This window comes from Chionomys nivalis, chromosome 1, assembly GCF_950005125.1.
Source record: "Chionomys nivalis chromosome 1, mChiNiv1.1, whole genome shotgun sequence".
NCBI classification, from domain to species: domain Eukaryota; kingdom Metazoa; phylum Chordata; class Mammalia; order Rodentia; family Cricetidae; genus Chionomys; species Chionomys nivalis.
Window position 1 is genome coordinate 143,390,522 of NC_080086.1, and position 531,612 is coordinate 143,922,133.

The 531,612-nt window shown below is 42.6% G+C and overlaps 2 protein-coding genes and 1 non-coding gene across 3 annotated transcripts; 2 read left to right on the forward strand and 1 right to left on the reverse strand.

Moving 5' to 3' along the window:
• Positions 1-84,853: 84,853 nt before the first annotated feature.
• Positions 84,854-394,850, forward strand: Jazf1 (JAZF zinc finger 1). The gene is made up of 5 exons (XM_057787211.1): positions 84,854-85,135; positions 259,260-259,332; positions 344,349-344,545; positions 385,830-385,999; positions 392,551-394,850. The coding sequence occupies exons 1-5, from the start codon at positions 85,021-85,023 to the stop codon at positions 392,725-392,727; spliced, it is 732 nt and encodes a 243-aa protein (XP_057643194.1). The 5' UTR covers positions 84,854-85,020; the 3' UTR covers positions 392,728-394,850.
• LOC130889852 (small Cajal body-specific RNA 20) lies at positions 145,751-145,890 on the forward strand. Its single transcript, XR_009058652.1, has one exon. It is a non-coding gene; the product is annotated as a small Cajal body-specific RNA 20 (non-coding RNA).
• Positions 394,851-395,805: 955 nt separating the features above from the next.
• On the reverse strand, positions 395,806-466,938 carry Tax1bp1 (Tax1 binding protein 1). The gene is made up of 17 exons (XM_057779718.1): positions 466,806-466,938; positions 460,074-460,242; positions 451,006-451,108; positions 444,555-444,742; positions 440,685-440,843; positions 438,012-438,160; positions 437,835-437,925; positions 434,147-434,332; positions 432,309-432,521; positions 431,818-431,964; positions 430,346-430,472; positions 427,831-427,931; positions 423,148-423,273; positions 406,750-406,924; positions 406,107-406,249; positions 398,981-399,063; positions 395,806-397,035 (listed from the first exon to the last, which is right to left on the reverse strand). The coding sequence occupies exons 2-17, from the start codon at positions 460,233-460,235 to the stop codon at positions 396,834-396,836; spliced, it is 2,355 nt and encodes a 784-aa protein (XP_057635701.1). The 5' UTR covers positions 460,236-460,242; positions 466,806-466,938; the 3' UTR covers positions 395,806-396,833.
• Between the last annotated feature and the right edge of the window lie 64,674 nt (positions 466,939-531,612).

Below are 531,612 nucleotides of genomic sequence, written 5' to 3' on the forward strand. Positions count from 1 at the left end.
CAAGCCAGTATGCAACATCTGTCTGTGGGCTTTGTATCAGTTCTTGCCTTCAGGTTCTTGTCCTGCTTGAGTCCTTGCCTTGACTTCCCTCACTAATGAACTATGACCTGATGGTTGTAAAGTGAAGTACTTGCTCTTCTCCCTGAGGAGATTCTGGATTTGGTGTTTTGATACAGCAATAGGATCTCTGAACTAAATCCTCATATACAGACCCAAACAGGCACAGTGATACTATCCCTACAATATTAGTGCTCAGAAAGTGGAGGCAGGAGGATCAGGACTTAAACATTTTCCTCAGCTACATAATGGGTCTAAGGCCAGTCTAAGTTATATAAGATATCATCTCAAAAAATTAATCAATTTATCAAACATAGCAGTCAGATTGGGTGAAGGCTCCATCTTACTCCATATGACCATCTTAACTGATAAGATTTATATTTGTCGTTGTTGCCAAATAAGGTCCCATTCACAGATATTGGAGGCAAGGATTTCACTATACATGGAAAGTGTGTAGTTCAACCAGCCAGAGCTCAGATCTGCATAAGTGATAGCTAGGTCACCACATTTGTTGTTATGCCTTCTAGTCTATGTCTGGTGTTTGGGAAAGATGGTTTGAACTTTATGAATTTTATCTGTGAGTATGTTAGCTACATTTCTATCGTTGTGACAAAATACCACGACCAAGGAAACATATAGAAAGCATTTAATTTAGCTTACAGTTTGAGAGTCTTAGGATGCATGATGCTAAAGTAAAGTAACAACTGAGAGATCACACCTTTATCTATAACCACAAGGCAGAGGGAGAGAGAGAGAAAGAGAGAGAGAGAGAGAGAGAGAGAGAGAGAGAGAGAGAGAGAGAGAGCGCAGTGGATCTCAGGAGCTTTGCGAAACATCAAAGCCCACCCCTAGTGACACATCTCCTCCAACAAGGCCACACCTCCTAATCCTTCTCAAACATTTCCACCGACTGGAGACCAAGCCTTCAATTATATGAGCCTCTGTGGGGGCTGGGGAGGAGAGGGGCATTCAGCAAATATTTATCAAATGCCTACTGTTTTTTTCCAGGTGATATTCTAGCTCCTTACATTTAAAAAAAAATGATTTGAGAGTTAAGTCTCTACCCTTGTGTGTTCATAGTCTAGGAGGCCGATATGGAGACAAGTGCCATTCAGTGTGCTGGTGGTAAGGAAAGAGCTGACCTATGGAGAGGGAACAAACATGAATGCATGTTCTTCTGTGTCAGAGAGCTGCACAGAGGAAATCTGTGGGCTATCATAAATACCTCGGACCTATTTCCAGGCCGGTGGTACCCTGGATGGGATACTAAAGTGCTTCTGTGAGCCATAGCGTCAGGTCAGTAGCTTGATGGGAATGCAGAGTGCCTGAACCAGGATCTTCCTTTCTGTGACACCCCTGCAGGATCTGTCCATTCAGAAGTCAGAAGTACTGCCCTGTTCTTTAGAAGATCTTTTTTAGGTTTAGAGGACATCAATAGTGAGTCCTCGGGGAGGCTCGCAGAACACGAGCAAACTCTGCAGCGGCTGCTGTGTGTATGACTCCATAGTCTGATTAGTATGTCAAACAGGCTCCTTCTGCCCAACTGCTTCATCAGCCAAAAGAAGAGGGCCCCATTTGCACATTTCAGAGTAAGCTCGGGAGGAGCCAAAGAGACATTCGTTCAAGGGATGACCCTGGCATGACCCCATGATGCAGACAGAAGATAAGTCTCCAAATCCATGCTCCAAATCAGCTGTTCAAAGGGGATTTTCCTCTGGGTTATAATTGGTCTCCTGCGTGCGTAGTGAGCAGGTGGTTGGAGAAAAGAGAAGGCTCGGTTTATGTGTAGAAGCAGTTGAGTGAAGGAAGAGTCTCCTTGGGGAAGAAGATGGGGAGAGACCGGGTAGTAATCGGGTACGGTAAGCCAGAAGAGGTGTGAGTAGAGAGGAGAGAGGAAGACGGTAAATAAGTGAAGAGTGAGAACTATGGGAGCAAATAACCCTCTCCAAAGTACGCCAGCTGCTATGTAACCACAGCCTAGTTTATTTCAAAGCCAAATTTGATGTGGTAAAAGGAAAGAAACCCAGGTTCATACTTATGTCTACTACGGCATAATGATTGAACACCACAGCTTCCAGGGAGAAGATGCTTCTTATGAGATGTCACCACACAGCACCTTCAGAGCGTGTTCTAGAGACCGGCACAATCAGAACCAGTCCAGTGATATGCTGGGGAGGAAAAGGAACGCGGTGCTCAATGGCAAACGTTAAACTGGACCAGTATTTGTTCCCTGCTGTAAATGCATTCTGCCCATCAGAAACCTGTTTCTGGCCTTAGGAGAATTGCTGTCGGTTCTACATGTAAATATGAAGACATGTTGCTGCAGCTGGTTGTTCTGGTCGAGACCATGTATCGCTGAGCAGGTGTGTGCACTCTTTAGAACTGGGCATGTTACTCTTTGTATAGGCTAACACCACCAGTATGGGACTGCATAAAAGGTTAAGACAGAAACCTTATCCTAGAACTTTCCTTAGTAGCTAGGAAAATACATTTAAGGACATGCCATGCATTTCTTATAACCACTATTCTTATAAAAATAAGAATGGCGTGCTCTGTCCCATAAATGTCCTCAGACAGCAGCCTCTGCCAATTCCTTCACAAGATTGTATAAAGGGAAAACTTCATTTTAAAATATCTTTCTGAATTTCAGTTCAGTGATAATACATTGAAACATCTAGTCTTATAGAAAACAAACTTTGAAGCAAGACATTTTAGGAATTTTAAATCTATTAGCTCACTGTGACTATGAATTTATTTTTAAATGGTCTTTTTAAGCTAGAAGAAGAGAAACTGCGTATGGATCAATATTTTCCTTCAACATGACTTTTAATTTTATTCTTTTTCTAATTTCATTTATAAATGTATATGTCTCAATCTCCTGCAAATAAAAAAAAAACTAGCTCAAAAAAGTACAGAAATACATGTAAGAATTGAAACTACAAAACTGCTAGAAGAAAACATGGTCATAAATCCCCACAACCCTGGATTAAGGGGTAATTCCTCAGGTACAATTCCAGAAGCCTCATGACAGAAGAAAAATGAATTAATTGGACTTCATTAAAATTAAAATGGTTCACACATCAAAGTATAACATCAAAGCAATCCATAGGATGGGAAAAATACTTCCAGTCACACTTATGGCAAGATAATTTATCTAGAATACATCAAAGATTTATAGACCAACAATGCAAAGACGGGTAACCCAACCAAAAGGGTGGGAGCTGAGAACTGGAATGGCTGGCTCTCTGCAGAAGACATCTACGGCTGATTGGTGCCCACTCAACCACGGTTATTGCGAAACCGCAAATCCTAGCCACAGTGAGACACCACCAAATTTGGAGGGCGGCAATTCACGTTTTTATTTTTTTATTTTTTAATAAGCAATAAGACCAATGTTGGTGATACTCAAAAAGCTTGTCCACTCGCACGATGGGAGTGGGACTGTACATTGTCCTGGTGTCGGGAATCAATCAAGGTGGAAAGATGGCTAGAAGAGCAGGTGGATGACGAGCAGGACCACTTCCGGTGTCACTGAGGTCAGACAGGCACTGCTGGGCCACGTGTGCGGGCATCAACGTTTCTGGTAATTTCTGCGGAAACGAGTTAAAGTGCCCAGCCTTCCTCTGCAAGGGTGTGGGCATCAACCCTTCTGCCCCAATCCCCCACTTCCAGCAAAGCCAGACCGTCCCAGAATGCTCAGTGTAACTGGTTGAGCCTCCACCCTGTGGCAAGAAAAGTGGATGGTGGTCACGTCGGTCCTCAGAGGTGTGCTGTAGATCTCTGAGTTTGTCTTCCCAGGGTGTTTGCTACGCCGGGTCAACCGGAAGAAGGCAGTGACAGCTACAGCCAGAGAGGAGAAGGGGGGGGGCAGCGCCCTGTCTGAAGAAGCAGCAGCTCGTGAGGCTGGAAACAGCCAGGAAAGAATGTGGAAAAGAAAACAGTTTTCCAGAGTTCCTCAATACCCACGGAGTCCTGGTATGTAACCAGTAAACATTACTTACACGTCCAAAAATAGTTAAACGGAGTTAGCATAGAGTAGGTGTGAAATTTATCTTCAGCACGTACTATTTCTGTTTTCCCTGCTGAAGTGAAATTACACGATCGCTATAACAATTTGTTTATTTTACCAAAATTAAAAAGGGAAAAATTAAATAAACTTGAAAATACAGCAATTAGTGTATATGTGCATATCTCTCTCTCCCACGTGTGTGTGTGTGTGTGTGTTTCTGGGGTCTAATAAACTAGTGACACACTCTAACACTAAGCTACATCTCCAATCCATAAGAATTTTTAAGGTGACTATTTGAGAATAATTTGATATCACATTTTTACAAAATATTGCTTATTCTACATCAAGGTTGATAGCTTTTCTAATAGAGGGAGGCAGTGAGCACTTCTGACTTCACCTGTCATTGCTTACTGTGTGCTGATGATGCATACATGAACATGATTGACTGCTTCAATAAAACATCCTTTCCAGATCCGGAGATTTGAATTTTACATGATTGCCACAGAACGTTAGTCTCTGGGACTTTTGAAAAGTGAGCCAGTTCTTAGCCTGGAGGCGGAGGGTTGGGTTGGGTTCATCGTCTTTATCTTGACCTGAATGTGTTTAGTCTTTAAGGTACGTGATGCGGAAGTGTAAGAAAAACTCCCACCATCAGAAATTACAGGAAGTGTTAGCGCCCACCGTGTGGAGCCTGTGGGTGACTGGGTGATAGGCGGTCTTTGTTTCCTTCATTGTATTTCCCCCAGTGTTTTACCATGCCACTGTCCTCAAGGGGAGAGACGTGAAGGAAGGACAGACAGATTGAGGCGTGCCTGGTTGCCACGGTGTCTTCTGTTGTGGAAGTGAATTCTGAACATTTAATTCGTTTCCAGGCTGGCATCCCGCCTTTTCACCTAAGCAACTGCCTGCAGAATGATTGCTCTGACTACCTGCAGTCAGGCGAGCACACGTTATCAAACAAGACTTCAGTGCAAAACCCTGTGATAAAAAAACAAACCAAAAAAAAAAAGAAGCCAAACACCCCCCACAAAGGCCACAAGGGGGCAGAGACTCTGCAGCTCAAAGAAAAGGAGTTGGACCCAAATATAACATACATACCTGTAAACAGTCCAGTTATATAAACCTAATTAAGATTGCATAAAGACTCCATTTTGGTCACACAAAATGGGAATTCACAAAATCCAGCCCTTTTTCTCTGAGGACAGTTAGCTTGGCACTTTTTAAATCCCAAGAAAATTTTATTTTTTCTATGTGATCCAAGCTAAAAAAAAAAAAAGTCTAGAAAATTGACCCGGGTTCCCCCCCCACTTCGAAACAGTTTTTTTTCCTCATTCACAAGCAACTCTTGTTTTTCAAAAATAGTCATTTTCTTTATGTTTTCATACATAGCAAAATGCAACCAAATCAAACTTGAAGGTAAAAATTCCCACTTTCCTCAATTCCTCTGTAAAACCCAGGAATCAATAGGAACATAAGGCCATGGACAAAGGTCCACCCCACCCATAGCTCTCAGCTCTGCCCACCCTCCTACAAAGGCACCTAATATCTCTGAAGTAACTTCTAAAATTAAAAATAATATAAAACTTTAACTTTTGCTTTTCCGAGTAGTAGATACTAATAACTGCATCTGACATGTATTCAACACTAGATAGCAAAGAAAATATGCTAACATTTTTTTATGTTAAGCACCATTAGCACCTAGGGCAATGGTGCTTAAAATGAAATTATGATCCCATTATGTAAGTGCAAAACTCACCTGCCTAGCAATTTCTGCCTCGACCTCCCTAATGCTTCTTTCTTACAGAGAATATTGTAAGAGTAGATAAAAATTCCTTGTACATCAGAACAGGCAGCCTAGGATAAGAACAAACACTTAGCCTCTCTTCTATTGCCAACTTTCTCCCTCACTAAAGAACCTGCTAGAATGGCCTCAAACTTTCTATTTCCCATGTCTCTCCCTCATTCTTGTTTAGCCTTCTAAATCTTGGTTGTGACCCAGACACATAGCATCAGCTTTCCCGTGACAATAATTTTAGTGCACCAACAGTCATGCTGGGACGTTCTCACCATAAAACAGCCTGCCTGCAGAACTTACCCTGGGCTGACAGTCCCCTGTACCCACTAAACAGCAGCTCTTCATTATTTTCCCCCAACCTCTGGCAACCAACATTCTCCTCTGAACTCATTACTGTAGAACCTCATAGGATTTAAATCACAACTAATTTATAAGGTTTTTTTAAGCTGTCTTAGTTTATTTAATTATTTCACAAGATCAAGTTTCAACCATATTTTACATATATCAACATTTCTTCTTAAGGTTTAATAATTCATTGTAGGTATGTACCATATTTTGTTTATCTATTAATAGATCTTTGGGGGATAAGGAGATCGTTCAGTTAGTAAAGTGCTTGCTTTGCAAGCATGAAGCCCCAAGTTCAATCCCTGCATCTTTTATCCTAGCCAGCACCCCAAAAAGCTCTAATACAACACATCACATTCACTGGTCAATAGCTACCTCATTGTATACTTAACATATTTTCTCTCTATCTCACAAAACCATTCAGGAAGCATTTTATACCCAATATTATATGTGTGTGTGTGTGTGTGTGTGTGTGTGTGTGTGTGTATGTATCCTAGAGATGGTAAACACTCAATTTCTGTTTGTTGAAATGGTAAATGATTGGCTAAGTAAAATGTGAATGCATTATAAAAAAATTAAGAACACACAATACCAGACCACCTTAAGAGTCCACAGAAACTAAACCCAAAAATTTACAAATTCTTCTCCCTAAGGACTTTAGAAGTCAAAATTATCACAAATAAAACATGTCTGAATAGAAATGTTTCTTAAATTTAAAGAGTAGAATATTTATAAAAAGCAAATGTTAACAAATATATAAGCAGGTTCATGAAGGAATATAGCTACATTCAAGCAAGATACACTACAGTTGTTGAAATATAAAGGCTCTGTAGATGAGTGGCAAAAGTTAGCTGAAGACGGTGCTGGAGACCTAATCTGTACCATTTAATCATTAATTCAAAACACACCAAACACCTAAACATAAGTCATGAAGCTAAAAGTTGCTCAAAAGGAAACAGGGAAGTTCTATCCCACAACATTAACAATGACTTCCTGCATATAATAGCAAAGCATGGGCAACCAAAATAGATAAACTAAGCTACACTGACATTTAGGATCTAAGCATCAAAGGACACAACCAACAGGGTACAAAGGCACGAAGAACACGCATGCAGTTTATGTATCTAACAATGGGTAACGATGCCAAGAGCAAAGAACTACTGCAACCACAAAAAAAGTCACTCTTGACTTAAAACGAATGCAAGACTTGAACCAACATCTTCTAAAGGTCTGCTAACGACCAATGGCATCACCACATTGCTCATTAGAGAAACGGAAATCAGAGCCGGAACGAGACAGTATCACACACACACCCTTAAGATCGCCCCATCAAAGACTCCAAAAATAAGTGCTGACAAGGATGAGGAGAAACTGGAACCTTTGTGTACTGCTGGTAAAAATGCAAAATGGTACAACCATTATAAAGCCAATATGGCATTTAAAAAATTTAAATAGGATTTTACCATAGGATTTAGCAATTCAACTTCTGGATATACATACACCTAAAAGAATTACAAGAGGGTTCCCAATGAAATATTTGTACTCAGTGTTTCAAGAAGCATTGTTATCAATGATCCAAACACAGGAGGACCCAGTACCCATGAGTGGGCAGATAAACAAATGGAATGTTATTTGGCCTTACAAAAGGAAAGCAACTGTGGCCCATGCTACAGTGTAGGTAAGTTTTGATGCCATTATGCTAAAGGAAATAAACCAGTTACAAAATCATAGATATGACATATGGTATTCATAGGAGGTCTCTAGGGTAGTCACAGCCCTGGAGATGGTAGAGTGCTGGTTCCTGGGAGCTGAAGGAAAGTTGCAGAGTTGTCTCATGGTTATGGGGCTTGTGTTGCTCTGAGATAATGCTCTTGTACCCTGTAAAGATTTGTCACCCATGTGGTTTAATAAAATGCTGATTGGCCAGTAGTCAGGCAGGAAGTGTGCACGGAGTCACCAGACTAGGAGAATTCTGGAAAGAGGAAAGGCTCAGTCTGCAGTCACCAGCCAGACCAGAGGAATCAAGATGAGAACACCTCACTGATAAAAGGTACCAAGCCACATGGCTAAACATAGACAAAAACTATTGGCTAATTAAAGTTGTAAGAGTTAGTTAATAATAAACCTGAGCTAACAGGCCAAAGAGTTTATTATTATTATAATCCTCTGTGTGTTTCTTTGGGACCAAATGGCTGTAGGACCTGGCAGGACAGAAACTTCTGTCTACATTGAGCTTTGCTAGATGTAATGAGTTTTGAAGACTCATTGCATAGTTATGAATGGGGAGGAGATAGTCTATGCACATGAATTCCTTTTTTTTTACCCCAGCAGAATACACAGGAAGTTAATTGTAATAGATGGCTGAGAGGTAATGAATGAGTAGGTGGGGGACTAGAATGAAGTAGAATTTTCCATGACCGGTCAACTTTAGAAACCTTTCTCCTGATTCTCCTTGTTTAGTTTTTTAATCATATGAATGAATCATTCAGTCAGAAAGACTTATTATTAATAAAGTTAAATGCCAATATGAATACTAGGCTGAAGCATGCTAACTGTGATGTATAAAAAGCCACAGGCTCACTAAGAACAGAACAGCCAGAGCAGTCTATACTGGTTGCCCACATTCTATTTGTTTGCCTGTAGTAACCAAACCTACTGCCAATTCAGGCATGATGGCTTACATCATAATCCTGGCATCCTGGAGGCTGAAACAGTAAGCTTGTAGCGATGTTGCAAATTCAAAGTTAGACTGGGATACAATATAAGACTCTGTTTCAAGAAAAACAAAATGGGGCTGGTTACACAATTGACAGCACTCAGAACTCTTCTGGAGGACCTGGGTTGTGTTTCTAGCTCCCTGTAATTCCATCTTCAAGGGATTTAACACCGTCTTCTGGCCTCCTCAGACACATGCACACACACACACCACAAATAAAAATAAAAACGGAATCTTGTTTAATAAAATGAAGCAAAAACAAGCAAACAAAAATGAAGCACTACGGGGCTGGAGAGATGGCTCAGTGGTTAAGAGTATTGCCTGCTCTTCCAAAGATCATGAGTTCAATTCCTGGCAACCACATGGTGGCTCACAACCATCTATAACGAGGTCTGCTGCCCTCTTCTGGTCATCAAACACACAGAGACAGAATATTGTATACATAATAAATAAATAAATATTAAAAAAATGAAGCACTACATATTTTCTCTCATATGCAGAACCTCCATTTAAACTTATATATGCATGTGTATGACATGGAAGAAAAGAGGAAACTATGAGAGGGGAAGGCAGGTTAATGAATGGGTACATATGTAAACAAATCAAATGTCAGATTGGCCTGTAGGCAAGTCCGTGGAGCATTCTCTTGGCTAATGATTGATGGGGGAGGGGTGTCACCCCTCATGTGAGCCTGAAGAGCAAGCCGGTAATCAACATTCTTCTGTGGCCTCTATGTCAGTTCCTGGTTCTAGAGTCCTGCCTGAGTTCCTGCCTTGGCTTCCTTCAGGGATGGGCTATTATCAGGACACATAAGCCAGCTAAACCCCCTCTGGCCCAAATTGCTTTTGGCAGTAGTGCTTATAATGGCAATAGAAAGTGTAGTAGGATGGGGAAGACTAAGAACAAAGTATAAAGATATCTAAGTATGAAAAAATACCCTAAAGAAGCCATCACTTTATAGGCTAACATTTTTGGAAAATAGTTCATGTTTTAGGCCATCTACAAATAGATTTCATTAGACTTATTATAAGTTGTTAGTAAGATAAGTTGTTAGTAAGTTCTTTCTCATTTCTGGTTTTTACAATTTAATACCTTTTAATCAAGAGAGCTAAATAAACTATTTATTATTAAGCATGAAGTTTGAGTTTGAAGTTTGTCAGCTTCAAACTTGAACGAGTCACCTAGAAATGATTGCGTTGAGCAAATAGCATTGGTGATGTTTTTGAAAGCCAGAACTTTATTCCTACTGAGAGGTAAATAATAAAATTTACTTGCTGTGTGCTAACTTTAAAATTATAATTTAGTAAGTAAGCAAACAAACAAAAGCCACATTCCGTCTTCGCCGGCATCCTAAACCATGCGGATGATAAACTGCTCCCATAATCACCCCAGCTTGTGCCTACTCTTCCCATCCCTTCTCTTTTTGCCTGCTGATCTATAGATTACTTATGTATTGTAAATTACGCTTTGTGGCTGGCTTTTTCACTTAGTATCATACTTCAAGACTATAGAAAATGCCCAGCCCTTCTTTAAAGCTGAGAACTGCTCCCCGGTGTGGACACACCTATCACTGGCTATCTGGGTTGTTTCTTCTCGTTAGTCACTGATGGCTGATGTTGCTGTCAATATGGTTTACAAGGATTCTCTTCCAGACCTTGCTTAGATGTGGTCATGTGATCTTACTTTTAATTGTTGGAAGAGCCGCCATGCTGCTTTAACAGCAGCCACACCATTGTCTGTGCCCATCAGCAGGGCACACAGTTCCCATCTCTCCACCCAATATTCAGCAACTGTTATTCCTGGCTCGCTCTTTTAAATAACGGCCATTTTAATGCCGACAGAATGGAATCTCATCTTTGTTCCAATTTACATTTTTCCACTCATGAAAGGTCTTGAGCATTCTTTCATGTGCTTATTTAGAAATAATCATTTTATAGTAGGAAACTATAATGTAGAGGGGAAAGAAGAACTATAAGCATCAAAATTCTAGTGTTTGGAAATACCGTGCAGAGCCTCATCTCATTCCCTGCTGTCGCAGCTGGATAGCTCTGTGTGCCTGTGTTAGCTAATGAAGTGTGTCAGGTGTGCCCTCCGGCCAGAAGAGGTATGACATGTTTCCACTAATCCTTGGAGCAGGCACATTCCTTGTAGTCACTGAGCCCATGACACAAACTGGCACCTGGGAAGAAACTGAACGCCTAAAGGAGAAGCTGTCAGAACCAGCTCCTTGCTGGGGAAGGCAAGTGAGAGCTTGGAAGCCGCCTTTTTAATGTTACAAAAATGAACCGAGACACAGGCGATTTCTCTATAGTAAGACATTGAGTGATTTTCCAGTCTTTTCTAGAACAAATATTTATTATCTATAAGGTATTAAAACAGGATCCCAAGCACCCATATTCAAAAAAAAAAAAAAAAAGTGTGCACAGCCCCAGAAGTTTGCAATCCCAGCACTTGGGGGAGAAGATGGGTTCATGGCTGGGCCTAGATAGCAAACCAGTGTAATCCGTTTGATGGATTCCAGAGCAGAGACCGTGTCTCAGAAAACATGACGGCCTGTGTCTGAGGAACAGCACTTCTCGCCTCTACCCACCCTCCCTTTCACACCTGCATACAGACAGGCACACACGTACGAACACACAGAGACCATTAAAACAAACAATATGTTCTGTTTTATAAATAGTGGGACTTTTCTGTTACAAATCACATTTTTAAGAAAAGCTTTTTCTTAGGTTTTGAATAATTTTATATAAGGAGTCAGTCTGCTAGTCACAACTGGGAGGGGGGGTCACATTTTTCTCTCCCTCCAGTCCTCCCTCCCTCCAATTCTTCCTCCCCCCTCCTTTCCTTTTTCTTTCCATTTAAGCGAATGGCCATTCAAAACTCCGCGAACACATTACAGGATTTCTTAGTAAGACTAAGCAAAATAGGGACACAATCTATTTCTTCGCTGCTTCAGGCCGTGGGTGGGGTTAGAAAGTGACCATAAACAAGCCTCCTTTGTGGATATTATAATTGTTCTAATATCTTGTGATTAATTACACTGTACAACTCTATAATTTGCTTTCAGATGAATTGAGTTATATGCTTGTCGTGGGTGGATTTAGCAGCTTGTGAATTATACCCTCATTTTTTTTTTCAAAATGTTCTTCCTTTGTACAATGACTTTGAGAAATGGGCTTTAATTTCAAGACTAGACCCACCAGTGACTTCCCAGGAAAGTACAGCAACAATAAAAATGAAAAAAAAATCCTCGTTGAAAAAGCACACTCACTCCTCAAAAGGTCAGCTTGAAGGAAGATCCTCTAGATGAAGAGAAGCCAGCTGTAATCCTAAATCAGGATTACACATCAGGAGTTGAAACACACAGGCACCACACACACACACACACACACACACACAGAGTGAACTCTGCTGACAGCAGCTTCAACAGCACGTGGGGGTCAAGCTTGGATCACAGGGTAAGCGGTGGGGTGGACCAGTGTTTGAATAGAGCTCAGCTGGAGGATAGGCTAAGAATCACAGGACATGACAGCAAACCTGAACCCTGCTCAAGGACAGTTCTCACCCCACTCCCAAGCCAGGCTGATGGTCAGCTGAATGTGCAGAATGTTGAGTGGTTCCTTGGAGGGACTGGGGTTTGACAAAACACTCCACGGTTGAGAGTTATGTAACCTGCTTTAGAGTACAGTAAAAACCCCTGTGTCCTGCTCCAAACGTCTTAAATCAGCCCTTCTGCCTGGAAGTCATCTGCTTGTCAAACTTCTAGGCTAACATCAAGTTCTTGCCATGTGAAAGTTGCCATGACAATTGAAGAGAAAGTTGTGATCAACACACTATAATCCAAAAAGTTTTTAAAACAAAAAAACCAACCCTTTAACTGGCTCCTCGAAGCCAAAGGATATTGGAACAATACATTCCCTGAAAGGAGAATGTGCTGCGGTTGCAAAGCTTGGGGGTCACAGGTCAAAAATCACATACACACATGTAACATTATAGGGACTGAGCAGGTTGTGTTTATATTTTTAGAAATATATGTATATATGGAACAATGATTAAAGAAAAAGAGGCCATGGATTTTAGAGAGAGCAAGAGGGGTGCATAAGAGGAGTTGGAGGGGGCAGAAGGGAAGGTGAAAGTTACGTAATTTTGTTACAATTTCAAAAATTAAAATTTATCATAATTGTTTGAAGTACCAAACAGCTAGACAATATAACCTAACTGCTGAACCGGGCAGGATGGTCTACCCAACCACCTCTCCTTTCTATGCTCCACCCTGCACATAAGGCACCAACCCAAGAAATGTCTGGGGGGTAGGTTCCACCTTCTTGGAGGAACTCCAAATTCTTATTTTATATCTCCCTGAAAATGAGCTTCTGTCTTTGAGCTGAGATCCAAAGGTATTGGATGGACATAGATTTCCAGCACCCTCCACGCTTGTAAGATTTGAGCTTTTGTTTTTTTGTTGTTGTTGTTTGTTTGTTTATTTCCTTAAACACCCTGGAGCTAGGAACTGATGGAGCATCTGTTCATAAAAAATTAAATTCAATTAAGATAAAAAAAGAAAGTAAGTAAGCCATTTGAAACAATCTAATCTTTGCCAGGTGTAGCAGGGCACATCTGTAGTCCTAGCACTCAAGAGATGAAGACAAGGGCTGGAGAGATGGCTCAGTGGTTAAGAGCACTGACTGCTCTTCCCGAGGACCCGGGTTCAATTCCCAGCACCCACATGGCAGCTCACAACTGTCTGAAAATCCAGGGTATCTGACACCTTCACATGAATGCACATAAAATAAAGTTAAGTAAATTTTTTTTTTAAAAAAAGAAGAAGACAAAATGTTCTTGGATTCCAGGTCAGCTTATGCTAAATAGTAAGGTCCTCTGGTGGAGAATATATATATATATATATATATATATATATATATATATATATATATATATATATATATTATATATTAGAGTCAGCAAGATGGTTCAGTAGGTAATAGTGCTTGCTGTGCAAGCCGGATGACCTGAATTCAGTTCTCAGAATTCGCACTTGAAAAGTCAGATATGGTGTTGCACAGCTGTCTTCCTGTCACTCCTGCTTCAAGATGGAGGTGGCAAGAAGTGACAAGCCAACAGCTCGAGGGCCAGCTAGCCTGGAGCAGGCATGGAGGCAGAAGCTGTGAGAGGCTCTTCCAGCAATAGGGTGGAGGTAGGAACCAACTCCCGAAGGTTATCCTGTTTCCACAGTTGTGCCAGGGCAAACAACTCACCCTTACACACTTTCTCCATACACACTGGGACGTTTCTTGTTTTATTCGTATATCATTTACTCTCTCTTCATCTATGACTACCCCTTATTTTTCATCTCCCATTTTAAGCTACATGGTTTAGGGAAGTGGGAAAACCCCCAGCAGGAGGAGGCTATGGAAAGGCCTAGATAGTCATGAGTTTTATACTTCCTGGCTGCAATGATTGGTTGAGGGTTGGTCACAAGATCCAATCAGAGCTAAGAGGACCAATGTTGGACCATTCAGTGAAGGAACCAAAAGATTCCTTATATTGTCATCATGTCTGCATATTGGATTAAAAGCTTCAACACTATGGGGCTGGAGAGATGGCTCAGTGGTTAAGAGCATTGCCTGCTCTTCCAAAGGTCCTGAGTTCAATTCTCAGCAACCACATGGTGGCTCACAACCATCTGTAATGAGGCCTGGTGCCCTCTTCTGGCCTTCAGGCATACACGCAGAAAGAATATTGTATACATAATAAATAAATAAATTTTTTTTTAAAAAAAGCTTCAACACTGCCCCAACAGTTGGCAGATTTGTAAACTTGGCCATGCTTCCTATAAACTGTGTGACTTTGGGCAAGTCACTTATCTCTTCTGCAAAATTCCTTGATAATTTCTATGCATATTTCAAAAGGCATGGTATTAGTTGTAAAGCCTTAGGGCATGTAAAAGCTTGCTCTTTATGGACATAGCACTAGAAACTGAAATGATCAAGTAAGGATGTTGAGATTCAATTTCTCAAAAACCTCGAAAACAAGCATTACCCAAAAAGCAGAATCTGAAGCTGCAGAAAGTCGGAGCAAGCAGGGCTGTCTGGCCCAACTTCTTCATCTCACAGGCAAGGAAGCTTCCTCTACCTGCCTTGAAAAGATACCAGACCCACCCAGTCCTTTTCTCCATAGTGAATGCAGGAACCAGTCCATCTTGGATAATGTGATTCCCTGGACAACTATAATAAACATATTCACACACGCAATGAAAGTTTCAGAGCAGATAGATCTGACTGCTGCCTTCTCCAAGCACAAATTGAGGTCCCTGCAGTCTGAGGAAAGGAGCCTCATAGTTAGAAAAAAAAAAAAGCCGCCAAGCCATGAGTCTGAAATGCTGCATAGATCACACAGGTGTTTAGTCATTTTATCTGTTGCTGAGAAGCGCCTCTACCAAGAAATCACCCACCATGTGCGACTTCATACAAGATGCTGATGTTAAGACAGCTGATATTTGACAGCATTTCAATCTGTCCTTTGCTCTCCTAATTCGGAAATCCACATGTGGTCCTCAAGAATTTTGAGTAAAAAGGAGTTATTGAAGAAAGTCACGTTTGACCAACATCTTTGTATTTTTCTACCAGTTGCCTTTAAGTGGGGATCTGATCGATTGTGCTCCTGTTAGCTTTGAATCGGCACTGGGCTTCTGCTAGGATTTCCTCTGTTCTGCCCTTGACCCTTTGTAAGATAATGGAGGAGAAGATCTTGCTACTATGGCACAACAAACTAATGCCTCTGTAATTTGAGTCAGTCAAGAGGCGGATAGGAATAGCGAGGGCTGCATTCCAGGCACTAGGAAAGGTTTGGTCAGCAAGAGACATAACGACAACAAAATAACAAGTATATGAGACACTTGTCTTGAGATGCCTTCTTTACAACTCCAAAACCTGGGCAATAAAATGCTCCTAGGAACAGCAGCTGAATGTGTTTGAATGGCATGCCTCAGGAGGATTCTAGGCTTCGCACGAAGAGATAGGCTGTGCAGTGATGACATTAAGAAATATCTCTATCTACAGAAGGAAGTAAACTATAGGATACGGCAATAGTGCCTGAGAAACTTCAGCCGCGTTATGAGAATGAATGATGGCAGATACCCGAAGATAGCACTGCTTGGAGAAGTGCATGGGATAAAGCAAAGAGGAAGGCAAAAACAAAAAACAAAACCCACTGGATAGACAGCATAAAGGAAGACTGTGCAACCTTGGGTCTGACAATAACTCAAGCATCTAGGACTGCCCAGGGTAGGGACAACTGGAGAACAGCCATTAATGGGCTGCGCATGCACATGTAAGCATTGCCAGGGCAGAGATGATGATGATAAATGATCCAAACATGAAATGCCATTCACAGTTTCATATGCTGGATATTTGATCCCCAACTGGTAGCACTATTTTGGAAGGTTCTGGAAACTTCGGGAGGTAGGTCCTCACAGAAGGAAATAGCCTTTAGCAAATTTGGTATCAGGTTCCTTCCTTGCTCTGTTTTCCTGTCCATCATGAGGTGAACACCTCTTCCACACCTACCTCCATGATGTTCTGCCAGCTGGAACATGGATTGTGGGCTGAAATCAATGAAACCATGAGCTAAAGCAAAGCTTCCTCCACCTCAAGTCTCACTGTGAGGCTAAGTCTGACGAATACACTCCTTATGGGTGGCCAGCTTTCTCCTGCTGCGCTGGCTTACCTGCCTGGAGCTGTACTCTGGAACCATATGCATTCTGCCCTTACTTACAAGCTTTGGGCTCAGTCCTGCACTCTAGAGCTGTATGCATACGGCCTTATCATGAGCCTTGAGCTCAGTCCCTTCCTCCCGGGGCTCTGAGACCAAGGATGGGTCCTACTGCAGGGCCAGCCGGAAGCATCAGCTGTGTCCCCAGAAGGACCCTCAGCATGAGCTAGCCACATTCTTCATTTTCCATCCTCTCTCACTTGGTCCCTACCTGCTATAGTGGCCTTTGTAAGCCTCCTGGAGCTGAATGGCTGGCTCCATGAATTCGGCATAAGCAAGTATTCTGGAGAAGTGGTTATAAAGAGAATGTCTATGGTGTCTAAGGAGGGAGGCAAATCACACAGAAGTTCATGATATATTTAAATCAGGGCTAGTGTGGTAAATGTAAGAAAACTTAGACACAGCTGATCAATCTCAGATTTAAATTAAAACTCACTTTTCGTTAATCAAAACATTTATAGCAGCAAGTCAAAGAGAGAACTGAACTCATACATACACACATGCTTACATACGCACACACCACAGAGGCATGCAGGGATACACACACACACACCACAGAGATACTCAGGAATGCACATAGACACACACATCACAGATGTATTCAGGAATGCATGTCCAAAAACATGTGCACTCACACACACACATACACCACAGAGGTTCAGGAATGCATATGCACACACACACATACACAGAGACAAAACACAGAGGTATACAGGAATCCATATGTACACATGCACACACACAGAGAGACAAAACACAGAGGCATGCAGGAATGCATATGCACACACACACAGAGACATGCAGAAATGCATATGCACACACACAGAGGCATGCAGGAATGCATATGCACACACACACACAAAGCACAGAGGTGCAGGAATGCATGTGCACACACACACAAAGCACAGAGGTGCAGGAATGCATATGCACACACACACAAAGCACAAAGGTGCAGGAATGCATATGCACACACACACACACAAAGCACAGAGGTGCAGGAATGCATATGCACACACACAGAGGCATGCAGGAATGCATATGCACACACACACACACACACAAAGCACAGAGGTGCAGGAATGCATATGCACACATACACACACACACACAAAGCACAGAGGCATGCAGGAATGCATATGAACACACACAAAGCACGGAGGTGCAGGAATGCCTATGTACACACACACACACACAAAGCACAGAGGTGCAGGAATGCATATGCACACACACACACACACAAAGCACAGAGGTGCAGAAATGCATATGCACACACACACATAAAGCACAGAGGTGCAGGAATGCATATGCGCACATACACATACATACACATTCACCCGTTCATCAAATTCTGTTATTTTATACTGTGTGGAAGCAGCAGGATGTGGGTACAAATGGATTTTTCCGTGTTTCTCTTGGCAGTATGACCATATTTAGTATAACATCCAGTAAAGCAGAAATTTTAATTAAGTTTATGATCTGACCATCTGCACTTGTTTAGAATTTCTTTTTCTTCAAAGCAAAAATGTGAACCTGGCTTTAGACCTGGAAATAGCCCAGGCTACATTGAAATGGATTATCAACAAATGGTGGCTATGTGGCCAGAAATACAAAATGATGGAGCCCATTGTCAAAATATCACCAAGTACCTGAACAGGAATCACATTGTCACTAATTTATTCTGATACACTTTGGTAAAGACAAAAGGGAAATTTCATAATTTTCAAGGTAAGAAAGTGCCCCAGCATCAATAAGCTATCATTATTTAAATCATTTAAATATTTTCTGTATTGTTGTGCTCTTTGTCTTGGTCGCTATTGCTGTGAAGAGACACCATGACTAAGACAACTCTTCTAAAAGCTGGGGGCTAGTTTACAGTTTCAAAAGTTTAGTCCATTATCAGCATGGCAGGGAGCGTTGCAGCACTCATAACACTGGAGTGATAGCTGAGAGTGACATTCTGAGGAGGGGACTGGCCCTGGCATGAGCTTTTGACCCCTCAGTGTCCACCTCCAGTGACACACTTCCTCCAACAAGGCCACACCTCCTAATCTTTCTAATCCTTTGAAGAGTTCCACTCCCTGGTGATTCAGCATCAAATAGCTGGGCCTAGGGTGTAATTCTTATTCAGACCGCCACAGGTTTCAATATCATTTTCCTTAAAGCCCAAGTTCTTTGCATTTATAGCTGTATGAAATTTATGAACAATCCATATTCAGATGTCTGGGCTATTAAATATCTTTTCTTTAAAACAATAAAAAAAACCTCCTAAAAGTACAAACAAGAACAGCAAATATGGGGCTGGGGAGCTGGCTCAGTGGTAAATGTGCATGCACACAGCCTGACGATGTGAGTTTGATCCCCAGATCCCCCAATGAAAAGAGAGCTGACTCCTGAAGATTATCCTCCAACCTCTTCATGCATGCTTTGGCAGCCATGCGTGCACAAGCACGCATGTGCGCGCACACACACACACAGAGAAAGAGTGAGTAATAAATAAAAAAATTAAAGTAAAAACAGCAAATATTTATTTGTGTGGTATTTGGATGCAGTGGCAACCACTCTCAAATCCTCCATAGTTCAGACGAAATTTAGGCTTATACTCCCTTTAGGAGATGAAGTAAGCTGTCTGTAAACCACCTCTTTAATCATTTTGACTCTATCAAAGGTAAAAGCAGAAGCCCAATTGCAATAGTCAATGTGGACGGGAGCCTGGCCAGTGTTGCCCAACATCTTACTGAAATCCATAAGGCAGGAAACTCACAATACAGTATTACTATTGTGGTTTTAGTGACCCCAACTCCCAACAGAGTCAGCTAAAGGAGGAACGCTTTATCCGAGTTCACGTTTTCAGAAGGTTTCGGCCCGTCATGGCAGAGAAGTCCCAGGAAGCAGGGACTGGGTATCCTTCACAGACCCGGCACAGTGGCCTACTCCCGCTTGCCAGACCTCCAGCTGGGGAACAAGCATTCTAAAACACACACCTCTGGGGACATTTCTGATTCATGCTACAAAAGTGACAACACACTTTCGGGATCTGTCTAGGTGCCCCACTTTGCCTCGAGGGGAGGACATTGTCCACCTAGACGGGGAAGAATTCATCTTGCCCCACAAAGTTCACATATAGAGCTGAGCTGCAAGCCATGGAGAAAAACAGGGACAGTGTCCTATTACATAGCTGCTGCTCTTAGAGCCAGTGCAGGCTCCAGTAGAAGGTGAACACCGCAGACTGTTCTCACGGGGAATACTTTCAAGAAGGCTGTCTGTCGGCTGTACACACACGGAGAGTGACACTGAGAAAATAAGTTGTCAGCAGGGATGAGTGAGAAGGGACTGGCACCTTTCACCATAGAAGGCATCGTCCCTACCAAGAAAAGCTGCTATAGAAACCAGGTAGCCCTCTGTCAGCTGTGGGGTTGATGAAGATCTTTTCCCATTCTGTAGGCTGACATTTTGTCTTGTTTGCTGTGTCCTTCGCTTCTCAGTTTCAGGAGGTCCCATTTATTGATTGTTGCTCCAGTGTCTATGTTACTGCTATTCTATTTAGGAAGGGGTCTCCTGTGTCAGTGCATTCAAAGCTGCTTCCCATTTTCTTTTCATCAGGTTCAATGTAACTGCCTTTATGTTGAGGTCCTTGATTCACTTGGACTTGAGTTTTGTGCAAGGCAATAGATATGAATCTATTTTCATTCTTCTACATGTTGACATCCAGTTATGCCAGCACCATTTGTTAAAGATGCTTTCCTTTTTCCATTGTGTCTTCTGACTTCTTTGTCAAAAATCAGGTGCTCACATGTGCATGGATTAGCGTCAGGGTCTTCAGTTCGATTCCATTGACCCATGTATCTGTCTTTATAGCAGTACCATTTTCATTACTATAACTGTATAGTAGAGCTTGAGATCAGGGATGGTGATGCCTCTGAAAGTTTACCACATCTGACAGAGGGCTGATCTCCAAAATATATAAAGAACTCAAAAAACTAGACAACAAAATACCAAATAATCCAATTAAAAAATGGGGTGGAGAGCTAAACAAAGAATTCTCAACAGAAGAAACTCAGGTGACCGGAAGACATTTAAGGAATTGCCCACCATCCTTAATCATCAGGGGCATGCAAATCAAAACAACTCTGAGATTCCAGCTTACACCTATCAAAATGGTTACACCTATCAAAAATGAGGACACCTTATGCTGGAGAGGATGTAGAGTCAGGGGAACACTCCTCCACTGCTGGTGGGAGTACAATCATATATAGCCATTCTGGAAATCAATATGGTGATTTCTCAGAAAATTGGGAATCAATCACCTCAAGACCCAATGATATCATTCTTGGGCATATAACAAAAGGATACTCAATCATACCATAAGGACATTTGCTCAACAATATTCATAGCAGCATTATTTGTAATAGACAGAACCTGAAAACAATCTAGATGCCCTTCAACTGAAGAATGGATAAAGAAAATGTGGTACATTTACACTCAGCTGTAAAAAACAATGACATTATGAAATATGCAGGCAAATGGATGGAGCTAGAAAAAAATCATCCTGAGTGAGGTAACTCAGACTCAGAAAGACAAACACAGTATGCACTCACTCATAAGTGGATAGAAGAGAAAAAGCAAAGTAAAGAATAACCAGACTACAATCCACAGATCTAGAGAATTGGGAGCGTGGGAGGAGTGGCAAGGGGGAGAGTGTAAGGGGAGAAGGGAAGAAAGAAGGGGGATGGGTAAAAATATATAACTCAATAAAAATAATAAAAAAGAAAGAAGCCAGGGAGCCCCCGCTTCTCCTTGCTTCATCCACTCAGAGTGAGAAAAACAATGTAGAGGATTTGAATACAACTCAACAAGGTACAAGCCTTTGAGGAAGGAAAAGCCTGTGAGATACACACATATCTGTATACACATATGTATACATGTATAAACATATCTATATATGCACACACATACACACATAAATGTAAACACACACACATATATATGCACATGGCTGTAAAATCTGGTGTCATAATACTTGCTGTAAAGTCTATAGTTACATCATAATTTTATTATCTTCTGAAATTTATTATTGTAGAAATAAATCTGAAATAAGCCCAATTTATAGCCTTTTATGTGAGTTTTTAAATCTTTCTTGTTGTATTTTCCTGTTATGATTTCCCAGCGTAAGTAGAACATAGACGATACCTTTGCAAACCTCTGAAAATGTTTTCCGTGGAACTGTGGTTTCTTGTTTTGTTTTGTTTTGTTTTCTATTTTTGCAGCCAGCTCATCTACTTATTAAGGCTGGATCATGAAAGTCTCTTACCCAGGGTGGGAATATTGGAATCAAAGAAGTTTCCAGAGCCCTAAAAGGGGAAAGTGTTTTGCAGAGAAGTTGTTGGCAGTACAAACTGCAGGTCTGGCAGAACCAAGGATCAGAGAGTTCCCAGGGAGCAGGGCCACCAGGGAGCCTGCTGCTCACTCACAGGTGACAGCCCTTCCCACACATCTTCCTCTTCCCTCCATCCCTGTCCCCTCAGCAGGGAGGCCTTCACTGCCCACCCACCCCAAGTGCCACCCCATTCCTGAGCTCCTTCTTTCTTTGTTCTACTCCATCTTTCTCTGCTGCATGAATTCATCCTGCCTGGCCTCAGGCAGAAATTTTCACTCTCAATAGCATGTCAGTGCTAAAGAAGTCTCAGATTTGGGTCCAGCTTAGACTGGGATGCTCAAGTTGCATCTGAATGCAATTAGTACATCCTTCTAAAGTACATGATGTCTCAGAAGGCAAATCAGCCCTACCTTCTACTTGAGGAAATTTCTAGAGAAATGTGTTCAGCTGACCAAGCTATGTATGAAAATTAAGAAGTCTAAGAGGACTTTGAAGCTGTAAGGCTGAGTGGTTCTTTACTCCTTAAGTTTGGAACTGCATGCTCCCACTGAGTATATATAAGCTGGGGACAAAGCACAGCCCAGTCACACCTCCTTTTCTTCTGCTGCCTTCCCTCCACATTCCTGCACCAGGAAGTGAACTCCTTGAGCCATATCCTGCAGCTTGGCTCCAAGGAATTCATCTGCATATTTAATGACCACTAAACATGGTAATGAATAGTGTTCCCTTCCAGCAATTGCTATTAATATCTACACCAGCCACTCTGCTAAGAAACAAAACCCAAATTCATTTTAAAGGTATTGTCCCTGCACTAAAGAAGAATGACATAATGCAATATAATGACCCTTTTTTCTGCCCTGAAACACAGATGATGACTTGTGGGACCTTTAAGTCACGAGAGTCCTGAGTCACTAGTGTTTAGTTAGGAACAACTACTGATCTGTCTAATTTGCCGCTTAATGTCCGTGATCTGTCTGTCTCTCAGCTTCTGCACAAGTTCCCATGGAAGAAGAAGAGGAGGAAACTAATTATGAAGAAATGCACCCAAGTAAAAAGAATACAATATTTCTCCAGAGAGTGGATGTTTACGTGTCAGTTTTTTCCTGGTTCACATAACCGGGAGAAATTTTTAACTTGTTTTAAGAACCCAGAATGTGCAAATTTATATTTACCATGCAATTAGAACTATGCAAAATTGTATTTAACAAATGTCTGTTTAATTTTGTGTGTGTGTGTGTTTTGTTTGCACGAATGAATGTGTACCACATGAGTGCAGAGCCCAATGAGACCAGAAAAGCGCATTAAATCCCCTCAAACTAGAGGTAAACACAGTGGTGAGCCACCGTGGGGTGCTGAGAACTGAATCCAGGTCCTCGGCAAGAGCAGCCAGTGCTCTTAACCATGGAAATACATTTCTAGCCTCACAATACATAAATGAAGAAAATATATATAAAGAAAATAAGCAAACTAAAAATTAAAACACACTAACATATGAACAAAATACAATACAAAGTATTTGTAAGTGAGATTATCAATAAAATTTTCCATTTTTTTCTGATGGTGGTAGCACATACCTTTAATCCCAGCACTAGGGAGGCAGAGACAAGCTGATTTCTGTAAGTTTGAGGCCAGCCTGGTCTATAGAGCAAGTTGCACGATAGCCAGGGTGGTTACACAGAAAAACCTTGTCTCAAACAACAACCTTTTTCTTTACTTGCATATTCTAAAAATGTTAAAGGAATTTATATTGCATCTGTGATGGAAAAAGTTTTCTTAAAAGACAGTAGTGAGTGCCATGGGCATCTTTAAAGAGAAGAAAGGACCGTTGCTTGGCTGCCAGAAAGGTAACAAACAGTTCTCGTCTTCATCCAAACTGACCAGATGGTTTCCACTCAACCTTGCGCTAGAAGCCAATGAATTTGAGTTGTAAAGAGCTATTTCTGGGACTGGAGAGACGTCTCAGCGGTTAAGAGCACTGGTTTCTCTTCCAGAGGACCTGGGGCACTATTGCAGTTCACAGCTGTATGTAACGTCAGTTCCAGAGGATTCAACACTGTCATACAGACATGCATGCAGGCAAAACACCCATGCACGTGAAATAAGAGTAAATAAAATAGTTACATTCCTTTCATAGTATTTTAAGGATTTATTTTTTATTACTTTTGTGTATGTGTGACAATATGTTCACATGTGTTGGTTACTGCACATGTGTGTGTGCATGAGCTTGTACACACACACACACACACACCACAGACCCTATTTTAGTTTCTATCAGTTTCCCTGCTTCTAAATTCTTCTGAAACCTTGTAACTTTGTTGTGACTCTCTAAGCCTTGCTAGCCATTCTCTAGACCTATATATGTACAAACACAGATACAGATGTGGGGAACTAACGGCTGCGGGGTGAAATGTGCACTCTGAAAGTTAATTTAAGAAATAATCTAGAAAAACAAGAGCTTTGTTTGCCCACCCAGGGCTATCATAGAGAGTGGTCATATGTGGCAAATTGCTGCCAGCAAAGTTGTCATTCTTTGTGAGTTTATTATTGCTTGATACATTTTAACTTTGCAGAGAGACACATGAGAGTTTTACTGTGTTCATTTTTATCTTAATTTTATGTGCATTGGTGTTTTGCCATGGGTGTCAAGCCCCCTGGAACTAGAGTTACAGACACTTGTGAGTTGTCATGTGGGTGCTAGGAATTGAACCCAGTTTCCCTGGAAGACCAGTCAGTGCTCTTAACCTCTGAGCATGTCTCCAGCACAAGAGTTTTCCCATGTTCATAACACATACTGTCTACCTCAGTCTATGCTCTCATGAGGAATTTGACAACCAATGCTTTCTCCTTCCAGATGGCTGGTGTCTAATGAGTCCTGACCTTCAGAAAGACCTAGCTCCCACCACCAATAAGCCAGTACATCAGAACCTAGGTAGACACCAGTGTCCTATCCACACTTGGCCATTTGGTCTGAAGCAATGCCAAGAGAACCTCAGATGCTGAGTCTTGAAACATCAGGCCCACCTGTGCTACCTGTACATCAGCCCAGAGAACCTGGACTTTCCGCTCTCGCTCTGCTACTGAGTTTGCCAGCTCCCTGGGAAGCGCACTATGTGGAGACTCATGGAATCCTCGTGGACACGAAGAACAAAGACGCATTTCCAAGAGGACACACTGCCAAGATAGCACTTCACAGTGAGCCCGGCTTCTGCTCTGTCCGTTGGTTCAACATCTTGTTTTCCAACCCTTTCTGCTTCCGAATGTGGGCTTATTTTCCCTCTGCATTATCAATGGTTATTGGTAATTTCATTCTAATGGAAGTCAAGGCACACTCTTGTCAGCCATGTTTGCCAAACTGCCAATAACCATCCTGTCTCCAAATGATCTGGAGCCTAACCTTTCTTTTTTTAAGATTTATCTCTTCTATTTTTATGTGTATTGCTTACAGATGTGCCTGCATGCCTTGTGTCTACCTTCAGAGGTCAGAAGAGGGCGCTGGACCACATGAAACAGGAGTTCCAGACAGTTGCAAGACACATGGGTTCTGGGAACCAAAAAGACCCAGGTCCTCTACAAGATCAGCAAGTACACTTCACTGCTGAGCCATTTCTCAGTTAATTAAGAGCCTAGCTTCTTAACTGTGTATTACAACCCCACATGTGGTCACAAAACTGAGCACAGGGATCGTGAGAAATTTGACAAAAGTATGAATTGTATGACCACACAATGATCAAAATCTAATCAAAATTAAACATGTGATGAATCTAACCTTCTTCTGGCAGTGTTCGTGTATGTTACAGCACATGACTTCACTGCAGTTTTGGTTCTGAGTACACATGACTTCCTACTTTGTATGTCAACATTCCAGGCAATGGCAGCTAACTGCTCCAAAAACCATCTCAGCTCAGACTCAAAGGTTATTATCGTCTATACAAAGGTTTCTGCTCTTACAAAACAAAATGACTTAATTACAGAAAACAATATTTTGTTACCATAGTTGCTCAGCATATCAGATTAATTTACGAGTTGCACTGGGTTAGAATGCTTGATTTTAAAAATCCCTAACTTGTGTTTTATAAAAAATTCATTGAATAAATTTTCATGTTTATTCAATGATTTTTTTTTATTATTCAGGACTACATAGTTAAACTCCCTGGCTAAACTGAAACTTACTGTGTAGATGGGGCTAGCCTTGAACTCACAGAGATCTACCTCCCCTGCCTCCCTGGTGCTGCTGTTAAAAATGTATACTACCACCTGGGTTTTTTTAATCTCCTACAGAAAACAGGTGTTGGATGCCCTGATAACTTCTTATATATCTGAGCCCCATATGTAAGATTTCAGACCTTATTTTTGTTATTAAATATAGGACTAGAAAAATGAAATGAAACAGTATGATAGATTAGAACAATATTGAAAAAACAACATAATTTTAAAAATATCACACCACTTATTACTATTTTTCTCTTTCCCTCTGTACTGAAATGATATTACTTTTCTCCAAGAACAAAAAAATCATTTGTTAGCTACGCTATACTTTCTTCCAAATAATATTGCTAGTGATATAGGATGGATTTATTGACAAATGACTTCTTAGGCCTAAAAACATGTGAGATAATATATTTAAGGCTAGTGACTAATAACAGTTACAGGAACATCTGAAGCTTAAAAGTTAAACAAAAATTCTTTAAGTTACTACAGGTTTGTTCATATGGGTCATAAATATGAGAACTATGCTATTTTGTTGCATATGGTGACTTAAAATGCCCCTGTTTTATTTTCAAAAAGTATTCTTGTCATGAGTAGAGTAACATATGAAAATTATACGTGGATTGCAGTTTATGTTAAGCCTATAAGAACCATCAGCATTTCTACTTTAGAATAGAATTATAGAGTCTTAAGATTAGAAAGGGCTTCAAAAAATCATAAGACCTGGGTCTTATTGATGCTCACACAATGTTTATTTTTTAAGTCTTAAAACTATGCATACCTTCTGACCCAGTAATTCCATTTCAAAGGATTTATAGGGATATTTATAAAGACCTATGTATAAACATACAACATCCTTCTTCATAATAGCATAAAGTTGGCAATAGCCTGGGTGCCAAGAGTAGTGGAATGCTGTGTGCTATATCTAATGATTTATGCTCTCTAAAGTCATGTTAGTTGACATGGGAAAGAATCACCATTTTTTTTTTTTGGTCAGGTAAACAAATAATAAGGCTGAAGAGAAAACATGTGGTTGGTGCTGATGCCATTCTCCTAATGTCAAAACTGTGCGGCTTCATGCATGTGCGTGTACTCATGTGGCAAAGGAACTCCCACAGGTTTGCTAGAGCCTGGATCAGACCCTGGCTGACCTCACATCTCCTCAGCAGACCTTTTCATTTTGGTCATCGCCATGGAAACCAGCTGCATGGGTGTAACGTGACATTTAGTGTGACAGTACCTTGCCTCAACCGGAAGAGGCTGCATCAGCTCTGCAGGCTGCTGGCCTTGTCTGGTGGCTGTGCAGAAGAGAAGCGCGTGGGAGTCTGTGACCCTAAGAGACACGTCAATGTTTCACAACCGGCTCTCAGAGACAAGTAGCTCCAGCTGTAGCTTTCAGCAGTTTCTGGGGTGTAAATGAGTCCAGTGTGGTCAATTCCAAGTACCAAACCGATGCCACTGAACACATAGCTGTCTGGAGAGGCACTCAGGAGTGTGTCAAATTCTGTCAGCAGCCTCCAACAAGCTGCTAGACCATGGTCCTCTGTTGTAGGAAGAGGCCGCTTATTGGTTCCCAGCTACTCAGTCCTGAAATAATCACAGAGAAACTATATTATTTAAAACACTGCTTGGCCAGCCCACTAGCTCTAGTTTCTTACTGGCTAACTTATACATCTTAATTTAACCCATTTCTATTAATCTTGTATCGCCACATGGTTACTGGGTAAAGTTCTATCCAGCTCCAGCAGGACTACATGGCTTCTCTTGGACTCCGCCCTTCTTTCTCCCAGCATTCAGTTTGCTTTTCTTCATCTATCTAAGTTATGCCTTATTCAGAAACAGGCCAAGCCAGTTTCTTTATTCACCAATGGTATTCACAGCATACAGAGGGGAATCCCACATCAGTCCTCTCTTCCACATTTGAGTGCTCTAAAGCAGGATCCCAACAAATATTTATGTTCTCAACATTAAAAAGCACATATATTAAATTCACTCTAATACTATATGGCATCCACATATTAAAAATTGCAATAGTGTACTGGGAAGTATGTTTTAGAACGAAAGGGTTTTGGACACAAGAAGGAATTTGCAATCCCTATCCTAATGTACTGGCCACCTTGGAAAAGACTGAAGAGATCTGGTTAAAAGAGTCTGTCTCCTCAGAGAGGCCTCCTCAGGCAGTTTGTGGGAACAGATGCAGAAACCTACCACAGACATTAGGCAGAGCTCAAAGGAATCCCACAGAAGAGAAGAAGGAAGGATTGTAGGAACCAGAGGGGTTGAGAATGCCAGGAGAACATGGCCCACAGAATCAACAAAGCAGGACAATCATGAAACCTACGTGGGTTTGCACTAGGCTCTTTGTACACATACTGTGGTTGCTTATCTTGGGATTGTTGTGGGACTCCGAACAGTGTATGTGTAGGGAGCTGTCTCTGACTCTTGCCTGCTCTTGGGACCCTTTTTCTCCTGTTGAGTTGCCTTATCCAGCCTTGGTATAAGGGTTTGTACCTTATCTTATTGTATCTGGTTATGCTGTATTTGTTTGATATCACTGGTAAACCTGCTCTTTTCTAAAGGCAAACAGTGGATCTGGGGGAGAAGGGAGGTGTTGGGGAGTTTTAGGAGGAGTGGAGGGAGGGGAAGCTGTGGTTGTGATGTATTGCATAAGAGAAGAATAAATTGTAAAAAGAGTATGTCTCCATATGTGTACATGTAGATGTTAACTGTGGATGGATACAAATAACCATACCTATAAATGTACAAAGTTATTGCACATTTTGTACAAAGTGTATTGTATAAATAATATACTTTGTCATTGAATATAAAATACTCTCTCTAGGTTCAAGTGTTTGAACACTTGATCCCAGCTGGTGGCCCTATTTGGGGTGGTTGTAGAGACTTCAGCGGTAGAGCCTAGTCAGAGAAGTGAGTCACTGGAGGCAGGGCTTGAAATTTTGGAGTCAAGTTCCACTTTCTGTTTTCTCCTGTTCCTGAGTCCAAATGCAAAGACCAGCTAGTCCCTACTCCTGCTACAGTGCCTTCCCTAACATGATGGATTGTAGCCCCTGGAACTGTAAGCCAAGATAAGTCCCTCCTTCTCTAAAAAACAAAACAACACCCTCTTATTTATTTATTTTATGTGCACAAGTGTTTTGCCTGCATAGACATTAGTCGTATACCATGTTTGTGCAGTGTCCCCAGAAAGCAGAAGAGGGTGCTGGATCCCTTAGAATTGGAGTTACGGGTTACATATAGATGGTGGTGAACTATTATGAAGACACTGGGAACTTAACGCAGGTCCTCTGCAAGAACTGCAAGTGCTCTCAACTGCTGAGCCATCCCTCCAGCTCCAAACCCTTCCTTTCTTAAGTTGCTTTGTCAGGTTCTGTTATAGCAATGTGTAATACAGCTAATGCGCACATATGTACACACATGTATTCATAAGTTGCATAATTAGAAAATAGATTCTGAGAAATGCATCCTTAGACAATTATTATTGTACAAACAGCATTATGTGTACTTATTCAAACTGAGGTAACTATGGAATCACTGGGTAATACATATTTACATTCTACCAGTATTATATATGTGTTGGCTAAGGTTGCTTGTTTATTTTCCAGCCACCCAGACCCAAAATAAACACACAGAAACTACATTATTTGCAGTACTGTTTGGCCAATAGCTTAAGCGTCTTTCTAGCTATCTCTTGCATCTTAAATTAACCCATTTCTATTATCTTATATTTTACAGTGAGGCTCATGGTATATCAGTAAGGTTCCTGCTGGCAGCTTGTGTCTTTCTCCTCTGGCAGCTACATGGTGTCTCCCTGACTCTGCCTACTCTCTCTATATATAACTCCTCCAGCCTGGCTATAGGATTTTCCTCTGTATGCTGTTAATTTGTTTTATTGCCATTGGCTAATAAAGAAGCTGCTTTTGGCCAATGGCTAACAGAATAATGTCAGGCAGAAAATCCAAACAAAGATGTATAGAGAGAGTAGGCAGAGTCGGAGAGAAGCCATATAGCTGCCGGAGGAGAAAGAAGCCCATGTACTGGTACCGATAAACCAGGAACCTAGTGGTAAAATATAAAATAATAGAAATGGATTAATTTAAGATGTAAGAGGTAGCTAGAAATATGCTTAAGCTATTGACCAAACAGTATTACAATTAATATAGTTTCTGTGTAATTATTTTGGGTCTGGGTGGCCGGGAACAAACAAGCAGCCTCGGACTACACATATGTAATTGTTGTTGACTAAAAACTCACTATTTAGAGCATGACTATACACAGACAAACACATGTACACATACATCTGAAACCATATTGTCTAAAGAAATATACTCATAAGCCTAAAACGTTCTACAAAACAAAATGCATAATGATGTCTTTTCTTTAAAAATGTTCTATTTTCTATGATCATTTATATATTACATTTATACTCAGAAAAAAGTATTTAAAATCCATTCAACATTATGTTAAAGTACTAAAGTTCAAATGTTGTACATGTTTGGATTCTGTGGTATGTTTTTCTAAGTTCTACCATCAGGACTGTTATAACCCATGTAGTGGTAATCACCAAAATGCAGTCTCCTAGTGGGTGCTCCTGGGATGACATTTATGCACCCTGTTTCTGTGACACTCGCTGGAGCATGAGCGTTCACTCACAGAGCTGCAAGGACAACTTAGCAATATCTGGAGTTTAGTTGGTTCAAGTCATGACTCAGAAGAAAGTATTATCCCTCTGGGCCTCTGACATGCTTCTATCTGGGGACAGCGCATCCAGTGCCTGGCTTTTTCCCTTTTCCTCCTGGTCTGGAAGAAGCTCACCATCAAAGGACACCACATCTGATGCACATGACCTTCCATGTGCATTTTCTGATAATCATTTGATTGTTCATACTTTGACTTTGGCTTGATAGTCTTTTTTCCTTTGTTATGTTGTGTGACCCTCTTTTACAGATCTTTGTAATCTACCTAAAGTCATTTTTAGAAGAAAAAGGACACAAAAACAAACAAGCTAAGTATAGTTAGAAAGATACTGAGTTCTCTGAGAGATGTCTCAGTGAGCTGGGGATAAAGAACTCACTGGTGGCTAGGCAGTGGTGGCCCACACCTTTAATCCCAGAATTTGGAAGACAGAGCCAGGCAGATCTCTGTGAGTTTGAGATCACAGAATGAGTTCCAGAACAGGCTCCAAAGCTACAGAGAAACTCTGTCTTGAGAAACCAAAAACAGAAAAGAAAAAGGGAAAGAAAGAAAATCTCACTGGCGGGGGAAGATCAGGTTTCTAAATGTGGCTTTCTTTCAAAGCAGGGCTTGGGGCAAGGCACTTAACTTGTCTGGACGTCAGCCTGTGAGAGGCTTGCTTGTAGCCCTAAAATCCTCACAGCTTCTCATCCCATTTTGCCTCTATTACAAAAGCTGTAAATATTACATCCCCTCGAGAGAGTATTTGGGATGAGGTCCACTTACGTAGCCAACTTTTAATGGAGGGTCTCCTTAGTGTAGGAAAGTGTTACTTTATACTTGTACACATGACTCCAGAACCTGACTTCGCAGAATTAATTCAAGATATCCTTTTCATGGCCCTAAGAATCGAACTCAGGGCTTGCACACAATAGGCAAGTACTCTTCCATTGAGTACTTGTAGAAGTTTTTCCAAGACTACCTCCAAGAAAGTTAAAATCATTTCCATTATAACTGCAAGAACTCTGATGCAACATAAATATTGAACTACTTGGGATTGAGATAAACAATTTCTCAACTATAACCTTAAAATTACAAGTATTAAGATGATACAGAAATGTGGACATGAATATATGTACCAACAAATATATATATATATATATATATATATATATATATATATATATATATGTAAATATTTTACTGATGCTGGATGTCCTGTATATGTGTTGCTGTTATTAGTTGATGAATAAGACTGTTTTTTGACCAATGGCTTAGCAGAGTAAAGCAGGGCAGGAAACCCGAACAGAGATATATATAGAGAGAGTAGGTCGAGTCAAAGAGATGCCATGTAGCTGCCAAAGGGGAAAGATGCCAGAAAACCTTACCAGTAAGCCACAGCCTCGTGGTGATACATAGATTAACAGAAAAGTGTTAGTTTAAGATACAAGAGTTAGCCAGAAATATGCCTAAGCTGTTGGTCACGTAGTGTTGTAATTGATATAGTTTCTGTGAAATTATTCAGGTCTGAGCAGTCAGGAAACAAATAAACAGTCTCTGCCTACATTTTACTAAATAGAAAATAGATAAATATACATGTTGATAATGATTTAAGTTGCATAAATGTTGTTAGCTTATACCATTAGAAAGGAGTTCAGAAGGGGGCTGGAGAGATAGCTCAGCGATTAAGAGTTCTTGATGCTCTTCTAGAGGACTCAAGTTTTGTTCTCAGCACCCAGGAGGGCAGCTCACAGTCACCTGTAACTTCAGCTTCAAGCAACTTCACACCCTCTTTGGGCATCTGCAAGCATACGCACACATACACACATACTTAAAAATAAAACTTTTATTTAAAAAAGAAAGGAATGCAAAAGACTTTAAATGGCTCCATTTGTAACAGAGTAAGTAGGTGTGTTCTTGGGGCATATTAAGTAGGAAAATTTAAATGATTGTTTCTGCTATCAAATTATCCATTGCTTTGAGATCTTAGCTTCAAATTTGGGTGTAGATGTTAATTTCGAGGTCTTGGTGTTTTCTGTAGTTGAAGACTGAAGAGGTCTCAAAAGTAGAGAGGCCAGATCAAGATGTTTACCTAATACTTTCCAGTTCTTGTCCCATTTTTAAAAAAAAATGGGAGTGAAGACAAAGACAAATTTAGGTATTGGAAGAAAAGTTTATTTCAAAGGAAAATGACACACAGAGGAGCCAGTGCTGATTCCTCAAGAGGGTCCCACTGTGTAGGATTGCAGGTAACTTTTTCGTGGGGATGCTTTCATAGAGGAGTGATTATTCATGAGTTGAAGCTGTGAAAGGGCAGAGCATTTCAAGCACTGGTCAAAACTTGCCCAGAACAGGGGCATTGCCCTTTTCTGTCCTTCCATGGGATTTCAGAGTGCGGCAAGGCCTCCGGTGCATGACCGGAACAGGCACTGTAGTGAGGCTGGGGACACAGAGACACCATCATGGTGACACAGAAGGCAGTCGGCAGCTGCCCGGGTGGGTAGGTTTGGGCTGGTCTTGCTGTGATGTTGCTCTATATCAATCAGCCTTTAGCCACTCTGCGGTGGGCCTGTTGTTTCCCTGTGAAAATAGGATGCCTTATTAGTGCCTACAAATTGGACCAGACTTTAAATCCTTCATCAGTGGATCCGATGACTTGTGAAACCAAAGTTAGTCAACTTTTCTAGCCACTTTACCGTGTCAGCCTTATTTTGGCTTTAGCAGAACTAAGCTATCTTCTAAGAATTCATTCTTCTGCGTATTCTTCCTGGTAAGTCATAATTCTATGTATTTGGTAAAATAGTCATCTACATAGCAACCAGCTAGAATACCTCAAAGAGGACAGGGACTTTAGGAAATGGATAAACCACAGAAACAAGTGAATAATAAAAAATATCATATTTTTTATTCCCAATAAGAATAGAAATAATATTAGGATAAGAATGTATGCTGTTGGAAAAAACTGCTATAGGTTTTAGGGGAACCCAAGCTCCAACTCTTCAGTAGAGCACTTATAAAAGGGCCACGGGGCATAAGCAGATGACCACAACTCTGCTTGTACATACTCCAGTTGTACAGAAGTACACCAGGATTGTGCATTGGAAAGAAGTTTCCAGGTATATGTAAGTTATAATGTGTAGTAAGCTCCAAAGGTAGCTTTATTTTTTATCCCCCCCAAAAATCTCAAGAAGAGTAGCTAGAAGAAATGCAGGCTTTTGAAAAATTGGTTAACACAAAAAGGAGGTTCGTGTGTGTTATGTTTCTCTGTGTAAAGCCTCTCTGGATACACAAGAAATCCAGAATAATATCAGTAGAGTTTGCTTATGGCATCTGTATTTTGAGGCAAGCATTACTTAATACCCAATGGATGACAGCATGAAGCCACTTTTCAACTTGAGCAATTTGCATTGACTTCATTTCCATGAGGTCTTTTGGTGAACTACACTTATGTGAGTCTCTCAGCAGATCAACAGTCAGTCAGCCAGCCCTTTGAAAAAACAGATCAGGAGACCTGTTTGGATGGTTTTGTCTTCATGGTAGTGTGACTTACATAGAGTAAAATGCACATATCTGAAGATTCTAAGATCTTTGAAAAATATCAGACATGTCCATGCAGTCAATACCCAAACCAAGATGGAACCACGGATCACACTGACATTGTCAAAAAGGCTTCCTTCACATTTCATTTCTTCCAGCTCACCCTGACCAGTGTAGCCACTGTTCAGCTTGGTTTCGGCTTTGATCAGTTTTATCTGTTTGAATCATAAAAGTAGAATTATATAATATTAATTTGTATCTGTCTTGTTTTGTGCAATACATTTTGAGACCCATCTGTGTTAGTAATCTCTTCCTTCCTTTCTATGGTTAAATAGCATTCCCCGGTGTGAACAGACCATGGCCTTTTATTTCTGGTGATGATTCACTTGCAGTCAGTTTATATAAAGTAAGATGGAAATCTTAAGCCAGCCTCCCTCCATGACCTCCTTTCTCATCTGATTATCAACACTTTTTTGTAACTAGGAATAAGATAAAATCAAAATCCCCTAATTCAGAGTGACAGAAAAAGCCAAATGTGGGAATTTTATCTTTTGTCAGAGTAATGAGTTTCATTGTATTTGTATTTGCACCTGAGCCATTGCTCCAGAGATCTTCCCCTGACTGCTCCAGTGAATGAATCTGCGGGGTTCCAGCTCACACTCCACTTATTTCAGGGCTCCTGTGAGGCAAAGTTTTGCAAGGCAGATAAACTCTGACTTGGGTTGTCCTCCACCCCTATCTCCGTGGGTGTCTTCTTCCTTCTCAGAAGCTCCTTGGGAACAGCTATCCTGATTCCAATCTCAGGTGGCCTTGACCTCAGCTGGCTGTGGCAGAGGGAACTTGTCCCTTATTAGCTAGTTCTAGAGGTTAGGTAATGGTAGTGTAAGGTTGTTCCCTGCCAGAGGAAATTTATATTTTAAAAAGGGAATGCTTGGGCAAGCAGCACATAGGATTTAATCAATAAATGTTGCCTCCGTTCTGCTGAAAGTTGAAGTTATGATATTTAAAAGTAAAGTTAGAGGATAAAGAAAGTGGTTTTCAGAACCAGAGAGACTTCATGGCATCCAATGAACTCTGCAGGACTGACCCCGCCAGCATGCCTCTTGCTGTCAAATAAAGGGAAGCTGGAGTCTCTGAAGCCATCTAGACCAGTACTCAGGCACCTCTTAAACTTTCTCACTATGGCTTCATTGTGGCTATGCGGTCCTTCACAGGCGGGGATGAACAGGGCTTTGAAATGCTAGCTTATGATATTTTTCTCGAGTTTGCCAAGTTACTCCCAATGCTGACGGGGCTCCCTCCCCCCAATTACTGCAGCAGAGATGAGAAAAAGGAAGAGGAGGAGAAGGAGAAAAAAGAAGGCGTGGGAGAAGGAGCCTATATCCTCATAGTAGGGTACCTGAGGCAATGAGTTGCATAGAGAATGTTCGTTCTGGCCCTTGATTTTGGAGGTCTGCCTTGATCAGATCTCTGTGATTAGACGGGCTGCTGCTTTGGGGCCTGCAGTCAGGGAACACACTGAGGCAAGGAGCATGGTGAAACTAAACTCTTCACTTCCTGACCTGGAGCCAAAGAGACAGGAGGAAGAAGAGACTGGGGTCTCATTGTCTCCTGTAAAGGCATACCTCGAGTGACGGAAAATATCCCAGTAGGCATCATTTCCTAAGGTTCTCATCACTGTGCTACAAGTCAGGGGACCAAAGCTTTAACATGTGGCCCTTTGGGAGACACTATAGATCCCGATTATAGCAAGACCTTTGAAATAAGAGACGAGAGTTTTAGGTAGAGATTTTGAGTTTCAAAGCCTAGATTATCTAAACTGAGGTTCCTAAGGACTACAGCGTTCCCTTGCACTGTGATGCACTGACCTGGAAAATGCAGTGTTTCTCAAGTGACATGGAGAAAGGGAGAAGGAGGTTATGTGTTGGTCACTGGTGAATGTCCCAGAGGAGTCACATGTGTCCCTGCCAAGAGCAAATGAGAACCCACTGGCTCCGTAGTTGGAGCTGACCAAAGAGACACATCTGAAAGCCATGACCCACACCAGTACGACAGAACTGCAACGATGGGCAGCGGTGATAGCACAGGCAGTGTGGCAGAGAGAGCCTCAGGCCTGCCACTTAGGAGAGCATTTGAAACTCTTTGGCTACATCCGATGTCATGACAGGTACAGACTTGATGCCTCTGTAGCCTCTATATGATTGACACATTGCCAGACAAGTTATGCCAGGGGTGCTCGATCAGATGGCTGCAGAGATCAAATTAAGATACTTATATCACTCTGTTCATTAAACATGGGATGCTAATGAACTCTTGAGTGGGTATGCAAGGAGTGGATGAAGTCCTGAGTGGATGTGTATTATCGACACAAACCAGTACCTCAGACCATGAAAACTGGCCAAGCCTTCCTCTGTCCAAGAACAAGGGTTCATGAGCGATTAACCGGTATGTCCAAAAACTAGCAACTGTGGCTTCCTGGTCCTGGATGACTGCACCTGAGATTGTTCACCCCTGCGACATCCGACTGCAACTAGTCAGTCCCTCCTTCTCCTCGTGTACATAATGAGTACAGCGAGGTCCCAGGTTGTCACATCGACCTGTGCTGGGTGTGGCGATTAAATCACTTGAAAGCACACATAGAGAAATGAGGAGTGAAACAAGGTCCTCAGCAAAGGGTCTGGCAGGACAGAAGGACCAGGCCACCTGAAACCTCGACTGCTTGGGCAGTGTTTAAAAGCGCCCCAATGTTACGGCTATACGGATCAAAGATGAGTAAAGAGGTTTGAGTCAGAAGATGCCCAGGGTTGATACAGTCTTCTGTGCTTAAGGGAAACCACCTGGCTGCGGCTGGGGCTCCCCAGTTAGTTGGTGAGCAGCTCTGGGTTTTATACTGTCTTACCTGGGGGCTGAATGAGTGTTACCAACAGGTAGACCATTGCAGACATCATAAATACAAGCATTTCACATGCCTCATGCGTCGTTAGTATGCCTTGAGGTATAGTTGCCTCTGTTGCCCCATGAGAGTTAGGTGTCTCTTAGTTCCTCTGTATCTCTGTATCTGTGTGTGCATAATAAGTTCTCTTTACCCGTGTTTAACAGGCCTACAGGGCTGGAGAGATGCGCAATGGGAAGAATGCTTGTTGTGCAAGCATGAAGACCTGAGTTCAAGTCTCCAGCACTTAAATATCTGGGTGTGTCCAGGTGTACCTCTTACCATAGTGCTGGGGGTCAAGGGGTAGGGGAGACGGGAGACAGATTGCTGAGGCTTGCCAACCTAGCTCCAGTATCAGTGAGTGATCCTGTCTCAAGGAAACAAGATAGAAAGTGACAACACAGGTATCTAATACCTTCCTCTGGTCTCTGTGAGCATGAGAACACAGGTCATCTGCCTAAACACATGCACACACACACACACACACATACACACAGCATGAGCACCCAGGTGCATCTGTCTTCATACACACATGCACACACACACACACAGCATGAGCACCCAGGTGCATCTGCCTTCATACACACATGCACACACACAGACACAGCATGAGCACACAGGTGCATCTGCCTTCATACACACATGCACACACACACACACAGCATGAGCACACAGGTGCATCTGCCTTCATACACACATGCACACAAAGAAACTAAGAGGAAGCATGAGTGTAGAAATTACTTGTTTCCTTATCTCTATTTAAAACACTTAGGAGTGTTACCATCCCATCTGTGTTTTCTACAGGAGGATTGCCTATTATCAGTTATTAGAGCAAATACACACTCACTCATATGTACTCCCTACCCCTAGACATACACTCTAGGAGGGCACAAATAATTCTGACAGGGTGGCCAGCAAATCAGAAAACACAACAGCTTGCTGAAATGTCAATGATCAGAGAGTTAAATCCGAACTCCAACAGCTCAGCAAACAACAGAAGGACTGAAATCCAGAGACCCTCAGGAGCCTGTAAACCCTAGAGGCAGAGGATGCCCCAAGGGGGGTTCCTGAACTGCTTTTGCTGAGCTTGCCTTGTACTGATTGTATTTACAGCGCTGGGAGGATCAGCATCAAGGATGCTCAAAGATGTAGATGGCTCCTCCCCCACCAGACGTGCAGAAAGATTCTGCCTTCTCAGGCGGTCCTGCGGGCCACGGGTGACACTAGATGTAAACGGGGCAGTGGAATATTAACCTTCATCAGGCGATGAAAGGAGACAGAGACAGAGACCCACATTGGAGCACCGGACTGAAATCTCAAGGTCCAAATCAGGAGCAGGAGAGAGAGCACGAGCAAGGAACTCAGGACCGCAAGGGGTCCAGGTGGCCTGGGTCTGAAAAAGCATGGGATAAAACCGGACTCGCTGAACATAGCATACAATGAGGACTACTGAGAACTCAAGAACAATGGCAATGGGTTTTTGATCCTATTGCACGTACTGGCTTTGTGGGAGCCTAGGCAGTTTGGATGCTCACCTTACTAGACCTGGATGGAGGTGGGTGGTCCTTGGACTTCCCACAGGGCAGGGAACCCTGATTGCTCTTTGGGCTGATGAGAGAGCGAGACTTGATCGGGGGGAGGGGGAGGGAAATGGGAGGCGGTGGTGGGGAAGAGGCAGAAATCTTTAAGAAATCAAACAATCAATCAATAAATAAATTTTAAAAAAAAAAGAAGGCCCAGACTACCCTCCCTAAACTTCGTCATTGACATCATCATTTGCTGACATGGAGACAGTACAGGATCAGCAGCAACTTGACTTCATTTCCATTGCTTTATATTTTGGTCATTTGTTGTTTGGTTTGATTGGGCTATTTTTTTTTTATTTTTTCCCCTTTGGTAATTTCACACATGAATGCCATGCATTTAGATTATATTTACTCCCACTCTCCCCAAAAGTGCCTCTTGACCCCCACATCCTCTCCCAACCTCTTGTTGCCTTATATTTTTAAAGCCCGTTCAGTCCAGTTAGCATAGTCCCATACACATGGGTATAGGTCCCTCTGTGGAACATAGGCAACCTACCATGAACCACACCCCTGAAGAAAACTGGCTCTTGGCTCTTCCTCTCCCATCAGCCATTGTGCTTTTTGTTTAGGGTTTATTTTGCTTGTTTAGAAATAAATGCTATTATTCAGTCACATGCTTTCTCTTAATCTTCTTTTGTGGCATTTGTCTTCAAGATGATTCTATACAGGAAAAGGACTCACTAGATAGGGAGAAGTCAGCCCTGGTGGTAACAGACAAACCTGGATATCATTTGCTAGATGAGGTTGCAATCCAGGGAGATAGGAATGGACAATGGCTTTTTCTCTGAGTGTGAAGGTAGCTACTGGTACTGCCTGTGGGGATGGAGTACAATGTGAGCCTTCAAAGGCTCACTATAACTGCTATATAGAGAATGAACTGTAAGGGAACGAGGTCACCACAGAGAGACTGCACTACACTGCATGAATCCCTGTGACTTACAGCAGCTGCTTGACCCAAGGTGGAGGTGACTGAGCAGGTGAGAAGTACTCATTTCCTGAATTTCCCTAATGGAGAGCTTCAGGACAGCTGATGGGTGGTCACTGGGGTACAAGAGACAGAGAGAAACAAAGGGAGGATGTGTGTGCTTTGGCCTCGGCTCCTGGAAAAAGAGTGTTCCTCTTTATTGAACTGGGATATTCGGCAAAGGAATAGAGGTTTTCCAGGATATAACTAGATGGCAAAGCACTGGCTTAGTGTGTGTGTGGTCCTAGGTTCAACCCCCAATACCACAAAAGAAAAAAGAGAATGTGTTGGCAGGAGTGATCTGGAACAGGCCACATTTGAAGGGACTAATTAACCACCAAAGTAGCAATCCAAATATACACCTGGAAATGTAGGTGACAGGAAAAAGCTGGCAATGTATTCAGTTAGGTGTCACCTAAAGCCTTGAGACATTTTGGAAACAGTACATTAGGGGGAGTGAGAGTTCCCTCTGCCTTCTTCTCCCTCCCTCCCTCCCTCCCTCCCTCCCTCCCTCCCTCCCTCCCTCCTTCCCTCCCTCCCTTCTTCCCATTCTTCCTCCCTTCTTTCCTCCTTTATTATTTCTGTTGTTCTTTCTACCTTCCTTATTTTCTTCCTTTCTATAGGATCTCATTATTTAGCCCAGGCTGACTTCAAACTCATAATCTTCCATCCCTGGAGCTGTTAGTTAGGAGCTTATAAAGGCAAAAATCACAAGCTCACATTCCGGTTACATGTAGCCTGTATCTTGCCCATGTGCAACCTGGGTAACTGCTTGTTTTTCTGAAGAGAAAGAACAGGAAGAAGTCAAGTATGGCTACGCTCCCCTGTAATCTCAGCACTTGGCAATCACAAGGACGGCTTAGGCTAGGTAGCTACACCCCACCTCAGAAAAATAAAATTGGGAAGGATTAGCATATTGGCAGAGACGGTAGATTCCACTGACTTGGGTTGCCCAGGTGAGAGGAATGTGTCTATTCACTTCTGCGAGGCAAGCATTATCTGCCTCACTTGAAGGCGTCTGATATTTGCTAAAATGTGATTTTTAAAAAAAGGCAGGGTTTCTATATATAGCCCTAGCTGTCCTGGAGCTAGCTCTGTAGACCAGGCTGGCCTAAAAGCTCACAGAGATCCACCTGCTTCTGCCTCTCAAGTGCTGGGATTAAAGGTGTGCACCACTGGGATAAAAGTTTTGCACTTTTTTCTTCTTTAGTTTTCTTCCTACACAAGTGCTTTTTGTTTTTATTGCGTGTATTACATCATTTATCCCTCCCAACTCCTCCAGGGTCTCCCCCTTATATCCCTCTCTCAACTTGTGTGTGTGTGTGTGTGTGTGTAGCGATTTTCATATAGCATGGGGCCATCTACCAATGGCTCCACCTCTGCAGAAAACTGACTTTCTTTCTGCTGGTAGCTGTTAACTGCCTACAACTTTTCAACTAGGAGCAGGGCCTGGTGAGTATCCTCCCCCCGCCCCCGCATACTGGAAAGTACCAGATGGCTCTTCGGCAGGTGTACTGTCACACCCACGACAGCAGAGAGCTCAAGAGTGCAACTGCCTGTCATTTCCAGAAGCCACTGTTTTGTGGCCATCCTCCTTGACCCCCTGGCTGTTACAGTCTTTATGCCACCTCTCCCTCAATGCTCCCTGATCTCTGTGGGGAAGGGGTGTGATGCCAACGTCCCATTTTGGGACGAGCACTCCACTGTCACTTATTCTCGGTTCTTTGACTGTTTGTGGTTCTCTGTGTTAACTTCCATCCACTCCCAACAGAAGCGCCTCTGAAGTGGGGTGAGAGCTGGACTGATTTATGTGTATGAGGATAAGTATTTAGATAGCTAGTAGATACTAGGTAGTTAGACACTACATCAGTTTAGCAAAATGATGTCTATGAAGATACAAAAAGCTTATATAACACCAAATAGATTGGATCAAAAAAAAAGTTCCCTCACCACATAATAATCAAAATACTAAACTTACAGAATAAAGAAAGAATATTAAGAAGTGCAAAAGAAAAAGGCCAAGTAACATATAAAGGCAGACCTATCAGAATTGATAAGTCCTTGTGTATTTATTTGGGAATTGGGTGGCAGGTCCCCAAAGAGTTAAAATAAAAAAAAAAGAAAGAAAGAAACTACAGGTCATTCAGTCCCAAGGATGCTCAAACCACAAAATTGTACACTGAGCCTATGATATAAAATTAAATTTTAATTAAAACCCTTATAAGAAACCCATTATGACTAGTGCTAAATCACATTATGCTTCATGTAAAAGTTAACATAATACTTACTGAAATTCTGTTCCAGAAGGACTGTACTATTGGCAGAATGGGCCAGTCGATATATTTAACTGGCACAATTCAGAGTTTCCCAACAGCCACCTCAGATCATAGCAGGTCTCTGGATGTTAATAAATATAATACTTCTTTCTAAAAATAAAATGAGACTTATAAATAATGTAATTTTATTTATAAAATGATATGATTTTTATAAAAATAAAAACAAAAATGTGGGAATCACAGATTGATCATCAATATCAAATGTTCAGCCCTGAAAACACACATACAAATGACTTTACACATACTCAGTTGGTGTATTTTTATATTTGTGAGTGTGTGTGTGTGTGCGTGTGCATGTGCGTGTGTGTGTGTGAGTGTGTGTGTGTGTGTGTGTACGTTCAGCAACAATAATGGAGGAGATCCTAAATTTGAAAGAAAGTAAGGAGGGGCATGTGGGAGGATTTGAAGAGAGGGATGAGAAGGAAGAAATGATGCATTTATATTATAACCTAAAAAAATAAAAGGAAATAAAAACTGTGTTTTTCAGGCTTGCTACTGTTAGAGTTCTCTGAGCCATAACAAGCAGATGGCTAAGTGAATTCACAAGAAAAAGTTACTAACCTCATTCCACCACGAAGCCTCTCATCACAGAGTGTCCTGCACAATCCATCTTCCATGACGTGAGTGCTGGCAATGCTGGTGTCAATTCCTTATCTCAATGAGCCTAGAAACAACCAACCAGGCAACACCTCCCACAGCTCCTCACACAACCCTAATATTTTCAGTCACATGTTGGCATCCATTTCTGAAATTCAGTGACAGCTGAGTTGGAAAATCAATCTTCCAAGTGCTTGCTGCAGAACACATAAGGGCTCAAATTCATTTCCCACAACCCACATAAAAATTGAGGTGTGATGGCATGTTTGTAATCCCAGCACTGGGGGACCAGAGCTAGGAGGTTCCCTGTGACTTATTGGTCAACCAACCATGCCTAACCAGTGAGTCCCAGGTCCCAGTACAAGACAGTCTCAGAATACAAGGTGGAGCTGGGGAGGTGACTGGGCATGGAAAAGCACATCAGACTTGCCTGATGACCTGAGTTTTGTCTTGGCACACATCTCTGATTCCAGCACTCCAACAAGAGATGGAAAGCAGAAACAGGAGGAGTGGCTACTATAGCTACAGAAACAAGACAGACGCTGCCTCCAAACAAGGTCAAAGGTAAGGAGTGACTTCCAAAATGCTATCTCCATAAGTGTGCTGTGGCACTGATGTGCCTGTTCTCTCTCTTCTTTTCCCATATCTCCCTCCCTCCCTCCCTCCTTCCCTCCCTCCCTCCCTCCCTCCCTCCCTCTCTCTTTCACTGTCATTCACACACACACATACACAATAGATGATAGATGATAGATAGATAGATAGATAGATAGATAGATAGATAGATAGATAGCTGATAGATAGATAAGCAGGCAGACAGACAGACAGATGTACACATACACCCAAATACAATTGCAACATACACATGAATGAACATTCACCACAAACACACACACACAAACACACAATAAAGTTAGCCGGTTCCATACTGAGAAACATCTAAAATTGACCTTTGGCCTCCATACCTATAAGTACATATAACATATGCACCCCCACACATCAACGCTCACCACACACACAAAGTTCAGTGACAATCATTTTTATTCTCTGGACTATTTTATTCTCTATGCAGTACTATAAATGTAAGCAGTGGGATTTCAGAGTACACAGTCTCTTCTTTAACCGATCAGTACTTCTGTGGTTTAAGTCTGCCTGCTGCTGTGAGATGGAATTGGCATGCATTTTCTCCTGAAATAGAAAGGCATTCTAGGAACACACACCAGCCCTCGGTAATCCTTCCATCTCTGGCCCGTGGATCAAACCATTCTCTCAGGGTTCCACTTTCTGTCTTCCTCAGTAGAGAAGCATTGGCAAACTCAACTGGAAAGGTTTCAAATTGCTCAGACTTTATTAATTTTACAAAATATGCTTTGAAGCATTGCAATCAATATTTTAAAGTAAACGGCACACTTGAAATTAGTGAGCAAATGCTTGGGTCTTTAGCTGTCTACACTTGCAGTGTTGCAGCACACACAACCCTTCCGGCCGCCATTCCTCCCCTCCCGCCGCATCACTGCTGGGGTTCCAAGGACTGGAATGACTCAGAAGTAAAGCAGGAGAGGAAGGGAAGGCCGGGACACAGTAGTGCCAGGTACTTGGGTGGCAGAAATGAGAGAGAATTGCTAGAATCTGGGCACCATAGCAGGGATCTGTCTCAAAAGAGAGAAAAGTAAAAGTGGGCAGAAGCAGAGCAATAACCCCTGAGCAGAATAACCACATAGACTTGAGGAAATCATCCCTCGTAGGCCCAGGAGAGCAGTCAATGGAGGCCTGTCACCTCAGCACTGTTACCTGTTAAGCACTGATTGGTAGCTCTGCAGGCAACTCATGACCAGGCTCTTGCACAGGGCTTTCCAGTCTCCCCAGCACCGTCACTTGTGGTGTCCTGCTTAAGAGAGACGCCTCCTACTCTCCGTGCTACGTGTGTCAAAATTGATGTTCACAGAAATTAAGAAAGGGGCCTGAGGGTCGTGGGTGGAATGTTAGGTTGTGGAATCACAATATGATTTGTAGACTTCTGAATTAAAATCTGCCCTCTTTTTACCCCTGATAAACCCAGAAAGAAAAGAGCAAAGCATACAGAACCTAAATTCCTAAATGATAGGAAAGCTTGGGCTTTTCCCTGAAAGTGATGGTGCATCCCATTTCTTTTTCTTTCTTTCTTTTTTCTTTTTTTTTTCTTTTTGTCTCACTATCAGGCATACAGATTCACTGTGCTTAAGCAAAAAGATTACCACTGTGATTCTCTTTAGAAAGTCTGGGGAGTGTCTAGTGCTGGAAGACTATGCATAATTGCACCAGGCATGAGACATTTGACACGCTGTTTTACTCAGTCTTACAGATACCCGGTGTGACCTTAGGCCAAGACTGTTTCATCAGTTGTTCACAAAGGTTAAGAATAAACACGTTTCCTAACCCTTGGTCTGCCTTTCCTAATCCCATATCTATATTCGTAAACCCCATGCTGGAAGAGGAAGCAATACGCAAGCAGCTCTAACCCTAATACTATACATTAAAATGCTAATGGAGTCAACAGGCACTAATTGAGCACTTACTGTAAATTAGACATTGATGTCAGAGGCTGGGTTTTACATAAATGAAGGCCTGTCCGTCCTTACCTTTATTAGGTATCAAAGCACCCAGGCAAATGCAGCACAATGTCACAAAGGATTAAATGGGAGGACAATGAGATGTAAGAGTCTATCACCTGGAATTAGAGACAGGGGTTCTTGCGGGGGGGGGGGGGGGTCATGCAGACTAAAAGACCAGTGGGAGCACAGTGGCTTCAGGAATGGAGGCAAGAGGTTGAATGTTGAGTGTTGAGTGTAGCTTTAAATTTAGATTGCCGGCGTATCTGAGAGTAAGGGCCACCCGTACAGCTTAGCTTAGCTTGTTCTCTGGGTGATTCTCATCTGTGACCAGGTTTGAGAATCACTGGCTTACGCCTGTGCAGGGACAATTTCAGAGTCGAAACTGTGTGAATTGTCTCTGAATTCAGGTTGAAATCTTATGAAAACTCAAAGCAAACACTTTTAAAATGGGTTTCTTTTTTTTTAATTAGATTTTTTAAAAATACCAATCCAAGTTTCCACTCCCTCCCTCCTCCCATTGCCTTCACACACCCTTCCATCTCACCTCCACCTAATCCTCAGAAAGGGTAAGGCACATTGCCTTGTAGAAGGTCCAAGGTCCTCTCTTCTATACCTAGGCTGAGCAAGGTATACATCAAAAGAGAATAAGATCCCAAAAAGCCAGTACAAGCAGTAGGGATAAATCCTGGTGCCACTGCCAATGGCCCCTCAGTCTGCCCCAGCCATGCAACTGTCAACCACATTCAGAGGGACTAATTTGGTCCTATGCTTGTTCCTTCCCAGCCTGGCTGGAGTTAGTGAGCTCCCCTTAGCTCAGGTAGACCGTTTCAGTGGGTGAACCCATCACGGTCTTGACCTCTTTGCTCATATTCTCATTCCTCCCCCTCTTCAGCTGACCTTTGGGAGCTCAGTCCAGTGCTCTGATGTGGTTTTCTGCCTCTGTTTCCATCAGTTTCTGGATCAAGGTTCTATGGTGACATTTAAGATATTCATCAGTCTGACTATAGGGCAAGTCAAGATCAAGCCCCCTCTCCTCTATTGCTTAGGGTCTTAGCTGGGGTTGTCCTTTTGGATTCCTGGGAATTTCTCTAGAGCCAGGTTTCTGCTAACCCTATAATGACTCCCTCAATCAAGATATCTCTTTCCTTGCTCTCATCTCTGTCCTTCCTCCATCTCGACTATCCCATTTCCTCATGTTCCCCTTAACCCACTTCTTCTCCCCTTCTCTTCCCCTTTCACCCTTCCTTCTCCCCCAACCCCATGCTCCAAATTTTGTCAGGCAATCTTGTCTGTTTCCAGTTTCAAGGTGGATCTATATATGGTTTTCTTTGGGTTCACCTTATTACTTAGCTTCTCTAGGATCATGAACCTATAGGCTCAATGTCCTTTGTTTATAGCTAGTATCCTCTTATGAGTGAGTACAACCATATTCATCTTTCTGGGTCTGGGTTACCTCACTCAGGATAGTATTTTCTAATTCCATCCATTTGCATGCAAAATTCAAGATGTTATTGTTTTTTTTTTTTTTCTCCATTCTTCAGTTGAGGGACATCTAGGTTGTTTCCAGGTTCTGGCTATTACAAATAATGCTGCTATGAACATAGTTGAACAAATTTTTTTTTTTAGTATAATTGAGCATCTTTTGGGTATATGCCCAAGAGTGGTATTGCTGGATTCTGAGGTAGGTTGATTCCCAATTTTCTGAGAAACCACCATACTGATTTCCAAAGTGGTTGTACAAGTTTGCATTCCCACCAGCAATAGATGAGTGTTCTCCTTACTCCACATCCTCTCCAGCATAAGATATTATTAGTGTTTTTGATCTTAGACATTCTGACAGGTGTAAGACGGTATTCAGGCTTGTTTTTATTTGCATTTCTCTGATAGCTAAGGATATTGAACATTTCCTGAAGTATCTTTAGGCCATTTGAGATTCTTCTGTTGAGAATTATCTGTTTAGTTCTATACCCAATTTTTTAAATTGGGTTACTTAGAATTTTAATGTCTAATATCCTGAGTTATTTATATATTTTGGAGATCAATCCTTTGTTTGATGTGGGGTTGGTGAAGATCTTTTCCCATTCAGTAGGCTATCATTTTGTCTTGTTGACCATGTCCTTTGCTTTACAGAAGCTTCTCAGGAGGTCCCATTTATTTATTGTTGCTCTCAGTGTCGGTGCTACTGGTGTTATATTTAGGAAGTTGTCTTCTGTGCCCATGCATTGAAGACAACTTCTCACTTTCTCTTCTATCAGGTTCAGTGTGGTTGGGTTTATATTGAGGTCTTTAATCCATTTGGACTTGAGTTTGGTGCATGGCGATAGATATGGCTCTATTCCATTCTTCTACATGTTGAGTTCCAGTTATACCAGCACCATTTGTTGAAGATGCTTCCTTTTTTCCATTGTATAATTTTAGCTTCATTGTCAAAAATCAGGTGTTCATATATGAGTGGATTAATATCCATGTCTTCAATTTGATTTCATTGGTCAACCTCTCTGTTTTTATGCCAATACCAAGCTCTTTTCATTATTGTAGCTCTGTAATAGAGCTTGATGTCAGGGATGATGATGCCTCCAGAAGTTCCTTTACTGTGCAGGATTGTTTTGGCTATCCTGTTTTTTTTTTCTATATGAAGTTGATTAATATTCTTTCAAGGTCTGTGAAGAATTGTGTTGGGATTTTGATGGGGGATTGCATTGAATCTATAGATTGCTTTTAGTAGGATTGCCATAAAATGGGTTTTCTTACTGTCTATAATGTAACAGTTTACTTACCTTTGATTTCAAAGGAATTTATGATGAGGAATAAATTTCTTTACAAAAAACCCACCTTGAATGTTTCTGCATAGTCTAAATATTGCTAGATTTTCCTAATAATTGTAAGAAACCTATTTCTGTGGTGCTTCCTGTCCTCACACAGGCAGTCACCCAAACTAGGTATAGTCATCTGACTCCCATTAACCTAACAGTAGTTAAAGGAGTGATGTATGTTCACCCCATGAAGAACACTTGAAGATTTAATTGTCTTGCATTCTCTCCCAGACCTGTGGTCTCTGATGGCTTGTGCTGATTGGTGTCCCTAAGAGAGAGGGACAATGAGGCTAAAGCAGCTAGGATTGCTGGGCCCACACAAAGGGAACTAACATGCAGGGACACTCACATGTGTTTCTTTAAGCAATAACAGATGAGAGTCTTGATCTTTCTAGCCTCACAAGTACTACCTTCTCTATCCAATAAATCTCATTTTTAAAAATTTATTTTTCTGGTCCATAGACTTTCTCATCACAGAATTATCTACAATCAGTATCTTTATTAATATTTCCCCCTTTCCCTTTGTGCTGTCATTCCTTTCTGCCTTCCTTCCCTACTTACTAATTCCCCTAAAAACCCACTAGAGACATATAAGCAGGATTAGCAGATTTGCCGTATGCTGCAGGATTTAAGCATATGTAAATACATGAATTATGGAGCCAGGTTTCCTGATGTCTAATATGAAAAAGTGGAACAATTGTGTTTCCACTGAACTGGAGGTATGGTTAGGAACTCACATTGAATATTGATATTTCTGTCACGGGTCTACACACTGAGTCCCCGGAAGTGGTAATAGGCCAATAGCAGTCAGCATGCCAAGCACGTAGATTTGTGGAAAAACATTTTCTACCAGTGGATGAAAGAAGGCCTCAGAAAGCACTGACTGATGTTCAGGCTGCAGCCCCAGAAGCATGGCTGGTTTGTTGTTTTTAAGTGTGGAGGCAATTTGACACTGAGATGCTGAGACATAAAGAAGCTCTCATAACGCAATGGGGCATGTCAAAATGACACAAAACCAACTGGGCAGTGGTGGCGCAAATGCCTTTAATCCCAGCATTCAGCAGGCAGAGGAGGGCAGATTTCTGTGAGTTCGAAGCCAGTGTGGTCTACAAGAGCTAGTTCCAGGACAGGCTCCAAAGCCACAGAGAAACCCTGTCTCACAAAGCCAAAAAGACACAAAACCCAGTTCAAACCACTGGGGATACGAGAACTATGTAATCATCAAAGTAAATGTGATAGGGATTGACTGTAATTGAATAAAATATGGAGACAATGCAGATTTCGGAAAAGAAGGGAATGATGAGCAAGTTCTCCATGCCAGTGTATGCCAGCTATTGAAACAATAGAAACAGAAAACCACCATTTGGCAACAATCATATTAATAATTAGCTCATGCAAGACACACCAATAAATGCCAAATTTATGCAGACAAAATTTAGAAGACAAGTGGGATAGTTAGCCAGACCCAAAAATATGTTTGCATAAAAGGCCTATTCATTACAAAGGAAAGGAATTCCTTTCTCATGCAGCAGCAACCCAGCAGAAACCACCTGGATCAAGTGTAGCATTAACTGGAACACCATCAAATTTAAATCAGGAGGCGCTCATAGACCGCCAGAAACATTTCCATTGTCTTAGATCGTCCTGCCAAAGACGCATGCATAACCTGACCTATAAAGGAACAACAGAATCCCCTAAGCCAAGAAACATTCTAGAAGGTAACTTGCCCGTTATCTTAGAAAATGTTATAGTCATAAAAATCAGGGGAAAATCATGGAATTTTCTGGACTGAAGAATTGTGACAGGCAACATGTAGATCTGTGTTAAATCATTTTACTAAGAAAGGCATTATCAGGGTAATTGGTAAAATCTAAATGTAGTCACAGATTGTACCCATTAGTTTTTTTGTCAACTTAACACAAGCAAGGGTCCTCAGGGAAGAGGGACCCTCAACGGAGAAAATGCCTCCATCAGATTGGTCTGCAGGCAAGTCTGTGGGGGTATTTTCTTAATTGGTGATTGATGGGGGAAGGCCCAGCCCTCTTTGGATAGTGCCACCCCTGGGTAGGTGCCCTTGAGGTGTATAAGAAATCAGGCTGAGCAAGCCAAGAGGAGCAAGCCAGCAACCAGTGTTCTATAGGAATTCTTTGAACTGTTCTTGCAATGTTCCAATAATTTTGAAATTGTTTCTATAAAGTCTCACTGGTATAATTTGTAATGCTTTTTGTAGACTTTCATTTTGGGGTCGTATTGTAACCTGAAAAACTACAATAAGTTTGCAAAGATCCTCCAGTTACATTGAGTGGTGTTGGTGTTTCCCTATTAATTTTGAGACAGGGTTTCACTCTGTAGATCAGGCTGTTCTCAAACTCATGATTCTCTTGCCTCAGCCTCCCAGGTGCTGAGGTTACAGGCACACATCCCCATACCTGAAGTTTCTTGATTTCTAATGAAGTATCTGAATCCAAGAATCCCAACTTTTAAAGTTACTTATATTTGTCTTCCATATTTAAGACTTCACAATTGTCGGTGTTTTCAGAACACAGAAGGTGTACTAATATGCATATGGGAATACATACAACATATTATTTACATGCATACAATATATAATTTACAAAAAAAAAGTTGTCTTCACTTGAGTCTCTGGTTATGTAAATGGATATCCAGCATGTAGGGTAAAAGGTCAGAGCCCACTTCCAGGTTTGAAAACCTATCAAAACTCACCAACGTCTGATCTTGAAATTTCACCAGTCTCCACCCTAAAAACCTCCACCCTGGAAAACTTCTCCCCTAGAAACCTTATATAAGTCTGTCTCCTGCTCAGTTCCCTGCTGCTTCTTGTCCAAGAAGAGGCAGCTATCCTCTTGTGTCTTTCCCAATAAATCTCTTGTGTGAGGTTTGTTGTGTGGTGTGCCTTTGTGGTATTCCTCGACTCCCGAGACTTCCAGGAAACCTCCCCCCCCTCCCAGAGCTGCAACACTTCCATGGGGGGATGGTCTTCACCCTCGGAGCTGTAGCACTCACACAGAGCACATACCAGCAGACTATCACTCAGGTAACCCTCAAGTTCAAGGTAAAAATGGAAAAAGACTCCAAACAATGAGCCTTTTCTTCACAGTTAACACCTTAATTATCTCTCTAATGGCTCTCTCCAAAACTGTCTCATTCTGAGCCCCTGGGGATTAGAATCTCATCATATGACTTGTGACGAAATATGACTCAGCACAGGACATTACTTATTACTGAAGGGTTGGTTGTTCATAGTGTCTGGATTGGCTCTTCATCAATAATGTCATCTACTTTAAAGAAATGAAAGTCTGGTTTTGTCCCAGTCTCTCTGAATATGGTGGACAGTGAGGGTTGCTGAGAAGCCAAGGACAATGGCATTGGGTTTTGATCCTACTGCATGTACTGGCTTTGTGGGAGCCTAGCCTGTTTGGATGCTCACCTTCCTAGACCTGGATGGAGGGGGAGGGGGACCTTGGACTTCCCACAGGGCAGGGAATCCTGACTGCTCTTTGGACTGGAGAGGGAGGGGGAGGGGAGTGGGCCATTGGGAGTGGGGGGAGGGGGAGGGAAAAGGAAGGCAGGGAGGAGGCAGAAATTTTTAATAAAAAGAAAAAAAGAAAAGAAATGGAAGTCATTCCAGGACAAAGATTTCTAGTAAAAGTTTCAGAGGTGTGTGAACTACTTCAGGGCTGGAAAAATAACTACTTTGCCCACTAATTCACAAGTTGATTGAGTCTGTGCACTGTGTCCTCAGAGATCGACACTGTTGAATTCTAGTTCGGGCTATAACTTCCATGGATTTCCTTGCTTTTCTTTTTCCTTCCTCCTCCTTCCTTCCTTCCTTCCTTCCTTCCTTCTTCTCTTTCTTCCTTCATCCTTTCTCCTTTTCTTGTAAAGTCAGGATACAGTGGATCTTGAGGAGGTATCTGTCCTGAATGGTAGACATTAAAAATAGCCTTGTCTAGTCAAGGTAAGTCCCCATCTCAATTACAGTCTCATGGCCACAATTCCTAGAGAAGCAGGATGGTATTAAAGATCACGGCTTTGAGAAATGCCCCTCCCCAGACCCAAATCATTATAAGGAAAAGCTGTGGAGAATAATAATACACAGCAGAGCATAGAATGTGACTTGGCCACAGCTCTCAAAAAAATAATAGTGGGTGTATATGCATTATATATATACATGCATATGTATTGTATAATATATATAGGATATATATAGAGAGAGTGGGTGTAAAATTCACTCATTACAATATTATTTATACTATACAAAAATTAAAAATAAATTTAATATTCATCATAAGGGAGTGGTAAAATAGCATTGCCATATGCATATGACAGAAAATATGTGTCATGCAAGGAAATTCACTGCTATTTTTAGTAATGGCAAGTTATTCTGACCAACCCTCACATAGAAAGCAATGTAAGATGCTATAATATCACACACACACACACACACACACACACATATGACAAATGAAAAAGGCCTCCAAATAAGGAAGCAGAGAGGGGGAAAACTTGCAACTTTTATTGGTTGGAGTTAAGGAAAGAAATCAAAACTCACAACAGGTAAAGAATCTAATAGAACCCTGCAATAAGAAGAACCAGGGTGACATCAAGTCTCCTAAAACCGACGCTGACCCACCTCAGTAGAATGCAAGGGAAGTCCTTCAGGTGAGCTGAGGTGGGGAAACTCCAAACTGGGGTGGTTGTGTCTTTTAACTCCAAAGTAGTAACCCTCAAAGACACTTTTCCGCAAACTAACATCAAACATGTGTGTCAAAACAACCGTATGCCATGAATTTGTTAAGGTGATAATCAAAGAGAAAGCACAGCTTATCCATGTGGCAAAGGCAAAGAGGCTTACTCTAGAGGGTGGTTCTTCACCAGGGGCCTCAATGCACCTCCTCACATAGCTTTCCCAAGGCAACGAGAAACATACAGCCCAAAACAAGCAAAAATCTTGTTTAGGGCCTCATGAGCAAGCAGAGCAGAAACAATAGAAGGCAGGACAAGACTCACACACGGTGGAGATGCTGGAATTATCAGGTATAAACTTGAAAATATTGGGAATGACCTTGGGGGGAAAACATAAATTAAAAAAAGTCTAGAAATAAAACCAGTAACTCAAATTGCAAATCCAGTATTAGACTGAACATACATGATAGAACAAACACCCACAACACAGCACAAGAAAAGATGAGGTGGGGGTGAAAGGAAGATTAAGAAGTACAGACTATAGAATAACAACAATTGATACATATATAATTATAAATATTTTCAATGTGCTGTAAGTAGCTGTCAATGAGAAATCTTATGTAATTCTCACTATAGTGACTTTCAGATAAAAGCCTAGTTTGATTCTATAGGAGAAAATGATAACTCATTATCAGTTGACCCTACCGAGTCCTTGCCTGGCTTCCATGGATGGACCTGCCTGGGACAAGAATGAAGAAATGACAGACACGTGGACAGAAAGTTGGGGCTGGGTATTGTAGGCTTTCTGGTGGAGAAACCACAGCACCTGGAAAGCTCAATGTGTTTATTATAATACAATCATATATAATATGTTTATTATATTACAGTGGGCAATGGAGTAGAGCTGAACAAAGAGGCAGGGTTTGTGGTATGTAGCTGGATCAAGGGGACAGGTGTAGCTAATCTTGGTAGGAGCCGTTTCTGTAGGGGAGGGGTCTTCAGGCAATAAATATCTGTGGGGAGAAGCTACAGTGGACATTTTCTACACACACTGTCAGTACTTGCACTCAGACCCCAAGTAAGGGCTTTGCTATCCTTTGAGCCTCATCCAGGGTTGGAGAGGGGGAGGGACTTTGACATTGTCTTGGTGGCTGTTCTATCGCTATGGAGAGCATCATAACCAAGCCAACTCATAAAAGAAAACATTTAATAAATGGGGGGGGACTGCTTAGAGTTTCAGAGGTTTAGTCCATTATCATCATGGTGGGGGCACGGTGGCAGACAAGCACGGTGCTGAAGAAGTAGCTGAGAGAGCTATATCCTAATCCACAGGCCGAGAGAGGGAGAGGAGGGAGACACACTTGGCCTGCTGTGAGCTTTGGAAACCTCAAAGTCCACCCCAGTAACATTTCCTCCAACAAGGCCACACCTGTTAATTCTGTTAATTCTTCTCAAATAGTGCCACTACTTCATGACAAAGCATTCGAACTGTGTGCCTATGGGACCATTCTCTCATATTTTTGGTCATGAGCCTAGCCTTTAACTGCTGAGCCATCCCTCCAGGACCTATGAGACCATTCTCATTCAAATGACCACAGCCATTTTCCATGGGTCTGAGGCTAGGATTCTTGGCATGGTTATTGTCCTGGCAACAGCACACATCCTCTCAAGACTTCACACGCTCAGGAGTTCCTCCACTTCCTAGAGACCACGCGAAGAAATTCTGAAGACCGTATTGTAATTAGAATGGTTGTAAATTCAGATGGAAGGCTTGTGGTGTGAGAAGTTCGATACAAGAGAAGGGAGAGAGAATGGCAGCTGGAGGGGGAAGAGGGAAGAGGGGTGATGGTATAAGGTAGGGGATAAAGCAGGGTTGTATGAGCCATCTTGAAGTGGCATCTTCTCTTCCTCCCCGCCAAACACACAGACTTCAAGAGAAAACCGACAGGCATTCGAATGCAGAATTAGTCCTACCAACATTAAACACATCAATAGAGATGCATTATAGGGCACAATTACGTCAATTTATAGACATAAAGGAAGTGGCCAGTTAAATAACCTGGACTCCTGGACTAGGGTGACAAAGGTGACAAATGCCTAGAAATGCCTTTGCCAGAAAGAGGTTTGTCTCCTTGGGGATTCTAGAACTTGTCAAGTTGGCAATCAATACTAACCACTATGGCACCTGATTTTAATTCCATCTCATGAATGGAAAAACTGAGGCCCAAGGAAGTAAAGTAGCATGTCCAAGATCACAGGGCAAGTGTGTGACAGCACTGGAATTCAGAGTCAGGAATTCTGGCTTCGGAGAACACATGCTTATGAGCTACATGTCACTGCATTTGCTGTTACACTCACATGTAATTTTTATTCTCCAGATATTACAACCCCTTTTCTATTGCTTCTGTTACCTCTGATCATACACACACACTCACACACACATACACACACACTCACACACCTCCTTACTTCTGCTCTTCATTCAAAAACTGACTTGGTGTCTATACTATGTACTGAACAGCCCTCAGGAGCCTGCATCCCAGAAGGGATATGACTCAACATGTAAACAGACGCTTGCATGTATGTAAATTCCTTACTGTTTGTAGCTCAATGCCTTTAGTATCTTAGTCATGCTTCAGAGTATGCATAGTTCAAAAGGATAATTTTACCTTTATCGTTTATTAATTTCCAAATAACTTAAAAATAGCCATTTATAAATATTTGAAAGTTGTTTATATATTTTTCTCAAAAATGAAAAGAATTCTTTTGGGTTTTTTTTTTTTGTTTTTGGAGGGGGCAGACTTCTTGTTTTATTTAGTTTGTTTTAGAATTTTTTGTCTTATAGGTATTATACCCAGATCCACGAAGTCCCCCCAAAACCAACAAAGAGACCAAGTCCCATATGCAAAAGCAAAAAGCCTTTATTTTACACAAGTTTGCAATCTTGGTCTCTCTGGGTGTGCAAAGTATTGGAATAATCTGAGAGCCCCGAGCTCCGTAAGAGTTGGGTTTTTATAGTAATAAAGGTGGGGGTGAGGGATTTCTAAGGTTCAGGACCCCTGATTGGCTAATATATATCTAGGGTTGTATCTAGGGGTGTCCTGGTGAATGTGTGCTGGCAGGTGATCCTGTCTACAATGGTTGGAAGGTTAAGAATTTTATTTGGATGGTCTGTTCTTGTGTGGTGCCTGGGTAGTCTCAGTTTGTGGTCCTTCCTGCAACCAGGTATTGCCTCAGGGTAAACTACTGAGACTCAGGCCTCCATTTAGCTTATCATGGCTGGGTCCCACTGTTCCTATTAAGCTGATCATGACAGAGTCCTACCCTACCCCTTCACAAGCACCCATGACAGGACCCAATCATGGGTCCTGCTTGCTCATGGTGTTAAGGAGGTATTATTGGGACCTAAGAACCATTAGCTAACAGATTTTTCCAGGGCAGTGGCCAGCCTACCAGGCCTGTAGCTCTAATCTTTTGAGTTCAGCCAAATTGTAATTATAATCCTGGATGTCCTCTTTGGTTCTGTGGTTCTGCATAAGAACCAAAGTGTCTTATCATATTGTAGGACCATTTTAGTTAATAAATCCATTCATTGACAACTCTGGGCCTATTTTATGGTATATCAATGGGCACTGTAGGTAGTCATTTTGTTCCCCATGCCAGGGAGTACCCCTTTTCTCAACCTTCCAACCTATTCCAGGCAGGGAGCATGGGACAATGTGTTCCTTTCTGCAACTACTTCAAGCTGACATTGGGGCATTGTCATCAGGGCCCCAGTAGGCTGAAAGGCTGGCCAAAGGTAAGGAGGGAACTCAGGCTATGGGGCACTCATCGGAAGCATCTGGTTCACAGACTCCGTTGAAGGGACAGGGAGCATCCACATCAGCTGGACTGGTCCACATCAGCTTTCAGGAAGTCTAGGACTCACCGCCATTCATAGTAGGTTGTAGTCAAAACTGATGCTTAGATGTGTCCGCCAGCCAAGTGGAAGCCTATTGAGATAAGTTTAAACTAGGAACAGAAGTTAAAATTTATGGACTTAAAAAAAAGTAATACATTATTGAAATCCATATTGTAGAAAAAGAGCAGATAACGGGTATCTGTAAACAGAAGGAATAGACTCAGACCTTTGAGTCCTAGCATAAACTACGGATTTTGGTTAGAAGCATGTATATTTTTCTGCTGTCCAGAGAACCATGTATGGATTGGACAGAGATGCCTTCGGCCTGATGAGAAACACCTTTAAATTCATAAACAAATGGTAACTAGAAGAAATCTAAAATATTGAGCTTGTGAGCTAAACAGTAAGTAGTCACTGCTATATCAGCTTATTAGAACTATACCAGTGAAAGAAATCAGAAACATTTTCCATATCTTAACCTGTAAACCTGTATTTACATCTTAAGTCATTCTTTAGATAGACCCCCAAATCTTACGAACTTTTATATTCTCAGGCCTTAAAACATTTTTTAAGAGACTAATAGGTTTAGAAAAACAAATTTTGATATATATATATGTGTGTGTGTGTGTGTGTGTACATATACATATATTTTTAAGAGACTAGTAGGTTTAGAAAAGCAAAGCTTGGTATATATGTGTGTGTGTGTGTGTGTGTGTGTGTGTGCGTATGTATATATACGTACACACACACGCATATACACAAGCTGGCTATAGCTCTGTGGAAGGATACCTTTTGCTGCTAAACTAACATTATTATAGCCCTAGCCATTAATACTATCAGAGATCCCCAAAGGATAAATAAAGTATATCTGAATAGTTTCTGAATCTATTAAAAATGAGAGGGACCAGAGTCCATGTATAGTTAGTCACACTCAGGTCTCCATAGCACTGGGGGCAGAAGCATCCAGAAGAGCAGACTTACATACAGTCTTAGCCAGGCCCATAAGGTGAATATCTTTTCCTGTGGAAGAGGGACATGGAAAAGACTGACCTTATTTTGTCTAGGCAAAAGTGGTGCAATCAGTTCTCCAATGTCCTGCTGTTTGTCCACAGTCTGGACTGGGTCCTGGCAGCAGAAGTTGCACTGGGGCATCTCGGCCAGTGGTCAGTGTCATCGTAGTCCAAGTGGAGAGACATTATGGTGTCCCATAATCTTCTTTGGAGACCTTGGGTTACTGCTAGGATCTCAGAGTCTCTGTCTAATATAATAAGCTTTTTAATCATTATTTTAAATGCCATATTCTGCAGATCTCTGAAGTATGAGGGTTACCTAGGTATATCTAATTACACAAACTTTGTTTCTCATTACTTGTTTTAAGTTAGACTTTGAAAACATATGCAGGGACCTAAATAAGGTTTAACCTCCTATTAATTAATTATATTAGTACTTTAAGGATGACTGACTAACTTGTATTTCCTAAGAGTCTATAATAAGTTAGCAGCTTTTGGGGGGCTGGAGGGTTGGCTCAGAGGTTAAGAGCATTGATTGCCTGCTCTTCCAAAGGTCCTGAGTTCAATTCCCAGCAAACACATGGTGGCTCACAACCATCTGTAATGGGGTCTGGTGGCCTCTTCTGGCCTGCAGGCATACACACAGACAGAATATTGTATATATAATAAATAAATAAATATATTTTAAAAATAGTTAGCAGCTTTCATAAAACTAAAACTTTACACTCTGTCAGGTTTAGCTTAAAAAATAATAATTTTGAGTTGAAGTCAATAAAGAGCCATTCTGAAGGTAAAAACAGAACAAGTTTGTATCTAGCAGTTAATGCTGTCTCCTGAGAAGGCAGAGGAAGGTCCCAGGGAGAAATGAGAACAGGAGGGAGCCTAGGGGCTAGCATGGCCCTTGACAAGTTCTAAGGTACTACAGCCAGCCACAAACTAGGGAAGAGTCACAAGTTCCCTTTAAGGAGGGTGAGGTCCTTTTTAGGGAGTAAGAATTTTCTCCAAGCAACCTGAGGAAATGGGAGCTTTATCTGAATGCCTGACTTTGGGAAAGGGAATTTGTGGTTCTATCTCTGTTAAGTATGAGCATAAAAAAAAAAAAAAAAAAAAAAAAAAAAAACATTTTTTCAACTGAAGTTCCTCTCAGTATCAATACAAAAATTTATGACTCAGTTTATCCAAAGAGCTTAAACCCAACAAAGTTAGCAAAGACAAGGAAGCTAAATATACATTTTTAAGCCTGAATAGACCTTGAACAAGGAAATACATTTTAAACCATTAGTTAATATTTTAATGTTATGACTTTTTAACATAGTTTTCCATGTTAAAAATTTTTTCCGTTGTTATTTTATAACTGCAGTTTTGCCTACGTTGTGAATCTCAATCCAAACATCTGACATGCAGGTGGTCCTAGGCTACCAATGTACAACCTCAAAAGCTTGAGATTCATGGGCTTGAACACTGTTCCAAGCCCTCTATCAAACTGCCTAGGTCATTGTCTTCTGCATCTCAAGAAATGAACATTTCTATTTCTGGTTAGCTTTTGGTGCTTTTGGCTCTGACCCTAATTTTTAGCCTTTTATTTTAAGTTCAAATATTAACAATATAAAACATTTTATAAGCACAGATGTCCCACAGCCTTATAAGTTTATTTAAAACTTTTTTCTAAAAAATTAAAATCTCCTTAAATGTCTTCCTGCAGTATCGAAAATAAAGTACTTTTTTGGTCCCACACTCAACAGCATATCCACAGCCTGTCTTTTAGATCTCAGCCTGCTCCCTTTCACTGTAGCTGGTACTTCTGGTGACTATCACCTGGCACTGGCATTTCTAAAACTGTTAAGGTTAATTCTTGCAACTGCACATTCCTTGGGACTCTAGTCCTGACATATATTTGTAAACCTCAGCTGTTTCCTATGATCCCTTTATGTCTCTATAACCATTATCAGCTGGGTGACTCTTAAATTAACAAAGCCTAGCTGACAGAGCAAGATACATTTTTAAGTATAAAACATTGAGGTGCAGCTTTAATACTTTAAATCATACATATATATACACACACACACATACATACATATATATAAAACCTTGTTTTAGAATGGAACATGAGTCATCATGCAAAAATCTATCCCAATCCAAACTATCCTGGAGATTTGCTAGGCCCTCTCCACATGGTCACCTTTAATCAAGCTGGCAGTAAAATCATGAGGCATCCTTTTTGGTTTTTTTTTTTTTTTTTTTTTTTTTTTGACTCTAGCAAAATGGCAATCCAAAATTTAAAAGGGAATCATGCCTTATGTTTTTTTTAAAAAAATAACCCATATATAGATTTTAAGTCATCAATTCCCAGTGTTACTAATTAACTTTTAACTAGTTTTATTTTAATTTTAACAGATTTTTTTTACCATTTCTGACTAAATAAACTTATAAATCTGAAGCTACAGAATGTTCACATAAACTAAGTCCAAATTTTTTTTACTTGCTCTGCTTTGTTTTCTTCTCCTCATCATTCTGTTGGGGCTCAGACTGACAGACTGTCAGAGGAATCTTTTAAATAAAACATGATCTAAGGAAGAGCCATAATCTAATTCTAGAGTCAGCTTTTCAATAAAAAAGAACCCACCATATAACAGTTTTAACATTATCTATACCAAAAAGCCATCTGAATTTTTGCTAACCCAAATTCAGTAACCAGAGCCCAGTGATAAATTCTGAAGTCAGGCCCCGTAAATGTGGCCACAGTAGTTATGGGTGGCAAAGACAGCCAAAATAGCCAAGCCATTTCTGTCTCAGCACCTTGCTTACAAGGAAACTTATATAGACAAACTTTTCAACAAAACAAGCATATTCAGTATTTGCAGGTATGAGAAACCACAGCAAACATAGTTCACATCCCCTTCTGACCTTCCATAATTTTTTATATACCTTCAGTCCACTTTTCCTCTCTTAATTCTTTCGGTCTCCTGATTTCTCCTCACTTTCCAGACAACATACCAAAGTCTTTCTCACTTTTTACCAAAGTCTTTTTCGCTTCTCAGACAACATAAAAACTCTTACCAAAGTCTTTCTTGTGGCTTACCTCAGTAGTATATAATATACTGTATGGCTACAATATTTTAAACAAGAACAGAAACATGCTTACACTATAATGTAAATAACTTTAAATTTATAGCACATAAAACCCTGTACCAGCATGAAACATCTGAGACTAATAGTAGCTTTTCCCATACCCTCAACCAATAATAATTTATAACCAGCCCTTCTAAATGATGACAGATATTTATAACCCACTGGATCTGAATGACCAAAGCAGCTCTGGTGAAGGGAAGTCTGGCTATAGTGTCACAACAAGGCCACTGCAGCCTAACGCCTATAGCCAGAGTCCTTGGCTTGCAGAGCCAAACCTTGGCCCCCAGAGCAAGCCAAGGGAACCCATCCACCAGCGTGGGAGGGGGCAGGGTGGCATGTAGCATGGGAGAAAAAGATTGTTAACCTCTCCAGCCATAGCAATTAACCCCAGATTCCCTGTCCAGTGTTTGAAATCCTTTTGGGGCACATCCACACCCTGCAACTGTGGCTGGTAGCCTTGCAACATAGTAACAACAGGGCCGTAGAGTCCAGCCACCCAGCCAAACAAGTGTGCTGCCCTGCAGCCTGGTGCTTGTATGGCAAACCTGTCCCTGTTGCCCCCACACTACAGGCCAAGGCTGACTCCTTTCCAGGAAATGTTTAAGGTGGGTAGAGATTGTCTGTCTTATCCCTTTTAAGAAAATATACCCCTATGCTTAGGTCCCTATCTCTAAAGTCCTGTAAGTGGTCCCAATATCACACAAGACTGCAATAGCAGGAGCATCCCACATGTCTCTCTACAGAAACCAGAGGGATCCGCTCTCATACAGACGGGCCTGGGGGCGTCTCCCCGGGCACCCCGCCTGTGATCTTTTCCCGAATGCGCATAGATCATTCATAGGCTGGTACAGTTTCGGGGCCCACTTACAGAAAGACATGAGACACAAAACAAAACACAAAAAACTTACCGGCCAGTTGAAGGCTCTACGGGTGGTAGCCCCTGTGGGCTTATGGGATCTGGAATGAGTCCCCAGATGTTATGTTCAGATCCGCGAAGTCCCCCAAAAACCAACAAGGAGATCGAGTCCCGTATGTAAAAGCAAAGAGCCTTTATTTTATACAAGTTTGCAATTTCGGTCTCTCCGGGTGTCCAACTTATTGGAATGACTGGAGAGCCCAAAGCTCAGTTAAGAATTGGGTTTTTAGAGTAGTAAAGGTGGGGGTGACGGATTTCTAAGGTTCAGGACCCTGATTGACTGACATTTGTCTAGGGGTGTCCTGGTGGTACGGGTGATCCTGTCTACAACGGTTGGAACGTTAGGAATTTCCTTTGGATGGTCTGTTCTTGTGTGGTACCTGGGTAATCTCAGTTTGTGGTCCTTCCTGCAACTAGGTATTGCCTCAGGGTAAACTACTGAGACTCAGGCCTCCATTAAGTTTATCATGACTGGGTCCCACTGTCTCTATTAAGCTTATCATGTTTGAGTATTACAACAGGCATTTTTGTTTGCTTTAATTTTTTTTTTTTTTTGAGAGAGAGAATATGAAATTGGGTGGGAAGGGAAGTGGGAGGATTTGGGAGGAGTCGAGGGAGGGATAAAACATGATCAAAATACATCATATAAATGTATGAAAAGGAGGCAATGAATTTGAAGGAGAGTGAGGGGGGGTACATGGGACAGTTTGGAGAGAGGAGGGAGAGAGGGAAACATTGTAATTAAATTACAATTTCAAAAATAAAAAACATAATTTGTTTAAAATAAACTGTGATAAACCACTAAAAATATATTCATTGTATAATTAAAAAATGAAAAGATTCTGGACTGGTATCTACTCCCTAGAGGCTTCAGTTTTGGAGAACTGGCAGGTGCTCCTGCTAGGTTCAATTGCTTAGGTCCAAACCTTAGCCCCTCCCATCTGAATCCACGCCCTTCCTCTCCCTTGTAAGAAAACAGTCTTAGTGGCTGGACAGAGGGCTCAGCAGTTAAGAGAACTGGCTGCCTTTCCAGAGGTCCCATGTTCAGTTCCCAGCACCCACAAGGCCTCTCCCAACTGTCTGTACCTCCAAGACCTGACAACCTCAAACAAACATACATGCAGGCAAAACAGGAATGCACATAAAATAGAAATAATATTTTTTTTAAAAGAAAACAGTCTTAAGTTTAAAGAACCCTGATCTTAAATAACAGTCTTAAAACTTTCAGTAGGGTATCTTTCCCTCACTCAGGTCTTCTAGAGTTTCTGCCAGGGGTGTTTCCCATGTTCAAGCCCATACTGTTCATAGTAAACTTGTTCTTTTTTTATTTAATAATTTATTTGTTTTTATTTCATGTGCATTTGTGTTTTGCCTGCATGTATATTTGTGTGGAGGTATCAGATCCCCTTGAAAGTGAAGTTACAGGCAGTTGTGAGTTGCCATATCGGAGCTGGGAATTGAAGCCCAGGTCCTCTGGAAAAGCAGCCAGTGCCAGTACTTTTGTCCACTGAGTCATCTCTCCAGCCCATTAAATTTATTCTTAAGCATTTTTTATTTTTGGTTTTTCGAGACAGGGTTTCTCTGTGGCTTTGAAGCCTGTAGACCAGGCTGGCCTTGAACTCACAGAGATCCACCTGCCTCTGCCTCCCGAGTGCTGGGATTAAAGGCTTGCGCCACCACCGCCTGGCGCATTTTGTTCTTTTTGATACTATTGTAAATGGAATTGTTTTCTCAATCTTATGAATGGTAGAGCACTTGCCTGGACCGTGCAAGCCCCTGTGTTTGATCTGCAAGGTCTTAAAAAGCATCTTCAATCATTCATTATTAGTACATAGAGAGCTAAGTTCTGTATATCCATTGTGGATCCTACAACTCATTTGCTAATTCTAGTAGCTGTGAGTATGAGCATATTCCTTAAGATTTTCTATGTTTAAGACCATGCCATCTATAAGTGACTGTTGAATATTGAATTTGGCAGTCAACAGTCCTGCTTGCCATGGAGAGAGTGGGAGAGGTTTTATCTATCAGCACCAGGGAGAAAGATTTTCACCAGAGAATTTGCCGGATGGATGATAAAGCCTTAGCTTATGCACAAATTTTGACCCAGGAGGGCATTTAGCATTATCTGAAGATTTTTTAGCAATCTGAGGGGCCAGGGCAGGACAGTGCTAGCATCTGTTCCTAGGAGCCAGGGGTGCTGGAAAAATATCAATGATGCTTAAGACCCACACCCTTCAATTAGCTTCCTTATTGAAAATATCACTAACACTGTGCTTGAGAACTCTGTGAATACAGAATCCTGTTCCCTCCCTGGTCCAAGAGATGTCCTTCTCTATAAGATTATGAAGTGTGGGGTGAACTTTGAAGAATGATTTCTCAGTCCATGGGGGTTATCCAATGGAGGTAATATCCTCAGAGCAGAGTCAGAAACGTCCAAAACCAACCCGACCAAGAGTATCTCGCCCTGAGCACAGCAGAGGCCAGCAGCATGGCACAGCACATGTGACCTTTATGAAGCTGTCCCAATCATTCACAGACGTCTGGAAAACACACAACAGGAACAGACTAGTGGCAAAGGCGCAGTAACGCCTCTGACCATGAAAACACACTTATTCCTGCTTCTATTTGTAATTTGATCACCTGAATGCTTCTTAGATGCTATGGGTAGCTGGCTGCATCTGCAAACATGTGCTATAAAAGGAGTTAGGATGAGATGTTCTCTTAGGTTTGCAGAGAGGAGGCTTGACCTAATGATATGAGCTCATTAAGAAAAAAAAATACCGTAAGACACCTTGTTAGGGGTTCATGCAGGTGAGGGGCTTGCCTTGGAATAGAAGTGTCATTAGCCGTGAGGGAAGCCTGCCTCAAAGCCACAGTGGTCCAGAGTGCACTGGGTCACCTGCGAACCGGCTCATCATTCCTGCTTTCCCAACGACTGGCGAATTTGAATTAAGGAAAATGCAAGCCAATGACGTATAGCTTTTCTTTTTTCCCCTTAGATTCCCCCTTTCGGTAAAGCACTTGAGAGGTCTGTGGTTTTGCTTTAAAATGGAAGATGACAGTTGTAAAGTAATAAGCAACAGCCCTGGTTGTCTGAAAGCAGATACTGAGCGTTCATTCAGCTCAAATGGTTTTGATAACAGGGGTTGGCAGATATAGCCAGTTGCCCTTAACATCTAAGAGGCAAGTTTTGTGGATACAAATGAGTCAGGTGACCCAAACTGCAAATGGAAGCAGGGATGGGTGTGTGCTCGGGGCTGGAAGCGTATTCACACCTTTACCACTAGTCTGCTGTGTGTTTTCTAGCCTTCAAGTGCGTTGATCATTAATGATCAGCCTGGTTGGACCCAGCACCATTTCAAAGAGGGAGAAGAGTCAGATTCTCAAAGGAACAGCAATATTGGAGACATTAAAAGATAGTTGGGACTGGGATGCTGAAAATGTGCCCCTCCAGAAACTGGGATTCCCAGGCTGTGTGTGCAGAAGGAGAGGGTTCTTTAAAATACTGCGAAAAGCTTGTCAGGCTTAACGCCCTTTATGTAACTGGTCTTGCTTAGTAATGAGAACACGGAATGTGAGCAAATTCACTGGTTATTCATAGGACTGTGCCTTAGCTAACACCGGGGGAAGTGCAGAATTCACCAAGTTGGTACCCTAGGAAATACAAGCCCCTTGCTTGCAAATTCCTTAATGCTACTGTCTCATGAGAAGTCCAGACAGGGTATCCAGATGTACATCCTATCTTCCTGGCTAGTTGGCCAGTAGACTCCTGTAAACCAATGAACTCTTCCGCGTCAATCCAGAGCCAAGTGGAGCACTAGCTTCTTTGTGAATGACTGAAGTCATTTCTGTTTAGCAAATGAAGTGAGTATCACTTAGCACTCGCTACATGCCAGGCTGAGAGCTGGCCATCTGCCCTGTGAACTCCTTTCCTGCACTGGAACCTCTTGTATTTGTCATTTTCTTGCTTACAGTTCATTGATATTCCCGGGTCAAGTCAAGCAAACGTTCTCTGGTAGTCATTTCTGTTGCTAGGCCCAATACCTGACCAAAGTAGCCTAAGCAAAGATGGGTCCACTTTGGCTCACGGTTTGAGGGCACACAATTCCCATGGTGGGGAAGGCATGGTGGCAGGAGAGCTAGGTGGCTGGTCGGTCACATTGTGTCTACTTAAGAAGCAGAGAGAGGTACATACTGCCCCTCAGTTCACATTCTCTGTTTCTTTTATGTCAGCTTATGCCTCGGCCCTTGGAATGGTGCCACCTACATTCAGGGTAGCTCTTCCTTCCTCAGTCAATCTTCTCTAGAAACACAGACATACCCGGAAGTGAGTCTCTTAGGCTCATCGAGTTGATTCCATTGACATGTGACCTACCTGAGAAGATTTTAAAGTAAAAGTTACCTTTTTATCACCTACAGTTTCTAATGCTGCAGTGCACAAGGCAGGCCATGAAAGCAAAAAGCCAATTTTAGACTTCTGTCCTCTAGAAATATAAGACAAATATACTGTTTTAAGCAGCAAAGTTTGTGTTAATTTGTAACAGAAGCAATAGGAAGTCAATATAAATTTTATATATATATATATATATATCAGAACATTACGCAAGCATTTAAAGTAATAAAGATCATATCTATGGTTGTGAATGTAATGGCCTCTAAGATATATTATTATTTGGAAAAAAAGCCAGTGTCCAGACAATGTGAATATCATGGCACTCTGTTGTTGTATGGGGTACACACAAAGGCCATGCACTTCTAAAAAGTAAGACACTGTAGAACATCCTTTATCAGAAAATCCAAATTTCAAAACTTCTTAATAGTTGCCATGGCACCCCGAGTAGAAGACTCCACAGCTGATCTTATGAGACTGCTTAATGTCAAAATACAGGTACACTAAAGTTATTTTCAGGCTACGCCTATATGATATTCATGAAAAATAAACAGATGCTGTGTTTCAACTTGGGTCTCACACCCACCATACCAGAAACTGAATCAGTTTCAGATAAGAACCTCTCACCCTGCTGTAGCGATTACCTTCAGGAAGAGGCATCAGAGGGAGGGAGTAGTCGGTGTTAAGAGAAGCATTTCCCTCCCCCCCACCCCCACCCCCGCACACCCCTCTAAACTGTATTAGTACATTTCTAGAACTTTCGCTGGGTAGAAAAATCAGTTTCCATAACTGAATTCCCAGATTCTCTGGGAGACAAGATAAAGACAACACACATACCCGAATGGCATCGTGTTTGCAGGTGCGCTGCTCCGAGCTTCTGGGAGAGTAGGTCAATCACAGTGTCTGATGTAAGCAATTAGCCGCCAGATGTGGGAGCAGGTAACGCAGCCAGGCTAGAAGGTCAGAGGGAAGCTGAGAGGAAAGGCCCCAAGATCGTTGTCGAGAAACTCCGTACTCCATCCGCACCCTTAGCAGTGTTCAGAGATGGCCAGGTAGAGAAGACAGGCAGAGAGCATTTGGGTTGTGCTAGCTAGAAATCTAGATCGGGAGCTCCGGGAATGAGGTCAACAAAAGCACGAACTGAAAGGAGAGGGCTACAGACCGGAGCCGTTATCACTTAAGTGGCCATTTCAGCTCCTGGCCTGGGGTTCCTGCCTTCAGCAACTCCCTTTCTCTGCTAGAAGAATGAGGTCCCTGAAGAGAATTTGGCACACACGGCCTCATAAGTATGCAGGAGCCTCACAGTGGTGGGTGTTTAGTGCTGTTCACGGTGAAGGATGGAGAAACAACCTTAGAAGCCAGCTGGATCGGGGAAGCAAGCAGACACACCAGTCAGCTATGGTGGCATACCTGAGAAAATCGGCCCGAATGAAGAAGTTTATTTGGAGTTTTAGTGTTCACAGGATCTTGCTCTGTGCTCTAGTCCTGTGTTCCTGCTGAATGACCTCAGACAAAATACCCAGAGTCATAGCAGATGAGAGTGGACAGCGGCAAAAGTGCCGTGGCAGAGGAAAACAGTTCCACGGTGTGAGAGCAGTCAACAGCCAGGGACTACAGTGCCCACCTAGGTAGGCTCTATGCTGCTTTCCAAAGTCACTGAGCAGACAGCTTCCCTGAGAGGATTTTTTCCTACCAGGTGATTGACAGACCTATTTGGATGAGCTCATAAGGGCAGACAAACGATAAGCTTCTATGATTTTCCAGAAAGCCTCTGCTAGAATGCCTCCTCTCGAGGTCAGAAGCAGGATTCAAACCCCATTCTTTGGATCACAAACCACACAACAGAGTAGATTAAAATGAAGTAATTTTTTTTAAAAATATCTATAAAATGGCTATGCTTTCGCAGAAGGAAATAGCTTTCTCTTCATGGGTACCAACCAAGCCCTGCTGCCCCCACCTCCCTTCCATATAGTTAAAACCTTTAGAAGGCAATTGTGATTATTTTTCTTCTTTACAGGGCACTGAAAATTCTTGGGAGGGGCAACTGTGATCCTTTCCCCCTCACCAAAATTACTGTGTCACCAGAGACACAGCGGTAGGGGACAAGGCTGCTTGTGAAGGCCCAGTTCACCCGCAGTGACCATGAAGCCTGCCCATGTCCAATTAGCTACTGCCAATGTTTTCAGAAGTGTTAGTCCATGGTCACTTGGTCATATTGGTTTGGGCCTGTGGCAATGTGGAATATTGGGGCAGAAAGTCCATGTGGTATTGAGCTGTTTACCTCAGAGCAGCCAGGAAGCAGGGGGCTGGGGAGAAGAAACAGGGTTTCTGATGTCCCCTTCCAGGGCACACCCTAATTATCTAACTTCCTTCCACCAGGCCCTACTCCCCAACCTTCCCATCACCTCCCAAGTGCATCATTAGCAAGTAACCAAGTTTTCAATGTGTGTTCACTGGGGGTGTTAATATACAAACCATAATTAATAATGACTCCTGACTTGTGAAAATTAAGACTTTTCAAAGCGAGAAAAGAATCACCAAGGGACCAAAATCATGGTTGTCTTGCTTTAAATGACTCTATCCCTCAAATTTCACCTCATTTATCTGTAAGATGGAAATAAATAATGGATCCTGTCTGTGTGGTGAAGAAGGTTAAGGCTCACGGGGCTTGCCCTCGTTCTTGGCAAGTAGACTGCCGTAGTCAGCCTCGGTTGTCAACTGGGCACCCAGAGTCACTTGGGAAGAGGAAACCTCAACTGAGGAATGATGTCACATCAGATGGGCCTGTGGTTGTGCCTGAGAGGCATTGTCTTAGTTGTTAATTGATGTGAGAGACCCCAAACCACTGCAGTTCTGCCATCCCTGGGCAGGTGGACCTGAGCTGGACAGGAAAGGCGGCTAAGCAAGGAAAAGAGAGAAAATTAGGAAGCTGTATTGCTCCACGATCTCTGCTTCAGTTCTGCCTCCAGGTTCCTGTTTTGGCTTCCCTTGACAGTGAACTGTAATTACTTTCTCCCAAGTTGTTTTTTGCCACAGTAACAGAGATGCCAGCCAGGACACTGACTTACTTGTCCAAGTGCCATGGCACTAACCTAGCTTCTTTAATCTCCAAGAGAGACTTTTTAAGTAGGCTCATTATTGTACCCATGTTAAAATTGGGGAAGCCAAGGTACAGAACACTCAAGCGGTCTATCATAATCTCCCAGGAATTTGGTGATAGAGTCAGAGTTTTCAGGTTTCAGAAGCCCACACCAGGTCCAGTCTTGCACTCCCTGCCTGCTTTCGGCAGATCAAGATGTAGGCTCTTAGCTACTGCTCCAGCGCCATGCCTGCCTGCCTGCCACCACACTTCCTGCCATGATGGCCACGGACTCACCTTCTGAAAACTGAAAGCAAGTTCTTCAATTACAAGTTGCTTTGGCCATGTAACCAAGACGGTGACCTAATGTGCTGGGCTCAGAAGGACCCATACTAGTGCCATCCAGCTCCTTGCATCACTGGTAGCTTCTTTGTGGCTCGTGTGAAGTCATCTGAACATATCTGGAAAGATGACAGGCTTAGAGCACCCTGGAGTGCTCCATGCTTCTGCCCCTGAGCCTAGGGTGTCTCCCAGGCCCAGGGTTGCGGCAGAGTAGCACTGGGAAAGCAGAGAAATAGTGTAAAGAGTGACCAGATTATTCATGGAGGGCTGCCAGGGACTCACACTGACAATGGCAGAACTGGAAGTATTAGATATCTTTTGATAAGGAGAAAGCCATCGGGATCAGGACAGAGAACTCCTCATTAGCATCCACCTGCCTTGAGGCGCACAGAAACCTTTGGTCCACGGAGACAGCTCAGAGAATTCAATGCCATGCGAATACTGGCTGATTTAAGAAAACATATAAGAGTTTGGAGAGATGACTCAGTGTATATACTGTGCTTGCAGAGGGCTAGTTCAGTTCCCAGCACCTACACTGCATAGCTCATAACTTCCTGTATCTCTAGCTTCAGAGGTTTCTTCCACCTCTTCTGGTCTTCACAGACACACAACACACAGAGCACACCACATACACGGACACCACACACACACACCAACCACTAAATATAAAGAAATACATGAGAGCAAAATGTTTCTATGCTATATCAGTGCTAAAATGACGATGCTAGGGCCATAGATTACATAAGTAGTCGTTAGTGCACAGAAAGCATTCCTTGGGACTAGGTTTATCTGGTGTGCTAGCTCTGACCTTTGAGTGTGAGCAGATTGCTCCTTTCTTTTTCCCTTCTGCCTTAATCTTGAGTTTGCTTTAGTTGTGTGTTGTTGGGAAAGATGGACTTTACCCAAATAGTTCAGGATACTGCTGGCCTGTTTTGCTTTCCAAAAACATGTCTTATTGGTAAACACTTAATTTTTATTCATCACATTTGTTATGGAAAGGAAGTAAGGAATAGAGATGGGGTGGGAATGCTGGCTGTCACAGGGAGCAGTTTTCTTGCTCTTTCATGGGGGCAGTTCTATTCCCGCCATGGTAACAGGCAAGGGCGCTGAGAAAGTGCCCATAGGCTGATGACAGGTTTACACCTGCTGAAAACTGATACAGAAACGCTGGGGCTGGGTTAATTCAATAGGTAGAACTGCTGGACTCTAGAGTAAAAGGTGGGAGAAATTCTCTCTCACCTGTTCCAACATATAGCCAAGGATCTCTCCAGCCTGTTGTGATAACGGGGCTGGGAGCTTAGAGATGCTAGCCTCTCCCGAATCTCAGCCTATGGGATACCTGATACTAGAGCAGAGGGACTCACCCTCACATCCAATCCCAGTTCCGGATTTCACAGTGGCTAATGTGGCTTGGTCCAACCTTTAAAGCTGAGTTGTTTCCAATCAGCTCAGGTAACCCGAATGAGCCATACACATCTCTCTGCATAGGCTTCCATTCAGAGATAGTCACGAAATGCTGACCAAATCATGTAGAGTATTATTACACTAAATAAACAGTTACATTCAACTATGAGGACTTGACAGCAAAGGGGCCATGGTTTAAGATGAAAGCTGTCTGAGGCTGAGAGAGCACTCTAAGTATTACTCTAGACTGTGGCCCTCATGCTCATGTTCCTAAGTTCCACCTATCACACAGTGCTCTTAGGAACAGAAAGGAAGATGGCCCTAGGGAAAGAAGTACTCAGCACTTGAGTCACTGTTTTTAAAGTTGCTTCCCAGAGAGCCATATTGAACAGTTTTTCTTGTGAGTCGATGGTCAGAATTGAAACACATTGTGATCTTTTTACATGGAAGCCTGGGGAAATTGGGTTTAATTCGGACACATCATTCCCATTATATAATCTGTTTCTAAGGAGAAAGTTGAGACTAGATACTGGGTAGGCACCTGTCACACATCTGTGAATATACAAGAACGTTGAAAGAGACACGCAGGGACAAACTGTTAAAGCCATAGAAGATGCCTGGAAGCCTGGCTGTCAGCCCCCAAGGGCTGGCCGATGACGGTGACTGCTGATAATACCATGACTCCAGCATTTGTGATTAACTCGTCCAGTAGTCAAAGAATGACACTGACAGCAGGAACATGGAGACCAACCCAGAAGCTTCTAGCCCGCACTCCAAGGATGGAGCGCATGACAGGCGATGTGGGAACTGGTCAGGTACTCATTGAGTACGAATGAATCTGTTTTTCAGTCAGAATTGTTTGATTTCAGGATATATGTATTTAAATGAGAGTATTATGCTGATGAAATGCTTATTAACTGTTTCTGACATCTTCAAGTAAACTTTTCATACCTAACGAGCTGCTGGCTAACTCGGCCTGGCGTGTAAGGCATTGGGCCCATAACTGAAACTGTTTTAAACCATGATGAACAAAACAAACAAACAAAAAAAAATAGCTTGAAATTGTCAGGGGGAGCACAGCATGAAGCTCCTTGAGATCTCCAGGAGCAACCAGAAATATTAAACCCACAGGATTGTCCCCTCCAAGGAATAAATGCAAAGCCTGCTTTTTCATCCAAAAAGCTGGCTGGAGGTGACTAACAGCCTCATGATCTGTGCTGTCTGTTGGAGAGGCCATATCAAGCTCTTACGACTAGGACCAGCAGTGGCTAGTAATTTAAGTGAGTCTTACAGCCAGGGGCTCCTGCCAACTCCCACAACCAGGACTGGAGATACCTAATAGTCTAAACAACCCTTACGTTATCTGTATAGCCAGATGTTCCCTCAAGCTCCCCCAACCAGGACCAGAGGTAGTTAATAGCCCAAATGACCTCTAGACTCTCTGTATGACTAAGACCAGGCCAGAGCTTGCCTCAAGCCCTTAACCCAGTACAGGCAGCCCTATCTCTGGAACCCATCTTCCTGAAAGAAATGACCTGCACTCTGACTTAAGTTTCGATGTAATTAAGTTCCCTGTGAACTGGGGATTGTATGAAACCAGGAACTGTTTTTTTTTTCAAAAATTATACTGTGTTTGCATTTGTTGGGAATAAACTTCCGGGCATCAGATACCCCAGAGTCTTGATCCAGGTTAATGAAGTCAATCTGAATGGAGTTTTCATTCTTACCTTCTTGTGGTTCACTTCTCTGCCTGCTGTGACCACCTTCAGAATCCCTCTCATGTAATAAAAGAAATTACACTAAATTTTATTGCTTGTTTCATCCCAATATTGTGTTAAAAGACCATTCCTACCATCTCCTATACTTTCCCCATCACGCATACACACGCACACGCACACATACACATACATGTGCGCACACATACACACACACAAGCACACACATGCACACATGTGCGTGCACACATACACACATGCACACACATGCGTGCATACACATATGCACGCACACACATGCACACACATGCGCGCGGGCACACGCATGCGTGCGCACACACGCACGCACGCACACACGCATGTACACACATGTACACACACATACAGACACGTGCGTGCATGCAGTACGCACACACATGCTATTTCCTGCTCTTTTCCATCCCCCACAGTGTTATTAACCTTTCTCCTTGCTGTGACGATAACCTGATAAAAGTGACTTGACAGGGGAAGAATGTACTCTGATTCCACGTTTCAGAGGGATTTCAGTCAACTATGTCAAGATGCAGCTCCTATGTTGTCAGGAGCCTGAAATGAAAGCTTCCCACATCTTGGCTAATCAGGAAGCAAAGATCTCAGGCTTGAACCAGAAGCAGGTTAGACGCATTGACAGCCTTCCTCTAGTGACCCGCTTCCACCCAGCCAGTCACCACCACCTTCAAAACAGAAAACAGTTCAAGTCCTCCAAACATAAACCTGTGGGAGACATATTAGAGTCAAACCCCAACACTCTCCTTACAGGAGGAGAAACTTCTCAGGAGGTGTGGAGGTACACCTGTGTCGTGAAAGCCCACTGAGAGATGGCAGGTACTCAGGTTCTTGGATTTACATACATTATAAATTATGTATGTAACTTAATAATTTTTTTCTAAATCATCACCTTAAATTGCCATGTGCTTTTTCTCATGCTTGCGTGTATGTGTGCGTAGCAGCGCTGTGAGTGTTACATTCATTTGGTGTCTTATTTTAGTAACCATCCTTTCACCTGCTGTCTATAGGCTGCTCGACTCTGGGAAGACCAGAGCCCCTCGTTGACAAGGCTGTGGGGACAGGAATAGTCAAGAAACCTGATGACGGGAACCTACTTCAGTCATCCCGTCTTGGGGAGGAGCTTGGCAAGATCCGGTAAAGCTCAACATGGAGATAGTCATGTTCTACACCCACATCCATCCACACATAGCTTTCCCCATTATCGCGCCCTGTCCAGCCTCCCTCCCACGAAGACACGGAACTTGTTGTACACGCCTTCCCAACAGGCTGCTCACCTCAGCAGCAAGATTTGAACAACTTCTCGTCAGCAAGATCCCTGAAAACGGATCCTATCCCATCCCACACCCCTTTTATAAACCTGTATGCTGCATACCATTGAAGATGAATTGTGTCAGCACCCAGTATCATAAAGCCCAGCACAAACTGGCTTCTCACACTTAGAGGCATTGACACATGTAACTGCTAAGGTTGTTGGTGGCTCCAGGTCAGAGCTCGAATTCAGATATCTCAGAGATTTCTCAACTGTGCATTACGCCCAGCCAGTTTTGACCCTGGGCAGAAACCCTCTGATACTACAAGTGTCTGCCAGTGTTCACTGGACTGTGCACTTCCTTTCACAAGTGAGAAGAGAAGAAGTTCCTGTCTTGATAACTCCTGAACAAAAGCTCCCAGCTGAACCCAACCTCTGGCTATGCGCCCACCTCTGAAACAATCATTTTGGCAGCAAGACTCCATCTGGCTGTAGCGCTGAAGCCCTAAGCCCTAGTCAAACAAGACAAAACAAGTAAACAAATAGTACTTCTGCACACACCCCACAGAATGGCGTGGACTTGCTGCTGCTCCGCCAGTCACAAGGATCCAAATTCTCCCAAGTGATCTCCTGACCTGATAAACAGCCACACGTATCTCATCAACAGCTGCGGAAGCTAGTTTAAAACAAACTTTTCTCCGAAATCATAAGGATTTATGCCTCCCTGCTCTAGAAGACAGTGATGACTCCCCCTCCCCCAAGAAACCCAGGACAATGCAATTAGAAGAGGTGACACCATGGGCAGCATCTGTGGCATTAGATTTCAAGATAGCATTGCAGGGTGTCTTCCTTGGCCAGCATTTCACGGTTTCCAACATTCTCTGAGCAGCATCTCATTTCATGCCTGGGAGCTGGGTAGGAGTTGTTCTATCCAGTTTGCAGATAAAGAAGCCTCAGAGACACCGAGTGACTTGCCCAAGGTTAATGGCTTATAAGCAAACAGGGCTTGTGTTAGGACCTAGTTCTTCTGAATGCTGACCTTTTGTGGGGGCAACCTCTACTCTAATAAACCTTTTGGGCCCATGTGTAGAATAAGGAAGCTAAGCTGCAAACTTGATTGTGCTTTGAAGGGACGAGAAACTAAGTGGTGTACGAAGAGGATTACCAAGTCCTACAGGATGGAGAAAACAGAGAAGATCTTCTCAACCTCTGCTTCTGCTCAGTTTTTCTGTTGTTATCCTTCCCCTGTTTCTATCTTACATGTTCTTATGTAGTATAACTTTCTCAAACAAACAAACAAAAAACAAACAAACAAGCACTTCCCATACCCTGGTCCCACTCAAGAAAGAATCAGGCATCTTAAGAAGGAGCAATCAGAGATAATAGAGAGGGAGAGACTGCATAGGACTGGAGAAGGGGCAGAAAATGAACAGGCTGGGCCAAAGGGCATAAGAAACTGAATGCAGGAATTGGTGCTGACACCAAGACTCACTGAAATCTAAAGTGTTAGATGGCTACATGGTTTTAAAGAGAAGACACACACTTTCAGTGTTAAGTGACTTAAACTACAGATTGGCGAATGGCAATGTTCAAGGATTAGAAAGTGCAAGCCTACCAGCTGAAAGGTTTGTCACTTCTTTTAAAGTGTCGATGGGGACTGCTTAGGCAGTAGAAAACATTAGCTTCTACAGCTCTCATTTCAGAGAGAGTGTGCTCGTAAAGTCGTCTCAATGAAACCTTTCTCATGACTCTGACCTGAAACAAGAAGTACAGACAGACACTGAGGCAAAGAAGATCAGTATTTGTAACTCTCCCTTCAGACATGACTGCCGCTGAAGCAGCTCTGGTATCACCTCGGCGATCTGGTTGAGGGCAAAGGGTCCTTTCTGAATTGCTTGCACAAGGAATTAGATTGCATCTAATCTCTCAGTGATGAAAACTTGAGAAATAATTAATCTGGATCCTCACAGACAGTGGAGGTGATAAGGGATCTGAGTCATGGAAGGGCAAACAGAGAAGTGTTGCAAACCATGAGGCCAAGAAGCCAAATATGGCAAGAAGGTCAGACACGCGTGCCTTCTAGTATGCTAGTGTGCTATAATTTGAATTTCAAAAGTGCTCTACAATATTTGTGGTTTGAATGCTTGGTCCTAAGCTAGTGGCTTTATTTTTGGAGGGTTCTGGAAACTTTGGCAGGTAGAACTTAGCTTAGGGAAGTAGGTCACTGGGAAGAAGGGGCAGGTCCTTGGGGTGTTATCCTTGCCCACTTCCTGTCTCCCTCTGCTCCCTGGTCCCCTCCACCATGTGACTAGATTTTACCACGTGCTCTCATCATCAACAGAGCAGCTCTGCCATGACTTTTCTGCCATCTTTAACTAAACCTCTGAAACCATGGGCCAAAGTAAGTATATCTTTAAATTTTGGCATTAGGTAATTTTTTGTTATAGCAACAAGAAAAGTAACTAATACACAGTATGCTATGGAAACTCTCCACCATTTATACTACATATATGTCTATCCACATACCTCTTATCACATTTCCTGCCTGCTCCTTGCCACTCCACTCAAACTTCTGAGTTTAAGGTCTTTATGAGAAGCAATGACAACAAAAGAGAAAAAGAAGGAATCATTTACCCTGGCAAACACACATTAGGAGGCAAATTATAGGAAGATATATTTAGTTATAAAACCAAGCAAGGGGGAGAGTTCTTCCTGGAGAAATTACTGGAATCTGACTTGTTTTCTGGAACACAAAAGTAGTTTCCACATAAATCGGTCAGGGAAATAAGGGATCAAGTTGCAGGGCCCTTCAAGATGAAACTCAGCAGCTTGTTCTGTGACCCTGGGAGCTAAAACTGAGGCAGAATATATGACTATGCCAAACAATTGACAGAGAACCAAATCATCACAATTATAAGATAGGAGATGAAGACAAAAGCAAGAGGGTCACCCTGCTCTGTGATAGGCGACGCCCGTTTCTCAACGCACCCCCAAAGTATAGGAGGAAGGCAAAAGGTGAAGGCTGCATTGAAAACGGGAAGAGCAAGGTAAAGGAATTGTCCTCAAGCCTTGCGTTTGTATCAGTTTTCTGTTACTGTAGCCTGAGATAATCAACTTAGAAAATGTCTATTTTTAACTCGTGGCTTTCGAGTTTTCAGCAGTGTCAGGTTTGCCCGGTGCTTCTAGGCCTGTGGTAAAGCCACACAGCCTACTGGGAGCACACAGTAGGGGAATCCATCCAACTCAAGGCAGCCAGGAAGCAGAGAGAGAGAGAGAGAAAAAAAGGCCAGGGTTCCGATATCTACTTCAAAGGCACAACTCCTCTGGCCTTACGTCATCAGTTTCCAGCCCCTATCTAGCCTCACCACTGATGGTATCAGCTGAGGGCTCAACTGTAACATGTGGGCTTCGGGAAAACACCCGAAATTCAAACTACAGTAGCAAGACTAGGTAATAAGCTTGGAAACCACAGGTGAAGTTCTTTCTTAGGCAGAAGGGAAGGGCAAGGAGACAAGACAACGTTTCAGTTCACTGCCTACACGACACCGGTACCCTGTCCTGGTTCTGGGAGGCACCATTTATGTGCCTTTAGCAAGGTGGTGTGTGTTTGCCACTCTGCCACAGGTAGGAATGAACACATGGCTGTAATACGGACGGGCACGGTCCTCCTCCACAAGAGCCCAACCTCTCCAGATTCAAGAGGGGAGAAAGAATGTGCTTTACAACCCATAGATTCAAGTACGGAGAGTAAGTTAAATTTGGACTCGGAGCAACCTGAGGCTAAATCCTGGCCCCAGACTTTCCTAGCTTCACGAGTTTCAACAAGTTACCTTCTCGTTTTCTTCTCATCGTTAGTTTAGACATATTTCATTTGTCGACCTCATAGAATTCAGAAGCTACTCTATATGAAGGCACTCAATACCATGGGCTGGGAACCAGTGTCCAGCACAATAGCAGACACTCAGTGCATGGTGGTGACAGTTATTTAAAATAACACCACAATGAGCTTGGTTGGCTATTGGTGAAAGAGAACGGTATCCTAGTCAGTGCATACATAACAGGGCAGCTAGTGTCAGAGCTCACTTCGCAGCTGATTGCCTCCCTGCTTATCATTGTCCGTTGAATGGTTTTGTCTGCATCAGCAGAGACTGGGACACAGGAGCTACCAAAACAAATGGGAGGAATATTTCTCTTGACTGTTATGGGCACAGCACAGGGGTATGATACTAGACTTTACAAAGGTCTTGCCAAAGGTTGGTTGGTGATCAAAGGAACATTCTATCGAAGCTAAAAGGTGACTAACGATCATCTTTCCCCGGTGATGTCTAAGAGAACATCAACAAGTTGTTGGAAAGCTTGAGCCCTGAAAACTAAGGTCTCAGCACACTGCCTCATCACAGCTCTGAGCTGCACCCACACCACCATGCACGGTTGCAATGACAGATCCCGCCTTTCTCAAGAAGACATGGTGTCCTAGTGATGTCTGCTGCTTTGATGAACACTATGCGCGAAAGGAACTTAGGGAGGAAGGTGTTCATTCCATCTTACGTTTTCCAGTCCATCAGCAGGAACAGAGGCAGGGACGAAGGAGGAGAACTTAGTAGCTTGTTCAGTCACCTCTCTTAAATAGTTCAGACTCACCTGTCAAGGGATGGCACCACCCATGGTGGGCTGTGCCCTTCTACATTAATTGACAATTAAAACTGCCTCACAGCCATGGCCACAGGCCAATGTGATCTTGGCAGTTCTTCAGCTGAGGGTCTCTCCTCCCAGGTACCTCCAGGTTTGTGTCAAATTGGCAGCCGAGGCTAACTTTGACACACAGTCAAGGATAATGGCCTCTAAGGAGGAAGGTTTTCCTCCAGGAGGTTAGCAGGCAACATTGGTGAAGATAAAAAGGCCTCTATGTTTTGGGTTAAACAAAAGTGAACTCTTTAGAAAGTCTGGTTTATTTTTAGCATATACACTATATTTGAAAACTAACATCTGTATTTCATTTGTAAATAAAAATATAAATTTTTATAAGATGCTGTTCAATTTTTCACAGTGTGGGGAGGAGTCTGGCCAAGCTGGCTCAACAACGGATAAAGGTGCCTACTACCTGAGTTCAATTTTCTGGGCAAGAAAAAAGGAACCAACCTGAAAATCTTCCTCTGATTCCCACATGTACACTGTGTCACATGCCTGTTTACACACATAAACATGCAGGCAAAACAAATTAAAGATGACATTTTTTAAATTTTAAAATTACCGTAGACACAAAACCCTTCCATGTTTACTGTAGTGCCATTTACAATAGCCAAGGCATAGAACCAGCCTAGATGTCTATCTTCAGATGAATAAATAATGAAAATGCGATACATATACACATAGGAGTTTTATTCAGCCATAAAGGAGAATGGAAGCATGTCATTAACAAGAAGATGGCCTGAACTGGAGATAATCACGCTAACTGAAAAAAGCCAGACCCAGAAAGACAAATATTTTATGTTCTTTCTCAAATGCAGATATGCAGAATCTAAATATACACATGTAAATTATAATACATAGATATGCATGCATACACAGAGAGAAGGTAGAAGAATGGGAAAAGAAAAAAAGCCCCAGAGGGAAAGGGGGTAGGGGGAGAGCAGGCAGGGGAAAAGACAAACATTCAATGTTTTCTGATATGTGACTAGCTATGATATATCACATTGATGCACTTCATTTTGTACACTAACTAAAATGTATTTTTTTAAAAAAGAAATTATTGCTCTTAAATTAAAAAAAAATACTTAAGATTTTGGCCTAGAGAAGTAAGATCATCAAACTGACAGTGAGAAGGCAGGGGCACTTTTCTGAGACACAGATGATGAGCCCCCACCTCAGCAAGGGAAGGAAGAAGACGAACCGGAGGTTTCTTGGAGGACGTGGCAGGCTGACTTAGTTTGGTTGAATAAAGTGGAAGCGGGGAAAACATTCTAGCCAAGCTGCACAGCAAAGACAGGGTGGCCTGCCTGAACAAGTGAGAGGAGTTTGAAAACTGTGACAAGCTGGCCCAGTTTAAGCTGTTGGTACCCTTAGGGAGCCTCAGGCAGTAGGCTGGGAGGCAGCTGCGGAGGTGGGCCATCACAGTCACTGAAGAAGTAGCTCATCCTGAGAATGAAGGCACGGCTAAGAGAGGCAAGCCCGGGAGATGGGACCACCGCACAGTGTGCCCAACTTGGTCCTCTAGCCCCCTCTTGTACTAAGACGTGTCCAAGACCTGGAAGGAGCATACGGCAACAGCAGGCTGGGGAGACCTCAGAAACTCAGGACAAAAACCGTGCGGGAAGCCATTGAGAGGACAAAATGCACCAGACATACATTTCTGGGTGACCATCAATAGCATGCACCACATCCTTGGGCAAAAATACTGTGCGGTCTTTGAAAAGCATCCAGGCCTCACTGTGGGCGCATTGCCATCAACGGCAACAGAACGCAACACTGGAAGGAGGCAAAGCTGGAAGGGGGGTAAGCAGGTGCCACAGCAGCCAGGAGAGTCCATGAATTCAGTCACATTACCTATAGAAGACTCCTAGGGCTGAGTTAAGAGGACCTTGTAAAGCCCCTGGCACTCCCTCATGAGAAGAGGCTGTAGGCGCCCTACTCAAATTGCAGCCTTCATCTCTCACCCGTGAAGATTCCAGGATCCACAAATCCCGGGTCTGCCCTTCGTGAAGTTGCTTGAGACCATGCATTAGGAACCTTGCCTACAGACTGGACCAAGATAAGACACTGGAATGAATGAAATAGCAATTGCTTGACATCTCTTGTGAACCTGATTTTAAACCTCTGGCTGCAGTAGCCTGAGAAGCAGTGATTACTCCCTTCAAACTGGTGGTGGAGTGAACCCAGACAATTCTATCAGAACTGCAGGAACTGGCTGGGGATCTGTTAATTCCATTCTGGAGAAGTCTGGGGGGACCTGGCAATGGCTGTCATTACCATATGTATATACAGAAAGCAGGCAGAACAGCCAGGTGAAGCTCATGAAGAACACTCACTGTAGAGACCCAGGAGAGAATCTCTGTAGAGCCAGCCCATAGTCCTGTGTAAAACAGAACCAGGGAACCAACTGAGACCCAATTACCAAGAGTGGTGGAAGTTGCTTGTTACTGGTAACAGTGGTGGTGGTGGGGGGGGGCTAAAACTCATTGCCTGGCCATGTTAGGCAAGATCAGATTAGTTTTCGAGCTGGAAAAAGATCAATTCGACAAACTCAGCTGCATGAGTGGTCAACAAGGGTGTACAATGGTAATGGTCCTCTCTAGAAGAAGGCAAGGCCTAAGGAAAGCATGTCACCTGTGAAAGAAAGGCCATCGGTGGAAGTGCAGCCTTGGTTTTTAAGTGCTGGAGAGAAGGAAGCATCAGACCTTAGTACAGGTAGCCACAGATTTACCCGAGCTGAAGATCTGAGCTCCTGCTTCATTCATTCTTCAAAGCAGTGGAGGGAAAAGCTGTGTCCCCAAGCCACTCAGGAGACTGGAGCACTTTGTGAGGACACTGAGAAGGGACTCACAAAATCTGAGAATGCTAGTTTTGGAGGCAATGTAAAGAATTAGGTTAGAAGCCTGGCATTCATATAGTTATGCCTCTTACAGTGCCAGCAGAGGTCCACATGGGGCACAGGAAATACACGCTTTGACTGTGAGCGCATCCTGACATCAGACCACTGCTCACAGATCTGGTGGCTTCAGGTGGCTCCACGAAACCATGGGTCCCCACCTCCCTGACGGCTGCCCATCCTGAGGACCTTGGCATGCTAAGTTTAGGGGACTCGTACTGAGTAGCAAGTCACCTGTAATGCCATGTCCTATTCTATGGCATTACTCCACGTATATGTGGCCGAGTGACACACTGGGAGGTACAGCTCCAGGGGAAGTGAGCAGTTTCCAAGAAAAGGATCTTGAAGGCAGGGAACACTTGTTGTTCATGGCCACCCTCTTATCTGACTCTTCAGTTCTCTTACCACCCTGCCCTTTGAGACATTTTTACTCCCCCAAGCGAGACAGATAAATGTTTTCTCAAGAACAGAGGTGTGCCAGGTTCTTGGAAGCAACAGGTTGAAGTGTTTGGTTTACCTATTTTTATAGTATAGATGTAGACTTTATCTGAAAGAACATGCTCACAACAAACATTTTTAAATGTTTAGTATAACAGAAGGAAACATTCCGCCGTAAAATATTTATTTATTTGCCTGTGGTTACTCTGTGTGTGTGTCTTTGGATTGTCTATTAATGCTTTGGTGGGTATACTGGCTGGGTGCACATGAGAAGACTTCAGAATGCCCTTGCCTCGGCTTACCACATATACAAACCCAGTAGACTTGAGGATTTCAAAGATCGTGATCATATGCCTCCTCATCTTTAAAAGTCAAAAACATGTGTGTCAATTAAAAGAAAAGAACAGACTGTCACATAAGCAAGCTTCAGTTACACAGAGATGCAGTAAGCAAATATACTGATACCCAACGAAACGCATAGAAAAGAATTTTAACTCTTCAGAAATTTTCTCAGGCAGGTGGTGGCAGCACAGGCCTTTCATCCCAGCACTGGGATGGCAGAGGCATGTGGATCTCAGTGAGTTCCAGCTCAGCCTGGTCTACAAAGTGAGTTCCAGGACGGCCAGGACTGTTACAGAGAAACCCGGTCTCGATAAAACAAAAAATAAAGATTAAAAAAATAATATAAAAAATTAACTCATAGTTACTTTGGTTTTTCACATTAAAAAGAAATTCAACATGGCTCAACTGGGCTCATGAAGCGTCTGCTTTAGAAGTCACACCTTGTGATAGGAGGGGTGTAGGGAATAGGGGGAGCGAAGAGGTGTGTATTAATAACATCCAGTCCCCTTCCTTCTTTCACATATGCGCTTCTGGCCTTTCTGTGGCTGAGCTCTCTTGCTTGAGCTACGGCTGGGTCTTCTAGACTCTTTCTGAAGTTCATTGTTTCATATAGAAAGTAACTTCTACCTGAGAACAAAGTTGCCACTTCAAAGCTCAGGGTACTCTCCAGCTGCTGAAGAGTCTGTCCTGGATGGGGGAGGTGCCTACCATCTCTAGGGAGGCTGTTTAGGCCTCGTTCTTGGCTGAAGATTTTGCGTTGCATTTTCATGTCACTGGGTGTCATGTCTATCTGCCAGATATTCTGTCTACCCCTCCGCTAAAGGCCTTCTTCCTCCCTGACTGGGCAGCTGAGAATACTTCATGGTTGTCAACATTCTCATTCAAGATGTAGAACTCTAACCCCTGCTCTTTAGACCCTCATTTGGCCCCAGTTTCCAGCAAAGCGGGTCCCTGGCTCATTATCAGGCCCTTGGGTGTCTTTCCCCCATCCTCACTTGGTCCCAAGAGACTATTTCTGACACCAAACTGACATGCTGCCCCAGCCCCACCAATTCGGCTCTCTCCTTGGCAAAATGTCACCTTCTAGGCTGGAAGAAGTGATAGACGAGACTAAAATGCCAATGGGAGAGAGAACTCAGTCTCAATCTTTGTGACTGGGAGATTGTGAAATTTTTCTCAGTGACAGAAATACCACATATGCCTATGTTTAATCTTGCACGAAGTGCCTTAACAATCCTATTATTAGAAATAACACAAGTGGTATATATAGTTTAAAAAGAGAGAATTTTTTTTTTTGGTAGAATGTGCCAGAGGGTAAATGGAATTGTCCTAAGGAAAAAATGCTAAATCCAGTATGCATGAATTAATTTTTAAAAACCGCTCTCTTGACTCATGTATAATGCTCCCTAGGCATCTGGAAAGAATATACACCTTGTAGGTCAAATATAATTGCAACTGGGGGTGGGGACCAGAAGATAACTGATTCTTAAGAAGTTAACGGGTCGTCACTACGGTTTAAATGCTCACAAGATGGCGGAATCCCCACTTTTAAGTGAAAATCGAGTATGCTTTGACTGTTTCCAAACGATTATGCTGCCCTTTCTGCCATGGAGCAGCAGGGCCGGAGCTGGGACACAGCAGCTGGTGCAGTAGGTGTTGTCATTTGGGCTAAGGAAATTATTTAAGTTTTTTTTGTTTTCTCTGAAGAATCAGGGAGAACAACCATGATACATATGTAAAACACAGTCAAATGCACTTGACAACCAAGCACTCTATTTTGAAATTTAAATAAAGCTAAGATTTTCTTCTGGCCTAGGGGGAAAGCTTCATTAAAATCAATTAGTTAGTACAAACCTCCAGAGAATACGGACTTTTTAATTTTTTTTTTTAAATGAGAAAGTTTAAAGAATAAGGTGCACACAATTATCTTCCCTAGGTCCCTAGAGAATGTCACTGTCACACCTAGACAGGTGGCCAAGTGCAAACAAATCCCCCCCCTCCCCAGGGCCCGGCAACTCCCTGAGTGCTCATCCGAGGGAACCATGTGTAATTAATAGATGTAGATCTATTAAGAAGGTAATGCACATAACCAAGGAGGCTCCCGGCGGACCGCAGGCACCTCGCACCGCGAAGGGCAGGCCCAGGGACGTAAAGTTGGAGGCGGGCGCTGCCAGGTGAGGCCTGGGTCGCCGAGGTTGGGGCCCGCACAGCTTCAGGCGCGCGCCTGGTCCCTCCTCCCAGGCGCGGAGTCCTCCCCGCCCCCTCCCCGAGCTCCCGCCGCCTCCCGCTGCCTCCCGGAGGCTCGGCGCTGCGCTCCACCTCGCGCCCCCTCTCCTCCGTCCCGGGCTCGCGCTGCCCTCCCCGCGCCTGCCCCCTCCCCGGCCCCTCCCTCCGCCTCCGCGCTCGGCGCTCGCAGAGCCGACTCCGGGGGGCTCTCGATGTAGCACCATGACAGGCATCGCCGCCGCCTCCTTCTTCTCCAACACCTGCCGCTTCGGGGGCTGCGGACTCCACTTCCCCACGCTGGCCGACCTCATCGAGCACATCGAGGACAACCACATCGGTGAGGCCCGGGTGGGCGGGAGGGGGGTCGGGCGGCCGGGCGAGCCTCGGGATGGCGCGGGCCGGGCGCCCGAAAAGGTGCGGGGCGTGGAGGGCCGCGGGGCGCGGCGGTGGCCGGCCGCAGGGCGAGGGCGAGGGCGGGCGTGGGCCGTGGGGGGGCGGGTGCCGCACGCCGCTTCCGCCCGGCCCGAGCTGTCAGGCTGGCGGGAGCCGGGGAGGCGCCGCCGCGGCAGCCATTCCGCTTCCTCCCCCGCCTGCGTCCTGTCAGCGCCGGTTGCTAGGTGTGGCGCGGCGGGAGGGGGCCGCGGCGGCGGGCGCGGGGCGCTGCGTGCTGTGAGCGGCGCGGGCGCGGGGCCCGGCCTGGCGCTGCGGCTGCGGTTCGGACGCCTCCGGGCCGCGCCCATCCCCGGCCGGAGCGCCCCGAGGCCCGGGCGGCAGAGTGGAGCCCGCGGGCGGCGGGCGGGCGTGGCGCGGCGCGGCGTTGCGGCTAGGCCGGAGGTGCGCCCGGACCCGCGGGGCCTGCGCGGCGAAGGCGCGGGGACGCGGGGGAGGGGCGCCCTGCGGGACCGGTTGGGTCTCCCGGGACCTTGGGACCTTCTAAGTCTTGCGCCTCGCGGAAGTCCTTGCACCACGTTTGCACACTCATCCCTGCCTCTGCGGAGGGAGATGGGTCGGGTGCTTCTGGCTCAGGCGACCCAGCCACCTGCAAAAGGTGTGGCCCTGTGGGTTTGGAAGGTGCAGAGGGCCGCGGGTTGCCTGGGTGAGGCTACCTGTGAATTGCCTCGGGAAGACCAAATGAAGGCAATGGATTTGGCCATGTGGATGCAGCTCACGTTTCTGCAAAGTTGAGAGAGTAAATCACGACTGCTGTGCATTTATGCACGAATAAAATGACACAGGGCTTTTTGCCCCTTTGCTTTGTAGAATGCTTTCTCCTTGCACACAGTGGGCGCGTGATAAGCCTTAAGTGCCCATTTAGAGTGGAATTTAAAGGACTGTCCAGAATGGACGTGAAAATTGTCATGAAATCATTAAAACTGTTTGCAAAATGCCACTGAAAGCAGAATTCTGATGAGTAATTGTCAGGCTTTGAAATTTTCAAAGTTTCAAAATATCTCCTTAATAACTTTTCCCATCTGTTCTGATAAAAGTGAGATAAAAGAGGTAGGCTCTCAAGTGTTGGTGGTCTTAAAAGTGGTTTGATCGGGTAGCAAACCTGCTGATTCATCTCATGCCTGCGTAGTCATAACTATAAGTGCTCCAAGTATAAAGTCTCTCAGCGTGCCTTAAACTCTAGCGATGCAGTTTCAAGAGGGATTTTCCTAGTTCACTGTACTCCTCTTCCTCCTTAAGCTAGATGTGGAGGATAAATGTAAGTAGTAGAAATACAAAAAGGCACATTATTAAAATACGTGTGACCTGCAGAAAACTCATGCATGGCCACGCATTTCATCAGTTATATCTGGATAAACAGAAGTTCATCTAAGTTGAATCATAATTTTACCTGGTTGCCTACCTACTTAGACTACTAGCTGACTAAAAGACAATATAAATATTTAATTGTTAACGTTAACGTGATGTGAACACATTATTTCTTTTGAATTAAGTTGCAATCAGATAATCTGGACTAACAATTGGTAAATCATAAGTCTCTTTCTTGAGTTGGCAGATGTTGTCCCAGTATTGTGCAGACACCTTTTAGGAGGGTCAAGGTTTACGAGTTTTCTGAAACTAAGCTTTTAAGTGATGATGTCTTACTCCCAAAGGGCTAATATTTTTCTTTTAATGGGTGAAAGTATTGAAAACTTAAGTTTAAATTATTCGGAAGAGATAACAATGATTATACTTGGGAAATAGTTTGATCCAGCAAAGTTTTTGAACAGACCCTCGGATCCAAAGCTTGAAGCGGTTCCCTGGAAGTGCTGTGCCCTTCAGATGAGAAGAGGCCCCTTACCTTAAAAGGGCAACCAGCCATACAGAAAGAGATGGGGACTGATGTCACAAAGAATGACATCTGGATTAGTTGGTACTGTATGAATACGCGTTGGGTGGAGAAGCAAGAGTAAAAGCACAAAAGTACTTGTGAAAGCGCTGCATTTGTATTATTTATTGTGATTTTTCTCTATATGTTTTTGGAGATAATGAGATTTCTAATAAACAGTTGCTTTACTGATTTAATGTCCACATTAAAGATTCATAAAAAAGACCCAAGATGTGTATGTTATTTACTTTCATCCAAGGTCCTTATTTAGTCTTGTATATAACCTTGAGAGGGTTAGAGATATGACTGTTTTTGACTTGTTACCATTTAATCACCAGTCAAAAGCACTGACAGAATTTTCAAATCCTGTAGTTTCACTATAACTATTGTTTATCATTCAAATGACTACATTAAGTTGTGAATGGCAGTTTTTCTTATAAATGTTTACTCCGCTGCATTTTTATATTCATGGCGATCCTGATTGTTGAGCTGATAGCTTCACCTTCAGAACACACCCGTTTTACCATGCAGTTCCATCTGTAGCTCGTTTTTGCCTCTTCCCATTTCTAGTACGGAACAAGGGCCTGTGGCTTCAAAGACAAAAAAAAAAAAAACAAAAAAAAAAAACAAAACGTGCTTTCCCTAGTCTTTGTCTTAAGCAGTTTTTCTCCTTCTTAAAGATGTTGTGCCTGTTGTGATTTGCTTTCTGCTGTTATCCTTTCATTTCCCTGTTTGGTCCTGGAGTGAGTTCCCATCTCAATGAACATCCCAAGTATTCTAAGCCAAAGCCTTCTCACACCCATTCACTTGCAGTGCCTTAAAACCCCCACAGCCACCCGGGTAACTGTGAAGGGCTGCCCTCGGAGCTCTGCTATCTGTCCACACACAGCCCTGGTGGCGTTTCCTGGAGACCAGAGAAGTTTGCTCATGGTGAGTGGGTACTCAAGTTTGTAGAAAAAACTCTTGGCGTGCACCGTCGTAAATAGGTGAGATCAAACTGGCAACGAGGAAGCTTAGAAACAAGGAGAATACTAAAATTAGCAATGAAGGTCACGCCCCAAACTTCTGAATGAACACTTGTATCACGGCTATGAAATCTTTTGGCTTTGGGACTCAGAAAGCAACTGTAATAATAAGAATCCTTACTTAGCGGATTTCATCTTTGGATACATTTGTGAAACTACAGCTGCATTTTCAATTTATTTATGTGATAACATAGCACTTGCTCTTCTGCCAGGGACAGCTCTAAATACTTAGGGTTTTTTTATTGGTTGGTTTTGGTTTGGTTTTGTGTTTTTTTGGTGAAGGAAAACCAAAACAGTAGATTTGGGGGTATCTTAAATGCTAGTGAATGGAGATGAACAATAATTTAAGCAAATGATAGCGCGTATTGAAAGGTACTTAATAATACTGAAAAAAGTTAGAATAAGGTACGGTAGATTGGAGTAGTGAGTGTTGGAATTTTAAAGAAATTGTTTAGAACAGGCCCCAGAAGCTAATACAGGGTCACAGTCTTGAAAGAGATGACATCAATGGGAGCCAGGAGGTCCAGACAGGGGAGAGAAGACATTTCCTAGGTCTCAAGACAGAACCATGCCTTTGGAAGAGAGACTCAGGTATCTGACCCAATTTAGCTCTTGTAACAGTAGTGAACTAACCAGTCTTTGAAGACTTCCCCTGGATAGTAAGAGCCTTTCCTTAGCTGTCATTTATGCATTTTCCATCATGGGGCCGGAGTCTTGTTCACAAGGAGTAGGAGTAGCTTTCCGTAGCCAGAACTGGTGTTCCTAGGCCTAGCGTATCTCTAGGCTTGATAGGCTTACTTGTTTTCCTCTAAAATCAATTTCATAAATGCACAGGTGCCCCCACTTCATAGCGTGATTATATAGGCTATCTAGGAAGTCCAAGTTTCTGAAAAGAAACATAAAGGTAATTCCTGTCAACAATGTAGATTAGTTTCCAGAGATGAGTCAGTAAATGTTACAGTTTGAATATGAAATGTCTCCTGTAGGAATATTCCATGGGTTTGAATATTCGATCCCCAAATGGTAGTAAGTTATAGATGGCTGGGTCACCTTAAGATAAAGAACCTGGCTGGAGAAAGTGGGTCACTGGAAAAAGAGGGTCCTTAGCCCTGCCCTGCTTCCTGTCTGTGGTCCGCTTCTGGATTGTTGATACACTGTGACCAGCTGTCTCACTTCTTGCCACCACACCAGACTGCACCCTCATACCTTGAGCCAAAATAAATTTTCTTGTAAGTTCTTCTTGTCAGGTTTCTGTGACAGCGATGAGAAAAGTGACCCGATAGGAAGTTGACCCTGAGAAGTGAGGTGGCTGCTGTAATAAATTAGATCATAGAAGTTGTTAGAACTGGTTTGCAGGAGGAGTGGGGAAGAATCTGGAGCTTCAGGCTGGGAAGCCCCAGTATACTATAAGTAGAGCTTACTGAGCCATTCTGTTAAGAAGAACAGAATGCTGAGCGAGAGAGATGTGGTCAGTAGAGGCCTAACTCATAATGTTTCAGAAGGGAAACAAACACTACATCAGGACCAGGACCAGAGGCCATCGGTGTTATCTTCTAGTAAAGACTCTGTCTTTCTTCTGTTCATATCCTGGGAACTTAGTGAAGCCGAATTCAAAGGTGATGAACTAATTTGTTTGGTGGAGGAAATTTCAAAGCAAAATGGCATTTAGGATGTGGCATGGTTACTACTCACTACCCTAAATCTAGGCTTACAATTTAAAAGAGCAACAGATGGAGCAGAAGGACATTTTTCAGTCTAGTTTACTGAGGCAAAGAGCATGACCAGATTTAAGGTCGCAGACAAGGCAGCTGCTGGAAAAGCACTTGTAGTTATTAAGGAGATGTACACCATCAAAGAGAAACTTGCCATTCTGCACTGACACAACAGGAAGGTACCCTGAAGACAACCCCTCCTAGTCAAGACTCCATCTAGTGAAAATGCAAGCTCATTTGAAAGGAGAGTGCCTGAGCTGAGAGTGCTACCACAGGGCCTCCCTGCCTGGAAGCCACTGTCTGGGGAAATGTTTGCAAACTCAGCAGTCAAGGGGCACAGAGCCCCTCCAGCTTTGGCTGAGGGGGGCAGGGGGCAGCCTCAAGATGTCATCCCAGGATGACAGCAGAACTTGGCAGTGTCTTCCACATTACTGATTTTGTAGGCTTGAAAGGTTTAAAAGTAAGGGATTTGGGGAGGAGGACTGTTATATAGGTTTTTGCCAAGACTGGAGAGCTGCTAATGCCGGGCAGTGTGTGGAAGAATTGGCTTCTCTGTAATGAGGCCTGGGAGGCCATTGCATGAAGCTGTAAAAATGAACTTTAAGTTGCAATGGACACTCCAGGAAATTCCAGGACCATGGGATGTCCACTGAGGAAAGACTCATGTGGCAAAGCTGGCAGGGATACTTAGGCCTCTGGAGTCCAGATGATTTCATCTCGAGTACCAAATGCCAGATATGGAGCTGAAGGATTTGGTGTTTTCCCTGTTAGCTTTTGGTCTTGCTTTGGTTTGCTCTTTTCCTACTGTGCTCTTGTTCCTCCCTGTTAGGATGGAAACGTTTATGCCATTGTGTGTTGAAAGTATGTGCTGCTAACAAACTCGGGCCTTCTGGAAAAGCAGCACATGCTCATAACTGCTGAGCCTTCTCTGCAGCCCTTTCTCTCTTTTCAGAGTGTTCCTGTTTGTTTAGCCATTTATCATGCATTTGCCATTTCTGTATTTCCTGGGAACTGAACTAGGGCCTCATGTGTCCTAGTCAAGAACTTTCCACTGAACTCTACTCCCCTCTCATTGCTGAGACTCTTTTTTTTAATTAATTTATTTTTAATCTTTTTTAATTAAAATTTTCACCTGCTCCCCGTTTCCCATTTCCCTCCCCCTCCTCCCAAATATTGCCCCCTCCCACACACCCCTCCCCCTATCCCCACTCCTCTTCTCCTCCCCCCACTCCATTCCCCCCCCTCTCGATACTGAAGAGCAGTCCAAATTCCCTGCCCTGCGGGAAGACCAAGGTCCTCCCACTTCTATCTAGGTCCAGGAAGGTGAGCGTCCAAACAGGCTAAGCTCCCACAAAGCCAGTTCATGTATTAGGATCGAAACCTAGTGCCATTGTCCTTGGCTTCTCATCAGCCTTCAGTGTCCGTCATGTTCAGAGAGTCCAGATTCAACCCATGCTTATTCAGTCCCAGTCCAGCTGGCCTTGGTGGGCTCCCAATAGATCAGTTCCACTGTCACAGTGGGTGGGTGCACCCCTTGTGGTCCTGACTTCCTTGCTCATGTTCTCCCTCCTTCTGCTCCTCATTTGGACCTTAAGAGCTCAGACCGTTGCTCCAAATTGAGTCTCTGTCTCTATCTCGATCCATCACCAGATGAAGGTTCTAAGGTGATATGTAAGATATTCATCAGTACAGGATAGGGTCATTTCAGGTTCCCTCTCCTCAGTTGCCCAAGGTACCAGCTGGGGACATCTCCCTGGACACCTGCGAGCCCCTCTAGAGTCAAGTCTCTTGCCAACCCTAAGATGGCTCCCTTAGTTAGGATATACACTTCGCTGCTCCCGTATCCACCCTTCCTATATCCTAACCATCCCAATCCCCCAAACTCCTCCCATCCTCCCCTTATCACATTTCTCACCCCATTTCCCCTTAGCCCCATGCCACCTCACCCACAAGTTCCCAGTTTTTGCCCGGCAATCTTGTCTACTTCCCCTATGCAGGCGGATGACTATACGATTTTCTTTGGGTTCACTTTCTTATTTAGCTCCTCTAGGATCACAAATTATATGCTCAATGTCCTTTATTTATGGCTAGAAACCAATTATGAGTGAGTACATCCCATGTTCCTCTTTTTGGGTCTGGCTTACCTCACTCAGGATAGTGTTTTCTATTTCCATCCATTTGCATGCAAAATTCGAGAAGTCATTGTTTTTTACCGCTGAGTAGTACTCTAATATGTATATATTCCACACTTTCTTCATCCATTCCTCCATTGAAGGGCATCTAGGTTGTTTCCAGGTTCTGGCTATTACAAACAATGCTGCTATGAACATAGTTGAACAGATACTTTTGTCATATGATAGGGCATCTCTTGGGTATATTCCCAAGAGTGGTATTACTGGATCTTGGGGTAGGTTGATCCCAAATTTCCTGAGAAATCGCCACACTGATTTCCAAAGTGGTTGCACAAGTTTGCATTCCCACCATTGCTGAGACTCTTAAAGGCTATGGAGACTTCTGAAGTTGGAGCACCTGCATTTTGCATTATGAGATGACTAGAACTCTGGGAAATGGGATAGACTGGATATTGTGGTTTGAAGGGGAAATCCTTCTGAGAAGCTCCTGTTAGGCTTCTCACAGGTTGTAGGACCTGTAGGATGTGGAGCCTTGCTGAAGAAAGTGGTTCACCAACGGTAGCCTTGGGGTTTTATAATCCAGTCTGCTGCCTGTTTGTTGATGCTGACACGTGTGACCAGCCACCTTAGACTCCTGCCACCATGCCTTCTGCACCATGATGAATTGTCTCCTCAAACTGTGAGCCATTAGGTCCTTTCCCCCTTAGTTGCATCTTGCCAGGAATTTGGTCACAGCACCAACAGCTAAGCAATGCAGTAAGTGCTTGCAGTGTCAAAGAGGCCTGCTAGCTAGTGGAGCGGGAGGTTGCGCAATGTGTAGGCCTTGAGCCTGACTTCCCAGCCAAGTGAAGTGAAGCACAAAGATAGAACTTCCCTGTGGTTTCACAGCTGGTAAGTATGACAATTTTAATTCTGGATAGATATGCAAAGCTGAGCCTGAAAAATTTGACTGTCCTCTTCCTGTGTCTGTTCCTGTGAAACTAACTGGTCTGTTTCCCCTAGAATTTAACTGAAGTGGAAGCACCATAGTGAATCCTGCCTTCTTGAAATTGGCCATACACACCTCTGCAGCTTGTCACCTCTGACTTGAACAGCTTGTCACTCTCTGACATATGTATACTATGTCTCTTCTATAAAATGAAGATAATAAAAGCATCTGCCTTATAAAGCATTAATGAGGACTAAATGATATTATATTGGTAAAAGACTCATCTCCAATATTAAATTATCTGCATCATTCAATTTCTTACCATTTGTGTATTTCCTAAATAATATGTTTGTAGTCCTCATAGGAAAGTTGAAAGAGGTTAATGATAGAGGTGTATCCATCTACCTGCAGAGCTGTTTTGGCCACTTTAACTTTGATGCAATTCCTCAGGGCATGCTGGAGAGATTGAGCCTGGGAGATAGCCTCTGTGCCTTCTGCTTTGCATTGCAGCCTTTGACCACATTTACTTCTATGTGGCCAGAAGTACTTCAGATGCTGGCAAGGGCCTTAGCCACTATGGACTAGGAAAGTGGTGTCAAGGCCAGCATCTTACAACAAGGCCTTTTCCTTGGCCTGAATGTGTTTGAAAAGACCAGGTCTAGAAAGAGGCACTGTGCCTGGCCTGTGGGCACATTCCCCTGATGAGCTTTCCTGTAGGGAGAAGGGATGACTGGAGATATTAATAACCTGAAGGCTGGCTACTGCCTTCCTGCTTTCTCTGCACCCTGTGGCTTAGCAGTAAGACTCTGGGTACAGAGCTGACAGGTCTGAAGTGCGCACCTTCTCATAAGCAACAACCATAGCTGGTATAAGAGCCTCCGACTACAGCTCTTTACTGCATCTCAAAACACTGTCTTTAATATTTTCTACGCCTGTTCGTTTCTCATCTAGAGTCAAATCAACCTGTATGAAACATCCCTATCGAACATGCTCTTTAGTAAATTCACCAGTAAACACGGCTTCCCTTTAGTGGACAGTTTCTGACACGTTTTATCTTCCAGTGCTTACTTTCTGCTGATTGGTGGACAAAAGCCTCCATAGAGGAGGTTTTCTTCAGAGTCCTAGATGCTGTGCACATCTCCTGTATAGACAGTTTTAGAAATGCAAACTGACAGCTGTTTTCAGAATCTGATTCTTACCATTGATGACAGGGAGGAGGCCTCAAGGCTAAGGTGGGCTGGTGACACTCAGAGGGACTTTCCCAGGATCGCCTGGGAGCCAAAGCCTGTCTGTTTTAGAACAGTATCAGAGGCAGGAGGCAACACTCCTAAACCATGGGAAAATCCTCCTTCCTGGTCTTTGTTTTGTACCTTCTCTATATTTCTCTTTCCCCATTGATCTTGCCTCTGCCTTCAGAGTTTGATGGTGCCACTATGGTTAGGACTAGCTATATTCACTTTATTTCATGATAGTCTGATAGGCAGTAGGTTTGCTCACTTTGGAATCTGGAAATCAGAACTTTAAATTTATGTTTGGTTTTCAAAATACCTTTCATTTTAGACTCTAAATGTGAAATAGAAGAAAATTACATTTTCTTGGGGCCAGTTAGATGACTTGGGTGGGTAAAAGCTCTTGCTACACAAACAAACTCAAGTATCTGAGTTCAATTCCCAGAACCCACATGATGAAAGGAGAGAACTCCTGAAAGTTGTCCTCTGAGCTCCACATGTATGCTGTGGCTCATGTGTGCCTGCACTCAAACATACCACACACACATACACACTGCCACACCACACACACGTACACCACAGATATACACCACCATACCCAACACCACACACATACACACTGCCACACTACACACACGCACACATGCACACCACAGACATATACACCACCATATCACACCACACACATACTACCACACCACACACACACATACACCACAGACATACACCACCATACCTAACACCACACACATACACACTGCCACACCACACACACGAACGCATGCACACCACAGACATATACACCATCATACCACACCACACACACACACTACCATACCACACAATGCACACACGCACACCACAGACATATACACCACCATACCATACCACACCACACATACTGCCACACCACACACACGTAACCACAGACATACACCACCATACCTAACACCACACACATACACACTGCCACACCACACATGCCCGCATACACGCATGCACACCACAGACATATATACCACCATATCACACCACACCACACACACACAAATTACATTTTCTCTTTAAAGAAAGTGCTGCAGTAGTTTTCAGTGTTTTTAAAAAAGGCAAGCTGCAGGCAGGGACTAGAAATGAATGTTCAGATTAAGGATGGAGTCTTTTGGCAGGAGACAAATACACTGACTTGGGTCACTAAATCTTCTGCACAGAATCCAAGAATCTTCTAATGGGTATTGTCCTTCCCTCATCTGGCTCACGCACTAACCCCCAATGGGGAGTCCTGCGCATTGTCTCCCAGGATGTGACAGTGACTTTTTTCCAAGGTGGACCATATATGGTGATCAGTGGAAAGTACACAATGTGTAATATCTGTAACTAGTGTATGTACAATGTGTATAAATAGCACATATATTGTAGTCTGCCTGTCAGTGTGAGATATATTCCAAGACCTAGTAGATGCCTGAAATCATGGATAATATCAGATGTGTGTGTACAGAAAGAGAGGTTATATACTCATATATCCATAAAAATAGTGTCTAGTTATATATTCTTATCTATACATGGATCTATGTGGGTAATATTTGTATATATACACATGTATGTGCACTATTTTTCTATATATCACCATTGGTCAGAAGATACTCTTTGTTCATGTGAATGGTGTTTTATATATAATTTTCTATTTGACATTTTAAAACTAATGTTGAATGAAGGTAACTGAAGGCATGGAAAGCTAAACTCCAGATCTGCAAAGACTGATTATTACCTCTAGAATATAGTACATATAAGGAATTTATGTTTATATATGCACTGTTTCTGTGTATGTATGTGAATCCATGTCTGTATGTGCATATATTTGTATGTGTGTATAGACACACATTTGTTATCATTCTCTTTCTCCTTCCTTTTCTTTCCCTAACATCAATGGTTGATGCCCATGGTGGTGAGAATTATCCCACATGTTTTTAGTGCTTCTTACATGCTAGTAATTAAGATAGTACCTCTTATCTCTAGTGGGATGAGGTATTGAACAGGCCAGGCATAGACAGGTAAGATAATTGTAGGACACAAGAACATATGTATTGAGATTCTAATGCTCAACCCCAAGGCCTCTCCTTTGAACAATACATTTTGTGTGTGTGTCTGTTTTTGAGTACGTTCTTGGGCCCATGCAGCACTTTTTGAGGCTCTGGGGAAGCCCAACAATGTGTGTAGCCATGCACTCACAGGGTTGAAATTTGTACAGTTTGAAAAAGATTTTGACAGCACTCACAATATTTTCCTACACTCAACTTGTCCCGTTTCTTCATAGGTTCACTGACATTGGAGTTGAGAGAGTTTTGAGAGACAGCTAAGGAAAAGGTGGACTAGTGACACCTTTAGTTTGGCTTTGGTGGGATGTGTTGATGCACTTCATGCTTATCTAGTTGTTTCCCTGGCCATCCTCTGCTGAGAATTGCTTTCCAGGAATTCTACCCATTTCCCAGGTCACCTGGGGTCCTTTCACAAAGGCTTAGATCAGAGGTAGTATTGAAGCATAAATGGGAATTGTGATTTCTGTCATGGGGAATGATTTGAAGTATGGAGCCAGAAGTTGGTCAGTGGATGTGTAAAATTCTAAATAGAAGGTTCGTTCTTAACCTTAGTTCAGTCAGAATAGCAGTCCTCCCCTATTTGGGGTATATTCAGTAATAAATAAATAAACAAAGAAACAAACAAACAACTACAAATGCACTTTTAAAGATTCTCTGTGCTTAAATTCCCTGGTTTATTTGGCTTGAGTACACATAACAATAAAAGATAATGTCAACAAAATGTCATTAATAAAAGATTCTGTGAAGTTATTCCATGCATTTAAAAAAGCCTAAAATGTCCTAAGATTTTATGTGAAAGAGAGGCATTTGTAAATCTGACAGTCACAAGATTTGATATGACATCAGCAACAAAGATATATGAGGCTGAAAGTAATCTTTTGAAATATTAATAATTACAAATTGAATTTGATCACCGTGCTTGAGGGAGAGCTAGTTTATCTTTCTACCTACAGAAAGTGATTTTAATGCAAATTTTTGTCATGAAAATTCATGAACATGCCCAGCTAGCAGAGATTAGCAATATGTCCAGATGTTAATGTACACACATGTTCTTTTTGGGGATTTTGACTTTGCAATGTTTTGGTATGACCAGTTATAAAATTTTGTTTTCTTCTCATTTCTTAACCTGAATAATAAATTTCACAAGGGGTTTGCACATGTAATACTACAATATTTTTCTGCTATGGAGGGCTGCACAAAACTTGGATTAGTTCCCTAGACTTTCAGTTAGGGACTCATCATCTCGTTATGGAGACCATGCTATTTACCCTCCCAGGCCACATGAGAAGCAGTCATTCTGCCCATTATCTAAGTACTGCCTTCCAAACTGGAGCATAATATGTTATCATAGTAGTTAAATACTGTGTCTAGAGAGATATGGACTAAGATGTTTGTGCTTGGTAAGAGTATAGTAAAAAATACTTTCCTTCAGCGCAGAAAGCCTGTTCATCTTACAAAGATCAGTATTACAACAGTCCTTTCCTGTATCTTGTAGTGTCTGCTCCTGTCTGTCATGGGTTGTCCCTCCTATGTACACTCTCTCCCCTCCAAGATTCAGCTCCTGCCTAGAGGACAGAAGCTTGTCGTCTTCCTGTTCTCTTCTTTCAGAAGTATTTTCAGAAGCAGGATGAGAAAACCCAGCAGCACTGTGCTATGGAAAGAATGCTTTGTGAAGTGCCTTTGGACTGTGGTAACATCTTTAAAAGTAGGCTTGGATGTATGCATGTGTTATGTGTTTGAATGTCTGTGGCACATATACACAAATGCCAAATTGGTATAGGACAGTTTATATTTATGGAATATAAAAAATAACTTTGCAAAAAATAAAAGGAAAATTAATTTTATTTTTACATTTTAGAATAAAAATTTATGCTTTTTCCAGGTTTAGAATAATATGAAGTTTACTGGAATTAGTTCTTGCCTTGCCTGTTTGGTACTCCGGCGCATGCTGAGGCCTACACAATCCAAGCAGAAGTGTGCCTTTTTCCTCCCTCATTTCTCCTACTAGGCTCTTTGGCATAAAGAAGGCTGGGGACTAGGTGGAAGAAACAAGCTGAGGTAGAAAACTGGATTTTAGCCGGGCGGTGGTGGCGCACGCCTTTAATCCCAGCACTCGGGAGGCAGAGGCAGGTGGATCTCTGTGAGTTCGAGACCAGTCTGGTCTACAAGAGCTAGTTCCAGGACAGGCTCCAAAACTACAGAGAAACCCTGTCTCAAAAAAAAAAAAAAAAAAAAGAAAAAAGAAAACTGGATTTTGAATCCTGACCACATTATCTCTGAGATCTCCAAACTTGAGCAGCTCTGCCATCCTATGTAACTGTTATTTATAAAGTGCCTCATGGCAGCCTTCCGTATACACAGTACAGTAATATTCCTATTTACAAAAGAGGGAGCCATGACACAAACCAAGTAACTACCCCCATGGATTTGCCAGTAAAGTGTTTGGGGAAGAAAGGGACAGTATCACTGTGTATCTACAACTTGTTCTTTAAATCTTGAAGTATGAAATTCTATAAAATCTTTGTTCTTTTTCCAACACAGAATCACTTTATGTCACCTAAGATGATGCAAGTGTTCCTCCTGCCTCAGCCTCCCGAGAATTTGGGACAACAGGTGTATACCACAGCACTTGGCTGTGTTTGCATTCGTGAGACTGCTGTGCTTCCTACTGTTCTTACTAGGCCTCTTAGTGTTTGCATTTTCATAGCAGGCTCTTCCATATCTAGATGCCCTTCTCAAAGCCTGGATTTCCCCTGGGAAAGCCTAACACAGCCAGGGAAATAGTTTGACGTCGTATCTGGTAGAAAGGGTGTTCCAGGCTTCTGAAGGAAACTCTTCAGGGGGTCTGTGAACCCACACATAAGCATGCCACCAATTCGGAAAGGAGACCAGTGGTAACCATTGTGCGGTCTGTTGATTCTAAGAGTATTAGAGTATTGAAAGATGCTAGTAAGTTTTTTTCATTGATACATACTTACTTTTGAAGATCCAGATCTAAAGAGAAGTTGTGTGTGTGTGGATATGATTAGGTAAATACCCAGTGTTATCTATCAACATATGTCAGTTCTCTTTTGATTTGTGTCTTCAAAGGTAAAGTCATTCCATTATGTTCATGCACTTTATTTCAAAAATTTGGGTCAACGGTATATAATGGCATCTAAATATAAATATGGTAAGAAAACCCAGGGTTATCTGGCTTGATGCTGAGCCCTCTCTGCTTGACACTTCTGCTGTTACCCACAGAAAGCACACTTTTTGCCTTGTCATTCTGTCATTAGACAGTCAACAGCTGGCACAGGAGCACATCTGGATATAAGGCCAAAGCACCTTACTGCTTCATAATTCATTGAATGGATGCATCCTGAATACTCTTTCAGCCCCCTTCCTGCACAGGTGGCAGAAGACATAGAAGTAACGCAAGAGCAGGGAAATCTGCATGTAATGTATTTGTACCTTTTAGGTTCTGAGAGATGTGGCTATAAACAATTCCTGTGATTCCTGTGGGGCCAGGCAGAGTGGTGAGCCTGGTTCTCTAAGCTGCATGGCCACAGGGAAAACATACACCCTGCAAGTGCTCTGCGGCTCAGGTAGGATGGGCTGAGTTTCATCCTCACGGTATTTTTCAGGTGTGGTGGCATTATTGGGTGTGACTGCCCTCAGCTTAGGGATATCTGTATTGGTGGCATCATTTCTTTCCTCAGACACTGTCCTGAGCACTCTCCTTAATCAGATACGTTGAGCAGTCTATTGTTTCAAAAAGCTGGATTTCTCTACTAGATCCCGCTAGATGGACTTACAGGTGACCTAGTCCAGTTACTAACCTGTGGATGGAGCAGTGTAGTGATTGGAAGTGAGAATTAGTGAGGAGGGAAGAGGACAGCTGTGAGCACCGAACTGGCCGAAGGATTCCACAGCCAGGTTACCTCCCTAGGAATCTTGTCTTTATTCCTTTGTCAAGTTATAGGAGCTCCTAGTGTCCCCTTTTCTGCTTCTCTAAAATGGGGTGACAATCTATGCGAACCTCAGGATAGGTTAGGTGTGTTCGCAGGTGAGTGTTTTATCATTTCCTCTGTAGGAACTGGGTTGGCCATGAGACCCCAAACTCTGTCTGATGAGGGTGGAAATAGGGCCTACTTCTGACTGTGACAATTAGATAAAAGTGTGTATGTGAAGGGCCTGCCAAGTAGAAACAGTTCCTAAGTGTTAATAGCTGTGGTTGTTCTGTCTCCGATCCCTCCTCCACACTGATGCTCCCAGCACCACAAAGACCTCAGACTCTTGAATCCTTTTCATGGATCTACAGTACAGTGGAGCAAATCCTTACCAAAATAACCTTATGTGCTTATGTCTCGGCTTAAGAATTTTTACTTTTGGTAGACTTTGATTTCCCTGGAAGTTCTGAGTTATGTTTGTACAAGTTATACTGAGTGGTTCTAGGCATCCATGGGATAGTAAAACATTCCCTACATAAACTGTTGTGGTTTCAAAGTGTACCAACCTTAACTTAGTATTGTTTATGTAGATTTAAGCTTTTGAGATATTAGGTCATGTGATTAGACAGAAGCTCATACATTTCAAGGGTCTGGAGAGCTATATTAAACTATACATAAACAGAAAATAGCTTTTCTCATCCTTCAACCACCAAGTGCTGGAAAAACAGGACACAAGTTGTGCATTGTTTATTGTGAAAGGATTTATAGGGTTCTCATGAAGAATCCAAGAACAAACTCTGAAGTTAGCAAAATGCCATTTCCTCCCCTTTAAGTGCTATGCTCCTCTTTAATAATAGTCTTGGGAATGTTACATTCTCAGATGCTGGAAGCTGCTCAGGAAATCCCGGGACAGGCCATATTTGAGGAACTCTGTAATAACTGAGCGGTTCACTCATAGAGATCGCCTAAATGCTGCACCTGACAATCATTTCCTACTGAAATGACCCTCAGTCCTATAAGATACATGCTAGCCGTTTTCTCCATTGTAGAGTGCACTGGGCTCTTCTGGTCAAACGATTTCCAAACTTGCCCCCCCCCCATTCCCAAGCTCCCTTTTCCCTCACTGGTAACATCCATATTTTGAAAGATTCTGTGTAACAAACATGCTGATTAATAAGTATTAAATAGCTTCTTTTCTACTGTCCATGCTGCGTTATCTAAACTCCCAATTCTTTATTAGTAAATATTTGCTGAGTGTCAGCTGTGCAGGCACAGTCCAGGATCTGAGGACAGAGTAGTAATTATAGAGCTAACATCCGTGGGCTGATGGAGAAGCTGGTAAGCATGTTATGGTAAATTAATCTGAACAGTTGGAAAGGGAGGAAAAGGAAAGTAGTGAGGAGAGAGGCTGAGAGGCCTATCTGAAGTGAGGGGTATGAGGGCAGTCTAATGGGGCCCTCTGTGGAGTAGGAGCCCTTTGACTTTGGAAGTGCGGGCAGACAGATGTGGGCAGAAGGACTGAGGATGGGGTGGGGTGTAAAGGAAAGAGGGTAGTCTGGGCCTGCACGTGCGAACCTGTCTGTCAGGGGATGTCATCACATGGAGTGAAAAGAAGTCCAGTCCCAAGTGAGGATGTGGACACAATGTGGCTTCATTATGGTTAGTGGCTAGTTTCTGCTGGACTTGTGTGCAAACACTAGGCTAGGCAGCTCAGAGGCCGTTACCACATTGAAAGCCACAGAGGGATCTGTGAAAAACCCATTGCTGCTCCAGTTCTCTTTAAATGTAGCTTGCTTTGCCTTTCTTAAAGATCCTATTTTTAAAAAATGTATAAATAAAAATGTTGACTAATTCATTTGACTGATCTAGTACATTTGGCATTTTATTTTAAAGCAAGATTATATATACTCATATTTAAAATAATGCTTGCTTCATAACTCTAAGGACCTATAGATTCCTTCAGTGTTTTTCCTCAGCAGTTTTGTGAAACCCCGCATAGAAATGTGATGGGTGGGAAACAGAAAATAAAATGGACTTGATTGACACCTGGTTCCTTACCACAGGACTGTGGTAGCCCCTGAGCCTGAAGATACTGTTTCCTCATAGCTAGGCTGGTTCCCAATTGAAAGGCAGTTTTAATGAAACTCTGTAACAAAAAGTGATTACTTTCCAAATGTCCATCTTCAGAGGAGATATGGCATAGATGTTTTACTAAGATGGGCGTCACTTCACCGAGAGCATATGACTCTGGTTCTACTTGTCAGCATCTTTGTTCATGTAATTGAGAGGCGACTGTTTGGGTGAAAGAATGCACATACGTAAGGAAATTCGAAATAAAAATTAAAACAGTAGAGGCCTGCATTTGCACCTGTAATTTGGTGTTTTGGTCAACAGGTACCATTCAAATTTTTGTTATTCCAGTAATTTTTGTTTCTCCTGACTAGAAGCTAAGCCTCCTGAAGACATGGCCATGGTTCTACATCTCACCATTGTGTCCCCACTCTACATACCACTGAGTTTATAATGTAAGAATTTCAACAGATATCCATCGAACTGTCTTCATTTTTACATCAACTACCAAGATGACTTCAGCTAGAAGGACCAGATTAGATGACTTCTGATAACAATGAGATATTCTTTTTTCATTTTCATACTTTGCTTAAAATAAAGACTTTTGATACTACAAATTTATGACTGTGAGTTATTTTTATGCTTTCCTTCTTTTTAAAATTCTTTTAAAACAATCTTTTTTATTTTATATTCCAATCCCAGTTCCCTCTCTCTCCCTCCTCTTGATCCCTGCACTTTTCCCCCAACCCCCTTCCCATCCACTCCTCAGAGAGAGTAAGGCCTCCCATAGGGAGACAACGAAGTCTGTCATATCACATTGAGGCAGGACCAAGGCCCTCCTCGCTGTTTCTAGGCTGAGCAAAGTATCCCTCCATAGGGAATGGGTTCCAAAAGCCAGTTTGTGCACCAAGGATAAATCCTGATCTCACTGACAGTGACCCAACAAACTGCCCAAGCCACACAACTGTCACCCATATTTAGAGTGCCCAGTTTGGTCCTGTGCAGGTACTCAACTGTCATTCTGGAGTCAGTGAGCTCCCACTAGCTCAGGTCAGCTGTTTCTGTGGGTCTCCCCATCATGGACTTAACCCTTTTGCTCATGTTATTGCTCCTCCCTCTCTTTGACTGGGCTCTAGGAGCTCATCCCAGTATTTAGCTGTGGATCTCTGCATCTATTTACATCAGTAACTGGATGAAGGCTCTATGGTAACAATTAAGGTAGTTGCCAATCTGATTACGGGGAAGGCCAGTTCAGGGACCCTCTCCACTATTGCTTAGAGTCTTAACTGGGGTCATCCTTGTGCATTCTTAGGAACCTCCCTAGTTCTGGGTTTCTTGCTAATCTCATAATGACTCCTCCATCAAGATATCTCTTTCCTTGTTCTCCCTCTCTGTTCTTCCCCCAACTTGACCTTCTAATCATATCACTTTATACATCTCTGACTCCTCTGTTGCATTGGAAGAACTGAAGTACACATAGAAAAAATGTTGAGAATTGTGACTCATACCTGCAACCCCAGCACTTGGGAGGAAGAGGCAGGAGAGTCAGGAGCTCAAGACCAGCCTGGGATAGAGATGATACTGTCAAGAAAGGAAAAGAGAAAGAAGAGGAGCAGGGAAGAAAAGAGTGGAAAGAGGAGGAGGAAAAAAAAGAAGTATGAAGACTGATTCTTCAGTAAGACAGGGATATTAAAGAATATTTTCCTTAGGTTTTCTTTTTTAAGTTCAATTGTTTGACTGACTTCTTGAGTTGTGGCTATGATCTTACCATTTAGTTTGTTTCAAGGCATTGTAAATTTTCAGATAAGTCATAGTTTGCAGAATGTGATCATTTTGGTATACCAAGTTTATCTTTTCAGCTACTATAGCAAATAGGCACAACCCTGTATAGATTAAAGACTTAGGAAGTTTAATTTTGTTTTCTACAATAGTCTAGGGCAAGCCGTTGGGTTCTTTGCAATCTTTCAAACCTTCAGATTTTATCCATCTTTTTGCTCTGCTTCCTCTGACTGACTTCTCCACTCTAAGAGAAGAAAATAGCTTTCCTGGGGTCTTTTCATGAACCTTCGTGTTCACCTTGCAGGTGGAGTAAGGGTGTAGAGGGGTACATGTATATGACCCAGGTCTGCACTGTTCCACTAGTGGGTGTTAGTCACAGGGCTCCATAAGGTGTGAAAGACCCTAGCTGGGCCTCCTGCTTCTATTGCTTGTGGAAAGGGAGGTGCACATTCTGGTGAGCAGCTAACAAGTTCATGCTTTGTACTAAAAGATGAATTTGTTTTAGAGGGCTTTGCATTTATTAAATACCTAACAATAGTCTAGTAGTTTAAAGGAGTGGTGATGGTTACAATAATAGTTAAGATCAGGAATACTTTACTGAACTGCAGCTATATGCCAATGACTGTTAAACACAGCACAGCATCTTACTTGATCCTCCCAAAAAGGCTTCATGAGACATTCAGTTATTACTTGCATCTTAGAAGTCAAGACACTGAGTCTTGACCACCTCAAGCTAAACAACCAGGTCTTCTTGACTCTAAAGTCTCCACTGTGCCACTTTAAGGTAGAGGAGATGCCTAGGGAGGAAACAGTAGCCATAAACTGCTTCTTTCTTACTTTTGTTTGATAATTTCTTTTGAGAACTTCATATATGAAATCTGTATCTCCTTTACTTTGAATCTCCCTCTACCCTCAGTTTCTCCCATGTCTCTACAAATTAATGATCTTTTCTTCAATTATTGTTCTTTGTATATACATAAGATACACATACATATATGTGTGTGTGTATGAACCTACTAAGCTTTGCTCATATGTACATGTATTCAGGACTGACCACTTGAGACTGGACAACCTGTGTGGGAGTTTGTCCCTGGAGGAGACGGATTCTCCATATCTCAGCAAGCATTGACCTCCTGTAGCTATTTAGGGGAAGCATATGGAATTTCTCCTGCCCGAATTGTCATGTGCACTGGTGTTGTCATTGTGCTGATCTTGCAGGCAACCATATCATATCGTTGAGAGTTCATGGATACAGTTTCTCTGTCATATGTAGAAGATACCATCTCACAGCAGGCCTGACTCTCTGACTCTCTGACTCTTGAAATCTTTCTGCCTTCTCTTCCGTGATTTTCCCTGAGTCGTAGGTATAGGTATTGTATACAATGTATCAACTAGGTTGTTAGATGTAGCAGTTAGGGTTGATTACCTCACAGTTACTTATTGTCTGCATTTTGACTAGTTGTAGACCTCTGTATAATCTCTGTCCATTGCTAAAAAAAATTCTTTGATGAGAAGCGGGAGGCACATTTACTTATGGATATAAGGATAAGTATTTAGAGTGTTGTTAGACATTATGTTGGTTTTTGGACAATGGCAATGGTAGGTTCTCTTCTCAGTCTTGTAGACTTTTCCAGTCACAGGTAGTTAGTTATCTTTTCAGTTCCAGACATGAATTACCTTTTATTGAGTGGGCATTATGTCTAATTGGACAATGATTGATTGCAAAAGTGTCACTATCACACTATTGTAGATATCTCACTGATTGATGGACACTTTGTGTTAGGTTGTATAAGGGCTATTTATGCAAGTAAACCATTTTATTTTTAGTCATACCCTACATATTTTTAAAAAAGTTTTCCTATTTCTCCCCAAGAAGTCTTTATACCACACATGTGCTATAGCTCTGATTATGTACAGTATATTTGTCTACAGTGTCTATGTTATTACTCCCCATACACCCTTGCAACCAAGTTTTCATTACCTGGGAGGAACCATTAACCATCATTCTCTTATGCTTTTTGCTATTTTGAGCAAACTGAACTGATAAAGCAGCTGTGTTTAGGGTATCAAAATCTAACTTAAAGCAACCTGATTACTACCCTGCTTTTGTTTTCATTTACTAACTCCTTTCACATCTGTTTTTTTTTTTAAACATAATGTACATTCCTTGGTATTTGGACATACAGCTATGTGAACTGCTATTCGTTTCTCTGGACCTAGGACAGTGGGTAGAAGCAGACTGTTGATGGAACATAGGGACATTCTGATGTAGGGACAGCCTTGAAAGCTGTAAGTTGAAACAGGAAAGTACTAGGCTTCTCCAGTCCTCATTCTAGAAGTCAGTATATTCAAGACCTGTATGTGTCTGCGTTAGACTTAACAGCAGTCAGTGGCAGACCGTATCTACAGAGGAACTAGCCTAAGGAGACCCTTGGGCTTAAGATTGGCTCCCACAGAACATCTACAAGGTCATCATCATGATCCCGTGAATTGTTCCTTATGTTGTTATACTCTTTCTCTGTTAGAATGTGAGTGTGACCTATACTCATGTGTTACATTGGATGCAGTTTGGTGCCTGTGGGGTCTTGGAATTGTACTGGCTACTGGTGGTTCAGATAAAGATTCTGGGTCTACCTTGCCGCTCTTTCCTGGTGGTCAGGATATATGTATAGACCGAGATTTCTGCTATTCTCTGTCTTTGGTTTATAATTCCTGGCACTTTAGTTAGCATTCTTGAGTCCCTGATTCACAACAAGGGCAAGAAGTAAAGGAGCTCATATAATCTTGTATCAAAATATAATTTGGTGTATTTGGTACATGGGTGTAATTACATGCTAAGCTTCATAAACATGGACTCTAGAATATAGTTCCTTACAGAACAGAGGAGTTTCTCTCTGCTACTAGTGGAAGCAAGTGTGGCTGGGGTGGAGGGAACAGCTCTACTCCACAGTTCTAAGGGCATTTCCTTCTCTTTGTTGCTTCATCATCCTCAAGGATAAAGGTACAAAGGATCACCCATGGGCTAAATTTGACCTGTTTTCTGTCTTAGTATGATCTGCATATTAAGAATGGTTATCGTATTTTTAAAAAGTTGAAAAAAAGTCTTATAGCATGTGAAAGTTACAACTTCCATTTCATGTCCATAAGTAAAGTTCAGTTGCAGCAGGTCACACATTTGCTTTCATACTGTCTCTAGTTGCTTCTGCATTGCTGTGGGAGACTTAAATAGTCAAGACAGTATGGCCTTCCCAGTCAAAAATGTTTGCTGTCTAGCATTTTGCAGATGTTTGCCCACCTCTGCTGTGGGGTACCATCCTGACGCCCTGTGATGTTCATTGAGAGTGGTTCTCACCCTGTCTGCTCTTCAGCTTATGAAAAAGAGTGTTTGTTAGTAAGCACACAGAGCTGAAGGGGGCGGGTACAAACAGTCTTCAGCTGAGCAGCCATTTACCCAGCCCGAACTTCAGCTATTATAAAGGGAAGGCAGTGCTAATGACTGAGGTTCGTAGAGCAGTTCATCATAGAAGTGTGTGTGTGTGTGTGTGTGTGTGTATGTTTACACATTAATGTGCATAGTATAGTCTCTTTCCACTTCAAAACCCATGTGATTGGTTAAAGGAAACTGGGAGCCATCTTGGTTTCTATGTGATATAAAGTGTGATATGAAAAACATAGGGTATGTGACATTGATGGAGGGGGCTTATTTATCTGCTCATTTATTCATTAATTCATTCATTTAACAAATATTGATTGAGAATGTCCTCCCTTTTTGCTTTGATATACTAGGTACTTATCTGAATTTAGCATTCTCAGTAAGGTTCTCCCACAAACAGAATAGTGACACCCTGACCATCACCAGTAGCTTCTGGAACTGGATTTGAGTAACAGGTACTTAGCACCATGTCTTCTTGCCCCAGATTTCCAAACTGAGAAGCTGTTAGGCTGAGGCCCAGAAGCTGATGACTTAACAAGCCCCAGACAATTCTGGTCCACACTTGGGAACCACTGCTATAGATGTAGCATTAATTTATAACCCTGATGAGTGAGTGGGCCTTCCCGTCACTGAAAAACAACTTGTGCTTTCTTCAGGGAAATCAACAAACATTTTCTCCACTTATTTCAAACCCTCTCAATAGTTTCTTGTATTCAGAAAATGTACACAAGTCAAAATAGGCAAACCACATTTTGGCTCCAGATTTATTATAGTAGACAGTGCCAAAATCTGCCAAAGTCATGAAGGGACTCTCCATGAAATTTGCCAGGCAGTCTCCACCACCACACAGAGCCTTCTCAGTCCTTGACTGATCCTTTGTGAAAAAGGGACTCAGCAGCCTTGACCCAGTGACTTAGGCTCCCGAGGAAAGCAGACACTTGCTGCTAATCCAAAACAAACAGAGAAGGAGAAGCTTTCACAAATGAGTCGGTTGATTAAGTACTGATGGTTTAGCCAAATGCTTAGGTAAGTTAGTGTTTAAGTATATAGTTGCATGGCTCTTGGCAAGCATTAAACACCAGTTAGCCACAGTTTAGGTAGAATGAATACGTTGTCCATAAAGAGCATGACTTTATATGTATTTGCCTACATAGCCTCACAGTTACTGCTACCGTGTGAGGTTGGTATCCTTAATGCCAGTTTACAAGTCAGAAATCAGGCATTTATAAGGTGGATTTGTATAGGGCTCCTACCCAGGGAGAGACAGTGTTCAGATTTAAACCCAGATTGTCATTTTGTATTTTCTGAATTTGTACATGTGCATGTGAGCATATGTCACATGCACACACATGTGCGCGTGCGAACACACACACACACACACACCCCAGACTGTTACAGATTAAATGTCACTCTTTTGCTGTGTTTCCTCTGATGGGTATCTCATAGTGTGGTAATTTGGATTTGAGATAGAGTCTGTACCTCCTTCCAGGCACATAGCACCTCTGTGCATAGCACCTCTCCTGATCTCTGCAGGCAGAAGAAAGCATGACTGTGTGGACCTGAGCATTAAGGGTTGCCTGCCATATCACTTTCCTTCCTAGTCTCTCATCTTCAAACACAAATACGCTTTTTGGGGAAAGAATGAGGACCTTGCAGCCCTATGGCAGCACGAGTCAGAAATGAGTGAACTTGGGTCTCCTTCTGAAGAGTGCTGCGGATGCTTCAGAGGCCTGCAGAACGAGGTGCATCCCAAGAGAACTGCTCAGTTTGACTGATGTGTCCAGTAACTGGGGATTTTATTATTGGGTCAGGTTTTACTTTTCTCTCAAAATGAGTTCTCCTTGTATTCTGCCCAACTACATGGAGTAAAATGAGAAGGCACTAAAATAGTTGTGCCAAGAAGTAAAACCTATTTTATCCTAGATGCCAGAAAATATAAGGCATGCTCTTGCTCCAGCCTCCTTTAGGTCCCCCTCCCAATCACGTTATTATTGATTGATAGCATTACAGAGTGGTTTGATGGGAAAAGCAATTGCAACCAAATTTAGTAAACCACAGCTAATTTTATTTTTAGTTGCAGAAAGCAAGGCCAGAGAGAAAGTATACAGAAAAACCATAGTCACTTGCAGGCTTTTCTTTTTGCAAATAATTTTCCTCTTGCTCTTTCTAGTATGTTTTGAGTGTCATTGCTTGAGGGACAAAATATCATTATTATATGCTACAATTGGAATCGCTTTTTTCATTATGTAGGTTTTTTACTAAGAAATTGCATATATCTATAGTTAATGATACCATACAAAATTTAAAGCTGAGAAATTATCATCTTTCATAAATGGCAGATTGAAATAGGGAATCATAATTAATGGCTTAATAATTGGAAAAGCAACTAAAGTTGTTGAGTGAAAGTTTAATTAGATCCAAGAAGATTCTTTTTGAGACAGGGTTTCTCTGTGTAACAGTCCTGGCTGTCCTAGAACTCACTTTGTAGACAAGATTGGCCTCGAACTCACAGAGATCCGCCTGCCTCTCCCTCCTGAGTGTCAAGCAGATTCTTAGAGGAGGCATTTGGGTGGGAAATGTAAATGGATTTAGTTTTCAGAGACACTTAAGAATAAGGTTTGGATTGGCTGACTGTTGAGTGAGTGAAACTTGAATTTACTCTAGGTTGTTAGAACTGGGAATGAGGCTCAGTCTGCCAAGAGGGTCTTGAAGGGCTGTATAGTGCTCATCTTTGTATTGGACACTTCTGTAGGGACCCTGACTATAGCCCTCTTCCATGTTTGAATGTTGTAATGACTCAGGAAAACTGTAGTCTGTTCTGGCCCATCCTATTGTTGGAGAGCTCTGGTTGTGGGGCCAGTTTGTGGGACTGCAACAAAACTTATCTGTACCTACGGGCTCTTCTTTATATGGCCAGCTATTTTCATAATGCATGAATGACAGCCCTAAAACCCTGGAGTTCTACCTTAGGGTCTTTCACTGGTATACTGATTTTACCCCATTTTAGTAGGACCCAGGACTAAGAATTCTTAGCATTTCTAGGGCTCTTCACTTTTTCACAGTGAAGTTTCAGTGGCAACCTCTTTTAGATTCTAATAGTGACTGCTCTGGGGTCAAGGTGAAGACACAGTAGAGGGCAGGGGATAATTCTAGAGTTTGAAAATGAAATCTGTTGGTTCTTCACAGACTCAGTGTTGGGCTCATGTTAGTCTAGGTTTTCAAAAGTCTCTGTAAGAAGCATTTTAGTTTGCTTCTCTATTGGTGCGATTAAAAACATTCTCCACAAGCCAACTGGGAAGGAAAGGGTTTATTTTACTTACGGTCCATAATCCAGGGAAACTAAGGTAGGAACTCAAGTTAGAAACCTTCAACAGAAGCTGGGTGGTGGTGTACACCTTTAATCCCAGCACTCGGGAGACAGAGGCAGACAGATCCCTGTGAGTTCGAGGCCAGCCTGGTCTACAAGAGCTAGTTCCAGGACAGGATCCAAAGCTATGGAGAAACCCTGTCTTGAATAAAGCAAAAACAAAATAAAAAAAACAACAACAACCAAGAAACCTTCAAGAGAAACTCAAGCAGAGACCATGAAGTAATACAACTGCCTCCCCTGACTTGCTCAGCTATCTTTCTTCTACAGTTCAGGCTCCCCTGCCCAGGGAGAGTACTGTCACAGTGCTGGTTCTTCCTGTATCAATTTGCAACCAAGAAAATGCCACCCAGTCATGTCTGCAGGCCAACCCGATGGAAGAACTTTTCTTAATTGCTGTTCTCTCAATAGGTATATCAAGTTGACCACCAGGATTACTAATTACGAGAAGAATGGTGTTCTAGCAATAGGAGTGACCACATGAATGCTGCCTGCTACATATAGGGAGAAAACTTTGGTCAAAGGCTATGGGAAATTAAGGCCCTGGGAAGTTGCAGAGCAGAGGAGAGAAGAAAGTGGCAGAGCTTAGCTTGGTGAGAAAACACAGATCCTGGAGGAAGAGGGAATACATCTTTTGGGTTGGTGTGACTACTGAGGGCAAGACAGGGTCAGAACAGAGACTGTGTCTGCCAGTCTGCTTCTTTTACAGCTCACTAATCTTGTTCTCATCACCCCTCTTTCCCTGCCCTTTCTGTTCTTTATCATAATTGAGGGGAAAGGTTGTTAACAGTGAATATGTCATAATAGTAATATTGATCATTTGTGAAGAAACTCACAGAAAAATATCATACTGTGTGTGTGTGGATGCACAAATGCATGGGTGTACACATGTGAGTGAGTGTATGTGAGTATGTGTTGTGTGTGTGAGGGTATGTGTGTAAAGTGTGTGTGCATATGTATGTGTAATATGTATATGTGTGTTAAATGTGTGCATGCATATCTATGTTTGTGTGTGTAAAATGTGTATTGTGTGCATGTGTGTGTGTGTGTGTGTAAAGTGATTCTTGCACTGCTTGCAAAAGAATCAGATGCTTCTATTTGATTCAGTGTTAAGTGCCCACTTTGTGGATGATGTCATTGGGAGCCGCATGCTGAGTTTATCAAGGGGTCTTTGAAGGGTGCTGGTGGCTCCTTGCTGCTCATAGGACTGAGCAGAGGTGCATGTGAGGACAGGGAACTTGGAAAGAGGTAGAAGACCATACATCAGGTTTGCCTTGGACGAGGCCTACAAGGGAGAATGAGTGGTAGAACAGACATTTCTTCACTGGGAAGGAGATCTAGTATTACACAGGGTGGGCAACCGTCCATTTACTATGTGAGATGCTGGAGTCTGCCATGCCTCCAAGGTGGGTAGTTGTGTTGGAGAGAGACCTTTCTCTGATCAAGTATTTTTTCCAGCTTTGTTTCCAATTAAAGGGGGAGCTGTAATGAATGAACTGGAGATTGGCCTGTGGAAATTGTACATACATAGGTAGCTCAACCTGCCTTTTATATGATTTATACATTTTTCAGATTCTTGCTAGAAACAAAGGAACTGCTTCTAACTGCTCAGTCACCATTGTGAAAAAACAACCTACATTTTAAACAGTTATCACAGTTAGGAGAAACCTGTTTATTCGCCCATCTTTGAATGTGTTTTGTATTTCTTAGCATGCCAGCATTTGTACTTGCTTACCTGTGTATTATTATTGTGCATTTTCACTGTCATTTTTCTCACTGGCTTCCCCTTGCACACCTCCTGCCTTGGTTCCCATGTACCCTTAACCCTTCACCAGTCACTCCACCCTCGCTGGCCACCTTGACTGTGTTAGTGTTACATCTCCTGGACAGGTCTTTCTAAATTTTTACCTTTCTTTTTAAGGAAGGAAATGTGGATTGAGTTAAGATTCACCTACCAGTTTTGTGACCTTTCATTTCCCCTTCCTAGGTGAGAGACTGGAGTAAAGGAAAAGACAGAAGCTGCCGTGGAGGGGTAGCTAGGTGTAAGGGTGTGGTGAGGTTTGGGAAAACTGCAGCAGAGGTCAGCTTACTTATACCAGAAACTAGAGTTTAGTTTTCTGAGTGATGAATCAAGTCACTTATTTTAATTCAAACTTTAAGAACTTTGTAGTATTCAGAATAAACCTCTGTGAAATTGTTGGAGAGACTGGATAGGGAGCCACACTCACAGGCAGTTTTGGAGCCCTTAAAACCTCCACATCTGATAAATGACTGCTCACCTCTTCTCAAATTCATCTCTACATTTTTGTTGTTTTTTAGAACATTTAAACGAAGTTTGCTTCTATGTGATTGATTAATTAAATTTCATTGAAACTCCCACCTTATCATGTTAGAATTCAAACACAGAAAGACATGGAACTGTTGGTTTGATTTGAATAATCTAGAAATAATATGATTATGTAAGCGATAAGCCAAGGCAGAAAGGGTAGTATCCAGTAAGCGTACATCAGTGTGTACACAGTCTCTAATTGTGAGGAATATTATCACACATTTTTATTAAATTGAGACTATTTGTCAGAATTTCAAAATGAAGGGGTTTTGTATTTTTTAGCAATGTTAGTTTTTACCCTCAAACTTTGAAAACCAAAAAAAGGTTTCATGTTTTGGTCTTGAAAATATTGTAGAAAATGAATAAGATACAGAGAAACATGAAAATAAATTGTAGGACACAGAAACATAAATCACATTTCCCCAGAGGTATTGCTGTGCGGACACACCTTCATTCAGTTTGTCTTTATAGTGTTTATAAGATTGTTATGTGATATGTGTCTTACCTTTTAATATGACTCTTTGATACAAACTGTTTCCTTTTAGTATATTTTTTATGCATGGAATCCCATGGCTTCCTTATATCAGATTTACACACTTTATTTTGAAATAATTTGCATGTATTTCACACACATCCCAAAGACATATACGTGACTGATAGTATTTCTGATATCAAGAGCTTTGAGTGTCAAGGTATCATGAAGTGTCTAGTGACTTGTGGACCTGGCATCCACCGCACAAACCGTCTTTGACTGAGCCCAGCACTTTCTGCTTGTTCTCACTGTGAAGTTGGGTAAGTCACTTGGCATCTTTGGAGGGAGAGAAGGAGACCCTCCTGTGCCCTGGAGGAACTAGCATGAAGCTAGGCTCTGACAGTGTTTCCCTGGGCTGCAGAGAAATGAGAAAATAAATAAATAAAGATTAGCGACAGTTCCTTCAAGTTAGATGTGTCATCCCTATTCTGAGATGATGCTTTTCTTGAGTGTGCATTAAGTCACTGTTTCTTTTATGACAGTGATTATAAAGATTAAGATAGCAGGCTTCTTGCTTCTGGACTCTCCCTTAGAGCATTCCATTTGTCCGTCCTTTACGTCTTGTTTTGTGAAACCTAGGAGGAACCCTTTGGATGGACATTCATGCCAAACTATTGGTAGTTTCCCCTGTCTGTGGCACTGCTCTGTTCACTCTGGTTCTCGAGTCTTGCTGCCTCTCTCCCTTGACAGGAAGACACTGTCAAGGCTTGAGCCCCATCCCCTGGAGCTCCCTGACCTGCCTCTCACTAGCCTGGAGGCTGTTTATTTCTCTCGAGAGGCTTGTTTCACTTCCTCCTTTCTCTGTCTGCCTGCTAAAACAACCTAGAAGGTCCCTTAAGAAAAGGAATTCTTTTCAGAGGAACCAGAGAGTCCTTACAGGTGTTCCCAGAAAGGTAAAACCTTCTAAAGCAAACTGTCTCTACCTTCAGGTCATGTGATGTTCTTTTTGTTTTTAGGTCACTGACTGGTCACCTCCAAAGGGGACTCTACAGTCAATAAGTGTACCATGTTTACAATCACCATGGGAAAGATGACAGAATAAGAAAATGGTCAAAGAACCCGAGTGGCCTGTTGAGAGCCAGTGGGCTGTCCCCTGTTACTTAGCACAGCGCTGCCTCCTGTGTGGCAGCAGATCCGTTCATTTCGGCTAGGCCTCAGGTTTAAAGAGAAGTGACCCAGCCCCAGTGCATGCTTCAGATGGGGACAAAGCATGTGCTTGTCTGTGAGCTTATTGATACTCGTGACCTGAACCCTCCTGCTGGTACTTTCTCCTTGGATTACTGACTAGACTCTTGTCCCTGTTTCTTACACTAAGGGACATGTAGGGAAATTTGTCATAGTCTGCAAAGAGACGGGCCCATATGTCTAAGAGACAGCGGATAAGGACCTGGGTATTTGATCCAAATCTTTCTGTTTGTCTGGTTTTGCCTGTGTGTTTATGTTTTGATCTTTAGAAAAAGAAAAATAAACATTGATGAGCCGTGAACCCCTTTGCTCTGTGGGCATGTCCCTTAACACTGGCATCATATTTCTTTGGCACATTTTCTACCCTGCTAGGCCTTAAGTAAGCTAAAAATGAAAGGTATGTTTAGCAGAGTAAGGAACAAGGTTCAGTTGGTAAGATTTGCGAAGCTGGTGATAAGCTATGTAGCTCAACTAATGTATGATAGCTTCCTGGTTTCCCAAGAAAGTGCCTGACGCCTGTGATTCTCACCCAAAATGGCAGCAGGTACACTTGATGCTGGGAAAAAAGTTACCATCTGTCTCCCATACAGCGTTAGATTTAGAAGGAAAAAAAAAAAGCTTTGGGTGTCATCTCTTCATACAAGTCAGAGCAACGTAATTTAGTGGGCAGATGGTGTGAGGCCAGTCTGTTAGTCTCCCTGCCCATCCTTACTACACAACCCAAGAAGGAAGGATTCCTTCTGTGAATGGGACTGCAGCTGTTCTCAGGGCAGTGAGTATCAGCACCCCTGTTCCTTGCTGTTATCTGCTTGCTTCGTGAGTAGTAGACCTGTCTCCCCACCTAGCTGGAAAGTTTCAGGACATGGACTTTGCCTCAGTGTGTTTAACTTGTTTTACATTTTTTTTTAAAAAAAATCTCTATCTTAAGTGGGAACTTGGTAAATGTGTTTTGAATGGATATTGAATGAATGAAGGAATGAGTGAAACCTCTTCCTATATCTCATTCAGATGATGCCAAGAAGTCATTCTCCTTGGTAAGGAGATAATACAAACCATATAAAACTCAAGTATGCACTCTGAGTGGATAAAAATAAAAAGGTTAAACAATATGTGTAAAGATACTTTGAGGTTAATGTGTAATAGCAAAGAATTAGAAATATCCTAAATAAAAAATGAGATTGGTCAGATAAAGATAACTCACTTCACTCTGAAACCTTTAAGGTAATAGTTGTGTAGCAGCCAAAAGAAACAATGGACTAGACCATTACTGTGAAAGCAATTCCAAGTTATGTGCACGTTCACAGAGTTGTGGGAATCCCTCTCACAGAGGAAAAGAAGAAAATTCACCAAAATATAAACAGAGGTTCTGGCAAGTTGTGAGTGATTCCCCTATTACCCAAATGCCTTGGAGAGGGTTACATCACTTTCATCCTGTGAACCAAGTGTGTCAAATGTGAACACTGACAAAATAAAACTGGATGGTGAGCACTTGGATTTTTCCTTTCTGGACTTTTCTGTAAAATATTTTATAACTAGAACATTTTCAAAAGAGGCAACTTGTAGGTTAGAGGCAAGAACATAACCACAGCATGAAGAGTGCAATGCCCTCTTTTGGTCTCTGAAGGAATCACACACATGCACTAAACAGACATGTAGGCAAAACACCCACACACATAAAATAAAGCTAATGACAGTAGTTTAGGGCCATTTAGAATAGCAAGCCCTAGGCTGTCAGACTGATAACCTGTGAAGGATCTGTGTAAGAGTCGAGCATAGTAGTTGTTCAGAATGTTGACAATGGTTAGAGACCGAGTAAAAGTTATATTCAGTACTCTGTTGAGCAAGACACAGAATTAGCACCTTATAATAATTAGTAATACTTCAGGTACTTCATAAGATAAATTTAAGCAATTTTAGAAGTCAGTTACTTAAAACAGCTGAAGTTCTCAAATCTTCAGGTGCCACAGGTAGTTCATGTACCACATCACAGTGATCAGGTCTCTTAGTTAGGGTTTCTATTGCTGTGAAGAGACACCACAGCTATGGCAAATTTTATAAAGGAAAACATTTCATTGGGGCTGGCTTACCGTTCAGAGGTTCAGTCCATTATCATCATGGCAGGAGACAAAGGAAGCATGTGGGCAGACTTGCTGGAGAGGTAGTTGAGAGATCTATATTTTGATCCACAGGCAACAGGAAGTAAACTGTGACACTGGGCTTATCTTGAGCATGTATGAACCCTCAAAGCTTGCTTCCACGGTAACACACTTCCAACAAATCCACACATACTCCAACAAAGCCATACTTCCTAATACTGCTATTCCCTCTGGGTCAAGCATTCAAACTCATGAGTCTATGGGAGCCATATCTATTCAAACCACCACAGCAGGTGTGACATACAACAGACACACTTACTGATCAGTAGGGTGATGACATTTTTTAACTCTATGCTGACCCAGTCTTATGGTCAAAAAAGTGTTTCAGGAAATTCCCCTGTTCTCTGCCACCCACTTGTCATTGCTTTATCTAAACATTCCTAATTGTTTAAATTGTTGGCTTGCCAGGCTTGGTCCTATCTTTGCTATCTTTGTATCTTACCAGAACCATGGCTGATTTTTTCACAGAAGATTATCAAGGAAAGTCAAGAAATAGATTTAGGGTATGTGCATAGAGCTTGTGTTAGCATTTCTAGAAGAACGTATAATTGGTATGGAGAAGGAAATTAGCTGAGCAGGGAAAGGAACAAATTCTACCTGCATTACAACACACATGAATGTCAAAACCGTAATCTGGAGCAAAATAAACTAGACACCAAGGCTACCAGGGGTGTGATGGCATTGATTTGAAATTCTAGAAAAGGCAAGACAATAGAGGTGGAAGCCAGTTGGTTATCTTTGTGGGCTAGGAGAGGGGACTTGGCTACCAGAAGTGCAAAGGACCTTTTGAGAGATGATACAAAGATTCTGATTTTTACTTCTTTTGCAATAGTTACCTGACGGTGTGTGGTAGACTCTTCAAACTGTAAATTTAAAAGTGAATGATTTTATTTTACAGTTTTCAGCTGTTTCTCCTGCTCCTTTAAAGATGATTGCTGTCATACAATGTTCAGTCTTATTATTTGTTGCATGTCTGTTAAAGAACCACAGTGCTAAATGTTTAAAAGGAGTCATAGAATGTTAGAGAAAGGTTAGGATTAAACAATTGATGACGAAGCTAGGGAGGATGGGTGGGTGGTGTGTGCTCAGGTGTGCTCCCATCTTTCTGTGAGAGGCTTGACTTCCTAATACCGTGGCTGCAGCACTTAGGACCCTTCCCAGCTGGGCCCTTCCACTTGCCCTCGTCTGTCTACTTGCAGGAAACACAGAGCATCTTAGAGGGGTCAGGAAGTAGTCACACAGCGGTCTCGCCACGACCTCTGTCCCTTTAACAGCACTGGGCATGTTTTTACATTTAAGTGGAAAATAATTTCCCAAACAGAAGACAGAGAGTGATCTCATTTCCCAAATGAAGTAAAATGTAAATCTGAAAAAACCAAGCAGAATAAATTCCCGAGTTTCACCAGCATTTATGTCTTACTCTCCCTTCTTGGAATATGAGTAACAGTGCTGGGAAATCAACTGCCATTTTCCAACAAATTCAATTTTGATTTAAAAAGCCTGAAGTAGAAAAATTAGAAATCTTTATTCATTTGCCCATGTGTTCTCTTTTAAATGAATTAGTCTGATTTATAATACAAATGGTCATATTTATTATAGATGATTATACTGTAATTAAACTGTGGTTATATGTATATTTGTTTTTATGCTATTTCTTGCTTATTTGATTTAATTTTTATTAAGTTGGTCCTTCTGGTCTCTTTTCTTTCTCCTCCAACTGCTTTGTAAAGAGCTTGAAGGGACTCTGACCATGAATGAGGTGACCTGGCTGGTGGCAGAGGCCTGTCACTGCCGACTGGCAGGCAGAGCCTGGCTCTCTGGAGTCCGATTGCAGCCCCCATTGTTTTCTTAAAGCAGCTGCTTCTTGGTCTGTCTGTACTTCTAATATCCCTCTTTTTGAGGTGGTATGATATTTTATTGATGGCTAAAGGGTACAACATGAGTCCTCCCCTTACTAATTCATTAGAGCTAAGCTTTTTAGCCACCAATGCTGTACCATCAATGGGACTTTTCAAAAGATGTGGGAGACAGACTTGGGGCCTGGAAGTGCCTGGCAGCATTCCCTTTGCCCTGAAACGATGTGTGTTTTCAAGTGTGGTACTTTGAAAGTAGTCTTTGAGAGTCAGAAGAGGCTCATCCAGAAACAGGTAGCCTTGAACTGAAATCTGGCATTAATATACAAGTCAACAGGATGGCTAAGTGCCAGGAAGGACTTTCTAAGTGGGAACTACACAACAGACAAGGACTGGGTTAAGGCTGGGGAAAGTCTGGGGGACTTCTGCAAGAAGAAATGTTTCAATAAGTCTAGGGTATGGGGAAGGAGGAGTAGATTTGTAAAAGATAAGGCTAGACCCAAGGAGTGAGACAAACTATTCTGTCTCTGAAGGCCTTCAGTCAAGTAGCCCCAAGCTAGTTCAACATCTGGATGGAGGTAGGGTTTGGATTACAAGCTCTCATGACTCTTTCTGCTCCAACACAGAGCCTGTAATTTTTATTCCTGGAGCAGAGAGTAAGCCTTAGGCCAGAGTTGATCAGTAGGAGGAATTGCAGCTAGCTTGGTTGTACAAGGCATTCTTCATGTGAAAATGCCCATGAAGGAGCTAGCAGAAATCCATCCTGCTTTCTGCTGGCTAAATCTTCTGACAGAGGATCCTTTTCTGAAATCCCACATGGGCTAACAGGGTTCTATGTGCCTGCTGAGACAGACCTTGACTCTGTAGACAACTTGAGCTCAATACTATGGCCTTTTTTCTTTGTTTGGCTTCTCACTTGGTGTTCTCTGTCCTAGCAGCTGAAAGTGTAGACACAGAGGGAAAGGTACCCACATGGGAAGGCCTTGAGTGTTTGAGAATATTTGTGGAGTCTCCTGATCAATTTTAGGAGGTTAGTGCTGAGTAGATCTTTAGTGGAGGCTCCACAGTGAGTCTCAGGGTAAGTGCCTGCTCTGAGATGGTGAATTTTAGACCTTGGAAATACTACTGTGATGACTATGGTTATAAGCTTATATCAAAGTGCTAGAGTTATGTATGCATGTATGCAAGTGTAAGGAAGGCACATATGGAAAATAGTGCTTTCTGTACATCGCTAGCCTACGACATCAGAACTTTGTTATAGTTTAGACCTTGTATGCCTTTCCAAAGACTCATTCTTTTAAGGCTTGGTCCCCAGCCTGTGGCACTACTAGGAGATGGTGGGACATCAGTTCAGGACATAGACCAACTGGAGAGAATATTAGGACCTCCATCTTGTCTTGTCTCTTTGCTTGTTATTGCCCCGAAGTGAACAGGCTTCTCTGACCCAGTGTTCTACCGTGATATTCTGTGTCACCAAAGGCCCAAAGCAACAGGGCCAGACACATGGACTGAAACCATGAGCCAAACAAACTTTTATGCCCTTTAATTTCTCAGGTATTTCATCACAGTGGAAAAAAAAATCCACATTCTTCTTTACAGGTATTCTATAATTTAGCTGGTATTTTTCTAACATGTACTTTTTCCCCGAGCTGCAGATTCAGTAATAGGTTATGAATCAGTTTGCGATCATTATTAATCTTTAATATTTTTTGATGAATTATGGGCTAGGATGTAACTCAGTGATAGAACACAGGAAGCCCTCAGTTCAATCCTTAGCAAGTGTGAAAGACAAATAATTAAATGTATTTCTTTTTTAAAATTTTTGAATTGTATTTTATATGAGTGAGTATTTTGCCTGCATTTAAAAATTTTTAAATTGTATTTTAGATGAGTGAGTATTTTGCCTGCATGTATGTCTGGGTGCCCCATTCATGCCTGATGTCTGTGGAGGCCAGCAGAGGGCATCGGTTCCCCTAGGACTGGAGTTACAGATGACTGTGTGGTGTGTAGGAGCTGGGAATTGAACAGCCAATGTTCTTAAGCACTGAGCCATCTCCCCAGCCCCAGTTAAAGTATGTCTTACTGCAAGTTGTCAGAAGCGCACGGGTGCCGAGGGTGACTGCAGAACATGCTTTGTGTGACCCAGATCAGTACCAAAGCCCAAGTTAGCTGGTTTTGTTTGTCTTTCTCTTTGTTATTACTTAGTTTCAGTCTGTTAATGGCAGAAAGTTTCCATTATTAAGGCATACTTTATTGAAAAAATTTAGTTTGATCTTAGAGTATAGATAATATGATAGCATAAAAATTGAATTGAGTTTTACAGGAAATAACTTGACATTTGCTCTAAATGCAGCCTTTTTGCTGGGGGAAAAGTGACCTGGTTTGATTCTTGCTGTCTTTTTAACAACAGCATACAGGAATTTTCCAGGGCTTCATCTCTGTGTACCTATACAACTTAGAGCAAGTTCTGAGAGTCCCAGTCTATAGCTCAGAAAGCTGAGCTTCTGAAAAATCCTTCTGTAAACCTTCTCCTCTGGCTATCAACTTTCCCATGTAGTGGCTGCCTGTTTATGTTTGTTAACTTAAACTTTCTAGAAGTCACATGGCTGAGTTTTGTCAGGATCAACTTTCTATTTAACATTGGCTTGGTACTTCAATGTGACAGACTCCCTCTTGTGGTTACATCTTTTACCCCAAAGGCACAGCTGGGATAGCATAGCATAAGCATGAGCTTCCTAACAGTGGGTCATGAGTGCTTCACATGTGCTGCTAGACGGTCATGGTGGTCAGTGCACTCTGTGTTCACCTAGTGAGCATTTTTTTACAACCACAAGAACAAGCCTGGTGGTGGTGGCGCACACCTTTAATCCCAGTACTAGGGAGGCAGTGGCAGGTGGATCTCTATGAGTTCAAGGCCACCTGGTCTACAAGAGCTAGTTCCAGGACAGGTTCCAAAACTACAGAGAAACTCGGTCTCAAAACAAAACAAAACCCAAAACAACAACAACAACAACAACAACAACAAAAAACCGAAGAGCTTTGAACAATTCAAAGTGTATTTTAGCATCAGTCATATGCTTCCTCTGTAGCCACCAATTGCTCAGTGCCTTCCATAGTATCTTTCTATAACATAGCAGCGTGATATAAACAACAGAAATGGATGTTTTTGACAGTTCCCATATAGACAATGCCAAACTGCTACTTTAATTAATTGTGTTGCAAACTGTTATTTACTGTATGTGCGTGATTAAGAAATGCTAGGAAGCTGAAACAAAACCTGTTGGGGGTGAATTAACCTAGCTCTAAGATGTTTAGGGGTGTGAGTGTTCTGTCCCCATCAGGTCTCTCAGTCAGAATCACTGAGAGAGGGTGAAGGGTAGATAACATGTCTCCTGGCCTACAGTAAGGATACTATGAAGATATTTGTCTCTGTGAGCTCTCTGTATTGTGTATTCATCTCTTCTTTGTTCTGGGCCATAAGCACTTCATTCAGCCTTCATAGAAGCTGGGGCTGCTTAAGGACTTGTCTTGTGAAAATAGACAGTCATTTCTGCAGCCTTTCCTGCTCTCCCTTCCCTACCTTGCCTTTCTAGAAAGAACCAAGCTCCCTCCCTTTCACCCTACTATTTACCACAAGAGTGCCTTACCTTGTTTCTGCATAGGGCACTGGCCTCCTGTTTGACTCCAGACTTGTTAGGGGCAGTGTCATCATTGTCACTTTTCTGTCCTTGGCTTGGCCCTTAGTGACTCCTCAATAAACAGAGTGAAATGAAGAAATTATTCTGTGCAGGTCAACTGGGTCCAGTTCCTAGGACTGCCATTACAAAGCACCATAAATGAAGTGGCTTAAATGCCAGACATTTATTTTCTGACAGTTTTAGAGACTTATATAGAGGCATCAAGAAATAGAGAGGCCATGCCACCCTGAAGGGCTACAAAGATATGTTGCAAGTTTTCTCCCAACTGTGGAAGCTATTGTTGTTAGGCGGTGTTAATCCCACTAGTCGAGAATAAGACCACTATCACAATTTAGAGCCAAATTTGTAGCAAACTTTTAATTAAATCCTGGCCAGGTAGATGGGCTCTGACCAGGTCCATCTCCAGGTTTCCAGAAGTTGGCTCTGAGTCAAGGTTTACAACGGCTTAAATATTTCCTATCAGGTCCAATCAGGAGCAAGCATACATCCTGATATACCTCCAGCCTACATCCAAATCTGGGGCAAGCATACATGATGTATTTCCTGCCTGTGAACCTCCTCCCTAAATATGATCATGCACACCTGGTGCAGATGGGTCAAACTTGTTTAGGGGAATGAAAACACGTGACTTGTTATCTCCCATAAACAACAGCCTCCAGCCTTTCAGGAGATACCTGTCTTTGGGCAAGGGGCTTGCAGATCAGAGACATTGTTTCATGGGTCTCTTAGGCATAGTAATTAAAATTTAACATATAACTTTGGCTCTCACATTACCATAACCTAATCTTCACGTGGTGCTCTCCTAGAGCCATGGCTGTCTCCAGGTAACTCCTTTTCATAAGGACACCAGGTGTGATGGACTAGTAGCCTGCCAGTCAAGTAAAGTACATTCTGAGATATCCAGATCGTGTCGGAAGTTCTTGAGTCCTACCGCGATCCATTCCTAGTCTGTTTGGTTCTTAAGGAGAGGTACAGGCCTTGCCAAGAGCCATGTTGTGGACCAAGCCCTAGAAGCTGACAAGAGCATAGGAAATGAGTGTTCTGTGACAAACTGAAGGAGCATCAGGCGTCGCTGCTGACAAGGGAAACTTGTCTCAAGTATGGAGGCAAGAAGATTAGGGTCAGAGCCCTGAGAGATGGTCAGAGCTTGGGGAGTAGTAGAGTTTTTTCACTCCATTTCCACCCTAACCCAATTAGACAACGAATTCATACACTTTGATGTGCTCTTTCATACTCAGTACGCATCTCCCCTTGACTCTGGAGAGTTACTGTAGGTGTCTTCTCCTCTAGTTCTGAAACCCAGAACAAAACCGCAGAGATCACAGTTAAGTTAGCCGAGCCCAGGGGCCTGCAGCTCTTCAGTCGTCAGCTCACTCTTGCTGGGCAGAGATCCTTCTGTGGTCCTTGCAAGTGTGCATGTAGGATGGCCGTGGAGCCTCGGACCTTTTGGGGGAGATGAGGCAAGATACCTGATTTGGATTAGAAGCCTGCCTGGATTTACAAATCAGATCTCCTTTGTTCTCTTTGAAAGTGTACTAGTCTCTGAAAAGCTTGTCAGGCCTGTCAAAAGATGCTGTGGCAGGTGAACAGCAAGGCATTCTGCGAATGAGAATACAGGGTTTTTAGGAAGGAAGGAAGGCACCGCAACTTAATAATTATTGTTCCAGCAGTCACAGCAATGCTGACACTTCCGCACAATCTGATCTAACTGTCTCCTCCCCAGTGATAATACATAATTAATTAATAGTAGGTTAGATTTGAAACTGTGCCTTTATTTGGGCCATTATTAACTTGTTCTCTGCACCTTTCTTAATTGGCTGATGGATTTCTGTTAGCACTGTGCTGTCCATGAGCACTGAAGTTTTGAAAATGTACCTCATTTATTACATTGCATTTCCTGACTGTAATAAATACTTAAGCTCACAAATATGTTACACCTGCTTGCTAGTAGATAAGGTTCTGGAATATGGTCTCCCACTTTTTCTCCTGAGAGTTAGTTAGCAAAAGAAGGTAGTAATTAAGACTGAGCCCTGGATAAGACTATAGAACCAAATCCTGCCTCTACTGGCTGCCGGTCATGTATATAGTGTATACCCTGCTTGTGCCTTCATCTCCTTGTTGGAAAAAATGGGTAATAATTCTGTCTACCCCCAGAGTTGTAATGGTTCTGTTAATCAGTTTCTCATTACTATAACAAATGTCTGAGAAAACATGGAAGAAAAGGTTTATTCTGCCTCACAGTTTAAGGGGTTTCGGTCCATGATAGATGGGCTCTGCTTAGAGCAGGGTGTGGTGGTGCACACCTTTAATCCCAGCTCTCTGAAGGCAGACTGGTAGATCTCGAAGTTTGAGGCTAGCCTGGTCTACAGAGCAAGTTCAAGGATAGCCAAGTTTATATAGTAATGGATAGAAAAGCTGGTAAAGATGTAATTGAACAAGAGGGCCGGGTTCCAGCCCCAGTAATTAGTAGAAATTAACAGCTTTGGCCACATGGCTCTAGAGTTAAGGAAAGAAAAGGGGACTACAGAAAGCCACTGAAGTCAGGTGTGAGTGTCAGAGTGTCTCTGAATAGAGGCCTAGAGAGGCATTAGACTGTGAAGTCTGGATTGCCTTGGAGATCCCAAGATGTTGGAGATGCCAGAGTCATGGAATGCTTGCTTAGGAAAGCTGATAACAGGGAATGGAACCAGCCCAAGAGAAAGAAGTGGTTATGGTCAACAAAGCTGAGCAGAGTTGGAGATCTGAAAAGGGCTTTGACATCAGACACAAAAATGCAGTTTGGAGTTTGCCCAGGTGGTTTTAGGTCTTGCTTTGGTCCAGTATTTCCTCACTACATTCCTTTCCCTGTGTTTTGGAATGGTAATGTATATTTTGTGCCATTATATGTTAGAAGTATGTGGTCTGCTTTTTGACTTTGATTTTATAGGGTATTACAATTAAGAAATTGCGTGAATCTCAGAAGAAACTCTGAACTTTAGACTTTCAAATAAGTTTGATACTGTGTTACAGACTTTGGGATCTTTGAAAGTTGTATTGAATGCATTCTTGCATTATGATATGGCTATAAGCCTTTGGGGGCAAGAGAGTGGAATGTGGTAGTTTAAAAGAAAATGGCCCCCAAAGGGAGTGGCACTATTAGAAGATATAACCTTGTTGTAGGAAGTGTATCGCTATGGAGGTGGGAGTCTCATATATGCTCAAGCCACAGCCAGTGTCTCAGTTCACTTCTTGTTGCCACTAGATCAAGATGTAACATTCTCCAGCATCATATCTTCCTGAAGGCCACTGTACTCTGAGCCACCTTGTCCCTGCCATGGTGATAATGGACTAAACTTCTGAAACTGCAAGCTGCCTCATATTAATGTTTTCTTTATTTATAAGAGTTGTGGTGGTCATAGTATCTCTTCACAGCAATAGAAACTCTAACAAAGATGAGCTCTGTTCTTTTAGATCCATGTGCAATCCCATTTGGTGGGAGAGCATAATGGAGAATGTCTGTCCACCTAATGGCATGGAAGCAAGAGAGAAAGGGGCTTGAGTCCCACCATCCTATTTGAAGGTGTGCCTCAATTCACTTCCTTCTACTAGGCCTACCTACTTAAAGTCCCAGTTCTACCATTATTCCTTGGACTGAATACCAAACCTTTAAGATATGGGCCCATGGAGATCATTCAAGATCCAGCTGTAACAGTCAAAGGAGTTAATGTGAAGCAAAGTCTTAGAAAAGTGAAAAATACATTTAAATACCAAATAAATGTTGATTAGCACTAATGATCGTATCCCCTTGTGCTCTTAGTACTTCATTCCTGAGGTATTGACACAATATTCATTTGCATGTCACGCAGTCACTCCTAAGTGCCATCCAAATTCTTGGATGTATAACACACATCACTCAAGTGCTGACTACTGAGAATCAGCACCAGGAGTGGCCATGTGTGTCCATGAGTGTATTTTATCATGAGCTCCCATTTATGGGGTGAAAGGACGGTCAAGGAAGTGCTTGGGAGGCCAGTGACAAACACTGGAAGGAGACCAGAGTGGTGGGAAAGACTCTCTGCCTCACTGAAGATCTCTGATTCCAAAAAGACCTCAGCCTTCTTGTTTAGGGATACCCTGGATTGTGAGGGCGATGAGAAGTTGGGGAGAGGAGCCTCTGGAGGTGCGAACATTCACCCGACCCCTCCTTGTCTTGCTTTCACAAGTGCAGCATTCTGAGATACAAAGTGAAGCTTGTCACTGCATCATGCTTTGTAGGTTGGTTGGTTGCTTGCTTCCTTGCTTCCCTTCTTCCCTCCTTCCTTCCTTCCTTCCTTCCTTCCTTCCTTCCTTCCTTCCTTCCTTCCTTCCTTTCTTTCTCTTCTCTTTTTTGGCGTATGACTGTATGATATACATGCCTGTGTGTATGTGTGTTCACACTGTATGTGTTTGGAGGGTTTGAATGGAGGGCTGAGGCTTACATCTGGAGTCTTCCTCAATTGCTCTCTACCTTATTCTTTGAGGCAGAGTCTCTCAGTTGAATCCAGAGCTTGCTAATGTGACTAGTGTAGCTAACCAACTTGCTTTGGGAATCCCTTGTCTCTGCCTTCCATATTTGAATTATAAGCAAGCCACCCAACATTCATGTGGGTTCTGGGAATCCAAATTCCAGTCTTCACATTAGCATAGTAAATGCTTTATCCACTGAGCTGTTGCCCCAGCCCTGGGTTTTTTCTTCCTCCTTCCAGGAGCTTACTGCATCTAATGACCCTACATGGTGCAACGGTTCCCTGAGAGCTTTGGGTGAGATGTTGTGAGTCTCTGGCACACTACCGTAACTGCTGTGCAACTTTGGACACACACTACATTTCCCATGTGCAGCTACTGCCTGTAAAGAAGAATCAGGATGGCCCACTCGAGGTTTCTGATTAATAAGTGCTTTCATTCAGCCTACTACAGAGTAAAGGCTTATCCAACCCATAGCTCATCTGCCCCCTTCCCTCTGCCAGCTCTCTCATGTCTTCTCAAGGAATCCCTCTTGTAGGCCCTTTGTCCTCTTCAGTTTAGGCTGAGTCCAGACATGTGCCTGTGCCCCAACAATCAGTACTTAGATGGGAACTGGGTCTTGCCATATAGAGTACTTATTTATTACCCCACTGGTCTCTCTCCCTAACCACAATGCAACCTGTATGAAGAGATGGAGATTTTATATCAATCTCTGCAATTCATGCATGGTGGGATGGACATGTGGCTCAGTGCTAGAGTGCTTGCCTGGTGTGCAGAAGGCTCTGGGATCCATCCCCAGCACTGAAAATCATGTAGGCAGCCCAGCCCAGCCTAACATCAAATGAGATATCATTCCCATGAGATTGTAAATACCCCATGTCAAGGCACATACTTGATCATGTACATGTGAGATCCAGGGGGTTCTGTCTTGTCCTTCTCTGTTAGTTTAACTTCCCATTTAGAGATCATAAGAGCGGGAGAAAAACTCCATAAAGTAGATGATTTGGAGTCAAAATTAGGAAAGTTGTGTTTGAATTCATTGTTTACTACTTATCTTTATTTCTGAACACTCCAGACACAAAACATAAATTCTGTTTTCCAATTCCTTCAACTGTACAATAGGAACCATATCTTTTATATGAAGTCATAAGGGACATATGGTTATAAAAACAAAACACTCAGCACAACACCTGATGTTTCATGAGCCTTCAGGAGCTAGGACCTAATGAGCGAGATCAGTATTATATTTTTGATTTGCGAAACAGCATTTTGGATTGTAAAGTTGCCCATGCATGTTGGAAATATGGGCTTGATCCCTCCCAAGGTGAAGCAGAGAACTGAGAAAATATTTGTACGGTTGCCAATCTCAGCAGCTTGCAGAACTTCACACTGAGTTCCTTAAGAGCAGCTCCAGTGACACAGGAAGAAGACTGGGGACAAGGCTGCTGATGGCCTCCTTTGCCAGCATACATAGCTGCGAGCAGCCTCTTGTAATGGTGCCACCTACTTAACCCAAACACAGCTTGTTACTATATTGCTGTAAATGTCACTTTCCCTTTCTCTGAAATGAGTTTTCAAAAGGCATTTATAGTTCTTGTTTTTCCCTATTGATCAGGCATAAAAGTAATTGCTTCTTTGAAAATGTCTTTTGCCCTTGAAAACATCTCCTCCCTGTTCTTGCAAAACTATTATCTCAAAATGCACCCCCCAGATGTTCATGGTGGGGGCCACTTAACAGCATAAAATTTTTGGCAGAAAGTCCTGAGTCAAGTTATTTTGGTATGAGCCTGGGCCAGTTCTTATTGGAACGGCCAAAGAACATGTGTTCTGAGTGTGTGGCAGAGAGCTCTTCACTCTTATTAGTAATTAGCTGGCCCTGGATTGATTGTAAAACATATAAAAATTGTAACATGTAATAACCCCGCGGTGCTAAGCAGTGTACTTTGTGCTTCAGAGTAAGTGCTGTGTTTCCAATCTGCTCTTCAGCACGTGTTCGGAGTATCAACACACTTCTCTTAGTTTTTCAGCCTTTTGAGGAGAAAGTATAAAATACTTAAAATAACACAAGCTTTAGGGCTAAGACCTTTCCACATTCCAATTTCTATATTGGATTTTCATTCAGAACTATGTATAAAAAAAGTGTCCATTTCTTTTGCATTTTCCAGTTTTGTGGCATACAGGCTTTTGTAGTAAGATCTAATGATTCTCTGAATTTCCTCTGTGTCTGTCCTCGGCTTAGCTAGGGTTGTATTGTATTATTTGAAAAGTTTTATTCTATTTAAAGTTATGTTTTCTACTTAATTTGTTAGATTACTATTATTATAACCAATTCCCACTGTGGCAGTGGGGATTTCGTGTTTAACCTTGACATTGCTGATTATAGAATAATCCATTTTATGTGTGATAAACTTGTTTTTAACTTTTCTGTTCACTAGGTTTCAGTTGTGTTAATGCAATTTTTATGTAATAGAGTTTAAAGTCATTAAAACATAAAATAAAAATTATCGTATAATTTGCAAAAAAAATAAAAAAATAAAATTAGTTTATCAATATAAAAAAAAGAACTATGTATAGGCAGTGCAACATATGCATGTTTATGTTTACAAGTCTATAATAAAATAAAAAGAAATTGTAGTAATTTAGGATGTTACTACATAAAGACAATACTACCTCCTCTGATTAACCTAGTGTGTAATATATCTATATCTATCTATCTATCTATCTATATATATATATATATATATATATATTCACTATATACTTGATAGAGAAACCAACCTAAGAAAAGTGATGCTTTATTATTGACTCATTTTAACACTGGTCCTTGGCTCCATTATCCTGGCCTCCTGGAGAGGCAGATCATGATGGCTGTGAAAACATGTTGGAGAAGAAGATGTTCACTTCACAGAGGACAGGAAAGCAGCAGGAAGGGGCAGGGCAAAAATTCACCAGAGGGTTTATCCTCAGTGCCTTATTTTGTCTGGCTATGCCCCATCTTCCACAGTTCTACTTCCTCCTAATAATCTTGCCAAATTTTTAATCCATTGGTCGATTAAACCACTGATTATGCCAGAACCCTCATGACCCAGTCGTCTCTGGAAAGCCTCGCAGACACACAGCCATGTGCCTTACACATCTCATAAGTACTTTTCAGTCCATTTGCAGTAGCAGTAAAAATTAACCACCATACATGGTTATTACTGAAGAAAACTGCTACTTACTTGTATACCAAACAGCTCATTAGCTTGAAGTCATTTCAGATCATACTGGAGTTAGTATCCCTGTGTTCACTTAAACCTCAATGCTAAACATCCTGGGGGTAGAAAGAATAGAACTAAAACTCACCCCACAGGAAACCAAAAAAGAAAAATATAAGTATAATAAAAATAAAAGATTACCATGCATGGCGCCTCTTTCCTTTAATCCCAGCACATAGGAGGCAGAGGCAGAGGCAGGTAGATCTCTGAGTTTGAGGTCAACCTGATCTACAAAGCTAGTTTCAGGACAGCCAGGGCTAGGCGTAGAGACAAGATACATTGTCTCAAAACAAATAGGCAAGATTGGTATACAAAGCATTGGAAAGTGTGCTGTGGAAATCACAAACCTCCACACACAGACTTGTTCTTCAGAGCTCTGAGAGGTGCAGTCTGTGTTATCACTATAGGACCCTATTTCCCCCCAACTAAAATGAGCTTATTTGGGCAGAAACAAATCTCTTGGAGTGGCTTCTCTATGGTGTTTTTTGAGAGTGAAAATACTAGTAAGCTGAAAAGAATAGCAAGAGACCCAACCTGAAAATCAGAGCCGTGAGTGTCAGATTGGAGATTTTTATTGTCTGTGCCTTTGTGCTGTTCACACTGGAGTCATCTCCAAGATCAAAGGAAGTAACAGAGGTACAAACTATGTGGTTTTCAGGCTCTTTTTTGAACAACCAGTGAACATGGATAACTCAATATGGCTAAGCACAGTTTACACATGGGTAGACAGCAACTACCAGAAAACTGTATCCTGTTCTTACAAAATTAGTAAGGAAGACAGATAAATCACAACTAGCATTCCCAATAGGCCTCTAAGTGCTGTGAAGGAAAGAAAAGGGTGGTAGACACTAGAAGTTGTGTGCTTTTCAAGTGACAAGTGGGCAGCATCGGTTTGGCTCAGTGAAGGCCCCTCTGAAGAGGTGAAGTTTATTCTGAGACCAGTGTGATAGGAAGAAATCTCTGGAAGAAGACTGTTCTTGTGCAAGGAAGAACCAGTTGCAGAGGCCTGAGGTAGGAACAAGTTGGCCTGCTCAAGGACTTGAGAAAGGTGGGTCTCTGTATGGATGGGCGCGGTCAGATCTGAAGGGGAGCCACGCCTGATCCTAGTGGGCCCCAACTGGGAGTTATTACCATGGGTTCCTGGCCTTACCCGTTCCTCAAAAAAAAAAAAAAAATCTATGTCAACAGTAAATTCAACTATGGTATTAATATTGGGTTGAATACTGGGTCCTGGAAACATGTGGTTACTGAGTAAAGAAACTTTGTTTTCTTTGGAGCCTTCCTGCTAGATTTTAAAAAGCTCTTCACTCCTCTTTATCTAGGCACCAGACGGACTTATAGCTGGATGGCCTTCTTCCTCCTCTGGGTCTTCCCCCATTCCTTTTCCCATTTCACACATTCTAAAAATCCCTTTCTTCAAGGCAGCCAGTTGGTAGTTAGAAAGTCAGTCTGATTGACAGTGTGAATAACTGATAGGATCCGGCTGACACAGGATTTACATCTCTGGAGGCTGTTTATAGAACAAATGAACCTTCTTCCCTAAGATGACAGAATGGAAACAAAGCCTTTGCAAGGTTAGGGAGAGGTCTCTTTGGGAAAAGGGGGAGCCGCTTCTTTGCTCAGGAGTATAGTCTGCTCTTGTGGTGGGAGTAGAGGCCTCTTCCTTTCCTCTGCTCACAGATTCTCCTGAGAGTTCTGCATGCAGCAGAGCAGAGAGTCTGTAGTACAGAAGAGGAAGCGGGAAAGGCTCTGAGATGACACTGGGCGTGGGGATGAGTATGGAGTCAGTAGAGGGTCCTCAAATGTATTGACTGCAAACTGAAAAGTAGAAATTGAAAGCTTACTGTACTGGGGTATTTTATTTTGGAAAATGTCATCTGCAGTTGGAAGATTTAAAAGAATTGATCGCAGAGCCCTCTCTTCCATGTCTATTTAATTTCCACTGTTTATGCATGGGAGTGCCAGTAATTTCAAATAATGGTCCTGATGAAGGGTCATCACTGAACAGGTCATTCTGTGTTCCTAATGAAAATTAGAGCTGGAAATTGCTTCCTTATGTGTAGCTTAAACTGCCTTTGCACTAATTTCACTTTATAACTTCCACTTAATCCTCTCCTTACCACCCTAAGGACCCTTCTCTGTCCTTGAAGTTGACTCCTTTGAAATCTTTATGGGTAGTCCTGTTTCCCTTAAGCTGGGGGTATCCTGGTCCTTTGTTTCCAACAGCCTTTAAGCTTCTAAGTAAAACAGTTTGTGCTCACTTTTCTCCCACTGCACTTTTTTAATGAGTTATGGTTCTGGAACACAACTTGATTTCATGTTGTGGTCAATATAAATGCTGAGCCTTGCCTCCTTCTCCCTAATGAATCCATAGCTGTCTTTCCAGCCAAGACCACCACATACTGCTTATCCTAATTAGTATTCTCTAATCAGGTCTCCAGTATCCTACTTGTTTCTACATTCAATTTCATCAGCTCTAGTAGGAAAATTATATATATTCTCCATGGGATCCCAAGGAAGAAATGTTTCGGCCAAGAAGCCACTGATCAGAGAGACAATATGATCAAAATTCATTTTTATTTTTGTTTTGTTTTTTTACTAAAACTTTATGTGGTCAGTCTTTGACTCATATGTCCCTTGTTTGATAGGTTAGTACTATAAATAGGAAGATCTGTATATTGACATTTTCCACATCAAAAGTCACACTTAATAGCTTTGACTTTCACACATCAGTAACTTTTGAGAAAATTATTTTAACATGACAACCCAATTTTCCCACCTAGAAGTTTAAAACAAAACAAACAAAGAAGAAAAAAAAGGCAATAGTTTTCTCTAAGAAAGCAGTAACTGAACCCTGCCAAAATTGTAGGGCAGTGCTCTGGGATAAGCTGTGGAAATCTGTGATTGTGTTGAGAATGGCTTCACTTGGGACATCAAATACAGAACTTTAACATATGTTCAAAGACTGTAGTTTGGGGACCAAATGTCTGTCATCTTGCTTGTTACCTCTAGGGAAAAAGAAAGGGATGGTAATATGTATAATTTTTCAGGATCTTCTTAAAGATTCTAATAACGTATGCTATGGCTTTACTTATATAGACAGAAGGTTGTTGTGAAGTGTTTGGGAAGAGATTGGGAATCATTTATTTCTCTAATCTCTGGTACTATGGAGACAGCTCATTGTGTTTATTTGGTGAAACTTTGAAAGCCTCTGTCAGGACTGGAGAGATGACTCAGCAGTTAAGAGCACTGACTTCTCTTCCAGAGAACCTAGGTTTAAATCCCAGCACCCACATGGCAGCTCACGGCTGTCTGTAACTCTAAGATCTCACAGCCTCACACAGACATACATGCAGGCAAAAGACCAATGCACATAAAACAAAATACATTAAAAAAAAAGATTCCATCCCCAGTACAGCATAAAATGGACAAGGTGGTACAAACCTGCAATCCTAGTAACCTGGAGGTAGAAGCAGGAGCATTGAAAATTCAAGGGATCCTCAGCTATATAGCCAGTTTGAAGTCAGCTTGGGCTGTGTGAGATCCTGCCAAGAGAGAGAGAGAGAGAGAGAGAGAGAGAGAGAGAGAGAGAGAGAGAGAGAGAGAGAGAGCGCACCAATGTGTGCATTCACGGAGAGGGGAATTAGATTCACTTTTTTTTTCTATATGTCTTTTTTATTTATTTATTTATTTATTAAAGAATTCTGCCTCCTCCCACCCCCACCTCCCATTTCCCTCCCCCAATCAAGTCCCCCTCCCTCGTCAGCCCTAAGAGTAATCAGGGTTCCCTGCCCTGTGGGAAGTCCAAAGACCATCCACCTCCATCCCGGTCTAGTAAGAGGAGAATCCAAACTGCCTAGGCTCCCACAAAGCCAGTACGTGCAGTAGGATCAAAATCCCATTGCCATTGTTCTTGAGTTCTCAGTAGTCCTCATTGTCCGCTATGTTCAGCAAGTCCGGTTTTATCCCATGCTTTTTCTGACCCAGGCCAGCTGGCCTTGGTGAGTTCCCGATAGAACATCCCCATTGTCTCAGTGTGTGGGTGCACCCCTCGCGGTCCTAAGTTCCTTGCTCCATCGCCAGATGAAGGTTCTAAGGTGATATGTAAGATATTCATCAGTATAGGATAGGGTCATTTCAGGTTCCCTCTCCTCAGTTGCCCAAGGTACCAGCTGGGGACATCTCCCTGGACACCTGCGAACCCCTCTAGAGTCAAGTCTTTTGCCAACCCTAAGATGGCTCCCTTAGTTAGGATATATACTTCGCTGCTCCCGTATTCCACCCTTCCTATATCCCAACCATCCCAATCCCCCGAGCTCCTCCCATCCTCCCCTTCTCACGTTTCTCATCCCATTTCCCCTTTGCCCCATGCCACCTCACCCTCAAGATCCCAGTTTTTGCCCTGCAATCTTGTCTACTTCCCCTCTCCAGGCGGATGACTATACGATTTTCTTTGGGTTCACTTTCTTATTTAGCTTCGCTAGGATCACAAGTTATATGCTCAATGTCAGAGACTCAATTTGGAGCAACGGTCTGAGCTCTTAAGGTCCAAATGAGGAGCAGAAGGAGGGAGAACATGAGCAAGGAAATCAGGACCACGAGGGATGCACCCACCCACTGTGACAGTGGAACTGATCTATTGGGAGCCCACCAAGGCCAGCTGGACTGGGACTGAATAAGCATGGGTTGAAACTGGACTCTCTGAGCATGGCGGACAATGAAGGTTGATGAGAAGCCAAGGACAATGGCACTAGGTTTCGATCCTAATACATGAACTGGCTTTGTGGGAGCTTAGCCTGTTTAGACGCTCACCTTCCTGGACGTAGATAAAAGACCTTCGTCTTCCCGCAGGGCAGGGAATTTGGACTGCTCTTCAGTATCGAGAGGGAGGGGGAATGGTGTAGGGGGAGGAGAAGAGGAGTGGGGATAGGGGAAGGGGAGTGGGGGGAGGTGGCAATATTTGGGAGGAGGGGAGGGAAATGGGAAACGGGGAGCAGGTGGAAATTTTAATTAAAAAAGAATAAAAATAAAAATAAAAAATAAAAAATAAATAAAATAAAATAAGTTCCTTGCTCATGCTCTCTCTCCTTCTGATAGGAACTGTGTCAACACCATGTGAATTAAGTTCTATTACGCGGCTTTGTAGATGAGAAATGGGCTCAAAAGGTCTTTTTTGAACCTTGAAAACTTTATGCCAGGTATTGTTCCTGTATTCATGTTTTTTCTTTATTGTGACAAAATAACAAGACAGACACAACTTCCAAGAAAAAGTGGTGTCGGAGGTCCTTCTGTCAATGTGTTGCTTTTGTTGGTTAATGAATAAAGAAATTGCTTTGGGCCTATAGCAGAGTTATAGGGGAAAAGAGCTAGGTAGAGAAAACTAAGCTGAATGCTGGGAGAAAGAAGGGCAGAGTTAGGAAACGCCATGTAGCCCCACCAGAGATGGACGGCGGAACTTTAGCCAGTAAGTCACAGTCACATGGAGATACACAGATTAATAGAAATGGGTTAAATTAATATGTAAGAGTTAGCCAGTAAGAATCTAGAGCTAATGGACCAAGCAGTGATTTAAATAATACAGTTTCTATGTGATTATTTCTGGGCTAAGCGGCCGGGAACTAACAAGCGGCCTCCTTCAACAAAAAAAGGACTTATTTAGGCACACGGTTCCAGTTTACTTCATCATGGTGATGAGTCTTGGCAGATGCTCCAAAGTAGCAAGAGAATATCACTGTAACTCCTCATACCTTGGTAGGCAGAATTCTGGGATCTTGGATGTGAAGCAAGGCTGTGATACAATGCTCAAAATCCCTAGCCACAGTGACCTACAGTTACCAGCTATGTATGCTGTCTTCCCCAAAGGTGCCATAATCTCCAAGAACAGCCAGAAGCTGGAGACATGTTCAAACATGTGAGCCTTTGGGGGACATTTCACATTCAAACCTTGACAATCCCTTTTAGATGAGGTACTTGAAATAGCAGCTTCAGACAGTCAGAAAGTGGAATGTTGAGCTCAAGAAGTGGAATGGAAGACATCGTTTGATGGGTACAGAGTCCTGATTGGGATGTTGAGAAAGTTCTGGAAATGTATGGCAGTGATATTTTCCCAACTTTGTGGACTTATTGCAAACGATTGTTTTATACATTTTGAAACAATTAAAACAGCCAGTAAGAGTAAAGGCTGCCAACCCTGATGACCTGAGTTTGATCCCTGGATCTACAAGGTGGAAGGAGAGAACTGAGTCCACATGTTGTCTTCCCACCTCACACATGTAGGAACATACGTGTAAAAATGGCCAGTGCCTTTCTATGGTTCCATGAGCTTCTCACCTTTCCAAAGAACTTCTGTATTTGTAGTATGCACATTGCTGACATACCGTAGTGTCATGCCATATTGAAGGTTCCCAGGCTTACTGGAACTGATGAACAGTTTTTATAGCCTGAACCTAGAAACCATCATGATAGGCTCTGTAAGTTTTATATAGATTTAAATGTAAAATGTAACTGTGGTTTGACTGGGGACTTGGAGTCCTTGTTTCTAAAGGGCTCACCAGGTAAGGGTCATTCTGAGCCCTCTTTGGGACCATGTCATATTCTTCAAAGAACAAATTTCTGACCTCGGTTGTTTATCTCTGTTCTTTGGCTAACACCCACGTATTTGGTATTCTGTGTTATCTCTTGTGTTTATGAGCACAGGAGTAATGTGCCAGACAAAAGACAGAGAATAGGTGAGTGAGCCCCATTTTCAGAGTTCAAACTATCAGACTGACTTCTGATAACACTTGAGTTCTGCTCTAGAGAATACATAGGACTTCATATCCTCCTGCATTTGTCCCTAAGCAACAGTTAAGTGCCAAAGCTATTACAAGCTTTCCAATGCAGTTCTTGTACGGGAATATGGACGTAGGTGGGTACTAAACTAAACTCACATACTTTGTGCCTCTTTTATAAATGTTCAAGAATTTAGCTGTCAGGTTGTGGTGTGTTCTGTAAAATGCACTTAGTTTTTGACTACTTTCTGGTTGAAATAATTCATTTATAGACTCCACGGGCATATTAAACGGGGTTGGAGTAAGTCTAGTTCATTCCAGTGGTCTTTTGGTTCCCTTTGGATTTAATGAGAAAACCTTGGTCTAGTAAGTTTTCCAAATTCCAAAGCTTGCATCAGTTTATTCTTGATGCGTCTAGGGGCCTCTAGTAACGTGCAGACATTAACTCAACTAGTAAAAGTCTCTAAAAAATTATCAGCACCAAATTGCTTTATTAAAAACAGATTTTTAGCATAATCATACAAATGGCACAAATATTTGTACTTATATGATGGTAACATAAATAGAATTTTAATTCCTTGATTTAAAAAATTTTATTATTCTGTCATTTTATGTCTAAAATATTAAGGAGTGGTAGTTGAAAATATTAGCTATTATAAATGTGTAATACATAATAACTACCTATATTCTAAATGCTGTTCCCATTGTGTGTGTGTGTGTGTGTGTGTTCTCTGGAAAATACAATGTACTGAGTGGTAGATATTTTATAGTAATCTCTTTCCTTTCCTTCTCTAATCTTTACAGTGATTATGCTTAACTTTCATAATAAGAGAAAGTTAAATGTCAGTTTAATGAAGACCGCTTTAGCATCCATTTAGAGAAAAGGGAACATGTTCTTTTTGATACCGTATTGTTTATTTTTCTAAAAATCAAAACAATCTTCTCATTATCCTCTAGCAATGCTCCTTAACAAGTGCAGAAGGGATGGTATAGGTAAATGCAAATTTTTAATCTCTTAAACATAGTGAGAAAAAGCACATTCTTGCCCCTCCCCCCAGCTTGCACCAACTCAGTCAAAATGCTTCATATTGAGACTTTAAAAGTCTGCATTTTTATTAGGCATTGCAAGTGACTGTCTTGTGAAATTCAGTTTGAGAGTCACCCTTTGATCTGAGATTTCTTATCCTCTAGGTTTACATCTTCTAGGTTTCTTGTTTGTTTTAAGTGTTTATAACAGCTGTACGTCTGCATAGCATCCTTTTTATTGTTGGGAACACTGAAAGATAAGTGAGTCTCTGATTCTCGCAAATGTATGCTCTAAGGGAATCACATAGTCAGTGAACACTTGGGCCTGTTTACAGAGACCCTGCTGTGGTCCACCCTCTGCCTGTGGAAAATGGCAGTCTTGGGAAAGGCTCAGGGAAAACAGCCTAGGATCAAAACAGAGGACTCAGTGATTTTCTCAGAAGCCTGCCCCAACCTTAGTTTCCAAAGAATGACTGCTTCTCACCTCTCCATAGACTAATCAGGGATCCCAAGAAGCCAGCAAGTCAACATCTTGTGTTCTGAGTGGTTGATTCTTTTGAAAAAGTTATTGTGCCAGGAAATTAAGACAGTTGGTGTATTTTGAATGTATGCCATAATGTGGAAGGTGCCGCTCAACTATCCTTGTTTTCCTGTTGATTAAATTTTGCGGCAAATTGATGCTAAGTTTAAACTCAGAGACACCGTCTCTCTGAGTTAGCCTAGAATGGCATTAGAAGTACATGGAAGGCTTGTTAAAGAACAGGTTTTTGGCTCTCCTGACCGAATTTGAATTTCTTAAGTCTGAGGCAAACATGCTATACTTTTCTAACAGTTCCTCTGGCCCAAGAACCACTCACCAAGAACTCTGGCACTTTTTTTTTTTCTTTTTCATTTTGGTCTCTAGACCAGAGGTTCTCAATCTGTGGGTTGAGAGCCCTTTTGGGGGTTGAATGACCCTTTCACAGGGGTCACATTATCAGATATCCTGCATATCAGATATTTACATTATGATTCATAACAGTAGCAAAATTACAGTTATGAAGTAGCAACAAAAGTAATTTTATGGGTGGAGGTCACCACAACACGAAGGACTGTATTAAAGGCGAAGTGGATTTGCTGTGGGATCCTCAGCAGGCAGGGGGCAGCGGGTCCCGAGAGCAGCCAGTCCCCAGCAGGGCCCGGGCATGAGACCATGCAGCAGGTCTCCAAAGGTGGCTGGTGGCTGGTCCCCTGGAAAGATACTTGTGTCATCTATTAGAATCTCAAAACTCCACTTGCAAATCTATCATTATTATTCCCACCCTTGTTCCTACTAGGTCCAAAGGTTCCTTGCCCCCAGCAAGTCATCAGTGCTACCCCAACTTGAGATGGACTACACCTAAGGTTGCATGTTTTGCTAAAGGGAATTTGTGATTAAGTCCTTAAAGCCTTCAAGGACATAGGCCTGAGTTACAGGGCAAATGACATGCCTCCGAGAAGGATCTGCCCATTTGCCCAGAGCCCAGCACTCACAATATAAGTGTGAGATCTTTGATCTGCTATGTAGCTGTCAAATCTGCTAACTACATAAAAGCAAGCTTCAGAACTTTCTCTAATATATCTCCTGAGTTGCTGGTCACTGCTTAGGATATCCTAGAGTCTTAATTTAGTGCTTTGAACAATTAATCTGTTCACTGATCTCCAACTTTTAGAAGCTCACAGGCAGGGAGCTTTGGCTGGAAAACACAGTCCACTTCTTCTTGGGAAGAGATCAGTTCAAGGCTGCATTCCATTTGGTCAGGAAGATTTTCAGATCAAAGAGTATTGAACTTTGACCTAAAAATGAAAGGATCTTTGGGGTTAGCTATATCTACTCATCCCCATCAGGATCCCCACCTTTCTCTCTCTTGACTAGCAGACTTTTGCTCTGTCTTGCAATCATGCAGGGTGTCCATAGGGAGGGGCTTAATAATGGTCTTGTTTGAGCAGTTTAAGGACTAACCTCACAGTCCACAGTTTCTCTTCTTATAACATCACCTTCCTCCCTTCCTGTTCCTCACACTTAGCTCCTTTGGCCTCTGCTATTCTAGACTCATTCTTATCTTGAGTGTAAACTTACTTTCTCCACTTGCTTTTTGTGTTTAAGGTCTATGTGAAAGGTACCTTCAACTAACGTGTTCTGTGAGCCCAACCTCCACGCATGTCTTTCTTGTGCTGCATTCTTTTCTTACCTTTCATCACTACCTGGAGTGTTGTTGCTTATGTGTTTATTTGTGCATTTGCTTGCAGTAGGGGCAACAATAGGAGCTTTTTCTGACTACTGTGTCTGGCACCTAGCTCATTGCCTGGCACATAGTAAATGTGAAGCAAACATTTGTTGCATGAGTGAGGGAAAGTGAGGCAAGCACACCACCATTTATAAAGGTCTGAGGCAACTGGTGGTTCTGTGAATGAGATATATCTATAAGCAAATCCAGGTCTGGCTGTGTGACATTCAAAAGGATCCAGTGAGCCAGGGTCCTGTTGTGTAGCCAGTAAAAAAACTCACCAAGGCCAGCTGGCCTGGGTCTGAAAGAGCATGGGATAAAACCGAACTCGCTGAACATTGCAGACAATGAGGACTACTGAGAACTCAAGAACAATGGCAATGGGTTTTTGATCCTACTGCATGTACTAGCTTTGTGGGAGCCTAGGCAGTTTGGATGCTCACCTTACTAGACCTGGATGGAGGTGGGGGGTCCTTGGACTTCCCACAGGGCAGGGAACCCTGATTGCTCTTCGGGCTGACGAGGGAGGGGGACTTTATTGGGGGAGGGGGAGGGAAATGGGAGGCGGTGGCGGGGAGGAGGCAGAAATCTTTAATAAATAAATAAATAAATAAATAAATTTAAAAAAGAAGTCATTTGGGAAACCAGCAAACCAAAGAAGATGGGAGTAAAGTATATCCTTGGGAGCTGTGCTGTGGTAGAAGACTTAAAGGGAAGGAAGGAGGAGCCCATGGTGAGACCTCTGGGCTCTACACAATGGACCTGAAGTGGGACATTGTCTTAGTTACTCTTATCTTGACATCTTTAACCATACAAAGAGTGACAAAGATTAAGTAGATTTAAGTCAGATGAACCTCCTAGGATATCTCAGTCAAAACACTTCTAGATACTTTGTCAGCATGCAGCGATAAGTAGGAATCTGCCTTACTGGTTAAGGCAGCAAAGGAGGCAGACACCAAGGTTTGTCACCCGTGTAGTCACTGCACACCTGCAGATTCAAGAGTTAGTGCTTTGGTGAAAGTGCCTTCAGGTCCCCCATAGTCATCATTGGCCACACATAGAAGTGTTTTTACAGCGAAGCTAGCTGGAGCCTGACGGTGTAGAGCTCAACTGCATGGCCTCCCAGCAGTAGCGACTGTTTCCTTTGGGAGGTTGGTTTTTGGTTTCTTCAGACAAATTTTGTAGCCCAGGCTGGTCTAGAACTCAATATGTAGCTTAGACTGGCCTCAGAGTATGGCAGTCCTCCTGTCTCAGCCTCCTGACTCCTCAAATATCAGATAAAAGCTATCATGCCTTGCTAAATTTAGTGAATTTTTAAAACGTCTACTGAAAGACAAGTGAGGTTAGAATGTGTTTTTAGACTTACCCTACACACCCATCTTCCTCTGTGCCTCTTATCCCTTCCTGTTGTCAACTCTGACTATGGAGCATGCCACTCTTGTTTAGAGTCTTGACTTAGTTCAGAAAGCTGAAAAAGGCTGCCTTATCTGAGCCTCCAGGAAATGTGACTGTATCACCAAAGGTCTTGTTCCATCCATAAAATCCATAATGAAATCAACACTGGGCTTAGGTGCAGTCCCCTAATTCAGTCCCCTGGGTTGAATTCTAAACTGATAGCATCATTCATCTCTCACGTAGCCCCTAGGAGAATCAGCAGTGTCACTGAATGTTTGCCCTGGAGTGAGAACAGGCCTGGTGCAGGACAGGGAGGACAGGTGAAGGATGACAGTAGACAAGATGGCCACCAGACAGCCTGAGGTCTTCTCAGGGAAGCTCCTCCACTGTCGCTGCTACAACCCAATGGTGTTAATCAGGGGATCTTTTTGTATCAGCATTATCAACATTTATTTTCACTTTACACATTGGATTTGCATCTGAAAAGACCAAGTATAATCAACATTTAAAGGATAACACTCAAATTTGCATCTGATTGAGCAGACATGTTAAGTAATTTTAGCCTGGCTGTTGCTAGGAAACCAATTAATAATGCTCCACATTTCATTAAAAATTGGATTCTGTCTCAGCTTTCGTTTAGCTTCAGAATTCAGCTGCCGGTGCTCTACTTTTCTCTCTTGGGAAATTGTGACAGACAAATTATCGTTTTACTACACTTATTTCTGTGATTACAATTGTTAGTCATATCTGTCAATACAACTTCAAAGCTTTTCTTTTTTTAATGCTTTAGGAGGAAAGTTGAATTTTAACTGTTAATCAGTCTTTTCCTTTATAGTTTATGGATACTGAGTTATATTTTTGTGAAGGCCTTCTAAATTGTGAATAACAAAAAAAAATAAAAATAAAAGCAATCTTCCCTGTTCCATAATTGCCCCTTCTCTGGATAGTGGCTAATAATTAGAATATTAGGCCCTATTCAGAAAGTGACAGACAGCTGATTACACATTCAGCTGCATTTTATTTTGCTCTTTTCTTCCACGGTTTGTAGACTAGACTAGGTTCTGTCTTTTATGTAATACATTTTGATTTTTATGACTTTATTTTACATGATAGCCTGGGTTCTTCTGAAGAATAAATGTTCTTTTAGCTATTATTGTTCCTGTCTGAGCTTAGTCAACTGGGTAGTTGCATTCAGTAGTAACAGCACTTCACAGTTTGCTATTTTGTTGTATTGACCTGTTAAAATGCTCACTAGGAGGTAAAATTGGTTGCTATTCACATGGGTTTCAGTGTGTTTCAAACACTTGATTTAGATGTTGCATACAGACCCCTCTGATTCTTCAGCTTAGTTAATGGTCATCACACAAAGCCAAGCTCCAGAAGGCAAAATAGAATCTGCTTTTGTATTGCGTGGTTCATGTCTTTGGAGTTTGAGTTCTGAAGATAAAGTGCAAAGGACGTAGAATTTAAAAGCAGCTGTGAAGTAAAATTTCAACCTAACCCCCTCTGCAGCATGTACCATGGAGGACCGTGAAAAACTGAGGAGGCGGGGGGCCATTCCCTTCTGTCAAGAGCACAGTGTTTGAACGGGCTATGATTTCCCTGACATAAAAATCTCAGACTATGTGGTTTAAAAATCAGAAACATTGTTCCTGCAGGGTAAGTCCAAGAGCAAGGCTCTCTTGTGAGGCCTCTCTTCTAATTTGCAGGTTTCCTAACTTGCTGTGTCCTCACATGGTCTGGTCTCTGTGCATGCACAGTCCAGGACTCTCCCTGAGTCTTAATCTCTTGAAATTCAGATTGAATTTGGGCTTACCCTAAGGGCCTCATTGTAATCACCTCTTAAATGTCAGGGTTGCATTCTGGGCACAGGAATTAGATTTTCAACAATTTTAGGAAAACACGGTCAACCGATAGCAGGCATGTTATATGTTGCCATTTCCCATTCCCTCTGCTCAGTTGTTGCTTTGTTATCAAACAATAGAGATGGCCAGAAGGGCTGCAGGAAGTTTGGTTGACTTCTCTGTTTAGGTCAGATCTGACCATAAACAGTGTTATTACTCTTCCCCCTATTTTTGTTTGTTATTTTGTCCTTTTGGAACATTTTCTGAAGCCACTTTTTCCTGACCTTACTTTATTGGCCATATGGAGATGTACCTGTTCACATACCTCTGTAGGGGCTGATGACATAAAGCATGAACCAGTGAACAGTGAGCTGATGCTTGAAATGAACCTGCGGTGAGGAGCTGGGACTTTGTGTCATCTGTCACACATGGAGGGGTAATGGACGACAAGCCTCTCTGCCTATGTGTTCTTCCATGTACATCTGGGAGGCCCCTTAAGTCCAACTCTGGCTCAACCACACCATGATTACAGGAACCATTTGCAGAAGAAGAGTCGTGAAAGCGCCCAGAACTGGGTCAACAGTTCCTGTCAGACTGACCCAGGTCACTGTGGTGAGTTCTGTAACTAGGGTCAGATAATCACATGTGCTGTTGCAGAGGATGTTCCAGATGTGGTGGGCTGAGTGGGCAGGTTAGGGAGAAGATGTCCTGTCCTAGGAGCCTAGTGGAATGCTCTCATGACTCAGACATACTTTCATTTCTTTCACAAAGGAAGGTGCAGATTTCAGATTTAAAATTGGAGCTTAGACTAGTTTCATTTCCCTCAGATTTTAATAATTCATTGATTAAGCCTAAATAAACACCCCTGTTTGCTAGCTGCTGCTAGGTCAAAAGTCTTTTATCTCAAAAGTTTTCATGAATGCAAAGAATATTCGTTGGTCTTGAAACCTTTTTGTTCCTTGTGAATACTGGCACCAGTCCAGCCTGTAGGCCTCAAACTAACTTAAAGACAAATTTTGACAGCTTTTGCAGTCGTGGGACTCAGGCATCCTAAAAGACCAAACCACGAAGGGTGATTACAGGTTGAAGGTACACATTTAATGTGCCATATGCAATCCTGACTGCACAGCACCTGCAGAGCGTTTAACCTGATACATGCGGGCTTATATATTTTGTTCAGTTAAACAATTTTTTTGCTGTGTTCTGCCAGATCCCACAGGGAAAGGTATAAGCATGAGACCTTAGGTACTGGCCACGTGTACACAGCCACTGTTACATTTGACTTTTTTTCCCAGCTTAAACAACATATAAACTGGCCTTTCACATTCATAAGACTGAGGGAACAAACGGGCACCAGTTGTCATTTCAGTGACACTTTCCTCCTTGCTTGTAGACACAGGAAAGAAGCCTTGATACAGACATGGAATGTGTGTGATACCTCCAGACACTACCAGTCAATTCCAAGTTATAATTGTAGTTGAGGAATTGCTGTTTTGCACTGTAGATATTGTTAATTGTATTTCTATTTTATCATTACCTGGAAGCACCAACTGTCCCCCTTCAGGCCACCCACCCTGGCCAGAGGCTGCTAAGAGAAACCTTGTGAAACCTTCATATAGACAGGAAGTAAGAGGAACAGGGGGCCTGTTATCTGGAAATTTGTGGACTTAGGCTTTAATTTGCTAGCACCATTGAGCTCTCAAGAAACTGCAGGAAGCGGAAATAATTGAGAATGTCAAAATCTTGTTTAAAATACCATCATGTGTGCTTGTTGTGCAGCGTGCTTTCTATTCTAAAATTGGAACTCTGCAGGAAAGATTGGCAAGGACGATGCACATTCATAACGTTCTGTATTTTACTTATCTGAAATCTCAAGAAGATCCTTTTATACTCTTCCAGCTGAGATGAGCCATTTTCCAGTTCAGCTTCCTGTTTTCTCTGTTCTTCCTTTGTCACAATTCTGACACCACACCAATTATCACACAAAAACATAAAGTGAACTCTGTCATTGGTAAGAATTTTGTCAGGTTGTATGTTGGATTTCTTCTGCTTTAAACAAATTGTGAAAAATAATATAATGTTCTCAAAATTATAAACTTTGAATGGCAGTCTGTAATGTGTCTCTCCATGTCAAGCTTCCTCTTGAACAGCTTAGTGTTAAGGACCTTCGATCTACTGGGCTAAGGGGATCTCTTTCCTCCTCAGCCAGGGCTTGAGGCCAAGATCAGCCCTTGAAGACCATGGGTCATCATCATAAGGACTGGCATGAATGGACAACCCTGTTTTCCCACCCCAGACAATCACATGGGAGGAGAGGAGAAGAGGGAAGATTCAGTGACACGATGGTGGCGGGATGAGGGCAGTTTCACACACTGGCATCCCCAGAGTTAGCGGAAGAGCACCAGCTGTCCACCTCTGTCGCGTCTGGACAAACACTATAGCATTCATAAAATCTTACTTTCAATTTTGACCTTTGTAGGAACTGATGTCACTATCCCCAGATAGTACGAATACATTTTATATATGGTATTGGGCCTAGTAAATATTTCTCTGGATATATTGGAAATTGATTTCATTTCTCACACTGTTCAAATAAACTCCAACTGAATAAATTCCTTTAATGTGATGATTAATGGTTATTCAAAAGAATTCTGACAAAGAAAAAACAGGAGAAATCAAAATGAGAATAAAAAAACGTCAAATCTACCTCACTTATAAAAAGTAAAAATTGATTTTTTTTTTATGTGTGACTGAATTGGTATTTAGGATCGAACTAGGAGCCTCACACATTATACCTTCAGTCCCAACAGTGGCATTTTTTAACAAAGATATTCAAGTATGAATGTATATTTGTACCTGCTTAAAATGAAAAAGAACTATGTGAAAATACAAGCAATGTCCTTAGAGTCCTGAACTATAAGAGATTCTTATATGTGACTTAAAATTTAAAACCATAAAATAAATGAATAATTTGATTCAATTCAAAAAATTTAAATATAGTAAAATAAAAAATCAAAACACATATGAAAATCTGTCTATAGAAAGCATGCCTCCCTCTCAGGGCAGTAGGAAAGAGGCCAGTGGCGGGAGCAGATTGTTCATACAAGAACTGCACTGCCATTTCTAAATCTAAGAAGACACGAAACCTTCCCACGAAATCAGAAAAATGTGAATTGAAGCTTTGCAGGACTAACACTTTTTGTTCTATCTGAAAAATTCTAAAGAATGACAGTTGTATCATTGACGTGGGGAAGATCTGTACTGTATTTCTCATGGGAACATTGATGGCATAGCCCTGGTGAAGGCAGTTGGCAGTACCTATTGGGATTACATGCAGTTACCCTTTGACCCAGTCTGGCTCTGGCAGTTCTTCCTGTTGATATTTCTGAATGCTTATAAATGATACACATAGAAAGTTCTCCATTAGACCATTGTTTGTACTAGAAAATGTTGGAAGAGATTCAATATCCATTAGTGGATAGCTACTTAAATAAACCATGATCCGTCTATACAGTGAAACACGGTGCAACAGTTTAAAGAGAGCGTGGAAATGCTTTCTGCGCTGATCCGTGAAGATCTCCAAACAGGCTCATTCATTGAAAAAAGCAAAGAATGAACAGTATGTAGGATGCTTCCTTTAATGTAGAAAGGAGGCAAAGTTTGACCTTATTCATTTCTCCTTATATCTGCATGGAGAAACACTGGAGGATGTTGTCCATGCAGGTTACCACTTGAGTGGAGAGTCAGTAGAGCCTTGTGCTATCATAATCTTTATATTTTTGAACTGTGTAAATTATTTCCTAGTCAAAACAAGTTTTTAAAGTCATACTTTTTAAAATTAATTTCATACATGTTTAAGATGTACTGTGATAGTATTCATCCCCAATCACCCTTTTTATCCCTTCCCACTCCATTTTTTTAAAAAAATTTCTTTATTTGTTATGCACACCCCAAAAGAGGGCACCAGATCTCATCATTACAGATGGTTGTGAGCCACCACGTGGTTACTGGGAATTGAACTCAGGACCCCTGGAAGAGCAGCCAATTCTCTTAACCTCTGAACCGTCTCTTCTACTTTTATGTCATTTTTGTTTGTGACTCGCTGAGTTCAATTAGAGCTGCTTGTATAATCACAGGTATGGAGTTGTTTACTAGAGCATGGTCAATTTACCAGAGGCTACACCACTGAAGAAAATGGCCCCTTTCCTCCAGCAGTCCTCGGGAAGGGATGGGCAGCACAAGCCCCTCTGCCATTCATGTCGATAGCCTAATCTTGTGCAGATCTTGAGCAGGTAACAACAGCCCCTGTGGGTCATGAGTGCAATGGCCATGTCACGTCCAAAAGACAGCATTTCATAGTGCTCTTCTCCATCTTCTGCCTCTCACGTTCTTCCCACCTACTTCCACACTGCTCTGTGGGCCTAAGGACAATGTAGATATTCTGCTTAGGGCTAAGCCCAGAGCAGTCACTCATTCTTACTTAGTATTATGACCAACTGTGAATCTCTACATTAATTGTTGTTTTTCATTGTAAAAGGAAGCTTCTCTGCCCAAGACTGAGAGCAACACTAATCTATAAGTATAAATAGATATTTAGAATATATCCATTTAGCAAAACAAAATTGTAGACATCCTCCACCAAGGGCCTGTGACCTCCCCAGACTTTTGGACAGAACCAGGTATTATACTCCGTGGAAGAGTGTTCTACCCCAAGCAGTTATGCAACTATTGTACCATAGTCGTATCTTGCCTTGCAGGTTGGTATTGTAGCACACAGGGTCTACAGTTAAGTAGAACCATGGATGACTTTTCTCTCTCTACAGCCTGCTTAGGCGCTGTGAACATCAGCCAATGTGGGGAGCCTCCAAGGCAGTTCCAGCTTGCTTTCTCTTTGTTCTTCAGCCACTATCTAGTTCTGGTGGGCAACCAGGAGCAGTGCCAGTAGCCTGTATTATTTGGGATCCTCTGGGACTAGCTCAGAGGGAGGTAATCTGTACCTGGCACTTGGATCTTTTGGAACATTGTTTAAAAACCTATAGCTTTGGGCTACAGAGAGGGCTTAGCATTAAGGGAATGTACTGTACTTAGAGAGGACCAGAGTTTGGTTCTCAGCAGCTCTACAAGCATCTGAAACCTCTGGTCCCCATAGTCACCTGCACTCATGTCCACATACCCACACAGAGACACATAATTAAACAGTAAAATAAATCTTAAAAACAAAATACTATGTTTTCTGGGTTGCATTACCCACTTATGCAGGACACCCCCTTTCAAACCCCCCCCCACAGCTGTATTTTTTAGTTAGTAAAGCACAATTCTTAGCTTGAGTTAATGCTCTTCCCACACCTTTCCTGCCCTCATCTACCCCACCCCATCTCCGTTTAATCCTTTCATTACCAGGCAAACCCCTTCCAACACATCTGTGTCACATGAAGTTACATGTTTTCAACTGTATGTCCGCGGAACACTACCCTAGAATTCATCTGTTTGAGCCATGGACTGCAGCAGCCTGACTGGGGGATGTGTGTTCTTTCCCTAGCCATGCAGTGGAGGATGGTGACCACTAGGCACATTGGGAAATTGGGTATCTGAAATGTAGCTTGTCTAAACTGAGATGTACTTTGAGGGTGTCTGTTTCAGAAAACTTAGTAAAATAGAGGTCATAAACTACTTCAGTCATGATTTTAAAGGTATTAGTTACTTGTTAAATGATTATAATTTGGATTGGGGAACTTAAAATATATTATTGTATTAATTTAGTTTCTTCTTTCCTACTTTACATGTGGCTGCTAGAACATTTAAAATTACATGTGTGGCCTGACTCTGTGGCTTTCACTTTATTTTGTTTGCATAGTGCTGATGTAGTCTCCTGCCCATTCTTAGTGTATCTGCCAGAATTACTATAGAAACAAAAGTACAACCCAATCATAATCATGTCATTCCTGGTTTTAAATGGTGCTTTGACTCTCCTCTTTCTTGGAGACCATTATAACAGTCCAAGACATCTTCCTTTCCCATCCCTACCTGCCCTAGACAAGGGCTGTTGTTCTTTACTCTCTGGACTTCATAAATAGGAGTTTTTTGGTTTTTAAAACCCCTTGTGCTTTCTGTTTGCAATGTCTCTTCACCTCGGCTCCAGTGCCTCCTTCTTATCCTGCAAGCCCAGGTCTGGTGAAGCATTCCTTGTTCCTTTTTCCTCTTCTCATTTTCTCCTTTTCTCCTTGTGGCACTGCACAGTGAATTTAGAGCCTTCATTATTCTCGGCAAGCACTCCATCACTGAGCTACACCATAGCCCCCGTCCCATTTTCTAGCCTCTCCTTTGTCCATGTTTATACTTAGCCATTTGATACTAGATACCTTCTGAGGTTCCATAGCAGACCTGGGTTCCTCAAAGCCAGTACAAGTGCTGTCCACTATGCATCCAGATTCTGACACTCCCAGCAGAATCTCTAAAATCATTGGGAAAATTGAAATTTGTCATGTTTTGTTCTGTTTGCCTGGGGTACTTCTATGTGGTCTGTTTACTGAGAAAAGCTAGCTTGAACTTTTAGATCTTCCTTGGTTAAGGACAAATTTTTTGGAACATTCTGGCTTTACACAGGCAGCTTCCCCCCCACCACCACCAACAACAACAAAAAATGACAGGTACACTGTGGAAACTGCAGGAGCCTGGACGGTGTAGGGGGCTCTGGTTCCCAGGCCTAGTTTAGATCGGATAAGTGGGAGGAATTTATGTTCAATCCAGACAGCAGATTTGTCCAAGATGGCAGGATGCCCATGCTTCCAGAAGGTAAATGTGTCAGGTGGTGGCTCGGAGGTGGAAGGTAGCCAGATCTAGGAGGGCCACAAGCTGGAGTCATGAAGTTCCCCGTGGGCTCTCCCCTGGCTCTCACTTCGGTGACCCTCTCTGTGGATTACTCCTAATACTAATCTTCTCATCAGCCTTCTCCTCTGCTCCTGAGGTTTTAAAGTTTTGCTCAAAAGAGAAAAGAGGAGTAGGAAACAGAACAACCAAGACCCATGGAGCAAAGATTTTTAGAAAGAAAAAATGAGATTTTGGAAGAATTTCCAACCTAGCTGCACTGGGAAGGCTCATCTTTCACTTAGATTCCCACGGGGCTGTTGTGTTGAGACAGGGTTACTTCTGATAGAAGACACTAGTTATTTTCAGGAGTTGGAGCTGCTCTTGTAGCTCTTAGGCTGAAAAGATATTATCAGCTGGTAACTCTTACCCTAGTGTTCCTGTGAGTGCTAGTAGTGTATGGAAAATGCTGGGGAAAAACTGGCTGCCATTGACCTAGTGCCTGGAGTTCAGTCAAGTTGCCTACTTCTGTAATCCTCACGATTCAGTAAAATGGGTTGTGGACACACTCTGCCCTGTAAGTATTACAGGATAGATGCATGCATGCAGGAGCCTAGCTCACCGTGGATTGGGGAACAGGATTTGTAGGAATAGAGATTTTGTTTTGCATTGGTCTTGTATGGAAGTGTCACAAGAGCACACCTAACACCAGAAAGAATGTGTTTGTTGGGCTGTCACGGTTGCTCTCTAGTGGCCTTTGGTGATAGTTTTTCAGAGACTCATGCCCATCATGGGGGCGGGGGAGGAGTCAAGACATGGAGAGGTGGCTCAACTGTTAGTCCATAGGGATTCCCTCTGCCTCTTTGATCCTGGTTGTGAAATGAAGATGCATCTTTTCCCTCTCTGCAAGGCTGTGTTGTTTCCGTACAGCAGCAAACCGTCATTGTTTGTAGGACAGCAGTTCACTGGGGTAGATTCCCAGGACTTAGAAACCACCACCTCGAACAGCTCCATAGGGAGAGGAGACCGCTTCCCCCTTCAGGAGTTTATCCAGATGCCAAAGTCAAGAGTCTCCTGGGCTCAGTTCTCAACACTGTGCTCTTACATCTGCCCAGGGCCAAGCAGGCTCTGCTCCTCATAAGGACGATGTTGAGTTTTATGTTTGATACAGACCTCCATGGACACAATGGATTGGCTTCTGTCACTCTGGCTCCTTCTCACCCCCTACTCAGGTCTTATCTGGCCACCATCCTAAAGTTCTGGGTAACTCACACTTTGTGAACGTGCTCATCAGATCATTCAAACTAGCAGCAATCCATGTTTGGAACTAATCGCTACTAAAGCACTGGCATTGCTGTGGAGTTAATACTGTCTCAAGTGCACTGTGGCATTTCTTGCTTCTTTTGTCACATGATTTTAAAAGGCAGAGAATTGCTTCGAGCTGTAGACTTTTGAGGACAGCTTTCCTATATCCAGTTCTCTCTCAGAACAACGTTGTGAACTTCAAATGTGCTCTCATTAAGTGACACTTTGCCTGGTTTTTAATATTACATATTTAAAAGTGCATGTTTCAAAATTGACATCTGGTTTGAATAATGAGTGATTTTGTCCAAAGTCCGATTCAGCGACCGAAGCTAACAAAACCGCCCTCCGTTGTGTCAGTGGTTTCTCCTCCTTAGCTGGTCCTCCCTTTCACTTGCCGAGTCTGATGCACTAAGATTTCTTTCACAATTTCTCTTCAGTCACAGTTTGTTTTAAGTAAATACGAGGCAGCCAGTTATGCCGCCAGCAGGAAGCAGATGCAGTGTTTCTGTGATCATAAAATCAAATTTGGGATACCTCCAGTGCCCTTCCTCTACGAGACAGCCCTCGAAACAAGAGCTACAGAACAGAGCAACTGACATGAGCTGTCAGGCAGCACCACATGGCTTGAAGCTCAGGATCAAGCGCTCAAGCAGCTGCCAGAGTAGCATTTAATCAGGACTCACAGGCGCTTAGAGAAGTAAGTTCCACCATGGCCCTGAGCCATCCCACCAGTAGCATGCCTATGAGAACTTCTCAGTAGAGTGCATACACACTAGAAAGTTTCTCCAGGGGAAACACGTTGTCATCATTATCATCATCACTACTAGGTTTACCCATAGATATGTATGCTGACAGTGATGTCTTCTGATGCCTACACAGTGACTTCAGATCATTTTTTATTTGCCTTTCAGAAAAAAAAATACTTAAAGATGAATGGGGTAAGACTCAGAAAAAGGAATAGTGGATGTTTTCTTTTATATATATGACCTAGATTTAAAATTAGAGACAGTGTGCCGGGCGGTGGTGGCGCACGCCTTTAATCCCAGCACTCGGGAGGCAGAGGCAGGCGGATCTCTGTGAGCTCGAGACCAGCCTGGTCTACAAGAGCTAGTTCCAGGACAGGAACCAAAAAGCTATGGAGAAACCCTGTCTCGAAAATCAAAAAAAAAAAAAAAAATTAGAGACAGTGTAATACTTGCATTAGGAAAGCAGATGAACTAAGAAAAGGAAGAAGCTAGAGTCAGAAGCAGGGTAGGGCATAGTCAAAGAAGGGAAAGAGTGAAAACAAAGTATAAGGGCATGTATGTATGAAGATGCCATGATGAAGCACATTTATTGTATGATATCCTTAAAAACTGATAAAAGTAAATAAATAAATAAAATAACTTCTTTGCTTAAAAAATATACATAGGGTAGTTTTTGTTTTTCAATTTAATTTTACTAGTAAGGAACCTCCTCAAAGAAGCTCTGTCTCCAAAATCTTGACTGTCTGTGGTAGAAAGAGTGAAGTTCTCTAGAGGTCTGGAGATTTGGATGTTTGGGACTATCAAGTTGTTCAGCCCTTATGTTCTAATGACAGAATAACTTCTTCCTTTATAATTCATTTCTTTCTCCTGCTTGAATTCTGTGGTCAGGATTCCAAGTATTCTATTGAATGAAAGTGTTGAAATCGGGCACCCGTGTCTTCTTCCAGGGCTTAGGAAGCTTTCCATCCCCTCCACTATGACGTAGACTGTGGACTTTCTATAGACGTCTTTCAGTATGTGGAGGCATTTCCTCATTTTACAGGTGTAGCCATGGAGTGTATGGACCGTCATTTCTTCATCCATTCACCCGGTGTCAGTAATGTTGGACTGAGCATGAATACCCCTCAAAACAATGACTTGGTTTTCTTTGGGTATATAAGTTATCTACATCCAAATGGGATAACATGATAGATAGTTCTGTATTTAATTTTTAGGACCCTCCATATTTTCCATAATGACTGCAGTAATTGATATTTCCACAAACTGTGCAAGAGAAAGGCCATTTTTCAGCACAGTGCCTGGGGGTACATGTGATGAGATCAGTGAGATGCTGAATAAGTAAATCTTAGAGGAGCCGAGAAACTGGTAGAGAAATGTAAAGACGATGTGGGCCAATTTGATTACAGAGGAAAATGAGCTTAGAAACCAAGAAGTGTGGGTTCTCATGCCAAGATGTGTTGGAAGAAGTGTCCAGAGGAGGCTCCTGCTTAGCACTCTGGAGACTACATAATTTGTCATTGCTGGAAAGGTAAACATGAAGAGAGGTCAGAGAGTGAATCCAGTCAGTAAATTAACTGGGCCCGAGCATGAGTGTGTCAGCTAGCAAAAGTGATACCGAGCATGGGCTCTGGCATAGAGTAAGAACGGAACGTGGCCATTGATTAAACAAATGGACACAGTGAAGATGGTATATAACAAGCTGAAGAGTCAAGGCTGTCTCCTGCATTAACTACCACTCTGACCTCAGCAAATGTCTGCCTTCTGAAGAGGAGTTACTGCGTTCTCCACACTGGTTCATTTACTGGGCCTTCACACCTGGGAGGTCATATTTCAACCCATGCAGAGCATATGTGTTCCTAGCTCTGGGAAGTGAGATGCACCTGGATGAAGTGCTGCAGACATGCCTCTACCCTTGTGTTCTTTAGATTTAATAAGTCACCCCTAGGAAAATGTTCAGCTCTCTCTTGGGATATGGAAAGTAGAACATTCCTTCTTTGCCAGTATACCAAATTAGATATGAATATCCAGCAATGGAAATGGTGACTGTTTATTCTGTCCTTGGAGCCACTATAGGCTGACATTTCATTTTGGTAAGATCATGTCCTATGAGGTCATCACATCCTTTGTTTCTGCACCTCAGGCTGGCAACATTTTACTTAACCTATTGGTCTGCTGTGGTCTCCGGCTCAGGCTGCTGCTTGGGTGACTTTTGTCTTAAGAAGCCAGCTGAGACACTCAGTGCCTTATTTGTGACTTTCATGTTGTATTTTGTGAGACCCATCTCTGGGCTTCATGTGTTCAGAATGAGAAACCATTCAGAAGGTACAGATTACAGGAACATCCTTGGCCTTCCCCAGCACTTGACAGCAGGTCGTATGGCCCTGTGACCAGTGCTATTATTCATGTTCTCTGCAGGTGACTTGGCTGGGCTTCTGCATGGCTTAACATTTGCATACTATGCACATGCTTTTGAAAACACACACAAGTAGTTCAGGAGACTGGTTATAAAGCTGTACGGGATGAAAAGTGCCTTCAGACACAAATGAAGGTCTCTAGGTTGCTTAGTATTTAGGAGCAAATTAGAAAGCACACCAGTAAGACAAGATTTAGGTGACAGATTCGTTCCATGTTTGCAACTTGAGTTGTTTGGAACAACTCAAGGTTTAGCTTCTTCAATTATAAATTTGCAGTCACCTCTGCTCCCAGTCCAGGAATAAAGCAGCTGAGATAGCATCCAAGTAACTTAACAAACTCGGGAGCTCTCAGGAACTGAGGAAGTTCTGTGAATTCTTTGGTTCCTGCAGCCCCTCTCTGTGTGAGTCCACCAAACCACGAGATCTTTGCAGAAAGTGAAAGTGTAAAACCCAACTTGAATTTCCAAAATCAGCGGAATTCTTTCTTCTGTCTTACATGGTCCATGTATTGGAGTGCACGCATGGTGCTCAGAGCTGATCGGAGTATTTACGTGAAGTCATCAGAGGCGTGCTTTGTATGAGCATCACAAGTGATTTACCTCACTGGTTTGTTTAAATCCTCAGTTATATTCTAAGACTGACAGAGCTTTTATCTGCCACATATTCTTTACCGTGGAGGTAGAAATGACCACATGACAGTCCTCGTCAACAGAGGTTCGTCTTTGTTTTTTTGTTTGTTTGTTTGTTTGTTTAAAGATTTATTTATTTATTAAGCATCCAATGCACTGCTGGCAAGGAAGGCACCAGGTCTCATTACAGATGGTTGTGAGCCACCATGTGGTTGCTGGGAATTGAACTCGGGACCTCTGGAAGAGCAGCCAGTGCTCTTACCCTCTGAGCCATCTCTCCAGCCCCCGAAGTTCATCTTTGTTAAAGGCGATTTTGGATTCCTCCTGCTTGCAGAAAGCCTGGATACTGCCTGGATATAGAATACAGTATTAACTTGTCTCAGTCCCTGTGTCTTCCGAGAATCAGGTGTTGCCTTCTAACATCAGAGTTCTCTTGATTAAGGCATATTACATCCTTGGCATTGATGCTCACAAGGCAAATGCATGGCTGCATGATGAACTGTAGAAGCCCTGGGTCCAGCACTCTCTTGGTTGAGGTATGTTCCTGCCCTGGCTCTGACACTCACAAGGCGAATGCATGGCTACAGAACGAGCAGCTGTAGAAGCACTGGGTCCAGAGCTCCTAACTCATGTGTAATGGAAATATCCAAGCCGCTGTGACAATAGACCAATATGAAAAGCAAGTGAGAAGAGAAAGAGACTGCTTCTCAGAGCACTGGCGTGTGGACCGTGTGAGGTGGGTCCTCTGCTCTGGTGCCTGTCCTTTCGTCTTCTCTAGTTTCACCACATCCCAGGCTGATCAGCTGTAACACAGCTTCTGAAGTGACAGCAGTTCTTGACATCTGCTGGAATTCTACACAGGCTCCAGCACATTCTGTGTCATTCTTGAAGCAGCTCCCATTCCACTTGACTCTTCTAGGGACTATGCTGTTGTGACTAAGTGTGCTCTGCAGTTTCTCCACATGTTGTGAGCAGAAGATATTGCCAACCCCCAAAGGCTATAGTATTAGAAAGAAAAGTTAAACAACCATTTTCTATTGAAAATATTCTTCTTTTATATAATTGTATAGATTCTGTACACAGTTTCCTCTCTCTCCACTCCTCCAAGCTCCCCTCCTCCTCTCCCCCAGATCCACTCCTCTTCTTTTTCCCTTCAGGAAAGATCAGGCCTCCTTAGGATATCAACCAAACATGGCATAATAAGTTACAATAAGACTATACACATACCCTCACAACTGGGTGAGGCAACCTAATAGGAGGAAAGGGTTTCCAGAAGCAGACAATAGAGTCAGAAATACCACCCCCCACACACACTCCCACAGTTAGGAGTCCCACAAAAACAAGCTAACAACCATCACATATATGCAGAGAACCTAATGCAGACCCCTGCAGGCCCTGTGATTGCTTTAGCTTCTGTGAGGCCATATGCACCCTGCATAGTTGATTTGTTGGACCATGTTCTCCTGGTATCCCCAACCCCTCTGATTCCTACAGTCTGCCATCTTCTGTGGGGTTCCTGAGCTTGAAGGAGAGGAACCCAATAGAGACATCCAACTTAAATATCTCTCTCCACAAAATTATCTGGCTGTGGGTCTCTGCATCTATTCCCGTCTGCTGCCAGAGGAGCCTTTCTGATGACAACTGGACACAGACCTATGGGTATAGCAGAATATCATTAGGAGTCATTTAGTTGATTTTTTAACCAGTCATATTTTGTTCCACCATAAATCTCTGGGTTATCCAGTCTCTAGTTCCTGGCCATCCAAGCAGTATTAGGTATGGGTTCCCTCTCCTGGCATGGGACTCAAGTTAAACCAAATATTGGTTGGCCATTCCCACAAGTTCTGTTCCACCATTACTTCAGCACATCTTGCAGGTAGGACAGATTGTTGGTCAAAGGTTTTATGACTAGGTTGGTATTCGCGTTTCTCTTTCACTAGCCTGAAGAGTATTTCCATATTAAAAATGCTAGAACATAGGGATGAAGGCTCTATTTGAGCACCAGCTTGACCTCTCCACATGCAAATGTCCTCAGCAATGGTCCCCATGGTCAGATTGGAGAATAACCCTTTGTCCTAACATCAGCCTGGGTTGTTTGGGGATCTCCATGGGACCTGCTTGGCCAACAATGCAATAGAATGCAACCTAGTCCCAGCCCTGGAAGATTTGCCTGGCTATAAGAGATGGCCAGTTCAGACTCCATATTCCCTATTACTAGGAATCCTCATTAGGATCAACTTCATAGACTCCAGAAAGTTCCCACTGCACTAGGTTTCCACACTGTCTCTTCCAAACCCCCAATTGTAGCCATCTCTTCCTGTACACTTTCCCTCCCATCCCCTTTACCCGACCACCTGATCCCTCCTGCTCCTGTCCCCACCCACCCTGCTTCATCTGTAAAATCTATTATTTCCCCTTTCTAGGGAGATCCATGCATCCTCTAGGATCTTCCTCTGTAACCTCTCTGGGTCTATGGATTGTAGTTTGGTTATTATTTAGTACTATCTACAAATAAGTGAATACACATTTGTCTTTCTGGGTCTGAGTTACCTTACTAAGGATGAATTTTTTTTCTAGTTCCATCCATTTACCAGCAAATTTCATGATGTCATTTTTTTAGCAACTGAGTAATACTCCATTGTGTACCACATTTTGTTTGCCCATTCTTCTGTTGAGAGATAACAAGGTTGTTTCTGGTTTCTGGATATTATGAATAAAGCCATAATGAATATAGGTGAGCAAGTATCCTTGTGGTAGGATGGAGTGTCCTTTGGGTATATGTCCAAGAGTGGTATAGCTGTGTTTTGAAGTAGTTGCATTGCCAGTTTTTTGAGGAACTGCCATATTGAATTCTAAAGTGTCTGCTAAGTTTGCACTTCCACCAGCAATGAAGGAGTGTTTCCCTTGCTCTACATCCTTGCCAGCATGAGCTATCATTTGTGTTACTGATCTGAGCTGTTTTGACAGGCATAAGATAAAATTTCAGAGTAGTTTTGATTTGCATTTCCCTGATGCCTAAAGGTGTTGAATATTTCTTTAAGTGTTTCTCAACCATTTGAGATTCTTCTGTTGAAAATTCTCTGTTTAGATATGCATCCCATTTTTTTTAATTGGATTATTTGGGTTTTTGCTGTCCAGTTTCTTGTGTTCTTTATATATCTTGGGTGTGAGCCCTCTATCAGATGTGTAGTTGATAAAAATCTTTTCTCATTCTGTAAGGTGCCATTTTGTCCTTATTGACAGTGTCCTTTGCCTTACAGAAGCTTTTCGGTTTAATGAGGTCCCACTTATTAATTGTTGATCTTACTGCCTGCACTATTGGTGTTCTGTTCAGATAGTTGTTTCCTGTGCCAATGCATTCAAGACTCTTCCCTGATTTCTCTTCTATCTGGTTCACTGTATCTGGTTTCATGATGCCATCTTTAATCCACTTGGGCTTGAGTTTTATGAAGGGTAATAGATGTGTTTTGAGTTTTATGAAGGGTAATAGATATGGGCCTATTTGCGTTCTTCTACATGCAGACTTCTCATTTGACCAGTACCATTTGTGGGAGATGCTTTTTTTTCCCCAGTGGATATTTCTGACTTCATTAAAAACCTGGTGTCCATAGGTACATTTATGTCTAGGTCTTCAATTTGATTTCATTGATCAACATGTGTGTTTTTATGCCAATATCATATCATATGGTTTTTACTTCTATAACTCTCTAGTACAATTTGAAAGGCCTTTTTTGCATCTAAGTTAAAAGCAATTGATCATAAATTGAGGTTCAAGACAGACCCCTCACTAAATCTATGGCTAGAAAGTAGCTAACTAAGGGCTCCAAGTCAGGTCCACTTTCTTTTTTCCAAGAATTCTTTGGCGATGTCTGACCTCCCTAGACCATCATACATGCCCTGTGTTACTTGCACAGACTATGGGCTATGAATGTTTGTTCCAGTTCCAAATCTCAGCAGCTGTGCCCATGCTTTTGTTTTATAGTGTATATGACAGTGTTGCCTTTATATATCTTCCATATAAATATAGAATGCTTATTTTATAAAATTATAAAAACAGATGAGCAAAAGGGAAAAAGTTAAATCCATTAATAATGTTCACACCACTCAGAAGTTACCATGTACATGAATTAATACATTCAAACTCCCATAATGACCCTCTCCACCCTTTATCCCTTCCCACACAACTTTCTCTTCCTTCCCTCCTTTCTTCCCTTCCTCCCTTGCTTGCTTGCTTTCCTCTTTGAGCTCAGTTTGTGTTGTCTTGTGATTGTGTGGTCTTGGAGATTGTGTTGTCTTGTGATTGTGTGGCCTGCACTGATGTGTGCTCAGTTTACCAGGAGTCACATCATCAAAGAAAACTGACTCTTCCCTATCCTAACAGCCATTAAATGCCAAAGCTCCCTAGCTTGTACCCGTGTTAGATATTCTTACAGTTGGGTAAACCATCCTATATAGCTTACAATACATGAATAAATAACATATGCTCTAGCACATAGCATGGCATGTGCCTCTAATGAAGTGTGTCTAACATGTCACTCATAACAACCACTTAAGGTTGGAAGGCTGCAGGTGCGGAAAACCAAGATTCATCATGCTTGAAATCACATTTGTGATTACAGATGCCATATGGTCCCATGAGCTCTTCTAGGGAGCTCCTGGGTTCCCATCGCACTGTAGTTGGCTGTAGAGCTGAAGAAACAGACTGTTCACATCACTGCACATCATGCCTCAGTGCACTACTGGATGTGCAGGCTTCTGTGCAAATCACTTTGGTATTGCTATATTTCCAGGTAAATGGACCACATGACCAGCATAGAACTGCAGCTAGCTGTTAGACTAGAGAGCTGACCATCTTCAAAAAGTGGGTTGTGCTGTTAGGATTTTGTTTTGTTTTATTTTAGGCAGGATGTCTCTGTGTAGCATTTGCTGTCATGGAACTCACTCTGTAGTCCAGGCTGACCTTGAACTCAGAGATCATTCTGCCTCTGTCTCTTGAGTGCTGGGATTAAAGCATACACCACCATGCCCAGCTGTCATCTAGTTTTTACTTGATTCTGACCACACGCTAGGAACTCTGTCCAGCTGATATCCTAATGAGAAGCCTTTTGTTCCACAGGTGTTGGCAGGAGAGGCTAAGAAATGGCAGCAAGGGTACTGTGAGCCTCTATCTTCTGGTTGTGCATTCTTAAGTTTGTGTCTAATGCGGTCAGAGAGAAGGTGCTTCTAGAGTAAGTCTAGTTAGACTGCCTCCTTTCCCGGGAAACTCTGCTTACAGTGCTTAACATACAGGGTGCCAGTTGTCATTCAGCTGTTGTCTGACACTTGCCTTCCATGCATCCAAAGTCCCTGTACCTATCCATAAGGGAACTCTTCCCCTTTGATAAGAATTATATCTTTTGGGCGTGTACGTACATGCTCTCTCAACAATCAAAACTTTCAGAAATATAGCATCACATTATTTCATTTGCGTACTTTGTCAGCATCTTAGGCAAGGTCAGAGACGCTGACCTAAAACCAGTCTGGAGCTGGACGAGAGCTGAGAGGGAGAGTTCCTGCTTGGCACGTACAAGGCTCTGGAGTCCAGTCCCATCCCTGCAAAAAGAAAGAAGATCAGAAAACCCGGAGTTCATGTAAGGATTGTAGTTCATAAAAATACTCTTATATATGGTTTGGACTTTGTGGTTTAAGTTTATTTTGAATTTGACTTTTGAACAGAAGTGTTCCTCTCGTTTACTAGGGCTAATGGGCTTCTCCACTCATCTCTCTTCAGAACTTGCCTCTTTTCCCGTTTTAATAAGTTGGGAGTGTGGAACAGACTGTCCGTTTCCCTTCTTCCAGCACTGGACTTCAGACCAGTTAATAGAGTAAGACAAGTATCTTTAAAAGGCTTCACTTTAAGTACTTGGATGTATGTCATCAGAGTCATTAAAAAGAACACAATGTTTATCTGTTTTTTTTAGCAAGCACAAAAGCCTCCCTTCGCTTTTCAAGATCAAGGGCAAATACATCTGTGAGCTAAAACAAACAAATAAACAAATCCTATCACTTTGTAGGAGTGAAGGCCCATTTCATGTTCATTAATTGTATTGTTGTCACTGTGAAGCTTTTGAAATTATGCTTACAAACTGTCCATCTTGTATACTTCCTCTCCCTGCTCTGGTGAAGTTCCAAAGATTAGATTTTATCCTTTCTAAACTGGAATCGTTAATTATAAACAGTGCATTTTAGTCTTGCTCTCAGTTTAAACAGATGAGAATAATTTCATAGGATTGTTTTTGGTCAAGTTGAATACAAGTTCTTCTTTTAAAGGGGGTTCCAAGCCTTTTAGTGTTGAAATTTGCTTTGGAATGCTGACTGACTCTAGGACAAAAGACAAGGTATTAGACAGTTGGACTAAGTGCGTTATAGTCTTTAAAAAGGAATAGGAAGATTTCCATCCCACAGTGCAAATAACGCCAGAGCATCCCGAATCGTAGTGGCCGGTATGGCAACTGTAACCGAATCCTTATGAGGAAAAGGTAGAGTGGCCCCAGTGGGGAGCGAGGACGCTGGTTATGCGACTGACTCCTGAAGAGCAGGAAGGCGCCACCAGTGCACATCTCCTGCACAACTCTCTGGTGCACAGAGGACACTAGTAGCTCTCTGGTTTTTTTCCCTCTCCTCTGAGGGTTAGATGAAGTTCTGTCTTTAGCATGTGTCTTGCAAATTAGTATGTAAGAAATGTTAGCAGTGGCTGTTACCATTGTTATTGCCAGTCATCAGTCACCGTCACATGCTTCATCACAAATTTGGCTCATTGCTAGCCCGTACCTGAGTTTGAAGGAGCTAGAATCTAGGTGTGCTTTGGTAAAAAGTATTCTGTAAGAAAGAACAAACGCTGCTCCACTGCCGAGCAGAATGGATGTGCTCTAAGGAAGGCTGGATATTTGGGGATGCCATCTAATAGGTTCTATGCACCCGCCAGCTCTTTTGCCGGGTGCAGAAGATGCAGAGATGAGGAGAGCCAAGCTGATGCCTTTACTCAAGAACACTCAGTGTAATAAAATCCCACAGTCTGGATGGCCTATAAAGCCCACACTCTCACCCTCTGGATACAGGGATGCCCTAGATGGAGGGCCAGCAGATTCAGTTCCCAGTGAAAGCCCGCTTCCTCGTTGGCTAATGTCTTCCATCCATCCTGTATTCAGGACAGAGGGTGGGAAGGACTCAAATCTCTCTTGAAATGCTCATTGGAGTATTAATCCCATTCCGAAATGTCTATCTTCATAGCCTACCCCTTAAAAGACTTATCCAGATCTCCCTGAGCATGGGGATTGCAGCTCCAGCATGAATAATGGATGAGAAGAGGCATTCAGTGCAGGGCAGGAAGCTTTGGTTTTCTTGTGCTTAGAGACAAATTAAGAGGAGATTTTCATGCTAAATATTGTAAAGGATTGGCTTTGGTGTGACTGCATGGTCAGCTGGAGCTCTCTGAGAAAGGGATCATTTAAGTTGGAACCGAGAGAGAAAGCCAGAGTGAGGCTGTAGAAGAGAGAACTCTTCCAACACATGTGCGGGGTGATCCTTAGCCTACAACAGGAAGAGCTAAGAGCATTCAGGGACCATCACGACCTTTCTCGCAGCTGCAGGTGAGGGTGGGGAGAGAGGAAGGAAGCAGGCACTGCCAGCCATCCTGAGGAGAAAAGAAGGAAGCAGCTACAAGAAGGTAAGGGTCAGGATGAGTCGGGGTTTTACATTTTAGAGAGATCACCCTGGCACACTGTGTGACTTGATCAGAGGGAAAGAAACTGGACGTAGGGAGACCAATTGAAAGGGGCTTTGAAAAATCCAGGTGAGAGGTGATGAAGGCCTGGGCCGTGGTTAGAGAATATAAACCACAAGCCCACCACATACATGCACATTGTGTTTACTGCCTCCCCTCCATGAGGACTTTGCCGAGATTGACTCATTTAATTCTCAAAATTGTCTTTAGGGTAAATATCATTGTTATTTCTCCTGGACAGACAAGAGCAGTAACAATGTATCCAGTTTGATAGTTGTAAATCATAAGGCCAGGATTTGAGCCCAGGTAAATTGTGTTTGACCATCATGCATAATTGATCCAATTTAAGATGTGAGCAGAATGAACAGGCCTTATTGGTCACAAGGAACCAAGGTTATATCTGATTCAGGCAATGAGGTGCACAGTAGTCACCTGGACCAAAATAGGGGACAGACTTAGGGCTGGAGATGCTGAGAGAAACATGCCCAGCATGCCTGGGTAATGTGGTTCTTATGGTCCTAGAGAGGAGGCTAGAGCAAGGCTGGAGGACAGGGCAAGTCCAGCACAAGGCAGGGATAAATTCTGGTGAGTATCTATTTATTAAAACTAATAATGCTAAACACAGATGAAGTTGCTCAAAGGGAGAAGGCCCTGAAAATCAGTAAGTAAAATCCAAGGGAAACCAGGGCAGAGTGGATGGAAGTTTGCCTGGCCAGTGTGCACACAGAAGCCAGTGGGTGGTGGGGATCCACGGAGGGCTGGCAGGATGGCACTTTATTTGGTGGTGGCCAGAGCCATTTCATAGGCTGAGTGGATGTGAAGACAGGAGTACAGTGACATGGGCAGGACTGGGAAGGGATGGGAGCATCTGAGGGACCTATGTAAAGCCATGTGAGAGATGGTTTTGATTCCTATGGGTAGGGGTGGCTGCCAGAGTAGCCGCTGGAGCATTTGGGTCTGCTAGGAATATAGTTCTGTTTGATTGGCTGACTGGCTCTCTGTATGCCCATTACTGCAAGGAGGGCAGATCAGTATGGAGCCGGCCAATGTATACCGCAAATACGACATTGTTGTGTTACTGGGTGTGTTTTGTGTGCTGGTTTATCCATTTCCATTTCACCCCTCTCTGGACACACAACATAGGTGCACTGTCAGCTCTGACTGGGCTGGGTTTTAGGGTGCACAGTTGCTGTGCACCTATGTATTTGTGGGCTTCTCAGCTAGATGGTAAGATAGATACTTGGTTCAGTGGCTGACTGTGTCAAGAAAGCTTGGTCCGTATAATTGGTTCTGCCCCGTGAACTCCAAGTAGGAAGTAACATGTGCCCCTCTGTTCTTTGGAGTGGTAGTTGGCAATGCTAGTGGATGGTTTGTCTGTCTACCTCTCTAAATGAGGACAAGACCCCTTGAGCTTCACTGTCCTCAGCATAAAGCGAGTGGACAGAAACCCTCAGTGTGACCAACCAGTGTTGGTGACTCGGAGGACTGTGTCCTCAGAACTCAGCCTACCTCAGTCTCACATCTGTCCTCTTCTTGGTCACAGCTTGCACTTGTCATGTAATGTGGCACAGAGATAAGATCTTAAGCTTGGAAACTAAGTGACTGTTTGATTCCTGACTTTGTCACTTACTAGTTAATTGTATGATCTTCAGCTAAGTGGTCGATTCCTTCTCTCATAGGAAAAATTAGTGACTCAGTAATGGAAGTACATAACAGAATGGTTTTCAGTGCTCGCTGAGTAAAGAACCAAAGTTGTGGGAGGATGGGAGGCCTGCATCAACCGGCAGGGAATCGTGAGCATCCAACATGGCTAAGGACTGGGGGTGGCCGCCCACTGTATCTGAAACACTTCCACATCTCAACCTGACAGCCTGGGACCCAGGCCAAACATGCCTGAGCAGAAGTCCCATGCCCTGATCCTGGTTAAAGAGCATCACTAAGTGGGCAGTGGGACTCAGGAGTTCTCAGGTCTAATCTCCGTAGGGCATGGTCCCACTCCTACAACACACAGCCTTCCAGGCCCTAGCAAGTGCTATGGCTGTCTACCTGGTTCCTAGTTCACCAGTCCCCACCCCATGGAGCTCCCCAGATCTGATCTCCTCCTGATGGATATAGACAGCCTGGTTTCTCTTCCCTCCATCCTTCATAAACATCCAGTTCTAGATGCTGCCATTTCCTTGACCTCAGGACAGAGTGTATTAAGTTAATACACCTCTGCTGTTTGTTCCATTGTGTCAGCACATGTTATTTCATCTATTTTAGGAAACAAGCTCCAGGCAGGGATTTGGTGTAACTCATTTATACAGGGCTTAGTAAAATGCTCAGTAGAATTAAAGACACCTAATAAATGCTTTCGACTGTTGAATGATGCTGTAATCATTTTAATGGAGGCTGGTGTTGTATGTATTTAAACAAATGGCAACTTTTCCAGCAACATTCTGGCAAATTAGCAGCTTCTAAATTAAAAGAGTCTTTGCTTAGAAATTAAATTGTGTGAGCTGGGGCAGCATGCAGTATTTATTGCTGAGCTGATTTAGGCAGAGACCAGAATGCAATGGTAGAAGCCAAGGCTGAATTTTTTGCCACATTTGTTTATTTTGTGAAAAGGTGGTTGGCATCGTAGGGGTTGGATGAGTAAGGAGGGCAATTTAAAAGTATCATTGTGAATTTAATGTATATTTTAAGGAGTTAGTTTAAAAACAACAACAACAAAACCCTGTGTATTAGGCGAGCAGATGTGATTTGGCATTGCTGCTTCCCACACGTGTGCCCTTTTCATTAGGGACGTGTGTCTGATGTGGTACAGATGGCACTGGAGCTGTTTGGTAATATTTTCCACAACCTGTTTTTAGTAATTAGTCTTGAATTTGCTGCTTCAGAATACTGGGTTCTTTTTTGGCAACTTAGTAGACCGAGAACTTGAAATATGCCTGTTGCGCCAGCAGAGGGCAGTGTAAGCTAGCCATTTACTCCCAGTCGGCTTCCTGATGCTGAGTTGCTAGAACAGGGAGCTTGAATTCTCATCTAGGTATGATTTGAGATTTGCTTTTTGAGAAATTAATTGAAAATGAATTTTTTTAAAAAAATTCCTTTAATGGCCTCTTTTAGCAAGGAAATAAATTGTCCAGAACAGAGTCGAGCTGAAGTTTTGTTTTTTTTTTTATTGATTTGTCCATTCTTGATTTCTCCATCCATAACTATACACGAAAAGTATAGACTGTGTAAGTAATTTCATTATACAGTTATAAGACACACTATTTCACTTGGTCGCTGGACAGCAAGGCTTTCATTTTTGTTCTTTTCCTGACAAAGGAGCAAAGGAAAGGTCATTTCTGAAAGTTGTGATCCAAGGGAGTGTCTGGGAACTGAAGGGGCTGGCACCGAAGGTCCGTTCTTGTTATGATCAGCTTTGTGTCAGCCAAGCGTGGCCTTTCTCCTGGGCCTTTCTTCCCACCCTCTGGTGCCTTGCCCAGCGCTGTGGACCACTCATTGCTCACGGTGGCTCCGGAAACAAAGTGGGTCTTGCCTCTCCCTCCTCCCTTCTCTCTCTGCAGCCTCTGCCATTGGGGTCTCACATCTCATCATCTCTGGGCTGTGCTCGGAGTGTTTACGCCCCTCCCCTTGGTTCATATGCTGAACCCTTGGAGAAGAAACCTGTGAGAAGATGGTAGAGTTAAACGAGGCCAGCTCCTTGGCTCTGGCCCAGCCCTTGCAGGCAGTGACACCCAGAAGCTGGTAAGCGTGGCCTCCATTTTAGGGGAACATTATGGATCTGTAATGGTGGAAAGGGGGACACATAGATATTGGTCGGGTAGTAGCTGTATGATTTTAGACTTATTTTTCTTGATTAGAAGAAAGAAATGTCTGTTGTCATGGAGCAAGCAGATGGCACTCCAAAGGATGGTGTGGTTGATTTCTTTACATACCGTTTTTACCACATTTGGACCACTCAAGTGTCTTTCTTCCTGTTCTCAGACCTGGAGACATTCGTCACAGGCAGTGATCTTATTATGTGTTTTCATGGTTGTTTTCTGTGTCTCGCCTTACAGAATATAAGTTCCCTTAGGACCAGGAATCCACACACACACACACACACACACACACACACACTGTGTACTTGACATTTATGATATGCTTGTTGCATTTTCTAAGAATTGTAAATAAATATATGGAAGATGGAAGGGAAAGATTGGATTCATTCTGCTCCCTCTGGCTTCTGTAACCCACCCCTTTTCTTGTTTTCAGTGATTCATTCTAAAAGACTGCCATATTGTTGGCTTGGCTTATGTACAGGCATTGCCACAGGGAGGCACTATGGCATTTGAAAAGTAGACAGATGTTTGTTGCTTGGAAAGAAACCAGACAGCCCATAGTATTTGGTCCATTTCCCCTGAACGGCCAATGTCTGGCTAATTTAATGTCAACAAAGCAGCACACTGAACTCTGATTGGTAGACCTTGTTGAATTTTTGCAACATGAGATAGTCACAGGACCAAGAGGAATTGCAAGTCCACTGACGAGAAGATACAGAGGGTGTGACTGACCAAGAATCAGGCTGTCAGACAGTGACATTTGAAGTTATTCTCTCAGTGATGTTTTGTTTGTTTAGAATACCAGAGTCCAGCTAATGCCAGGACCTAGGACTAATGAGATGCAGCCAAGTCTTGAAGTAGCAGCTGACGCTGCCTTTGAAACTACATGTTTTTTATGTTCTTCGCTTACACTGTGGCTTGAACAAGACTGCAATAGAAATTCTTCAAGGGGCACAATTTAATGAGATTAGCATCATATGAAGTTATGCAAATGATGGGTCATCTTTGGCTGGGAGTGAAATTTGCTATGTAGTTTGAACAGCCTCCCTCTTCTGAGCAGACTACCACAGTAGAGCCCAGGATGCTGTGTGCTTTAGCTAAATCAAAGCTGAAGTAGGGATATGTCTTCTGAAAATGAAGAGAGAGAGAGAGAGAGAGAGAGAGCCCTAAAATGGAACATTAAATCATAGATCTTTGTTGACAGGTTTTATTATTATTATTATTATTTTAAATTATTTTTATTCTTTTTTAATTAAAATTTCCACCTGTCCCCGTTCCCCATTTCCCTCCCCCTCCTCCCAAATATTGCCCCTCCCCCCACTCCCCTTCCCCTATCCCCATTCCTCTTCTCCTCCCCCCACTCCATTCCCCCTCTCTCTCGATACTGAAGAGCAGTACAAATTCCCTGCCCTGCGGGAAGACCAAGGTCCTCCCACTTCTATCTAGGTCCAGGAAGGTGATCGTCCAAACAGGCTAAGCTCCCACATAGCCAGTTCATGTATTATGTTGACAGGTTTTAAAAAGTAGTTTGAGAGGGCTAGAGAGATGGATCAATAGTTAAGAGCACTGGCCGTTCTTCCAGAGAAGCAGGATTTGATTCCCAGCACCACTGTGGCAGCTCGTAACCATCTGTAGCTCCAGTTCCATGGCATCTGTCAGTCTTGCAGCCTCTTTGCACATCAGGCACACACATGATGCATATCTGCAAGCCAAACACCAACACACATAATAAATTTAAAATGAAAGGTAATCTGAAATTAATTAAAATTGATAGTTTAAACATTAGTTCCTATCCATCCAGTGCTCTTCATAAGCAGTACAACACAGTCTGAGATACTCAAGGCTGCACAGATACCCCAGTGACGTCATTTACTGCTCTAGCTGCAGTGTGAACATGGGGGAGCAGGGCCTAAAATGAGGCAGACTAAAGACTTGTGCAATAGCCAACTTTATTCAAATCACCAGGCAATATGTACTCTGAGGGTTAAGAAGAGTCTCCTGAGTAAGGTGTTCAATCACAAGGACAAGTCACATGTGGCAAAAAGAAAACAAAACATGTTTTTCCATAAAGACATTTGAATAACAGCAGCTGAGGTGAACACACTCCTCTCTGCTGCACCTAGGAGGAGCATCCTGGGAGGAGAATAGACACACATTCCAACATCAGTTCTGTGTTTTGAAGACACTGAGGTCACAAGACTCTTGCCTTGTTTTCTTGGAATTCTCACAGGACTCCACTCTTGCACTGTGTTCTGACATGCCTTCAATTAAAAAAAATCCTAACTCTTCACCTCTGACTAGAGTTGAGTGGTGCTGTGGACTCATGGCATCGTTATTGTAGCCAAACATTTCCACACACTTAGATTTTATAAATGCTGTTGCTAGGCTGACTCTGTAAGTGGTTGACCTAGTAACTCTCTAAGTTCCATCAGTGGGACAGAACCCATTGTAAAAGTTAATGGCAGTTATTACTATTTTCTAGTTCTATTAGAAAATTGCACTATTGTTTTTATAAACTTTTGAGAGTTGTTCTTTATAAAAATGCTTTATTATGTTGAATTTCATTTTTTCATTATGTCTCGAATAGGAGTGTAATTTCCATGACTACTCAGTCTCCCTCTAACCGCTATTATTTCTCACAGCTGTTAAAAGCTATGGATCCTTTTGTCACAGTTTTGAAGAATTCCTGAAGTGTTTGCCCTTGTTCCATATATGCTGCCTTAATAATGAACATCTGAAAAGACTTGAGATTTTTCGCTTAGGTATTATTTCCATAAAATCCACTTAAAAATTTTATTACGTTTATTTATTTACTGTACATAAGTATGTATGTATGTCATGGCCAGACGAAAACTCGGGATTGTAAATTAGACTATAATAGAGATATATTTATTCCAATTGTGCCATGTATCATATACACAGTGACTATTGTGATGGGGATTTGAATTTTAAAACTTGAAAATAATTTACAACTTTAAATCAAATAGATTTCCTTGTGTCTGTCCCAGATCTCTCTCTCTCTCTCTATCACACACACACACACACACACACACACACACACACACACACACTTACAAAAACTGAAAATTTAAAATAAATATTTTTAAATTAAAAACATCTATGGAATAGAAGAAAATTAGAAAAGACAAGTATGGATGAGGATGATGGTTGAAAGTCAGGTGATCAGCATCATCCTAGGTCCCATCCATCATTAGCCATGTGTCATTGTACAAATTAAGCAACCAAGCCCCAGTCTCCTTCTGTGAGGAAGAATCATAGCACCTGCTCCAGAGAAGGTTGTAAAGCTCAGAGATGGGTCCCCCTAGAGTGAGGTCTGACTCACACAGCGCAGTATAGGAAGAGCTAAAGTGCTAAGGACTTACATTAAATTTAACTTTAAATTCCTCTGTGTTGTGGAATATCGTCTTAACTATGTAAAGGTATGTTACTTTTGTTTATGCTGCAGAATAGTACTTTAACTGAGTAAAGTGTTACTTTTGTTTATGCTACATTTGTTTAATTTTGTAAAGATGTGTTACATTTGTTTCACCTTGCCTGCCTAAGGCACTTGGTTGGTCTGCTTGGCTAATACCTAGACAGGAGAGGGATTGGTGGGGCTGCCAGGCAGAGAGAATAAATGGGAGAGAGAAAGAGGAGAACAAGAACAGAAGGAGGAGAGAATGAGGACGCTCCCAGGGCAAGAAAGCAGGCAGAAGCCAGCCAGCTAGACTTAGAGAAGCAGTGAAAGTAAGATACAGAAGTAAGAAAGGTAATGAGCTCCAAGGCAAAGGGTTGATAAAGAGAAATAGCTTAATTTAAGTTAAAAGAGCTAGTCATAAAAGAGCTAAGCTAAGCCCGAGCATTCAAAACTAATTAATAGTAAATCTCTGTGTTATGATTTGGGAGCTGGTTGGTGGCCCATACGAAAGAACCTGATTTGATAATTAAGGTTATTAGTAATAAGATAAACAATGGACAAATTAAAGAGACTTAAAACTCAGTACTTGAGCTGCATTCTGACTGAGCACCAACATTTTTATGAGCACAAAAGTTGGCTGTTAACAATGAAGATGATGCTGACTATCAGGTCGGTCATTGAATTTATGGGATTTGCTGGATGCTGTAAGTGCAGAAGAGATGTGTCTTATCTGATCTTTTCTACAATTTAATGGAGTAAGCTTCATAAATGGGTTTCCAAGTGAAGGGAACTGTGGTTGAGAAGGGTTCCTGTGTCCTTGGTGGAAACTGGCCTGAGGCTTTGGGTGCATTCCCCTGAGACTGACTCTGGTGGGCATGAACGCTGGAGGATGTAAGGGAGCCAGCCCCTGGTCTGATTCTTGGGTGCTCCAGTGTGACGTGGACTTTAGGTTCAGATGGATATTCTCACCAGTGTGTTTCTTGTGTCTTTCATGTCTCATTTGGTTCCTCTCTTAAATTTAAGTACAAGCTTCTGGAAGAATAGCACTCAGGGCTTTAGCTAGAAATCTCCTCAGCTAAGCAGTCATTTGTTTTCAGTTCTAACAAGAGTGAGAACACAGTTTAGTCAGGTTTTGCTCTTCTCACAAGGCTCACTTCACGTTTCTGTCAGAGATCTTGTCAGAATGGCCTTTTGTTAGCACGTCTGCCATCAACCTTAACTGTATTGCTTATGTATTGTATAAAAAGATGGAAATCTTCAAAACCCTGCCCTTTCCTCGGCAGAGTCTCTCTTCAGCCTCATCTCGCTGCACTGCAGCTGTTCCTAGCACACACTTAGCACCTCTGCCCATTTACAGTGCAAAGCCACCTGGTATTCATGCTTGTTAGAGCAGCTCCCTGCTGCTCCCGACCAGCTCCACCATAGCTGGGTAAGGCTGCCACAGACAAGCGCCAAAGACAGCATTGGGTATATTCTCAGGAACTGAGGTCAGGGTTCTGATGGGCTTCTTCCCAGCTATCAGGTAGCAGTGAAAGACTGGCATTGGGTATATTCTCAGGAACTCTGAGTTCTGATGGGCTTCTTCCCGGCTATCAGGTAGCAGTAAAGGCTGGCATTGGGTATATTCTCAGGAACTGAGGTCAGGGTTCTTATGGGTTTCTTCCCGACTCTCAGGTAGCAGTGAAAGCTACTCTTACTGGGAGGGCAAAGAGAGAGGAAGTGAGTTCTTTCTTGTCTCATCTTGTAAGACTAGGATTTCTTTCAAAGTGTGAACTTCAAGCTCCTGTCCTCTGCCGAGGTCATCGTCTCAGATACTATCTGCATTCTGAAGAGGCAGAAGTGTCTCATCCATGTGGCCTTCCTATTAATGTAAGATTGTGAAACCTGGGCAGTGTGTCAGGAAGAAGCAGGAACTCCTTAGATTCTTTTAAGTCCTCGTAAATATTCATGCTACTATTGCTTTACCTCCAGTTTGCATTATTTTCTCACGCTGCTTACTGCCATGTACTGGAATAATAGAGAATAGTCACAAGGGAGATTGTGGTATGGGTAGTAATTTTGTTCTTGCTGAAAAATAGCAGTGGATGAAAATTTATTAGTATGTGTGACCAATTTTCTAGCTTAGAAATGATAAAATTTTACAGAAAAAAAATTGACATGAACTCAAGCCCCTTTAGTTTAAGAATGAATTTATTCCTCTATTAACAAGGTTGACTCTGTTTCAGGCCAGCTTTCCCAGGTGTTGAGGCTGGTTGGGGTCAGGTATAGCTCCCCTGCTCTTAGGAGGACCACAGGGACAGCTCTCCCACCTACCACAGATGTGGGAGAGCTCTCCCCACTTCTCACCTGTCTTGTGGTGGTATGGACAGGGGAATGATTCTCTCCTGCCTACCCATCAATGCCTGAGACAGGTGGGAGAGATGGCCCTGGGTCATAAGAATGGGAGAGAAAACTATCCCTGACTCCCACCAGCTACAACACTCAGGAGAGCAGGCCCTGTACCTCACCAAGACAGCACAATGGAACCAACCCTGTTAGTGCAGGTGGGGGTGAGCCAGCTCTGAAATTGTCCCCATTTCACACCTGGCAGACCAACCCTACACTGCCCCAGCCCAGACCCAAGAATATGACTTGGCCTGCGCCATCATCCACCCCAGCTATGATCTGCTGAAGTGCATGAAGGGACCTAATCTGCAGACCCGAAGCTGCAGGACCTCCACAGCACAGGGCAACAGCAGGGTGTCCAGGAGGAGCCCTCGTGAGGGCCCAGCATCAATAGTGTCGTTCAACCAGAAACTTTGAACCTTAGCAATGAACACTTGCAAGTAAAGATAAATGGACGAAAGGATACATGGAGTGACTCACTGTGTCACACTGCCCCTTCCGTGTGTGTGTGTGTGTGTGTGTGTATGTGTGTGTGTGCAGGGGTAGAGGGTTGCTACGAAGGGCCTGGGAAATGAATGGGATCAAGATACATGATGTGCCGAGCAGAGGTGGCGCACACCTTTAATCCCAGCACTTGGGAGGCAGAGACAGACGGATGTCTGAGTTCGAGGCCTGTCTGGTCTACAAGAGCGAGTTCCAGGACAGGCTCCAAAGCTGCACAGAGAAACCCTGTCTTAAATAAATAAATAAATAAATAAATAAATAAATAAATAAATAATGTGAAAGACACAGAAAAAATTGGAAAAAGAGAGAGAATGAATTTATCCTGAGAGAGGCTGTGCAAGCTCATATAAACAACCCCCTTCCCTTACATATTAACAAGAGAAAGAGATAGAAACACAAGATGACAGAAGGCAAACCGTGACAAACAGATGCCTCCGTAAGTGCAGAGGATGGGGAGATGAGATCCCACAACCTGCACGGGCCTCCTTTCCCTAGAAGTAAGGAGAGGACTTAAAGGACGTATTCTCAGACACACCACCCACCATGACAAGTTTCTGAACACTGTCAGTGGAGAGTGTCCATGCAGTCTGTACCAGGGCCACTGACGCAGTTCAGAAGCTGTCAAAGAGAGCCTTTGGAGGCTGAGGTAGAACCGTGTCTAGGAATATCTTGAAAGAAATACAGGCCCATTGTCAAACCTTTCTCTTTAACTCCCCACCAACACCACCCCCCCGCAAAGAACACTGGTAGCATTTGTGTTTTCTCCTTGAAAACTGGCATTTTAAGTTAGGAGACTGGACAAAGGAAGGAAACCACACGATGAGAAAGCGCTAACTGCCTATGCCATAGTTCATGCCAGCAAACAGCTGCCTCCTTGCTTGCTCCTGGAAGGAAGGTTGGTTGTCTGACTATACAACAGCCCTGCCGTCGGGTATAAACAAGTCCACAGCACACTCTTCATCTGAAAGCAAGACATGGTTGAGTGTGTGCAGTTTTTATTTATTGGGACATTTCCTACAGAAGAATGAAGAGATTCGTTATTAATATGTATTTCTAAATACATATTGTACTGTGCTACTGTGGTTTTTAAATTCTACCCAAGTTACGTATAGATTTTTCTCAAAAATTAAAAGCAAACAAAATGAAAATATATGAGAAAGAAAATTACGAACCATGTTGAGGCTGTTTTTATTGAGATGTAATTGTGTATGTCTTGCTTTTGAAGGGAGATGGAATACAACTTTATTCTTCTAATGCAGGAAGGTTTGCCCTGGTCACCTCCACCCCTACTTGTTATCGTCATGATGTAGCCAGTGTCTGCGGGCAGTGGTGCTTGAACTGGCAGCCGTTGCACAGTCTCTTTTGTCTGTTTGGTTGCTGATGTGTCAGTGTGTCTAGGGACTACGTTAAAAGACAAAACATGAGCACAAGTAAATCCGACGTTTGGTATCAAAACCTATTTTTTTTATCATACTGAATGATTTTTTTAAAGACTGAATTAGTCAAACTGATCAGTATGAATTATACCCAAGAAGGAAACACATTAGGTTTAAGTGGAGGGATCTGTGCTTGCTGAATGGTGGGGAAATTGCTCAGACACATCACCCTTCACTGTACCATGGGGAAGCGGTTCACTCTCTCAGCCTCTGTTTGCAGGATGTTTGTCATCACCAGAGCTGACCTTTCCTCTTGCTCCGGATGTGCTAAGTCTTTTCACTTATTAAGTCCTTGATGCAGCGCTTGTGGTTTCTTGTAATGGGAGAAATCATCACTCCTGTTATGATAAAACTTTAATTTGTAAGTCTCATCTATTGGCTTAAACTAATTACAACAAAAATATGTGAACAAAGTAGGTGAAGTCCCTTCTTTCACGCAGTAGTTTTACTACTGGGGCTGCCTGGAAAGTCCTAGTGGAAGTGCAAGTGGCTCTGCTACCCTGGGGGCACAGATGTATGCGAGAGAGAGAGAGAGAGAGAGAGAGAGAGAGAGAGAGAGAGAGAGAGAGAGAGAGAGAGAGAGAGATCCACTCTAACAAACTGTACAAGAGAGAGGTATATGGTGCACCTTGAATACCGTCTCTATTAATCATCTTCAAAGAAGTATGAGATAGATTTATCAGTTATAGTCAAAACACACAACAGCTGAAAACATGGGCAGAGCTTCCTCTTTAATTTGGGTAGATTGGAACGCACCTCCCCAAATCAAACGGAAATAGTAAAATATAAAAACTTTTATGAGTGCCCAGCTCCACCACACCTGGCTGCCCTAATTGCCTTCAACCAAGTCATTACTGGGGAAGCAAGATGTTTAACCACCAACAGCCCTTATTAATGTATAATAGGGATTTACTTGTAAAACAGAATTACTGGGATGGCATGATGTCATAAAGACAGAGTGCTGACATTTTAGATGGTTTTATATAGGGATGCTAAATTATAATTTAGGACTGGAATATTCTTTTGGTAATTAATCACAATTTGGTATGGCCCAAGTGCAAGTTAGGTGAATGGATTTTTAAAATTTATTACTCTAATGCAGCACTATCAAATGCCATATTTGTGCATGTAATTTTCAGGAATTATCTATGGAAGAGAAAATTCTCCAGTAGTCTGCAGATATGCTAAAAGTAACCCCCGCAGGTGCAAACAAATAAACTGTTTCAACAAAGCTACTTTCCTAACCTCTGTAGAAACATAAAGATTGAAAAGTATAGAAATGCCTGCAGAGTTTCTTCTTGCTATCAAGGATTTGAAAAAGAGGATGCATTTGTTTTATTGGATCTCAAATGCAGACTCTGTTAGTGTGGCTGTGTGATTAATGGTACCGACTTTTTTACCCGCCCCATAAATATAATGGGCTTGATTAGTGTGGGTCCAGTCTGCAGAGCGATAGTTAATGTGATGTCAACACTTCCATTAAAAACCTTTTTTTTTTGGAGGGTTTATAACTTGGCCATAAAAAATCACTTGGGATGACACTTTGAATATGAACCTTAATCTGGGGGAACAAAGATGTTTTAAGGAATAAACTTAAGTGATCATTTACCTGTTCTAGGTTTATGAGGCTCTAAGCTGCATATAAAATTCAAGTTTTATATTCTTTAAATACAAAAAATTTAATTAATTGGGTTTTCTACTACTCATTTTGTTAGTTTTTCTAAGGACATAGTCCATAGACATAGTTGTCTATGTGAAGCTGAAAGGGATGCCTTTAAACACAGCTATACATATAAGGAGACATTTAATAAATTGTTCAGTATTCAAATCCTTGGGCTTTTGTGACAAGCAGCCACATAAAATCATGTTTTCGGTACTAATCAGGACTTCTGAGACAAGCAGGGCACAGTGGCACATCTTGCAGTCCCAGATACTCTGGAGCCCTAACCTAGATGGTTATTTGAGCACGGGAACTCAAGGCTAGCCTGGGCAACTACCTCTTAAACTAAAAACAAAACATTTTTAATATATAATTTAAAAGAATTCCAGGATAAAGCATAGTGTAACAAGCTTTGGAAAGTACAAAGCAGGCAGCTTGAGTACAATGATAAATGCCTTCCGGTCTCCCGCAGCCAAAGGTAGCTTTGCCCCACCCCCGCCCCATCCTCCTGCTTCCCTGTGAGTGCTGGGGTTATAGTCATATGCCACCACACCCAGTTCCATCACTTGTTTTCAGGTGAGAAAGTTGACACAGGCCTGCTCCAAGGCCATCTCTAATCCACCCTGAGCATGGAAGTTGTGGGGGAGATGGTCTGTCACACCAGCCTCACCCTCCAAAGTCTGGGACTGTTTCCCTTTGTTTTCTAAGTTCATGAAAGGACTGAGAAGTGCCTTGCAGACTTTAACAGGCAATACGTCTTCAAGTTTATGAGCACAGAGACCAGAGAAGCCAGGATTACTGTTGGGATTTGAAGCAGATGGATGAGAAGTTGTGGTCAGAACCAAGACTTTTAAAGTGGGTGCCCAACTGCCACAGTTTACTGAGCTTACTGGGTACATGAAGAGTTTTAATTTTAAAAGTGGTTCTCTTCCTGTACTTTGTAAGGATTCCAAAGCCACCAGTTGGCTGAGGTGAAGGCTGGTTTTGTGTGTTTGTTTTTGTCGGAGAGGGGATGGAGACACGAGGCACACTATAAAATCAGTGACCGAGACTGTGTTGTGTGACATTGTCTGGTTGGTTTCATTTTGTGTTTGAGATGGTCCAAGTTGGTCTCAAACTCTGCATCTTCCCACTTCAGCCTGGGTTACTAGGGCTCCTGACATGTGCCTCTCTGCCTAGCAAGACTGCATTAAATCCACCCTGGGTCTGATAGTTTCAGGTTTTCTTCCTCTCTTGCTCCTTTCCCCTTTGATTTGTTAGAAAGGGTGATATTACTTGAATGAGAAGTAACAAATGCCTGAAAGGAGAACATTCCCAGAGCCCCAGATAGTGCCAGGAGAACTTCCGGTATCTGCTTACGGCAGCAGAAAGTGTTTCAATATGGCAGCTCATGACTGACATACGTTCAGACTGTTCATAATGCTGGATGTAGTGATCAAACTGCACTCGTAACTATTTTCTCTCCATTCAAGAGACAAACTGTTTTCTTTATGTTGTTAGATTTGGAATCAGACAATGTGAAATGGAGGGCAGTACCCATAATCCTTGGGTTGACAATTCTTAACAGCAGGGTCCTCAGTGAGCTGTCCAGGACCCACTGTGTCACTGAATGAGCTATTCACTGAAGAACTTCAGCACCCGATCAACCCGTAGGCTTAGTGCAGCAGGTCACTGCACGAGGTAAGAGTTTATGGCACTGTAGTTTTGAAAAATAGAAATAAGCAAGCACACTGGCACAAATAAATGTGTTTAGTGTTCACAGCAAACCATAAAGTGGATCTTTGTGGATGCAGAGCCTGAAGAAGTTTCCATCTGTTTGGGGATCTCCTAGCTAGAGCCCTCTGGAGCTGGCATGGGCGCCCAAGTTTATCTTATTATAAAATCCACAGTGTATCAATCCAGTTTGCATTGGTATCTCAAAGTCAGGTATTCATTAGTCAAACAGTCATAATTATTCACTCTGTTTATTGAACGCCTATCAGTTGGTGGGCCTCGTGCAGATTTGGAAGTTAAATTATACACAAGATGATCTTAAAGGTTTATGGGTAGGGAAGAGTGTCAGTCTTTTGTCTAGGTGTGAGGACAAGGCCGAGACATGAGCAGAGCCAAGTCGAGCCTGCGGTAGGGCTGTCTGATCTCTTCCAGAAATGGACCCAGACAGAAGGGCTAGGAGGAGGAGTGGCAAGTGAAATGTTTTAATCTGTGAGCATGGCCAAAGCGCAGTGAGAGAGTAAGTCTGAGCACTCAGCAGGACCAAGTCTGTCCAGGCCTTATGATTAGGGGTGGAGAAGCTTGGTTTTCTTAGTACTGTGGGGGACAGAAGAATGTTGAGCTGGAAACTATCATCAAATTAATATCTGTAGAGCTGATGATGGATGCCCTGTGGGGTGTGGCTTAGCCATGACCCTGGAGACCAAGGCCTTGATGCTGTTGCTGAGGCCAAGGTCAGAAGTAGATCCCATTAGTGCTCAGGTAGATGCACAGTCCTTGGGGATTTGGCTGAGGGTAGTGTCTCTAGGAGGACCAAGGGTAGGTGATGAGCCCATATGTGCCTCATCCTGGAGAGGATCAGAGGAGGGGCCAGATACAGAGGACCATTGAAATAGTCAGACATGATCAGTTCTGCTACTCTATAGTCCAGCAGAGCCGGAGGAAGAGATTTGAGGGCCATCTCTAAAAACAGAAAAGGGGAGAACACAAAACACCCAGGAACACGTCCTAGACTAAGACCCTTCATGACTGGACAGGAGGGAGTGGTTGGAAGTGGGAGAAGATTGGAAAGCCCAGGGGAGAGGGTCCTGTGAAAAACACTGTCATATGTAGCAGTGTAGTGCTGAATGGCCCCAAGTCCTACTTCTCAGCAGTACATCCAGACACACATTATATGCATGTAGTCATACATCCATGTGCAGGCACATGTTCATGCACATACGCATGTGCTGCCTTGAAGGTCTGTTTGAAACAGTCTATCAAATCTTACATTCTGTCAGGAGGTACCTGCCTGAGGAATGCTTTAGCAGTCTTTAAAAGTTTTAATTCTCCATATACTTTCTCATAATCATCAGACAAAATTTACTCTAACATAGCCTGAGGGATTTTGGGTAATAAACTTATTTCTATTTCAAAATGTGGTAGTTTTAGTGTGGGAGAGTTTTTGAAGTCAACTTGTCTAGACCCTTAATGTAAGTTAAGCCATTGGTTTACTCAATAAATTCCTCCTACTCTATTATCACCAGGTGTGTCCATTACTAGGACCTTTATTCTAGTGGCTTTATTAAGAAAGTCAAGAGTGTAGTTTTGATATTATGAGAATAGCATCGTATTTGAAGTAACAGAGGTGGAGAAACTTCAGTCTGTGGCTTTTTGATTTTTTGTTTGTTTTTTAACCTTGGAATATTTGAAGATATAAAGATTTGAATTTCAAATTCTCTGGTCTTTATAGCTCACCAAGTTCATAGCTGTCATTATAGCCTGCCATCCTAGAGGCAGTGGCTTGTACCACTGGTGCTAGGCATGACCAGACCTCGATGAAAGATTGTGGTCCCCAAGTAGTCTCCCTCCTCCCTCCTCTGAGCTGGAGCTCAGCCCTCACACTGGTGGCTTCCTAACTGCCCCCTGCAGGTGTAATCAACACGAGGGGCGTCCATGCCACATCTACCTGTCCCCAAACCTTTTCTCCACTCGACCATATTCCAGCTGGCTGTTTTTCCTGTTGCCCTGAAGTCAAATGATACAAAAAACCCTCCCTCTGCTATCTACTTCCTCCGTGTTTCCCCTCCTCTCCATTTCCCTCTGCCCCCTCCTTCCTTCCCCTTTTCTTTCTTTCCTTTTGTTCTTGTTTCACACTTTGACTGGATCCGCCCTCCAGTTTCTCTTGCTCCTTCCCACCCTCCCACTAGTCCTACAGAATATCCTTGACGTTCCCGCCTAAGCATGCATGAGGAGACACTACAGTACAGTGTCTTGGGTCCCTGCCAGTTCTAAGTCTAGACGTCAAGCAAATTTGTCAGTGGCTGTTGGCTTCTACAGTTTGTGAGCAATTCCACTGGCCTGGGTAAGGATTCTTAGCAACAGTGACAGATATTTTTCTTTTGTTTGATATTTTCACTTTTCAAATGTTTTGTCATAGTGAAAGATACCTGCAGGGGTATAGCATCTGATCACTGCTCAAAACTTGAGATTTTTCCTCTCTTAAATTTATTCTTCCTTCTGTTCCCAAATTGTAGCCTCTGGTATACCATCAAGGAAGACCTAGCACACCTTTTACATTGTATACTGTCAACTGGCCCTCTCCCCATTCAACAATTGAGAGCTCTTAGGAAAATTTGGGCTTTTGAGTAGCATTGTAGTTTGCCTACCACCAGAGGGCAGCACAGGCAATTACAGAGAACAGATGGCTCCTGCAGTGCAGGCTTTATGACCACTTTCCAGCTTGCAAGCCTTGTCATCTAAGCATATTCATTGGTCTCACTGGCTCTCTCTGAGGGTTAAAGCAGACATGACTATAGCCACTTTGTATAGACAAACTAATACTGAAGGCTTAACGGTGACTTGCATGTTGTTGCACAGCCAGTAAATCCCATGCTTGAATCTAGGTCTCTTTCTAGAATTCCACCCTGCCAACAAGTGACCTCCTGACACATTTAACAAACTGTACAAATGTGGAGAACCATTTGTCCTGTGCCAGCAGTTCATTACTTTTTTATTTATTAGACAAACCACCATGTTCTGTTCCAGAGAGACAAAAAAGCTGGTGCTGCTGACCTCATACAAACCATTGTGCCCAGCTGCCACTGCTCTCCCAGTTGTTCAGAACTCAATCGTATGGTGCTTCTTAAAAAGCTAAGACAGAGGATAACGAGTGTCAAATGAAGGCGAAGCAGGACCCAGATCTTTATAACCCAAACAACTCTGGCCCTGGTAAACTGGGGAACTTCCGGTGGGCTCTTGTGCTCCAGCTCCTCGAGTAATTCAAAGGCGATTGAAGAAAACAGTAAAGGAATAAATGATGCTGAGTTAAAATGATGTGAATCACCTTATTAAACACCCGGCTACGCTCTCTAGTTCTGTGACTTAGGACACTGGGTGACCCGCCACATGTGATGACTCCCTAGACAATTCCATAGTTATTCTTGGGGGGGGGAGGTCACCTATTTTTGTAGTTAGGTGATTCTATTAGGTAGTTAATTTTAAGAGTTTATTTATTCATTGATGGAAAGAAAAAAGGAAAAAGGATTCAAGTAGCATTTCCTAGTCCTAGGCTACCCAGGACTCAGGACTTTAAATCTGAGACCAGAGTAGGAACAGTCAATATATGAAAAATAGGTGTGTCTTTGTTGCCTTTCTAAATCAGCAAAATAATTAAAGCCTTTATAGTTTGACCTAATGTATTACACATCTGCATGCTTGGTTTAATAAGGAAAATGATTGAGAAAGATAAAATTCCGAAACAGCTAATAGCTGGGGGAGGGTCCTTGTAGTGATTAATTGTCCTCTTTTTCTCTTAAGAGACTAAACATTCCCTAACCCCCTGAGCCCGTGGAGCCCCCGTTGAGCCGGCATTCCAGTCTAGAGTGCCAGGGCCAGGGTCCTCGGTCGTCCTCTTCTTAGTTCCAGTGTAAGTGCCATTGTTGTGTTTAGGGAGAGAACACAAATATTTATTTTAAAAGTTTCTTTAAACAAATTCTTAGTGGAGGGTAGAGCTCTCTAATGCGCTGCAGCTGGGCCTCTGGCCTTTGAAATGGGTTGGTGTCTGTGTGCTGCACCCTCTGCGAGCGTTCAGCCGCAGAAAGCACAGCCCCAAGGAGTCGTCATCTCTTGATATGGGTTTGTGTCACAGGGTGCAGTGTTTACTCTGGGTCTGCTGAGTCATACCAGGGAAAAATATCCCTACTGTACATTTATTAAAAACTTCTCGGTGCAAATTTGCACTGTTCTTTCTTGTGGAAACATTTGTGTGAAATTTTACTAATATAGTTCTATAAGGAAAAATTTAAAGATAGCAGTTTGTAGCAAACCAGGGAAAAAGAAGGAGCATCATACATTTTGGATGCCTCAAATTCTGACTGAATTTTCTTTCATTGTCATGTGGGTGCATTGAGAAAGAAAGTTGTTATCTTAACCACGATTCCGAGTGCACATCTCTGCCTGATTGTCTGCAGTGTTCTTGGAATTCCATTTGTCTTTCTTGGGAAGCCTGTCATGGGGTGCGGGGACGGGATAGGCTATTGGCTCTTTTTTCCTCCCTTTTCTTGCTGGCTAGCCTACACTGAACCTCTGGCCTTGCCCCAAGTATATGGGTGGTATATGTTTTAAATTGATATATTAATGTTGAATTTTTATTGTCATGGTTTCTGTTCATGCTCCTTTCAAACCTTTCATTTATTTGTTTCTGAACCCTGGATATCTCATAAAAATGTCACCATTGTGGTTGAACATTAAGCACCTTCCCATTTTTCTCTGGGCCGTTGAAATAAATTTGGACCAGGTGCTCTACTCATAATGGAGCCCCTTGAAGTGCTCTGATAATGAGCCAGGAGCGGAAGCTGTCAGCCTTCAGCTGGCTTGAAGAATGCAATTAGAGCAGTTTAATACTGCAGAGGGACCCCATCCAGTCAAGGCCACTGGACTTGAAACCCAGTCTAGAAACATGTACTTTAGGCATATCAGCTTCTTCGCTGCCCTGAGACTGGGAGAAACAACAGACCCAGAATAAGTCCATGAGGAGAAAATGCTCTAAAGGGGACAGTGTTCTCAACCGTCTCTCCTGTTCTGAGGTCATCAGGATCTTATTTATGATTTATGAACTGATGTCACTGGGATCAAAATTACCAGTGTCAAATTAAGTTGCAAATCAACTAAGGACATAGAAAGCTCATTTCTATAATACTACCCTTTGAAAATACAACAATTTGTAAGAGTTGAAATTAAGTTAAATATCTTAAATTTAATAATTAATACTTAAATATCTGTTAACACTTGAGAGTGCTCAAAAAGAGTATATATATTGACTATAGGGAATATTACACAGCTATTAAAGAGAATAATATTGTCTAATTTATTTGTTAAGGAAGTCAATGGATAGTTTTATGTAGTCTGTTATATTTTGAGGAAAAAACTAATTTAAAAAATACATATGTGTAGGAAAAATTTGTGAAGAGTAAAACAGAAAAGTGAGAATGGTGGGTTATGTCTCTTCTGTGCAAGTCTTAAATTTTTTTTCTAGAATTTATTTAACCAATGACTTTAGTATTCTTGGGATGGGATGGCTCTCCATAAGACACGCAACTCACTGTAAATAAATAATGGAGCTTTTGCAGCCAGGAGGAGGCAGAGAGGAGTCTTGTTGCTCTGGAGAGTGAGAGGGATGGACTTGAAGAGTTCATTCTAGAGAGTGCCCTCCAGTGCTGCCTGGGCTGTCATCCCTGCATCTGAGGACACAGGTTTGGAGATGCCCGAAGACCATCCCTTCACCTCTCCCCCTTCCTGTGGGCATTCTGGGAAAAGTTCTCTCGAGGCACATTTTCTTTCCAGGACCACACCCTTCTTCATCCTTTCTTTCTCTCCAGAAAATGAGTGCATAACTCAGCAACCACTGTTATTGTTGTTATAAACATTTTAATAAACACTTGGCTGCAAAAATCCTCAGTGGATTCTGCAGTGAGTGAGTTGTCCCAAAAATAAGCCATGTAAAGCCATGTCAGTCCAGTCTTATTTAAGGTACAACTAAAAAAGCAATAGTTTTACACAGCAGGTCAGGCAGGAACGGCCTCATTAATGAGAAGTGGCTTATAACAGTTAAACCCCAAACACTTATGAAACGATTATTTTAAAACCTTCCAAATGCTGCACACTAGCCTGTTCAAATAGCTTGTTTAGCATTTATTATTTATTAAGTCACAGATCTGTTGTGTTCCATAAAACAAGAAGCTTATCCATAAGCTTAAAGTGGCCATAGAGATTTCTATTTTATCTTCACCCGGACCCTTGCCACGTTTGGATTCCTTTGTGTATGGACTGCTGTTTTCCTATTAGCATTATAAGATAATATGCATAATATTAAAATCCTGCTCCAGGTTTGAGTTCTCTTCGTAGCTCAAGTTATGTAATTGTTCCTATGAATGCAATACTTCCTAATTTAGCTACAAGTGAGCCTCCCCCATGCCCTGAACCAACATCCTGCCACTGATTTGTCACTGGGCTCAGGTGAGTAAGTCTAAATGTCCTTGGGCAGGAAAAAAAGCCGTACATGGACGACTGTGAGGGACTCTAAAGTAATGTGCAGTGACTTTCACACAGCAGGTTAGTTGTGCGCTCACATAAATCCACAGCAGGAGAACACGAGGAGAAGGCCGCATCTCTGCTGCTGTCAGCTAGCCAGAATGGGTTTTCTTTTTGAGCCTCTACACTAGTTCAAACGATAGAGTATGCTTGGCATCTGTACTCCCATTTTTTTTTACCGCTTCTTTCTAATTGTGTTTTTATGTTTTTTATCATTGTTCTGTGTAAGCATAAGATTCTCACAGACATTTCCCCCTTTATCATAAAGAACAACTCACAAATCCAGGGGCTTCTATGCAGAGAAGATAGATTTCTTTGAAATTAGTCCTAAAGAGTAGCTGTTCCCAGACAGGGAGGACAATGCAAGCTGAAGCCACTCAGTGAGGCTCGAGGGGTGCCTTCTCATCTGAAGAAAACAAGCGTTGGTGCTTCTGAGCGCGGTTTGTAAAGACTGTTGAGAAGAGAATGGTGACTTAGTTCAAATAACTGCTTTGATGCAAAGTGAAAACAGAGCGAAATGCAAAGATTCTGTCCTGGAGAATCATCTTGGTCAAGGGTGGACTTGCCTGGCTTGGAAACCTTGGGTGTCCATTTCATAATAGGGTGGAGAACTAGAAGCCACCGCTCTGCTGAAGTAAGGCTAAGGAGTGAGCCTGTCTCTTAAGGAAATGCAGCAAGGAGGGAACCACAACAGCCACAGATAGCCAGCGGGCAAGAGGCCTTGTATTTTCCCTAAATGTGGGTAGTTTTGTGTCATCCATACATTGTAACAACTTTTTAAAATGTGTACAAAGAATAACATTTAGGTAGTGTGTACATATATAATTTAAATTATTTTTTTTTACTTTTTTTTAGATGTATTTATTGTATATACAGTATTCTGCCTGCAAGCATGCCTTCGGGCCAGAAGAGGGCACCAGATCTTCATTACAGATGGTTGTGAGCCATCATGTGGTTGCTGGGAATTGAACTCAGGACCTTTAGAAGAGCAGGCAGTGCTCTTAACCACTGAGCCATCTCTGCAGCCTTAACTTAATTTTTTAAAAAAGAATATAAAAAGAAAAGTAACTTGACGTCTGCCTTGTTCCCTTAACTCATTCTAGTGCTATGATGCTTCTACTAAGTGTTTATATGCTTACTACTAAAATGTTAGCTTTTGGGGTGGTAAAAAAGAGCTCAATTCTGAGGAGCATATACATTTTCTTTTTTGCGTACCTATTTTCTAACTCCTACATTTGTAACTTTTTAAAAGTTTTCTGCAAGTGTGTCTGACAACCTTGTCGCAGAGACAGTTTGCATTTGAGGTCTGGCTTTGGGCTGTTTGATGTGTTTAAGGTAGTCTCTTGGATAGTCATAATCCACAGCAAATGTGGTAACAATTATTTTCTGTGAACTTCAGCCTTTGGCTTGCCAAGATTCGGCGCTGTGGTGGGCTCCAGCCACTTCTTGAACTGCGTTAATTATTTGTTACATCTGCCCTTTCACATAGTTCAGGGGTCTGGAGGGAGCCTGCTTATTGCAGTTGTTTCAAGTCAGTTTTACACCCTGGGCTGACAACACCATCACACTTTCACACTGTAATGAAAGGGCTGGGCTGTTCTGGGCACAGTACTGCAGATACCAGTGAGGAGCCAGACCTGGACGTGAAGCCATTCACCCTTGCAGTGTGCCCAGTATTGTGCAAGCAATGTATATTTCCTTCATATGCTCAGAAGTTTTTCACTTTGGTGGATTTGGAGCAGAGGTCATGTTAAATTCAAGAGCTTTGTATTCTGTTACACTTCGTGCAAAATGTTAATGTAAAGTTACAGTGTCAGGAATTTGGCTCCTACTTATCGTTAGTAGTTTTGGCCCATATTTTTGGACTACATGCCCAAGTATATAGTGACGCTGGGCTGGGGGTAGAACTCTCCTGCAATAGCAGGCAGAGAGCAAATCGAAAGCAGCTTCCCTCTGCACATGTTCCTGTTTGCTGTGCACAGATGTGCCCTTCCACGCCAGGTCTCCTGGTTTTTTGTAAACCTGGTGTATTTTTGTCATCACTTCCTGGTCCTTTACTCAGCTGGAAGTGTTGTCACTACTCGAAAATCTGCCCAGGGGTCTGTGTGGGTGGCAGATGGTGAGCGAATGCCCCCCATCCCAACATCTTGGCAGATTGAGAACTGGGTTAAAAATACTTTTATGGAAAATCTTAACTTTTGTATATTAATATATTTATTTTATTTGTTAAAGCCCTTTCCAATAGTTCAATGGCAAAGAGCAAGAATTCAGTTGTAAAAGTTTGTGAGGAGAATTAGAGATTTTTGAGGTGTGGTCAAGACAGGGATTTTAGAATTTGAGTGTCGCCATGAAGTGGGTATCCACTCAAGGTCTGCTCTGTGTTGGTGGGTGAAAGTGTGTTGTGACTGAAACTGTTCTGTTTGGGACCTGCCCTGTGACTTGTATCTCTTTTCAGTGTGGTGGTATGTCACCCTTTGCCATGCATTGAACTCTCTCAGGGGCTCCTCACTGGGTCTCATAGCTCAGCACACTGCTGCTCAACACGCTGCACTGCATAGCTCACGGGATGCAGACCGGCGCCCCCGGAGGCGGCTGCACTGGCCATACAGGCGTGCGTGTTTACCTTGCTGTTACCTGGCAGCCAGTTCCAGTTAAGATGGCTGCTGGTCATAGCCCTGTTCCCATGAAGGTATTCAGAGCTTTCATTGCAGTCAGTCAGTTTACGGTGTGTCTGTAGCACACTAGGGTTGAGCTACAAAACATGTCCTGCACCCCCAGGGAGCTCATGTTTTAATGAGCTCTGGAGGACAATGGTGCCTCAGGACATAGTAAGAACTAAGCCGTACCTTGTGATTGTAGGCTCTGTGGCCAGGTAGTGTGCTGAGGACTTGGTCTGTTCCTGAGACCTTCACGTTTTGCCGTGGCTCTCTCTGCTGTAGGAATGCAAGGCCTCTTCGTAGTGGACTTCTTCCTGCAGGGCCCCTTCCTCCACCCTTGCAACATGGTATCGGGAGGGAGAAATAGCCTACTAAAGTGTAGCAAGAGCTAGACAAGTTTGAACTTTCTTCAGTAGTAGTCTGCCTAGGAGCAGACACTGGGCAGCATCACACTGGGGATTGCTGTGGCTGGCTGGTGGGAATACTTTCAGAAACATCTGCTCCCTGTCCATAGTATCTTCAAGAACATTTGCTAAGCTGCAACTTACATTGCATGAAACCTTTGCCAATATCTAGAAACTTTTCTTCTTTTTTTCTGTATAGACAGGGAAGCAATGGCAAGAAAAACATGGCCACATGTGTCTCTCAACTGCTTTCCAAAGAAGGTGGCTTTTTTCAGGCACGAAAGCCAGGTCACTTTCATGAAGTATGTGGTGCCTCTAGATGGTCCCCTGTCTTTGGCACAGAGAGGTGAAGTCTTAAGTAAGAAAAGGTTAGTCTAAACAGCATGGAGAGATTACAGTAATGAGATCAAGCTGGAGTTTTAATTGCTTAAAACTAAAGAAAAGTCTCACAGCTGTTTGTGAGTGGGGCTCCCTCAAGGACAGAGAGGCAGAAAAGCCCCTTTCCTCGGCCATAGCCAGGGTACCTCTCCCCTTCCAAGGAGAGTTTACAAAGTATGCTTTGAGGCCAGCAGGAAGAGAAGAGCAGCCAGAGAAGTCCAGGGTGACTGCTGGGAGGAGCCTGACCTCTGGCCGTATTCCAGGCTCTAGGCCTCGACTAGGTCTGCGGAGTGGAGCTCAGAGGCTGATTGGGACAGTTTCTCCCAAGACTAATGTGTGTGTTATAATTTGGAAGGGCAATTAACTGCATGGTTTAAATGCTATGAAGTAAGCCCCAAGTGTCCCAGGAAACCCCAAGCCAAAACTCCATCAATCACCTGTTTTATTTTTAAGCCAGGTGAGTTGAAGACAAGTTCACTTTTCCCCTGTTGGTGTCAGGGAGATACACAAAATATGAAAACGTGACTGGAAAAAATGCCCTCATTTAACAATTTCTAAAAATCAACTGGAAAAGCATTTGCGTCTCAATCAGACTGACTGGGATTTTCTCAGGAATGCATGAATGCACAGGATTTACTGGTAGGGGATTTATTCACGATATGAGGCATTTGCCAGTACACAGTGACCATGATATCAGCTGCTGTTCAAAACTGTGCCCGAGAATGACTCAGTGGTCTTGGCCAGCGGAACAAGGCTTCTGCATCTCCAAGGAAAATACCAGCAGCTGTTATAAGAATCTAGCTTGTGTTTTCTCCTTCAAAATTCTCTAGACCTGCAATTCCTCTGTCACCTATATGGAAAGGCATTTAAAATTTCCATCTGTATTTCTGTACTCAGCCTACTCATGAGACTTCATGTGGCCTTAGTACAGCTTTCTTAATAGACTTAGATTCTATTGTTAGACTGCTAGCAACGGGGCACTCGGGTTGGGGCAAGGGCCGGAGGACAGCCTTTGCATAAATCAGATTTTAGTTAAATATTTGGTACAATTAATAAGATAAGGGAGCATTTAGCTTTCTCCTGGACAGTGCTGATGAGACAGGAAAACAAATTCAGTGAGGGTTTGTTTATTTTAACTGGGCTTTATTCAAATCCTCATTCCCTACCCGTCTTCTTTGGTCTGGAAAATGAGAGCCTGCATGGTTTGCCAAGTGGACACAGACCTAGCATTTTCTTCTCTGCGTAGCTGAGGATGACAGTGGCATAGCAGAGACTGCCAGTCTGGGTCTACACAAAGGGGTCACCTGGAAGGAACATCCGTCATCTTGAATAGAGCCTGGCCCTGTGCACCTAGATTTTCCAAATGGTAATTCTCCTTGGTTCTGATTGAGCCAAGGCCAACTTTGGCTGCTCATATCGGGCTTTTTAGAAGTCTTTTTAAAAGGCTGTTCATCTCTTTGAAGTCATAAAATGAAATCACAAACTGACTTTTCCAGTTAGAATCTTTTTTTTTTTTTTTTTTTTTTTTTTTTGGTTTTTCGAGACAGGGTTTCTCTGTGGTTTTGGAGCCTGTCCTGGAACTAGCTCTTGTAGACCAGGCTGGTCTCGAACTCACAGAGATCCGCCTGCCTCTGCCTCCCGAGTGCTGGGATTAAAGGTCCAGTTAGAATCTTAAAACAACAAGAACAGCAAAGCCAGGTAGCTGCTGTAGAGGAAGCCATCCTGCTGGGCTGTAGAGCATACCTGCCATCTGGCAGCAAGCTTTTCCCAATGGAGACTGGGCACCACTTAATTTACTGTTGCTGCCCGGCTTGATGGTGGCCACCATTTCTGGTGGGTGCTTTTTCCCTCCCAGCCCTGGCCTGCCATGCCGAGGCCCTGCTTTTTGACACATCTACCCAGTCTTTAAATTTCCCTGACGAAGTCTGTTTCTCTGATGGCCAGAATTCCGTTGATGAAAGGTGATGTGCCACGCAAAGCTGTTCTGCCTGGGACAGTTTTCTGAGAACTAGTTCTCTGCTGAGTGGGCAGTGGCTGGGACTTGCTCTTTTTTCCTTTGCTTCTAGCTCATAGCTAGTTCCCAGAAATGTTGCTTTCTTTTTGCAAAGTAGAAGTAAGAATTGAAAATGCATTTGCATGTGAAAGATTCTCACATAGTTTTCTTCTTTTAAATTTTATGCTGGTTTCCGGCTTGCGAGTTAACAGAAACTCTGAGCTTTGAAGTATATTTCTTCCTTGTGTGTGTGTGTGTGGGGGGGATGAGCTTACTTAAAATTAAAAAGTGGAAATAAGGAAATGTGTAGCCAGATTCTTCTGGCCATCAAGTAGTGTTAGTTCCATACCTTTTGTGATGCACGTAAATTTGCCTACCTCAGTCGTTTGTAGTTTTAAAGAATGATAATTTACAAGGTGCCTCATTTTTCTAACTCTTGACAGTTACTTATCATCATAGACTGGTTGACCTTTTAGGAGAACTTTAGAAAGAACAGAGCACTCTGGGAGTCCAGAGATCCACCGCACTTCCACGTGATGTGCAGCTCGTTACATTTCAAATCCCTCTGTGCCACCTTCAGACAGCATCCCTGAAGCCTCCCGTGTGTCAGACTCGTATAAATTGGAAACTGTTTACTTAGGAAACCTCAAATGTTACTGAAAATACATTTTTGAAATGTCAGATTATTTGCATAGTGGTGAATCAGATTTCTGGAAAAAAATGTAAGCCCAGATATTTGCTTTTTTTCCCATACCCGCGAGTATGAGGAAAGACTTCAGAGAGAGTACACTGAATGCACTCATATTTTTATATTGTGGCCATCAGTTGGTGGTTTTATGTTTTAGTTCAACTTCAACCCAAGTCAAAATGAATGTATTTTATTTTTATTATTGAAGAGACTTGGCGTCTTCCCCAAGCATAGGGCCTCTACATTGCAAAGCTACTTAATGGTGCTGGCCAGTGATCACAAGGTGACTCCTTGTAAAATCTTTATTGTCTTTTGCTACCAAATCCTTTCTCTCTCTTTTCCCCCTGTATTCGGGAGAATATTCTAGCAGCTAAAGGAGGGCGCCTCATTTGTTTTTGCTTTTACGCCACAATTCCTATTCTTAGTTTCTGACTGCTGTTGGACCCTCCAGGACCTCTGTATAAATGAGCAAGTAATGCGTATTTTAAATGGGCTTTTATGTGTATGTTATAGCTCTTGAACTAATTAGATCCTCAAATTCTTATGAAGTAAAATGACTTAGAATAAGATATGGTAATATATTCTATTCATTATTTTGGAGTTACAGGCTAAAGATCAGCTCTTCTTTATAATAGGAAGAAACGGGAAGGTGTGGGAGAGGGTGAAGTAATTAAATTAGCTTAAACCCTTGAGTGAGGAGGTATCTACCTTGGAATTTGTTCATGTAGTAAAAAAGAGAATTAAATAAGCTTTGTAATGTATTCCAGGATCTTTCCCTGTCTCAAGTCATGTGAGGGTAGTGTTAATTTAATTTCATTAAGAAGTTCTGTTCTCAGGACCAAAGAAGACTTGTTTGTTTTTTCCTTTATCCAAAATGTCCAAGATCTGGCATTTTGAAATATTTGCACATACATAAATAAGATACTTTAGAGACTCAAGTCTAAACACAAGATTCATTTGTGTTCATATGCACTCTGTACACACAAGCTGAAGAAAATTCTGTGCCGGGTTTTTAGTTATTTTGTCTGTGGGGCTTTCAGTTCGTTATGCTACTGCTGAAAAAGTTAAGATATTTAGGAACTTTTCTGATAAGGGGCCCCCTCCCCACAGTCAGAGGAATACTCAAGGAAGGACAGATGGTGTCCTTCCCCAAGGCTGGGCTCGGGCTGCTTTGGAGAGGGTACAGATGGAATTCACTGGAGATAGCAGGAAATTGTGTGGACTTCTGAGTCAGAGCTGGTCTACATTTGCTTGACTCCTAGAAAAACAACTCTGAAAGATAAGGAAGGCTATGGCTGGGGGCACACGGGATACACTCGTGGACACAGAACCTATAAACATTCCGTGTTACATTGAAGACTCATGGAGAAGTGATCCCTGGGCTCTCGGTGACAGCCTGGCATCCCGAGTGGATGTGCAGCTAGGGTAGAGCACCGTCAGAGGTTCTCAAGAGCAGGCATTGCACCGCAGGGAAAATGAAGCTGGTCTAGGCCACAGGAGCCACAGCCATGTTCCTGCAGTGCCCTCTACTGACAAGGCCTAACATGGCACTCACTGCAGAGAATAGTGTAGACTCCAGACCATTGTTATAAAGCAACTAAGGGGTGAAATTGGAGTTGAACAATTATAAATTGATACTAACATGACCCCAAGCCCTAATTTTGCCAAATGTGCTCTTTTCATTGTTAAGAACAGTAAAATGTTGTTACATGAAAATCAGCGGGGCGTCATTTTCTCTTGTAGGCTATTCACACTGGGAAGTTAAGTCGAGCACTCAATTTTAAATGTGTTTGTGATAAAGAGAATGATTTTGGGACTTTATAAAAGTGCACTTATTAATGTCAAGAAATACTCAGCCTGCCTTACTAAAGGCAACTCTCTGACACTAGACTTGTAGACTATATATGGCTTTTTACATTGTCTATAGTATTGGCTCTTCTCTGTAAAGGCCACTCTTTGCCTTTATTTGACCTTCTCAATCTCATACAGGCAAGGAACAGAGACCTCAGTTCTTTTCACACACCACATAGCTGCTCACCTTCACACTTGAAGGTAACTGGCTCCCTCTGCTAGACACTAGACACTTGATGAGTTTGATTTGTGACTTCTCACGTCCCTCTTCTTGGTCCTAAGTCAGGAGAGTAAGTAGGAATGCTTGGTAGGGTGTATCTGCCATTCGTCATCATACATACATTTATGTGTTTGTGTTCTTGAATAGATGCTTCATAAAATGAATGCACTAGCAGAAATGTTAATGTAAAGTGAAATTTTGCAGACCTGAATTTTACAACATGGTAACGAAATGAGAGCAATACTGTAGAGCAGGAAGTCGGGCACTGTAAGGTCTCATCATGTTGCTACTCTTGGACACTTTTGGAGTGGCATGCCTTTAATGTATCAACTCATTTGTCCTCACACTGCCCATCAATGTTGCAAGGACTTTCTTATTTCCACTTTTCAAGTAGAAACATTGAAGCAGAGTTTCGTTTCCCAAGTCTATGAAGACGGGGTAGACACTTGAATAAATCACACTGCCTTAAAGATGAGTGGATCCAGGATTCTCTTTCAGCTCACTGTCGACTGACAAGAAGGAATGACATGGCAGATGCTCGAGAGGTAAGCTGAGAGCAGGAGGCTGTCTTTCAGCCTGAACTTGCTTTGGTTTTTCGGCCTCCAGAGCAGAGCCACAGAAGGGGACAGCCTCGGGCCACCCAGGATGGACTGTATAATCAGCAGACACACCTCCTGCCAGGAACTGTACCTCCAAGCCGCATTTTCTTAGTAATGGCAAGTGAGTCCAGAGTAACTGAGGCTCCTCCAAGGGAAATTTCTAAAAATGTGTGGAGGAGAAGAAAATAATAATCTCCTTAGAAAATGTATAAGCTCAGAGCAGCTGATGGATTTACAGCAGGAATTTGGACTAGCTGAGTTGAGTGGTCAGGAAAACATTCAGTTCAGCCAAGAATCTGGGCATCTAGCAGAAGCAAGGGCAGATCCTTTGTGTAGGAGCCTCCCTTAATCCGAACATTAAAAACCCTCACAGAGAATTTCTCAGTTCGTTTCCAGTTAAACTCTCAAAGCCTAGGAAAACAAGCCCCGTGAAAGGCAGTCTGCAGACAGTCTCCTAAGGCCACAGAGATGGAGCCATCAGACACAAAGACATTGACTGGGGAATGTGGAAGAGACCAGATGTGTGCCGATGAAGCAAAACTACCAAAATAGCAGTGAGCACTTGCAAGCGATAGAACATATGCATAAAAATACAGAAATTAAAGCTTTTGTAGGTAGCTAATTGTACATTACACAGAACCAGAGAAAAAATTGAACTAGAAGGTAAAATTAAACAAACTATTGAGAATTTAATGCTGCAGAAGAAAAACGTGTGGGAAATATGTGAAAGCTCAGACATGGAAGAGTGAAATTTGCAGAAATTACTAAAGATCCTGTTGTCAGATTGGGAACACACAGCAAATCTCAGACTGTTTTTCTCTGTGCATCACTTGTGTGTGTGTGTGTGTGTGTGTATGTGTGTTGTGTATATGTAGACACGGGAGGCCAAACTTAGGTATCTTCCCTATTGCTGCCAGCCTTATGTTTTGAGATGAGGTATTTCACTGAAGCTGGAGTTCACCATCTCACTAGACTGGCTGGCCAGTGAGGCCTTGGATCCACCTCAATCTGCATGCACCCTTCAAAACTGCTGCATCTGACTGTTGCATGGGTCCTGTGGATCCCAGCGTAGGTCCTCAGACCTGTGCAGCACTCAGCTTACTCACTGAGCCGTCTCCCTAAATTCTAGGTTAAAAATGTGAGTCCATCTCTACCTTGTGTACACACACGGGAGAGCTGCAGAACATGGGGACAAGAAGACCTGGGTGCTCCGAGATAGGCGGCAGTTAAAAGAACAGCTTGGCTAACAGTCATGATTATAGAAGCAGAGAACCAGGAAGCCACGTCCGTAGCATTCTGAGAGTCACAATCAGCCTGCCACCGTGTACTACTTCTTCCAAAGGTGAAGGTGTCGATAAGGCCATTGTCAGACCAGAGGAAAGGGACCAGCAGGTCCTCACAGAGGGGATTCTAGCTGGGGAGGAAGGGTCATGTGGGGTTCCCTGAGGTAAAGCCCCAGGACCACAACAGGAAGGACATTCTGAAATATGTTTTGGGAAGAGAATTGCTCTCAGAAAAGAAAAGCAAAGTACAGCTAAACACAGCAAGAAATGAAGCGGTAAATAGGTAGGCAACTCTGAAGCAGCATGAACTGTGCTGTGAGCTCTAAACACCCATCATTAGTGGACAGCCAGTGCTGTTTCTTCCAGTGACTGACTCAGTGGGAGGTCCTCAGGGCATGATGAATCAATAGGTGTGTGTGGTGGTCTGAAGTCAAGGTCAGGTGCCTTCCTCAATAGCTGTCCACCTTATCTTTGGGGCAGGATCTCTTACTGAACCTGGTGTTCACCCATTTGGCTTGGCTGACCAGTCAGTGAGCACCAGAGCTCTGACTGACTATGCCTGCCCAGTGCTAGGGTTCCAGATGTATGCAGCTGTGTACCTGGCTTTTACATGCATTCTAGGTATCTGGACTCAGTTCCTTATTCTTTCATGGGAGGCATCTCTTCAGATTTAGGCCTACATTTTTAAGACGTAGAATGGTCAATGCTTAAATGAAATACTCTGTACAAAAGTATTTATGCTGTGCTTGAGTGTAAGTGCTCAGTAAATTTTAGTTGCTGACATCAGGCCTTGGACTATATTGGTATCTAAAAGTAGAATTTAGAATAGAAAAACCTCAAAAATGTCAAAGAGGTGAGTATGTTAGGGTCATGAAAACATTTATTTTGTGTACTGATACAATAAGTGCACTGAATTTTTCTTTATGCAGTCAGTCCATTTCTTTAGCAAATTGTTCACCGTGACCTGGGTCATACATACAGTTCAGCCTGTCTCTGTCTTTGGTCACCTGTCATTTGTGAGCAACACTGCTGTTTCCTCAGGTTCCTCAGTGGGCTCTCAGGGTGTGCTGATTCCATAGGTATTTGCTTTACTTTTACTTTTCTGTTGTTGAGAAATTGAGGAAAAAAAACAAACTGCTGTCTGTCATATTTCACATGTTCCAGAAAAAAAATTAGTGAATTTATACTTCAGCATGCTCTAGGGTAGCTCAAAACTTATCCCCTGACAGGACGGCAGAGGCTTTGGCAGGCACCTGTTGGTAAAGAGCTGTAGAGGTGGGTCACTGAACATGTAAGTATGCAAATGTTGCAAGAAAACCCATTTCTTGGTATGATAACCAAAAATACAATCAAAATGTAGTAGAGGTAGTTTTCAACTTAGACATGGGTACATTTGGAGTTGTCACCGTAGGACTGACTCTTGAGTCTTGGGACCTAGGACAAGGAATGTGGGCAAGGAACAAGGGTGTGTTCGTATCATTTGATAGTGAAAACAGGGAGAGTAGGGCCAAACAGTGGCCTGAGACTCACTGATGCAGATACAGGAGAACTTACCAGAATAAAGGAGCTGTATGGACTGAGAGTTTAACCCACTACTTTGGCACTTGTGTTCCTTGGGCACAAAAATGTTTACAGTGCCTTCTGTGAAATTTCTTGTTCATGTTCAGATAATGCATTCATTTTCTTTTCTGAGTAGTTCAAGAATATATTAAAATCCTGCATTTTCAGGAGTACCACTGGCTGGGCTGCTCCTGCCATGTATATATAACATAACCACTCCCTTTTACTAATTAGCCTCATGGTTAAATTCTGTCTGTTCACGCGTTGGTCTATTGCATGATGCAGGTTCCTTTTAAAGAGAAATTCCCTAGGCTGTACCTGCATCCCCTCCTCACCTACCTCCTGTGACTCACTACATATTATGGAGACCTTACTTAAGAAACTCTGCCTGGGGACGTCAGAAGATGCTGTGATAAGGAAATCATTTTTTCTATTCACAAAGAGTAGAAACCAGGAGCAGGTTTGAGTTCAACTGTAGAAAGAATAATACACACCCAGAGACAGATATTGGGGTTCAACCTGAAGATCAGAAAAGTAAAACAGCCAGCCACTGGAGTGAGCCCCTGTCTCATACCATTTTATATTCCTCTCTAGTGCTAGAATTAAAGGTGTGCACCACCACCACCCAGACTCTATGGCTAACTACTGTGGTTACTGGGATTAAAAGTGTGTGCTACCACTGCCTGGACTGTATGACTGACTAGTGTGGCTGTTTTGTGTTCTGATCTTCAGGAAAACTTTGTTTATTAAAATACAAATGAAACATCACTACACATAACTGCAACATCTAACAGAAAATTGATGTAGAAGTTTTGAAAGTTGCTTACGGTGCACTTCCTGTTTACTTAGGCAATATTATATCCTTCTGGAGTCTTTGATGAAATTGAAGAATTTATAGGTATAGTTATAGTTTTTCTTAGTTATGATAAAAGATAAAGTAGATATAAATATAGTAATTGTAATTCTTGTTTGATACCTGTATTGTTATATGTAATTTTACTATGTTAAAGTTAAAACCTTCCTTTTTATTTAAACAGAAAAGGGGAGGTGATATGGGAGTCCTCTCTGTGTGCTGTGATTACCACTAATGAATAAAGAAACGCTTTGGACCTATATATAGCAAGGCAGAATTTAGGTAGGAAGGGAAAGCTAGGCTGAATGCTAGGAGAAAGGAAGGCAGAGTCAGAGGGAGCCGCCAGAGGTAGGTGTGCTGAAACTGCTGGTAGGCCACGACTTCGTGGAGATGCACAGATTAATAGAAATGGGTTAAATTAATATGAGTTAGCCAATAAGAAGCTAGAGCAAGTGGGCCAAGCAGTGATTTAATTAATATAGTTTCTGTGTGATTATTTCGGGTCTAAGCTAGTCACTGAAACCAACAAGCTCCCTACACCAACAGAAAATAGCCTGTTGTGATGGAACATTCTCTGAAAACTCAAAGGCAGCGAACGGAGCACCATGAGCTATGGGTCCTTACAAAGTCACTTAGTACTTCTGAGCTGTACTTCTCCTGTCTACAATGTTTGGCTTACATTGTACGTGTTATAGTAGCAGTCTTGGGAATAAAAATCATTTGTACCTCTGGGCATAGTACCCAAGAATAATAATAATAAAATAACATATTAAACTTGCACAAATACAATTTAACTTGCAACAAACAAGTATTTCTTGGTACTGCTACCACTGCATGAATCCATTTGGAGGAATCTGGAACGGAGGAGAAGTTTCGGTGGTCTGATGTGAAAATTCAAGACTTGGTGGAGAGAGTAGAGAGGCGCTGATACAGAGGCTGAATGGGAGACTTAGCAATGTTTGCAGCGGCTGCACTGGAGCAAGGCGCATAGCTGACCCTGTAGGGGCCTGAGTGCCCGGTAGAGAAGGTCAGAGACAATGACTCCCCGTGGAAAGCAATTGGAGTTTTTAAGCAGTGAAGCCAGCTGATGAGCGACAGCTTGAGGGATGCTAATGTGTCAGCAATGCGAAATGAGTACTACAGAGCAGGGCTGAATGCTGGAGGAGGCCATTGCCAAGGAGAAGATGAAGAGAAGCCTCTGAGGATAAATTGAAGGCATCTTCCGTTTAGTAAATTTATCATGGGAACTTTAAAATAAATTTCCCAGGTCTTGACATAAAATACACAAAATCTAAGGGCACTCAACTCATTTTTTAAATTGTTTCACATTTTCCCTTTGATAAAGACCTTGTAACGTACTGCCACTGGCACTGGGGACCGGAACAGAAACTGCAGAGATCCTGCAGCTCTCACAGCCCCTGTGGGAAGGATGCACCCAGTACCTGGAGTGAATCCACAGTGCCAACCCTTCCCCTTCCAGCTTGGCTCCTGGGCCCTCACCCTGCCCCCTCCCCCAGCCTCCAGTACTACATTAACCAGATGGCAGGAAGAGAGGCAGACTGTGTCTAGAGTCTGCCTGTCTTCCTGCCTTCTCTTTAAGAGGGGGTACACCAGCATTTACCCTAATGGCCTCAAGCATGAGAGAACCACATTTTATATCAAGCCTGGGCTTCCTCAAAGAAACAAGTGGAAGTATTTACAAGTGACTTTAGTGTGGCCAGAACATACACACACACAAACCACAAGGAGCAGTCCTGCAGCCAGTGTCTAAGAGGCTCTCTGGGTCTGGGTGGCACAGACCCTGAAGCAGAGAGCCACTGGGCATTGCATTTGCCTTTTCCTCTGCAGGGTAACTGCAGGTAACTGCACTGCCAGGAACTAGTTAAGTATACAGGAAACGGTTCTAAAAGACATGGGACTGGTCCTCCTTCATCCGCGTCTGCCTGGCCTCTGTGACTACACTGGGCTTAGTTTTATGCCAGAGCCAGTAGGAAAGACTTTACAGATAAATGGTGTTGATTGAGAAAGACATCAATAAAAGTAACATTTTACACACTTAAATATGTGCTGAAATAGAAGCCCTGGGAAGCAAATTTTTGTTTTCTCCGATTAATTGGATTATAACATGTTTCTTTTTCTTTTTTTCCATAAACATCCTTTTATTTAGTTAAGTTTTAAGAGTAAAGATAGACATTTACAAGTTCTTATAAATGGATCAGCCCCGTCAAGAGCCACACAAGTAAAGAGAAGATGGACCTGAGGAGCACACAGAAGGCAGAGAGTGCAAGCCCTCTTTACTTTAATATTGCCAAAGGTGAGTGCAGAAGTAAAAAGTTCTACATTAAGGAAGTTCATATAACTTTTCATATGACTTTCAATTTCAAAATGAAATGTTCTGCATAGAACAGAAGATATGCCTAAGCAACATATCGTATTTCTACAAGGCCACTGAAAGTCACAAATATTAGTAGCAAACGAAAAGTGTAATTCTGTAGCAGGCTGAGTAGAGACTTTAGTTTGCTGTTCTAATAAGCTACATATTGTAAACAATTCTTTTTTTTTATTAAAAATTTCTGCCTCCTCCCTGCCTCTCTTTTCCCTCCCCCTCCCCCCACTCCCCACCCCCTACTCCCCTCCCCCTCTCTTTCCAGTCTGAAGAGCAGTCAGGGTTCCCTGTCCAAGGTCCTCCCCCCTCCATCCAGGTCTAGGAAGGTAAGCATCCAAACAGGCTAGGTAAACAATTCTTATACAAAAGCAATAATGGCAGGCATATTTTCTTAGAAAGACTTGAAAGACTTGTGCTCTGCTCTTGCTTAGCACATTATCTACTTTGTTTTTTGAGACAGGCTTTCTCTGTGTGACAGTCTTGGTTGTCCTGGAACTCACTTTGTAGACCAGGTTGGCCTCAAATTCACAGAGATACACCTGCCTCTGCCTCTGCCTCCCAAATGCTGGGATTAAAGTCCTGTGCCACCATATCCGGCCATTATCTACTTTCTAATATAGTGAAATTAATACATTCATAAAAGGTTGTGCAAAACTACTACATTTACAAAAATGACACAATAGTGAATGCATAGTCAGTACACACACCCACACACACACACATTGCAGACCTGAGGAGGAGCACTGGTGTCAATGACAGCTGGTGAGCGCTGGAGTCTCACAGGTCACTCCAGAATGGGCAGATGTTGCCCAAGGAAGAGGCTCTTCTTAAAGCTGGAGCAGCGGCCGTCAAGTCCAAGCAGATATTCATATCTTGCAGCATATCTACTCCGTTTGAATTTTGTGACTCGTCTTCCAACTTGTGGTCTTAAACTGCTGCCTTACAAAATCCAAATGAAAATCCAAAGAGAGCAATACAACAGAGGTTCAGTTAAATAAGAGCAGTACACAAAGCTGTAGTTTCGAGGAAGTAAGGAAAGCCAGAGCATTAAAGCTGGAAAACTTGCTTACTACTTATTGGAGCCATATCTGCACCAGCTAGGTAACACGTACAATTATTGTCACATCAATTACTTAAGCTGCTGTTGTATGTCCTTTGCATTAGTGCACTGTTAAACTCAGCAAAACCTCTCTACACATGCATGCTCCCTTATGACAGCAGCACACACTGCCACTCCCTGCAAAGCTGTCAGTTTCGAATGACAGAGTGAAAGGAAGCAGAAAGTGGGTAAGGAGCAGAGTAAGGAAGCTGAGGCAGGAGGATTATGAGTACCAGGCCATTCTGTGTCTTAAAAGGAGAGCTGAGAATGTAGTTCAGTGACAGTGCCTGCTGAGCATCACACATGCACACGATGAAGAGGGGCAAATCAGACACAGAAGACAGAATCACATTTGATTCCCATGCTATTTGAAGAAAATTTAATCCTGAGATGGGATGAAAGGCTGGCTCTCCTTTGTACTTTTTTTTTTTTTTTTTTTTTCGAGACAGGGTTTCTCTGTGGCTTTGGTGCCCGTCCCGGAACTAGCTCTTGTAGACCAGGCTGGTCTCGAACTCCCAGAGATCCGCCTGCCTCTGCCTCCCGAGTGCTGGGATTAAAGGCGTGCGCCACCACCGCCCGGCTTCTCCTTTGTACTTTTGATTATCAACTTTTTTTAAAAAAAGATGAACATTGAGCTGCGGGAGGGGCAGAGGGGCCCGTGGACCTCTGGTGTCTTCTTGTTATGGATGGCTCAGCCTATGTCTTCTCTTCCCACTCCTTTCCATCTTTTTGCTTAAAATCCAGTGGTTAGTGGTATGACGGTACGAGCACTGCTTCATTTTAGGCTGTCCTCGATTGAAAATTGTCTTTGAGATTACAATATTTTGGGGGTCTTTGGTGTATTTTCCTCACTAATAGGAAATATGAAAATACTGCTTATATATTATTTTCTTTTGCTTATATTACCAATTGTTTCCTGAATGCACACCTGAAAGATGATTTTGTCCTGTGTAATTATTTTAGTCTTACCCAAATCAGTTCATTAAATTTAGAAACAAGGGTTGACAGTATGAATATCAAAGGAGGTGAATAGCCTCTCTCAACAAGTATTCTGACAGACAGTAAACAGGCCACTTTCAGGTTTTGGAGTACCAGTTTTCCATAATTTTCTGTCTATATTTAAAAACAGCTTAAGGACTGGAGTGTTAGTTCAGTGGTAGAGTCTTGCCCAGCAAGTGTGATGCCCTGTTTTTAATACCTAGCAAAACAGTAAATAAATAAATAAATAAATAAATAAATAAATAAATAAATAAATAGTCAAGCTGGGCGGTGGTGGCGCACGCCTTTAATACCAACACTCAGGAGGCAGAGGCAGGCAGATCTCTGTGAGTTTGAGGCCAGCTTGGTCTACAAGAGCTAGTTCCAGAACAGGCACCAAAGCTACAGAGAAACCTTGTCCCGAAAAAAACAAAATAAATAAATAAAAAGTCAAAACAGACTCGAGATGAAAATTCCTAAGATATATAAAGACATAAATTTGGAAAGCTTTAATATTGGATTTCAATGACTTCTTGGAGATGATAGATAGGAAATGCACTGACAACAAAAGAAAATTTTAAAACTGATGCGTAGCAAAGGAAAGACACAATTACAAGGCAACATGTGGAATGGGGGAGACATCTCCAGACCCGACCAAAGAATTTGATAGTTCTCCAAAGGGAGATGGATATATGCTAGCATGCACATAAAGGACATTCATCTGCATGGTCTGTAACAAACTGCAACTGAAATCCCATAACCATCGCTCCATACCCATGAGGCTGATCAGCACAGGCATGAATGCAAAGAAGTGGGAGCCCTTGCACACAACTGGAGGAATGTAAAGTGGTCCACCTACAGTTCAAAACCAGAAACACAACATTGTGGGAAACAAGTTCTTCAACAGAACAAAATTAGGATTATAATGTCTGTGAGAGTGGCCTTGTGTCTGGGTGTATGTCCAAAAGATTCAAAACAGCTCGGGAAACATCTGCACCCATATTTCTTGCAGCAGTTTGTGCAATAGCCAAGAACTGGAAGCAATGCACATATATCCATGAAGATGAGTAGATAAAGAAAATGGTGTATAAACAGGATAGAAGAGAGCCTTTAAAAAGAAGTAAACCCTTTTATGAACAGCACTATTAAACCGCACAGTATTGTGCTAAGTGAAATAAGCCAGTCACGGGAGCACACACCAAATGATGCTACTCCAGTGGAGTGTCTGAAGCAGTGATGGTCATGGAATCATAGTAAGAACGACAGTTACCAGGGTAGGAAGGAGGGAGAATTATCACTCTAAATTAATAGTACAGAGTTCTGGTTTCACAAGACTCAAAACAGAGCTACTCACAATGTGACTGTTACAGTCAGCTTGCCTTGACACAAGCCTAGGAGAAGCGGACCTCAGCTGAAAATTGCCTCCATCAAGTTGTCCTGTGGTCATGTGTGTGAGGCATTTTCTTAATTGCTAGTTGCTGTAGGAAGACCCAGCCCACTATGGGTGGCATCATTCCTAGGCAGGTGGTACTGGGCATAGTACAAAGTAGCTGAGCAAGCAGTCCTTCTCCATGGTCTTTGTTTTACTTCTACCTCCAGCCTCCAGCCTTGAATTCCTGCCCTGGCTTCCCATAATGATGGATTGGGCTCTAAGTTGAATAACCCATTTCTTCCCCAAGTTTATCTTGGTTATGCTGTTTATTATAGCAACAGACAACAAACTAGAACAGTGAGCATTCATGACGTTGCTGGACTCTATACTCAATAGCTAAGGTCTCAAGGCCAGTGCTGTGACAACTTTTGTAAAAGCCAGTCACCACACCTGTCACTGTTTCTTTGCATTAAAATGACCTTCACTGTTGTAGCTCATATCCTGATTCAGTGTGATTTTTGCAACATTGATTTAGCTCCCTAGCTAAGTGTGTTTTGATCTACTACTGGTGAAAACCAAGGGCTGAAAGGAGTTTTTTGTGGTTTTTTTTTGTTGTTGTTGTTGTTATTGTTTTTAATTTGTGAAATATACCTACCCTTTCTAGTCTTGGCGCCTTCATCTTTTGTGTAGAGAGCTTGAGAACCCACCTGCAGGTGAGAGCTGGTTGCCGGAGAAGACCAGACTTATGGGGCACCCGTACCTCCTTTGCTCTGGGCAAAAACACAATCTGTAGATGTTAGGTCCAGAGCTTTTTATAGGCTGGGGAGAGGTTGTGTGGATAAAGTGGTGGCTATCGGTCATCAAGTCATATAAAGTGCCCATGAAGCAGAGACAAAAGACAAACTGGTGCCCATCAGCCCAGGGTCAGAGCATCTAGTTTTCAATACAAGCAGTTCACTACTGCTCTCGGTTACATGGTTTACGGTGTCTTTGGAAAAGAAAAAAGGGAAACAAAGAAAAAAGGTGGTCCAATTACCAGAGAAGAGAATAATATATCCAGTTTATTTACAGCGTGTGACTCACTTAAATTACGATCCTGTTAACCATACAAAAATGACAGAAAGCAGAAACGTCAGAACAAATTAGGCATTTTGGCTTCTCATTAATGATCTTGCGTATAGGAAGTGTGCACAAGGTTAATTCTTTTCTCTTTGAACATCATATGAGGCCTGCCCCAGAGTAGCCCTGCAGTTTTAATTTGTTACAGGTTTGGTGCATCTGCTTCTAAACAGAAAAATAAACTCTTTTTCTTTTTCTTTTCTACTCTACCCCTCTAGAGTGTTGAGCTTCTGTCCGTAAATCACATGACAGGCTTTCAAAGGCGGGCCTAAATCAGCATTAGGTGTCATTTATTTCCTTGTGATTTTTGAGTTGCTAGTTGATTTTAATTGTTCTTATTTGCAGGCCTTAAATGTTGATGAACTGTGTCATTTACAGCACCCTGGTGGTGACAACTGTTGCAGCATGTTTGTCTGAGAACTCTCGTACATTTGGGAGGTGAAGCTTCTCAGAGAGGCTGGCAAACAGGCTGCAGAAGCCGGTGTGCTGGGGAGAAGGTGGCATCGCAGTGGGTCAAAGGTATTGTTAATAGGATAGCATATCACAGAGAAACACTCTGGTAGACATTCTCATGTCTCAAAAACGATCAATAGCGAACAGCAAAGAAAGTATCAATACCTCAACTAACAAGCATGACTAAATGGGTATTTTTAGAATTCCTTTGTGCCCCAAAATTAGACAACACATATCCTTTTGAAGTGCCCACTTGATACTTAAAAAACTTTGTTATGGACCAGGCCACATTAACATTTTCTGCTCATTCCAAAAGTACCCCACCAGGCAACTGTCCACATATTTCCCTTAAGAAGCAGTAATAATGGTTGTGAACAGCCCTCCTAAGTCTAATTACTTGAGCTATTTAGAATACCCTTTGTAACTGTTGTTGCCAGGGTTATATGATATCCAGTTCAGATAAAACAGCATCCACCTATCTGAAGTGTGCAGTTAGGTGGTTTCAGTGTATTCATTGAGTTATGCAGTCACCCAGCGCTAAGGTGAGGTCACGCTCATTGCAGGCGCTCCACATTTCTTTCCCCACAAAGCCTGGCAACTATTAAAGCTGTTTTCTGCTTCCTAGACAGAGTGTGTCACCTGGAGAACAAGCCATGATTAGATACTTGGAATGTATATCCTCAAGGTCTGTTCCCAAAGAACCTGGAGACTCTGTTGGTGACCAGTGTTAGCCGTGTGCCAAGGCCCCTGTGACAGTCCCCACTGAGTGAGCTGTGTGAGCTCCGCAACTTCTGGCTTGGTGAACTAGAGCTGCAGTGAAAGCTGCACCAGGTGGCCCAGAAGCCTGCTCCTGCTGCAGGCCTCTTCCATTACCTTCCCTGAGGTGCAACCTTTGCAATAACAGGGTTAATTAAGAGACCTTTCTGGATCAGTCTAACAAATACTCAATGCATAGAAGGGTCATAAGAACCTCTGGCTTAGGGCCAACCAGTCAGTCATACACCACTCTATGGTGTATGAAATAGGCACACTTTGGGGTCAGAGCCGTATCCTGTGGGCCTGGCTGACTTTGGCCACAGTTATAACAGAGCTGAACCGAGCACACAGCTGAGAACTGCACAGTTGCTTAGTGTGCGGGGAGAACATGTCTTGGGTCAGAAGAGAAATGTGGAGAAATACTGAGACGGGAACAGGGTCTCCTTGTGCTGACGCTAGGCTCTTTTGTAGCCTGGACTACTCAATATGTCACCTTTTAGGTGGAGCTTCTTCTGGTTGCTGCGTTTTCGGGATCCAGCCCACTGCAGCATGCATGAGCAGAGTTCCTCTAGAACCCGCTGTTCAGTGAAATGCGTTTTATTTACGCCTTCACCCACTAGTAGGCGTGTGACTGCTTCTCCTTTTTGTCTGCTGTTTTCTGTAAACATATTTTTATAACTCAAGTTAAAGAGGAGGTGATTTGACAGACTCCGGAGAAGTGAATGAAGGTGAGAGGACTGTACAGAGAAACCAGCGGGTACAGGCAGAGGCGCCCTCAGGGCACACAGTGCAGCCTAGCTTCATCCACCTGTCCCCAGCTGTTCTGGGCATTCAGGTCGATGTCTGGGGAAAAGTGCCACAAATAAACTAGAGTGACCGGTGACATAAGAAACAGATACACTCTGAAACAAGAGTGAGGACAAAATTCAACACTACATAAATGAAAGATTAAAACATTTCTTTGGAACTATAACTCCACACTACGAAGCTCTTCAAGCTTCATTGCAGGGAAAGGAGAGGCAGCAAGAAGTTAATGTGAATTTTCTACCTATCCATCAACTTAGTAATCAACGTGAATTTTTTTTAACAAGTACAGGCTATCAAAATTGACTGAAGTTGGATCATGTGATTAGAAAATAACCCCAGAACCAACCAACTTGAAAAGTACCTCCCTCCTAAGGAGCAGATTTTGTTACTGGCAATTTAAATGTCAAGAAGCAAAGAGAAAGCTAGGAGCCATCCAGGTAAAGAGGATGAAGTTTTGTCATTTGCAGGGAAATAGATGGAACTGGAGATCATCACGTTACGTGTAATAAGTCAGATTCAGAGGAAAAATACCATGTTTTCTCACATGTAAAACCTGGAATTTTAATAAAAGGCATGAAAGTAGAGGAAAGACAGCTTGTGGGGAAGGCAGAAATAGATAATGGGGGATATGATCTATCCTTATATAGGCACATGAATATATCACAGTGGTATTCAGTGCTTTTATAATTAATATATGCCAATAATACCAAAAAATTATCAACCAACATTACAACATTGAGAACCAGGCTTATTACACATGGATCTTGAGAGAACACATTTAAGCCATGTCCAATAAGAGACCTTTAGTAAAGTTGAGCTGTAATGAGCATATAAAGCAATAGAAATAAATATTTTTCCCATATCAAAGCTCTATTCAGATATATAATTATATGCAAAAAACCTTTACCAATTGTATCACAGTCTATAAAAATACAAGATAAAAATAAACAAAAATATACATGAGACAAGTGGTGGAGCTTTCCTGACAAACACAGTAGTAATACGGACTTGATATCATGACAAAATTTCTCCTCAAATTAATGTTACACTTCTCTGCAATCCCAATAAAATCCCAAGAGAGCTGTTTAATGCTTGAAAGGTTATTTCTGAAGCTCACACAGAAATTTGAATAGCAGAGTAGCAAAGAAATATTTTTAAGAAGAGAAATAGTTAGAGAATGTTTGCCTTGGCAGATGTGTGAACATGTTAGGGAAAACGCAGAAGTGGATCCACAGGCTCAGGAGGAGTCAACATGTCATAAAGACAGTGTGCAGATCAGTGGGGAGGACGGCCGTGCAGTGGAGAGGACGGCCGTGCAGGATGGAGGCAGCTTGAGTCAACTGGCGATCTCCTTGGGAGAAAATATATGTTTAGATCCCTAATTCATACCACACACTACATTTTGAATCTTTAAAATGATAGAAGAAAATAGAGTAATATATTTTTATAGTCCTGGAGAAGGCCTTTAAAAACATGACAAGGAGCCCTGAAGTCTTAAAATGTTTAACAAATTCAGTTTCATGAACTCATGCTGGAAGAAACTATAAACAAAATTGAAGTATAGACAGCCAACTGGAGAGAATATGTGAAACACATGTAACTGGTAAGGGGTTAATATCCAAACTGCATAGAGTGTTCCCTCAAACCTGTAGGGAAGGGCTCTGCAGTGGAAAATCATCAGAGCGACCTACCACAAAAGAAACGCAAGTGGCTGCTTTGGACATCAAAATACCTTCCCTTTCCATCAAGGAAACAAGCATTCAGGCAAATTTTATATATTAGATTGTCAATATCAAAGTGCTTGATGATGCCTGTCACTTGGGAGGGTACTGTGTAGATTTCAGGGCTTCTCAGATGCTCTAACTGGAAGTAGATGCAGAAGCTGCTGAGAAGGGGCCTCTCTTCAGACCACACCATACCACACTTGCCCTAACAGTTTTACTGCTGTCCTGTGGACATTTGTTATAGCAACGTTTATACCAATGATAAGCAGATGGGCCATATATCCTTCAGAAAGGAAAGGGTTTAAATGAAATTTGGAGTCTATGTTGAATGTAATGTCACAAAGTCATGGGAAGAAATCATTTTCATGATTTGTCACAGGCTGACATGGGAGGAAGAAAGGAACAACACGACTGGCTGGGGGTTGATCTGGGGGCTGGAGACATTTATCCACACACCTGCTGCACCCCCCTTGCCTTTTTTGAAGAGACAAAACAAATGAGCTTCATTTATGCTGCCTAATTTTCGGCCTCCTCCAAGCCTTCCTTTTCCTTCCTGCCCCTCAGGCCAGAGACTGATCTCACCTCATTCAAGGGTGTGTGACCCCTGTGTCAAAATTTCATTTCTTTAGGGTTGAACTCGTTCTCACTCGCTTTTCCGGTTGCTGAGAGCATTAAAGGAAAAACTAAGATTAAATTGCTCGGTTCTGGTACCCTGCCTCAAATGGGTTCAAGAAGGGAGGCCAACCCTCGCACTGGAGTGATTATAATGTCTGTTAATATATGCACCGCCTCCACCACCCTCCCCAGCAGTTAAGTGACGCATTGAGACCTTGGAACTCTGTGGTGGTGCTCGCCCTTCCCTTGTCCTGTCACACGGTCCGTGGCACCGTAGATGAGGTCACTTTTCATTAGCTGCCCCCAGACATAGATTCAAAAAGGACAGTCTTAATTAAAAACTAAGGAAAATTAAATTTTGTGGTTTCCCCCCTCAGAAGAATAGCATATTGCTTTCTTTGTAACTCCTGGTACCTTGCTGAACCCTGGGAGAACAAGGACAGGCAAAATCCTTTAGTGCTTCCCTTCCTCCACACCAGCAAGGGTAGTGCAGAAGCTGGAGAGGACTCTCATCTCTGTCCGCCTTCCTGCCCCCTGCAGCGGGGCGTCCTGTCCCCAGGACCTGTGTGTCACACCTCAGAACAGCAGCAGTTAAGGTGCCATCTTTGTAGATTAAAGGGCAGGACTGAGGTTTTGCCTGATTGCCCTGAGGTTTCTAGAAAGGCAGGAAGAGGGGGAGGAGGGAAGTTGATAGAGAAAAAGGAAGGCAGACGTCTGGAGTCCCAGATTGCCCGGGTTTACTCATTTCTGTTTTCTGTGAGATTGGGCTTTAAAAATGCATTTTTTTAACTGAGGTGAATTTTGCAGTTTCAGTTTACAAATGAATTTCTCCATTTGATGACTGTGCAGAGTACAATGCAGTTGCTCCCAGTATACTCTCAGTACTTGGCAGCATCCATAAAGCAGTCACCATCTTCCTTCGCTCCTGCCAGGTTCGGCGTCAGTAGAAACCACTATCTACTCTGTCTTGTGTCTTTCACTTAGCATGTTTTCTAGTCTGCCTGGGCTGTAGCCCCACCTGCCTGTGGGGTTAGATGCCATTCCATTGTGTGAATGTTTTGTGTATCCAGCTTTGGGTTGTCTTGGTTCTTTTCATTTTTCATCTACTCTAGAAAGTACTGCTCTGAAATTTTGTGTGCAAAGCTTTTACGACTGTTTTGAATTCACTTGGGTAAGCAACTAGAACTAGAATCGCCAGGCATGCCATAATTTTCAGTTTAAGTCTTTGAGAATCTGACAGACTGTTTCCCATGATGTTTGTACTTTTTTTTTTTTTTTTGAGATCGGTCTTATTGTGTAGCCCAGGCTGGTCTCAGATTCATTATCCTTTCCTCTTCATCCCAAGTACTAGGATCACAGATAGTGCTGCCCCGTCCCACAAAGCAGAAACATAGTATGTCAAAGGCTCTAGTTCGTGCACAGTTCTTTCTCTAAGGTATGCCAGGCACTTGGCTGGATCCTGAGGTCACAAAAGTGAATAAAAAGGAAGCAGTTCTAGGATGGGCACAGCATTGGGAGGGCAGAGGACACCCATGCCCTGGTCCTCAGAAGAAGTGGTGCTTATCCCTGGGTAGTAGAGAATGGGTCACAGGAGAAGGGGCAAACCCACACTTGAAGCACTGTATCCAAGGAGCACAGACCCTGGGGTAAGACACAGGCCCGCATCACTCAGTCACTGAGTACAGAGAGCCAGCAGCCTGGCAGTTTGCTGGTTGTGCTGCCCACGTCCTCTTCATGATTTTGTATAAGTCTCTCTTAGCAGTGCATCAAGCTTTCTGGGGATGCTCAGGTCTTTACAGGCTACGGTACTGTCAGTAGGCTGTTTCTGCTGGACGCTAACACCACAGGAAGCCAAGCACACACACTTAATAAAACATTCCAGTGCACGCAAAGCAATCCAGGCAGTAGCATCTATTGGAAAAACAACTCCTTCTATCAAGTCGCAGTTGAAAATATGGTATTTGTCTCCGTGTGCATAAGTGTATACATGTACATTTTCATGGGGTATGTGGATATGAGAAGGGTGACACATACATGTGTGTGTGTGTGCGTGTGGAGCCCAGAGGGCAACCTACCTGTCCCTCCTTAGGTACTGTTTGCCTTGTTTCTTGAGACAGGATCTTACTGGCCTTAAGCTTGCCAAGTAGGCTAACCTGGTTGGGCAGTGAGGCTCCACCTGCCTCTCCAGCATCACTAGATATGAGTTCTGGGGATCAAAGCCTCAGGTCCTAGTGTCAAGAACTCCAGTGACAGGCATCTTCCCTGCCTTTGATTGACTTTTTATTTTACTTCTAGTCCTGGAATCTCATCGTCCTGTTGGTTGCTGCCACATGAAGTACTCTTTCAAGCATGCTCCCACCCTGTCCCAGACTCACAGTGCCTCCTGGATGCCCCACGTCTGTTGGGTTGATTTTCATGCTCCTCCCCAGCTCCTGTTCCTGTTCTTCTATGACTACTGTAGACGCTTGTCCTGCAGTGATTGCACTCAGCCCTGCCTCTTGATCTTACAGCTGGCTGCTTCTGCCAAGCCTCCTAACATCTGTCCCCCTTCTTCACTTTGTGTGTTTTCAGGGCAGTCTTCCTTTTGGCTTGTGATATTTTCTTTTTTTTTTCTCCCCCATGAGGATTGTCTCTAACCTAGACCTTGATTCTCTTGTGTTGACTCCACCTCCTTGGACTAGGTTGGAGGACATTTGACAGCAGACCTTCCGAGGGTGGTCTTGAAACTTGGCACACAGTTTGAACAGACTTACTTTACTTCCCCTCCTCTAACAGAGAAGAACCATTATTTTGAAGTCAAGCTGGTGCTAAAACAACTCCTTACCAACTTTGATAAAACAGAGGCAATAGTCTCCTTTCTGCACAGTTTCTTCTGTGTCTATCTGAGGTATGGGAGATGTTCCTTTCGGACGCATCTGTTGGCAGACAGCTGTGTTCCTGAGGGAGCCTGTCCCTGAGGACTGTTAGTAAGGAGTAGCAAAGCAGTCCTTTCTTAAATGCTGGTGAGAAGACTTAGAAACATAATTCCGACCCTGGTGGTATTATGGTCACAATCCCAAGTCACGTAATGCGAAGCATGCTTATCTGTCTGGTTTGAGGAGTGTTGACACAGACCTGATGGATGTCTAGGGAAGCTGTGGGGCTTGGTCTCGTCAGAGCCTCAGCTCAGGAGTTGCTGATGGGATCCTGGGATGCCCCAAAATTTTGCACACTAGGAAAATGTCTAGTTTATTTTCCTACATTTATGTCATCTTTTGAAAAAAGTAAAATTGTGCCATTTTTAAATTAAAAATTAAAGGTGCATACCTTTAATTCTAGCACTCGGGAGGCAGAGGCAGGTGGATTTCTGAGTTCGAGGCCAGCCTGGTCTACAGAGTGAGTTCCAGGAGAGCCAGGGCAATACAGGAAAACTCTGTCTCAAAAAACAAAAAATCAAACAAACAAACAAAAATCTTATTAGGCCCGTCTAAATTCAGGTAAATGTAACCATTTGGGAGAGTTTGACTTGGAGAAAAGGTGGTAAGCTCCCCTCCCCCACAAGTATCTAGCATTCCCTCTTGCATCAATGCAGTTATAAGCAAAGGCCTAAACCATCCCAACAGGTACATGTGTGAACGCGTACACTCACAGTGGACACACACAGCTTTGTCAGCTACAAAGACATTGTTTGAGTTGTCAAACACTGTTTTGGCTTTTAATTTCTTCAAAGCAGCTTGTATTACATATATTTTAATTTTAAGATATTTAGCCATATGCCTCTAGAGTACTCATTAATCTGCAACTTATGAAAGAAGTCATGTATCTGAGAACCCACTGTGTTAGCGACACAATAGGATGTGATGGTGTGGTTCCCACAAGGGTTTTCTTTCTCATGATACTGTCTATGACTGTACCACCCTGAACATGCCTGATCTCTTCTGATAGATTGCTTTAATACACATGTATATTTGGTAATTTATATTTAATAATTAAGTATTACTTGTCTTTGGTATCTAAAAAGGCTCATGAAATCAAGTTAGTTAAAGAACTATAAAGCATAGTTCTATCCTGAACTCCTCCCTTGACTCCAGAAGCGCCTGTATTGCTGTCATTTACTACTTTATCAAACCATTCTTTGTAGTTGGTATCTAAAGCTCTATATGTCTACAGCTCAACTCTGATCCCTCAAAGGCATACCATGCCTGCTGCCTTCCAGAGCAATGGCAGTGACACCACAGCTGTCCATCACTCAGTTCAGACTCTGCCTTCTTCCTACTTGAGCTTGCCCAAACAGCTGCTGCTTGCCTCAGCATGGTTTACCAGACATCTACTCGAAGCCTTCTTGTGGCCACACTCTTACCACTTCATTCTTGGCCAAAACTCTTCTTTCCCATGGAGCTCTCCCACCTCTCTCTCTCTCTCTCTCTTTCTCTCTCTCTCTCTCTCTCTCTCTCTCTCTCTCTCTCTCTCTCTCTCTCTCACACACACACACACATACACACACACACATTCTGTGATTACATATAACTCATTCTCCCTTCTAGACTGATCTCTTCACAAGGATAGAGCATGCCCTGCCAAACAGTTGGCACTCAGTAGATTCTGGAACTAGTGACTAAATGGATTAAATAAATGCAGCCAGCTCCAGCTTGTGTACTTAAAATGGAGTTTGAAAAATATCACTATTCCATAAGACTGAAGTCTTTGCAATAGTTGGGTTTGTTTATAATGAAATTAAAAGTTTTCTTTAATGTGTAAAGGATACCCTTTAATAATACTTTTGATTTGCATTATCTGGACTCTCAGCATTTTTTTTTAATGTATTGGAGTCTTCAGTTGGAGGACTTTCTGAAAGGCTAACTTTAATAACATAAGACCTGCCATTTCCATAGGGCCTGGAATAGATTCCAAAATGCCAGAGAAAATTAAATGCAAAAAACTCCAGTTAATTAGTTTTTCAGAATAAATTAATGTTTTAGATCTGACTAACTGACAAGAATAGTGAATTTCAAAGTTAAAAGTGCCACCTTTTCTTGTCTGTATTTTGTGCTATATTCAAGTCCTTCCATTATTTATCTCCTGAGTGGGGGCAGAGGGACATATGCATAATGAATGTTAAAATAAAAAGCACAGTTGCAGTGATTATTTTTAGAGAAGTAGATTTTTAGCAATCATTTCAATTACATAATAATCCATAAATTTTCATAGGTGAAAAGCAACCCTAGTACTCTTTGTTCTCAAGATGCAGGAAGGCTCAGAAGCTAGCTCTTCTCTCTGAATCCTGACCCACTGTTGACATCTTTGTCTTGGAATCCCTGTGGTAGGGGAGCAAAGGCACACTTGCATTCTATCTGCATAATCTCTTTATTTTAGATACTCAACTCTAGAAAAGAATTTGCAAAAACTGCAACCATTCTTTTTTATTTTGTCTTCTCATCTCTCATCTATGACTTTCTTAACCCCAGTTACTGAGCTGAGAGGTTATAATGTCCTTAGTGAAGAACTATGGCAAGATAATGAGATGTATTATGTTCCCAGTTGAGCACCTGATACTAAAGCATGTTAAACAATACCTGTGTTCATGGAGGATTCTTCTTCTAAGAACTAGATAGTGCCTTAAGTTCACTTAAATCTTAAGATTCTGTGCTCTTGAGCTGGGCGGTAGTGGCACACGCCTTTAATCACAGCACTAGGGAGGCAGAGGCAGGTGGATTTCAGTGAGTTTGAAGCCAACCTGGTCTACAGAGGAAGTTCCAGGACAGTGAGAGCTGTAAGACCCTGGCTGGGGGGAGTTGGAGGGGATGGGAAATCTGGGACTTGAAATGAGCTTAGTGGTAGGTTACTTGCCTAGCATTTATGGGGTCCCATGTTCAATATCCAGCACAACATACTAAAAAAAGCATTTCGATGATGGGATATACATACTGAGCAATAATAAAATTTTGTTGTGTTTTCTTACATCTTAGCACCATTTATTTTCTCAATATTATTAATTTGTAACGATATTTCAGTGTGGATTTCTAAGCAGTCCACTAAGCTGAATAGTTAGAGGAGATGAAAGGCACTTGTTTTGTGTGCACTACTTCATGTGTGCTGCATGTGGAAGGTCAGGCTGAATAGATACTGCCCTGCAGGAAAAAAATCATGTTTGTAGCTTCTTGAACTCTTTTAAAAGTTGCATGGAGAGCTGGCTGCAGGCACTCTGGAACCCTGGCTGAGTTCTGGCTTTTGGTTAGCCATGCATTTGCGGGAGCTGTGGGGTTTGGACTGCTGCTTTGGGAATTTGGGTCATGTAATGAGCAAGCAATTCTCAGAAACATGAGTTGTTTTTTTTTTTAATAAAAAAACAAAATTTTTAAAATATTTATTTATTGTATATACAATATTCTGTCTGTGTGCATGTCTGCATGATGGAGGTGGGTCTTGTATTAATCTGTTGCTTTCATTGGTTAATTAATAAAGAAACTGCCTAGGCCCATTTGATAGGCCAACCCTTAGGTGGGTGGAGTAAACAGAACAGAATGCTGGGAGAAAGAAGCCGAGTGAGGGAGTCGCCATGATTCTCCCACCAGACACAGACGCAGGTTAAGATCTTTCCTGGTAAGCGAGCTCGTGGTGCTATACAGAATGTTAGAAATGGGTTAGATCAATATGTAAGAGCTAGCCAATAAGAGGCTGGAGCTAATGGGCCAAGCAGTGTTTAAAAGAATACAGTTTCCGTGTAATTATTTCGGGCATAAGCTAGCCATGTGGGCGCGGGGACGCAGCCCTGCCGCTCATGTTTCAACATCTGCAGGCCAGAAGAGGGCACCAGACCTCTTTAAAGATGGTTGTGAGCCACCATGTGGTTGCTGGGAATTGAACTCAGGACCTTTGGAAGAGCAGGCAATGTTCTTAACCTCTGAGCCATCTCTCCAGCCCCCAGAAACATGAGTTTTAAACACTGAATATTCTTAAGAAGTAGCAATATTATTTTTTAAAAATCTCTTAAATAGTTTTTATTTATTTAAAGAAAATATTATCTCCATTATTTATGAATACCCAGATGAAAACAAACTCAATAGCAGCATTTAATCTTCTTTCCTTTCTTTTATGTAGGCCAATTATGTAAACAAAATTACATGAATCATTTGCTTGACAAGTTCACTTCTACATTAGATTCATAATGTCTGAACCATACAACTCTAAAAAATGAGCTTCTATATCTACTGGATACAGGAATACTAGCACAGTAAAGAGCTGTTTGCTTTGCGGAGCTGGGCTTCTGACCTGCTGGGCATGCTGATCTGATCCTTGGAGAACAGCTGCAGAATTCTATGTGAGCCTGCTTTGGCTAAGTAAATGAAACATGGACACAAACAATATTAGTCCTTAATTCAAAGATGCCTATAAACTTGAGGGTGATCATGGTCTTGAGCTATGCACATGTACAGACAAAAAGGAAAATTCCCAGTCTCCCTTGCTTTTGTGGTGTTTACTGTTGGTTGTTGGGGTGTTTGCTTGTTTGTTTACGGTAGCTAGAAATAGAAACCAGAGCCTCATTCATGCTAAGCACATCTCTACTCCAGAACTGTAGACTCCGAGCCTAAGTTCTTAGTGAGGCAGGCTCCCACTAAGTTACCAGGCTGTCTTTGAACTCACTGAGTAGCCCAGGGAGGCTTTGCATTTGTGATCTTCCTGCCTCAGCTGCTGCAGTACTTGGAATTGCAGGCCTCTGGCCCTAGGCCTGGCTGTATGGTATTATAGTGGCATATTTGCATTTTTAGCCACTCTGCCTGTACCCTTTGTAAAAAATTTTCTACTGTTTGTCATGCTTTTCTATTGGAAGAGTAAAACTTCTTGTTTCTCGATTTAAATAATGAGCTGTTAGTAGGGAAGTTTAAGGCTAGAGGGAGACGCGTGAACTCTGTGGAAGCTCTGAGGACCCCGCTGTCAGAAGACACCATCACTGTTTGTGCAAACAACAAAGGGGGACCTACCTTAGAACCAGGGTCTCATAGCCTCAGGGTCTCAGACAGTCTAGAGTTTGTTGCTAAAGTTCAAATTAGACAAACTTACCAGCCCACCAGTTCAGGACAATGGAATTCTGTGGATGGGATTTAAAGAGTTGGTTTTGACTCATTATGCTGTATTTGTAGTGGGTTGAGATAAAAGGAATAGATACAGAGCTACTTATGGAAGATGCTTCCCCTTCTTTCATGAGAGGAAACTGAAGCCTGAGAAAGTAAAGTACCCCTTCCAGAACCACATAGCCAGGAATATGACTCTGACCTCTTGATCAGCCCTCTGGTTCTTTCCTTCCCTGAGCTATGTTTTATGTTTCTTTTTAAATTTGTTTTTTTGCCATTTTTATTAAGTGAATGGGTGCCTGGTGCCCAAGGAAGCCATAAGAGGGCATCAGATCCCTTAGAACTGGAGTTACATCTAGGTGTGAGCCAGCATGGGAGGGCTAGGAATTAAACCTGGATGTTCTGGAAGAGCAGCAAATACTCTTAACCACCAGGCTATCTCTCTAGACCCTCAAATATTTCTTATGAAGGATTAAACTGGACCAAGACTACATCCAGAACAACCACCACAGGGTATCTGGGAGTTCTACTAAAATAGGTATTATTTGTACATCCTAGAAAACAGAAAACTCAAAAAAGTAACCACTTTCTGACTGCATCTCTGAGAATGTGATCTTCCGGTTCACCTGCTCTGTACCTCATTGCTAGACATGTGCAGGAAGACTTAGCATTAAAATATCCAGAGATTTGGAGTCTGTGGATAGTCTAAGCAGGCTCTACATGAACCCCAATAATCTTCAAACAAATGGCTCGCTCTCAGCTCTCACTACATGGTGAGGCTTTCTCAGCCATCTGTTTAGGCCCCAATCTCAGCATCTTCCTAACGTACCCCGAGACAGTGACCTATGCCCACTGGGGATTTTGACCATAGATATTGAATGTGTGTTGTCATCAGCATGTGGAAAGGCAGTTTGTCCTGAAGCTGTAGATACTGTGTTTGAGTGTTGCTGGCATTCCTGCTGTTTGGTGTCTACTGTCCAGATGTGTATATTCTCCCCAGGTGCTCCTCTTCACCCCCACATAGTTCTCTCCTCTGCAGGAACCCCGCCTCACCCCAGCATTCCACACCCCAGAGTACCAAGGCATCAAATGGGGGTGGGGTTGGAAGTTACTGGTTATAGCACAAATAATAAAAACATAGAAGCCAGGCAGTAGTGGCGCACACCTTTAATCCCAGCACTCAGAGAGGCAGAGGCAGGTGGATCTCTGTGAGTTCAAGGCCAGCCTGGTCTACAGAGTGAGTTCCAGGACAACCAGAGATACAAAGAGAAACCCTGTCTTGGGAGGGAAAAAAAAAAAAAACAGAGACAGAAATTGGGGTTCAATATGAAGGTCAGCAAAGCAAAACAGCCAGCCACTGGCTCTTAACTCTACCTCAGTTCGAAATGGCAATCCTACCTCCAGGAATCTCAGAATGAGACTGTGTGAAAGCTGTCTTCTCCCATTTTATAATCCTCTCTAGGGCTGGGATTAAAGGCATATGCCACTACAACCTGGTTTGTATGGCAAACTAGTGTGGCTACTGGGATTAAAGGGGTGTGTCACCACTGCCTGGTCTGTAAGGCTGATTAGTGTGACTGTTTAACTTTCTGACCTTTAGGCAAGCTTTATTTATCAGACATCACCCAGCATGGCCCTTGCATCCTGGCGGTTTCTCAAAGTGAATGGAGTTTGTGGCACTGCACAGACTTCATGCTGCTGGCATGCTTGGCTACTGTGAATGTCCCATGGAGACACGGAACCTCTGAAAACCTCGCTGCAGCAGTCAGGTGGGCTGTAGCTTGTCCCTGTATTAGTGTCTTCTTGCTAAATTCATCAGACTCTGGCTGAAGTTCACTGCAGCAGAAGGCAAGGCCGCTGTCTGACAGATATTAATGTGTAGCAAGCTTTCTTGTCAAACTTTGTTTTGGAGGACCACCAGCTCCCCGATAATGACTCTGAGACCTACTATTAATTATAAAAGCTTTGCCTTTAGGTTAGACTTGTTTTCAACTAGCTCTTCTAAGTTAATTAACCTGTTTTTGTTAATCTACATTCTGCCACATGGCTTTTACCTCTCTCCCATTCTGTACATCTGACTTGCTCTACATCTTGCTGGCATCTCCCCACCTCTCTTCTTTCAAGAGTTCCTCTCCCTTCTCAGAAGTCCCACCTATCCTCTCTTAGCCTAGCTATTGGTTATTCAACTTTTCATTAAACCAATCACAATGGCACATCTTCACATGGTATAAACAAATACCCTGCAACTTTAGTGTGTGGTAGAGTTGTGGTTATTGTAAAAAGAGCCTCTTGTTAAATGACTGGCTTTGCAATTTTGCTTCCTCTCACACTGATGCAGGGAGACAGAATTTGAGTAGTGATGTCTGACCCTGTGTTCAATCTTCTCCTTTGTCCTTTATTTTCATGTTGACTGTTTGCCATCTGATCTCAGGCTTTAAGTTGCTGCTGTGTTGAAAACTGAACCCAAAAATGGTTCCAGGTGATAGTTTAGAAGTTCTTGGTTTTCAAAGCCCTGAAGGAAACTACCAAGTAAACTAATTCCATTCTGTGCTCGTTTGTGATACATGGTAATACTTTTAAAGCACATTCTGATTTTTCTATCTGTACTTGATTCTCCAATCTAGACTCCCTGTTCTCCCTATCCCAGAAATAAAGAAAAAGACAGGATGTCTGTCTCGTGCTGTCAACTGCTGGAGGGAAAGCCATCGTGTCTGAATTGAGTGGCTCATTTGACTTTATGAGTTTGAATTCTCTGAAAATAATTTTTTCTAAAAAAAAAGTTATTTTTGGTGATGCTTGTTTTAATTCCTTGAAGTCCTTAAGTTTCTCATTCTCCCTGCTTTTTTTAAATTTCTTGAGAGTAACCCCACCATATCTCTGTCAATGTCTTGTTTACAGGCTAGGCATGTATGTACATATGACAACAGAGACAGCAGGCCTCCAGCCTCCACAGCCTTAGCATCTCATCAGACCCCCTGCATTACATCCTGAGGTGATGTTTCTAGTGGGCCAGCCTGATGGTGTGTGTGACCACTGCAGAAGCTGTGGCATATTTACCATTTATTCGATCACAGGCTTTTTCCTGAGCAAACAGGAACTGTTTTGACACATTGCCCTGTGGGAGAAAGGTAGTGTCATTGTGGATTTGAAGGAAAGTCAGGCATTGGGTTTAGCAAGGCACGTACCCACACATAAGAGTCAGGATGTCTCAAGCTTAGATTGGCTTTTCTGTGCTCATCTCTGAGCTAAACACAAGCTTGAGTCTTTTGTCAATCCTTTCTGGAAGGAGACAGGGCTAGGTGTGAGGAGACTGTCCTCTGCACATGACACTGTGGACAGTGAATGTCACGCTGCAGAGCTGCACAGTGGGTATGTGCATTAACTAGTCAGGTGTCCCATCATTTGTGATGACTGCCTCTAAGTGTTTACAACATTCAGAAGGAAGTTGCAGGATATACTTAAAGTACCAGAGAAACAGAATGGGATCTGTGTTTTCAAATGTTCTTTACCCCCAGGCTTGTCTTAAAGGGCTGGTACCTCCTGTGAGAAAGTCTTTCAGGGCTTGGTGGAAGGGAGCAAAACCTATCTTAACCTTGAAGATTTTCAAGTTCATTGACTCCAGTCATTTGAATAAGATTCTTTATAAACTTTACTGTGAAATGCATTATTTCAAAAAGTAAGTCAAAAGGAATCCTTTTGGGGTAAGGTTTGAATATTCTTTATGTACCAGTTGATTTGAGAAAGAATTAAAAGGTCCCACAGAATGTCATAGTTTTTTGTTTAGAAATCAGGGCTGTTTCAAAATCAAGAGTGGAAGCCGGGGGAATTTTGCGATATGACTTCTTTGGGAAGAGTTTCTGCCAAGCTCTCAGGACAGTATTGGCAGGTGGAGCTGATCTACTGTGGCTTCACTAGCTGGGATGCCATATGACCATTTGGCAGTACCTCCTCAAAATGCAAGTCCTGAGCCCTCCGTTCCTTCGGCTCCACCTCCTTTATGGCTTGGGTCACAGACTCTTTCTGCCTCCAGCATCCTCTAGACCCGACTAGTTCAGGGCCTGAAATGTCTCTGAACATATTCACCCACTGTGACTCTGTCAGGTCTGCTGTCATTGTCCTCTGCCACACACAAGATTCACATCAGGTCTTCCTTTAGAACCTATGGGGATGTCTTTACCTTCTGAACTTCTGATGCCATAGCCGACAGTCAGTGACCACACAGTCTCCTGTTTCTATGGACCGGCATTTCTTTTGCTGAGTACCAGTACTTTGCTCTGTCCTTGTGGGAAAGATGAAGAAAGAGGCTCTATGGAGACTCATCAGACAGTCCACACCTTGTTAAGGTGGGTTTGGGAAGTGCAGTGGGAAATGAAGGAGAAGCAGTCAGAGGCCAAAAAGAAATCATAAACCAACACCTTCGTCTCAGACAAGCTGCAGCAGGAAGGGCTGGGCCTGGGGCAGAGGACAGAGGCATATGACATGACACAAGACAGTGGAATATGTTTTCAGGTTGAAGGGTTGGGTCAAAAAAACAGATCTTTTGGGATAATGTTGCATCAGACCCTTCCTGATCCCTGCCTATCCTTTTCCCAGGCAGCCTTACCTCAGCTCCAGCATGCAAAGCCTCCAGCCACCTTGTGTGACTCACAGGCCTAGCTTGAAAGGCAGGAGTCACAGAGGCAGCTCAGCTGCTTCAGAAATGGCCCTACCCAGATTCTAAACATATGGGACAAATTGTCATTAAAGCGAAGATACGGTCTCACCTGTCACAAACACGAAGGCAATCTGATCTGGCAAGGGAGGTGATGGCCTAACTCTCTCAAACTGTCACTCCGACTAGCGGGGTGAAATGTGTTGTTTACCCGCACGCCGGAGCAGGGAAGGTCTCCAGACAGGCATAGTCAGCGTCTCTGGTTCTTGGTCTCCCAAACTATCAGACATACTGTCTGTGAGTCTTAAAAAGCGTGCCCAGAAGTTTTAAAAACATTTCCAAACTGTAGGCCTATTTACTAAGTCCTTAGTGTGGTCCTTTCAGATGATACATGTTTCTTCCATTTATGTATAAAGGTGGATAATCTGTATTTATTCATGTGTGTGTGTGTGCGTTTGCATGTGTGTATACGTGTGTGTGTGTGTGTGTGCGCATGTGTGTGTGTGTGTGTGTGCAGGTTTGCATGTGGAAGCCAGAGCAGCATTCAGTGTCCTCCTCTATTTCTCAACCCTGTTTTTTTGAGACGGGGTCGTTGACTGGACCTGGAACTGGAAATTTTGGCTAAACTGACTGGTCAGCAAGCCCCTTGAATCCACCTCTCTCCACAGCCCAGCACTGGGGTTGATGTAACATGGCATCTATGTGGGTGCTAGAAATGTGAACTCAGATCCTTCACCCACTGCTCCATCTCCCCAACCAGTCTGTCTTTATTCTTACAGAGAATTCGCAGTGCCCTTTTGTACATTACCGAGAGGGAAGGGAGAAGGCAAACGTGAAAGCAGAGGGGGAATTGAGTGTAGCTGCTTTGCTCTGCACATACTATTTTTGCAAACCCAGGAGAAGCTTTTACACACAGGGTACACCGCCTTTAGAACTTTCTGTAGATTTGTCGTGCAGATTAGAAAGAGAAGACGCCCCTTGTCTTTTCTGACTGTGTGACGTGAGGCCTTTCAACATATTCTCAGAAAAGCAGAGCTTCCTACATGCAGAAGGAATGGGGTTTAGGCCAGACTTGGAGCATGGCTGCATTACTATCACTGGGAATGTGGAGGCAGGAGGATAATGATTTCAAAGCCAGCTTGGTCCTTGTAGTGAATTCAAAGGTAGCCAAGGCTACATAGCAAGTCAGCTTCTGTCTGTTTTTCTATCTCTTACTAAATAAACAAAATATATCATCTTCATTCTATCCCATGTAAATTCCATATGACAAAGCTTAGGCACCTGCCTTTCTCCATGGTCTATATCCAAGTATAGATGCCTCTATTTTAAGTGGAAAAATTACATAGTATGAACATGTCTAAATATTCAGAACTATTGGTCTCTGCAGGAAAGTTTGAGTACCTAGAGAAAGGTTTTCACCATGTTACTTCTCCTGGCCTCTGCTTCCCATCCTTAGAAGCAGTCAGGGCAGAGAGCAAGGGCTGGGGTGGGTATCTCCCCACAGACCACTACTCTTAGTCACTGCATCTACTTTCGTTCAGCATCCAGCCGCCCCCATATGCCACTGTGTGCCCTCTCAGGCAGAGATGGCCAGCAAGAAGAACCTGCCTCTCCTCTCTTTTCCCTATCCACGTCCCAGGACTTCCCATATTCACTTCACGAGACTCCTCAGGTGAGTTCTCTTCTGGGCTCTAATGAATTCAAGTGACCTCAACAGAGGAGGTTGGAAGGAGAGGGAGGCCTAAGTGGGCATCCTGAGATCTCGGGAGCTTTCAACATTAACCCACTGCAGGAGTTTTAGGAGATGTTTACATGAAGTTGATATGAACATGTTTCATGCGTAGTAACCCAGCTTTGCCAAGAACAGGTAGTTTGGGTTATTGATGAGGTGCCTGAGGACTCTGGTTACTTTTCATGACAACTGCGCCTTTGTTGGTATTAATCATAACACAAGAATGAAAATGATGGATATATTCGTCTGAAAAGATCATAAGAAGTTTGCATCTTCTCTGTCCAAAGGGCAGTTAGGTCATGCTTGACAATCTTCTTAGTAAATGTTTATGAACTACTTTTGGTGGAGACCAAAATAGAAATCAAAACTTTTATTATCTTTCCCCCCAAACCAAAAGACAAACATTATTTAAAGTTAAAGTGCTAAACCAACACAAAGATAAATAAAAACTATTTTAAAGTTAGGTGGTAATTGACAACCTGGACGTGACATTATAAATAGTAGACAGTCATAGTAACTCACACACTTTTTTTAGTGGTGCAAGTCTCAGTCTGACAAATAGATAAAGTGAGGTTTACAAGATCTGCCCTCCAAGGGAATGCAGCCAGTGCTTACAAGGGCCAGCAGCCAACTCCTGCAGAGCCTTCTGCAGCCAACCAGTCACCTCTCTCGGAGCTTACCTGCACAGGCCTTGCTGCTTCTCTGGAGAATGCACTGTTGTATCGTACACAGCTTGAGAAAGTTCAGTAATGCAATGGCCAGTCTAAACGTTTCCAGGCTTTCTGTTTTGAACCTGGCTCCAGAAACAGTTTTTGTGAAGGACATTTAAAACTGTTTATCCCTTACTCCTGTCCACATTGATTTGTTTGTATTCCATGCCTGCCTTCCATACGCCTATAAAACTTGGCTGACACCATAGTCAGAGCTGAGGCCACCTTCTGTATGTTTACTAGATAGTCCTTCGTTCTTTACAAACATGGTCACCCAGCACAGCCCCTCCGAGACTCTTCCACCTTCTGACTGGCTCAGAGCTACAATCAGAAGGGTACCACCTGTGGGGTCGCTGCTCACATGCTTTTGTGTTTATAGAATAAACAGGCTGCAGTGTTAACTCACCACTTTTTGGATTTTGAAAATAAAATGCTTTAAATGAGTGCTCGTGAGTATTAAGTACTGCATTAAGCACTCGGTTCAGCACACCCACAGACTTAACACTGTGCGATCTGACCCTTTGGCCTTATTCCTGTCATCGGCTTCCTCCTAAAAATGAACCTGGTACTAACAATCTTCACCTTTCTAACAAATTTGATTCTGGTTATTTCAAATAAATGTAACAAACTGAACATGGTGGTACATGTGTGTAATCCCAGCTCTTAGAACTTACAACCTGGGATACATGGTAAAACCCTTTCTTAAAATGAAAGAAATGAATAAAAATTTAAAAAATGTAAAAACCTTGCTCAAATAAAAATAACCAAAGTAGCAATGCTTTCTTTTTAAAAAATATTACTAAAAATGATTATCTTATAAGGTATGAAAAAAGATCTAAATATGAGTTGAAAATTTTTTTCGTATTTTGTTTGTCTGAAATATTTAAAATAGTCTTCGTTTTACGTAGTACATGATTTCCTGGGAGTTCCATAGCCTTCCCTACTGTCATCTGTCTTTCTCTACTTGGGTCTCTCTGTCTTCTGCAGTCATTTTTATTCCCCGTACATCTGCTTAGGGTAATAAATGCTATTGATTGCTTCATAGAAACTCCCCATATGATTCCACTATGTTCTGCAAGCGTGTATTTGATAGCTGCTTACTCAAGTGGGGTTTTAGGACTTGCTTTCACCTGTTGGCAGTTCCTTTCCAGAACAAAGTGTGATGTGTCAGCTACTTGACCCTTGGTCTCATCTTAAGGTAGCGAAAGGCTCCTGGAGTTTGCAGAGTGACGCACTGCACCACCGTCTTACTTCATGCAGCCTCGGGGTTTTAGTCAGTAACGGACTTGGCAGAGCATGGGAATAGAGCATCCTAAGCTGGGAACTATTTTCCTCCCTGGAGACATCTTCTAAAATGAACTTGGCATGATCCTTTGAATTACTGTAGCCCTTGGGGGAAAAAATGCAAAGAAGCGATATCTGGAACTTGAGTAATAGCAAAAAGTTAAGGCATATTAATTGTGTTAAAACTTTTTACAAAGTAACTTTTCTCCTAGTAGGAAGAAATAAATTTAAGAAACTCAGGAGTTTCTGTTGCTAAGTGGGAAATTATTCTTTTTAACTTAAACTTTGCATGTTAATTTAAATAACTTAGGATTTTGTTGTTTATCAGTCTATTCCCAAACAGAGTAAAAAGTCCAGAGTGTGAAAATTTGTATCTCTATTTTAAATTCACTTCTTTGAGCCCATCATCTGAGGGCGATGACTGACATATCATAGATGCCTAATACCTATTTGTTGAGTGATGAATAAGTAAATGAATGAATATTGACATTTTCACCAGTGCTAATAGTGTTGCTAAGACAATGATGATATTCTGAAGATGCCAGATCCAACTATTATTACAGTTAAGTGCTCTAATATTTGTTTTTAAACCTTTATTTGAATATGCTAATGAGCGGATGCTTGTTGATAGATGCCTCAGACAGAGTACTTGCTATGTATCCAGAAGTTGAAAAGAGTAGAATGGGAAAGTGGTAAAGAAGAATTTCACAGCATTATATTTAGTCAATTAAATGAATACAAGGGCTAGATTTACTACTGAATGTTGTCTGCCTTCAAAAATACAGCTACAGGGATTACAGGGATAAGCATATACCCTTAATTTTAGCACTCTTGGAGGCAGAGGCACATATATCTTTACTAATTTGATGCTACCCTGATCTACACAGCAAGTTTCAAGCTAACTAGGAACCCTGAGAAACTGCCTCAAAATAAATACATGCAGCATGCATACATATGTACGTATGTACATACATATATACAGTTGTACTTTGGTTTGTACCTCTTTGAAAGTAATAACTTGTGGTTAAACTAAATCTACACACAGAAGTCACTCAAATTCCTCCATCTTGATATTTTTCATGATCCTCCCACTTAATGAGAATGAGACCGGCCTCCATAGGTGCATATATTTGAAGGCTTGGTCGCTAGTTAGTGGAATTGTTTGGGAAGGATTAGGAGGTGTGGCCTTGTTGGAGGAGGTGTGTCACTGGGGTAGGCTTTGAGGTTTAAGAAGCCCAGTACAGTCTCAGTCCCACTCTTCCTGCCTCCATCTTGTGCTCCAGCCATACCTGCCTGCCTGCCGCCATTCTTCCTGACACGATGCCTATGGACTAGCCATCTGACTGTAAGCAAGCCCCCAGTTGTAGCACGAATAATAAAAGCCCAGAGACAGATATTGAGGCCCAAGATGAAGATCAGAAAAGCAAAATAGCCAAGACTACGCGACTGCAGACTGAGCCCCAAGCCTCTGTCTCCTCCCATCTTAGATTCGCCTTTAGTGCTTTAGTGCTGGGATTAAAGGCATGTGACTCCGTAGTGCTGGGATTAAAGGCATGTGACTCCGTAGTGCTGGGATTAAAGGCATGTGACTCCGTAGTGCTGGGATTAAAGGCATGTGACTCCGTAGTGCTGGGATTAAAGGCATGTGACTCCGTAGTGCTGGGATTAAAGGCATGTGACTCCGTAGTGCTGGGATTAAAGGCATGTGACTCTGTAGTGCTGGGATTAAAGGCATGTGACTCTGTAGTGCTGGGATTAAAGGCATGTGACTCCGTAGTGCTGGGATTAAAGGTGTGAGCCACTACCACCTGGATCTGTTTCTGCATTGATCTTGTGTAGCCCAGGTGGCCTTGATCTCACAGAGCTCCATCTGCCTCTGTCTCCCAAATCCTGGGATTAAAGGTGTGTGACACCACTGTCTGGCCTCTATAGGCTTAGTTTTACCCTTTGATCTTCAGGCAAGCTGTATTTATTAAAATGTAACTAAAATATCACTATACCCAGTTAAATGCTTTATTTTATGTTACCTTGCTCATGGTGTCTTCTCACAGCAGTAGAACAGTACGACAGGCCCTTGAATAGTTTTGATGGATACTTGCTTCTTTGGCAGTAGTTACAGGCAACAGAATAGCCAGAGTTCTTGGAGTAAAAGGGTGTCCTGTCTGCTTGGGTACTTTTGATTCTCCTGAATAGTACTGTTTTGAAGAGTATAGATTTTTACTTCATATTGAAAATGGCCCCATTCTGGTAGGCACTTCAGAAACTCTGCAGTTCTGAAAAACACATTTTCAAAGAATATAATTGGAAATGCAGAGACTAGATAAAATTTTACTGTAATGTCTCTATGATAACTGGATTTAGAAGTAGGTTCCCAGCTGATTCATTTGAAGCTGCGCAGTACTTGTTCAATGAAAGGCAGAAGCCCTGTCTCCCCATTGCCACTGCCCAGGCCTGATGCTGAGGCTCCCACGGAGATGTTTCCCTGAATGAGACTTTGCATCCATGCACTCTGGTTTTTTTAGTTCTCCTTGCAGGGCAGTCACAAGGCTGAACTTGACTAAGTCCAAAGCCTAATGAAGAGCAATTCCTGAAGACACCTTCACTTTCTCTTTTATTTACTTGATGTCTGGTGTTCCAGCAGACTGACTTCTCAAATGAGCATGCTCTGCACATGCTCCAAGTGCTTCCCCCTTTCTCTGCTTTTTAGAGGCCCGAACCAGGAATTTAGTGACCCTAGACTTTGTCATTGTGGAGACAGGAAATTTTTTTAACATTGGTGTATTGTATCAGCTCGTTACTGTTTTTATTTTTGTTAATGAAAAACCTTTTTTAAAAAATCTGCCAAGCATCCTGTCACAAAAGGAAGGCTATTTTAATAACTGGAAGAAAACATGCCCTGTACATGAACAAGGTCCTAGTTCAATGTCTCATCTCCTGTCGAGTGTCAGAAGAAGGCTGGGTTGGTGCTGAGGAAATAGTCTTACCTAATGAAGAAATATAGTTCCCTCCTTTGTGAGAGGAGCAACACAATCCTACTCCCAAGGGAGCCCTTTCTCTTAGGGCAGCCCTGCCTTTTCTTCAAGGACAGAGAAGGGGCCTCAGCACTCCAACAAACTAGCTCGGCTGTTACCATTTAGGGGCCTAGTCTGTGGTGAGCCCAGAGCATGGAGTCCTAAATGCTCATAAATTAGAGAGTCTGTTATAAACATGGGTAATGGAAAAAGACACACTGGAGAACAGGAGGGAAGGTGTGAAGACCACTCCATGCAGCAAATCAAACCCGCTTCTGCCCTGACGCAGTGGAAACCCGAGGTAAGGAGCGGGGTGAATGATATGACTTATGCAGGTCTCCTGCTAACCTCACCTCACTGTTAGCCAGGCCAAGGAGTGGCTTGCTTCCATCTCCAGCCCTGGTGGCTCCAGGAACGTTTAGATTGGGTTCTATTCAGTTAAAAGCCTTTAGTAAGAGACAGCTGGGTCTGGGGTTCTGGGTGAGGGGCCGATATTGTCTTTAAACTCTGGCCAGTCTCCATGAGAAATACTCTTTTTACAAATCCCCAGAAGGTAGGCTACAAATGCTTCTTGACTGCTAGAATAAAGTACAACTTTGTATTTGCAAACTGGGAAAGAACAAAAGCAGCCTTTGCAAAGTATTTTAGATAGTCACATTAGTGACATCATCATTGGCCTAGTGCTGGGCTCCTTTCTCTGAGGCTTCACAGACAGTTCAAGTGCATCTGTGGGATGCTTCAGTCCCTAAGGGGACCCAATAGAGGGTCACACAGCAGGGTGTTATCAGGCTTTCAGAACCAGGGCCTGTCCATTTGAAGCCCAAACAGTTTTCTAAACATTCTAGCAGCTGCATTGGTTTCTGTGTCTCTTACTCTGTGTTCCTCTGTTTGGAGACTGTTCCCTGGATCCTAGGCCTAGAAGTGGTATGGAACCGGCCTGCCTGTGCTAGCTTGCTCACTCCAGAGTTAGAACAGGGCTAGCAAGCTAGTTCTGCACTTTAGAGAAAACTCTTCACAGTTTTTCTAACCTTGTGTCATTTTTCCTTAGATTCATCTTGAGAAACTACTCTTTGCTATTAGCACCAAGACAAGGTTATAAGCCTGGGGTCAGAGCCAGCAAGGCCTCTAGAAGAATGCAGCAATCTATGCCCCAAACAGGAGAGTAAGCAAGCTTCACAACCGTGGTGACCATGAGTTGATTGGCCCCATCCCAGTCAGGGCTCTATATTTGTCTTAATGTAATTCTTATGAGCATCCCTTTCCAGTCTTAGAGGTGCTCTAAGAGTTTGGATGGTGAAGTACATGGCTAATCTACTCAGGTCTGACTGACACACAACCCCACACTCACTCAGATCTTGATGGAGTTTGATGTCCAGTCTCAGAATAACAGTGTGCACTTGAATAATGTACCTCTATCCATATCTCTTCTATACCAGAGACCAGCACAGAAGTTGTTCTAGAACTTGGGGCTTCTGAAATCTGGCCATCGTTTTTAAAGTAGTCTAATATCTGGTGCCACAAAGACCATATTGACAAGACCAAACACATCACCATGCCGGAAATGCGGTTGGGGTTAGGGGTATAGTTTTAGAGTTTGAATGTTCTTGACTAGTGGTGTAGAGTGATTAACCTTTTGTGATAATGTGGCCCAGCTAGGAACTCTGGCTCACCACAGGATTTTGTCGTATGTCACTTAGGGTCACAGTCAAAACTCAGCATTCGGTTTCTACTGAATGTCTATTGCTTTCACATCATCTGAAAGTTAAACCACTGTAAGTTGGAGACCATTTGAATAATTTTAAACCTCTGATTGTTCTGTTCTATTTATTTTTTTATACTTTGCGTATGGGTGTTTTGCCTGCATGTCTGTCTGTACACCGCATGTGTACCTAGTGCCCAGAAGATGTTAGATCCACTAGAACTGGAGTTACCATTATCAACCACCATGTGGGTCCTGGGAACTGAACCTGGATCCTCTGAAATAGCAGTCACTGCTCTTACCACTGAGCCATCTCTCTAGCCATCACCCCTTTCAAGTTTATATATATATATATATGTCTAGGTGCGTATGCACAAATGTGTGAGAGTACCCATGAAGCCAAAAGAGAGTGTCGGATCCCTGATGCTCCATATGCTTTTTAGGCAGTCCCATGTCTTTGATGCTAAGTCCACTACACACACTGTCATCAGAGGCAGTGGCCTTCCCTACCTGCTGCTGTCACTGCCATCTGTGTCCTAACGTGTGCTGACTCTTCAACCACTCCATCCATTCCTTACAACCACAGTAGAAGCTATCAGCGCTGCTCTCAGATGAGGAAGGGTCTGGAGATTCAGGGAATACTCTCAGATGGACAGTCAGGAGGTTATGGTCCTAGAAACTAAGTCCTGTTTTGCCTGATTCCAAAGGTGGGTAGTTTTCCCTTCACAAGCCTCAAAGTACAGTACTCCCTACTCCATTGGAGCCCTTTCCGGGTCCCTACTCAAGTCAGCCCCTCTCCGCTTCTTTGCTTTGTGGTGATGGGGCCCTGTTCACTCCGTCGTCCTGAGCCCTCCAGGGTACAGCAGGATTCCACAAGTGCTCTGAGGGCAGTCGGCACTCAACACCATATGTTGCAGGATCGATGATTGCTGGCCGGCCTCCATCACCACGTAGCCCTAGGGTATGGCTGCACAAAGAAATTTAATTTTGAAATTCCAAAGAAGCAAGTTAGGTTTTTTTCTCCTTACTGTTCTTAGAATTTATGAGGGGTAGCATTGGTTGGTACTTGGTAGCCCCAAATGCAGTTTTCGTTTCACTTTTAGAACAAGACACTGCTCTAGGAACTCTAGGCCAAGTCTCAGGTGAGTGTTCAGCTCATAACTGCAACTGCTTGAGACCTGTCACCTAGAGGCCCTGCGAGGCGGCTGGAGGGAGTGTCACCAGCAAGCTGGGGCCCAGTTCTCTCACCTCTGATTTCTCACTGGGGATCAGTGAACTCGTGGTTAAGGAACCGTTTGCATTTCTGAGCCATAAAGTTACTAGTCATATGGACATGTCGTTGTCTGCCTCGGGACTGCCCGCATGTCATGAAGCCTGTGGCCACAAGATGTCACTATAGCACCAGGCCTGGTGTGAGAATTAAAATTGTGCCTCCCTGTTTCTAATCCTGAGAAGTGGGTTACTGGAGCCTGTTTCCTCCTGCTACAGCGTCGGCCGTGGACCACGTCTCCCTGCACACTGTCCATTGTCTCACAGCTCCTCACAAAACTTCCGCTGATCTCTACAGATTGTTCCCCAGATTCTCACACCACAAATAACTTCCGGTCCCCCCATGTTGGTGCTATATCAAGATATTTTCACAAAGTAATATGAATTATAGCATAGTTTAATCTCTTATCCAAGGAAGGTATTGATAGGATGGGGAAAATGATATCTGCTGTGACTAACCTTGTCCCACCCCCAGTAGGCTCTCGTCCTCGTCCTCTTCCCTCCCTCTTCTTAGTTTAACCCATAGACATAGAAACCTGAAACTCACAGCAGCCAAGCCAAGGGGCGTGGCACCTCAGGGGGAGAGTGTGCACTCACAGAGGCTTCATGGGCAATAGCCACAAAGTCGTTTTACTCTGAGAGATGTAGCTCAGTTAGAACTACTTTTCCTTTGTAGAGGGACGAACCATCTTCTCATTGTTAACTAATAAAGTAGTGCCAACGCCTGGATTTGAACTTGTCTCTTTTCAAAAAGCTGATGGTATCTACCAAAGCCTAGCCATATTACTGTTGTTCAGATATCCATATTATAAAACAAACCACAGGGAGTCCTAAGAATCCACCCCAGAGCTGGGTTCATGCCGGTCATTCCAGCACTCAGCCAGATTGCTGCAGGTTCAGAGCCAGCCTAGTCTACTTATAAGTTCTAGGTCAGCCTTTACTACAGAGTAAGAATGTATCTCAAACTAACAGACAACAATAAAACAAAATCCAATCAGGCATTTGTTCAACACATTTGTTGAATGATAGTTCTGGTTATAGTGGGGATACCATGTTATGAATAACACATTGACCTATTTATTCTCTTCATACAAGAGACATAATGAAGTGCAGGGGTAGGGGATAGGGATGTCAGGGCGTTCACATCCAGGTAGATGTAGGGTGGGGGCATGGGTGGAGAGATTGTAGGTAGACAGAAGGCTCTGTAGGAGCTCTTGGTTAGATCAGCCTTCCTTCCATACAGCTACTGAATTCCTGTTGCCAAGCACACTTCTCCCTGCCTCCCCACGGCTCTGCATGGGATGTGAGGAGGTGACATAATCCAAGCCCACGAAACTTGCCCCCCTTCTGCCTGGGAAACACAGCGATGGTAAAATCATGCTAATCCTATCTTAAATGGCTTGGCCAAGGGGACAGGCTACCCAGGTTCCTCTGAACCTCTGCGGTTGTCCATTGCCTGGCATAGAGGCAGAGAATGGAATGAAACTTATGGAAAGATTTGGGAGGGTACATAGCAGAGGCTTCTGGAATATGACTTTAGAAGTACTGTGTCTGTGTGAGGAACTTGGCGGACATCTGCCGAGGAGCCACAGGGTGACTGCACATTTGAAAAACAAGACGAGAGGAGAGGTTGGGAAGCAGGGTTATGTAACCTGGAGCCCTGCCAAGGGAACTCTGGCAAGCTTCTTTGAGAATAAGACTCTCAGTATCTCAGTACCACCAGCCATAACTAACCCTTTTTATCCCTATCAAGAGACGACAGGTTCCAACAGGACCATGGTGGAATTGCCTTCACAGCACCTGTGATACAGAGGAGACATCACGGGGAGAAGTTTATTGCATTTTCTCTTCTCCCTTACTAGAACTTTACCATGATTAAGATGCAGGGAAGCCTCAGTTTTATCCTGTATGATATATTGAATCCAGCTCTTGCTGTATGTGGTTTAGAGATTGACTGGCTCTGGGACTATCAATGACACTAGACCCTGAATACCAGTAGTTATGATGGTTTACATGTAGGGTGACAGTTTTGAATCCTGTGCTAGGACAGCAGATTTAACTGCAGCATGTGGTCAGTGACTCTGGAGCTGCCTTGTTGTTAGAGTGATCTTGAAATGTCAATCTCATTCTCTCCTGCTTAGTAGCAACCATGGTTTCCCATTGCCTTAGAGGAAAACTCCCTAGCCGCAGCCTGTGAGCACCAGCTCGAGCTTCTCTCAGCCTAGAGGGGCATAGTTCTTTTGTACATTCAGCACATTTTCACCTTGAGGCCTTTGTCTTGCTCTCTACCCAGCCAGCTTCTTCTCAGTTTAACTGCCTTTCTGTCCCTATAATCACTCAAAGCTAACTAACTTTATGAAGAAAAATGTTTGTTGAATGCATAGCTCTGGATTCCAGCAGCACTAGCGGGGTTCTAGTGAAACAATGAAGGTGGATGGTAGGTGCCTGGGGGGGGGGAGACTGACTCTCAAGACACAAACCCAGAGAACATTTGGAGTCAGCTCACTTAAATATCAACTCAGTCTCTGGAGAATGACTTGAGCTTCTAAAAGAACGATCTTCATTCCCAGGTGGATAATACCATAATGACCAAATGACCTTCCACTGGGCTCTACCTCTTACAAGCATACAACACTGTCCAGTGGTCCCATCCCAAGGATCACGCATCTCTTAGAGACATATTCAGGCAATATCCAAGCCTCAGCACTGACTCCTTTCCTGCATCTGGTCAGTGTTACACCCAGTGGCCAGGACACAGCTCTGTGATAAAGTGATATGGGTGGGATGGAACTGAAACAGCTCACCAAGCAGCTCACCAAGCATGATGCATGTAGACTCATCCATCCCTCTTGTCCTCCAGAGGTCCAAGGTTCTAAAATGTGAATCAGCTGCAATAATTCCATAAGTTCTTTCATACAACGAAACTGGTAGCTCACCTACTGTGTTCAGAACTCTGTGCTGGAAGAATTCTAAAGTCCCCTTGTCCTTCAAGAAACAAAGTATCCAAGCCGGGCGGTGGTGGCGCACGCCTTTAATCCCAGCACTTGGGAGGCAGAGGCAGGTGAATCTCTGTGAGTTCGAGACCACCCTGGTCTACAAGAGCTAGTTCCAGGACAGGCTCCAAAGCCACAGAGAAACCCTGTCTCGAAAAACCAAAAAAAAAAAAAAAAAAAAAGAAACAAAGTATCCAGCTAAAGAGGCAACATGGAAACATTAGCTGAAGTAGTGTATGATGCCAGGTACCATGAGAAGACCATCTATCTCCCTGTCCCCTTTTTGTGTTCTATTTTCTTCCTAGAAGATACCACCTGACATACTATGTGCAACAGGGTATACTTCCATTTGTGCCTATGGAGTTATCGTTACCAGAATGTAAGCCTCCAACAGAAGAGAATTTCTCCTTTTAATTCACTATTGTATTTCTAATGCTTGGAAGACTATGTGGCACATAGTAAATGTTCCATAAATTGTGTTTGAATGAGACAATGAACAATACAGAAGAAAAAGAGCTCCTTGGGCCTTCATTTTGCACCTTGATGGGCTTGTCAGGGAAGGGGTAAGTTTGAGTCCTTTGAAGGCGAAAGGAGAGCAGTAGAAAATGAGGTATCGGTGTGCAAGAGCAACCACCAAACGTGAGGTGGGTATGTTTGGTGAAGAAAGCAAACCAGTAACCTTTGGAGTTTGTGTCTTGAACTTCAAAATGCTGTTCATTGGCTCCTCTCTGTGGTCCTCTCCCTCTAGTCTGAGTGAGTGCCAGGGTGAAGGTGTTGGGAGAAGACTGCCCTCCATACACATTCCTTAGTATTGGCATAAAAACAGCAGAGCAAAAGTAGCCAAACTCAGGAGCCAACCTTGTGGGCAGCAATGAATGCCCCACTATTCCAGGGATTTGAATTCAGTTCATGAACGGTCCTGGCCTCTGAGCCCTCCTTCCCCCAGAATCTCCCTACTCCTGCATATTTTTAACTCCTGGGGATGATGGAGAATTAAGAAAGCAGCATGCGAATGACTAGATGTGCGCTCCTGCTAGCCTCAGAGCTGCTAGGGAAGGTGAAAGGTAGGGTGGCTGGCTGGCTAACAGGGTCTCCTGTAGCTGGGTATGGCCTTGAAGTCATAATCCTCCTGCCTCCACCTCCCAAAGGCTAGGATTACAACTGTGAGTCCCTGCTCCTAAATGAAAAGTTGGGAGATTTCTCACTGATTTAAGACCATCTAGACTTCAGCAAAGGGCCGACATAGGTCGATGGCTAAACAGCTTGGCTTTAAGGTTGGAGTAGTTTTTCATCTTGCAGTTCATGGGTGTGAAGTGCAAAGACTCTATGACCCTTGTCCAGATGCCATTGGGGTATGAAGGGGCAATTCCCTGTGCTGCCACCCACCATTGGAAGAGACCTTGTTGGGATGCAGGCCTCATAGGAACAAATGTCCTCACAGGAGAATGTGGAGACATCAGTGCATGTCAAGGAGAGACAGGGACCATGGCCATCCTCTTCAGGGATCATCAGTCAGGAGCACAGTGGCTCCTACTAAAGGGTCCACAGCAAAGGTTGCTGAGGTATAGTTCAGGCCCATTTTTACGAGCATAGCATTTTTCTCCACATAAACTCTCCTCTTCTCTTAGAAAAATGATTTAAGTGATGTGTGTGTATAGTGTATTTTTATAGCTTCAAAGCCTAAAATAGTTCAATTACAAACACTTCTATAAATATCTTACACATACGGAAAACAATGCATCTGTGACTTCCCTCTTTTATTGGCTCTGAGCATCATCTGTTCTCTAATTTTTTAAACAACATTTTTTTTTAGTTTTAAGTCTGCAGAGAAAAATACAGAACTATTTAGGAACTATTATTCCCAGCCCAAGTTTTTCCATATTGCTAACATCTTGATTATATTAGTATATTGATATATTCTTAACTAGACTTCATGCTTTATTTGGATTGCCACAGTTTTGACCTGATGTCCCTTTTTTGATGACCTGTTACATTTAGCCAGTTTTCCCAATGGCTTCTTGACTGTGTAAATTCAGTTCCTTAATTTTCAAGATGAAAAAAACAAAAACAAAAACTTATTCTCTTTCCCACATGGTTCTTGGAATTCCCCCAGAAGAATCTATGCCAAAGTGCTCTGCGAACTCTGAGACTGTCAGTAACTCGCGGGACTCGAAATGTCGGCCTTAGAAAGCTGTATATTGCAATGCCCCCACCCTGACACAGACACCTTCCTGCTTGTGAGGGACTAGGACAGGAGTAGCTGAGGCCCCAGCGAGCATGTGTGTAGCTCTGTGTAGAGAGGTAAGGTGTGTGACTGTCCTGTGAGCGACCTCACGATCTTCATGCTGCTGCCTTCCTAGGACAGAGAACCTTCTCAGAGACCACAATTTCCTGCTTACTTCTACTCCAGAAACTCCTCAAAGATTAGCCATCAGGCAACCCAGAAGTATTAAGTTTTCTGACACCTTAATTTGTCACTGCTGGCTGGAGTTCATGGGACAGATCTCTGGTAGTGGAGCGAGCAGCACAGCCCAGGTCGACTCCCTGTGAGTCACTGGTCAGCGGTTTACACACTTGGAGGTTCCTGGGAGCCAGAAGCCAGTAGCCTCCTGAGAAAAGCTGATGCCCTTGGCCTTTTCTTTATTCCTTTCTATGTCTCTTAGCTGACAGTAGTTGAAGAATGTATGCATTTAAAACTTAAGCATAGCATCTATCTGGGTGGCTTGGAGTTTAAACCACTGTTTTTACAGCTGTAGGATCCATTGCTTGAGTTAATTTAACAAGCATCCATGGGTTGGTTTCCAGCCCGGGTCTGCCACTAGTTGCCTTTAGAAAAATTGATCTTGGGTCCATTGCTAGGAAAGTTTGCTGTGATTTTTATTAAAAATAGTAGTGGTAGTTTGTTGTTCTTGCTAGCCACACCCTGAGTCTCTAAAGTAAAGAACACCCAATTGGTGATTCAGATATGAATGCAATAAGAATTAAGGATTGCTGACTGGCTTGAGTCCGGTGGGAGAAGGTTCCTTGGTCCTTGTCTCACTGTGACCCACACTCAGATAGGATTAGGACCAGTGCCATCAGTCCCTTCTTAATGCTCCTGATAGAATGACTGTCCTTGGCCACCACAACAGAGAAGCCTGTAGCTAACAGTTACCCCATGACACTGTGAACCTAATCCAAGATTATCAGGATGCTTTGGTCATTAAGTGCAGTGATTCTGGAAGATGCTCCTAAGATCAACAGGATCAGAGTTGCTGTAATCTTGTTTGAACTGTAGATGCCTGCTGTACCCAGAAGGGCACATCAGAAACCTGGGCTACCCGTCTCTCCTGCAGCTGGACTAGCTCCTGCAGGCAGGGCTTGAGATGCTCTTTAATATTCTAGTACGTGACCCATCCTGAATGACCTTCTGTTTGTGTAGAAGGCTCGTGCTGGGTGCTGGTTCAGAAGAGAGCTGCCACGAGGCTTCTCCTGACCAGCAACACCACAGTGGCTCTCAGACCTGGCCCCGCATTAAAATCACCTGGGGTGAACTCCATGCAAGTGCTTCTCTTGACAGTGCTTTCATCCGTGTTCAGGTAGAGTAGCTAGGGCCATGCTGAAGTGCAAGAATGTCACCCGGTTCTGGAGTCGGGACTCGCTGGTAGCATGGGAGCCACGGTAGACGCTAGCATTTTCAGGCGACGTGGACAGTGCCAAGACGGGGCACATTGGGGAGCAGAAGGACAGTCACTCTATGGAGATTTGGGTTAACATAAAGGAAGTACCTGCAAAACTTCTCTCCAAATGTCATTTAAGAAAAGATTAACAGGAAGATAAACCATGATCTAAATGTGGATTCATGTATAGTTTCAAAACAAGTGGTGGAGAGAACACGAGATGTGCTTGCTTCCACATGCGCTACTCAGCCTCTCTCCCTGAGCCGCACCTTTCAAAGGCACACCCGAGAACACCGCAATGCCCTTGAACCCCAGAGTTCTCCACTGAAAATACTCATGGTGGCTTGCCTGGTCCTTCAGACCAGAGTCACCTGGAGAACCCACTTCCCTCCTTTGGGTCTGTGCTGCCCACACCTTGCAAATGTAATACCAATAATACATTTTCTTCACAAGAAAGTAAGACCTTCCTTCCATGCTTTGACTGAGAGGGATTTTCCCAGGGGGTTTTGTGTGTGCATGTGTTGTTTTTCTAAGAAAAGAACTGTTTATGTAACAAACAATTCCTTATTCGTGAGTCTCTCCATCTTGGACTCTTAAGTTCAGGTGGGGAGGTTTAATGTGAAATATTAGCTGTCTTTGCCAATTGCTCTACCCTGTTGTCATGGCATATGCCAGAAATAGAAAGGACTGTTTTCAACGACAGATCAAAATTTAGTGCTATGCTGATGGTCCAGAATGAAGATTTTTTGGCACATGAATGAAATACATACCCAAGCATTTCTGGTTGTGATTTAGCTGACCAAGTCATTCTTTTATAATTATATTATTTTTACTCCTGGAGATCATTACTGAGTGAAAAGTATTTCAGCATCTAGACCATTAAGATCTGGGTGCTGAACAATATTTAAAAACATTTTTTTCTGGAATGTGAAACAGCTTTATGGGCGAGTAGAAGCTAGAATATGGTTGTTAGCATTTTAAATTAAAAGAAAATTTTAAAATGGAATTTTTGGGGGGTCTTGAGTTGACTGTCAGTTATTATATGCTGCCTATTGTGGCCCATCTCCTGTCTCTAAATCCCTATCATGTAGCAAAGAGGCATAGCAAGCTAATGTACAGTACTGTAGATCTGAGGGCATGGATGTTATTAAAGGGCTGTGGAGGGACAGGCCAGAGTTGGCTTGGTTTATGGTTTTTGTTTATTTGAGATGCCGTGCTCTTTGGGATTACTATACCTTTTATTAGTAAGTGTGTAGGTTTAATCTTATCTCTGGAGTGTCTTTGTTTTTCATGTTCCAACTTTCCCAGGCTGGGACTACCAAGGTGTTAGAGAGCATCTTCCCTTGGATTTGAAAAGCTGGGTCTTTATAAGGCACAGTGACCAACCTGAGTTGGTCTTACAACTGCTTTCTTCTCCCTGCCTTTAATGTAAGAACAGAAGCTTGTAGTGGGAGCTGTGGGCTGTGTTCCTGCCGCCCCAGCTCCTGGTCGCCTGGCTAGCTTATGCCCCGAAATAACAACACACAAACTGTATTCTTTTAAACACTGCTTGGCCCATTATATCTAGCCTCTTCTCGGCTAACTCTCACACCTGGACTAGCCCATTTCTGATAATATGTGTAGCACCCCAAGGTGCGCTTACCGGGAAGATTCTAGCCTATGTCCATCCTGGGTCAGAGCTTCATCGCATCTGCCCTGGAGAGCAGAGGCATGGAGTCTAAGCTCACTTCCTCTTCCTCCCAGCATTCTGTTCTGTTTACTCCACTTACCTATGTTCTAACCTATGAGGGCCAAGCAGTTTCTTTATTATTTAACCAATGACCTTCCTCCATCAGAAGCTGATGTCTGTGATGGTCAGAAGTCCTTGAGTGGTTAAGCATTTTCAAAGGGACCGATTATGAGACCAGTATCTCTTTGTGATCACTACACATCTTTGTTTAAATTGTTACATAGGACTAGTGAAACAGTTTAATCAGTAAAGTGTTTGCCTTGCAATCAGGAGAACCTAAGTTTGATCCCCACAACCCACATTAAAAAAAAAAATCTAGGCATGAGTGTGGGTGCTAGGACCATAGAGACCCACAGATCCCAAGGGCTTGCAGGCCAATCACCCCAGGCTAGCTAAGTGATGAGGTCTGGGCCAGTAAGAGACACTGTCTCGAAAAAAAATAGTAGTTGAAGAATGATACTCTAGGTTGACATTTGGCCTCCACACACATCCAAACATGTTCATTTTTACATACAGAGATTTAAAATTAGTAATCCTGCTGTACAATGTAACTTGAAGCCCACATGTTTAAACCTAGACTTCTTTAGGATGTATAGGACTAAATATGAAATGTCAACTTTCAAGATCCTATAATTGAATAGATTTAACCCACATTTATGGAAGGGAGAACACTCTAGGTGATTATCTTTTTTTTTTCTCCTCTCTAAGGACGTTTTCCCCCTAAACTCTGTAGGTCTCTTGTCTATTGACTTGATTAATGAATATTTTGTCCACTAAAGTTGGCCATTAATTATTTCCTTGGGTTGCAGCAATAATTACATCTTTCAAGTAAAATCTAATTAGCATAATAAGCAGAAAACACCCTGCCAGGTGATGTGGGATTGTGGGGAACCAGTTAGGGAAGACCTACCTAGTTGGTTCACTGTGCAGTGATCAGCATTTGTCTCCAGCTGGATCCCAGCAGCTGCGTTTAGACTAAATCATCCCAGAGTGGGGGCACAGTGAAGTAGCTTTGTGAACAGTCTTGTCAGGAAATACTTAATATAACTGTGTTCCACTCAGTAATTAAGTCCTGTACCATTCATTCCTTGGCTTGTTCAGTAATCGTAATTACTTGACACCTCTGTGCTAAGTGCCAGGGACAAGAGGCAAGTCAAAAGCTGTTTTTTGGAGAGGTTGAGTCTGTTGTGAACAGTAACACTACAATGTAATTCATTCCTTCGCTTGATGGGTGCCCTAAGGCAGGTTCCAAAATGCACTGGAGAGAAGTAACCTCTGCAGGGGACCTTAGAGGATGAGTCTAGGAATGGGCGTAGAGAAGTGGGTGAGGGCTTTCAGATAGTGAAGCAGTGTGTGTCGCAAACGTGTGTCATCCAGCAGCAGAAGAGATTTAAGTATGGGTACACAGCAGGCAAAAGGAGCCTGAGGTACGAGATGCTGAAGAAACAGAAGTGAGACTGTGGCCAGTGCCTGGAGAGAATGGCAGCTCAGAAAAGGGGTCACTGCCATAGCTGTGGCTACAGATAGACAGTAGCAGCCACTACCCCAAACCACACCTTATGGGGAGGGATAGAACAGAAACCCACTTGCCCACTCCTTTCACACTGATATTCCATCCTGGTGCCTCTAATGGAGAACCCCAGGACAGAGCTTGGGGTTCAGAACAAGACAGAGAAGAACAAACAGGCTAGTGTGAACAGGAAGTATAGTGAGTGAGCGAGAGGCGTGCAGAGCCACTGGGACCTAGGCGTTGAAGGGACAACAATTGAGAAACATTCTTGGAGGATTCGATTGTGCAGCCAAACTGTGAATATTTTGTATTCTATCTAAGATTATGTATCATGTAAATAATAAAGGAGGGCTTAATGATTCACGTTATTGATTGGTAATTTAGCAAGATTTGTATTCTTAAACATATCCAGTTAAGACTTATAGTATGTCGTGAGATCAATTTAATGAACTGTCCTAATATTTTAAGATATGAAATTTATTAATCAAGGTACATTATATGCTAGTAAATTAAATAATGTTTTCTAAAACTTATATTTGTGTCTGGGAGATTAGTGTGGTAGTTAGAATCTAAAATGTGTATCTCGTTGTAGTCTGCAGTGCAATGTTGAGAAATAGATTTAGTCCATTGGGTGAAAGGAAGGTGAGCTGAGGGAGGAGTCAGTGCTGGCAAAGAGTTTACAGACATTCTGCAATGTTATGGTCTATCCCTTTCTAAATATTCTATCTCTGCCTTTCTTTTAAAAGCCAACTGCACCCCCCCACACACACACGCACAAGATGATGCAATATCTTATGACACTGGGGCCATATCTAGAGTATTAAACCTCGTATTAAGAAAGCCTAGAAAATCTGTTAGCATCTCTGGCTTCCATTTTCCGAACTCTACTGATAGTAAAGTTTAACAAATCCCCAAAGTCCTGTGAGCCCCACTGAGGAACCGAGGTCTTGTGATCACTTTGATAATGTCTATTTTACTCAGACATGACACAGAACCTTCACATCATGTTTAAATGTGTGATAAAAATCATTTAAATGTGCCTTGGTTTCTAAATTGAATGGCTTTCCTTCTATGTAGAAGGCATGTTAGTTGATGTTCTCACTCACTGTTCCTTGTGAGAACAGTAACCTCAGCTGAAGTTGCTGAGAGGAAAATCAGCACTCTTCCAGAGCAGTGTATTGACCCAGGTGTATGCGCATGCTCTTCATAAACTCCTCGAATGTGAAGGAAAATGAAATCAAAGACCTTCGGTGGTTAATTCTGGTCTGTGTGCTTGTATATAGGGTAAGCTTTGTCTTTGCATAGATGACTTTCCAGGAAGTCTTACAGGTGACCACATGGCAATATGGGTTACTCCTATTGGAGGATAAAAACTGGGAGACCCAAGTTCCAGGACAGGCTCCAAAGCTACAAAGAAACCCTCGAAAATACAAAAACAAAAACAAACTAACAAAAACCCTGGGAGACCACCTTATCTGGACAGCAAGAGGTGAGGTTGGAAAGTTTACACTGGAGTGCTGTTTATGTGAGATTCTGGCCTCTGGCTTATGAGAAGGGATGGCATTTGTCACCTCTCCCTTTTACAGGTAATGTGGTTAACTTGCTCACCAGTGAAATATAGGTAGAGCCAGGACTAGCCACCCCTTCACTGGCAGGAGATATTTGATAAGAGACGTGGATGCTCAGGATCTTTAAACCCCTGTCATGGATCCTGATACGGCTCACATTTTATCTCTTCCAAAGAATTCCATGAAGCACCTTTTTGTGGAAAAACCAACCTAGTGGGAAAATATCAATGATGGCTCTCCTTGTCGGGGAGAGGGAGTAGGGGTATGATTGGTCTCTGTTCTTTTCTATCAGTTTTGCTAGGAGCCCAAAACTGCTAAGGAAAGAAATGGTTCGCCACAATTTATAAATTCCATTTTGTTGGTCATCTGATACACTTCTGCTCATTTCTGACACTGTGGTGATAAAAACCAAAGCCAGCCAACCCCAAGAACAATTCACCTTCCTACACAGACACTGACAGTCAGCAACGTAACGTGTTCTTAGAAAGATGGGGCCTTTCGTGCCTCTTATGAAGCCACCAGCCCTCTGGTTCTAGGTCCCATGGTTAGGTAATGTTTAATGGGCTGATAAGCAAGGTGGAAGAATGCCTAGGGAATGCTCGTGGTGTTCTGAAATGTGTGAAGTGATATAGAACATACAGGAAGAAAAACAATATTTACATAATAATGGTTATCTGCTGTTTATTTTAATTTGGCTGCAAGAATTCATTTTCTTTTGTGCAAGAGATAAAATCACCTTTACAAGCAGGAAGGGAAAGGCCACTCAGCAGTTTGGAGTAATAACCCTGAGTGGTAGCACAAGACTCAGTGCTCTGCTGGGCATGGGAGCACAGACCTGCTATTGTTAATCCTGAGATACTCAAGAGGAAAACCAGTTCCTCAGTTCTGAGCCATATTTGAAACAAGCCTTACTTAAATACTGGTCAGAATGATGGACTCTGGCAAGGTCCACCTGGGTCCCCAGGACATAGCCAGGAGTCAAGTTCTGCAGGGACTTAAAAAGGCAAAATCACATAGCCATGGTATCTCCCATCAGATCCAGTCAGGAGTAGTATATATATCCTGGCATACTTCCTGCCTGCGTACCTCCCACTCACATGTGATCAATCACATCTGGTTCAGATTGGGCAAATAAACAGGACAAACAAGAACTTATTTATTTTTTTTATTGATTTTATTGAGCTATACATTTTTTTTCTGCTCCTCTCCTCTCCCCTCCCCTTCAATCCTTCCCATGATCTCCATGTTCCCAATTTACTCAAATGATCTTGTCTTTTTCTACTTTCCATGTAGATTAGATCCACATATGTCTCTCTTAGGGTCCTCCTTGTTGCCTAGGTTCTCTGGGATTGTGATTTGTAGGCTGATTTTCTTTGCTTTATGTCTAAAAACCACCTATGAGTGAGTACATATGATAATTGTCTTTCTGGGTCTGGGTTACCTCACTCAATACGATGTCTTCTAGATCCATCCATGCATGCAAATTTCAAGATGTCATCATTTTTTTTTCTGCTGTGTAGTACTCCATTGTGTAAATGTATCACATTTTCTTCATCTATTCTTTGGTAGAGGGGCATTTAGGCTGTTTCCAGGTTCTGGCTATGACAAACAATGTTGCTATGAACATAGTTGAGCACATGTCCTTGTGGTGTGATTGAGCATCCTTTGGATATATACCCAAAAGTGGTATTGCTGGGTCTTAAGGAAGGTTGTTTCCCAATTTTCTGAGAAATTGCCACACTGACATCCAAAGGGGGTTGTACCAGCTTGCATTCCCACCAGCAATGCAGAAGTGTTCCCTTTACCCCACATCCTCTCAAGCATAAGTTGTCATCAGTGTTTTTGATCTTGGTCATTCTTACAGGTATAAGATAGAATATCAGAGTTGTTTTGATTTGCATCTCTCTGATAGCTAAGGATGTTGAGCATTTTCTTAAGTGTCTTTCAGTCATTTTAGATTCCTTTGTTGAGAGTTCTCTATTTAGGTCTGTACCCCACTTTTTTTTCTTTTCTGTTTTTTTTGAAACTTTTTTTATTGAAAAAAATTTCCGCCTCCTCCCAGCCTCCCATTTCCCTCCCCTTCCCTCCACTCCTCTCTCCCTTCCTCTCCGTCCTCCCCCCTCCATCCAGGTCTAGGAAGGTGAGCATCCAAACTGGTTAGGCTCCCGCAAAGCCAGTGAACATGGGATGTACTCACTCATAATTGGTTTCTAGCCATAAATAAAGGACATTGAGCCTATAATTTGTGATTCTAGAGAAGCTAAATAAGAAGAACCTTCATCTGGCAATAGATGGGGATAGAGACAGAGACCTACATTGGAGCACTGGACTGAGCTCCTAAGGTTCAAATGAGGAGCAGAAGGAGGGAGAACATGAGCAAGGAAGTCAGGACCGCGAGGGGTGCACCCACCCACTGAGACAGTGGGGCTGTCTATTGGGAGCTCACCAAGGCCAGCTGGACTGGGACTGAAAAAGCATGGGATAAAACTGGACTCTCTGAACATGGTGGACAGTGAGGGCTGATGAGAAGCCAAGGACAATGGCACTGGGTCTTGATCCTACTGTACCCCATTTTTTATTGGATTATGTGTTCTTTTGGTGTCCAATTTCTTGAGTTCTTTGAATATTTTGGAGATCAGTCCTCTGTCCGATGTGGGGTTGGTGAAGATCTTTTCCCATTCTGTAGGCTGCTGTTTTGTCTTGTTGACTGTGTCCTTTGCTTTACAGAAGCTTTTCAGTTTCAGGAGGTCCCATTTATTAATTATTTCTCTCAGTGTATGTGCTACTGGGGTTATATTTAGGAAGTGGTCTCCTGTGCCATTGTGTTCAAGGCTACTTTCCACTTTCTCTTCTATGAGGTTCAGTGTGGTTGATTTTATGTTGAGGTCTTGGTCTCCCATTAACTTGCAAAGTGTATTGTTCTTATTCCTGTTATGGTCTCCCAGAGTTTGGGAGGTTAAAGCAGGAGGATCCAAAGTTTAATGTCATCCTTGACTACATAGCAAGTTCAAGGTCAGCCAGAGCTATATGAAAGCCTGTTACAAGCAAGCAAAAGCAGTCAGAAAAGGGTTTAGTGCCATGACTCAAGTCATTTCTGCTTGAGGGTGTTGACTGAGGTTTCTGTCCCACCAGGTCCCCAAACCATTTAGTCCCAAATAAACATACAGAGGTCTACATTAATTATAAACTGATTGGCTTATTAGCTCAGGCTTCTTATTAACTCTTATAACTTATATTAACCCATAATTCTTGTCTGTGTTAGCACGTGGCTTGGTACCTTTTTTGGCGAGGCAGTCACATCTTGCTTACTCTGTGTCTGACTTCCTCTTGAAAACCAGATGAATACACTTGAGAATTAAGATAGGGTCTTCTCTGACCACTGTGTTCCCTTTGGGAAAGGGCAGCAAACAGTTCAGGGGCTGCCCATCTCCTCTGCTCTTCCAAAGGAGCATTTCCGCTGTGAGGACCGTGTGTGGAAAGCAGCTGATCTGTCTTCACCCAAACAAGATAGGCCCCAGTGAAGAAGGTAAGAGCATCCAAGTGACTGTTACTGCCACTTAGGAGTGACTGCTTGTTCACAACTGTAATCCCACAATGTGAGCACCAACAGCCTGAAATAATAGTAATAGTTAAGATTTATTAGGTATTTACCATGTACCAGCCCCTGTGCTCTGTGAAGGATACAACTCATCTCTCTTAAATTCCCCTAACAACCTCATAACAACTTCATAAGCTGTGAGTCACTGACTTCTGTATCAGAAGATCAAAGCTTGGCCTGAGAAACTATCTCCAGTCATGAAGTTAGCACGCATCAGAACAAACCAGTCACTTCCATAATATGTTGTCTATCCAAGGGAAAAAGCTATTTTAAAATAAATTTTAAAAGATCAGAAAAGCTAGAGTTGTGTAGTCCTTCTACAGAAGCCAAGATAGTCAGGAGCCATCTGCCAAGTTCCAGAGAAGTGAGAGGGCCAGGGATTTCCCAATGCTCAAATTCATATTATCAGCAAGATTACTCAGCATGTGTCCCTACTCATTACCAAGTAGAAGAGATACAACCTGTTCAGAATCCAGAGCCACGCATCTCAAACTCTGTCATATCTGAGGCCCTTGAGCCTAAACAGTGTTTTCCTGGCCCCAGTCTGGGCACAGACAGCATGTGTGTGATCAAATAAGAGGCCAGCCAGAGCTATTCAGATCAAGCTGTAACCAATACATACTTGTAAATCTATCTAATGACTTTGAGGTAGTCATTGTGTAATCCTGAATCCAAATGTTCAGCTCTTTTGCCTGTGGCTGTTTTTTTGTTTGTTTGTTTGGTTGGTTGGTTGGTTTTGTTTAGTTACAATCCTTTGGCTTCCTTGAGAGATTGTAAGAATGGAGGCAGGGGGGGAGGCGGTGGCGGGGAGGAGGCAGAAATCTTTAATAAATGAATAAGCAAATAATCTAATTTAAAAATGGGGTACAGACCTAAATAGAGAACTCTAAAAAAAAAAAAAAAAAAAAAGAATGGAGGCAGGGTGTTGTTGTTGTTTGCCAAATTCTAGATGAAACAGGCTTCCAAAGTGCAAAACTAACTTGCTTCTTATTAACCTCACTTGTAATAGAAATGAAAAATGACAGCACAGGAAAAACGCATTGACCTGAATCAGTCTTAACAGAAAATTCCAAGTCCCATAATTCAAGTGCTAGGGCCTTTTAGTTTTAGGAGCATACATACCATCAGTGATGCCCACCCTCACTCTCTGCCAAAAATATTTCCTAGTCATCAGAATACCTCAAGACTGCTTCACGTTAATTTTAAAAATACACGGAGACAGGCACGAGTTGATCACATGATTCCTAAGCTTGGCCCTTCCTAGAAAGTGAAAGGTGAAAAACTAACCAGCACTTCAGCGCTTCAGGTGGAGCCCGAATTTTAAAGATTCCGCCAGGGGGTGGGGAAATTGTTCTGTAGGTGAAGTGTTTGCTATGCAAATGCGAGTTTGGCCCCAACATCAACATAAAAGCTGGGTGTCAGCAATTATCCTAGTGTGGAGGGCCAAAGACCAAGAGGATCCCTGGGACTTGCTAGCCAGCCAGTCAGGTTGTACCAGGGAGCTCCAGGTTCAGTGAGAGATGCCATCTCAAAATAATACTTACGATAAGGTGGAGAGAGAGCAAGGATCTCTTCATTTACATCGACTTCTGACCTCTACATGCAGTCACACACGTGTGCATGCATACAAACACACATAATCAAAGATTTCACGGCACTGGGTTTATCTATAAAACTTTTGTGGCATACTCAATCATTTGTTTCTAGTTTCACAATTGCTTTTTAAGTTTGGGGGAAATCTCAAGTTCTTTTATTTGATTACTTTTCAAGCAGTCGTTTGGTGGGGGGGGGTTATTTGTTTTGTTTTTTGTTTTCCTTTTTAAAGTATATATTGCGTGTCTGTGTTTGTGTGTGTTTGAGAGAAAGAGAGGGAGGGAGAGGGGGGGGGAGAGAGAGATGTGTGATGTGTATATGTGTCTGTGTGATGTATGTGTTGTGTCTGTGTGATGTGTGTGGAGGGGGAGCATACATATGGAAATCAGAGGGCAACCTTTCACCTTTTGGGGGGTTCCACAGTCTTTAGTGGTAACTGTCTCTTCTTGTTTCACACTAGAATGTTGGAGTGGGGTCAGGCCCTCAGAGTCTTTGGCGTTACCCAGGAGATGCTAATGTGCACTTCTAGTTGAGAACCAATGGTCTCAGGCACGTGGTGAAACAGCAGTAACTAAAGCCACACAGCTTGACAACATAGGGTGCTCCTCGGCTCCCTCTGTGACTGCATCTGACACCGCTGTAGTTCTCAGTGCTTTAACCAGGGGTCATCCAGACAGTAAACAATCCCTACGTGTGAGCAGGAAAGCAAGTGAGTCTATAATAGAGTGTTGTGATCTTCTTAAAGTCAATTTGAGGCCCTTTCCCTAGTAAGTGTGAACAACCTGTGGCCATAGATCACGTGTACTTTGCACAACTGTGGATGCATACAACACAAAATTGTAAACCAACTTAAAGCATAAGACTTACGTGTGTTTTTGTTTCTGCTTTTCAATTTTATCACTTGATTACAGGGTTCTCTGGTATGTGTTTTATAGATGACAACATCTGTTGCAAGGAGTCTGGTCTGCTGGAGAGCCAGGACTTTTTTCTGTTTTGTCTAAAGCTAGTTCTTCGATGCCTGCACACAGTACTTGACATATATATCCGACTTCCCGTAAACATCGGTTAATCTTGGTTATTTTCAACTTGGTTACTCATTCAATGCTTTTCTAGTTAGGATTACTTCATCCTCAACTTCTTTCTCCTTTGGAATCCAAGCTTGTCCTAAACTTATATTTCCTGAAGGGGAAAGGGAAAGAAAATTTATTTTAATGCAACTAGGAAAGATGTCACAGTGTATGTAAGTTTCAGATAAATGCGATTCACAGTGTCAGATTGACCTTTAGAGGGGAAAAAAATCCCTTTTTGGCAGGTGAGGGTAGCTTGGGTTACAAGGAAAGAAGAAGAACAAATGGGAACAGATCTGCATTAATAAATATTCAGATCGCGTCTACTCCGTGTCAGTGTTCCGAGGCGGTGTTGGTACACATGATGTTGGGTGACGGGATTGTGCACCCTCTCTCTTTTCACTTTAATTGCTTGCCTGAAAAGATCCCGACAGCTGCAAAGGTTGCTGCTCATCGCATTGTTGATAAGTCAGGAGCAATGTGCATGTGCAATTTGCTTCATTATTGCCCACTAATAACCAATACTGGAAAAGGCTTGAGCAACCAAAGCAGCCATAATTTGACATAATGGTTCTCTCTTCTTTCTCCCATTCCTTAACCATCCCACTGTAGAGTTAGCCACATCCGATGTGGCAGTGTGGGGGTTACTTTACTGTGGCTTTGTTGTTGTTCTGTAAGTTTAGTATAATAAAATCTAATGTAATTTTTTTTTAATCCAGGAAAACAAAGGCACAAAAGATTTCATGTTTCTCGGAAGAACTTTGAGTTAGCATTTCTGGTTGTTTAGAGTATTGGTTTTATTGTTTGTTTGCTTGAAGATTTGGTTCAGCTTTATTTACTGCCATTGAGTAGCAGTATCTGAATAGAAGAGAATTTCTTTCTCTCAGTTTCAGAAGGACTGGAGGTGGTCAGTTTAGGATGGGGCTTCATTTGCTCAGCCATACACACATCCTTGCTCTGCCTAGGATGACTTCCATTTATAAGATTTTCTCACGTTAAATTGATTCAGGAGTGGCAATCATTCGTCCAGTCACCCTAGAGGAAAACTGCTGCAAAGAAAGGTACATACCTTTCAGGAGACTTCCTTAAAGTGCTGTATCTTACTAACCAGAATGTAGACTCAATGTTTCAAGGAATGTAGAGAAATGTAGTCCTTGCACCAAGCAGCCATGTTCCAGAGCATCATGATGTAAAAATGAGTGAAATGCCTGTTGAACAGCATCTTTCAGCCCATGATAACTTTCATTTGCATGATAACTTTTAAATTTTTCTGTGCATCATCATGCTGCTGACTATCAAAGAGAGACAATTCACAATTGTGCAAGTCTTAATTTCAAAATACTTCGTGAGCAGCATGGCTCCATCTCACACTGGAGATTTACTCCTCATTTCCACTCTAGGATAAAAGTACTGTTCTTAGCAATATTTTGGAGATTAAAAAAAAAGACCCCTAACGCGTCCACAGCTAACACTGAGCACGGGCAGTTGGCTATGAAGTTGGCACATTGTCTTACCACCAAGAAGCAAGAACAGGGCTGGAGAGATGGCTCAGCTGTTAAAGGCTAGGCTCACAATCAAAAATATAATTAAGTAAGAACTAAGATTGAAACAAGAATGTAATTCCCTTAGAAAGCCTTGGAGACTCATATACGAGGTAGACTAACCACTGAATTAGGGACCCCGGCTTGACTCGTCCCACCCCACCCCAGCCTTTTATGCTCAGTTGTGAAATGTACCAGTCACTTGAGTTCAAATGCAGTGTGCCCCAGGCCTTTCCTTATTCCTGCTGAGCTGAGGATGGCTGTGTTTCCTAATGGCATCTTCAATCAATGCTTATTACTATGTGTAGCTCTTCTGAGGGCATGCGGTGGCTCTGCTGCCCTTTGGAATGTGGCTGGTGTGACGACAGTCTTACATGCCCTGTTCCTATCTGTATCAGGAGCCCTTTATCCCCTACCGTCTTCTCTGAAGCTCCAACTTTTTGGTTCTGTACAGCATCTTTCACACATGAGAAGCATGGAATATCAAATGTTTTTCCCAGTTCGGGGTTCTTTATCGTTGATAATAAGACTCTCACTCCACATGAGAAAAATCTTGTACTTTACCAAATCTTGTCTTTTGTGTCAGTTTCCCCCTCCACCTTCCCTCCCACTGTTCACTGTTTTCTAACACACGGATCATCTTAGCTGTTTCCCCAGTGGCTCTGCTTCATGTGTGAAACCAAGGCTGACCCTCAGAGAGCCTTTCAGCCCTTCCATGAGGAAGCTAGCTCTGCTGCATGCGTGCCCCTTTCCCACAGACCACTCCAGACCTCTTTCACAGGCCAGTTTCTTTCTCCTTCTGTTCACCTGCTCAAGCCATTTTCTAGTCAGACTCTCAGAAACTTTATTTCAAAAGCTTGCCCTGAGCCTCACAAAGAATCATGGCGCATTTCTGAAGCAGTTAGTATACTTGCTGGTTTATATAGAAGTATTGGTAGCTCTTTGTAGTGTGTGTGTGTGTGTGTGTGTGTGTGTGTACACCAACTGTACATATAAGTAGGTGATGTGCACAAGCTTGTGGAGGCCAGTGGTCAGCCTTGGGCATCAGCCACCTCCTTTGAGACAAGCCTGTCATTGTCCTGGAACTCACCAGTTAGACTGGCTGACCAGTGAGCCTCCAGATTCTTCTTATATCTGCTACTCCTGGGATTTTTATGTGGGTTCTGGTTATTTAACTCAAGTCTCAAGCTTGCAGGGCAAGCACTTTACCCACCGAGCTATCTTCCCAGCCATTGGATTATTGTTAACTGGCTGTTACAATCATCTTTCTGGCTCAGTTGTAAACTACTGACTTAGAATTTCCTCTAAGCGCAGGTGGATCTCTGTGAGTTCAAGACCAGTCTGGTCTACAAGAGCTAGTTCCAGGACAGGCTCCAAAACCACAGAGAAACCCTGTCTCGAAAAACCAAAAAAAAAAAAAAAAAAAAAAAAAAAAAAAAAAAAAAAAAAGAATTTCCTCTAAGCAAGGAGCACATGACAAGTATCCAGGATGTCTTTCAAGAAATGAATTCAATTTCTTTGATTCCACAAAGAAAGCCAGGGCTTCTAAAATCCAGGTCCCAACCACCTTTGTGTCACTGCCCTGCTGCCCACTGCCCAGCCTTCTAGCCTCCTCAAGTTAGACCGTCGGAAAACCCAAAAATTACCTACATGCAGTAGCTCTAGTCTTCATAGCCATCTTATGGGACTCTGGCAATATTTCTCAGCCTAGCACTGACATTTGAGGTCAGGTGGGTCTGTTGTTGTGAGGTTATCCGATTATGTGCGCTGTAGGAGATCCGTGGGATCCACTAGTACACACCCTCCGGTACCTCTGGACATTGCCGTCGCAGGGAATTGCCCACAGTTCAGAACCCCCTCAAGTATCTCTACTTTAAAAATCTATAAATAATGAGTATTGTCTGGTCAACCCTACTGCCCTTTTATAGTGCCCACAGATTTCCCCCAGTGCGTGCTGCCTTGAACTTAGAGCCACACTAGCTTCCCACCCTCACCTGTGAATGACTCACCATGGGCTCCAGCAGCTCCCTCTCGTATTTTGTCTCCTTTTGAACATGTGCTCCTGCTCTTGTCTGTCTGTGCAGGAACACAGAAGCTTACACTAGGTCTGTGCTGGCCCACATGATCTAGAGCTCCCTGGGCTGATGCTTATCTCTGAATCCCAAGAAATTTCCTTCTCACCCTGGTTGCTCATTCAGTTATTGAGCCTCCATCATGGTGGACACTAACGATCTAAGCCTTTGGCTTAGATTTGACTGCTAAGACCGAGTTTCCTAGCTAGTTACTATCTTAGTGGGTGACCAAAGGACTCTGAAGGATTAATGAAGAATTAGGAAACAGAACAGCAGAGCTTCAGCCCTTTGGCCATGCTGGTCACAGGCTGTGCTGCAGCTACAGTGTTTATGCATAAGTCAGCAGCTTCCTGAGCATTTTCTAGAGAGTTCCCGGTTCAGTCATGGTTTAGTCATTGACTGGTGGCAAGAAAACTCAGGCTCCACATGTGAACATGAGTGCTCTTTACTAGATGCTGTTGCTGTGTTGCACAGAGCCCCTGACTTTTAGATATTAAGCTCATAAAGTTTACAGCAACACTTAGCTGCATCTGGATTTCACAGTGAATTGGGAAAGGCAAAAGTCTCAAGTATAATTTGCACTAAGTTTCCTGTACTGGAAATTATGGCCTGGGAAAAGTTTCAAATGGCATGTCCATAAACTAAGGAAAAGTTGATCCATTCAAAGGCTGGTTACATACACTCGTATGGTTTTTTTTAAAGTTCAGTGCCAACAAGAAATATTTATTTCAGCATCTGAAGTAAACCAGCAATGAATTTTAAAAGTCAGTCTTTGTAAATTGTTGGTTCAACAAATTTAGTCTTTAAAAATAGAGTAAAAGGTACAACAAAAATGTACTGGGCTTATAAGACAGCTATAAAGTCCAGTGTTACAGCTGGGTGCCAGCAGCAAACTGACTTCACCTGCTGGTGATCCGAACACTGGCGCAGTAACCTCAGAACATGGGACCTTTGCTTCTAGCCCTGATGGTCCCAGCTTCATTTAAGGAAGCTTGTCCCAGAGGCTTGCATGCTTCCATGGCTTGTAGTTTCCCACATACCTACCCATTTCTTTTTTTCTGGCCCTCTCTCTTCCCACCCTTTTCTTGTGTTTGTGTTGGTGGCTTTCACTTGGTCTAGACTCTGCCTGCAGTGCTTAGTCATCATTCCCTGAGTGTCACTGGCTTGGCCTTGGCTCTTCAGTGGTGACGTGCCGGCGGAAGCCTGTGGGTGGAGGCACAGCTGGAACTTGTTGGCTCGGGATGTAACTGTAGGCTGATTATTTAATTAGGGAATCCGCAGATGTCAACATATGGGCTCTCTTTTCTCTACACCTGCTTAATGGAATCAGAAAAAAGAGTCCTGACTGGCTGCCAGCGTTCCGATACTGTTTCTAGCCTTGCTCTCTCCCCTCCTCTGTCCTTCCATCCATAGGCACTTGGTGACTTGCTTAGTTTGTCTTCATAACCACTTAAAGAGTTCTCTGTTTTAAGCTCTGAGCTTTCTCCATGCTATAGCTGGCATCTCTGAGTGCAGGGTTTTTCAGGGATTCAGCAAGGTTCAGCTTCTGGCTCTTGTGTCCCCACTATAGGCTCTGGAGATTGTAACTTTATCCAGGTCTCTTTATGTTCTCATATTCTTTTGTTATGTCCCCAAACACTGTTTGAAATAACATGTCTCCTGCCTCTGTCTCCTGTTTACTCCCCTTGGTGTTTTTTTCCTACCCACTACCACACTTTCTTGGGGCCCTGAGTGGTAAAGGAAACAACTGTGCTTGTTTTACCCAAACTCTTCAATAGTCCCATTGTGGAATTAATCGGCTGCCGCCCCCTGTGTGTATTTGTTGGGCACTGGAGAGCAAAGTGCTGCCGATGGGAAGAGTTGAGGTAAGCAAGGTGTTCCCTGTGGTGCTAGCAGGAGAAGAGGGGGGGTCTGACAGGCCCAACCCAGAATGCTGGGGGAGAGTGTGCTGACCAAAGTGACATCCGTCTTTGCAAGTTTAACAGCTGAGGGGAAGGATGGAAGCTGTACATCCATTCATTAGTATCAGAATCACCCAGAGATTACAAAAAACAGTGAGGGTTCTGGGCCTACTCTTCAAAATCACTTATCCTCCTGGGTGCGCACTGGACTCTCTGGGGTCCTCTACTGTTGCAGCCTGCAGCCCTCCCACCTCCATCCTTTTAGCCCCCTCCTGCAGCCCCCCCCCCCCCATTGTTGTGATGCATTTAAGCAGGAAGTGGTGTTTGGAAACTAGAACATGAAGAGGATCTCCCTCCGGACCAGAAGCACCTCCTTTGTTCACAGTGACTCCCAAACCTACAGATCACCGGGGAGGTTTGCTTAGTTTTGCTTGAGAGACGGCAGAGCTGTTTTCTGACTTTATTAAATTTTAAGTAATTCCAGGTATAAAGTCCCAGCAAGGCACAGTAACTAATGTCATAACCAAAGCCATGAGGTAATTACTGAGTGCTGGTTGACCCACCAAATAATACCAGTGGGGTTTTTGTTTTGTTTTGTTCTTTGTGGGCTTGAAGATGGCACTAGGAATGATTATTTATTAAAAATACCACACAACAAAAGCAAACAAACAGAAAGACAGTGTGCAAGTACACACCTGTAATCCCAGCACTCAACTCTGGAAGTAGAAGCAGGAGTTCAAGGTCATCCACTGTCAAGTAGTGGACCACAGGAGACTTCCCTCAAAAAAAAAAGGGGGGAAGGAAGAAAAAAAGAGAATGAGAAAAGTTAGAAGTCACAAGCATTGGTTGTCACTGGTTCCCAATGACAGAAACTATAACAGATGAACAGGGGCTTCAGGGCCGGAGCAAGGTGGCCTTGAATCTTCTACCACACACATCACATTTCTTATTCTTATTGACAGGAGTTGAAGTGTTCCTTCCCAGCCTCAACCATCACCTTCTATTGTTTTAATTTTAGTATTTATTTACATTTTTATTTGATCTTATTTTATTGGCTCCTGTTGTTTGAGGAACAATTGGAGCAGTGTTGTGACAATGAGGACTGGGCGATTCAGTTCAGTCCATGACCTTAATGATCACAACCAGGAAACGCTTTCGCTTTGTACCCCGTCCTCACCATAGAGTAAATACCTCCCTGAGATGATGACAGACACACCTGCTGTCAGCTGTTTACAGACTGCTGTTTTAGAAACTTAGCGGGACTGTCCCGGAGAAGAGACGGCCATAATCTGTGTCTTTTTCTGTTTGGTACTGCCTTGCCCCACTAGAAAGTGTAAGTTTCTCTTCCTGTCACTTGTCAGTCATATAGAAGTCGAAGAGTGTGGTTGTGTGTCATTGTGCATTGGCCACATGGTACAACTTGCCGAATCACCTGCTTGAGGAGCATCATGTGGATTGGAAAAATCAAATGTGTTATCTACAGACCCCTTTAAAGTGAATTATATCTCTGAGAAGCTGCAGCAGCATTTCCCATCCTCATTTCATTGGCACTCTGAACAAATAAGCCAGAAAAGTGTCTCGGAGATGCTGTGATACGGCCATTTCTCCTCTTCCTAGACTACTTACTGTAGCGGCCTACTATGTGCAAAACCATATCTGCATGGCACAGCGCATAGGATAAGGAAGTGTTTCTTTTTATTTGTACTATCTAGTGGTACCAGGTGATGGTGTTCCCTTGCCTCCATCACCTGTGGAGGAGACGCTGCCATCCTGGCAGAGCTGGGGGCATCCTACATGTCAGAACCAGTCTGCCTCTGGAGTCTTTTCCTTGTAGGGCGTTGAGCATCGCAAAGTTATGTTGCTGTCAGAGAGGGAGAAGTAATGAAAGCAGCTATTATACTTTTACTGAATGTGAAGTGCTCGCCAGCGTAATTAAAATCCATAAAATAGCAAGTCATGATCACCACAGAGGAGTCAGCAAGTGACAGGACACATGCTTATTTGGGACCAGCATTTGATGGGGGTTCTCCAGGAGCCTTGTCTCTCCTGACTTGCACCAAATACATCGTTTCATTCACAAAACTTTGGTGGATGTTTGTTCTAATTAAGGTTGTCTTGAAGAATAATTTAATCTAAAAAGAAGGTTGAGGCCTGGGGGTATTTGTCCAGAATGTGCATTCTAGAGAAAGTGGCAGGAGTGCTTTATCCCTAAGGAGCTTCAGTGGTTGTTTTGTTTCAGAGAAGGTGACATTGGAAGTTTCCAGAAGTCTGCCTCCAACTTATAACTTAAGGCAATGCAAGCATAAGTCAAACATAGGTTATAGAATATGTTGAAACAAAATAATATAGAATTTCAGAATCTTGCCTTGCAAACAGTGTTGAACATGCTGCATGCTCTGTCAAACAAGATTGCCATGCAACAACATTTCAGATAAGCATCAGGGAGCTGTAGCATGCTGTAGAAGATACTTGACCCCTTCTTCAGAGTGATAATGAACCCTTCCTGTGTTGCTATGGCAAAACAGTAGAGAGGCTCAACTTATTGGGAAAAGAGTTTTGTTGTGACTCACAGTTCTAGAACTTCAGCCTGTGGTTGACAGGTCACATGCTTTTAGGCCTCTTACAGCAGAACCACATACTGAGAAGAAGCAGCTGATTGGGATGTGCTGTCCTCATCCAGCCTGGGAAGCTAGAGAAGGAGGACAGGTTCTCATCATCCCCAGTGACCTGACTTCCTTCCACTAGACCCCACCTCCAAAAGATTTCAGCACCTTCTAACTATACCACAGACGAAGGACCACACCTTCAACACACAAGCCTTTAGGGAAACCTCAAGATCCAAGTTACTTCAAGCTTGAAGTAGAAAAGTATAATATAAATGTATATACCTGCACATGCATGTGTGTGTGCCTGCGTGCACGCACACACACACACACAGACACACACTAATAAAAGAAAAAAAATTAAAATCAGGATAACTTGAGAAAGCAACATTTCGAATAATTTTAGAAAGTAATAACAGTAATGACAGAGGGTGACTAGAAGACGGTGTGTAGAAAGACTGTTTGATTGGAAGCCAGGAACAAGAGCAAAGAGAAGATGAAAGATGGCTCCTAATAGTGCTCATTTGCTTCAGAATAACTCCGTGTGACCACATGTCACAAAAGAGCAGCTCCCCATCCATCCCTAGGACCAAGTTCAAATTGTTTGGTGGGAACTTGAGAAACTGTCCACTGGGTTTTTGTTTTTGATTGTTTTTCTAACTTCCTTTCTTGCTTTCACAATTCCTGTCTCCAGCCTCATCTACTCTGGCACAGCAGTCACCATCTGCATCCACGGTGTGTCTAGCATGCCAGTGGCAGTTTATGTAGACAAGACATTTTCCCCTCTGAAGTGTGGTTCTGGAGACTCCCCTTCAGCAAGCACGTTCTGCACAGAAAAGCAAAGATGTGTTGAGATTACAGTAGATTTGGATAAGTCTTAAGGGTTGTGTTTGAAAACTATTTCTCCCTCATGCCTTTAATCCCAGTACTCGGGAGGTAGAGGCAAGTGGATCTCTGAGTTCAAGTCCATCCTGGTCTACAGAGTAGTTCCAGGATGGCCAGGGTTACACATAGAAACCCTGTCTCGAAAAACCAAAACAGAGGAGGAGGAAAAAGAAAGAAGAGGAGAAAATTTAAAAGGAAAAAGAAAATCATGTCCCTTGAGAATGCCTTCCTTGTATCTTGACAGCTACTGAGTTTATCCCTAAACCAGCGATCAGACCGCAGCCTCAGCTGCGGTTAAAGTAACTGGGGCTAAGAAGGGGAGGGAATGTGAATTACTGATCTGTTCCCATCTGCTCTGCCAAAACCCTGAGACTGGGCTTGATGGAGCCTTTCAGAGACTCTTTGTCTCTTGTTCCTAATTCAGCTTTCAAGGGTTTACAGTGGCAGAGACCCAAGGAAGGAAGATTTCTGAATAGAGTTAGTTCCCTGGAATTCTTGGCACAGGAAAAATGATAGAGTGAACGTGAGATTCTTAACGTAATGAATGAGGCTGCTGGCTCTGCTGCCCAGGTGTATAGTCTGAGGGTCAAAAGCAGTGTTAATCTGATTATTTTGCCACCCCTGTTCTCCCTCTGCCATCACCTGTTAGACCACATTGGAGTTGTGTATCTCGGGTCACCATATGCAGCAAACACTTTGTTGCAAAGGTACTCAAAACACCAGACATCAGAGCAGTTACTGCCACCTGCAGCCGAGACTTCTGATCATGGATGGTGTGGATGAGGTTTTAATGAAAAGAAATTAGTGTGAAATGCTTTAACCTTTCTTCATGAAAGCAATACACAGTGACCCCCCTGCCCTATATATTGTTATATAATCATTTCTTTTGCATATATTTAAGAAATGATTTCTCCGCATGTGAAACCTGAGGCGATGCTTCTGGTGTGAGGACTGCACTCATTACTGGTCTGTACTGGAGACGCAGCATTGTGAGGTGTCGCTGTGCTGTGACAGTCTGCCTCTTTGAGGGGAGAGCCCCGGTGAATGTGCTGTTTGTTGATGCTGAAGCACTAAGAGAATTTCTAATTAAGTCTAGAAAAACTATAGTCAATTCATTATACATTCACAAAGGAGAAGAGCTCTCCAGAATATGAATCTGGACTCAGAAGTGTTCAGTGAGCAAGAACAATACTCCATAGATTTTCAAATTGATGGAGCTTTTCAATGTAAACTAATTTGTTCCAGTATTGAAGTGAGCATAATTAACAGAGGCTTGCTTTCTTAGGCCGATTAACCACGGAAACCATGCCAGCATTGTAACTGTATGCAGTGAAAACCAGTATTTATGAGGGGGTTGTGCAAGAGCTTGTGTGACAGATGGGCGTTTTATCGCTGTTGATGTTTGGAATTTCTTGAAAAGCAATGTAATATCTTGTTTTTATGAATGAATGGACAAATCATTATGCTTTGTGGACTGAGCTTTCCTATTCTAAATTAATCTTTTTCTCCTTTAACCTCTGTTACTTTATGTTAGGGATCCTCATATATTCTGGTGTAAAAAAAAATCCTAAAAAAATCGTCATTGTGTTTTATTGCAGATACAGATCCACGTGTTTTAGAGAAGCAAGAACTGCAGCAGCCGACCTACGTTGCCCTCAGTTACATTAATAGGTAAGCCATCCCAGAGGACAGCTGCTGTGTGCTGCTGCGTTCTTGTTAGATATATCTTTTCACCAGTAAATGCTTGCAGTTTAAAAATGTGCAGATTAGATCATTTTAAAGCAACCTCTATGTGGAGATTTCTTGTTTCTCTGTTGAGGGATATAGATTGTAGCCCACTGTGAATATGTCTGATTTACAAGCTCATTTTGGAAGTATTTGTATGCAGGGTTAGAACATGCTCTTTTGACTTCATGGGGCAGTGTGAGAGATTAGTGGATTTATGTTTGAGTGAACCTTTTAAATCTTGGGGTGAAAAGGTACTTTTTTATGAATTGAAAACATAGTTGGAATATCAGAATATATTGGACTCTAACAAACTGAAATCATTTAATTTCAGAAAGTCATTTTGTAGCAGCTCATCTTTTTAGTAGAAACACTGTCAGCAGCTTCCCCGTGTGTATAGAGCAACATGAGTTTTCACTTAGATTGATTCAGAGCCTAACTTGAGAGAACTGTTTGTGCTTAAATATCAAACCTAAAAGAAGACTTAGTGTTTTGGCCAACTCAAATAATTAAGGAGACAGTAATTTGAGGGCAAGAACTCAGAGTCACCTTTGGGTTAAGAAAATACACACTCTCAAAGCAAAGTGGAGAGAGTAAGAGCGAAATTAGTTTTTAATGAGCATGAGAACTCTCTGCCCATAACTCAGTGGATGTGTTTCTACTGGCTGACCCTTTCCCATAAGGCAAAGATCTTTTTCATTCTCTTGGTACCAGAGCATGAACCATGGTCCGGAGAGGAAATCTGCCAGTGAATTATCTGCACTCTTCATGTAGGTGTCATTTTGGGGAAGGTAGTTCATTCCTGCCCCGCCATAGCTGTGAGTCAGTCACCTGTGCTCAGCTTCAGGTACTTACGATGAGGCAGCCTCTAAATGCTTGTCATTTTCGGATTTCCTGCTTGTCGGGCTTTTCAAAGAGAAGCATAAGATGTCTCTAGTCTTTTATCAGCCATATTTTTGACATATGTTGTTAGAATACTTTAATAATTGCATCAGATTAAATAAAGATATCTGAGTTTTTCACAGATCGTGTGCAATTTCCAGTACTTAGCAAGAGAGCTGAAAATCTTTAGTTATATTCATAGAACTGTACTGATGGTGACAGATCTAGTCTAAAGGAGCAGACATTTCTAGTAGTCTAGCAAGCTCACTGGTGACCTTTCTATGAAGAAAATATGTGTAAGCTTGCCAGGTCATCAATGCCAAACAAAAGGCTCTTGTGGGAGACGCGTTGTGCTGAGGACTTAGTACTCCTCAAGTGGTAGACACTCCGGACGTTCGTTTGTTGGGAGTAAATAAAAACCTACTGGAGGAACAAAAAGGAGGTTCAAACAGTTGAGAGCTGCAAAGCTGGCCATAATGCAAAGAAGAGCAACTTAAGTCTTGGGGCCTTAAGGAGAAAAGAGAGGCATAGTGCCAGCGTCTAGACAGAGCCACTGCTGGTGGAGAAAGAGAGCTCTGAGGCTGGAGAAATGCCGGCTCCGCAGCAGTATCCTGACTGTGATGGAAAAGCACTCTCCTCTATTTCTTTCTTTGTTTTTGTTGTTTTGTTTTTTGGTTTTATTTTGTTTGTTTGCTTGTTTGGCTTTGTTTTGTTTTGAAATAGGATCTTGTTATGCTGCCCCTAGAACTGGAAATCCAAGCCAAACTGGCCTTGAACTTGAAGCAGACTTTCTTTTATAAATGATAAAGGTGAAGGTTACAGAGATGGCCCAATCAATAAATGCCTGCCTTGCAAACACAAGGACTTGAGTTCAATCCCTAGAACTCCTTTAAAGAAGCGAGTGTGATCAGGCAGACTCAGAGTCCCAGCACGTAGGTCCCAGTGGAAACGGGCTCACTAGTTCACACTCACGGTCCCAGCACTTAGGTCCCAGTGGAAATGGGCTCACTAGTTCACACTCACAGTTCCAGCACTGTGTATTCCAGTGGAACAAGGAGAATGTCCAGCCCTCATTTGGTGAGTTCCAGATTAATGAGAGCCTGTCTCCACAAACAAGGTGAATGGCTCCTGGAAAACAACATCTAAAGCTAAACTCTGACACACACACACACACACACACACACAGAGGAATGAATAAATAAGAAAGTAAATAAATGTAATTTTTAAAAGTCAGATGATAGTACCATTGGGGGATTTGTATCCAAACCTGAGTAGTAGGTTCCAGAATCAAACCATTGTGCAGTCAGATTTATTGGGATATCAGAGACAAAAAAGGAAGAAAAGAAGAAAATATTGAAGAATAATGTTGCAAAGACAATAGGACACCTAATCAGAGAGGTAAAAGACGTAAACTAATATAGAACAGTCACCACATCCCGTCTAAGCTCAGAGAGAATGATGGAGGCTGTAGAAGCTAAAACCTCTAAATGAGGCATCCGTGAATTTCTTCGCAAGGTGCTGCCATATCACAGTCAGAGCTGGTCGTGTAAGGTGTGAACCCCAGCATAGCAGCTGTCAGCTACAGTGGGGATGGACACCTTGGCTCTGTAGCCAATAGGAAAGGGCAGACAGAGAGACTCTGGGCAACCCTCTTCCACCATTATTCACCCAAGAGGTTGAGATGGATGAACTGCTAAGGGAAACAGAGGAACGTCCACCAAAAGCTTGCTGAAAAGCATGTGCTGTTCTTGGATGTTTCTTCAGGTTGTTGTCTGAGCAGTTCAGGTAGCTACCTTAAAGAGAGAAGGTAACTTTGGGGCTTTTTTGAGACAGGGTCTCACTATGTAGCTTTGGCTGTACTGGAACTTACTGTGTAGACCAGCCTGGCCTTGAACTCACAAAAATCTGCCTGCCTCTACCTCTGAAGTTCTGGGATTAAAGGTGTGCATCACCACTCCTGGCTACACGGTAACTTTTTAATCGCTTATGACTCTACAGAAATAGGTGTTGGAGATAGCATTAAAGATATAATAGTGTCTCAACCATCCCAGATAAAACCGGACTCTCTGAACATGGCGGACAATGAGGGCTGATGAGAAGCCAAGGACAACGGCACTGGTTTTTTGATCCTACTTCATGTTCTGGCTTCATGGGAGCCTAGCCAGATTGGATGCTCACCTTCCTAGACCTGGATGGAGGGGGGAGGACCTTGGACTTCCCACAGGGCAGGGAACCCTGACTGCTCTTCGAACTGGAGAGGGAGGGGGAGAGGAATGGGGGGAGGGGGAGAGGAGGGGGGAGAGGGAGAGGAGTGGGAGGAGAGGGAGGGAAATGGGAGGCTGGGAGGAGGCGGAAATTTTTTTTTCAATAAAAAAAAGGAAAAAAAAGATATAATAGTGTACATGGCCAAGGTTGATAATTATTCTGTGTTCTCTCCAATATTAATAATATTTTTATTAAGATAACATACATTGAAATTTCCAAATCCATTTAATTTTCAAATACATACAGCATTTGGTATAAGATGCAAAGGCTCCTCATGCCAGACTGAGAGTTAGTGCTATCTTGTGCTCCATTCTCGTCGTTTGTTGCTGAATGAAAGTCTAATGTCTATCTGCATTACAGCTCCAGTTCTCTGGGTAAGACTCCCCTGCACTGCTTGCTGCAGTGAGCTGTCAATTTGACCTCTAAAAATGATTTTAATTTGCTTTAATGTTCACTCTGAAGGTTGAATCACAGTGTTCCCTGGGACATTAATTTCAGGAGGGCTTCAAGAGCCCTCCCACATGGCCGCTTACCCTCAGGAGGACAGTCTGGGCTGTAATGCTGGGGACCCTGAGTTAAGTGAAATAGATCGCTAAGCTGGATATGATGTTGCACACCTGAGACCCCAGCAATTGGGAAGCTGAGGCAGGAGGATCACAAGTTCAAGGCCAGATGACTACAAATCATTCCCTATCCCAGTTCGAAGTTTTCTGCACAGCAGGGCGCATCATTTCCTCTTCCTCTGTGCCTGATATCCATTTTCAAGCTCTAAATGGAATGATATCATTCTGATGTGGTTCTTGGGTACTTTTTGCCTGAGGCGCCTAATGGGACTCGGGTTCTGAAAACATCATTTGAGGTTGCTAAATGGTTTATCACTTCCACCCCCCTCCTCGGCTTCCCCAAGGAATGAGGTTTTATACAGAACAGCTTTCTGTTCTTTTTTGTAATTCAAAATGCAGAACTGCCTTTCTTCCCCCTCATGATCAGCTAGAGAAAAGGAAGACAGAATTATGCCCAAACGTGCTCCCTCCAGTTGCCTTCTAATTTTTGTGCTTGAGAATAACCTGTGTTTTCATCATGAGGTGTCTTTTCCCTTCCTCTTATCTAGACATGATGCAGAGTCAGGCTGCCTATCTCTGCGTTCTGTCTGCTGTTCATGAGCCATGTGGCAGATGGCTCACCCCTGCCTGTTTCCCTCATCCATAGCAATTCCTTCATTGCTGTACTGAAATGATTGATTTGCATAAAACAAATGTCAGCACCCATGACATAGTGATGCTGTGTGAACAAAGACCTTGTCCTTTCTCTGTTTGAGCAGTATTGAAAGAGATGGTAGCAGAAAGAGTATGGCTTTGGAGGAGGCCAGAATAATTTACTCGATGAAATAAACCTCATGAATCCAGGAGTATTTTCAGTTCCCACCCTCCAGGACAGTGGTGACCCTCCGTGATTTTTACTGAAAGAACGTATACATTTTCTTGAGTAATAAGTAAGTGATTAAATTATTCTGAAAACTGTAAGAATTCTTCTGTAAAAATTGCCCATGTTCATAGAAGAATCTTTGGGGGGAACTTCAACTCAGCATTCTTCCAAATTACAACATAAAATTGCACTAAGCAATGGCTATCACTAATTGTCTCACCAAAAGCAGCTAGAGAAATTATATGATATAATGACTTTCAGGCTCTAGACTGTAGGTAGTTCAAAACTGATCCCCGAAAGAAAGGCAGCTCTAGGGGTCATCACCACCTGACACTTAGGAAGGTGTCCTTACTGTAGTGTGAAGGGTGAGGCTCGAGCAGAGTCACTCCTCAGAGCTGAGAAGCTAAACATCAGAGCTGAGGTTAGAGCTGTGGCTGCTGTGGGTGCTGTGGTTCCTGGGTGGGCACGTTTGGATATTGTGTGCATTTGTGTATGGCTGGGGAGAAGATGACTGGAAAGGGGGCTGCTACAGATGTTCTAGCAAACCGCATGAGGGATGTGTTAGTTACTTGCCAACTGTTGCCATCGTGCGCCACCATGACCAGGGCAACTTACAGTTCCAGAGGATAGAGCAGAGGCAAAAGGTGGCAGCCATGGCAGTTGGCACAAGAAGTTGAGGGCTCATCTCTTCACTAAAAACACAAAGCAGAGAGAGTCAGAGACAGAGGAGAGAGGAGAGAGAAGAGAGGAAAGAGAGAGAGGAGACAGGAGAGTAGTGGAAATGGCAGATGGCTTTGAAAACTTGTAGCCCGCCTCCAATGACACACCTCCTCCAGCAAGGCCAGCCTTTCTAAACCTACCCAAAAAGCATCACCAGCAAGGGACCAAGTATTCAAACATCTGAACCTATGTAGGATATTCTCATTTAAACCACCACAGGTCCTCCATGAGACCAGGCTGGAAATACACTGCACATGGTCAGGATGAGCATGCCCTGTGGAGTGGGAATATCCCACCCTCATCAGCACGGAAACATGCTGGTACTCTATAATCATGTTACTGATATCAGAAGGGTCTCAAACAAGAAATAAATACTTTGTCCTAGGAGCAATAGTGCTTGAAGTCAAGATCCCATAAGACCCTCAGAGGAGGCGGACCGAGCTAGATGGTCTTCAGATATAGTTGGGGTTCTACAAATTTGACCTAATCAAATATTGATTTGGTCAGTTCAGATTGATCAGCCTAGATTGAACTAGCTACTAAAGGAAAACCCAGCAGACTTCATGGTGATGCTCAGTGCCACAGCATCTGGTGTGCACTGAGAAACCACTAGACGAGCAGTTTTCCCTGAGATAAGGGAACAGACCTCAGTAGTGCGCGATCTGGGAGGACTAAATGGTGCTTGAACGAAAAGACTTGAAAGCAACATCACCATGTGCTCAAGGATTCGGAATAAAAACACACTGAACAAGACCTTGTTTTGAATAAAAATAAAATGAGTCTGGATTCTTTGTTTTGATTTCTCCTTCTACTAGAATGCAAACTGTTTAATGAAAGCTTTCTCTTTTTTTTTTTTGCCCCCTTCTCACTCCAAAACCTCACCTAATCCTTCCACCTCTTGCTCTTGCTTTTTTAGTTGAACCAATTTTTGCCAAGTTATAATCAGTCGTAGACTTGTAGAATGCTCTGTAATTAGCAGCTTGCACTAGCTTTTCCCATTTATACAAATAAGACTGAAGCATTTGATTTTTAAATCTAAGAGCACAGTTTTTTTTTTTTGTCATAAACCCCCTGTTTATGGTCTTCTAAGAGCAGTCACGTTTATTGCAGCACAAGCCATGATATCCTAGCTCTCTCCTCTTCCTACAGATCCGAAGTCTCTGCTATGTGCCCCAGCCCCAGACTGAAGCTTGTGGCCTAATGCATGCCATAAACGTGTTACATGCTGTTAGGTCTCAAATGCCAGACATTGAGCTACCATTTTCTTAGCCCGCGTTTTATGGACACCCACTGAAACAAAGCTGAGATGACTGCTTGCCAAATTTTCCCTGTAATGTCTCTTTCCCAACCCGGCCTGTTCACTCTGCTGTGCAAGAAGCATATATATATACATATTCTTGTGGGACCCTGGGAAGCTGAAAAGAGAGCCCCCCTCTGGTGTTCTGGCTTGTTCCAACAAAATTTTGTTGTGTTGCTTGCAGAAAACCCACTGTGGGAAAGTCGAAGCGGCAGAGCTTTGCAGGTGATAGACACACCAGGCCCGGCCCTCTAGCCCCCGGAGCTGACGGCTCTGAGGCAGTCTGTTCTCTCAACAGGTCGCTCACACGTTTACCCTGCTTCAGGCTACTCTATTTTAGTCTCTCTTGTGTTTACTCATCAGTATTTCTCACCAATCTTCACATCTTTGAGTCCAGTTCTAAGCTATGTGGCTTTTTAAAATTATTTTTAATACATTTTTTTTGAGATTGGATTTTTTTTTTTTCAAAACAATTCACTGCTGCTAAAAAAAAAATCTAGAAACAATGATGGATTGTCTCTTGCTTTCCTTGCCAGTCCCAGGACTCTGACCTAAACTATTTTCCTTATTGATCTTCTCCCATGCTGAGCCTTCATGTGGCCTCCTTGGTGGTACATTGGTCTCAGAATTCTAGTATCTCAGCCCTTCCTGCCTCTGTGTGCCTCCATAGTCAGGATGGCTGCTGGGTAGCAGCTCTGAGTTTACTATCTAGATGCATCCCCTTGTCCCCATGAACTTGCCCCTCACTGTCTTCAATCCTTAGCCTCAGATAACACTCACCTGCATCACTCTGCCCTGGAGTACATGGACCCCACTCCAAAGGAGCACATGGCCTCGTGCCTCAGCTGTGTCTTCCGCGTTGTCCCGTATTCTTTTCCTTTCTATGGAAACTTAGTTGAGCACAGCTCAGCTCTTAACATTTCCCAGTATGCTGGGAATCTCCAGACGACTTCCCCATCCTCTCCCCAGCATAGGACTGCAGCTCACCAGCTGTCACCATGGCCAGCACACCACACCCATCTCTCTGAGGCTTCGGACCCCTTCTCCTTGGCTGCTTTTAGTTCATCATGTCACATCTATTGTAAGGTCTCTATCCTAAGAATTCTCCCCTACTTCTGTCTTTTTATGACCTGTGGCATCTTTCTTAAGGCCTTACCCTGCTTACACTGATAAGGCTACTTTGGTTTTGAAACCCTTTTCTCCCCTTGACTATAGTGAGTTTGAGGCCAGCCTGGCTACATTGAAACCCTGACATGAATAATAAATTCTTTTTCTTTCTTCAACCATTAACTGGTTCTGACTGATTGCTTCTATCTCTTTGGCACAAAGTGACTTTCCCCTAAGCTCTGGTCCCAGAATTCTGGCTTTCTCTGTGTTAGTCTCTTATATTTTCCTTCCCTGAATATATTGATTGTATCCCATGAAGTTAGCTGTCACTTGAAGAGTTTCCCTGACTCCTCTGCCCCAGTTTTCAAGTTCTCATTTCTGGCTGCTTTACTTGTGTGGCCACAGAAGCATTCTAGCCAGGCTGATTAACCCAGTGCCATCCCTTTACGTTACTTCCCTTCTAAAATGGCCTCTTGATGTTATTGTTCAGTTATGCTGCCTACCTAGTTTAGAAAACACCAAATTTTTCTAGACTACAGAAAGACATCTTCTGCTTGTTTCCCTCGACCCATCTTTCAACATTTTGTATCTACTTTGTCTGTCACTCTTCTCTGCTCATAACCTGCTGTTTTGGACTGGCCAAGAATTCCCTAAGCTCCCTCCCTTCTGTCATTCTCTCTACTGCCTATAGTTACCATCAGAAGAGCTATCAAAGGGTCCATCTTTTCGCCCCATGTATAGAAGCTGTGGTGCTTTGCCCTTTGCTTGGGTCATTTCTGCTTTGTTCTGACCTAGATAATCCTGTTCATCTAGACACATTGCAACCTATTTTATGAAGAGTCCCCAACCTCCAGAATTTACTTATTCCCTTGATCAAGTTTCTTTTCTAACATCATAGCATTGATATCATTCACTATGACCACTATATATTATAAAAGTTTAAATTGTTTACAATATATTTGAGAACAATAGCTTCTCTTCCAGTCTCCTACCAGACTTACCACACAAGGTAAATGAATGTCAATACCACAGGGTGATTCAGGTTTATCAGTATTCTCCCTGTGTGCAGACATATCTGTAGGTAGGCAAGATGTCCCAGGGAGGAGCCTGAGGTGTGGTCAAGAAAAGGAAGATGCATGCATAGAGCACACATGTGTTCACTTCCCTTTATTCTTCTTTAACAACCTCCCACTACAGATATATCTAGTGCGTCTTAAGTTAAATTCTAAGACATGAGTATGCAATGTCTGGTCTGCCTTTCTACTGTCGATTGTTGAGTACTTTCTTCCTTTCTGCATCTGGTTGGATATCCTACACTGCAGGCCATCCCCGGTTTTCCTATCCACTAGCTCTGAGCCCTCATTTTTCCTGGTCATTTTTCATAGTACTTCTTGCTGCCTGAAACCCCTTGGCTTATGTGATGGTGTGTTGAGTCCCTGCTTCACCTTCTAACTTGTGAGCCTCACAGGGTCAGAGGCTTTCTGTACTCTCACTTAGACAGCTGCATCTTCAGTTCTTAGGATGCCATTGCACAGTGAGTATGCAATGTGTTTAGATAAATGCAGAAATAGCAATCAGTGTGTGTGTGTGTGTGTGTATGAATTTTGTTTCCTTCCTATCTTGTGTTTTTCTCGTCTTTGTTTCCTACTGTTTCACACCTGAGTGTATGGCAAATACTTGGCATGCGGTATAAAACTAAATCACCGAGTGGCAAATTACAGCATAAGAGATGACCTTGGCGATCCCCCTACCCCCACCATACACATTTACAAAATGACTCAAGGTGCTATACCTCTCTTATTTCACTTGGAAATTCAGATTGCTGGCAGTAATCTACTTGATTTATTGTTTTCCCCTTATGTGCAGCACCTCGGAGTTAATTAAGAAGGCTGTGAATCTTCCCTCTGTAGGTCTAGTGCATTCCCGTTTGCAGACTGCACTCATATTGCTGAGACTGTTGATTTGGGACTCAATTTGAAACATTACTTAATTTTCTCACATTGAGGTTCATTACGCTGATCCTAAAGCCTGGTCCTGCCTTTGAAGGCCCTTTCACAGGCAAGCTTTAGATGAGTTCCGTGTCTCAGCTTCGAAAACACCAGCTCTCACTTCCTCCACCACAGCCAAGACCTTGGTCATTGACTCAGAAGAGCTAAGTCAGTTTCTGTCCCTGTGAGTCCTTCCTGTCCTCAGCCACAGAGCAGGGTTCCTTGGAATTACTCACCATTGGCCTGAACAGAGGTGGCTTCCAGGTATAGAAGTCTGGGCCAAGAAAGAAATGATCTCCACATAGACATGTCACCCCAAACAACACCCAAGGCCACCCAGCAGAAGAGAACAGTGAGCCATGGAGCAACCCTAACCTCAACTCCTTGGGAGTGGTGTTGAAATGGTTTAAGGATGAGGTACATTACTCTCAGCAGGGGCTCTCAGCAGGGGCTGGTTGCTGAATACCTCGAGCATGTGGCACTCAGTGCACATGGCTGTATCATCAGTTCTTGCAGTATGTCACAGCTTTTACCTCCCTCTGAGGAAGTAAGACCTGTTAGCCATCTCTGTGCCTTGGACCTCTTTAGCAAGCTGTTAAAAAAAAGATATGTGCTTGGACTGCTTCCCAAAATAATGTTTTTAAATTCATGAACTAAAATATATAGGATTACAAAGAAAACCAATTCATAAAATACAGTTGTCACAATAGTAAAAATGACAGATTTGTGATATAATGACACATGTGTTTCTTAGCCAAGTCTCAAATGAGAAAGTTTAGGCACTGAGTGAATAGCTTCCAGAATTTCACATGAATGTGACAGAAATATTTTGAAACTTTGGCTACATTTTATACCATGATGGAAATATATACATGGCATCTAAAACTACACAATGTTTGACTAGTGTAGATAGTTTTTAAATGCAGTGATTAGCTTCATAAGTTCATGATTGACAGGCACTGGATGCTACATCACAATTAGATGTTCAAACTCCTGAGTCCTGGAGGTGTCGCAGTTTTCAAGTGATCAAGTCTTCAGGGCTGGCACACATTTGAATGTAGGGGAATGGGTGCATATAGAGGCCAGAGGTCAAACTTAGGTGCTGTTCCAAAGAAGCCATCCATCTTATTTGTTGAGACAGGCCATCTCCTTGGGACCTGAGGCTTATAGATTGTGCTAGGCTGGCTTGGACAGTGAACTGCCTCTGCCTTCCCAGGGCTGGAGTGAGTCAGTCTACCACGCCAACACATCTGGCTCTTTGTGTGGCTGCTGGAACTTGAACTCTCGTCTCCACGCACACAGCAAGCACTCTTCCAGAGCTTTCTCTGCAGCACTCGTCGCAAAGGGTGCAAGTTCAAGGTCTTCACGTTCTTGAGTCACGATCTTCCTCACACTACACCTATTTTTTATAAGATATTACATGTATTTTATGTATCACTTTCTATGTTAAAACATGCATAACCCTTTCTGTCTTACAAGAAGTCCATAGACAACTTACAAAGATCTGGTTTCTTGTGAAATCATACTTTTTTTCTTAGATAAGTCACAAATCTACTTTATTTTTTTTTAATTTTATTTATTATGTATTCAGTGTTCTGCCTGCATGTATCCCTGCAGGCCAGAAGAGGGCGCCACATCTCATTACAGATGGTTGTGAGCACATGTGGTTGCTGGGAATTGAACTCAGGACCTTTGGAAGAGCAGGCAAAGCTCTTAACCACTGAGCCATCTCTCCAGCCCATCTACTTTAAAAGCTTGCTCTGAACATCCATTCCACACACAATACACACATATTCATTCTTTCTTTCTTTCTTTCTTTCTTTCTTTCTCCTTTCACCCATTCTTTCTTTTTTAATAATTTATTTTTATTTTGTATACATTAGTGTTTTTTCTTGCATGTATGTCTATACGAGGGTGTTGGATCCTGGAGTTACAGACAGTTGTGAGCTGTCATGTGGGGCTGGGAATTGAAACTGGGTCCTCTGGAAGAGCAGCCAGTGCTCTTAACCGCTGAGCCATTTCTCCAGCCCCTCTTTCTTTTCTTCGCTCCTTCCTCCCTTCTTCCCTCCCTCTGTCTCTTTCTCTCTTTCTTTCTTTTTAACAAGGTTCATAGGAATTCGTTGGCTTGCCCAGGTTCACACAGCTAGCAAACAAGGCTTGCACTGTGAACCCCCAGGTCTTTGCGTAGCCCTGTCCTAGAATTGTCTGAACTGCTCAGAGATGCTGAGATTGCTCTCAGTTCACTATGGGTGTGGATGAGGCTGAGACTCAGGTCTCCTCTCACTCCTGACACAAAACTTCTGAAAACCTATAGCCTGGCATTTATGTATGCCTGATTATTTAATCAGAAATGCTGACCATGAGAAATTACCAGAGTTAAATAACTTTAAAGTATAAAGTTGTATTTTATATCATTGTCTCTAACTACTGATAAAACTAAATGAGTGAGGATTTTTCATTCCAGTCTAAGCAGGTAGCAATTCGGTCCCTGGTCATTGTACTCATGGCTGCTGCCCTTGTGGGATCAGGGGCAGGGGTGGCTTTCCCCTGCCTGATTCCAGTTAGTGCAGTTCCCACAGCTTTGAGCTCACTCTGCTCTCTCTGCTAGGGCTATGTGATGGGGGGGAGGGGTATTGACAGAAGCTGTCCTAAGTTCCCACCTTTGCTAGTCATCAAACTCTCCCCATAGAGTCAGGTGACAACAGGAGCATGGCTAATCTCTACATGGTGGCCCAGGATATCATCAGTCCTTGTCAGCTTCTTCTTGAGTGGAATCTACTCAGAATGTAGAGCCCAGAAACTGAATCTGGTTCTTGGGGCTGGCTGGCTCTCCTTGGAAATATCCGTGTATGTATTCTTGGCTGTGCCACAGAGAATAGTCTTTAGGATAGCGGGGTTCCGCAATGGTCAGTGGTGGGTCTTCTTCAGAATCTTAGTATCAACTGGACACACCTTAGGCTTCTCCTCTTTGTATCAGATGGTGTCCAGGTTTGCCTTTTACCCAGACTAAGCAGTGTTGACCTCCACTGTTGTGGAGAAAGAGTGATGTGGAATGTGTGGGCCATGTCCAAACACCTCCATGACCTATGCTACAAGGAAGAGTTGACGCCCTGCTGGTATGAACTGGACCCATTGTTCTTTCTGTCTTCCTTATTGAGATGCATTCATGTGGAACAGTCTGGTTTGAAAGTCATTTGTGTTTCTCCTCTGTACCCAGACAAACAGCAGTGCTTTCTTATGGCCCACTTTATCACAGGGTTTGGCACCAACCAGATTTAGTGATGTTCAGTACTCCTGTGCCTAGTAAGTATGATTAAAGGCCAGTTTCTGGGTTGCATTAATCTTTGTTAAGCAGCAGAAAATGTTTGGAAGCCTCAAAGATAGAAAGTTTTTGATAATTGAGGTATATTATGCCTTGAAATAAAAGAACTTTCTGATCCTTAGCATAATCTTTCTTAAAGGCAAAAGTATCAGTGTCTTGTTTCCTGGGTTTTTAAGGGAAATACATAATATCTAATTTTATATAATATCAAAGTCAAGTCTTTCTATTTAATTTTTTGAGAATTTTGTACACAAGTACACAAGTACTTGTATTATTTCCTCCTCTCCAACTCACCTCCCCCACAGCTCCATTTGGAATTCATTTCCTCTTCTTCTAACTGTATTTGTATTGCTGTGGTATGTATGTGTGTATGTGGACACATACACACATGTATACATATGCATATAGTCATTCACACCCAAATAGATAACCTACTGAGTCCATTTAGTTTTACTCATATTGTATGTGTGTTTAGGGCTAAACATCCCTGGAGAAAACTAGTCCCTTGGTCCCTCAGCAGTCACTGACTGCCTGTAGCTCTTCACATAAGGGTGAGGCCTTGTGAAGTTCCCATATCCCTGTTGGCATGTCAACTGATACGGTCATTATTCAGGACTTTAGGAAGACACTATCTTACATCACTGTCCTCAGGTTCTCACAGTCTTTCCACCCACTCCTACAGTGTTCGCTGAGTCTCAAGTGTAGAGGTTGTGCTGTACACGTACCCATGGTCACTTGCTCATTTTGACCAGGTATGATTCTCTGAAGTAGCCTTCATCTGCTACAAAAGGAAGCTGCCTTAGTGAGAAGTCAGAGTCACACGTAGCGATGGATATAAGGACAGAATTTAGAGAGCAGTTCGGAGGAAGCTATAGTGATTCAGGTGAATGGCAGTAGTAGACTCTCCTCTGGGGTCTGTCACCTCTACAGCTACGGATTGACTAAGTCAAAGTCAAACCCTAATTAAATGTGAAAAATTATTCTAAGTCCCGCAAGCTCAGACTCCCTGGACACAAGTCCCCTGTAGTCACTCCAAGACAGTGAATGTAGACAGGTCACATTCTGTCTTAGGGACCTGCCTGGTTCTGTCTCATGGTCACCGCTGCTGCTTCTCACATCTACTCGTAAATTCTACTGTGGAAACTGAATTTTGGGAACAGTTTGACGTGTTGAATGATTCCAACAGAGCAAACACAGACTATCAGGAACTGTGGCATCTGATTCCCATATAGGCCTCATGTCTTTCATCAACATATTAAGAGCTGTATTTTTAATTTCACACCTATTTTAACATATATGAGTTATGTAGCTGAATGGGATTCACTGTAATGTTTCCACATATACATATGTCTGTCATGTCTATCCATCCTTCTTCCCTCCTCCCCTCCACCAGCACCCTTCTGAATCTCTACTAAACTGTTTTCTACTTTAAGATCTTTCTTAGTAGTTTTTTTTACATTAAAGAAAAAATATTAGTCTGCCTACGTCTGCTGTATTTCACTTAACATGATAGTCTCTAGTTTCGTCCATGCTCTTTTAAAAATCCTTCTTTTTATGGCTGAATAATATATACTTGGCAACATATTTTAGTGAAATATCCATATTCTTCTACTTAAATGCTGTATACATTCCAATATCCTTTTTTACATTTTATGTATTTATTGAGGAAGGGACACATGAAAGTTACAGGACAAGGTTTGAAATTCTGAGATTCTAATCTGGTAATTTGTGGGTCTGGGAATTGAACACTGGTTGTCAGGCTTGACAGCAAGCACCTTTACCCACCGAGCCGTCTGCCATCACTCACTGTGAGGGTTAGTTTTGTGTGTGCTTGTTTCTTTGTTTGAGATAGGCTCTTACTAAGTACCCCTGGCTGGCTTGAAACTGACTGTGTACACCAGGTGGCTACAAACTCAACAAAGATCCATCTGCCTCTGCCTCTGCCTCTGCCTCTGCCTCTGCCTCTGCCTCTGCCTCTGCCTCTGCCTCTGCCTCTGCCTCTGCCTCTGCCTCTGCCTCTGCCTCTGCCTCTGCCTCTGGGATTAAAAGCATGTACCACCCATGCCTGGCATGATTAGTTTTAATTATCAATTGACACAGTTTAAATCATCATAGTGTATGGTTTTAACAACTGTGGTGGTTTGAATGAGAATTGTTCTCATAGGCTCATATATTTGAACGTTTGATCCCCAATTGACAGAACTCTTTGGGAAGGATTAGGAGGCATGGCCTTGTTGGAGGAGGTATGTTACTGGGAGGCTCTGAGGTTTCAACCAGGCACAGTCTCACTTGATTTCTGCCTGCAACTTGTGGATCAGATGTTAGCTCTCAGTTAACTGTTCCAGCTCCATGCTTACCTGCCATGCTTCTTGCCATAATGATTATGTACTAACACTTTGAAAGTGTAAGCAAGTCCCTAGTTAAATGCTTCCTTATATAAGTTTCTTTGGTCATTATCTTTAATCATAGTAACTAGACAAAAATGTGACCAATTTGAATTCACAAGTGGCTAGCAATATGACACTGTTTTTTTTTAATATTTTATAAATGTAAGTGTGAACCTATGAATTCTTTCTCTTTCTCTGCTGTGGGGAATAGATAATCAGAGAGATGGAGAATGCCAGCCTTCTCCTATTGTACTTAGAGGACCCACAGATGTTCTTGTCAGAGCAGAGTATGAGCAGGACTGTGGCATCCTCTGTAGCTGTCACGGTTCCTCATGTGCATCTTAGATTCTTGTAGCTTTAACCCATTTTTCAAAATTCTCCTGAGGCTAACTATCCAGATCTACCTATATCTATCTATCTATCTATCTATCTATCTATCTATCTATCTATCTATCCATCCATCATCTATCTATCATCTATCTATCCGTTTATCCATCCATCTATCCATCCATTCATCTTTCTTTCTTTTTGACAATTTCATAAATGCACATAATGAATTTTGTACACAGCCCTATCACCTTCTTTTGTCTCCTTCCACTGATAGCCTTCCCAGCCAGTCCCTTCTACAGTCCAGTATGTGTCTATGAGTGTGACCCACAAAGATTAGTTATGGCTGCTTGCATGAGCGTGAATATGGAGTTATTTACTGGAGCATGAGAAAGTTATTCATGGCTACACTAATGAATAAAATGTTTCCCTGTCCCTAGAAATCATATCAGTAGCTCCTTTCCCATGCATGGCAGGATGTTGATAGGGCCTGATCTTCCATAGCTGCTGTGTGTTCATGAGTCCAACAGCTATGTTATGCCTTCTTCCCAGAATGAGAACAGGTTTATATTTTTTATGATGTACCTAGGAATACACACAGATGTAATAAAAACAAAAGGTGCCTGGAATAGAAACTGTCAAATCCAGAATTATGGTTATCCTGCAGGTGGAAGTCTCACAGGTCTTAGGTCTGTTTCCTAAGTTGGTTCTGGGTATACACATTTCTGCTGGAGTATTCCTTAAATATTTTAAAAAGCCTGAGTGCTGTGAAGATGCATTCTGCTTAGCAGGTCACATATCCCTGAAATCCACAAAAGGGAAATGATAAGTACTCTAGTTTCTGCCTTAGTACTTACTACTGTGACCAAGACAATGTGTGAAAGAAAACACTTAATTGGGGCTTGCTTAGTTTCAGATGGTGATCCTATGACCATCATGACAAGGAGCATGGCAGCAGGTAGGTGTGGTGCTGGAGCAGGAGCTAAGAGCCCACATCTGATCCACAAGAAAAAGGCAGGGGGAAGGAATCCACAGCTTCTCGTCCTCTGTGGAAGCAAAATCAGAACCTCTTTTCCAAAGTAATATATCTTTAGCTCAAATTTTGAAGTCAAGATACCTTTAAAATATATATATAAGCCATATATATATATATATATATATATATATATATATATGTTGGTTTAGCTTATCAACCTGTACAATGAAATGCCTCTCTGTACTTAGCTCATTCACAGTCAAAAAATTCAAAGAAAACACAATAATATACATAATCCAGACTCTGTGTATATTTCATCTTTAAGTATCTTATTATGTTTTACTCCTTTAATCTATGACTGTATTCTATCTTTTTAAAGACTTTAAAAAACATTTACTTTTTTTTTTTAACAGAACTTGCCTCAAGTTTATTTGTAAAAACAGCATAAGGTCCTGAACATCTGCAAATACTGTGTAGTTGTTCACACCAGTCCATCTGTCTTCACATTGGCAGACTGAGACCTTTTTTATGGGGCCTTCACAGGGGCCTGGGCACCTTTGGGAGCCTGAGCTGCAGCTGAGGCCTCTGCCTTGACTTGAACCTTGGGCTTTGTTTTTTGGAGCCTACGACCCCTGGCCATGTAGCTTCTAATCCGCTTCCCAAGCTTGGGGTGAGCAATTAAAGCCAGGCGGGTGAGTTTGCGGCTGGGGCCCTTTGGCACCTTGGGCTTCACCACCTGGGGCTTCACCAGGGCCTTGATGGCCTCCGCACGTGCGCTCATGGCCTTTGCATTATTTGCCTGCATCTTCTTCAGGCCTTTCTTGTTGTGCTTCTTGGCAAAGCGCATGTTCCTCAGGAACTTGGGGTCAACCCCCTTGAGAGATTCGTATCTTTGTGACCGGGGTTTCTTGATGCCGTTTCTGTGCCATTTCCGGGACTGATTGTGTGTGGTGTGGTTCTTGGACTTGGCCATGGCTGGTCTGAAATCGGCTGCTCCCGAAGCGCCTGCGACCGGAAGAGGACATTTACTTTTCTTATAACTATTTTTTATATTTATAACTATTTCTCTCCCAAGCCTATATACATTTATCCAACACCAAGATCCATGACCCTGCCTGTTGGCTCCACCCCATCCAACATGGTGGATGCATGTTCACTGCCACACTTCCTAGTCCTTCTAATCTTTTCAAATAGAGCCACTCTCTGGTGACTGCACATTCAAATATACTTCAAGCCATTCTTATTCATATCACCACTTTCTGTTCTCAGGCTCCTATAGGCTTGAGCCATATAACAATACAAATATGTATTCAGTCCAACTTCAAAAGTTCCCATAGTCTATCAGAGTCTCAGAAACATTTAAAAGTTCAAAGTCTCTTCTGAGACTCATAGCACTCTCTTAACTGTAACCTCCTGTAAAATCAAATTTAAAAAGCAGATCACATACTTCCAACATAGAGTAGCACAGAATATACATTACCATTCCAAAAGGAAAGAGGATGTGAAGAAATATTGGACAAAGCACAGTAGGGCAAACTCCAAATTCTGCACCTCCATGTCTGATGTCAAAGTGCTCTTTAGTTCTCCAACTCCTTTCTGCTCTGTTGACTGCAGCATGCTTCTTTCTCTCTTGGGCTGGTTACACACCCTGTCTGCATCTCTCCTTGGCAGGTGTTGCATGATTCTGGCTTCTCCAACATCTTGGGGTCTCCAGTGAAATCCAAGTTTCATCTTCGCAACTTTGTGTGATGACCTCTCTGGGCCTCTGCAATGACATCTCTGCCACATGCCCCACCTCAGCAGCTTTCCTTAGTTGCAGAGAAAGACTCCATAACCCCTTTATTGTATCCTTGACTCTAAAGCCGAAGCTGCCAAATTCTGCTGCTTCAGGAGCTTGAACTTGGTCCCTCATTCAAATACATTTGTATCAACTCTCTGTTGCTGATGGTTTCCCTTACTAACCAAGCTTTTCTTTAATTCCTTTTCACAAGTAGGAAGCTTAAGTGGGTGGGGTCTTGCCCTGCAGCTGCCACTTCCTTTATTCCATTTAGCAGCAGGCATTTCCTTAAATCTTTTTATCTCCTTGAGCTCTGGACTTAACTCTACTACGCTTCCTGACCATTTTGTACTTTCCCATGGTCACCTTGCTCCTTTTCATTATAGATCTGCATAAGAGTAAGCACTAATAAAGATATGACACAGTAGACACTAAGCTGTCTTGAAATCTTCTCTGCCAAGCCATTAATCCAAAACTCTTCAATTTAGCCTCAGGCAGATTTTTAGGATTAGGACAGAAAGCAGCCACATTCTTTGCCAAAATATTACAAGAATGGTCTCTAGGGCACTTACTAATATTCTTCCCCTCTGAAACCTTTTGAATCAGGATCCCGCAAGTCACCCTCAACACCACTGTCTTTCAAGCTCCTACTAGGATGGCCCCACTAAACCCAGTTTAAAGCATCCAACTGCTTTCCTAGTCCAAAGTTCACATTTCCTCCAACAAACAGCATTGTCAGGCCTGCCCAACAATACCCCAGTACTTCTTTCTGTCCTAGCCACTCTTCTATTGCTGGGAAGAGACACCATGGCCAAGGTAACTCTAAGAACAAAAGTATTTAATAGGGAGCTTGCTTCCAGTGTCGGGAGGTTAGTTCATTGTCTTCATGGTGGGGAGCATGGCAGAATGTAGGCAGCCACTGAAGTAGTAACTCAGAGCTATATCCTTAGCAGTAGGCAGGGAGAGAGAGAGAGAGAGAGAGAGAGAGAGAGAGAGAGAGAGAGAGAGAGAGAGAGAGAGAGAAGGGGAGGGGTGGGGAGGAGAGGAGAGAAGAGAGAGAGAAGAAAGAGAGAAGAGAGAGAACCTGAGCCTGTATGGGCTTTTGAAACCTCAAAGCCCACCCCAGTGATCCAATTCCTCCAACAAGGTCATAACTCCTAGACTTTCTAATCCTTTCAAATATTACTCCTCCCTGGTGACTACACATTCAAATATATGAGCCTGTGGGAATGCTTCTTATTCAAGCCACCACACCTTCCCTGGTTTTCTTTCCCTGTCTGAACTTGAGCACCACAGCCTCATCCTGATGTCCTATACTGCTTCATTGCAGGTTACCAGATCAGAACCCCAAACTGCTTAAGAAAGAATTGAGAAGAACTTCCCAGGTCAGACAGTCAGGATCATCTCTTGAGATATTCCTAAGATTTAGAGTTAATTCAAAGAATTCAGCTAATGTGAAAGCAGAAAATAAACCTTCCTTTCTCGCTGGAGAAGTTCAGTCACCAATTAGGATCACTGGAGGCTGATTCTTTGCTTTTCATTCACCTACTTGACCTCATTTCAGGCATGGCCACATATATTACTACTGCCTCTCCCAACCCCTGGGCTCCTCTGTTTCCAGGGGCAACCCTGAGTTGTGCTTTCCTCACTTGCACATCCCTCTCCTCCTCCATCTGTTGTCCAGCTACACAGTTCCCTTACCACTGCTCTGTCTGCGAGAAGAGTGGTTTCATTATTTATTTGTAACAAAATGACTATAAATATATAAGGCTGGAGTCAGAAGGAGTGAGTAGAGATAAAAAAAAAAAAAAGCACTGTTTCTAAACCAGGGTCAAGCACAGTATCTATACAAGTGGCTGCTCCAAGAACCTGGCATTGTGTAAGCGAGAGAGTCTTGGCCTCAGGCTGGGGTTGGTGAATGACTGTAGAGTATATCATGGTGCTGAGTACTTTTCTTTTAACCAATCATCTGGGACTAGAAAGTGAAGCCAGCTTGCTGATTATGAAGCATTTGCTTTTGCTGGTTACATGACAATGTTTTCCAGAATCAGGTATTCCCAGCAGCTGTCAGAATGAACATCTATGACAAGATCCAGAACCGTGTATCGGAATGGCATGTCACTTGACAGTTAATATTTTTTGTCCCCTCTCATCTTTGGCTGTGCAGTGGCTGTGTTGCTCATGTGTTTTCATTCATATTCATCATATCTCTAGACCTTACTGACTGCCTTTTCCTAGGGATGGAAGAAGACAAGCTTCAGAAGGTAAATTCAAACAAGCTGTTCAGGAGTGAGTCTCGTTTAGGATAAGGGAGGAATGCCTCCTGTTAGAAACAATTTATCGTTTCTTGGCTGCTTTTTTTTTTCCTTTCATTTTTCATTAGCCCTTAGACTGTCTCAAATTTAAAGCACTTGAGATTTATCAAATACAAGGATCTTTTATTTTTTGTCAGAAGCAAATGCCAAGAAGGGTTAATCAACCTTTTATTGATATATTCAGTTATATTCCCAAAAGGTATGTGCCATAAAAATACAACCTCTTAAAACCCAGAGATGGCTTGCCAGCTTCCTTCATGTAGTTGTGTTTGGGGAAGGTTGGTGTCCACAATTCACTCTTCTCAAGGAGCAGTTTGGAAACGGTAGCAGGCATGAGCGTTAGGATTAGGACTTCTGTGTGCTTTGATTATCTTCTTACAGATAATCTAGCTGTACTTCATGCAACAGTAGGAATCTAGAATAAACATGTTTGGCTCTTTCTTTGGGTACTTGTCACTGATTCCATGGTTCCACCTTGATTTGGCTTTGCATGTAGAATGGATGCATTTTTATTAGGTACTTGAATTTTTTTGCATATCTGTGTTAGAAAAAAATACCAAGAAAGAAAGTTATATTGAGTATAAAAAGAGAAATCCAACATTTTGGTGACTTTGGGAACTAGATCTTTGCTTAGATTTCATAGGGCAGAACAGTGTACTTATAGATTTTAACCTTTGTGTCTGAGCGGTACTCAGAGAAAGTGCGGGAGTGTGAGGGAAGCCCTATAGCTTCCTAAATATAACTTCAGCAGCACAGACACTGAGAGAAACAATTAATAAATGGGACCTCCTGAAACTGAAAAACTTCTGTAAAGCAAAGGACACGGTCAGCAAGACAAAACGACAGCCTACAGAATGGGAAAAGATCTTCACCAACCCCACATCACATAGAGGACTGATCTCCAAAATATACAAAAAACTCAAGAAATTGGACACAAAAATATCACATAACCCAATAAAAAAATGAGTACAGACCTAAATAGAGAACTTTCAACAGAGGAATCTAAAATGACTGAAAGACACTTAAAGAAATGCTCAACATTCTTAGCCATCAGAGAAATGCAAATCAAAACAACTCTGAGATTCCATCTTACACCTGTTAGAATTGCCAAGATGAAAAACACTGATGACAACTTATGCTGGAGAAGATGTGGGGTAAAGGGAACACTTCTGCATTGCTGGTGAAAATGCAAGCTGGTACAACCCCTTTGGATGTCAGTGTGGTGATTTCTCAGAAAATTAGGAAACAACCTTCCTTAAGACCCAGCAATACCACTTTTGGGTATACACCCAAAGGATGCTCAATCACACCACAAGGATATGTGTTCAATTATGTTCATAGCAGCATTGTTTGTCATAGCCATAACCTGGAAACAACCTAAATGTCCCTCGACCAAAGACAGAATTAAGAAAATGTGATACATTTACACAATAGAGTACTACACAGCAGAAAAAAATGATGACATCTTGAAATTTGCATGCATGGATGGATCTAGAAGACATCATATGGAGTGAGGTAACCCAGACCCAGAAAGACAATTATCATATGTACTCACTCATAGGTGGTTTTCAGACATAAAGCAAAGAAAATCAGCCTACAAATCACAATCCCAGAGAACCTAGACAACAATGAGGATCCTAAGAGAGACATACATGGATCTAATCTACATGGGAAGTAGAAAAAGACAAGATCTCCTGAGTAAATTGCGAGCATGGGGTCCATGGGAGAGGATTGAAGAGGAAGGGAGAGGCAGGCAGGGGAGCAGAGAAAAATATATAGCTCAATAAAAACAATTTTAAAAAAAGATCTTTACAACTAAAAAAAAAAGAAGAAGAAATGCTTTCTAGAAAGAGAGGTTAGATGTTTTCATGGTATTTATAGACTGTCTTCAGCTTTTGTGTGATGATGCACATTTTGAATGATAATGTTCATTATACATTCTTCAGGGAAAACTTAGATTCTACAGATGACTTAACTTGGGATAGAAGTTTGGAAGCACCAGGGAAGTTCTCAGTGACCACCCTGTGACAATGTCTCAGTAGCCCCTCTAATGTTGGCATCACACACCCCACCACCACAACCCTGATAAGGAGCTATGTTAAAATAACAAAGTGTTTCTCAGGGATCATTAACCTTCAGATAGCATCAGTGTACAGACTTTTCTGTCATCCGAAATCTTCAAAATAGTACGGGAACCCCTAGGACTGACAGCTGACTGTGCTCCTTTGTCTTGCTCTAACTAAGCACAGGAATCTGGCAAATAGAATTTGCAAGGAAATGAGCAAGAGGGTTTTTATGTTTTTGTGAGGTTTGTTTTAGGTTTGTCTTTTGAGAAGAAGACTTTAGCAAGTGGAAACAGCCCCTTCCTTAAAATTTTATTGTGATACATGGATGGCACTTGCAGACTGTGGGCCAGAACAGCATTATGCGGATAGGGGGTGGCAGCAAGCCTTGGAGGTTCGTGGCAAAAGGATGTCGTGTTCTTTCCGAAGACTCTCAGTTGCCACAGCTGAGTGTACAGTGGCACACCCAGATAGGCAGTGCTTCGCTGGCCAGGAGCTACGGAAACTGTTTTAATAAGGCCATTTCCTTGTTTGGTATAGAATATCCAGAGGACAGGCTCTACCAGCATCAAAGTCAGCATTCCATTCTTCAATGTACCCCAAACTGAAATCTTCCTATCCTGGCAAAATTTCACTTTTTCCTTCCTTTCTTGCCATCGCTGGTGCTCTTGGTCAGCTTTGTTTGGGGAGAGTATTTCTGAAAAAATTCTTTAATGTCTTTGCCAGACATATGTGGATGATTGTAAATAGAAACTGACTTCTCCTGGTTATTCTGCTGCCTTGGGTGATTGACGACGAGGAGGGGTTATGCATCCTGTTAACCCACACAGATTATTCTTAGGCAGTGATCTAAATTGAGATTCTTGGCCTTAAACAATTGCATATATACGTATATGTATACACACACACACACACACACACACACACACACATATATATATATATATTGATTATTATCACACTACATATCAGGGTCTTAACTCTTTGGTTCTTTCAGATTTGAGTCTGTAAAAGGAGGAGGGGTAGAAATAGCTACTCCCTAGAGTGCTGTAAGTACTGAGTAAGATACTATTTCCAACGGCCCTCAGCAAAGTGCTTGGACTGCAGTTAAGAACTCCTTAATCAATAGTTACTATTCTCCTGCAATGATCTCACAGAGGAAAGTACAGACAGTAGACCCTCACATGTTGTCTCTGTCCTGATGAAGGGATTTAGTTGACACAGCTGGCTGTCCCATTGGCTTTTTTCACTGTGCTCCCCTTACCCCTAAGTGTTCCTCACACTGTCTGTGATTATCTGCAATTTCTTTGTTTCTGAGTTCCTTTCCCACAGGGCTGGGGTTGAACCCAGGCCATGCACATGTTGGGGGCAACAAGCCAACACTTCCTTCTGTTGAGGTGAAGTCACAAAATTTCCTGACCTCCCTCATGCTGCTCCTGGACCGTGTCTGGCTGTGTGCACACCCACACAAGTGGTCACTAACTGAGCACTTAGAGAATGCCTTCTGCACAGACACTGCACCGTTTAGAGAGTGACTGCAGTGGACACGGGTGCCACATGGTTTGGAAGAGACAAACATGGAAGGAGTCTATACACTAACACAAGATGGCGCTTGCAGAAACACGGGGCAGTGCAAAGTGTCCGCAGCTCCAGAGAATGTCCTGCACTGACTTCATGTCTCCAGTGTCAACACTAAGACTTCTATGAACTGTAGTAATAATCAAGGAAGCATCGTAGAGGAAGGAGAGGTGGTTTGAGCTCTGTAGTCTGAATAGGAGTTGGCTAGCTACAGCAAAAGAGGAATAACATTTCATGTAAGAAGAATGGCCTACAGGCGTTTTCTGAAACTCTTCCTATGGGCAGGAAGCACAAGGGATGTCTGATTTCTAAGCCTGACATCCGGTTCTCTGGGCCTTGGGGCTGTCACCTGACCTGGGCCTTGGGCTGGTCACCTAATCACAGAGTCACAGTTTTCTTACCGGTAAAGTCAAGATGATGAAGAGTGACTGCAAAGCCCACAGGACTTGTTTCTGGATGTGACGAGCGGCATTGCATGCTGAGGTAGCCACAGTAGCATTGCACTTCACTGCCACTGTAGGTCACAGCTCAGCTCCTTCCCACCTGCTCAGCTCTCCTATTTGTCTTCCAAAACACTTCATGAGACAACCTAGCTTGGACATGACAGGATGAAGCTGGTGTAGGCTGGGCTGCATGACCAGATTTAAATGTTCAATTCAAAAGTAAGTGCTGAGCCTTACCCTCCTGAGTGCCAGGTATCATGTGAAACTGGACATTGAGTTCATTCCAAGGGCGAATCAGGGAGCTTAGCCTGGGGTTTGGAGGCTGCAGAGCCATTGTGCATGCGGCTCCAGTGTCACCTCAGCTGAGCAGTGCCATCCCACCAGCTAGGTGGCTCTGGTGCAAAAGCACCTGGCGCCCTTCCAAACACACACTGGATTGTGCCCAAATCTGATAGTTTTTCCTTCTTTCTCCTTAACCCAGGACTAACAGTGTACAACTAGACATTTTTCTATTGTTTTGAAGGGCATTCCTACCTTAAAGCATCTAACCTACTCTTCTGTAGAAATTCATTGGTGTTTGATGAGTATTTTGAACATTCTCTTATTGAGCCACCCAGAACAAGGGCATCTTTTAAGGTCAGGAAAAGATATTAAAATATATAAAATTTTAAAACTTGTAGAAAATTTTTTAAATATACCTTTATGCTGCTGAAGAAAGGTGGACTTGTACAGGAGGCAGAAGTAATAAACGCACTAGGAAGTCAGTAATAGTGCCCCCATCCTTGCACCTGCTCTCCATGTGATGACGAATAACTTCCCGTTCTCACATCTGATATATGAGACTCTGCTCAAGGTTTCCCTGAGATGACCTATTCCCTCGCTTCTTATTTCACTTACAAAGGTCTCTCCTTGCTCAGATATGGAGAGATTGCCTGGTGGGCATATTCAATGAGTGTTTTATTGCTGTGTCTAGAGGTCTGGAATATTTTACATGCTATTCTTAGAGTTTTCAATTAGCAAATTTTAATTAACTAATTGAGACTTCTTATTAAGAAGGTTTTATGATTTGTCACAGTGTTTTAGCTGTGTGTGCACCCCATTCTCTTAAGAAGCCATTAAATCCTTAGCAAATGCCTATGCATCATTAATTTCTGTGTAATTGCAGTGGTGTACAGAGCAGAGGCAATTGTGAGGTAGTGGCTTAAAGCATGGGGCTCTTAGATAACAGAATTTCAAACAGTGGGGCTGGGCCAAGGGCACAGCACTGCAGGTCACCCAGAGCACCCTTTTAGATTGAGTATGAGTCCGTTTTTTTTTATGTGTGTGCACACACGCACATATGCATGCATACTCAGTGTGCCATGGTGTGTGTGTGTGTGTGTGTGTGTGTGTGTGTGTAAATCAGAAAACAACTTGTGGAAATCAGTTCTTTAAGAGTTTTGATCCTACTGCATGTCCTGGCTTTGTGGGAGCCTAGCCTGTTTGGATGCTCACCTTCCTAGACCTGGATGGAGGGGGGAGGACCTTGGACTGCCCACAGGGCAGGGAACCCTGACTGCTCTTTGAACTGGAGAGGGAGGGGGAGGGAACTGGGGTGTGGGGAATGGGGGAGGGGGGAGGAAAAGGGAGGTGGGGAGGAGGCAGAAATTTTTAATAAAAAAATTTTAATAATAATAAAAAAAGAAAAAAAAGATTATTAGGCTTGGCAGCTAGTGCCTTTTTATATTGAGAGGCATCTTGACAGCCCAGATTCATTTTTATTCCATTGTTTTTAATGCATCTGTTTCTGCTGTCCTGGACATTGCAATGGTTCAGTCAGCTGCTGCATTTGTTGAAATCCTCCTGCAGATAGGGTTGGAGGTGTGGCTTTGTGGCAGTGCATCTCTCGGCCAAGTCTGAGACTGTGGGTTCTATCCTTAGTAACTCAAAGCAAAACCAAACAAATAACAATAACAAAAACATGCAGAAACATCCAGTCCCAGTAAGAAGAACATCTCAAGGTATTGCTCCCTATAAGATCTCCCTGAGCCTGAATCACCTATCCTGGAAAATCAAATGCATTAAACCATGTTCAAATCTTACTCTTTAAGAGCCAGGTGAAGTCTGTCTCAGACACAAAGGTCCTACATTGCATCCCTAACACACACAGACAATCTCTTTTGAATGTCTGAGTCACAACTCTGAATAATATGTCATCAGTGAGGCTCTTTGGCCACGTGGCAGACTCAGAAGTCATGTGGTAGAGGGGACCTCCCCTGTTTTATATGGCCACTTGTTTTCATGGAAGCATAGAGGGTTACAGTGTGGATCTGTAGCTCTTGGTGCTCTTAGTACATTCTTCGCTGTGGCAACTCTCAGGGCAGAATAAAACTGTGACCCTTAAGAAATGCCTTGAAGACCCACAGCACCTTACCCAGGGCTCCCTTGACCCCATGCCACTGTCATTTCATGCCAGGACTTTACCCCATCATCAGAGCACCAAGTTCTGTGTTCCTTTCCCAGAGCTGAGTTATTGTGAATGAGGTCATCCACCTGAGAACCAAAGCAAATTGCTCCCCAGCAGAGGGATTCGTTGTTTAAGTAAGTCTGGGAAATGTCATAACTAAAAGGCAGTGTTCGTGATGCAAATGTAAAAAGTTCAAAATGCAAATCTACCTCCTGGAGCCCTTTGTTCACTCCAAATAATCGCTTAACCCTGCTGGGCCTGGGCCTCTCCCATTGCTTCAGCCACAGCAGCCTGAATGAAGTCAAGTTCGTGCCTTACTGTGGCCCTGTTTGCTCTTAGCACCCCAGGCTAGCATAAACATAGCCTTTAACGACCTCCTTACAATCAATTCTAAAGTCAAAATGTAGCCACATTGATGGTTCTCAGGCTCCGGTCTGTGCTGGCTCCTAGAGGCTCTAAGAAGCAATGGCATCTGTGTCGTGAAACCCAGATTTATTCTTGACCCCAGAAAGCCTAGCACGGAAAAAAAAGAAAAGAAAAAAAAAACTAGTTATTTCTCTTCTTGGAAGCCAGGAAATGTTCAAAGCTTTAGGGAGGCAATGTCCATCAGGAAAACACTCACCAGAAAGCTAATTGAGTACATAAAGTGTGCCATGGAACAAGTCATTGCAGCCAGGTCGGAAGGCCTTTGTCAAAAGCAGCCAAGAGAGTTAACTTAGCACAGTTAGAAATGAAATACTATAAATTTCTCTTCGCTTTCTAAAATCACCGAATGAATTCAGGAAACGTCTTGGCCTCATTTTCATGTGAGTTACAAAGGATGTGTCTCACTTACAGCTACTTTCTTCTGCTAATGTTGAATAAAAAGACACGTAATATGTATTTTGTGTATGTAGATCAGGCCATATGAACTCACTGCCCAGGCTCTTTGGACTGTCATTGAGTTAAAGTCCACTAGAACACTAACAGAAAACCAAGTACAATGGCTGGTCTGCTCACCCCCCACCTCCCATATGGACATCACCGCCATGCATTTGGTTATCACAAAGCAGACACCTCTGCTGGCCACATTAACAGTGTCTATGCTCAGCCACCACCTCTCTCTGAGCTGCTGAGCTTGACCCCGTGGACGGGCTGAGGACAGATGAACTGTTTAGGAGTTGGGACACAAAGCTGATGCTACATACAGGGGGACACCATCTTGAATTAGTGTTCCCAGGTCAGTGGTCACCCACTGTCTGCAATACCTTTTTGCGCAGTCACTTCCCCACTGTGGTTTGACCAGCAAGCCGCACACTTCCTAAGGTCTTCTTTGTCTCCATGGTACACCCAGGAGGACCTCACTAGGCCATCCAGACTGGTTGGAGTTGAACTCCCGTCCCAAGAGGTACTGTGGTCCCTGGAGCTCCAGACACCCCCTCGAAAGCTAGGCTGGAGCGAATCCCTGACATGTTTTCCCGAGCCCATAGCTGCGCTGATGTCTCCAGCCGTCTGCAGTATGCCACATGAAGCCTTGTCTTCCTGCTTCCTCAGCAGACTACTGGGAAGGCAACAGAGGGGTTAAGTGTGCATGGTTGAAGTGGAGGTCCGGTGACTTTTACCCCCTGCCGTTAGCGCTCATTCCAGCACTTCTGGGGACTTAGCCAATGTGTGGTTTGTACTTTTTGGCCCTGATCTGTCAAGAGCTTTAAAACATTAACTCCAATCTATTTATTTGATAGCTGTTTAGCTGAATTTCTTTTCTTACCCTCTGTAACTCTCCCACCACACCCCACAAAGAATGAGGGTGTCACCTTCCTCTACTTGGAGCCATATTTAATTAGATAGCCCTGGTATCCAAGCTTTCTGAGAGCAGGGACCCTGCAGGAATTGCGGGACCCTTGGAAGCCTCATCTTATCTCCCCCTCTCATGACTGAATTTGTAGTCAACAACCTGTCCAGCTAAGTGTGTCATGTTAACGTACACAGCACAGTTTGGATTCCATATTCCATACAGATAAATTTAAATCTGCAGTGTCACCTTCTAAATGAATGGCAGGACTTTGTTTGGGCACTTTATGTCCTTTGGCTGTCACTAACAGAAAGCCTACTGCGCCTTAGCTCACTTAGAGGTGAGACGAATGTGGCCTGAGCATTTCTCTGATGCCTGGGCATATTTTCAGTCATGAGACTAGTTCACCTTAAATGCCTCACCTCTTCCTTCTGTGCTTTAGTAGCCTGGAAAGTGTGAGCTTGCTATTCAATATTTGGTTCATGCTTTTAAAATAGAGTGAGCCAGGTTCTGCTGATGGTGCAACTAAATACCCTGCACTACTGCTGCTTTCCTAGAACCAGAGGAAACTGCACTTCTCTCCCTACCCAAAGATATCGTGTTTAATATTATGAAGTTCTTTGTTGATCAGGATGCCGTTCCATTTGGTAACATTTAAGGGATCAAATAGGTAAGACTTTTCATATTGAATATTGATAGCAGGTGCCTTCAAATCCCCATCATGTTTGTACTCTCATAAGAATAAAAGTATCTTAATGTGTTTTTTCCTGAGCATGGTTCAAACATGTTTTAAATGCATTTCTGTGCCTGTGCTTATAAAGAGATGAAAACAGACTGCAGTTGATAACATCTGATTTTAATAGAAAAGGAACATGCTTGCCGTTTAGCCCCAGCCCTGTAGCTTGCTACAGTTTGCCCCGTCCCCTTTCCCTAGTGATTCACGATCTGAGAGAGACAGCTCCTCTCCCGCTAAAGCCCAGCAACTCGGAGAAGGCCTGAAGGGATTTGCTTTCTTTCAGCCGATCTGTGTTTCAGCTGTTGGTTTGCTTGAGGGCCCCATGAAAGAATGCAAACAAGAATAGATGGATTAGAATGTGACTGTGTGCTTATGGGCTGTTTCTGCACTGTCCCTCTCTCACTGGAAGCGAGAGGGAACCTGTCTTGGGAAGGACGTCACAGGCAAAGAGCAGGAAACATTTTACATAATGTGGAATCAGTCCCCTCATCGACAAACCTAAGTTGACCCCTCAAGCCCTACCTTTGACAAAAGGACTTCCCCAACCTCCCCCAACCCTCAGAGCTCATGCAGGGACTGCCCTACCTGTGCAGTACCATCAGCTTCCTCACATTCTGACTGTCTTCTCTCTGAGGCTGAATAGGACACACTCCCAGTGGTGGGCAGGTGACATTGGGTCCTACCTGACTGGCCATCAGTTGTTTATCCTCAAGTATTTATTGAGCATCTCTTCAAACAGTTGAGTCATTTCCCCCCAGAGTAGCAGTCTGTCCTGAGAAAGAAAGGCGTATGTATGGAAGAACCACGTTTCTGCTCGGTAGTTTAGCCTGAAAAGGACCTCAAGGCACTCAGGAAGCAGTCTGGTAGCGCTGTCTATCACAGCCGCCTGCCCCCCTTATACCAGCCTCCTTTCTCCATGTCTTGATTCTGAAATTAGGAAGTACATAGCAGTGTCTTTTTCTTTTTCCTATAATATGGAGTTACTATTCGATTATTTACTTATTCATTTTTAGTATTTGTGCATTTAGGTTTGACTTTAGTTTTGGTATTTTGGGGACAACGTCATACACTAAGCAGGCAGGCCTCAGACTCTCAATAATTTTCCTGCCTCGGCCTTTCACACGCTGGGATTACAAGTCACCACAACCACAGTGGTTCTCTGCCTTTTGAAAGAAGTGTCTGACCAAGCCCCCACTCCGTGGTACGCTACAGATTACAAAATGTTTTGGCATACCTGTTTCACTTGCTAGACTCACCATGGCACAACCGAAGCCTAAACTTTTGAAACAGTAATGGGCTGGCTTTAATGCCCACCCCACCCTCATCTTAACAGAGAGGGGCAAGACTGTGCTGAAGCATGCTGAAAAACAAGGAAAATTATTTTTGCTAGGACTATGGTGGGAAGTCAAATGCAGAGGAAAGGGTTCGGCAGTTGAGACATCACAGAAAGTGCCACGGTGTGGAGGGCAAGAAACAAGGAGAGAATTTTGATCTGAGTCTGGGGATGAACTGACAAAAACTCTGTGAGGCTGGTAGAGATCTGAGAGGTTACTTTTAAAGGTTGCATTAACCACGAGGTAGAGCTCTGTATGTGCACAAGAGCACATTTTACAGACTGGAAAACATGTGGAGGTATCACATGACACGTGGCATCCTTAGACAGGCTAAAGCCAGCAGTGTGGAGCCAGAGGAAGCAGGGGCAGACAGGTAGGCATGACTTTGGGCACATTTGCAAGCTGATGAACCCAGGGAACAGTGAATTCTGCCTGGAACTGCCTTGTGTTACCAGTCTGTCCCTACTTTACCCCTTTCCTCTCCCCAAATCCCTGGCCTTCCAGTATGGAGTGGCATTGCTTTGCAGATTTTATCTGAATGCCTACCGGGCTGGGGAACTCCAGAAAACCAAGTCTAGATAGTTGCAGATGTCCTGAAGGTGAGGAGCAGCTCTTGCAGGGTGTAGATGTCCTGAAGGGTGAGGAGCAGCTCTTGCAGGGTGTAGATGTGGCTGGTAGCGGGGCTTTGACTCGGTCTCTCCTGCAGCCTGTGGGATGTGTTTCTAAAAGACAGACAGTCTAGGTAGTGAACTGCTCTTTTCTGACGTCACCCTTGGGTGAAACTCGCACACAGCTGTGTTGTGGGTCTGGGTGAGAATTCTCTAGAACTCAGCCAGTTCTGGAGTGATATTTTAAACTCACCAGAAAGGTGAGATGGAAATCTCTTTGAAAGCCCTTGTGGATTATGGGTTCTGATTGCCACTGTGACCCTGCTCCAGACCCTTGGATGTAAATGTTCTTACATATCTCAAGGTGACTGATCCATCCTTGGCGAGTGTGCGGCAGGGGTTGTCACAGCTCTGGAACACATCAGTCACCACTGTCACCATATTTAGAGACCATTACTAAGGCTTGGATTGAATTGTTTGAGATAAGGCAGGTTTTGAACTTGTGACTCTCCTTGCTGAATGTTGGGCTTAGAGGCTTGTGCCTATGCCCAGCTTGATTAGTTTTCTCTTTCTATAAGCATTGTGATGTAATGAGGAAGGTAGACATGGGAGGAGAGAAGAATGCTTTGCTTAGACAACCCTAAGGTCGATAATATTTATTGCTAGAATCATTGGATCAGATGAGACTCAGGTGGGAGGAGTGAAGCAGCTGCCCTATATAAATTTTACTAATACCATCGTGTAGCTTTTATTTGACCATCTTTGTGGCAGAAGCCAGAGGGCCATAGCATGAAGCAGTCATGGAAAGCTCAGAACTCAGCACAGATGTAAACGCCCTCAGGTCCTATAAATCTCGCAGAGCAAAGCCCTTCAGAGAGTTTCTCTCTGCCTAGCTGCTGACTTTCAGCCTCCAGGTCTCCTCAGTGGCCAGCCAGCCCTGTACGTGACACAAAGACCTCTAGGCAAGTGGCACAGCCTGTCTGCTTGGTGAACCCCACATGCTATCAGCCGCTACATGCACCTGCTTCTCTCCTGGCATCCTCTCCAGGTCCCTGACAAAGACCTGGGCACAGTGAAAGCAGACAACTAAGTGGGCCAGTCCTGGAGGCTGCAGGCAGAGCAGGCTGGTGGAGCCACCCAGCTGTTAGCAATCAGAGTGTCCATCTCCACACCCAGGCAACTGAGCAGCCAGGTGGGAGTCAGTGGGCAGAGCCCAATAAAATTTCATCAAGTACCCAAGGCTTTGATCTACAGTGAGGAGTGGATGGATGGTGATGACAATTTATTACCATATGTCACTAGCAATGTAAATAACCAAACGAAGGGGGAGGGTAGATTTGTTACATTTGGAAGTTCATAGGGTTTTTTTGTTTGGTTTTGTTTTTCGTTTGGTTTTTTTTTTTTTTTTTTTGATCTGGTTGGCTTACAGATCATCATGAATAAGAGAAAAATTAAGGAGTGTTGAGTAAATTATGCAAAATGTCAAGAAATACATGCTATACAAAAGCATATTTATTTGAAAGGAATATCAAAAGCCCTTAGGAGCCACAACGGCCCCAAACAGAATGACTGGGAGGGGTGGATTCTTAGCAAACAAATTGTTCTTATTATGCTGTTCTTTATGAATGGCTACTAATATGCAGTGGTTATGACTCCATAGAAGACAAAGTACACCCAGAGATGAAGTGAAATTGAACTGTCAGCACAGAGAAAAATAACTCAAAGCGGTTATTTTAATCTTGGACATCTGAAAGCATTTAGAACTGTTTGCAAACATGTGACATTGTGAGCTTCTCTGAGCAGAGTAATTAAATAGTCTAATCGCACTAGAAAGCAGCAAGCACATAAATGTCCTGAAGATATTCGAAATGTCCATCGCCTGCTGTGTCTGCTTCAGAAATAGTCATACCTAACAGGCATGCGGTTTTTTTTTTTTACTTTCATTGCGGTGAAGGAAAATAAATTACTCATCAGTTCCATCAAAAGCATGAGCTAAGACTTTAACCAAAACAGCACAAAGAACACAGAACTACTTCTGGCTTAATTCAATGTATATAGCATAGCTACCCAAAATGTAATTTTGAATTACATTACTTTTCCTCCTTAGGACAATGGAATCTACCTTCAGTGTATTTAGTTAATGGATGTAACAGTGGGGTTTAGTAAGCATCTAGACACGATCTCAAGGATTGACACAAATACAAAAGCCTTTGGACTCACAACCCATCTTCATCTAACTCTGTAAATCTGTGTTTGCAGTTGAGGTTAAATGGCAAACACAGTATTCAAGCCACTAGGAGCTGGTGCTATAGCTCAGGGCTGCAAAACCCTGCATCTGATCCTCAGTGCATGAAATGCAGGAACAAAGAAAATGGCCCATGCACCTTTGGAAACACTCAGTGGCCTCGAATAGTGGTTTTCATTTCATTTACGGCCCTTCCACAATGTCTGCTAGTGTGCTCAGAAGACCACAAATCCTTATCTCCGGTGTCTACAAGTTCTGGTCTGTGAAGGATGACACACCCAAGGGGGTGCCCTTCCAAGTTTCCATGGTAGCTTCTGGGAGTCTCTCACAGCCCTCTGGATATTGAATGTTCTGCAACTTCAAGGACACGTCATCCTGGAGAAATCCTGGAAACTGTTGGCTCCCTCTCGTGTGAGCACTACCCATGTGATGGCACTGACTGTGGCACTCTAAAACTAGAATGGCTTGGTAGGCAGAGCCTCTTTAGGGCCCCTGTTTAAAAATGCCTGTCCCAAAGAGGCCCACATGAATAGTTATTTCCTATGCAGAACAAAGTAGTGTACTGAAATTGCAGACAACGCTCCAGAATGTCCAAGTAGAATGTGTATTTCACCTGTGAAATTTTAGAAGGTAACCATGGTCGTTGGTGTTTTGAGGACTGTCCACAATTCCTGAATTACTCATGCATTCTCAGAAACTACTTTAAAAAGGTTTTTCCTATCAGTATAAACTGTTTCCCAAAATACAAGTGTACACACATCCCATGGTTCAAGAGTGGAGTCAGAAGTCTGCATTTTCTGTTGAGGGCTGGGCATTGCTGAGGCTGAGAGCTCAGAATGACAGATGCAGCCAACTAGAGCCCTGGTGGGTATTAGTTACTGCACTGTAGGGAATTAAATAACCTTAAATACTAACATGACCAGGCTGGAGAGATGGCTCAGAGGTTAAGAGCGCTGGCTGCTCTTCAGAAATCCTAAATTCAATTCCCAGCAACCACATGGCTTCACAACCATCTGTAGTGAGATCTGGTGCCCTCTTCCCTCGTGCAGGCAGAGCACTGTATACATAATAAATAAATAATTTTAAAAAAAAAAGTGCTGGTCTGCCTGGAAAGCAGCGCTTCCAGCTCTGGGGAACTCTTGGGGAGACAAGCAGGACTGCTCTGCTCACAGTGCCCGAAAGGCTGTGGTGGCCAGGACTCGTCCCCGCAGGCTCCGCCTGCTGTTCCCTACACTAGCGCTCTCGTGTCTGCTTTTCCTTGGTTTTCTAGCATTGTCGCCCAGCCGTTGTGGGGTTAAGCTCTGGCCCTGAAACAACATTTTTAAGACTCCTCTAATGTAGTACCCCAAAAATTCCAACTGAGCTTTTGCTCTAACAAAAATCCTCGATTGCAGGCTGCTTTTCCTCTTTAGGTTTATGATCATCTTAAGACGCTAATGCATGGTGAAGAGATGACAAAGATTACTGTTCATAATCCAAACTGTTTTGAAAGTCATATTGCAGCTGATGGTAGGCTTGCGACGAGGGCGGGGTTTAGCGAAGTGAAAATTAGGGAAGGGATTTCCTGCACAGCCAAATGATCTGAATTCTTTTTCCACCCCTTGGAAGACCAGTGAGGCCCCAAAATAGAAACAAAGCTCCCTGGGGCTGGCTTTACTCACACTGCTGGAGCATTAACTGCTGACATGTGTTTTTAGGAAAATCGTTGCTAATGGAAACAGCTTCAGGCAAGTGGCAACGCCCAGGGTTCTCATGTGACCCTTGCAGGAGTTCTGGGAGAACGTGACTTTACCAAAAGTCATCCATATGTTTCGGTCAAGTTCAAGGAATTATTTTGCTGGCCTGAGACCAGAACTGTGAAATAAATAGCAGGCATAATTAATTTTTAAGATGCGGTCAACATTATGAAGTGGGGGTAAGAAAGTAGATAATAGTTACTCAGCTCTGGCAGCCATGCACAGGAAAAACCATAGTCCACTGCATAAGCCATGGCTTGTGCTCCAGACTGCTTGATTGTTCTCAGCAGAAAAGAGTCACCAGGCAGCCAGGCACATGCTGGCTAACCAGAAAGTGAAGGGCTTGATCTGCAGGGGAGCAAGCAGCAGCTAAAACCTCATGCACTCGCTGGAGGCACAGACTTAGAGGCACCCGTTTTTGCTGAACGGGAATGAGATTCCGAACAGTTTGCAACACAGGGAAGACAAGTGTGAAGTCAACAGCACACTGGGCACATGGATTGCATTCCTTACTGCTAAAGTGTTTGGAAAGATTCAGTTCCCTTTGTAGCATTCAGAGGGAGTTAAAGTGTCGGGCCATTGCGCTCTGCCCAGTGGGACAGTAAGTTTCTTGCTGAATTTGTCTGTATAGGATGTGTTTCCATAGTCCCTGAAAAACCGTGTGTGGAATTTGAGTGGGTGTTTAAGGATGCGCCAAGGGGCATATGGTACATACTAATTCCCACATCCACATCGCATTGTGTCACAGGAACTGAAGGAAGTGGGAAAATCAGAAGGCACATGTCAGTATGCAAGTTTATTCCCAGCTAAAGTCTGGGTTCACCTTGACAGAACAAGGGGTGAGTTGGTTCAGGCTGCTGCAGAGGAGGTCCCTGAGGTCTGTATGGAGAAAAAAACTTTATAGCATACCCCAAAAGACAATTAACAACACTTATTGGAGCTTCGGACACATTTCATTTGTGGGGAAACAGTGAACATTCATGACAGGCTGACTGACAGGAGAATGACTGAGAATAAGGGAGCCCACGCCACACTTAGGGTTTACACCCTTGGCACTAACTTGGTGTCCTGTCGAGGAGAGAGAGTGACTTCGTATTTGAGATCATTTGTGGAGGAAGTCATGAAGTGGGCGAGGTGTCAGGGAAGAGGGAGTGCCTCATTTCAGCGGAAATGGTTGCATTCCTTTCTTATATCTCCATGATCTGTCACCAAGATGCACATCTGGGCATCATTAGCCATCAGTGTGTAGCCTCCAGCTAAGGCCAAGGCATCCAGGAGGTTTGGCTTTCCTTTCTGCCAGTCACCTGGGGTGTGACCACCCAGGAAACGCCATTTGGACCATAGAATGATGCTCTAACCTCTGAATATAGGCCAGGCAGTCCAGATGTGGGTGTATTCCAGTAGGGCTCACTTGAGACCACGTCATTCTAATAGAGGGGCATTCAACATGTATCTGAGGAGATTTCCTCAAAGTGTGCCAAGAGTCCTGCTCGTCTGTGGACATGGTTCCATTGGCCCCGGGAAGAGCAGGAGTGAGTCAGGAAGGTGGTAGTACTGTCAGGCGTAAGTGCTTCAGCCTCAAGTAGCGAGCTTCCCTAGATGGGATACCCAGTGGAAATTTGTGTCACTGAAACCACTGAATCTGAAAGTACTTCTCCTCTCTCCGTATACTCCTCAGGACCCCCATACCCTTGAAAGAATATGGGGGCTAGGGCTGGGCTGACTCACACCTAATCCCAGTACTCAAACAAGCAGAGAATCTTGAGTTCTAGGTCAGCTTGGGCTACACAGTAAGGCATTTTCTCAAGCTCACATTTCAGGCTTGCTTCCTACCCTGTTACTCTATAGTTTGTCAGAGCAGAGAGCCAAAAAAATATGGACTATGTCTTGTTCCTGATCATTAGTATGCTCCCAGCAATGCAGTGTTTCATCCTGCAACCACTCTTGCCATCCCTTGTGGAGTAAATGCATTACCTAGGTATCCCTCTTGTTTTAGGAAGTCAGTTCTTTGACTCTGGCCTACGACTGAGGCCTGAATTTACCAGCTGTGGATTTTGGGCGAGTTGCTTAACCTCTCTGTTTCCTTGTCTTTAGTGGGAAGAGGATAGATGGAGCCATGCCAGAGGGACTTGTGTAGATTCAATACAGTAAAGCCCCGGCCAGGATGACCACAGTGGTCAGTGCTCAACTGAAGGCAGTGCTGCTCTTGCTGTCACAAAGCTTGGTCCTTAGATGTCTCACTCAGGCATGCCTTAGAGAAGGGAGCCCCATCGCTTTGGACATTTGCACCTATGGGTGGGTACCACTGGGCAGTCTGTGTGGAGAGGCTCTTCACTTAGCTCTTCTCCTCAGTTCTGTGCAGGTGAAGGAAGATTAGAGTGCCAGGATCCCTGCATTACGCTGTGCTGGGTCCAAGGAGCGCTTCGTGAACAGAACTTGTGTGTTCTTATCACCTGCTCTCTGTTATTAAAGAAAGGGGCCAGCGGAGGACACTCAGCACCCCCCTAGGGCAGCACTATGGTAGATGTTCCTTCTCTAGCCTAGGAAGTAGATGGTGTTGGCTCCATTTTTCTTATGAAATGATTCAGTCCAAGTCAGACAGCAAGTAGCTAATCAAGCTGAAATTCGAACTCAGATCTGAGTCCAGACTTCCTGAAACACTGCGTTATGTTCAGTTCCTTGCCTCTCCCTCCAGCCCCCCACTGCAGTAGCCTCCCTCCTGTGGGCCATGCTTAAGCTAGCATAAATTTCAGGCGCAGCTAATTCTTCCTGCTGGACAGGCCATAAGTAAGATGCATCATAATTAGCTGTGTCTGATTGCCCTCCTGTTGTCCTGAGCTGTAGCCCCTAATTGTATGATAGTGGGGGTTTCACTGTGGCGAGTTTTATCATTTTGACAGTTTGCTAATAAAAGGTCACCACAGGTACAGAGCACTCTGATTTACATATGGCAAGCAAAGGAGCATTATGGGAAGTCAGCGTCTAAGGTAGACCTGGGCATTTGTTGCTATTGACACACATGCTGGGATTCCATAATTGACAAGAAATACTATTATTAAGCAGGTCTGTTGAGATAATTAGCACGTGGGGTTGCATTTTTAATCGGACTTGAGTCAGATAATTCATCACAGCAGTAGCAAGCTGTCAGGGTCACACAATAAATACTCATTAAGGCTGAATAAAGATTAACTGCAGGCTGAAAGAGAATTAGGCCAAGTAGTAACATTTGATTTCAATATTTACAGTGCTAATTTAGACTGATATTGGCAAAAAGATCAGATTCTCAAATGGAGCTCATTTGTGAACGAAATGAGAGGGTTGCCGGTGAAGCCTGGGCAGGAGGCTCTCTAACGCTTACGGTCATATTCCCAGCTGATGGCCAAAAATATTCATTCTGAAAGGCTCATTTGGTGCTGCAGTTCTGGGGACTGTAGTGTCTCTGCATTAATAAGATGGAAACCCCAAGCAGAAAAGCATGCATCTTTAAGGCATGCCTAATTTGTTAACATTAGTTAGATACTGCACTTTTAATTTAATGCAACTCGCTTGTCTTTGGTTCATACATGGGCAGTTTATGGCACTTCAAGTTAATTAAAAACACCTACCATTAAAACATGCACCATCCTTAAAGCAAAAAGGAAGTCATTTCAGGCCACTATATTTCCATGCAAGACATTTATGTACTTGCTTATAATTTACAGTATACTGAAGATTGGGAACCAAATGAGAACATTAGTATTTATGAATACAGTAAATTTTGTTGACAAAACCAGTGTAAAAGGTCAGAGACAGAATCCACAGTAACTATGTGCAGTTTGTTTATCAGGCTGAGAGGCTTGGGTTTGAATGGGAAATTAGCTTCAAGGGCTGCTGCGCTGGTGTTAAACCCAAGACCTAGGCTGTGTCTGCCCAGGCACCTGAGTACCCTCCAGTAGACAGTGGCTCTCGGGGCAGCTTTGGTTTCACACTGCTTTTGCCTGGAAGGATTTCAAGCTTGCCGTCCTCCTCAGAGAGCTTTTGGTAAACCCTAATTGTGCTGTGGCCACTCAGGCTTCTCCTAAGACAGTGTGCGTGTGTGCGTGCATGCATGCATGCGCGCATGCGTGTGTGCACAGCTGTAGTGAGGAAATGGGTTACATTGAAGCAGGGAAGTAGGTCTGGGTCGCTGAGCCAGCGTACAGGCTGAGTATTCAGTGATGAGAGGCCAGGGCCAGCAAGCCAGAGTGTGACAGCAAGGCAGTGACAGCCCTCCCCAGCCCAGAAGCCCCGTGAGGCCTGTGAGGGCCTTTGCAGCCTTGGGTAGCCAGGGGCAAAGGCTGTGGCCTTTCTTATCAGCCCTTTTTTGGGGGGCCCAGACATGAACAAGAAGAGGCTTCTGTGTTGGGACTTGTTTTGAATGGCTTGGCCTAACTGGTGCAGCCTCCATAGGAATTAGGTAAGTGGAGGCCAGATGGCAGGAACCAGGTTCCCGTCTTCCCAGGAACCCAGAGGCAGGGCACCGTTCTATATGAGGCCTTGATCCCCAGACTCTCTTTACTGGCCACCGCAAGCCGGGGCACTTTGAACTGCAGTCAGGAAGTAGCAGTGTTCCATGCAAGGAGGGAAAGAGCCTTCCCTGAGAGTGTGCAGACCTGGGATGGGAGCAAAGCCTGTCTGAATCCTCAGGAAGGCAGGAGCCTGCCAGTGAGTGGGTATCCTGGAAGCCAGTCTTCCATTGGCTAGTGTCAGAGCAACTGGTCCTGGTGTAAAGGTGGCATTTGCTCTAAGAGGCCCAGGTCACCCCTTGTCTAAACTGCCTAGTGCTACAATCACATGGAAATGGATGTGGGGAAGCAAAGGAGCTGAGGCTGTGGCTGGCTGGCTGGCATCTCCGGGCCCACAGGTGTCTCACTTGGCCTGGTGTTCTTGGAGTCAGTCCTGAAGGCTGGACCAGGACTGTGATCCCCCTGAAAAGCACGGGAGCTTCTCGGCTTCCTTAGTTTCCTGTGCTGTTTCTCACACTGGTCCTCAGTCCTCTTCCTCGCAGGCCTTGTTTCCCCACCTTGGCTTAGCCAGGTAGACTGGAGGGTTCTTCCAGGGACCTAGCAGTGAGTTCGGTTAGCCAGCCAGCTCCCCAGGCCTGGGCTCCGGTCTAATCAGAGCTCTTGTTAGAGTGTTTTGGAGCACCAGCCTGGCCAGCTGCCCCCGGGCCCTGTAGCACAGGGGAACCTGGGGTTGTGGCTTCAGCTTCTGCTTTCTAATTGAGAGTTAAGGAGAAGAGTAAGAACCACTCTATGGAAAAAGGTAGAGATTGGTATTTTGAGTACATTAAAAACTTAAATAAAGGCAACCACATAACTTTAACTACAGTTTGTTGAATACTTGGCTGTTGCTGGGCACAGTTTGGAAGCACTTGGCGTGTGTGTGTGTGTGTGTGTGTGTGTGTGTGTGTGTGTGAATTTACTTAATTCTCACAGTTTTCTTAAGCCCACTTTGCATGTAGGGTAACTGAGGCACAGAGATGGAAAGTCACTTGCCCCCAGCTATAGCACCAGTGAGGCGGGAAGCTGAGATTACTGTGTTCTGGACCTCCTTGAAATACTGCAGGGGTACAGAGAAAAAGGGACAAGGCCTTCCCCCCCCCCCCAAAATTAACACAAACCCAAATGTCTTGTTGATTTTTTTTGTTGTTGTTGTTTGGGCTCTTTTAAGGAGAAGTTGGGTGTTGGAAACCTAAAGTCCAAAGCAAGCCCTGTGATTGTGTGCCGTGTTAAGTTCCCAACGAGAACAAATACAGACCAGCAGCAGCGTTCAGCAGAGTCAGACATCACTTCTTCCTGTGAGCGAGACGTGGAGGACAGCACTTGGATGTCTAGAGACAGGGTCAGATGCCCTTAGGGACCGGCTCTGGAATACTTGCCGTAGAGGGGGAAACCTGGAAGTAGCCAGATGTTCAGTCTAAGACTGATGCTGTGCATTGAGTGTAAGCTGGGGTGAATTGCTCTCGACTGGCCTGAAAGGGTTTCCATAATTTGTTGCTATGCTTAAAAAGAAGATAAAATTGGTTTTTAAGTTAATGAAGAAATGTTCAAAAATTTCCATCCCACAAGTTCCCCCGTAACTGACAGTGGTTAGGATGAGATTAGATGTAAGATTCTCTTCTCCTTCCTTTTCCCTTCCTTCTTTCCTTCCTTCTTTCTTTTTTTCTTTCCTTTTTCATCTTGTGGTACTGCATCTCAAGTCCAGGGCCCAGTTTTGCTTGAGCAGGCTCCAGCTGCTGCTCAACAATATCCCTGGCTGCCAGCTTCCTCTAGGTTATAAATAAAGCCTACAGTGTTTCTATTTTCATGGCAAGATCTATTCTTTCAAATTTCAAAGAAATAAAGAGAAAAGTTTTAATGTATGGTCCTATCTAGCCAATGTCTGAGAGTTCCTAATGAGATATAAAGCTTTTTCATAGCATATTGATTCTCTTGTTAAAACAAGAGAGAACACTGATTGCTTAATTCATCCCCCTGTTTATAAGCAATAAATGTCCTTTGCAGAGTTATGTGTGTTTTCAAGTCAATTTTTTCCAGATTAGTTTATATTCTCTTGAAAAAGGATCATATTTTGGGTGGAAAACTAGAATACAAGGATGTCATGGGTACAGCCTAGAGCAAAAATTCAACAATAGTAACTATGCCAGTTATAATAGTGACTGTGTTGCACTTCTTTTAATAGTGTTGATAGCCTGATGGTGCTGGGGTTTTTAGTTAAAACAGGCCAAATCTGGGGTAAAGAGCATTCACAAAGCTAGTGAGGTGCACGGTAGGTTTCAGACAGTAGGTGACACATGGCCGTCACCACAGTCTGAAATTTGTCTGTCCTCATTTCTCAGCGTTAGTTGTTCCCACTCATTTTCCAACTTTTCCAACTCCTGGCAACCACTAATCCATTTTGTGTTGTATATATTTGCCTACATGCAAAAATAGAGCGACAAAAATCCCTTGTGCGTGGCCATTCTCACTTAGCATGATATTTTCAAGGTTCATCCATATTATAACACAAATCAGCATTTTTTTACTGCCAGATAATGCTTCACTGTGTGGATATTCTGTATTTTGTTTATCTGCTCATCATTTGAAGTACAGTTCCATTTTAAGTATCTGCCCACTGTTTTCCAAAAGAGCTGCACAATTTTACATTCCAAAGAACAATTTGTTTCTCCCTACATCCTTGCCAACATTTATTGTTGTCTGGCTGGTCATAGCCATTCTCTTGGGTCCAGAGAAGAATATCCTGGCTTAAACTTGCATTTCCCTCATGACCAATGATGCTAAACATCTACCAGATGCTTACTGGCCATTCATATGTGATCTTTGAAGAAATCTCTGTTCAAATACCATTTCCCACTCTTTAGTTGAGTTGTGGAAATTTTTTTATGTGCCTTGTACCCAGCCCTTACCAGATACATGACCTGCACATGTCCCTCACCTTCTTCTCGGCCACCTGCACTGATGGTGTCATTTGTACTGGAATCTTTAGTTTTTTTAGCTCTGTTGCCACCACCACCACTACCATTTCCTCCTCCTCTTCTTCTTCATCACTTCTGCTTTTGCCTGACCCACAGTCCTTTATCTCTCCTGTGGTTTCATACCTCAGCTCTTAGATTTCAGACTAATAACCTATATATTTGACTTATTCAAATGAATTTTGAACTTCACAAAATGATTTTTTCTATAGAATAGATTTTTTTTTCAGATGGGACATGTGACCAGAATACAATGGCGCCAGGCTCCCTATCCGTGTGTTTCATCTGACAAACTGCTTTATCTTAGCAGTCCAGTTGCACTGTATTTAGAGCTTATGCATATATGGGGTGTGTGTGTGTGTGTGTGTGTGTGGAATATGGAGATTCCTTACACTATCGTCTCCCCCATTGTTGTTTCTAATGCTGTTGAAATGCCCCTCTTGGTGGCACGATAGCATTTGCTCTTTCTTTTCATATTTCTTTCTTCCTTCCTTTCTTTCTTCCTTTCTGTTTTTGCCTCAAGTTGGAAGATTTACATCCTGTTTTGGTTAGTCAACATAACTGACTAAAAGGAATCATTACAGCAAATGGAAGATCCAAATATCTCATCCTTTAGGTAAGGTAACACTTAGCCAGGAAACCTAACCCACCCAAAACTCTTCTTTGGTGAGGCAGTGAGCACATCCCCTTCTGCTGCTGGGTGATTGGAATGTGTGCCTCACTACCGTGGGCCAGCCAGTTTCTCAGAACAGTCTGCTGCATTGGCAAGAACCCACATGGGGTTAATGATGGTCTCCAGCTCAGCTCTTTCAACTTGCTTGAGGCTAATTAAAAAGTATAACTTTCAAGTGGTTGACTTTCCAAAGAGAAATGCATTCTTTATGTTGGCTGTTTGCAAAATTCCTCTTCTCAGAGGAAACCTGTATGACTTTTACATTGCATTTCCTCATTGTCTCCTCGGTGCCAGCTCACAGTGCAGGACATTACGAAGTGGTGTGCCCCCGCTCCTTTTTAGCCACTTAAAAAAATTCCCAGGAAGGTTTTTTTTTTCCACTCAAACTGCCTTCCCATTATGTTCTGCAATCTGCCAAGCTTGCCAGACTCAGCAGGTAGTCCACATGGTATGTGTGTCTTTGTGAGAAAGCTCCCCTGATGTGGACAAGATGTCGGTTGTAATGTGAAATCAACATCTTGTCCACAAGTGTGCAGGAAAACAGTATATCCACGGCACCAAGGACACAGGAACACAGTATATCTACGGCACCGAGAACACGGGAACACAGTATATCCACGGCACCGAGGACACGGAAACACAGTATATCTATAGCACCGAGGACACGGGAACACGATACATCCACAGCACTGAGAACACAGGAAAAGAGTACCTAACAGATAGAGCCTGCTGGGTCTGCTGTTGTAAATGAAAATGGTCACACTACCTGATTTTATTTGTGCTTTTTCCTAAAAACAGAACATCATATTCATGTGTTCTGTGCATGTGGAATGGTGTGTGTGTGTGTGTGTGTGTGTGTGTGTGTGTGTGTGTGTGTGTAAACTGAAGAGTCCCAAGGAAGTTCCAAAAAGTATTTAGTGTTATATGGAGAAACAGCCTGCTGTTCTCTGGAATTGACTTTTCAGCCAGTTCTCACCTTCTCTGCCTGAAGTATTACTTTGATCTGTTTCTGTGTGTGTATTAGCTCTCTGCCAGCTAGTTACTGCTCCTGCTTTCCATCCTGTGTTTGCATTCATAATTATGCTAGGGGCAAAGAAGTGGCTCAGTGACTGTGTTTGCTCAGAATGTACAAGGGCCTGAGTTCAGTCCCTAGTGCAAGAAGAAAAAAATCACCGCATATGTTTATAGATTAAATACTATCCTTCAGGCCCCAGCCATAGATTTTAGAGAATTACTTAAGAGAGAAAGAAACAAAGAAAAGGAGAAAAGAAAAAGTATTTAATCCTCCTTAGCTTAATTTTACCCAGAACATTCTGGAACACATATAAAGACAGATCATACATAGCATGAGAATTTGTGTATGTATACTGCAAACAAAATTAAAATTTTAAAAATGGAGTGTTTGAAAGGCACATTTAATAGTTTTTGCTGTACAGATGTTCGCTTTGAATTTAATTCAGTTCTGTGTTTCTCCCACCTCCACACAAATGCTAGTAGACAAGAGATTCAAGCTTAGTGTGCAGCTCACTCGGATGGCCCAGTGCCAGCCCTGAGTAGGTGTTCAGCCATGTGGTGGATCAAACTGTTTTCACAGCTCTTGGGGCAGAAGCCACAGCTAGAAACAGACAGACAGAAGAAGAGCACAGGAAGCTCCGTTTGATGCGGGGCTGACTGACAGCTTTCTCGCCCAGTTTTTTCAGAGTATCAGTGTAGCCTTGAGACAGCTGCCACCGTACGCCAAACTCAGGTGTGATGGGAAAGAAAGACGGGGACGGCAGGTGGAGGCCGCGTTGTTGTGAAGGTGGCTGGTAGGTTTCTTTTCTGCTTCAGTGTTCCTTTTCACCAACTTAAAATGAAAGTGTGGCTTTCTCTTGCCTCATTCACCATGTCTCAGAGATTTTCTGCCTGGGAATCCACTTACTGGCTCAATGCCCACAGCACTGGGAAGAACCCTTCATTAGCCAGTGGGAACAATACCCAGAGTGTACTGCTAACTCACAAGTGGCCTTGTGCAGTCTTTGAATGGCATAACCACAGGATGCTAAACCAATAAAATGACTATTTCTACTTTTTCTGCACTTCCGACCAATTCAAGATGGGCTGAGTTCCAAAGTCATCGTGGGCTGAAAACCGTGTACGTTGTGGGTTGGAAACAGTACATTTTCCATAGATACAGTGGTATACATCATAGATCATCCCCAGAAGTCCACTCTCTGTCGCGTAGGTAGAAAGCTGCCCCTGTGCAATAGACACTCAGAAGACTAAAGTCATGTGAATGAGTGACAGGAACCTGGACACGAGGTATATTGTCTATGTGTGAGGGTTTGGATGGTCTAAAAACTCCCTGGTTAGAGAGAGTAGGGGGTGGGGTGGGGCGGGGATGTAAAGTGGCATGTCTAAAGCCTGTTCAACTCTTAGCCATGGAAAGAAGGAAGAAAAATACATGGACATGTTTATGGAAGTTTTAAAGATTAAACGCTAGAGATATTAAGGAAGGGGGAAAACTGGTGATATTTCTCAGTTGTTAGTGGTACTTTCCACTACACCTTGGGAGCTGAGTTTGATCTCCAGAAACCACTGAGTAGAAATAGGGGCCTCTGACTTCCTCATGTACACAAAATAAATAAATGGAAATTAAATTTATAAAAGGGACATTTTAAAAAGGAAGGAATGGAAGGTTGCCCAGAGAGGAAGCAAGAACATCATGTTGGTAAGCAAGGAACAGGTCAAGACAAGCTTCTGAAGCACCAACAGCCTCAGTAACAACCACATCTTTAGTAAGAGTTCAGAGATCCTCACGGTGCCCTTTTTATTTTCATTCCAATTGATTTGGAGACCAGAATGGGTATGAAAGTTTCAAAGCAGTGTAAAAGGCACAGTATTTTGAACTTAGAAATATATTGCCCCGCAGATTGGAGATTCTGTACATCTGTTAAGATGGTGCTCATTCCCACTAGGATGGCTCATGGTCATAGGAGGAGGAACTCTGGCCCAGTGCCTTTGGAAATTAGACTGACCCAGGTCTGAATCCCACATCCTTTGAGGAGCCTTAACTAGAAAATAGAAGCACAAAGCCCATGGTAGCATCTCCCCTAGAAGCTTGTGTCATATGCCCCGGTTGCCTGCCGAGAACGACAGTGCTCCTCAGCAGGTCTTCCCCGTGGGTTAGAGTCACACGCGCCCTTTCATGTTTGTACAGAATAGCAAAAACACCATCAGCGTAAAGAAGCATAAAAACCTTTAATGTGTGTGAGTGCGTAAACTTCAAAGCTGGAAGGCGCATTTTCACAGGCTCACCACACAGTGAAGCAGCTCCAAATCCAGCTAGGATTTGCAGCAGAGTCCTGGAGGCCTCTTTGAACACAGCATCCCCGAACTTATTTTCACATCTTGAAAGACTTCATTTTTGTCTTTGCTCTGGAGTTCTAGCTGTAGTTGTTTAAGGATGAATTTGCAATAAATGGATACATATTAAAATGGTTTCGAATAAGCATGTGTAACTAAAACCTTCCTTCCAAGTCATTTTTTAGTCCCTGCTTTGTGTTGAGACTCTGGTTTCACCTCATTTCCAGTTGATTGAGAATGTAAATGTGTTCCCCTGCCTGCACCTGGACTGATAGGCTTCTGTGACTGCCCCTTGCTGGTCTTTTGAAGACACTGTGGTGTGGTGTGGAGACACCTATCTAATCATACTCTGCTCAGCTCCCTTGGCTGTAGAGCTAAGATTATGCTACTTCGAGCACTGTTCAGTTATATGACCTGATGGACCCATGCACCTGTCTACTTACAACTGTGCAGGAAGAACTGGAGAAGGCTCCTTGGGCAACTAACTGCCTTCATTCCCCCCAACTGCAGGCGATGCTCATGCCCTCAAGTCTCTCTGTCCTTTCTCACTGTCCACACACTAAAAAACAACAAAACCAAACAACAAAAACTCCTCTTCCCTGTCCTTCACCTCCCTACAATCTGAATAATAATAATAATAATAATAATAATAATAATAATAATACATATTGGAGTTGGAAACATAGCTCAGTCTTAAGAGAACTTGGGTTCAGTTCCTGGGACCCACATGGTAACTCACAACCATCTGTAACTCTGTTTCCAGGGATTCTGATACCTTCTTTTGCCCTCCAGAGGTACCAGGTACACATGTGGGGCAGATGCATACATGTAGGCAAAACACTCATACATGTAAAAATAAATAAATCTAAAAGCTTTTAAATATATAAGAAGCCTGTGCGCCCGGAGAAATGGCTTAGAGGCTAAGAGCACTGACTGCTATTCCAGAGGACCCACTTCAATTCCCAGGACCCACATGGCAGCTCACAACTGTCTATAACTCCAGTTCCAGAGGATCTGACATGCTTACATAGACGTACATACACATGTACAAAACACCAATGCACATAAAAATAGATAATCTTTTTAAGGACAAATAAGAAGTCTGTGCTGTGAGTGTATGAGAGGAGACTCTGCTCAGGACTCAGCGTGGTAGGTCACGGGGATTCTGAGCACTTCCCGGAAGTCACCCACTGTGGGACTACCGTGTGCAGACACGCATACGCTGCGTGATAGGACCCCAGACTCCACACACAGCTCATTCTCTCCATGAATTCCATGCTTTGTTCTTTTTTGCAGTACAAATAAATCTTAAAGAACAATTTAATAATCTGTCAGTTTGTTCCTCAAGGACTGGCACACTGAGACTTGGGAAAGAATTTCATTGGCAAAAGCCACACTGGATTACGTACTAATTGTCCCTGGCTACATTCACACTATCTCGGCAGAGGGAATTCATTCCAGGAAAGACTTTGGCCCACAAAGCCTAAAATACCTACTTTCTGACCCACTGCAGGAAGCATTGCCAAGTCTAATTTTGACATCTGATCTCACTGCAGATAGTCTTGAAATGCAAGTAACACACTGAGAAATTCTCCTTTGCCACCAGCTAACAGAGGGACTTAGACAAGGCATTCAGTCTCTTAGGGCTGGTCTCTTGACTGTAAAAAAGTGATTATTGACAACTTCTTTGTTCTCCGGAGAACAAGGCACCCTCCAAGAAGCCTCCAGTCAGGGTTCTTGCAGCATATGAGGCTCTGAAGTGCTGTGCTGCCCTGGCTATAACTGTGATGTATTTTCTATACTTTATTCAGCACTTAACTCTTCTTTTTTAAAAAATCTACTGCAGTTATAGGAGAAATTTTGTTGAAATATTTGTGGTCTGATGATACAGCACAAATACCTTTTTTTTACAGCCATAAACACAGAAGTAGATTATATGAATACTTTCTTGGTGGCAAAGTAAACGTCTATAATTTATTTTTAAATCTTCTGAGCCATTTCTCCTCTTATAAAAAATTTTGATATTCCCTTTTATTATATCTAAAAGTTCACAGAAGTATCAGCTAGTGAGCAAACATATTATAGAACCACATTGGTGTTATTATCAGTGTGCCTCTTACATTAACATCACTGTGACCACTCATGGGATGTTCTCTTTGGTAGAAAAGGGAGATAATGTTAGAATATTCCAGAGACACTGCTCGGGGGACGGATGGTTAGACTTGCAATACATTCTCTCATCTTGTTCTCCATAACTATCATAGTTACTGTGCTAAGACACCATGACCTAGGACACTTACAGAAGAGTTTACTGGTGCTTAGAGTTTCAGAGGGCAGTTCTTGAGCATCATCGTGTGGAGGATGGCAGCAGCAGGCAGGCAGGCAGGCACTGCAGCAGTAGCTAAGAACTTATGTTTAGAAAGTGTGACACCGGGAATGGTGTGGGTCTTTTGAAACCTCGAAGCCTGCCCCAGTGACACACCTCCTCCAACAAGGCCATACTTCCTAATCCTTTCCAAACACTAACTGGGGACTAAGCTCAAGCATAGGAGCTTATTGTGGCCATTCTCATTCAAACCACCACAATAACTATTTTCATACAAAATATATAGTTATAATTATTCTGATAAAAAGTAATATGGCAACATAAAATAAAAATAGAAAAGAACAGAGAATAGCAGAGAAATAAATAGATCTATAATCAACCACCAAGACAAACCGTGGTTGGTATTTAGGTGTGTACTTCTAGCCCCATGCCCTGTATAGAGTGTATACTTTTCAAAGATCTTGCAACATTTTCTTAGGAAGAATAATGTTGCCATTCATTTGGTTCTAGCCACACTTTGCTACAGCTTTTTACTTACCATATTCTATGCAGATGTAACATGCCTCAGTAAATGCAATATGCTTGTGAAAAACAGAGACACACAGGAAAAATCACCTGCCCACTGACAGCTCACACATAAGTTCCTGTGAGGTGTCCTCTCTCTTCCTACAACATTTTTCCTTCCTGAATAAGCTAAAGTGTTGAAGACAGTGGCCTGGGAGTTATGTGGTTCCTGTGCGACGTGGCAGTGCAGCTGAGTACGTGCTTTCTTGAAGATTCCAAAATGACCCTCCCTCCCCCTGGGGCTCTGGACTCCTCCACAGAGCTACAGGACACATGGGTTGGCCTGTGGGGTCCCAGCATGACTCTCTTCTCGGCTCCCTACCTCTGCTACCCACTACACACACTGTGCTGGCCATGCTGTAGGTCTTGGTCAGGTCTGGCTGCCTACTAGAGCCATTTACTCAAAAATCACCATTAAATAATTCATAAGCCCCACAGCTGAAGGAGTTACTCTTGCCAGTTGGGAAGAGTCGTCCAAAGGGATCCGTTGCTTTTCCCTGTCACCAACTGCCACATGCTTCCAGGCCTTCGAGTAGGGAGCTGGCTCAAATGTTAATAGGGACCTAACAGAAGCATAGGGCAGGACCCATGTCCTTCAGAGCCTGTTGCATTAGAAAACGACAAAAGCAAGCTTTTCACAACTCGTGCTCTTTGGAGTGATGGAGGAAATCTATGGCTGCACTGCTCTGGAGGGAGAGTCATTAAGGGCCTTGCCTGCCACTGGCTTTCCGTGGGGAAACCTAATAAAAATTTGTTAATGCAATGTGATTCAAAATTGCTATGAAAGTTAAGAATAATAATGCTGTACCTAAACAAGGTGCCATATATGTGTTTATATCTACATTAGGCATAAGCCATGCTGCCAATGGAGAGTTTTTACCTGTCATTGTTCAACAGTTTCAAATGTGCCAGAAAATGCTGGCCATAGACTGTTGCCTAAGATTTCCCAACACTGCGAGGGGAAGGAAATCCCATTCATTCAAGATAATCCGAACATTTTCAGTGCAGCAGTCGCATGCCACTTAGCACAATCCAGTATAAGTCAGTGTCACTTTTAGGTAAATACATAACTAAAGAAAGAAGCTTTTCAAATAATACACCAGAATGTATGTACAGTAATGTGGTGACCTCAGGCTGCATGCAAGGCCCTTGCAGATTCTATTATTTATTACTTTATTTTAGGAAGAACATATTACAGGAGAGATTTTCATTGTGGGATTCCTTGAAAAATGATTTAAGGAAAAGAAAATCTAGCTTCCAAATTGTATGTGACCTTCTCCCAGGACGTTGAGCAGCACTTGGGGTGATCCCAGAAGGAAGCTAGCACTTTAATTCTATAGATGTAGAATACTAAGGCATGGGGATGCTCAGCTTGTCCATGGTCACAAAGAGTAGACAACTGGCCAAGTTGGTGTTCAGAACACAAGATGCTTCCAGGTAGATCCCCTTAAATGTGTTGCTAAAGGACCTTCCCAGTGGTGAGCGGTTCTTTGTTCCTGTAGGTAGTAAACATAGAAAAAACTTCAATGGAGTCACAGAGAACTCCACAGATTTTCCTAAGGTCAAAGCACTGCAGCCTCTGCCCCTAGGGATTGTGGGAAGCTGGAGAGGGCAGTGGATCATCCTGTGTGCTCACCTGAAACTCCTACACTTTGGAGGCATCAGGCCCCTGGTTGTTCCCTTGTCCCTCTCTCCCTGTCTTCTAAAAGACATTATCTGAATCAGTTGGGCAGCAACTTTGCCCGTTTTTGCTTTTTGCAGCAACAAGAACATTCCAAAATGAGGTCTCCCTGGGGAGCTTCCCTCTCCCTCTGAGAACCCACAGTGGCACGGACCGAAAGTCAGTGTTCCTGTAGAAGGTGGATGGATGCAGTCTCCTGTCTCAAAACCCTACTCTGCTGCCTCCTACCACTGAGCCTGAATCTCAAATCCCTAGGGTCTGGTCCTATAAAGACACTAGGAAGAATGTAAAGATGCTTGAACAACTTGTCCCAAGAGCATCCTCTTAGCCATGCATACCCTAGCCCTCAGTCTGCTTGTCTGTAAAATGGACCTCCTAATGCTTTTCCTGTCTAAATGTTACTGACCACATTGTGTGCATCATGGGGTCTTCATCTGCACTGACAAATTCTCTGTGGAATATGTGCTATGTGCAAGGTGATGACTGAGATGACAGACTACTGAGCTCGTGGTATTGATACGGTGAAGTGCCTTCGGTTTTCTGACTAGTCCGGCCCCTATACAGCGTTAGCAGAAAGTCATCTAACTTCTTAACATGCTCCACCAGAAATTAATACATCACTCTTATTAGGCCAAGGGGAAGAGCAGGCCAGGTCCTGAGTGGCTCCCTTTCGCCATCTTTGCTGCAGTGTCCAGGTAAAGGTATGCCCAAGGATTACCAGCCATGAGGTTGAGCTTGCAGATCTGCTCACAGGTTACATTGTGATGGAGCTCACATGAGGCTCTGGTCCCAGCTCATTTGTGATCATGTTGTCAGCTGTCATCCTCTAGAACCCAGCTACCTTGTACGCTGGCACGAAGGAGCCTCTAATGCGTGCCATACTGTTGCCAATCCAGCCTTTTTTCTTCAAGTGGTGACGTCAGTCCCTTTTTGAGACTCATCATGCAGTGTGTTCACTCAATTTCCAGCATTCAATGTGTGCTGGATAGTTTTGTCAACTTGACACAAGCTAAAGTCATCTGAGAGGAGGCAACCTCAATTAAGAAAATGCCTCCAAAAGGTGGGGTTGTAGGCAAGCCTGTACAGCATTTTCTTAATTCGTGATTGATGGGGGAGCCCCTTGTAGATGGGGCCATCCATAGGCTGAACAAGCCGTGGTGAACAAGCCAGTGAGCAACACCCCATCAGTTCCTGCCTCCAGGTTCCTGTTCTGTTTGAGTTCTTTTCCTGATTTCCTTCAGTGATGAACAGTGATGTGGAAGTATAAGCCAAATAAACTCTTTCCTCTCCTACTTGCTTTTGGTTACGGTGTTTCATCACAGCAATAGTAACCCTGACTAGAACAGTGACACATACCATGGTAGATCATCCAGGCTGGACACAGCTAGCTTCCGAGTATTGTAGAAAACTCTTCCTCAGCACAGAGCTGCCACTCACGTGTCTGTCCAGAAGACAGATGCTGTGCCTCCAGTGGATCCTGGCTGAGGTCGTTAGAGTCTCCTCTGGTGGGAGTTTAGCTTACTGTCCACAAGGGCATAGAAGGCACATATGTCAAAATACCTATCTCCAGCTAATACAGGTCGACCTGCAAAAGTGTGAGATAGCTCCAGGTATATATCAATAACTCTCTCATTGTCTAAAACAGACAGAGGAGATGGCACACTATGTGAGAGCTGTTGCTCAGGAGCATAGGTGTCTGCGTTCAGACTCGTAAGAGGCTGAGTGTGGCCACATGTATTTTGCCTCTTGCAGCATTATAAATATTCCAAAAGGAGGCTCTCAGCACTGGTGGGGGAAAGGGGGAGGAAGAGGCATGGAGGAACACCAGGCTGGTTACCAGCCCATCCCCAGGTTCAGTAAGAGACTGCCTCAAGGGAATAAGGTGGACAGTGGTAGAGCAGGACACCTGATGACCCCTTTGGTGTCAGCAGGCACATTGGTCACATATATTAAGATTTTTAAATATTTTCAGCTGTATATTTGAAATGGCCTCCAGTGAAGTCCATATTTAGCTTAAACTTACTTGGTTTGAGTATCTTTAACCCTGCGGTTTCTGGTCCAAGGGGTTCTGAGGCTGAATTGCATGCCCATTCTCCAAATTTGATGAAAGAAATGTTCAGTCGGGCTGGAGAGATGGCTCAGAGGTTAAGAGCATTGCCTGCTCTTCCAAAGGTCCTGAGTTCAATTCCCAGCAACCACATGGTGGCTCACAACCATCTGTGATGGGGTCTGGTGCCCTCTTCTGGCTTGCAGGCACACACACAGACAGAATATTATACATAATAAATAAATAAATAAATAAATATTAAAAAGGAAAATTAGAATGAGTATTTTTTTTAAAAAAAAAAAAAAGAAAGAAAGAAATGCTTAGTCATTTGCCTAAGCTGTTTTCAAGAAAATGTCCAAAATGTTTTGGGAGAATAAATTGGCAGCAAATGCCAGGCAGTAGTGGCGCACGCCTTTTATCCCAGCACTCGGGAGGCAGAGGCAGGTGGATCTCTGTGAGTTTGAGGCCAGCCTGGTCTACAGAGCTAGTTCCAGGACAGGCTCCAAAGCTACAGAGAAACCCTGTCTCGAACCCCCCCCCACACACACACACAAAGGAGCATGCTAGAGTAAGTGCATCCAGCCCTCTCAGACGGCAGCATTAAAGAAGATATTCCTGTTTCATTGTATGTTCTGGCATTTGTCATTAAGTAGCTTGCTTGCTTTATAGTGAACCATCATCCTGAGGGATGATGCTGTTTCTGTCCCTGGCCATTCTGGGGTTATGCCTATAGGGAAAGTCATCATGGTTGTGGGAGATAGGCAGTTTATATGGATATAGTTAGTTTATATAGATTTGCCCAGAAATGTACCCACTAGATTGTTAAATTCATGAGAATGAGAAGCGTTTAATGGTATCCATTTTTTAGGTACCTTTGGATGGCAGCAAATTGAAATAACACTAACTGCCTTCTCGCCTGCTTCAACTACAGCATGAAATGGCTGTCTAAATATTCACTTAAAAGTGTCCCCTTTGCTGCCCTCCTGAAGGAAGGGACTCTGGGTGAATGAATGTGTATGCATGGAGCAAATTCTTTTCTCCTAAACTTTTGTGAGGCTGAGAGTGTCTTTATGCTCTGGTTATAAAATCTGAGGCATTTCTGAAATACCTGCCCATCAGACCGGCTCTGGAATTGGCAGAGTATGGCCCAAGGCCTCTCCCTCCATCACAGAGCGAGCCTCCTGAAGAAGAGAGAAGGCAGTCAGTCCTCCGCCGTTCCCCCACTGTAGGCCCATATTGCTCTATGGTGTGGCAGCCAGGCTCTGAAGCCATAGGCCACACCTGAGATGGGTCATGTAACCCTGCAGACAGGCTATCACTGCCCTAACAAAAGGTCAGGATGTTGTTGCTTTTTTCTTTGTAATTTGGAGGATGCCTAATAGAGATGCTGATTCAAGCCTACGTGACAGCTAGCAAACACAGCAGACAGGTAGATGCGGACGTGACATTCACCTGGTTACCTAGGAGACAGAATGCTGGTGTATTTCCCACTCAGTTTATGTTTTGGTATAAAAGCTGTTCAGAGAATAAACGAGAGGAATTCTTCAGGGTGTGAACTCAGGACTTGATGAGGGACCATTGAAAATCCCCCTCCCGATAAAGCCATGTGAGTTGTGTCTTTATTCCCATGCCTCCACGCTGGTCCAGAGAGAGTTTATGTTGGGGTCTGGTCGAGAGAAATCATTTATGGTCCGGGCTAGCACCGGACCCCGACACCCCACCCAACAAGAATGAGGCAAAAATAGTTTCCTGGGTCCATTTGTGACTTTAGGTGAATTTTAGACAGCACTTCTCACCAACCTGATGCATTCTCTCTCTGCTTCTTCCATTAACTGGTGAGTTGCGCATCCCTGCCAGATCCGTTGCCTTCTATCCCTTCCTTGATCTCCCTGCCTGAAATTGGTGCAGGGATTTCCCGTATAAACTTAGCCCTAAACCAAGTCACTGCGGTGTTAATTTCCTCCGCTGTGCTGAGGATATGCAAATATGCTGGGCTTAATCCTCACCACCTGTCCTCTGGCCAGGGCTGCCAGCCGCAGTGAGGGGAAGGAATGACCGTAAATGTAGCGGCGCCAGGCCTGGGTTGCACCGCCACTCCTCAGCAGCCCACATCTGCTGGGAAGCCGCCATTCTTTCCAGGCAGCCTCAGCCTCCCAGTGGGAGATAAGCTGAGCAGGGGCCTCGTCTGGCAGCCAGATTCGAGCCTGGATGGATGGTGTGTGACTGGATTGGGATGTTTGGGATGTGTTATGCTGGGCTACATTGCAGCCAGCAGCTGCCCTCTTCTAACTGGGGCTGTTGACAGGTCCTGCGGAAAGCCCTTGTTTCGAAACTTAAGTCTGGAAGCCCGACATTTTAATTTGGGGTTTTCATTTGAGAGTATGGTTTTATTAGAACCAAAATCTCTGATCCATTGCCCTGAAGATATACTGGTCTTGTCTGTAGCACTGAGTGTCTTCTGGGTGAGGATGTCTCCAGACGCCCACTGAGACTACCTGGAGATGACTGCCAACAAATGCGACCTCGGTCCTGCCCTCAGCCCCTGCCTCCCTGGTGCCCTACAGAGCCTGTGAAAGGATAGTGCAGCAGGCCGTCCTCCAGGCGCGGTGTGACGGCCTGGGCGAGGCGTTGATGAGAAGTCTGCTCACCTCTGCTGGCAAACCGTGGTCTCTGCGCCATTCAGGAGGTTTGTAAATTACCCAATAACCTCACTAAAGGGGACTACCTGGGCTAACTGCTCCCCTCCAGTGAATGCTTTCAGCTCACTGACAGAGTGTTTACTCAGCATGAGGCCCCGAGTTCAGTCCCCTGAACTTCAGGGGAAAAAAAAAAATCAATGCTCCTAACTGTTAAGAAAAACAATTCAGTACCTTTTAGTATTTGTGCTGTCTCGAAAACGTTCTGAAAAACTTGTCCTTTGAGAAGTTGTCAAGCCAGCTGTGGTGACACACACTTGTCATTCCAGCAGTTTGAACGCTGAGGCCAGACGATGTGGAGTTCAAGACCACCTAGACTGTAGTGATAGCAAGACCTATAAAAAAAATTGTTTGTTTTGACACTATGGTTTGGAAGAGGCCCCGCCTTCTTCCGTTTTCTTGTTTGTCTTCCAGATACTTCCTCATTTTTATCTTTAAAGAAATCTTTTTAAAAATATATTTTTGTTTATGTACATGTATCTGGGTGTTACACCGAGTCTGGGTTTCTGCTCCCCGGAGCTAGAGTTACAGGCAGTTTTAAGTCACCTGACATGGCTGCTGGGAACTGAAATCAGGTACTCGCAGGAACAGTGAATGCTCTCAACCCCAGACATCGGTGCAGCCCCACCTCCTCGTTTTCATCTTCCTAAGTAGCTTTCTTTCAGCGGTGTTTTATATACATCCCATCTCAAACATTGAAACCAATATAAAATGCCCTGTAAACCTCCACACTAAGTTCCCTAAAACACTTGAGAAAATCCCTGCATTTCCTAAACTGTCACTTGCTTAGGATGAAAGCTTGGTTGAGGACATCGCAGGTATGTCCACACAACTGTTTTCTAGGTTCTTCTCCCTAGCCCAGGCATGGCACGAGTGACATCTTCTGAGAGCCACTCGGAGCTCTGGATTCTTCCAAACCTTAACAATTTTCAGGGTGGTGGCAATGGAAACAACATAAGATTTGAAAACAGACGTTTACAACCTGAACAAGTTAGCAAAGGAGTTCTTTTCTAAGGCCTTTTGGGACAACCAGTGTTAGCCCGCCCTTAGAAAATGTCCTTCCAGTAAGGTCTGACTCTGGATTTTGATAACCACTGCTGCTCAAAGAAAAGCCACTCTGGGAAGCGACTGCCAAGATATGGCCTGCAGAGGGCGCTAGAATACCATACTTTCTGAGCCAATCCTTATAAAAAGCAGAACCTAAGAACCTGCTGAAGGGGGAAGGGGGAAACCGGGAGACTTCTTAATGCTTCCAGTAAACAGACTAGGAATTGTGGGCAAGGCCTTCGCCCGAGTTTTGCACCGAGTGTGAGATCAGATGTCTCTGTCCGGACTCATTACTTTCGTAGCCTAGAGCTAGTTCACACAGCAGCAGGAGTCCACCAAGAAGGCATTTAATTAATGAAATTGAAACTGGTCCTTATAACACCTGATTAGTAGTAGTCAAATTTTTTCCCTTCAGTATTTCAAGTAATTTATAAAGCACTTACACATATAAATAGAAAGCTTTAAATGCTGATATTCCATAAAAAGTAAATAAAAATATTTTTATGCATTAAGACTTAATTAAGTGGCATGATTTCATGTCACAGATTTAAAACAGGGCAGGTGAGACCTGCCAACATTACTACAGCTGCGTTTTACATGAGGAAAGTAATTAAAATGGTCGTTTATGTCTTTTTCCACTTACAGGTATTTAGACTGTTCTGTATTACACCATATATTTTCCCTGCAATCATATTATGGCAGTATATCTTAGCAGGCGATACCTTTGTTGTTGGTGGAGGGGGGAGGTCATTTGTCAAATGAGTTATCCTGTGCTACTGGGCGGATGACACTGGAGTGGCTTTCTGAAGGCCTTCCTCCTGGAGGGAAGAGGGCCTTGCATCTGTTCATAAGCACCTCTTTTCCCTGCCGGAACAATTAATTTTCACAAGAACAGGTTTTCTTCTATTGTCAGGAAAAAAAACAGCAGAAGGCAGAAACACACCTGCCTGGCCACTGAGACCTCACTCCTGTGTGAGACCTTATGTTTGAAGCAGGCCTGTTTCTATTGTTCATCTGGGAATATGCTAGTTCTAAAGCAAAGGAGAGCCTGCCAAGTGAGGTTGAGTGGCGGTTAGCAATGGGAATAGTGTCCTGACTTCATAGATCAAAGCTAAACTATGGTTCTCTGGAGAGAACGAACCAGATCTAGCACTCTGTCCTTATTTACTGCCGTTATTTATGCTGACATAAATTATTACTTAATGAAGTTTTAACGACGTACGTAATTTTGTGCCCCAAGAGGCATGGGTTACCAAATGAGACTGAAGCCTCAAAATCAAGCTGCGGTCTCAGCGTACTAAAACATACTAAGTGTGATGTGCAGTACAGCGTCGGTGAGTCCCAGGTCGAGGCCAGAGGCGTTTGCCACTCATCCAACACAGAGAACTTCTAGTCGTCCACATCTGTGAGTGCCCCGTTACTTGGACTGAATGAGTGGCAGCTGAGGATTCCAAGGTACAATCAGGCACCTACTGGGAACAAGCAGTGAATTCTCCTTTCTGTGCCTCATCTTTAATAGCCTCGTAACGGTTGAGTCTATTTCCACTTGGTTGTGCTTGAAACAGTCGACCAGTGATTACTAACAAGCAGCACAGATAGCACTGGACAGCTGCTCACCCTGCTTCTTCCTCAGTGGTCCAAGCCTCCACGCCCAGCAAAAGTGTGACCTCATCATGCCTGTGCCTGAGCTTGCCTTCCGGAACTCTGGCATCACTTTAACCGCTATAAAGCTATTATTCCACGTGCTCCCTCGTCATCACGAGCGTGGCCGCCTCGCTCTGCGGGTTATGTAGGGATGACAGAATGTGCCACTCAAGTGCTTATGGCATGATGGGCGAGCTTACATTTTTCATTTACTTTTGGAACAATTAAACGGTTGCTTGACTGTTTGTTTAAGTCATCACCAATTGAAGAATGAGCAAACTTACGTCTTTATCCCTTACTGGGGTTAGTTCCTCAGAATAATCAATTTCAGCTTCCTAGTCATAACTTTCAGACCCAAAATATACTCCTTCCCTGTGCTCAAAAATTATAATTTAAAAACCTGCACCAATGAGACACTCTCCTCCACCTTCATTGGTGTTGTAAAAAGCGCTTGCCTGTGTCTCAGCACTGCCTCCCTCCTTACTAAACAGCCATCCTGTAGTCAGCTGGACTGCTTTCCCAGCTCTGTGTGCCTGAGAAAGAAGAGTCTATGGGCAGAAAGCTGCCCGGGTGACTTTATGGGGCCGTGTTTAGACTATTTGCACTAATGAAACTTGAATCCGGCTTGAGCATTCCTTTGCAGCAATCTCTGCTGTTTCTCACATTTCACAGCACTTCAATAGAAACCCACCAAATCGCACTTTAAATCCCACTGGCTGCTTTCTCTCCTCAAGTTATCACTGTTCTGCTGTTGGGTTCTACTCCTTAGTTAGGTTTGAAAGCTACAGCTAACGGGTTACCTCTAGTCAATTTATACAGGAAAAAAAATGGAAATTTGCATAGTTGGCAAATATTGCCACAGCTCCACTTAATGGAGCAGTCTCACGTGGCTGCCAGCAAGTGTGCTGTCAGCTCCACATGCCCTGAAGAGCAGCGCAGGCTCGGGACTACCTGGCTGGGGCAGTGACTCAGAGGAGTCCAAGCACTAGCGAATACGGCTGCTCCAGTCCTCAACCAGCACCCTCTGTCAGAGCTGACATCCTCCTTTGTGCCAATGTTGCAGAGACTCCGACCACGTGACCTCTGCCCTTACAAGTCTCTTGTCCCTCAGGGAAATACTATTAGCATGCGTAGGAAAACAGAAACGAGCAAGTGCTGAATTCTGTGACCTTCTCACGGTTGGAAGTGTGCTCACACACAGAGGGAAATGCTGACTAGAGTGGCCGTAGAAGTATTGCTTGAGCCAGAGGGTGAAGGATCATTGGGATTTTTTTTAATTGAACTAAAAGTGAGAAAACAAACTTTAAATTTTTACAGCCTTGATGTTAGTTCAGGTGTGCTTGACAATACTGCAGCAACAAATAATCTCTAGCTCTCAGTGACAAGAGTTGACTCTCTTTGTGAGCCTGAGAGCTCACTTGAAGATGTTCCAGCACGCAAGAACTCTGCCTGCTAGACCCATGTTCTGGAACCTGTGTCAGGAAGAAGCTTCGTTAGCATGCGCATGTCACTGACCACAATCAAGCCACATGCTGTATCTCAACCCAAGGGGAATGAAGACATGCTGACCTATCATGTGGCAGGAAAGTGGAAAGCCAGAAATCCTTGGGAGGTAGCATCAGTGCCTGTCACCACCCCCTGTGGCCTCTTCAGGGAGGATGAAATGCTTGGTAGACCCAGTGAGTGAACACGGCGTTTACACTAGTAAGTATGACCTATCGGTCCTACTGTGTGGGGACCCTAAAACAGTCTTCTCAGATCTGGCTTCTACTAGGAAACACCTTTGGCCTTCCCATCTGTGGGTGCCTCAGTGTCTCGCTGAAATGTCAGCAAAGAGCAGGTCATTAACTGCATCACAAATTTCTGTTCCAAACTCTTCTCTTCTTTGAATTCTTTGAAGGTTATGTGTTCAGGCCACAAATCTTGGATAATCTAAGTTCATTGGTTCTCATGCCAACATTATCCACATCACCCTTTATCTAACATTCTGGAGGTGATAAATCCTGTATTAATGAAGTTATTTGTAGCAAAATGTACCCTAGCTGTGGAACAAATTTCCCCCTTCTTGCTTTTCCACAAGACTCAGGGGATGTTGTCCTGTGAGATCAGAGACTCAAATCAGTGCTAGCCTGTTCTACCTGAGGCCCCTCTTTGGCTGTTCGCTGCTTTTCCATCTCTGTGCAGTTCTTCGGCAAAGTGCTTACGCCAAAGTGTTCCAGATCCAGAGAACAACATTGAGAAGACTCAGTTTCTTGTCCGGGCCCCAACATATGAAGTCCAGAGGTTCTTTACTCCCTAAGGGTTTAAAACCCGAAACAGTCCTGCAGCTCCCATGTCACTATGGGACCAGTTGTGTGAGCCGGGGCCTGGCCTGGAGACTTAAAATCACATGCACAGACAGACAGACAGAGAGACAGAGATGCAGACCTGGGTCACTCTTGATACAAGAATGCCAAATGCCAAACTTTATCGTGCTCAGAGGCAGCTTATATATAGAGATCCTTAGCCATGCCCAGCTCTTGGGATCTTTCAACTACAGGCCCACCAGCCTGCCATCAAGGTCTTATGCTCAGAGCAGTTGCAGGCAGGAAAGTAAGTCAAGGGGCCAGGGATCTGTAGCTCTCAGCAGAGGGGTAGATGGCTTAAAGAAAGCTTCTCTACTAATATGTAAATCCCTCCTCCCTGCCCTCTGTCTCCAGACATGCCTGTCGGATGTGAGGATAGGCTGGCCGTCAGAACAGTGACACAGACATTTTGCTAGTTGTGTGTTTGGAGGAGCAGATGAGTCTGAAGAGCTAGTTGAAACCATTCAAAATGTACAGAAAGCCTACATATATTTTAAAAGAAGGTATATAAAGCATAAGTCCCCCTGTGCCTGCCATAAAAATTGTAATACCCCTAAAAGCCTTTTCTTGGGGTGAGTTACTCCTTCCATCCCAGTCATTAAAGTGAAGGTTCTTACTGCTTCCTAAGATTGCATTGGCCCAAGTGTCTCCTGTGGGTGAGTCTGACTTTATCTCCTCCTGCCACCCTAAATCCCCTTGGTATATTTTAAAACCCCATCCTTGCCTTTTTGGTCATTTCTGCTCAGTTGGTTGGCTTTGTTTTTGTTATTTTATTTGTTTGTTTTCTGTCAGGGGACCAGGGCCTCTGGTACTGTTCTCACAGTGCCAAACTACCTTGTACCTAGTAGATAGCTAACTGTTTGTCAACGGCGCATTGTTAAAATGTTGTGTCTACATCAAGGGAAGAATGCTCAAATGTTTAGAAGTATCAAGCAAGTGACATGAATCAGCAAACCTGACTATGTTCTAGAATAATAGAGAAAGAGTTTAAGAGCCCACGGCTCTTCTATGAGACATGGGCAGATGTTTCTCTTAAGCTCCTTATTGTCTCTGTGTGGGAGTTTGTGCCCACCAATATAAGAACTAATACTCCTTAAGAGAACCTAGAGCCTGGATCGTTGTGAGACTTGTCATATCTCATTCTTGGATCAGGCACTCTGTGGGCCATGTGGTGGTGACCTTTGGCCTGAGGGTAGCCATTAAAAACTTTTGTTGAATTGCAATTTTCTTCTGTAGAAATGTCACACGTCACTCATATTAGGCTATGAATACTCTTTCTATAAAGGTCAAGCAGGAAATCTTCGTGTCAGAAATGACACTGTCACTTTGGAGCCATTAGCACACTCGGAGTGTTATGCAGTGTTAACTCTCTGTTAAATGGAGCCCTTCTCTAAAGCATCCAAATAAGAAAATGCTGGGCCCTTTCTTGAAATGTTCCCAAACACATTTTTTTTAGCCTGCTTCCATTTATTTTTATTCTATAGGCTAAGGAATTGGTTCTAAAGTAAATATTTGATACCTCTGCTCAAACAGGGAGGAGCACCAAGCCATCTCTGGCATTCACAAGGTATAGGTCCTAGATGGGGTATGTTGATATTCTGTCCCACGCCTCAGGCATGTTGATGAATACATACACATGCACATACGCATACACACATTCACACCCAAACACATATAGATATGAGACAGACTTATCCCACCTAAAAAATTACCAATTGACTGGCCAAACATATATTTTATTGGAAGCTTTGACATCTAGTACAGTTTAGAGATTTCTTTTCTTCTTCCTTTTCTTCTTCTCCTTTTTTTTTTTTTTTTTTTTTTTAATTTGGTTCTTGAACTTACAGATATCTGCCTACCTCTGTCTCTGCCTGAGTGCTGGGTCTAAAGATGTGCACCACCACTTCCTGGCCTAAATTGGTGATTTCTAGAAATTAATTTCTTGGTGAATTGAATCATCGTGTATGTTCTAGCCCTCCCTGCTGTATGAAGGCTGTATGTAGGCTGAGACGGTCCCTAAGTGAGGACGACTGCAGAGAAAAGCAAGAGTAGCTCATAGGCAAGTGACTGGGAAAGCAGGCAGTGCACAGCCCAGGCATTCCGTGTTATTTGTAGACTGGGCTTTTGCAAATTCGCCTTCTCACTAAAAACTTATATGCAAGCCCAGAACTGTTACTTGAAGCATTTTGTCAATGTGCAGGCCCACAGCTTGAGGTCAGAGAGGGTGGGGCTCTGCCCTCTTGTTCCAACTGTCACGGGTCCATTTGGTGTCTTTTTTCTTCCTTTGTTTTAAAGTTTCATGCTTTTTGTTGACTTTTCATAAAAATGCTCCCCAAGACTAGTCCCAAATTTTGTCTAGTATCTGGAAGTACAAGAGGGTGGTGATATGCCTTATAGAGAAAATCTAAGCATTAGGTCAGCTTTCTCTAGGCAACTGTCACTCTGCGCTGGTTTGTGCCTATAACAGAAACACACGTACAAGCATTGGAGCCAGGCAGTGGTGGCACACACCTTTAATCCCAGCACTCAGGTAGGCGGATCTCTGTGAGCTCAAGGCCACCTTGGTCTTCAGAGCTAGTTCTAGTTCTAAGACAGCCAGGGCTACACAGAGAAACTCTGTCTTCAAAAACAAAACAAAACAAAAAACCAAGTATTGGAGTGCACTCATAAGAAGCACAGCCCTTGCTTCCCTGAGTGGTGAGTGGTTCAGCTTCTTGAATCACGAGAATCAACTGTAACCCTGTTTACAGGGCTAGAGTGGGAAACGCCTTGCTCTCCCCCTTTTGCCCTTAATGAGAATTGCTTTTTCTCTCTCCAAAGCGCCGCTAAATGTTGCCTCTGAGATGTCAGCAGCAAGTCTTCCTTTAGAACCAGTGTCCTTCTGAGGTTCTATTTTATGAACTCATTCCCTGGAGAATTCCAGCTCACTACAAAACACAGGAGTTTTTGTACTACAAGTGTGCCCATGCACCCACTTAAATTATTTAAGGTGCAGTGATACGCAGGTTAAGGTCATAGAGTTCTCAGTGAGAACTGGCATCTCAGATGGATTCTAGTATTTGACTTAGAATCAAATCATCTCTTATAAGAACCCAGGTATTCACTAGGTAATATTTCACTGTTATCTTGAATAGTCAATAAATTAGATCCATCCTGTCTCAAATTTAATAGCTGCCTTATTAACCAAAATTGAGTATTAATAATAAAGTCAACATATTTACTGCCCTTCTTCAGTGGGATGATTTTCATTATTCATTACTCAATTACTTCTGCAGTAAAAAGAAATGAGTTATGATTTGTTGTGGATGAACACATTATTAAATTAATGGCTTGTTTCAAATGTAAAACTTTGCACTTCACTTTATCTGGACAATAAACCTGCTCTAATCAGAACAGTAAAACCCACTCTATTTTTAATTACTCTACAATAATATATTGTCATATACCTGGAGTATGAAAACTCCAAGACGTAGTCATGGTCAAACTACGCAGCAACCCCAGTGAATGATGTAACAACCCACAGAAGATCTGTTGTTAGCCGCGAGCGGAGCCGGCTTCACTGTCTACTGCCCCATGCTGAAGTCAGGCCGAGCTCAGCTGGAAGAAGACACTTGTTAACGAAGGAAGGATGCATCTGAGAATTGGAAATATTTCCATATTACCGTGGCCACCTCATGGAGGTAGCGTTATGGAGATTCCCTGCTTTCAGCGAGGCAGGAAGCTTGATGTTCTCCGTGTTTATTTCATAATTACTCCATAAAATCCAAATGAAAGTTGTTGTTACCCGTAATTAATGACAGTTTAATAAAAAAGAAGGGAGTCTGGCAGATGGCAAATATTTTTTAATAGGGCCTACGTGAAGGAGTTGGCCTCACAGTAAACTCTTGGCCATGATTTGTAGCTGAGATGGCTAGCAGTTGCCATCTTCTGGGTCACTGAGGCTGCTGCTATGCTTGCTCCAGCTAAGATTCTTCACATAAGTGGTGCTCTGGTTATGAAAGAAGACAAAACAACAAGTGATCCCATTAGCATGCCAGTCAGGGCCTTCCCTAGGACAGAGGGGTTCCATGTGTGTCTTCAGGGTCCTTAGTCTAGAGCAGTGGTTTCAATCTTCCTAATGCGTGACTCTTTAATATAGTTCTTCATGTTGTGGTGTCCCCTAACCATAAAATTATTTTCTTTGCTACTTCATAACTATACTTTTGCTACTGTTATAAATTATAATGTAAATATCTGTGTTTTCCTATGGGCTTAGGTGACCTCTGTGAAAGGGTCATTTGACTCAAGGGGGTTGCGACCCACAGGTTGAAAACCACTGGTCTGTGGACAAGTGGGCCTGAGCTAGATTCAAGAGTGAAAAGATGGGTACAGCAGGAAGGAACCCTGTGTATGGTGGAAGTTAGTTCTCTTCTGTCCTTTTTAAGACGTGGGAGGCGAAGGAAGAATGTTCAATGCTAGCCATAGGCACCCTCCTGGACTGGAGAGCAGGATTTTTCCAGTTTTATAACTGGCCTGAGGGCTACTTGGAAGTAACAAGCAAACAGTTCACAGCGTTAGGGACTTAGTGTCCCCTGCTCCAACCACATCGCCCTGTGTTTCGAGCCTCATCTTATTATAAACCTGCTCCCAGTCACGTGCTTGAGAACCTTTTGTGCCTCCCACGCCAGGCTGCCAGCAGGACATGGAGCAGAGTCCCCTTTGGCTCTCCTCCACCTCCCTCGGGCCATGGGCAGCAAGCCATCTGTATGACCTGTAACTTCCTGTTCTTTCGGAACTAATGGAAATAAAGAATGGGCAACCCTTCTCCCACGTCACAGCTAAAACCAAAGCTGAGAGGGGCTGACACAGACGCAAGCGAGTTTCTCTTGTCTGCGCTCCCCTCGCTGCCTCCTCCCGGAGAAGGAGCGAGAGCCAGTGTCCTTCAGTCAGAGCGGGAGGGTCTCAGTTCAGAGATGAAATGGTATGTATGTGCTTGAATTTAAGGGTAAGGAGGAGTCTGGAAGGTTCCAGCAGTGGGCTGAACATCTCCTGAAGATTTGAATCCGGCAGGAGGTGGGGATCGGGAGAGAATGGATTTGAGCTGCGCTCTGATGAAGAGCAAGGGAGTTTTAATGCAGAAGACAACTAACTGCTGTCGGTCTTGGTGCCTTCGGGTGACCAAACCTAACAAGCTCCCTCCACGTGTGGGCTCTTCTCATTCAGAGCAAAGATAAGCCAGGCCTTAGGAAAGACCTCACTGGCCTATTCACCCAAAAAAACGAGGCCTTCTCTGGTATCATAGAGTTTCCCCCTTTTTAATGAATTGTGTGGTTAGAAAAGTTTTGTTTTTTGTTTTTGGTTTTTTTTTTTTTTTTTTTTTTTTTTTTTTTTTTTTTTTGGTTTTTTGAGATAGGGTTTCTCTGTGGTTTTGGAGCCTGTCCTGGAACTAGCTCTTGTAGACCAGGCTGGTCTCGAACTCAGAGAGATCCGCCTGCCTCTGCCTCCCGAGTGCTGGGATTAAAGGCGTGCTAGAAAAGTTTTTTAAAATTTTAAAACAAAAATGTGTAAGCTGTTCTGTAATGAATGCCTCCCCCCCCCCATTCCATTAGGCCTGATGAGGAAGCCGCCTCCCACAACCTGCTCCCTCTCTGGGCTTTCCCAGTTTGAATAGGCAACGCTGGCATTTTGTCTGACTAATTCCAGCTTTCCATGAAGAAGCATGAATTCCTCTGTTAAATCTTGCACTGTGTCCTTAGGGCCGCAGGAGGTGTGAATAGTCACCAAACTTGTAAATTACAGTGGCTTTTCAAGTTTGTTTGCTTGTTGTAACCCTCACTTGATCTCAATGTCTTGCTGGCTCCTTCTTGCTGCGATAAAATACCCAAGAAAGCAACTTAGAGGAGAAAGCATCTGTCTTACCTCACAGTTCCAGATTCCTCTGTCTGCAGGAACCAGAAGCAGCTGGTCACGGCTGCAGTGAAGGGCAGAGACAGAGAGGATGAGAAAGGCTGTGCGCAGCTCAGTGTCTCCATTCTTATACATTTCAGAATCCCTGCCCAAGGAATGGTGCCACCTCCCGGGGGTGGATCTCCCCACCCCAGTTAACATAATTTAGACAATCCCCCGCACACAAGCATGCTCACAAACCAACTTAACCTAGACAGTCTCTTGTTGAGACTCTCTTCCAGGTCACTCTAGAGCGTATCACATTGTAAAGAAAATGCTCCATTTTGGCACAGATGGAGGAAATCTTCTCCAAGCCCTACCCGCCCCATAGTGAGGAGCTGTTGGCAGTGATAGCTGCAGGGGAGGGAGGATCATTCTTTCAGGCTCTCCCCACTAGTAGGTTTCCCATGCTCCAGCAGCCGACCTCAGACCCGGGCACTTAGCGCATCCTCGTAAAGAGAAGCAGCAGCAGCACCCAGAGGAGGACTTGCTGAAGGGGACATAGAAGGGGCTAGAGGAAGAGGGGTGGGTCTGATCATGTTTCATTATATACATATATTAAATTCTCAAGAATAGGGAAAATTTAAATAAACAACCAAGCAACATGCTTTATAAGAAACTATGTGCCAGACAGTGTTGAGTACATCCGTTCTGTCTCTCAAATAAACAACACACTGCAGGTGCTCCCTGCCTCACCTACAGCCATTGGCAGGTGGGTGGGAGTTTCCTTTCAAAATGGGGAGCTCTGAGGCTCCTTCATCCAGAGTACATCCAGGACCCAGGAAGCTGGCCTGGGGTTTTTCCCAGGCTCTCCAAGGGTAAACAAGAGTTTGGTTTCAAGTTTTACAAGATTAAGGTCAAAGGCACATACAGAATTTTCACTCTGATAAGGATGATAAGCAGAAGATTAGATGTCTCCTGTCTCCCGTGGGTAAGAAATCCAGGGTCAGATAAGTTCACCTGGCTGATGGGAGGTGAGTGAAAGCCTGCCTACGCTTCTGTTCCTGATCCCAGCACAAGGGGCCTGTGTTAGAGTTCCACTGTGTGTGGGTGGGTGGGTGGGTGTGTGTGTAGTGGGTATGTATGTGTACCTATTGAGCACACTCACTTACACACATGAAAGCCAGAGGTCAGTGTCAAGTGTCTTCCTCCCTCTTTTAACATTAACCTGGAGACAAGGTCTCTCACTGAACCTCGGGGTGGCCTTTCCTCTAGGCTGGGGTAATCATCCATCTTCCCCCACCAAATGGCACCATACCCAGCTTTTCCATGGATACTGCAGAGCTGAGTCTGTGCCCTTAGTGTTTACACAGCAAGTACTTTACCCACTGAGCTTTCTCCTCAGCTCCAGAGTTCTTGTTTTTCACATAGTTTGTGGGCAATTTGAAATTAAATTTCGGCTACTTCTTCCTGACATTTTTCTGTACCCCTGTACTTCACCCAGGCTGAAGACATGCCTGCTGTGCCTGCTTTTGCTTGTTCTTGTTTGCTGGTCTTGGAGTTTTGAGTCAGGATCCCTGTATCCCACGCTGGCCTTGAGCTCATAAGTTCTTACATCAGTCCCCCAAATGATGAAGATTACAGAAAGTGCTGTCATCCCTGCCATGAAGAAAAACACATCTTTGTGCAAAATGCTAGATAAACAAATAAATGTGCTTTTCATTACAAGAGGAATCTTGGGGCTAGGGACTTGGCTTTGTGGGGAAGAGTACTCTGAAAGTAAGAGGACCTGAATTCAAATCCCAGCGCCCATGTAACAAACTGAGTGTGGCTGAACATCCCAGTGACTCCAGCACTGGAGGGAAGGCAGGGCCCAAGGTTGCTCTGCCAGCAAACCAGGCTGCAAAGCCAGGCTTCTGGTCCAGTGAAAGCCCTGGCCAAGGGCAGAAAGTAAGGCAGAGAACCGTGGAGAGAAAACACCTGGCATTTCTCTGGCCTCCATGAGAGCACAGACAGACACAGACATACAGTTGTCCTTGCCCCAGACACACACAAACTACACACACAGGAAGAATAATTTTTTATACTGAATAGAATTGTGTTCCAAATATTCATGAAAATACAAAAATAAGGTATTAAACCTTTTTAAAGAAAGTGTAAGAACTATTTCTCTCTGGAATAATTTGGAGGGCTCTCATTCCTCTGAAGAAATGTGGGTGTCCCCCGGACTTATCCTCAGCTGTCACCCCAGCTTTTCATGCTTGCCCTTCAGTTCCCTCCTCCAGTGTAGACCTGTTTGTTCACACCCCGGAGTCTCAGCACCACTTAAGTCTCCTTTTAGCGTCGAAACAGCTCAGTGGACGGAGCTTACTGTGATGGGAGAAAGCCCCCTTTCTGTGCTCATCCCACAGCTACACTGGTTGACGGCAGATGGCTTACCAAGCGTGCACAAAGCCGTGGGGTTGATCCCAGCACTGCATAAACTGGGTGTGGTGACATATTCTTGTAACCTCAGCACGGGAGGTGGAGGCAGGAGGATCAGGAATTCTGATCATCCTTTTCTACATAAAGATGATGAGCTTGAGATCATTCTGTCTCGGAGTGGGAGGGACGACACCTTGCATAGCATGCACTAAATCGACCTCTTTAAAATCTAGTTCTGGGACTGGAAAGATGGCTCAGTGGTTAAGCACACTTGCCACTATTGCACAGGACCCAAGTTCAGTTCCCAGAAGCCATGTTGGGTGGTTCACAACTTCCTGCAACTTCAGAATCTCCTTGGGCATTCATGTGTTGATGTTAAAGCCCAAATCTTCCCTTCTTCCTTCTGCATTATGAGTATTCATGACTCAGTCTGGCTATTTTAAGAATGAGTCAGCTTACACATGATAGGGAGTACGTAAGAAAAGTGTAGATTTAGACTGCTGAGTTAGGGGTTTACTTATTAGGAATGTTCTGAGCTATTCTCTGCAGCAGGAACAATATGAGAGTGCCTTTGGGGCCTAAAAAAAATTTACTAGGTTCCTTGGAATTATTTTAGTTAGAGTATTTTGACTTGTTTCCCAAGCCATAACCGGAGTGGGAAAATGGCTCTGAGGCTCGCCGTTTGGGAAGTACGGAAAGATGTCCTCCCCCCAAAATGTCCATGGCTTCAGTAGACATTCAGAGATTGGAGCAAGCAGCTTGTTTTCCTTGTGAAAGCCCGACGGAGAGGCTGCAGGTCACCAGACACGGCCTGTGTGTTGTGTGCCAAAGTATCCACGAGCTTGAGTCGCCCCATAGGAAGTCTGGGCCTGGCTCATTCCTGCGCCGAAGTGGGCCTTTAAAGGTGGTGGCATGCTTTTAAATTCTGGCTGCAATCCATTAAAGCTTTAATTAACACTAATTAGGAATCTGGGGTAATTAGCTTGGCCTAAAATGGAGGCCTGTGGATGCTGTGAAGAAAGGCTCTGCTAAATAAACCAGCGGGATGAACAGTATTGTGGGGCCCATGCTTTTGGGGGGAGCAACTGATGGTGTGGATTAGTGACTGCCTTGAGCATGCAAATGAGGGCTGTTGGCTCAACAGCAGAAGAGCTGGAGGCCCCTCCACACACTTCATTAACAGTTAAATACAGTGACATTTTTTAAAGTTTTAAACACCCTGCTCTTTTTCTTCCAAATAACCTATAAATTCCCTTATTTATAGAGCCTGTGTATGGGGTGAAGCATGTGGGGTTAAGGTGGCTAGGGGATCTTGTGAAATACAAACTCATTTCAAAGGATTACTATATAGTGGCTTTGGGACATTCCTTTTGCTCCTCAACTTAAAGGACAGTAAAAGTCCCACCACGCAAGGCAGAGCAGCCTCCCATCTGCACTGCAGCAGAGCCTCCATTCCTGGGAGCCGTTGACTCAGACCGTCCGGATAAATGAGCCTTCATCAGGTCTCACTGATGTAGGCAGCCAGCAGTGGTCACACTTAGCAAGCCATGCAGTTTTGTTTGTAGCACTGTGCACCCCTGTAGTTACGCTACACAGCATCTTACTCGATTTTAGAGGCTGCACTGAAATCTCCTCCTCCCTTTTATCCCTTCCCCCGTCTTTCTGTTAGAGTATTTTTATACCCCATGTATTTTTAAAGCACTTTGTGAACACAAGATGAAAAATATGTGAATGACCAATAATCGCAATCAAGAAAGGGAGAAAGTCAGTGAAAAAGAAGGCAGACGTCTGGTGTGCAGCCATTGCAATAGCGTTTGTGCATTTTAAAAACTTATCTACCGAAATGCTTCAACTGTCGCTGTTGTCAGCCGCCTTGTCCTCTCCGCACCCATCACATACATGTGGTTTAGCTTGTCAAGAATTTCTCCACCCACAAATTCCTCATCAGGAAGAGGAAGAGGTGGGAGGAACAGTCAAATTTCTTCAAAAAACAAAATGAAGATTATTCACATGTGTGCTTCCCTGAGTGACTGAACACCTCGTTGTTCCTGAGAGTCCAGCCTCCTGGTGTTCCTGAGAGTCCAGCCTCCTGGAAAACAGAACACCAAAGGCAAAGCGCATACTTATAGGAACTTGAAAGATCGAATTGGCTTTTATTAGCAATTCTGGGTGACACAGCAACCCATTCTGCAGAAAACAACTTGTTCTGGTGTTGAGGAGGTTGGCTCTGTGGGCAGAAAAGGGCTACAAAGGGCAAAGGGGACATAAAAGCAGATTGGCTCAAATTGTTTCCCTTGCAGGGTTAAGCAGAGGGGACTCTCATCCTAAGGTTCAAGGAACACCATCTCAAGCCATCTCTTTTGCCTGCCTACTAAGCTGCCTGTTGTATGGAAGATTGCTGTTGAAGGGTCAGCTGGATCAGTGTCACCTAGCAGGAGTGACTGCTCTCTGGCTTGGTCTGGTCTTCTGGAGCCTAATGCAGAAGCTCAGTCCAAAACAATGGCCTCCCATGAATATGATTTAATACTCTTTAGAGCAATTAAACTGAACTCTTGCAATAAAAAGGGGGAAAATCCCTTGGAAAAATATAAGCCCCTGAGGCCTGTGAAACTGAGATCTGTAAGTCTCAGATGCTCACATGCATTCTGTATATTAAGGGATAGCCCATGTGTGGAGTCTACCTTACCCCCCCAAATAGTTTCACCTTCTAAGTGGATTCATCCATTTAAGAAAGCATCCTGTTACAGCTGGATAGATGGTCCAGAGGTTAAGAGAGCTTGCTATTCTTCCAGACGACCTGAGTTCAGTTCCTGGCACCCACATCTAGTGACTCACAACTTCCTGTAACTCCAGCTCCAAAGGGCCCACTTCTGTCCTGTGGACATGCACACATACAACATATGCTCTCACACGCACACGTGAACACGTAAAGATTTTAAGAACAAAACATGCTGTTAATGTCACATTATTTCTAAACAATCCATTGACTGTAACTCTAAATAGGTCAACACATAGCCACAAAAATAAATTCCATTGAGTAGCTGCCCATATGATGTCAGAGGCTCGGTTTGTCCTTGCTTTCCTGTTAGAGCAGTGGTTCTCAACTTTCCTAATGCTGTGACCCTTTAATACAGATCCTCATGTTGTGGTGACCCCCAACTATAACATTATTTTCATTGCTACTTCATAACTATAATTTTACTAGGAGTCATAGCATAAATGTCTGATATGTAGGATATCTGATATGTGACCCCTGTGAAAGAGTTGTTTGACCCCCCAAAGGGGCCATAACCCCCAAGTTCAGAACTAGTGTTTAAGGCAAATCGTGATTGGTTCTGCAGTGAAGGAGAGATGGAAGTTAGTTTTGGGAAGAGAAGTGGGCAGCTCCACAGCCAGAGCAGCCATGAGCAGAAAGGACTTGACTATTCCTGTCTATTTCTGGGAAGGTTGGGGTATTCATACTACATCTGGGAAAGAGAGGAAACTTTCAGTGTGCATATTACATTTTATACACAGCTCCAGATATACCTAGATACAGCTCCCTCTAGCAGAGGTCTGACTGTGATAGCAACTTTCAATGAAGTATGTTGAGACTCAAGGGTGATCCATGGCAGATTGGTCTCCATCTTGGTGGTTACTGGTCTTAATCTGTTTCCTTGCTTCCATGTCATTGTTCTAACCAGACTCTCAGTTCCTATTTCCATAATACGTTCATGAGTGATGCTGTCTGCTTTGTACTCTTGTTTGCCTTCGGGGCAGCTCTGGTTTGGAGCATATCCAGCTTTTTCTCTCAGGCATTGAGTCTGCCATCTTTAGTCTTAGGTTAAAGTAATTGCCAGTTCAATTATGCCTAGGCTGAGACTCAGTAGAACTGCCAGTGGGTAGGAGTCACCCCTTTTCAGCTGTGTGGCATCTCCACTGGCACTGGTGGCTACCCAGGTGGAAGACTGTGGGAATTTGCAGATGGAAAAAGAAAACAGCACAGACAATGATGCTGTGAACTATTAGCCAAACTGCTTGAGCAGAGCTCACGGTGACTGGCCCTGAGTCACAAAATACACTGACGGGCTCCTATGGAAGATCCTCCACCATCTCATTTGTTTGCCCCTCTGCCTTCTTCACATGGCATTTCACCAACCTCTGAGATACCACTGAGCACCCACCTTGGGGCTGGTAACCGAGAAAAAAGGCATCCACCTAAGTCCAAGTTCATACAGTGTGAGCATTTGTGTGTGGAAATGGAGCCTTCTCATTGAAAATTTAGCTCCGTACCTCAGCTCTTCTCTGGACTAGGTAGCATCCCCTGCAAGTGACTTTCTGTAGGAATTGCCCAACCAGATGGCTGTGCCTTTTACAAATAGTTTCTCAGAATCCCAGGGTGAAGGTTAGGGAGAACCAGCTTTCATAGACATGCCATGCCCCTGAGGTGCCCCTGATGGGTATTCCTAAGCGGGCCAAGTCTTCTCAAGTGTTCACATCCTAAGGTCTTGACAGCAGCTTCTGTGAGATCTTGGAATCTTGTCTGGTTGGTAATAAGGGACCCAATTTTTCAAGGCTCAGAAAACCAGCCAAATTAAATTAGGAATATGCCTCCAGATTGTGTTTTTCAGCCAGCAGGCAGCGTTGCATGTATACCACATATAGACTGTAAACAAAACTCCAGGAGATCCTAGATCCAATTTCTTTTCTCCCATTTTTAAACTTCTTCCAACTAGACAGTAGTGGCACACCCCTTTAATCCCAGCCCTTGGGAGCAAAGGCAGGAGGAACTCTGTAAACATGAGGTCTACAGTTCCAGGGCAGCCAGGGCTACACAAAGACACCCTCTTGAAAAAAAATAAAATGAAATAAACAAAATAAACTTCTTCCAGTTTATAGGGAGAATTAACCACATCTCATTAGCTGTGTTAGCCAATTTAGGTTGCTGTCTGAGGAGAAACGGGAAACTCAGAGACCATTCGTAGTTCATACACAAGATCTCATAAACAGCAGGTTCTTTGTGTCCATTGGTTTTTACATGAATGCCAAATTAACAATCAAACCCATGTGTAAGGAGCAGCTACCATTGTTCCCAGTTCAGAGGAAGCTGGGGTTGGGGGCAGGCAGTTTGCAAAGGGAGGTCTGCCTTCCAAGCCCAGGGCTGTGCTGGAACCTTAGAACTCTTTTATTCTTAGCATCAACAATGAAAAAGATCATATTTTAATTTATTTGTGGCTAAAATAAATAAAAAGTAATTACTTCCCTGATAATTTATGTTGACCTGTGACTTCTGGGGGTGGTTGCTGTACCCCAAGGGAGCCAGTACTTTCTCTATGGTGAGGCTGGTCATATACTCCACAGTGCTGAAGAAAACAGCCAGCATTTGTTCGGAAAATACAGAAAAATAGTGTTTCAGGGAAGGGGTCCTGATTGTGGTTCCTGCTGCCTAGATTTAGTACATGGATTTCATTTAAGTGATTAAATTTAGGGTGAGATACTGCTTTTTAAAAAAGTAGGAAAAGGGGAGGCAGGGAGGGAGGAAAGGAGGAACAGCGAAAGGAGAGAAAATCCTGAGTATTATCTACAGAACAGCCTCTGGTCGCCGGGTGGTGCTGCCTAGAAGATGGTGTACACAGGCTATGTTTTCTGGGCGCCAGTTTCTTCTTGCTCTTCTTTATTCAGACAGAATTATAACAACAGAACATAGGAAAATGTACTTAGTTTTCTTTCCTTTCTTTCTTTTTCTTTCTTTTTTAAATTTTTTTCTTTTTCTTTTTTTTTTTAATTAATTTATTTATTTTTGTTTTTTTGATACAAGGTTTCTCCGTAGCTTTGGTGTCTGTCCTGGAACTAGCTCTTGTAGACCAAGCTGCCCTCGAACTCACAGAGATCCGCCTGCCTCTGCCTCCCGAGTGCTGGGATTAAAGGTGTACAACACCACTGCCCGGTGTACTTAAAGTTTTCTGACCTAGAAAAGATAATATAAAATTTCTCTTGATCATTATTCAATAATTTTATCATATATACATTGTAATATTTAATTTGTAACATTATTGATATTTATTTTATAGATACAACGTATTATAAAGACCCATCTTACTAAAAATATCCAACTTAGTTTTCTATCATTATTGAAAATTCAGTTTCAGCATGGGAGGGTTGGATGAGCAATTGAGCACATGTACGCTGTCGCAGAGGAACTACATTCAACCCCCGCACCTACACAGGGCAGCTCTAGGGTACTCTGGCGTGCACCTGAACTCACATGTGCACACCACCTCCCCCCCCCCACATAGTTAACAAATACAAAATAATCTTTAAAAGCTTTCAGCTTTAAGGATGCTGAGCAAAGTGTGTGTTTACATTTGAGTGGTATTGATTGTTATGTGCTGGCCAAAAGGAAAGATGGTAAACCCAAGCATAGCCAAAGCCAGCAGCTTCTCCCAGGGACCGGGAGGAGGATGAGCAAGCAGCACAGGAGACAGAGGATGCAGAATGACCCTGATCCCTGGCCATGTACCCAGAAGAGATTATTTCAGAAGTTGGAGGGCTGGCTCCATGGTGAGAGGCCACATGAAATGTGAGAAGCCGGGGCTTTGTTTCTCGGTCCCACACAGACAGACACAAACCTAAAAGAAAGAGAAAGGCCTTTTTTTTTCCTGTCTTGGAACTACTCAAGGATATCTCCACATAGGCCAGACGTAAGAACTTAGTAAGGAAATAATGCCTCTGCAGTAGCAAGCCTGTTGGTGTTGTGGTGTTTGATTGTTGGTGCCTCCAGACAATGTCCACAGTGGAGGTGAGTGCACACACACACACGCACGCGTGCGCGCACACAGACACACACACACACACACCATGGAGACAGCAAGGCTCTGGGATAGGATAGCTTTCCCCTGCTGCTGCCTTCACTTTGCTGCATTGCATTAGCATTCTAGTGGCAGCAGGCTTTTAAATCTTTTACTATTTTCTTTGAATGGCATGTACCTGTGTGGGGGCGTCTGCACAGCGAATGCGGTGCCCAAGGAGGCCACAGAGGGCATCGGGTCCCCTGGAGCAGGAGTCATCGGCTTTAAAGAGCAGCCTGGAATCAATGCCAGGAGTCAAACTCTGGAGGAGCAGTCTTCACTCTTGACAGCTGAGCCCTCTCTCCAGCCCTAGGCAGCATGTCAAAGGCCCCTCACTCACTTGATACTGCCAAAGTTTTATAAAGTTTACCAGTCTCCCCAGGGGCTTCAGGTCAAGCAAAAGAGGTCTCTAGGATGAAAAAAAAAAAAAAAACAGGATTATTCAAAGCTTTTTAAAAAACCTTTCTGAAACTGGTTTACTTAGGAGTTCAAGTTCTCTCTGTTGAAATGACTTCCTAAATTCCCAGGTCAAAAGAAAAGACCATTCTGTTCATGAAGGAGCTATGACAAACTACAGTCATGTTGGCTGAGCTCAAGTCTTCTTTCATTGGCCAGTTGCGTTAGCCAAGTGGCTGCTAAAATCAGAAGACCCACTCTTGGTTTTACCAGCAGATGAGAATTGAACGCCATCATTCCATGAAGAACTATATCTCTGACACACAGACCACACTTGGTCACGTGCTGAAATACACCTGCTATCCCAAGCTGGTTTCCTAGAGCCTTGGGTACACAGCATGGCTCTGCTGACTCACTGACTCTGTGGCGTTTTTTTGGCATGCCGGAAGTCTTATCGTCTAGGAATGAGTTACTTAGGGTAGCACAGCATGTCAGAAGTGCTTCTCAGAGGAATCCACAGATTTGTTCCTTGTGGCGGGGAGCTAAAAAGGCAGAGCAAAGCTTACAGCTTCAAGGGAAGCACAGTAGCTTTGATACCTTCTGAGGGCTTGGAGCCTTGAGTGCCTCCGTGAAGCTTCTCAGTGCGAATGGCGGCTTGTAACCTGGAGCTTCATTCCTATCTATTCACTGCAGGGAGCATCTCCCATGATCCCCCCTACTGGAAGGGTACCCCAACTGCTTGATTCCACTCCAGAGCCAAGGCAGAGAAATCAAGAGAATGGTGTGTTCATAGACAGCCAGTGCATCGTTTCTAATGGAAGGACTGGGCTCTTTGCCTTTCAGCCACTGTTGCTGCCTCCTCAGGGCTGTCTTAAAGACAGCTTACAGAATCAACAGAGCCGGGCATGGTACTTGCTGTCTCAGTTCACAAGTGGCCAGGTAGCTGGTGGTGATTGCAGCAATGAAAGACTTGTGAGCTTAGCGGTCCAGTTCTGGTAGTGTTCACATCACCGTCAAGCACAAAGTGTCAGGTGCTGCTGAGGGATTTGTGTGACTCACTCACTCCTCATACTGCTACTGAGTTGGCCCATAACTGTCAGCATTTACAGATGGGAAAACTGAGGCCTCCACAGAGGGGTTAAGTAGATTATTGGCGGGGTCACACAGCTAGACAGACTAGATCAGAGAATTGAACACAGTCTCTACTTCCAAAGTCTACCCTCTACCTGCCACAATAATATACTCAAACCCCAGGCCATAGCCTGTTGGCATAAAAACATCAGCGTAAGCCGAGCATGGTGGCCCACAACTGTAACCCCAGCACTCAGGAGGCTGAGGCAAGAGGATTGAAAGTTTAGGTCAGCCTGCGCTGCACAGTTGAAACTGTATCAGAAAGAAGGGGGAAGAAAGAATGAACGGAGTGCTCAGGAGCATACTTGTTAAATGAAATAATAAACGGAAAATCAGGTATCTTATATGTCGTAAAGAGTATTCTTTCAATTCTATTTCTAATATTTACATAAGAATGTGTCTCCCAGGGTTGGAGGGATGACACAGAGATTAGAACAATTGTTGCTCTTGCAGTGAGCCCTCATTTGATTCCCAGCACCCACCCACAGTGGTTCACAACTATCTATAACTACAGTTCCGGAAGAAACAATGCAGCCTTCTGGCCTCTGAGAACACCAGGCATGCATGTCAGATGGTACTTATACATATATGCAGGCAAAACATGCATAAAAGAAAATGAATAAATCTAACAAAACACTTAAATGTGTTATTCATGACTCTAGGTTGTTTCATAATTCATAATTTTCCAGATTTCATGAAGCTATTATGGGCAAATACCATATTCCAATATTATATGGCACTCCTGGCAAGGTTGGGGGCAGTGTCTTGCAGCCCAACAACGTTATTCTTTACACAGTGAAGCCAGTGAACCCTTCCACCCTCAGAATGAAACAGACAAGTAGCTTTTGGGCAGTAGTCAAGGTTTATCTTCAGTGCTTTGTGTTTAAATGTCTAGTTTTCAGAGCTTTGGCAGTTCCAGAAACGGGTTATGGATCTGTTTTAGATAGGTGTAACCGTCTGGGATACATACATACATACATACATACATACATACATACATACATACATGTCAGAAGATCATAAATTGGAGACAACTGGGGCGTGGAGAATGTGAGCATGCTGAACATGCTGATGCTCCTGAGCCGGGCTGAGGGGGCATAACAACCGGCTGCAGCACCCAGCCACAGTCCTCTGTGTCGGCAGGCAGGAGGACCAGGCCTGAGGGGTGCTGGGACTGCCCCGGGGCAGCCCCCTAACAATGCACTGCTCAGACTTCCCCACGGTCCCATAAACCCAGTTCTTTTCAGATTTTTCCAAGAAACACTAAAGTTTCCAGTGGTCACTTCCATTTCAGGGCCCCCAGTGTCACAGAAAGCGAAGTGGCACCCTCATCACCCCTTGAAGAACAGACACGAGTGTTTTGGCCGGTGAGTGAGATGGCAGTGGAGTGTCTGCCCAGGTCTCAGAAAGTACTATAAATTTCCCGAGTTTGTGGTTGCGACTGGTCTCCCTGGAGCAGCAGCTGCCATTCATAGTTCATGCTTAACCTGCCAGCCTGAGAGAGCGTTGTGGTCTATAGACTTAAAAAGTTTATAATGGAGTCTTGAAAATTTACTTAAGAAATATGTACTTCCCCTCACAATAACAAATATTACTACAAATGGCTGTGTTAAATTATGGTCACTTAGGCATTTCTGATTTGTAGGAAAATTAAAATTAATCTTATAGCAGCTTCAGTTTCAAAATCAAAACATTGCTCTGCTGACCGCAGACTTCCAGGCTGTTAGTCAACAGTGAATGAAGTCTCCAGTGGCTACTTTTCCTTTAGAACACACTCGGTTTCTCTATGTGCAATATATACGTTAGGAAGAAAACCCTGAAAAGATCAGCTGTTTTGAATCTGGGTAATAAATCTCTTGGAAAAACAAGTTATAAAAGAAACTTCAAAGCTTTTGGTACTGTTGGGCACATGGATCATAATTTTATTATGCATTAAACTTGGCGAATAAAATCATTTACTCATTTGCCTGTGTCCAGAATTTAAACATCATTTTAAAATATTAAAAAATTCATAGAAGATGTGTTGAGATGTATTCCTTCTAATAATGTTACAAAGAAAAGGAAGCCTTTCTTGCCTCCCCTCATCCCTTCCCTGACTACTTCCTTCAGTGAGTAGACAAGGAGCCTGATTTGAATGCTTTTTTCCCATATTAAAAATAAGACTGCAATGTCTATTGACTAATATTTAGTAGCTAATTCTTGAAAAGGAACAAGTCCTGAGTGATAGCATTTGCCCATTTCTGTGGTGTTAAATATGCCCACTGTGGCAGTTCCCAGTCACCACTGGGTGCTACAGAGCAGAGACTGTGGCATCTTTTCATCCAGTGGACCCAGCATTAATGTAAGTAACCTTGAGGTCCTAGGTCAGAGTAAAATGAAGTAGGATAATTAAGAACCGGGGAACCTTTGTTTTTAATACATTTTATTTAATGAAAACTTTACATAATTTAACATTTAATAATAGTTATGTTTAACATCCCATTTATAAAGTCCCTGAAATTAAATGGCTTGCCCTTACAAGCCAGTGTTATCCGAGTCCAGTAGCCTGTCTCAGCAGGCACCACTGCAGAGCAGAGGGAAATGGGAAGACACAGCAGCCGTCCAGAATATACTCACTAGGTCGGAAGAGCAGAGTCTCCAGGGCCAACCGCCACTACAGAAGTTGGCTGAGACTTCAAGGACTCCCCTCCTGACCGCCACCTGGGTACCACTCACTCACACCTGCAGGCTCCCGGGGGAATCTCCTTGTGCATCCCCAGACCAAAACCCTTGAGAATTTGACGGCTCATCTTTAACACCAACCAGCAGGCAGTTCTCCATGGGAGCTACCGATTCAGTCTACAAGACTTGCCTGGCTTTCACGCCACTCCCCCACTCACCAATCCTGGGGCCTTGAGCAGGTCACCTCACTCATTAGTAACTGCGAAGTGAGTGTACTGCACGGGGGATCTGACTTGACTAAGGTTTCTGCTAGTTCTGAACTCCTCCTGTCTCCTGTGATCACTGAGAGCCCCTGATGGGGCCGCCCCCTAAGGAAGGCTCCTCAGACCACAGGACATTGACGTCCTCAGCTTTTCTCAGCTACAGAATGGGAGTGTTTCCAGTCATGTAGTGGAAAGGGCATGTCTGTGAAATGCCAAGGTGTATCCACATGTGGCTGGCTTGGAGCTGCCTTCCTGGTATAGCTGAGACATGGAGCCTTCTCTTCTTGCCAGAAACCACCCTGTTTCACCTCCACCCTTCTTCTTCACCTTGTCTCTTAACTGGCATCCACAGTAGTTCCTCATTTTGGGGAACATGTCCACCTCTTGACTAACAAGCATATTGAGGGAACTTGGCTTAAAGCTTTAGAGTTGAGTAAATCTCAAGTCTTCATATAGAGAAAGACTTAAGAGGCCAACAAAGGAGGATTGCCGGCTCAAAGCCAGCCCAAACTTTATAACAAAACTCTGTGTCAACCCTTTCCTCAAAGACAAGTAACATAAGTCATGCTGGGAAGAGGGACGAAGAGGTAGACCCACTGTGCTTGGGAAACACCATTTAACCAGAAATTGCACTGGTGTGGTATTCCGTGTGTGTGTGTGAGTGTGTGTATGTGTGTTACTGGAAGTGTATTATGCAGCTGTGTATTTTGTGTGTCAAGTTTGGCATGATCTATGGCTGGGGAAGACTAAGGGGGAGGAGGGTCGGTGTGATTCTTGGTGAGCATGTTTCTTGTTTAGTGCTTTACATGAGTGCCTTGTTCTCACATAGAAAGTACTTAGAAAAAGCAAGTCAAAGATAAACTGTCCGCTGTACCCCAACTAAACCACACAGGTGTGACTCTGGTGGGCAAGAAGGAACTATGGCTGCAGTTACAGTTACTTTTTGCCTGAGCTAAAAGGGTATTTACTTTTTTTAAGTAGGCATGACTGGACTGGAGAAATGGCTTAGCTGTTAAAGGCTAGGCTCACAACCAAAAATATAAAGTAATAGTGACTTTGATGCCTTTTCTTCTATTTTATTTGTGAGGTATTGATACATTTTAACCAAAGAGAAGCTGTGAGGAAGACTCTCGCATATTTTGACCAGCTTCTGTCTGACACAATAAGGACTCTCCAGGTCCACTCCCATCACTCCGTGGGTGGGATTTCTGCTTACCCAGGTCCTTTTAGAACCAACTCAAAGAATTTGACATTGAGTAAGGCTGACCAAGTACTAAGAGACACCACATTGTGGTACTTTGTAGAATAACAGTTTTTACTTTTGAGTCACTTGCAATATGACAGGCAGGTTGCCACAGTCAGTCTTCACCAAGACCTCTGCAGTGGCTGTGGTCCACTGCAGGCTAGATAGCACCGATAGGTGACTGCCGCTGGAGGCCCCACCCACAGTCCAGACATGGCACCTACTGTCTCACAAGGATGCCTGGTTCCAAAGCCCCACAGAATCCCAGACTCCTGTGAGTGTAGACAGATGGTGATGTAGGACAAGGCTCATAGTTATTATCTCTTAAGAGTATGGACTGTCAGCTTAGCTGGTTGCCAGATAAACAATGATCTATAAAAGATGTGTGACTTTACCTGCTGTAATTACAGGCGCACATCCCTGACTCTAAATGCCCCAAATATCAGACTTCTCTATTGGAGATGTTCAGCTGATAATTATACAAATATTCTAAATTTCACGAACCTTTAAATTTTCTGGTCTCAGTCTCATCAGCTGAGAGCTATCAACCTGTATTCTCATTCTACAGAGACCAACGCTAAGGTTTGGGAGATTTGCCACTTTGCCCCAACTCACAGAGTAGCCCAGCAGAGTTTAACCCTGGCGTTCTGACTCCGCATACCACACTCTTAACTAAAGTACAAGCTGTACACTTTTTTCTGCCCAATGAAATACTCGTGTTTTCTTACCATGTGAATTCCCCACCACTGAGGACAATTGGTCTTCCTGGAAGAAGCTGTATGGTTAGATTGTGGTTTTGTCCACTCCCTGGCACACAGAACACCCCATTTTCAGAACTAAGCACTGTGCCAGTTAGTGGTTCTATTTGAAATAATAAAAGGAAGCCACAGCTCATTGCCCTTTTTTCTTCTGCGCATCTACAGTTTCAGTAGAGGTTTGGAGGATGGAAGGAAAGCAGTTGAGGAGCTGAGGAACCAAATTTTCGCCTGAGAATAAACTGGTTTGGGCTCCTGGGTGCAAACGGTCCTCATTGCTCTGAGGTTCCTTGCTCAATCACTGTCATAAACCATCACCATCTTATGGCTCAAACCTATTCCTGTACAGCTCAACATAGAAAAGTCACTTTGTGTATCTGGATCTTGTTGCAGGAATCATTTAAGGAACAGACCATCTCTTTTGGTTTATGGAGACAGGATTTCTCTGTGTAAGAACCCTGGCTGTCCTGGAACTCACTTTGTAGACCAGGCAGGTCTTGCACGCACAGAGATCCACCTACCTCTGCCTCTAGAGTGCTGAGATTAAAGGTGTGCACCACCATGCGTGACGAGGAATGAGCCATCTTTGTTTCAAATATAAAAGTAGGAATTTAAAGATACTGGGACAGTATTAATATTGTTTTGTTTGATGTTCAATTGACTCTAAGAACCATCTGTTAACTTCCAAAATTTCATAGCATAGAGAAGAAAAACACTCGGGAATTTTGTAAGCAGAACGTGAAGTGGATTTGGTGAGGTGCTATGACGAAGTACACCACAGTTCATTTACAGCGAGTTGTATTGAGCTTGTCAGACTGCAACTGCTGGGGAAGACTTGGGAGGTGCAGGAGCTTCCACCTCACAGCCCAGGCAGACACCAGGGTCTGTTATTACCTGAACGCTTGCATAGTCTCTAGCCACTGTGCTCATCATGACAGTGTCCAGAAATGCAGCTGACAAAGTCTGCCTGCCACTACTACAGAAAATATCTGGTCTTTAGGTAAAGGCTACCACTTCCAAACTGTCTGGCGTCTCATGTTACATAGACTTAGGAAACATTAGATTATACAGGAATAAGAGAACAGACATTGGGAGAATACCTGAAAATGTGCAGATGAGGCGAGCAGGGCATAAGACCTCTTTCCAAAAAAAACAAACAAACAAAAAAAAAAAAACACCAACTTAGTCAGACCCATGGGCAGGATGGGGTGACCTTCCTCTTTATCCCACCCTAACACCCCTCGACTCTGCTTGAGCTGCTCAGCACAGCCATCCTGCAGCTGTGGACCTAGCAGAGCTTGGCAGTATGCTCAGACCCCGAGAAACCAGAAGCATTTCAACTCCAAATAACAATCTGGAAACCTAGAGAAACGAATGTTTTGAGGAAGCAGATGTAGATGAGACCATGGCTGTTAAGCATCAGTCCATGGTTTGAGCACTAATGCTATAGGACAGAAGCTCCCAACTCAGAAATGGCCAGGCACTTATGAATGGGTGGCCTTCTTCTGGGGAGGGGAGAACCTCCCAAGAGAAAGGCTCTTGAAAGGGAAGACATTAAGTTGAGTGCAGATCTGTATCGGGGTTTCCTGGCAGAAATATGGGCCTAATTTAGAGGAAACTGAAAAGCAACAAGCTAGAAAGGTGCTTCATTGCATGGGAAATGGCGCGCTCTCATGAGACTTCAAATGGAGCCAACCTGCTACCAAGTGTCCTCCCCAGGGCAGAGCATCTGTCAGACTCCACTGTCACTTCGAAGGCCTTGGCTGATCACCTGCAACTGTCATTTCAGATTCATGACAGATGCTGCACGCCGAGAACAGGAGTCCCTGAAGAAGAAGATTCAGCCGAAGCTTTCACTGACCCTGTCCAGCTCCGTGTCTCGAGGAAATGTGTCCACTCCACCACGTCATAGCAGCGGGAGCCTTACGCCCCCTGTGACCCCGCCCATCACTCCCTCCTCTTCATTCCGCAGCAGCACTCCAACAGGTAAGCCCGCAGCTGGGGACTCAGCTTCACGACTGATCCTTGCGTCCGTTCATCTGTTCGTTAACTTTAAGCAGTGGTGGAGTGTGTGCATGTCTATGGTGGTGGTGTCATAGGCTTTAAGACCTTACTGCTGTGTGCGAGCTAGCAATCGTGTTTCATCTGCTCAGTTTCTTGACAAGGGTAAGGCACCATGCCAGTTCACCGGCACACAGTGGGGCGCTGGGACATTCCTTATACCTATCTCCCTGTTTTTGCTTATTCTTGACATTTTTCATTATAAGGAACAAAAACACACGCCTTCTTCCTGTCAGACACTGAGCTATGGAAGTGAGCAGACCCCGTCCGATCTTTCACCTGGTAGAAGCTATTGGCATCTTCCCAAGTGTAGTGATGATTAAACACTGAAATTGGGTCAAAGCTGAAGTTAAACATATCAACTCAATCCCTGCATAAAGCAGACTGTAGGATGATGAACTTGGGTCCTGGCAATTGAGTTTCCTACTGCATCTTTTCCAAGTTCATTTGTTCCCCAGACCATCCTTCTAAACTCACTAAGAGCATCCCAGAGGGCACTCCAGTCCCTGAGGTGATCACATGCTTCACTTCAAGGCAGGGGTGTAAAGAAGGGAGTGGGGACTGGGAAGGTCATTTTTAGTCCTATCTGAGAAGCAGGGGCAGCTTGTCTTCTCTCCCATTGTAGGAATATGGACTATCACTAATCTAAGAAGACCATGAGTAAGTACAGTGTTGTTATCTGAAATCATGTCATCTAGAACTCAATGACATGAGCACCTCCAGAGCCAGCTTGCCCTGGAAGAAGAGGCTCGTGAAGAGACGGTGGAGTCAGTAAGTCATCGTGGGAAGGAAGGAGTTTTACTGGGAAACAGGGAAGGAAGTGTGTCCCACAGTACCACAGTGTCACGTGGGAGAGCCTGCGTGTCCCACAGCAGGCCACACTGCCAGGATGAGGAGGAAGCTGAGGTGGTGGCAGAGCCTAGGACACATGGCTCTTGTTAGAGATTCTGGTCAGTTCTAAGAGAAAAGCTAAGCCATTTGGGATGGTAGCAGCATCTCTTCAGCATTACCTCCTTGACTGAGACGTGCAGGTCCCACGTTCCCCTTTCTCTATCTCCTATCAAGGGAGGTAGCCAGAGTTGTACTCCTCAAAATGCACGTCACACTTTAATTAATTAGTTAATTAATTAATTAATTCACAAAATATTGGGGTAAAAGGTCCCTCTAGTGTCTGGGAAGGTGTTTGGTTCAACAGAGTTAAAGGAGAGTCCTTAGTGTGAGGCTCAATATTCATGATTATACTCCAAAGAAAAATCTGGAGAGCTCCCAGTCTTAATGGCCACTTTCATCTCATAATGGATGGATATTCTTAGTTTATCCAGAATTAAGCACTTTGGATACAGGAAAGGTGTAGTAAGCAAGGGACCTGAATTTCCTCTGAGTTCTTCAGAAATGTTATTACCTTAAGCAAGTCCCAAAGTGCTCTTGCTTGCTGAGCATTAAAGTCTTAGTCTCCCAGCACTGTCGGGAAGATTCAGGTTGTAGGGAGTGTGACCTCAGGATCCTCCTACACTCTGTTTTGTGAACACTGGCTTCCAGAATCTTTGCTTAATGTTTATCATGTAAATCTGCGAGTGCTGGATCCTCTTCCCTGTGGTTCTCTACAGTGTTTATTCATATGGAATATGAATTGTGGGGGCAAGCAGTCTCCAGCAGAATGTGTTTCATACTTGAGGTAATGCAGACTGACTCATGGCCCACACCAGATAAACAGGACTGCCCCAATTAGTGACAGGCACCTTGAGCCCCGTGAATAGCAGGACAGTTTGAAGTGAGAGTTTATTATTTTTCATGTAAGAATGTGTGGAAGAAATGGAATCATTTCTTTTCCTGCAGTCATAAAGAAATTTTTATAACACCCTGTCCGTTTTAGCAATTTCCCACCGAAAGAATTAATTTATGTCCTGGGAAAGATGTATCATTTTCAGTCTGTCAGGATCACCGTTAAGTTATTTGCTGCTTGAAGAACATTCCACATAAACATCAAAATTCAGCAGGGGAAATGGTTCCTTAAGCCCCTGGCCTGCACAGCTCCGACTGTGGGTGTCTCTCACTGTTCTGAGTGCTGTTTTACCTGCAGTTAGGGAGATGAACCTTTCTCCCTGGCTCATGTGGTTCTAGCCACTTTCATTGCCAGGTTATAAATAACAGCCCACAGTGCTGCCTCCTAAATCCACCCTTCCCGCGTCCGTACTCACAGCCTATTCTTGGGTTGGAAGTAGTGGAGCATTTCGTTTATAAGTACTTTTAAGCTGTGCCCTCTGAACAGCCTGGAGCTGCCTTCTCCAAATGTGTCTAGGTGGTTTGGACATTGACATTTGCTTTGCAATCCCCCGGACCATCTGCCACCACACAAGCAGGCAGACGTGGCATGTCTCATCAAGAGGGAACACTTCTGCTATACAGGACTTGACCCACAGGCCCAAGCTGAAATCATAAGAGATAGGGAAAAGTCAAGATAATCACAATTCAGTTCTCTGAAATCAGTGTCAGAATAATTCCCATCCCTGTGCTTTAGAAGTGGCAGTGTCAGAATAATTCCTAAGGGGCAGACAGCTCACATTGATGTTCACTCATCATTGACTGTTTTCTTTCTGTGTGATTCTGTGCTCCGTTCTAACATCAGGCCCACAGGGACAGCACTGCTACCCACGTGCAGGTGGAGCACTTCCGTGTCAATTTACACATTCCCGAATTCATGTCTGCCTTTGCAGAGAATGGGGCCTTGCTGTTGTGTCCACTCCATAGGAACCAGTATTACACTGACATCTTCAAACTGTTGTTGTGGTCATTTTGAGTCAGGACTTTTTGTAGCCTAGACTGAACTTAACTTGCTATATAGCCAAAGCTAGCCTTGAACTCATGATCCTCCTGCCTTCACCTCTAAAATACTAGGATTATAAGTGTATGCTACCATACCCAACTTGTTCCTGGGATATTCTTCCTGTGATTATTGGTGTTCAGGAGTCTGGAAGTTCTGCATTTGGACTTATTGTCTACAGACCTGCTGAAAGCATTGGCCAACTTCTTTAAGTTACATTTGCGTGTGTGTGTGTGTGTGTGTGTGTGTGTGTGTGTGTAGACTTTCAGAAATCAGTTGTCTCCTACTCTTTGAGTCCCAGGAACTGAACTTGGGTCATAAGGTTAGACATCCAGTGCTGCTGAACCATCTCGGCAGCCATTGGCCAACTTTTGCTTTCTCTTGATTGATGTATGAGTATGTGCAAATTGAAACTCCCTGTTTTGAAAGTGTATAGCACTCTGAGAAAGGCATAAGAATCTCAATGCAGGAAGTTCTGGAAGAGCTGTGAAATGGCATCTAAACGCAGGGTACTGTTGTGAATCATGGGAAACCTTGCCAGGATGACACAAGGAAATGGCTCAGAGGTCTCAGATGCATTAAATTAGTGACAGCTGTGTACAGAATAGACCCACCTGGGCTCTCTGTCTGTTTCACCTTTACACCGTAGAGGTCTCACAGCCATGGAGTTAAAAGGCAATGAAAGAAGAAGCTGTTCTTTGGAACCATTCTTACATTGTCTTTCACTGACCTTGTTAAAAAAGATTGCCTTGCCTCAGAGATTACACAATTGCTGTATATTATCTTTAGGAAGTTGTACGGGGTTGTTTAGATAGCTCTTACGTAGCCAAAACCATCCTCAGTTCACTATGTTTTAAGATGACCTTAAACCCCTGATCCTCTTTGCCTCAACCTCCCAAATGCTGAGATCACAGATGTGCAGCCCTGTGCCCAGCTGCTTAAAAATTCTTGTTAGACCTTCAGCCATGCAGCCATACAGCCATCCAGCCATCCAGCCATGCAGCCATATACAGCCATGCAGCCGTCCAGCCATGCAGCCATCCAGCCATCCATCCGTCCAGCTAACTAGCCATCCAGCTAGCTATCCAGCCAACACAGAAATTTAATTTGATTCTGCCAGACTTAAAACACAAGGCATGTAAAGGCACTGGAACGGCAGCTCGCCCTCACCATGGCAACTCCTTTCTACCTCACTCGCTGCTCACATAGCTTGTCATAGCTTAAGATGTTACCAGTTTAATTTAAGGCTTTGTCTAAGGGTGAGCTGAGTGCAGAGAACTGGTGCTTACATAGTCAGAATTACAAATAAATCACTGGTGAAAGTGACGCCTCTCCCCTGGCCAGCACAGTAGTGTTTATGCTCATGAACAGCTACTATGTAGCTACCTCATCGTCGTGTCCTTTCAGAGTCTGAGTTCTCTGATCTATTCTTAGTTCATGGCATCCTAGCTGTGACTGAATCTATGAAGAGACCTAAAGTATACAGTAGTCACAATTAATAAAGAGTGACCAGAGGAGCACACTGCCCAGCTCACAACAGTGTCGTAGGTCATAGGAGTACAGGGACTACAGGGAAGACGCTTGCCCTCTGTGATGATGGCGGAGCGCGAGAGCAGAAGTCGGTCGCTGTCTATTACAAACATATGAGGCTCTGGTTTGGGCTAACAGCCCTGCCTTGAAAAGTGGACTGTCTTGTAGTGGGAGCTGCGGGCTGTGTTCCTGTTGCCCCAGCTCCTGGTTGCCTGGCTAGCTTATGCCCCGAAATAACAACACACAAACTGTATTCTTTTAAACACTGCTTGGCCCATTATATCTAGCCTCTTCTCGGCTAACTCTCGCACCTGGACTAGCCCATTTCTAATAATGTGTGTAGCACCCAAGGTGCGCTTACCAGGAAGATTCTAGCCTACATCCATCCTGGGTCGGAGCTTCATCGCATCTGCCTCTGAGAGGAGCTGCCCTGCATCTGAGCTCACTTTCTCTTCCTCCCAGCATTCTGTTCTGTTTACTCCACCCACCTATGTTCTAACCTATGAGGGCCAAGCAGTTTTTCTTTATTAGCCAATGACCTTCCTCCATCACTGTCTGGGGCTGGAGGGGTGGCTCAGCAGTTAAGAGCACTGGCAGAGGTCCCGTCCGTGCTCAGTTTCCAGCACCCACATGGCAGCTCACAGTTGTCTATTACTCAACTTCCAGGGGATCCAACACCATCACACAGACATACAGGCAGGCAAAACACCAATGCACATGAAATAAAAATCAATCAATCAATAAAAAAGAGGCAGAAGGGGAGGGACTATCTAGAGCCTGAGAGACCTTCCCTAAAATCTTCCTATGGAGAAGCTGGACTTGATTAGTCATAAAAGGACTCCCATGGAGCCGGAAGAGGAGACCCAGCCTCTGTCCCCCTATCTGTGTTTGGGACCACTAGAGACCTTTTCCTGACCTCAGATCTGTCTGCCTGTTTGTTTACATTCTGCTTTTTCTTATCTTCCTCTCCAGTGTGTGATAGACTAGTAGAAACTGTTGCCTGAGAATCTTGAGCTTTGCTCTCTTCTCCTGCTTCCCTGTGCTGGGGATAACACCTGGGCCTCAAGCAGGCTAGGCATGTATCCTGCTGCTGAGCCACACCCCCAGCCTTGTGGCTGCTTTTAATGTCTTCTTGCTTCTCAAAGTGCTTAGAAGAGCAAAGAAGACAAAGATATAGGGTTTACTCTATTTTATATAACTACTGCTAGGTCCCACTTACAAGAAGTCTTCCCAAACAACGCTGTTCTTAACTGGAAAGAAACTATCAAACGCAGGTGATCTGTAATGGTCACAGTACATTTATGTGTTTAGCACAACATTCTCGGTCATTGTGTAATTTGTTCTTAGTTAACACTTGATGAGACACAACATTATTAACATCACTTTAAAGAGGCTTGAATAACTTGCTCGAAGTGGGTGTTTCCCAAGCAGGGTAGCCCATTTCACACAGCACTGGGATCTTTCATTGGATGTATTTATTGAGTATGTCTTGTTATAAAATAGTGTACTGAGTATTGGGCATTCAGAGAGCGTAAGGCATACCCCTGTGTGTTAAAATGTGCATCCCTCAGTAGAAGCCAGTTAAACACATGTTGGAGAACAATGGCTACAATGTGTTACACAGGAGAGCTGGGCAGCACCACTGACTGGCAAGACAGGATGGAGGTGACGCGTAGGTCGTGCCAGTGCTGTCTCTGTCTGAAATGCCAAACACAGAGGAAATAAGGTAAGATGGCATTGGAGAGAAAGATATGTGGAGACTTCAGAGCCCCAGATCATTATGAAATCTCAGCTTAGGGAACCAGTAACCGCCTTGGATATGTTGACAAAAGGTGGTACGTAAATCTAGAGTTTTCCATCATATTGAGTGAGGTAACTGAGACCCAGAAAGACAAATATAATATGTATTCACTCAGAAAGGCTTTTGGACATAAAGCAAAGAAAACCAGACTACAAATCACAATCCCAGAGAACCTAGACAACAAAGAGGACCCTAAGAGAGACATACATGGATCTAATCTACCTGGGAAGTAGAAAAAGTCAAGATCTCCTCAGTAAATTGGGAGCATGGGAATCATGGGAAAGGGGAGAAGGGGAGGGGTGAGGAAGGGAGGAGAGCTGAGAAAGATATATATAGCTCAATAAAAATAATTTTAAAAAGGGGGAAAAACTCAACTTCTTCATAAGGAATTTTTTACAGTAATGAAATGAATCAATGTTTGAAGGATTCTACCACAGTGTTGTGAAGGGACTGAAGATTTTAACTGTCATCCGTCAGAAGGTGTCTAGGGTTTAGTCAGAGAGAGGATTACAGACCCACTGGCCTGGGACATCTGTCTCTGTGCTTAGTATGTGCTCCATGGACTTGTCCATGTCCTCTCTAGGGAGAAACCAGTGCTTGAGGGCTGTTGCTTATGGCTGTGACATCACTACAGAAGCCTTGGGACGGTGATGCCCGAGGGTTGGAGTTGAGATCATAATCTGAACAAAGTGCAGTTAGCACCAATGGTATTCTGAATTTTGTATAGAGCCAAAACAAATAGGATTAGCAAGTGCACACAGTTATTCGGAGAGTCTTCTGCCTCCCTCAAGACCTTTCTTTGTAGATAGACACATCAGGCTTGAAAATATTTAATAGTATCTACAAATCATATTTTAGGATAAATTCTGTGAATTGACTTGTCAAATAGTCTCTTAGATACTAGCAAACTGCCTTTAAGAAGTTTATTTACATGGTTCTAAATTAAATTTTTACATGTTAAAAACTATTTTATATTAGAAATAAATCTTATTTAGAAGAGAAAAAATGTCGAGTTTTCAGGAAGTTGGAGGTAGTGAGAACTTTCTTTTCAGAGGAGTCTGGGAGGAGTTAATGGCCTTAAGCTTTTCCAAACCCGTTTCCTCTTCATGCGATGGCAGCAATGCCTGCATCACTGTGAGGCTCTATCCGTGCAATGAAAACAGGGAGCGACTGATTGCTGGAGTTAACCTGAGCTACACCACCGTCTGTCCTGGAAGACCATTAGCTTAGGCAGGACCACTGCACCCTTAGACCCCTTCACTGGTAACTAAGCCTGTGTTCAGGGACCACTGGCTGTCAGAGGCCAGTATGGCTGCTATGCTATATGGTCAGGCTGCTTTAAGCTTCTTGAAGTAGCTATGTACATTTTCAACACAAAGAAGACATTTTTTGCCCTTAACTGAAAAAACTGACAGTATTTCATGTGTGCTGGCCAGGACTGCTTGTGTGTGTTTATTTTTCATGGGTGTTAACCTCAGAGAGGGCTGGTCCCAGGAGTGTACAGTACAGGTGGGGTGTGCTAATGACCTGCTCTGGCATGGCATAGTCTCGGGGAAGCCAGGCCTCCACTTTGCTTGTCAGAATGGATGCAGGGCTACATCTAAAGAGCCTGTAAGACCAACGAAAACAGTTTGGACGTCACTTTTTTTTTTTTTTCAGACAGGGTTTTTCTGTGTTGCTCTGGCTGTCCTGGAACTCTATAGATCAGGCTGACCTTGAACACAGAGATCCACTGCCTCTGCCTCCTACTGGGATTAAAGGTATGCGCCACCAAGCTGCGCAACTTCATCAAAACATTTTTATTTTAGTCTGTAGTTAGTTTATTGTGTTGTCTATATGGGTGTTTTGCTTACATGTATGTCTGTGCACCTATACATGCTTTCAGAAGCCAGAAGAGGAGATTGGATTACCTGGGATTGACATTATAGACAATTGATGTTGTTGGGAATTGAACCTAGGCTCCCTGCAAGAGCAGCAAATGCCTTTAATGGCTGAAGCCAACTGCTAAGCCCTTAAAAACACTTAAAGTGTAATATTGTAAGATCTAGAAAACAAAAAACAGAAGAAGAGAAAATATTAGCTTACCAGAGAAAGAATTCTTACAACTTGCAATAAAAAGACAACTCCATTTTAGAAGTGGATGATGCTGTCGTGATTACAAGAGTACTTAAGGTGGCCTTTCCATACCCAGGATGCTAGAACAAAGGTTTGGCGGATTTACAGACATCTTGGTCCTCTTTTGTTGTTTTAGGAAAAGTAGCAGTGATCCCCTTACCTGGAGATTCAGCGCACCAAGAAAGCCAGCATGGCCCTTTCACTAAGATATATGCATCCTCGTGCCCTGTGCTCTCTCTTGGAGGTGGTGCCCACAAGGGCTCCTCTAGCATACAGTCAGGAAGTGGAAAGCCTTTCCTCACCCACCCTGGGGTTGCTTTTACATTTCAGTTTCCCATTAAAATGGGATAACACTGACTCCCTCATTGGTAAAATTTATACTGCGGTCATAATGCCATGTAAAGAACATCACAGTATACAGGACCATAGGACTTTGACAACAGCAGCTCTGAAAGGCCCCGCCTCCTGGCTGGGAAGAGCTGAGAATGTCCTCAAAGCTGTTCCAAGGGAAGAGAGCACAGATTCTGTTGTCCCTCTCAACCAAAGAGGGCAGAACTAGCAAAGTTAGTTTTGTTCTTAAGAATACAAAGCAATGCTGTTGGCCTGGCAGTTCCTCTCTAGGTGCTTATCCCAGCGGGATGAAAACACATGTCCACAAAAGCCAGGTACTAGAATGTGCAGAGTGCCTTTCCCCTTAATTGTCCCAAAAGACTCATCCTTGGGAAAATGGACAAGTGAGTCATGCTGTAGCCAGACAGTGACATACTGCCTTACAAAGCAGGCTTGAGTTTCAGAAGCACACTGAACGGAGGGAAAGTTCTCATACCCGTCTGCACTGGTAGAAATCAGAGTAGTTCAGCCAGGGGTAGGACCACAGACAAGACCTTCTGTAGTGTTGAATGTATTTTATGCCCAAGCTGTTGATTACACAAGTGTACGCCATTGCCAGGATCACCAAATTACACAGTTAAGAGCTGTGCATCTCACCGCACATAAATGTTCCTCCACTTCCTAAGCTCCTTGAAGCTGGAAGTAGCATTTCCTCTGCTACAAACAACCCTCTTAGGAACAAAGGAAGTCCATAGAAGCAGCAATTAGAGTGCTAAATTCCCTGGCATTTCCTCCCCATTGAAGGACAGTAAGCAGAATGCATTGTCCTTAATTTTCCTAACTTAGGAGCAATACTGAAGCAGTAGTATAAACAAAGAAAGCAATCTCAAGTGAGCAACAAGGGGAGAAAGGGGAGGGAATGGGAAAGATAAGAGCTAGCCACAAACCTGCCTTACAGCCAGCTGAAAATCCGGGAGCCATTGGAAAGTGTTGAACCACCGAGGTCTTCCAGTATCTAAAATATTGTCCCATGACATGAAAAATACTTTGTCATATTGAAAAATGTACAAGGAAGAAAAGTAAAGCTACCTATTTCAGGTCATGTCCAGAGAATCCTCAGAGTGACCCTGACCCCTGGAAAATGTCCATAACTGAACCTGTAGTGATGTTTCAAGACCTACCATTTTAACACCACTTTTCAGTGTTTATTAATATTCATACAGTGTTCCCGTACTTAACAGTTTGCATTTAGTTATAAGTCTAAATTTTATCTCTGCTATTAACTATTGTTGTTTAATCAAGCCCAAGAGAAAACAGTCTGCCCACTGGTTGGAATTCCCACTGGAAAATCCTGGCTGCCTTAGAGTCATACGTCACCTGTGCTGGGAATAGGCTTTTGCCCTCAATCCTGGTTGATTTTTATTTTTCCCAACAGAGGCCAAATCCGTTGACAAGATAAGGCTGCTTCACAACTTCCACAGGGGACTCTGAAGCCCACACCCCTGCATCCAAAGAGAATTCCGCCTTTGCAAACCAAGGTCCAGAGCGTGCATATAAGCCAGCAGCTGTCCGCATGCACTCACTATGGGCTCAGGGTAACCCACAGCATAAGCCATGAAATGGTGTGTATACTTTTGGAAATGGGAGGAGACACATGGCCTCAGTGCTCAGCACACCTCTAGTGTGGGGGTGATGCATAGTCCACCCTGATGGATTTGCAGACCTGCCAAATGGGTAGGTCTCTGAAGAACCCTTTTCTTCATCCTCCCCCATGTCTAAAATGTGGCACGTTAAAATCAGAGAAACCCTTTCATCTTTGTGGATATCACAGCCACAAACTCATTTTAATGTCTTCTCCATGTGGCTCTAGTTTTAACAATAAAATGCTCCCCAGGCACACCCAGCTGCATAGCATTAAAGAGGATCTGCAAAGGAAGAGGGGAGCTTTGACTTAGCTAATTTGCTGTTGCTAAAAAGACAACAAGGTACAGAGCCTCCCTGCTCCTGCCCGGAACTTGGCTCACACTTCTTGGAAGTGCACTAAAAAGGAAGTGGTAATTGCCAGGAAAGGGAAGCTTGGTTGCTGAACTCTGTCAGATGCCAGGGATAGAATGGTTTCTGGCTGTGCAGTCTTAGCACCTTGCAAACAAACCTACACTGTCCCTCCAAGGAAAAATGAGTATTGGCATTGATTTCTGTCCATCCATGGGGATATATCAGATCAAAGGTATAGTCCATGCTCTAGTGAGCAAGTTCTGGCTCAGTTTGCTATGAAGAGGCACAGAAAGTCACAAGAGACTAAGACTTCTTGGGAGTGGCTGTATGAACTTGTCACATACCAATGCCGTGATAACTGTGGCTTTGGTCTTAGGACCTCAATTACCAAGTACTATTTCAAAAGAAATAAAGGAAGAAGGAAGGCAGACAGGTAGGCACACTCTGAATGACTCGGGGCTCCAGGACAGCTCACCCAGAAAACGGAATAACTTTGAATAAACTAGCAAGTCGTTCTCTGCCACAGTCCACCCACTATGACAGTGCCTTGCAGCTTCACTTGGGTAGGGTTTATATAGTTTTAACATAGATACATATTTCAACATTTCCCATATTTTTGAAGAAAAAGCAGATTTGCCTCCTGGAAGATAGTGAAGAAGACGCTTCCCACAGAGCAGTCCACACTCTAAGATAAGCTGCATAGTTAAGGTCCACACTCTAAGATAAGCTGCATAGTTAAGATTTCAGTAGAGCTAGCTCTGGTGGCTCTGGACAGTCAGGAGGCTAAGGCAGGGGATCACATAACAAAGGGTTTGTGGCCACCCAGGTCACAAAGAGAGGCATCTAGCTCAACAACAAAGGAGGATGGAGGAGAAAAAGGAGGAAGAGAAGGGAGGGGGAGAGAAAGTAGGGAAAGAGGGAGGAAGGGAAGGAGGGAGGAAGGGAAAAAAAGAAAGAGAGAGAGAGAGAGAAAGAAAAAGAAAGAAAGAAAGAAAGAAAGAAAGAAAGAAAGAAAGAAAGAAAGAAAGAAAGAAAGGTTGTAAGACTGTCATCAAGATGTTTAATCTGAAAACAGCTGAACAGGATCTTGAGCCCCTCTGGCTGGCACACCACTGGGTCTCTCTCCCTGGATAGAGCCAGCCAGTATTTCTGGGCAGGTCACTATGCACTAGCCATTATAGGACTAAGACCAGGCAGGAGTTCAGGATGACACTTTTGGACACGATCGTGATCCCACGTCCTGAACAGGCATCCCAGCCCTAAGAAGTCACAAATAGTCCATGAAACTTGACCCTTGTCATGCTGGAAATCTCCCCACAGTCTACCTCAGTGAACACTGAAAAACTGTGGACAGCATTTTGCTGCCTTGAAAAAAAAAACAGCCCGAAAGGGTTAAATGAAAGCCACTTGGTTTATAGAAAAACTGTATATATAATTTCAAATGTGCTATGTTGCATGGGAAAGAAACATATTTCCTCTATTCTAAAAAGTTGTGACAGTAGTTAATGTACAGAGGTTCAGATTAAGATGCCATAGGTAGGTTGTGAGATGAGCTTGCCACGGAAGTTGGTCCTTGGAAGCTGGTGGCATCTCTTACCACCTGTGGGTCTACACTTTCACGCAGAGATGGTCTTCTCTGGAAGTTGCACAAGCCCTTTTAAAAATGAAAATCATGAAATTAGAAATATGAACCGGTTTTTTTCCTCCTATAATATATCCTGATTACAGTTTCCCCTTCCTCTGCTTCTCCCAGTTCCTCTTCACCTCCCACCCCATCTGGATCCATTCCCCTTCTGTCTCTCATTAGAACACAAATGGAATTCTAAGGGATAATAATAAAATAAAATGTAATCTAATAAAATAAAGATAATAAGATAAAACAAAAACTAACACACAGGAGAAAACAAACCAACAGAAGGAAATGAGAAGACACAAGAATCAGAGACCCACTCATGTGCACACTTCAGGAGTCCCATAAAAACACTGAACTGGAAGCCATAATATGTATACAGAAGACCTGGTCCAGACCCACGCAGGTCCTGTGCATGCTGTTTCAGTCTCTGTGAGTTCATAGGAGCTTTGATTGTGTTGGTTTTAGAGGGCCTTGTTTTCTTGGTGTGTTCCATCCCCTGGCACTTACACTCTTTCTGCCTTCTCTTCTAAAGGGTTCCCTGAGCCCTGAGGGAAAAGGTTTGATAAAGACATTCCTGTTTAGGGCTGAGTGTTCCAGGTCTCTCACTCTCTGCACACTGTCTGCTGTGGTCTCTGTATTTGTTCCCAGGAGGAAGCTTCTGTGATGATGGCTGAAAGAGGCACTGGTCTGTGTGTATACCAGAATGTCATTAGGAGTGGTTTTATGGCTATATTTTGTTGTTGTTTTTTTGTTTGGTTTTATTTTTGTTTTTAGAACAGTAGTATTTGGTTTTACCCTAGGCTATCTTGTCTCTGGTTATTGGTCACCCAAGCAGTGTCAGGTATGGAGTCCATCTTATGGAGTGGGCCTTAAGCCAAATCAGACACTGGTTGGCTGCTCCCACAAGCTTTGTGCCTCCATTGCCCTAGCATATCTTGCAGACAGCACACTAGTGTAGATCAAAGGGTCTGTGGCTGAGTTTGTTTTTGCATTTCTCTTTTGGTGGTCGACAAAGTACCTTCCCATATGAAAGATGCTAGAATGTAGGGATGGATGATGGTTCTGTTTCTTCATGAGTGTTCCCCTTACTCCACATCCTCACCAGCATGAGCTGTTACTTGGGTTATTGATATTAGCCATTCTGACAGATATAAGATGGAATTTCAAAGTACTTTGATCCATTTGAGTTTACTCTTTTGAGAATTCTGTTTAGATCTGTATCCTATTTTTAATTGGTTTGTTTCCTTGATAGCTAGTTTTTTTTTTTTTTTAGTTCTTTATGTATTTTGGATATTGGCTCTCTATCAGATGTATAATTGGTTAAAAAAAAAAATCTTTCCCATTCTGTAGGTTGATGCTTTGTCTAAATGACAGTGAAAAAAAATGACTTTTTTTTTTTTTTTTTTTTGGTTTTTTGAGACAGGGTTTCTCTGTAGCTTTGGAGCCTGTACTGAAACTAGCTCTTGTAGACCGGGCTGGCCTCAAATTCACAGAGATCTGCCTGCCTCTGCCTCCCAGGTGCTGGGATTAAAGGCGTGCACCACCACCACCAGGCTTAAAAAATGACTAACTTTTAAATGATACCATTTCTGGACTAATTGTATGAGAAATATGCAGTATATAAGCAAATATATACATTTGTTGACTAATGCATGGTCCTTGGTAAGTAAACAGCAAATGAACAACTATGACTGTATTTAACAAGTGTACAATCATCTCTCCACATCTGTATCCTGTGTTCTGTGTCCTTGAAGGAAACCAACCTCAGATTGAAAATTCTGAGAGGAAAAAGTGTGTCCATACTAAACACGCACAGACTTTTATTTATTTATTTGCTCACTGGTTTGTTTTTGAGACAGGGTCCCACTGTGCTCGAATTAAAGGGGTAAGCCACAAAATCTAGATCTTTTTTTTTTTTTTTTTTGTAGCACCGGAAATTGAATCCAGGGCCCTGAGCATCCCAGGCGAGCACTTTACCACTGAGCTACATCCCCAACCCTAATGATTATCTTGTCAATATTCCATAAGCAGTGCATACAACCGTATTACAGCATTCACATCCAACTGGGTATTAGGAGTGATCTAGAATTTTTTTAAAACATACAGCATAACGTGTATAGGTTATACACAAATATAACACCATTTCATTCATACCTGTAGCTTTGGTATCCTGGAGAGGGAGGTGTCCTGAAATCAATCCTCACCAACTTCAAGCCATAGAGCCCTGGTTCCTAAAATTTTCTTAGGGAAAAAATTTTCTTCTTATTTTACATTTCAACAAAAGGTTGTTTGTTGACATTGTTCAAAAAAGTGGGAGGAGGTTTGCAAGCTCTGAGAGCTCTTTGCCGTGAGGGAAGCTGAGCTGTGGCAGGGCACCTTGACATTGAGTCCCATCAAGCAAGGAGAGCAGGCTGGGCAATAAGCCGTATATTGTGTATAACTTGAAAATAACCCTGTCTTCCTGATGCTGAACTTGTTAAAATTAGCATCTCCCCACCTCCTGGACTTTGTTTACAATGTAGCCTGATGTAGTCACTGTTCTAATCCTGTGAAGAGGCACCATAACCAACACAACTCTTACTTTAAAAAAGCATTTAACTGGGGACTTGCTTATGGTTTCAGACTTAGGCCATGAAAATGAAAATAGTAAAATATGCTGATAGCATACTACAGCAGGTGACAATTATTGTTCAGCAGGTTGACCCATCCTGGGGCCATAGCATGTGTCCTTGGTATTGGTGAGATGCTCACTACAGACAGCATGGGCCAGTGAAATTCCCAGAAAGAGAAGGGTGTCTGGGAAGATGGGAAAAATGGTGAGACAGAAAATCAGGTTCTCCCAAGATCCACAATGCACTGCTCTGGGCAACAAAGGGGGTCCCAGTGTGGGAGGATGCTGTCTCTGTGAGACCACAAAGGAAAAGTGGCAGGCTATTGGTGGTAGAGGCCACCATGGCTCAAGACTGCTATCCAGGATTTCTGGAGGAAATCTGGTCCTCACCTTTTTGTCACTGTGGCCAGCTGTCAGTTGGCCAGGATCCAGGGCTTTCCAGACAGGTGTTTTCTCTCACGTAGCCACCTCCCTCTTTCCTGACCTGTAAGAGCTGAAGTGAAAGCCAGCAGTGGTGGCACCCGCCTTTAATCCCAGCACTGGGAGTTCAAGGCCAGCCTGGTCTACAGAGGGAGTTCAGGACAGCCAGGGCTGCTACACAGAGAAATCTTGTCAAAAAAAAAAAAAAAAAAAAAAAAAAAAAAAAAGCAGCTAAGGTGAAAATAGCTGCCGGCCACTCTGCCCCAGGTCCTTGGTGGCACTGAGGAGCGTTTTCCCTAGTAGCCAAGACAGACTGGAGCTTGCTTTCTATATACTTCTAAAGAGCAGAAGCTGCCCGGCTGCCTGTGGTGATGCAGCTGAGAAGTGGCTGACAGTCACCTGTCTCTCAGACAGGCCCTGGCAGGCAGAGCACAAACACCCCTCCGTCTCTGCCCCCTTCTTCCCTGCAGTGAGATTTCTCTCTTCCCCTTTCCTGTTCTTGTTTTGACAAGGCAGAAATTACAGTGGGCGATAAAGCGAGGCAAGCCAGTTCTGAGACTGACCCTAGCCTTTGCCTAAGTCTAGCACCCTCTGGGCTCTGGTCGCAGCCAGCCTCTTCTGAGTGGTAATTAGCTGGATGGGAATTTTCACAGACACCTCCCCAGGGAACCATTTCACCAAAGAGTAACCCTCTTTCTAGACCATGCAAACCAATAAAGTCATCACTAGCTGGGATTTCCAAGTGACAAAGCAGCAATAGAAGCCACTGCCTCTTGTCCTGCAGGCTCAGGGAATAGAGTGCACATTGTGGAAGACCCAGAATGCAGGCGTCTTTCCCAAGAGCCCTGGAAGTTCCTCCTGGACCTCAGCATCCAAGGATTGGCATATCACTCAGAACTTCTGCTCTGCTTAAATCTAAATGACCTCGCTGCGTCCTTAAATTTGAACCCTTGTCCTTGTGCGTGCCAAAGCTAATTAATTACTAGTTATTGGGATAAGGGAAGTTTACCTCTTGGCATTTCAAGATACCAGGATGGCAAAATTTACCTAGAGAGATTTGGGGATTCAGAAGCTAAGGCTGGAAAGACTGCCACAAGAAGCAGCCTGGCTACAGAGTCAAAGTCAACAGCACAGATATTCAGACTTCCGATCAAATCTGCTTCCCACTGCATGTATTTAGAGAAGTCCTGATAGTGGTGATGGGAGCATCTCACGGATGGGTCTGGAAGATGGCAGGGTGTGTTGTCAGACTCAGCACAGAAAGAGAGTGTGGGCCTTGAGGCTCTGGTTTGGGGTTCTCCTGAGAGTGGGGATGGATTCAGATGTCCAAAGCCATGGCACTATCTTGTAAATAGTTGACCCTCAGAGGTGATGTTAAAAACCAACATGGTTGAAGCACGGGAGTACACCAGGAACTATGCATCACTGACGAGAAGCCACAGCAGTAGGCTTGGAGCCAGAGCCTCTAGCTGTCTAGCCATCGTGGCAAGAGTGTAGAGAGCCGGCCCACAGGAGGAGGAGGCCGACTGTGGGTGTTCCCATGCAGCGCTCTCTGAATGCACTGGCACTGTGCTGAGCATGCTGTGCCCAGTTTTGTATATAAGGTGAGAGATGCCAGGAAACCTGCCCCACACCAGCAGCATATTTTAGTGACTGATCTTAACCTTGTCTGCCTTGTTCCAAAACGTGGTCTTGGGTGCTTCCCCACCGCCAACTTGCAGAACTGATGATGGCCTCTCCCCAGAACAAGGAATGTGATTCTTTTGAGTGGCCCCCCGGGACACTCAGTCCATCTTGAGCAATTACTAATTTTCTAGGTAAAAGTAATAGAAGTGTTTTTATTAACACACTAAATGGACAGTTGAATGCTTGCTGTGACGTATGTACAGAAAGAGGGAAAAAGACACAAGCCAAGCAGCCTGGAAGCATGTGGAAGAGAGAGGGAATCATGAGTTCCCTGGTAGCGAGCAGCTGTGTGTACACAGAAGAGACACCTAGCTCAGGCCGAGATGGGGAGCTGCGGCCGACTTAGGAAGATGCAGTCACCAAACTATGCTCAGAAAGCGAGCATATCTTGAGCCAGAAGTAACAGTGCGTGCCTATCGTAACAGCGTCAGGATCAAGAACTCAGGGCCAGGCTGGATCACAGGGAAGACTCTTTAAAGGAAAGCTGAAAAGGTAGATCGTGGATGGGAAGAAAGATTCACGAGGCTGCCTGAGTCAGATGTGCAGGTGGATGCATACACTCGGTGGCAAGAATAGGACGTATTTTTTTTTCTTAAAAAAACTGTGGCGCCATCTCTCCAGCCCCTCTGGAGAAATGTCTTGATTTGCTTCTCATTCTTCAGACATGTTTCTGACACCTGGGAGATGGCACTGGGGGTGACGGCATTTGTGTGCAAGCCTGCCCTGCAGACCTGGGTTCAGTCCCGGGATCCTACAGTGGAAAGAGAGAACTCTGGCCCTCAGATTGTCTCTGACTTCCACACACATCACATTCACGGTAATAATAAACAAAATGGATTTTTAAAAGTCTCGTGACTATGGATGAAATGTTATGAGAGCAGTAATGGGAACGCCTAAGGGGGGCTGTTGCCATGGTCCAGAGGGGAGCCAGAGATAGAGCCCGCAGGAGCTGGTGAGACTCGAGAAGGGAGACCCCCGACTCCTCAGCTGGAGTAGCTGAGTAGATAACTCGGTCACTCCCTGAGACTGAAAAGAACAGGCTGTCAGACTGAAGAATAAGAACAGGCTGTCAGACTGAAGAATTCTACTTTTTTTTTTTTTTTTTTTTTTTTTGAATTTTCGAGACAGGGTTTCTCTGTAGCTTTTTTTTTTTTTTTTTTGGTTCTTGTCCTGGAACTAACTCTTCTAGACCAGGCTGGCCTCGAACTCACAGAGATCCACCTGCTTCTGCCTCCCGAGTGCTGGGATTAAAAGCGTGCGCCACCACCGCTCGGCTAAGAATTCTACTTTTAAAACATGATTTTAAGCTGTAGACTTGGAATGGGATATGATGGTTTCATCATTCCCAAACTTCCCAGGGACCTGTGAGGTGTGACAGATATGGCTCTGTAGGCCCCACCCCCAGACCTAATGAGTCACAGCCACGTCTAGAGGATGTGAGTGCCTGGTGCCCCAGGGCTGGCAGCCCAGCATCAGCCCTGCTGGATGGCACTGACCAACCACTGCTGGAATCCAGGTTTCCGAGGCCAGTACGGATGACCCGAGGGTTACTGAGCATTATCTCCGCCCAGGTGCAGTTAATGCAGTGCCCACCCAGACCCCTTATCCTGCTCAAGAAAGCAGTCGGCATGCCTGGCTCAGGTAACAAGTTGAAAATAAAGCGAATGAGGTCGCTGACTGGGCCAGCACTGGCCTTGCTGCTTTGATGTTTTTCTCTAGACAGCAGGAATGTCCTCACAAGTGGAGAACCTTGAAAGAGTGCTTTCCTGAGTGACAGGAGTGTTACCATAAATTAATGTTTTTCATAAGGCCCCAAGGTTCAGACATCTGTCTGAATGATCCAGTCCTCATAAATCGGGGGATTGGTTCTGGAAGTCCCAGGAGCCTGGGCATTCTGGAGAGATTTATAGCACTTCCCACTCGTGTCGAGGCCAGGAAAAACATCACAGCTCCCTCAGCACTTTTGGGTTTTGTTCCTGTGGGGGTGGTGAGGGCGGGAGAGGTGTGCTGAGCCAACACCAACCACTTTGAAAGAAAACCAGGCAGATTTGTATTCCAAAACCTCAGCGGAAGCCCCGTGCTCTGCTAAGGGGGTAAGAGCTATGCTGTCCTCTGCCCAGCTTTCCCTAGGGAGCATCTAAGGCTTGGCTTCTTCACCCCAGTGGATTCTGTGGTGTGGGAACTGGGCCAGAGCTGGCCAGAACTCTCAGCCTATCATGACTGCCCTGGCCTCTGGGTCGGTAGACCCAGGCCTCCAGCACCAGAGCCCTGTGCTGAACCCGAGATGAGTTCATTTGCTCCCTATTGTGAACTCTTTTCCCAAACTGAAGTAAATGACTGACAAGAAAGTTTCATGTGGGCCTGACCGAGAAGAAAGGCTAATTAAAATAGTTGTACTTGAACCCAGGCCTGGCAAATGTTTGGCCGAATTCCAGGTTAACAGTGCATTGATGGGAGGGAATGTGACTGGTCTGACATCTTACAGTAATTTTATCAGAGCACCTGCTTACCGAGCAAGTTTTTAAAAAGCAAAATGTTAGACCAACTTTCTGGAAGCTCAAAGCAAGCAGCCAGGTCTAATGCTTATTTAAGAATGACAGTGCAGAGATGGGCCAAAGAAAATGGCCGCCCTCATCAGAAGGGAGTGTGGCCACAGAGAAGTAGGCTAGGTTTAGGTGTTCCACAGGGCAGAATGAAACATCCGTCTCCTTAGGAATGAGACCTTTGGTTGGAGGAAAGGAGCATGGGGTATGAGGTATAAAAATGAAAGCTAGGAAGCAGAACGGGGAGGATAGATGTGTGGCTTTGACATCGGGAAACCCAGCCCCGTAGTGCCAGCTTCATTCCAAGTACGAATGATGGCGTGCACAGTGGCGGATTCGTGGTTGGACTTACCAAGCTTACACAGAGATATAAAAACCTTACCAGGTTAATTAAGCAAGTTCTGTTCAATAGAATTGATGGGGAGAGGAGAATCCACTTTAAATACGAGAAGAAATTCAATCTTAGAATGGCATGCTGGCTGTGGCCTGCACTCCCAGGAAATGGTGCATTGCAGTAAGATGGAGGCCAGGTCTGAGGGTGATGTGCCTAGGGCTTTGTTTATCAGCTTGAGGGTGAAGACACCCCAACCCCACCCCCAAACTGCAGGAACCGGATTTGACTTTCTTGATGAAGTTCCTGGTATTGGAAGGGAAGTGACTTGATATGGAAGGATTTTCCGTGTTGCTATGCCGAACACACAAATCCTCCCAGGGAGAAAGGAGCCCAGTCCTCCATATAAGTAAACCTTGTAGACATTGGAATGTTTATGTTTGGCCCAAAATGGCTCTGGTTTTTTACAGAGCTGTAAAGCGTATTTAACTCCCAAATATAAAGCACTTCTTGACTACCGTTTCATAGCTTCATAAAAAGAGGCTCAGCTGCGTAGGTGCCTTGCTGTTGTCATCCCCTATCTTTTTACGCAAGTCTGTTTCCTGATATTGTTATTCCAGTGGAAACAAACGAACCCAGTATAAACTACCTCTTTTACAAGCGGCCATAAGAAGGCCCAAAGACAATAAGGAGCCTCTGCATTTATATTTTTAACCTAAGATTGCTGATCTAACTAGCAGGGAAGCAAAGTCGCTTTAATTATGAATGTTTTTCATTGTGGTTGGGAGTGTAAGTCAGTAACAGATGTTCATTTTCCCCAGCTCAACTGTTTTTAATTCCTTCTCAAACATGGAGAGAGAAATCTTTAAACATTTGCCAAAGTTCAATTAGCATGCCTGGCTGATGGTGGAAAATGCCCTACTTTGTTCCTGCTCGGCCGTCTACCTGCCCCGGCTGCCCGTGCCACAGAGCACAGGGAGAGGGTCCAGCTGGCATGAGTTTTATGACCACAAAGTTAATTTGCAGAGAAAGCCTTTGGCAGGGAGGGGTCTGTTCACCATTTTATATATTTACTTATTTACCTTTTCCAGTTATAAATAAAATTGCACCATAAAACATTGTGGTGTAATGGCAGGAAACCCAGCGTGCGTTGGTGTTGTTCTGCGAGGTCTTAATGGCCCGCTCTCTGCATGTGCAGAGTTGCAGGCATCGTGTGTAAGAGTATGTTTATGGCCGAGGCTGTGGACTTGGTTTATCGTGTTTTTCCTGTGTCGTGTGAAACAGATGACTGTTCATTAAAAGACCTTTTTCTGTGGAGAACAGGATTTTAGGGGAAGAGCTGATGTCGGGATGGATTTCCAGAGGCTGTGGGCCTGGACCCACTGTGTCTGGAAAGTCTCGATAGCAAGGTGGACAGTGTGGTTTGTAGCCGCTTGCCTCGCACTCCAGACACACTGTCTCCATGTATTTAGTGAGACCGTGTGCACGGAGCAGAAGCAAAAGTTAAGTGAAGGACATATCTCCAGACAGATGAGACAGGCATACCACAGAGAGGTAAATGCAGTCAGTCTGCTAAGGTAGAAGAACTGCTGTCTGCCCCAATCACATGCTTCTAAGTCTAGAATCCACCCTCAAAATATTGGGGCCGTGATATAATTTACGTATAGGGTTTAGCTTTCTAAACTGTCATTTTTATAAAAATGTAATCACAGAGCCAGGCAGTGGTGGCACATGCCTTTAATTCCAGCACTCGGGAGGCAGAGGCAGGTAGAGCTCTGTGAGTTTAAGGTCAGCCTGGTCTACAAGAGCTAGTTCCAGGACAGGCTCCAAAGCTACAGATAAACCTGTCTCAAAAAAAAAAATGTAATCACAGAAAACACTTCTCCCAGATGTTGAAGCTAACAAGGGCGCCCCTGAGGTGGCTGAGATGACCATGTGCACAATGACGTGGAGTCACTTGGCCTGTACTAGCTGAGTCCCCACCAAGACTTCCTGAGGAGATGCTCACTGATCCTCACTGAGATATTGGAAAATGCTTCTCTGCAATCTCTGGCACACAGGTTGCCCCTTGGAAAATTCTGTCTAAATTACAACCTAAGGGACTCACAAGGGGTTGTTGGTTCACCTTGAGACAAATGGAACATTCTCCTTATGGAGCAAGACAAAAACAAGGGAAGGAACTAGACTAGAGTTGAGGGCTGCAATATGACCATCTATTAAATGGGATGCCTCTGCTTCCCCAAGGGTGATCTAGGTGTGTCCGGGCTAGACTCTTTTGAATATACGGATCATTTGTGCTTGGCACTGGTCATGGACTGATGAGCAGAGGAAAGATGGAGTGGTTTTGACTGAGCAGTGGAGTGAGCACTTGGCACTGTCAGCTTTTGCCTTTTGATTTCCATGAGATTCAAAAGGACTGAGCCTCCCCACTTTCAGGTGAAGAATAAGTGTTCTGAGAGGATGTGTTGCCTTCCTGTTCTCCATGGAATCAGGAGCATCTTTACCTGCAAGGCTCATCTGGGACTGTGTGAGCACGGCCCTAGCTGCTGTGGAAACATGAGCTGTGCTGCAGATTTTGAAAGGAATCGCTCACTAGCTGAAGCTCAGATTCAGGAAAATGAGTGGGTGGTTGTCTGGGTAGACAAATCCTAGAGGAAGGGCAGCGTGGTAAAAGTGTATCTCCTGACTTGTGGATGCTAGCTTTCCATTTGTGTGATACAGAAAGCTAGATGGCAGGACATTGGAGTGGTGTTGACAACTTTGCTGTGAATCCCCATGGGGTGACTGCCAAGGACAGGTCACATTGGCAGGCCTTGTCATGTCCTCTTCGGAAAGAAGGTTGGTGTAGGTCCTGAGGGCCTCTACCCTTGGAATTTTATTTCAGTGACCTAATGGTGCTGGCATAGGATGATCCAAACTGGTGGAAGGATTAGAATTATAGGCAGAAAAACAGAAAACAGAGCCCCGGACTCTTAGAACTTAAAACCGATCTAGAAGACATTCACGGAAGAAGCCATATTGTGAGCAGAGGAGACTGGCGAGATACTCAGGGCTTGGGCCGCAGGACATGGAGATGAGCTGGGAAGACATCACCTTCAAAACCCCAGAGAAAGGTGAATCAAAGGGTTTTGACTGTGGGTAGGAAGGTAGTGCCGGAGCGGGGCGTCTAAAAATGAAGCATGAAATTCAAACCAAATTTGCGTGGAAGGTTACTCTGGATAGAAGCACATTTCCAACTCCAGGAGGGACAAAAGACAGGGCATTGAGACACTGCCTTTGTTGCTGGATTTCTATTTGTGGGGTTCCCATGCAAAGGCCTCTTCCTACTCCAGGGTGATAATGGTGGGTGGGTATCTTCCTGGCCTGCCCTGCCCTGTGCGATTCCCAGAAAAAGGCTAAAGCAACCCTCAGGTCTTCCGTGGGATTGCCACACAGGGAAGCGGCCCCCACAGAAGCATGGGTCAAGCTGTTATCTGTCCTATAAACAAGGAGAGGAAGCAGGCTCAGCTGCCATGTTTCCACCTCTGATCTGGTACCAGTGGGACCAGCTGTCCCAGGTCACAGAAGACTCTGGCCTGTCCTTCTCCATTTGTGTAAAACAGCTCCCATGCAAACTAGCTGCAGGCCTTTGGAGCAGGAAGAGGTTTGAGCACTAGGGACTTGCATTCTTCCAGTAAATATGTCATTCATCCCATTTCCACGGAAGCCTTTGCATGGTTGATGGGGCTTCCCTTATTTTTATTGTTACTTGCTTGGGGACTGATAGGTGTAGTTTATCAGGTCCCAGCTGTTCCTGTTTACTGCCTTTCAGAGAGGTCTAATAATAAACTCTTAGACCGGTCAGAGTCTGGGAAACCCGAGCTTATCTTCATGTGGCACTGATGTGGCACCCTCTGTCTGCCGAGCTGTTTTGTGACAAACTGAGAAGCTGTGGCCTAAGAATGCAGAATTTGTTGTCCAGCTTTGACCGTATCCACAAGGACCCTGAAAGGAAGAGGTGAGGGCAGAAGGGAGAAAAGTGCCCAGCTGCCCTGTTCTGGAGCCGGGTGTGTTGTTGACATGTGATGGCCCACCCAGGTCTGTATTGCCCACACTGACTCTGCTGTCACCACTGCCAGCTAGCACTGTCTGCGTGTTTCCTTTTCCAGGGGTTATGGCTGGGGGGGGGGGGGCGGCGTTGAAGGTGTCACCAGGTCCCTCAGAGCCACAGACAGTTTTCTGCTTGGTGGTCTGGGTTAAAGAGCCCAGTTGGGACTCACAGGCCATCTTGCATCAAAGGTGATACTTGTGTGTCAGCTCTCACAGCATCTCTTGAGTCACCGTGAAATCAGCTGGGCCCTGGTGTGGAGAAATGCCGTCTTCTGAGAAGCAGCCCCATACCTCACCCTGGCTGTAGAACACATCTCATGGTGGTTTGGACCATGGGAGATGACAGAGCCATCTGACTATGCTGGAGTAAGCCTTTCTACAAGGGTTTGACCAGCATGGCCACACTAGGTGGATGAGTCTGGAGGTGGCATCAGGCAGCAGGAATAGCACAAGCTCCAGCTTGGGCAAACACAATCAAGACCCTGGAGAAAGGAGGGTGGGACAGAAGGATCGAGCCCCCAGCGAGGCAGGGACCCTACAGCAGAGCTGAAGCCTGTGCCTGGCAACCCAGGTTCCAGCCATGCCTGTGACCTCGAGCAGCAGAGCTGGTCATCTGTACCACCCAGCAGGGCTCCTGATGACCCTAGATCTTGATAAAGCTAAAGAGCAGCATCCAGTCTACTTGACTTAGTTTGAGAAAACGTGTCTTCGCAGTGAAAGCGCTAGCTGTGAGCAGCAAGGTCTGAGCACTCAGTTGCTCCCCAGATCTGTGGGGTGGGGTCGACAGCACGAGGAGAAGGTAGAAAGTACAGTAGTGAGCTGTCCAAGGCTGTGGAGTTGAATCCTAATGAAGCCTGGGGCTAGGCTCCTCGTGTCCTCTCATGACCATGGGAGATCTTGCTAAGGAAACAGAAGCACAAATGAAAGCATCCTCAGAGTCACTGGGGACTCTTCCTGAGACCCCAGCCTTCTCAACCTGTCCCCCATGCCACATCAACTAAGGAGTGAGCATGGGGTGGGCCATATTGCCATCTTGCCTCTTGTGAATTGCACTTGCATTTTAGAGCATGCTTTCAGCAGTCTCTTGAATGGGAAATTCTTGCCCTTCCAGCTTCTCCCAGTCACTGTTTCCCAGTTTGACATCCTCGTGACATTTGACTGACATGCAGCCTGGCTGAGGACACACAGGACGCCTGCCTGGTACACACAGTGAATAAAACAGCATCACTGGTGCTGTTAGGAAGCCAAACAGGCTCCTTAAACATCAGAAGTACTCTCATAAAACTCATTTTTCATGCAGCACGGGCTGCAGTTTCCACATGGGACAAAGTGTGAAACTCAGCTTTTATGGGAGCGCTCTGAGATGGCCATGAACTCGCCGTGACTCTCACATTCTTCCCTAGGGAAGCAACTTCTTTTCTGTTGGGGCACATTTTCAAGCATGGGCTCTGTCTGCGGTGAGACAGTTACCCCTTTGCAGTGGAAGCTGGGCTTGCTTGCTGACAGGCTCCAATTATTTCTCCTCTTGGTCCCCGCAATACTTTCTCACTGTCACCTCCCTTCCCACAACTCCTTGTGAGCTTTCTCTCAATGACTTCTTGGAGGGTGTACCCACACATAATTAGACATGGCAGCCCTGGCCCTGTCGTAAGCTTTGGCCAGAGGTTTAGCGCTGCCGAGAAAGGATACAATTCCAACAGTGTAAGCTCGCCTTGTGCCCAGACCTGCGGTCATTCAGTGACCCCTCAGGCTGGAGGTGGTAGCCCAGGCCTGTGGTCCCAGTACTTGGGAGGTGGAGGCAAGAAGTTCCCGAGTTCAAGGCTAGCCTCGGCTACAGGAGATCACGCCTTTAAAGACAAATGTAAGCCCTCTCCTTCACTCTGGCCCACCGCTGCCCTTGCACGTTTCATGGTGTGATAGTGAACTATGTGACTGCTCACAGATGCACTACTCATCAGAGAGATGAGGTGTTTATCCCCAGGTATCCAACAATATGAGTGAATTCTTGAAAATATAACCCTGAATTTAATAGAGTTAATATAATTCAACAGAATTCTAAATCATCATTGTAATTTTCAAAAGCTTTCTAAATTAGCATCTATTAGAAAATAAGCCGTATCTTAGGCACTCTATTTATTTTTGGCAGATAATTCTAACCAAATTTGTTCCTCCTGACACATACACACATGTGCATGAATGCACACACATACACTTACACACATGCTCTGTGGTACTAGATGGTCATCCATGAGGGAAATACTTTACCACTGAGCCACATCCCGGCCTCTTAACAAGAGCATTTCTTCTTCAGCTTTGTGGCTCTTTAGTTATTTCAAGCCCAGTAAGTTTAAAATATTAACGGAAACAGGAATCCTACCCAGCACTGGTATAATGTATAACTGTGTGGCAGAAATGGACTGGAGACTTACATACACTACATCATCCAGTCTTCACAGCAGCCCTTGAGCTCAGCCCCGGTGTTATCTCCAGTGTCGGGTGAGGAAAGGGAGGTGTAAAAGGTGGGGTGGTGAGGCCACAGCAATCAGGCATTGTAAGAAAGCCCAGATCTTCCCAGAGGGCTGCTCGTGAGGCCCTGCCCCCTTCTCCCAGCTTGGTTGTTTGCTTTGATTTTTGCAGTAGTGCTAACCTGGTTTCATGGAAAGGTGTGTGTGTGTGTGTGTGTGTGTGTGTGTGTGTGTGTGTGTGTCTGCATGCCTGTGTGTGCACATGTGTGCCTGTGTATATGGGTGGTGTGTCCGTGTGCCTGTGTGTGTGCACACATGTACTCTCACCCCCTTGTACATACTCTGACACATTTCATGTGTTCCTTATTCTATCATATAAAATTCTAGTGTCTACTTGCCTAAGTATTATTACCAAATACCTACATGGACTATATCTTGGAATGTCATTCTTCAATACTCCAGGTTCTGCATGGATTTTCTTCTGCCCCCAAGAATGGGCTGAAGACCAGCTCAGACAAGGAATGAGAGGAAAGTAAGAGAGTGGTCCTTCCAGAAGTCATCATATACACTACACACACTCGCATGCACACACACACACACACACACACACACACACACACATACCAGAACTTGGCTGTGAGCCTGGAAGGATGATGGAGGAGTCTGCTGGTACACCTGTGTTTACCCATACCCTCCTTCAAGTAAACCCCCCAGCTCCTTTGCTGTACCGTGCACTTATGTTTCCCTGGGTCTAACCCAAAGTACTGCCCCCAGGAGGCAGCTCACTCTTTAAGACATGACCTAGCAGCCCAGCCCTTACTTTTAGGCTGTCCAACTGGAAACTATGTCAAAGAATCCATACAGCACAACAACCTGGGGACAAAACAAAGATTCCTGGTCCCCCGAGGAGTCTCCCTCTAGTTTTAGTACTGGGGCTTGAACTCAGGACCTTCTGCATGCTAGGAGGCACTCTTTACTGCTAAGCCACAAACCAGACCTCCTCTCGCTTTTTATTTTTAAAGATTTGCTTTGTTTTTAATTGTATGTTGGTTGGGGAAGGGTATGTGCTCATGAGTGCATACGTCCACAGATACCAGAGGCATCCTATATCCCTGCAGTTGGACTTACAGGCCACCATCGTGAATTCTGGGAATGGAATTCAGGTCTTTGAAAGAGCAATAAATGCTCTGAACTGCTGAATCATCTTTCCAGCTCCTGATTTTGTTTTTATGACATGGTCTCACTAAGTTGCCCAGGCAGGCCTTGAACCTGTGATCTTCCTGTCTCAGTCTCCAGAGTAGCTGGGGTTATAGGCCTGTGTCACCATGCCTGGTTGTGTGGCCATTCTTAATGAAGAGAACAGTTCTGTGTGGCCGTTGGTTACCAGCGTTCCTAGAGAACAAAACCAGACTGAGCCAAAGGCAAACAAAGACACCCGAGAACCTGGTGAGGAGCGCGAAGGGCCAGGGTCCCAAAGGCGATTGTCATCCGTGAGGCTCCAGTCTCCTCCTTCCTAAAACTGGGGAGTCGTATTGGCAGCAGCTCACTTTCCTAGCTTGCTGGCTATGATCCCTCCAAAAGTACCTTTGCTTTCTTTGCTAGCCTTAAATTCATAACAAGTGTCTGGTAATATTCTCTATTTAAGAAAGGAGTTCTATGAACTGAAGTGCTGATGGTCAAAAATGGTTTCAAGGTTTTGAACGTTCATGTAAGAAACTATATTCTGCATTAAGACACACACTCACATACGCTACAGCAAGTTTCTGAATAAGTATATTTCTGTCCTTCCATGTCATTTGGTAGATATCAGTCATGCCCTTCTAAAATGATTTCTGAGCCACAACCTGTCACTTAATATTGCCTGAGTGGTCATGACTCAGGAACCTTCATACAGCTTCTCTGTGTCTTTAGTAGCAGCTAGAAAACCAAGGTGAAAAGTCACAATGACATGCCACACAGTGAATTAGTGGGGTTGCTGATGGCTAGTCATAGATAGGCAAGGTGATGTAATTTCTTATAATCCAGCTTTTCTTAAAACGGTATGGAATTTTTAGACATGAGACAGGCTATCACATGTGGGAGGGATAAAGGAGACAGTATTTCCTTGTATTTCCTTTCTCCTGACTCAGGATGGAGAACACAGAAGTGACCGCATGTAGTACATTGGGAGAAACTGGGCTGGGCTCTGCAGGAGGGAGACTCCTACTGGGGACAGAAGCCACACTCCAGCCTCCTGGCAGCACAAATCTACTTCAGAGCACTGAAGAAACTCCACAGGGAGTTTACTTTCTTTGTGGCAAAAGTAAGCCACTGGGTAAGAAAACATCCCTGCCTCAACTGCTGGTAGTATGCTGTCCTAATTAGACAAGCAGGACACAAAATATCCTGCTTCACAGAAAAGTCTTTTGGATATGCTAGGCCTATAGGTCAAAGATGGATGCCCCAGTGTTGTAGAGAAACTGTGGGTGACTGTCCAGGCAGCCAGCTGTTTCTGTCATTACTCGCGTTTTTTTGGAAGTCGCTTGCTCGCACTTCCGGCTTACTCAGTATTATTTCCTTCTTGGGTCTCTGAGGGAGTTGAAGATAAGATAGTTATAGTTTATCAGACATAGAAAGTAAGTTATAATAAAAAGTAAATTACGTATATGACATTGGACTCATCAAGATAGGATAGATATGGAGTATTTTTTCTGAATTTGTCCAATGCAAATGGTCTAGACATCATTGATGTATTTATTGCCTGTATATATTATATATAGTCACTGTACTTATTGTATATAGTTTTCTTAGTTATAGCCTTCTTTTTTATTTTAGACAAAAAAGGGAAATATAGGGGCATTTCAATTGTATTTTAATAAATAAAGCTTGCCACCCCAACCAGTTTGAGTCCTAAGTGAGAGGAAAGTGCAGAGGCCTGCTTAGGCATTTTGTTGTTTTCATATTTTTCTGAGAGCATAACCCTTGTACACTGATTATCTTCCTGTTTCATTGTGAGACTGCTTCCAAGTCAGTTTCTCATTCTCAGGTGTGGAGATGAATAACCTTGATCTTGATCTCTGATTAAGCCTGGTGCCCTGGACTCTGGTAACAGCCATCCTTCCCACTCTGCTGTGGAGGATGAAGATGAAGTTTCTAGATCCTTCCAGCAGCCTTGGCCCTTAGGACAACATCCCAGGTGGCACTGTGCTCCCCTTGCAGACCAGGCAGCAGTGGAGAGACTCGCGTGACTTGTAGGAAGAGCTACTGCTCAACCATCTTACGAATTCATGATTTTTTTTTTTCCTTTGCCAAAACTGGCACCATGGAATGTCTCAGGGAACTGAACCTCTCTGTCCCAACTGCCACTCAGAACCTGTGACTCGGATGCCTGTATGTCTTACCTGGGCCTTCCTCGCTTGGGCCTTGGACTTGTGTTACTTTTCCCCCACAGAACAGCATTACGTATTTTAAGGCCATGGCCCAGTGTCTGAGGGTCTGACTTTTGCCCATTACCTCTGTCTCTCATTTATTTGTACACTACACCTATTGTTGTCTACTGTATGCAAGCCCTTCTGACACCCTAAGAATTTAGCCAAGTAGTTATTTTAGTGGATATAAAGATGAAGTTACTCTGGGGACAGAAGTTGTACCTGCAGGACAGTGGCTCCTGTGTGCAGGCAATGCCCAGTCTGCATCTTTCCCTGGCAGATATCCTATGACTCTGGAATCTGGAGCATTTTAGGGTCTCCAGTGCAAACCAAGCTTCATTTCACAGCTTCACAAAATGACCTTTCCAGGACTCCCTGCCAAACCCCTGGCCTCAGTGGCTTCCTTAACCATAAAGGAAGATTATACAATCCTGTATTCTTCTTGACTCTAAATCCAAAACCACATAGCTGAAGCTGACAAGTTCCTCTGCATGTTGGGCTGGAACCCAGCCTCCTCCTTGAATTACATTTACATAAACTTTCCACTGTTGATGGCTTCCTTTGCTGCTTAAACTTCCCTTTAATTATTTTTCAAAAGTTGGAAGCTTAGCTGAATGGGGTCTTACTCTGAAGTCAACATTCACTTTATTCCATTTTGAATCAGGCCTTCTTTAAGCATTTTGTCTTCTTTAAACATTTTGTCTTCTTGCAGATAGGACTTGGCTCCAGCATTACATTTTCTTATATTCTTTTTCTCCTCAAACTGAACATTTTAAATTTCTCTTTGTAGATCTGCATAAAAGTGACCAGTAATAGCCATATGAGTTGTAGAGAGTTGGTCCATCATGGTGAGAAGCAAGTAGGCATAGCACCGGAACAGTAGCCGAGAGTTTTACATCCTGATCTGCAGACAGCAGGCAGAGAGACTGGGCTTGATGTGGGCTTTTGAAACATCAAAGCCGGCTGACTCCCAGTGACTTACCACCTCCAACAAGGTCACCCTACTTCAGCAAGGCCACATCTGCTCCAATAAGGCCGCAACTCGGAGTCCTCCCCAGACAGTTCCAGTAATTGGTCTGGTGCGTAAGCCTTCAAACGCATGAGCTGTTCTCATTCAAACCACTGGCAGAGTTCAAAGAAAAAATATGCAGGAATGGAAATGAACCTCTCTATAGACAATTTTAGAATAAAGCCCTCAGTGGGGGAAAATTGGAGATTGAAAAAATTAAAGTAAGGGCTGGACCAATGAGATGGCTTAGCAAGTAAAAGTGCTGGCTGTACAGGCCCGGAACTCAGGTTTGGGTCCCGGAGCCCACAGAAGCACAAATCTGAGTGTGGTGGTACACAAATCACTCCAGCACTCCTGCGGCACTCGGAGAGAGACAAGAGAGCCACCTAGAAGCTCACACGGGATAGGGCAGCAAAGGCGAGAAAGAGAGTTCTCAATAAGGTGAAAAGAGCAGATGGACCTCCACATATGTGCTGCAGCACACGTGCTAAGGCAGGTGCACACCCACCTTTACACACATTCGAGTAATAAGACACACACTCAGAAGTGAAAGGTAAGAGAGCAGCTCAGAGAGAGAGCACTTGCCCAACACGTACATGGCCGTAGGCTCATGCCCAATGCTACAGACAAACAACAAAGAAATGATTTTATATATATATATATATATATATATATATATATATATATATATATATGAGAGAGAGAGAGAGATCGGAGAATAGGGCCTGGGAAAGACGGACCAGTGAGACAAGCGTGCATTCTTCAAGCATGCAGACTAGAGTTTGGGTCCCCAGCCCTCACATACAAAGATGAACATGGCTGTCCATGCCTGTAACCTCAGCACTGGGAACAGAGGTGGGCAGATCCTGGTGGCTCAATGGCCGGCCAGCCTAGCCAAAGCTGTATGTTTCAGGTTCAATGAGAAACCCCGACTTGAAAGAAGGAATACGGCGGACAGCAATAGAGGGACACACTCAGCCTCCACATTCACACACAGGCACACGCACTGCGCACACAACTGAAGGTAGTCTTGGAGGCCTAACATTTGAAAAAAGAGAGTGTCCAGAAAGATAGAAGACAGAGAACCTTGAGAAAGGGGTCAGCACACCTGGGGGACACAAAGAGATGGCCAGGTGTGGGTGAAGCCAAACCCCAGGACAGAAGCCACCAAAGTCTGGCCTGGAAGGGAATAGTTGGGTCAGGGTTAGAACGAGAGGGAGCGTGTGCAGAGAAGTGGATTATGGAGAACAACAAAGCCCAGAGAGGGAGGTGGGTGGGTGCTGGTGATGAGTGTCCAGCTCTGCTGGAGAGTTTGCGTTGAATTCTGGGAAGCAGTGTGGGATAGTGGTTTGGAACACGTGCTCAGGAGTCGAACATAGACCTTGTTCTACCACAGAGGAGTCTTGTGACCTGCATAGGTCATTCTGCCTCTGTGAGCCTGTTTGAAATAATATGAAAAGAATCTAATCAGATATGGTTGTACACACCTGTGATCTCATCACTCAGGAGACTGAGGCAGGAGGATCACATGTTCAAGGCAAAGCTGAGCTACATAGTAAGAACCTGTCTCCAAAATAAATAAAAATTATTATTAAGTAAGCAGACCTTGATAGGCATGCTTTCAAGGGCTCAAACCAGGGAGTGAGCCAATTTCCTTTAGAGTCCTTGTTTTCCAGCTGCCCTGACCAATTGAGCCTCCATGTTCTGCTGGCCCAAGATCAGTACCCTGCCTTTGCTCTCCCCCACCCCCGCCTGCCTCCCTCCACCTCTAAAATTTTACATAGTTTCTTTTGGATTGATTTATTTGGCACATTCTCAGACTAGCCCTCAAACTCAGCATCCTTGCCCTTCAACCTCCTGTACCAGAAGAATTCAGGAGTCACCACCACCAGGCTCCCTTCTCTTGGGTCTCACAGGTCTGTCCAACCCCCGGGGTGGCCACAGCTAAGCATAGAAATGATGAAATACAAGTCAAGATTTGGGGAACTGGCTTGTTACGTGGACGTTTTATAGGCATTTTGATCTTTCGTTTGATTTTCCTGTTTAAAAAACATTTTATTTATTTTTCTTAAATAAATGGTTATTTTCTAAATTTTTATTTTGCACGTAGAGGTGTTTGGTCCATGAAGCTCTTGGATGCAGTGCTTAAAGAGGCCGGAAGGGGACACCAAAACCCCTGGAATTTGCCATGTGGGTGCTGGGAATTGAACTTTGGTTCTCAGAAAGAGCAATCAGTGCTCCTAACCACTGAGCCAGCTCTCCAGTTCCTTTAAAATACTTTGAAGCTTAAAACTGCTAAAACAGGAAGGTGGATATAATTTGTTGAAATGTGTAGAATTTGACTGCCATCAGCTCTCAAACATATTTTATTTTAGAACTTACATTTTGGCTGTTATTTGATACTGTTTGAATATTTACAAATATTTGTTAAGTAGATTTATAGGCAGAAACATTTAGCAATTAATATAAGCAAGTGCAAATAGTTCTTAAATTTTCTTCTTCTTCTTCTTCTTTTTTTTTTTTTTTTTTAGAAAGTTCTTGCTGAGTGTGGTAGTGTGTGCCTGTGACCCCAGCTCTGAGAGTCATTTTCAAACCCAGCCTGCTCTACAGCCAGCCAGGGCCACATAGCGAGGCTCTGTCACAGAACGAAACGCCTGGGGCTGGAAAGATGGCTCAGTCGGACGGACGAGTCCATCCTGTCCTGGCGGAGGACCCAGATTCAGGTCCGAGAACACACAACAGGAGGGCCACTCTGGCTCAATGTCGCACTCATGGACTTGCATTCACGTACAGACACACTCACACACATAACTAAAAATAAAAATAATCTTTAACCAAATGAGCAAACACAAAAACAGTCCTTGCCTAAGTGTGATAGTACAAGCCTATACTACCAGCACCCAGGGAATGAAGACAGGAGGATCCCAAGTTCAAATCTAGCCTGCACTACCTAGTAATATCTCAAACAAATAACAACAAAAAGCAAAAACAAACTTAAAAAAACAAACAGCCCTTTTTATTTTAAAGTTCGGGCAACAATGATGTGAAATAAGGTGTTGGGTGTTTCTGTTTTAAGAAGTTGGCAAGTGAAGTTTTTTGTTTTTGTTGTTTCTGTAAAGATTGTATGGGGGTCAGGAGTGGAGGTTGGGGCTACAGGAATGGTTCCCTGGTTACAGATACATACTGCCCTTGCAGAGGACCTGCGTTCTATTCCTAGCGCCCACACTGGAAAGAAAGCTCACAACTGCCTGTAACTCTTTAGATCTCAACACATGACAAGGCAGACATCTCCACAAAAACCTGTTACCTGAGCTCTAAGAGGGGTCAAAACAGGATGCTTGCTAGGGAGGGGTAGTGACATCCCATAATGAGCTGAACCTGGGAGCAAGGAGGTGAAATTTTCCAGGGCAGCGCATGGTCCCAGAGGAGGCACTGGTGTTCCTCGTCATCCTCCCCAGCTGGACTGTTGCTTCACCTACAATGAAGTGGGTTGTTGCTGATGAACTGATTAGTGGTAGACCCGTGGTGGGCAGCGGAGTGTCCTGCTGATATGTTTGCTGGAACCTGACGCCCAGCTGGGTCTGAATTTGCTGATACCGCAGTTACCACTGCTGCGTGAATATTCATGACCTTCCGTGGCACCTCTGGTATCTGGAAAGGCTGGCTTATCTTTGTCCAGATGTCACTATTATGTTTAGAACTACAGAAGATGACTGGGGCTTTCTGTGGTGATAAAGGGCTCCGCAAAGGGAAGCAAGACCCGAGAGTGGAGGAGAAAGGACAAGATTAGAAATGGCTGTGGCTGGCCCGTGAGAACAAATGGCAGAAACAGCTGGGCTTGTGTACAGTGACAAGGGTCTGCCCGGATGGCGGCTGTGAGCAGGTGTGTGGGCATGGGGACCACCTTGACATTTTTCATGGGATTCACAGAACCGATTTCTTAGAAAACCTTTGCTGACAGCCTGTGGGAGTTTCTCGGCTGTCCTGAGGAAAACGAGTGTGCCAGCCCAGCGCCTCTCTACTAGCTCTCCCATCTCCCTAACTGGAAATGCTGCATGAGCAACCAAGGCCCAGAAGCCCTCGTTCTCTCCCTCCCAACTCCTGCCCTGCCTACCCTGGGCCCCTGTGGTGTGGATTGTGAAACTGGGGGATATAAGGGTGGAAAATTCAACCGAAGTAGATCAGAACTGCTTTGTTTTCTGTGCAACATAGCAGGTTACATTATGTTTCTTGTGGCCATCATGGTCACTGCTGAATTCTTGTCTAAGACACTCAAGCTCAAAGAAGTGTTGCTTGCCTGGGCTCACATGACTTCAGCCTGGCCCCACAGCCTGGACCTGGGCTGCACCGGAGATGGGAGATGGAAACACTGTCCCCTGCCACTGCTGAGCTAAGGCTGGCAAGGCCTGGCTTCCTGTAGACTGCCTCCTGCCCTTCCTTTGTTTGTGTGGTAGACGGTGATGGGAGGCCATGTTCATCAAGTGTGTAATATACTTAGAGCACATTACCCCATGGCCCTCTCCCCTTCCTCCTTTTCCTTATTCCTGAACTGACTTGCTTTGTCTTGTTTTGTTTGGTTTTTGAGACTGGGTCTTACTGTGTAGCCCTGGATGCTTGCCACTCACCATGTAGACCAGGCTGCCCTCGAACTCACAGAGATCCATCAACCTCTGCCTCCTGAGTGCTGGGATTGAAGGCATGAGCCACCATGCCCAGCCTCTGAGCTGGCTTTTCTGAAAGCATTATATGTTATATGAGTGATTTTTTTTGTTTACATTGCCGTCCATTTACTACCTGTCAACCGTCCTGTGCTGGGCGTGCTGCTGACGTTAGTTCTAATCTTCAAGCTGCAGAGAAGAAATGTGTACCACTTTTGTGGAAAATCAAAGCCAAGTAGCTTGTCCCTCAGCTAACAAAAGCCAGCATGCGTACCCCACTCTGACGACTGTTGAGTCTAGAAACTAACTGAACACAAACAGGTCCATCTCTACGTCACTCTCTTGTCCCAGACAAGGTGATGAGAGTCATGCTGTCCCCTTAGGGCGCTGTGGGGCAGCAGTGGCTCGGGTTATACATCCATCTGCCCAGTCCGGGCCTGCAGTGCCGCTCAGTTCGTCACTCTGCCTTTGACTGGGAAGTACCCTACATCATGACAGCCCTGCCTGTCTGCTCTGCCTGTGGCCCATGTGGTTTCCAGCACCTCTCGTCCCGCCCCTCTCAAGGTCCGGTTCCTTTTGATCCAGTTTAGTTTGAAAGTTTTATCTTCTACTGGGCTTCGTTAAGGGGCTTCCCCACCTCCTCCCCCAAGTTGTAAATGCTGAGTGCTTCTTGGTGTTCAGGTGAACAAATTAGCCCAATTAGATGGCCAAATTAGTCATTTTTACTTTCTGAAGTCCTGCCTTTCCAAATCACATTTACAGCTCTCTGAGCAGCAGTTTAAAGGACACCAGCATGTGGCCCTTGTTTAAGAGTAAAATGTCTTCTGCAATGCCCTACTTAGAAATAGCCTTAGGGAAAAAACGTAAAAGAAAAGAAATAGCCTTAGAGATTTGCTCAGGACAGACTGGGAAAGTGGCCAAGTGATATCCCAGTCATCTGGGGCAAGCATTTCCAAGCTTGCTCTTTTCTTTTAGGTGCTGGTGGGTAGGTGTTATCATCAGGTATAGCGGGACTAACTAAAACCCACTTTTAATTCCCAAGCCTCATTCTAGTAAAATATATTTCCTCTGCACCTTATCCTCTACCACTGCATACTCTCTACAAGAGCTGCTAGCAGGCACCCAAAGAGAAAGACTGTATCCTCCCTGAGTAAGTGCTGAAGAGCCAGCAAATGCAGACCTGAAGGGAGCTGGGGAGCTGTAGGCTTTAGGAAGCTCTGAAGGGACTGTGACACCCTTCATAGCTAATAGAGACACAGACTCACGGGAACTCCACAGGGCTCAGCTTCCGTCCCACCTCAGGCACTACAGGATTACACGAGGTAAAGCATGGCGCTCACGTGAAACATAGTAGGCACTCAATAAACGAGAAGTCCCCTCCTTCCCGGACCCTTTCAACTTTCCGCCTCAGATGATGGCGTCCTCGGCTGCTGGCTCAGCTGTTCTTCAAACAGTCTTATTAATGCCTATTAAAATGAAACCCAATAAAAATGCCAATATTTGGTGTTGAAATAATTGATGTCGCAGAGTGAGCCTATCAAGCTCCTAGGCAAGCCCCTGGTGCAATTTAGCCTCACACCTGGGGGATGAATTGTACAACTGTAATTGCTACTATATAATTCTTATTAATGTTGTGCTATAATTCCTATTTATTCCACGGGGCTTGTAAATGCATTAGGACTTGTCAACATATTATTTTACACTGTTTATGATCTGTAGAATTATGTCCTTCAGGGTTGTATTGTGCAGAAGTGAAAAGTCAGTGGCTTTGGGCCTCCCTCATTAGAAGGGTAGAATGGGAGCGCTGTTGAAGTGGTTCTCCGTCCGGCTGTCCTGAAGCCAGAAAAGCCAGTTCCAAATTCAGTTCATCTTTAGGAATATAAAAGGATCCATCTTCATTCTGAGTGGCGATTCAACAAGTCAGGTCTGCTGGGAAATGTGTATTCAGAAGGCAGGCGAGATAGGTGGGAAAGGAATGTGTTCTCTACCAGAAGCCAGACCTGCACCTTGGAACTCTTGGCATTTCTGCACTCCTTGCTCCCCGGCTTGGGGCCGCCACCCGTCAGTTCCATAATAGCCTCTATGCGTGTGTCCCTTCTTTTTTTTTTTTTTAAATATTTATTTATTATGTATACAATATTCTGTCTGTGTGTATGCCTGCAGGCCAGAGAAGGCACCAGACCCCATTACAGATGGTTGTGAGCCACCATGTGGTTGCTGGGAATTGAACTCAGGACCTTTGGAAGAGCAGGCAATGCTCTTAACCTCTGAGCAATCTCTCCAGCCCCCTTTTTTTTTGATTTTTCGAGACAGGGTTTCTCTGTGGTTTTGGAGCCTGTCCTGGAACTAGCTCTTGTAGACCAGGCTGGTCTCGAACTCACAGAGATCCACCTGCCTCTGCCTCCCAAGTGCTGGGATTAAAGGCGTGCGCCACCACCGCCCGGCGCGTGTGTCCCTTCTTAAGGGCAGGTCTATAATAGCCTTTTCAGGCTAAAGATCCGACACATGTCCCCTCTTAAGGGCAGATCCCTAAAATGCATGAAGCTCAGTTCCCTCCCAGAGCTGTTCAATTTTCTAGACTAGGAAAGCAGAAAACCAAGGGATGGAGTTCTACCCTTCAGCACGTCAGGATCAGGTGTATATGTTACTGAGAAGGGTTTGTCATTGTTGACTATTTGTGCTTGGACCTGTGAAGTGACCAGTGTCTCCTTCCTCAATCTCAAAGGGCCGAGGAACTTTCTATGCTCCTCCCTACTATTTCCTGTGTCTCTCTATATGTGTTGGGTCCTCTAAAACCCCCATGGCTAATTTTAGTCAGCTAGTAGCTAGCTCTGCCAATATCAAGGTAAACTTTACTGGCAGTCTCTAGAGTGTCAGAGTGCAATGAAAATATCCCATAACATTTCTCCACTTCTGTCTAAATAAAAAGGGGAGGTTTTAACTCTAACACAGTAAGACTATATACAATAAGAACAATTATCAAGTAAGAATTACATTCACAATGTCCAGTCTATTTGCATTTACAAATTCATAAAAAAAATGCTCCATTATCTATCCTATCTTGGTAAATCCAAAGTTTTGTACCTAATTCACTTTCTATCCTAACTTGTATTACCAACTCAAAATATTTTAGACCTCAAAACATTTTCATTTTTTATACAAATGAAATATCACTACAACCACCAATTATCTTCTTTACTTAATATGAAGTGTTTTGTTGTAGTTTTTAAAATAATTTATTTTAACTTTATTTTATGTGCATTGGTGTAAAGGTGTCAGCTCCCAGGGAGCTAAAGCTACAGGCAGTTGTGAGCTGCTATGTGGGTGCTGGGAATTGAACCTGGATCCTCTGGAAGAACAGCCAGTGCTCTTAACCATTGAGCCATCTCTCCAGCCCTCAAAACATTTTCTTAAACAATTTAATCACTCAACCTTAATCTCTCAACCTTATACACTTTATACCTTTTATGAATTTGGTAAATAAGTAAACTATAAAACTATAATTATTTATTCTTCAACACTACCAGAGACCCAAGAAGGATAAAATATTACCTGAGTAAACAGGAAGTACAAAGCAAACAGCTTCCAAAAGTATAGAAATGACAGAGACATCTGGCTGCCTGGACAGTTGCCAAAATTTCCTCTGTAACATTGGGGCATCCATGTTCAGTCTATAGGCCTAGACTATCTGACAGACATTTGTGTAAAGCAGGAATTTTTGAAAGACTTTCCAACCTTGTCTTGGCAAAGTTTGGCAGTAACCTTTTGTGTCCTGCTTGTCCAATTTGGACAGCATACTGTCAGCAGCTGAGGCAAGGGCAGCTTCTCTTAGATGCCCATCATCTTTTTTTGAAGTAGATTGGTGATGCCAGAAGCAGATGTGTCTCACTGTCATGAAAAACCTTATGTTATTAAAACACTTTAAATGCCATTGAAGATCATATATATATATGTGTTTGACTTTAAAAACATACCTAATATGGCCACAAATTTGATTGTTAGATGACTAACTACCTAACCTGTATGTACGTATGTATGTATGTATGTATGTATGTATGTATGTATGTATGTATGGTTTTTCAAAGCAGGATTTCTCTGTAGCTTTGAAACTTGTCCTGGAACTCGCTCTGTAGACCAGGCTGGCCTCAAACTCACAAAGATTAGCCTGTCTCTGCCTACCAAGTGCTGGGATTAAAGGCATGTGCCACCATTACCCGCCTTAACCTGTATTTCTTAATTATCCTAAATAGTTTATAATAATAAATTTCAAGAACTATAAATTTACATTAGATTGTTAAATGGGCTGCACAGGTACAATACCTTAAATAAGAGTAGAAAGATATATACAGTATAACAAAAATAACCTTAAATTTATATCAATATACAAAAATCCATACTAATGTAAAATATTTAAGACTAGTAGTTGCATTTTTAGTTTAAAAGTAGTTTCAATAATCTACTCTTTTATTCTATCATTTCTGTATACCCTCTTTTCAGAAAAAGGTGATCCAGCCTCTCACAATGCCTCTGTTATAGTTTCCTCAAAATTCTGCATCCAGAACAACTTCAAAGCTGCTAACTGAGATGGTTCAGCCTCACAGACTGCTCCAGCCAAGACTTCAGATAAGCCCTACATTTTCCCACCACATAGAGAATCCAACCTCCTTTGTTTTTTGTTTTTTTGGTTTTTTTTGGTTTTTTTTTTTTGGTTTTTCGAGACAGGGTTTCTCTGTGGTTTTGGAGCCTGTCCTGGAACTAGCTCTTGTAGACCAGGCTGGTCTCGAACTCACAGAGATCCACCTGCCTCTGCCTCCCGAGTGCTGGGATTAAAGGCGTGCGACACCACTGCCCGGCTCCAACCTCCTTTGTTTAGTTTTTTTTTTTTTTTTTCTGATCCTGTCCAGTAACAACTTACAACTAATCCCCCCTAAGCATAAGAAACATCGATAACCCACAGAATGACCAAAAAACACCCACCACCCCACCTCTTGGGAATGTGGACTTCTTGTTCTCTAGACTTCTTCCTGTTGTCTGGGAGCAACAGCATCTTTAGGGGACCCTGAGAAAACTGAGATGATGGTCAAGTCCTAGGGGAGCTAGCTGCATTCTTTTTTGTTTAGTCTCTATGTGGTGGGAAAATGTAGGCCTTATCTGAAGTCTTGGCTGGAGCAGTCTGTGAGGCTGAACCATCTCAGTTAGCAGCTTTGAAGTTGTTCTGGATGCAGAATTTTGAGGAAACTATAACAGAGGCATTGTGAGAGGCTGGATCACCTAGGCTACTTGTCTTCATTGGTGTCTGGTCTTTTTGTTCTGAAAATACACAAACCTTTAAAGGTAACCTATGTATCTGTATTAACACAAGTATGGAATATGCAGTGTGTTCAAATCAGTGTAATAAAAAGCTGAATGGCCAATAGCTAGGCAGCAAGTATAGGCAGGACTTCTGGGCAGAGAGAACTCTGGGAAGAAGAAAGGTAGAGTTGCCAGCAAGATGCATGATAGGAAGCAGGATGGGAGGAAGAGATAACAAGCCACACAGCAGAACATAGATTAAATAACGCGGATTAAGTTATAAGAACTAGTTAGGAACAAGCCTAAGCTAAGGCTGAGCTTTCATAACTAGTAATATGTCTCCATGTGGTTATTTGTGAGCTGGCGGCCCAAAGAAAAATCCAGCTACACTGGTCCTCCTGCCCTGCAGTCGAGGCAGATTGTGCGGAGGAGACAGCTTCTGACAGCCCTTGCACGTTTCTTCTGCTCCACAGGCAGCGAGTATGACGAGGAGGAGGTGGACTATGAGGAGTCAGACAGCGATGAGTCCTGGACCACAGAGAGTGCCATCAGCTCCGAAGCAATCCTCAGCTCCATGTGCATGAATGGAGGAGAAGAAAAGCCTTTTGCCTGCCCAGTTCCCGGATGTAAAAAGCGCTACAAGGTAAAGGAAAGACTTCTTCACTTGGTGTAAGTGCCTGGCAGGGGATCATGTGTGGGCCAGCTGCCCCTTCACAGTTCTAGAGAGTCTGCCAGTGGGCCAGGCATAGACGCCACCTCTCCTGTGCCCAGTACCCTCTGCTGAACAGTGGCTGCCATTCTGGATGATTGGCAGGGCTCTTTTGACTTGCGTGGGAGATTTAAGTCAAAGAGATCTTGTGTGGGCAGCCTCTGGTTTCCATCCTCTTATTAAGAGCCTGTCTGAAAGTCCGATGCTGGAGCTGGAGTGTGCGTGGTAGAGATTGGGGCTTAGCATGCAGGAGGAACTACTCTCCTTCCAGCGCCATGGCAACAGGGCATGGACTGGGGCAGCCTACTTATTTGCCAAACCCTTCTGTCAGTGGACAGATTTCCAGGTGGCCAGGGCTGTAAAAGCCCTAGCCGGTTTACTGGGCCTTCTGGAAAACAGGGCAGGGTGTTTGCCTTCCAGCTGGGCAGTTCTCGCTCCCCTCCCCCTCCCCATAAAAGATCAGGGAAGAAAACGCTTTGATTTCCCCTGCCTTCAGCTTCTGCCCTGTCCACCTGCTGGGTCCCTAACAGTCCCGACACTAGGTGACTTGGGCAGCTGGTGGCACTAACTTTTCTACCGAGAAAACTAGGGACAAAACAGTAAAGGAATCAACAAGGCAAAAGAGCTGCAGCAAGTTCCCACAGGTGTTAGCAGCTCTCTAAAGTTAGCTGTGGCAGAAATGGAACGTTTCTCCCAAGCCTGCCTGGTGGACTCGACAGCACACTAACTTACCCTCTGCATACACTGTTTCTAAAGGCTTGAAAACTGGCAGCGCGAACTCTTCTCATACCTGGACTCAACGGAACAATTCACTCTCAGTAGTTTAAGCTCTGCTATTGGAGAAGCAGGAACCAGGAGGGCATCACTCACTCACCTGAGCATTGTTGGTCCAGATGGCCTTCATTAACAAGCCCTAGGACAGAGATGGGAGTCCTCTGGACTCCTGAAGGGCCGCCCAGGCCAGGGCAGGACACATCACAAGAGCACGCATGTGCAGATTCTCTAGCAAAGCTTAGAGGCACAGAGAAAAGGAGGCCTTGAACAGTCATAGCACGGTACCCTAAAGGGCAAAGGGAGGTTGGGGAACCCCAGAGGGCAGCTCTCTCTGCAGAGAGGTTTCCTCCTGTTTCACAGGCACAGCCAGACAGGGGATGACATGGTTGTCCTGCCCATGCTGGACCCGTTCTCACGACATCAGCTGCTCCTCTTCTCGCTGCCCCTCTCCAGAGTCTGAAAACCACGGAAGCAGAGCCTTGCGCATTGAACTTGCACTGAGGGACCACAGAAAGTGAGAGGAAACACACGCTGGTCCTTGTTCATAATCCGTACCCCAGGCATTTCTTCTTCTTTTAGGTCGCCCGCACTTTCTTCCTTTAGTTATCTATGCCTGGGTTGACAGGGGCCCTGAATGTTCTTTCCTTTTACGGTCAAGGGCACACTCAGAGAAGCTCTGTTGCAGGGACTGACAGCTTTGGGTACCATTAACAGACAGCTGACCCGGGCCGGATTGGAGGCCCGCATGTCTGTGAGAGAAGTGTTTCCCTTTCTGAGCCAGAATGCCAAGTGACAGTCCACCAGAGAGGAGACACAGGTCCCTCCTCCCAACGAGATGCTGAGCTCCTTCATCTTCACTGTGCGCTTATCGGCACTGGTGCCGGCAAGAGGGTAGCAACCTTCCAGTGTGCCCTGGAGTCAGGCAGAATCCACAAGGCTTATTTATTCCCAAGAGCAGACATTAATTCCACACTGCAGTCGGCGGGAGTGTCTGACTGGTGTCCTCCTGCTGGACACTGCTCAGGGGTAGCTCTCCTCCCTCCATCTAAGTTCCTAGACTTCACATGAAAGGTCCCTTAACGGGAGGGCCTGGTGCTTGCATCTACCTTCACCTAGGGTGCTCCCTCCAGAACTTTCTAGAGAATCGAAAATACCTCCCACCCAATAACTGTAATAGGCTAGGCTAAAGGCGAACCGCAAACATAAGCTTATTAACATGTTTCATACATGTGCACACAGGAAACAGCAAGGAATGAGTAAGCAGTTGTTGTTGAATATTTGTTTACACAGTGTGAATGTGTGTCATTGTGACTGGTTTAATAAAGAGCTGAATGGCCAATAGCTTGGCAGGAGAGGATAGGCGGGACTTCCAGCAGAGGGAGGACTCAGGATGAATCTAGGCTTGTAAGAGATACCAGCGAGACACTGAAGAAGTCAGATACATTGTGCAGAGGAGAGGTAAAAAGCCGTGTGGCAAAACAGATTAACACAGGTTAATTTAAATTATAAGAGCTAGGTGGGGAAAAACTAAGCTAAGGTCAAGCTTTCATAATAGTAAATTTCCCTGTTATTATTTGTTATTGTTATTATCTGGCGGTCACCAAGAGAAACTCCAGCAAGGAAGACATCTACAGCAGTTTTCAGAGATGGCTTCGAGTCTCAGCTTGTGTCATCTTCCAACAATGAACAATAATCTTTAGAGAGAAGGCAAAGGCCACACATGATCAGTACACAGGGAACACATGGCCAATAAAGTATTGCTTACAGATTCTCTGCTACCATCCCCAGGGCACTAAGTGTCTCACTGACTTCAGTGGTCGGCCTGGCTGCTAAGTGTCTCACTGACTTCAGTGGTTGACCTGGTTCCCCAAAAGAAAGCAGGATGCAGAGGGAGAGAAGAAAGCTTTCAGCCCCGCAGTCTTGGCAGAGACAGGCTCTGTGGAATTTTCTGGTTCCCATACTTTCCTATCTCAGGCTCCCAATGCTCACTCTAGATTGGTCTCTCACTTCCCTCAGTGCCCTGAATGTGTCAGCTACTGCTACAGCCCTCCGAGGCACCCAGCATGGACCCCAGCTGTGGCAAATTACCTCAGAACTAAGTAAAGCCTAACACCCAGAGAAGAGGGCACATGGCTCTCGGCACTCTGATACCTCGGCATGTCATGGTAGCATGGTTTGTTTTTTTTGTTTGATTCCAAACCTCTCAGTGCTTCCCGCCAAGAGTACTGACCCCTCCCCTACTCTGTGCAGCTTCCACTCTTCTGCTTTGGAGTCAAAGAGCAGAGTCCCGTATCCCACTGCACCCCAACCTCACCCCAACCTCACCCCACCGCACCCCAACCTCACCCATGGAGAAAGCATAAGAGCAAGTCCAAGTGTTCTGTGTTCCCCCTTGATGAGTGGACACTCGGTGCATGAGGGTTAAATGTGAAACAAAACAAGCTCCTCCGTAGTCTCCCCGGCCTGAGAACGCAGCAGACAGACCAGCAGAAGCAATGAGTCTGTTGTGGGGTTGGGGTGTTCCCCACAAGGGGGCTCAAATGGATCCAGTCCCCTTTGGATCCAGACATGACAGGAGCTCGGCAGTAACAGCCAGAGCCTTCACTGTGCTCCATTTCGTTCCTAATTTTCCTTTTAGAAATGTACCCTAGATTGAGACTATGACTCGGTATGTAACACTTGCCTAATATGGGCAACAGCTCCACAAGAAATCTTTCCTAACATCTCTTAAAATGTAGGTACTAATTTAGGAAATATTAAGCTTCTAATAGTAGGGGGAAGGATGCAATTCTGCCCACAGAATTCTAGTCTCCACAAGAAAGGGATCTCGTAAGGTAACACTGGCTATGAAGAGGCGGCTTAATAGACATACACCGAAATACCGAGCCCGCTCTGATGCGAGCAGGACCCCTGTGCCACCATAGTCCCTTGGTACCTTTCCCACATGGGCATATGTGCTGAGCATGTGAACCACGGGAGTGGCGTGCCTTTGCCTGACTAGCTCAGTGTGTGGAGACAGATGCCCGTCGCTCTTCTGCGCTGCCTCAGGGCTATGGAGAATCCCCACCGCTGCTCCAGATGGTTTCCCTTCAGCCGCCACTCTCTTCAGCTGTTTTCTCCCCTTTCTTCTTCCTCCAACTCCCCAAGAACCCTTACCGCTTCCTCTACCTAGAACACGAAGGAACTCAAGGAACTGAACCTCAGTTTTCCTATCCGGCATCTCACATACTAGATACATTGGAGCTGAAGTACTAACAACAAAGATCAAACAGGACAGAAGGCCCAGTTCAGCATCTGCCTCGGGCCTCCTAGGGACTAGATATTTTGGAACAGCCTGTAATTTTTTGTACTGACAAACCTTGTCTGATAAGGACTGTAGATCTCAATGGTAAAATCCAAATTCCCCCCAAACCTAAGCCCTTTCCTAGGCCCCTGTATCATCTGCCTTCCTAGCTAGCCCAGGGTCAAGACTGTTAGGAGTCTCAGCCCTTAACAGTAGGAAGAAGTGCCAAAGCCGTCAGCTGTGTGTTTGAACTGAGCAGTACCTAAGGAAATAAGGAAATGCAGACTAGACAACTGCCAAACCTGACTCCCTTCCAGTTCCTGAAGGCAGGTCATTCTCCTTTGTCACTTCCTCACCTAACGTGCGACTTGTTCATGCAGCAGCATCAAGCATCCAGTGTTAACTTTTAGAAATTGCTATGAACTTTCTAGCCCTTTCGAAATTTAGCCCCCTCATCTCTGTTCAGAGTCCAGAGGATCTGAGCATCTTGTCAGTATTTCCGAGAACAAAATAGCATCACAAATTTGAGTGACTGGTAGCGACTCTTCTCGCCTTGTCATTTATATTGCTTACACATGAACGACCAGGTGGAGGAAATCTTTCGGAGAACCTGGAGCTGGGGCTGGAGACCACACAGCAATTAAGAGTACTTCCTGTTCTTCTTGAAGACCTGAGGTTCCTGGTGCCCACACCAGGCAGCTCACAAGTACCTGGGACTCCGTGTGGCATAAACGAACACATACAATAAAAATAGAACACAAAACCAAAACTGAATCAGGACTAGAGGTGATGGCTCAGTGAGTGAGGGCCTTGTGTTTGTGTTTGCATCCTACCACCCATCACACGGGCACAGCCAGGAAAGAGCAACTGCTGAGGCTTGCCAGTTGCTGTCCTAGCTCCAGGCTGAGACTTTAAGGAAGCAAGGCAGAGACTGGTAATGCAGAGCGGTCCTAGACCTGGCCTCTGCGTCCGCACAGGCACGCATGCACACACACCTACTGTGTGAGGCTTCCCACTGGCACCTGGGTGATCATAGCAGCTAGGGTGCAAGCCAGCATCTTCAAGCTGCCCAAGAAATAGCATGCTCCCAAATGTGTAGCTGCAAAGCCTGCTGGATTCATGTCCCACCCCTTCATGGGGGCAAGCTTTGTATGTCTTTCTTCAAATCTTCCCTGACCTAACTAGGTATACAAACCCAAGCCCAGATGGAGTTACCTAAGCCACAATGTGGCTGCAGTTACTCTGCCTTTTGCTTCTTCTACCTTAACAAGGTCTGAGTGGTAGTGGGCATAGGGAATCTTGTGTGTCTTTAACCCACTGTGCTGACAAGTTTAGCTCAACTTGACACAGGCGACAGTCATCTGAGAGGAGGGAGCCTCAATTGAGAAAATGCCTCCAGAAGATCTAGCTGTGGGCCAGGATGTAGGGCAATTTCTTAGAGACAATGGGGGAGGGCCCAGCCCATTGTGGGTGGGGCCATTCCTGGGCTGGTAGTCCTGGGTTCTATAGAAAAACAGGCTGAACAAGCCAGTAAGTAGCACCTTCTCATGGGCTCTGCATCAGCTCCTGCATCCAGGTTCCTACCCTCACTGCTTTTGGTGATGAACTGTTAAACAGAACTAAGAATGAATAAACCCTTTCCTTCCCCAAGCTGCTTTCAGTCATGGTGTTTCATCATACATTAGTAACCCTAAGACACCATCTTCCAACACGGCCCATAGAAAAGACACAAAATGTTTAGTGGCCCTTCTCCTGGGGCCGAAAGAGGGTATGTGACTCTAGGGAATGGGAGTTTTGGGCAGCTGTAAGACCCCTCATATGGCTTCTGGAACATTCTGCTAATCTGAATATCTGTATTCTTATCATCTGTTGCTAAAAAAATCCAGACATTTTGTCAGTCATGGGACTAACTTTATATATAAATAATCTATAATTTAAAAGCACACTGTTTGCAATGCAAATACATCAGTAAAGGAAGTGCTCAGGGACTCAGCAGTGCTGAAGCAGGGCTAACTCTTGTCACATTCCTGGTAAGATGTGGCAGGGAACTTACCACAGCTGTCTGACCGTAAACCATGAAGTTCCCAAATAAAAAACTTAGACATCTTACATTTGTTCTGCCCTAACTTGTTTTTTGTTGTGTTCTTTAGAAAGGTATTTCATTGGTCATTCAGAACCATTCATAGGATTTCCAATTAATTCTCTTCCAAGTAGCAAACTTTAGTACCTGACAAACGAGGCTTCGAGAAACCAGGGGAAACCGCACCAATTCCTCACACAACTACTGTATACAACCCAGGCCTAACAGACACATGAAGGCCACCCTCTCCAGAGATGCCACCCAGTAGCTACTCTACTGGGGTCTGGTCCATGCCAAGGTTTGCACAGGTGTGACTCCTCATTGGGAACTTTTTTATCTTCTCCACAGAATGTGAACGGCATAAAATACCACGCTAAGAATGGCCACCGAACGCAGATCCGCGTCCGCAAACCATTCAAATGTCGGTGTGGGAAGAGTTACAAGACCGCTCAGGGCCTGCGACACCACACAATCAACTTCCACCCCCCGGTGTCGGCAGAGATGATCAGGAAGATGCAGCAGTGACGTGCTGGTCAGAACTGTGCCAAGAAACCCTCACCAGCAGTCGCTGATTTTGAAAACAGCCACCTTTTTCAGGGGACGCACTCAGCGACCCTTTAATGAGAAATAATTAAATGCATGCTTTAAACTTTTCTGTAATTTTGGAATGATGTCTCTTTGTAGAGTTGATGATTTTGTACATTTGCACATGTAATCATCACACCCATCTCCATTACTTCGATATAAGGTGCTAAACGAGAAAGCTCTAGGTTCCTCAGCACATTTCCCCCAAAACAAAATTAAGGGCATGTTGCATACTGTGCAGTCACACCACAGTGATGTTAACTGGGAGTAGAGGGGCTGGTACTGAGATGCTTTTCAAGATTGTAATGTGATTGAAGCTTTTCAACACATCAACTCACATAAAACCAAAATAATACCTTCATTATCAAACTGGTTACCATGCCTTACATAATGGAGTTAGTATTTGTGAGTAGAAAGACTTTAGGTAATGGAAATATAAATAAGAATGTTTAACATAATATGCTAAAAATATTTTCATATTTAAATAACATGCATAAAAGGTGTGTTTTGTTTTGTTTAATTATCATCTTGCCCTTTAAGAAGCTAAAACTCTTGCCCTTGAACTTACCAATCACTTTAGTGTTCTAAACGGCATCTTTGCGCAAGCCTCAGTTCACTCACTGATAGCACACTCACTGAGTGCCTGCTGGGTGCAAGAGACTGATTTATACTAATGTTACTATGGACCAAGATCCCAGGGTCTAAAATACTTTCCCCTGAATTCTGTTAAGAAACACTTTGGAAACTTAAGTGCAAATTGTGTGTGTGTGAAACTCAGTTACAGCTTCATCAACGATGAGGTTCTCAAGCACTTTGTAGTTCTCGATTGCCAACAATTTTATGTTTATATGTTGCCAATTCTTGCAACTATTGCCCTAAGAGATCTGTGGGGCGCAAGCTGAAATAAAACGGAGACATGTCTGAAAGAGGAACATCGTCCTAAGACCCCTAGTGCCCCTTTTCGTGCTCAGTTTTGACTTCTTTTAAAGGCACTTTCCCATCACATTGTAGATGTCTGCATTTTCATTAGAAATGTCTGTTTAGCTTTAGAAAACATTTTGCCAGAATATGAAAATAAGCCTTACTGACAATTAAGTGCTTCTTGCAGCAGGTGGTCAACGGAGAGTGATATACAGCCCACTAGTGACCGATCTGGACCATTCCTCAAGTTTCTCTCACCGACAGTACCATCATGTGTTGAGTGTTCTTTTATCCCAAGTGCTATTCTTTAAACACAGGAGTTTACCGATTGCCTAGTATGCAATAAAAGTTGCTTTGACACAGGACTACACAGGACAAACTGGTGAAAAGCAAACTCAGATCCCCTCTAAAAGAACTTTTCCCATCTGATGAAATCTTACACACAGCTAGAAAGTAGTGGTTCCTTGCTCAGCTTTCCACATTGTGAAATGACAATTCTGTTGAACAGATGGGTAAGCTGCATTCCCAAATGGTAAATCCCTCATGGAGGGGGATTTCCAAGTATTTATAAAGATGTTGCCCACCAAAAACGTCCTCAGCTCTGAAAAGTGGTCTCGGTCCTGATTATAAGTGTTAGCCCACAGGCCGTTAAAGGGTGATCCAGAACTGAGAGTCAACTAGCTGGTGCAGAAGGCCCTGCTCGCTCCATACCTACCTACAACAGTTGACCAAAAAGTTTTAGGCCAGCAATTATTAGTTAGCTTTGCTCTTTCTAGTGTGAGACACTGCAGGCTGGATCAGTAGTTCAGCGTTCAGCAGCCACAGTCATAAAAACAGTTGTCGTGCATGTTAACTCTCTTTCAGTGATAAACCAAACCGTTTCTACTTCTGCATTGTGACAGTATTACTCAGCAGGTAAGGATGGGGTATTTTGTTACACCGTGTATAGTGAATGTATTGTACCGTGTCTGTGAAAACTGTGCTTTAAATTATATTTTCATATGTTTTGTTGGGGACAGAGCACATTAAGTCTGAAAGAAACAAAAGTATTAGAACTGAAGGCAATTTACTCAAAATTTCTGTCAAGAAAAGCTGCTTAATAAATGTACATGAAATTACATTTAAAATAAACTGCCTCTGACCCAAAGTAAACACGGCTCCTTACTTTAATTAGCTCCACTGTGAGACCTGAATCAAGTTTCCGTGGGAGTTAAAACATCTGTCCAGTGCCTGTTCTCTTAGGCTCCTAATTGTTTTGCAAAATCTAGATGATATGTAAAGATTCTTGTCCCTTACGTTTTGCTTACTTTTCTTTTTTTTTTTAATTTTTTAAATTTTTTTTATTTTTCTTACTTTTCTGTAAATGATAATTTATCATAAGCTTGGGGCTAGAACTCTTTCCTGGACGGTACTTTACTATTACAGACTACTGTCCGGTTAGCATGGGCCATACTAATGGCAAGAGAACCCCCAGCGTGTGGACATGTGGAGGGCAGAAGCCATCATGCGTCATTCCTCAATCACTTCTCCACCTTGAGACACGCACGTTCTCTCACTGAACCTGAAGCTCAAAGACTTGTCTAGACTGGCTGAGCAGCAAGCCCCAAGGACCTCTAGTTACTGCTTCCCCAGCAGAGGGTTTACAAGCACACGTCTGGTTTTTCATGGAGTGGTGGGGACCAGAACTAAGCCCAGCAAGCACTTCAGTATTGAAGCCATCCCCACAGCCCCTTGCTAAGCATATTCTGCCCAAGTATTTTCTATATAAAGCTTCCCGGGAAGCTAGGAGAAGGCATTGCTGTTACTGCCTCCCAGGACTGCCCAACACCTGGCATCTGAATGCTACATACTGGTTTTCCCCAGATTCAAATTGCTTTTCAAATAAAATAAATGTAAAAAATTAAAAGTATTTTAAATCATATACATATTACCTTTTCAAATGACTCAAATATACAAATTCTGCTACTACAAACACCAGCAACATGGCATATAACCAAGTTCTCACACAGCAGTCCAGAGACTACCAACTCTTGAGTATTAACACCTTAAAAACCTGGTTTGCTCATAACAGGTTTCAATATTCCGGCAACTACCAAAGCAGCAAATGAAAAGCACTTTATTAACATTCCCTTCATAGAAGAGAAAAGAGGACAGTTCCAAAGTTAAGGCCCCAGCCAAAAACTCCAAGGCATCAGGTTAGTGAAAACCTAAGCAAACGTGACAGTGTTTTGACAGCCCTCCAAAGTTTGTCTTCTTTAATGTTAACGGGCACCGTGCTGCAGAACTGCAACTAAGACACACATTCGTTAGACTGGGGCTGTAAATGTAATTACTTACTAAGGAATGTGATTTCCAATCTGTATTCTCATTAGAAAAAAATGAGAAAGACACTTATCCACAGCGTGTCATTCTCTGCCACCATCTCCTGACAAGTCACTTATGAGAGCAGCTGTTGTCTGCTCACCTTAGTCACCCTCTCACTAGTTATAAACACAAATTCAATCATTTAAAAATAACCATACATATTACATTTTAATTTTTAAAATTTATTACCATAAAATTAGCAAAATATGCCTATATTAATTCTAGAGCCAGTGTTTTTCATATTAAAAAAGAGTATCTCAAGTCTGTGATCTCATTCCACATGCAGTTCCATATCTAAGAAAGATTTATTAACTAAATTGCAAGTTTTCTATATTCAAAGAATTATTTCACAGAACTGTTATGATCGATGCTTTTTATTACATAATAGTAGTCATGCTCAATCACCAATGTCAACAGAAACTTGTGTATCTTCTGATTGTGCTAAATAATCTACAACTATCACACATATGTTTTCAGTTCAGTAACATGAAAATAATTCCTGTGTCCTTCTCCATATATTTTTTCTAACTGGGGACAAATAGAAACACTTAAGAACTTTCTTAAAGCAGACAAGATTAACAGAGATTAAAACTGTATTTACTGTAGTCGAAGCTGTACCCTGGCCCTAGCAACACCGCACTCAAAAGTAGTTCTCAATCAGGAAGTGGAAGAACATGAGAGCGACACCTTGGAGTCTCCTTAGTTTCTAGCTGAGTTGTTTTCTGTTTTAATTGCTAAATTGTACTAACTCATAATGAAAGCTAGTCAAAGTTTAGGACATTCTGATCAAAATGGGTCTGAACATGCCTTTCAAACCCCTGCTGGTCGTAGTCGGGAGGGAACTGCTCGCTGCACATCGGGCACACCTTCCAGTGACTTTCAACGTGTTCTTCAAATTTGCTCTGATCATAGTTGGGAGGGAACATTAACTCACAGAGGGGACACTTCTTGTGAACATCAAAGCTTTTAAAGAAAGAAGAAAAAGAAAGAATTAGGTATTTTCTAGTTGTAACAGCAATCTCAGTATACAACAAGTACTTTAGCTAGTTGACAGTTGGACCAAACAACTTATCCTCAAAGTCTTTACCAGTTTAAACTTTCTCTGCTTCTAGATTCCTGGTTCTGTGTACAGCATCTGTCTTTTTACAAAGCCACCACTAAATCTGGTTTTACAATTGATTGACAGCCCCCAAACCTACCAAAGTCAGGCACTATGTGAGATGCAGTCTACTGTGAAAGGCTTTCTCACTTTTTAACTAGAGTGTTTTAGTTTCGGCTTTTTTTTGGGGGGGGGGGGTGTTGTTAATTGTTTTTTTTTTCCTTATTGGAAAAAATGTCCTTGCTAAAATATTATTACTCAAGCTGCACAATTGGTTTGGGGCAATAAATAGGTCAATCTCATCAAATAATTCTATATTAATAACTGGATTACCACATACTATTCACAACCTCCTAACTCTAAAATTGAGTCATCAATAAATTTAAGTCTTAACTTTTGTCCAGTGGATAAAACAAAAACACACACCCAGCTATATTCAAGCTGAGGATTAGGCAGGACCACTCTAATGTTCTTCTGGTATCAATGAGGAATATTAACTTGACTCTTAATTTTAACCTCTGGAGGGAAAGCTTCTGCGAGACAGGGGACCTGGTGAGTCAGTCCTATCAAAGTATGCTGGGCTGAATCACCTTCTGCTAAGCTGGCTTGAAACTTGGCATGGCATACATCAATAGCATTGTAATGCTATTGCAATTATCTGGGCCAATTGATGGAAGACTGTGTTGTAACCAGAAAGGCGATCATAAAGGAGTTGTGCAAATTCTTGGGCAATTACGCAGGGCTTGGACAAAGTTTCCATATTAAGGCGGCAAGCTTCTTTCAAAAGATTATTCATTTCTTAAACCTCAAGTGGGACCCAGGACCCAGTTTTTGGTGTATAGGTTATCTAGAGCCTTTGTCCATTCTCTTTCCAGCATGCTTCAGTTCTGCAGCTATTGAGGCTGAGCTACGGGTGGATCACAAGGGAGTTCTAACTGGAGAGCAGCTCTGTGCAACATTTATGTATCCTTTCCCCCACTGGCACAATGGGGTTTAATCGCACACAGGATGGCGTTGAAGGACTCAACAAGTTCTTTCTGCTGTGCCAATATTCTACTTATGGTGGAGTTCATATAGCTAATCTGTTTTCTGATCTTAGCTATCTCACCTGCTAAGAAACTGGTTGGATTCTGTTAGTTTAGATAATCCTCGGTAGGCCTGGCAGAGGATTTGGATGTACTAAGATGTCTGTCTCCCTAGGTCAAAGACTTCATCTAAGGACAATTGTCCTGTCGTAAATTGTTCTGACACTTCTGAGTGAATTCGATCAGAGCCCATCACAACCAGCCAGTTAATCCAATCCACTCTGTCCACTGGGATAGACTACTTTAAACTTACAAACTGTTTAAATTAAAATCTAACCTAGTATTCCTCCTTGTTTTTATTTTTTTAACTCTAAGGATAAATGCAGCTCATAATTTTCCACCAGTGTCTATTGGGTTTTTAGGCGCTTGAGTGAGTAAGAGTGTGTGCTGCTCTTGCAGGAGCAGAGATTAGCACCCTCTCTGCATGGTTCACAACTACTTGGACCTCAGCTCCAGGGAACTTAATGCCCTTTTCTGGCCTCTGAACACCTGAACACAAGTGAGCAAACCCACACACAGATCCGACAAACACAATTTAAAAGTGTCTATTTCCAAGTTTCTATGCCACTGGCTTGTCAAAGGATGACACATAGCTAGAGATTTTACCAGTTTTCTGTATGCTGCACTCTGAGCACTGTATTTTAACTAGTTTCCAGAAACTATTGTTTTTCAGAGTCACTTATTTTACATAATTCTATGTAATTTTTCAAAGGAAAACACTTGCCTGGAATCAAAGCAAAAGCCTGCTCCATGACCACGTAAGTGCTGACTGGCTGGATCAGGAGGAACGGGCATATTCTCATCTTCCTGCCACAAAACAAAGCAGGGCAACTTTTTGAGAAAAGTGAAACCAAATATAAATTCTTTAAACCAAGTGAGCTCATAACGACACTTAAATTACCCAATTAAACTTTTAGCTCTTATTATTTAAACTTTTACACATACTCATTTTACATATATTTAAATCAGAATACAACTTCTCAGGGGCCAGCACTATAACAGACCAGACAACTCATTACCTTCGCTCCCTCACTTTAAACAGCCAAACGCTCATGAGTCAGTCAATGGTATACTGTAGGCTGAATGACATGCCACACTCAGTCCATTAACATGTTCACTGCCTGCTTGGTAAACACTAGGAGGGAAAACAGGAAAAGCAGTTTCTACTCTCTAAGCAATAAATAAACTGGCAACAATCATATACATATTGTGCTTTAAAGGCAGAATTCTAAGGCTGGGCATGGCAGCACGTGCCTGTCATTCTAGAATATGGGAGGCTGAGGAAGGAGGATCAGCTTGAGATAGACAGGACTGCATACCAAGATGGTCTGAAAAGTACCAGGGGAGGTCAGACGTGGTGGCATACAGCTTTAATCCCAGCCCTCAGGAAGCTCTAGGAGTTGAGGTTAGCCTGGTCTACATAGTGAATTCCCCACCAATCAAGGCTATAAAGTGAGCCTCTGTCTTAAATAATGAAAGAAATATTGAACTCTGGATATTATAATGAAAACAGCAACTTCTTATAAATAAGGAATCACCTATTTGGATGAAAGCTTGAGCTAAATATGCAAAGTCTTCAAAGCAACCAATTCATTAACATGCAAATTCAGATCTTGAGGGTGTGTGTACTACCATAGTGAAGTTATTCTAAGACCACTTCCTGAATGAGCAGTTCACATACTGGAGACTTCTAAAGAGTGTGCTTCCCAGAGATGAACCCTAGATTCCGGTAAAAAACGTTGTTTATACATCTGTCTTTCATTTAAAAGATAGGAATTGAGAAAATGGGCTGCTCCTTTTCATTATGCTTTTATGGCAGATAGACATGAGGTAGACTGGCATGAAAAGCAATAGGAGAATGGCCCTTTGATTTTGATTTAAGACAGGGCATTTAGGGCTGAATAGAGGGACTGGCCTTGAAATTGCAGCAATCCTCCCATTCCTGCCCCTGAGTGCTGAGATTATAGGCACACACCATCAAAACATCGAGAGTGGCTTCTGCAAAATATTTAATTCTTAGTATATAAAATATTCAGTGTTGATTTTCAATACTTTCTTCCTAATAGACTGAAATGTTAAGAGAAAATAGTTTTAAATGTTGTCTCTTTAAAAAGAACTAAAAACATGGAGAGCAAGCAGACAAGGTCTTCAAACAAACAACAGTCTATCCTACTTCATTCTCAAGTCCATGCCAACGAAAATGGCAGAGTGGATTGGGAAGTAAAGTTATTAAGGCAGACACTTAATAGAACTGGAGTGGAGGGCTAAAAGCACAATAAGAACTCAAAAATTTTCAATGTATTTTAGCATTTGTCACATGGCTTTTTTATTTTAAGATTTATTTGTTATAAATACAATGTTCTATTTGCATATACGCCTGCAGGCCAGAAGAGAGCACCAGATCTCATTACAGGTGGTTGTGAGTCACCATGTGGTTGTTGGGAATTGAACTCAGGACCTCTGGAGGAGCAGTCAGTGCTCGTAACCTCTGTGCCATCTCTCCAGCCCCATCACACAGGTTTTTAACATAGAAGAATGAGATGCCATTTTATATTAATTTCTAAAATAATAAACTTGAGTCAAGTTATATTAGAAACTGAAGAAGACTGAGAACCATTTGTTTTAAAAGAATCCTGGAGCTGTTAAGATGGTATGGAGGTCTGAATGAGAATGGTCTCACCAGGCTCGTATCTTTGAGTGCTTGGTGGCAGCTGGTGGAAATGTTTTTGGAGATTGGGAGGTGTGTCACTGGGGATGGACTTTAAGGCTCCTTCTGTCTTGTTTCTTTCTGTCTTTCTGTCTCAACATGTAAGCTCTCAGTTACTAATCTAGTCCATGCCTCTTGTCATGATGGTAGGGACTCAACTCTCCCTCAGGAACTGTAAGCAAGCTCCCAGTTAAATGCATTCATTTATAAACTGCATTGTTCACAGTATGTCTTCACAGCAATAGAACAGTAACCAATGCAGAAGAACACTTGCTGCTTTGGCATAAGACCTGAGTTCAGTTCCCAGCACCCCTAGTGGCTCACAACTGCCTGCAACTCCAGTTCCAGGGGGATCCAATGCCCAATTCTGGCCTCTGCTGGCAGCAGGCACATGTGTGGGACACAGACATATATGCACGCAAATACTCCTATACAATAAATATAAATAAAAATAAATAAATCTAAAGTAAGTATATAAAATATTCAGATAGTGAAATGATATCCAGCAATAGAGTAAGGAAGCACACTTTCCTTGCTAAGCATAATGCATGCTAAAACAGGATGACTTTAAAAACATGCTGGGTAATCCAAAAGACCAAATATGATATGGCTCTATTTTTATACCTGAAAGTCTAGACTAGAAAGTTTACAAGGGAGCAGATAAAGGGATTTCTGGGGATAAAGAAATAGTTGACAGGTAAAAGACACAAAGGTTTCTTTCTTTTGTAGTGGCAAAAAGTGTTTCCAAATTGACTTTGTGATGCCTGCACAACTCTGACTGCTGAGAATCAAAGCTACATACTTTATGTGGCAAACTGTAGAATATGGAAATGGCATTTCAATAAAGCTATTACTCAGTACTACTATTCTAAGGTAACCCAAATTTTAAACAGCACTGTGTGTGTGTGTGTGTGTGTGTGTGTGTGTGTGTGTGTGTGTGTGTGTGTGTAAAGTGAAAAAGGAAAGGGAAGGAAGGAAGTTTATCTCTACCTAATCAAGAGAACGAAAATCCAGAAAGGAACCTCCCATTGTACCCTTTCTGGCTACTTAGTAAAAATGAATTGAATGCCACTGAATGTCACTTTTGTAAACACACTAGAACAAAGACTTTTATTGTGATGACAATTTAAAGAGAAACTTCAAGCAATGCACTGTGTCAAATGGGGAGCAGCCCTGATTCTCTCAAGTTGTGATTTTCAGTAATTCTGGAGTCACAAGATTCTTTTTTTTTTTTAAAGATTTATTTATTTTATTATGTTTAAAACATTCCTTCCATGTATGCTTGCACACCAGAAGAGGGCACCAGACCTCATTATAGATGGCTGTGAGCCACCATGTGGTTGCTGGGAATTGAACTCAGGACCTCTAGAAGAGCAGTCTGTGCTCTTAACCTCTGAGCCATCTCTCCAGCCCCAGTCACAAGATTCTTTAAAAACTATACTTCTAACAATAAATGCTAACTAAAACTGTGACAGAAAAATGTTTAGCAACAGAAACTATCTTCACACAGGTCATTATAAAGGACTCATATGGGAAACTGCAATAAAACAATTTTATTAATAGAAGAAAGAATGAAGAAAAAAGCAAAAAAAATGCATGGAAGTGGGAAGTAAATGTATGTCAAGAGAGGGAAATATCTAGTCTTGAACAGCAGGATTAGAACTTTGGATCGCTGCACCTGAAACTCAATGGACTGCACATCACCTGATTCTCAGGTTCCCTGAAGGCAAAAAATCTCCACTTCAGCAGTCCTGGAAGAGGTACTAATGTATATATGTACGAGCCACATTTATAGAGTAGCAAAGACCACACAAAGTAGATCATGGTTCCAAAAACTGCTTATACAGGTACCAAAGGTGATGTGGGATTCCCCTCTGTAATGCTGTCAATACCACTGGTTAATAAAGAAGCTACTTTGGGCCTATTGCAGGGCAGAATAGGGCAAGGTGGGGATTCCAAGCAGATAGAGAGAGTAGGCAGAGTCAGAGAGATGCCATATAGCCACCCAAGGAGACAGACACCCTGCAACCTTACCAGTAAAATCACAAGCCTTGTGGTAAAATATAAAGTAATAGAAATGGGTTAATTTAAGATGTAAGAGCTAGCTAGAAATACACTTAAGCTATTGGCCAAACAGTATTGTGATTAATATAGTTTCTGTGTGATTATTTCAGGTCTGGGTGGCTGGGAATGAACAAACGGCCTCCACCAGCACAAGGGTAACATAGAAATTCGTAGATTCCATGGGATTTAATTTTGAATAAGTATCAAATTATGTAGAAACACCCTGTATTTGTCAGATACCATGTGATGTAGCAATGCAATGTGCTGCTCAGTTTCAAGTCTGGATAGTGTCAACACTCCTTTCCACACACCCTAGCTATTTCTTTATTAAAGATTTCTTTATTAAAGATTTATTTTATGTATGCTAGTGCTGTCTCTGCATGTATACTGCACAACAGAAGAGGGTATCCCATCTCACTACAGACGGTTGTGAGCCACCATATGGGTGCTGGGAATTGAACTCAGAACCTCTGGAAGCGCAGTCAGTGCTCTTAACCTGTGAGCCATCTCTCCAGCACCCACACTCTAGCTTTAGAAGCCGAGTCTCTGGCATTGCTGTGACATAAATCAAGTGCTATGTAAAAGCAAATATGAAGTGGGAAATTAGCTTGTTCGATGTGATCCCAAAGCTCAAGAAGCTATGCTTTGGTCAACAGTCACACATCCTGTAGGTAACTAAGATATGTGAAAATAAACAGAACATTTTAACTAAGATATACTATGTTGAAAGGTTACTAAATATATTAGGACATAAATACTCACTAGGTATGTCTTTTGGCCTAGGAAATGTTATAGAGGAAAGTGTTCAGGGTGCTATGACCTGAGAGGTACAGAGCCTCTGGTGTAGCCAGAGCTTTCACAGGTGACCTGCATAGGCTCCTACCCTACTTCCACTTTCCTGGTGGTGTGAATCAGACCTATGGGTAGCTAGCTCAGCCGCTTCCACGACTGACTAGCCGTGCTGACAAGCACTCTTAGAGCTACTGTGAAAACACGAGTATCACATACACAGCTCTGCAGGCAACAGCTAGAGAAACACTCAGTGCCACCACCAGTATCACTACGACTGCTGCAATGAGGCTTAGACACGGTTCTGAGAGCCAGCAGTTGCCGGTACAAGAGAGGAAGGACAGCTGGTGAGGCAGAGGGTAGACTAGAGAGCAGGACATCCAACTTTGACTCCAAGGTACCCAACTGGGGCACTGTGGACTATATTAGCCCCTCCTACAGAAAAATTCGCTTTCCATATTCTTACATATTTTACATAATAAAACCCCTCATTTGCAAGTGGTTTTGGTGTTAAAATGACAAGAATTTTACAAGTTTTAGATGTATATAAAACATCCCTTCTAATACATAAAATCTTCTGTTTACAAAACACAAATATTCCAGGCACACATAGTAAGAACCTTCTATGTCATTCCCAGATCTAAGGCCCTCGGCACATGAGCCCAAGATGCTAATACTGCTTCTCATGGGTTTGCAAGAGGGCAAAGCACACAGACCAGAAAGAACATTCTGCTAATTAAACCGAAGCCAATGATTATGAAAGAGAAAGACTTGTCACATGTAACATCTGTGCCAAGAAGGATCAGATTAAATATGCAAAATGTAAGGTAAAGTTGTAAAAAAGCAGTATGATGATACTCAAGACCTTAAATAGGCTACACAAGTTCTGACAGTTTTCCTAATTATTCCCGGTAATAGACATAGGAGGCCAAAAGGCAGGAGAGAGAAATACATTTTTCTCCATTATGAGTCTTGAACACTAGGTCTAAAATCATGCCTGTCTGAACACTGATCAGTTTCTGCAAAGGTTAATAGCAATTAAATGCAGCAAACTATATTAAATGAGAAACAGGTCATGATACCACTGTACTTGCAAAGAGCATGATAAAACCGTTTCCTTGAAATTTATCTTAATGCACGGGAAAGAGCTGCTATGAAATAAGGGAGTCCCACCCCTACCCCCCAAAAGAGCTGCTCTAAGGAATCTATTCACTAAATGATGAAAAAAAAAAACCTTAAAAATCATCTTTTAGCCAGGCATGGTGGTGCATGCCTCGAATCTCAGCACTCAGATGCAGAAGCAGGTGGGTCTCTGTGAGTTCAAGGCCAGCCTGGTATGCCAATCGAGTTCTAAGACAGCCAATGCTGTTACATAGAGAAAAACTACCTCAAAAAAACGGAAAGAAAAAAAAAATAATCTTTTAGCCAGGCATGGTGTCACATACCTTTAGTCCCCAAATTGGGAAGAGGCAGGAGAATTTCTGTGAGTTGGAGTCCAACCTGGTCTACATTGTGAGTTCTATAACAGCCAGGGCTATGTAAAGAGACCCTGTCTCCAAAAAATAAATCAATAAAATAAAAAATAAAAAAAAGTGATATACCATATAATCTAATTTAATTATCATCATTTCTTCATTGCTGTCAGAATAAGAAATGCCACAAAAATATTAAGGATGTCTAAGAAGGGAATGTTTCAAAAACAAAACAAAACAAAAACAAAACTATTATATGAACTATATGATAAAGATAACAAAATTTACCTTAAAATTTACAGGCTATAAATATCAAACTAAAATGCAGTACTAGGTTTACATCTTAACACTTTGTTTCTTCTAGGCTGACAGAGCCACAAACAAAAGATTGTAGAAAGTTACTTAGGAAGTAATAATTAGGATTAAACTGATAATTGACATCCTAATCAACCTCTGAACTTTAGAATAAAGTGTTAAATCTGAAAATACACACACACACACACACACAAGTTGGCTTTTCAAATGAAGATTATTCAAAAAAGGGAGGGAGGGAGGGAGGGAGGGAGGGAGGGAGGGAGGGAGGGAGGGAGGGAGAGAAGAAAAGGAAGAAAGGAAGGAAGGAAGGAAGGAAGGAAGGAAGGAAGGAAGGAAGGAAGGAAGGAAGGAAGGAAGGAAGGAAGGAAGGAAGGAAGGAAGGAAGGACGAACCAAGCAGGCAATCACAGGGAAAGGAAAATTCCTAGTCTTCCCACACACACCCTTAACACTCCACCTAAGGCACAAGAGCAGGCAGGCTCAAACAATGAAAACTTAATTTACTCTGCTATCCTCAGGGTCTTCTAAACCATCCGGCCGGCTAAGGTTTCGAGCAGGCTGGCTACAGACAACATTGTCTTCCCAAGATACGACACGCACTGGTGGCCTCTGGATTTCATCTGGATAAAAAGCACCATCTGCTCCATCTGTAATAAGAATTATGGAACGAACATTTAGGGTAAAAAAAAAAAAAATTGGATGAAACCATTTCTTGAAATTAGCTCCTCTGTATGTAGATACAGTGATTAGAAAAGCAAGCAGGAACTCAGGGTGTCACTCAGTGACAACACGCTTTCCTGGAGCAAGAAGACCGGGAGATTCTCAGCACTACAGAAGAGGAGCAGCTGCTGAGGCCACTTGGGCACGGTAGCACATACCAGCCTGGGCTACAGAGCAAGACCCTTAGGTTTCTTTTATTTCTAACCCAGAAGTCTAAAAACTGGGTCTATGATAAGCAATTACGACTACTCAATCATGACATATCACTTGTAGATGATGTCAGTAGCAGTACTAAAAATTAAAATGACAAATTACACAAAGAAAATTTATTAGAGTTCACTATACCCCTCAGCTCTCTAATTCCATAAAAATAAAAGCCCAAACTCTTTAAGTCAGCTAATCCCAAGCAAACAAATACTTGAATAACCTCGCGTTTCCTGTGCTGTGTAAGGGTTGCCATACTGCAGAACTGGCTGTGCATTTGACAGCGTAGGAAGAAGCCCATTTTGCTCAGAGCACGTGTTGAGACATCTCGAGGCCTGTTGGGAACTCTGATCTTCCATTTTTCTTCCTTTGTGATCTTCTAAACTTCTTTTAAGTTCCTAAAAATTAACAAAACAAATAAACAAAGCAGCCAAATATTCTACGAAGGCAGCATTGAACAATCAGCCCAAATACAGCACTAACATCTCCCTAGTACGTTCCGGGTGCACTTGTGGGGAGGCTGCACATACATCTTAAATGCTCCTCTTACATGCAACAAAATCAGATTTCAGGATAAAGCCAAATGTATGTCCAAAAGTACTTGTTATTCAACTAATTTAGGGGAAACTATGAACCTCTTACTACTTACCTATCAACAACATTTTAGTATAAAAAAGGAAGTCAGCCCCTTTCCTAAAAAAAAAAAAATCTATCAAACATTTAAAATGTATTTTAAAATGCAAAGCTGGTGACAGACATGCCAGCTTACCACTATCCTGCTCTGAGAAGGTGAAGACTGAGGATCAGGAGTTCAAGGTGATCCTAAGCTACACAGTAAGTTGGAAGCTAGCCTCTGCAGCTCTCCGCAATTCTCCTCAACATAACTAGTGACTAAGACAAGATTAAGGCAGAGATTAGACAGGAAATAAACCTGTCTGTCTTTGTTCAGATGATACAACTGAACATGTACAAAGAACCTGCAGCAGAGAAGCTAGAAGAATGAGTGAATTTAAGCAGGTTACAAGATACAAAGCTGACATATAAATCAATTATATGATTCTTATATATAAGAAACAAGGATAAAAAGTTTGATTCTATTTAGAATGAAAAATATGAGAAAATGCATAGGAAGTAAGTTAGCAAAAGCTGTACTCATTAAGAATATGACTGTGATTACAGACAGTCCAAGTGGAGAGATGTACACCAAGTATGCAAACAGAAATCATTTTCACACCGATAGCTCCCCTCTTACTACAGAGACAATGAAACCCTAATTAACAATCCCAACAGGCTTCTACATAAATTGACAAAATGATTATAAAATGGAAGTATAAGTGTCTTAAACTGCCAATATTTAAAAACAACATCCCAGCATTTGCATGGTAGTGGAAGAAGGATCCCAAAATTGAGGCTAGCCTGAGATACAAAGTGAATTCAAGGCACCCCGGGTTATAATGAAAATCTGTCGAAATATCAAAGCTGAAGACACAGCTTAATGGTAGAACACTTGTCAAGCCTGACCAAGACTCTAGGTTTGATTCTCCAGAATCATCCAAAAAATTCTATGAAAGGAGGGAGAAAAAGGGGAAGGGAGAGGGAGAAAAGTAGAGGGACACCCCTAAACAGCCTAGAGACTTCAGGTCTCAAACATTCATGTGACTCGGTCAGGTCACGTCTCCTCTTAAGCCACATTTTCTTCTACAAATAAACATGAGACTTTAACATTTAAATGTTTTTTTTTTAATTTATTTCTAAAAGATTTCTGCCTCTTCCCCGCCACCACCTCCCATTTCCCTCCCCCTCCCCCAATCAAGTCTTCCTCCCTCATTCAGCCCAAAGAGCAATCAGGGTTCCCTGCCCTGTGGGAGGTCCAAGGACCACCCACCTCCATCCAGGTCTAGTAAGGTGAGCATCCAAATTACCTAGGCTGCCACAAAGCCATTACGTGCAATAGGATCAAAAACCCATTGCCATTGTTCATGAGTTCTCAGTAGTTTTCATTGTCCGCTATGTTCAGCGAGTCCGGTTTTATCCCATGCTTTTTCAGACCCCGGCCAGCTGGCCTTGGTGAGTTCCTGATAGAACATCCCCATTGTCTCAGTGTGTGGGTGCACCCCTCATGGTCCTGAGTTCATTGCTCGTGCTCTCTCTCCTTCTGCTCCTCTTTTGGATAGTGAGATTTCAGTCCGGTGCTCCAATGTGGGTCTCTGTCTCTGTCTTCTGATGAAGGTTAATATTCAGGCGGATACTTATATGTTTTTCTTTGGGTTCACCTTCTTATTTAGTTTCTCTAGGATCACGAATTATAGTCTCAATGTCCTTTATTTATGGCTAGAAGCCAAATATGAGTGACTACATCCCATGTTCCTCTTTTTGGTTCTGGCTTAACTCACTCAGGATGGTGTTTTCAATTTCCGTCCATTTGTATGCAAAATTCAAGAAGTCATTGTTTTTTACTGCTGAGTAGTACTCTAATATGTATATATTCCATACTTTTTTCATCCATTCTTCCATTGAAGGGCATCTAGATTGTTTCCAGGTTCTGGCTATTACAAACAATGCTGCTATGAACAAAGTTGAGCATATACTTTTGTTGTATGATAGGGCATCTCTTGAGTATGTTCCCAAGAGTGGTATTGCTGGGTTCAGGGGTAGGTTGATCCTGACTTTCCTGAGAAACCGCCACACTGCTTTCCAAAGTGGTTGCACAAGTTTGCATTCCCACCAGCAATGGATGAATGTACCCCTTTCTCCACAACCTCTCCAGCAGAGACTATCATTGGTGTTTTTTATTTTAGCCATTCTGACAGGTGTAAGATGGTATCTTAAAGTTGTCTTGATTTGCATTTCCCTGATCGCTAAGGAAGTTGAGCATGATCTTAAGTGTCTTTTGGCCATTTGAACTTCTTCTGTTGAGAATTCTCTGTTCAGCTCAGTGCCCCATTTTATAATTGGATTGATTAACCTTTCACGGTCTAGTTTCTTGAGTTCTTTATATATTTTGGAGATCAGACCTTTGTCAGTTGCGGGGTTGGTGAAGATCTTCTCCCAGTCAGTGGGGTGTCTTTCTGTCTTAGTGACAGTGTCCTTTGCTTTACAGAAGCTTCTCAGTCTCAGGAGGTCCCATTTATTCAATGATGTCCTTAGTGTCTGTGCTGCTGGGGTTATACGTAGGAAGTGGTCTCCTGTGCCCATGTGTTGTAGAGTACTTCCCACTTTCTCTTCTCTCAGGTTCAGTGTGTTCGGACTGATATTGAGATCTTTAATCCATTTGGACTTGAGTTTTGTGCATGGTGATAGATATGGATCTATTTTCATTCTTCTACAGATTGACATCTAGTTTTGCCAGCACAATTTGTTGAAGATGCTCTCTTTTTTCCATTGTATACTTTTAGCTCCTTTATCGAAAATCAGGTGTTCATAGGTTTGTGGGCTAAAGACAGGGTCTTCTATTCGATTCCATTGGTCGACTTCTCTGTTTTTATGCCAATACCAAGCTGTTTTCAATACTGTAGCTCCGTAATAGAGTTTGAAGTCAGGGATGGTAATGCCTCCAGACGATCCTTTATTGTATAAGATTGTTTTGGCTATCTTGGGTTTTTTGTTTTTCCATATAAAATTGACTATTGTCTTCTCCAGATCTGTGAAGAATTTTGATGGGATTTTGATGGGGATTGCATTGAATCTATAGATTGCTTTTGGTAGAATTGCCATTTTTACGATGTTGATCCTCCCAATCCAAGAGCAAGGGAGATCCTTCCATTTTCTGTTGTCCTCTTCAATTTCTTTCTTCAAAGACTTAAAGTTCTTGTCAAATAGATCTTTCACTTCCTTGGTCAGAGTTACCCCAAGATATTTTATGCTATTTGTGGCTATCGTGAAAGGTGATGCTTCTCTGATTTCCCTCTCTGCTTCCTTATCCTTAGTGTATAGGAAGGCAACTGATTTTTTGGAGTTGATCTTGTATCCTGCCACATTCCCAAAGGTGTTTATCAGCTGTAGGAGTTCTTTGGTGGAGTTTTTGGGGTCGCTTATGTATACTATCATATCATCTACAAATAACGAAAGCTTAACTTCTTCCTTTCCAATATGAATCCCCTTATGTTGTCTTATTGCTATTGCTAGAACTTCAAGCACTATATTGAAGAGGTATGGAGAGAGTGGACATCCTTGTCGTGTTCCTGATTTTGTGGGATGGCTTTGAGTTTTTCTCCGTTTAATTTAATGTTAGCTGTCGGCTTGCTGTAAATAGCTTTTACTATATTTAGGTATGACCCTGTATCCCTAATCTCTCCAAGACCTTTATCATAAAGGGGTGCTGAATTTTGTCAAATGCTTTTTCAGCATCTAATGAAATGATCATATGGTTTTTTTCTTTCAGTTTATTTATATGGTGGATTACATTGATAGATTTGCATATGTTCAATCAGCCCTGCATCCCTGGGATGAAGCCTACTTGATCATAATGGATAATTTTTCTAATGTGTTTTTGGATTCGGTTCGCCAGTATTTTATTGGGAATTTTTTTTTTTTTTTTTTGGTTTTTCCAGACAAGGTTTCTCTGTGGTTTTGGAGCCTGTCCTGGAACTAGCTCTTGTAGACCAGGCTGGTCTCGAACTCACAGAGATCCGCCTGCCTCTGCCTCCCGAGTGCTGGGATTAAAGGCGTGCGCCACCACCGCCCGGCTTTATTGGGAATTTTTGCGTCGATGTTCATGAGTGATATAGGCCTGTAATTCTCTTTCTTGGTTGGGTCTTTGTGTGGTTTTGGTATCAGGGTAACTGTAGCTTCATAAAAGGAATTTGGCAATGACTCTTCTGTTTCTATATTGTGAAATACATTAAGGAGTATAGGTATTAGCTCTTCTTGGAAGTTCTGGTAGAATTCTGCTTTGAAACCATCTGGTCTTGGGCTTTTTTTAATAACTGTTTCTAATTCTTCGCGACTAACAGGTCTATTTAGATCATTCACCTGGTCTTGGTTTAGGTTTGGTATATGGTACTTATCCAAAAATGTCCATTTCTTTTGCATTTTCCAGTTTTGTGGCATACAGGCTTTTGTGGTAAGATCTAATAATTCTCTGAATTTCCTCTGTGTCTGTAGTTATGTCCCCCTTTTCATTTCAGATCTTATTTGCGTGTTCTCTCTCTGTCATTAAATTAGTTTGGATAGGGGTTTGTCGATCTTGTTGATTTTCTCCAAGAACCAACTTTTTGTTTCACTGATTCTTTGGACTGTTTTCTGTGTTTCTATTTTGTTGATTTCTGCCCTCAGTTTGATTATTTCCAGTCTTCTACTCCTCCTGAGCGCATCTGCTTCTTTTTTCTAGAGCTTTCAGGTGTGCTGTTAAGTCTCCAATGTATGCTTTCTCCGTTTTTTTTAAGTGGGCACTTAGTGCTATTAACTAAGCACTTAGCACTGCTTTCATAGTGTCCCATAGGTTTGAGTATGTTGTCTCTTTATTTTCATTAAATTCAAGGAAGACTTTAATTTCTTTCTTAATTTCTTTCTTGACCCAGGTGTGGTTCAGTAGTTGACTGTTCAGTTTCCATGAATTTGTCGGCTTTCTGGGGGTAGCATTGTTGGTGCCTTCTAACTTTAATCCGTGGTGATCTGATAAGACACAGGTGGACACTGATTTTTTTTGTATCTGTGGAGGTTTCCTTTGTTTCCGAGTATGTGGTCAATTTTCGAGAAGGTTCCATGAGCTGCAGAGAAGAAGGTGTATTCTTTCCTATTTGGGTGGAGTGTTCTATAGATGTCTGTTAAGTCCATTTGCTTCATTACCTCCAACAATTCTCTTAATTCTCTATTAGTTTTCTGTCTGATTGACCTGTCCATTGGTGAGAGAGGTGTGTTGAAGTCTCCTACTACTAGTGTGTGTGATTTGATGTCTGCCTTGAGTTTTAGCAATATTTCTTTTACAAAAGTGGGTGCTTTTATATTAGGGGCGTAGATATTCAGAATTGAGACTTCATCCTGCTGAATTGTTCCTGTTATGAGTATAAAATGTCCCTCTCGATCTCTTCTGATTGATTTTAGTTTGAAGTCAGTTTTGTTAGAAATTAATATGGCCACACCTGCTTTTTTCTTAGGACCATTTGCTTGAAAAACCTTTTCCCAACCCTTTACTCTGAGTAGATGCCTGTCTTTGTGGTTGAGATGAGTTTCTTGCAAACAGCAGAATGTTGGATCCTGTTTTCGTATTCAATCTCTTAGCCTGTGCCTTTTTATAGGTGAATTGAGACCATTAATATTAAGTGATATTAATGACCAGTGGTTGTTTACTCCGGTTATTCTTATTGCTTTTGGTAGAAGAGTTTGTGTCTCTCCCTTCTTTGAGTTGTGCTGTTGAAGGGTCGCTAGATGCCTGAGTTATTGTAGGCAGTGTTGGCAATGTTGGATTCCTTGGGTTGTGATTTTCCTTCTATTACTTTCTGTAGGGCTGGATTTGTGGCTACGTATTGTTTAAATTTGTTCTTATCCTGGAATGTCTTGTTTTCTCCATTGATAGTGAACGATAGCTTGGCTGGGTATAGTAGTTTGGGTTTGCATCCATGGTCTCTTAGTTTCTGTAGTACCTCTATCCAGGACCTTCTGGCTTTCATGGTTTCCATAGAGAAGTCAGGTGTAAGTCTGATCGGTTTACCTTTATAAGTTACTTGGCCTTTTTCCTTTGCAGCTCTTAATATTCTTTCTTTAATCTGTATATTTTGTGTTTTGATTATTATTATATGGCGAGGGGACTATTTTTTTTTGATCCAGTCTGTTTGGTGTTCTGTATGCTTCTTGAATATTCAAAGGAATGTCTTTCTTTATGTTGGGAAAGTTTTCTTCCATAATTTTGTTAAAAATATTTTCTGGACCTTTGAGCTGTGCCTCTTCTCCTTCTTCTATCCCTATTATTCTTAGGTTTGGTCTTTTTATTGTGTCCCATATTTCCTGAATGTTTTGTGATGAGAATTTGTTGGTTTTGCTGTTTTCTTTGATCAGTCCGTTTATTTTCTCTATGGTGTCTTCAGAATCTGAGATTCTTTCTTCTATCTCTTGTATTCTATTGATTATGCTTGTTTCTGTAGTCTCTGCTCGTTGACCTAGATTTTCCATATCCAGCTGGTCCTCAGTTTGTGTTTTCTTCCTTGCTTCCATTTCAGTTTTCAATTCTTGGACTGTTTCCATTACCTGTTTGATCGTTTTTTCTTGGTTTTCCAGGGTATCATTTACGTATTTACTCATTTCTTCAAACTTTTTTGTTATACTTCTCATCCATTTCTATGAGGGCGTTTTTTACATGTTGTTTAAGGGACTCTATTGCTTTCATAAAGTCAGTTTTTTCCTCTTCTTCTGTTAGGGTGTTCAAGTCCTGTGTTGTAAGATCATTGGGTTCTGGTGTTTTCATGTTGTTTTTCAGATTGTTGGGTGAATTCTTGCCTTGGCGTCTGCCCATCTCCTCTTATCGATGCTATCTAATGGGTTTGATTTAATTGTAGCGGGGCGATCTACTCTCAGTGTGGGCTTCACTGTTTCATGCTTGTACTATCCCGCATCTGCCGAGTCTGCATGCCGGTGTCTCCGCCGCTTGGCTTGCACGCTGGTGCCTCCGCCGCCTGGGCCTGCCTGTCTCACATTTAAATGTTTATATAAGGCATAGTCCTAGTAACTGGGAGGTAGAGGATGGACACTGGAGGCCAGCATGGCCTCCACATGTAGATACAATCTCAAGACGCTCCCCCCCCCAAAAAAAAAGAGAAATGCTGTGAAGGTTTACTTTCTTAGGAATCCACTAATTTCACTCTAGTGACTCAAAGCTGTAACAGTGTAATGCAGCACTCGCCAATCCACAAAATCCTACAGGGAATCTGAATGCGAGTCCCTGCAAAACTACTAATTATTTGTCTTTAAATAAGAGAGTTTTCAAGATCATGATGGGGAAACCCACAGAGACAGCTGACCTGGGTTTGTGGGAGCTGACAGACTCTGGACCCTGAACCAACTGCTAGGAAGTTGGCATGGGACCAACCTAGGCCCTCTGCATCTGAGTGACAGTTTTGTAGCTTGGTCTTTTGTGTGGCCTCTAGCAGAGGACCAGGACCTGTCCCTGATGCATGAGCTGGCTCTTTGGAACCTATTCCCTACAGTACAATGCCTTATTCAGCCTTGATGCACAGAGAAGAGCTTTGCTGACTCGCATCAAAGGCCTTACCCCTTCTGAATGGAGGAGGTGATTGCAGGGGGGGTGTAAATCAGAGGTTAGGGGGGTAAAAAAGGAGGAGAGGAGGAAGGGGAAACTGAAAGGTATGTAAAACAAATTTTAAAAATTAAGAGTTGTGGGCTGGAGAGAGGCATCAGCAGTTAAGAGCATCGGTTGCTCTTCCAGAGGACTGGGGTTCAATTCCTAGCACATGCAGTCTATAACTGTCTAAAAATCTGACACCCTCTTCTGGCCTCTAGGAACCAGATGCACACATGATGACACAAACATACATGAAGGTAAAACATCTATAACATAAAATAATAAAAAAAAAACTTTGTTTAAAACAAAGTTGTCAGGAAGCTAAGATGGGAAGATCACCAGAGTTTGAGGACAACCTGGACTATATGGTGAGTTCAAAGGCAGCTGGATCTCAATGAGGAGGAGGGGCTAAAGAGATGGCTTCAGGGTTAACAATACTTGTTGCTCTTGCCAAGGACCCCTGTTCAGTTCCCAGCACTCACACAGAGGCTAGCAAGCACCTGTGACTCCAGTTCCAGGAGAATGGACACCTTCTGGTCTGCTCTTCCTCCCAGACTGCCTTCATTCCATCTTCCCCTGGCTTACACTGTATTTCCTTTTTGCGCCTTCCCCCTCAAAAAACCAATGAGGAGGGGCTTAGGGGCTAACATATGCACACAGGTAAACACTCATACATACAAAAAATAAATCTTTAAAAACTGTAGGGTCAGCACTTATCAACTCAACTAATGCTTAATGAGCACTTGCCTCCTTCTAGAGAGTGTGTAGACCAAGGGCTCAGTGATAAACAATGAGAACCTAACACTAATCTCCAGATGCTTAAGTAGCTTTTAGAGTTCTCAGAAATACTCTTGTGGAACAGACACTAATTATTAAACAAGCTGTTTGAAGTCCAGTGCAAATACTTCATTTAAAGTGATATAAACTATGACAATACTACAGGAGACTAAGAGTAACTCAAACATTTTAAAACAATAGTAATAAACAAAAGCAGACAGCACATATCCAACACAGCATTCCTGATAAGGCCGACATTTTTAAAACTGACAGTAAAACTGCCGATCTCAGTATATTTCTTTCATCAAATACTTTTATAGTCAAATGCTATCCATAAGCTAATGAAACAAATTTATTTATTCAACAAAAAATATTCAAAGATATTTGACTTCAAATACTAGGTACTGTAATGGGGACTACAAATACAATTGACTAAAACAGGTACACTCTGCACTCTTCATGGGCCTTCAGTTAAGTGGAAAGTACGGAAACCTACTAAAGCATAAAATATATACAAGTATATCTGCATAATTAAAAATTATGGAAAGTATCATGAAGCAAAAGTACACGTCCCATGGGTAAGGTTAGTGTGAGTACCTAACTGAATTGGCAGGCCAAAAGAAGTCCCTGTAAAAAACACCAAAAGTGGTAAAAACAGGACCAGTTCAAGGCCACCCTGGGCTCTCTCAAAAATACTGGGCTAGCCAGTGTTACATGACAAGAGCCTGTCTCAGAAAGCCTATGAATGGCAGAAAGACTTAGGCATTTAGAGGTAAGTAATAGGAAGTCTAAACCACACATGAACAAGTCTGGCTGAGAATGTGAGATCAAAGACCGCGGTCAGACCGACAGAGTGAGACTGGCCATAAGGTTTAATTAATTACCCGTGCCGAACTAGTACAATCATGCGTTAGTATCTCTACTCTTGCCTAAGTATAAAACCTACATTTTCTCAACAAAATAGAATAAATAATAGGTAAGGATATTCTTTGACAAAAAAAAAATTAACAAAGGCCCTAAAGCAAGGGAGAAACCAACAAACTGTACGTAAAGCCTAAATGATTCGACAGTTCTCAGGGTTCCTCTTGGTCCAGAAGTACCAAAGGTACAGTTTCACCTAACAAAACCTGAGGGGGGGCACAGTATGATTAGGTCAGGGCGTGAAGAGGAATGCAGCACAGACGGAAGAGCAGTATTCCTCCCCTGGACTTCCTTCTGTACTTTAGACCTTAAGAAACCACACATTCACACAGGGCAGCTTACAACCTCCTGTAATTTCAGTTTCAGGGGATCCAACACCTTCTTCTGGCCTCTGGGGCCACACACATATAGGCAGCATACACTTACACACATACACATAAATAAAAATAAATCTAAACAAAAAGCCAGGTGTGGTGGCCCACATCTTTAATGCCAGCACTCAGGAAGCAGAGGCAGGTGGACCTGCGAATTCCAAGCCAGCTAGGACTACATAGTGGTATCTTGTCTCAAAGAAACAAAAGGAAAAAGGATGACAAATTACAACGTGCTGGTATAATCTGCTGGCTAAAAGGAGTTAGATGCTGATGACTGTCAGCTAGGAAGACTTATCTGATGGTGACACAGAACTCCCGAAATCTATGCAATTTCCTCAGTGGTGACTTTGGAACCTACCTAAGTTTATGGTAACAAAGGTTTATGTGAGCTCTTGGGCAGTTTAAAGGGCTCTCCCACCCACATTCCTGGTCACTTCCTCGGTAAATGGGGTAGTTGTAGAATGAGGTAAATCACTGGTCACGGATGATTTAATCAAACACAACTACATCAAGAAACCCCAGAAAAAAATAAAAAAATAAAACAAGGAGGCTGGGAGAACTTCCTGGTTGATGAATATATCAACATTCTAGAAGGACAATATACCCAAAAGAAACATTAACCCTTACTCTACATATGTATGTCTTTCATCTATCAAAGTATATTCTTCATGATAAAATATTGTAAAGTTACTGTGTTTGTTTTTTTTTTTTTTAATTCTGAGAGTCCTCTAGAAAAAAACATTTTCTAGGGGGTGCTAGCTGTAAGATGTGGAAAGCCTCCTAGGTGCTTCACTGCGGCTGCCATGTGAAGTGGAAGCACGCTTATACAACTGAGCCCTAGCCTGTAGATGGCAATGCTACCCCAGGAGTGGCATCACAATGACTGCAGGGTGCTGGTGGGATAAGCAAACTATTGTCAAATCACAAACATACAGAAACACAGTGAGACTCCTTGAGTGATCTTCCAAAGCTACACATTTTACACCACCACCAAAACTGCTCCCTGACTCATTAGGCAAACTATGCACATACTGGCAAGCATCATACTAACACAGAAGACACAAGTTTTCAAAAATTTAGAAACTGTATTCAAAGGTTGCAGCATTAGAAAGGTTGAGAATCACTGGCTGATTTCAATCAATGGCAAGAAACAGTATTGTTTACCATTAACAGGTTCACTTCTTCGCAAGAAAATACCTAAGTCTGAACACAAAAATTCAAAATTCACTTCTTTCCTAAATTTAAATATTGTAAACTTAGCTTATTGTTAAATGCAAAGTAGGTGATGAAGACTAAATTAGTAATTTTTAGTACTTGACATATTTCTCAACAACTGGCAGATGTGGAACTTGGAAATGAGACTGGTACATGAATCACTGTTTATTACCAGAGAGCTGACAGCTGAGGCATGGAAGATGAACAAACAAAAGAAAGTAAAGAACGGTTACAGGACGTCCACATTTTATTAAAGTGTATTACTCAATACCTTCTCCCTTGAGAGATTTTCCAAATGGGAAACCAAACCATTTATTTCTTTGTCTTTCTCTGTCAAATGTAGCTGAATAAAAAAAAATTACCGTTAATATTTTTATCATCTTTCTCCTTGCGCATGAGACCCACTTAGTACTAGCAGACTCACCTCTATCGCCAAGTTCAGTTATTTCCTCAGTTCTCAATCTATTAGTTACCACTATTGATCAATTTCCTTTTTTTTTCTTTCTGTCTTTTCTCTATTTGTGGAGTTATGTAACCAGGCTGGCCTAGAACTTAGTTTTGTCCTGGGTTAGTCACACTCTTCTCATGTCTCACCTAGTTTCCCCTTTAAAATTTATAAACACACTGATTATGCTAAGTTTCACTATGGCATCATCCATACATAGCATAGTTTTAATCTTATTCACCTTTTATTCTCTTCTCTTATTCCCTCCTACTCACATAACACCCCTCTCTTCCCACTTCACCCTTCTCCTTTCATGGAGTTATTGGTTTCACTAGGGTTGCTTACAGGATCCTAGGTGGGGGATTATGGGTTCCTTACTAGTGGTTATACCACTGAATAAATTAGCTCTCCCCCTCCCTCCTGGATTATTAAATCCTGGATGTTCAGTGAGGGGCAGAGGGCTTTGAGCCCCTCCCTCCTAGCTACCATTATCTGCCTCTAGGTCCTTGGCTCTTTTCCTCCCATGACAGGGCAGTGACAGGCCCAATACTGTGCAGGTCATGCGCCAGCAATCTCAACTGCTGTGGGATTAAGAGTGCAGCAGTGAGGTGATGTTCTGAGGAGAGAATTACACCTCACTCCTCTAGCTTTTAAGTTCTTTCCACCCTACCTTCCAAAATCTTCCTTGCACCTTGGAGGCAGTTTTCCTTATCTTGAAAATCACTCTTTGGCTTATGAAAAACTGAATTGATATTTTTGTCCAAATGCCTGTTCTTTCTTTTGGTAAGAGACGGGGTCTCGCTGTTGCCCAGGCTGGAGTTCAGTGGCTATTCACAGGCGCGATCCCACCACTCATCTCATCAGCACAGGTTTGACCTGTTCTCGTTCCAACCTGGGCCAGTTCAATCCCACCACTCATCAGCACAGGTTTGACTTGACCTGTTCCCGTTCCAACCTGGGCCAGTTCGATCCTACCACTCATCAGCACAGGTTTGACTTGACCTGTTCTCGTTCCAACCTGGGCCAGTTCGATCCTACCACTCATCAGCACAGGTTTGACCTGTTCTCGTTCCAACCTGGGCCAGTTCAATCCCACCACTCATCAGCACAGGTTTGACCTGTTCTTGTTCCAACCTGGGCCAGTTCAATCCCACCACTCATCAGCACAGGTTTGACCTGTTCCCGTTCCAACCTGGGCCAGTTCAATCCTCCTTAGGCAACCTGGTGGTCCCCCGCGGGAGGTCACCATATTGATGCGACACCCAATGGGCATAGTGCACCTCAGCCCTGAACTCCTGGACTCAAGCAATCCTCCCATCTAACTGGGGCTACAGGAGTGCAACACCACACCTGGCCTAATGTTTTAATGCCTATTCTTTAGTGTCTACTTTTCCTTCCCAATTACAAATAAAGACATTCTATAATCATTCTTCTTTGATATTTTGTTCATCTTCTTTCTATAAGAAGCCAGAAATATTATCATTCTCATTCCCAAGTTCTAAATCTGCCAGTAGTTACTCTGAGTCAGGGTCTTACCATGTACCTCAAACTGCCCAGGAACTCCAGGTATAGTTCAAGCTGGACCTGAATGCCCTATAATCTCCAACCTCAAACTTACAAGTGTTAAGATTACAGATATGTGCTACCAAGGGCAAGGAAATCCACCACTTTCAGTAATGGCAAAACATGTTTTCATTGCTGTCTTTCCTGTACTGTAAAGACACAATGTCCCACACCTATTTTCTTACATTAGTAACAGACACCATCAGAACCAACAGTGTGACTGAAGCCTAACAAGCTACAACCATTTCCTTCCTCCACTCTCCAGCATTTTCAATCCATGTTACTCAATCAATTCAACAACTACCCAAGATCAACAGCATTAATGGGTATAAACAAAACTATTCATTGCTGGGTGTGGTAACAGACACCTTTAATCTCAGAGCTTGGGAGGCAGAGGGAGGCAGATCTCTGTGAGTCTGAGACCAGCATGATCTGCACAGACAGTTCCATGTCAGCTAGGGCTACATAGAGAGACCACAACCACAGCTCAAACAAAACAGCCAAACACAGCAACAACAAACCCAACTATTCTTCAGTATTTCTTCCTAAAAATGTACTTCAGGTCAATCTGTTCAGATTCACAGGTTCATGTTCCTAGTCTATATTGGCAGATCAAGAAGGTATTCAAGGGGGGAGAAATGGCTCAGAGATTAAGAGCTCTGATTGCTCTCCAGAGTTCAACTCCCAGCACCCACATGACTGTTTACAACTCCAGTTTCAGGAAATCTGATATACTCCTCTGGCTGCCACAGAAACCAAGAACACAAGGAATGTACAGTTACACATGAAAGCAAAACACCCATACACATGAACAGAAACAAATAAGGCATCCAAAGGAAATGGACTTCATCAACTCACTCTAAGAACACTTGCACTTGTGACCTCAGCTTTAACTCCTTACTCCCTATGTAGCCTCTCTAGCACTTCCAAATTACTTTAAAAAGGACACTGAGTTCCTTTCCTCACAGAAAATTCTCAACATCATGTCGGACCCAAACTCTATTTTAGGCCTTCTAGAACTTGATAACCACAAGATATTACTCAGGTCTATCTATTCCATTATAGATATTCTCCTAGTAGCTGTGCCCCCAAAGAACGTGTGTGCGCAAAAAATAATTAGCTAAAGTTAAATTACTCAGAACTTTCCAGTGTTCAATCACAAAAACAAGTAAATTACATATAGACATCTTTTGTTGTTGTTATTGATGATGTCGAGACAGGGTTTCTGTTTCCCTGGCTGTCCTGGAACTCTGTAGACCAGGCTGGCTTAGAACGTAGAGATTCATCTGCCTCTGTGTCAATGACTGCTAGGATTAAGGCATGTGCCACCACTGCCCGGTTCATATAGATATCTCGCAATCTATCACATACATTTTATTCCTTAAAAGGATAATCCTTTTGACTTACTAGTCCAGTAGCTTGTCCATTTTTCCCTAACATTCTTACAGATATCATTTATAATTTGAATTGTTACCGAATATTACGCTGGCAAAAATAAGCTTCTTTAATTAATATTATACTATTTATCTCACAGTATTTTATTTAAGATCACAGTAATCTGTATGAGAAAATTTAAAGCTAGCAATTTACTAAAAAGACAGATCATTACACTAAAAATTTTAGGACTGAAAAAATTTCAAAATAGTTTAGCACATACATTTACAATAATAAAAAATAAAATGATAGCTTTTAAAGATTTTTTTTGAGTGGGCTACCTCCCTGTATGTTCCTGACAGTTCAAAAAAAAAAAGCTTTTGCCACTGCTGTCAGCTATGTACTAGAACTGGAAGGTAAGACCTACTGCTTAAGACATCACATACTTTGGTTACAGGTCTTGAGAAACCAAGCTGGAACTGAGCTGTGAACTTCCTTCAGGTAGGCTAGCTTTCATAGCAACATACAGAAGATGCTTGCTACAGGCTCCTGGGAAAGAACTGCAAGTCTCACTAAGCTATGAGCCCTGTGTGCTATACTACCAGTGTGCCAAGCAAAACATGCTCACCAATGCAACAGCCTGTATGTGCTCCCATTGAAAGGAGCACATATCTAGTAGTGTACATCTAGTAAAAAGCCCATAGCTAGGGAGAACACAGGACTTCTGCTAGTCTACTGCTAAATGGCCATGATGCTCATACGTCTGTCAAGCTGCCTTCTATTATGTACACACCCACATTAGTGCTGCAGTCAGCTTTGGGCAGAGAAGTTTCTCTTTGCAATGGTTAGAGAACTGGTCAAAGTGCTGACATTTAAAAACTATAGAATGCTTAGCCCCAAATGAAGATCTTTGTCACCTCACCCGAGGCTCAGGGAACACTCCAGGAGAAAGAGAATCTAAGACACAGAAAGGAGAGGAGTGCTGTGGAATGCTGTCTTCTGCGTGTGGCATGGCCTTTGTACCATTCAATTCTCAGCAAATGTGATTACCTGCCTAAAACCTGCACAAGACTGGCCCATCAACATTCCAACATGGAGGACATATCTAATAAGGCAGGCCTCACATTTTCTGAGGATTAATTGGTAGTTGATGGCTGCTGGAGTAGAGAGACATTTTCTTAGTGAACAGTCACTGCTGAATTACCCATACCCCTGTAAATAACCTCTTCCCCATTCTCCGTAAAGCAACCAAAATGAAATCCATGGGGGCTGGGGAAGGTGGTGGTAGACAAACACAGGACAGGGCATGAAAGAAGGGAACTATTTGGACAGGGTATCAGTGGGAAGCTATAGTGTGTGTTGGGGAATATTTTTTTCCATGGGGTAGTATTATAAAAATACATCATATAGATACATGAAAATACACTGAAACCTACTATTATATATAATGAGTGTGTACTAAAAAACTTTTCAAAAAGATAAATTTTAAAATCCACCTGAATCCAAAGAACTAAACCATAATAACCAATGCATGTAGGAGCCTATTTTCTCAGTTTGGTGAATAAAACTGTATGTAACTAAATACACGGCATATTTATAGAATAAAATACTACCTAGTTTATCTATATTGAAAATGTACTCAGTTGGTATTTTATAGGTAACACATTTTCAACAGGATCATGTTCACTAAGCACAATACATCAAGTCTGTGAAACTTACTTTGTAATTGTCCTCTACTTCAGCTAGTTCAAGTTTTACATTTTCAGCAATTTTTACTTGTTCTTTCCACTTCAGCTCCATCTTTGCAAGTTCATCAGCATATTTATTGCATTTGGTTTTCTCCTCCTAAATAAAATTAGCATAATTACTAAAAACTTCACATCTCCATAGAGCAGGTATCTATATAAATACATACATGTAATGATTACTGTATAAAATCAAAATGTTTACCAAGACAAGAATGAATAAATCATTTTATAGCTACACAATGGAATAGCACATATCTCCTTAAGAGTGCGATAAGTGGATCAGTAGACCATGAAGTGTCATATTAAGAGCACACTGCAAAAGATAATACAATCTCATTTTGTTTATAATTTGTTTTCAACAGTTAATATGTTGTAGAGAAAAATACAATCCAAAATATGCATAGTTCTTGTACTTTGGATCAAGATCATGAATGTACTTTTTTTTTTTTTTTGGCTTTTTTGAGACAAGGTTTCTCTGAAACAGCTTGGAACTCGCTTTGTTCCAAAGCGGATCTCTCTGAGTTCGAGGCCAGGCCAGTTTGGTCTACAAGAGCTAGATCCAGGACAGGCTCTAAAGCTACAGAGAAACCCTGTCTTGAAAATAAACACCCACCACCACCACCACCACCACCACCACCACCACCACCACCACCACCACCACCACCACCACCACCACCACCACCACAAGGAAGAGGTTACAAATAAGTAACCAAAAAGTAAAAGGGCCAAAGCGTTCCTGGATGGCCTTGAACTTAGAAATCCACCTGCCTCAACCTCCTGAGTGCTGGGATTAAAGGTATGCACCACCACTTCCTGGCCATGGATGCACTTTTTAATCACCTCTATTCTTTACATTTTTAAGACTATGACATTTTATAGTAAGTATTTATTACTTTTGCAAAAGGAGGAAATCTAACTCATTTTATGGTTTAGCTTTTATGACAGCTCCTTTTTCTTAAACACACACACACAAAAATAAAAGTCAGGCGCTGGCAGTGCACGCCTTTAATCCCAGCACTCAGGAGGCAGAGGCAGGCAGATCTCTCTTGAGTTCGAGGCCAGGCCAGTTTGGTCTACAAGAGCTAGATCCAGGACAGGCTCTAAAGCTACAGAGAAACCCTGTCTTGAAAACACACACACACACACACACACACAAGGAAGAGGTTACAAATAAGTAACCAAAAAGTAAAAGGGCCAATTTCATTTTAAGTATTTGTTCTTTTAAGGTAAAGCTCAAAAATATTTTGAGTAATCAATGGAAAAAGGACCAACTTTCTAAACTCCACTTTTTCCATTCCCTACTTCAGAACATAGCCAAGACAAATCTAAATGTTCTACAAACTTAAATGTAAAAGCTGACTACAGAATTCTAGGTGGACCAGGAGAGCAGCCCACTGGCAGATCACTGGTTGAAGCATTGTGAGGCCCTGGGTTTGATCTCTAAGCACAGCAAAACAAAACAAGTAACTCCTGGACACAGCACAGAGAATTATGTTTAATACTTTGCAGAACATTTTTTAAATACAAAATATAAAAGAAATTTATCTCTATCAAAATTAAAATTTGATTTTCTAAAAGCATCATTAAGGAAACAAAAATTTAACAGCACACTGCACCCAACACTACCATGCCCATGGCTTTGGGAGCAAAATAAGGAGATTTGTAATCTTGTTTCTACTGTAGTCTGAAGGGTGAATTCTTTGAGTCAAATGGCCAAAATCACCCACCACATGTATAGAATAAAGCTATACCTGCTTAGTTATGTACTTTGTTTGTAAATAACCACACAATTTGGCAAAATCTGATTTCCACTCTTCTAGAAAAAAATTACATACCAAGATGAACAATAACCCCCTGGCGCAAAAAAAAAAAAAAAAAAAAATGTCAACACTTAACAGAAAGGTAACTGACAGGCTGAAGAGATGGCTCAGCAGGTACAGTGCCTGCTAAATAAAGTATGAGAGCCTGAATTCAGATCACCAGCACCCATGCAAAAGCCAAGTGTGGCAACATGCATTTGCAATCCTAAAGTTGAGATGCACAAGGACAGGCAAATCCCCAGAGCTCGCTGATCATCTAGCCAACTAGTAATCTTGAAGCTCAGGGAGACACCATTTCCAAAAATAAGGTGGAAAGCAATCACTCCACACTGAACTGTAGTCTCCACAGGCAGACACTCAAATGTGCATGTGTACACAGGTCCAGGTAAACATGGACAAAATGTACTCACACACACACATTATACACACACACAAAATTAAGAAATCTAAACTTTAAGTCATTATGGAAATGTAACTTACACTACAATATTCTCATTACAATTATTAGCCTGACTGTGTAAAGTGATAAATACTAGAGAAAAACATTTATTATTTCTTATAAATACCCTAAGCAAAATATATCTAATCCCTCTGACCACAAAACACATTTTAAAAAAATGTTCAGAGTACCTTTAACAATCAAGAATCATCCCTAATTATCACCATATTCCCCCCACTTTCCAGACTGCTTCCAAGGCCACACTCATTCACTCAGGCACCCTCCATTCTTCTCAGAACACTGGGCTATCCAATCAGGCAAGAGATGCACATGGTAGATAAGATGAACTGAACACCCAGTTGCCTCAAAACCTAAGCCCCTTAGTTTTGGCCATCTGTAGTCCTGGAAGAGCAGTACCAGGTAGGAACAATGAAGGAGGAAACTGCTACTTCCATCTTTTTCACAAAGCTAGGTTTAAACATTCTAAGCTGAAAAAAGAAGCAGTTATGGCGTGCTGAGAAACTGACTCTACTACTTCCAGAAAAATATAAAAACCATTAATATCCAGAGGGAAAAAAAAACATAAAAAGGATGAGCCTATAGAAGCATTCACGCCAACAGTATTTTGGAGCTAATCCTACAGCTGCATCTTGTATGGGCATCTTGTAGGTTTGTCAAAGGAACAGTCCATTTGGGCAGACCCATGTGAGGAGCGCTGACGGTATAAGGGGAAGCAATGCAGTCATTGTTGCCAGCGCTGAGAACAATAAGCACTAAAAGACAGTTACCAGGACCCCTGAGGAGGTGACATCTGCTATCACATGCAGTGCACACACAGATATAGGCAAAATACCTATATACATGAAAACAAATAAAAATTAAACAAAATCCAATCTCTTTGTTATACACCCCAGCAAAAGTGCCATCTTCATATCTTCTATAAAGACCTCAGAAAGTTCAATTTAAGACTTGATTAAAACACTAAACATTATCACTAAACAAGTAACAAAATATCTTAAGTTATTACAGTAACACTGAGCAGATTTACAAATTTCATTTTGTTGTTCTAAAAATGTTACCTTCCTTTCCCTTATGTAAAAAACACACAAAACTTTAAAAGCCACATATACAAACACAAAATTATTTTGCCCTCCATTCAAAACTAGATATACATGAGAAGCATTTTTACCTTATACTTTAAATAATGCAAAGTAACTTTTACCAGTAAAAAGTAATGAAATTGAAAGAATCTGAACAACGGTGCTTAAAATAATAAATTCAACTCAAGAATGTTGCTGGAATGTCTATTATAACAAAGATGTTGAGTTTTGTTTAATTTAGTGGTAGTTTGAATGCAACTGGTCCCCATAAGCTCATAGAGGGGGCGATGTGGCTCTCTGGGAGTGGGTATGACCTTGTTAGAGGAAATGTGTCACTATACAGGAGTGCTTTGAGGTTAGCTATGCTCAGGATATTTCCTGTTGCCTGTAAGATGTAAAACTCTTAGCTACTTCTCCAGCACCATGTTTGCCTGCACATAGGCATATCCCACCATGATGGTAATGGACTGAACCTCTGAACTGTAAGTGAGCCACCACAATGAAATGTTTTCCTTTAGAAGAGTTGCCGCAGTTAAGGTATCTCTTCACAGCGATAGAAGCCCCGACTAAGAGAGGGAGAACAATTCATTTACTTAACATTTCCATCCTTCATTCTGAAACTATGGTCGCTAAATATGAACTAAAAGATAGGTTTGGGAGATGGCTGGATGGGTCAAGTACTTGCTGCACAAGCACTGAGGATCTGAATTCAGATCCCTACCAACCCACGGGCCACAGCAGCATGCGTCTGTAACCCCAGTGGTGGGACTCACTGGCAGCCAGTCCAGCCCAAATTGTTGGCTCTAGGTTCATGACAGACCCTGTCTGAAAAAGTACTGTGATGAAGCGACTAAGGAAGACACCACGAAATCAATCTGTGGCCTCCACATGCACCCACACTGGTGAAGGTCAAGAGTGAACACATAAGTATATAAATGTAATACAATTTTCTGTTACGAATTCATTTTTAAATAGAATTTCATTTTTAAAAAGAGTTTCTTCCCTAGTTCAAATGCTTTCCATATATCATTCTAATACAGAGAAAACCATTCTAATTATCAATTACTCATATTCAAACAAGGACATTTTTATCATGGGTATGGAAAATACTGGTTTATGATAAAGATTTTACAAAAAGACCTGCATGTAAAGGTATACAAACACCCTTTTCATCATTCCAAATGCAGCATCAATATAGAAAATGGGAAAAGAAACCCTCCATACATCAATAAAAATAATTAAGGCAAAGCAGTTACTATTTGATAAATATTCCACTGAAAAGGGAGCTAACTTACCTGCAAGAGTTGTTTACATTTATTATACTTTTCTGTTTTCTCAGCAATTTCTTTGGTCATTTCACAGACATGATCCTTTGTTAACATGTCAAAATCTGTCTCTGTTGCAACAAAAGCAGAATATTTACATAGTATTATGAAAATGTTTAAATATATTTAAAGTAACATTTACTGTCTGGAGGTGTTAAGAGCAATAACTGCCCTACCAAAGGACCTGGGTTCAATTGCCAGCACTCACATGGCAGCTCAAAGCTGTCTATAATTCTAGTCCCAAGGGATCTGATACTCTCTTCCAGCCTCCATAGGTACTACACATGCATGCATATAGGCAAAACATCCATACACATTAAAATAATAAAAACATTATGTACTCTGTCTGAGACCAGCCTGGTCTATATCTCCAAATCCAAGCCAGTCAGGGCTACAAAATGAGAGGTGCTGCCTCAAAAAACCAAAACAATTATTTTTTTCCTTTATCTTCCTGTAGAAAAACCTGAATAAGTGTATTGTGGAACAAAACCTGGAATATTGCCAGAACTGGGAGTACACTGAGCTACAATTCCACTATTCAGAAGACTAGGGCAGGGAACATCCAAAGCAGAAGGGAATACACAGGGCTCAAGGGCCAGCCTGGGCAACTTGGTAAGATCCTGTCTCAAATAAATTTTAAGGAAGAAAAGGTTGGTTTGGTGATCCAGCTCAGTGATAGAGTATTTGCTTAGCATTTTAGTAAAGTGCAACCCCCACCCCCTCAAAAAAAAAAAAAAAAAAAAAACAAAAAACAAATTGTGAGATGTTTGTTGTTCTCTCCTCCACTGCGTGTGTGGACATGCATGTGTCTTACTTTGCTCTGTCTTTAAGACAGTGTTCCTGTACAGCCCAGGAGAGCTTTCAATTCACACCTACTCTCTCTACTTCTTGGGTGCTGGGGTTAAAGGAATGTACCACCATACCTGACCTCTATGTGAGAATTTTTAAATATCAGTTTTGACCAGAACAAAATTCACATTCAATAGTAAAAAATCAAAAAGCAAACCAAAACAAAAAGCAAAAAACCCGCTACAATTTTCAAAGTAGCCAAAGAACTGCTGTTCTTACATAACTGGGTAGGCAGCCAGAAAGCCATGCTCCTAAGTTTGTTCTTTCAGCTCTCAGCCATTTCCCTTCACCAAGTCTTTATGAAATCAGGATTCTGTATCACAGTAGGTACTACAGGTTGAATATTCTTATCCTAAAATCTGAAATTCAAGTTCCACTAAAAAAACTGAAACAAATGTTCCAAACTCTGAAGCTCTCAGAACACATCTGACACTATGAGAGCTTCAGATATGAGGTGTTTGAGATTGGGAATGATGATCTGTTTACCCAAACATTCCAATTCGTGGAAAAACCCGAAACCTAAAAGTCTTTCCTTTCCCAGCATATCCAAGAAGGAATACTCAACTTAAGAGAGGACAAATAAATAAAATGGTGCATACTGTCCTATAGGGTTGTTTTAAAATATTTAGTAGTCTAAGAAATCTTATTTTATAAAACTAATATACCATACACTAAAAACGGAAATATACTTTGCTGGTACCTATTTTCCTTATTGTAAATAAGTATAAAAGAAGGACGAGAAGTACAAATGAAAATCGGTGGAGTTAATTCAAATTACATTACTCATTTAGTATATCTGAATGTTTTAAACAAACTAATAAACAGTTAACCCACCAATATTAACATCCACTAAAGAAAGAGGTACCCTAGTGATCCAGAGCAGGAGGGAAGAGAAGGGGTTTAGAAGGATAGGGTAGTTTTCCCCTGCGGAATTATCATTTGCTTTAATGTTATAAAATCATTAAGGTAAAATAACTACTCAAAGTGCAAGATAAACCTCCAAGTTGAATGTTGTCACTCACTGTGCTGCAAAATCCTGACTTTTCAAAGCCATCACTTTTCCCACATTTGTTCTTTGTCACTGTGCTCTAAAACCCTTCTCTGGTGCATACTTATAACATAACTGAATGTAAGGAATTCTTCCATTTCATTGTTCCCTATGTTTCAAATTAGTACTTCTAGCACCAACTCAATTTTTTACAATTCATTCATTATTTATTTTATGTGCATTGGTGTTTTGTCTGTCTCAAAGTCTGTGGGAGGGCTTTGGATCTCCCGGAACTGGAGCTACGGGCAGTTAGCTGTGAATTGCCACATGGGTGCTGGGAATCAAACCTGGGTCCTCTGGAAGGGAGGAATCAAAGCTGCTCTTAACAGCTGAGCCATCGCTCCAGCCCCCATGCCAACTCAGTTTCTAACATATTCTGAAGATAATACTAGTTTACACTCACAGGCTACATGGTAAGCACATAGGTAACTTTACCTCACTTTAAAACCCTCACTTCCACTTCGCCTCAATTCTCTCTCACAAGAATTTATGGAAGCAGCCTGAAATTGTCATACACGGAAACAGACAGTATCAAATCAGGATACACAGTTTTCAGGGAGGGTGACTCTATACAGAGGCAGATTTTACCTGCAGAAGACACTGCTGGCTTGACATCCACAGCAGAAGCAGAAGCGGCCAGGTCCGTGGTTACTGAAGCATCATTCACTCTCTGCTGATTCCCAATTCTCTTTGTGGAGACACTGTTAGTACTGGCCTATCCAAAATGTTAACAATAAATTACTGAAAGAGTCACTAAATGAGTCATATTGATTTCCTTTACTAAACATGCAAATAATCAAAAAAAGTTCACAGAACTACTCATTTTGAAAGTCTAAAAGGAATAAAGCTACATTTTCCTAACTGATGAACACGTTGTAAAAGAAAACTAACTGCTTCTTTCCTGTGAAATCACCAAAATGCATCATTGATAGAAATCTCACAATCTCATAAGTCAAAACGCACTCAGTGGGCCTGGAGACGTCTCCGCAGTTAAGAGCCATGCGTGGCTCTTGCAGAGGACCTATGTTTGATTGTTATCACATACGTGGTGGTTTGCAGTCACCTCTAACTCCAATTCTAGGGGATGCAATGCCTTCTTCTGACTTCCACAAGCACCAAAAACACACATATAGTACATGCACGTACATGTAGGTAAAATAAAATGAATACACCTACTTACAAATCTCTGTAAATCACAACATTCCTTCACAAAATGCTTCCTATTTTCCTACTGCACATGCATCTTTGCTCCTATTTACCCCTGAGAACCTAAGATGGTAACACTAACACACAAAGGTCTGTACACAGTAATCAGTGTTTTCTTTACATTTCACTTCTAAGATATTCCCTCATGCAATAAGTCTTATATTTCAGCACAATTTAGGGCTTTACTTTAATACATAAACCCATCCAAATGAAATGTCTTTGCTTTATTATGAAATACCTACCTACTACTCCATGATACCACATTTTACCTCTTCCTAAGTGGTATAAGCAGGATGGAAAAGACAACTGAGAGAGCAGTGAGAACAGTCCACTGCCACAAGTGACATCTAACACTATCTAATAAATTTAATTGACAGAGGTGCTCACTAAGAGCTTAAGAGAGCAATGGCAGAAAGACAAGCGTGCTTGCTCCTGTCTGCTCTTGCTGCTGACCTAGCTTCCTTTATTGGCGCTCAATAAATACAGAACTCAGGTTCAAACAGAAAAGAGGATTGCCATTACAGGATTAGACCTGAAATCAAGAAGTAATGAGCTCAAGCCAGCAGGATAGCTCAATGTATAAAAGCACTTCCATAAACTTAATATCCTATCCCTGAGACCCAGAAGGTAGAAGAGATAATCAACTCCTTCAAGTTGTCTTCTGACCTTCACATACCACTCCCAACACACATTTACACCTATAAAAATAAACATAATAGAAGATAGTTTGTGCTCAGAAAAAAATTAGGTGATAATTTATATTCAAAAGATTAATATTTAGATTATACATTTTATTTGCAAACAAAAAGCTGGCAAAGGAAAACTTCACTTTACAGGAATTCAGGGACACTTACTGACTGGTCTGAAAGTTTGTTTATTTGTTTTTGGAGCCTCTGGCATTCCTTAAACTTTTCTTTATAATGATCTGCAGCCATCTGCAGCCGGAGTTTCAGATCTTCAACTTCTCTCCTCAGTTCATGCTCTAGTGTATCAGTCTTTTCCTTAAAGAAAGAAAGAAAGAAAGAAAGAAAGAAAGAAAGAAAGAAAGAAAGAAAGAAAGAAAGAAAGAAAGAAAGAAAGATGATTTCAACTAAGGAAAAAAATTCTGATACTTCATAATGTAATAATAAATCCTAACTCCATTTACATGATTTTTTTCTTGGCTTTATATTTATATTTGTTTTGGGGTTTGGGATTGCCAGGAATACAAAGAGACATCCTGTCTCAAAAAACAAAACAAAACAAACAAAAAAGTCATTAGTCCTTCTGACCTAACTTAGTTTCCTCTCCTTTATGGAGCTTAGAAGTGTATTGGGGATCAAGACACCAAATGAACTTGCTCTACCTGGTCTTTCTTTGCAGCATTTAACTGGAGTTCTGCGAGCTGCTTCTTCACCCTCTCGTTCTCCAGGCGTGCAGTGTGCAGATCTGCCATTGTTCTATCTCTCACATTCACAGCATCGCTGAGCTCTTTAGCCAGGAAGACAGCTTCTTGCCGTGTTGCCTGAACTTGATCCTCTGCTTTCCGAAGCTTCTCCTTTAGAAGTACTGGATCTTCCTGAATTAAATTAAAATTTAAAAAATTTAAAAGGTTTCAACAGTTCCAGAATTTTAAATGAAATAATGCTTTTCCACTCATGACATGGGTTTTAAAATTTCTCATGAGACAGGGTTTCTCTGTGTAACAGCCCTGGCTGTCCCGGAACTAGCTTTTGTAGACCAGGCTGGCCCCAAAGTCACAGAGATCAACCTGCCTCTGCCTCCCAAGTGTTGGAATTAAAGGCATGTGACACCACTGCTCAGCCTAATATAGTATCTTCTGAAAAGGCAATCTGAAAATAACTATTAAAAGTTAAATGTCTGTTAGTCCCCCATCTCAATTTGAAAGAATATATTCTACAGACTTAACCATGCGCCTAGTTTCACTTTAGCTATATAAGAATACTGACTGTAGTATGCTTAGAAAGCTAGACAGTAAACTACAGAAGTGCTGACTACACAGATTCTAAAAACAAAATACTGTGCAGCTATAAAGATGAATCAAAAGGTTCCACAAGTATATCCATAGTAGCATTTTATATTTATAACTCAAAAACAAATAAGCAAACAAAAACAAGTTTAGGCTAGGTATGGGGCCAAGAATCTTTAATCCAAGCATTCAGAAGGCAGAAACAGGCCAGTCGCATGAATTTGAGGCCAGCATGACCTACATATTGAGTTCCAAGACAGCTAGGGTTATAGACTGAGAACCTGTCTCAAAAGAAAAATAAAAAAGTTCTGGGAAACTATACACAGACACATTCCATGTTCATACATTCTCATTTGAATTTAAATGTGTGTGTGCATATGTGTAAATTAAAATCCTACATTCATACAGCAAAGAAAGGATGCTAACTTTTAGTTTGTATACTCATCACTATTTAAATCCTTTTAGAATCATAAATTCAGACATCACAATCTCCTAAAACATTTTAGCAATTAGTAATCATTTCCCTCAGCATTCAAATTATGCATTTCACTGAAGTCTTGCTTAAATGCAAAAAAAGATGTTTAAAGATATTTTAGCATCTTATTAAATCAAATCTAATAAATATACTTTTTACATTTGCATTTGCAATCAATTAGATGAAAAAAGCAACTGTAGACTTAATCAAGAATTGTAAATGTCATAGACTTCTAACATTTTCAATGTTGCATTAACTATATCTCCAGTATAATTCATATCAAAATGCTGAGACAACCTAATATTCATCCATAAAAGCTAAACACTAAAATAAAATAAATGTATCCATGCAATACTATGTAGCTTCTGGAAAAGAAAGATGAGGACAAGCTCTATACAGCATGCTACATAAAGCAAGAGTCCAGGTAGGTGGTGGGTGCCTATAATCCCAATTCTTAGGAACTGGAGGCAGGAGGTGTTCAGTAACTTTGTTGTGGTCTTAAACTTTTTCAAAAGTGATGGTTGAATAACCCCAGCTCCAGGAGATTCAACTGCTTCTTCCGACTTCCACAGGTGACCACATGCTTGACACAAAGATACATAAGTAAAAATAAAATAAATCATAATTAAAAAGGAAGGAGGATTTTTAAAAAGAAGCTGGGAAGAATATAAAACATAAGTAAAAACAATGATACAAGAGATAAGTTTCACAATCTTCAACATTTTTCTAAAGTACTTACTTTATTTGAAGCTGTAAGCAGGAGAGCCATGTACAAATTTTCCTTTTCAACCAAGCACGATTGCAGTTTGTCGATCTCTTCTTTGAGCTGGGCAATCATGCTTTCTTTGTTTCCATCTAAATTCTTTAAAGTCTGTACTTCTGACATAAGCTTGGTATTTTCTATTTCTGTATTCTTCAAATGTACCTGTCATAACAGTGTTTGAAATCATCAACAATATTCTTGTTAGCATCATATTTCAAGTTAGTCAAAGTTTAAAATACCATTATTTATTTCTCATCCAAAAATGCCAAAGGAGGAACTGGGTTTCAGGAGACCCAAGTTCTGCAAAATGGTTACCCAGGCATACAGTGGCAGAACACAGCTTTTGAAAGGTTTCTGTTTCCCATAACTATAGACAGACAATCTAATGTCTAACTATATTACATGATCTCTAAAGACTTTACCATCAGTTCAATCATTTATTTTCTATTTTAAAATATAAATGTTTGGGTGTTTTGGGTGGGAAGAAACATCATGCTATAGACATATTTAAAAATTAGACTACAAAAAAGTTCTGAAAACTAAAAGGGCTACATTTAAAACATCTAAACAATCATACTTTTTTAATTAATTAATTAGTTATAGATTTCTGCCTCCTCCCCGCCACCACCTCCCATTTCCCTCCCCCTCACCCAATCAACTCCCCCTCCCTCAGCAGTTCGAAGAGCAGTCAGGGTTCCCTGTCTTGTGGGAAGTCCAAGGACCTCCCACCTCCTTCCAGGTCTAGTAAGGAGAGCATCTAAACAGCCTAGGCTCCCACAAAGCCAGTACGTGCAGTAGGATCAAAACCCAGTAAACAATTATACTTTAAAAAAAGATGTATCTTTCTTTTAATGATATGTATATATGTAAGTTTGTAGATACATTCAAACAAGTGTTAGATGCTCACAAAGGCCAGGGGTATCAGAGTTATATGAGAAAGCCATTTGATTTGAGTGCTAGGAACCACACTCTAGTCCTCAGTAAAACAGCCCTTAAACCAATGGGCCATCTCCAGCCCAATTCCACTTTTTGCTTACAAGAAGTACTATGTTGTCTATTTTCCATGAGACTAAAGTTGTTCTCTAACTTGCACAGGTAAACAGTGACATATCTCCCATCCCACACACATCATGTATTCACACTGAGTATGCACATACATGTACACATGCATACATGCACATTTTTTATGTGCTAGAGAAAAAATAAATTGCTTTTTGTATTTCATTCTTCATAGCTACAGAAAGAACTAATTTCTGCTCCTAGGGATGAAATATCTCTGTCAACAGCCCAAACCTTTGCAGCATCACTTCTAAAACACTAATCTTCATTAACTATCAGGTCATAAAAGTGACTTGAGGTTGATAACTTAGAATGTTTATCTCAAACTTTTAAAAATCTTGGAATGTCTATTCTTGTGAGTGTGCAGATGTCACGGAACACACATGCTATGGTGCCCACGTGAAGGTCAGAGGACATCCTCTGATGTTGGTCCTTGTCTTCCACCTTCTCTGGATAGGTCTCTTGTCCACAACTGAATACATTCAAGCTAGCTGGCCCACAGGCTTCCAGGGACTCACTTATCTCCACCTTCCACCTCGCTATAGTAAGCTAGGATTACAGATACATGCTATGGTGGTTTGAAAGAAAATTGTCCCCAAAGGGCAGAGCACCATTAAGAGTTGTGGCTTTGTTGGAATACATGTGGTCTTGTTGGAGGAAGTATGTCACTGTGAAGGTGGGCTTTGAGGGCTCACATATGCTGAAGCCACACCCAGAGAGACAATCTTCTACCTGTGGCCTCCACATCAACATGTAGCAGAGACCTCTCCAGCATCATGTCTGCCTGCACGCAGTCATGTCCCACCATGATGATAGTGGACTAAATCTCTGAACTGTACGCGAGCCACTCCAATTAAATGTTTTCCTTTATAAGAGTTGCCGTGGTCATGGTGTCTCTTCACAGCAATAGCAACCCTGAGACATCTACCATTGTGTCCAGCTTTATATGGACTCTTGGGATCTGAACTCAGGTTCTCATACTTAAGTGCAAATACCTTACTCAGCAATATTCCAGCCATTAATTTAGAACTTTCTACAGGAAATGGTTCTCAGATAAGAAAATTAGTCTCAATTTTCACCCACAGTTAAGCTAATTTAGTCCTAATTTCAAGAATGCTTTAAAAAGATAGAAAATTTTCAAAAGGTAAGACTCACAAGTAGTGGAAAAATTCTATACAACTATAATCTGACAGTTTTTTCAAAAGCTAATCTGAAATATGGTGAGGGACTGGCAGAGAAGATCAGGCACCTGTGACCACGCCTGACAGTTGTGCTCAATCCCCAGACCCCATATGGCAGGAAAGAAAGAACAAGTCCTCTGACCTCCACATACACCATGGCTTCTGTATGCCCACATTCATGTACTCACAATCTTGTACACACACATACACACACATTAAACAAATGTAAGTTTTTAAAAAATATGATTATCTCTGAAGAAATATATACTCTTAAAAGGATGGTTGGGATAATGGAAGGGTGGATATGGGAGCAGGGAAGTATATATCTTAATTAAGGGAGCCATTTTAGCCTTGACTCTAGAGGGGTTCCAGGGGTCCAGAGAGATGTACCCAACTAGGTCCTTGGGCAGCTGAGGAGAGGGAGCCTGAAATGGCCCGATACTATAGCCATACTAACAAATATCTTGTATATCACCATAGAACCTTCATCTGGCGATGGATGGAGATAGAGACAGAGACCCACATTGGAACAATGGACTGAGCTCCCAAGGTCCAAATGAGGAACAGAAGGAGGGAGAACATGAGCAAAAAAGTCAAGACCGTGAGGGGGGCACCCACCCACTGAAACGGTGGGGCTGATCTATTGGGAGCTCACCAAGGCCAGCTGGACTGGGACTGAAAATGCATGGAATAAAACCGGACTCTCTGAATATGGTGGACAATGAGGGCTGCTGAGAAGCCAAGGACAATGGCACTGAGTTTTGATCCTACTGCATGTACTGGCTTTGTGGGAGCCTAGCCTGTTTGGATGCTCACCTTCCTAGACCTGGATTGAGGGGGGAGGACCTTGGACTGCCCACAGAGCAGGGAACCCTGACTGCTCTTTGGACTGGAGGGGGGGGAGGGGAGTGGGAGGTGGGGAGGGGAGCAGGAGGCGGAAATTTTTAATAAAAAAAAATTTAATAAAAAAAGGTAAAAACTATTATAAACTTTAATAAACAACTATCCTATTACCATTAAACTTCTTTAATTATCCAGTACCTACTACAAACCTAAAACACCAGCATATTTTCTCAATACTAGCTTTTAGGAACAATATGCATTACAGTTATGATTTCCTCTTGTTTCCTTCCCATCTTGGACTACTCACCCTGAAATCAACTGCCGTGATTATGAGACACGCAAGAGGCCGTCTAGAGATAACTGAAGGGCCTCCTTACAAAAGCCATGAGGACCTCCCTATAAATGCATGATCAGCCATGAACGTATATTCCCCAAGGTCCCATGCAAGCCTTTAGCTGACTACGACCCATCATTCCCCTGACTGTAAAGATACAAGTGACCAGGAGCTCAGCTGCACTGCTCTCAAATTCTCAACCCAAAAAGCCCACTGGGCATAAGAAAGGAACAGACCTATTTATTACCTTATAAAGCTCCTTCTCATCCTTTTCTGTCTTCAGCTGACATTCAAGTTGTTCTCTTTCATGCTGTAACTTCCTGAGTTTATCTTTCAAACTGTGTTAAGAAAAAAAAAACATTAATATAAACCATAAAGAACTTTGTTAAGCATTGAAGTCATTTCTTTAAAGCACCAGACATACCTGTCTAGCTCAGTTTCTTTTTCAACTGCCTTATGAGTCACTGACACAATATCTTCTTCAAGCTGTTGAGCTTTAGATGTAGCCTCACTGTATCTCTTCATCAACTCTTCATTTTCCATTCTCAAACTTTGTGATACTTCAAGAAAGTCCTTACAAACAACAATAAAGTATCTTTCAGCAAAGCAAAATTGTGTATACTTCAGAAACCTCTCCATTACAAAAAGAAACCCAGTGTAGTGGTGCATGCCTCTAATTCCACCACTCAGGAGGCGGACCTCTGTGAGTTCAAGACCACCCTGGTCTACAGAGAGAGTTCCAAGACAGCCAGGACTATGGAGATAGAGACCTTGTCTCAAATAAATAAGTTTGTGAAAAGGGTTTCATTCTATCTCTTAGGTGCTGAGACCACAGCACGTACCATTACATCTGGCTTTGAGTTCTTACAATTTCAATCTCACATTTATTCTTTCAAATTGTATAATTCAAGACTGTAAAATAAGCCGAAATTCTAACAGTTAAACTTTCATACATACACTCATCCTTTTTATTTTTTGTTTTGCATTTTGCGATTGAAGCTATGACACATGTATGTGCAGGATGTGCAAGCCCATGCTTATAAAAGGCCAGAAAAGGGCACCAAGTCTTCTCCTATCACTCCCCACAGTCTTTCCCTCGAGCCCAAGGAGTTTTCTTGACCAGGCTGGAAGTCAGAAAGCCCCAGTGATCCTCCTTTCTCTGCCCAGCCTGAAACTGGGGTAGGGCTTTTGCAGTGATGCCCAGCATGTTATGCGAGTTCTGGAATCTAAACCCTGATCTTCATAATTGAAGAACAAATTTATTTAACCACTAAGCCATTTCACCAGCTCCCAAATTTTTGTAGTTTTTTGTTGTTGTTGTTCTTAAATAATGTCATGTTGTCATGTAGCTGAAGCTGATCTTGAACTTCTGATATTCCTACTTCCGCTTTCCAAGTGCTGAGATCGTAGGTGTGCACCACCATGTCTAGCCTGAAATACTACTATCAATTATTAACATGTATTCTCCATCCCTGCTTTACATGAACTCTTTTTTGATGTCACTTCTCCACCAGAGGGCAGGCAACAAAAATTGTATTTAAAATTTTTAATTATTTCCTTTTGTGTTTGACATCTCACTCTTATTAAGTCAGTGACAATTCAGGTCTCATATGACACTATCAAGCTTAATACCCATTCTAGTGCTACAACACATGCCTATATAACTACTGCTCCTCATGTTCTCTGAGGTATGATTCATTCAAAAAGACTAAAATATTCAAAGCTATTACAACCTACATAAAAGATGAAAATAGAACCTTCTACTTTAAACAGATACTTTAAAGCTTAAAACATCTTCATCACATGAATTATGGCAATTAAGTATGCCCTCTAAGTTTCATTCCTAGATAATTGATAAAATTTTGAGACAAGTGTAACAAAGTACACAAAGGTGCTGCTATGAAAAACTATATACTAGAAGAACTGGTAAGTCAAAGTATCTTCATTTTCCAAAAGCTGTGCATGACAGCACATACCTATAATGGTAACACTCAGGAGGCTGAGGTAAGATAAGCAAGCCTAAGACCAGCCTGATTTATGTAAGAGATCCTGTCTCAAAGAACAGATGGAAGAGGAAAAGGAGGAGGGTGGGAAAGGAATAAGAATCACTGACTAATGACTAAATTAGTAATACTAAGCCTTGTTAGCCAAAAGTCCAATAAAAGAAACTCTCAATTGAAAAACTGTTTCAATCCTGTCCATAGGCATGAGGCTATCCAACTGGATACAACATTGAGATGGCGATGCATATAATCATAATCTTTAGGAGTTTTTTCTACAACTAAAAATTATTTTGTGAGAGTTATTACATAACCAATGACCAGGTGGCTACATCTCTTTCTATAGTTTTCAGTTTTAAACGCAACCCCAGTATTTTACATAGTCACTTTTCTTTGTTCAAGAAATAAGAATGCCATCTTAACGAGGCAGGGTGTCTGGTTTTGTCTGGAGGATAATTTACAGTCTTTCTCACAGTAGGACTTTACTCAGGTCACTGCCTTCTGCCTTGTTTGTGCTGTTTGGGTGTTAGGAGTTAAGGCTCTGACTGTGTGGTTTATCCTGTTGTGAACTTGGTCCTGAACTCAGTCTTCCTGACTAAGTGCTACCATTCCTAGTTAAATTATGGTATTTGGAGAGTAATTTTAATTTTTTCATTCTACCTTCCATTTATTTAGTGTTTATTATTCCTATAGGAATTTTTCACACCCCATACCCCTCCTCAAATCTAGCAAATATAGAATTAGATGTAAAATACTGAGAAACAGTTGTAAGAAGTCTGACGTGGTTGTTCATGCCTGTAACCTTAGCACTGGAAAGGAAGAGGATGATGTTCAAGATTTCGAGGACTGGGTCACTGAGTAAAAAAAAAAAAAAAAACAACAACAACAACAAAAAAAAACCCATCAGAGCACTTGCTGCTCTTGCAGAAGACTCATCTGTTCCTAGCCCCAGAGGACAGAACCTCCAAAGGCCCCAGGCATGCACATGGTGTACAGCGACATACATACAGACAAAACACCCATATACACAGCGACTTTCTTCAAGATCTGATCTTCAGTCGCCCCAACTGCTTCCCTTTTGGAATGGTGTAACAAACCTTCTGCTCAGCCTGCAGCTGTTCACATCGCCCTTTCTCATGGCTCAGCTCTCTCTCCATTCTTCCAACTTGCTCTCGAAGCTGTGCTGTTTCTTTTTCAAGAACAGCGATCAACTTTACCAATTCTTCCTTTTCTTTCATGGTCTTCTCAATTTTCAGCTGGTTTTAAAAACCTCAAATAAATTAGTTTTCATCATAAAATATTACAATTTTAGTTTCCTACTTTTAAAAGTGAACTCACCAATGTTCGCATTCTACCTACTACATATCATTCAGTCTGCTAGGCTCTGGCAGAAAAATTTACATGTGGGAGTTACATATATACAAACATAGCCAACTGTGTAGACGGCACAAAGTCCTTGTGCTCACAGGTAAGCACTAGGGGAACCAGGAATGTTAACATGCAGAGTTGTCTCTTTAACAAAGAGATGCACACCCGCTTTCCAGACAGAGGCTGGGAGTAGATGTAGTTAATAGCCTGGTGACTTGTGCTCTCCTGTACAGCCAGGTCACACCTCAATCTCCCAAACTATGGTGTTTATCCCAGACTCTTCCTCCCTAGACCTTTATCTTTAGACTTGCTTCTCAGTCAATACAATCCACACTTAGGAATTGTCGTATGTACTTTATTTATAGCCTGGTCACCTCTAAAGCTATGTGTATGAGACCACACTGGATACTGCCCTCCCCCCAGGCCCTTAAGCTACAGAATCCATCTTTATGGAAGAGGTCACACATACTTTGCAAAGGAGTTTCAATGCAGTCACATTTTAAGTTTTACTGTGCACACGGTATTGAGACAATTGTCACCAGGAAACTTTTTTTCCAAAATGGTGCTGTACTTAAAAATGCCTAAACTGCCTGATGTCAGACTAGTCTAGAATTTTGAACTAACACGGGCTACTGAGTCACGGTGAAGTGCATTCATTTCTTGTCTCATGTGGATCTGCAGAGACAGCCCCCACTCCACAACTGCTTGAGTTAAAAATGCAAATTTCAAGATTAAGACTACAATAATATACCAACCCCAGCTGTTTCTTACGGCAATGCTGCTAACTACTTGGTTCAGGAAAATCTAAACTCCAGAAGAAAACATCAAACACCACCTACAGTAAAGGACCTAACATGTCATATGACGGTTAATATTTCTTATAAAAAAAAATAGAGATTCAGAAAAGAATTTACAAAGGAAGTGTTTAGCTGATAACTGTTGTCCCCAATAGTCCCCCACAATAAGCTTTCCAGGGTTACAGAATCACAGATGTAAGTGACTAAAATCTAAAATAACTTATGAAAGCTAAACTGCTAAAAATCCTTTAGAATACTCCATTTGCACCAACATACCACACTAAAATGCACAAATAAGTGTTCTCAAAGTGGGAAAGCTGACAAAGGATTAAGGAAACTGGGAAAAGATGGTAGTGGGTGAATCTGATCCAAACGTTTTACATAAATGTATGACATTTTCAAAGAAAGGCAAAAGTTTATTTAGTCACTCAAATTTTATACCTATTGAAAATTATCTGTAATATATGATATCCAATAAGCCAGTGGAAAGTTAAGACCAAGCAAGTACATAAATCATAAAGGTTAATACCACTATTAATTTGGCATTAAATCCATTCAAAACGTTCTAGCAGATTAGAAATTATTTATGATCATCTTCACCTAGTACAATAGAAAAATTATCAGAATCAAACTTCTTCAGTGATTAATTTTTAACATTTCATGAAGGATTTAGGAAAGCTTAGCAGGAAAATTTTAAAGAGTATAAATTTAACTAAAATTAACATAAATCTAGGTCTGGAGATATGAGTTCCACAAATTGCCGAACACGTGTCAAAGTCCTGGATTTAAACCCTAACAGCTTTTTTTCTTTTTTGGTTTAAGTACCCAAATTGTCCATGTTCCAGATTGCTTTTGATCGCAGAAACTAAGCAGGGTCGAGTACAGTTAGTACTTAGATGGCAAACAAAAAAACTACATACATCTATTTTCTGCTCCCAAATTTCTACTTTGAAGTCTTTTTAAGAGCACACGCAATGAACTCACCAATCATCACTAATATGCTGCTATGTCTCTCATGTCGTTCTTTTGGGAGAGGCTAACAAAAAAGGCTTGCCTAAATCTCTGTCTCCCACTTTTGCTTCCCAAATGCTGGGATACAGAGATAATGTAATGTGCCACCACATCTGGCTTGTATTATATTCATTAGTTTATGTAATTTTATTTTATTTTGCTAAACTGTCCCAAACAAAATTCTGGCCACTCCACCCCTAAGTACCTCAGAGCAAGCACCTCCAATAAATGCAGTCTCCTTTCCAACTACTCCTGTGATTGGAGCTAAGAAAATTACAATAATTTTATCACCCAATAGATATCCCTTGGTCCAACAGTCCTTATGATCCCTAAAATCTTTTTTTTTTGGGGGGGAGGGCTATTGTTCAATCCAGGTTCACAAGTTCTAAGACTATTTCTCATTAATCACTTTTAATTTACAGTGTTCAAAAAATCATTAAAGATATCAATTAATGTAGAATCCTAAAAGGACTTGTCAGAAAACAAAACCATTTTTATCTCAGAAACATTTCCCAAGAGGCAGCAATTAAAATTTTCTTTATAGCACAGCCTTTGTGGAACAAAGAAAAAGTGCAAGAAACCTGGGCTGTGTCCCAATTAGAGAAAACTCTCCAGAGACATAGGCAGCAAAATGCCCCTCACCCGCAGGGCTTCAGAGAAGGGTGGTCTGACAAGTACTCAAAACCCACATACTAATGCTAACTGCACTCAGAGAGCAGGGTTTATGTTAGTACCCTGACTAGTGTTCAAATACCAGGCTAAAAACCTGATCAGAGGCAGTGGTCACTACAAAATGTCTCCGGCACCCTATAAAAGCTGCATTTATTTAGATAAGAGAGGAATTTCTAGGACAAGGAAGGAGAGAGATGAAGAATTCACGGTGAAAGATCACTGGCTCCTTCTAACCCCTGGATGGACTGTCTTGGGAAAGCCTGAAAACGGAAGACAATGTGTGACAGTAACCTCTTGACTTTCCTTTTCTAGTCTCAGTTCTTAAACGTAAACAAGGAAAAAAAATCAAAAGTATATGGTATCTGTTTTTAAAGATTCATCTGTCTATAAAGAAAAACCAATCACCGGCAATACATGAAAGGCAGATGTAATTGAAAAAAATATAGTGAACCAATCTAAAATGCTATTTTCATAATAAAGGGACTAAAATAATCACATTATTTTAAGCAGCAGTCTAGCTTTCAGGTATAAAGTAGAAAATGTGATCTTAAAAAAGATTTTACTCTCACTTAGTAGTTACTTAAAAACTAAACAGTGAAGCAGCATTGTTTCAAAATGTGAGCTATAGTAGGATGTACTGCTTCACTACACTCTCCCACAGTCCCGTCCCTAAAGCTGAAGAATTCAGCAATCAAACAAGATTAAGGCCACCTGAAGAAAGCCCAGGGAGAGGGGACAGGGTGAAAGAGCTGGTCTAAGAGCTCCCCAAGGCTTTCCTACTACACTAGCTACTATCACAGGGTACCTTCAAGCCCTAAACCTTCTTGTTACCCATCTGACAATGCCTACGGAACCACAAAAAGAATCTGACCAAAGACTAGCCCCGCCAACTAGTCTAGCCCAGTTGGCAAACTCCAAGTTCAATGGGAACCCCTGTCTCAAAAAGTTAAGCTTGAGAGAGACTGAGGAAGAGTCAACCATGACTTCAGGCCTCTATACGTGTATTCACTTATAATTTTAGTTTTAAAGCATTTGCTTCTAGTAGCCCCTATTGGCATAACTTGAAAAGTCTCACAATGCCAGTCAAGGCGAGCTCTACGCCTCACTGCAGGTGCTCACCTCAAGAAGACCAGCTTTTGTGGTCACCACCAACATATCAGAATTTCCTTCATCTTCCATAGTGAGGAGCTCTTCAACTGGAGAAGCAGCTCGAAACTGGAAAGGAGTACTTGCTCCACGAATTTCACCCTTATGGGTGACGTAACAGAACTGATAAAATTCTCCATCATCATTTGGAAGGTAATATCCTAAGAGGTGGGTAACAAAAATTATTAAACTTACTATTATAAAATGTTTATTTACTAACAATACTTTCATCTCATTCTATTATAATAAACATATTTAAAATGAATCCTAGTCACAAATGTATCAGTCTGAGCTAAACTCTTTCTTCTCAAACATACTCCAAAGTTTTATCTCTTAGATATAAGCATATATACCCATTCCCCTTTATCTACTTTTTATTCATTTTTTTATTGGTGTGTATGGGTGTTTTGTCTGTGTGTATGTCTGTGTACCACCTGCATTGGTGGTACCTGCAGAGGTCAGGCAGCATCAGATCCACAGGCACTGGAGTACACAGATGGTTGTGAGTTGCCACATGGGACCTATAAGCTAAACCTGGGTCTTCTGCAAGAGCAATAAGTGTTCTTAAGCACTGAGCCATCTCTCCAGCCATTCTCCCATATCCTAATTATGGCAAAATCAACTCAAAGGAGTCAAGTCTGTATTTCAAAATGATAAAGAGGCTGGATGGAGAAAGGACCAAATAAAAATCTAAGGATAGGGAATGGGACTCAGGAATACACGATTTAAGAAATGTTCCCTCCAATTTGACATTCATTGATGTAAAAAAAAAAAACAAAGAAATATTAACTATAGGAATATGCTACATATGTGAACTGAGTAAATGCAAAAGAAACGACAAAGTCCATTGGTGTAGCACAAGAAAAATAAGATTTGCAACTTCAGAGCTCTATTTAGGATATGAATGAAGCCATCTAAGTTCTTTAAGCTCTACAGATGTGTTTATAACATTATTATGCAAAAAATACCATGTTTGATACTTAACTTTCTTCTTTTTCAATTTGTACCTCCCTTTGAAATTTTGCTGGACTATCCTAATTCAAAATTAATGTTCATCTCTTTAAATATCACACAATTTTTCTTTTTACCTAAAGAAACCTTCAATTCTATACTCTACATTACTATCCACGAAGTACATGCCTTTGGGAGTAGGGGGGCTAGGGGGCATTAGAAATTGAACCTGGGCCTCACTCAAGCTAAGCAAGTGCTTTACCACTGAGTTACATCCTAAATCCTTCAAAAAAAGATGTAAAGACATGGCTTCAAACTTATAATCCTTCTGCACTGCTTCACATATAGCTGGAAAATACTTCCTCATGCCACCACACTCAGCTTTGTACATGCTTATATCTTAGACCTCCAAAACATTGATGACAAATGTACACACTGAGGGGCAGATGCATATTTAAGTGAATATAGTAGACATGAATGAACGAAACCTAGACTCACAGTGACTTATACAAAGGAAGACACAAAGATGAGTATATTCACAGGAACTACCCCAAAATCTAAAATCTATACCTACTAATTTATGTCCTAAAATTTTTAAATACATTAATATTATACTTACTTCACTTTAATTTTAGCAAAATTAGGCCTTAAAATACATTTGAATTAGCCAGATGGTGGTGGCACAAGCCTTTCATTCCAGCACTCAGTAGGCAGAGGCAGGCGGATCTCTGTGAGTTTGGGGCCAGCCTGCTCTACAAGAGCTAATTCCAGGACAGGCTCCAAAGCTACTGAGAAACCCTGTCTCGGAGAAGAAAAAAAATTGACTTGTATTTATCTATTTGTGTGAAGAGCGTGTGGTGGTCGGAGGACAACTTCCTACCATGTGAGTCCCAGGAAGCAAACTTAGCCATCAGATTCTTTACCTGCTTCATCATCTTGCTGACCCTCAAAAACAGATTTGAAAGAATAAAAGGGCATAGCAGAAAAAAAAATGGCACCCAACTGAAGGCTCTAAGGGCCAACACCAGAACAATTTCAACAACTACTTCACTACTTTAAAGAGTACAATCTTTAAAATTAGTATCAGGCTCGATTTCTTAGAAAAAAATGAGTTCACAGAAAAGGATAACTCTAACATAATTTTAATTAAGGTACAAACTGTGTGCATTTCTTAGTAAACACAATAATAGCTCATAAAAAAATGTACTGAGGGATACTGAAATTTGTGGCTGAAACATAAAGAGAAGCAAGATATTTTCATAGTTTTAAAGTAGCTTACTCTATAACACTGTTTCATTACAAAGAGAAAACTACTAACTTTAAGGTAGCAGAGTCCAGACGGCATCAATGATCTGATGAACACCAGCAGCAATAGGTGTATAAGCACTGTCAGACACAATGCACAGACTATGACACCCTCCCCCCATAATGGGTAACCTTTGTATTACCGTGAGAAAACAGCAAATTAATCCCAAATGAGACACACTCAAGGGTAATCCTCAAAGATGACAAGACACCAAGGAGATTAAGATTTGACAAATATATGCAATATGGGGTTAGGGTTGGTCAGCAGGAAGGGAGCATCAATGGAAACACTGCTAATACCTAAGCAAAATGTGTGCTTTAATTAAAAGTATTGCAACTCAGCAACTGGCTAAAATCACTTGCTGCTCTTGCAGAGAACATGGACTCTGTTCCCAGCCCCCACATGGTGGTTCACAACCATCTCTAACTCCAGTTACATGAGATTCAGTATCTTCTTCTGGTTTCTGGATACCAATCACTCACCTGGACACACAGACCTATATGCAGGCAAAACATCCATACACAGAAAATTAAATCAACCTTTAAAACAAAAAGGGTCAGAATCATGGCTCAGTTAATAAAGGTACTAACCACCAAGCCTGACAACCAAACCTGGCAACCTGAGTTCAATCCCAATGCCCATATATTAGGAGTGAATCAATTCCTCTAAATTGTTTTCTGACTGCTCCATGTTTTCAACAGACATACACATACAAACATAGTTTAATGATTTTTTTAAAAAATTTGAAAGAAAAATCCTACAATATAGATGATATTCTTGTATAATAACTTAAAAAACTACCTAAAATAATCTGATGGAGGAAGGTCATTTGTCAATAAACAAACTGCCTTGGCCCATTTGATAGGCTACCCCTTAGGTGGGTGGAGTAGACAGAATAGAATGCTGGGAGGAAGAGGAAGTGAGCTCAGACTCGACAGCTCTGCTCTCTGGAGCAGACGCCATGCACCATGCTCCCCTCTCCCCGGCAGATGCGATGAAGCTCTGACCCAGGATGGACGTAGGCTAGAATCTTCCCGGTAAGCGCTCCTTGGGGTGCTACATACATGAACAGAAATGGGCCAAGCAGTGTTTAAAAGAATAGAGTTTGTGTGTCGTTATTTTGGGGCATAAGCTAGCCAGGCAACCATGAGCCGGGCTGTGGGAAGAGGCCCGCAGCACTCACTACAATAATCTTCTTTAAAAGTATTTCAAATAAATGTATTCAATCAGTGCTACAATTTAAGTACAACCAAGTAAAAAAATAAGTCAATCTGTAATGTGCCATCAGTCTTCAGTAAAATACACATAAAACTCAAACTAAAAGCACTACTGAATTTGTAAAACTTCTTTACTGTTCCTGTGCTTGACATCCAGAAAAATGTCTTCAGGTAAAGACAAATAAATTGGATGTGTTTGACATATTTGCTAAGTCATTAATAAATGTATTAGCCACTAGAACAAATTCACTTAAGTAATTTTTTTAAAAAAAAAAAATCACAGTAAAGACAGAGGGTCAGTCAGTGGTAGTACACACCAGGCAGGTGTATCTCTGAGTTTGAGGCCAGCCTGGTGTACAGAGTTGAGTTCTAAGGCAGCCAGGTCTACACAAAGAAACCCTGTTGGAGGGTGGGGATAAAGATGACAGATCGAACAGAAATAAATTTACATCTTTTAAGAAAAAAAATGAAATGTAACAAAACGAGCTCTAGCACATGTTTAAATTTGATCATCTTAAAAGAGTCCATATATAGGGCCTGGAGAGACGGCTCAGCGGTTAAGAGGACTTGAATGCTCTTCCAGAGGTCCTCAGTTCAATTCCCAGAAGCCACATGGAAGCTCACAATCATCTATAATGGGATTAGATTTCCTCTTCTAGTGTGCACAAAGGTGTGCATAAAGACAGAGCGCTCATATACATAAATAGATGAATACATCTTCAAAAATAGTATTTCATAAATTGAAATGTTACATAGAATTTTTTAAAGTGTATATATATATTAAAAGATTAACTAGAGGCTAGGCGGTGGTGGCACATGCCTTTGGTTCCAGCACTCAGGAGACAGAGGCAGGCGGATCTCTGTGAGTTCGAGGCCAGCCTGGTCTACAAGAGCTAGTTCCAGGACAGGAACCAAAAAACCAAAAAAGCTACGGAGAAACCCTATCTCAAAAAATCCAGAAAAAAAAAAAAAAAAAAAAAAAAAAAAAAGATTAACTAGAGACATAAACATGTTTCTGGCTGATGGCAAGTGTGGAGCACTGAACTCAGAGTCTTGTACATGCTAAGTACATCACCACTAGGCTACACTCCCAGCCCCTAAATAACAGTTGAGAACCCAAGTCTTATCTTTATTAATACTACAAATGTTATACTTTGTGGGGGGAAAAAAAAAGCCTGTGAATGTGTGTTTTGAGTTGGTTCTCTTCTTCCACCTTGTATTTTAGAGGCAGGGCTCAAGTTTCTGACTTCTGAATCCACTTCCCACTTAACTGTGAAGTTCTAGTATTACAGGCCCATGTCATACATTTTTTATCTGAGTTCCAGCTTAGCCAGGCACGGTGTTATATGCCTATAAACCCCAGCAGCACTCAGGAGGCTGAGCAGGAAGATCACAAGTCTATGGCTAGCCTTGGCTACAGCAAAAACCCAACATTCATATTCATTCCTATTCTCTTTCTCCCTCTCTGCATGTGTGTGTATACATGTATATATGTAAATATATACATGTATATATACAAATATACATGTATGTGTGTGACTCTGGTAGTCTGAATATGGCCCCCGTATGCTCATGTATCTACATATTTGGTCTTCAACTGATAGAACCATTTGGGAAGGATTAGGAAATGTGACTTTATTGGAGGAGTTGTGTCACTGCGGGCATGCTTTAAAGTTTCAAAGGTTCTGCCACTCCCAGTTAGCTCTCTCTGCCTTGTGTTGTCTCAGTTCTCAGCGACTGCTGCAGTGCTGTTTGCTACCATTCTATACACATGATGATCATGGGCGCTCTCTCTCTCTCTCTGAAACTGTAAGCCCCCAAAATAAACTCTTGTATAAGCTGCTTTGCTCACAATACAGCAATAGAAAAGACAGATAAGTGTCCTTTTATCCTATCTTTTGAGACACACAGTACATGTTCATTATCTATAGTTCATCTAGAGCACAATCATAGTACAATAAAACCTTTTACTCTCACTGAGAGTAACTTTGGTCTAAGGACCCACGATGAAAGTCTCTCAGGAACTGTTCCTCAGTGCATAAATAAAGTCATATTCCTTTTCTTCTAAGCTGCTGCTAGTAAACACAATAGTGGACTTGTTAAAGCCATGGATACACATTCCTACGAACTACTAATCCCAAAGGAGCCAGAAAGAAGAAGACTACAGCCCTGAAAGAAGGGCATGCTAGCTTTATGTCCCTCACAGATACAAGTGACAAGTCAAAAGCTGGAATAAATGAAAGGGTCTTTTGAAAGTAGAAATGAATGAGTATTGGGGCAACTTGAACTTCATCCTTGGTCGATACTTTTCCCTAGAAGTGCACAATCCTCGGCTTTTGTGTGAGAATATAGACTTCTTTCCTCTTACTTGTCTCCCTTTGCTTCCTAATACTTACATATAAATTGTGTTGTACTGTGGTGATCTGAAAGAAAATGGCCCCCAACAGAGGTGTGGTCTTGTTGGAAGAAGTACGCCATTGTGGGGTGGGCACTGAGGTCTTTTTTTCTCAAGGTGACTTCAGTGCAACAATTCAGTCAACGTCATGTTGGCTGTAAGATGTAGAACCATGCACCATGCCTGCCTGCATGCCGCCATGTTCTCCGTCATGATGGACTGAACCTCTAACTGTAAGCAAGCCACCACATTACATGTTTTCTTTTTCACATTACATGTTTTCTTTTTAAGAGTTGCCGTGGTCATGGTCTCTTCACAGCAATGGTAACCCTAGTTAAGACATATATCAAAACCTTTTCTTAAGAAATTCCAAGTTTGCTTCATTTAAAAAAGAAAGGCATTCTGAGTAGCTATGAAAACATTATGTGCCCTACATTTGGTATTTACAGTCACCTGATTTTCACTCAACAAAGACACTCATTTAGACACGCCTGAAACAAACAACAATAATACAGGCAGCTAGCTTGATCAAGCCCTTCGGTTTTTAGCTCTGACCTTGAAATGCGAGTACACAATTGACAGTTGATCCTTCCACATAATGTTCAGGCATAGGAGACCATAAAAATGTATAATAATCACGAGCAGTACTCCAGCCAACCTAAAGGAGAAAAATTTAACATGGGATTTGAGTAAATATCTTAATATTAGCTAGATACAACATTTGTATTACATCCTAAAGTTAAAATATGTTATTTAACGCTTACAAATCTAGAGTTGTTAGCAGGTGTGTCCAATTTTGATTTACCGTGACCTAAAGATGCAACAATTTACATAAATTAAATGACGTTTCTACTATATATTCAAATGCAACGTGCTATCTAATTTCTCCAAGACAATTCACATACACACACAAAGTCTTCTGTTTTATTTAAAATATTTATGCCACTAGACACAGTAGATTTGTGTGAGTGCTGTGTGTGCAGAGGTTTACATGTAACCATAGAGAGGCCAGTGGTCAATATTGAGTGTCTTTCTCAATTGCTCTCCACCTTGATTTATGAGACAAGGTCTCTCGCTGATCCTGAAGCTCACCAATTTGGCTAAACTAGCTGGTCAGCCAACCCTAGATGTTCTTTTCTCTGTCTGTTCAACATAGGGATTACAGACATGTAGACTCAGCTTTATGACATGGGTGCTAAGGATCCAAATTCAGGTCAACTATGGCAATTTACTGATTAAGCCATCTTCCTAACCCCCACCTTGTAGACTTTTAGTAACATTGCTTTATACCTCATATTTAGGGGCTCTGTTGTTGTTGTTTGCTTTTCTTTTTTTTTTTTTTTTTTTATGCAGACACTTTCCTGTAACTTAAATCCACTGATCTCTCACCTACGCAAGTTTTGCCTAAAAGCAATTTATAAATATTGGATAGAGAAAGTAATTACATTCTTAGAGATCATTTACACCACCTACTAATAACATATTTTCACCTAACAACATTTTCAGCCTGGAGGTATACAAGAAAAGATGTTCAAAGCACGTTGTGCACTCATGAGAAATGTCCTTACATAATCCAGCACCACACACAACAAATATATAATGAAATTAAATACATGTAATATTTTCAACTTAAATATATACACTACAGACTTCAAATTATGTTTTCTAAAAAATTATACAGTATAATTAGAGATAAGTTTAAAGCAAGTATATTGTTAGCAACATTACATAAAACTATACACCCAACACAGCCTTAGATTACATATTCTAGGATTTCCCTAGGCTCTCTTTAGTGTATGGATGTGTGTCTGTATACACAAATGTCTTGTGTACACATACCAACAAACATCTTTCCTTCTGGGGACTGAACTCAGGCTGCCTACCTTGGTGTTATTTTATGAGCTATCTTCACCAACCCCACGTCCTACGATTTTGATTAACCTCAGTTTACAGAAAAAATAATATTGAGCTGTGTTCTATTAATGAGAGCTAACTGAATCTGAACTTAGAGTTCAAAGCTCTTAGCCACTGATGTGCTCCTCACTCTTTTCCTGGCAGAATAGAGGGCTCTTTATAACTTTTGAAACTCCACCTCTTTCCTTCCAATACTGGCACAATGAGTATTTAATTCCTGACAGAATTAAATAAGACAGACCAAAAATGGTTCTTCTTTTGTCTTCACTGAGAAAAACACAAACTGTTTCAAAAAATCACCCTTTACCCTATGAGTGAAAGTCAAAGTGCAGTAACACGGAGGAGACTTAATAACAGCCACACTCTGCTCCCAGGCAGCCAGAGATTTAACAGGGCATAATCCAGAAAATCCTTTGAGAGGACGCCAAACGCCCATTACAAAAACAAGCACTGCAGGTGAGCTAAAGTTCAAGAATAGCTACACTGCAGAACAAAAAAAGAATTGTTTTCTAACAGCCACAGAGGTCTTTCCCCTCAGTAGGCACAACTGCGGGGGTCGGGAAAGGGTGGGACATGCACCTAACATTTTGACTTTGTGATGGACTGTGCAAGTCTGGGCCTCACCTAGCTTGGTACTGACAAAACCAGGATACTTTGGGTGCCTAAGCACTGTGGGAAAGGGACTGTTCAACAGCCCCTTGCAACAGAGAACATGCAGTACCACAGACAGACACAAGAGGGAGAAAGAGAACAAAAGTCTTGAAACAGGCAACACTTTCTGGTCGGGAAATTGCACAAAGGGGCCACAATACATCCCAGTAAAAGACTTAACAACCTTTGGGCAGAGTATATGGTGCAAATCATTCCTGTACAGATGGATCAAAGAGGAGGCTACTTTATGGAATTCACAAAATGGGAAAATTCTTCTGAAGAATGGGAGGTCCAAAGGAAGAAAATAAATCTTAAGACACAACATTAAGCTGAAATAACCTCAAGAAATAAGAGTTTAATGTATTATCTGACCAACAATCCAAGATAATTTTTTAATGAAGTTCAGTGCACTCCCAAAAAACTATATAGTAATCAACTCTACAAAAACAATGAAGTATAACAGAGAGAGAGAGGCAGAGACAGTCAGTCAGTCACTTATGGAGATGGGGAATACAATAACTCAATTGAAAAATTCACAAGAGGATTTCCACAACTGACTTAAGCAGAATAAAGATTCTAAAAGCTTGGCCCAACATCAACTACACAGCAATATGTGCCGTCCTATGTAGGCTGCACTAAGACAGTCTTTTGTTTGGTTTTTGTTTCGAGCCAGGGTCTCTCTACACAACCCTGGCTGTTCTGGAACTCAGTATGTAGACCAGGCAATCTTAGAACTCAGAGAGCCACCTGCCTTTACCTACTGAGGGCTGAGATTAAAGGTGAGTGCCACCACGCCAGACAAAGACCCTGGGGGGGGGGAGGGGGCATAAGGTTCAGAGAGATAGTTCAATGGGTAAAAGGTTTGCCACCAAACCTGACAACCCAATCACTGAGACCCACACGGTAAGATGGGATTTCTGAAAATTGTCCTCTGACCTACACATACACAGTGGCACTAGCACACATGTACACATAAAATTAACTAAAATAAATAAAATTTTAATAATAACTGAGTCAGGGAAATAAAAAGGGATATGAAAAAAGGGGTTGAGCATAAGGAGCTTATTAATAAAAATAGCAAACAGGGTGCTTTAACCCCATGACTAATGAGGCTGAGAAAAGATTGTGAATTCTCGGCCAACCTAGGCAATAATACTATAGGACTCACAAACAAACAGGCAAGAATATATTCATTGAGAAGTTCTAGAAAGAAACAGAGTCTTAACGTATTTGTGCAAGTAGCAGCTGAAACTTACAGTATATGAAAAAGAAAATGAGCAAATTAAAAAATTCAAAATAGTAAAATACGGTGGTCTAATAAACTTCCAGAATTTGAGAGGCTGAGGTTACCTGAGCTACAGTGAGTTTGAGGACAGCCTGGACTACATAGCAAGATCCAGTATATAACAAAACAAAACAGGCTCTAATTATTCTTTAACTAAGATAAGTTCAAAAAGAAACATTATCGAGCTGTCCAAGGTCTTCTGAGCAGGGGAAAGTAAGATGTCATACAAGGGATGTCCTGTAAGAATCCCTGCAGATGTCTCAGCCAAAACATACAATGCAGAGGGCACCTCTATCATACTATTATGGATGGCTCATAGCACTTCTTCCAACAAAAGGTATTTTTGTTTTGTTTTGATTTTGGTTTTTCAAGACAGAGTTCCTCTGTAGTTTTGGAGACTATCCTGGAACTAGCTCTGTAAGCTGGGATTAAAGGCATACGCCATTACCACCCAGCTCCAACAAAAGGTTTTGAGAAGAAATAAAACAAGCAGTTTTAGATCTACTCTCCACAGCAATTAATTTTGTCTCTACAAAGCGGGTTGATTTGTGGAAATAGCACAAGACTCCTCAAAATAAATGGCAGAGATCTTCACATGGAGGCCTAAGCACCTTTGGGAGCCTGAGCTGGGGTTGGAGCAAAAACCTGGGCTCTGGACCTTGGCATTTTGTGGGCTGCACCTGGGATTCTTGGCAATACGTGCTCACGCATGCCCTCAAAGTGGGGGTAATGAGAGCTAGTTAACAGAACTTGGCCACTGACACCCTTGGCTTTACCTCTGGGTTTTACAAAAGCCATCATCCACAACTTCAGCCTTAGTCTTGTTAAGACTTCATCATCTTCAACACCCGACTCCATATTTAAGGAGAAGGTCTCATACTAGCCTCAAACTTGCTACATAACTGAAGCTTGGCCTTGAACTCCTGATCCTCTGCTTCTACATCCCAAGTAGGAGCGCACTTGGGAGGCAGAAGCAGGAGGATCAAGAGTTCAAAGTGAGTCAGAGCTGGATAGTGAGCCCGAAGCTGGCTCAGGCTTCTTGAGTTACAGGACATCTTGTCTCAAAAAAACAAAAAGAGAGCTAGAAAAAGGCTCGGTGGTAAAGAGCACTTGCTGCTCTTACAGGGACCAGGATCAGTTCACAGTATCCACATGGTGGCTCACAACCTTCTATAACTCAGTTCCATGGGATCTGATCCCCCTCCTGTTCTCTTCAGGCATCAGGCAAAATTGTAATTCACATACATAAAGGCAGAATACACACACACAGAAAAGTCACTAAATGTTAGGGGGAAAAAATTTAAGGTTCAACCCAGCACTGTGTTTACACCTATAATTCCAGCTTATGTCATTGTTAGGAATCCTTCCCTCTCTTTCAATCACATTTCTCTCTGACCTGACCTATTTTTTCAGGAAACCCCAGTTCTCAAACAGTATTATTACCTCAATACTGCTATCTTACACAGATTCAAAACTAACACTAGAGTTTCATAAAATGCTTCAATGACTCTGGTTTTGGAATCTGAGGTGCCTTAAGGGACATAAAGTAAATCTCAAACTAGTTACTGAGGAGTGTCAAAGAATGAAGGATTCAATAGGGTATGGTGGCCTATACATGTAATCCCAGTCCTTGAAAGGATTAAGCAGGGTGAATTGTCTTTTTGGAGCAGCCTAAGGTGTACAGAGAATTCCAGCCCACACAAGGTACAGAGTAGACTTTGTCTCAAAACACCAGAAGAAAGCACACCTTGTTTGATGCAAATACGATTTTGTTGCCTTCCATCAGGTGGACTTTCACTTCTAGACTCTTAATGTGCCAACTTGTTCTTTCTTGCTACTTAATTTATACAGATGAGACAATCATATTTTAATCCAAATTTCATTTTGAAATCATAATGTGTGTTTGCTTTCACTAGTCATGACAGTGTTTGCTCTCTACTACGTTCCAAAGAGCCAGAAAACTATAGAAACCTCCAGCACCATGAATACAAAAGTAGCAACCACTGAAGCATAATTTTCAAGTAAATATTATGAAAAATCAGTGATGACTATATGAACCAGCCAACAAAGAATTTACTGTTCTCTCTAGTAAAATGGCATAGTCACCTAAAAATAGGACAACTACAGTGTGAGCAGTATTTAAGTGATACATAACAAGAGGCACTACATGGCTACATAGCTGTACAAAATCAATCACAAATGACTAAAGACAGTAGACAATTTGAGAATCTAAAGAAATGAGTGGGTTCTCCCTCTTTAAGTGTGAAATGGGAGAAAATTTAGAATAAAAAAAAAAAGATTGTGAGTTGAAGATGCAGCTCCTTGTACAGTACTTTCCCATGAAGTCCTAGGTTCAATCCCCAGTACAGAAAACTGGGGATTGTGCACACACAGAATGAGTCTAAAAAGTTTTTGATGTGGGAAGTCCTTCTGTACATGTGTTGCTTTTATTGGTTAATGAATAAAGCTCTTTTGGCCAATTGCTTAGCAGAGTAAAGTCAGGCAGGAAATTCAAAAAGAGATATATAGAAGAGTAGGCGGAGTCAAGAAGACACCATGTAGCAATCCAAGAATCAAGTGGTTAACAAACCACAAGCCTCATGGTAAAATATAAAATAACAGAAATGAGTTAATTCAAGATGTAAGAATTAGTTAATAAGAAGCCTGAGCTAATAGGCCAAACTGTTATAATTAATAAAGCTTTTATGTGATTATTCAGATCTGGGCATCTGGGAATGATAGAGTAATCTCTGCTTAAAAATGGTGCCAATGTGAGGTAACTACATCCACATAAAACCTGAGAGAGTCTGGGAAGGAGTTCTAGACACAAAGGAAAGAGTTAAGCACAGCTTCTTAGCAGCTGCATTTTTTCAGATAGGTTCAGTTTTGCTGGAGGTGAGCAGAGGCTTGGCTTCTTTAAGAGCCAGTTTCCTGGTCTATGCTGGCAACACAAACGGCTCTGGCTCTGGCTCTTTCAGAAGGTCCTGCACCTTCTGGGGTTTGTGAGAAGAACACTACAATTTATTTAATGGCAACATAGACCCGCTGCATCCCTGGAGTTGGGGCAGTGAGCATGGCTCACAGAAGCTGTGAACACACCTCTGCCATTATGGATGGGGCAGAGTCAACAGGCAAAGACACAGCATTAATCATAGTCATGCCTGCTTAGCATTTAAAAAAAAAAAAGACAAAAAAAAAAAAAAAAAAAACCCTCTCCTGGTCAGAAATTGATTACAGATACACAATAAGATAGATTCAGATTACAAAGACCTCTGGGTAAATGTACAAAGGCTTAGGAGAGAAGAAAGAGTATACATACAGTCATAGATTAAAGGAGTAAAACAAATTAAGGCACACATAAAGATGAAATATATACAGAAAATCTGGATTATGTGTATTATTGTATTTTCTTTTGATTTTTTTTGACTATTAATGAATTCGCTGCTGAAAAACATCTGATTCTGAAGGCTACTAACCTAATATATTTTAAAGGTATCTTGACTTCAAAATTTGAGTCTAAAGATATATTACTTTGGAAAAGAGATTCTGCTTTTGTTTCCACAAAAGATGAGACCATGTGGATTCCTTCAAGGCTAATGTGATTTGATAGAACAAGACCCCCTTCAAAAGTCTCCATGAACCCTAAAAATACTTAGCCCAACAAACAGCAGGAGAAATCTTGGATTAAACTATTTCCAAATTCCCAAAATGATTGTTTTATAAATGTTTGTTTTCATTTAAAGGTGAATATGAACTAGAAATGAATACTTTAAATTGGTATGGACTTTGGTCTATTGATACAAATTTATGGTTGATATGTTACACTGTATATATGTATTTCTGCTCGTTTAATGTATTGTTTGTGCAGCTTATTTAAAAATGTAATGTATAGATTTGTAATAGTCAAAACTTGTAGTCATGTTTGGTTTTCTAGATATATAGAGATACATTCCAGTTAGATAAATAAACTTTGACACAACAAAGACCTACAGAATATGGCATTTAAAAGGTTTGAAGAACGTATACTTTTTCTCAACAATGAGACATGTCTGCTTCAGGCGACAACATCTACTTCAAGAGGCTGATGGGCACTGAAGAAACTCTCATGGAATTTGCCTTCAATGTGACAAGGCTAGCCATTTGGGCAAGAAACTGCTCTTGCCTGGACTACTTGACAGTATGCTGTATAAACTGGACATGCAGTACCCACAGAAAAATGACTTCTGAACTAGCCAAAATGTGAGACAGTCCTTCAGGGTTCCTGCTTCATGAAAGAGTCTGTCAGACATTCTGTAGGACACAGAAGAAAGTGAGTGACAAACTGCCAATATAGGTGAAACTGTCTTTCAAATTTCCTGCTTCATGAAAAAGTCTGCCAGATACTATGGGCCTGTAGGCTGAAGATGGATGCCCCAACATAACAGAAGAACTGGTAACTATCCAGGCAGTGAGAAGTGTCTGTCAGTTCTAGAGTTTTGGAAATTGTTTACAATGCACTACCTGTTTACTTAGGTAATATCATATCCTTCTGGAGTCTTTGATGGAGTTGAAGACAGATAATAGTTTTCCTTAGTTATGATAAAAGATAAATTAGATGCAAAACTTTAGATTCACAAAGATGAGACAAAATACTTTCTTTAATTTTTGCCTTATACAAATAGATTAAATATTACAACTGTAACTCTCGCTTGTTAACTGCTGTTTATATGTAATTTTACTACATTAAAGTTAAAACCTTCCTTTTGTTTAGACAGAAAAGGGGAGATGATGTGGGATCTCGTTCTGTATATGCCTTGCTTTTATTGGTTAATGAATAAAGTTGTTTTGACCAGTGTCTTAGTAAAGTTAGGTGGGGAATCCAAACAAAGATACCGAGTAGGCAGAGTCAAGGAGATGCCATGTAGCTGCCAAAGGAGGCAGACACCATGTAACAGCCATATGATCAAGAGGTAAAAAAACTAGGGTTAGGGTTAGGGTTAGGAAAAAAAAAAAGAAAAAAAAAAGAGGTAAAAAAACCACAAACCTTGTGGCAAAATATAAAATAATAGAAATGGGTTAATTTAAGATGTAAGAGCTAGTTAATAAGAAGCCTGAGCTAATAGGCAAAACACTGTTGTAATTAATATAATTTTTGTGTCATTATTCGGGTCTGGGCAGTTGGGAATGAAAGAGCAGCCTCTACTTACAAGTTTTCACAAATATCTTAGCTAAATTGGATCTTTTAAGCACGGAGAAGAAAACTTATGGAATTAAATTTTCAGTTTTTAAATGAATGTACAGTGTTACAGTGTTTCACAGTGATGTTTACAAAACTGAACCTTTTGGGTTGTGGGGGGCAGTTGGGCTTTTTGTTTGTTTGGTTGGTTTTGGTTTTTCAAGATAGGGTTTTTCTGTGTAGCCCTGGATGTCTGTCCTAGAATTCACTCTGTAGACCAGGCTGGCCTCAAACTCACAGAGATCCATCTGCTTCTGCCACTACTGGCATAAAATTGAAATTTTAATAGTGTTTGTTAAGAAAGGCTAGTATAAGGAGAAAATATGCAGATTATAGAGAAGTCTCCTCACGTAAAGGTGCCAGCCTCCAAGCCTGATGACCTGAGTTCAATCCCCAAAACAAACATGGTAGAAGGAGTAAACCAACTCTGACTAGACACAAACCATGGCATGTACACCCACTGACATACACATACACACGCACACAAAATAAAATTTCTAAAAAGATAAAATAAAAATAATCGACAAGGAAGACAACATTTTCAGAAGCTTTTCCTACCTTGAATATACCAACCCAGTCTTTGGGATGTGGATGGATATATGGAGTTAAGGTGTAATGACACTCCAAGTGTGCATTAGGAAGGTAACTTTTAGCCACATTTTGAAAGATGACATGAGCAAAGTTGGAAGTCTGCAATGGGACTTCTTGAAAGGATGTCATTGTGAATCTGAAAAGAAAAATTCATTTAAGTTAAACACTGTCAGCTAAGAATAAACTTACACTTTAAAAACCTATGTAACTTTTGGGACTGGGATACAACTCAGTGTGGGTCCAGAGCTTGTTCCTTATGTATGAGGCCCTAGGATCAACCCCAGCACCACACACACACACACACACACACACAAATATAGCTGTCAATTCTAATTTTAAATATTTGCATGTCTTAAACATGAGAAATATTCCTTTAAAATGTGGTCAAATACAAAAATAAAATTTAATAAACAAAGCTAGTATGATTCAGGAAGCTATAGTGACTGTAAAAGTAAAAAATAGATCTGTCTCAAAACCAAATTCAACTCTATACAATGCAGCTCTCCTGGAAAGCCAAGCCCTCTGCTTCTATTCTAATATAAATCAAAGAAATCATCAGTATTTTAATGTAGACGCTACCAACATAAACCTGTTGGCCTCTAGCAATAGAGGAGGGAAGGAAAAAAGGACGGAGGGGGGAAGGGAGAAAGAAGGATGACGGACAAACAGTTAAGTATCAGTATTTTAGGGGCTAGAACGGTAGCTTAACCATTAAGAGCACTGATGGCTCTTCCAGAGGACCTAGGTTCAATTCCTACTACCCGGATGGCCGTTTACAACTGTTTATAGCTCCAGTTCCAGGGGAACCAGCACACTCACACAGACATACATGTAGACAAAACGCCAATGCACATAAAAATAAAAATAAATTATTTAAAAATAATTATCAGTATTTTAATTAAGTATTGTTGAATTAACTCTTCCTTTCTGTACAGAATCCCTGAATGCCATGTTCCCCTCATAACTGAGGCCTTCCCATCTCCCTCCCCTCCCCAGATTTTAGAGTTTGGATTACCCTGGTGCTAACATTCTGCTTGCATTCTCACCCAGTATTGTGATATCCTGGATCATTACTTCTCAATCCTTGTTTCACATTAGAACCATTAAGGGTCTTTAAAAAAAAAAACCACAGTGATTCTGCACACATGCAACATATATACACTCTCCTACCCCAGTCTCTCTAAATACCCTTATTTCTTTATGCAGCCAAATAGAAAACCAGTTTTTTTAACTTTGTAAGTATGTAAACTTTCTCAGTTGGTTACTTAAAATAATCCTACTTGCCAGTGATGGTAACTCATGTCTTTAATCCCAGCTCGAGAGGCAGAGGCAGGTGGATCTCTGTGAGTTTGATGCCAGACTAGTCTACAGAGTGAGTTCAAAGATGGCCAGGGCTACATAGAGAAACCCTGTGTCAAAAAAAAAAAAAAAATCTTAGTTGTTCCTCTACCTGTATCGATATTATCCTTTTCTTCTGGGTTTAATATTTAATATTTTCTTTAAAAACAAAACCTACCTTAACTTTTAGTAGTCATTTACTTTACCTATGCACATACTTATGAAAAATAAGTAGCCAGTAACTAAAAACATATATAAAAGTGATACTACACAGACCGAGCAGGTTATATTTAGGTATATAAAAACCAAAAAAGCCAAAAAACCAAACCAAAAACAACAACAACAAAAAAGGACTGTCTGGTTTTATAAAAGAAGTCTACCTAGAAGCCGGGGGGGGGGGGGAGCACATACTTTAAAACACCATCTAAACTGGATACCAGTTCAGATCTCTGAACTTAAGGCAAGATTAAGTTCTATTTACTCTATCCAATTTACTTTCCACCAAGCTATGCAGAATATCTTTAAATAATTTAATTTTGGGGGCATAATCCTAAGTTGATAACTCAAGGTATTTACATTTCTGTAAGTCCTTACATTATTTTTTAAACGATCATGTTGATATAAACCTCATTTTAAAATCCCTCCCCCAAATTCATTTTTTGTTTGTTTATTTGTATTTTGTTTTTGTTTGTTTTGTTTTTTTAGTTTTTTAGTTTCTCAAGACAAGGTTTCTCTATGTAGCTTTGGAGCCTATCCTGAAATTTGCTTTGCAGACCAGGTTGGCCTCGAATTCACAAAGATCTTCTTGCCTCTGCCTCCGGAGTGCTGGAATTAAAGGCATGGGCCACCACCACCCAGCCCAAACTCACTTTTACCAATCAAAAAAATAAAAAACAAGGAGACTGGAGAAACGGCTTGGTGGGTAAAGTACTTGCTTTAGCATCAGTACCTCAGTTCGTATCCCCAGGTACATACTTGTAAACTCCAGAACTTTGGGAACAAAGACAAGAACATCCTGGGAGCTTGCTGGCCAGCCATTCAAGCTGAATGAGCAAACTCCAGGTTCAAAGAGAGACTATCTTCAAAATAAATATGATGGAGAACCACAGAGGAAAACACTTAACATCCACCTCTGGCTTCCACACTAACACACAAAGATCTGGGAATGTACTAAGTTGATAGAGTATTTGCCTAGCATACATGAAGCCCTAAGTTTTTTCCTTAGGAGAATAGAAATATAAAATCAATGCTATTAAAGCTATGGAAATATTTTACAAAAGTCATCATTATTATTTTAGTTTATTTTTTACCTTTATTAAAACACAGCAAAGCATGGATAAATACAACATGAATCATTAATTTTAAATTAGAAAAAAAAACATTCACTCCTACACAGCAAGTCTGCTTCACTCTTCCCACAGGTAAGAAAGAAACTGAAATAACAAGAAAGCTACTAAAAATATTGGAATTCACTGAGAATGCCAAAGTCACAAAAGCATAGAGCCCAGTGCAAAGCCCCCGCATCACAATGTGGTAATGCCTGGAAGGGGAGCCTCACTACTGTTCAGGGCAAACAGGCCCTGCTTAGCTGGACGGTCAGGCAACTTCACCATGCCAGACTCTACCTCCTTGTCTCTAAAGCCTATCTACAGAAACAGTACAGTAAGTTGGGAGGCCAAAGGTAAATAAAAAATTCCCAGTCACTAATTGAAGGGCCTGACATCTACGTCTAAAAATCAATGCCTGAAATGCTACAGTGAACGCTTCCTACCACACAACTCCTTTATGTGTGTCAGGCTGTAAACTACACCCTGACAGTGGTTCTCAATATTGGGTCATGACCCCTTTAGGTGTCAACCAACACTTTCACACGGGTCTCCTAAGACCATCAGAAATCACAGGTATTTCCAGATATTACAGATATTTACAATTTGTAACAGTACCAGATTATAGTTATGAAGTAGTAACAAAAATAATTTTATGGTTGGGGTCACCACAACATGAGGAACTGCATTAAAGCATCACAACGCTAGGAAGATTGAGAACCACTGCTCTATGACATCTTTGCATTAAAACCCAATTTTATTATTTCTAGAATTCGCTAATATCTACAGAAAAGGTAAATAAGAGCTAGTAGGCATTCAGCTAAGTAAATGGCTAAAATTATAAAGAGGAAAGTATTTCAATGTCATCTTTACTTACTGCTCCTGGGCTTTTACAAGCCCCGAACAGGACAGCTTTGTGTGGTACTGTTTCTTCCAGTAGCTCCATATGAAGTTAAATAAAACTAGGCTTTTTAGTGGGGACAGTGGTGTTATACACCTTTAAGCCCAGCACTTGGAAGGCAGAGTCAGAGGAATCTTGTGAGTTCGTGGCCAGCCTGGTCTACAGAGCTAACACCAGGACAGGTAGGGCTGTTGCACAGAGAAACCCTATTTCAGGATGGATGGATGGATGGATAGATAAAAATTCCGACTTGGCTTTTTAAATTTAGGCATTCACCTATTCTACCGATTAAGCTTCAAAAAAAAAAATCTCTGTATGAGACAAAGTATTTTTTTTTAATTATCACTTAGCTACTACAATAATTACAGGTGAAAAGCCATGATTTCTAGCATTTGCTTTAAAAACTCCAGAAGAAAAAACAAATGTGTTGGGAGTTGGGGTAACAAAAATAACAGCAAAAAAATTCTTAATTTCACTGCTAGTCCTTTTGTGTATGGTCATTAAATTTCAAGAATAAAGTCAATAAAAGCAAACTGGCAATAAAAAGCCCCATGTCTAACTTCCTTCAACAGAAAACATTGCATGAACACTCTGTACCTTTGCAAAGTGCCATAATTAAGATAGTGGTTGACAGCCAATGTTTTTAAACATCTTCAGCTACAAAAATAGGGGCCTTTCCAGCACTTAGGAAATAGAAGCAGGCAGATCTGAGTTTTAGGAGGTCTGGTCTACATAGTAAATTACAGACCCAATCAAAGCTACAAAGCAAGGCCCTGTCTCAAAAACATTACACACACACACACACACATTTGTTCTTACATATATTTGTTCAGTGTTCAGAAACATCTGAAGGGGGATAAAAATAGCCTGGTAGGCAGTAAGTTCCCTTACTCACTCTTCAGCTCTCTTGCCTCATTTGTCAAATACCATATTCTCAGAAATATGTTATCAGCCAACATTCGGGGAGGCAGACACAAAGACCGTGTTAAATTTGCACTCCTGAAACATCTCTATCGCCAGTAGTAGCCTTCATAGCTGAGTAGCCCTATGTTCTGCCCAGGTGCCACCCAACCGTAGTTGTTTTCTGTATTGAGAAAGGCTATGTTCTATGTGCTGTAGTCCAGTCTGTCCTCAAGCTCAGGACACTTCCCCTGACTAAACCTCCCATGCTAGAATCCCCAGGTGATAAAACATCACATCTGATTTAACTTTTTATAAGTCCATTTCTAAAATACTATGTTCTTGGCCCACAAGTATTAGGGGACAGGAAATCTGTAATTTCTCCTAAGGCTTATTTCAAACAATATAAACTCTAGAGCCATTAGTGAATAACAGCCATTCCAAAAGAAAACAATCCAATAAACTTTATAGGTAAAGCTGGGTTTGGTGGGAAACACTTTTAATATCAGCACTCTGAAGGCAGGTAGAGGCAGGCAGATCGCTGAGTTCAAAGCCAGCCTGGTCTACATGAAGAGTTCCAGGACAGCCAGGACTATACAGTGCGCAATAAAGTAAAAATAAACCTTACAGGTAAGGTTTATTCCTCTAAAGAACTATAAACGTATAGATAGGATCAAACATAAAAACTTAGCATTCTAGGGGCTGGAGAGATGGCTCGGTAGTTAAGGGCACTTGTTGCTCTCTGGTAGAGAGGGCCCAGGTTAGGTTCCCAGCACCCACATGGTGGTTCACAACCATCCATCACTCTAGTTCCACGGGATCTGACAAGTTCTGACTTGTGGCCACGAGGCATACATGTGGTGCACATATATAAGTGCAGGCAAAACACTCATACACATCAAGTGAGTCTTAAAAAAATTCTAAACAGTATCCTCTAATAGTTGCAACTAATAATGTGAAGATGTTATTTTTGTCCTAGAAAACAATCACTGGTTACATTTCACACACATGGCTGCGGTTAATGTAACAGCTTGAAAACAAGTAATACAATAGGACTGTATTTGAAATTTAACGAGGACAGGGGAAGGTGATTAGCAAGTGATTTCCAGCACAGCCAAATACATTCCTGCAGAACTCTAACTTAAACTCAGAGTGGTGCCATTTGCCTGTAATCCTAACATTTGGAAGGGACGCACAGAGATCACATTGACCATTTAGAACAGAATGGAGGCGAGCGATTGGCCTCAGCCTCTTCTCCACACCTGGCGAGCACCTTAAAGCTCATAAGCCCACAACCAGTCCTCTTTAACGAAATGTTATTCAAACAATCCTTTGCAAATGTTCTTGGATTGAATACTACAATTTTAATTAGTATGTATTCGTATACTGATCAAAAACTTTTACCGCTGGCAGGAAGCAGTGATGAAAACTTTTCCATCTAAATTTCTAACTATAAAGCCAGAAATCTTTCATGGTCAAATGCCACAACGTTTTCCAACAAAGTTTTGAAGAACAAACTGCACCTCATATTTCTTAGTAGAGAAATACATGCGTCCACGCCAGCTAAGTTCTAACAGTACAGTTTGAGGGCGACGAGCACTAGCAGGAACTTGTATAGCACCTTCGGACCTGTCCAAACACCCGTGAACTTCGGCACGGGGTGGGGCGAGGGGGCGGAGTCGTAAAATCCGGTCCAGACGGAAAAGAACGAACTTATTCTGCCCAAGATTTCTTAAAGCCTTCTCCAAGCTCCAAGGGGTGGGCTGCTTTCCAAACAGTAAGACTCAACTAATCTCTTAGGCCAAGTGAAGCCAGAGATCAGGCCAAAACACGTAAACACAAAATCGGGAGGCGCAGGGAGTCCCCGCCTCTTCCTCCAGAAGTTACTCAAACCAAAACAGTCGGACTAGCCTAGCAGAGGGCTGGGTCCTCCCCAAGCCGCCGCGGCCTAGTGTCCGCCACTCTCGGGGCGCTCCACTAGTCTCCTGCCCGGTAGACGCTCCCCTAGGTCCGCCGCGGCCTAGCTCGCCCGCTTCCGCCGCGCTTCCCACTCCACCGCCACCCCGAGGTCAGGCACACGTCACAATCGCGGCCCGGGAGAAACTTGTCCTTGGGAAGGAGAGCTTCGTCACCACGGAGACGGTTCCCAACACTCGCCAGGCCTAGGTTCCACGGCCGAGACGGGACGCGAGCGCCAGGTCCCCCGCCAGGCACGCGGCCCCCCGCAAGCCTTACCCGTCAGGGCCTCAGCCCGGCGCGCTCCGCCGCGCACGGAAGAACAGCAGCCGCCGCCACCGCCGCCTCCCGGTATAGACCGGCTACACTGCCTCTAAGCCGAAAGCCGGCGTCGCGTCACTTCCGCCCTAGGAACACTCGCTTCCGCCGCCATCTCTGCGCATGCTCCCTGAGGACACGCCCCACCGGCCCGCTGTGCGTGGCTCCTGGTGGTTTTCCTGACAGCTTGTTTCCTGGGACTTTCGCTCAGTTATGTAGTCATCACACAACACAGTCCGTTTAAGACAAGTTAATTGACTTGCCAGCGAGGCGGAAAGGATCGCTCAGAGGCGACCTGGGTCTTAAATATATCAGTCTGAGCCAATACATCTGCTTAAATATTATATAGAGAACCCCCAAGAACGGTTGGGACGACCACGGAATGAATCATCATGTTCCTGTGTTGCCATAAAATTTACGACATTTACAGTATCACCAGCGAAGAAAGAATAATAGATTAAACATTAATATATATATATATATTGTATATAAAATATATACAAAAAAATCTGCTTTCATGTTCTTTCATTTTCCACGTAATCCAAATCCATATTGACTTCCACAAGGCAGGTTCTTAATATTCACTGATTCATTTGTTTCTTATATATTGAAATCTTTGAAGGTAGGGTTCTTACGGGGGAACTCCATTCTGTTCCTCCAAAAGGAAAGAATGTTGAGATATAGGCAGTTGAAGCAAAAGTTATTTCGCAAAGTATTCCAAAGGGACGTAGCAGTACATTGAGTTCGGCATTGTGGGATTTAGAGAAGTATTTAGGAATGAGGTGGATAGTATATTCAGGAAGTAAGGTAATTAATATTCCAACACAGGAATATGATGATTTGAATAGAATATACTTGCTTCCATGGAGTTCCAATTCAAACAGAACATTGAACAGAAAAAGGTAAACTAAGTCAAAAGTAATTTTAGAAATTAAAATTTAAATTATTTTTGCTTTCACATCATGATAGCCAAGTCTTCAATTATTCCTGTGTTGCTCTAGCAAAACCCACAAGGGAAAATGGGTTACAAAACCACAAAGTTAATAATAATATAATGAAACAGATCTTTTGAGGTTCCAGACCCTTCATTTTAGTACAGCTATGGGAAATGCCCTGTAATCTTTAGATAGATAGATAGATAGATAGATAGATAGATAGATAGATAGATAGATAGATAGATGGATAGATATCAACCAGTCGCAGCCTCAAGAACATTTAAACCACAAAGGGACATTCTGTCGGTTAGTAGACGGCTACCAAAATACAGGGGCAAGGTTTTGATTTTGTTACTTCACTTGGAACCCCTTTTTGAGATTACTCAAGGTCACATGATTGATCTCATGGCTGGCCATGAGTTAAGACATTCTACTGGATGTCTTAACCCCAGGAAGAAGACATTCTGTTATTTATAAACTTATGCTTCATTAAGAAAACTGGGATCAAGGATTTACAATATTGAGTAGTACAAACAGGAACAGAGCTTGGGTTGTCTTTCCGTTTTCCTTCTCCCAATTCCACTGTCCATATCATTTTCCTAAACACCCTTACTCAATAGTCTTATGCTATATATTGCCCTTGATCCTGGAATTTCCAGAGAAATTTGTTGCATTAATCTTAGTCTCCTCATTTTACAATTGAAAAATATTGGGTAATCATCTTCTGCTAAAATTCCTTCCCCTGAAGGAGAAGTAAACAGTATCTACTCCTCTTACAAGGTCCCAAAAGCAAATGGACAAACAGAGGCCTGATTCCACCAAAGCTCACTCTGAGAAACCAGTGAGTTTATTGAATGTGCTTACAGAGAGCACAGGTGCAGGATTACCTATGGGCTGTGGGTGCTCCTCCCCCAAAAGACTGCACCTGGAAGTCTTTGCTCAGCTGGAATAATGGCTTTCCCCTAGTGGCAGAGCTCCTCCCTTCTACTCTGGGTCATCCTATATACTCTAGCCCAGTGGTTCTCAACCAGTGGTTTGTGACTCCTTTGGCAGGTTGCAGATCAGATATTCTGCATATCAGATATTTACGTTATGATTCATAACCGTAGCTAAATTATAGATGTGAAGTAGCAACAAAATAATTTTATCATTGGGGATCACCACAACATGAGGAAATGTATTAAAGGGTCACAGCATTAGGAAGGTTGATGTTGGTTCCTGCCTGACTAATTCACTGGTTCCTGGAGAGAGGCATATGGATCGAGAAATTGCAGATTGAGAAATTGAAGAAATAACGGAGACACAAAATAATTAAACAGGATAGATTCCGGAGCACTGGCCAGTGAATACTGCAGCTTCGGGCTTCTTTTTCATAGTCCTTTTAGACCCCAAGTCAAAGGGGAAGGCAAAAAGACTTTCTTTTTTAAAATCATGGTACAAGGAACAAACAAGAGTTCAAAATGTCCAGTAGCTACACCTTAGGCCAAACACCCTGTTTTCTAGGCAAGACTTTCAACAACTTCACCTTAGGCCTGCTGTTTGACCTTGAAGGAGCAATAACAAGCTTGAACTCTAACCCTAAGTCAGGATGGAGCTGAGCCACTTGTATTGGCTCCCTCAGGTTGAGAGCCACTGCACTAGCCCCTTGTTCAATTAGGCCAGAGCTGCATACCGCACATGGTAGGGAGCAGCTGGGTACTCGGGTGAGGGTCTTCCAACCCCTCCAGGAGAGGATACAGTCAACAAACCCAGCTGGAATAATCCTTTTGCAAAAGGGCACAGCTGAACTCCCCCAAATGGCAGTTATTTGGCTTAGCAGGTGGTCATGAGCAACATCAACACAAGATACTGATAGCATTAGAACCTGCAACACAGTATCAGGGGCACTAGGTAACTGGTCAGATATTAGCAGCCTTAGAGATTATTGAAGATGGACTCCTCCTTCATAATTAGCAGTTTGTAAAACCAAGAGTCAAAATGGCAGGTTTTGATGACTGCTTAAAAGAATGGAATCTGGGGGTAAAGCTCAGTTAGAGAAGTGATTGTCTAGAATGTCCTACATAAACAGGGCATAGTGATGCATGCCTATAATCCCAGCACTGTTGTCAGAGGCTGCTTGTTCATTGCCTGGCCACCCAGACTCCCAAAATAACCATGCATAAACTGTATTAATTAAATCTTTGCTTGGCCAATCACTATAGCATATTCCTAGCAAGCTCTTACATATTAAATTAACCCATTTCTATTATTTTATATTTTACCTCGATGCTTGTGGCCTACTGGCCAGGTTCCACCTGGCAGATTGCATCTTTCCCCTCTGGCAGCTACATGGCATCTCCTGACTCCAAAGTCTTTCTCCCAGCATTCAGTTTAGTTTTCCCTGCCTAGCTCTGTTCTGCCTTGCTACAGGCCAAAGCAGTTTCTTTATTCATTAACCAATAAAAGCAACACATAGACAGAAGGACTTCCCACACCACAGCACTCTAAAGGAAGACAGCAAAAGGATCAGAATTTTAAGGTCATCTCCAACTACATAGTGAGCTCAAGGCTAGCAGGGCCTACATGTGATCTGTGCTACATCTCACGTTGAATAGAGACATGATATTCTGAACTGTGTAAAGATCATAACACTCTTGTCTAGTCCAGGCTTTCTGCTAAAGAACAAATATGGATGCCCCAACGGTACAAAAGAACTTTGGGTGACTGTCTAGGCAGCAAGATGTCTCTGTCACTTCTAGAGTTTTGGAAGTTTCTTAGTTTTTGTTTACTTAGGTAATATTATATCCTTCTGGAGTCTTTGACGGAGTTGAAGAATGGTTAGTTATAGTTATAGTTTTCCTTTGTTGTGGTAAAAGATAAAATAGATATAAATATTGTATTTGTAATTCTTACTTGATAATGGCTTTGTTATATGTAATTTTGCTATGTTAAAGTGAAAGCCTTTCCTTTTTGTTTAAACAGAAAAAGGGGAAATGATGGAGGAAGGTCATTGGCTAATAAAGAAACTGCCTTGGCCCATTTGATAGGTCAGTCTTTAGGTGGGTGGAGTAAACAGAACAGAATGCTGGGAGGAAGAGAAAGTGAGCTTAGACTCCATGCAGCGGCTCCCCAGGGCAGACGCGGTGAAGCAAGCTGCCAGGTCAGACATGCTGAATCTTTCCTGGTAAGAATGGTGCTACACAGATTATTAGAGATGGGCTGATGGGGATATGAGAATTAGCCAGTAAGGGCTAGAGCTAATGGGCCAAGCAGTGTTTAAAAGAATACAGTTTGTGTGTTGTTATTTCGGGGCATAAGCTAGCCAAGCAGACGGGAGCTGGGTGGCAGGAAGCGGCCTGCAGCTCCTTCAACAGGTTGTGCTATGCTGGCCCTGATGGAAGGCGCCTACTATGCAACCTGGAATTTCAAGGACTTTATTACAGAGAACAAGAAGGGCTTACCAACTCATTGCAACGATATTTTGTTTGTGTTTTAACAAATAAAGCTTGTCTGAAGATCAGAGTGCTGAACTAAGCCACTAGAGGCCAGACAGTGGTGACACACACTTTTAATCCCAGGACTCAGAAGATGGAGGCAGACAGATCTCCATTAGTTCAAGGCCACCCAGGGCTACATGAAATTGATTCAGTCAGTAAGAGAAAAAGAGCTCACACAAAGGTGATCCCAGCACTAGGGACATGGAGACAGGAGTGATGCAACTGGGTGGAGAAAGGAATATAAGGAGGGAGGAGACAGGAGCTCCGTGTAGTCTGAGGAGCAGTGCAGTCTAAGGCAGTCAGTCTAAGGATGCAGTCTGAGGACAGGATCACGCCTTTGGTCTGAGCATTGGTAGAGGTAAGAACTCCCTAGCGGCTGGCCACATTGCTTCTCTGATCGTTCAGAATTTACTCCAATGTCTGACTCCAGGTTTTTATTATTATTATTATTATTTTGGTTTTTCGAGACAGGGTTTCTCCGTAGCTTTTTTGATCAGGTTTTTATTATTAAAACCAATTAGAATTTATGCTACCGTTCATCTCTGTGGGAAGTCTCTGTAGGGGAATAGTCTCAGCCTGAAATTCGCAACAACTCACTTTTGAAAAATAGTTTTAAAATGTTAATTTTTTAAAGTTCATTTGCTTTTTTTTTTTTTTTTTTTTTTTTTTTTTTTTTTTGGTTTTTCAAGACAGGGTTTCTCTGTGGTTTTTGGAGCCTATCCTGGAACTAGCTCTTGTAGACCAGGCTGGTCTCGAACTCACAGAGATCCGCCTGCCTCTGCCTCCCAAGTGCTGGGATTAATCATTTGCTTTTATTTTATGTGTATGGGTGATTTCTGAGTCTGTTGTCCAGGGAGGCCAATGGAGGGCGCTGGATTCCTGGAAAATGGAGTTACAGACAGTTGTAAGCACCATGTAGGTGCAAGGAACCCAACATAGTCCTAATTCATTTTCTTTTTAAAAGAGAGAAAGAAAGAAAGGAAGGAAGGAAAGAAAGAATTGTTGAAGGGTCTAAAAAAAATGGAAAGAGAATAAATTAGTAATCGATTGCCATTCCAATGACCAATTAGTACCTCTCAGATCCACCTTTTTGCACTTAAGTTCTCATTTATCAGCTGGCAGTGTTAAAACGGCTAGAACAGGTGGAAAGTGCTGGACAGACTTCAAGAGAAAGTATTCTACTTCCTGGTTCCTGTGCACTCCCTAAACAGACTCTTGCAGCATACGTGGCTTTTCCAATGTCCTCATCTTACACCCACTCAGCTTTCCCAATGTCCTGTGCCTGCAAGTCAGGGATTTCCGGTGCTGATGAACCCAGCCTCCCCTCCCCAACTGCCTCCTACCGGCCCCACCCCCTAACTCCATGCATTCTCCTCTAAAAAGTTTTGACATGGAATGCCCCAAGCGAGATGTTCCGCCTTCCTTGAACAACTTGCCAAGACCATAACAGCAAAATTCTTGGAAGTTCTCTGTGACCGATTTCTGAAAAGTCCTTGAGTTCTCCCAGAGAACGCTATTTATTCAGTAGCCTCCTGCAGTACCATCCAGGGTAGAACTCATCCCTGAGAGCGGCTCCTTTTGGGGCATCTCTGCCCTGCAGGTAGTAATTTGCTTCTCGTATCTTTCCTTGTTACATCCTTTGAGTTCCCTTTATTCCTGTTAGCCTGAGCCTGATACAGTCAGATTTTCAATTAAACTTTCCCCTGTTCAGATCACTGCTTGTCCTCTCTGCTGATAGGACTCTGACCAATACATTACTTTCTTTAGCTTCCACTAGCTAACTCGGTGAGTTGATTTAATTATGACCAGCCAGAATTACTGCCCTGCAGTCCTTTGCTGTACTGCAATTTTGTACTGTTATTTGATGTTAATTATGATGCATAGGTGTAAGAATTTCATTGACAATATAGTTTAAATTGTAGAATTCAGCGAATGATGATTTATTACCATTTAGCACTGGGTTTAATAGACGAGAAGACACCATATTTATAAACATGTCACCTCAAGGACAAAGGAAACATGAAATAATTACTCAGCACTCTATGCTGACCATGTTTAGAACATGGCTTTTGATTTTAGTAAATTGAGAAAATTTGTTTAAAGTTGTTTAGCATGATATGTCAAGCTCCAAGACAAGCTGTGAGTTGCGGAAATTTCCTTTCTAACACTTGGTTAATTTGGGTGCTTTTGTTGGGCTAGAGATCAAACCCAGGGGCTCACACGTGCTAAACAAGTGAACACTTACCCAGCAACAGCCCCAGGTCTTTTATCTTACTGTTCCTCAGGGGACCAGTCTTCACTAAGGTACTCAGGCAGGTCTACAATTCAAGATCTTCTTGCTTCAGCCTCATTGAGTAGCTAGGGTTAAAGGTGTGAACTATCAGGTCTAGCTAATTAATCGTGTTTTCAAGACGGGATCTCACTAAGTAGTCCAGGATGTCTTTAAACTGCTATGTAGTTCAAATCGACCTTGAATCTATGATTCTCCTGCCTCTCTGTCCCCAAAGTGCTGGGATTACAAGCATGCCCCACTATAGGCTAAGATTATTTTAAGCCAGGATCTCTGCAAATTTCTCAGACTGGTCTTGAATTCACTCTGCAGCCCAGGAAGTTCCTAATTTTGCAATCCTCCTACCTGAGCCTCCTGAGGAGCTGGGACTGCAGGTATGAGCCACTGAGCCTGGCAGAATTGAATTTCTCTAGGGTCTTAGAATTGCCAGGAGATTGTTCTACTGCTGAGCTGTTTCCCCAACTGGACGTGTCCTTTCTTGTACCCTTCCCTATCTACACCTTCCCTTTCAATTTCCTTTCTAGACTCAACAACAGGTACCAGGTAGTCTTATCCAGGGAAAAACCGAAACAGACTCTCAACAGTCATCTCTGTACCTATGGAGAACTAAATGCAAGTGACAGATCTCCAAGGCCAGCTTGAAGCTGTTTGTCACCGAGGCTGCATCATCAGTGGGAAGGATGGGCAGGTTCGGGCCCACATGCGCTGTCACTGCAGGTCAAGCCTACTTTCTCTCCAGATCTCCTTCCAATTGCATCCCATTCTTCTCCTTCCTGTCCCAATTCAACTGTTTTAAAGACCAATCTAAAGCCAACTCCGGGGGTGCTAGTTGCAACTCTCCATACTTAAAAGACTGAAGCACAAGGATCATAAGTTCGGAGACTTCACAAGTTCAGGGACGATAGAGTGACTTCAAGGCTAGACTGGGCGACTGAGGAAGACCTTTCTCAAAATGAAAGGCAAAAAGAGGGCTGGGGACATAGCTCAGAATCATAGCAGTTTCTTAGCTGGCATGAGACCCTAAATCCAATATCCTGTACCAGAAAAAAAGAAAGAAATTGATATCTGTGTGGCATGATATGGATATATTAGCTTACCCCCCACCTGGTACTTTCTCTATATGTAACTTGCAATTTTCCCAACCTTCCCAAGCCTCGCCCTTATAAAGTAGCTTGCTTGCTGCCGTAGGAAGGGATCATAGAAGAAAACCTGTCTGGCTTTAGTTTCCAAAATCTCAAACCCCCAATTGGGGAGAAAATGTAAGCTACATAGGAAAATGACTTGAGAGGAAACCAGGGACAAATGTGTTCTAAGTATTTCAGAGACCAGCTTCGACAAGGATACCACTTACCAGGGTCGGGCTATGTGGATTAAAAAAATAAGTAAAGAGCGAAGATGCGAGTGAAAATAATAAAACAGCACAGGATAGTACTGGGAGGGAGTCCAGTGAGTTCGGATCACCTGTGTTTAATTTCCATTTGCTTCCATACCCCAACCCCAAAAGATAGGAGTAAGATAAAAATGGTATTAGCATGATACAAAGAAATGAACAGACCAGCTGAAGGATTATGGGCTACATTCTAGTTAAACATTCTATTGCCAGAACAAGACAAGTAATGCTCACAACTTAGACCAAAACATTCTGTACGAAAACTATTCCCTGGGTGAAATCCGTGGTTATTCCCCTAAGGAAGTAGGAACTCAACTGGATCCTTAAACTTTTATTTGAGGTAGAAACAGTTCTACTTCTTACTATATGAAATACCAGGTCTGGATATTAGCCACACCTGTTCTTTGAACTGTTGACAATAACTTTGAAGGAACCTTTAGTCAGAGAGTTAGTTAGTCAACGTAGAAAGAACCCGTACCTCTGGGCCCGGTCATAAGTAGAGAAAGATGTGTGGTGTGCTCCCTGCCACCCGTTGGGGGAAGGCTGCTAGTTCGTTTCCTGACCACCCTGACTCGAAATAATGACACAGAAACTATATTATTTGCAATACTGTTTGGCCAATAGCTTAAACAATATGTTTAATATATAGCTAGTTAATATAGCTAGCTGCTATATCCCAGACTAACCCATCTCCATTAATCTGTGCATCACCATGAGGTCCTAGCCTACCAGCAAAGTTTCAGTGAACTCCGGTGGAGGCGTCTGTTTCCTGCGGGCATCTACCCAGCTTCTCCCTGACTCCACCTTCTTTCTCCCAGTATTTAGTTTAGTTTTCCTGCCTAGCTTTACTCTGTTAAGCCATTGGCCAAAAGCAGCTTCTTTATTAACCAATAGCAATAAAACATATTTATAGCATACATCACCTCCCCATCAGCCACCAACTCTGGTGATTTCTCTGAGCTGGCAGTGGGGTAAAGTACATCTAAGTGAATACCTACACACAGCCTGGCGAATGTTTCTGAGTCTCCCTGGCTCCATCTTAGTTGTGAATGACATGCCCAAATTTTTGAAAAACCTGCAATTGGGTTCTTCAAAATAGAAATCGAATTGTTGAAATGTGCAAAACTGTATATTTATTTGTTTTTACTTATTCTTTATTTTTCTGAGACAGAATCTCATGACCAGGTTCTTCTTGAATCTGTGATCTCTGTCTTACTTCCTGAGTACAGGAGCGCCTGCCTACACTACCACAGATGCATCCAGATATGACCTATGACCTATAAAGCTGTGCTGGTACTGCTCATTAACTTTGCCCCCGCACATAAATTTTATTTTTAATTCCTCATCTGTGTAGTGTGTTCAGTTTCTACAAGTACTCCCAAAGGTCCTGTGACAAGCTGTCACTAATTCTCATGTTTCCAAACCCGTTTTCAGTTCTCAGAAATTATCCCATACATTTTTCAATGATTAATAATACACTTTTTCTTTCTTTTTAAAAAAAAATTTAATGATTTCTTTTTTGAATTCGTGTGCAATGGTGTTTTACCTGCAAATATATCTATATAAGGGTGTTGGATCCCCTGGAACTGGAGCTACAGACAGTTGAGAGCTGCCATGTAGGTGCTGAGAATTGAACCCAGGTACTCTGGACGAGCAGCTGGTGCTCTTAACCAGTGAACCATCTCTCCAGTCCCATCCCTTTTTTAAAACTCTCTCTCTCTCTCTCTCTCTCTCTCTCTCTCTCTCTCTCTCTCTCTCTCACATACACACACACACACACACACCTCCCTGTGTTCTACACAGGGATGGCTTCAAAGTCACAGAGGTTCTCCTGCCTCTGCCTGGCTACATTTTCCTACTTGTCCTCTGTCACACAACCACATATGGTCTCTCACCCCTCACTTTACAGCTCCTTTCATCTATATTGACTTTCTATACCAGTCGGGGTCCTAGCTGGAAACAAGGCATACTCAGGAAGTCACTGATAAGAGTTTAGTGACATGACCATTCACAAGATCTGCTAAACTTCTCTAACGACACAGAACTGGCCACAGGGGAAATCTAAAAGTTATTGAGGCAATGAACTTATGACACACATGTGACAGAAGCTGTAACCATAATGATGACTAACCTGTGGCCTTTCTCTATTGTATCATGATGATGTTACTGATTGACTTAAATTCTATCTGCAGTCAGAAGTCAAGTGTTTAGTTCCTTCCTAGTCAGCTTCCTGGGGCCGAAAGCAGGGAAGTCAGGAATGGAGAAGGGTTTGGGGCAAGGGAAAGTGGAGAATGATCACTCTATCACCCCAATAAACGGCAACACTAAGACCCAGTTTCCCTAGCCAAGAACCCAGAGTCTGGTAAATCCCCAGCTGGCACGTGCTGCCCGCTGACGTTTCTCACGTTCATCCCTTCTTGCCAGCTGTGTAGCCCACGCAAGCATGACAATTTCCATCCTCCTGTCTCAGCCTTCCAAGTAACCAGAAGTAACTACCAGCCTGCACCACCAGGCAGCGCAGTCCTGCTCATCGTGATGGATAGACACATTTCTTATCTCGCCTCTCAGCTTCGGCTCTGAAAGCCTCCCTTTACCATCTCCTCGCTGCTTCATGTTGTTACTGAAGCTCTTTCTGAAAGACTAAGCACCGGTCTGTGATGTTAGGGCCACGCTTTTGTGCCAAGTTTTTAGTTTTAAAATTAACTATAAATATCATATGCCAAAATTTCAACGAAAGTCAGGATATACTGGTAAAGTACATGAAATGGGAAATCCTTCCAAGAAGGAACCATTATTAACAATTTCAATATGACTTTCTAGTTAGACTCTTAAGAAATATCTTAAAGTAAGTATAGACTTTCAGAAGGCAGGACAAAATGTGAATTGTGTCCTCCCAAGAGATATGCTCCAGTCCTAATCCCAAGTGCCAATCTATGTGACCTTATCTGGAAAGAGAGTCTTTTCATATCTATCAGGTTGAGATGAAGTTATACTAGATTAGATTGAGTGCTAAATCCAATGACTTATGCTCTCATAAAAAGAGGAAACTATGACCAAAGACACATGAAGGATGAAGCATGTGACACAGAGACACAGATTATATCAACAAACCCAGGAGCACCACACATTGTTTGGTAACCATAGCAGCCAGGAAGAGGAAAGGTAGGGTGCTGCTCAGATCATCTTCAAGAACATTACTCATCCCTCCAAGACAACGTCTTGACCTTGGACTACTGGACTGTGGAGATGTCATCTCCAGAACTGTGAGAGAGTAGATTCCTGTTGTTCTAAGTCACCCATTCTGTGGGAGTTTAGCAACCCTAAGAACTCAGTATCAGGGGCTTCTGCAGTGGGAACATCATTCATACCATGCTACAATACCAAAAAGGAAACTACTATCAGCATAACTCAGTTAACTAGTCAACAAGCTTGCTCGGATTTCACCCCAGCTTGTTTTTATCAGAGAGAGAGAGAGACAGAGACAGAGAGAGAGAGAGACAGAGACAGAGACAGAGACAGAGAGAGACAGAGAGAGAGACAGAGAGAGAGATTTCCTTCTTTCCCATAAATGCCAAGAAAGCCCTGTTTCTCTGAGTTATATCCTTAGCTCTTCATTGCTTATAAAATTTCTTAGTTCTCAGTTCACATGAAATTAACTATCAATAACATATGCAATGGACAAAGGTTTTTTAAATGAGGAATACCCTCAAATCAAGAAAAATACTAATAGAAAAAAATGTGTTAAAAATAGAAAAAGCCAATTCATAGAAAGAAGAGAGTAAATGGCCAGTGAACACACAAGGAGCTGCTGAGCTAGACTAACACTCAGCGAAGTGCACTTTACAGTTACCATTGAATGTTTTTCAGCCTGGGTATGGTGGTCCAGACTTGTAATCCCAGCTTTCCAGAGGCAGAGGCATGAGGATCCCAAGCTTGATACTGGTCTGGTCGATATAGCGAGTCCCAAGCCATCCAAAGACCTTGCCCCACAATAAATAAAACAAGCAAACACAAATAAATAAAAAAATAAAGTTTTCAATTGATGTAATCTTTCAAATGGATACAAGACAAGAGACAAAAATACTTACATGCAGTGATATGGGGAATAAATTAGCACATTTTCCAAAACACAATTTAGGAATATCCATGATATCTACAATATACCACTTGATCCAGCAATTGCACTTTTAGGGACCTTGAGAATACTTGTATACATGCAGAAAAATAATACTTAAGAGGATGTTTTGTTTTAAATAAGAAAAGACTATTCAAGCTCAATTATTGATCCATAAAAGAATGGTTTTGGGCCTGGGGAGATGGCTCAGCAGTTAAGAGCACTTGTTGGTCTTACAGAGGACCTGGGTTCAGTTCTCAACACCTACACGGTAACTCACAACCCTCTGTAACTCCAGTTCCAGGAGATCTGACATATTTTTATGGCCTTCAAGTATACTAGGCATGTGGTACACATACATACATGCAAGAAAAACACTCATACATATAAGATAAAATAATCTTTTTAAAATTTGTAAAGGGAATGGTTAGATTATAATATGCCTTTGTTTTGCATCATCAAAAGAACAAAGTTAACAAACATTGCTAAGAGGCTAAACAAAATCGTAGAACAGTAGGTATTAGAGAGGCTGTATATAAAGAACACAGGTGATACCTGGGTTGCTATCCAAGCTCTGGGGACTTGGATAATTTAAATATTTGCTTAACCTTTGGAACTTCAGGTCCCTCACAGCAAGTGAGAATGTTAACATTAGCGTCTATCTCGAAGGCTTATTTTTCATTATTAAACGAGTTAATACATGTATTTTAGAATAGTATCTGGAACATATCTGTTTTTAGTAAATGTTAACTACTCCCATCATTATTGCTTTGATACAAAATCTATATATTTTATTACTTGTATATCTATTTATATCTATCTGTCTATACATACATATGTACGTACATACACATGGACACACACACACTCCTGAGCATGGAGGCACACACATAGTAGAGATAGAGGCAGGAAGACTGAGAGTTTGAAGTCAGTATGAGTTAAATAAAGAGACCCTAACTCAAAAAAGAAAAGCCAGCATACGTATACTGTGTGTGTATGTTCATATATGCAGGTACATACGCACATGTCTATACAAGATGCCAGAGGCCAACCTTGGGTGCCATTCCTCAAGAGCTATCTGTCATGTTTACTGAGAGAGGCTGTCTTGCTAGGTCCCGTGGATCACTCTTTAAGCTTTGCTGGATGGCCAGTGTGTCCCAGGGATCTGCCAAGGACTAGGATTGCAAGCACACACCACCACGTCTGTTTTTAGAAGGGTGCTGGAGATCAGACCCGGGTCCTCAAGCTTGTGTGACAAGCACTTTCCCAACAAAACTGTCTCCATCTTCTATACATACTTAACATGCTGGCAGCTAAATCTGGGTCTCCAGAGGGAGATTCGACAGCATCAATTGGGTCAGCAGAACTAGCTGTGTGGTCACCAGGGACAAAATGACTGGTTCTTCAGGAGACGTGCTGAGCAGTATGATTTTCAAGCCTTCCCTTGGGCCTGTGCTACCCACTTCCTGTCTTATTTTTTTGGGGGGGGGTGTTGTTTTAGTTTGGTTTGATTTTTTGAGACAGGGTTTCTCTGTGTAGCCCCAGTTGTCCTGTAAATTGCCCTGTAGACCAGGCTGGCCTCCAACTCTAAGAATACATTTTATTCCTTTCTCTCAAGCTGACGTTCAATAAGGCACAACATGCTTGGTTGTCTGTTAAGTGGTTTATTTGTTTTGTCTTGACTGATAACAAACACAGTTTTTAAAAAGCAGACTATATGAGATTTAGGCCTGCTTTGACAGCCCAGCCTCTCCCTACAGATCAAGAAGAAATAGAAAATAACAACAGAAACAGAAACTCAAGTTGTTTGACTTACAGGATGTTTTCAGCTTATCAGTGTAAGTGGAGCAAAGTTGGTGACCACAGGACACAGGCTTTGTGTTGCTCCAAATGCACATTAAGTTGCTGCTCTCACTTTCAGCCGGGTTAAGGGGTAGACAGAGACAGGGTTACAGAGCTAATCATTTCCTTGGCTCAGAACCACGTTACTGGGCAAGTGGAGCAGAGCGACACACACACTAATTATCATCCACTACTTTCAGAGACTTGCACAAAGGACTTAGCACAGTGATCAAGAACTGCCACAGCCTGATTACAATCTAACTGTCCAGCTCCAGCCACTTCCTCTTATGAAACCCCAGTACCGCAGTTTCTGGAATTGATTTCCTACGTTCTACAGAAATGCTTTCCCCTCTGAGTCTGGGCTCACACTCCCATTTATTTTGCAAAGCCCAAAATGCATGCCATAAGCTCAGGGCCGTGTTTGCATCTGACTTATTTGATTATCAAATTTTCGTAGTATCATCTTGAGCTTTTCTCCATATTAAGTCAATTCACAGAAGGCAAGAGCCTCGTGTTTGTGCTTTCCCATACTACTCAGCAGACAATAAGCGGTTAATTTTTGTGAACTTAATTACAGTCAATGATCTATAGTAGCGTTGAGAGTAAATGCCAGTAATTAAAAGGAACTCTAATGAAAAAGAAGTTCAAATGGTCAAGTTTATTCGAGGTGGGGATTCACTGTGTAACATAGCTAGTCCTGACCTCACAATCCTCCTGCCTCTGCCTCCCCAGTGGTAGGATTACAGCCACCACACCAAACCTGACGCAGAAGGTCAGTTCTTTATGCTTGCCCTTCTTCATAGCATACACCATATGCTTAGGGAAGCCTCCTGAGATCCTAAAAATTCCCGGATTGTAATTCTTTTTCTTTTGTAGAATTAGAACGCTTCACATGCTAGGTCAATGCTCTGCCACTAGCTGTCTCCAGTCCTCTTTTTGGCTAGTTATTTTGAGACAGGGTCTCACTAAGTTGCCTACGTATGCCTTGAACCTGCAATCCTCCTGCCTTAGCCTCTGAAGTAGCGGGATTTCAGGCCTGCACCACCAAGCCCCATCTCCCTACAACAATCTTTTGACACTATATACCTCCTGTTTATTTACTCTTATAATTATTCATTAGTTTTGTGGTTATTTTATTAATATCCTTTTCTATGAGTAGGTAGATGTTTCTAAATGGTGAAAGGTCACATTTGAGTTTGTTCATCACCATGGTCTTAGCACCTAATAAAATGAATGAGTAAATGATTGAATATAGTGGCAGCATGGTGTCTGAAAATCAAGAGTTTATACAGAGAAATATTAATAACTATATCAAAAATCATCCTAGAAGAGACCAGAACTTTGAGTTACACGTATCATGCTCTGCATGCCATTTTCAAACAATAACCAAAAGTCTGAAAAACTATTCATGAATAAATCTAACAAAAAATCATTAACATATTTTTTATAAATCAACTGCTACATATTCTAGTAGGCAATGTTTTATGTTGTGATGTTTGCCTATAATTCTAACACTTATTGGAGGCAGGGGAACAGGAGGAGGGCTACCCTTTGAGTTCCAAGACAACCTGAGCTATATGAGGTATTGCCTCAAGAAACCAAAAGCGAGACAACAATAGTTTTCTATTCACATGTGTATGTAAATATGTGCTCATCACACACACACACACACAGACACACACACACACAGACACACACACAAACAAAACAGGGGATAGTACCTGTAATGACTTCATTAGAAGCCATTTTTTAATTTGCAAAAAAATTACCTTCATAGCCTGAATCAATTATTGACATTCTACCTAATTTAGAGAAAGTAAAATGGAGCAATAACAATTATCTGATTTTCATGATGAAAACATTTAATTAGCAACATAAAGCAAAAACCCAGAGTGTCTAAATAACCAAGTTATTTTATTGATCTTATCTTCAAGATGATTTAAGCAGTCTTTATTTTCATTATGAAGAGAGTAAGCAAAGATGTTTCTATGGTTTAAAACTTTTTTAAAATGGTGGGAAAGTATTTCTCAAAATTCTTTTAGTATTCTTCAAAACAGTCTGCCACCTTAGACTCCAGGTCAAGTGTTTCCTGTGTTTGGCACACAGCTAAACTCAGATGTTGGTAATATTCTTCATTAAGGCAAAGGCCTCTCTGTATGTTCTCAATGTTCATTTCTGACACTTAATTAGAATTAATGAACTTAGCCATTTACAGATGGCAAGGGCTGCCAGGATTCCAGAAACCATAGACCAGAAAGATTGATGAGACTTTCGACTTCCGTCACATGAGGCCAAGTGAGATCACACACTGTGGTTCTACACGTATAGCTGAGAACATGTGTCTCCGTGTCTGTGTTGAAGACCACAAGAGCCTAAGGCGTGATCTTTGGCAGCTTTGCGCAGCACAATGGGAATACAGAAAACTGTAAACAAGGAGGCTTATATCCCTAGTACTGATCAGTGGGCTCATTATGCTGTCAAACAGTAAAGGGATATTTAAACACAAATAAAGGATCTTTCTCTGAGTGGTGTCCACTCTCCGTGTGTAATTACTGGGTATGTATTTGGGAGTTCCAACTTTGAAGGAGTGTTTCATTTCTCACTTAAGGGACCAGCTCACCTCTTGGCACCCATGGTGCAGTGAGCAACAGCCTGCAGATGCCAAAGTGCTCTCCTGCCAGCCCCAGCAGATGGCTATATGGATGGCAGACATGAAACCGTCATGCACAGCTCCATCCCAAGCTGGTTGGCTCATTTTCTTTATCTGCTTTTATCAAGCATACAGAAGAAGTCACATGATTTGTATATGACATTTGAAATAGTATAATAAAAAAGAAAAAGCCATAAAGCACAGGTAACAAGAAAAACTAGAACATCATCAATTTCTTTCATCTACCTCTTTAAGGTCCTCTTCTATTGGTCTGACTTATCTTCAGGGGTAACTCATTTACATTTTTGTTTTTATTTTTCCATGTTTCTCTCCACCCGGTCCAGAGAGGGTGGGGCATTAGGGATGCAAACTAGGGCCTTGTGCATGCTAAGCAAGCACTCTGACACTGAACTACCAAGTTCTTGATATATATTCTTTTAGATCAGGTCTCCTAGTAGTCTAGGCTGCTCTTGAGTTCAAGGTCCTCCTGCCTCTGACCTTGTGTTAGGATTACAGAAAGGGACCACCAAGACCAGCCTCTATACCTTTTCGGAAGCAATTTTAGCATGTAGATATACATAAACTTTGTATTATTTTGTTTCCATTATTTGGTGCTTTATAAAAGTTATATCATATTTAATGTGGTTTCTGTATCTTCATTTCTTTTTCATGAAGCAGAATGTTTCCAGGGTTCATCTGTGTTGTTGTTTACAGTCTCCACACCACTGTTGGATCTCCGCATGATGACAGAATGGTTTGTGAGTACATTCTTTGGTCTCTGGACACTAGAATTGCACATAGGTTTACAGTTTATTGTTTTGTCTTTGTCTTTATAAATGATGCCACTGTGAGAATGTGTCCTGGTGAGGAGGGCCAAATTACACAAGGGATAAGGCCTAGGGATGCAGTCATCGAATTCCAGAATCAGCAGCCAGTCAGTGGGCAGTCCTGAAGCAACCCTTGCTGATACAAAGGCCAAGAGGAATGAGGAACCGAAAGTTAGGCAAGCTCAGTGCGAGGACACTATCAGGGCTATCAGGGCTGCCAAGGACACAAAAAGGCTAAGCCTTGAGGATGACAGCAAGGGCTGCTGCCAAGGTCCCCAAAAGCAGCATGCACCGAAACAGACTATGAAGCCTGAAGGTCTCTACTCTCTGCGTCAATGGAAAACGCTGAATTGGTAGCTTAGAGTTTTAAATAAAGATCCATCTGTAACTCTTTAAAAACAAAACTGATTGCAGCGTTTACAGTGACACCAGCAGCTTGGAAGAGTTCCTGTTAATCCATTTTACCGCCAGCACTTGAAAATTATGAGACCTTGTTCTAATCTAGGAGGTGAGATAAGTACCTCATCTGCAATCATCCCTTGGCTTCTTCATCAGGTCCAGCCATGCTGACTTTCCAATCCATCTCAGAGCTATGCACCTAGAGGGAACTGAAGGAGATAGAGAAGAGTGGACGGTTTCTCACTGAGTCATTGAGAATGGTATCAACTGTGCAGCTGTTCCCTGCAAAAAGCCTTTCCTAAGTCTCTCAAGGTCATATACCGTGTACATGCAACCATTTAAACAGTTTAAATATTTTTAGTTTCTTATCTTTATGTGCCAGCCACTTTCCTAAATCCAGGGATATCACAGTAAATGAAATAAAAGTCCTGACATTCATGGTGAGAGGGGAAACAGACAATAACTAACAAGTATGTAAACTAAGCATGGGGACACATGTGATTCTAGCACACAGGAAATTCAGGCTAGAAGATCAGAAGTTCAAGGCCAGCCTGAGCTACACAGTGAGTTCCAAGTCAGCCTGGACTACATAGAAAGAACTTTCTCAACCCAAGGAAGCCAAGAACAGAAAAAACAAAACAAAACAAAACTAATGTGTACTATAATGAGGGTGAAACAAGTTTGGGGACTAGACAGGACGGGTTCAAATCCATTCTCTAGCTATACCAGGCACTTGATCTCTCTGAATGGTCACCTCTTTAGGGGTGGTGGAACCTGGGAGAATGGAGCAGATAAATGAGGCAGAGTAAAGTCTCAGGCAAGAGTCAACTTGACTCAGAGCATCAGACAGTTTATACTCTCAGGGTTAAAAAACTTTGCTGGAGTATAAAGTTCTCATGCATTTAAGCTGTATACAACAATCACAAGGACAAGCCACATGGGGTAAAACATGTTTTTCCAGAGAGGGATATAGAGGATAATTTAAATATTTGATTAAATAACAGCAGCAAGCAATAATGAGTAATCTGAAGTAAACACCACTCTTATCCCCTACTCCTGAGAGGAGCACAAAACATTCTGAGAACAATTCAATTTTGCAGAAACTGAGGCCACAAGACTCTTGTTTTCTTGGACTGTGCTCAGAATTTGTCTCACACAACACTCTTCCTGGACCAAGTTCTGACATGAGCCAGCTCCCTGTTTTATCATGAAGCATCATCTTGCAAGTTCATTAAGACCAGGGTTCTTTCTTGTCTGTGCACTTTAAGGAGTGTCTTGGGAAGAGGACTCAAGGACTTCAAGGGTGGAGCAATGTCATCTCATCTGTTGTTTCCCCAGGGGCTGGATCCACAAGGGCAACATTCCAAGTCAACACAGAAGCCTACACACCTTCAGCATAGGTCTGAGCATTGTAACCCATTTGCCTTCTTAGGTGAGCAAATATCTTGGGTCTGATTCTTCCTTTGTTCCTCTTCATGAGGTCACGAGCCTTGGTGTTACCTCTCCTCTTCATAGCCCCTTATTTCCCTAATTGTTATGATTTTTTTAAAAATGCTGCAAGATCCCCAGTGGCAATAGGCAGCAGAAGGCAGCAGAAATGCTGTAGGTCCCCAAATGATGGTAGCGGGCCATGTGGCAGCAGGCAGCAGGCCCTGGGAGCAGCCAGTCCCAGGCAGAGATGGCTGCTGGTCTGCAAGTGGTGGCTGGTCCCAGGCAGGGAGACACATGGCAGCCGAGCGGTGTGAGCAGGTGGCGGGTTGGAGGCACAGACGCATCATACAGAATAGTATTGAATATTTATTAGTTGAATTATAGAATAGGAAGGAAAGAGGGGAGAAGGGGGGAAGAGAGGAGAGAGAGAGAGAGAGAGAGAGAGAGAGAGAGAGAGAGAGAAAGGGAAGAGAAAGAAGAGGACAGAGTGAGAGAAAGAAGGAGGGATCTGAGAAGTGTGGAAAGAGGCAGAAGCGAAGCTGCCTCTACGAGAGGAAGATGGAAAAGAGAGCAAGCTCAGGCTGGAAGCTGAAGATCAGCCTGCCTCAGCGGATGGGGGAGGGAGTGGGTGTGGCTTGTACAAACAATCATAACACTAATATCACCAGTAACAGCATACAAACATTCCCTGTAGCTGGGTGTAGTGGTGCATACTGGGAGATCATGAGCTCCAGGTCAACCTCAGTCAAAAAGTGAAAAACTGCCTCAAAACAGCAAGGGTTGAGACATAGGGGGACAGAATATTTGCAAAGCATGACCCTAGACTGCATATCTAGCACCGCAAACAAACCCATAAATATTTTAGTCCACTGTCCTAATTGACTTTTGTTAATTTGATGAAAACTTAGACATATCTGGGAAGAGAGATCTTAAATCTTAATTGTGAAAATGTTTCCATAAAATTGACCATAGGTAAATCTATGAGGCATTTTCTTAGTTAATGTGTGAGGGTCCAGTCCATCATGAGCAGTACTAGCCCAGGGTAGGTGATACTGGGTTGCATAAGAAAGCAGGATGAGCAAGTCATGGGAAGCAAGCTAGTAAGAATTCCTCCATGGCTTTCTACTTCAGTTTCTGCCTCCAGGTTCCTTCCTTAAGTTACTGCCCTGACTTTTCCCAATGATGGACTATAACTTAAGAGTAAGCTGAAATTAATCCCTTCCTACCCACGTTGCCTTTGACCATGAGATTTTATCACAGAAATAAAAACCCTAACTAAACCACCAACCAAATGACAAAATATAATATTTTTTGAGTCAAGGACTAAGCATATAGCCTAAATTGGCCTTGAACTCAACTTCTCATCTCAATCTCCTGAATATTAGAATTATAGACATATGCTATAAGTATACTGGCATCTCCTGTATACTTAAAACCACCTCTAGAATATTTATAATATTACAACAACGTAAAGAGTCATTCTAACCACCCCCCGATAAAATTTTGTATCACTGATGGTTGAATCTGTGAAAGCAAAACTTGGGGACACTGAAGACTGTATATATGACAAAGTGAGAAAACTGAACACTGGTGAATATTAAATAATTTAACTTTTTAAAAGTTTGTTTTATTATTTTATGTGTATAGGTGTTTTGCTTGCATGTGTGTCTGGGGTCTGGTGCTCACAGAGTCCAGAAGAGGGTATTGGAAACCCTGGTGCTGGAGTTGCAGATGGTTGTGAGCTGCCATGTGGGTGTTGAGAACTGAATCAAGTCCTCTGGAAGACTAAGCAGTGCACTTAATTGATGAACCATCTCTCCAGACCCCTATTTAAGAGACCAGGTTTCTCTGTAGCTTTGGAGCCACCACCGCCGGGCTGTAAGATTTATTTTTATTCACGTATATGTCCCATGTGTGTGGGTGCCTGCGGAGGCCAGAAGAGGATTCCCGGGAGCTATAATTATAGGTAGCTGTGATGCACCCTATGGGGGGCTGAGAATCAAACCTTTGTCCTCTGGAAGAGTAGGGAGCCCTTTAACCTCTGAGCTAGTTCTCCAGTCCCAATTTAAAGATAATAGATGGCTTTTAAAGGGTAATGACACAGTGGCAGCTCACAGAAATGTGTTCTGATATTCAGAAATGTATTGAAAGAAATTACATGGTATGTATGAAATTGCCAAAGAATAAAATTTTAAAAACAGGAATTTATATAATGTCTTGGTTGGATTTAAAATAATTTAGCGGTAGAGGAAAAGCTGATAAATAGGTCACAGGTATAACCACAGGGGACTGGAGAAATGGGGCTTGTGGTACAATCTATTTTAACGCAGTCTGTAAATTACATGCCAACAACTTGCATAAAATTGCTATTGTCAATTCCAATTTAGTTCGAAGGACTGAAAAAAATTAATTGTCAGATTACTACATGGAAGTTGCTAGCCTGAAAAAGTCTTAGAAAAGCTTTAGAATCAGCTATCCTCAAAGCCATTGCCTAGAATTCCATTGTTTTTCAGGTTTTCCAGGCCTTCCCAACATAAACTATCATCCCACATGGAAACACTGGCCGCTTATTTCTAGGACCCAACACAACCATCCTGCTCTTTGAAAAGCACAGTTGTGGATTGCCCCTGGGAGCGTTGGGAATTTACTCTGATCCCTCCCAGCCAAGACTGAGTCTTTTGGGAAGCAACTGGGAAAACTCCCAGAAGATTGAGCATGCCTCTGCTGATGTCATCAAGGAAACCAGAGTCCTGGCTTCCCTTGTGAACCCAAACTAGAAAGTCATCAAGGAAACCAGAGTCCTAACTTCCCTTGTGAAACTGAACTAGAAAGGCAAGTACCCCAAGGTCCCTTTCTTAGTTTTCCTTGCCCTAGTCATCATGACATTGATTTTGGACACTCTTCAGAGACTGTGACTTCCTGGCCTTGTTCTGTTTCTGATGTTTCCCATGGTTCTTTGGAGTGGTTAATAGAAACACCACCTGAGCCAGGAAGTCTTAGAACTACCCATTTTACAAAGACTGTCCCCCCAAGCAGGGATTAAACAGCACCAGTGAAAACTACCTGCGGTCCTTTATGAAGTAATACATAGCAAAAATCTTGTATTTCCTTGAGAATTCCAAATTTGTTTGGTTTTTTGTTTGTTTGTGTGGTTGGTTGGTTGGTTGGTTGTTCGTTTGTTTGGTTGGTTTTTTGAGACAGGGTTTCTCTGTGAAGCTTCAGAGCCTGTTCTGAAACTCACTCTGTAGACCAGGCTGGCCTCGAACTCACAGAGATTCACCTGTCTCTGCTTCCCGAGTGCTGGGATTAAAGGTGTGTGTGCTACCATCACCTTGCTTCAAATTGGTAGATTTTTCTTCAAAGGAATAAACGTATCTCTCCAAGATTCTGTGATTAACATTAGAAGCATTACATAAACAGAGCACGTATGTAGCACATGTATGTAATACTAAAGACACATACTGGCCTGTTACTCAGGATCCTCCTGCCTCAGCAACCTGAGTACTAGTATTACAGGTATGTGCTACCTTTCCTGACTTCTGAAGACACTTCTTACCTGAACTTCACTCTTGGAATGTCACCCAATTACCATAATGATATCTAAAATGAGAACAATATGTTAATAAGAGAATCAGTCCAGTGCCCTGCAGTTTGTATAGACAGTGGGTAACGAGCATTGGAAAATGTTTGTTTTAACATTTGCCTGCAGGGAGGTTTTCCTCATTTGCTCTGAGACGAAACCGAAGAGACCTATGATTATGTTCCCACATCTTGTAAAGGCTGACCAGTGTGGACTCTGGCTCTTTCTTTGCATATAATTTTTTTATATATAGAAAAGAAACTTGGGCTTCTGGGAAACTCCACTCCCATGTAATAACGATGCCTTTGTTTTCAACAGTATCTGTGAAAAGGGAAGCAGAGCATGAGAGCAGAGTGGCCAAAGGTCCAACGGTAATGCTGAGAGGAGACATGCAGACACCAACCAAAGGGACAGAAATGGTAACCCCCATGGGCTCTGGACAAGGACAGGAGCTCCCACGGGATTTTCTAGCTCCTTCTAAGAATAAAACATCACATTTCCTGCTAAAATGAAATCATGCATTACAGACTGTGTAGGAAAGCCTTTCTCTTTGTCTAATAATAACTCTTAAAATTCTGAGCATGGGAGTAGTAATCAAGAGATATGGGAGGACCCAAGAGGCAAATGCATGGAATAATGGCTGATTAAAAAATCATACATCATCACTAAGGTATAACCCAAGTTTGATCATTGAAACGTTATGTCAATATTTGATTTAGCATGAAGCAGTCTAGATAGCCAAATAAATATAAAAGAGGAACAAAGGATACAGCTCAGGGATACACTGCTTGCCTAGCATGCAACAGACCCTAGGGTCAGTTTCCTACACTGTTAAAAAAAGTATTTAAAATTTAAAAAAGGAAACTGCCCTGGTATGGCTACAGTTTGGGACAAGAAATGCAGCTCAGTTCGTAGAGTGCTTGCCTAGAATTCATGAAGCTCTGGGTTCAATCCTCAGCAGCACATAGCATAAGTCACGGTTGCACAGAATCTGTAAACCCATCACTCAGGGGTAGAGGTAAGAGGATCAGACGCTCCAAACTCGTGAGTGGCACAGCACTCTGCCTTATTCTGAATTGAGAGTTTATCACTCATTATATTCCTTGGGGATCGTGTTTGTGCCAACCCTGTAGAAATTATGAACATAGCCCTTCAATTCTAAAGTTCCAGGGCATGCTGTAAATTATGCTAAAAATATTTCTTATTGCTCTAATCAGTTAATATTAAAATATTTCAGCCTAACATGTCTCTTTCTACACTACATTATTTTAAATGAGTCAACTAATTGGTAGTAAAAATAAATAATTTATTTAAGCAATCTGAGGACTCAATAGGTTAATTTTATAGTTTTTAATTTTCCTTTTTTTTTTAAGTAAGAAGAAAAAAAGCCATTCAAAAGTAGAAGAGACCTGGATGACCTGTAGCCTGACCAATGAACGCCTGTAGCATGTACAATCATCCAACATTAACCAGAGAGAAACATTTCTGCAGAGCTAATGGCCAAGGAGTGTGTGCTGCACTCTTGAAAGATGGCAAAGTTCCCAATGAACCCAACCTTGTTCCTGACCATCTCTGGTTATAATTTAGGTGTATTTCAGAGTTGTGTGTAAAAGCTTATTAACAGCCTTAGTAAATCTCTCGACTGTTATAGTCATCTGAGAGGCCTTGTCTCTGAGACACCAATGACTCTTGCCAAAGGGGTAGAATAAAACATTGATGCACTTAGAGAGAACACTGTCATAGGCAGCCTCAGGAAAATAGGAATGTGTCAAAAGAAGCACAGTGAATTTTGGAATGGGCTAATTCAATGAGGCATTGATGGGAACCAGCAGGGAAGAGGGTTATAGTATAATGACTTGGGTTTTAGTATTTCATACATACGACAAAGACGTTCATATTCTTTATACAATTCTACAATCTTTTTTTCCTCAAATCCAAACAACACTGAAAACTGGCAATAAGTTGTTCAAAATTCATTTGATACTAAAACCTTAGATGTATCTAAATTCCTTTAGGTGACTAATCACCACCCAAAGTAACTAACACTAGGTCATTTAAGTCGCTTACTATGACCGCGTTTGCCTGCCACTGAAGAAATATTCATGTACTTAACTAGAAAGTTTTCACTTGAGAGCAAGCCTAGGCTAACTTAACTCAAACAAACCAAAACAGGGGGTGGAGCTGGAGAGATCTTCAGTAAAGTGCTTGGCATGCTAGCTAGCATGGAGTCCTAAGTTTGATCCCCAGCACCAATATAAAAAGCTTGGGTTCATTGATAAATACCTATAACCTTACTACTGGGAAAAGAAAACAAGAGGATCCCTGGGGCTTATATAGCCAAGCTGGACAAGTCCTTGTTCAGTGAGAGAGAGACCCTGTCTCAAAAAATAGGGTAAAGAGAAGATAACCAAGTCTGACCTCTGACCTCCACACATGGGCACACCTGCACACACAGAAACACACACACACACTTGCTTTGTTTCTGATTCCCGTTAAGAGTGGCATATTACAAATAGAATCACTATTCTCACAAAAAAAAAAAAATGATGAATTCTAGAACATGCTGGGCCCTATCGTGAGAGGTATCCTCTCCCACTTCTCCCCACTCAAATGTGTTTCCTGGTGGGCAGGGTGACGTCGACCAAGGAGCAGCAGGATGAAGGAAAAGAAAATAAATAGGTTTTTGTGTTGTTGTTGATGATGGTGGTGGTGGTGGTGGTTTGTTTTGGTTTTGGTTTTTCAAGACAGGATTTTTCTGGTACCTGTCCTGGAACTAGCTTTTGACTGGTCTCGAACTCACAGAGATCCACTTGCCTCTGCCTCTTGAGTGCTGGGATGAACGGTGTGCACCATCACTGCCTTGCCAGTAGATTTTTTTTTTTTATGTCAGAAAGTGGGCATGATGGTACATATTTGGCACAAGTTCCATGCCAGCCTGGGCTACATAGAGAGTACCTGGTCAGTGGGGGCTATATATTAAGGCTATGTCTCAGTCCTGAATAGTCATCCCCAGAGACCCTCCATGTGCTCCACCTGCCTGTTTCATAGAGGGCACTTTCAGACAAGAGAGGGCAGTGCATAACAGGGGGGTGTTTGTTCTTCATCCTTGTCTGCCCCCTTATAGCAATGCATCTGTGCGGTACAAAGCCCAGGACTCTGTGTCATATGGAGTGCCCACACAGGCGTCTCTAACTTAGATCGCCACCGCTACCTCTGCCCTGCCCACACCCCCACCTCATCCTAACTTATCATTCTTGACAAAGAGATTTTTATTCCCTTTTGGCTCAAGCAGGCACAAGAGAACATTGTTTTCCTCTGTACAGCAAGGCAAATGGAATTTTCCATAAGAACTCAATCGAAAACAAAGGGGCACACACAAAGAAAACATGAACTTCTTAAGTACCGCAGAGTTGAGAGCATGCAGGTCTCCAACCCTGTACAAGAGCTAAATAAAATCCAGCTTTTTGGGGCTCCTGCCCAGTGACTCTTTTCCTCAGATAATCCACAGATGTCCTCTCCACACCCTTCTTTGTCTACATGTCTTCCTGGGGCATGGGAGGACATCCTAGCTGTATAATTCGTGATATAAACATGGATAAAGGCTGGCGAACATTTTTAGCTTTGGAGTCTAGCAGACCTGAATGACCTTATGAAAGCTGCCTGGCTTCCATGAGCCATTGTTTTCTCCATCTTTGAAACATTTATTCGTAGTTATACTCAGCATGTATGTGTCTGCGCTAGGACCGTTTGCTATCTTTAAGGCACTGAATATGTGTAATCATCCCAAACTCATATATTGAAATATGAGCCCCATGCTATGATATAAGTAGATGGGGCCTTTGGAAGGTTATGAGGGTAGAGCCCTCATGAATGGGATTAATGACTTTATAAAAGGCCTAAAGGATGCCCTAGGGAAAGAGAGAGCGCTCCTCTTTCTGCTAAGTAAGACTACCTTAAGAAGTTAGCAGTTTGTATTCTGAATGGGTCCTTACTTGAACCCAACCATGCTAGTACCTTAATCTTGAACTTTCAGCCTTCCTTCCTTCTTTCTTTTGCTCTGTCTGTCTGTCTACCCATGCTGAGAACCAAAACTTTAGAACTTTAAGGAATAATTTCCTGAAGTTGATAAGCCATTCAGTCTCGCATACCTGGTTATATGAGTCAGAGCTAAAGTTATCACGGCCCCATCGTTATTGTTGCTGATTTCCATTTGGGAAGAAACTACCTGGGAATGTCATAAATTTCCTTCATATTTATGTATACATCTTCTCACGCTTTTTTTGTACTTTTTCTACCCCTAAAGGCTGTTAAAAGTTGTTTCCTCAGTCTAGATTATCTAACATTTTGTCTTATTGATTTTACTAAGCCAGACATTAGATTTGTTATAATAAATTATGTATCAAATTCATCAGTTTGATAAATTTGTAGAGAAAGGTTGGCATTTTCATCTAAAGTTCTTGCCTGGTGTTTGGACTATGCGACCTCAGCGCCACAGCATACTGTTAAATACTAGGGCCAGAAATGGATGGAGCTAGAAAACATCACTTTGAGTGAGGTAACCCAGACTCACCCAGAAAGACAAACATCATATGTACTCAGTCATAAGTGGGTTTTAAACATAAAGCAAAGAAAACCAGCCTATAAATCACAATCCCAGAGAACCTAGACAACAATGAGGACCCTAAGAGAGACATACATAGATCTAATCTACATGGGAAGTAGAAAAAGACAAGATCTCCTGAGTAAATTGGGAGCATGGGGACCATGGGAAAGGATTGAAGAGGAAGGGAGAGTCAGGGAGGGGAGCAGAGAAAAATGTAGAGCTCAATAAAAATCAATTAAAAAAGAAAAAGTTCTAGGGCCATTTCTGTCCATGTCATCTGTGAAGAACATCTTTATTCCAAAGTCCAAGTGGTGGGCCTGTTCAAGGTCAGCCATGTACCACACATGTCCAGACTCATATGCTCATGTTTAATACACATAAACTGCTCTCTTAACCCCATGTAGGAATCAGAAAACCCAGGGTCTGATTTTGCTTAATACTAAATGACTAACAATACTTAACGTTCCCGAGCTTCAGCTCCTTCTTTGCCGAATGGTGATCAGACCATCTTTCTTCCTCTTGCAATCTGTGAGAAGGTTAGATGAGAAAATGAAAGTCAATCAAGCACTTAATGCTGACTCACGATGACACGGGTACCATAAATAGTATATAGGTTCACAGCTGATGTACACAAACCAAATTTTCGTATATCTAAATGGTTCTTTCCTGACTCTCCAGTCAGGATACTCTCCCTTTGTAACCCAGGCTAAACTTCTTCACCTTGGGAGGATCCTTTTGCCTCTGAAGTATGGAGATTACATATGTGAGTACCACATCTAGTTATTGCTCTATTGTTAATTAATAAATAATTGCATGCACTTAGGATACGATGTGATGTTTTGAAGTTGGGGGCACATGCCTTTGTTTCTTTGTAGGCTGGGGATTAAAGCCAAGTTATTGCATGTGCTGGACAAGCCATCTACCACAGAGCTCAATCCCCAAGCTTTAGCATGATGCTACATTAACATATATACTCCTGACTAAATGAACGATTTATCTCCAAAGGAAAAGAGACCTTTCTTTCAATAGGAACTTGGCCACATAGAACCTACCCAATAAACCAGTGTTTCTCAACCTTGACAAACACAGAGCTACCCATTTACCTCTGAACCTTGATAAGTGTCCTGATCACATAAGCTAGAACAAACAACACATTTATAGACCTGGGCATCGTTGATTTCCTAACAACGGTTCATCTTTATTGCCAGGTCCAATCACATAATTGTACAGTGTTCTGCACTTACCGTTCCTGGAAAGGGTTTTGATCAACTACTGACATGCGTATCTTTCACACACTTACCAGCTAGGGCTGTGAGTTCCATCTGCCCTTTGTTTCTGTCCAAAGTCCCTCCTGAAAAGTATAGCCATGTCTTCTGTTCCATAGTAGCAGCTAAAATGTTTAAGTAAATGAATTCAGAGAAAGGGTCCATTCTAGGTAGAGGATGACTAAAGGCCTTTTGTATTCTTCTGGGAAGAACAATAGGGGGTAGGTGAATAGGAGATGGGTCATACTATCCTTAAAATAAGCTAGTAAGGGTGGTGGGGTAGGTACACCTGGATTGGAAATTTGGCTGTGTGTGATAGAGACCTCTATTAACCCCTCTGAAGATGAGCATGGTATTAGTACCTTGCTGCCTCAACGACTGGTAGATTAAACAAGTTAATCAGTGATAAGTGCCCTGCTTTTGATCTTACATCTTTTCTTGGGTCTCTCTCTCTCTCTCTCTCTCTCTCTCTCTCTCTGTGTGTGTGTGTGTGTGTTTCTCTCTTTCTTCTCTCTTTCCCTCTCTCCATCCCCTCCCTCACCCTCCATTTTCCTCCCCCTTTCTTCTCCCACTCCCCACTCTTTCTGTCAATATCTCTCCACCTCTCTCCTTTCCTAGTTTATTTTTTGAGATAGGATCTCATGTTGCCTTGAACATTGAACTTCTAATCTTCCTATCTCTCCCTCCCAAATGGTGAAATTATATATGCGTGCAACTTCATTTTTGCTTTAATCTATCCTCTAGCTTCTGACCAGGAATAGGCTCTAGTCATGTATGGAAAATCATGTTTATTTCTGGGCATTTTAAATGTAAAAGTTTTACACTGTGGTGGATGCTCACGTGGAGGCAAGGGCACCTTGTTAGAGCCAATCCTCTCATTCTTCCACGTGGGGTCTAGGAATTGGACTCAGGTTGGCAGCAAGTGCCTTTACCTACTGAGCCATCTTGCTAACCATATTTTTGAAACTTTATGGAGGCATTTCATAAGGGTTGTAAAAAAGAAAAAAAAGACAACGCATTGTGAAAAATGGACTTTGAGGGTTGCTTTCAAACCATAGTGGGTGTTTATCTTGCAGTGTGAGAGTTCGAATCAAGGGCTTCAAGTGTGCTAAGCAGGTGTTGTCCCACAGCCACATCCCTCCATTGCAGCTTGCTGCTAAACGTAATGATATCAATACTCAGGAAAGTAAGATGCGTGCGCATGCTCAGAACTCACTCTTTTACGTATTAATAAATTATTGGGACAAAACTTAGAAAATTTAAAAATAGACCCTTAAGTAGGAATCTCATGCATTTTGGAGAGATGATAATGCTTATCATTTCATAATGTTTTCAGTCTCTAATGTGTGGGGAAAAAAAGATATGTGTTGAAGTATCCAGTCATGATGCCACATGTTTGCAATCCTAGCATTTGGGGGACTGAGCCAGGAGAAAGCCAATTTAGGCAATATAGTAAGTTTGAGAGCAGCCTGTACACCATAGCAAGACCTTGCCACCAAAACAAAGCAATCCTGCCCGATACCCACAGTAAACATCAAGTAGGGAAGATTTGGACCCATTATTTTATTTTGTCTTTCATTTATTTACTTGCATGAGCGCCTATGCACTTGCGCTCACTCTTCTTATCTGTGCATCCATCAGCCTCCTTTCCCTTCCTATTGTCATCCTTCGGGCACTTTGCTTCACGTTAAGAAAGGACTTCAGAGACCATCTAGTTCTTACTGGTGTGTGGGTTTTTTCTGATGGTATTCTTGGCCTTTGATTTTATATGCAAAGACGTCTCTAGGAACTCTTGTTCAGTATAGTCAATTATATTTTTGTTCTTTCTCAGTCTGGCTCAAGATTCTCATTTCAAGCTTCCCCTGTTTTGACAACCTACACACACACACACACACACACACACACACACACACACGTCTTCATCCCTGACTTCTGAAGACTTACAGATTTGTTCCTGACCTCTTGGCCCCAAGTGAAGCTAAGGCTGGATCCAGCACCCGTATGATCCTATGCACCTGCGTAGCAACAGGGAACAGAGACATCTGTAATGGATCACTGCCCAGGCCCGGGCCTGACTTCTCAACTCAGGAATTACTTTCATGAAAAACCTGTAATTTGGACCATGGCCTCTTCTCCCCTTCTATATTTGTACAAATGGATCCCAGAAATGAAACAATGTAATTTAGAAAAGAAATCGTGACTCAAAACAGATAAACTGCAGGGAACCATAATATACTACAGACCCTGTCAAGATCAAGTGACTTAACCCTCTCTTTTTCAGATTCTTCTAAGTAAGATCACAAATGGATAGATTTAACCATAACTTTGCAGATGATCCTGTGTTCTACACATAGGACATCTGACTCTTCCAACACAGCTCTCATTTCCACACTCTCACCCACCTCTGCACAAGACACGATTATTTACTGCCGCCTAAACCACCTGCGTAGTAACTATAACTCCCCCCTAATTAACTTTCTATGGCTCCTCCCCTTTGCGACATTATCAAAGCTGTGCTGTGCCCTGGAGTCAACTGGAGGCTGCTGCACCACCTACAGTGGATCAAGTTGTCAAGGTCACCAAGGCACAAGGCAGAACCAGCTAAAAGGGCTAAGGCACGGAACTTCACCTAGCAAGCCTTCCTGTGTCCTGGCAACTTGGGCTCCCATTGGCTTTCCTCTTACTACAGTTTAACCCTTTGCTTATGGTCGTTCCCTCCTTCCTGCGTTCCTCAAGAGCAAGAATAGGTACTGAATAGGTATTAATTAAACCCAGATTATTATTTATAACAAAACAGCAGCCAGAGCCTTAAGGGCTGTACGCTATCATCTTGCTCTGCCATCATATTTGTATGCGGGAGTCTCACAGAAAAGAAGTCCCCAGTCTACTCATTTGCGGGTAGAAAGAATGTGTTTCACTATGTACTAGGTAGCCAGACTTAAGGAAGAACAAAATTATCGGGACCCCCTGACAGCCATGGCAGTTCTAGCTTGTAAAGAGGAAGAACAACCCCATTTGAGTATTTTCACTTCAAAACTATTTTACTTATTTATCTTCATGTGTATGCTGTGTCTGCATGCATGCCTGTGCGTCATGTGTGTGCCAGGTTCCTACAGAGGTCGGAAGAGGACAACAGATTCCATGAACTGGAGTTTCAGATGTTTGTGAGCCACCATGTGGGTTCTGGGAACCCAACCTGGGTCTTCTGCCAAGAACAGTATGTGCTGTTAACCTCTGAGCAAATCTCTCCACCCTCACATTTTCATTTTAAATTATTTTAATGATTGAAATAATATGTATTAGCTTTTTGTAAAGATAGACGGATGATAGTGAGATAAATCGATACGTGACAGATAAAACTGATTTCCTCCATTCTGATCCCATCTTAGCTCTTCAAAAGCTTATCATAGTTTCAAGTAACCTTGCATCATTCTGGTTGTTTCCACACATTTGCATATATAGGCAAATGATAGCACTGTTTTGTATATGTTTAACATAAATTTAATTATCATTAAGTACCCTTAGACCTTCATTGTTATGAAATCTTGCACATGAGATTACAATGACAAAAATGGCATAAAATTTACTTTGCCCTGTTACTTAATTCATGTTCACAAAGAATGCTAAGAATTCAGCATAACCATAATGTTAAGAATCCAGCATATAGGTGGGTGGGGATGGTGCATGCCTTTAATCCCATATTCGGGAGGCAGAGGCAGGTGGATCTCTGTGAGTTCGAGGTTAGCCTGGTCTACAAAACTTAGTTCTAGGACAGGCTCCAAAGCTACAGAAAAATCATGTCTCAAAAACAAAAAACAAACAAACATACAAAGAATCCAGCATATTCAGAATGCATGTCCATTTTATATGTGATACTTGAAATCATTAGTAAATATTAATATACTCTGTAAATTAATATATTAACTATGTTCTTCAGAGATTCTAACTGATTCTCAGTATATTTCCTAGCAGTATTCTGAAGAGTTAAGAGTTAATTCAGAAAGCGATTTCCAGAACAACGCAAAGACTGAGAGTAAAGCAGCACACGGGTGTCCTTTGGGAAAGTTATTTCATATCACCCATGAGGCTCTGGGCTTGACCCCAGCACCACAAAAATTACTTATAACAAAATTAAATAAAGCAACCAAGTTTGAGTGATCAAAAATATGTTAGATCATAAAAGCCATATAGTATCACCTGAGAAGAGCGGTTCATGTGGGCCATGACCCTTTTGACAAACTTTTATCTCCAAAACTATTTACAATGCAATTCATAACAGTAGCAAAGAATTTTAACTATGAAAAAGCAACAAGAATGAGAAGCTGTCTTAAAGGGTCGCAGCATTAGGAAGGTTGAGAACCACTGCCTTAGAGTCAAAAGCTGGCAAACAAGAGTGGCCCTGCATGGTCCATTTTACTTTCTGTGGTTTCAGTTGCAGCCTTGACATGTGCCCTGGCCACACGAATGACTCTGGATGGTAAGACACAGCAGAAGGTGCTGCTTGGTTCCACACCCCCTTCAACTCTCACTCCTGCTTCTTGTCTGGGGTACAGACACCTTGGCTTGAACATGCGCAGGAGGAGCCTGGCCTTTAAGCATCACTAGCACAAAGGACAGACTGAATGAAAATAGGGTTTTCCCTAAAGTCTTTTTAATTTGAAAATAATATCAGGATCACAGAAACACTACAGAAAGAATACTGAGAGCTCACAAACCTTCTATGATGGCCAGTTTTCCCTGTCATCTTTCCTGGGTTTAGAGGCACCCAGGAGATGGAGGGGCACCCCTAGATGTGTCTGTGAGGAGTTCCTGGAGGGTTAACTAAGAAGGGAAGTCACTGGAGTGTGGACAGCGCACTAGCCAATGGGCTCTGAGCCCAGAAAGATGGAAAAGGAGTAAAAGAACAAGCCAGCCAAGTTCCTGTATTTCCCTTCCTCTACTTCCTGGCCTGCCTTGTCCACCTGAATTCATCTGCTCTGTTCTCTTACACCCTTTCTCCTGGGAGGGAATGAACTTTGAAACCTAAAGACAGAGTACATTTTCTTTTTCCTTCCTGTAAGTTCCTATGTAAGTTCTATCACTTTGTCACAGTGATTCAAAATGAGTATCCTTTGAAAAACTCACGAAAGGCTGGATGTTGTATTAGTTGGTATTCTACATATGGTGACAAGGTATCTGGAAGAATCAGCTTGGCCAACAGAAAGATCTGTGTTGACTCACTGTTGCAGTCCATGGCCAGCTGGTTTGTTGCTTTCGAGTGGGGACAAGGCAGTGCATTGTGGTGAGGATGCTCTGGCAGAGGCAGCAAGCTCCTCTATCTCATGGTGGTCAGGAAATAGAAGAGATAGGAAGGAATGGGATCACAATTCCTGCTTCAAGGTCACACCCACCCAATGACTAAACCCCACCTCCTAAGGGTGTTGCTTCTCAGTAGCTCCATAGGCTAAACCTTCAGCAACACATAGGCCTTTGGGGAATGTTCATTATCCAAACTCTAACACATTCTGTGACTGTTACGTGTGTGTGTGTGTGTGTGTGTGTGTATGACTGAAATACATTGTGTGTGTATATTAACATGTCATCATGACAATTATACATAATTAATGTATGCTAATATTTTAAAAAGCTATCAACAGGTTATTACAGATAAAATAGATTGTTTTATTATCTTTCGAACAAAAAACTCAGAAGGCTTTCTGTTAGTTTTTCTGCAATTTCTTTGCCTTTATCGTCATCATTACAAAATGACCTCTTGGTATTTGAACATCACGTGTTCACACAAACACTTTAAAAACAGAAGGGCTGGTTGTGAGATCAGGAGAAATGTAGCTCTCTTTTTTTGTCTTCTTTCCCAGAATTCTCAGAACACTTCCCCTTAGTAAACACCAGAAGTGGAGCCAGAGGGAAACAGAGGGGAACAGGAATCCTTGTCGTTTTCAGTCTCTGCTGTACTCTGACCCCGCAGGCAAGGAAGTGGGGGGCTAGGCGGGTAAGTGAGCTAGGGAAGGCAGCAATGGCGTCTGCCACAGGGCGCTGTGGAACTGCACTACCCTATGCATCTCTATGAGCAATGGACTAAAATGTAAGAGTTGAGAATGCCACCCAGGCAAGGAGGAGCAAGAGTGAAAGCATGAATAAAAACCTCCACGAGTAGGGAAGAGCTGCAAACTCCCTCTTTTCTATTCAAGTCAGCAGGACTAACCTGCCGGGTGCGGCTGAGTGCTGAACGCCATTACTGAGAGCTCTCGCAGAAGCTGTCCTTGATCTGTCTTACACTCTCGGAAACCCCACAGATGTTAAGGTTGTTTTCTCTGATGGGACTTTCCCCTTATTGATGTAACTGGGCATTTATTTCGTATCTGTCTGTTCATCATTGTTATTCAAGAGCTCCACTTGCATTGTAGTAGGGTCAGGGTTAGACATCTAGGAATCCATGGTCATAAATACCAAAGCCAGTATGCAGAGCATCCAATGTTTGTTTCGCTTGCTAAGATAATATGATTTGCCATTTGCATTTATCAGTGAGGACACCGTCACATCCCTTTACAATCCAAACATTGAGTCCCTGCCAGGTTTTGTTCAGTAGAATTTTTTTCTTCCTAGCAGCCACCCAGGGGCTATTCTCAGTATGTTCCCTAGAACAAATGTTAACACATAGCAGTTCAAGAACCAGGGTTGGCTGATCATTATATAGTGTGCAGGGTAAACAAACATCTTTTGTTTTGTTGTTGCTTATATAAAAACATGATAATAGTACATCTTAATTGAACGTGTAGGCAGGCATTTGAATATTTTTAATTAGAAGGACTGGTACATAGTGCCACATTTTGTCAAGCCCAGGGTCCCCATTTCAAGCATAAGCCATAAATATGAGCATTATTGCCTTTACAATACACCATTGATAGAACACCAACTTTAAGGCCAATTAAAGGCTGGCAATTTTCCTACCATTGGCAAAGTAACACTTGTTAACAGTTCCCCTTGCGACACGCCTCGGCATAATCACCGATTTCTGGAAACCTTATTTAGCACTTACGGATATTTTGAAATCTCTAATGAATTTCTTTTTATAGACATTTTTTACGTTTGACCCTAATTTTTTAAAGGTGTTCAGGTAGTTTAATTTTATACACTCAGATGGTGCATGTACCCAGATATTTATATGTGAAATACAAAATGTTGGAGTATGTAGAACTGTACTCTATAAATAATAGTTTGCCCATAACAGCCACATTTTAATGGCGCAATTTCTGAAATCTAAATGTGCCCAGATTCATTCAGAAAAATTCCAAGTTAGACTCTAAATACCCAAATACTGTTCTATTTAATAAGTCACGAGTTCTTATAACTTAAAAACCTGTTAGAGAAACAAAAACCTGGTTAGAGTAAATGAATTCTTTCACAGTTATTTTCTTCAAATAAAAATGTTTTGGAAGCTAGTAAAGTCTTTTTTTTTATTTCATATGGAATTAATATGATAAGCTTGGCAAAGATGTGTGCAACATAAGAAATGAACTTAGAGCATCCAAGCTATTTCGGTCTTGAGTCACCCCACCAGGAAACCAGTTGTCACAATTGACAAAGAGCTTGCTTATAGGCTATGCAAAATGCTAATGCAGAAATAAACAATACTCAAGTTTACGCTCAATTGTCATAATCCTGTATGCTCAGTAGAGAACATTACTCCAGGATGAGATGGTACATCAGTATTAGAAATCACATAGCACCAAACCATTATTTTTAGAAGGTGCCCAGACAAGCAATATTAGATAGAGATAACATTGATACAAGATAGTACAGTGTCTCCAAACATTAGCAATGCATAATGCTTATTTAATGTTAATTATGTGTGTGCATGTGTATCTGTGTTAGGATATGTGTCCATGGAGGCCAGAAGAGGGTGCCCCAGGAGCTGGAGTTAAAAGAAGCTGTGAGCTGTCTGATGTGGGTGCTGGGAACTGAACTCAGGTACTCTGGAAGAACAGTAAGTGATCTTAACCTCTGGGCCATCTCTCTAGCCCTAGCTTGATTCTTTTTTTTTGTTTTGTTTTTTTGGTTTTTCTAGACAGGGTTTCTTATTTTTTTTTTAATTACTTATTTATTATGTATACAATATGCTTTCTGCGTGTATGCCTGAAGGCCAGAAGAGGTCACCAGACCTCATTACAGATGGTTGTGAGCCACCATGTGGTTGCTAGGAATTGAACTCGGGACCTTTGGAAGAGCAGGCAATGCTCTTAACCGCTGAGCCATCTCTCCTCTGTAGCTTTTTTGGTGCCTGTCCCGGAACTAGCTCTTGTAGACCAGGCTGTCCTCGAACTCCCAGAGATCCGCCTGCCTCTGCCTCCCGAGTGCTGGGATTAAAGGTGTGCGCCACCACCGCCCGGCCCTAGCTTGATTCTTGTAGATGTAAACAAGCTTCAGAAAAACCAACAACCCTGCAGATACTTCTGACATCATTTTGGGTTTTTTGTTGTGTAAATTAACAATACTGTAGAGGATAAAAAGACCAGAAAACCCACAAAATTTAGCATGCTTTCATCTCTAGGCATCTTGCCCCACAGAGTACTTATTTCAGAACTAAATGTAAGTGTAAACATTTAATTGCCCCCGTTTTATTTTCATTATTTTTGAGATGGAGTTTCCTGATATTGCCAAAGCTGGCCTCAAATTCCTATAGACAAGAAATCATCCTGCCTCAGCCCCCTGCCTTCAAAAGGAATTCTACTATCATTAATATTTAAAGTTTAATTAAGAATAAATTGTGCAGTTTTATTTAATAAACAGAAAATTTCTTCTGAAGAAGCATACTAATTTTGCTGTTTTTGTTTTGTTTTTGTTTTTATTTTAGGAAAGGTATCACTGTGTACTCCTGGCTGGCCTGGAACTCACTTTGTAAAACAGAAAGATCCACCTGCTTCTGCCTCTCAAGTACTGGGATTTAAAGGCTAACATACTAGTTTTTTAGTGTTAAGTTTTTAAAGGTTTAGAGAAAAGACAGACATGGAGACATATGGAGGCTGAGGTGGGAGGATTATGAGTTCAAGACCAGTCTGAGTTATATAATAGACTGTTTCCAAAAAAGCAAAAAGAATACAAGACACAGCTGAACAGTTTAAATGGTTCATAAATAATGCTGACAATGAAAAAAATAACAAAAATAAAAAAACTCTAAGGAATAAAAATTAAAACTTTAAAGATTTTTTTTGTTTGCTTGCTTGCTTTTGTTTTTAAAGACAGGTTTGCCTGTGTAGCCCTGGCTGTCCTGGAACTCACTTTGTAGACCAGGCTAGCCTTGAACTGCCTCCCGAGTGCTGGGTTTAAAGGCATGTACCACCACCATCCTGCTTAAGATTATTTTTTTAAAACTGGTGTGGCAGACTGTTAATAGCCATGCTTTATTTATTTACCTTTATGTGTTAGTGACATCCTTGTCTCCTTTAAGGTGGCTAAGTATCCAGCACTGAGACTCCTTTTTCCCTGGATCCTTTGAGTTAAGCAGAGCAGAGACTAAAGGAGTCACAAGTTGGGCTGGGCTTCTGCGCAGGCTCTTTGTAAGAAACTGACTCAAGGATCGTTGATGTTTAAGCTCAGCAATTAACTTGTATCATAAGTGATCTTGGGAACAGAAATCCCACTGAGAAGATGAAGGGGCCACAAGAAAAAGAAATCCAAGTCCTTAACAGCCTGGTTGAACAAGCCTGTTTGTGGGTAAGCAAGCCCTGCTGTCACAACACTCAAAAGGGCATTCATTGGATTGGCTTTGATGCTCTATTGCTGCTGTCTTGAAATTCTTAAATTTAAGTCTCAAAGTGTAATCTGCTGGAACCCTGGCGCATGTGGAGAAGAGAGACTGCGTGCTAACACCCGTTTGCCGTTCCTTCTTACTCTCTCATCACACAGCAAACAAGTTCTGAGTTCTAGTGGACTCACCTTGAGCAGGAGTCCAACAAGACCCCCAAAACAAATACCCAGAAAATGTTCTGCTCAGAGAGCCGTGGATTTCCACCCGAGCCCAGATTTTCTATGCAGAAAAATGGCAATGCCATCTCTAGAAACACAAACATTCCAGAATTTCAACAGTATCGAAACTATCAATTGCTTACTCTGAAAATGAGACATAGAAATAAAGGAATAACAGGCAACACAACTCCTTTCATTTCAGATCTTCTTTACTGCCAGTAAGCCAAGGGAAAGAATGTGGGTGGAGGTGGGCAGCAAGAAATGGAATAAAGCAGGTGGTTTCATTCTGTACCATTGTCATTGTTCTTGTAATAACATAGTACAAATACTGTACACGCTAGAAGACACGATGTGAATTCAGCGAATCCATGTATTCATGAAATGCTCTTCTAGCTGTACTGAAAACTAGTACTGCTCAATATAAAGAAGAAGGATGAACTTTATATTAATAATTCAATTGTCTGGGCTGGAGAGATAGCTCAGGGGTTAAGAGTAATCACTGACTGCTCTTCCAGAGGTCCTGAGTTCAATTCCCAGCAACCACATGAGATTTGGTGCCCTCTTCTGGCCTGCAGGCATACATGCAGACAGAATACTGTATACATAATAAATAAATAAATCTTTAAAAAAATTCAATTTTCTGTTACATAGAATATCAGTAAAGTAGAAGATTAAAAACACTGGGGGCTGGAGAGATAGCTCAGTGGTTAAAAGCACTGGCTGCTCTTTCAGAGGACCTGAGTTCACCTCCCAGCAACCATACGGTGACTCACAACCATCTATAAAAGGAGCTAATGGCCTCTTCTGGTATGCAGAGCACTCATCAGAAAGTATAAATAAATTTTTTAAAAAATTAAAAAACCCACCATAATAAATCAAGAGAGGACTCTGAAAGCAAAGAAACAAAGCAAAAGTGTTTTCTCTTTGGTTTGTTGCTGCAGATCAAACCATTTGTTCAACAAATGCTCCACCTCTGAGTGCCAACCTTGGTCTATACTTTAGTACTTTAATTTTTATTTTAACAATTAAAAAATTGTGTGTCTTAATTAGGGTTACTATTGTTGTAATGTGCAAAAGCAACTTGGGGAGGAAAGGGTTAATTCACTTACAGTTCCATTTAACAGTTCATCATCAAAAGTAGTCAGGGAAGGAACCTGTAGGCACGAACCTAGAGACAGGAGCTGATGCAGAGGCCCTGGAGGAGTGCTGCTCACTATCTTGCTCCTCCTGGTTTACTCACCTTTCTTATAGAACCCAGGACCACCAGCCCAGGGGTGGCCCCGGCCACAATGGACTGGACTCTCTGCCATGATTCACTGACTAGGAAAATGCCCTAAGGCTTGCCACAGCCTGACCTTAGGGAGGCATTTTCTCAGTTAAGGTTCCCTCCTCTTTGATGACTCTAGTTTGTGTCAAATTGACACAAAACTAGCCAGTCCATCAGAGGACAGTTTGAAGGAGTCAGCTTTCTTCCTACCATTTAGGTCCCTAGCACAGAACTCAACTCAGCAGGCTTGGCTGCAGATTCTCTGCCCTCTGAGCCATCTGACTTTTCCCCTCAGTGTTTTCTATGGAAATCTATGTTTTGAAAAGGGGTTCCATGTTTTTAGAATGCCGTGCTGTCTTTGGAGTGGGGTCCATCTCTCCGCCCCAGCAAAAACACTCCTTAACAGGTGTCAACAGAATACTTCTTTTAACACTTTAGAATATGCACCTGTTCAACATTCTACAGATGTTGCTTCCAAAGGAACTCTTCCTGCCTTGATCTAAATACAAGGAGGAAATTATCTTAAATTTGTATTTACAGTCAGCATCTTTGTCTTATTCACCTTCTTCCTCCTGCCTCCACATTTTGTTTTCCTGTCTCTTTGAGACAGAGACTTACACAGCCCAGGCTGACCTTGAGCATGCTGAGGTACGAAGCTGACCTTGAACTGCTGATCTTTCTGCTTCTTTCTCTTTAGCGCTAGGATTATAGATATGTCCCCATGCTTGAATGCCATGTTGTTCCTTATTCTATCATACTAAGATCTGGTCAGGCTCTGGACTGCTTTTGGATGCATTATCCTCTGTGTTATGAGATTTGGTGCCTTGAGGTAGAAAATCAGGCTATGCTTTAATGTTTATTAGTGGAGCTCTAGAAGGCTATGACAAAGGAAGCCCTATGTAGGATTATGCCTACTAAGGAACTGTGAAATCTTTGCTGGGTTACAGGAGTTAGAAGGGGGCTAGCAGTGTAGCTCAGTGGTGGGGCACGTGCATAGACTCAGGAGGTCCTGGTTCCATCCCTAATATTAAACATAATAGTTACAACATAGACTAGGCGGCTGTTAATATAAACTTATGATTCTTACATCTTAGAAAGCAAGTCTCAGGACTGAGCAACCTGGGGCTTTCTGTGGGCAAAGCCACAGTGAACTCTTCAGTGAACTTGGTGTCACTATTAAAATGAGACGTCTGGCTAGAAGGATCTCCTGCCGTCACTGTATGCACACGCTCTCAACTGCACTTAACTCTTCATTAATCCATGCTGGAAAAAGAGTTGCTTTATAAAGGAGTTGAGGTTTGTCTGTTTGTTTGTCTTTAATCGTGTTAAAAATGAATAATGCGTCATTAAGTTTTTTTTTCTCTGTGACAGATCCATCATTTCATCATCTTTCTGTCATGAACCACACTTGACTTCCACATAACTACGGCCTTAGTCTCATTGCATGCTGATGACTTAGACGTACTTGCTGGTCTTAGAAGAAAATATTCCTATCCTTCCCCCAAAGTCATATAATTACCCTTTTGTGATTATTTTCTTAAAAAAAATGAAACATTGTTTTTCTTTGGGGTAGAGTTTTTATTCCTCAAATGAATCAAAGGAAAAAAATCTACAGCATAGGAATGCAGTGTATAGATGAAACAACCATCACAGTGGAATGAGGAAACAGGAAAAACCTTCAAATGCTGCATCTAGAATAACTTCTTCTAACCTCAGGGTTTGTACCAGTACATGTGGTTGAGGAAAGTAAACACAGAAACTAATTTAAATTAATTCTTGGGAGATACATACATACATACATACATTACGCACACATAAATTCATACCCACAAATATGTCTGTATATCATGATCACCTCAAGCTAAAAGAGAGGATGAAGGTGTATGCTTCTCCAGGCCTAGCCTGATTCCAGGCAAATTTGCCTAAGCTTGTCCCCAGCACCCCAGTTCCAAATAGCTGCCTGTACTCTGTGGTCACCTCTCCTCCCCACTCCCTCCAGCTCTCGGGGGTCTTCTGCCCCTGGCTGAATTTTTCTCTCAGCTGGCTGCTAATCAGTAGTTAAGAGGGCACCGTTGGTGGGGAAAATTGCACTGCTAAGTATTCACAACATCCTTATGTGTTTCAACATTTTTCAGTTATTAGAAACAGGGAGGAAAATTCCTGCTAGTGGGAAAGCCACTTGGCGCTGGGTCAGTAAATCCGTCTGGCAATTTAATAGCATCAAACCTTAGTAATTAATTTTGCATTGTATTGTGTTAAGTGGCCATAAGCCATCTAAGGAACGGAACAAGGAACATAAAAGGTTCATAGTACTTTTGCAATTTTTCATCTTCATAGAGTAGAAACAGTCGTAGGATGTACCAGAGTCTGGAAAATTCACTGTTGTCTTCTGTGATCTTTAGTGGAAAGGGAAAACACCAGAACCTCAGAAAGTGTTGCTTCTGCAAGGGTTCAGAAATAAGCTTTACAGGACCGATGTTAAGAAAACAGAGTGTAAGGCCCAGTTATCTCCCAACTGCAGAAAAACAAAGGACTGAAGCGTGGTGAGGTTGAAGGCTTTGGTATGTCTCTCCAAGGGCAAACACGCATTTGATTCTACTTGAGTAAAGAACTAGATATAAAAATTACAAAAGCTTTGTTAAGCATGCATTTTTACTGAGATGTTATGTTCCGCCCCAGCCTTCTTCTTTTCTAGTTATTTGTAGCTCTAAGTCACATAGTAATACTGCTTTAATGAAGAGTTTAAATTGCTTAAGGTGGTTTCCAGGGTCCTTAGAGCAGAGGTCTTTGCATTTTTTTAAAAAAAAGTATACCTAAATTCAAAAGAATTTTGGAAAAAGCACGGGGTCCTGCGGACATTTTACATGGACAGTAAAGTGTTTTTATCTTTTTTTTTTTCCTTTCAAAACAGAGGTTGAACCAAAGATTGCAAGCCTGCTGGGTAGATGCTCTACCACTGAGCTAGAATAGCAGCTCATTTTTCTTTTTCCCAGTTTTTGGCATGGTCATGTTCAGTTACCCAGACTGACTTTGAAGTTACTCTGTAGTCCAGACAGGCTTTGAACCCCTTGCTTTGGTCTGACTAGAAAGAAGCTGGGATTATAGTCCTGTGCCATAGGCCCAGTTAAAATGTTTTATCAAGTTGAAATCATTGTAAAGAATGTGTGTCTTGGTATGTTATTATTTGAGTATGTACTTTTTATTGTTGAGACAGAAAGAATCTTGTTGCTTTAGTCTCCCAAACACTGGAATTCTAGATGTGACCTTCCACACCTGGCTATCCTTTTACTTATATCGACTCCCTGGAGGTGTAGGCTTAGCTCACCCAGTTTGCAGAATGAGTTCATCATGTAATGCATTGTTAGAGAAGTCCTTCTTCACTGTCAAACTTATCTGCTTACTGGCTGTCCTTTTAATTGTGAAGCGTATGGGACAATATTCTGTGAGCCTTGATTCCACAGGAGGCAGAGAAGAGGTAAAGAAAAGTCATGGAGTCTTGCCAAGAATTTGTTGTTTGGAGAAAGTGAGTCATTAGGTGTTGTTAAGGCTTTGTTTGGGAGGGAGGATGGGAATAAGCCCCTGAAAAGCAATGCATTTCAAATTATCCCTCTATGAGTTAGTTATCTTGAGACTTGTGCATCCCAGAGCAGTGCACCAAGATAAGATTTGGATTGGAAGAGAGATGGGTGGGCTTGTCTTCTACATGATGGAAGGAGGGAGCTAATGAAAAGGAAAAATTTGCCAGACTTTGGGGCGAGACATACAAGCTGAGTTTGCAGACTCACGACATTAAAACTATTCATTATCTGTGGGCATGGTGGTGTACATTTTTGAGCCTAGCACTCAGGAGGCAGAGGCTGTCAGAGCTCTCTAAGTTCAAGATCAGCCTGATCTATGTAGTGAGTTCTAGGTCATTCTGGGCTACATGGAGAGATCCTATCTCAAAAAACAAAAAATAAAAAACAAGCAAAAAATCTAACAACAACAAAAACAAAAAAACAAAAAACAAGATATTCATTGCCTCCTGGGTTTTCAAAGTTTCATGTACCCCAAGGAATGAAGACTCGGCTTCAAGTCACTCTTCTAGAGGATTTTAAGAAGAGACATGCATGTGCTATAAAGACATAAGATGCGAGAAAGAAGATTGCCTTCCTGCTCTGAGCAGGAGGACAACAGCATGCAGGCCAGAAAATTGGAACAAATCAATCAACTTTGTTAATTCTTACGATTAGTTCAGAAAAGCAAAAACAGCCAGCCACTGGGTCTTACCTCTATTTGAGTACAAAATGAGACTGTGTCTGAGAGCTGTCTCCTCCTGTCTTATATTCATCTCTAGGGCTGGGATTAAAGGCGTGCACCACTACTGCCTGGTTTCTGTGGCAAACTAGTGTGGCTACTGGGATTAAAGGGGTATGCCACCACTGCCTGGTCTGTAAGGCTGATCAGTGCGGCTGTTTTGCTCTCTGAACTTCAGGCAAGCTTTATTTATTAAAACACAAATGAAATATCACGACAAAAGGGATTTAAGATACTTGAAAATTGTGCCCTGTTTTGAGCACAGCTGTCTGAGAATCTAAACTTTATAATAGATGGTCTAAAGCAGATTGATTAGAACATGCTTAGAATCAGAATTGTTTCAGATTTTAATTTTCTGGTGTCTTGGAAGATTTGCATGCACACAATGAAATTTTTATGGATTGAACTTAAGTATGGACATGAAATCCCTTTGCGTTTCATATCTACTTTCTTTTTCTGAAGGGATCACACACACAATATTTCACATCTTTTGTGATTAAACAAAGTTCTGTGGAGTGGAGTTTTCCGTTGCGGTGACATATCAGCCCTTGAGAACTTCCAGGTTTTAGAGCCTTTTGATTTCAGATTTTCAGGTTGGCGATTCGTGGCCAGTGTTTCAAAGGAATGCTTCACAGGGCATCTCTCAGTGCTCTGTTACTTCATGTTAAACATGTTTTAATTTTGCCATTCTTTCCCATGAAGCATATGGTTCCTTGTTTCCTTCACAATTCCAAAACTTTGGAGAGAGGCAGAGGCTCTGCCGGCGTCAGGCACTTGCTACTTTTTTTTTTTTGGTTTTTCAAGACAGGGTTTCTCTGTGGTTTTGGAGCCTGTCCTGGAACTAGCTCTTGTAGACCAGGCTGGTCTAGAACTCACAAAGATCCGCCTGCCTTTGCCTCCCGAGTGCTGGGATTAAAGGCGTGCACCACCACCGCCCGGCCACTCGCTACTTTTTGTTTCCTCAGTCTTTCTGTCTCTTCTCACGCCTCACAAGAGGGAGTCTCTAGGCTCTGCTCCTTGTAGTCCGCAGATGCTATTCTTCCTCCATGTATCACAATGGCATTGGTGGACAGGGGAGGGCAGGCAGATTTAACCATTGGTAGTAATTCATCTCTCTGCTCATACTCTGACCCAGAAGTGGGCATCTGACCTGAACTGGGACAAAGAGGGTCCGTCCTTCCTGGGGATGGTTATATAGCATTATATAAACCATTTTAATGAAGTTACCAAAACACAAAAATGTTCTCTTTGTCAAATTTCTTATGGAAGATGGCAAACAATGGAGATTCGCACTGGGGCCTAATGTGGAGCAGAGCCCAGCAGGTCATTCAGATAGAATGGACTGGGAAGGATAGAAAGATGGAGGGCTAGTGAGATGTCTCAGCAAGCAAAGGCTCTTGCCAATGGAGCCTGACAACCTGAGTCTGATCGCAGGCCCCACATGGTGGAAGGAAAGAGCAGATTCCTGAAAGTTGCCCTGGGTCCTGCGTACACAAATAAATAAATATATATAAACAGTGAGACAAATGGAACAAGACAAACCAAACAAGATAGAAAGATACAAATAATAAGGAAGGCTTGAGCGTCTCCAGTCTTGGGCTGATATTCCGAGATACTGAGAGATGGAGAGGCTCCTGTGGCTTACGGATGACAAAGCCTAAAAATCAGAAGTCAAAATTAACTCAGCACTTAGGAAGCTGGGGCAGAAGGATCAGGAGTTTAAAGTTAGCCTGGACTATAGACGCCCTTTTCACAAAAAGATGTAGAAGAGCTTGGCTGGGGATGTAGCTCAATGATAGAGCGTTCATATAGTATGTATACAGCCCTGGTTTCAGTCCCCTGCTCTGGGCCGTGGAGAGCAAGGGGTGGAAATAGAAGTTGCAGAAAAATAGGAAGAACCTGTTTATATACATCTCGTGAGCCTGTTGAGGTTGGCATTTCCTGCACAGAAAAGAACTGCATGTAAGCGGGTTAAGTAAGGAACCAGGCCTGTAGAAGGGATGTACGTGGGGTCACTGGAAAGCTTTGCAAGGCTGAGGACAATAAACGGGGTGCTTACTGGTGGTAGTGGAAGGGTACTGAGGCAGCTGCAGTACCCATGTTTCAATAGTGCCACCCTGTGGCTGTGATACCAGAACAGTTTGGCCCCTGCCCAGTGTGCCAGTTTAGTTACTAGAGCCTTGTTTCTGGAGGTAATTAGAGGGCAAGCCGATCACACCGTCTTTAAGGTCCATGCCTGCCTTAGACGGGGAGATGGGAGATGGCTAGAGGGGGATTGGGAAGAAAATCACCAAGGAGAAAGGCGTGCTCTTGGTATCTGAAAAGTACTCTTCAAATCACGGTATCGTTTTGTTCCCCCCAGACTGGAGACATGGGACTTATGAGCAATAGTACTCTAAGATTGGCTTGTACCGAGTTGCAAGAGCTGCTTATAAAATTTTAGGAATTTTGCAAGCTGGTTGTTAAACAAAACCCTCAAGAAAAATAAAATACACATGTTGGATTTAATGACAATAGACTTATGAGGAAAAGCGTGCAGATTGGGATGTGCTCCATGTGTCAAATTGTAGCTCATTGCAACCATATGTTGGCCACAAAAACAAAAGTTTGGCAAAAAACAAGTGCATTCTATAAGAATATATATATATGTATATGTATACACATATACATACGTATATATAAAGTATTTTAGAGTTTATTTGTAAATTATCTGCCATATATATTTACATTATAAAATTTCTAATAAACTTACATATATAAACAAACAGAGATATAAGTATACATGCATATGCTTTCCATGAAGTGGTCACCTTAACATTTACTATCATAGAACTACTCCTAGGTTTTGATTACTATGAATTGCTAATAATGCAATATAACAAACAAATAAAATGAAAAAGAAGCAAAATGATAATAACAAAATACAAATAATGCATCACTTCAGCCCACTCATACTCATTTCCAGAAAGGCAGGGCTCGACCCTGAGTCATACTGCATTGTAGTGGTTTGAATGAGAATGTCCCTCATCAGCTCAGCTATCTGAACACTGGGTCCCCGTCGGTGGTGCTGTTTGGGGAGGTTTATGAAGGGTGGCCTTGCTGGAAGGAGTATGTCACTGGAGGTGGGTTTGAGATTAAAAACCTCAAGCCATTTCCAGTTTGCTCCCTTTGGTTCCTGCTGGCAGTTCAAGTTGTGAGTTCTCCTACAGTACTGAAAACAGCCTGGTATTGGCATAAGAACAGACAGGAGGACCAATGGAACCAAATCGAAGACCTGGATATTAATCCACACACCTTCGAACACCTGATTTTTGACAAAGAAGCAAAAAATATCAAACGGAAAAAAGAAAGCGTATTTAGCAAATGGCACTGGCATAACTAAATATCAACATGTAGAAGAATGAAAATAGATTCATGTCTATCACCATGCACAAAACTCAAGTCTAAATGGATCAAAGACCTCAACATAAAGCCAGCCATACTGAACCTCATAAAAGAGAAAGTGGGAAGTACACTTGAATGCATTGGCACAGGAGACCATTTCCTAAATATAACCCCAGCAGCACAGACACTGAGAGAAATGATTAATAAATGGGACCTCTTAAAACTGAAAAGCTTCTGTAAAGCAAAGGACATGGTCAACAAGACAAAATGACAGCCTACAGAACGGGGAAAGATCTTCATCAACCCCACATCAGACAGAGGTCTGATCTCCAATATATACAAAGATCTCAAGAAATTGGTCATCAAAAGAACAAATAAACCAATAAAAAAATGGAGTACAGATCTAAACAGAGAACTCTTCAACAGAGGAATATAAAATGATTGAAAGACACTTAATAAGGAAATGTTCAACATCTTTAGTCATCAGAGAAATGCAAATCAAAACAACTCTGAGATTCCATCTTATACCTGTAAGAATGGACAAGATCAAAAACCCTGATGACAACTTATGCTGGAGAGGTTGTGGGGTAAAGGGAACACTCCTGCATTGCTGGTGGGAGTGCAAGCTGGATATCAGTGTGGCGATTTCTCAGAAAATTAGGAAACAACCTTCATCAAGACCCAACAATACCATGTTTGGGTATATATCCAAAAAAAGCTCAATTGTGCCACAAGGACATGTGTTAAACTATGTTCATAGCAGCATTGTTCGTCATAGTCAGAACCTGGAAACAACCTAAATACCCCTCGACCAAAGAATGGATAAGGAAAATGTGGTACATTTACACAATGGAATACTACACAGCAGCAAAAAAAATAATGACACCTTGAAATTTGCAGGCAAATGGATGGAGCTAGAAAACATCATATTGAGTGAGATAACCCAGACCCAGAAAGACAATTATCATATATATTCACTCACATGAGCATGAGTTCAGTGGTGATAGAAAAGAGACTTGGACTTGCCTTTGAGATGTCACAAGGGACGGGTTACAAGCATAGATTTCCTGAACCACATGATGATAGGAATTGATTCTGACATCTGCTCTGGCATAACTTTCATGGGGATGGCTGGCTAGCCAGGGTTACGTATGCTCAGATAGAAGCCATAGAATACAGCCCTATTGCTCCTGAGATAGACCAAGAGAAACGGGAAAACTGATTATCAAATCGTATAACATGGTTTTCTAGAAGACGTAGGGACATATAAGTGGCTATAGTGGCCTTCTCTCAGGCCAGCTGGTGACAATTGGATTTGCCCGAGCCTCTCAAGGGCTTTAGAGTCTTCTGGGTCCTGGAGAGTTTTGAATAAATGGGTGTGATGGAGGAACTTCTGGTTTCCCTTCCCCCCAAACCTGTTCAGACTCAAGATTAATTATCAAGAGTGCTTAATGAATAGTGCCTCCGGCTTTAATTTCTAGGAATCTCTCTCTGCTTGGGACTTCATTTTGAGTTAACTATATTGTAGATGAGGCCTTTAGGAGGTGAAGACAGATTTCACAGTGAGAAGTTGCTTTTCTTGTTTAGTTACCTTTAGCTCATCTAGTGACACCCTGTGTGAAGCCGTTAAGCCCTTAACAGAGCACCTGGCTAGGCACCTGACCCTGGGGACATTGATGTATTGTCAACAAATGGTCTAGGCATCACTGGCACTGGGGACACTGGTGTATTGACAACAAATGACAGGCATAGGGTGCTTTACAGGCTTTCCAGTTTCCTGACAGCTATGACAGAGGCTGGATTCTGAGTGTCGTCTTGGGGTTTGTTTAGAGTTTCACTATTTAATATAGTAGTCAGTGGCTACATGTCACTGCTGAGCATTTGAAATGAGGATGAGCCAGAGAGACATGAGTTTTAAAATACAAAGTAGACCTGAGCTCTTGAAGATCTAGTATGACAAGGCAAATGTAAAATAACCCTCTAATAAGTTTTAACATTTATTATAAGAAGAAACAAAACAAAAAACTTTAAATATTGAATTACATTTTAAAATATATTTATGTAGGTGGACTTTTCTGTCCCTCTAGCCAGCTCCCCGGTAACCATACAGAGACTTATTATTATTTATAAATGTTTGGGGAGCTGGAGAAACGGCTCAGTGGTTAAGAGCGCTGATTGCTCTTCTAGAGAACCCAGGTTCAAGTCCCAGCACCCACATGGCAGCTCTCAACTGTCTGTAACTCCAGGATCTGACACCCTCACACAGACATACATGCAGGCCAAACACCAATGCATATAAGACAAAAATAAATTCTTTTTTTAAAAAAAAATTATAAATGTTAGGCTGATAGCTTAGGCTTGTTACTAACTAGCTCTTTCAACTTAAATTAACCCATATTTCTTATTTACATCTACCACATGGCAGTACCTTTTTTCAGCATGACATATTCATCTCCTGCTTCCTCTGAGATTGCTCTGCCCTCCTTCTTCCCAGCATTCTCTCAGTCTGGTTCTCCCACCTAAACTCTCCCTGCCTAGCTATTGGCCAGTCAGCTCTTTCTGAATAATGAGAGCAACACATCTTCACAGTGCACAAAAGGATTATTCCACAGCATATTCATTCATTTTTATTTAGCATTTTCCTTTACTATTTGGCAATTCCATACATGTATATAATGTATTTTGGTCATATTTCCCCTTCCCAATTCCTCTGGACCCATTCTTATTCAAACAAGCCCCCTCCAATGTTCACATTCTTTATTCTTTCTTTTCTTCCAACAAGGCACTAAGCTTAGTTACAATTGTTTGTTTGTAGCAAGGCTGGGGGGTTATTTCCAGGCATATTAACAGTGGCTACACCAATAAAGAAAAATTATTTCCTCTTCTCTCCCAGCCATTAACTGCCAATAAGTCTCTAGCCATGGGTGGGCCTCATGAATCCCTCCCCAAGTCATGTTGTAATGTTGATGGTTTTATCTTGTGTAAGTCTTATGAAAATAACCACAGTTGTTGTGAGTTCAATAGTACAACAGCCAGTCATGTTGTATAACATTGAGGTCCTGCTTGTTTGGGTTTCTGCCCTGCCCAGTTTCCACAGCCAGTAAGTCCCAAAGAATCACGCAGAGGTCTCCAAAAGTTATAAACTGATTGGCCCCTTAGCTCAGGCTTCTTATTAACTCTTATAACTTGTATTAACCCATCATTCTTATCTGTGTTAGCCACATGGCTTGGTACCTTTTTCAGCGGGGCAGGTCACATACTGCTTCTTCAGTGTCTGGACAGGACTGCAGAAAGAGCTTCCTTCTTCCCAGAATTCTCCTGTTCTCATTTCCCCACCTCTACTTCTTGTCTGGTTGTCCCACCTATATGTCCTGCCTGGCTACTAGTCAATCAGTGTTTATTTAAAACATAATTGACAGAATATAGACAATTCTCCTGCACCAATGTTGTGTTCAGAGGACGTTCCACAGCATCCTTCCTATCCTTTGTCTTCTACACTCTTTGTGTACCCTCTTTCTGAACAGTAACTAAGGTAGTCTCTGGTGAGCTCACTAACATTGGGAAGAAGTGTGTGGATATTGGTGTGTAAGATCACTATGTCCAAGCCCCAGTATTCCTGACATGGACCATCTTTCTTTCAAAGAACATGGGACACTGAATACTCAGTTTGAAGCCAAGAGGGGATCCCCACCCCCCGAGAACAACTGACCATGTGCTGTGGCAACGCTCTCTGCAGAAGTCATCACCTGTCACAAATTCATCATGAAAGGCCCACTGGGTTCATGTCAGATGCTGTGGAGATTTCAGACTTTGGATAGAAACAAGGAAATTGGGAAAGCAGAAAAATGAGGCCCAGGATACTGTTACAGTACTTGCTAGAAAACTTTCTACAACAGCCAGTTCCTGCCTTCCTGCCTCTGGCCACCCTGCTGAGCTGTGGGGGGACATTTGAGAGACTCTCTCTGTACCTTTAAGCTTCTTGATACAGCTGTGCCCTTGGGAGGGTTCCTTCTAGTACTCAGAAGCATTTAGGGTCTACTAAGGTTTGGATGCTGAATGTCCCCTTAAAGGTCCATGATTAAAGGGTTGGTCTCCAGGGTGGTGCTGAAGGGAAGGAGCAGAACCTCTAAGAGGCAAGGCTTAGGGGGCGGGCAAGGCTTTAGGTAGTTGGGTTGTACTTTCAAAAGGGAAATAGGATCCCATTTATTCTCCATTCTTCCCTCTTTTCATTCCCCCTTCCTTTTCTTCCCTTCTTCAACTTCAATCAGTTAAGTGACAGCTTGTTAGTCCTCAATCAGTCTCATCCAATACCCTCACCAGAGACCAAACCAATGGTGCCTGCCAGATCCTGCTCCTTAAACCTTTTCTCCCTACAAAATTGGTTGCCTTAGATATTACATTGTAATAACATGAAGCTAACACAAAATCAATCCCCTAGGACCAAAACAGTTCAGTGGATGCGTAAATTCTTAATGTTAAGACAAAGGATCTTGACAAGTGCAATTTAAGAAAAGAAGGGGTATGTTGGCTAGGTTTGAGGGTACAGTCTGTTATGGTATCGAAGACATGGCAACAAAATCCTGAGGCCACTGGTCACATTGCATCTGTGGTCAGGAAGTCCAGAAAGACGAATGCTTCTGTTCAGCTCACTTTCTTCTTTTGATTCATCCTCATACCCTAGCCTGTGGAAGGTGCCACCCTTACGTGGGGCAGCATTCCACTCTCAAGTAACCTAATCTAGATAATCCCTCACAGACACACCCACAGGGCTGTGGTGATTCTAAATCCCATCAATTTGGCAGCCAGCATCACAGCGGGTTTCACAATAGAATTTTTGTTTTAATTTTGTTTTACCTTCTTTTCCATTCCCTGAGCTGTGGCAGTTATGGCTTAGAGCTCCAGTCTCAGAGTCTTGGCTTTCTCTCAAAGAATTTGCCCCGCATCTGTTCGACCAGACTTCAGATATCCTTTGTCTGCATCTCTGCGGGAAAAACAGTAAAAAGCAGAAACATTAACACAGCGTGCTTGACTGCTCTCTTTATAACTGCTTTCTTTCTTCTCTCTGTGTGTAATGTCTACATGTGGGGTTGTGTACTCGTATGTGTGCATGTGGAGAGCAGAGGGGAACATTGAGTATCTTACTATATTGACACATAGTCATTGAACTGGAAACTGGGTATTTTAGCTAGATCAGTGACTCCTGAAATTGGCATGCCTCCCCCCTCCCCCGGAGGAGGAAGGGTTATAGGCATGCACAGCCACGTATGGCTTTTCTTCCCTCCCTCCCCCTCCCTCCCTCCCTCCCTCCCTCCCTCCCTCCCTCCCTCCCTCCCTCCCTCCCTCCCTTCCTTCCTTCATTTTCTTAACATAGGTGCTGGGATTCAAACTCAAATAAGTCCTTATGCTTATTGCAATAAGTATTGTTACCCATTGAACTATTGTCCTAGCTCCTAGCCCTTCACTGCCTTTTTTTTTGACACTATATGGCCCCCTGTTGTCCTGGATCTCACAGTGTAGACTAGGCTGACTTTGAAGTTAGAGAGATCTTCCTGCCTCTGCCTCTTGAGATCTGCTGGTAAAGGTGTGTAACCCCATGTCCAGCTTAACTGCTGTCCTTTAGAAAGCCTCCTTACAAGCATGATTCTTAGCTGGCATCTAAGAAGTTGGATTTGGGAAAGTCTTTTACTACGTTAATGGATAAAAAATGATTTACTAACCATGTATGGTGGTACTCTCCTTTAATTCCAGGACTCAGGAGGGAGGTAGAGGCAGGAGGAACCTTGTATTAGGCCAGCATGGTCTACATAAGGAGGTCCAGGCCAGCCAGAATTGTAAAGTAAGACCCACTTAAACTAATAAATAAATAGGTAGACAAATAAATAAAGATTACTTGTACTAAGTTATTTATGCAAACAGTGTGTTTTATGCTAAACATGTGTTCTCTTGCTAGGAATCTGGGAGAGGGCAATAGGCAGAAGGAGCCTATCTGCTCAGGCCCCAGTGAAAACCCAGGCTGCTGAATCTGTCCGTGTGTGTTGCCATGACTCCTTGTGGAGGAATCATGTTCTGTGTGGCTTCACTGTGAGAGGACAATTTGTTTCCTTTGGATTTTACTTTACCTCATGCATTTTTACACGCACAACTTTGCTTTGCATCCTTTTGCTATAATAAGTTATAGCTATGACTTGCCACATGCATGCTTCTGAGTCCTCCTAGTGAACAGTTAACACTGGGAGTGGTCTTGGGGACCCTCAGAAATAACACCACAGAACTTACCAGGGGGAGACTTGAAGGCAGATTATTTTTGGTTTCATTGTCCTTAGCTGGAACAGGTTTGGTGGCACATGCCCTTAAGCTCAGCACTTAGGAAGTTTGGGGCCATCTTGAATTACTCTAAGTAAGATTCTGTATCAAAACAAATAAACAATAAAAAAAAGTTAACATAAATACACTGTGTATTATAGAATGTGGAACTCTGAACTCTAAAAGCTGAGGTCAGCGGTATGTGGAAAACTGGCACACAATGTACATGTCTCAGAAGATATCCATTAGGAAAGGTTATGTAGGAAGGCTCAAGGGCAGTGGTTCTCAACCTGTGGGTCACAACCACTTTGGGGGAATCAAACGACCCTTTCACAGAGTCACATATCAGATATCTTGCATGTTAGATATTTATTTACATTATGATTCATAACAGTAGCAAAATCACAATTATGAAGTAACAACAAAAATAATTTTCTGGTTGGGGGTCACCATAACCTGAGGAACTGTATTAAGGGTCACAGCATTAGGAAGGTTGAGAACCACCGCTCCAGAGAGATCAGCGGAAGATCATCAGATGAAGCATAGAGGAGTCAGTATGGAAATCAGACACTAGTTAAACAAAATCCAAGGTCAGATCCCAGAAAAGCAAATAAAGAAGGCTGGCCTTATAGTCACGTTGTTCTCTAAGCTAAACCAGAAAGTTTGGTGACAAATAAACAAAGGAGCCAAAACTTTACTATAGGTCAAATTTCTTCTTTCAGGCATATTATGACTGGCCAGAGAACTCAGCGGACAAAGGCACTTGTCACCAAGCCCAACAATTTTGACTCCAGAACCCACAGGGTAGAAGGGGAGAACTGACTCTCCTAAGTTGTTCTCTGATCTCCACAAACTCACTGTGCCATGAGCATGCTCCCCAAACCCCACAAAATAAATATAATAAAAAAGAATACTAGTTTGTGGACTCAAGAGATGGTTCATTCAGTAAAGTGCTGGTCTCATAAGCCAAAGGACCTGACTTTAATCCCTAGAACCTGTTATGGAATCATCTTTTCATACACTGTGAAGATGTGTCTTTGTCAAGGCACCTTCTAATTGGTTTAATAAAAGAGCTGACTGGCTAGACAGGAGGTATAGGCAAGGAAAGCCAGCCAGATGACGCTGGGAAGAAGAAGGGCAGAGTCTGGGGAGTTGTGAGGAGAGGCAGAGAAACAAGATAAATGTGCCATGTTAAAAGAATGTGGGCCAGGCGGTGGTGCACACCTTTAATCCTAGCACTCAGGAGGCAGAGACAGGTGGATCTCTGTGAGTTTGAGGTCACCATTGTTTACAGTGCAAGTTCCAGGACAGGATCCAAAGCTACAAAGAAACCCTATCTCAAAACCCTCCTTGCCAAAAAACAAGGTACCACCACGTGGCAGAGGGTAGATAAAAAATAAGGATTAATTTAAAATGTAAGCGTTAGCTAGTAACCATCCTGAGCTATTGGCCGAGCATTTGTAATTAATAACAAGTCTCTGTGTGGTTATTTGGGAATGACTGCATTGACACTGAGAAACTCCACCTACAAGAACCCACATTATAAAGTAAGGTACAGTTCATGACTGTAATCCCAATGCTAGGGAGGCAGAGACAAAAAGATCCCTGGGACCAGCTTATCTAGCCATATTGGTGAGTTCCAGATTCAGTGAGAGACTTGTTCATAAAACATAAGGTAGAGAATTATTGTGAAGGACATCCAATATCCACCTCTGGCCTCCACATAAGTGTTTACACATGTATACCTCTGCATGTGCACACACACACATGCATACACATGCATACACTTGATAAATGGATTATTTTGAGAAAAATATAGTGAGGAGTTAATTTAGAGGCAAAGAATTCACAAATAAAAAGTGAAAATGTTGTTTGTATATACGTGAGGTAGATTGGGGTTAGCACTGAATATTTTTCATGCACGAAATCGTAAGAGCGCTAACCGTAAGAGCGCTAACCAAAGCCCTGATACGTGTCACTACCTCTGTTAAAGCACATAAGACTAAGGACCAAATTCCCAGTAAGAAGGTAGCTTCCGCCACTTTATATAATGCTTATAAACATCGATGGCAAATAAAATGCCTGGTTTCGGCTTAATTTTTTTTGTTTAAATTGTTTAAAATAATATTTCAATTAATTATTTGAGAATTTCATACAATATATTTTGGTCACATTCACCCTCTTCCTCCCCCTCCTCCCAGATCCACTCCCACCTCCTTATTCACCCAACTTCATGTTCACCCTCTTCCTCCCCCTCCTCCCAGATCCACTCCCACCTCCTTATTCACCCAACTTCATGTTCTCTCCTTTTATTTAAACTCATTGAGTCCAATGTGTGCTGCTCAAATACTCTCAAGCATGGGGCCCGTTCTGGAATACAGTCTACCCACAAGGAGTGACATCATTAAACAACAACAGCAACAACATATTCTCCCTCTCCCGGCAGTGATCACATGCCAACGGCTTCTCAGCTACGGATGCCTCTTCATGCCTGTCTTTCCCACTCCATGCTGGGACTTTTGTCTGGCTTAAGCAGGTAAAACTCCTGTGCATGTGATCTCAATTGCTACGAGTTCCCATGTACAGCTGCCCCGCTGTGTCTGCAAACATTCTCTCCTTGCAATTATCTGCCACTTCGGGCCCTTAGGTCCCTGAGCACTGGGAGAAGGGTATGATACAGACATCCCATTTAGGCCTGAGCATTCTGTGGTCTCCTGTTGTGTGCATGTTGGTCAGTTGTGGGTCTCTGAGATAATTGTCATTTCCTGCAAGAAGCTGCTTCTCTGGTGAGGGTTGAGAGATGCACTGATCTATGGGTATGGCAGGAAGTATCAGGAGTCATTTTAATACTATGCTCATTTTAGAAGAATAAAAGGAGTATGTTCTCCCCTTGGGCCTATGACCCAAGTTCTTGGTCCTGATAACAGTTCCAGGTTGGGTTCCTTGTTTTGGAGTGTTTTCTGTTGTTATTTCAATTTATTTGCAATCACTGTATGCATATGAGGATGAGAGAACAACTTTCAGGAGTTGATTGTCAGCTCTCACCATGAGTTCCAGGGTTCAAGCTCAAAACATCAGACGTGTACAGCAAGCACTTTTACCCGCTGTGCCATTTTGCTGATTCCCTCTTTGATTGTTTTTGAGATAGATCCTCTGTATGTAGCCCAGGCTAGCTTTAAACTCTACATCCTCCTGCCTTGGCTTTATGGTGCTGAGATTTAGGTGTGAGACTCCATGCAAAGCATGCTTGATCACAAGCTCCAGCACTAGTTCCTAGCTATGTGATCCTGGATAAGTTAATAACACCTTAGGCTATACATGTCTCATTTTAAAATATAGATAATTTTGAACATTTTACACAGTTATTAAAATATAATCTGAATCAATCCATATAAAGAACTTATTTGGTTCCTGGTTCCTGCCATAAAAATGTGCTCAAGAAATGAGAGACATTGTTGGTGTTTGTCTTAGTGTTCTATTTCTGTAAGGAGACACCGTGACCAAGGCAACTCTTATAAGAAAAGAACACTTAATTGGGAGTTGCTTACAGTTTCAGAGGGTTAGTCCATGGATATCATGGTAGGAAGCAGGCAGGCAGGCTCTGATCAGCAGCTGAGTGCTTTACATCCTGATCTACAGGCAGCAATCAGAAAGAAAGGACACTGGGCCATGCATGAGCTTTGAAGTCTCAAAGCCCACCCCCAGTGACCAATCTTCTCTGGCCAAGACCACACCCATGCCAATAAAGCCACACCTCCTAATCTAAGCCTTCAAACATGAGCCTATGGGGACCATTCTCATTCAAACCATCACTATGTTGTTATAAGATATTGAGAGTTGAGCTGCCAGCAAATGAAGCCTCACCACAGTGTGAAAACCTGAGGGCTAGGATAATGTGCCCTTAAAATTTGTAAACGAGATAAAATACAATGCTCTCTAAGAGTTTTGTTACATGACTAACAAGAAGAAATCATCTGAGAAGAGCTGAAGGCAGTTAATGAGTGCTGAAAAGGGCAAGTCAGTTTCCCACGGGACTAGCCCCTCATTGTAGCTAATACCATGCAATCATCCCTTTAAAAATATACATATGAGCTACACTAAATGAATACTAAATGGACCAGCAGGTTTTATTTATACGTAACAATAATAAAGAAAAAAGAAAAAATAGACATAATATTTGAAAGTAGAAAGAAAGCTTGGAAGAAGGAAAATGGTGGGAAGGGGAGCAGGGTATAAATTATAAGGGGCTGAGTGTATTATATACGTTGTGAAGTGTCAAAATGAAGTCCATTAATTGTACAATTAATACATCCTAATGAGAATGGAAAAAAGAGAAAGGACAGCTCCAACTCCAAATGTCAGTGTGAACAGTTTGAAGTTGCTATATTTTCAGAATGCTGATAATTTTTTAAAAGCTGTATCAGGATCAAGCAGTACTTCTAGGACTTTTAGCTTTTTGACCACCCCAAAATGTTACAAGACCCAGTGAAGTCATGTTAATCTTACAAATGACAAAATTTGGCATGAAAAGATAGATCAAACTATAGTCACCATCAAACCGTAAAGGGAAAGTTTTTTCCACACACACACACACACACAAAAGAAAAGAAAGGAAGAAATAGCATCATCTCAGAATGTAGACAGTCCTTTTTCCAAAGTTTATCGATCCACGGAAATATCTTTTCAACAACAGGGATGAAATCTCCTTAAAAAGAAGCAAAACTCTCTGGCCTATACCTTGGGATAAGTAAAGGCAAAAGTAACCCTTGGTGATGCCCATTGTCCAGACAAGAGAAAGCCCTATCCTCTACCTGGACCTCATATGTCCAGTTGCAGCACCATGTTTAGCTTGAAAAGAAACACGGGAGATGTAGGCATCGATTGTGAGCACTTCCAGTTACCATGGTCACAAAACGGAGAACAAATCTGCTGGACATCTGATTTGTTTCCCCCTCTTTCAATTCCATGCCTATGAAGCAACCCTTGAATTCCAGTGAGGGTCTGTGTACGGGGAGAGAATGGACCGGCAAGTGAACTTAAGCCTGGCGGATCAGTGAAATGGTTTCTCAGTATAGCTTGGCTTTCTGAGTAACTTTATTAGAGCACACAGAATGTGCTGATTACAACCACAAGTGGAAATCATTATTTTATTTCCCTAATATATTAATTAATTCTACTTGGCGGGCTATTATAGTTTCTTGCACTTTTTAAAGTAATTTAGATTTCATTGAAAAGAGATTTTCACCTAAATTTAAACACAGGCATTTATGGAGAGACAGAACCCTTAGGAAAAGGGCAGTGCATATCCAAGTGTGGGTGTGGCCTTCTGCACAGGCAGTGACATTTGTCTCAGCAGTAGCTGCATATTGAATTCTCGTGGCTTGAGAACTGCTAATGACCTTATTTTTCTCTCGTTCTCAGTTTTCTTTCTTTTTCTTTCTCAAAGATCATCAAGTGGTTTCTGAGCTGCATCGGAGAGGAGTGCAGGGCAATAAAGTGACATTTCTAGGTAATGAAAATAGCCAGTCTTCAAGGGACCCATGTCTTAGATACACTGTGCCATTTTCAAAGTAATGGGTATTTAGAAGGAACACAAAGAATGACAATACAAATTAAGCCTCCACTCAGCAGGGAGACCAGCCTCTTAAAGACTCTCCAGTGCCTCAAAATACAACCTCCAGCTGGGGAACAGATGTTCAAAACATGCACCTGTGGGGGATATTTCATGTTCGAACTGTAATACATGATGACCAATTTCATTCAATAACCTTTGTAATTCGTATTTACAAGGGTAGATAACTGTTAATCACCATCGTCAAAGATTGGAAAATGGAACTAGACAATACTTAATACTAAGTGTACTCATTGCTAGGCCCCCTTTGATGACGGAGCAAGGAGATATGTGTGTGTGTATATATACCTGTTAAACACGAATTTCTGCTATAAAAATTTTAATCCTCTTAAATAAACACAACAATATGAACTCAGATAAGCTTTCTATTTGAGCTAGAGTTCAATTATCTTATCAATGTTTTGTGTTGCAAAACATTTTTTAAAATCGATTATGGGAAAGACTGGTGGTCATGCCTATCCAGATCCACTCTTTAAAAGAAAGTGAAAAAAACATTCTCTCCACTATAGTTTTAATATTTCTTCAGAGCTAGGTGTTGCTAAGTGACTAAGTTCTAGCGTGGAAAGAGCCGTTGTAGGGTGGGAGTTTTTGCACGCTGATGAGAACAGTCAACGGGCTCCTTGACTTCTTTCATCTTTCCCTTTGCCTGGGACTCCAACAAGACGAAAAGCTGGAAAGCTGTGCTAGGTGTAGTGATATTTTGTTTGTAATCCAGCAAATAAAGCTTGCCTGATGATCAGAGTGTACAGCTGCCACCAGTTTGCCAGAGAGGCCAGGCAGTGGGTGGCACACTCCTTTACTCCCAGAGGCAGATGGAACTAAGTGAGTTCAAGGCCACCCTGGGTTGATTGATTCAGAGAAACAGACACAGTCAGTGGTGGCTCACACCTTTAAGCCCAGTACTTGCGAGGTGGAGATAGGAGTGATATGGCTGGGTAGACAGAAGAATATAAGGCGGGAGGAGCCAGGAGCTCAGATGCAGTCTGAGGATTTAGCCTGGGCACGCAGCCTCTAGTGGCTGGCTGCACCTCTTCTCTGATCACTCAGCTTTCACCCCTTAATATCTGACTCCGGGTTTTTATTATTAGGACCAATTAGAATTTGTGCAGCAGCCAGGTAGTCAAACCAGAACAGTCCAGAAACAAATGAGAGGTGACCTTGGAGTTTAATAACCTGGAACTGTCACACTGGAAATGTGTTATGCACACATTCATATATACTGTAGTATGGAGTTACACTTCCAGACCTGGCTTCATTCGTGCATGGAAAAAAAGAATTGCTATCCTTTGGACTTTTGGGTTTCAACCAGCCAAACCTGATGCTAAGTTTATATATTTTTGAAAGGGTCAAGTGACTGTAGGTATCCTTTCTTCTCCTTGTCTCCCAGCTCAGTGCTGAGTTTTCAGTACAACCCCACACATACTGAACAAGGGCTCCACTGCTGAGCTATATGAACATCTGGATCCAGCTTCTAAACTCGACTATTTTCATGATGCTTATTTGTCACCTAAGTAAAAGACTTTGAGATGGTCAACTTCCAAGGAAGACTTGAGAGTTGAGAAAAACTGTTGCAGGAACAAAGGAAAGGAGGAAAGGAAGAAAAAGGAGAGAATTGGGGAACTCAAGTGATGGAGCAAGGGAAATGGTGTCATGTTATCATGGAGGGAACTAAGGACACCAGTGTTTTTCTGTCAGCTTAGTGGTTGCACATGAATCTACTGATATTTATTTATCCTCTGCAGCCCCACAGCCCTGCAGTCAATGCCCCACTGGTCACTCAGGCCTCTACACTGAAGGCCTTCTGGTCCTGCAGCCTTGGCAGATATGAAGGTTTAGACTAAATCTCTACCGTTCCATTTATCAACAAAGATTCGTAAATCAGATGTGGGGGTGAAAACCAGCTCAGAAGCTGAGACGCAATCCACTGACCTTGCTTTTTGGCTAGAGACCCAGCAAGAGATGGGTCTCTTCACTTGTTCCAAAACCAAAAGGAAGCACTAAATTCAAAGCCCCGTTCTTTTCTTCCTGTGCATCTTCTCTACTCAAATTGCTGGCTTCTCTATGGCTAATTCTGGTTAGCTAGTCACTGGCTCCACCCCCTGATTCAAGGTAAACTTTATTAAACAGTCTCTGGAGTGTCACAGTGTGATCAAAATTCCTGCAATAGCATACCATCTTTTTTTTTTATTTTATTTTTATTTTTTTTTAGATTTATTTATTATGTATACAACTTTTTGCCTCCATTTATTAAACCCACACGCCAGAGGAGGGCACCAGATCTCTTTACAGATGGTTTGGAGCCACCATGTGGTTGCTGGGAATTGAACTCAGGACCTCTGGAAGAGCAGATAGTGCTCTTAACCACTGAGCCATCTCTCCAGCCCTAGAGTACCATCTTAAAGAGAGGAGAAAGGAGAGGGGAGAGCCAGGAGACCAAAGAGGTAAAAGATTACCCCAAATGACTGGTTTATATAGGGAAGAACAGCTGGGGAAAGGGCAGCCTAGTCCCTGGGCGGGGTATGCGAACTAGGACTCTAACAGGCACTGACAGATGCTGGAGAAATAGGTAGTCAGAGTTCGCTTTGATATGTTGACACCACAGTGAGTCTTTGTCCCTTTGAGACCTAAGGAGGGCTTCCTGTGTTCCCCACAATCCCCCCTTTCCAGATCTCAATCAGGGATAGATCAGGTTCTTTTTTGGGGGGTTTTTTTCGAGACAGGGTTTCTCTGTGGTTTTGGAGCCTGTCCTGGAACTAGCTCTTGTAGACCAGGCTGGCCTCGAACTCACAGAGATCCGCCTGCCTCTACCTCCCGAGTGCTGGGATTAAAGGCGTGCACCACCACTGCCCAGCTACCAGGTTCTTAAAGAGTCCTGGAATGGGCTGGGTGCTTAAAGAGTCCTGGAATGGTCTGGGTGTGGTGATGCATATCTCGAAATCCCAGCATTCAGGGGGTAGAGGCAGGTGAATCTCTACGAATTTGGGGCTATTCTAGTTTATATAGCAAGTTCCAGGCCAGTCTTAAATCCTAGCCCCCACCCACAAAGCTAACCCCAGGCAGTAACTGCCTAGTAGGTAGTGAGGATTGGTAACAAAGTCACACTTATGAAAACCTCCTTAGCCCCCACCCACAAAGCTAACCCCAGGCAGTAACTGCCTAGTAGGTAGTGAGGATTGGTAACAAAGTCACACTTATGAAAACCTCCTTTGACAGTCCTTGGTGAAGCAATGCAGGACTTCTGGGAGGAGACAACAATCCACACCACCTGGGAATAAGCTGAACATTATGACCTCCCCCTTTGTGGCATTGAAACAAAAAGAATCAAACTTGCAATAGTATGGGTTCCAAAGTCTGAGCAAAATCAAACCAAACTAAACCAAAGCAAACCCACAAGTAGAACCCTGCTTGCTCTCCCACAGGCTCCTTTCCTTTCCACTCTCAGGAGGATGGTGTTCACAGGAGTCAGGCTTTTGCAAAGAAATAACTCATTTTCAAGAAAGGAGCCCCATAAACAACCCGGAGAAACAAAAACAGTAGCCCACAATAAAAATGACAAAAGCAATCTGATTGGGTGTAAAATCTCAAGAGGACTGGGATATTAACTCAAGGAGTCGCAGAGATGAATTGATGTGTTGTCCTGTGTCGTAAACAGCTCTGCCGTGGGGGTCGACATAGTTGGAAAGCAGACTGCACTTCAGCAGTTAAGTATAGAAACCTGGAGGGACACATTTATTGGTTGCAGAAAATCCATTCCAGTTAAAACCTAATAGAGAGACATGAAATGCTCCAGAAACCAATTAGTTCTATTTGGGTGGAAGCACCAAATCTGAGAGATTATCTAATAGAACTTTTTTTTTTTTTTTTTTAAAAAAAAAAAACTTTTCCTTTACCTCTGCCTTTGTTCTTTTCTATTATGGAAGGACAGAGGACTGTTGAGAAAGACAACCAATGAGGGGAATTATTTTCCTACTATTTACAAATGGGTCTTTGCACTAAATGTGGCTTCCTGGGAGCATTAATGCAATGGCAAACCTTACTTCCTCTTATCAACCAACTCCACAGATAACTAGGAAGAGTTTTTTGGTTTTGCTTTTTAAAGGTCAAACTCAACCCCTTGATTCTGCTTTTTAGGTTGGATGAATACAATACAAGGGAAATGAATTAAACATGATAAAAACAGACTTGGAGGGTGGGAGGTGGACATCCAGGGATTGCTATGGCCCCCAAACCTCATTCTTTCCTCCTGATTTACTTTTTTTCCCGAAGTCTTGTTTTGGGGGTACCGAAGATGAAAATCCTTCAGAGGAAACAGAAAGTGTTGCAATTATCCCCAAGGATACAGAAATTCAGATATGTATACCAACCGTTCAAATAAGGACAGAGCAGCAATGCATCTGTTTGTATGATACACTTATATATTCCCTGATGGATTTTATTTATTTATTTATTTATTTATTTATTTATTTATTTATTTATTTATTTTTGGTTTTTCGAGACAGGGTTTCTCTGTGGTTTTGGAGCCTGTCCTGGAACTAGCTCTTGTAGACCAGGCTGGTCTCGAACTCACAGAGATCCGCCTGCCTCTGCCTCCCGAGTGCTGGGATTAAAGGCATGCGCCACCATTGCCCAGCTTCCCTGATGGATTTTAACATACCATTAGACTCTGGTTTCAAAATGTATGCAGGTAGTAGAATTTTCAATCATTAAAGACATGTGTATTTAGCTGGGCGATGGTGACACACACCTTTAATCCCAGCGCTTGGGAGGCAAAGGCAGGAGGAACTGAGTTCGAGGTCAGTCTGGTCTACAAAACAAAGAGTTCCGGGACAGTTAGGACTGTTCCAAAGAGCAATCCTGTCTCGAAACAATCAATCAATTAATCAATCAATCAAATAAACAAACAACGTTTGGAACTCAGCAAATTCCTAGAAAGTCTACTCTTCAAAGAGAACAACGCTATTCAATTACTTTCTATTTTTCAAATATGATTGGAAAAACCGTTGAGTCTTATATCACATGGATTTCAGTAATTACACATGGTAGATTCTATTGTTTTTCAACAGAAACTAAAAATATATATGCCAACATTGGGACATCCATGTATTTATTACTAAAGCTAAA

Bases quoted from the DNA above. Each gene is read 5' to 3' on its own strand.
- Jazf1 (XM_057787211.1), top strand. From the start codon at position 85,021: ATGACAGGCATCGCCGCCGCCTCCTTCTTCTCCAACACCTGCCGCTTC. The intron at 344,546-385,829 runs GTAAGCCCGCAG...TCTGCTCCACAG, and splicing joins CCGCAGCAGCACTCCAACAG to GCAGCGAGTATGACGAGGAG. The intron at 386,000-392,550 runs GTAAAGGAAAGA...TCTTCTCCACAG, and splicing joins GATGTAAAAAGCGCTACAAG to AATGTGAACGGCATAAAATA.
- Tax1bp1 (XM_057779718.1), bottom strand. From the start codon at position 460,235: ATGACATCCTTTCAAGAAGTCCCATTGCAGACTTCCAACTTTGCTCAT. The intron at 434,333-437,834 runs GTAATAAATAGG...CTGTTATGACAG, and splicing joins ATGAGAAGGAGCTTTATAAG to GTACATTTGAAGAATACAGA. The intron at 431,965-432,308 runs GTAGAGCAAGTT...TCTTTCTTTAAG, and splicing joins ATGCTGCAAAGAAAGACCAG to GAAAAGACTGATACACTAGA.